This window comes from Manis pentadactyla, chromosome 7 (genome assembly GCF_030020395.1).
Source record: "Manis pentadactyla isolate mManPen7 chromosome 7, mManPen7.hap1, whole genome shotgun sequence".
NCBI classification, from domain to species: Eukaryota; Metazoa; Chordata; class Mammalia; order Pholidota; family Manidae; genus Manis; species Manis pentadactyla.
Genome location: NC_080025.1, coordinates 78,806,850 through 79,228,425, shown reverse-complemented (window position 1 = coordinate 79,228,425; position 421,576 = coordinate 78,806,850). Strand labels below are relative to the sequence as shown.

The window sequence follows — 421,576 nt, the reverse complement described above, 5'->3', positions numbered from 1 at the left end:
AACTTAACGAAAGTAGAACCAAAAAGAAACAGAAAATCTGAATAACCCTATTTCTATTAAATAAAAGAATTGGTTACCAAAAACCTTCCCACAAATAAAACTCTAGAGCCATTTGGCTTCACCAGTGAATTCTATCAAATATTTAAGGAAGAAGTAATAACAATATTACATTCTTTCACAATATAGAGGAGGTTGGAAAACCTCAATTCATCATATAAGCCTAATTATATTACTTAAACCTGACAAAGACATTACAAGAACAGAAAATTACAGACCAGTATCCCTAAGGAACAGTTATGGGAAAATCTGTAAGAAATTATTAGCAAATAGAATCTAGCCAATGTGTTAGAAGGATAATACATTTTGACCAAATGAGATTTATACCAGAATGGCAAGATTAGATTAGCACCCCAAAAAATTGCCTAGTGTAATTCACATTAATAGAAAGAAAAAATGAGAAAAATTATATGATCATATCTTTAAATGGAGAACAGAAGCACGTGATAAAACTCACTACCTATTCATGATCTAAGAACAGAATATGGAATTTCCTCATCTGATAAGAGTAAAACATTGAAACTCCTTTATACTAATATCAGGGAAAAGGTAAGGATGTATGCTCTCATTTCTTCAACAAAGCATTGAGCTGGAAGTCTAGCTAGTGTGTAAAGCAAAAAAAAAAAAAGAAAAGAAAAATTTTTAAATAAAGATTAGAAAGGAAAATATAAAGTTTTCAATATTAGCATGACTATAATAACCAGTGGGATCTACAAAATCTATAAGAAATAATAAGCATATTTAGCAAGGTTACAAAATATAAGGACATTATACAAAAATAAATTTTATTTCTGATAACTGGCAAAAAATTTGAAAAATTAATTTTAAAACAGTTGCATTTGCAATAGAATAAAAAATTCAATACCTAGAATAAATAAAAAAATGCACAACCTATATACACTAAGAAACATCAGTGAGATAAATTCAAGACTCAATGAATGGAATGACATATCTTGTTCCTGGATCAGAGATTCAAAATTGTTAAGATGTTCATTCTCCCAAATTGATGTATGGATAAATGAAATCCAACTGAAATCCAAGTAATATGGTTTTCTTTTAAAAATTTCATAATGATTCCAAAGTTAAGTGGAAACACAAAAGACCTAGAAGAGCTAAAACAATCTTTCACAATGAATAACGGAGTTGAAGTACTTAATACTACCTGCTTTCAAGACTTAATAAAAGCTGTACAGCCGTCAAGACAATGTGGTATTATATAAGGACAAATGCTCAATGAAATAGAATAGTAGGGCCACAAATACATATATATATATACATATATATCGTCAATTTACTTTTTACCCAACAATGCTTATTCCATTTAACGGTCAAAAAAAAATATTTTCAGCAAAGACTGCCAAAAGACCTAAATATCCATAGGTTAAAAAAAAATATCAGTTTCTACCACTACCTCATTCCATACACAAAATTAACTTAAGATCTATCATACACCTAAATATAAAAGCTACAATGAAATGTCCAGAAAAAACCTTAAGATATGTTTTTGTGATCTGCAGCTGGCAAAGATTTACTAGAAAGAACCACAAAATACTAAATCATAAAAGATAAAAATGGGTAAACTGAACTTCAACGAAATTTAAAATTTCTGCAAATTACCATATGCATGGTAAGGCTGACAGGATTCAACTTACAATATGCTGTTTGTATGTATGGTATCTTCATAGCCTTTAGTGAAGAAGTCTGTTTCTACCAGGACCCAGTAACATGCCAGGAGCTGTTTTTCCAGTCACATGATTCTTTGCTTCAGATGGCATAGCCTTACTTTGGAAATCCACAACCACTGTTGTAATTTCCCTCCTGGGTCTTGTAAGTTCTCTACCACTTTTCCCACCATGAATACCTCTAAAATTACAGCACCGCTGGATGGATGGCCCAAGCAGTAGAGCTCCTTGCACTGCAGTTTGGATCTGCTGCAAAGTCCTTTCCCATTCTGAGCCCCACCCAAAGCCTTGCATGTCACCTGGTTTTATTGACTAGAGCAGTATTCTTATGTAAGGAATGTGTTGCCTTCAGAACCCAAAGAGACCTACTAGGTGCTTCTCTCTTTGTGTTCTAACTCCAGCAATTTGTCTTTTACTTTGGAGGGGATAGCCCGAATGCCCTCTATCACTGGTTTCCTAAAACAATGCCAAAGAAACAGGTCCCTAAATCTTCCTTGAATTTTTCTCCCACCCTCTGGAGTATATGTATCTTATCAAGATGTCTGGTGCATTAGTTAACTCTTGCTTATCCTGCCTAGTCAGTGTGATGCCGTGAATGTAATGGATTAATGTAATGTTCTGTGGATGTTCAAGCAGTCCCCACCTTTTTGGAGTTTGACAGCAGATGAGAGGTTAACATAGCCTGGAGGCAACACTGTAATTGAAGCTGTAAGGAACTGTCCTTCCTACATAAGTATAAACTGTTGCTGATCTTACATAGTTGGAGTGGAAAATGAATCCATCAATCAGTAGCCACATATGATGAGCCAGAGACATTATTAATCTGTTCCATAAAATTTCACATAGAGCACTGCAGCTGGGATCAGAGCTCTACTTGTTTGATCTTGCAGTGTACTCTTCAGTAATTCTCAAAGACCCATCTAGTCTATGAAAAGGTCAGACTGGTGTATTAAATGGGTATATTCTAGGGACCACCACTCTGCATCTTTTAAGACTTTAAGAATATTACTAATCTCTGCCATCCTCCTATGCCTTCCTGGAAATGTAAGATTGTTTTTTATTTACCATCTTAGTAGGAGGAGGTGGGAGTATGGCAGTTATAGAGATCTCTACTTGCCTTCCCTTCTGTGTAGCTCTTACCCCCAGGGGCCCGAGACCCAATGCCAAGTATATCAGTTCCAACTGAACACTCAGGGATTGAGGAAATGGCTACTGTGTGGACCCATTGACTTAATAAGCCCATTGTGACCTAGAATTTAATATGGACTTCATGTATTACCTGGTCACTTTTATGTTTTTGGTTTCAGACGTTAATTAACAGCCTTTTGGCTGCCCCTGTTTTGCCCCTGTGAATGATTCCATAACTATGGGTAAAGCCCCTTGGGCTGCTCCTCTGATCCAGCTATCCATTACTGTAACCGTGACTTCCTCTCTTCTGGTGGTTAACTGCTATCACCCAGGTACTATTACTCTGAGGTCTCATGCTCACCACAGATATCAACAAGCCCTGCTTTGTGACCATGTCTCCTGTCAGCCCTGGCCTGCGGAAGAGGCCACCACTACAATTCCTAAAGATGCTTATGCCTCGCTCCCTAGTTCATTGCTAATGGCTTTGGTGAAGCATGTGTATACTGGGTGCTCCTATGTAATGGAACTCTCGGATGTGTCTTCTAGCCTTGCATAATATATCCATTCTATCATATCTACTTCCCTCAACCCCTTTATTCTTATCTGTACTATCAGTCAGGGCAACTCAAACGTTTTCATACCATTAAGTGTAGTCTAGAGCTTTGCCAAACTTCCAAGAGCTACTCTAACAGCCACCCTATCCTCTGGGGTCCTTGCTAGAGTATACAATCACATATCCCAAAAAGGTACCTCAAAGTCAATGAATTCTTGCCTATCCATTCTCACATTCTGGCCCCCTTAACCAAACCCCTCAAAAATGTAATCCTGGTGCTACTCCCCTGGATGCTGATGGTACATGCTGATTCTTACAACTCCTTTGGTATATAGTCTTTTAAATCCCTTACATACCCAGCATTTCCCCAGCCAGGCTGTGCTGGGAGAGCCATCAGTGATGTCAGTCTGACCCTAAGAAAGAGGGAAAAATAGGAGAAAAGAAGGAAGGAGTGGAGGAGAGAATAGTGTTCGATTGCAGCACAGTTCTAAGAAAGTTTTAGCAATGCTGGCAGCCAGCCATTGAGCCAGTTACCTCTCAGGTAAGTCTTACATCTCCTGGGACCAGACCTGCCTCAGTGTCCCTACTGTGCTCCATCTTGACTGCGAGCAGCCTGTGAGAAGCAGGGCCTTGGGCAAACATGGTGATGGATTCCAGAGCAAACAAGCTGTAGCTATGAGTTAGTTATGCTCTCTGCAACAGGAGATGTAAGGCAAATCTTCCTGGCCACCACATTCCATCTGGACATCAGCTGGGATGACTTAAATGGCTGTGGGCTGACTGGGTACTTCTCTGTCCACATGGCCCGCCCTGGTCAGTTTGGGCCTCTGTACAGCCTGGAGGTCTCAAGGTGTTTGTACTTCTTACACAGGTTCAGGGACCAACAGTGAGCATGCCAAGATACCTAGAAGGAAGCTATACATCTTATAACCATAGGACCTCACATAATATCACTTCCCTCATAGTCTACCAGTTAGATGAGGCCAGCCCAGATCCAGCACAGGACAGCACTGCATAAGCAGTCTGTCCCGGAGACTGGCTACCGCAGTCGGGTACGTTTGTACACAGACTCTTAATTCATCATATGCACACTACCTCTGGCCTTTGCACTTCTCAGTTTTCACTCACTGAATCAGAGTTTGGTCTATAGTAGCAGCTCATGGTTATTGATCTATTCTTGGTCCTTCAGTGCATGTTTAAGAATATTGTCCCCCAGTACTTTTTATTGGATTGATTTTAAACCTATTTAAGATACTCATATTTCATCTTTAAAATTATAATTTGTGTTTACAAAGAATTTAAATGTCTACAGGCATACCTGGAAGGCATTGTGGGTTTGGTTCCAGACCATCACAATAAAGTAAATATCATAATAAAGTCAGTCAAGTGAATTTTTTGGATTCCCTGAGCACATAAAAATTATGTTTACACTATACTGTAGTCTATTAAGTGTGCAAAGCATTCTGTCTAAAAAAAACATTTTATATACCTTGATTTAAAAATACTTTATTGCTTAAAAAGTGCTAACATCATCTGAGCTCTCAGCGAGTTGTAATCTTTTTGCTGAGGGAGAGTCTTGCCTTAATGCTGAGGGCTGCTAACTGACCAGGATGGTGGTTGCTGAGGGTTGGGGTGTCTGTGGAGGTTTAAAATAAGACAACAGTGAAATTTGCCACCATCGATCGACTCTCCTTTCACAAACAATTTCTCTGTAGCATGTAGTGCCATTTAACAGCATTTTACCCTAAAAAACAACCTTCTTTCAAAATTGGAATCCTCTCAAAGCCTGTCACTGCTTAATTAAGTCTATGTAATATTCTAAATCCTTTGTGTAATTTCAACAATCTTTACAGCCTCTTTGCCAAGAGCAGATTCCATCTCAAGAAACCAATTTCTTTGTTCCTCCGTGAGCAGCAGTTCTTCATCCGTTTAAGCTTTAGCAAAAGACTACAGACAATCAGTTGCATCTTCAGGCTGCACGTCTAAGTCTGGTTCACTCGCTATTCCCACCACTCCTGCAGTGACTCTTCCTCCACTGAGCCTTGAACCCCTCAGAGTCCTCCAACTTCTTCCAAACTACTATGAATGTCGATATTTTAACCTCTTCCCATGAATCATGGATGTTCTTAATGGCATCTGGAATGGTGAATCCTTTCTGGGAGGTTTTCATTTTACTTTACCCAGCTCCTTCAGAGGAATCACTCTTTATGGCAGCTATAGCCTTACAAAATGTATTTCTTAAGTAATAAGACTTGAAAGTTGAAATAACTCCTTGATTCTGCAAAATGGATGTTGTGTTACATACCAGGCATGAAAACAACATGAATCTCATTGTATGTTTCCATCAGAGCTCTTATGTGACCAGGTACATTGTCATTGAGCAGTAATATTTTTGAAAGGAATCTTTTTCTCTGAGCAGTACATCTTAACAGATGGCTCAAAATATGCAGTAAGCCATGTTATAAATAGTGCTACTGTCATTCAGGCATTGCTATTCCATTCATAAGGCACACACAAAGTAGATTGAGCATAATTCTTAAGGGCATATAGTTCATGAACATTGGCTTCAATTCAGCCAGATTAGTTTCCAGCAAGAGAGTCAGCCTCATTAGCCCCTAACAAGGAGTCAAACTGTTTTTTGAAGATTTGGAGCCAGGCATTGGCTTCTCCTGTCTGGCTATGAAAGGCCTAGATGGCATCTTCCAATAGAAGGCTGTTTTCTCTACATAGAATATCTGTTGTTTAGTGTAGCCACCTTCATTAATGATCTTAGCTAGCGCTTGGGAATAATTTGCTACAGCTTCTCCATCAGTACTTCCTGCTTCACTTTGCACTTTTGTGTTACGGAGATGGTTTCTTTCCCTAAATCTCGTGAGCCAACCTCTGCTAGCTTCCAACTTCCCTTCTGCAGCTTCCTCATCTCTCTCAGCCGTCATAGAATTGAAGAGAGTTAGGGCCTTGCTCTAGATTCGGCTTTGGCTTAAGGGAAGTTTGTGGCTGGTTTGACCTTACATCCAGACCACTAAAACTTTCTCCATACCAGCAATGAGGCTGTTCACTTTATCATTCACCTGTTCACTGCAATAGCACTCTTAATTCCCTTCAAGAACTTTTCCTTTGTAGTCTCAACTTGGCTAACGGTTTGGGGCAAAAGGCCCAGCTTTCAGCCTGTCTCAGCTTTCAATATGCCTTCCTCACTGAGCTTAAGCATTTCTAGCTGTGTGAGACATGTGACAATTCCTTTCACTTGAACACCTAGAGGCCACCGTAAGGTGATTGATTGGCCTAATTTCAATATTGTGTGTCTCAGGGAACAGGGGGCCTGAGGAGAGGGAGTGAGATGGGGGAATGGCTGGTTGGTGGGGCAGTCAGAACACACACAGCGTTGATCAATCAAGTTCACCGTCTTACATGGGCATGGTTCCTGGTACCCCAAAACAATACAATAGTAACATCAAAGATCACTGACCCCAGATTACCATATAAATATAATGAAAAAGTTTACAACATTGTGCAAATTACCAAAACATGACACAGAGACACAAAGTGAGCAAATGCTGTTGGAAAGACACAAAGTGAGCAAATGTTGTTGGAAAAATGGCACAGTCTTGCTCGACACAGGGTTGCTGCAATCCAGTCTGTCAAGCCCGCAGTACCTGCCAAGTGCAGTAAGAAGGCACGCTTGTGTACACCACAGGGCATGCGGAGAAAAAAGTGTTTCTGCTTTAGAAGTAAGAGAAGTCTCACAGTTCAAGGAGTCCCTACCAATAAAGCACCATTGGAATTCTCTTCCTAAAAAGCTGAAAGCTTGTCCTCCAGTGTTTTTCATGACTCAACCACTATTTATTTTAATTCTCTCTAAGCATGAAATGACTTTATGAAAAAAATTTTCTTTTAAAGTTGTTTACAGATATATTTCCTAGTCCAATAGCAATAAACATAATTTTCTGGTGTTAAAAAAAAAAAGTAGTGTGTAGAATATTCAGCCATCTTACCCTGTTTCTCTTACTCCAACATTGGAGATCGTCTCGGGGCAGGAGGGCCTCTGGTGAAGGCGATAAAGAAGGGCTTTCCCAAGCACCACACTCATTCCCTCAGAAAAATAGAACCAGAGTTCTTGATTTAAGTCTACCCAGGCTGGCCGCCTGGAAATTCACGCTCAGTCCTTAACATGGCCCTAATATATCTCCCCAGCTCCCTCAACACAGCTGAATTCTAATCAAGCTTTCCCCAAGCAAAGGATTTATCCACACTGGTGCAGACCTGGTTTGGAACATTTTACTGGCAATACTGGTGTCATATGCAGAAACCACAGACTTTTGTCGGACTGGGTTAGCTTGAATGACAAGTTATCAATGGTCAACTATATTTGAAATATTGTTAAAGTACCTAGAAATAATAGGCATTAAAATTCATTCCATTCACAGCAACAAAGCTCTAAAGATCTCGTGTTCTCAGTGGAACCAGCACATTGTAATTGTTATTTGGAACTTAATGTAACCTCAGCAGCAGCAGAGACAATACAGCCCTCTCATTATGCACATGCTCTAGGATCATTTATTTTAATGCTTTCAAATAAATATGTTCCATGCAGCACACCACAATAAATAAGGAGCAGCAATGTTCTTCTAGTAAATCCATTCATAATGTGAGTCACCATGTAAAACACCACATCTCAAGTCTTTGGCCCTGTACCATATCATGAAGCACACCACATCTGCACCTAATCATATCTGGCTTCATATGGATTTAATAGGACTATGCCAGAAGTGCATGTAAGCACAAATTTAAGCAGAGGTTTCCAGCTATTAAATACAGCTACTAAGCAGTTAAAAGGCAACAACTAAACCCGTAAAGGCTCCCTTCCCCGCTCCCCCCACCGCCTCATTTTTGAGACAGAAATATAGACATAGAAATGCTCTGGTGAGTTTCAGGTTTGTAGATAACAGGGTGGGATACATGTGGAATACTCGAAGCAAAGCTGGCACAATATGGCACCCAAAATGTCACAGCAATACTGCTACTGAATGGACACTGAATACAAGAGGAATCGATGACTGCAGGCACTGAGCTCTAGAAGGTGGAGTGAGGCATGGCATGTGGGCGGCTCATTTCCCCTAGGCAGACAACTCAACAGTGCCTTCCTCCTCGCTATCAGCTCTGTTGGCACGGATCTCCACGAGGGTCCTGGCAAATCGAGTCCATTCGTCGTTGTGGGGAACAGCAAGCTGCAAAGCGAATGAATGGAAAACAGTAAACAAGATTTATCTTCTACGTCTGAAAGCCTGAAGCCTGCATGACTATTCCTCCTGAAGCAGATGTTTCCCTTGGAAAGTAAAGGAAACCAGATATTCTTCCTTAAATTGGTTAGATCCCCAAAGTGTTGCTCATAAACTGACAACTTAAGAGAATAATGTCACTTTCAATAGTGAAATCACTTGTGAAATTCACAAAGCTTTAAAAACTTCTGTAAACTATACAATTACAGTAGCCACGTTAAAGCACTTTCAGTAACAAAAATTGATCATAAGATCAGACTTACAGTGAACATAGCAAATAAAAGCTGCATTATTGACTAGGATTTTTAAATAACTGTGGTATTTTCTTTCTATATCAATGCTATTGATTCTTTTTTTTTAGTGTTGCTAATATGCCAGTATGCATGACAAAAGTATAGCTTACATTACAAAGAAATGTTATTTTTATGAAATAATGCTTTGGCTTTTCCAGTAAGATCTTATAAGATGATACCTATGAATAATATAATAGTAGCTAACATTTACCAAGAGTTGTGTTCATTCCTCACAACAATTCTATGTAGGGTGATACTAGTATTTCCACTTTACAGAAGAAATCAAGGCACAGGAAGATTATATCATCTTACTGAGGTTGCAGAGCTAGCAAATATCAGTGCCAGTGGCATCTGGTTCCAGTATTGACTTCCTTAGCCAGCATGCTCTACTGAGGGGGATTTTAACAACTTCCCAAGTAATATCTTCTTGTACAATTCAGTGAGGAGAAAAATTAACCTCACCCAATAAACTGCATATATGAATTTTTGTTAGCTGATTTAAAGGATAATGATTTCTCTACATTGCTTCCAAAAATGAATCTGCTCAAGGATATCATGCAAGTGTTAGGAATAGTAAAGAGAATTATTTGAAGATGAGAAGCAGGATCAAGTAGAAGTCTGAATGGTTTTTGTACAGAATAAAATTGATTTAGACTGTAGAGCCCATTTTCTTGTAGGATTACCCTAGAAGATGGTATACTACATATACAGGCACTAATGCTACACATGCTATCCATGTATTCTATAAACATTAATAACACATCCATCACTATCAATACACATATTTAAGAATAAAAAAAGAGGAAGCAAATCTAAGCTTTGAGATCACTTCTACAGCTGAAAAAATGACCCACTAGATGAAGTACCAAATGATTAGAACTTTACAATTTTATTACAGGGGATGATATTCTTAGATACCATCTATCAAAGACAAATGACTGGAGGGTGGCATCATCATTCTAGAAAGCATATCCTTCTGTTAGTGTGCTGGTACAAGGTTAAATGTTTCAAGAATAATTCTGGAAATGGTATACAGGAGGGAGAAATAAGTTCTAGTTATTTGGAGAAATGCAATACCAAAGGACTTCTCATTTAGTCATATGAATGAGTTTTTAAATGGTTATTACTTCCCTTGTTATTGCAACAAATCCAAATGTCTTTTTAGGCAATGACGTAAGTTCACAGTAGTACTGAATGACCCTACCTACCCCTCTGTTCGGTCCATTTTCCCTCCTTTGAGCTCTTTTGCTAGGTTCCACTGTTCTTCATTTTTCTCTTCAATTTCAGAAAATACTGCCCTGGGGAAATGAGGCCCTCAGAATAAATGATTCAAAAGAGCTAACAAAAAACATAAGCAGCAAAGGGTTGGCATCATATTTATATGAAAGAATAGGCCCACTATTTCTTTTCTTTCCAACTCCTGACTGAGTCCTTCCCAAAAGAACCACAAAACAAAAGCCCAAAAAGAGACAGAAACCAATCATGATAGCATATTTCTAACTAGAAGGTGAGAATCAAGCTAAAGTACCTTATAATTTCAAATAACTTTAAATATTGGAAAAAAACAGGTCTTACTAAAATACATAGTACTTACTCATAAAGAGTGAAGTCTAAGTGTTTGACTCCTAAACATAATGCTGTATTCCTGACTAAAATCGTACAAATTTAAGTTGACATATGATTCCATACATAATATTTTATTGCTAGCAATATATAGAAACTACATACTGAAACAAGAAAGCAACTAAATATGTTTACACAGTTTCATGTAGTAGAAATGGCAAGACTGTTAAGAAACAACACTAATAAAGATTATGAAACATTATAGTTTGACTACATGCCCAAATACAGTTTGGGACAGAACTGAGTATCATTTATGACAAAATTGCACATCTAATTTTTCAAAATTGAATTTCATTAAACTTCAATATTTCTGATAAACAAAAGTACCTGCAATGGTACTAGATTTGACCTTTTCCATGTGGGTGGGATAATATTAGAATGCCAATACTTGTCCTTAAAAATATAGATTCCCTCTCACAAAAGGTTTCACGTCACATCACGAGATGTATTTGATCTGTTCTCTTTTTGATCTGTGAAAGTAGTAAGTTTCATTTAGGTTGGAAAAATATGAGAAGCTTGTTTTTTAAAAAAACTTGTTCTGCCAAATATTTTCCTCCCTAGAATACCATAAACTTCACAGAAATGGTAATTTGCTTTGGGCCACACATACATGCACACAGTAGAACACGAAAACACAATGGCTTAACATTACCTACCTCATCCTATTACACTTTTTCATCTAGTTGACTATAAAAATAACCCAAGATGATTGTAATGTTAGATTTAGAAGGTGAACAGCACACTGCCCCATTTTTAGAATTAGATATCACCATCAGGAAGCACTTTAAGTATAATCTTAGCTTGAATGTGTGAATGTGTATTCACAGGCTGTTTCCACACCCAAAGTAATAATTTTGGGCATTTGAATTACTTGCAGGTAAGAGCAAACAGGTGTCCTAACAAACAAGAAGACCGTCCTATTCATTTTATATATATGGCTATGAACAGCATCATGTAGACAGAACTGTCCTTTTTACCCATGGAAGGTTCCTGACCCTTCTCACCTGATTCTCTCTGATTAGAAATGGCTAGAAAGGAGGCTCATGAGCATAATTACATCTGACACTTTGTCTAGGAGATTTTTAATCCAATAATATCTTAATCATTAAATAGAAGAAAATCTTGGTTCATGTTGCTTAAAGAATAAGACTGCTCTCATGTCCTCCTAACTAGCACACAAATTTCTTCCATCTGCATGGACTGAGTACCAGTCCCATCCCAGGCACTACCTCGGGATGAAAGACCCAGCAGTGAATCATTTTGGCATATAAGGACTATGAAATACAGATAAAATTATCATATTTTCTTGAGCCAAAATGTGTGAATACTGGCAGAGGTGTGTGTTTTTTTTAACTTCGCTGACATAAAAAAATGAATAGACTAAAATTTACCTTTTTATAGAGTGACAACTGCAACATTTCCTGGTATGTGGTGTGTGTCAAGCAAGTAGTAGGGAAGCAAAATGGCATGTTAATGACATGGCTTCACTATCTCTTCAAGTTTCTATCAAGGCACTAAAGGTTAAATCTAGAGCATCACCATAGATTTATTTTCCCCTGAAAATAATAGCTGGAGTAATTTTTCAAACAATTAACATTTGTGATAGGAATGATATTCACAAGTTTCCAACAATGATGAACAATTTCAGTCACTTAAAAGTTTATGAGAAGCCCTGTGAAGGAAATAGCCCATAGTTCTAGCAAGGGAATAGGATCAGGAAGACTCATAAAAATTGTCCAGAATTGTACTGAATCAGTGGATCTGGAAACATTTTCTGCCTTCAGATTCATCTGCCAAAGTCCACATCTTAGATCAGGGATGATTCAGTTTTTCCCATTGCTTCATATATAGTGTTCACCAACAGCCAGTTCACTCCACTAGGTGATTATTTTCTAATTTATTGCTAAATGCTTAAAGCATTTTTATACCAAAAGCACTCAGGGCGCTGCTCCTGATAATAAAATCTTAGCTCTAAGAGTGACCATCTTTTATAGATATGACCCTATTTTTACAGCCGAGGGAACTAAGGCCAAAAGGTAGTTTCTGAGGCAGCAATCTGGCCATACAGAGGAGGTAAAATGAACCTCAGATTTGGACAAGAGACTACTTAAGTCCTGCTCTCATCTTGGTTACCAGCAATGGTCAGGCACTTAACCTCTCATTGCCTCAATTGTAAAATGGGGATGAAGGTGGCTGACCCATTTATCAATAGAGATGTGGGGAGGATTGAGAAAAGTAATCTAAGTGAAGAAAGTACTATGAGTAAGTTCATCACGGAATAACCATGCATTCTTTTTCTTTAAACTGTCACTCAGATTGAACACATTTCTCAAAGATAACAAAAACAAAACCACAAAAATTTTTGTGGTTTTGTTTTTGTAATCTTAGAGAATTAATTCTGATGTTTGCTATGTGAGGACATTAACGAGCAGGTGTACATCGTTCTCTACCAGGTAGGAAATAGAAGAACGGAGCTAAATGATTTGCCAAAGAACACGTAAGTCTCACACATTAGTGTGGGGCAATCAGGGGCCTCAGCCCTGTAAGAAATGCCAGCATACCATGGCAGAGTGGCAAGCAGGGATTGTGTTTTGAACCACCTGCTAAAAGAGTATGAAGATTGTTTTTAATCTTCTAAGATTCTTGGAAGATGAAAGGTCAAAAATAAAAAGCAGAAGTTGTGGAAAATTCATGAAAACTGATCTTTTTTAGTCCTTCTCCCCCATGTCAGGGATCTGCCCCTCCCTTCTGCCTGAAGGGAATGGAGGGGGCCTCTGGATCCTGCCCCACCCCATCTCCGAATAACTATTAGTCGAACCTCTGAGTGTCTTGCTGTGCACTTAAAGGGAGGCACTGACTGCAGAATAACTAGATTTTAAGAATGGAACCAATTTTAAAAGAATTTTCTCCATCTCCAGTATCAGCCAGAGTATGGTTTCTTTCCCAGCTCCGCCACTTAATTTCTGTGTGTCCATAAGAGAATTTATATTTTAGTATTTATCATCTTCATTTCCTCATTTGTGAGAAAGGAATTTTGAGATCCATCTCCTTATACTGCTGTGAATATTAAATAAGACCCCTCCCCAAATATAATAAGCTTACTACAATGCTTGGCACATTATAAACCCTGAATAAATGATGATATTTTTCCTTATTAATAGTCATTCCCCTCTTTTCCAATTTTTTTGTTGTTTCCTTTCTTTCATTTTCTTTTTTTCACTTATATAGAGCTGCATTCTTTTTAGAAATATACCTTATATTTTATCACATTTGGTTTCTTAAAAACCCACACAAATAATTTCCTACATAGTCACACTTTATATAGTCACACTAATAATAGCTAAGTTTCATGAGGTAGGTTTGGGGAAAGGGTTCCTTCATATCACAAGAAAAATTCTGTCAGAGTACTTTTTATTGTTCAAATTGAAAAGTCAAATTAAAGCATAATTATTCCCCGTAAATGTACACATACACACATATGTATAATATACATGCATATTTTTTATTTTTCAAGTATGACCAATACAGTTTCATCTAGCTATTTCCTTGTTCTAGCACTTTCTACAGCGATATTGTACATTTTTAGCTCAAGTCATAAGGCTTTGTAACCGCTGAACATGCTGTTATAAAACTCAAATGGCTTTTTATAACCAGGGTTAAACACACAAATACCGTCCATGTGTCCCTTTTTATAAACACATGGCTAACCATTTTGAACAATCCTCAGTCAAGCCTCCCTCATTTGTTTGTAATTTTAAAGACTTTATAGTACCTCACAGCTGATTTTAAATAGCTGCATTACCTGTAGTAACTCCTACCAGCCCAATGCTGTATATTTTTCATGGTAAAAATATCTGTCTCGGGCGTTGCTTAATATAAAAGTCAGTTATTTATTTTTAACCTTGTATAATTAAGACAGAAAAGTATTCCATAATTTCAGTTTGGCTTCTCAGATACATTAAGCATGGCAAACAAATTAAAATAAATAGAACTCTAGGCTTCAGTATAAATATTCCATGGATGTGTGGTTCATCAGCATCTTTGTAATCTTTCAATTAAATGGAATCATTAAAATAAAAGTCTGTGACAATTATGTTAACCATTGACTCCAAACAGATATATGATAATTCATCTCCTGTATTAGCCCAGAATGCAAAGTTTTCTGTTAAAAAGACATCTTCTAAGTTACTTTTCACTTTAATGCACCTTAGTTTTTTGTTAATGCATTTACAGAAACTGTAGGAGCAAGCATGGGTTTCTACAGAAAGACTGCTAAACCCCTCTAAGCTCTAAAAGCTTTTTTAAAAAGAACAATTTTTAATGGCACCCCCAATTCAGGAGTTTGTGGACTTACTGGTATACAAATACACGTTTGTGTTCAGAGAAAGCTGATATTTTTTAGGACAATTCCCTTTGCCACACATACAGAGGGAAGCAAAGTGGGGGGTATTAAGCGACAAAACAGCCGCTTCAACGACCGGCTTCCTCGCTTCACAGAAATACAGCTCCACAGTAGTTAACTCTCAGAGAGTCTAGTATCCCTGGCAACAGTGGATGAAACCACAGACCAAAATTCCAAGCCAGAATGCAGTGTACAGAGGATGTAAATATACTACAGCCTTCCACTACAAAGACGTGTATACTGTGTGGTAGCTTCGTATTTACAGAAGTTTGAGCAAAGTCTAGAAAGTGGAAGTTACATGAGTCTCCATACTGCAGCATCTGCTCTTACCAGTTGGTGGACAAAAATTTCTGTGAGATTTAGCAGCATGCTAATATTTTGTAGTCTGATGATGTATTTTTTGTAAAGATTTTTTTTTTTTTTAGTCTGAGAATCCTATCTAAGGAAACCCTCATCCATCCATCAAGCCTGAGATTTCTCTGCCAAAGTTCTCTTCATAGTATCTTTAAATAAGTGGTTGGCTTTTATAGAATGTTTGTTAGAACAACACTTAAAAAAAATTCTTACCACACAATTCAGGAAAAAATAAAGGTAGGACATAAAAGTCAAAAGTAAATAGTAACAAATATGGGTCTTTATCAGTTTCAATAAACCAAACACTGAAGAAAATGTTATTTTAAAAACTTTTTAAAAAGAAACATTTTTAAATGTTCTTCCTGTTAATATTTAGCATTATAGGAAACATGACAAAATTTTGAAGTTTTTACCTGTGGAGGAAAAAGAAATCATGCCACTGATGAAGAAAGAGTTAATTTACTAAGGTTCACATTTGTATTAAAATCTTATCATCCTCTTTTCTTCAGAAAAATCTCCTAAGCATTATTTTTCCTATTATGTGGAATAATCTATGTCTCCAAAAGATGGAAAAAAATGCTAAAGACACTGGCTGATGGGCAATAATGGAAAATAAACTTTTTAAACTTCCATTACTACTCTTTTTCCATAATACAAAAGATCAGGAAAATGACAGGGAAATGAAAAAGCATGTGCTGCTCAAGCTGATCTGTCATATTAGCTGACTGAACATTATATCCCTTCTCTTCCTGATATTAACTATAGGTTTTCTAGTAAATTCCTAGCAACCACTGCATCTAAGCAGTTTTGACAAAAAGAAGGCTTATTGCTAAACACCTTAAAACATTTACCAAAGTAATGAAAGAAATGTCATTCTCTCCTACTGAATGTTTGGGCATAAAAGAGGTATTTTTATAATGTAGTTCATGATTTACCATATCTATAGTGTCCAAAAAAAGCACAATGAAAAGGAAGCATTTTTCCAGTGGTTTGACAACTATTTGAGTCAACTGTTAGTTTTCATAACACTAGTGGCCAATTGCTCATTTTTAAAAGCACAGGAGGGGAGAGGGAATGGGATAAAGATTATGGAGAAAGGACAAGCACTCATTTTAAAATATATTTTCTTTATATCCTTTTCCATGGAAGTATAGTTAAATGGATTTTTTTCCTGTCCATCAATCTATAGCCAGCCTGGAGGTTGCACTTTGAATGCCTCACACAGTTAAGCTTTCTCTTACCCCTCAACTGTCACATGTGAAACATTCAGGCACCCAAATATTTTTTGAGTGCTTGTTAGTTGCCAGGCACTGAGCTAGACAGGGTTATCCTGTTCAAATAAACAGTCATGGAGCATCTGTGTCTCAGTGGACACAGTACTCTAAAGATTAGAAAAACTCTACTGAGGAATGTGATTAGAGGGCTGCCAAACTGACTTTTTTTCCTAAGTCAAAGGGTGGCTAGTTTTTAGGATACTAAATGTTCACTTTTTACCAAAGGGTCCTTAATAGTAAGACAAATAAAAATGAAAATAAAAGATTCCATCTAAATGTTGAGAAACGATTGGCTGGCCGTGAGGAGAAAGATCTTAGGGAATGGACCAGCTGAAAAGGAAGTGTGCAAAATTTCTTGATAGACCCTAAATAATAAATAATTCATGTTTTAAAATGAAAAAGATGTTCCGAAAGCTGACAGTCTCAAAAAATCATGCAAACCTTCCTTGAGAGTGGGATATAATGACACATTCACTTCCTGACTTTTCAAGTCCAACCTGTATGGCATATAAATATTTACACATAAGCATGTAAAAGAAGATACTTGGTTTCATATTATGTTTTAGATAATACCAGCAGCAGCATATGCATGTAAGAAACAAATGACTCTCCATTTCTATACAGCCCCAGTATTAATCTAGATTCATAGACTATAGGAGCAGCTTCATGCTTGGCTGGTCTGAGCTGTGATTTGAGGCCATTGCTCTAAGCAGTAATTTTTCAAGATAAAATTTAGCAGTTTTGAAATTCTGAAACTAAACACAATTTCGTCAGCCATAAAAAAATTAACACTATAATTAACGAGTGCTTCAAAATCCAAACTGCTATTGAAGATGACAGTTTGAACCACAGAAGAACCATAAAGATGATTAATTATACAAACTGGTCTTTGTTTCAGAAGGTTTATATTCATGGGCCATTTATCTCCAAAATGTTAATATATGAATTCCATTGACTATTGCAAATTACTACACACACATTAATTTGCTTTTTATAAAATCAGATATTAGGGACTTCTTTTCATTGAATCAACTACTCCATAATACATAAAAAGTCATAAGCATTTTCTTATCAATTCAGAAAAAAAGGAGCTTGAAGAGATATTAATCCTATAAATTCATTTTTATAAACTAATGCTACCTGAATAAGCACACTATATAATAATTAGTTTAATCATGGTCTTTTACATATATAATTATAAAAATGAAAGCCACTGCTGCATTAACTGTAAGATGAATATAACATTAATTGGAATTTAATAGCATTTTTTTCTTTTCTTTTTAAAATTAAGCATTTTTCCTAGAGAAAATCAAATTAATTCTAAAATTATATCATATATTTTAACCAAATTATTTTATTTCAAATACATATAATTTATTATAACAAAGAAATGAATTATTATTTCCACATAGCTTATTTTATAGAATTGTATTTATTAGCACCCTAATCTGCCCCTGCAAATATGCCTTTGGGTCTTTTGACCTAACTGCCCAGCGTTGTTAAAACTGTAAAAATCCAATTGAAATCCTGATGCTTTGTATCTATGTCATCAAATGTCCAGATGTTATTGACAGAACTAAGTATTTGGATTTTCAGTTTTTATCTGGATGTTTGGCACTAGGGAATAATTTATGCCTCATACAATTAAGTCAAAGTCTTGTCTTTTCCACAGAGGGAGAACCAAAAGAAGTGTTTAGCATCAGCTAAAGGAAATAATATTGTTTACCCATGTTAGGGATCAGCTAGTACTTCAAGTATCTTGCACCTTATGGCCATACTCACTTAATGAGAAACACAAGTGTTTGGGGTGATTATAACCGAACTTGGGTAAGCTGAGCCCAGCTCTGCTCTCCTCTGTGGAGGCTGCCAGAGCTTAGCCACGCTAGAGCTTAGCCACGCTATCAGGTTCGTCATCACCAGGGGATAATGGCCTTCATAAAGCACAGTAATTAATTGACTGGTTTCAAATCCACGTCTCTTCATGAAGGAACTCTTATGTGAATTAACCCCAAATCTCAGTTTAACTTCACATTTTCTGTTCCGCACAACCCTGTCCCCACGGACGGAGGTAAGTTATTTATATTCAGGGCACAAACTTCTTGTGGAAAACTGACGTAGGCCCTGTCGTACTGGAAAACACGAAGTAGCTCCAAAGCACACAATTATTGCCTAAGTATAATCCACTTAAAAACCATAAATGTATTGTATTTATTTTGTGTCACTCAAATCCTTTTTAACTGCCAGCACTTCCAGTTTATCGGATGCTACTATATTGAACTGCTGTTTAATAAAGTGCAAGCGAAATAGCTCACGGAATCTTTTCCCTTTTATTCTTAGTCTAGCTGGCTATGAAAACTTTTTGAGACACTTTGAAATAATCTTTGTACATTACACCTTGATCATCATTATAAAGTATATTACATAGGTCATTTTTCTTGTTGGGATTACAAATAAACTTTTTATTCTAATTTTTAATTTCAGCTTTAAAATATACAGATGAACACTTAAGTCATGCTTTACTTTGTTAGCAGCTACAGTTGATCTCTCACATTCATCTGCATTTTTTCTTTCCAAGAATTTTCAAGACCCTTTTAATATACTAACAAATGTCAAATTTATTGTTTCTAGAAATTTGTAATAAATGACTGCTATTCTTTTAGCCCCAAGGAATCTTATCAAATAAGCTACTTGAATGCTGCCAAAGTTCGGGTTTAAAATGTAAAGATTAACGCATGTTTTCTTAGGCAATTAATGAATGGGATGCCAAACAAATAAAGCAAGGGTGGTCTCCCAAAATTAGTTTGTAGGTTGACATTTAATTTATCAAATTCTAATTTAAGCTGAAAATGATTTTGGAATTTTACCTTTTGACTACTGTAGACATATAATCAGGGATTTGAAACTTACGTGTATTTATTACAACTGAAAACAACCTCTTCCCTGGAAGAGGTTAATGGAAAAAGAAATAATAGGAGGTGGAAGATAAGCTGCTTCTTTCAAAACTGGAGCTGCAAACAGCATTCTAACTAATTCAGATAAGCAGCAAACATAGTTGTTAGGGGATATTTATGACAGCCATATCTGTGTGGCAGCGCTGAAGCATTAACAATGGCAACGGGCTTTCTATAAAACACATCTGCAGGAAAGACAGGTAGAGAGGCTGGCTATCAATCATCAGGACACGTGAATAATTCTATACTCACTGGCCCATCTGCTATTAAAATCAGCTCCATATATATATAGAAAATCTTGTTATTCAGTAAAGGAGCCACGGCAGTGAGTAATTTTTATTTATAAGTCTGTGGAATATATGTATTCACACATCATTTAAAAAAATCTGACAATGATTAACAGCTCTCTAGGAGTGTATTCTGAAGACAAATACACTCAACATTTTCAGGTTATATTTGTAGTTAATTTATGACTTGTTATCTTACCCATGTTTCAATTCATTGAATGGGATTGTACAGCTTCAAACAAACAGACTGTATCCCATAGTTAGGAGAGAAAAAATCCTCAAAACTTGTTCAAGAGCTAGCCTCATATTTACTTAGATCTTAGAAATTTAAACGGCGCATGCAACCACTGTCTACTGAAGTAACTTTTAAGATGCACAAATAGAATAAAAATTATAGCCAAATGATAAAAGGGGTCTTCTCTTCCATTAAATTCACATAACTTCCATTTATGCTAATGGAGTTAAGCACCTGCTCTGCAAAGGAAATAGACCCCTATCTGTGAAAATAAATGTGTACAGTGTATTTTCCAGATACAATGCTGAAATCAAACAACCAAAAATGTGTGCTATATAAACAAAGCATCATGTGGCCTACCTGAAAACATTGCTGTTTTATATTTTACTTCCTTAGTCAGAGGCCCCGAGATGTTACTCATGCCTTTGACATTTAAATGTAACAAAAAGAGAAAAAATTGGGGATGGACCAAGTCAATCTGGTGATTTCAGTAAGCTCATACACAATCCTGTTTACCCCTTCAGAAGTTTATAATAAATTGCATCAGTAAATCTGGATTCAAGCCACTGCTCTCTGCCATCATCCTGGAAGTCATGGAGGATAATTGTACTTAATAGAGGGGGGCATGATCATGGGGCACTGTGCTGGGACTCCCCGCAGCAGCTGCAGCTTCAGCTGGGACAGGAGATGAGGCAGACAATTGGTAATGACTGGTGACACCACAGTCCCTTTCTGCAGCGCCCTTCGAGTTGAGTGTCAGGTCTCCCAGGAAAGCATGTCTACCTGGACTTGAATGGGGGTGTCTCCCCTGGTAGTCACAGAGGTCTCTTACCAAGAAGTTCTTGGCAGTGGGATGGACAGAGAAAGGCTGCCCCTTGTCACTCCAACTATAGTAGGAATCATAGAGCTCTGTCCCAAAGCACTATTACGCTTTCAGGTAAAATTATGATGTGATCAAAACAGAGTTGTGGGCAGATGAATTACAATATCTAGTGCAATTTCAGCTCTATTTTTATGGCCTTTGTGATGTTTATAATGTAAAGCATTACTATTCTCATTCACCATTTTTAAAGAAATAGGTAATAATGAGAAGATCATACAGCATGTACTACATTTAACCATATTTCTAGATTTCTTCTTCTTCCAAATGGTCTAGGTCAATGCCAGATTTTTTTCCTTTCTGATTTGCCTCATGAGTGGTATTAAAAGCACATTCTTATGGACAGGATTGGCTACATAATTGTGCAGGGCCTAGTGCAAAATGGAAATGTAGATGCTGTGTTGGAAAATTTCTTAAGAATTCCAAGACAATGACAGCAGAGCATTAAACCAGGCTCAGAACTCCTCTAAGCACAGAGCCTATGAGACTGCATGGGTAACCCAAGTATGAAGCCAGCCTTGCTCCTGGAATGGGACCTGGGCAGAGAGCACATACTGCTGCCCCCAACCCCACTCCCCACCTTGGCCTCAGCCTAACAGAAGTCTCAGTCAGATCAACCAAGGAGAATGAAGTGAACTGTCTTCCCACAGCAGACACCTATTCAATGTACTGAGGACCCAAGGAAAATGGATCAATAAAATGGACTCTAAAAGACTACGATGTACTTTCTTACACAGATCATGTACTTCTAGACTTATTTAAAAATGTCTCATCTTCTTTCCTAGAGAGCTCTGCAAAACAAGGTTTTGCATCCAAAAGCCAGCATTACCCTGGTGAGGGGGTCAGTTTTAATGGGGACCACGGGATCAATTTTGAATACAGATATTCTACATGCAATTTCGTCCTCACTGCCATATTTTTTCACTTCCTCTTTATTTTTTCCTCTTGAAGTCACTTCCTGTTCAAGCCCCTTCCCTCTTGTTAGCCCTGCACCAGCCTTAGATTTGCCTTCAAATTCTCAACAGGCAGACTTGCAGGAAGGCACTCTGCCTGACGTCCTGCAGTTGAGGTGATTTGGAAGGCCGGGAGGCACTGTTTAGAAGGTGCCCGTCTCCTCTAAGTACAGGTATGCTCTGTCAGTTCCAGGCTGGCAGACGAGACAGTGGTAATTACAATAAGGATAACGTTTGCCCATAAAGTGATCTACCATCTCAGAAGTGGGCTTCAGCTAAGCTCAGCTGTAGGGAGGCCACCTTTCCTTTCAATACATAAATCCTCTACAGAATTGGTCTTCAGAGATTTACAACAGGGTATGGAGATGAGCAAAAAAAAGAACTTCCCCCCATCTTTATTTTCCCCCAAAATAAATATGAGGTACATTTGTAAATACTTAAAAATACTTAGAAAAAACTATAGTTAAGACAAACTTACCTTGTTAAGTCTGGGTTTTTCTGAGCTATAGATTGCTTTGTACCTGATCATATAATAAAGATCTATTCAAGTGTATAAACCTATCCTGATTTTTGGTCATTCAGAGAAAGGCAGGAAGATTATAATATTACTTCCTCTTAATAAAATAGTATATCCTTTTTTTTTTTAATGGTAGTGAATTTGTAGGGATAAACAACCCTACAAATTGTTTGGCCTATTATATGTCACAGAGATTTTTCTATAGCCTGTCTAGACTCCAGACAATAGGCGAGACTGGCCTATAGTTGCAGGCATTTCGATAGTCTGTAATATCACTTAGAAAAGTAAGAGCAATAATACAAAAATGAAAACCAGCCTGACCTGCCAGTATGATAGTAGAAATATGAGTATAACAACACTTCAAAATTTAGAAATGATGATAGCAACCTAGAAAGAAGTTTTAGCAGTCACATATCAGCCAAAGCAACTTTTGCAAAATCATATATATTCCCCAAATATGAATCTTATTCAAGTAATTCTGTCCACAGGCATAAAAAAATCACTTTATTGCAGAAAATTCTTTTTATATATTATGTTGTTTTTCTTATTGCATATAGTATGTGTGTATATATATGTAGGTGTATGTATATCTAATATTGTACAATATATATATAACATACAGTACATATTATATATTAAGTAATATACACACACACACACATAACATTTGTGGTCAACATACAGACTTTTCCAAAGGCTTTTCTTGAAATAAAATGGACTATTAAACTATTCCACTTTTCAGTCCTCTTTCATAAAGCAATTAAGGTTGCATATAATCTTAAGAGGGTTAAGGGATAGAGTAAGCAAGGGAGGTTAGAGAAAAGAGTTTAAAAATTTCATCTACTTTCTGCCATTTCCTCTCTGAGCATGTCTCCACATCTACTTCTCTCCCACAGTTACACAGTTATAAACCTAGGATAGAAAGAGAGAAAGAAAACAAGAAACCTTTTTTCTCTTTTGCTAGCTTTTTAGTTTTTTTTTTGTAAACGAACCAATGAACAGCATTATTTTTTGTTGTTTAGTTTTATTTTGGTGAAGATCATGAAAATATAAAGTGTTTGAATATAAAGAATACTCATTGAAGAAAATATTGCTGTGACGCTATTCACAGTATTTTTGATTCAGAGGTATTCTTTTTCTAAAAGACTCCAAACTATGCCAACAGTCACCAGACCGTTTGCATCTTCACCACTGGGGATGATTATTAAGGGATTCTTGGTTGCTGCTGGAATGGCTCAGCTTGAGGCATCAGTAGTTAAGGGGATGTCTAAGAAGTAGATAATATGCAGTAAAAAGGAGAGATTCTTCTAGTTGTTCTACTTAGACTTGGATATGACAAAACAGAAAGCTCCCATCTCTACAGTGCTTCAGTTTCTGTCCCCGGCTGACTTTTTAAAAAATCCCCAAAACATACTATCTAGTTTGTTTCAACACAGTTCTACCAGATAGCAGTTTGGATCATCAAAAGTTCCACCATAAGGCAAGCTACCTAGGATTGCTAGATTTATAGAATGCTGATTGATGAAACCAATTAGTGTGACCAGCTAAGCCCATCTACCAGGCACCCTCAGAACACTTCCTAGGACCAGGACATGATGCATACAAATGTGGTATATTTCCCACCTGGAATGCAAACGCCAGATTCATATTATGCCAGAAGAGCATTACACAACCCTCTTATTTTGTTTTGCTTGAAAGTTCAATATTTTCTTTGTGTTTAAGGAAAAATTTCTTTAACTTCATCAGAAATGAAAGTTTTTGTCAATACTTTCTCATATAGTAAAAATAAACAGATACACTTCAGTATAATCGATTGATAATATAATATTAAATATAGTATAAAAACTCAAGGAGATTTACCTGAAATAAGAAGTGTAGGTTTTATCCCTTTGATATGTACTATGATATTCGGGAATACTTTGTCATGTAACAAGATATACCAGAGGTATATATTTCATATAACAACTTTGAGTATCATGAAAATGGTACAAAATTCTGATTCACCTCAACCTTTTTAATTCTACATTTTAATTAAGTTATCATATACATCCTTACTGAACATACCAATTAAAACTTTTCAAAGTAAACAACAAATTTCAAATTCAACATTAGCACGATGAATCTGGCAAAATGTTCATTCTAGCGACATTCGTGGGAAGATCTATGTTTCATCACAGGATCGCTGGGAATTTTACAGCACTCTGAAAGGAGCCTGCATCATTAACTACAGGGCCCTGTGCGTGGAGACAGAAGACCAAATGAGGCCCTAAGGAAGTCTTGCTGAGCTCCCACTGAAGTCAATGGAAATTTGCAAATGCACTCACTCTACAGGCTCCTGTGGCCCACAAGGTCTTGTCAATAATTTCACTAGGCCTTTGAACTAGATATACACGTAAAAAAAAATAAATAAATAAAAACCCAAATCCCCAAACCAAAAAAAGATGTACCTCTCCAACATCGTAGATCCAAATACGGCCTTCTGAGTCCCCAACGGCCACTTCTTTGCCGGCTTGAGCCCAGCGAACACGGTTTAGGGCGGACGCCCCCTCAATGGCTACACTTGCTGTTGGAACCTGTCAAAGAAGTTACAACAGAAACAAAGAATATCTGAATATGAATTTAAATATATGGATTTACAATGATAGGTTTAACTGGATGAATCACCACTGCCTTCATGTGCATGAAGTAATATACATCCCTTGTGCAGGGGTAAAAAGGATTCATTGTTCTTAAATCATATGCTCCACTGAATTAAGGGGTAGTGAGGAGACACTTTAACAAAAAAGGAAAAGAGGGAGAGTCTTTTTCCACAGTCAATGGGCAGTGAGTGACATAAATATTTCTTCGGATTATGCAGGGTGTACATCGCACATACAAACACAGCAGCTAAATGTGATACTTCTCCAACAGGTCATGATTTATGGATGGTTGGAGAAAGATTTCAGGATTTAGCAAGATTAAGGGTCCTATAAAAGGCAGAAAGGTGGAAGTATGAGGGAATAAAAGTCATATTGGTAAGTGTCTTCAGGAGAAAAAATACGTATTGATTCCTCAAAACTTTATCAGGGAGGGGATTATCAGAAGAAAAAGTATATGCCGGTAAACAACTGCAAAACATCAAATTCTTCTCTTTCTTTTTTCTTTCCTTTCTTTTCTTTTCTCTTCTTCCTCCTGGCAGTACCAGGGTGTAGAAAGCACTCCATAACTTTAGAAAAGAGTCATATCCTGATAGAACATACCACCTACTTAGGAGGCCTTGTGTCTCCTTTAATAAACACCCTAATTCTGACAGTGTTAATTACAATAATACTTATTACTAAAGTAAACTGGAGCTGCTGATATGGGACCTACTTATTTGTTTCAAGAACCTTGTATTTGGAAGAAGAATTTTAGTGGATCTACCCCTTTGCCATTGTCAGCTGTTGTAAACTCCTGTGTTTGAGGTTGGAAGTTTATAACTGACGGGAAGATCAGGTCTCCTGACCTTCTACAAGAACGTTCACTAGGAAATGACAACAAGTTGTGAAAAAAGTAAAAGGTAAATGTTGAATAAAAAGAAAAAAATATATAGTGAAAAGAGGGCCACCAAGATCATCTCACACCAAGATCATTAGACCTGTGTCTAATAAACGTGTCGCATTAGGATGGAAACATGCCATGTACTGTGCCTTAGCCCTCCTGGCATTCTGTTATTCAGGGAATTGAAACCATCTGTTTATATGAGATTATTGACCCAATACTTACCTTTACAATAGCAATAAAAACTCCATCATATGTAAGAATCTATGTTTAAACTTAATCTTGAAATCAATAAAAATTCCTTTGCCTGCTTAAATCATTGTATGGCAATTGTGAGCAAAATGTAAAACCAAAGTCCCCTGCTCATTTATTTTTTTAAAAATACACAATTTCTACAATAACAGTACCTGCTGTGCCGGTTAGAGCCTGAATTTTTAACCAAACCTTTCAAAGGCCAAAACAATGTGAATTTAGATGGGCCATAATTCTGTCAATACACCTTATTATTAGTGTGCTACTCAGAAAACAAATCTGAGATTCAGCTAAAAAATTTTCAGAGTTAATTTTAACTCCATAATTATATTATACAGAATCATACTTTACCTAACTCTATTCAATATCATAGTGTATCTATGAACAATCTAAAAAAATTCAATAAAAATGTTTAATCCTAATATGAATATGATAAAAAATTAATTGCTCAGAGACTGAATTTTTGATACATTTGAATAATACCTAATACTTTCTACAGAATTTTACTTACATGAAACTAAGTAATGTAGCAAACTAGAAAAATTAATATTTTAACCATTTAAAAATATCTTCTTTTCATAAACATTATAAATGGCTAAAAAAATGACTATCACAACCTATAAAAGGTGCTAAAAACGTTGAATGCATGAAGGAAATGACAAAATATCTTTTATTAGTTTGATTGTTAATGACCTTTCAAAAGCTGGTGAATCTACAGTGAAAATAATCCATATATTGTCTCTCTCTCTCCTTTACTCTCGTACTTTGGTTTCACAAATATTTTCACGTTTTGTAAGGCTCAATCACAATTTTAACTGCGAAGACACGATACATACAGCAAAGTTAGTACACCGTGCAGAGGACAGTGGCACTGAAATAGGTGACTATGAACTGTCTTTGCATAGAAGGAGTTGGGGTAACTTGGTCTAACAGCACAGTAATTTGAACACCACCAAAACACATTGGGAATTCAGGTTCTGATTTGTTTGTTTGTTTTCTTACACAAATCTGATTTCTAATCTGACAAATATTTGAAAAATCTTGTTCAACCTGACGGAAGGCAAAAATCATTTGAGGGATTTAAAAAATGTTCAGTTCAGTGCCGAATTTGAATCAGACTTTATATCTACTGTTACTGCAAAAGCAGAATTAAGTTCACCACAAAACAAAATGGTTTGCATGACCCATAATGATTTTTTTTAATGTTTAGCTATAAAACTCTTAATATAGTTGTCTCTTGATACCTAGAGAAAGAGAAGGGAAAACATTTACATTTGGCAATGTTGAGACATTAATTTCATTTTACCTAAAAAAGCAGATAGAAAAAAATACACACAAAAAAACCAGTTACATGGGAATTTTTTAAGGAATCTGTAGAACATTCACTTCATTATATCAACAGTTGGGTATCACCTAAACATCACTTCTACTAAATCTGATTTCTGATATAGGGGGCCTCCTAAGTTAGTCTGGAAAATGTATTTTTTGGTTACTCTAAGTAAAAGAGTTTATTCTAGCAGATAGAAGCAATATGATTTTAATCAACAACGATGAAAGACTTTGGGAAACCATTACAGTGTAGACTAATAGCATCTTTTTATTAAAAGCAATAAGGTTATAAATATTTCAGCAACCAAAATAATGGGCATTGCATACATTCATGGCTTTGGATTACTTTCAAAGACGCTTCATTACATAACTCTTATCCTTATCATATAGTTTTTGTAGCCAAAAGGAAAAATAGACAGACTGAAGTATTTTTTTAAAAATAATTATTTGACAGGGGTTATGGGTATATATAATCTTGCAAGATACAATGACTCAATACTAACACCTGAAGGACATTTCCCTGCCCTCTCCCACAAAAAATAACCAGGGGCGCCTGCTCCTCCTCATATCCTCCAGCTGTAGCTTTCCTAATTAAAAAGGCTGAGCTGTTTCCTGCTCAAAACACTTCAAAAGACATTTCTCTTGTTCTCCACTTGACGTACAGTTTGCAGCACTTGTTCCTCTTACCTGTCCATTCTTATTTTTGGAGAGCAGCCCTGAATCAGAAACCAGGAAATGATGATGAGACCATTTTATTTTATTAAATTGAAGGCTATTTAATAATCATGTTAAAAAGAAAAGAAAACCCAGTAACTGAACTAGCACCTCAGTAATTTTGAGAGTGGAGAAAAGGAAAAATGCATATTGCATAATTTTTAAAATATAAATATATAGTGTCATTTTTAAAAAGAGGATTTCTTCACTATCAATTGCTTTTTTAATAAAATGGGCTAATTTTCATTTGTGAGTTACTCGAAATGTGACATGTTAGAATCCCAATTTTAACAAAAATACTGAATTTAACATACATGTTCAGAGTTAAAGACTATTGTAGAAGTGTGCCTGTGAGTTCAATATCCTAGACAAGGATTATTAATCTTGTGAAAACCAGAAGGACGATAGGTCTCAACATAAACAGTCAACAGATCATCTTTTATGGATTTAAAATAAACACCTAGCAAATGCCGACAAACAGCCCTTTCTAAAAGCTTAATCTCAAGTCAGCGTCCACACGAGTTTACTTTCCCAAGTATTTGCCAATAGAGTTATTTCAACACTGCTATGAAATATTCCTGTGTGTCCTTCCCATAAGGAAAGGCGTGTACACATATCATTTTGCTCTTTGCAAAGAAGGGCCATCAATTGTCCAGGATCTGCCACGGTTTAGGGATGAGGTGAGATTAAATGATTTTTGGCCAAGACAACTGCAACTCCCTTCAGCGCAAAAAAGAATGGGGGGTCGGCAGCCCAGCTGCAATTGGAGGTTCTGTCCAAAAAGGGCCGTTTTAGAGACAGGGGGAGACGGAGAGAGGCCGACTGCGCCCTCCCTCCCGCCAGCCCTCCCGGCCCGGGCGCGTGCGCCGCCGCTCACCTCGGTGTCATTGTTGAGGTTCCAGAGGTCCAAGCGCCCCATCCCGTCCACGCAGGCAAAGAGCGCGGGATGCACGGGGGACCACATGACATCGTACACATAGTCTGCATTGTCTTCAAAGGAGTAGAGCGGCTTGTTGTGCTGTAAAGCAGAGAGACCGTGAAGACTTTGTGGCGCTGCTCCTGCCTCGGGCTGTCTAGCGAGCCTAATTAAAAACTTTGCACATTCACAAAGTGTCATAAAACTTCTCGAGATGAAAGTCCTCGAGAAGGTGAACCGCAGCTTTAATGTGCCTAGAACTGTCCAGTGGCATAAATAAATACCGGGGGCCGGGGGTGGGGCGGGGGGCTCTTAAGGGGCTGGGGGTTGGGTCGGGCGGGCGAAGGCGGTTTCGGACTCGGTCCTACGAGACATTCCAGACAGGTGGACGGGACTGCCCATTAGACCGGAATTCTCGCCGGGCTACGCTTCGCGAGTCGCCGGGAGCCGGAACCCCAGCGTGTCTGCCCGCTGGGCTGGGCCCCGCGGGGATGCTCGGAGTCCCCGGTGGCCCGGTCCCTGTGCACTGAAGGCAACGCCTGCCACCGCGTGGTCCTCGTGTGTAGCTGCAGCCCTACTGCCAGTCCAGCTCCACAACAAATTCATACCTTAATGGTTCTTTTCCAGCAGGGCCTGAGGGGACACAAACTTTAAAGGGATTTGTAGCTCTTCTGAGAGGTGAAAAATCTCTCGGTTCTAAAACCTTAGTTTCTCTACCTAGGGTCGGTTCACCCAGGTCCGGTGGGCTGGTGTGGCTCAATGTGCTATCCCTGAACCCTCATGAAGATGAACCCCATTTTCTGGATCACCCAGTATTTCCAAGAGTCCTGAAATGGGTGTGGGCGGGGGGAATGCATTAGCACACCCTCACTGCATACAAACGCTCCCCCTGGGAGGGATACAATAAATTAAAATGGCACTCTGGATTTCCAGTGAATATTGTCACATCAAAATAGCACAGAAGTCAGAGGCAAGTTTGAAAGTACACCAGAAATAAAACGTAATTGGACTTCATGAATTATTCATTCCATCTGGCTTGTCTTATTCTAATTTCTGCATAATGGCTTTACTAATCCCTGATCAATTAATGTAAAATGAAATTTAAATGATAATGAAAGCTCTAGAGATAAAAGAAATTAAGTATTCTTATATCCTCTGACAGAAATCTAAACAATGGGAGTTTTTTCCCCAATGTCTTCTTCATCCAGTCAGCTGTCTGTACTCTCTTCATGGATTAGACTAAATGTCTGTACAGGCCAGAGTAATAAGATCAAAAAAATATAACATACAATATGAACAATCAAGTCCTTTCTGCAGAAAATGTACAAAGAATGTATCTGTAGGGAATCGGCTCCAAATATTAGAGCAAACCCCTAAGTGTACTGTTAGGGAATATAAAGGGCACAGAATGCATGTGCTGAAATCAAAACGCGAAAAATAAGCAAAGAGATAAAAACCTAAACCTAATGCAAAACTTTATTAAGGTAGTAACTCTAGGTGAAAGTCTCTCTCCTTGAATTACATTGCTTTGGCTATTAAAGCAACGTAGGAGGCTTTCACATGGGCCGTTGTGTAGGGGGTGGTAGGTAGTGTGTGTGTGCAATGTATCTTACTTTTAATTCAAAAAGTGTCAAATGAGCAATTTGAAAAGAACATATGGCACTGACATAGCAAAAAGAATTAAATGGGTATTAGCCTTGTTATTTTCTATTTTAATATTCTACAGCTCTTTTATGCCAAACGTTTAATATGCGCCATATTAGCAGTGTGATTTGGAGCTAAAATTATTTGTCTATTTGCTATTCACGTAGCTTCTTTCTTCCTCTTACTCTTTGGACTAGGTGATTCAAACTACATTTTCCAGAAAATCTGAATATCCAATGACAGCATAAAGTAGCATGATTGTATCATTTTTCCTTATTGATATTTTAAGGAAAGGTAGTGTGAAGTAGCTGGTCCTTCAGTGACCACTCGTGAACATTAAATTCTAACTCTTTGTAGACTACTATCCCAGAACTAAATTCTTGATTTTATAACTAGCCAGACACTCTTTGTTAAAGAACCCAAGTAACACATTTTTCTTAAAGTCAAAGGGAAGAAAAGACTTTGACATGCTTAGAAAAGCTGATTCTCAGTATCCTCTCAATAACACAGCTGACAGCATGAGTGAGTATACTGAGGTCTAGCCACAGATACCCACCTACACGCAGGCAATGTGCAAGCACGTCTACAGTCCTTGTTTTTATCAATCAGAAGACCATCCAGCTCTACACAAACATTTTCTGAGAAGTTGATGTTATTGGATACATTAATTCTGTCAGTAAATTATCCTATTCATCTTTAGTGTTATATTTTTCCTTTTAGTAGTTGCTTCTCTGAGAAATGTAGTCAAAATTATAGTATATGCTTAAAAAGTGAGACTTCACTTTTTAAATATCTGGAAATAGCTGCTATTATTCATGTTATCTAAAACCCATTTTCTCATGTTTAATTGTACTGAAATGCTAGTATTCTTTAGGTTTTCTCTAACTTCCTTATCACCCAACAGCCCCAAGACTGAACCCCCATTTTAAAAGTCACTGTGCAAGTAATTTTAGGGTATAGTATATGCCTGTTGTAGGAAAGGAGGACTTATATTTTCAAAGGTTTTGTCTTAACCTTGATAAATTCACCAGTCAGGAAAGTCTTGGTCAGGACTGAACCCATTGTCAGGGTACCCAGTGGTTTACAATCCACCAGTTCTCAAGCATAGCATGACATATGCTATGGGAGCAGGGCAAAGGCCACCTTATGAAACTAGGCAGTGCTCCTTTGAATATTAATTGTATAAAGGAGTTTTTCAATAAAGGAAATTTTCATTTATTTCATTTGGGAATCAAAGGGTCAACTAAAAGCTCCATTAAAAAATGAATCTCAAATGCTTAATACAAAATGTTTATTGTAAACACAAAGATCATGAACTATGACCATTTTCATAAAACACATCAAAAGCATTAGGGCCTAAAAATTCTGTTTTTTAACTCTGAAGCATGAATATTTGGATCCCTGGAGTTGTTACTGCTTTCTATTGCATTATCACTGACTGCAGAATACTACAAGTTTTGAAAAGGTGGAGGGTGTGGGGGCAAATATGACCCATGATTTTTGAGGAGGATCTTGTAATGTTACTTGCACATAATAAAGCTACAGAAGCTTGGCAATTTTAAATATTTACTCTGCAAAATCTCAAGGCCTTTTAGGAAACTAAATATCACTCTACTGCAACTCTAGAAAGCCTTTTTCAAAATGAATTTCAGTAGACAAAGCCCTCTTCACCTGTGTGTTTCCTTTCCTAATGCCATGTTTCATATCAGGGAGCTGTTAAAGAAAATCAAAAAGGAAAACTGGACCATTACACAACTTACTGTATGTGTGACACACGCCAAAGAAATAAAGCCATGGCACCTTGTGTTTTAGAGGGAAGTTTAGTTTAGAAGTTTCCAGGGCTGTGCCAAAAATGGTAAAGTATCCAGAAGCACATCAGCTTGCTCTGAATGCCCTGACTCCAAGAGAGTGGAGAAGCAGGCTACCAGTCATCTCCCAGACCTTCATGCAGTGCAGAGAAGGGTAAAGTGCTAGATGTTTGCTGTGGGCATGACTATGTACACATTATCTAATTCAATCTGCATAAAATCTCTGGAAGGTAGACGGTATTTACAGAAAAGAAAAATTACAGTTCAGGAAAGTTAATAACTTTCCCAGGCCACAGAGCTTGTTAAGTGGTGTGGCTGGACTTGGTTCTTTGGTTTTTCCAGGTGTCAGGAACATCTTCTGTTTGCCAGAACCACGCAGTCCTCTACAAAACATAGCGATGATCTTCAGTCTTAGAAAAACAATAGCTCTGTTACCTCTCCTCGGCCATCACATTCAATTCAACTCATATTTATGAAGCACACACTGTGTAACTTGTAGAACGAGTTAAAAAATACCACAGTCAGAATGTTTATTTCATTTCCTGAATCAGTTATTAATAACCCTGAAGAGGCTACCCACACAATTCCAGGAATCTTTAGTACCCTGTGAAAACTAGGAAGTAGGATGAGAATGGCAGAGATTAAAAGCAGGCCAGGAGTCATTAGAGGGTAGGATAAAATGACACTATTAGGCAAAGATCTGGGTTCCAGCTCACTGAATGTTTATACAACTTTGGGTGACAGACTACAATTAGATTATCTGGAAATCAGGATAACATAGGGGGCATGGGACAGAAAAAGCCTGGGGAATTTAACTTAACATCCTTGGATCTTAGTGTTTTCATCTGTGGAATGGGAGGCTGGACCGACTGACCTCAAAGGTTTCTCCTAGCTTTGTGATTCTATGACCCTGTTCTGCAGTGAGTTTTGAATGGAATACAGTATCTAATGTTTTTTACAAAGTTATCTGAAGGCAAGTATTATAATTAAAATAATCTGCCTTGATGTTCCGTGGAATTCCTATCACAGTGATTTTCTTTTTTACTTTGTATTTCATAAAAACATTCATATAAAAATGTAACAGGGTGGTTTTAATGAAAAATTAGAAATTATGAAAGTAATAACAAAGCTCTTACTTGACTAAATGGAGAAGAAATAAAGAATATTAAATTTACATGAGAGGTAGGTAGTAAGTGGTAAAAAATGAACTATACAACATCCATCATCATTTTACAATAAAGACTTGATCTCTAGATTTGAGATTTGATTTTATAAGCATATTTCTGACAGGGAGTAGAGCTGCATATTTTTCCAATTATATGTAAAATGATTTCATGAGAGATGAGTTTCTATTTCTGATGTCAGATCAGAAAGTCACATCTAGAGAATATAATGTTTGTTTTATTTTCCTCTGTATTATTTATTTGTCTCTCATCAGGCACCTCTGAGCATCCCAACAGGCTTTACTATTTAGAAAGTTGGTGAATAGGAAGATTTGTGTTAAAATGCCTCCTAACACCTCCAAACACTGTGGTTCTTGAGGTTGCATTTGCCTGTAAATGATTAGCTTTCAAAGCAGACTTAGTAGAAATGTTTACCGAAACCATGAAAATTTCTTTTGGAGTGGAGGGGAAGTGGGGCAAGGGAGTAATACATGGGTGGGTGGAAAGGGGGCAGAAAGCTAAGAGTAGAACTTCTGTATTTTTATTCTGAAATAAAACGAAAACAAATGGAATCTTACCTTGAAAACGACATCCTGTTGGGAAAAAATGATGACCAAAATACTAAACAATGAATAATAAGAAAATATCCTTCAAAAATTGTCATGTGGGCTCCTGTGAAGTAAAATAAACAGCCAGCCAGTGCTTCCAGGAAACATTCAAATGTGAGACCACAGTATCACTTTAAAAAAACCACCAAAGGACCCCAAAACTTCAGACTCACACAAAAATGGATGCCTCCACCATAAAAAGAAAGTGCTTACACAAACAAACAAACCAAAACTCACAAAACCAAACCCAAAAACCAACTTTCTTGGCCCAAAGTGGTGTCGTGAATTTGCTACTATCATTAAAAAACATTATTTGCAACTTAATTTGAAATCCTTCTAAAGCACAAAGTATCCTGTATTTATCTTAATTTCTGCAGCCAATATTAAAACAATACATATCATACCTATGTGATATCTTTGCCAAAATTAGCTATAAACACTCTGGGTGAGCTCCTCTTAGCAGAGTATGTATAGTGGGCCTGTTGATTGGTTGTGTGCATTAACCAAAAATATACAAGGACTTTAATTTGAATTATTAAATTTAAAAGAACTGGAAAGAAGTTTACAGAAACCCAGGAATTTAGCATTGGCCTCTCTATAAATGTAGAAGTTCTGGTAAGTAAGTACTGGAGCCACATAAAAGGTGTTCTTTGTTGCTCTACCTTCCTCTACTGCTTATTTGCATGAAGAATCCTCCTAATCCAGGAGGCGCCACCAATAAAGAGGATAATTACCCATATAAAAGAATGCATAGATATTCACAGGTTTTGACTAGTATTTGAGTGTTTAAAGCTTTGGAAAAAAACTACAAGCTTTGCCTAATTCACAAAAGAAGTATTTCCCTCACTGGCATGATTTTTATGAATATTAGCTCCACCAAAAGGTTCTTTAAAATGGGCATTTTAGCAGCACAAATTTGTACAGAATCAGTGTGAAAACACTGAGCAAGTGGGGGTGCTCTCTTGAGTTGCTGTTTGCATTCATCTCAGGGGCTCTGTCTCCTTTGGCATGTTCTGCCTTGTGCTTGTTTGAGCTGAGTGAGGCAGCGCAAAGAGGGTCATTGTATTGCCAGCACTGGGGTCAGCTGAATTGGCTCCTTAGTACAATTGAGGTGGCTGTTCTCTGGACATTATTCTCTCTCTGAAAGACCATGTGGCTACAGAGGAGCAAAGCAAGTTCAGAAGAGCCCCTTTAGTTGCTGCTGCCTCAATTCTACTGCTACTACAGCTGAGGGGTTTCCTATCTGACATGAGGGTCGTTGGAGAAACATTCAGTATGTATAAAACAGCGGTCAGGTTGATTAGGGACTACGTCAGGAGGCTGGAAGGAAGGAGTGGGTATTGGGATTAAGGATTCAGAGGTGTAGAGGGATGATAGTTGGCTGGACCTAGAAGCAGCTAGAAGTGTGGTTGTATCCATGCCTTGAAGACTTGAACAGTTAGAGGGATGAGTAAGCAAAGTGGTATTTGCAGGCTCAAGTAATTTCAGTTATTTAATGTCAAATTGTACAATTACATTTTACCTCTGGGTAGGTTAACTGGCAGAACATTACCACTCTGGCCCTTCAACTGTCAACCACCACTCTAGCATCTGGCTTACAAACTGCCTCACCAGGACAAATACATTTATATATGTATATGTATAATATAAATGCATATAAAATGTGTACATACATTTTATATAAATACATATATATAAGTCATACAGTATAAATACATATATGTGTGTGTGTGTGTGTAATTCTTAAAGATTTACAAAATACCAAGCTCTAAACTTGTAGTTCTGTACTCCTGTGTCTCCTGCTGTCAAATGCAATGTATCTTTCATATTATATCTAATATTAATATAGCTAATATTTGTTATGTATTTTAATGGTAGAGAGAACCAGCAGGGAGAATCCAACATGGCAGAAGTTCAAAATATTATGTTCATGTATAGAACATATTTGATATTCTTTCTACTTTGTAAAAGATTTGCTTACCTTATTCTGTTTTGCCTAAGGCAAAGTGAAATTCATTTCTATTAAAAAAGTAAAGATAAGCTGAATGTGAGGTGAGGTGATTCAGGACATTGGAAATAGCCATGGGAAAATAAGCTAGCATTAATCAGGAGCCCTGGACAATTTACAAGGTTAAGAGGTCACTTGAAGCTAGCTAAAATGGACCCATATTGGTTTGGTCCAAAGACAGCTACTTTGGGGAGTAAAGATGAGTTTTAATCTATCTTCCACCATCAGACACACAGTGTAGATTAGATAGGAGGTGAGGCTGGAGGTATCTCTGCATCTCACAATTACATAGCCAGGTGTGTCTGTTATTCGTTCATCTCATTCTCCCTTCAAACCACACTGCTTAGAGGGAGAAGGCTGGAGAAGGCAACCTGGTGCAGCTTATCACTGCAATGAAAAGGGAAACATTCCTATTTTGGTTAAAAGAGCAAAAGAAAGGGTCCACAAAGCCCTTACTTACTGCACAACAGTAAAGCGCAGTCGACTGGCTAAATTTTAATTCTCACAAGCGTTTGTCCTTATGTGGATTATTCACACGTCTGTATATCTAACAGCGATAGGTGTATGCTGATGGGTAATGTTGGGGGGCGTGGTAAAAGGACAGGAAGTACGAACCCAGGCTAAGTTTGGCTATCCCTTGATGATTACATTCCTGTGGTTTCTTTCAGAGCTAAGGTATTCTCCCTGGGTAAGCCTAAAAAGGAAACCCTCTTCCCCCCATCCTCCCAAAAAAGGAAAAAGGGAAAGAATGTGATGACCGGCAGAGATAGTTTTACTGAAGGCCAACTTTAATGTCTGCTATCTTATGTTAGGAAAGGAGGGAGTGAAATTGAGGATAAGGGAAGAAAAAAATAAGTTAGACACCACCTGAATGTCATGTTTATTAGAAAGGCAGCCAGAAGGGTTTTGGAGGTGTAGAAAAAATGTATTCTGTCATTTGGTAAGTGGTGCTGGCAGTAAACCATTGATTTCCTGAATCTTCTCCCCTGTTTTTAAGTGTTATACTTAGACACTGTACTAGCTAAAACTTTAACTTTTGAATTTTTACTGTATTTTTCTTCTGATATTTTAAATATTTAACAAAATGCTAGCAGAAACAGATATGCTCAGGATGCTCAGGGCCCTTTGTTAGAAATATGCCATTTTTAGGAAATGCTTCCATCTCAGTTTAAAAAAATCTAATCTACTTTAACAAAGAATATCCAAAAGTATTCATCCTTCAACAATGATTTATTAAGAACTTACCATATAGTTTCTCATTTAGGTAATCAATAGAAATACAAGATTGACTCTGTTCTCAAGTACTCACCATTCACGTAGGAAAATTATAATTAATGAAATTATAAGAGAAGGATATTACTTATTTAGAAGTCTATTTTCTCATTTTGTTCCAAAATGATTTATGGTGTCTTACAAGTTAAATATACTGCAAAATTAAGAATAAACACACAACAGAGGCTGGTAGAATAGGTAGCTATTACAAGGATATTGAGATAAACTGATTATTACAATCTGGTACTGAAACTGCTCTAAATTGGCAGTTAGGGCTGAAGGCTTTGCAGAAAAAAGCATGAAAAACGAATAGGTTTGTTTGGGGAGTGGCTGGGAAATGTGGCAATGGTCAGTGTGGATGGATACACACTGGCTCTTCAAGTAGTTTGGCAATCTAATCCAAATGTTAGGACATGTCTGTGATCATTTAAGCCAACCTATTCGGTCATAAACCACCAGTCCCTAAGAGGATCCTAATATCACTGGTTCTGTGTCCAGGGCCACCTTTTTTTCTCAGCGGCCACACACTTGCCATTTAGGTGCAACATCCTTGATATTTTGGACCATTCCTTATCTGCATTTATATCTCGGGCACTTGGCATTGAAGCTGGCAAATAGGAGGCAGGCAAGATGCAGTGAAAGTGGGTGCTGAAGCAGACAGCATCTGGATCCAGATCCATTTCTGCCTGACACCTGTGAGCGGCATCTTGAACATGCCTCTGATTCTTTTGATTTGCCATTCTTTCTTAGTCTCCCTGAGGCTCACCCTCCGCTTTCCCTGACACATGTTTGAGTCAGCCTCCTCCTTGGGCTACCTCTTATTCAGACCTTTCCCTTCACACTGGTACTTTGAAACCTAATCTCTGATGAAGTTCATGGCTGCTTCCTTGTCACAGCGAAGATTTCAGCATGTTTTTGCTCATGCACAAGGAACCGGGAGCAGGGCTTGTTCTTAAGGAGGGAAGTGATATGAAAAATAATAGCAAAAGATAGGGTGCTAATGACTTGGACACTAAGAAAGATAGCCAGGAATTTTCTCTGTATTACACAAACAAGTATTGGAAATTCAATATCTGATTAATTTAATCTCCTTAAAAACCAACAAAACTTATCCTTGATTTAAAGAATCAGCATGTGTCTGAGATTCTTTGTAACATAGTAATTCCATTTAGGTTGTGTGTGTGAGTGACAGAGGCAGATAGACACATACACACACACACACACACACACACACACACACACAGATTAACATATTTTTTCATAGAATACTCTTATATGTTTATCTGTCTGCAGAAGAACAATAGTGCCCAGAAACAGGGGCCTAGAGCATTGTCTATAAGGAAGCCTGAGTCCAAATTAGCCCCACGCAGCCACTAGACATGCTGCACCAGCGAGTACCTGTAATCTGAACATGGTGGTGATGATGAAATGAGCCATTGTCTGGATTCAGCGCCAATCAAGTCATATCGCACATCAACCACATTGCATCGTGTCTTCCTGCTACTTTCCCTCAACATCCACAGGTCCTGCAGGGCTCTGCCGTCCCTGGGAGTCAGCTTCCAGAGACTGGAGCCCTTCAGGCCCTAGGAGTGGGGGGGTTTGTGTGAAAGAACCTCATCGTCATTACCGCCTCTGGTCCATAACCAAGGGTCAGTTGCCCCATGGGAACACACAGGGAGAAGGTGGCTGTCTGCAGGCCAAGGCAAGAGGCCTCAGAAGAAACCCATCCACCAGTGCCTTGATCTTAGCCTCCTAGCCCCCAGACTTGTGAGACAGTAAGTTTCTTCTGTGTAAGCCTCCCAGTCCGTGGCACTTGGTTATGGCAGCCATAGCACAATACAGCTCTTAAGTGAGAAGAGATGGGATGCCCTCTTTTTTCCTGGCCTCTAATGCACACCTCACGATTCTGCATTTATGGAATTGCCTGCAAGAGTACAAGATGGAAAGCCACTTCTGAGGGGCAACTTCTTGCCTTCCATAACAGCCCTCTCCTGTGCTTTACTCAGCTTTCCATTGAAGGGTCCTGTAGGGAAGACAAAACATGCCCTTCTCTGGAGACAGGAGAGCCTCTTTTTAATATCCAACTTAGGCTTTAAATCATTCCTATAGTTCTGCAAAGTGGAGACTACGGGGACAAGTGAGGGTGGTGAGTGGGAAGCTAAGTGAAATTCAGTGCTTTTCTCAACACAAAAGGACCAAACCACTCCAGGGATCCAACTGAACCTGAAGCAGAAATTACCATTCTGTTCAATCCAGCCAGTCCCTCTTGCCTGAAGACAGCTATTCCTTGAAGGAGAAGACTTCTGCCCCTGGGATTAGAGTTTATTGTGGGTTAACTTTGTCACCCTCTGTTGGCTCAGATTTAACTCCCCTTTCTCTAGAAAAGGTGGTCAGAGGGTGAGGTGGGGGTTGGGGTGAGACAAGAAAAGAGGAGGCGAGCAGGCAGGGCAGAGGGAGCATGAGGAGGGCCCTGGAGCTGAGCCTTCTGTCCAGACGCTCAAGAGAACCTTTCAACTCCAGAGCAGGCAGGCTCCCGTCAAGCTCAATGTATCAGCCTCCTTAAAGGCTAATTACTGATGAATAGGTTCCTGGGGTTGGAAAAATTTCAAAGAATTTTTGAATACATCTCTACAGTTCTCTTCTTTGAACAATAGGATCTATCAAACAGCGAGGGGAAGCCTCTGTTTAAAAGCACCGACAGGAGATCAGAAGAATGTGTTTGATTTGCCAAAGTGACTAATTTATTTTTACACAGTATTAATGATGCTACAATAACCAATATCTATAGCCTGGTTTTGACAGTTAATCGCAAGGGTGCTCATTGTTTAAAAAAGAATAAAAAAGGGGGGGCAAAAAAAGAAAGTACGAAAGAGAGTGTTTTATTTTGCTACATTTCCATTTGTTAACAAAACTCCCATAAGCAAAACCAGAGGTCATTAGCAAACCACCAAAACATGCCTGTCTCCAGAAGAATACAATTCCCTTCGTCATTTAAAATACAGCTCTGCTGAAAACCCAAATCATGACAAATCCTTAACATGAAAAATTCAGCGCAGACTTGGAACCACCTGACTTTACTTTGGGTTTGTGCTCCTTAAAATTACCTAGAAAATACCATAATCTTCTCTTCGCGCGGCTGGATGGGGGCCAGCGCCCTGGCTCCAGAGGCAAAGGGCAAAACTAAAACTCATGTCTGAACAGACAGCTCCACCCTCTCTCCCAAGTCCACTTGGCCCCATGACAGAAAGTGAGGTCTAAGGCTCATTCATCCAGAGCCTGGGTTTTTGGCCGCAACTCAAGACTCTTATAGGACAAACAAAAATGAAATCCAAAATGTTATCACCCTTGCCTTTAGAAGTCAAATGGGCTTGAATGATTGTACTACACATGGTGAATAGTTCATATTTGCAGTTTAAAAGGGAACCAGTAGAACTGTATTTAAATGTAGGCTTTTTGTTTAGGAAAAGGATCCTTAGCTGAAAGTTTAAATTACAAAGCGAGCTGTGATAATAACTTTGTGTATGTGTGCACCCACGTGCATGAAAGAGACAGAGGGTAGGAGCTAGTTCCACAACGAACTAAACACTTCGAGAGTGAAAGGCTAACTACAGGGAGGAAGGGAGGGCACAGGGATGCCACTGTGGGCCTGCTTGCCCAGCATGGGTGCCCCCAGATTGTGGGTAAGCTTCTCAATACCCTTCACTTTCCTTCACCGAAAGCTTCAGTTCTTACAGACGGACACTCTGCTGATGCCCACCCACTCCGACAGCCCCCCTCTCTTTGGATGGTGGAGAGACAGGAGAGACTGTTAACTGATTGTTACCTCCTGCCGAGCTAGTGACAGGCTCAAACAAATAGCTACATTGAGAAAGTACCTTCACGCCACAGACCCCACAGCCAGAGCTCTCACAAGACAGTCCAGGGCTCTGAATACCACCATCTGATGCCACTGGGGCAGACCAGTGCTGACATGCAAGGACCCAGCGTTCCCCCTCATCCTCTAATCAAACCCCCCGCTGCAGCCAGCTGGCTGCCTTCGCAACCCCCTCTGCACAGTGAAAGCATCTGGCCAAGCTCGGTTCTTGCCGCTTCCACCCTTGGGGACGTACTTCTCTCTCTCCTCTTGCAAACTGCCCAGCCCTGCTACCCGAGCCAGCCGGAGCCTGCCTAACATCACCATCTCTCTCCATCACCCACACGGGCACAAGACGGCTCCTTGGTCCAGGCTCAGCCACTGTTTTCCCACTTCTTTTTAGGCACCGTGTCTGGGGGTGCCTTGGAGTCTGTCTTATGTAGTTGTATTTAAATACATTCTTACTTCATTCCTGAAGTGTTGTTCAGTTTAGCATGTAGAGCAGGGTTTGTATTGTTTTTTTGTAGACTGCATTTTTAGAGTAGTTTTATGTTCACAGCAAAAGTGAGCAGAAGGCCCAGAGCTTTCCCACACGCCTCCTGCCCCACATGTCCAGAGCCTCCCGCACCAGCAAGCCCCCCGCCACCGAGGCACACTGGGTGAGCCTACACTGACACGCCATTCCCAAGTCCACGGTGTCCGTTAGGGTCACTCTTGCTGATACACCGCGTGTGTGCGGGAACTGATTTGTAACGAACGCACCCACCATGTTGCATCACACCGCTCGGTTTCACTGCCCTAAGAGGTTGGGTCAGAGCAAGGGTTTTCAAACACTCTTGGAGGGCTGTGGGTTTCATTTTTAGGGGGAAAGTGACTCCCAGAGTTCTCTAGGAGAAATGTTAATTTCATACTTTCCTGTCATTCAGCATCAGTAAATCATGGAGACACATTTGGATCTGCCGGGTGCTGCGGCCCCAAATTGAGTATGTCGGAGCCCAGGCCCACGGGAGGGCTCGGCTACCATCGTGGCCGACGGGCGGAAACAACAGTGAGCAGGGAGCACGAATAGGAACGACCACCTGTGCCAGGCAAAGGTCATTCTTGGAGTCCTCACAGCCCGAGGTTGCCACCGAAGTCAGCCTGACAGGCACACTGTGCGTGAACACTACCTTACTGTCAGCAAAGCCCCACCCGGCACATCAAGGTGACGTGGGTCATCTCAGTGGTACTCTGAGTGTGTATGTGTGGTGGGGGGGGATTTAATTTAAGAATCCAAACTCCTTCTTAGGCCAAGAAGGCCAAGCATGACATGACCTCTCACTACCTTTCCAAGCTCTTCTGACACTGTTTTTGATGCTAACATGGAGCCTTTGTCCGGTTCCTCACACAAAGCAAGCCAAGCTGGCTACTCCTTCACAGACTGTCACACTGGTTCCCTCTGCCTACAGTACCCCCGTCCCCTCACCTTCTCAGAGCTAACTCCTTTTCATCAGTCATGTCCACCCAGGTGTCCCCTCCTCAGAGAGGACTGGCTGAGGTGCCCATCTAAGGAGCTCTCCCAATGCCCTGTCACTCTCTACCCCTAACCCTGTTTTGTTTGCTTTCTAAGGCCTACCGCCATCTGAAATTTATTATGTACAGTCAGTCCTTATTATTTGTGGATTCTGTATTTTCACATTCCCCTGCCTTCTAAAATTAGTGTGACCCCCAAATCAGTGTTTCATAGTCATTCACAGCCAAGTGCCCACAGAGAAAAATTTGAGTCACCAGACACACACATTCCCAGCTGAGGCCAAACAAGTTAATGCACTACCTTCTTGTTTCAGCTCTCATACCGTAAACAAATGTCCATCCTTCTAGTGGTCAGTTTGGTGCCATGATTTTTCACTTGTGTGTTTTTTTTGTTGGTGACTACAGTGTTTAAAATAGCTCCCGAGCAAAGCGCTGAAGTACTGTACAGTGTCTCTAAGGGCAAGAAGGCTGTGATGTCCCTGACAGAAGACACGTGTTAGGTAAGCTTCCTGCAGGCATGAGCTCTTGGCTGGAATTCAGTGTTAATGAATCAACCAACCACACATATTCAATAAGGTGTCTTTACACAGAAATATACACAAAACAAGATCATGTACTGATCGGTTGATGAAAGGTGGTGATTAGAGGCTCTCAGGCACCTAATCATGTATTTACTCTAAAACCTATGGTTAGGTGTTCACCAAGTCAACTTTGCTGAACATCAGTTCTGTGAATAACAATAATTGATTGCACTTGTTTCTTCCGGTTTCCATATTTTTTCTTCCCATCCAGAACTAACATGCATGTAAAGTCAGGGCCTTTGTCTGCCTTTGTTACTTTTTATATTCCCAGTGCCTGGAACACATAGGTCCTCAGTAGTTATGTATTAAATTAAAAAGTATATGGAGTATATGCCTTGTTCTCTGTTTATATGTATTTGAATTATAATGAAACAACTTATGGCAATGCTGAAGGTTGACAAAAACATTTTTCCTTTAACGAAGTTCCATTCTTTACTCAAGTTTGACTGAAAAGACATACTATGCACCCATCAGTAGTAGGGGCCATGTCTCATTTCCATTCTGTGAAAGTCCTTTGAATGAGGTAAAAAAGCACATTAAGTTCTTAGGAATCTTGGCTTTATGAATGAATACTTGATCAGGTAGTATTCTTTTGATTAGAAGAAGCAACACTTATCTTTACTTAATAGCAGAATCTTAATTAAATTTGTACTGTTATCAAGAGAATGAGAAGACAAGTCACAGACTGGAAGAAAATATTTGCAAAAGACACATTTTATAAAGGATTGTTATCCAAAATGTACAAAGAACTTTCAACACTCAACAGTAAGAAAACAAACTACTTGATTAAGAAGTAGGCCAGAAACTTTAGCAGAAACCTCACCAAAGAAGATAGAGAGATGGCAAATGAGCACATGAAAAGATACTCCACATCACCTATTGCCAGGGAAATACAAATTAACACAATGAGATACCACCACACACCTACTGGAATGGCCCAAATCCAGAACACTGACAACACCAAATGCTGACAGGATGTGGAGCAACAGGAATTCTCATTCATTGCTGCTGGAATGCAAAGTGGCACAGCCATGTTGGAACACAGTTTGGCAATTTCTTAACAAAACTAAAACATACTCTTACCATTCAGAATTCATACTTCTTAATATTTACCCAAAAGAATTGAAAACTTATGTCCACACAAAAATCTGTACACAGATGTTTACAGCAGCTTTACTCATAACTGCCCAAGCTACCAAGATGTCTGTCAGTAGGTGAATAGATAAATAAACTGTGGTGCATCCAGACAATGGAATATTATTCAGCACTAAAGTGAAATCAGGTATCAAGCCACGAAAAGGCATGGGGAACTGTAAACGCATATTACTAAGTGACAGAAGCCAATCTGAAAAGGCTACCTACTGTATGATTTCAACTATATGAAATTCTGGAAAAGGCCAAACAATGGGGATAGTATAAAGATCAGCTGGTTGCCAAGGCAGGGGTGTGGTGGTGAAGGGGAAGTAAGAATGAATAGGCAGAGCACAGAGTAGTTTAAGGACAGTGAAATATTCTGTATGATATTATAATGAGGGATATATACATTTATCCAAACCCACAGAATATACAACAGAAAGAGTGAACTTTAATGTGAACTATGGACTTCGGATTACTGTGATAAAAAAGTTGTGCTGTTATATTCTTGCATGCTTTGCAGTGATAACATGCAGGGTAATATGTATATATTTATGTGTTCACTATGTGTGTACAGTTGATTGGACTGAAGGGGGAAAAGATCAATGGAGTAGAAAAAAATGAAAAATGGAGAATGCAGCTGTCAGAAATATCAATAAAGAATGAACAGAAGTGTCTTTGCAGGTCCACGGGGTGCAGTTGTGTTTTGATACTGGGGTGTCTGAATGAGGATTGAAATAAATTAGCAACGAATATAAAATTTATTGAGTTTATCCTTTCATTAATTAATCATATAACTGTTAGCGGCTTAATTTATCTGTAATTGGTCAGTAAGATAATCAGCCTATATTATATACTAACCAGTTAGTACTCTGAATGAAAGCTGTGGGGATTTCAGAATAGATGGGAAAAATGGCTGTGACCTCAAAATGCTCACAGCTCAGTGGAAAGACAGAAACAACAAATAAGTAGAGTAAAAGACATTTACATTATATTCAGGGTCTGAATTGTTTCACATTGATTAAAATTATTTTAAGAGTAGTTTCATGACTATAGAATGATACATTATTAAACCATATAAAATGAACATTTAATCTCATTATAAATTATTCAAGCATCTGAGTCCACTGCTAAATGGCAAATCAATATTGGTGGACAGTTCAAAATATTTTAAAAAAATTTTTAATGCAGTAATGTCTAACTGAGTGAGTTACAGTCAATATGAGGTGGAAAAATATGGGACTAAATGGACATCTAAATCACTCCTCTCTAGACACTGGTTTTCTTTTCTGCAAAATTAGGGAATTAAGTGGGGATCTGCAAAGTACTCCTCAGGTCTAATTTCTGTGACTTAAATCAGATTTTCTTGTTCCCTTTTTTCCTGATTCCCACACATGGACTTTGATCTTACAAAGAACATAAAGACAGTTTATGAAAAATAAATGGTATATTTATTTAGTCACTATTCCATGTGGTACTGGCATGGTGCCTGTCTTCACAGAAAGTCCCTTCCACAGCTTTAGAGCCCTATCATGCCTCCATCTCTAAATACTACTTCTGGACATGTAATTTCTCCTTTCAGTCTCTCTCCATTTTCTCTCTAGATATATTGAAGTTCATTAACCATCTCTATTACTACTTATTTTTTCCTTTACTTGTTTGACATTATTACTGGAAATGCAAATTGGAAAGACTGTATTGAGAACTTGTGGGACTAATGGTTACACTCTGGTTCAAAAGGATAAAAAACCATGAAATGCAGGTTGAGGTGTTTGAATGATTAGGAAAGCAAGTAGAGGGTCAGCAAGTTTCCAGAGGTTTGTTCCAAGGAATACGGTTCTCTCAGCATGCTTGGGTAAAAATACATCCCATATCCAGTTAAGTGTGGGGATCTCTGTGTGCCGTTTGTCCAGTCCATTCCTGAAGAATAAGTTTAAAAGGCATCCCTTCTAAAGATACTTGTTCATGTTGTTTAATTCTTTATTGTTTTTAAATCATGGAACTCCTCCTACCTTTAAAAAATGTCTATTAAGAATCCACAGAATACAAACACTATCATATGTTGTAGTATAAGGAAATGGCAAAATGAAAGGTAGATTAGCTAAGAGAATGAGGTAGGAAGAATACACACTGAGAGACACCGACCTAAGAGAAACTGGTAATAATTTTGCCACAAATTTGATAAAGAAGACATGGTTATTCTCTGCTCTTAAGGAACTGTTTTTCCAAATGCATAAACTTTTTGGGGGGGATCGGGGAGGGCATTCTAACAGAAGGGCATGACTGTTCTAATATATTACAGATCTAGATTAACACAATTACAATAAAAAGGAGAAACAAGATCATACACACACACTCACAGACATAAAGATACATACACTTCATTTTGATGGCCTATGGGTTGCTATATTAAAGAAACAGTCTTAACAGCAAAAGAATTAAAAACTCAGCTAATTTACTGAACTTTGTTAAAGGAGGGCAAGTGAGAGAAAAAATTCAAACCAATCAGGCATAAATTAAGTTCTGTAGGGGTGTGGAAGGCCTAGAGTCTCAAGCATTACCCTCCTGGATTGGTGACCCAGTACCCCTCTTAAGGCAGCTGGATCTGGCAGAGCGGTAAAAGGGAAATCTGGTTTAATAGTTAAGTTTTTAATCATCAAGGAAGGTCCTAAGTGAGACGGAAACTGACAGCTTATAAGAGACTTTTTACTTTTGAATTGGGCTTAGTTCAAGCCAATGAACCAGGGGACAGGAGAGAAAACTATTTCACTCTACCGCCAATTCCACAACATTCCTCTCCAGAAACTTCCACAGAACTGGTGAGCTTCCAGTAGTAAACACTGAGGTCTGTTTCCCCAGAATTTATGGGAGGGCCTGCTACTCTACTTTGGAAGGAAAAATAAGCGTTTTCAAAGATTAATTATATTTATTTTTCCTCTACAAAACTCTTATTTATTCTTCAAAAACTACAAGAAGAATGAGAACAATATCTCAATTTTAGATTGTCCTGATGGTCAAATTCTACTCACTCTATATTTTATGTAATCTGGCAAATGAACATTTATTAGACACAGGATAAGGTGAACAAAGCAATATCCTATTCTGGAAAAAAAAAGAGTGTAAATACCTACTGGATAGTCCAACAAGTTGAAAAAATATGTAGAAATTGTGAATATGCTAAGAAAAAACCCTTAAGAGTGTTTTTGTTTAGATCTAAGACTTATGAAAGTATCTCCATCTTCTTGTCTTGCTCTACTTCAACCCCCTTTGAGAAATCAGGCCTTGGTGGGTGGGAACTAAAGAGATTAATGGGGCTCTGGGTGAGGATTAGAAGCACCAGTGTCAGAAGTTCTTTGGAGCTGAGGATGAAGATGAGCATATCTGTTTGCCTTGACAATTTAAAAACAATTGTAAGCTGATAAGAAAAATCCAGTTGAAGATACAAAGGAGAAACAAGTAAACAGAGCTGGAAAAAAGATCAGATGATCTTTTTGTGTGGGACACAAGTGTTGCAGGCGGATCATTCAAGGTGGGGTCGCCTAGCACTATATTTACAAAACTAAGAATTATGTGACATTACTGGTACAATGCCGGCCACATGGAAGGAGTCAGATGAATGCAGCTTCGATTGTTATGATTATTTTCATTATAGTCTTTATCATCAGGACTGGGCTTCATCTCAACAGTAGTGATTGGGAGGGAAGTCCCATCAAGGGTTGCAAAATAAACATTCTGGTCAACCAAGAAGCTACTATTGAGTGTGGTGGAACCATTAGAGTGTTCATTACTCACCTAATTAACTCACACTGAGATAGGAGGGAGCTGTGGGATATGTGGAGGGGTTAGTGTGGGGCACAAGTATTGCGGGCAGTCTGGTGAAGCCATCATCAGATGTAGAACGTTACGCTGCCTGGTTCAGAATCCTGATGGGGAAGTGCAATGTCTGTAGTGCCCAGTTTCCCCCTGTATGAGGTCAAGCAAGAGGCAGTGAGGCCCCACTTTATCTAAGCCATCACCCTTGTCATCTTCAGAAGAAAGTTTACACTCTATCACATGGCATCCCAGCCTGCCTTTTATCATCTGATACCTTTTTAACTCCAGAGTCACCCTTTCATTATTTCCTTCTGTTACCTTATACTCAGCTGCCCAGCTTAACTAATACACTTTAATATCCAAACACCACCAATAGCAACAATAACAATATTTAATTATAATAATAGTACTGCTACTTCTTTCCTAGTGCTTACTCTATGCCTGGCACTGTTCTGAGAGCTTTATATACACTAAGTCATTTAATCTTCACAAGTACCGTACAAAATAGGTAGTATTTGAATCCTCATTGTATAGATGAACAAATTGTAGCACAGAGAGGTTAAGTAACTTTCCTAATGTCACACAGCTGAAGAGTCAACTATCCCATACTTCTGCTTTTGAGTACTCTGTTCCTTTTGCTTGAATGCCCTTCCCTTTCTCTTTTCACTTAACTAAGTCCTTCAAACCTCAGTTTGGATGTCATATACTCTGAGCAGCTTCTTTAGCACATTTCTTTCTCCATCCCTTCTCTACCGCTTCAGTCTAACTTAGGAATTTCTCTGATAAACTGTGATTTAGAGAAAAGTTGAGTCCCCTTTTTCAGTAGGGAACCACATCCCACAAGAGACAGATTTCCCACGGCATCTTTAGAAAGAGCATTCCTGCATGTAACTGGGCTACAGAGCAGGAAGAGGTGACTGGCAGGCCTGTTGGGGACCTTACTGGGAGAAACCCTCACCCTCGTGAATGGAAGGGGTGGCTGAGGTCACCCATTCTGGTTGCCCAGCTCTTTGGGGCGTTCTTACAAACAATTTGGAATTTTGTAAGAAAAATATCTGGATACCATTCTACTCCTGGATGGTTGCCTTAGATATTTTTTCCCAAATTTACAGTTTTTTAAGTATTTCCTAATGGGATTTTTAAAGATTAACCTCAGTTTTCTAATTATTATATTTCTAAATTACGGTTATGAATTTTACTGCTCAAAACCACTGCTAGCTAAATACTTTCCACAGTATGCCTGTAATGTACATCTTTAAAAAACCAGGGATTATTCATTCATGTATTAATTCAATGATTTATTAAGTACCTATCAGGTGCCAAGCATTATGCCAAGTGCTGGGGATAAAAAGTAATAGCTACTTTGTCTTACAGGGAAAGTATGGAAATCTTATGCATACTAAGTATGATTCATTAAATAAGACAAAACTATTTTTATTATTGTATTATATAACGTAGCCACATTTAACATTTGTTATAATACCTAATAATGCTTTTTAGTGAATCCATTTTAAAGGTAATAACCAATGTCTGTCCTTAGAAACAAAATGTTTCCAATTTCTTTTATTCATAAAAAATGGAAAGTATCATTCCTTTCTAGTAGCTAAGAGGGAAAACAATACCAGCTACTACAGTCATCTCATGTTTTAACCCCAGCAGAGGATGTAAACTTGAAGTAGGTAATATTTATTGACTTTTACAATTGTTGCTTGAAAATTGAAGATTATCAGTCACTTAGAAAATTTTGTTCACAGATTCACTGTTTTGTTAAAAGATTAGAGGACTGAGATGTATGTTAACTGCTAGAACAAATTATACAATGTGAAATTCCTTCCTTCAGAGGAAGCCAGGATTTCCATCAATCACATTTGTGTCCTGAAAGGTTCTCAGATAATAGCACCCTGGGGTGCTGTTCAGGATCCAGACCAAATACTAACACATGGGTTAAGTCAGGCCATACACCTGACCAGTCAACAAAAAGGAATTGAATTTTAGGGCCCAAAAGTTCTAATGCAGAAAGGATTTGGACGATATTATCAATACAAACAGAAGAAATGTGAACCCTTTGAGGTTTAAAGGAAGGGACTGAGCTGGCAAATACATGAATGGCATCAAGAACCTAAATCCTTATGAAGCTGTACCAGGACCAAAATAAATATTAACCTAATATTTAATTGGAATCCACTGAAACTTTCCAAATTGGATGTAATGATAAAAAGCCCAAAGTTATTGGATGCATAACTCGTCCAGCCACTAAGCTAAACTACAGCTCAGGAAAAAAATTACCCAAAACCTCAGCAAACAGAAAAGCTGAGTGGAATATGAATGTTTTAATCCAGCCAGAAGTTCATACTTTACTTCTAAGCATCAACTCCAGCATTTCTTAATGGATGGGAAATTTAATGTGCTAAGCTATAGTAGAAGAAAAAAGTTGGTACTCAATAGAATTGATTCAGGCAATACTCTTTTTTCTTAAAAGGACCATCAAAGACAGACTTTTAAGTATGCAGCTTTTTACTGTTCTCTTAAAATCAGCCTCATTGATATATTTAAAGAAGAATGTTTAAAGAGACTAATCAACATTACTGAAAGAGCAAAATCGTGGAAGGAATGAAAATGGCAAAATGATCTTGGAACAGGTAAGGAGGAGGTCAGGGCAGTTTGTGAAGGAGCAGGCTTAGTGGTGGCCATAGAGATAGACACAGACTAAAGGAGGTAAAACTGCAGTTTAGCGGAAAAAGGCCTGAGATAAACAGGACAGGCAAAGGGCAGCAAGGTCGAGAGTGGGTGTCTGTGTTTTGTTTTGTTTTCAGTAACATGGAGGGAAGGGGAAGCTGGGCATGTCTAGAAGAGACAGATGATGCTTCAAGTGGCCTTTAAGGGGACGATCTCCCATGGAGGCCTCTGTGTGGATACGCTCTCTCTTCCGGGCCCTGTGCACACACACACCAATCAGGACATGTCTCATCCTTCACTCTACTGCTCATCTGGTCTCTTCCATAAATTGCCTACATGGTAACCAACCGTAACAATATTATTTTCTACGCATGGTTATGTTTTCACTCTTTATCCACTGAGGCAAAGGTCAGACCATTTCTTTCTTTTACTGTTTTTTCATGGCATTAAACTATTTGATTATTCAGGTGATGAATAAAGATCTTCTCACATTCAAAAATGAAAACAATTGGAAGTTTCTGACAAAAAAAAGAATGCCACCATCACTACTATGCAGTTACTTATTTTCACTTTTAAGTCAACTAAGCAAGTGAAACCAGAAAGGATCATTTAAAAATTTTAAGATTCTGATCATATTAGGTAGGTTATTTTCCACCTATTATCAATATGGCTATTTGCTATTCATGAATGAAACCACTCTTTTGGGGACTGCTTAGAAGCTCAAATCTCCAAAAAAGAAAACAATGCCATATTATGTTCTTCCTTTAGTCTTTCCCAATTCAAAAATTTAATCTTTTCAATCTTCAAGGAAAACTTAAATTAAGCTATATACAAAGTGAATGGTAATATTAATTTTTCAAATCACAAAAATAATTGACAATATCTGTGTTTTCTCTAAATATGCTCTTTCACTTAACTATAATATTTCTAAAATCATATGTAGATAAAGTTTATTTTTTAGTCTTCATCTTTAAAAATCAGAGCTTCTCTCTTTCTAAAAATGTGAGAAATGCTATTGTCTTTTTGGCAATCACATTACTTATGCAAAGTGAGTGGATATGGACTTTGCTTCAGGCTCCAAGATGAGATTTATTTTACTCAGTGTGCTAATACCAGCATAACATTCTCCCCTGGAATACAGATTTTCTTTCCTAATTTTTACTTTGTTTTAGAAATATGAGTTCTTGGCCAGAAGAATGTACAAAATGCATGTCTGAGTTGTCAAATTCTCCTTTTAGGTTTGCCTTTTAACTTTTTTTTTAGAGAGGGAAAAATCATTTTTGAGCTATACATATTTGTATATACAAAGTATTATATTAAAGCCATTTTTAACTTGGACTTCTGACTAGTTCAATGTTTTATCGCTTAACATCAACCCTTCCTACAATTTTATGGATTTTCTTATGTTACTTAATTTGCAATCTGCTTTGTTCTGAGTATTTGTCCCTCCACCACCCCCCCGCCAAAAGATTCAGTTGTTGAGATCCTAATTCCCAAAGATGATGGTATAAAGGAGGTGGGGTGCTGGGAAGTGCTTCCTTTGGTCAGGAGGGTGGGGACCCCAGGACGAGGGACCTCACAGAACACGACCATAGTGGCACCCTGATGTTGGGCTTCCCAACGTCCAGAACTGTGAGAAACAAGCCACCCAGTCTGTGGTATTTTATTATAGCAGTCCAGACAAACTAAGGCATAATCTTAAATGTGACAGTATCACTCAGTTTTCTGATAGGGCATCACCATGACTTTATTCACTTTGTTTAAATGATCAAATGACTCCAAGTTACTCCAGGTACTTAAAATAGCAATTACTAAGGTAACCACAATTGTCAGAAGGACTGAGAAATAATTACCCATCTCATTTTTTTGTTCTACACCTTTCTGAAAGTTCTCACTGTCAATAAGAATGAGAAAATCAAAAGCCTGGATTTCCAGTATTTTCAAAACAATATTTATATTTTCACTTTGCCCTTTACATGAAGATAAAGGTTATTTTCACTCACATATTTTCAAATGACTAGTAATTTTGGATTTTGACACCATTTCCTTTAAATTTTACATATGTTCAATTTTGGAGGAGGAGAAAGACTCTAGCCAATGCTGTCTAGAGTCTCATGTATAACCACTGTTCCCAGCACATCACTACAAAAGGTTAGTTTGGGGCTTCAAAGATATTCACAGTACAAACCTCTTGCCAGCACAGGTCGGGCATTAATTATATCAGGAAACTTGGTTAGGGGTGGGACAGTGATTTTCATTCTCCTGCCTGAATCCTGAACTAGCTCTCAGTTCCCAACACAACCCTGAGGAGAAAGGAGAGACCCCTCAAAATAACGGGCCCCCACCGGCTCTGTGGATGGGGAGTTGGAAACAGACCTTGACGTTGACTTAGGGGAGGGCTCTTCAGACTTGAGCAGCATCAGAACCACCCAGAGGGCTTATTTATTCAAACACAGATTGTTAGATCCCACCCCGAGAGCTTTTGATGCAGAAGGTCTGAGGTGGGGCCTAGATAATTTATATTTCTAATTAAGTTCCATGACAATCAAGGGCTCACACTTTGAGAACCCTTTGTTTGGAATTGTAGTAAGTGATGTTATCACCCACACATGAATTCACAGACCTGCCATGGTAAGTTGGAGACAGGCTGTGGACAGCTTCGAATGGCAGATTCAGGAAGCTTCTGAAGACCAAGAGATTCAACAGTGGCAGTTTTACACAATTCCTGGCACTCGTTAAAATTCAAATTAGACATCACCTATGATATGCTGCTTTGGTATTTAGCCCCGGCTAGTACTCAAATCAGTGCAGTTCAGACATGCCTGCGAGTTAGGGCCCTGTTCTATCTCTGCAGGACTTGGTCTGAACCTCCCTCCTCTCACTACCACATCCCAGTTCCCAGCGCTGTTAGCAGGTACGTGTGCCTCTGACTCATCCTCTTCTTCCCCTTACATAGCTAAACCCCTCCATAGACCTATTTTTCCAGCCTTAGTGGTATCCCACCTCTTCTCCTCACCCCGACCCCACAAGAGTACATGAGATCATCATTCTCAGTTTTCCAGACCCCTTACTTTCAGTTTACACATTTTACTGGCTCCTTCTCATCAGGCCACCAACAGGCTCAAGTGTCTCAAAAAGTATAATAACCAAATCCTTCCTTGGCCCAGCTTTCCCTGCTCGCCACCTCTCTGTCTCCCTCAGTTCACAGCCTAGTGTCTGAAAGAGCAGTCTCTGTCTTCTGTGTCCACTGTCCTCCTTGCTTGCTTGGTAACCACCTCAATCTGTCCCCATTGCTCCCCTGAAATTGCTCACTGAGGGCAATGCCACCCTCTTTTTGCTTTTTCCATCTGTATGTTCCTTCCCAGCACCAGCATCAGCGGCTCCAAGTTTGCACCAATGTCCTCTTCAATTCGCATTCTATTCATAATTTTCTCCCTTGGAATAAATGACTGACTAATGCAGATCACTGCCATATCTGTATTTTTAACTCCACTCTTGTCCCCGAGTTCCAGTATTTTCAATTACCTATTAGGAATTTCCAGGCACCTCCTTTGGAGTGTGCCCCACACTGCTAATTTTCTATCCCCAACCCCAGCCTGCTCCTTCTCCTGTATTTCCCTTCTCGGTTGCCGGCACCGCCATCCCTCCACTCAGATGCCTGCGGCAGAGATACTCAAATCAGCATTGACTCTGCTCTCAAGTCAGCTGTGCACTACATCTGCTTTGGTTTTCTCTCTCAGACTTGTATTGTCCCCCACATGCTCACTGCCCCTGTCACTGTCAAAATTCTGGCTCTCACCCGGATGGTCAAACTAGCCTTATAACTCGATTTTCTGCCTCTAGGCTTAGCATGCTATTGTGAGAAAGGATACGGTTTGGGGTCACACAAATCTGGGTTTGGATCCCAGTTTCCCCACCTTCTCACTAAGCATATCAGACAAGTTATTTAAGCTCTCTTATGCATACTTCTTCTTCTATAAAATGGGATAATACTATCTACTCATAAGTTTACTGTGAGAACATAATAGGCTAATGTATGTAACTCATTTAGCACAATGCCTGGCACACAGTATGACCTCAGTTAATGTTGGTTTTGCCCCCCTCCCAACTCCTGCAAATTCATATGCCATAGAAAACTCTCTAATATTAAATTTGATTAATTCATTCCTAAAATGACTAGTCATGCTTTATAAAATAAATATAAATCTACCCAATCCAGTTCAGACCCATCTTTTGGGCCTCATTCCATGCCATTTCCTACCTGGTTCCCTACCTTCCAGCCATAGATGGAGCATGGCTGCTCACTTATTGATTCAACTGCCTGGACACAGACTCCATCAGGTAAACTCCTCAACAAAGGCTCTGCCTCAGAGTGAAGCCTTCCCTGCTTGTGACCTAACGATGAGCCTTGGTGTGGTGGGGGTGGAGGGGAGGCAATGTGATACGTTCTAGTCCTTTCTCCCTTCATGCCATCCTCACTAGAATTTGCAAAAATTAGCATTCTCGGTGGAATTCCAAGCCCCCCCCCCTTTTTTTGCATCTTCCCATTTTTGGTGGTCTCATAGCATTTTCTAAAGATCTCTATTAGTACTTATTTCACCTGAACCAACCACTCTCTGCTTGCCTCCTTTCTAGATGTTTCCCCCATGCCTCCTGGGTCTCCCATTCCATGAATGGAAAGTTCCCACTACTGCCTATCTCAGTGGAATCCTCCCTCTCCCACAAGCTCACCACCTCCCCTGACATCTCCTCAAGCAGAAAGTGTTCATTATCACGTGTTCTGTTTCAGAAGAGTGAGAGGGTCAGCTTTTTATGTGCTCTCCAGGGCTGAGCCCTCCCACCTCTTTTAAGCTTAGGCTGTTTCTGTGTTCCATCCTTTACTTCTTTTGATCTCTCTACCTAATTTGTCAAAGCCTTTAGCACTGGGATTATTGTCTCCTTCTCTCTCCTGGTTTTGCCTTTATCTGGCCCACTTTAAAGCCCACTGCACACGAGCACCTTGACTTCTTATTTCCAAGCCCACAGCACCCTCAGCTCCTGTGAACTTCACCTTCATTTGACTTTAGATATAGTCATGACTATATCCTGGATCTTTTTTTTTAATCACTGAGAATTATTTCAGTTGAGAATTATTAAATTGGAACAACCACTTTCTAACAATAATCTCCATTTTACTAATTCTCTTACTCAATTACTTCCTTCATGGCTCATCTCTGATCTTCTAGGGGCTCCCATCCCCTTGCTCCCATACTTTCTCTTGCCTGTTTACATTTCCTTTCTGCTCCAGTTTAGAGTCCTTCATCTCTAACATCAAGCGCTCTCTTGTCCTTATCTCCATGTCCCACATTCCATTGTCCTTCTATCACGTTCTGGTAACATTCCAGCCCAGAATCTATCTAATTGTCCCCATCATTCTTGTCCAGATCTGTGCTGCTAAGCTCTCACAGAGGCTGACTGATGCCACTAAAGCATTCTGGTCTCCACTCAAGTGGGTCCCCCACACTGCACAGAGTCTGTCTGTTTCCCTAATCAGCTCTTCAGTTCTCTTCCGTAACCAGCCCAGACCTGCTCCCTTCAGTTCCTCCACTTCCCACTCAGTACAGTATTTCACCTCCTACTTCACTATGAAAGCAGCATTACATGAGAGTTCTCTCTACTTTCATTCACCAAACCTGCACATTTGTGAGTATTTGTTCCCATCCTTCCTAGTTCTCTTGCTACAACATGACACAGCCCAAATTTAAAATTAATGCTCTGCCCATGCTATGCAGCCCATTCATTTCAGCATTTTCAGGGCCCTTTCTCTGTCTTACACATTTAGATTTCTACTCTTTTTTTTTTTTTCACTGGCTCTTCCATCATAGCAACATCCTCAAGAATCGCTACAATCTCAAAAAAAAACACAACTGTTTTTCCCACCTCCTCCTCTCTTCATAGCTAAACTTCTCAGTTTTTCTCCAGTGCTTTTTTGCTTTCCCTTCTTTCCTTTACCCATCGTTATTTGTGTCCCATTCTCAATGCACCCCAGGGGGCTGTACTTGACACAGCCACCAGTGGAGTTGCTACACAAAATGGACACGTTTCAGTCTTTATATTACTTAAGTCTCTGAAGTATTAGTTATTGCTAATCACTCCTTCCTCTTTCCCTTTTTTAAATTACAGAACTTATTTTTTTATAGAAAATTTCAAACATATTCAATATTTACCAATACAGGAACAATCTTACTCATCTATATCCACAAGCTTTCCCCTTAGCAACTGATTTTTTTGAAGCAAATTCCAGATATCATGATTTCTTCTATAAATAATTCAGTGTGCATCTCTAAAAGATAAAACCACTTAAAAAGATCAAAATATTATCACACCTAAAAATAATAATTCATAAATGTCATCAAACATCCAGTCAATTTTCACATTTCCCTAACAGCCTTCTAATTTTTTAATGGGTTGTTTGTTTGAATCAAGATCTAAATAGGAATCCACATTTTGAGGTTGGCCGACATGTCTTCAAGTTTTGTTTTGTTCTATTTTGTTTTGATACATAGTTTCCACCTCCAGTTCTATTTTTCTTTTGGGGAAAAAAAAAGTTTGGTTTTGTTAAAGAAATGAGATCAGCTATCCTAGATACTCCCCCACAGTCTGGATTTGACTGATTCCCACCCTGTGGCATTCTTTAACATTTGGCATCTGTACCTCCCATTACCTCTAAATTCAGAGATATGGTGGGTTGATAAGATTTGGATTCAATTTGGGGGGCAAGCCTACTTCAAAGGTGGTATTGTTATGAATGTTGTTTCTATTTTTTTTAATTTTGGTATCATTAATGTACAATTACATGAGCAACATTGTGGTTACTAGATTGCCCCCATTATCAAGTCCCCACCACATACCCCATTACAATCACTGTCCATCAGTGCAGTAAGATGCTATTGAGTCACTTACTTATCTTCTCTGTGCTATACTGCCTTCCCTGTGCCCCCCCACATTATGTGTGCTAATCATAAATGTTGTTTCTATTTTTATGATGTTATCAGCAATTATCATTACCTAGGCCATTAGGGGATACGAAATTGTGATATTCAAATACTATCATTTCTTCTTCTTATAATAGCTGGAATATTTCTATAAAGAAAAACATCCCTCATCAGTTATTTAGTAATCCTAAAGTATAAATCATACAGAGATGACAGAATAAATGTTTGACTCCTTTCCTTATTCGTTTCCAGAATAATGAGTTGGTGTCTCTAGTGTTCTCCAAATATGACCAATGGGGTTTTTTTTTTCCTTTTTTCATTGTTATTAATCCATGAATCTATTAGCTTTATTGATATTCTTTGGCCAGCAGAAGCCTATTCAACTTGGCTTTCAAGTCCTTTGGCAAGAAATGTGCAGGGCTGGGAGCCTCCTTGCTTTCTATTACGATGATGTATTTCAGGCTTATTTTGTACAGTTTCAGCTCCAAGTCAGTAATATCTTCCAGGATCTCTGCTTTTCTTTTAGTGGAATTAGTATTTAGAGAGCACAGTCTGGACACCAGGAATGCCACTGCTGAACTGGTCATTGTTTCTAGACTTTCTGGTAGATAGTCCTATGAATATGTATTCACTTAAATTTACAGCTGACACACACCATGAGTTGTTACTGATATGTCCAACTCAAATTCAGGGTTACTACGGAGTTTTTATTTTGTGCATTTGTATCTCCTTTCAACCCAGCTAATATCAATTCTCAATGAAACAAACACAGTCATTTAATTTACCTCAAGATACAACAGTATTAGAGTAAGAGTAACAATATAATCACCACCAACATGAATACCAGAAGTAGTTAAAGATGTTTTTAGGAGTCCTTTCAAATCCTTAAACTATATCCCTTTTGGAATGTATAGTCAAAATTCAGGGTTTAAAAGTCCCTTCGAATTTTTCCATATTGTAAGGTTTTGCCTCCAGTTTGAACCACAGTCAGATTGACTGGTTTCACGTTACTTGAAAATTTTTTAGGAACCAATTTGAACATTTATTTTATTTTGTTTTAAAACTACATGAAATATATACATGGTTCCCAAGCCAAATGTACAAGCAAGGCATATTTAAAGAAATATGGCTATTACCTTTGTTTCTTTCAGCCTCCTGCCTCCCTACAAGTAATAATTTTACGTGTGTGTGCCTTCTTTCTCCAACCTTTAAAAATACATACATAAATACTAAACAAGGACAACATACCATTCACACTTCTCTCCACTTTGCTTTTCTCATTTCAAAATACATTCTAGAGATGACCATATAGTAGTACATAGATGTCTTCATTTCTTCCCACACTTGCGCAGTCCTCTCTCATGTGGACGAACCATGCGTTTAATTTGTCCAGAGCCCTACTGATGGACTGTTGGGTTGTTTCCATTTTTTTGCTATTCAAAGTAGTCTTTAATGGACAACTTTCTGCATACATCTTTTTCTTATTTTTCCTAGTCTGTCTTTGGCATAGATTCCTCAAAGTGAGAATTGCTCTGCCAATGAGCAAATATGCATGTATTATGTGTAGAAATTGCCAGGCTCTCCTCCACAGTATTGTACATTTCACATTTCCCATGGCAATATATGAGAATGGCCGGTTCCTTTCAGCTTCATCACAGAGTATGTTGTCTTGGAGTTTTGCAGATCCAATAGTTGAAAAGAAATTTCTCAACTTGGTTTTAGTTTGAATTTCTCTTATAAATGAGTTTTTTCATACAGTTAAGAGCTAGTTTTATCCTCAGCATAGTCCCTTTACATTAATACCCAGGAAACCACACACAAAATAATTCCATTTTTTTCCTATTTCTTGGGTTGTTACTTTTTAATCTCCTTTTCAACTCCATTTCTCCTGTTTTTCCTAAATGTACCTCTTTCTTTGGATTGTATCTTAGCTCTTATTTTATAATTCACTCTTTCAACTGTATAATCATTGTACTCTGACTGCTACTAAGTGTGTACTTGCAGCCCAGTGCCCTCCCTCCGCTTCTGTCCCACATGTCAAACTGCCTAATGGAGACTGTGAATTGTGCCTCCCAGGAAGCTTAAATGAGATCTGGGCAACACACTTCACCAGCACGGCCTTCCTCTGGGGTTCTGTAGCGCAGTGAATGCTTCTACAAATGGCCAACTGCCATAGTCATAAACCTGTTTTTTTTTCCTGATGAAGCCCTCTCTCACCATCCTTGTATCTAGTCAATCACCAATTCCTGTGCCTTTTACCTCATAAATGATCCTCAAATCCACCTACTTTTCTCCATCCCAAACTACTGATCTAAGCCACTGTCTTTTCTCCCCTGTACTACTGCACATTCCTTTTAGGTCGTTCCTTTTCTTGCTCCCAAACATGATCAGAATTACCTTTGAAAGTACAAATAATACTGTGCCATTTACTAGCTTAGAACCTCCAAAGACTCAAAAAAAAAATAAAGCAAAGAACCGCCCCCCCACCAAAAAAAAAACCAAACAAAAAACCCCAAGCCCCAAGTCATATATTCCCAAAGGTACAAAGTGCTGCAGAGTTCCTGACAGTCAGCCCTAAACTGCTCACGGGTTACTGCTGGGGAGAGGCCTGCGATGGCGGGCAATGAAGGGGATGCTGTGGGCAGGGTTAGTGTTGGTGAAGAAAGATTTTGGTTTTCTCTTTATTTGAATTGTTTGAACTTTTTACAATTAGAGTGTTTCAGGTATTACCTAAATATTTTAAAGTAAATAAAATGGACTGAGAAAGTGAGCCTGAACTACCTCTGAGGCAGATGGAGCTCACTAGCAGGTTGTAGATTTTCACTGTAGATCTTCATTTGGAAGAGACTTCAGGTTCCCCACAACCCCTGGTTCCCCAACCACCCTGGGAACAAAAATTGTCCTCCTCACTTATGTATTACCTGAGAATTTAAGTCAAAGTTTTCTTACCTTTGTGGTCCACAGCTTGACAGTCCAGTCAAAGGATGACGTGACAAACAGGTGTGAAAAGTCGATTGGGCCCACTGCCATGTGGCAGTTAATTCCTGTCACTGGCCCTTGATGACCTTCGAAGACCTCACCAATCCCTGCTTTGCTGCAGGAAGACCACACATGAGCAGATTTCAGTGACCTTTGCAGAGCAGTGATTGCTTTAAAAAAACAAATTGGTCTTTGCATGATTAGTTCTCCATAATATACAAGAAGAACCATAAACCATCAAAATTGAAACCACTTTCATAGTTATCTTGAGAGAAATAATATGCTAGACTACTTTCAGTGATTAAAAACAATATGGGCCAACAGGATTTTTTTAATCTTCAGAATTTAATACCAATTTTACCACTTAATACTTTTCCAGGAGTTCCTCAAACCCTATCATGGTTGATGCAGCTACTTTGATGGAAAACATATATACTTAGATCTCGGAAGTTTTCATATTTATAAGATTCTTCTATTCTTGTGTTGGCATTTGGCACACCTTCCATTTTAACTCCTTTTGGTCGGCCAACTGGCGATAAAATTCCGTACCTCCTTGTATACACGTTTATCCTTTCAAAAACACTTCCTATGTTGACATACCTGCAAATGTAATGCTTTGTGGAAAAGCTTGCCACCACAAAATAATAGGCATAACTTGAATATAAATGGAGAAAATGATGTTTTCACTGAAAGTGGAAGAGAAATTCTTGAATCCCCTAAATGTAAAATCCTTCAGGGCTGGTGCCTTGTTCTTCTGGATGCCAAGTGTTCCGAATATAGTAAGTGTTCAATAAGTATTTGTTGAAAGAAACAGCGAAGGAAAAGAGACAAACTTTTGCCTTTTGTTTTCCCAACAGAAGCACATTTGAGAAATAGTGATACACATTTAGAAAGTTATCCACAGACATACGTCACTTATTTAACTAAGCTGGGATTAGTTCCAGGCTCCTATTATCATGCAATAGTCTGCATGCAATCATAGCCAATTAGAAAATATGCCAAAATGCTGTATTTTAAAAATCCATGTGCAAGAGGTTATAAATATGACAAATGCTTAGGGACTGTGGAATCTAAATGTTATGGCACTAACAGTAAAAATGAATTGGGTTATTAAAACATTTGGGTTTCTGGAGCACCAGTACATGTCAATGCGCTGAGCAAAATGTGAAATCATGAGCAAAGTGCTCCAGCGTGTGTTCGTGTAACAGGCACTCAAAAATTATGCCCAGTGAAACTGCTAACAGCAGTTCCACACATGATCATTTAAATTTGTTCTAAAGAATATGAGGAACTGATCTTTGAAGTGGCCCCTGGTGAGACTCCACTTGCTCTTAACAGCATCCTGAAAGGGTTTATAGGGTGCAAAATGAGGACCTTATTTAATTTATGGAAGTGGATTTGCACCTTCTCTATGTTAGGTGAAAAATAGAAACCTCTCGCCTCTCCCGCGTAGCCCTGGACAACCTACTTAAAATTACTATGAAGCCAAATGCCTGCTACTTTACAACTTTACTAAGATTTGTATTTTATATTTCAGATGGATGGACCAATGTAAAAGCCAAATCAATCTTGCTGTAAAAAGATCTGTGGTTTGTACTTTAGGCACCCTTCTTTTTAACCACCGTGCATATTCTGATTGTGCTTCAAAAGGGACAATAGCTACAGAAAAGAGATATTAATCAGGTAAAAGGTTATTCACATTAGAGATTTTTTAAAAAATCTTAAAGTTATCAGTGAGCATGTTCTTTACAGATAATTAAGGTCCTGGATTAAGTCAGTTGAACCTATACCCTATTGATTCTAATAAATATATAGATAAAGCTGTGACTCCACATGTGGCCCTCTGCACTCTCTGTGCCTCCCTCATTCCACTTATGACATTCTACCTGTAGAGCAGATATTTGTGTGTTTGCCTTTCCCATAATCATTAGTTTTTTGAAGACAGGAACTGGGTTTAAATGATGTCAGCATGCCTGGCAACATCTAGCAATTGCACTTTGCTCAAAGTAGGCGTGCAGCGAACATCTGCATGAATGCACAACATTCTCAGATCCTTTCATGTTTTCATAAAACTTTAATGTGTGGTTTTAGCCAGTTTTTATGAAATAGGAACACTGGGCATGGAACTATGAGACATATCCCCCTAGTCATCTTTAAGTAGTGTGAGGGGGAAAATTCTGCACGTTTCTATGTGCAGTACAGTTGAACATCACAACTCATATTGTCTGACTGGAAAAATGACATAGCTAGCTGTGGATACTCGTTACTTCTATCAATCACAGAACACAGGAGTATAACCTTGGAGCAAACTCTGATTTTTCATTAAATCTTAATAGCCTGAGGTGAGTGCAAGAGAAGAAAAACCAATTGAATTAGAACTACTAAAGTGAAACAGAAATTAAGCACCAATGTGAACACAGTGAACCTTTGAAAGATGCGAGCCCACTTGCTAAGTCTTGCATACAATTTTGTAATCTAGTCTAAATTATTGGATTCTACTTTATCCTGATGATTTTCCAGGGGCATTTGCCCATCTCTCAATCAAGGTAGAGTTCTTATCACCTGGAAACTTCAAAGTGGCTTCTATAGTTCATACTATTCCAGCTTCTCTGAGTGGAAGGGCTCTAAGGCACTTCTTTATATTATTTGGATATTATTATTTCTTTATTCCCCATATAGATTTTGAGCTCCTCACTCACTATGTGCCAGGCAACAGGCAGGGAATCAATGATGAAATGGAAATAGCTTAGTAAGGGAAAAGTGGCAGATGGATGAATAGTTGAAATAAAATGTGATAATGCTTTTGTAGAAGCAAATATAAAATAATATAAAAGACAACTTTCTGACATCCTGAGGCCTAGCTCACTAATTCTACTTTAATTGTCTGAGTAGTGCTTATCTGAAACCATAAATGTCCTTGTTTACTAGTTTATTTTCTTTCCCCCTCAAGCAGAACAGGAACTCTGGGTCTGTTTGTTCCTTGCTGCTCCCTGTGTAATGGTGCCTGACACATGCGAGGTTCTTGGTCAATACTCCTTGTAAGAATAAATGAATAAAAGGAATGAACGTTCAATGGGAGGGAATGATTTTCTTTTTCCAAGTGAGTCAGGAGAGGCTTCAGTGTAGAATGATCTCTATGCTGACTCCTGAAGGATGTGGAAGAATTAACCAGGCCAAGAAGAGACAAATGCCAGAGCCAGTGGAAGAAACTGAATATACAAACTCATGGAGGTGCGGTGGGATGATCAATATTTGGGGATTATTATCTCTGATGGGCGTGTGGCTGGAATCTGAAGGATGCAGCTGATAGGGGCAGAAAGTCAAGGGTCTTATGTGATATAAGAAGCTTGGGCCTTTTTCCTCAAGACAGCCAAAGCCATTGAAGACTTATAATACCTAATGACCAGCGCAGACAGGGCAGACCTGAGGGGTGCTCTGCATTTCCTCAGAAATGCCTTTCTCGTAATACGAGGTGGTTATAATCCAGGATGTGATAACAGACTTTCATAAATAAGCAACACTTCATCGGTAAGAAAACAGAAAATCACCTTCCATGACGACAGGCTGTGTAGACTGTCCCTTCCTCACTGCCAACCACGAAGTTATTGACGTCTCCCGTTGGGAAAGCCATTCCGGTAACAGCCACTGGCTTGGACTTATTGTACACCAGCTCCATGCTCTCCTACCAAAACACGGAATGGTTACATTCCCTCTGTCAACTCGCCACCATGCCAAAGACAGCATGGAAAAATAATCTGGCTAAAGCGTCTGTTTGCTTTTCATACAGCATTACAAAAGATCCCAGCGGTGCCAGAAACCAGGCTTTCCTGCCCCGACATCCATGCTTCTGTGTATCTCTGGTCACAGGCTAGCTGGGTTTCATCAGCTCCCGCCGAAGTCAGGTGGAGATGACAGGTGAGAATTTTGAAACAAATGGTGCAGAAACTAAAGATAATACTGTAATGGTTACACTTGTCAGCCCCAGGCTTTAATAAAACACACAATAACCTTGTATTTACAAACATTTTCAAAATCAATTGTTTGTGAGAATGCACAAGTATTAATATCAGATGTACTAAGCACATTTGTCAAAGTAGGAGTGTGTGTCCTCCATGGACTAAAACCAGAAAGTTGTCACTCAGGTCATAAAAAACATATTTCAACAGGGACTGGATTTCATGAAGGCAGCCACTGGGTGTATAGGCTCTGAGTCTGCAAAGAATGGTATTTTAAAAAGTCTTTATGATAGTAAATGAGAGTATTTTATCTAAAATGATTTTCAGAATCAGAAATTAAAGAGCATTTTAAAAGACATTCTGCTGAATTAAGTTTCACGACAGTAAAGATTATCGAATATAACTAACATTCCTGACTATTTCTGGCTGTTTATATCAAACAGCCTACTTTGTGCACCTAAGTCATTTTTAAAAATCATTCCAGGGGATCATGTCATGATGATTGCTTGGGAGGTTAGTCTGTTTTTGTGCAAACAAATAACCCGGGTCATCTTAGCCAAGGAGTCCATAATTGGAAGCCCAAGCTAATAGTCTGGGTAGGCTGACCATGTGGTCACATGATGGGCGTGCAGTTTGTGAGATCTATTCATAAGTGTGTGCATTAGAGAGGAGACACCATGACCATATAATACAGAAACAGGACCGGCCAATGCTCTGCTCCATCACCCACATCAGCAGCAGGGAAATCACAGTCTCTTGGTCTCCCACTTGGGAAAGAAAGGGACCAGGGCAACTGTCAGATGCTCCCATGTCTGCCTACCGCCCATGGCCATGCCGTGAAGCTCTCAGTATCTGCACAGAGACTGGAGTCTGTGGGTGTGCTAAAACCAATAAAAACAGTCTTGTAGCCCCTGTATGACTGGTTTTAACCCAAATAAATGCACATTTAATAAGCAAAATGGGCAATTAAAAATTCCTAATTAGAGGGTCCACTATTATATCTTTAATCTCTATGCTTTTAAAAGAAAACAACATATTGCTGAGAATTTTAAGACAAAGCCATAAAATACCCACACACTACTCCCAACTTTTATAATGTTAAAGATCAGCAAAAACAGAGGAACTTAAACTGCAAGGAGCTTATTAGTTCTCTGTTTTCTCTCCCCCCCACAAATTCTAGAAAGAACTTATTTCTTCTGAGTATTCTCTACATCTGTATTTTGTGGAGACTTATGGGAGGCTCTTTATGTTCTCCACATTTCCTTATGTTATCTTATCTTCTGAATATCTTCTGAAGTTGTGAGACATTCTAGGACTGTTATTCCAGGAAAGGGAATAAAGAATGTTAAAATTGAGAATTATCTCCTAGATATCTTTTATAATTTTCTTGATGTTTCCTCATATTTTTGTCAAAGGTTTAACAATAAACTCTTCCCTTTGTTTTTCGTTGGAGCATAGTGTACTTTCTTTCCCCCCACAAAGAAATGTGGAAAGAGTGCGTTTGTGTGTGCATGTCTTCTTGTGTGAATGTATACACATGCATATTCTGAAATGGCCTCAAGATGCCTCCCCCCAGTGGGTCTCTTCCACTCCTGCTCTTTGGTTCCCATCACTATAATCAGCAACAGTTTGGAAATGCTGGCATTTTTTCATGTTTGACTTCTCATTTGTTGAGCAAGGGATGGCAGGAGCCATACTAACAAACATTCCAGAAGAGAAAACATGGTTTGACAAATTCTTCCTACACATGGGCGGTTGTCTAGGCTATGGATACAAGCAAGGGTTTGGATTTCTGTTTTCCCAGGATGCCTTTGCTCCAAGGCAAGTGCCACGAGGGAGCTCCAACTTTGTTTGCACTTGTTTAACAATTCTGTAGGATAAGTATAATTCATACCACAGACAACTTCCATTATTCCTATGCTTTAAAATAGATTACTTCATTTTCACTTGACCTACAGATTAGCGCAGTACAGTAATTACATGATGTATGGTACAGGAAATGGGTTTGGGCTCGAAGAGGAGACTGCTGCAAGGAGGCCCCCTCTCTCCAGTGCTCCTACGGGAGAGTTCAGCCTTCAGGGTCTATGTTCCATTAGTCAGGTATCTCTTTTAACCAGGATGCTTTTATGCGGAGGGGAAAACAAACCCACCTGTGGGGTGGAGAGCATGTCCAGGCTCCAGGAACACATTTTGCCGTCAGTGGAGACAGTGATGAGGTTATGAGCATTCTGAGTCCCAACAACATTTACACAGTACACGGGGTGCTGCGAACACAAACATGGAGAGTCAGCCACCCAGCCAGGAGGAAATGCTTACATTTGAGTGTCAAACACCCTACTCTAAACAAGAATTAAAGGGTGACATAATCAGACAGTAAGACAAGCCTCAGGTCATTTGCCACTTTTGATTTGAACCTGATTTCTTTCTAAAAGCCTTGGAGGCAACACGGTGTAATGGAAATACTTACAAAGCTTCCCCTTGCTGGTCAGATGCAATGCAACAGCACTGACGGAAGCTGGAGCACCTGAGGACTGATGGGGCAGAAGCAGCACAGGGGGGTGAATGCGTGTTACTCGAGTAAGTCTCCACCGCACAGTTTGGCTCCTACACTCACCATGAGTGAGGAGCACAGACAGTCTTCAAAAGGGAAGAACTACGGACTTTTGGAAGGAATATGTTTTACTGCATTTGGACTTTAATGCATTATAGTTGCAGTGTCAAACATCTGTTAACATTCTTTATAAAAAGTGGTTAATATTCATCAGCCTCTTTAATTTGAGGGAGATATATTGGTGGTAAAAAATTATTGGCACAATGCACCTATTGGGATAAAATTAGGTTCTTTAAGGCTCCTGTGAAATCAAGGATAATGATAGACTGATTTTTCAAAATATCACGTAGGGTAGTACAGAGGCTTAGATTTGGCCAGGGCCTTGAGAAAGGTCATTTACACATCCTGGGGATTGTAAAAAAGATGTTCTAACCTTCTGTCATAACTCTCTAGGTTATCCTACTCTGTAGACTCCTAAGTGGCAGGCTGAAATCATTTGCAGCTGCACAGTAAATGCTAAATGGAAGGTTAGCATGAGCAGAACCTAGCAGTAGTTTGCGTTAGATTTCAAGCAGCTTAGCCGTCAGTGGCCAAACCACAACTTAGTTGGTGCTTCTCTGTGTAAATAGCTGACAGTCTAAGTCTTACTCTTAATGAGTTACTGTCCATAATACGTAGCCACAATGACAATGAAACAATCTTTAATGCTGGGAAGTTGGTATTATATAAAGGATGGTTCCCAAGCTATTATTATCATATAAACTCCTGGTCAGAAGGAACCGTAATAATCATCTGGGGCAGCTACTCATCTGCCTCTACCAAGAGGTGGTCCACACTCTGCTTAAACACCTTCCTTAAGGGTAGCCAGTATGTGGCTGGGGAGTCCTTCCTTCCACCAATGGGGATAAAAAAGCTCATGGAGATACTTTAAGAGCAGTGGCCTCTGGGATCAGACAAGGTCAAGCCAAATCAATATTTTATTTGTAGATGGTCATTACATTACCCCTCTTCTCCAAGTCTTGTCTTACTCAAACTAATCACCACCAATTCCTTCAACTGTGCCTCGAGTATCTGGTTTTCAATGCCTTCTGCATCCTGGTCACTCTCCTTTGTATAAGCTATATTTTGCCTGAGTTTCTTACAGTGAATTTCTGAGAATGAAACACAACCATTTTCTGATATTCCGACCAACACAATACAGAAATCCAGGGAGTGTTGAATTCATTTTGCATATGACACGTAATATGCCTGTGCTGATGCATCCTAAGATTACATTTCCTTTTTTTTGGCAATTTTATCATTTATTTTGTCCATGCTGATGACAGTCAAAGAAGCCCCTATGTCTTTTTCATACCACGTCCCTGCAGAAACTTTCACATGAATCAGTCTTAGTGGATCTGGACAGTGGTAAGTGCAGTAGAGATCTAAAACTAAATGTTATCCCTCATCAGGCCTCTAAATATTAAGAGAACTGACTGGTTGTGGGAGTGGTCAACTTTTTCCCAAATGTCTGTTATATGTGGGGCCTGCAGCAGTGAGCAACTGACTGAACGCAAGCACCGGACCACAAAACATTCAAAGCTCTGCTTGAAAACTGAGTGGGAGAAAAGATAAAACAAATTCTCACCTAAAAATAGCAGACTTAGTAAAACTGGAGAATGGGAAAGCAAGGTCCAAGCATTCTTACGGACCTGAAATCTCCCGGGTGTTTTTCAGCAAGAGTTCAGTGTGTTTTCTTTGTTCACCAATAAGCATTAACACAGATCACCCAAATCCTAATGGATCACAGTGCCTAAGTGTGGGCATCATAGGGAAAGAAGACATGTAGAAAGCTGTAAGAAGCCAAATGCCTAGAAAAGGAATGTGTATGGTAGCCCTTCCCCAGCTTTCATCATTACTACTGGCCTGTGCTTTCATGAGCAATAAAGCTTAGTTTAAAAGAAAAAAGAGAGATGTAAAGAAACCAGAACAGAAGCAGACACGTGGTCATGCCTACTTATACACACACACACAAACATACACAAATCTACTTAACAGAAAGAAAAAACCAACAGTACAGCTCATTTTTCCAGTACAGATGCCAGATTGTTTTTATTTATTTTAGGAATAAACTTACTGTGTGGCAGAAGGTTTTTGTTCTAATTAGGATTTCCTGTTATCCCAAATACATATGTGTGGCGGGTGTGAAAGGAAATTAGTTAGCAATCTGTGGTGGGCCTCTTTTTCCTTCACCCCTTTTGATTCTGGTCCCAATCAGCCAAGCATTAAGGGAAGTTGAAAGGCAGTCACAAAATTAACTGTGTACTTTCAGCTATGGATTCAACAAAACACAGCAAAAGAGAAAAAAAAACCTACCGTTTCATTTTCTAACATAAATAATGTCACTCTGTTTGTAATAATAGCATTTTAGTTGTGACGATTGCATCCTCAATTACTTGAAAAAGAGAGATTGACTCTTTGGAAGAGCTCCTGGAGTTGGACTCTCCCCAAAAGCTTATGTTCTATTATTTGGATTTATAATTTTTTTTGAAATTTCAGAAGGTATGCTCACAAACACACCAGCTATTAGGCACATACAGCCAAAAAGTGGTTTCACACTACTTGAGCACACTACTGCATCAAGCCCGTCTTCTTCTGGGTCACAATTTTCTGTCATTAGTTTGGGGAACTAGGGTAGGCAAGAGCAATCTTCCAAGATTCCCAAGAACCAGTTTCACCTGTGTGGGTCTTACACCCAAGTCAATCAGCATTAAGGCTGACTTGGTATTTGCCATTTCCCATTGTCAATCTTCTGGGAGTGGAAGAATTTTCCCCCTCATGATCTTAGCTAAAGCAGCAGGCAGTCCTTTTTTAAGCTAGGATGGTTTTGAGGCCTGCATATGAAACAAGGGAGGCAAGCACATTAAGGAAACTGAAACAAGAGTAGAGTTGTATCCTTGGGCATAATTTGGGCATTTCAGAGAAAGAATAGCAGTTACCCTGAATGTCAAGGTAGCAAGGATTGATGGAGACATGGCTGTCTTCTCATTCCTCCTAACAATTGCTAAACACACCTGTCATTCTCTTAAAGGAAATGATAGAGTAGTTGTCTTATGAACACTATACTGAATCTCTTCTGCTAAATTATGGATAATGGTTTTGAGATGTTGACTTTTAACCCTAGGGATTATATTGTCACTGTAGACTTCACCGTTGAGACCAGGCATTCCAGAATTTAAAGTCATAGCCCTCCCTCAGATCACAAATGGAAAAGCCTGTTGGCAAAAGTCCTATATACCATCCGTAGACATGAAATGCTTACACTCTAGGGTCTGTTTGAAAATAGGAGTTTCCACTTTAAATGTAGAGGTGAAAGGTTTCTTTAGGAAAAAAATTTCACAAATCCCAAAGTTTCTCCTTGTGTCATTTTTTAGTGTTAAGCTCTCCTTACCAATAGCCTTTGGGGCCAAACAGATGCTGGATGTGTGCTAAAACTGGTGGGTTGTGAAGAGATTTCTCTAAACCCAGGGCTTCCTTTACTGACTTTCACTCGGTGTGATTTCAATTCATCAGGATGCAACCACTATAAACTAGATTCTTCTGACCTGCAGTCGGCGACAACATTTGTACTTCTGTCAGTTATCCCCTTTCAGGTCTTGGATGGCTCACAGGGATGTGACAAGAGCTTGACTTACTGTGTGTGCAGCAGCTGACAGCGGTGTCCGCTGCACGGGTGTCCTTCGGTGACTGCGGTTATCCCACAGGACGATCTGGCCCGAGTAAGTCCCACCTACCACCAAGTTGGGATGGAAACGAGCGAAGCAGACGGACATCACAGAGGACTGAGAGCAGAAGGGAGAGAAAGGTGTACTGTGAAACGGCTGGGGGAGGCTTCTTTCTCCCTGATGGGAAAACAGTTAATCACATAAACTCAACACATCCTGGAAAACATCAAGCAATTGGTCAGGGCATAGTTCATGGGAAATTTTGTACACAAGACACAAACTTTCCATTGAGAGGCTGGCAAACGGTAGCCCTTGAAACTTGAACTTTGAAGCCCCAGCCATGTCATCAAATAGGCAGAAAGCCTATCCTACGTACATCATTGTTCTGTGGTCTATAAAGCTTGGTTTGTGGACATTTCCCATTTATCGACAGAATTGCATCAGAAATAATATTAATTCTCCACTAAAGTTTACAAAGCAGTTCTTTGCCTTGGGGGCATGGCCACATCCAGTTATACTGTGTATAGTGTTGGCAAGGATTCAAGCACCCTGACATGGGGTGCTGTTTTGTTTCTTGTTTTTGGCTTATGTAGACTTCTAGGAAGTACACCGGCCTCAGACTGATCCAACTGGTTCCTCCCCATATTCCCCCACCTCCCAAGGGCATTCTTCTGACCTTTATCCTGCCCACTTCAAACAGTTCTTAAATGTTATTCTTTGCCTATTTTAACGAACAGTCAGAAATGGATTTCAGCCCAACTCTGCCATGGCCTGTCACAGCATCACGAATGTGGTTTCTGAAATTCCACCAAAGACTACTGGGCACTGCATTTTATAGGCAATGACTTGGCTGAGACAGAACCATGATACACTTAAAGTTGGACAAGCTGGCTGTCCCACATCTGCTAAGAAGTCCATTTTGATTCCTACAGTGCTTCCCATGCTTGCGTTTATACACAGAAGAAATTGTTTTTAATAAATACATTCATCCCTTCAATTAAATTCAATGAACAATCTTATATGTAAGAAAGCTATTGTGCCAGGTGTCATGGGAATACAAAAGCTGCCATTGCCCCCAACAAACTTGTGCCCCGATAAGGACATAAAAAGCTTGTGTGCACATGAACAAGGCTTCAGCTAGCCCAAACATGCTCTTCTGTGCCTTTGTATGAAACAGATAAGGTGCTGCTGCATGGACATAGTCATGTGGACAGGTACATGTCTTGGCTAATGGAAAGTAAGATAGATTCTTGTCTTCACTTGGCCCTTGGGTTTGATATCCTTGTGCAGGGCACAACTCACACACACAGTAGCAGCCTGGAATGGGGCTCATGTATGTATGTGTCTGCATGTGCTATGGGGGTGGCTGGGAAGATCTGGTTTAGCTTGGAGAAGGGAAAAGAGAGAAGAGTAGAAAGGGTGGGATGGTTAGAAAGAACTCAAGAAAGGAAATGCATTGCCCCTTGAAGTAAACATGGAACATTCAGCAAATGGAGAGGAAAAAAACAGGCATCCCTGAGAGATGGGATAATGGGAAGAAAAAACTGGAGGCACCAAAACAGAGGCCAGTGAGCAGCCCATGGCCCAGTTTGGCTGGGAAGAAATTTGCATGGAAGAGGCAAGCAGTAGGAAGTATAGGCTGGAGAGACCACCTGGGCTAGACAGGAGGGGGGCCCTGAATGCCAGGCACCGCCTAGAGTTTTTTCTGTGGGCAATAGTGAGAAATCCCAGCTTTCTGAGCAAAAAAGTAAGATGATCAAAGGTTGTAACTGATAAGCCAGCCAAGTAAAGAAGTGATTGAAAAAAAATTATGACCTCTTTCTGACTGGGAAGCTAAATGTCCATTTTTAAAAAGTCACATCTATCAGCCTAAGGCTCCCTAGGCAGGAACAGCCTCAGGATAGTCTACTTTGAGGTAGAATAAAGAATGTAAAATATTTTTCAATGTCATGTTTTCCTAGTTTGAATGATTTTCAGTTCCAATTCCTTGAACATGATTCGATGGAGAACATGCTTGTGCCCCAATCTGGTTTTCATAAAGTTCAAGAATAACTCTCAGTAACGACACAGAAGTAAAGAAAAAGAAAATAATGCTGGTCAGCTTCTTGTTTTACACATCCCACAAAAATGATTCTTAGCTTTCAATTAATGAAATTCTTATGTTGCTTGAGCTGTGTTGGAAACATTTTCTTTAAAGTTTCAGAAAGACTTAAAATTATCCAGGTGGTATCAACAATTGAATTTACCAAAACTCCAATCAGTATGGATAAATGAATGCCATTAAATTTGAAAAATCCAGAATTCAACCACTTGATTGCTTCCGTGTTTCAGCTAAATCCCAGCAAATACTGCTTCCAACTTTGCACAGTTTGTTAAGAGACGAGGGAGAAGTAAATAGTGGAGGTACTTCAACAAAACAGAAAAACATAGTCGGCAATCAACTACAATCCAACCCTATGAGGTGAGGGGAACTTACCTAATTTCTACTTTTTCGTTCATGCATTGGTCAAACACACAGTGCCCACTAAATACTAGCTAAACCATTTCAAAAAGTCTTAAATGTTACAAAATGCATCTCAAATTCAGAATTCCAATTTATACTTGATAAGAAGTCCAATTAATGCTAGAAAAGGGCAGTAAGATCTTGGAGCACCAGAGTTCTGCCACCAGAGTCTACTTTGTTTTGCGTCAAACCCATCTTTATAATGTGTCCATGAGGAGAAAGGGTAGAATACTTATTTTTATTTTACATTTGGAAAACTAGACACAGAGGAGTAGTGATGTGATTCATCAATTTCACTTATTGTTTTAAGCTCAATACATTAATTATAATATATATCCAATGCATAATAGAACATATATAAAGTTTTAAAACAGATCACCAGGGTGTGCCACATTTGACCTACTGGCATTCAAGTGGAAACAGACAGCATAATCTCAAGTATCTCGATGTAAACGTAAGTTAGTCATTTCTTGAGATGTTTTTAAGCACCCTGATGTTGATATAATGGTGGCAAACATTTGGATGATTGCATTTTTTATTTTTCATCCAAATGTTTAAGTTCCTTTAGTCACATGGGAACAGTTCCCCAACTACAGCCCTGACAGAGAAAGCTCCTCATCTAATTCACAGTTTGCAGCCACCCCCTAGGAGTAAAGTGTCCTGGAAAAACCCTGCTACCTCCTGCTGTTCATACAGCTACTGATCTGGTCGTTGTTACTAGTGGTCAGGGAATTCACTGACTGTCAGCATAAAGACGAAAGGATGGTATCATCTTCTCAGTTATCTATCTGGTAAATAGATAACTTTCTTCTTCATTTATTCAGTTTCATAATAAAACATTATTAAGTTATATGATTGATAACAATCAAGGCAAACAAAATTAATTGGAAAATGAAGCTTCCCTGCCTTGTCATTCTTGGCTCTGTAAGAATATGTATCTCTATAGACATTTTTGTAGTTTTACCTTTTTCACCTATTTTATTTTACTCTTTAAAATATGAGAGCCTTAGAATTACTTTGAGAAATAATGGATAACCTTTAAACATTCAAATCAAGTAGTTTACACAAGTGGAAAAATAATGATAACGTTGAGAATTTTGGAACAGTGTTAACTGTCTAATCAAAGTAAGCTTCCCTGGCCCTACTGCTGAACTGTTCTTAGAGGGCCAGTGATTTCACTGATGTGGCATGCTGACAGTGAAGCTGGTGAGTCTGACTGACTATATTCTAATCCAAGTAACACAGAAACAGTATTACACAAGGAACCACTTCGTTTCTTACAGGACAAGCATCACATTTTGATTGCTTACTACAGTTCCCCCAAATCAGGACAAGCAAGGTTTTGAGACTATATTGTGAGGATCAGGCCATCTCTGTTGACAATTGCTGGTGTCCTCAGCAGACACAGTAGCCCAGTGGCTCCTGACTTTATTTTTTAATCTTGAGCAGACTGCCTGGTTACTGGCCATCCCTGCAAAGGCAGCCCTCCTCCTCATCCATATCACGTCCCCTGCACATGAGCTGCCCCACTAAACAAGAGTTCCACATCCTCATCATCTATTTGGGGACCAGGCAGTTTACTTTTCCTCGTTCACCTAGGCAATCGCGCAGAGACGAGGGGGGCGGGAGCTCCTTGCCTCCCTCCACTCACTGCACAGCCTGCATTCAGTTCCAGTTGGTCCCAGCCCCTCTTTAAGTGCTTGTGGGACTGTTTCTGTTTTATAGAGCTAATCCAGGCCAGTTTAGGGAGAGCACTTCCCCTAAACCACAGACCCAGATGCCCAGGGCAGACGGCCTCTGGTCATTGCTGGCTGGGTAGCCTGCCCCCTATGTTCACATTTGGTCTGGGTGTCCAAGTCCAGTCTGCCCACTCCCCAGCCATCATGCTGGGTGGGAGGCATAGGGTCCCACATTCAAAAGCATCTCTTATTTCAAGTGCCATCTCTTCTGGGGAGAGCTTGGTCTCAGGGAAGGAGAGGCCATATTGTTGCCATATGCTGTTTAACAGTGGCTGACATTTTATTTGCCCAAAAGCAAATGCTTAACTGTCAGAGCACTGTGAGGCAGACAGATCAGATGCTTCTGGCTACTCCTGAGCTAGTATATATTTCTGCAAGTACCTAAGAAACCCACAAGGATATTTCTTTCGTGAATGGGGACACGTGTCATTGGAGAACACTGCTGCCGAAACTGCTGTGATAGGCAATCAGGTTGCACCAGGCATGACAGTGTAGAAGGTGTGAAGGTGGTAAAGCCAAGACATGAGTCATGAGTTGGGCACTTTAATTGAGATGAAGGGAAAGGGTCTTTTTTCCTAAATTTGCCTAAGTTTCTATTCCAGGGCACACATGTCATTATTTTAAACTCTCAGAAGGGTGACCATCTATGGGAAGTTATCACCCCATTAGTGATTTCCAAGCCACATCTCATGCCAAATGAATTAGAATTTTCAAGGACAGGACCCAGGCATCAGTATTCTTAAAAATTCCACAGAAAATTCTCAAGAGCAGTCAAGTGAAAAGTACTGTTTTAAATCAATGATTCTCAAACTTATATGAACATCAGAAGCACTTAGAGAGTTTATTAAAAACACAGATTCCTGGGTCCCAGCTTGGAAATACGGAATCAGTTTCAAAGAGGCCTGGGGGTCTGTACATTTAATAAGCACCCCAGTGCTTCATGCTTGAGAAATTTGGACAACCTACCTCTAAAACAATGAATTAATAGAGTATGGCCCAAAGTCACTGCAAAATGAATTTCCTTTTGCATCCATGTAGGCAAGGCCTGGATGTTCATGGGGTCACGTGCCATTTTCACAACCTGCCTGAGATACATATAATACAATATTTCTCTGCTAGAATGTCACTGCCTAATTTCCTTTAATTTTATTTGCCAGTTTTACATCTCTCCTTGTGTCTTTTCCCCTCCTAGATGACTTGGCTTTTACAAAAAATCAATGACAAGGATAGTCAACGTTGAGGTCCCAACTCCCTTCCACAACTTCTCCACGCTGAACACCTGAGGGTTTCCTGTGTGTCATTAGGTGGGTTAATGAACAATATTACCACACCAGGTTACATGGTTATTTGCTTCTGGGGGGCATTCCAAGAATTTTGAGCTCCTATTAAGTGCCAAATATGTCAGACATTGCTCTATCTGTAGTATTAGTGGGTAATTTTGCCTCCATTTTTTCATATTAGGAAACCTGGGCTCAGGCAAGTGAAGCCACTGACTTAAGATCAAATGAATAGTAAGTAAGTGACAAAGCCCAGATTTGAACTTCAGCCTGGCTGATTTGGAAGCCAATATACTGTGGAACCTGCATCAGGTGAATGCAGACTCCTTGTCTTCTTTTAGATACACAATCCCCCCATGCTGAGCACCACACTTCTGACTTCCCGCCATGGCTGACAATCTGAGACTGAACATCACGCACCTCCACATGGCAGACAGGGCTTTGGGGTTCCCTGCCTGCTACAGCAGTCTTGGCATTGAGTCTCCAACACTCCTCCAGCTGGACTTCCATCGCCAGGGTAAAGATTGAACACCTGACTCAGCTCCTAGTCTACCAGTTGCGACAGGGGACAACAGAGCTAATTAGTACCAATTGTGGTGATATTTACCATGAGGTGGATAGTTCCTGCTGAGAACTGATTGAACCGATGAATCATTTCACAGGAGTCTACTGAACAGCCCGCAGCTGGAGACCAACAGGGTCACCACAGCCAAGCTCTGCATTTATTGTCACTGCTCTGGGGGAAAATACATGGGTCTCAGCTCGTCACTATGCAGCCAAACTAAAAATGCCATCTCGATACAAGTTCTTAAATGAGTGTTTATTCCCCCAAATGATTATGTAAATTGTTCTTATTTTGAAAAGAAAAGAATGCCCCGGGGTTCCTTATCAAATAAAAGACACTTCCTACAGAGAGACACAGACACAGGACCTGGATATTCTTCTGAACTTAAGGAATACAAAATGATACACATACATTTTTTAAATAAGACGTTCATGAGGAGATGGAATCAGCTTGGGCAAAATGTTTACACTTTGGAAATTAAAGAAAAGTATGACCTGTGTTTAGGAAAAAGTTCAAAAACAACCACCAGTGAAAATTTTGAGACGTATTCTATCCTCAGAGTCTCTACTGAGCCTTAAAATGCAAGACCCATATCAAAGGTCAAGTTTTTTGGTTTATTCCACAAAAAACTCCCCGCAAGGTAAAGAATACTGGTAACAAGCTCTTGGAAATGCAAAGCTATTCCTAGAAAGTAATTGCTTTAGACTATCAACCGCACAGCCCATTGGAAACCTCCCTGGTGCCAGGTGCAGACTAGATATGCCAGGTGTTACATTGCAAACCTGGGAAATTTCTACTTCCCTGTTTGTAAAAGGAAAACCTGTTCCCCTTACAAACTTTTTAAAGCAAATGTTTGCTTTAAAAAATATCTTTTTAGGTGTTCTACAACATTTTGACACACACACACACACACAACCCCCAAGAGTTTGAGGTCACTTGGTGAAATGATACGCAGTTTTTAAATAAGAGGTTCATTGGGAGATGGAATTAGGCATTATCACATACACACACATTCAAATTTCATAAATATGTTTACTCCAAAACTGTGCTATAGATAAAGCAAGGTGGGACTATGCCATCATACCTGACAGTAGTGCCCACTGAAACGTGCTCAGGTCAAAGAAGCTTTGTCAGTATAGACTTCTAATAATTTACAACTACTCAGAGTTTCTTTTTTAGGAAATATGGAGCCCAGATTATTGTGCAAGCTGAAAGCAAACTTTTGCTTTAAAAAAAGAACAACAACAAAAAAGGGAAGAGATGAATATATGGATTGTTTTATATATGTTAATAAGCATCAGCTTTCTTCAAATGAAATGTCTAAATCCTGCTTAACTAAAAAAAAAAGGAAGTTGATATTTGGATGTGGCATGTGTTGACATCCACCTCTTTAAGTGAGTATGAACTAGAGAGCACAGATTACTTTATTCAAGAGAGAAGAAAAGGAGTCCCAATTTGACAGGAAACAGTGTAGGCAGCATTAAGTTCAGTGCTTGTTAAAACATGAAGGATTAATAGCAAAAAGGGGGAAAGAATTGTGAATGTCTCCAGTTTAGTATCTTCAAAAATGCTTGGGGTTTCCGAGAATGGCTCACCTGACCACATGAAAGTGATGCCGAGGGATTCAGCCACACGACTTCTCTAATCCAGGGCTGGGACCGCTCCACTTTTACCATCAAACCATCTTATTTGAAGTGGAATCACAAATTAAATTTATTTTTTATTAAAAAAGTACTAGCAAAGGGCGCAAACACAGCATTCAGAAGTATGGGTCCTTCCCCCACCCACTGCCTCCTCCTGCCACTTGATAGAATGAGCCTTGTAAGAGTCAGTGGCTTCCTTGTCTATGTAAAAAAGGTAATAATGGCTTTCAGCTATAGAACCCAATCAGATTTAAGTATCAAGTATTCTTTTGTATAAGTAAAATAATAGGCTAATCAGATTCAGAACTGTTATATTTGCAAGGATGTCTAATAACAACTGCACGACAGGTTTGTGTCTTGCTCTGTGGGCAATTTCTGAAGTTCCAGGCTTCAGGTTTTGTGCTTGAGGGAGGTCCAAAATGGAGAAAGAAAATGCAGTCTCCATATGTCATTCAACATATCAGCCCCTGCTGATGAATTTACACTGGAGAATCCACCCAAAAGTCCTGGAATTCCCCATATTAGATCATTATGAAGCCACTTAAGCCAGAAATTATAGGGAGACCAGAAAAAAATAGAAAGAAAAAGAAAAAGAAAAAACAACAACCTAAAGTGTTCTACTATATATAGGCTCTTCACTTTTTATTTTGAGTTACTGTGGTGGTTTTGCCAGCTGTGACACTGCATGGAAAAATTAGCATTCTTCTAAATTTAGCAAGAAAAGAATTTAGCAATAAGTCCTTTTGCACATTAAAACTGTATGATGACTACAGATCTCAAGGAAGCAAGTGGGAAGAGATGTCCTACAGCCAAGAAGCCGAGAAGTCGTGTGGCACAAAGGCAGATGCCGTCTTTGTGCTTTATCTGCCTGGAATTACTTAGATATGCTTATGCCTAAGGCATGGAGATGAACCAGATGACCTCTTAGGCTTGTGTCTAGCTTGGTGGTTCTATTGATAAACTGTGACTTTGAAGTCCTGAAAAGGACTGGAAAAAACTGGGTTTAAGTGCTTGCTAAAAGATCCATGCGAGAGACAAGAGTAAACTGATTTTTGTGATTGTCACCCAATCCCAAATCTCACCCCTCCCCCAATTTCTGCACCAAGGCTCTTTCCACTAAACATTCTTTGATGTTTAACAAGAAACCCAATGACTGAGAGTGACTAGCGTATGGAAAGGGATAGAAATTGTCCTGGTGGTTCATTTTTAAACTGGGATAAATCCCCTCTTAACATCACATCGATGTACACTTGGAAGACCAACAGATAAATGGGTATCAAATTCCCCAGTGTTCAACCTGAGCTAGTTTTTAAAAGAAAGACAAAATAATAAACTCAGAGACAAACAAAAATGTAGGAATAACAGTTCCTTTGGGATTAAATAATTAAATTTACAGCACTTCAAGGATTTTACTCTGTTCTTTTTGTCCCCATGGGGGAAACTCTATCTCATAAGACTTAGAATGCACAAATTGAAGACCATTTCCATGGAGTTTGTAGTTTCCAGGTCTGGAAAAATAATCTGGAGGCATACTGAAGCTCTCTGTCAATAGAATCCTGTTTGAACCATGTCCTTCACTGAATAATATGGGTGCAATAGTGGTGGTCAGTTAACAAAAATATGATCATAATTCCCAAGCATACACGTTAGAGTACATCCAATATACTTGTCAGTCGATTATCGTAATGGAGCAGAATATTTCGCTTTGGCGCATATTAAATAAAAATACACAGGGATAACATTGATAACATTTTTTCTTCTTTTCCCCAAAAAAGAAAATGAAATGATTGTATATAAAGAATAGGAGCAGTTGAGCAGTTTTCACAGTAACATGGATTTTGTTTGTGGACTCGTGAGGATGCATATTTTATCTTTGGAACTGGTGACTCCTGAGATTCACAGTGCTTCTCCAAGAGCTGGAAAAAGAAAGGTGTCCCATGATCTGGAGGAACCAGGAACAATAAGAAACCAGGTAATCAAGAGTTAAGAAAACCTTCTCCGCCTGCTAATGAACTCCATCCTGCTCTGGTGAGACCACCCTCCTTTTAAGTACGAGGTAATTTAATATGCATCTAACGCAGTTGTGTTTGGGCTTCATCCAATCTAAGAGTATCAGTGTGATCAATTATAATGAATTGTTTGCCATACTTCACCAAGTGACTATAACAGACCTGAAAAACAAGATCTCTAAGCCTGATTTTCTAGCTTCTTTTGAATACTTTTGGCCTTACTCCTGTCAGACCACTCCAAAACTTGAACATGTGGCTTAGCGCTCCCCACACTGAAAGCTATGCGCTCCGAGCCCCACTTGATTAGATCCACAGTTGTCGGCTGTCTCTATTAAATCAAGCCCCACGCTGGAAAATGACACCAACAGTGAGACCAGCCAAATAATATAGCAGGAGAGCTAACACGGCTCCTTTAGTTTCCAAGGGATTTCTTTACAGGTTAATTTCCTTTTGTGATCCACAGGGTATGCTGGGAAGTAGGTCAGCGAAATGGACTTGATTCCTATTTCAGATTCTGAAAAAGCAGCTGGATCCAGGCACCCAAGTGTCTGTAGGGAAAATGGGCAGAGACTGAAAAGGGGGTCAGGAGACTCGTTCAGTTCTAGCACAGCCCGTTACTCCAGCTGTGTGACTGTGTTATGTGACTGAACTAGGTTAAGAACTGCCGCTTTAGAGAAAAGGCCATCTTCTTTTCATTTAGTGGCTTTAGGTAGTTCCAGCTCTTCAGAATGTAAATGCAAAACTGCTCTTTTATAGATGACCCTTCATAAATAAGAGTAATTAGTACTAAGTGGTTTCCTGGACTGGTCAGAGGAGGACAACAGGCGTTGGGGTAACACACAAAATTTAAGTAGGAGGGGCTGGGATAGGAATATTTTTTTTCCTATTAGTAGGATACAGATATTTTTATGTAAAGATTCATGGGCTAGTGATCAAGACTGATTTTCTGTGTGAAAATCATTCTGATTTGATCAGGCTTAATTTCCTCATGGGCAAATAACATGGGCAAGGGATGAGCTTCCCTTTTCTCTGTGTTGTGCTTTGTGCCTAAGACAGTTTCTGAGAACTGGTAGGTATTGTATCCATTTCCTATAGCTGCTGAACAAATTATCACCCACTGAATGGCTTAAAACAATATCAACTTATTGTCTTACGGAGCTGGAGGTGAGAAGGACTAAAATCCAGGGGTGGGCAGGACTTCATTGCTTTCTGGAGGCCCTAGGGAGAATTGATTTCCTTGCCTTCCTTCCAGCTTGTAGAGGTGGCCAGCGTTCCTTGGCTCCTGGCCCCCTTCCCTCTTCGAAGCAGCAATAGCTGGCCCAGTCTTGCTCATGTCACATCACTTTGCTCTGCTTCCGTCATCGTATTTCCTTCTGAGTTTGACTCTTGGTGCCTCCCTCTCTCACTTATAAAGGCCCTTGTGATTACACCAGGCCCACCGAGAAAAATCCAGGATAATCTCCCCTTCTCAAGATTCTTAATTTAATTTCATCTGCAAAGTCCCCCTTGCCTATAGAGGTAACATATTCATGGATGACTGATATCTGTAGATAGATCAGAAGGTAGACATTTTTGGGTGGCTGTTATTCTGCCCACATATTTGAAAACAAATATATTTTCAAAACATAGTTGATGAAATTGTAAATAGTTTGAGAAAATGGTAAGCTAAACATTTTGAAGTCTTTATAAGGTTACATAATTTCCATGGCTCCTCATTAGCCAAAGTCATGGTTGCAAGTATAGAGGACACTTCCGATCCTTCCCAGACACTTCATGCTCATTCAAGCTCATGGTCACCTGACCCTGTTCGGCTTTAAAAAAAATGCACTCTGGTTCTATTCTACTCTCTTTCACCTAGTAGACAGAATATAATCTGTTGTGACAGATTTTCCTACCCAAGTACATTGGATTGCTCATTGTCACACAAAGGCAAAGAGAGAGCCAGAATAGAGATTTAAAACTCCTCTTTACTACTATTTCTACTTCTCTTGCATCCTATCTCATACTGAACTCCTTTTTCCAATTACCTTTCAAACAGATCAACCAACAAAAAAGAGGGGGTGAAGAGGGAATAAAGATGCATAGAACACATTGGAATCCTACCAGTGAGAGCTCAAGCTCTGCCATTATCAACAACCTTTCAATCATGTGCCTTCTCCCTCCAAAATAAGTCCTTAAAATCTAAGTCACAGTCACCAAACTACTGTCCGACTAGGGATGCTAACAACCATCATACCAATCAAGATCCATACACCTCTGTCAAACTTTTTTCAAATTTGTTCTCATAGTCTTAAAAATATAAGATAATAAGCTATCTCCAACTGCCACCCAACCTTCCTCCCACCAATGCAGGTGAAGTTTCAGAATGATTTTTGAAGGCAAACTACAGGAACTTCAGTAATGGACACTTACTTATTTCCCTTATGAAGTTTTTTAATTGTTTTGAAAAAATTGACTTTTTATGACTATTAATCTGTCACTTGGGAAAATTCCTACCAATTCTTGAGTCAAAATAATTACAGGAGCCCTGTCTTACCTTTAATTGTAGCATTAGGGATGACACCTTATTACATTTGCCCAATGCCAATTTTATCAATGTATCACATACAACAGGTGTTAAAGAGTAATTGGGATTAGTTGGAAATTATTTATACACTGTACTTAAGTATACTGTCAGATGAGGTAAGATTTGATAACTACATGGACAGAGAGAACTTCAGAATTTGGTTTCCCAGGCATTCTCTTCTTTTAAATCTGACAATGACACCATATTAATCAATGACAAAGTCCACAGATTTACCTACTGATTATCTTAAGTACAAACAGGGTCTATCTCTGAGGTCTAGAGGAAATAACTGTGTAAGACTCACAAGGTGTAAATTCTCCTGAGCGATTTTTCCTGCAGTTCAAGTAGGTCATCAAGTATCAAGCACTTACTGTTTTCACATAAAAACCTCATAGGGTAGGTTAAACACAGCACATAGCTCTCAGTGAAGAGTCAATTTCTATGGGAAACCTAGTTCAAAGGTAAACAATTCTCTACTATTGAGGTTTTTTTCCCCTTATTTAGTCCCATATTCTTAAAATGTAATGAAAATGGGCAAATTGACATATGTGAAATTAATAATACTTAATATCAAGAAGCAGGACGAATAAACACAAAATTAAGTGGAATTTCTAAATAACTGCTTCTGGAGTCAGAAAATGTCATAACGTGGTGACAATAATGTCCTTCATATAGCAAATACAAGGTACTGTGGAAAGTTCTGTGTCTCTATTTGCCATGTCAAATGCAAAGCTGAAAAACTTAGTTGAGAGCCAAAAAATAAAATAAAATTATAAACAAACTCCTTTTTTCCAAAGCAATCAGACCAGGAAGGCAATAAGTTTCATTTTCTTATATAATTTGAATCATTAGCTCAGTTTTTCACTCTGCCTCCTTCCCAAATGTAGACAAGGGCTATAGCTAGCTACAAGTTGTCACACATCTGGAAGACTATTTTAAAACACATTCAAAATGCTTTGACTACATGATGCCAAGCATCTGGCAATACAAACTTTTCTTAGGTATTTTTATCCTATAGCATTCAGACTGTATAGACAGTCTTTGTGCCAGAGTTTGAACTACATTTTTTTTGTGTGTGGAATGACAAAATACATATGCAAAGGTTAGGCTTCCTTATGCTTTCGATTTAAGTAGATTTAACTTAATGATATTAACAGGGTTGCCCCTGATTCTTGCATTGCTTGAACTATTTTCTGGCTGTACTCTCCTCCTGTCCCCAAAAAGCCCTTTAGTAGCCTCTATGGGTCACTCCCTCTGCAGGAACATTCTCTCCCAAATGAACAGCACTGCTCACTTGTCTAAATAGCAACCGACTTTACTGGTTTCATTCCACAGCAAGGATGAGGAAAAGCAAGGCTTCCAGTTTTCCCTGTCTAACAGGGGCCAGCCTTAGGAATATCTGTGGTTCACCAGCCATCCCCAAACCATCTGCAGGATCTTGAGGTAGGAGGTAGGTATTCTTCATGTGAGGTCGCCTCCCTTCTACCACAAGCTAGCTTGTTCTTCCAGAGGTCCTTCCCACAAGTGAACCTAATCCTCCCTATCTCCACTCCACTTTCAACTTTTCACACTAAATCTTAAATCAAAGGACACTATAGTGGGAGTGTTCTGGGTAAAGTATGCACTAATTGTTTCAGTTTTGTAGCTTGCAATCTACCACAGATCACTCACTCTTGCTTACGACCTAAAGGAAGAGGGATAAAATTCCTCATATGCAGGATACAGACCATGTTTATCACTGTGGCCTCAGCATCTAGCATGCTTAGGCACAATAAATGCCTGTTGAATTGTTCTGTAAAAAAATGCAGCCTGCTTTTGTGCTGCACCACATTTCAAACTTGATGCAAAATTAGTAGTGGTCAGGTTCGAACCTAAGCAGTATTCACAGTTTGGATAGTCATGAGTAGGCAGACGAGTGGGACGGGTCTTCCAGAACTCTATTTGCATTAGGGTGCCCCTGGAAAAATAGAAAGACTATGTTTTATCAACTTTGGGGATAATGGAGTACCAGTTTGCCTTATGAAGGCTTCTTTGACAAAGAGAACACACTGTTAGGGGAGGGAGTCACTCTGTCTTCTTCATGGAACATGCCATGACCTGACTGGCTTCAGTTCTAGAAGTTACTGGGTTGTTCCAGGGTCTGGAGCATGATCAGCAGTAATGGTGCTGCAGCAATGGAAACCAGCACGTGGGTGCGAAGCTCACTCTAGGGGTAAGTGAGGGCCAGCTCTGAAGTGTCTGATAGGGTCGGAGCACAGGGGAAGGGGGTGAGGCTTGGTTGCTGGAGTTCCAGCAAGCTGCCTTAAGCATCATAGGTGGTACTTGGAACCTTCTTTGTAAACATACTTGCAGCCTCCTCCAGGAGCTCCTAGAAAAAATTTGGGAGAAGTTGAAGAGCCCAGAAATCTTAAACTGAGGATGGTATGAGAACCATAGGAATACAGTTTTTACTGTTAACGAGACCTCATTTAACCATGCTGGTGTGGCCTAAGAAAACCTGGATTTGGTAGAAATATGGATTAATAATACATAGATAAAAATAGGGAAAATGAATTTGATGACATCAAACAATAAGATATTTTGCTGTAACATTTACTAGCATAAAATAATGCTCTTTCACTTCTAAATATATTCTAAATCAAGTATCTGAAGCAATTTCATGATCCTCTGAGCGAAAAATAAGCCTAAGAAAAATGTAAAAAGTCTCTGAAAGGGTTAATAGTTCCAAGGTGAAAATGTATTTTAACTCAGAATTCCTCAAGAAAACCAGTCTTCTCTGTAGATTTTACAAATAACAGCAATTGGTGGCTAATATTTCTAACCTTTAGTCAGTTTTCTGTTGATGAAAATTCAGAATCAGGGATTATTAGTTTTACAAAGAATGTTTAGACATCCCAGTGACATGATCACTATATAAAATACAATTCAAATGATCTCAGTTTAAACACTGACTTTGACAGTTCATAAAATCATTTAATTTTCTACTATGGAAACTATTTTAATAATTTTAACTACTTTTTAGATTATATCAATTCTTTGAGATGAAGTACGACAGAGAATCAAAATAATCTTTGTAAATTGAGCTCTATCGCAAAAAATGATTTCCATTCTTCAGAAGGGATATGAACGGATAACCTTTTGAGGGCCTTTTTCTTCTATTTCTCTTCTTCCTCTGCCTCTCCCGTCTCACTCAGCTCAAAGAAAACTTAGCTCTTGAAAACAGACTCTCCTTAATGACCCCCGTCCCTCTGCTCTCTCCCATTCTCTTTCATTCACATTCCCATCTTTGCATCTCTCTTCTCATTTTCCTTTCTTCTTTCCGGGGAATGACCACCTCAAAGGATTAATTCAGAACAGGCAGCAGAAAATGGTAACAAGAGTGGGCAAATCAGGATGTGGATTTAAAATCAAGAGGTATTTTCAAGGAGGAGAGTTACTTAAATTAAACATATGTTAAGAATATGGGTTTGTTGTTCATGGCATACCTGCTGCCCGCGAGCCCGCCCTCATCGGATCAGCCTTCAAGGGCAGAGCATTCCCTAGTGGAATAATAAATAAAGTGGCTTGAGTGGATATGATCTGAGCAGCCTAGCAAGCTTCCTTTCCTCTTGGTCTGACTTCACTGTTGGAACACAGGTGGTAACTGAACTAGATGAACTAGTGGAATGGATCTTGGCCCCTCAGGCTCACAGCCAGAGGAAGAGAAGGGAATTCAGGCTCCAAGTAAGCAGGCTTTAGGAGTATAAGAATTCAAGCATAGGCATGGGCATTTATGCCAAACTTCGTTTTAACTGATGTTGCATTGCCAACAAGACATCATCTTTCTTACCTTGAGATGGGTGGACTAGGCAGCAACAATCCATTGGCCTTTTTAAAACTATGCCATGGCAAATTATACTCTGTAGTTAAAAATGAAAAGCCTTGCCCTATTTCTGCACTTTAATTCTTCCCAAGTATCATATTTTGCAGCTATCTGCTGTCCTAGAATTATGCACCCAGGCATTATTGATATGCACTAGTCACACCTATGATCATTAAAAGTTTTCGGTAGATACTGTGTAAAATAACAAGATATTATTTATTTGCTCATATACATCCTTCCTTGCTTTACAGGAGTTTGAGGTTGAGAGCAATAATGTAATATAGCTATGGCCTGAATCCATTCCACTGAGAGGCAATATTCAACAGTGTTGGGTCCCTTAGGATAAGCATCCATGATAGGGGCAACATTAAAAGTCCATAAGGGTTTTGATGGAGATATCTTTAATTTGGTTTTGAAATAATATAGGTCTGAGAAGCTCAAAGGGTCACATTCCCATTCATTTTGATATTACTTTAGAACAAAAGAACAAACTAACTAGCTGTGAAATTATTAAAGAATAGCAAAGGATGACTGATTTCCCTTTACACTGTCAATGAAAAATAGTACTTGCTAACTACATGAATAGTATTGGGAGTCAGTAGTTTTTAATTCCCTCAGGCATTACATAAATGGTCATTTATGAACTATAATAAATAAACAACAAAACCTTAGCTCTTCATTAAAGCCATCAGGCCTCTGATGTTTGGTGACTAGTTCTGGTTATCACAAACAATTGGTGTTAATATATTTTCACTTCTGTAACAATGTCCCAAATCAGCAGATATCATATCAGAGGACTCAATATGTGAAAACTCCTATTTGTACAAAGGATAGATAATTTGGAGGGTGTTTACTTTTCCAAATAAATTCATTTACTTATCAAGGTCTCTTCTAGTGAGTCATATCTGATTTAAGAACTGGCCTTCTTTCTCCATGTTGTCTGAATTTGTGATGTTTTGTACAACTTGGGTCAAATGTCCTCTTTCCAAAGGAGACAGTGTATTGTAATGTTCTAAAGGCAAGAGGTTTGTGTTAAGCCTGTCTCAGCAGCTTTTAGTTTACAGAGGGGAAAATCCAGTGCAATCTAGATCTGCACGTTAGCAAGTCCTCACAGTTTGACCAAGCATATTAAAGAAAATGCCATGAAACAGGTAGAGAACGTGATCAGAAGTGTGGCTTGGGAGGTGGCAGGGGGATAGGCAGAACTTTCCTTTCCCTCAGCACTTCCCCGAAAGTGATGTCTTTTCAACAATTTTCATAGCAACAGGTTGGCACTTGGTGTAATTGATGAAATGATGTTAAAGGAAGCCAGGTGAGGACAAAGATGGTTAGACACCTGAGGAAGGTGCTGGGGGAAGTCAGGCAGTACTGTACTCTGTGCTTGTTCCCATTCCCACAGCAGTGCACAGCCAGCTGCCCTGCTCCTGGCCTTGCTCCCCTTGACATTCTGAGGGGACCTTGCCTCTGTTCCTGATGAGCAGTCCTTTAGGGTGGAATGTCATTCTGCTGCAAGCATACTGGGAAATTCTCCAGCACTGGCCAGAGATGGGATGGTTTGCTCTGGAAAAGGAACATGAGGGATGTTCAAGCAAGGCAAGATGAAGATTTAGCAGGGGAAGATGGAATTCTTCGAGAGAATTCAGGCATTAAATGGGCAATTGGTTCAGAAAACCATGAAGGTTCCTTCAAATCCTGAGATGCTACAATTCTATATATTAACAGGTCTACACTCATAAATGAGAAACAAACACACAAAAAACAAAAATGAAAAGCAAAAGACAATCTCCTTCCACCTCCCAAGATAGTAGCACTATCTTAGCTTAGCTGGGGTTTACACTTCCATTTACTTTTTAAAAAATGATTAGAAGATGAAAAGACAATATCTGTTTATAAATACTAAGTGGGTATGGATATGAAACTATGGATTAGTAGCTAAGACTGGCTAATAAAATGTCTCTGTTGCTTAGCAAATTAAATTAAATTTATAATGGAAATCTCCATGAGTCCATGCAAATTTTGTGCACAGGGTCTGCCTCCCTCCCCCACACTTTACTTTGTATGTGTGTGTGCACTTTGCTGCTAAAGGAGCACATTTGCTTTGATTGTGGAGCTCTTTCCTGACATTAAAATCCACAATTCTCATTTTTATACTTAGAAAATGCTTGAAATATGTTCCTTTCTGGGGGAATTATATACTGTGCTACCTTTGAGAGTCAAGCCCTTTGAAGCCCATCAACTCTTATCTGAAACCTTCTGACATTATTTTTGTAGAATCTTTGTCCTGTACTTTCTGAAAGGCTTTGAGCTCTTGGACGAGCATTCTTCTAGTGGCAATTTTAACACAGCTGAATGCTTCCCTGTGTGTTGCCGCACATGCAGTAATATCCATCATTAGATTAATACTGTTCCCACACACAGCTTCTTTTCCAGGAGTTGTTTGCTGGCTGCCTAGCTGTGGGATCAGAGGGTGGGATACTTTAGATGTTAGACACAAGGAAAGGGACAGGGGGAGCCAGGCCTTTACTGATGGAGCCTTGCGTGGTCCTGGGGTAACTGTCATACATCATGTGCCAAAGAACACAATGGGGGACATCACTTCATACGGTGCCCCACCCAGATTAAAAGCCACACATGTAAGTCAAAATAATTTACTAAAATGTAGACCAAGAGCACTCTTTTAGAAATAGTATGTGCAGAGGGAAAGCTGAATAAGCCAAAGGGAAAACGTGTGCGTAGGCTGCTTATCTGCTATTCTTAGCAAGGTGGTGGGATTCTGGCAACACTTCATGGCCTTCAGGGACATTTGGCCTCTCTCTGCTTCATACTCTGGAATTTTTTTTTTCATTTTTTCATGCTGATTCCATAACACAACCTCTTTACATAGTTTTTCTCAGGAAGCGACAATTGGCTGTCGAATCCCATACAAATTGATTGGATATGACAGCTTAGAGGAATAAATACTTTGCCGAGAAGAAAATTTAACTCATACTCTTGTATTTACAATCCTTTCTTTACCCCTTCTTAATTTTATTATTTCAATTAGATCATTTAAAAATCAACACATCACATACCAACCTCCCCTAAGAACAATCATAAGATTTGATGATTTTTCTGATACATAGGCTAGGGTTTCAAATCTGCATTATTTTATCTACTGAGTTAACTAAAATTCTAAACCAAACTCAGGCTGCCATGTGTTTTTAAACATCTGTAATGGAAACCATCTGGAGAGGCATGGTTTTGCAAAGGCATCCCTTTCAGGACACTCTGTGGATTTTGTCACTGCTTGAGGTTTTGGCAAGCCATCAACATTACTATAATTCTCTTTTATGAAATATAGCTTCTGACCAGGATTCTAGAGCACTGGGTGCGTTTACATGAGTGTGGGCACTTGTGCACAATTTTTGCTCCTGTCCTTCTCTTCTCAGAAGACCATGTTTATAACAAAATGATTTTAAAGAAACAAGGTTTTTTGATATATAAAAGGAATTAAGTTCGACTATTCAATGTAACACCAGACCAAGTTACCAAGAGGCAACCAGCGTTGTTAAATGACCCACCCCTCTTATGGTACAGAGGTGCTGGAAAAACTTTTTAAACAAGTCAAAAGGAGGAAGCACATCAACTTTAGAGGACAACAAAAACATGTAGATACAAAACAACTATGGAAACATGATTTGTAGCATGTAGGATATAAACTCAGTGTGTTTATGAGATTACAATTACAAAGTAAGCTAGATCTTTTGCCTAAGAAAGCACCTTGTTTAATTCTTTGGCTAATAATGAACATGCTATTTAAAATTATAAATCAAATACAAGCATGATAAAAGCAAAGTGTAGACTACTTGTTACATCAAAGGTTAAAAACTTTCCCCGAAACAAGGGTGATAATTCTACTTCCAAAAATTCTGTTCGATAATAATGTAATAATGTGTTCAAATAATTTCAAGAAATACTCACAAAAATTGGAAAGCTTTTTGCTGAGAGCCACTGTCTGAAATGAATTAAAATAATAATGTGACCATAGAGGAATATGGATGTCTCTGTATTTATCAATAGCATGCTATGTTCGAACAGCTCCTGTCATCCAGCAGTATTCGGTAGATTAAAGACACATCCATTCATCAGGTTTTGGTCAGGTTTGTAGAGGGGGAAAAAAGGGTCTATTATTTAGAAACAGATGGCCTGACGGCCAGTGGGTGCCTGCCTAGAAGGTGGAGATGCCAAAGCAATGTACAGACAGCAGTGCATCTCAGAGGTAGTCGCAGCCTAGATCGACCCTGGTGGGTGCTCACCTGGCCTGGGGTAACTGCCCAGATCACCTCTCTGCTGCTCACTGCTTCTTTCCTGGAGTGGGGTCCTCCATGCCCTCACTTCTGAGGGAGAGGGCTGCCCTTCTGAGATATCTCTGTTCTTTTAACCACCTGCTATTCTCTTAAACCTGCTTCTGCCTGTATTAAAATGGTGTTGAATCAAGAAAAAGCACAGTGTGATATTCTAGAGAATGGAAGCCCCACCTAGGGTGGCCCAGGATCATTTGTCTTTAGGAGGGACAGCTCTTGACAGAGAATCCAGTTTTAGATAAAAGCAGAACATTTATCAATCTCTTCCTTCCCTTTGCTCCAGGCCCTACAGAGTGGGTCCCACCAGCTAGTCTGTAGCAACTTCAGGGCAACCATATGAGCTATACAGAGACCAGAGGGTCCCTTTGTGAAACCTGGGCCTGAGGCAGTCAGTGTGAGAAATTAAGCCAAGGAAGCAAAGGCATCTGTACCTAGCACACAGTGGAAGCAGGGCAGCAGAGATGATGCTCAAGCTGAGCACATCAGTACAACATTACCAGTTACTAAAACACTGAGAGGATTTTGTACCTTTGGTTTCCCCACAGTTTGCCAGCGCTCTCCTGCTGTCCAGGTCCCCTGGCCCTTCTCTCCTGCATTCCTGAGTCACAATCTCCCCATTCAGCAACTAAAAATGCAATACCTGACACAAAAAGGGGGCGGGGGCCCACATCCATTCTGTTTGGACAGTGCTCTACAGGTTGTTACATATCCTGAATTTCATTCCTGCATGTTAGATAATAACTGTAGCTGACATTCACTGGGTACTTAATCTGTGCTTGACCCTAAGTGCTTTATATGTATTCATTTCTCTTATGCTCCTGTATGACTTCCCAAAGGTCAAAGAGCTCCTAAGTGGTGGGACCCTAATGGCAATCCCAGACTGTATGGCCCTTTGGCCCTCTCTTAACCACTATGTGCTTAAATGCGTCTCAGGACTCACTAAATACCTCATCATCATTTAGTTATGAAATAATGTTTAAATGATGGGAATGAGTGAATTCTGGAATTGCCTCTTCATTTGGCATTTGTATATAAAAAGCACACATAGGAATCCGACGATTGTGAGAGGAGCTGGCCAGGTGATGGGAAATAGGACAGGGTAGGGACTGGGGCAAATTAAAGAGCTCTTGTGAGAAGAGACAGCCTCTTCTTAGCTCCAGCCAATTGTTGCCGTGAGGACTTGGTCAGGGTGGGTACTCCATACATATTTGCTGAGTGAATGAATAAATGAATGAGTAAATGACTGCAACTAAGGTGAGATTTCTTTAGGAGTATATTCAAGCAAGAAAAATGGGAATCCCAAGATTTAAGCTTCCTCCCATGTGACTATCATGCAATGATAGTTAAACAACCAAGTGTAAAGATAATACCTTATCTTTTCAAAGCATGTTCACCTATTGCTATGGACTGAATTATGTCCCCCAACCCCCAAATTCATATGTTGAAGCCGTAACCCTCAATGTGAGGGCATTTGGAGTGGGAGCCTTGGGAGATAGTTTGGTTTAGATGATGTCATGCGGGCACACCTTCATGTTGGTAGTAGACACCACAAAAGCTTGCACTCTCTCTCTGCCACATGAGGACCTATTTAGAAAGTACGTGTCTGCAAGCCAGGAAGAGAGTCTTCAGCAGAAATCAAAATGGCTGGCACCTTGATCCTGGACTTAACCAGTTTTCAGAACTGTGGGAAAATTATTTTCTGTTGTCCATGATATTTTGTTGTAGCAGCTCAGGAGGACTGATACACCTATATTATCTCTTTCATCCTCACAATAATTCTAAGAGGTAACTAGAAGTCCATTGGTATTCAGTCTAGACCCCTGAGGACATTCATTTCCCTCTGACCAAGGCTTCTCTCACCTCAGTGAATGGCTGGGTGGCAGGGTGGTGAGGAGAAGGGGAGGGACAGGTCAGAAAATTCACTCATAGTGCCATCTGGCTGTCATTGGACAGCATCAATAATTCCTTGATAAAGCATAACTGGAGAAAACCCAGGTAAGCAGTTTTAGTGCTGAGCATGGGAAGAGGAGGGAAAGGCATTTAGGGAGCTGAATAACATCTTCAGTGTTTGGATTCTGTCCCTCCAATATATGGCACAATATAACAGGGCAGAGCAAATGCTAGTAAGTCTTAGATTGTCTTTATAGTAATGGAACACTTTAGCTTGATCACTTGCAATATGACATGGCAAGACAAAGAAAACAATTTAATAAAAACAATTTGTTCAAAGATGTATCTTCATGGCATCCTCTGCATCAAAGAGCTCACTTAGTCACTTGTAAGATATACAGTCCCCTTCATTGCTATTTTCAGATAAGGAATTGTGTATGAATCTGTTTAAAATAATCTTGCTGTTAATTCTATTTTCCCTAGATGAGTTCCAATAATAAATTCTGCTTCTTCTTGTGTTACTTTTTGGAGAAGATTCCAGAAAGCAGGCAGATAAAGAATGAAGCTTGGCAAGGCTGTTTCTCTGTTTCCAGCTTCCTGGGCCAAAACAGAAAAAGAAGTTCCTGCTGTTGGTTTTAATAAGAATCAGTGTCTAGCTCAAGCCTCGATCGTCTGACTAGTCATATTCAATTGGCATAAAAGAAGTGTTTCCGAATGTCTGCATTTCATTTCAGCACATGCATTTAAATTCCTTTATATCTTTTTCCTAAAGACACAAAACAGCACTGCTGGGCTGCTGTTTCCTTTTGTCTGATCCATATAACCTGTATTTTTAAACTTTATGTCATAGATGTTATTTAATTGTCCATAATTGTATACCTCAGAATGTGTCATATAATCTATACAACGATGGCCGAGGTTTCCTCTTCTGGGTTTCTCCAACTTGTAGTAAATCCAGCATCGTATTTGAAAACTGTTTGAGTCTTACTTGCATTAGTTGGCATGTTCTTGTCCATGGACTTTGTTCTCCAATTACTAAGCACCTATGAAGTTCTTTCATTTTGTCATCCCAGAAAGTCTTTCTGAATATGGCCCTGTTTGTCAAAGAACTATCTATTCATTCATCCATTTTGCTTTTCTGACTTCTACAGAGTACCTACATCCTTGCCACATCCAAGAGAAAAGCTTAGAAAATGTGTTTGGTTTTTATCAGCCAGGCCGTAAGAAATTACCCTTCCTTTAAATGAAAAAAAAAAAAAAACTCCTTAAGTCACATTCTAATGTTTGTCTGGCCATGATATGAATAGGGAAATGCACTTAAATTAATTTATGTCTTTGTGTCCATAGGTGTTTTATCAATTTGGTTGGATTATGGCCCACAATCTGGACCAGAGGAGGGAGAAAAACTGATGGGAGAAGAAATTAAGATTATTGCAATAAGCTCCATAGTTCCACCAGAGACAGAAGGAAGTGTCCTACCTACAACATGATGACAGAGCCTCCACGAGACCCCCGTCCCTCAGCCACAGGGTCAGCTAGGGGTGTAGTGTGAGTGCTAACTTTCTGTGCCCTCTCCTCAGCACCAGCCCACGTTCCCTCCTGTGTGACCATCATCCTCACAGGGATCAACTCCCTTCACATTGGTGGGAACCTCACACATGATGGCTATGTCTGTGAGTTGCAATCTCATCTGTAACCTTTATAGAATCTTTATGAGACATGAAGCCACACAGAGGGAAAAAGTCAACTGAGGATTTTAAACCCTGGCACAAATGAGGCTAATTGATAACACCCCACTTCACATTCTGCCTTTCCCCGGAGTAGGTTTCAGGTCCCTGTCAGGTAATCATTTAAAAAGAGAATGCTAAGAACAAAGAAACCAGATCAGGAAAAAAATAAAAGTAAAAATAAAAACCTCTGGCCAAGCCAAGCCTCTAAATATAGCTTTCCCACTTACCTCAGTGCAGATAATTCTAAGATATATATTTCTGATTCTATTCATTCCATTTGAAAGAGAAAGACCACACCAGGGCAAGCCACTCAGGGTGGTCAGAACACATAACCTAATGACAGTGTGTGGAGGCCGCCGCAGAGGACAGCAGGGCCACTGCCAGATGGTGTGGTGGCACTAGAGGCTGATTTCTGTGCAGGGTCCACCAATGCTTTCCAAGTGAGGACAGCTCTTACTAAAATGAAAATAGAAAATGTAGGACCAGAGCCCACACTGAAAACTCACTTTAGTAAAAACATGAAAGTGTCCAAGGAAATAGAAAGTGTTTGGCCCTGGTATTCTTAACAGAGAGAAATGAGCCTTCAGACTCCAATCTTTTTATGATTAGGCTAAAAGCCTGTCAGTCTTCACAAAAGAACATGGAACTAATGCCTGTTTCTTGTGCATTTGCTGTTTAGTACCTCAAATGACACTTTTCGGAGCTATCAGATTTGTTTGCTGTTGTACCCTTCTGACAAAGACGAAGAATCCAGAGAGATCAGCAAGAAATGGATAACTAACATGTTAGTTATGTTAGTTATTAAAGTACAATCATAAGCACCTATTGCTGCTCCCTATCCACAGGTCTCTTTCCTACTAAGCAAACTAATTTTGAAGTTATTGGAACATCACATTCAAACTACCTGATCTCAGCGGGATGGGGTCTGGAAGGGATGAGTCATAATAAATCAATGTTACCAAGGAGCACAAAAGAAAGAGAAGAAGAGGGATAGGTCAGTGAGTGGGGCTGGGCTTTGGTTTTTCTTACACGTATTTAATTCTGTGGGCTCTCCAAACTCCCCTTGAGGTTTAGAAAATGGTGAGGAGAGCCATCTCTAGGACCGTGTCTAACCCACGTCTGATAAATGGCTGGTGCCAGCAAGACCTCTTGAATGAACGACACAGCCTTTGCTCTCAAACTGTGGAATGCAGCCCAGGAGCTGGCATGACGGACACGGGAGAACGAGCCTCTCAGTTCCAGTACTGCTTGGGCTGCTCACTAGCTGGGGAACCCTTAAAGTGTTCGACTGCTTAACTGGAAAAGGACAATAATAAACTTTTTTGTTTCTGTGTTATAAGGATCAGTGAGATCATGAAGGCAGAAGAGCTGGGAAAATATAAAATACGGACAAACATGGTTGTCCCTATAGTCAGTAGAATCCAACGCATGGTAACCAGACAGTCCTTATTCCTTTTCCCCCCACCTAGCTTCCACCCATTAATCCATCCGTGTCTTCCCTGGCCTACCAAGTTACCCCCGGTTTGGTCTCTCATCAGCTCACTTGGTACAGCAGCACTTCTGCTTTCCTTTAGCAGCCATTGATATTTACTGGCTTTTGTCCTGATTTAGGGATATCAGCTATAGCAAGTCATGTCACTATCCGAAAAGAAACTGTGCCCTCCAATGCACACTGACCCTATGTCATGTTCCACGAGGTCCTGAACCCATTCCTGGAAAAACAAATCTGGGTCTTCTGACCACCCAACACAGATAGATACGTAGACAGACAGAGGTACAATTGGGGATTTTATATATATATTCTATTTCTCTGGAAAATATACCAGGGGTCCTCAGAAGGCCTTCATAATTACTTTTGCTGTGCCCACTCTTCCCTTTCGTCTTCTCTGGAGAAGGATCAAAGTTCTTTACCTTTGCACCTTCCCAAAGCTGGTGACAACACTCTGCCCCCTACAGTTGGACCAGCTTAAGAGAAATAACTTAGTAACAGAAATTAGGTATTCAGTTAATAACATAATAAATTAGATATTCATTTTTATAACAGAAACCACAGTGGTATTCAGCAACTAGGTTTTCCTTAAGATTTTCTGAATGTGTCTTCATGAATAGTAAGGTTCCTTTATATGAACTACTTATTTAAAGCTGAGTAGCACAATCATGATTCTCAGTATCTTTAAAACACGTATGTAGTTAAATTGAGTGGCTTTTATTTGATACCTAGAATTTCAGCATCTTCATGGACTTTTGCACATGTCACTTATCAACCCTGAAGTTTAAAAGTTCTGGAATTCTCACTTTTTTTCTAAAGAGAATGCCAAGTAAAGTTTAGAGTCCCAATCTGCTTCTGATCACTGGATAAAGTGGAGACAGTAGTAAGAATTTGGAGGATACAGAGATATTTTAGTGAGCGTCTTTTGGCAGGATATTCAGAATACTTCTGATTTTTTAAAAAATCAAGGTTATATTTTCTTCTAAAATGCATATATTGCATCAATTAAGGGAGAAGTGAAAAATGAAATTAAATGAGTGTTGGTGAAGTCTTTAGTAAATGATCCCAGGGACATCAGGAGAGGAAAGAGAGAATGTTCTTCTCAATCAACACTGGTATTAATGATTGTGTGATAAAAAAGGTAATTTTAAAATTACAGTTAATTCCAAATACCTTTGAAATTTACCTCTTTACTCAGCATTATTATGCTCCGACTGACCTGTTTACTGTGCAGTATTATGAATATTAAGCATACTATCAAACTGTTATTGCCACAGGCTACCTATAGTCAGTTAATCTAATTAAAAATTTTCAGTGTGTATGATAAACATCATGTACATCGACTAAAACAATATAATGCATTACTTCTCAAACTTTTAAAAACTCAAGATAGGGTGTATGTACTTTCAAAATAGTTTAAATCATACTGTTTTTCAAAAATGTGCTTCTGGTTATCCCATAATCCTTTTAGTATTTTCCTGGTAATTCAGCAGACCTCTTAAAACTGAACAAAATTAGGATTTTGTGCCTCTATGTTTACTGAAAGAGCATATCAAACTGACAAATTTGATAATCTTAAAAATAAAGAAAAAATTGTTCTTATTTCAAAGGTTCAAAAAATAAAGGTTATTTACTATGCGGACCTAGACTTCTTGTTGTTTTAAGATAGCAAATTAGAAAAACGTGGCCAGAGTTAGAGGTTACTCAATCAAGTTGAGGTTGGGACTTTTATTCCAGCAGCTCCTGTTCCCCATATTATATCGGTAATGTTCTAAAGTCTAAACACATCTTTGCTCAAAAACATACTCGGCTCATAGATATAAAATGGCACTAAGGTTACAAGTTTCAACAGGTTTATCCACCCTCCAACTGATGTATTTGTTTTTAGAGTAATCTGCCACTCAGTATCTCTGAATCATAGTATCTAAGGAACTGAAACTTTGAGCTGGCTTGTTTGTTTTGTATTTTCTTATGCCTAATCACTGGATACATGCATTAACAAAGGAGTTGATGTGTGGGCCATGGTTGAGTCCTATTATTTAGGTAAAGTCATGGCAATGGGGCAAATCTGAACATGTGCAAGTGTAAACAAATTTCAGCCTTATTGTGTTGAACAGAAGAGAAGAAATGCATGTCAGTAGTCACAGGAGTAAAATATCCAAAACTTTTTGAGATGATTTTTGCATTTGCCAAATGAAAATAGCATCTAGATTTCTCAACAACTAAGAAAGATTCGTGATAAATATTCCCCTAAACCAGTTATAAAAATGTTATTATCTGTAAGTAAGATGGGACCCATAAACTTAAGACTGGCAAAATCCCATTGAACTGCCTTTCAAGGGAGGAGGGAACTTGAAATGGCGGGGCGCCAAGGACGTCCACACGGGTAGGCAGGCATATGTTGCTGCTAAGCAGAGGAAGTGGTACACCAGGATTTCTTCTTAAGTGCAACGTCTTTATAAACTCATCTTCATGGGGGCTGTTTTAAATAGAAAGAAAATGACACACAGTCCCCAACCAGGCTTCCTAATGGTTTGGAAGAGGGTTGCCACTTTCCCCAAACATCAGGTTACTGTGGGAGAATTTTCCAAAATTGTCAACAATTCCATTTTTGAACTCAGTTCTTTCTCTCCACATAAGACAAATGCAACGTAGCAGCAACTATATTTGGTTGAGCAGGAGATATAAGTTATTTTTATGATGCTGACTCCTACCTGACAGTGGAAGACATATTCTGGTGTGGTTTTCTTAAATTTCATGTTCCAAACCAATGCCACTCCATCTGGTTCATGGGGAGCATCTTCGTTATTGTTGTAGGAAGCGACCACCAGCTCTGGGTACTGAATGGAAGAGGCCACAAGGACAGATTATGCCAAGATGATGACACAGAGGAAACATTCTTATTCCTACAGACACTTACTGTATTACATACTTTAAATGGCACTTTCTTTTTAAGTTGTGGCCTACTTAATACCAGCTACTGCCTCAGCCTACTTCAAGCCGGTTTCTGCCTCTAATGTTCCATGTATGCCTGCCAGAGTCACCGATGTCTAATGCAAGCACACACTGCTGGACCTTCCTGTATTATCTCACATTTGGGCTACTCCCTCCTTTCTGCATATTGGCTTCCAGTACATCTTTCTCTTCCGATTGTCCTGACCATTCTGCTCAATTCCTGCAGGTTCTCTATTACCCAGATTCCAAGGGGGGCTGTTCCCTGCCTTCTGTTTTGTCTCTATCTACACTTTCTTCCTGGTGATCTCATCTAATCCAATGGTCTTAACCAAGCATTAATATGATGACAATGTTCAAATCTGTATTTCTAGTCTCAATTTCTTCCTGAGCTGCAGATCTTATAGCTGACTGCTTACTGGGGATTTCTCGGGGCTATCCATAGACACATGAGATGCAACACATAGAAAATGAGCTTGTTGCTTTCTACAAAAACCTACTGCCCTTCGAGTGTGCCCTCTTTTGGTGCCTTTCACTGGTATTCACCTAGCTGCCCAGGTCAGACACTCCACATGCATTTTTTCCTCCTTCCTCTTTCTTACCTCTATGTACTATGTGTCACTACTTCCTCAGTACCTCGCGATGGCCTGTTTTCTTTCCATCCTAAAGGTAAACTAACTTCTTGCCTGAACGAAGGCACCAGCTTCCTGCCTCCAGGATTTAGTTTCACCTACTCCACTCTCCATCCTTCATCAGTATGACTTTACAAGTTTGGCAATTATAGTTTAATCAAACAAATCTAAACCAAACAAGTCACTCCTCTACTTAAAATACTTTAATGGCATAGGAAAAGCCTCCATACTTAGAGTTCTGATACTCATTCCCATTTGATGAGCCTCTCCTGTGTTTCTGGCATCATGAACTCATTCTTTAGGACTCAGTGCAGGCAGCAAGTTCTCCAGACAACCTACGCAACCACCCACCACCCCTCCTTCCCTCTCACAGCTCTCTTAACATTATCTTCTCATGAAAACGTGTCAGATGGTATTAGGTTTTTTTCCCACCTATGTATCTTACTAGTTTGTAAGCTCTCTGAGCATAGGGACTTGTTCCTATTGACTTCTGGATCTAGGGTCCAGTAACTGCCAGCACATGATAAACTTGTGCCAAACTCTATTGAATACTCTCAAAAGCTCTTTTTCATTTCAGTAACTCTCTGCTCAGTGGAAAGGCCTTATATTTAATCCTTTGTTGTCAAATAACCCGAACAATTAAAGGCATAAGCGCAAGAAACATGGGTATAATAATAAGGACTCTACAGTGAGTAGAAATACCTACTCACCCTGTGTGAACTCTGTGCTGTGTAGTTAAGTGAACTGGGGATGAATCTCGTGGGAGGTGTTTATGAGTTAGAATGCATGTTATGGAAATGCCATGCCTACCCTGGGATTCCCACAAGGCAGCATCAGGATTAGGGCAGATCTTATCACTCTTTGCTCATAGATAATTTAATTTTTACCTTCTTTTTCACTATGCTGCCTATACATTTAATAGAAGATTGTCCTTATAAATTTGAATACCAATTACTTTTTTTCTATCAAGAACACTTAAATCGAAGTCCTCTATGTGGCTTTATTCATTCCTTCAGCTCCCTCAAAAGCTACAGAGTTACAACTTGCTGGTTAATGCAGAGGAAGTAAGCCTACAATGATACACATGTATGTGGCCACCAGGGGAAGTAATCATTCTTTATTAGAAAATACTCCTCAGTGGCTGAATCAAAGGCCTTTTATGAAAAAAGCCTTTGATTCAAAGCCCATTCAAAGAAACTAATATCCAGATAAACACAGAAGTCTCCAGACTGTCCAATTGAAGTTTAACTATGTCACATGTGAAAAGACAACTATATAAACAGCAACACCACTACCATAGTGGCCAATGAGCAGCCAGGTATGTCTGAAATAATATCCCACAGCTTCACATCTGGGTCTTGTCGCTGGCTCCAACTTGCAACTTTTTTTTCCCCCCATTAAAACATAGTTTAAATTATTTGGCTTTAAAGCCCCTTTAGAAAAGAAAGAGTTTTAATAAAATACCAGTGAAATGCCTTTGACATAATTTTTATAATTGGGACCCTAAGTCCTAAAGATACTGATTTTACTCTTATCTCATGCAAGTTTTATGATTTCAAGGTTTCCTCTGGTATGTCTTTTCTGTTATGGGTTTGAACATGACTAGTCATATTTTCTTATTTTCCAATAAGATGTAAATATCTAAACAATATTTAAACCTTAAATGTTAAAATGATCATGTTAAAGAGAATATGAAGAATTTGTGGTTACTCATGGGGCTGGATTATCCAACATTTATCCTAGGAGAATTTTACCAGGAAATTACCCAGTCTGCTTGCCAGCTGCTTATTCTTATAGAGAAATAAAACCTGACATTTATTGGAGAGGAAGGACCCAATATGTTTTAAGTTCTCATTATGTGCCAGACCCTGTGCTGGGTGATGTGCTGATTCACTGGGTCATTGCAGTCCTCTAAAGAAGGCAATGGTTCTCCCAGTTCTATAGATGGAGAAGCCAACGGTGCCTGGGAAGGTTACTTGTTCTTAGTTATGTTGGTGATGAATGAAGGAGTGAGACCCATGCTTGAAGTCTGGTTGGCTTCAAAGGCCATGTCCCTTCCAGTCCTCTGAGGCATGTGCCGAGTGCCTCCTACACACGTCAGGTAAAACGTGGGACAAGAATGTCAACATTAACATACTGTGCTCTATAGGGACTCGCCATTAAGTAGAAGTAGGTGAAACACATATACGAATAACTACAATGCAAACAGAAAAGAACAGCATTGTATGTGCTAAGATGGAGGCATGAACAAGGTTCTACAGAAGTACAGAGGACAGAACAACCACTTCTGGGAGTTGGAATGGGAGAGAAACTGGAAAGGCCTTCTGGAAAGAAATGAGACTTAAGCCTTGTCACATGGGTAGATCATTAGGAGAGAAGAGAGAGTATGGACAAGGGTACAAATTTGGGTGCAGGAGATTTCTCTTGGATACCTGCCTGGTTCTCATTCTCCCATCTTTTGAGATTACCTCAATACACAGGTATTGTGTATTATGCCTAACTTCCCAGGTACACTTAACTCATTGCAGGGTTGGTACTTGACCCAGCTGGACAAATTGCCCTGTCTAAGCTGACTATTGCAAATTCTAAATGGAGACACAGAACTCATGGGCTGGCCAGTGAGTCAGGTTATAACAGTGTTCTATCAGTGAGGTCCCTCAAGCTGCACAGATTCTTATTCTTCCTGAGTCCCAGTTCTTCATCTTCCTGTGAATTCCCTAAGTCCTTTGTACCATAAATTCCCATTTTTGCTTAAGCTAGCCAGAGGTAAAGTTTTTCTAACTAATGCAGGGAACTTAGGAACTAATGCAGGAAGACCATGTAGGGAGACATCAGGTTGTAGCATTTGGCTGGGAGGCAGGTTTTATGAAGAGGTAAGGCAGAAGAAAGGGCTGGAAATGCCGCAGGGCATCCTCACAGAGCTCACTGAGTGCAGAATGAAGATTTTAGGCTTTACTCTGTGGATAAGACGAGTCATACTCCACAGCTACTAATACTACTGCTATGACTGTTCTCATTACTATGTCACATTTACTGAGTACTTTTTACATACTAGACACTTGAAATTCGAATCGTTTTAAATACATTAACTCATTTAATAGTCACAATAAGCATGTGAGCATTTTATGAATGAAGAAACTTAAGCCAAGAGAAGTCAGGTGCCTTGCTCAAGGTGATATTGAGAGCCTATAAGTGATCTTTACAAATATTAATCTGGTAAAAGCACTTATAATGACACGAAGTGAGACATTCAAAGTAGAAAGACTGTTAGGAAGCTATTTCCTCATGTAAGCAAGAAGCAGAGGGTACGACATAAAGTAGGTGTCAAATCCATATATTAGCGGATTTGAATTGGTGTTAGTTGGAGTCTTTTTGCTACTGTAAATTTGATTGGATCTGGCAACTAAATGAGCTGTCAAAGACTAGTTGGGTTTGTATCTTGGATGACTGCAAGGTACGAGGATGTGAGAAGTGTATATATGGTGGGAGTAAGATTATGAGTCTGGAAAAGCTGTCATGTGGTAGGTGGATAGTATTATTGATTCACTCTGCTAAACAATGTTCAGTGAATGGCCAAACTGACAGAATTCCCCCACTGCCCAAATGTCTTCCAGGGAATGTTTGGTTGATACTTTGCAAATATTGCAAAGTTATAGCATTCTTGTTTAAGAAGCCCTGGAGACCAAATCAACCTTATACTTTCTTCCTTTTTCTCCCCTTTGCTCTTTTCTTTCCCACTGGGCCATCCTGGACACATATGCCACCAGCAAACTCCAATACTATGCCTCTGTCCTCTCTTCTTTCTTAATGACATTGAATGGCATCTAAATCCTTTCAGGAAGTCTCTTCATCCCATAAGCATATAAACCTTGTCCTTTGAACCCCACAAAAGTGTTACGATGTAGAGCTAAGGGTTCCAATTCCTTTTTCTCATGCTTCATATAAAAGACATTTTTCAGAATTGGAAACATCTTCCCTACAGTGTAGAAGAGCAGACAACACAAAAATGGGGAAAAATAAATGTGGTCTCTTGGTGGTAGAGTTTCTGCCCTTCACAGTTTCACTTTCTACAACAAAAATGTCACACAGAACCCTGCATGGAAATGAATCCATCCATGAGCAATAAGGCCCATGTCACGTGAGGCCAGGCAGGGCCAGCCGTGCTGATGCTGGCTTAGCCTCCCCCTCTGGGAGCATTAGCAGCCAATCTGGGAACACAGTAAAAGTTGCCTTTAAGGAATGTGTCAGATAAGGTTCCTGGGTAATTTCCAGACTCCAAACAAGTGAACAAGCCGAGCTAAGTGTTTCCTCAGGCTTGGATCTGATTTCTGGGCATACATATGAGCATGCTCACAGACCACCCACACACCGGCAGGAAGTGGCTGGGCAAACCCTGCTGGTGTTAGTCTCTGCATGATCATGCACAGTGTGCACTGTTGTTTGGGTGTAAAAGGAGATTCAAGAGAAGCGAACACTCATCCTATTGGTGGCTAGTTTTGGGGGATTACAGTCTGGTTTCGGCGATTACAATCCTCTTCAGTTCTCCTGTCCTCTGGTACAATTAAACGAGGCTCTTCACATCATCTGGTTCACTGCTCTGCCTAGAACACACTATTCACCCCTCCATTTTTCCAAACTCCAGTCTTCTGAGAAGCCCTGCCTGACCAGAGACAGATCCAACCTCTGCTGAACTCTGAAAACAGTTGCTATCTGCTCCATATCATTTAGCATGTGGAATCTTTCTTGACTCCGGATTCATAAGCTCTTTGTGAGAGGCAGTGGTGAAAAGAATATGCCTTAAACTGCTCAAAGACTTAAGTTCAAATCCCTGTTCTACCATATCCTAGCTGAGTGATGTTTAGTCACTTAGTTTCTCTGAGCCTCAATTTCTTCAGCTATAAAATGGGAACAGTAATAATGGGCTGCCTCATGTTATGTTATGAGGGTGAAATAAGAATGCCCTCAGAGCATTTGGCACAGTACTCAACATATAAGGAACAAAAACTAAAAGCCAGGCATGATTGCTATTCCCAATGAAAGCATAGACTGAAAGGCAACAGAAACTATGCTGTGCATAAATACCCAGGACTAATCATCCCTACTTCCCTCATTGCTCCTATGTTGCTGTCATTGCAGGAGGGGATGTAGCAAGCTCATCAGGAACACAGGGTCTGGGATCAGACCACCTGGGCTCAAGAATTCTGGCCACACCACAGCTTGGCTATGTGCCTTTGTGCACATTACTTAACTGCTCAGGGATGGGCAATTTGCCAACTAGTTGAGTTGACCATTTCACGAATTGGCTTTTGGTAAATTTGTCTGCTTTCATTCTGAATGCCATACTAAGAAGGTTAGACCTTCTCTTTCTTACAGGCAACAGGGAGTTTTAATTCAGGGAGGGAAGTGATCAGATGTACATTTTAGAAACATTGGTTGGATATCTAGAGGGAAAACTATAGGTGGCTAAGTATGGATGTAGAAAGACCAGTTAGATGGTTAGCAATATTACAAGTGTAAGATGATGAATATGTAAGTGGAGAAACAGACCATCCTGGTAATCCATTGGGTTTGGGAGAAAGGGAGGAAGCTGCTAATGTTAACAGTCCTGCTGTAGACCTTGGATATATTTAATGGTTTACCATAAAATGTAGTAGGCAAAAAGGGACTTCATATGTATGTTAATAATGAGTTAGTGATTAGTTTGAGATTCTATGGGATGCCTAAGTGGGTCTGTCTGGTGTGTAGTGGAATTCAGGGGGGAGATTGGGTGGGAGATATAAACAGGATGCCCACATGGTGGTTGAAAGGACAGCAGGGGAGATTTCCCTCAGAAAGCATGTAGGGAAGGAGAGCAGAGTTTGGGGGCATGACCATGAGGACAACAGAGGTGAGAGACAAGAAAAAGCCTTGCAGAAGTCTAAGACCTAGCAGAGAGCAGAGTTGTGGAACTCAATGGGAGGATATTGTTTTTAGAAGTATGGAAGAAATTAACTAAGCTGGAGGAACAGAGGTCAGGGCAGATGAAGGTTTTAAAAATGTCCTCAGAATTTGACAAGTAGGAAAAATCACTGGTCCCTTAAGAAGAGCACTTCTGTGGACAGAATGGCCTGACTCTTTGTCTGGTACTAGCATGCAGTGATTACTCAGTGTAGGTCAGAAACAGAATACAAAATTTAAATGGAAACCTCAGTAAAAGAAAGAAAACCAATAGGCACAAGAGGAAGTCATAGGTTAGTTAACACACCCCATAATGGAGCAAATCTCTCTCTTTTTTTTAAAAATAAATGTCATGAGAACACAAACCCAGTTTGTCCCATTCCAGAAATAATTCTTACCTGGAGAGACCAGTCCATACAAGTGACTACTCGATGCTTGGACCAATGCTCATCATAGAACTGACGATTGAAAGACAGGTTGGCTCCAGCCTGGACATCCCTAGAAGGGTTTAAACATCAAAGACAAATATGACACTTTGGAATGGGGCTTTATCTCAGCTGCTAATATTGAAAACAAGGAAATGTCAAGCATGGCACACAATGCTCTCTGAAGCCAGAGCATCGATTTACGTAGCCAACTCTGGTCATAAATAAATGAACTAGTGATGGTCTCCTTCATGAAAAGCTCTCTCTAACCTGGCATGGAAAAGACTTGTACGTGTTGTTCCAAGTCTGGTACAAGATGCCAAATTTGTTTCAGGTTCTCATCCTGACTCTTCCTAAAAGCATTCTTTTCCTAATTAGTTCTGTCTAGAAGCAGAGTTTCCTAGAAATCTCCCAGCTTTCAAGGGAGCATAGCACACTTGAAGATTCTCTTACAGCAACAGTGCCTTATCTAGCCCTAGACCAGATATGATACACACTGTTTCTACTTACCTGTAATTTTTTTTTTAAGTTTAAAACCCATTTATTGCTTACAAACTACAGTCCAGGGTCATCTCTCTCCTCTCTGTAATTTTTGATTGACTGTAGTGGCTGCTTCCCTGCTCAATAGCAAGTGATAAGCTTTAGCATGAGACAGGCATGGTGCAGAGTGGAGAATTCAACAAATGTATTAGATACTTGATATAGACTGAAACAGCATCTGGATCTCAGAGGATTATACTTTGGCCGGTGTTTACTTGGCTGTTAGTCAACTGGCCACAAAACCTCCTTCGAAGAACTCTGCGTTGGCCATGCTTTTGCTCCACAAGACTGAGTATTAAATTGAGTAATGCTTGCTCTGTGCCAGCAGCTTTTGGATCTGCACAAAAAGCTGCCTAAATTTCTCGGGCTTCAGTTCAAGAATTCCTCCATACTCACCTTTTTCTGTGCATTTGCTTCATTCCACTGGCTGGCACCCTGCATCACGTCTTATCTAGCTGCTGTTCAGACTGGGTGATTTGGCTTAGGACTGTTTGCATGAGCTCTAATCAGCTGACTTATTATGACTTTTTTTCCCCCTGCTAACCCTTCCTCAGCTCCTGCATTGCAAAGTCAGGCAAGAGGTACATGCACCCAAGTAACTGCCAGGAACCCAGGAAAACACAGGGCCAGGCCACAGAGGGAAATGGGACCCGGGAAATCAACTGAGCTATAGAGTAACAGTTTTTTAAATGAAAACAAGCATCTCATAACATGTATACTCAAAATATAGTTATTTCTTTGAAATAGCCTAATGATGCTCTTTAGCAGAACATTTTCAGAATGCCTTTGGGAAACTACTTTCGGACCCTGTTACATTCCTTCGCATGTCCCTACTGATGATACATTGTACTCTGAGAACGTATTCCAATTTTAAAAACAGTAAAAAAGTCAGGTCTGATGAAAAGTCAGGTGATCTCACCTTTTTCATATTCTTGGCCAAAGGAAATCTATGGCTGAAAACCAGCTGCATTATTTCTTTCAAGCTCATGAAGTATCTGCTATTATCCCCATAATGATGGTCTACAGCCATTGCCTTTTACTATACCTACATTGCAGTCACAGAGAAACTCTTTTGGGGCCATTTGCTTTTATTGATCTTTTTTTTAAATCTGTAAGTATATCCCTGCACATGTGCTTCCTAAAAGGCACATGCACAAAATCTCATGGCATCAAAAGGAGGAAGAAGGTTCCAGTTTCTGTTGGCTCTCCCCCACATCAGGAGAGGTCTCCCATATCTCATGTTTATTTTGTTCAGCTTCTTGTTTGCTTAGACATCAAACACAGATCTACTGGATATAACACAAATATCCTTCTGCTGCTTATAAAAAAATGTTTTCTCAGAGGATAATTCACATGACTCTGCCAGTCTCTATCACCTGGACTGTTCCCCCAGATATCAAGTTCAAAAGCATTTCATGGAAGCATGTGATAATTACAGGGAAACTTTAAGCCAGAAGTTATAACCAAAGCCCTTAGTCAAAGCTGTTCCACAAGATCCACCCTAGAATTTCAGTGTCCTCTGATTTTGAGGTTTGGAATTTGCCTAGTCAGTATGTAAATGAATTTAGAATCAACAGATAAATTATCACAGTATTTCTTTTTAAAAAATGCACACAAGAAACTGACCCATCTTTTTCCTCTAACTCTCGACCACTGTAGTCAAAGAAGATGTCGGAGTCTTCTGCCAGCGCTCTTTCAATTACCCGTATTGTCCGATCAAAAAAGATGAGAAATTCTTCTGAATGAAGGATCTGCTGTTTTTCTTCCTCTGTCAGCTCCCTTGGAGGGGCTTTTTATGTAAGAGAGATTTTAGGAAAGAAAAAAAAAAGAATAATTAAAACATTTCCAGAGGAATCCAATTCTTGCAAGAGACTGCTTGTCAAAAGAGTGATAAGACAGTGAAATAAACCATCATTAATATCAATTCTGAATTATCCCTAAATTCACATGGAAGAATTTTGTAGATGTTTCCACTGCCAATTTTACAAAAAATTAATCTGGATTAATTACTGTTTTGAAGAGTTGAAAAAGATTAACTATGAAAATAGATTGGTGTTTTTTAGCAATCAGTTCTGAGTACTATTTTCTTGAGAACTGAACTGAAAAACAACTCAAACAGTAAATAATAGAAGAATCTATAAAACTAGTATATTAGATACCATTGTAAACCTACACATATTAAATCATTAAGAACTGTCCATAATATGATCCAGATAGCATGTTTCCTCTACTGGATACATTCATTTTATTTTAGATTGTTAGTAAGGCTGACTGTTTAATAGAAAGTGAAATGTGTCTTCCCACTTTCATCTGACAAATCTTCTTCTAAGCAACCATATGGAACAACAACCTCATAATTGTTTTATGCCTTACTTTCCTAGCATGATTAACCTTATCAAACTAAATTTGAGAATACAAAATGAGGCAAAGAGAGATTAACTAGCAGGATGTCACAGTGTCTGAAAGTCAGCTCAGCCCACAGTCATGATTAGGTTACCTAAACTGTTCTTTCAGTAGCAGGGCTTACATAAAACTATGAGGAAAGGATGAGCAACTCCCCGAGATTTAGAACTTTTAAGGGCAGAAACTGTCGGCTGAGCCTTTGTGGTTCTTCAGGAGTCCCAGTTCAACTAGCATGCAGAGACTTCAATAAACGTGTGATTGATGACTCTGAATCAATGAAGTTTTAGCTGCAGGAAGAAGGTGTAGTATTACAATCATAGCGGCATCCCTGGTGGAATCACTCACCCATAGACTCCCAAACACTTCCAAGGCCATCCCCATATCCAGGACCAATTTCTACCTGGCCACATGGTACATGACATGTTCATGATGTCTCTCCCCTTCCAGCTTCCCCACCCCTGCCCCAGGCCACGATACAGGGGGTCTGCAGGGACTCTAGAATCTCTATTTGTGCAAGAAATTAGAATGATTAGAGTGTAGTTGGTTCACACCTTAAGAAACGTTCTCCAGGTAATATTATAACAAAACATGATTCATCTACTGCTGCAGATCGTCTCCATAAAGAGTTCACCCATAGTTTCTAACAGCCCTAATAGTTAGATATATTTTTTTGTGGCTGAAGCCTCCAGAGCTCTCAATATGCCAGCATGTACTGGGACTCTCCAAGTACCTCCATCAGTATTTGCTGAGTAGTGTTGCCCAGACACTAGTTTGAGAAATGTGGAAGCAGGTAATGCACAGACCTTAAATAACAAGAACTCTGCAGAACTAGCCTGGAATAGAGCATGTACTCCAGCATTTGCTAGCTTTGATTCTTTAGTCAACTAAAGCTCTCTGAGCAGCAGTCTTACCTAGAAAATGGGGTAATGATAACTAAACTTTGGTTCAAGGGTTAACTGTATGTATACTAGGCAAACAATTAAGCATTTAATAATTAGTAATTAATAGTCATTTGTTAGTCTAACATAAACCTTCTGAAACTCCTATAAATGAGCCATTTAAATTTTTTCACCCTTATGTAAGTTCAAGAAAACAGCAAAACTACTAAATGTAACTAGGCAAAAGAAAAAAACCCTACAAAATGCTAGGCTCGTTTTGTTTTGGTTAGAACTGTTACAGAAATAAAAAAAACTTCAGTCAACAAGGATACTATAGAGCCAAGAAGAATGTCGTATTTTAAAAGCTTCATTCAGCTTTTACTATTGATGGGTGACTTGTAACATATTTGAAATTAGCAGAGAAATAGGAATGTTTTCCCTTTATTCTTTTTCATATTAAAATATATCTATGCAACTGTCTGTTTATCTTTTTGAGCAACTTCTTGTTCACCTGTATCTTTCCTTACAGGTCCATTACCTTGAATAAAAAATCGTATCTGTGCAATTTTCTGTAATTTTTTTCTCCCCTGTAGCTTATTGTCACTTTGATCTCAGCTTTCAAGATATACAACTTCTTCTTTAAGAGAAACATAAATGGCTGATCAAAGTGTGTTTGCAGAGACCAAGTTCAGGTAGGTGAAGCAGTAGCCTCTCCAGATATTATGTTTGACAATACAGTATTTGGCTTGAAATTAAACTGCTACTGAAGCAAAACAAAGGATATATTTTGTACTAAGCTTTGATGTCTAACGGGGATCAAATGACATGATTTGTTAGCACAAAATAATAAGATGCATGTGCAGACAAGTACTTTTTTAAAGTCACAAACAATATTCAGCATAGGAGTTAAACAGGACTGTAGTTATTTTTTATTAAAGCCCTAAACCTCTCATATTTAGAAATCTTTGCATTGATAAGTGTTACAATGTAATGAAAACATAATGGAATATCTAGGAACCACAACCAAACGCTATGTTCAGAGATAAAGCCTCTCCAGACATCATGTTTCATTAAAGAAAATTAGTTCACTTATGGTATCCACAAGGTTCAAAATGTAAGCATGAACAATTAGAATCAGAATTGTATTACTCAAGGACAGACCTCAAATTCTCCCTGAAATATCGGCTTCTCCCTCTCCCTGGCACCTAATGAATTATTTTCAACATGGCCACTGCATAAAAACCTAGGAACTAGTTCAATAGCAAAACACATGCCAGAGCAAAACATGGGTATTGGTAATATTTGATTTTTCTTATAAGTTAAGCAGAAAATGCTATTACAGCAGGTTTGTTGTTTGTTTTTTGCAACATAAACCGTGGAGTATTTCTTCCAAAATCAAACAATATTTTATGTATTTAAAGTGACCATTAAAAAAAAAGATTCTTTATGAAAAGTTGAACACATGGTTATGACATATATTATCCAAATGATAAGACAATTTTCAGACTTACCAAAATTTACCTGAAAAGTTATGTTCAGTTTGAATAATAAGAATGAAAACAATGTACTGGGTTCATGAAATTCAAAGGTTAGAAGATTGCCTAATTTATGAATTTCTGGCCTGCAAAAATAAAATCTAGTATAAACTTTATTTTAGAGTTGACTTTTTATTCTTTTTATTATAGAAATATTAATGACTCTTGGTTTTGTATATGAAAATGCTTGATTGTTTCTTTTGTGATGATTCTATTGTATTTGCTTTGCTTTCTTGAATTTTCTTACTGACTCGAATAAGTGGGTAATTTTCGCTTTCTTTTTAATTTACTGTATTTACTATATACTGTATTTTTTGGTTTCTAGTGTTCTTAGGATCTTTTTTATCTCTGTAAAAATGTAAAATTTATAATGAAATTTGCAATTTATATTGAGAAGTTTATAATCTCATTTTTAGGTAAAAAGTTATTTTGAAAGTGTATACCTTAGAAGTGTCTTGCCTTGTTTCAATGATTTAAAGTATTCAGTATTAAAAACTACACCTTTTAAATATTTTTCAAGATTATATCTAAAAGATGCAAAATAAATAAGTAAACCCACATAGCTTAAATATTAAATCAGATTAAAAAGGACGGTGGCTCTTAAGGGAATTTTGCAGTGAAATCAGTTCATAAATAAGGGTAAGAAAACCAAACCAACGAATAAAGAAGGGTACCCTTCTCTGAAGTTAATGTGAGGTTTATGAGTTCATGTGCATTTACAAGATTTGGGTTTCTGAGTCTGTTGCTTAAAATCTCTGAATGTGAAGACACTAGGACCTTCACATACAGAAACTTCCTAAAATTTGATTAAAAGTTAAAATGGGCCTGCTGTTTTTCCCTACTCTGTTGCAGAAAAAAGAGTGAAAACAGTAATAAATCAAACTCATATTTCTTTGCTGTTTAATGCATTTTAATGTCACATGGGCAAAAATGTCAAAAGCTAGGGAGCGCTGATTTTTTTACCATCTCCCTCCACCACTCCTTTTTTTTTAGCTTCCAAAAAGGCCAGATTTCTCAAAAATGTGTTCCCTGGTTTGAAACCGGGTATGTCAAGTTTCAGTCCAGAGCAAATTTTTATGGCTGAGTAATAAATCCCTGAAACTCAAGGTTCATAATGGAAGTGCTGACACAGCCCTAACTACTATGCAGCCGTGTGAATGGCGCCACAATTATATCTGGTAGAGATGCTTTAAAAGTTCGCAAAACACTGTCTTGATGAAAAAAAAAAATAGCCCAAGAGGGAGTTTGATGCCAACATAAACATGCTTTTAACCCATTACGTGCTAATTTGCAGAAAAGCTATTAATAGAGAATGAGGCGCACAGCACCGCCATTCACAGGAAATGTACTCTCCAACTTCTTTCTGACTTTTAACGGGACTTTAATCAATTCCATGAAGCATGAGAAACAGTTAAAACTGGAGGGAGCTTTTGCTCACAACTTAAGAAGGAGGTTGCACTGCTTCGCCCAAGAAGACGATCTGGAGACTGGGGTTGAGGGCGGGAGGGAATCTGTGCCAAGACGCATAGAAGCACAAGCTTCCACGGCTCCTTATCACCCAGGATATCTTAAGAATATTTTGAAAGGAAAAAGAGAGTTTTAATAAACCCTTACTTATTTTGTCTCTTGCTATTCCCGTGTTACTGATATTCTATTTACTGGCTTTTAGGAAAAGGTATGTTCTTGGTAGAATTTTAAATGTGAAATCTCTTCAATCAAATCCATTTAGAATCGCCTGGAGAAAGTAACTCTTATGGCTTCTGTGGTTGCAAGTGTTAAAAATGCTGATCTACTGCCTGTTCTCCTACCTCAGATCCTGGCAACAATCACCCCTGCTCAGTGCCTGAGCAGGCTGAAGTAAGTACATATGACAAATATTACTCATTCCTACATAAGTCCCCAGGGACAATAGGTGCCACGCACTGTGCCACAGCCACAGGCATTTTTAAATTTAAAAATCACATGAGCTTCTTATTAGAGTCATGTGGATCTACATGTGGGATACTTGGTAGAAAATGTGGGAGAATCTTTCTGACCTACACTCCATTCTCACTGATAAGACATTTGTCAGTAAGAATGACAATTGCAAACTTCTCTTTTGTCTTTATGGACTGAGAATCTCAAAGGGATACAAAATTAGATTTTTAGGGAAACAGCACCTGTAGTATTTCTTGTCTTCCCCTTTCTCTTCTTTTTGCCTTTTTGCTTTCTTGTTTTTAAGAGCCAGTGCTATTTATTACAGGAGGGAGGCAGCACGGTGAGATGTGTGCATTTTGGAGTCAACTACGTATCCTGGCTCATGTACTTTTACATTATGTATCGTTGGGTAAATTTTTCAACCTCTCTTCCTAATTCTTTATCTATAAGATAGGGATAATAATAGTATCTGCTTCAAAAGGATGTTTTGAGCAGTAGATAATATCTGTAAAGTGCTCATGGAGAGCCAAGCCCATAGTAAGCCTCAATAAATGTTTATTATGTCACTGGAACATATAAATTTGTTCCTTCTCATACGGGCAGAGTCGTGGAAGAAAACTTTGAACCATACACTTTATAGTAATGATCACTGTTAATATCTCTATGTAGAACACATATGAATAAACCAGAATTTCTTGACAAAATAATGACATCTGTTCCTTTCCTTTACTGTTGTCACTGGAATGTACAATGGCATGAGCTAGATAACACAATTAATAACAAGTATCTTACTGTATCATTATTTAGTAATAGTTTTACTGGAATTTTGACCAAACTTGTTAGAAGAGTGGATGGTTTGTATTTTAATGCTTCTATCAGCCAGAAAACAAATGACTCTCGTTTTGGAGATTGTAGTTTATGTTGCTAAATGTAAAGTTTTGATCATAGAAAGCCTTCTGCATGGGGGGCGGGGTACATTTAATTTTTACTTACTTGTATAGTTTCTTATTTTGGTTAAAAAAACAAAACAAAAACAATGAAATGGTGACTCAATTTATCTCTCACACCATACCTTCCTTCACCTCCTGTTTTTTGTCTTGATTTTCCAGTTCTGAATCATGGCCAACTTTAGGTTCCACCATTTCCTCATCTTCCTCATCCTCTAGAAATAAAAAAGAAAAAATGAATTATTTTCTTTCCCTCAAATCAAAGTCTTCGGTTAGTTGGTGGGAGGTAGGGGCAAAGGGGAAAGTTCTAAACATTTAGGGCAACTTCTGAGTAAATCAGTCCACAGTGACTGCCCAAGATATATGTTCATGAATATATGAATAAATTACCTCCCAAAGGAGCTTCTTTGAAAGTTCCCCCAAGCTGCTGAGAAAACCACCCTGAGTCGGCACCTGCTGTATCCATCTCCAGGCCCTCAAGCCCCACGGGATGTCTTGGAATTGCCTCTCTGACCTCTGAAGCTTCTTCAGAGATGGCCCAGAAGCAGATCTTAAAAACGTTTCCACCTGGAGTGCATTCTCCACAGGGGACACCTGCTGTACAGACGACTCATTTCCAATTTAATTCTCACCAAATTAATTTGTTTCTGACCTACAGAGAAGGGTTAAATACAGGTCTGACCCCAGGTCAAATGCCATTGGCAAGTAAACAACCAGGGTAGGGCCCCCAAAGTCATCGCCATTGGTCTGGGAGAAAGCAATCAACCCCAAGTGGCATTTACACATTCAGAGCAGCTCATGCATTAATGTGAATTTAATGAGTGCTAGCAAATGGACCCAGTCCCCGCTGGCCACCACTGCCAGATGTGAGAGTGCCCTTCCTGCCTTATGCAAATGTGTACTTATGCTCTGCTCTCCACCTGCCTTTCTCAGAGGCCCCTTTTTTCATTACAGAATGCTTGAAATCATTTGTCAGAATGCAGATGTAGGAGAGAGGCAAGGTGTCCCAACAAAATCCAACTTATATATAGAAAATTAAAAATCACCTTCACAGTTTTTTAATATATCACCTTCTCTCTTAATAAGTGTTATATTTCCTGTAGGTTATTGATCTCATTGGTGCAAGCGGAACTTAAAAAGAAATGACTCCATTTCCTCCCCGCCACACATTCTACATTCATTCATACATTCATTCAACAAATCTTTACAGACTTCCTGTAAGATCTCAAGCGCTATGGATAGCCCCCTTTCCATTACGGTCAATCCTGACATTTACATTAACTCAAGATTTCAGCACCAACCACTCCAGATGCATTATAAATGAATACTTGAATGTCCAAACAAATATGTGTATAGCCTGAAAAGCAACTTCAAAAGTTCTGACTATATTAAGCAAGTGATTTGTGGAAGAAATATCAATTTAAAAAATATGCATGTATGTAGTATATCACTGCAATTCAGATATTAAAACTTTTAAGTGGGAATTCTCATGGAAGTACAGTACTCTATATGCATGTGTATAAATTATGGACCCAACCTCATTACTTTATAACCACACTATACAGATTTCAGAAAGAATGTATAACACTTTTAGGGAAAATTACCATTTATTATTAGCACATACCTACAAGATAAGTTGCATTTAAAATTTTGAAAAGGACAGTGAATTATTCAGATTTTGAGAGAAATAAACCTTTAAAATGTTAAATTATAAAATAACCCATCTAAGACCTTATCCATATTTTAAGATATTACCGCATCCTACTCTTTAAAAACCTGCATGGAAAGTCCTGAACAAAATTTTCACTTCAACATTATGGATCTTCCTGTTCCAAAGGCCTGACACAGAGTTCAGTGAGGTACCAGGTGGAGGGAAATTTCCTTTTCGGGTAAACCTTGGATGGAGAGGCAATTTTTCAAAAGGCCATTTATCTGCTGAAAAGTGGCTTCATTTCTGAACCTTCTAGGGACATTTCTTTAAATGTAATGGAGTCAGCAGCAATGATCTGACATTTACTAAATGCAAGTAAATACAAAAGTGATGCAGCCAGCGTGATGGGTTAAATTGTGTTTCCCACCCCAAGACCTCTATGTTGAAGTCCTGCTCTCAGCACCTCAGAATGTGACTGCGTTGGGAGATATGGTCATTGTGATATGATTAGTTCAGAGGAGGTCATACCGGAGTAAAGTGGACACTGAATCCAATATATTGGTGGCCTTCTAAAAAGGGGACATCTAGACAGAGACCCCCACGGGAGAATGCCAAGTGAAGATGACGTAGCAAATGGGGCGATGCTTCTGTAAGTCACTGAACGCCAGACTGCGAGCAGACCACGCGAGGCAGGGGAGAGGCCCCACACACCTTTCCCCTCACCACCCTCAGAAGGAAACAAGGCTGGTGACACCTTCACCTTAGAGTTCGCTTGTCCAAAAATGTGAGATATTAAGTTTCTTTTTAAAACCACCCAGTTTGTGGCACTTTGTTACAGCAGCCCTAGAAAACTAATAAATCCAGAAATGTTACAATCTAGTAGAAGAAATACAGGAGTCACACAATAATACTGCTTAAGGCAGTGATCAATGCTTTAATTGTATAATCTGATTTATCAGAACTTGGTATCATTAGCCTAATTTTATAGATGAAGACAGAGTAATTTGTCCCCAGAAATCTCCCAGCCATGTCACATTTTAAGCTCTGTCTGCTGTTGCATGTTTTTCGGTCTGTGATTGATCTTTAACCATCATGCAGCCTGCCTCCCTACCGCCACCCAGCAAGAGAGGAAATAGCAATGCCATGGAGAAAGGCTGAATGGTGCTTGGTTGCAAAGAAAGGAGGGGTCTGTGGTGGCTCTTTGAGGTGGACATCACATGGCCTCCACATAGATCATTTTTCTCCTTCCACAAGGTAAGTACATGTAGGGCTCAACTGAGAGTCAGTTTCACATCCTTGAGAGCCACACATGATGGGTTGTTTTATCTATTAAGAACTTATACACTACAACCAAATTCTGTTCTCATTTTCATTTTGGAATCACTGCCCTGAGATCTGACCAATAATGCTTAATACAAAGCAGTAAGTCCTCTGTCCAGACAGATTCACGATGTGGTGGGAACAGGGTATCAGGGCACATGTTCGATCTGGGCTCAAGGCTAGAGTCCCCCCTTGGCTTCACACAACTCATAGAAACTCCCCAAGGCCCGGTTCCCTCATCTGGTGAACTGGGATAATAATCCTTTCTTAAAACACACTGCTGTTATAAGAATGACCAAGTTAAAGAATTGATGTGAATTTGCTTTTTAAACCACCAAAAGAGTCGAGAATACCCATGCCCAGAAATCTTCAAACAAATATTGCCTTAGCTTGTATGTCAATGAATGTTTATTGAGCACTTACTATGTACCAGGAGCTGGGACTGTGACAGGGAACAAGACAGATAAAACATCTGCTTGCTTATGGGGCTTCCATTCAAGTTAAGGGAGAGAAACCACAAGCAGATAAGACATATATTGTATCAGGTAAGTGCTATGGAGAAATAGAACACTGGAAAGGGGGCTGGGCAGGAAAGGAGAGGGAGAGCTAACATTTGAAATAGAGTGGTCAGGAAAAGCCTATTGAGGGGACAATTTGAGCAAAAGCTTGAAGGAGTTAAGGGAGTTAGTTGTGTGAAGATCTTGGAGAAGTAAGACTAACAGATTCTCCCGTCTCATTCTGTGGACCCAAGGGCCGTAATGGATCAAGGTCTAAATTAATTTATTGTCAGTTCCATTGACTATGGAAAACAATCATGCTTTTTATCGGAGCTATGTAGTTTGTACACTCACATCTTCTGGTTTTCAAAATGAAGTCAGTTTCACCAAATGACTTAAATTAGTCCATTTTAAATAGTTTCAAGTTCTCATTTTCCAAAGATGGAAGGGTTTTTATTTTAAACATTAATTCTTGCAAAAGCCAAAAAGCAATATCATGACAGAAATGCCACTTAAGAGTTTATTGGAAAAATATTATTCTATAAGGGCTTGGTTTAAAAAAGGGCTAGGTTTGTGATAGCAATGTGTTAACTTATGAATGAAGAATGTAGGAAAATAGCAGGTTGTCTAATTCTTTAAATAGAAAATTCTTCCCCAGAGAACATGTTTCTCATGAGTTTAAAAAAAAACAGCAAATATTTATTTTGTTTGTAATACGTACAAAGTCCCATAATGAGATACTATGACTAACAGAGAAAAACTTTAAAAAATAGCACCTGCCTTTTTAAAGTGGTTACAAACAAGTCGTAGGCATTAATTCTTTGTAGCCATAGAATTCTTTGTCTATCAGCCTTTCAAGGCACAAAGTAAGTGTGCCCATGGGTTTGTTAAGGAAAGAAAACACAAGAGACTGGTTTGTTTCTCTGCATACTGATATGTTTGCCTTGCTCAGAAAAGAGAGTATATTTTTCTTTAAGACTCTGGTTTCCTTTCCGGTGCAACTGGAATTACTTCTGTTGAAACCATTTTCAAAACAGTTAAATAACTTTAAAGAAAAGGATTTATATAGACCCAGTACAGACTACTGATATATGAGTTGTGCCACTAATTCATACCCAGTTACATTCCCTCTGAGATTGGAGGGGAAAAACATTACCACCCAGGTATGGTTTCCTGTACCAGGTCCACACAAGGAATTAAACTAGTAGCAAAAGTTAATTGCCTGTCAGTCCAAGGGGCTAATTTCAAACAATTGCATCTTTAGACACATTATTTTATTTAGCATCCAGATTCTGCTGTCTGCAGTTGATGCATTCATTCCCTCTAAAGTTGGAAAAGCCTTTGATAACTACCATCCCCCTTCCTTAAGATTTTCTAAAGGTCTAAGAATGAGTAACTGCATGTTCAGAAGCAATCACAAACAACACACTTAGCACAAGGCCTGTCCCTTTGTATGGGCCCCAGGAGGGTTCGTTTCCCCTACCAGTGTATGGATCAGAACAAAGTCAATGTAGTCAACATGAGCATGCTACAGTCCTCTGACAGTTGACCTGCTCTGATGGCCTCTCAAATCTGAGACATTGGAAAGGGCAGTGAACTGGAACATTGTCACTGTTAGGCAGTATAATATCAAAATACCCTTCTGTCTGAGGCATAGCCCAGGAAGTAGAGTTGCGGTACTTTCAATATAACACCCTTGCAGTACTGTTGTATCAGTGACTGTCTTCTCCTGAATCCCGAGGGGGACTCTTCCTGCTCTCCATCACCTAGAGACCAGGACATCGCTGGAGCAGTAAGACAGGATGCTCCTAACCAGGCTTTGTCTTTGGAGCCAGGGGGCAAAGCTGAGAGGATGGGGAGGATTCATTTGGGATAACGCTCCATAGCAGTGGCCATGCCCAACTTGCTCCAGAGGTCCATGGCTGGGAATCCCTTGGTCCCTGCCCTTTCTCAAGCCTGTTCCTCTGCCTCCTGTTGATTCTGTGAGCACCAGATTTCCTTCCAGTAAATCCCACTGGACTTGGTGCCTGCCTGCTGCTTGCAACCAGAACCCCGAGCAACACAGGGAGGCCCTCTGTGAGGATAAGGGCTTGTGTTTTATGAGGTCAATGAGTTCTCACTTTCCCCTGCTCTCTCAGGGGAAAACCCAGATGCAAAAACCCAGACAAGGAGGGTGTGTGTGCCCGGCCCCAGCCCTTGCTGCCCTGCTCCTGGCTGTTCACCAGCAGATGGCGGCTCCTCCATCTGCCCTCACAGGAGACCACCAAGCCTCATCAGGGGGAGAAGGGCGGCAAGGAGCAGGCAGGCATTTCGCTCCACCCTTCTTGACTCCAAAGTGCATCTTGCTGCTGCCAAAAGGAGGAAGCACAAAACAAATACCACGTGGCACCAGACTGAAGATGCCAATGACTGCAAGACGCAAAATTACTTTGTGTATCACTAAGAAAAATGATGACTGCTAATTCAACTATAACACATTGTCAATTCTAATGTGAAAAGTTGTGAATGCTGGAATTGATCAAATAATTTGTGGCTTCAAAATGAAAAGAAATTAGCTTCCAAAAGATAAAAGGGATGGCAAGAACAGAGTCAATTTTAAATCAAGCTTTCTACTGTGCTACTGTTAATGAACAGACGTGGAGCGACACAAAGACACTTTTCTGTTTATTGTTTCTTGTTTAGACATATTGCTTTTCAACTTGAGAACAAATGCCCTCACCACTTTCATATAGTTCTATGTATCGCTATTTCAGATGGTGATTCTTTTTTTTTTATCATATTTACATAAATATAATTTGGTATTGAAAGACATGATTCACATGAATTCTGTTTTTTACATGTCTTATTCTTCTATTATTAAAATTTTTGTTTGTTATCATTAATCTACAATTACATAAATAACATTATGTTTACTAGGGTCCCCCCTTCACTAAGTCCCCCCCACAATCCCCATTACAGTCACTGTCCATCAGCGTAGTAAGATGTTGTAGAATCACTACTTGTCTTCTCTGTGTTGCACAGCCCTCCCCATTCCCCCCCACATTACACATGCTAATTGTAATACCCCCTCTCTTCTTCCCCACCGTTATCCCTCCCTTCCCTCCCATTCAGATGGTGATTCTTTTTATAACATATTTTAAATACTTCAAAAGAAAAAAAACAAAGAGAACCTCTCAAATTAAAATTTATTTTTGATGTTAAATATAATTCACTTTAATGAAGATATTCTTTGCAGTTCTGTCTTTGGCCTAATCTTTTCTCATATCAAATGCCACTCTGATAACACACCTATGAACACCATCACCTGCAAATTGGTATTTCCAGCCAAGATATCCCTTTAGGCTCTAGATTCTGTACTGGATGTTCCAACATGAATATCCCACAGATGCTTCACACTTGACATACTAAAATCAGAACTCCTACCTTCTGCTGAGATCAGCACCTTCAACCGCATTCTCCCTCCTGCCTAATGGTACCTCCCTTCACATCGGTTCATAGCTGAACACCAGAGTACCACCTTCCATTCTTCTTTTACAATAGGAGCTATATACGAAAAGGTCTCTAAGTCCTTCCAATTCCTCCTCCAAAATCTGTCTCAAATCCATTTCTGTCTTCACTGCGCTGCCCTAGTCCAGGCCATTACTATCTCTTGCCTGGAGGACTACAGTAGCTTTTTGACTGGTCTTCCTACCACTACCAGTCTTGCTTTATATTTCTAGCAGTTTCTTTTTAAAAAATTGTAAACACCTCCACATGTCCTTTTGCCACTAAAAAATCTTCTACAGTTCCCTAAAATTTTTAGTATAAAAGCCCCTACCCACTTCTTATCTCTCCCACTTCATCTTCTGCTCGGGACAGTGCTCCATCACCCGACACCCCAGCAGGCTCGTGCCTCAGAGGCATCGCACACTATTTCTTTTCTGACCATGTTGGTCTTTGCTCCCATATCCAGGAGGTGATGACTACTGGCCTTTTGTGATGCAACTCCAGAGCTTTAACTCTTCCTCCCAAGTAGATGAGTTGACCCCTCCATTGTCCCACCACCCCACCTTGTATACAGCTTGTAATACATCTGAGACTACCTGAAATTAGGATTATGCATCTATTTCTACAATCAGACAAAAATGCCCTCAAAGACCTACTCTTGTTGGTATCATCATGAGACTATCAATATCAATGCAGGTGATTTTTCTGGAAAGGTAGTTATGAATCACACCATGTAAGGCCCTACATGACAAAATGAGTTTGCACTTCTTTCTGGAGATCAGTATCCCTCTTTTAATACCCATAAATCTCATTTAGTCCATAAGCATTATTTAAAATTTAAAAAGGAATTCAAGGTGCTGGTGATGCTAAATATGGTTCTTGAAACCTCATTTATCTCCTCCCCTGCCAGCCCTTGATGCACACTGTGATATATCTTTATAAGGGACAGTTCGACTCTTGTTGAAAATTATTGCCAACCAGTCCCATAGAGAAACTAGAGGCTTTGAAAAACACAAGAGACAAAAGTCTGATTTTGTTTAAGAATGTGGAGGGAACATGGAGCCTGGAGGGCAGTGGAGAAGCCTTGAATGAGGGTAAGCTATAGCCATGGTCCCAGAAACAGATGGTGAGAACTTGACCTAGGATGGTTCAGCTGCCAGTGGGTATGGTGAATGGGACTGTGAATTTAGACACGGGTCTGTGTGGTGGACAGTCAGGGCTCTCGTACAGAACTCACTCAAGTCACCCTGTCCTTGGCCCGGCTTTGTATACAGTTTGCCAACTTTGCCAGGAGTCCAAAGAGAGCCGCCCTCCTGATATGTATCACGGCGGCCAAAATAAAGTATAACATGCACCACCGAATGCTTACACAAATCAAGGTGAGCACCTCTGTGCTTTAAAAATATGCAGGAAAGTCACATTTTGTGGGATTTTTGGTAAGCACTTTGTTAAATATACTACATGCTATTATTTTAAAAACCTTCACTTGCTGGTCTAGAAAAATCTGGCCAGAGTAAAGAAAACATACATTTCTCATCATACAGAGCGCTCCTGTTAACACTCTAGGCCACATCAGTTCTCTCCTAAGGCTCTAACATGACAGTACTTGGAAAGTTTACTTTCTGATGGAATGTTACTCTAGGCCTTGCAAATGGGAGGAAATGAAAGAAAATATTCAAAACGAGAGAGGAAGCCAGAGAATAGTACTTTTAACAGCTGTTTCTGAAACTGGTAACTGTGCTGATAAATGATATGTGTGCAGTAAAATATGTGTTGAATTGAGTTGATGTGGATTAGTCAGCTTGCAGGGGAGGACAGAGACCAGGAAGGAAACAATGCCATCCTCACAGATGTCCAGGCAAGAGTCCATGGCTAACTTCAGCATTTGATGTTTGCAGATGGTGAGGCTTGACTGAGCTGTATTTCCACACATTTTTCTCCTTAAAAACCTTTAATGCCTCCCTATTTCCTAGACTAGCTCAGCATTCCTTTAAGGCCCATCACCATCTGACCTCAATTTAACTCTCCAGCATTGCTCAAAGCAGGATGGCCTTTGACTCAGCTGTGCATGAAATAGGCCAAGTTTGTTGCCAGAAACCACTCCCCATCTTTCCTCTCTTTAGCTCTTCTGTTTTCCAGACCCTAGTCTCTCAAGCTTTCTCAGGAAGTCATGGAGCCTTCATCCACAGAAGAGATCAGTTGGATCAACAAATTCATACTAATGTATCAGAAAATGGTAACCCAGAGAAATTAATCTCTAATGGCAAACTACAGTTCCTGCAGAACCTGGGAGAGAGAGATTTTGTAAGAGAAGGGCCACGCTCAGATGAGTCCTCTGACCTGCTTGCCTGGAGGCAGAGCCATTCTCCACACAATTCCAGGAGCGCCCCTACTGTGCTCTCTCAGAACAGCGCCTGCTTGAGTTGTATGTGGCACAGATTCTCTATCCCAGGCAGCCTTACTTGTTTAAACATCTACACACACACCCATATATATATTCTCAGCATTAATTCAAAACACTTGAAAATGTAATTCTTGGTTACTTGGAAAGGGAGAAGGGATGCCTAGCTTTCTTTTTCAAACTTAAATCCCTTTTGCTGCCTAATTTTGATTTGGACAACCCCATACTCTACTCTTTGTGTCATCTGCTATCTCTTCCAAATGTGCAAATCCCCACTTCCTCTTAGTGGGAGCATTGCTTGTGAAAGAGAAAACTGGGTTCACAGTGATATGTCATCATATCTCACTTCCAGCCGTAGTTATGTCCCAGAGGAAGGTAAATTTCAAGATCTCCAGGTACTAAAATGGTTATCGTGTTATGTTAACTAGTAAAACAGTAAATACATAGAAACCATTTAGAAACATTATTTTACCTGTAATGAAATGTTCCTAAGGTGAAAGTGATCTATTCCATCTCTAAGAATCATCAACTCTTGACTATTCATGTCAAAACGGTTGTCACACCAGTCACTAGACATAGAGGTCGCTCCACTATTATTTGTCCTTCTTTTCATTAATTGGATCAAGTCCTGTTAATTCTCTAATTGTATATCCTTTGCCTGTGCAGCCCCCTTTGCCCTCTCCATTTCCCACCCCATTCTCTCTAGTGAGGGCTGCCGTGGCCTTTCATGTCCCTTTCTGTTATGGTCTCATCACTGGCGTTCCTGCATCCAACCTCTCTGTGCCTGACCTTGCTACAAACAACACTGCCTCGTTAATCCTCTGAAAACAGAACTCTGTTCATAAAATTTCCTAGTGAAAGTGCTTGATAGTTCCCATGACATAAAGTAAAATAAAAGCTGGGTTCCTTGGCCTAGTCTTTAAGTCCTCTAGGGTCTGTTTCCTGCCTGAATTTTCTCTTCTACATGCATCTCCCCTTGCTCCTGCCCACACACTCTCCAGTCAGCCTGAGCTGACACAGCTTGCTGCACCAACTCCCATGTTCCATCTCTCCTTTGGTTTATGTTACTCTTTGAGCCAGATTCTCTCCTTCCCTTCCTTTTTACAAAATATGAGTGCCTAATGTGTGACAGACATTATTCTAGGTGCTGGAGATACACGGCAGTGAACAAAACAGACACGACATGCTGCCTTCGGGGAGCCTACATTCTATTGGGAAGACAAGACAAACAAGCAGAGTATATACAGGGCACAGAGCTGCGATGCTAAAGGAAAAAGCAAAGCAGGACGAGACCGGGGGCAGCAGGGGAGTGTCACAGTTTAACATAGGTCTTTGGAGAGGTCCTTACTGAGAGGTGGCATTTGAAAAAAAGACTCAAGGAACTGAGGGAACCGGCCATGTGGGTGCCTGGGGAAAGCATCCTAGGTAGAGAAACAAAAGCCCAAGGTGGGATTTAGCCCAGAGCATTCAAGGCCTCAAATACCTCTGTGTGTCCCACATGTGCCATCCAGCTACACTTCAAGATGTGATTCAAATGATCCCCAGGCCTCCAAATCTCTCCCGTCTCTCTTGTTGGAAGGGATCTCTTCCTCACTGGACTTTTCTAGCACTTCAGTTGGGTCTCTCAACTTTTTTCCATTCCAATCAAAGAACGATCATGTTTAAGATGATGGCATTCATCATTTTCTACTTTCTCTACTATGCATTTATTTTAAGTAGAACACATGCCCTGTCCATTTCTGAGTTGTCTTCTCCATCCAAGATCCTAAATTTCTTGGGAGTAGGATGTGTTAATTATTCATATTCATTTGTCCAAAGACTGGTGTTAAATAAATATTTATGACTGTTTTAAATGTTAGTAATCTCATGTCCCTAGTAGTTCTAAAAAGAACATTTTCTCAGTGGTTTCCCCACTGTTTTAGCTGTATCACTAATCTCCTCACTCAATTTCAAACTTTAAGGTTCCTCTCCTTGATCACTGGCAACACTTGTCCAAACTTAGCCAGATTCCCTACACTCACAGTGAGGGTCAGGCTCCTTACTTTGTCACTAAGTATTTATCTTAATTAAGTATTCTCCTTAATTTGTCACTAAGTAAATGCTTAGAATAACTAGTCACTAAGCATTTACTCACCTCCTAATGGGTTCTCAGATCTGTTCTAGGCATCCTGGAAAAATAACAGCTAACAATTTATCAAGTTGTCTATGTCAAATTTTGTGGTAAATGTTCTGTCGATTAGCCTGTTTAACCCTCATAACAACACTGAGACAGGCACAGTTCGTTCTCTCTCTATACATGAGGAGCCTAGTGCTTAGGAAGTGAAGGTGGCCTTATGAAGGTCACAGAGCTACAGGAAGCTACAGGAAGCTACAGGATTCAAACCCATTTCTCAACTCCCAAACACCCTTCATATACTGCTAAACTGTGCTAAGCAGTATAAACGAAGAAAAGGAGCCGTCCTGGACACTTGCGGCTTTGACCCCCCAGAATCTACCACTCCCCTTCTTGGAATCCAGTCCTTCTATGTTTTTGTTGGACCCGTTCTTCCCTACTGTCAGGTAAGTAAATCCTTCTTAAGATTTAAGGGGAAACTTCATATCTGAGGCAATGGCCAATGAAATTAAACCTTGGTATTTTTCTTCGGACCACAAGTACAGTGACCATACAATCTACTGTCCAAACTGCAATACTTCTGAGAGAGAATGGAGGTGCAATTAATATTTAAGCAGGACTGGTCAGTATGAATGAGAACTGTCTGGACAAGCCAGGAGGTGTGGTTACCCCAGCCATCAGGAAAGTGATCCCTCTCCTCCTCTGGACCAACTGACTGTCCTGGGTCATCCAGGATGTGTGGTCACTCCCTACAGTAGGGAAGTGACTCCTCACTTGTATGGGACTGCATGACTATTCTGGCTATTCCAGGACACATGCTTACCTAACCATCAGGGAAGTGGACGTCCCTCCTCCACTGGATTGGGTGTTGTACTAATGTGGAACTGAAGCTGTCCTGGCTCCCCTTGTGCAGCTTGGGAAAGAATCAGTAGATAAAGCAGCGCCAAGAGATGGACAGTGGTAACAGCTGGAAACCTAAATCGAGCAGTGGCTGAAGCCAGCATGTCCTTAGAATCTAGGGCCTAGATTTTTTTTTCTTTTTTTTTTTTTTGGTATCATTAATCTACAATTACATGAGGAAAATTATGTTTACTAGGCTCCCCCCTTCACCAAGTCCCCCCCACATACCCCATTACAGTCACTGTCCATCAGCATAGTAAGATGCTATAGAGTCACTACTTGTCTTCTCTGTGTTACACATCTCTCCCCTTGCCCCCAACACATTATACGTGCTAATCGTAATGCCCCCTTTCTTTCTCCCCACCACCATCCCTCCCTTTCCACCCATCCTCCCCAGTCCCTTTCCCTTTGGTAACTGTTAGTCCATTCTTGGGTTCTGTGATTCTGCTGCTGCTTTGTTCCTTCAGTTTTTTCTTTGTTCTTATACTCCACATATTAGTGAAATCGTTTGGTACTTGTCTTTCTCCACCTGGCTTATTTCACTGAGGATAATACCCTCTAGCTCCATCCATGTTGTTACAAATGGTAGGATTTGTTTTCTTCTTATGGCTGAATAATATTCCATTGTGCATATGTACCACATCTTCTTTATCCATTCATCTACTGACGGACACTTAGGTTTCTTTCATTTCTTGGCTATTGTAAATAGTGCTGCAATAAACATAGGGGTGCATATGTCTTTTTCAAACTGGGCTGCTGTATTCTTAGGGTAGATTCCTAGGAGTGGAATTCCTGGGTCAAATGGTATTTCTATTTTGAGCTTTTTGAGGAACCTCCATACTGCTTTCCACAATGGTTGAACTAATTTACATTCCCACCAGCAGTGTAGGAGGGTTCCCCTTTCTCCACAACCTCGCCAACATTTGTTGTTGTTTGTCTTTTGGATGGTGGCGATCCTTACTGGTGTGAGGTGATATCTCATTGTGGTTTTAATTTGCATTTCTCTGATGACTAGCGATGTGGAGCACCTTTTCATGCGTCTGTTGGCCATCTGAATTTCTTCTTTGGAGAACTGTGTGTTCAGGTCCTCTGCCCATTTTTTAATTGGATTATTTGTTTTTTGTTTGTTGAGGTGTGTGAGCTCTTTATGTATTTTGGATGTCAACCCTTTATTGGGTCTTTCATTTATGAGTATATTCTCCCATACTGTAGGATGCCTTTTTGTTCTATTGATGGTGTCCTTTGCTGTACAGAAGCTTTTCACCTTGATATAGTCCCACTTGTTCATTTTTGCTTTTGTTTCCCTTGCCTGGGGAGATATGTTCATGAAGAAGTTGCTTATGTTTATGTCCAAGAGATTTTTGCCTATGTTTTTTTCTAAGAGTTTAATGGTTTCATAACTTACATTAAGGTCTTTGATCTATTTTGAATTTACTTTTGTGTATGGGGTTAGACAGTGATCCAGTTTCATTCTCTTACATGTAGCTGTCCAGTTTTGCCAACACCAGCTGTTGAAGAGACTGTCATTTCCCCACTGTAGGTCCATGGCTCCTTTATCATATATTAATTGACCATATATGTTTGGGTTAATGTCTGGAGTCTCTATTCTGTTCCACTGGTCTGTGGGTCTGTTTTGTGCCACTACCAAATTGTCTTGATTACTGTGGCTTTGTAGTAGAGCTTGAAGTTGGGGAGCGAGATTCCCCCCACTTTATTCTTCCTTCTCACGATTGCTTTGGCTATTCGGGGTCTTTGGTGGTACCATATGAATTTTTGAACTATTTGTTTCAGTTCGTTGAAGAATGCTGTTGGTAATTTGATAGGGATTGCATTGAATCTGTAGATTGCTTTGGGCAGGATGGTAGGGCCCAGATTTTTATTTGTAAGAGACAACAAACTTGCTTAGGGCTTAAGTCATTTTGAGTTGGTTTCTTTGTCACTTGTAACCAAAAAAGTACAGATGCTCAGGAACTAGTAATTATTGGGTACCTGCTTTGTGTTCTGCATGTTCTCTGCATGATCTTTGTTAGCCTGCACACTCTCCTGGAGGGCAGCGTAGGGTTACATGCATGAGTCCAGCTGCTCACATTCAAATCCTGCGTCTTCCCTTTAGGAGCAACCTTTGGCAACTTTCTTAACTCCTTCTGCCTCAGTTTCCTTGGCTATTGATTACAGAACTGCCTTCTTTGGATAATGTTGATTCTTAAACTGCATAATATATTTAAAGAACAGTTTATTATTACTGATGAGGAAATTGAGATTCTAAGAGGTTAAATAGGTTGCTGAAGTTAGTCAGCTATTAAATTATATAGGCAGATTTTGACCCCAAGATTTTGAAGCTTCAAATTCTGTTCTGTTTTCACTGTGTCCACACTGTCTCCCAGTTGAGTGGACTAAGCAGTTAAAGATGGAGATGACTCAGTGGGTTCGGAGGTGGGAATAAGTGTGGCCAGTGGAGAGGCATGTGTGGGAGTGGCAGAGCTACCTGGGAGCACAGCTGGACACAAAGCTGCCACCCTTAAGTCATCAAGCAGACCCCAGCTTCTCTCCGCTGGCCTATTCCAGCTTCTGTAGAGCTTCAGCACCACGAGGGGCTGCTTCAGAATCTATGTGTAGATTCAGCACTGGTTTACTGAAGGGAGGTCTCCCTGGACAGTCTTGCTTTCTCCAGGGCCAGACCATGCCTATGGGCTGAGCCCTGCTCCATCTCTTACTGATTGGGTCACACTCTCTGCTTTGTTGACCTTGCTTCAACTGAGCTAGCTAGCTTCCTAGCCTTTTCTTGATCTTGCCAAGAGCTCTCACATCTCAAGGCTTTGCATTTGTTATTCCCGCTGCTGAGAACACTCTTTATCCACAGATCCACATGTATTTCTCATGAAGTAAGGATATGTCTTACCCCAGTCTGCCCGGCCACAGCACTCATTTTCCCTTTACCCAGCTTTTTTTTTTAAATTTCAAAGTACTGATAACTATACATTTTTATACATTTATTCGTGTATGTATTTATTATTTGTCTCCCACCATGAAAATGGGGTTTGGACAGTGTCAGTGACTATGTCTTGCTTTTGCTACATCCAAAGCACCTAGAGAATGGCTGGGGATGTGGTAGGTGGTAACAAATGTTTGTTGGATGGTGAAATGACTGAATACGCAGAATAATCACAAGGCAGTGCTACCTTTTCAAACCAGCACACACATAATTCCCTAAGCCAGCAGAGTGCTGGCAGCCCCTGTTACGGAAATCAGGACACCCCTCCCTCCCAACCTGGTCGTGGATGCTTACAACCCCTCAGATCTTGTTCCTTGAAATGGGAATTATCTGTCTTAGCATTCTTATTGTCTAGAAAATGGAAATGAGATCTTTGGAGTGCTTTTTGCTGACTTCCATTTCAGCATTTTCTCATTCTGGTGTCCAATCCCCAGCCCAGAAAGAACTGATTTATTTTCCATCTGGAAATACATCAAATTCATCACAGTCAATTCTAAGGGAGGATCATTAGCACATTTGTTTGCTTTTATCCTGGCATTAACAACTCTATTTGGGGTTAAATTATTTCCCCTGGTTTCAATGTCAAGTTTTCCCATTGGCTCAAATATGAAGTCTCCTGTCTGTCAGTGCAATAATTTTCTATTAATTATAAAAGAAGAAAGCTACTAGTTTGAGAGTCTTAAAGGAAGCATTTGTCTAACCCAAGAAACTGATTTTCCAGCCACTTGGACTAAGTACAACTCTCAGTTGTGGTCAGATTCACAAATTTCAAAGTGCCCCTTGTTTTTACTTTCTGGTCTGTCTAGACAGACATGGTTCTTTCCTTCATTTTTCAAGCTGTTGAGACACCAAGTTAGTCAAAAGAATCTGAATCTCTAGGGAATAAATTGAACAGCACTTCACCAGAGACTTCATAACTTTCTACTGAATACCCCTCCAAATAGAAGAACAACCTCAGTGGTGCAAGCAGAGATTTCACTTCAAAGACTCGGTGCCAGTGTGAGAATGAAACTCTGACAACAAAAAATAATGGCCAGTGTTGTCCTATTCAGAATGGAAAAATATTCTAGAGGTTAGAGCACGCAGTCCTGAATATTTCACTTCCTCTCAACTATTTCAGCTTCATGCTGGATGTCCTCACCCAACCTAAGCCACCCCCTTTAATAATGTTTTCTCTATTCATTATAATTGGACACATGTTCTTGAGAACCTTCTATGTGCAAAGGCACAGGCTATCTGATGGGGGCCACAGAAATGAATTGAGAGAGATACCTGAACTCAGAGTTTGGCATTTGGATAGAGAAATGACAATTATAAGTACGTTATCTAGATAAGAAGGAGACCATGTGGAGGTGCACTGTAGGAATTCAGTAGGGGTGAAGTTAACTTCTGGCAGGGAGAAGATGGGCAGAGAATAGAAACGGAAGTTGATTTTTTATGGCGTTTCATGTGAGTTGGGTCTTGAGGAATGGTGGCATCTAGACAAGGTGCTACTTATGCAACAAAGTTGTGTGGAACAGTGGGATAATGGACACAGAGATGCTTTGTCAGTGGTAAAGGCTAAGGTGCTAGTTATCAAGGTAGGGTAATTGTGATAAAAATAGTTATAGATTCTTGATGTCCAATAGCCCATCCAGCCACAAAAAATTGTGCAAGGTTGGAAGGTTTTGTAATAGAAAACAGAAAAGAGATGTTCCAGTTAGGACTCAGCATAGAAACAAAGGGCTTGAGAGCTCCTCAGAGATGGTATTGTTGGGTTGGGTGGGATTGGGGGATGAAAAGTGTAAAGCATCTAGCACAAACAAGAGAATACAAAATATGGATTCAAGTTGTGTGAGACAGACTTTTAAGTTCTGTGAAGACTAGAAAGCATGTCGGCTATGGGTCAGCAGATGAGCATTCAGGGAGACCTGAGGCTTACTACAGGCATGAGCTTGGTTGGATTTAAAGGACAGGCAAGAGTGTGATGGGAAGGGGAAAGGATGTGAGCATCTCTGTCATCTAGGTTAAGTGTTCTGGGATCACATCAGACCCACACTTTCCCCTTTCAATGCATGTAAACAAAGGGCATTAAATTCAGTCTGGATTTCTTAGTACTCCCAGCTCTAAGCCTAATGACTGGCCCATGAAGGGTCTCCTTATCTATGTGTTGAATCAGTTAGGGTACATGATGAAGGAAGGTGTGAAGTTTGGAGAGAATGAGCATGCATTCAAGGGCAAGGGAAGAAAAGCTGTATGGGAAAGCAGCTAGGACTCTGTGACACATAGCCTGGAAGCTAGGCTAAGGCTTTGAGTTTTGATGGAAGAGTGGAAGCAGGAACACTAGGTATAAAGTAAGTCTTTTCTGGGAGCCATATACTGAACAGACTACAGCTTCAGCCCTAGTTGTAATGCAGTCTTCAGGTGGACCCACAAAGGAGAAAGAAACAAACCCTTAACCACCATGATTTGACCACAGTCCTCTAGTGAAACAGATTTTGTCTACCACACAGGCCAGTCCCCACTCATGCCCCTGGTCCTGTAGAGGGAGTCTCAGGGTTTTAAAATATCACCTCTTATTATACATGAAGGCTTAGTCTTCATTTTCTACCATGCCATATAATTCCTAGAGCTTTCACATAAATGCAGAATCATAAAAACATGGAGGTGAAAAGGTTCATAAGGAGCTATGGAAATGATATTGTGAGATTTAAGGATAAAGTGTATAAACCACATGGCAAGATACTCAGAAAATTACATCAAACTAGGTAATGGCAATTATTCTTATTGTCTTATTTTCCTCATCTTCCTCCTCTTTCCTAGTGACTCAGTTTTGTCTTTTCACTTAATGGATGAGCTATGGCCATCCATGGAGCTGAAGGTGACCCCCAGATTCTTAAAGCCAGTTAGTGGGATTGGAACTCTGTCCTGCTGACTCTTTCTCCAGAGCTCTGCCCATTCCTCATGCTTTGCCAGCAGGGCTGTCATAGAGACAGACAAACCCCAATTCCAATTAGATTTGAAGCAGAAATGCATCTCAGCAGAGGATTACCGGATACAGTGTCATCAAGCTTTACCTGCCAAAGTGGCAGAAACCTCATTTATTCCCCTTCTCAAGTCAAAATTTCTTTTTCTGACTGAAGTCATTAAGTTATACAAATCATTAGCGCACCCCTATGGCTTCTGGCCAAGCCACTGTCGGCCATCAAACCCCCACATCTAGAGCCCATGCTTGGCAGAGAGAAGTTTGCAAGTACAACTCTGCACCATTAAAATTTGGAGACTTTTTTTTGGGCAAGCTAATTAGACCAAATCACTCAAACAGGTCTACACGATGCAGGGCTTAGTATCTGGATCAGAGCCTACTGTGGTCTCACAGGCTTGGCTTCTCCCATCCATCTGCAAAGGCACCTCCTTCCCTGCTTCTTAGTGTCCAGTATTGGCCTCTTAAGGCAAAGTGGAACCTTCTGGATGCACATCATCTACAGCTGTGGGGACTGACTGAAAGACTATTGCTGCTGATATCCTTGGAACACATTAAGTTTCTATCACTGTTTTACTTCTCCTTTACTTGGAAGTAAACAAATCAGGCTGGCAAACTGAGTTTTTCAGGTTGATTTTAGAGGGTGGGGAGAGGGGAGACAAAAACAAGGCAGGCTTGTGGGCCTCTTCCTCTAACCCCTTCCCAGGGTGTTAGTAAATCCCTTCCATAATGCTTGTTGAAGTGGTTATTCTCAAAGAAAACTGGGACATGTTATCTCCTCAGTAACATCTCAGCATTTCTACACTCTTCATACAGGATAAAGGTCAAACTCCCTGGCCTAGCATATGAAATCTCCTGCAATGTAACCCTTGCCTAGTTTGGCATCCTTATATTACACCACTTCCCCTTGTGCAGGCTATATTCCAACCACTTAACAGACATGTGCTTGCCTCCTGGAGATAGTAAATTGTAATGGTTGGGAATACAAGCTCTGAAGTTGGGCTGCCTGGGCTCAGGGATGCATTGTTGAACTACAGGGGGACAGTCTTTACATTGTGGCTAATATTTATTGAGCACTTAGTAAGTGCTAGGCATAGTTCTTCCTAATGGTTATCTCATTTTACCCTTACACTAACCTACCAGGTAAGTGCTATTATTAGCCCATTTAACAAGTGAGGAAACCAAGGCTTAGAGAAGTTAGGTGAGTCTGAGATAAATAACAGAACTGGGAATATAAACCCAGATCAAATTTAACTTAAGAGCTCAAGGTTTTAACACTCCACCATGCTGTCTCATTCTTCTCTCCCCCAGACTGATCTTCCTCCTGGATTTCCTTATCTCTGAGATTGAGAACCAGCCAGTAGCCAGTAAGCCAGCTGATCCATCAGAAGCCTGGGATCCATCAGAAACACCCCCTCTATGTGGAGGTCCCATATCCAATTAGCTGATAGATTTGACCTTCCTAAGCTCTGAAAGGTCTACCTCTCCCTCCTCTTCCTTAACCTACTGCCATGGCTTTGATTTAGCTCCCTATTAATTTCCTCCAGAACTACTGCTGCTCCCTTCTAAATGGACTACCTGTTACTGGTCTGAGCTCTTCCATCTATCCCCTACAATGTTGCTGAAAGGAACTGCTCAAAGGCCCTGTCCTGCCTCCTCTAAAATTTTGCCAGTGGATCTCTCCTGTGGCTTTAGGCTCAGCACTCTAACTGTCAAGATCTGGCTCTGACTCTCTCTTTGTTTCTGCCCCTGCCTGATAGGATCCCTTCGCTCAGGCATTCAGAGCCTCTCATAGTTCTCCATACTATGCTATAGCATCCCTCTAAGTCTTCATAAACATCGCACCATCTGCCTGGAATATTCTTGCTGACTTCATCCACTTAACTCCTATTCATCCTTCAAAACATAGATTCACAGCTTCAATTTCATCTCCTGTGGAGCACATTCCCTGATTCCTGTTCAGTTTAGCTTCTTCTGCTCTGTGTAGAGCAACCTAGCCATTTATTATTTGTAATTGATGATTGTCTATCTGTCTCCACTCTACTGTAAACTCCAAAGAGCAGTAATATTTTATTTGTCCCTTGTTGCCAATACTTGGCCAAACGCTTGGCACAGTGTAGATGCTCAATAAATATTTTTGCCTGTGGAATTAACAGACACATTCTTTAAGGCATATTTTAGGACAGAGTTGAGGTCAATTCTTATTGATATATTTTGAGTATGATTTATCTTCATATTCTCTACATGACAGAAATTGGCATTTGATTGGCTGAGAAAATCCATATCTAGAGAAAAGAGTTTTGATTGCTTTGTGTAGACTCAACTGAATGTCCCATACAAGTGAGTGCTTACAGATAATTTTGGTTATGACGTGAAGTATGTGTTGCTTAACTGTTTTCCCAGAGACTTCTAGAAGAACATTACTGAATCTTTCTGACAAACAATGGCACATCGGAATCCAGTATGAGTCTGTCTCCATATGAGAGTAGTTCTTAATCCAGGGCAATTTTGCCCCACAGGGGACACTTGGTAATGTCTGGGGATGTTTTTGGTTATCACATCTTGGGGTGGTTCCTACTGGAATCTAGTGCACAGAGCCCAGGGATTCTGCTACAATCCTACCACACACATAACAACTCCCTATAGTCAATTTAAGCAGCCCAAAAGTCAATGGTGCCGAGGTTGAGAAGCCCTGGCATATGGAATATCAGATCCATATACCTTCTGAGGATACACATCTGCAATTGGGACAAATTGGGTAGCACCTGGTCTACACTTTTTTCTCCCAGGGGAAGCTCTCATGAGTGGTGCTATTGCTTGTGGTGTGATTGTGGCTTAAAGACCAAGGCCAGAAGGATGAGTCTGTGGTAGTAAGGATGGAGAACTTCACTCCTTTCACTGAGTACTCGCATATGAGTCCTTTCCTGTAAACCCCATGAGCAGCAGAATATTTTATTGCTCCAAATGAGCCTCTGGACTACTGCCTCCAAATGAAGGCCTTGAGCTGCAGGCATTATCTCCGAGCCTGCCACGGCTGGCTGTGAAAGCCAGTGGGCAGAGAGAACACCCACATGTCTACGGGGCCCCAGCACCCTCTTCCTTCAGATTGACAGGGACCCCAGTCAAGGATTCCCAGAGAAGACCCAGAGGGTGGGTGCTTCTGGTCAATGAGTAACTCTGAATTCCTGAGATGATGAGTAAGCAGCAGCAGAAGGTAAACAGCTTGAACAATTTATTTATTTGGGAAGGAATATCAATCTTAAGCATAGTGATATGACACAAAGAATTGGAGGAGTAGGGAGGGGAAGCAGATGTCCTGAGATTCCCTTCCCAAGTGCCAGGTTTTGTGAAGTTTGTGATTCTGGTATTTTAAGCATCAATTCCCAATTTTGTCTGATAATTCAGAAGTTTTACAGAAAATTTCAATGAATACTGGCTAATTTCTGGTAGCAATTTTCATGTAATGAATGTTTTAGCCTTATTTCATAGTAAAGTATTTCACAATTATTTCTTCACTATATCATCTCTAAAGCAAACCAATATTACCATGTTAAAGTTAAGGAACTGCAATAACTCAGCATAAGAGATTTTGATTATGCAACAAGTCATTGACCTAGGTGGAGTTTAAACTCAACATATCCAGGACTACAGAGCAACTAGATGAAGCAAATGTCACAGCAGTGATCTGGGATCACACTGAATGAACTGAATGACTGACTAACTTGATCATTAAATATGTTTGTTTTAATAGCATTGTGTAATTCCAGTAGCCAATTAAGTGAGAAATGTTATTGAGTATCCACTGTGCAAGTGGAGGGGGATAAAGGTGGCTGAATATAGCTCCTTTCCTCAGTGAGCTCGAAGTTTAGTCAGAGAAGCTAGCAAATAAGCACTTACTACTATATGTTATTTTCTCAGCAACTCAACAGGCATGGGCTGTGTAGACTCTGGTCCTTGTGTTGAGTGCATTCAAGTGAGGACAGGTACCCAGGGATGAAACCAGAACAAGGCCAAGGACACTGCTGTTGCAGGGTCAGTTCACATCACAGGGAGACTCCCCTTTGTGCTGAGATATGGTAATATCATTTTTCAGTTCAAATACTGTAAGATTTTTCAAATTGTAGCAATTTTTTTTTTAGCTAAAGCACAAATCTACCAACTTGGCCAAGTGTAATAAACAAACACACTACTCTCCATAAAGGGCACCCATTCCCCTTACTCTGTCCAAAGCTCCCTGAGACAGAGAATGTTACATAAAAGTGGAGCCAGATCTGTAGAAAAAAGCACCTGGCACTAACATCCTTAATATACATGGAACAGTGATGAGAAAACAACTGTAGATTATGTCCACAGTCATTCAAATAATTATGCATTTAATATAATTTTTTTACTGTTGTATGAGCTTTTGTTCCCTTCATATAAGCTGGTCCTGTCTGAGACTTTTGGGTGACCTGATTAATGTGTTTCCAAAGGTAAAAATTTTTCATACATCTTTGCGTCTTAATTCTCTGTGGTGAAGCACCAGTTTCTTCCTTTTTAAAAATTTTCTATGCTGTTGCAGACTTTTTAATAAAATAGAATCTTGTTGTAAAATATAATCAACCTGAATGACTTGAAGTTGCAGCAATGCAGAATTCCTGTAAAAATGTCTAAACGCTTACTCTCAATTTCCCCACCTACTTCGTTATGGATTGATAACCAACAGTTAGTGGACTGGACCCCCTGGGAAGCACTTGGTGCACAGCACTGACATACAAGATATTCAAAGACATGTAAAAGGCATAGCAAAGAAAGTAATCATCCGTGTGGCTTTAACAGGAAGACACCTAATACAAAGTCAGAATATTCAAAATGGAAATATGCTTACACTTTCCAATGAATGGAAATAGCATTCAGCCCTGACTGCCTATTCCCTTTAAATGCCTGATCAATGTAGAGATGATCAGGCAAAAGGTGTTGAGAGCAGAGACCAAGAGATATTCTACAAACCGTATACCAGCACTGTCCATCAGAACTTTCTGGGAGGCTGGAAATGCTCTTTTGTGCTGCCTAGTAAAGTGGCCCCAAGTCACAGGTGGCCACGGGGCACTTGGAATGAGGTTAGTGCAAACTGAGGAGCTACATTTGAAATTTTATTTGTGCTCAGTTATTTTATTTAAATAGTCTCATGTGGTTAGTGGCTCCCATGCTGGACAGCACAAGTCTAGCTAATGATGATAGTAGCAGAAATATTTTTAAATAACCAATTCTTAAGAAGAGGTGGCATGGAAAATATCAAAAAGTGGAATTGCCTCCTTTTAGAAGGATAACACTTTTGAATCCACCAATCCTACCACTCCCACCTCCATGACCTGCTGCTCCCTTCTAGCCCTGAATGTTTGGGCCCTATTCCTGCCTTGGGCTTCACAGTTTCTCTCAGTATCCACAGGGCTGTGGCCAGAGAAGTAAATGATGGCAAAGAGCATGTGACCCCCTTCTGGTAACAGCTTGGCTTAGTGAGTTCTCTCTCTGCTGCTTTCGAGACAGGCAAGGCTGTCTGGCCAAAGGGTTGAACCAAGGTGTTTGTGCCTGCACAGAATTAAGTCACAAGTAAAGCACTTATTTCTGACAGCAGATTTATAATAGGAAAGTCTCGGCAGGAATGAAGAGTTGGAGACCCCAGCCACAGGCTTTTCATAAACTCTGCCTTGATTTCCTGACTCAAACAACAAGCAAGAAAGGCAAACTGCAGAGGTAATCCTGTCATCTTTTCTCCAACCAGCACTATTTCATCTTTCTTGGCTTCCTCACGCTGCTAACATGAATTCAAATCATCTGTGTTTAAAGTTAAACTCGGTGATTGACAGTTCTTTATAGTCTCAGGCCTATTGAAGATTATTCTAGATATCTATCAGTTATTACTACAAGCGCAGTATGATATTCAATGCCTACAGTGAAAATTGTTTTTAACAGTGTAAGGTCTGATCTGTTTTGAAAGCGATTTTAAAATAAAGAACTAACCATAACCAGGTGGTGAAAATCTAAACATGTTTCTTTTTTTCTCTTTCTTTTCTCCTCTTCTTTTTCTTTTTTTTATAGGGGCAAGGGAATGGAGGAAGAAAGTAAAACATGTCTTACAAAAGGCTATTCCACTCACATAAAAATAGGCAAAATATTTCATTTGTTTTTGCAGCATCTGTTTCTTTAAAAAAATGTATGCAAGTGAACAAGATGCTTACAGTCAGTAAAAATTTATTTCTAGAAGATGCTAGAGTCACTTGTAAAAACTGTTATTGCCTAAGAGATTATGAAGACACATCCTAACATGTGAAAGTATGAATGAGGGACATTTATCTGCTTTGTTCTCTACAGTATCTTCAGAGCCAGAACAACCAGGTACATGGCAGATGCGAAGCAAACATTTGCTGAATGAGTGCATGGACTTGTTAAGATATAGACCTACTGCTGTGATTTGTCCCTGTGCGTAACGACCTCTTTGCCCAGCATAATACTGTTCCTTACAGACTGGAGTAGATTTGCAGCCTGGCTTTAAGCTAAGCCCAGCTGGACAAGCAGGCCCTGAATGTGATCAGTCATTTCCTAAGTTCTACTTCAAACTCAGCCACGTGCCTCAGCACGTCCAAAACTGAAGAAAGGGAGAGACAAAGGTCAACATGACCAGTAAAAGGACAGAGGGAGGAAGAGAAGGAGGAAACAGGATCTTGAAGTGGAAATACCTTGAAAAGTTTGTTTTTTCGTTCAGCTGATTATGCAGCACTTATGCCTTTCTATCTCCATTTACACAGAAAGGTTTTTCCCTGGTACAGAAATAACAGAGCACTCACTGCAGAACAGAATGCACGTGTGTGGGAGGGGGGCGAGCTTGAGAGCCCTGGGCAGGGCCACGCGTACCCGCAGGCTTGTGGAGGTTTTCAGCTAGAACCCCTAGTTGGGAAGTAGGAAAAGGTTACTCAGGTTTTGCTAGTCAAGTGGGGATAAAAGAATGATGGGGGCAGGGGGTGCATCTGGGTATCTGGGCTTCCACGCACGTCTTCGTCTTGATGAAGCCCCTCCTGTTGCTGAGTTCCCAGTGGCATTTTCAAGATTCCTGTAATCACTAGTTGTCACTCTCCACCATTAGTGAAGGAAGGGAGTTGCAAAGGGGAGGGAAATATAAGCTGAAAAAAATCTACCACCTTATGTCAGAAGTGATAAATGCATTAACAGCGATTTGGAACAAATCTGAGAGTCAGAAAGATGGAAAGATTCCATCCCAGGGAAAAGAACATAAGTGGGCAAGCTGGGGGGCAAACTGACCTGAAAACAGAACATGAAAGGAGGAAAAGAGGAAAAGAAAGAGAGAAAGGGAAAATGAAAGGGAAGAAGAAAAGAGAAAACAGTAAGCCAGATTTTTATACTCTATTACCAGACTCATTCAGTTGTAGCCCAGGGCACACATTTCAGACTCAAGCAGGCGACCAAGCGCTTCTTAAATAGAAAACCCCTTCCGTGTTTGTCAATTCGCCTTTTTCTTACATCTGAAAATAATGAAACACAAATGCCTCTGAGGGAGATTGAAAGGAGTAATTCCGTGAGGCTGTGGAGAACCGCAGTGAGACGTACATAGAAGAGAAGCGTCAGGGCGGGGTCCCTCCTGACCTCCCCTTGGCTGAGGGTCCGGGCGGCGGCTCCAAGGTGAGAAGCCTGATGGCGCGGCCACAAGAGGCCCGGCAGAAGCGCAGCTCTTGCTGCAGGAATACCACACACGGAAAATCTGCGGTGTAGGCGTGCCGTCCTCCCACTTGTAAATAGATGGCCATACTGCCGTCTCACGGCAAGATTTTCTTTCCCATTCTGTGAGCTGGAAGCATTTGGAAAATGGGTATAACAGGAGTTTAGGATTGAGCTCTAGGAAAAGATACCTCAAACTTTACCTCTAATAAAAAAGTTATATTGGATGTACTGTTTAAAACTGCAACAGACAAGCATTGATAATGAAGAAAAGAAAAAAAAAAAAGCTTCTCAGGTTCCAAGCAAACTTTCAAAAGCCAAATCCGAAGAAAATTGTCCCAAATTGATTCTCAGTTGGGCTACCCCATCTTTTATGATAACTGTAGAAACATGAGCACCACTGCCTCTCCCATAGCACATCTTAGCCTTCATAAATAAAGAGTTTTCTGAAGAGGAAGGCTGAGCCATAGTAAGGACGAGATGGATGGAAGTCATGTTTTCTTGACCACAGATTTGCGGGTGGCAAGGGAAGGAGGGCTAGAGCCTCACTGAAGAAATATCAAATATGCTGCTTAGCAAAAAAATCAATTTCAATTATATCACAAAACTTCTGGTGCTGTCTACCGAGCAGAAAATAATGGTAATAGTAAAGTTATATTTATGAAAACTTTAAAAGGTATAATCGTCACCAAAATACATTGGTCAATTTTATTCAACCCTGCTCATTCTTAGCTCAACATGTTATTTTGAAGAGTTATGAGACTAGTCTCAGGAAGAGAAAGACTGAAGGCAACAGAGATGCTTTGCGACAGGTAATGGATTTTTCACATGCCCTTATGTAGAGTGACTGGAAACTTCATTGTGTTGTGACTATTCTATATTGGGTTAATTTTTATGATCTTTAGTGCTGGGTATTTCGTTGGTGTGCTTTTGTCGGTGTTCCTAGCTTGGTCCTGATTTTGATGTCTGCTTTGTGAGTATGGTTGTGGTGTTGCCCTTCCTAACTGACCCTGCTTCTCCATCCCTCCGTGGTCTCTAGGACTGAAGCCGAGCTACTGAGTCTCTGGTCATGACTCTTAATTCAGTTTTGCCAAACTCTGCTGTGACAGGTGCACATGTCAGAACAGGACACTGATAAGAAAACTCATGGTTCTTAATTTCTTCCTGTCAACATATGCTACAGATGACCGTTGAACAACACAGGTTTGAATTACATGGGTCCGCTTTTATGCAGGGATTTTTTTCCCAATAAATATGTTGGAAAATATTTTGGAGATTTGCAACATTTGAGAAAACCCACACACAAACTGTGTAGCCTAGAAATACAAAAAAAGTTAAGAAAAAGTTAGTTATGTCATGCATATGCATAAAATATATGTAGATTCTAGTCTTTTTTTCACAGCTACCATAAAATTGACAGTAGGTTTTCAGTAGTTACGTTTTTAGGGAGTCAGAAGTTATTTGTAGATTTTTTGGCTGCATGGGGAATTGGAGCCCCCAAGCCCTGCACTGTTCAAGGGTAAATGGTACTTATTTATATAAGACTCAATGACACACACTGAACAGATACAGTGATAAGATTTTTCATTGATTTTCCCACATTAAAGTATATTTTTGGTCAAAAGGGGAGGGAGAAGTAAATGTGGATGAGTCAATGCAAATCCATTAATGCTCATGAACAAGTACGCAAACAAAAACAAATCAACTGAACCAAAGTAAAAAATAAAAAATAAAACCTTCCAGAATGTACCTGAGAAGTGGTCAGTAGTAACATCTTCATATTCTAAGGACAGCAAGGGTTATCACTACATGTCCCTAGTGCTCTTTTAATAGGAGTCCTTTTAGAAATGTAAAGGTCTCCCAAGGCCCTTACATTTTCTAGGCAACCATTTTTTCCCATTTCCTTTATGGAACACTTCTCAATAAAAGAAATAACATGTTACCTTGGAGTGTGATAAACATTTACCAAGAGGGGAAAAAAAAGGAAATAATTAGAAGTAGGCACATCTAGAAACCAAGGATTTCTAATATGCCAGTTAAAGCATTTTGTAAATAAGATTACTGAAAAAAGGAAAGATGAGACTTAATAACAAAGTAGCCTGAAACACTTTAAAAATTTTTTTTAATTTTTTCCAGTTTTACTGAGAAATAACTGACATACATCACTATGTAAGTTTAAGAGGCACAGCATGATGGTTTGATTTACACATTTTTAAAAATGATTACCACAAAAGATTCACCTGTCATCCATCTTGTCAAATAGATCCAATAAAAAGAAAAGAGGAAAAAAATTTCTCTTTATGTTGAGAAGTCTTAGGATTTACTCCCTTAACAACTTTCCTACCTACAAAATAGCTGTGCTGGCTAGAATCATCATGGTGTACATTACATCCCCAGTACTCATTTATCTTACACTGGAAATTTGTAACTCTTGGCCACCTTTCTTCAACTCCTCCTTTCCCCACCCTCTCCCTCTGGTAACCACAAGTCTGATCTTTTTCTATTAATTTTTTTTTTTAAGATTCCACAAATAAGTGAGATCATATGGTATTTGTCTTTCTCTGTCTGACTTGTTTCATTTCACATAATCCCTTCAAGGTCCATCTATGTTGTCATTGTAGGATTTCCTCATTTTTTATGGCTAAATAATATTTCATTATATACATGCACCACAACTTCCTGATCCATTCATTCTTTGGCTGTTGTAAATAATGTTACGATGAACCTGGAGATGCAGATATCTTTTTGAATTACTGTTTTTGTTTTCTTTGCATATATTCCCAGAAGTGGAATTGCTGGATCATATATATAGTGGTTTTATTTTTTTATTTTTTGAGGATTCTCCATACTGATTCCATAGTGACTGTGCCAATTTACATTCTCACCAACAGTGCACAAGGGTTCCCTTTTCTCCATGTCCACACCAGCACTTGTTATCTCTTGTCTTTTTGACGATGGCCATTGTAACAGATAAGGCCCTTTGTTAATCTCAGGCCAAAAGATAAACTAACAGGTATACTGTTTTTGTGGATTATCAAAGACATCTGTTCATTTGGACTCCCACTATTCAGTCCCACTTTGGTTATGATGGATGTGGGTTTTTAAAGGAGGAGGGCATTTAAATCAGCTGTAAAACCATACATCGCCATCTCTTATAATTATAGTTCCTGGCAGTAGTACAGAATGAGAACAAACACCTCTTAAATCCTCACTGGTGAAAGCTCCATGCTGAATGACTTTCATCTTGACATTTAAAGGAAATCCATCCAGGCTAGTGAACAGGCCTCCTCTACTAGTTTTAACAATCCCCCAGGATTTACTTTTCCCTTTTCCAACAATCTTAAGAATTTTTCTTGCAGGAAAGCATTCCTCATTAAAAGCCACCTACTCTGGTGAGTTAGGCTTAAGTTAATGGCCCTTGAGAGCCAAATATTCAAATGTGCAGTAAATTAGCTTTGTATACCAAGACAGGGTTTCCAGGAAGTATATGCATCATTTCCCCCATGTCTCACTGCCCCACCCACAGCAGTGATGGACAGCTAGGTGTCCCAAGGATCGGTGTACCTGCATGAGTGAATGTATAAATTCCAAAGACTCACAGGCATACGCTGAAACCAGGTCCTGAAATGGGTCTCCAGAGCTGTGTTTTCTAAGTACACATACAAACACCTGCTTTGGATACAAACTCTTTTACTTAGACCACATTCTCCTTTTTGTTCACTTCAATTTGACTGTTGCTCAAACTCAACCCCTTTCACCTCTCCACAAAGCCCAATTTCCCCAGTTTTCAACATCACGGTCTTTCACTCTTGCTGGCAATAGGCCACCCGCCGTGCAGAAGGGAGCTGCAAAGACAGAGGAAGACCTAGGACTGGAGAAGACCTGACCTGAGAGCCTTTATGGTCTAAAAGGAAACGTCAGAATGTCAGTGAAATCACATCATCTATAAGCCTGCTGAAGACACCAGGCATCGGTGTAAAGCTAACAGCCCGGCTACTATTAAAAAATTGTGGAATTGCTGGCTTCTTTGATTCCCACTTCTCACAAAATTTGTCCTTAATTATTGTACATAATCTAGTTTCCAAAAACTTCTACCTGGGTCAAATTATACATCCTTATTTAGGAACAATAACAGTACTTACATCAAAGAGTTGTGAGAACCAGGTGACTTAATCTACATAAAGGCCTGACACAAGCCTTTCCTCACACTAAATACTTAGTAAATGTTAGCTTTAGTATTACAGCTAACTGAGGTACAGCCCTGGATACATACAGTCCAAGGCAGCTACCCCAAACCTACTCACTTTCTGTTCTAAGAAATCAAAGGTTCTAGACATCAAATCCAAGAAGTCAAAGCTCAAGACCAAGCTAGTAAATTGTTGAAGCTAACAATTGGCCATTCGCACTGTGTCACTGTGAAATGTGGTCTCAGGACCTCAGCAGTGCAGCTTGAGAATGCCATGAGTGACAGGAGCCCAGTCCCTGAAAGGACATGGGCAAATGTGGGTATCTCCTGTCTGCTGCATCCTGTTCTAGGCAGGCCCAGTCTGAGAAATTTGGGGGAATTTCTCTGGGATGGAGGGATGGTCATCTCTGGCTCCTGTTTCTTGCCTTTGCCGAATTCTTAACCCACATCCACCGCTGGTGAACACAGGGCTTTTCATTCACTCCTGCCCTGATGCTGATCCCCACATGGGACTCACCCATTTCTGCAACTCAAAAGAAACCATATAAAAATACCTCTATTTGTAGGAGACTTTATCAAAGGTTTGAGGAGATGGAAAGAATTTACAATGCAGTGATGCAAACGCTTAGAAATGCCTAATGGTCTTTTCTGTTCTTAAACACTGCTCAGCCACTCTGCCATGATGCTTGGAGAAGCATTTTTCTCTCTCTTTTCTCTCTTCTCTCCCTCTCAGGTGTAAAGTCCCACCCTGCTCCTAAATTTCTCTCACTTGTTTATGCAGAACATTCTAGCTGTCTTATCTCCTTTCCTGCCTAAGCCAGAAAAGAAGAAACTGGAGACAGAAGTCAAGATTTCGGGGAGCTGAAGATGGGGAATCCACTTCAATCCCTTTATGGGGGGCATAAACTCCCCCAGGACGGAGTAACAGTTGGAAGGGAGCTGGTCTGGAGCTATGCTGGGCTTATCCCACCCCAAAACCTGCCATCTACAGGAGGACACCTCAGCAGCAGGATGCTCTGGAGGGGCACCAATGGTGGCAGTATCTGAGAAAGACAAGTGAAGCCGGAAGACATGCTTCATTAAGTGGTTCATGGACATCTTTAAACATATAACACAGCTGGATGCCTTAGTGTTTTCTGTAGCACAACTAGGTAATGATTTTGGCCTCAGTGTTTAAAAGACATTGCTGTCCAGCAGATCAAAGACACTGAGAAGTGATTAATGGTTACCATGTGGGAGGGGTTGGGGTGCATGGGTGGGGAGGGTAAGGGGGATAAAACTGCACAAAAATTCTCAAGCATAATATAAGTTGGTCACAGGGATGGTAGTACAGTATGGAGAATATAGCCAATGATTCTGTAACATCTTCCTATTTTGACAGATAGTAACTGCACTAGAGGGAGTAAGGATTTAATAATATGGGTAAAAGTTGAACCACTGTGTTGTATATTTGAAATCAATATAAGATCATATATCAATGATACCTTAATAAAAAATAAATTAAAAAAATTTAATAAGACACATTGCTGAGAGGCACTACAGCGATGACTAACTTGGGCTGCCCTTGGAAGATCCTAATGTTGCTACCTGCGCCAGGGAGTTTGTGTCCCCTCTGCATGTAGTCACTCTGTCCAGGAATCCTGGGCTGTCTGTTACTTTCCCCAAATTTCTGTTCTGACTTCAGCAGATTACTGAGGTCTTTGCTGTCCATCCTATACAAAGAGCACCCTCCTTCTACCTGGGTTTCTCTGTCTCCTTTACTTTGCTCTTTTCTCCTCTAGGGCACACATCACCATTGGATGGACATATTCTGTATCTGCTTGTTCAGTTTATTTACTGTATTTCTTTTCTTTCCCCTAACCAAGATAACAACTTCCTTGAAGGCAGGAACTGTGCCTGCCATGGTCACTGCAGGTTCCTCAGCCCCTGGAGGAGGGCCTGGTCAGGGTAGGCATTTATTAAATATTTATTGAATGAACGAATTAGTTGATAAACAAACTGTAAGGGGCATGGGCTATGACTCTTTCTTCTCCAGCCTAATTTATTTTCAAATAGTGCCCTCAGAATCTTTGAGCAAGGTATATATTGCTGATATGTCTGAATATGTAGTAGACTGTAAGTGACAAGAGACATCTTCTAGGGTACTGATAAAGATTTTGTGGAGGAGGTGGGGTTTTAAGAGCTTAGTTTTATTTACCTACGTGTTTGTTTCAAGCAGTTCTTATCATCATGCTTATATGCTTTCCAAACACTCTAATTTAAGACGCAACAGTCCTAATAGGAAAGAGGAACAGATTTCTGTGCCTTAAATGTCACTTTACGTTTTGATGTATTGGTGCTTTTATAGATACCCACCATACTAAGTCTTCACTGAAACAAAACAAACACCTACCCCATTAATCCTCCACTGTAAAAGACTAGTTCACATCTTTGTATTATGTGTCTCTTGGGCTACAAAATACCTCATGTTTTTAATGTTCAGATAATGAATGGTGTTAACTTCATGTTTCAGAAACTTGCCCATTTCCCAAGCATATGCTTTAAAATAAAGAAAAAGCACAGGTTTTCTGAAATAAGTCTACTATATAAGAGCTAATCTTCCATATGGCTATTTCAGATCACTTGCTTATAAAGGAGTATATTTTGTCCTTTCTAATCAAGACTCAAGTGTGACAACAAATATAAATTTAAATTGAAGGAATAGTTATGCTACATTAGGAATCTTGAGTAGAGATTGAAGATGATATACATAGTAGAAACACTTCATTTAGCATACTTTATTATTAAACTGATGTTGTAATTGACTAAAATAAATCCTTTCCAGAGATAATAAAATATAGAAAAAACACTGATTTTCATTACTAAATTTTAGGGGCAAGTGATACCTCTTTTTTCCTCCCTACTTTCAAATACATACAAATATTACTGTGGTCTTTGGAGTGCCTGAAAAGACAGCACCATAAATGCATCTAATTAAGAACAGACTTTTATCCACAAGAAACTTGTGTTAAAATATAAATATCTCAGTAGGGTTACCTATTACTAATATTTCTCTTACTGCTAATACTATTTATGCTACTGCTCTTAATTCTTGCTAATTCTATTACTACTATCACGATCGCCTAGCAGTCCCAGCCCTCCATCTCAAACAAAAAGCTTTCAGTACACGATTTCATTCAATCCTTAAACAGATCTATGAGATTTCCACATATACCTCATAATTCATATTGCAGATGAGAAAACTAGGCAGAGAGAATCATAACTTGGCCAAGGTTAAAAAGTATCAGAGCTATTATCAAGCTTGGATTATTTAATGCCAAATGTTCTTATTCAAAAGGAGGATATTACAATAGAAAGATTCTACATTCCAAAGCAATAAACTGCCACATGTGATTATTCTGCATTTTTCCTAATATGATAACCATCCACTTTAACCCCAGTCTTTATCTTTTCAATACAAAAAGAAATCTTTTATTGCATTAGCTAAAACGCAATGTAACTGCAAGCAATTGGCTTCTGTCTTTCGAGTCTTAGAAACTTTATCAAGTTCACCACCAGCATGAATGTTATTATATATAACTTGAGAAATAGGTAGTTTATTAGATTAGTCTGTGAAATAAAGTATCAGTGAGCAAAGATATGCAACCAATTTGTTATGCTTAAGATTTACCCATCTAGATAAAAATGCTCTTTGCCCTTCTGGGCTAATGTATATGAAGAAAAATGTCATTGACAGAATGGATGATAAGAAAACATAACAAATTGCTAAGGTCTCACCAAAAGGGAATTCAAAAGCACTCTAAACTCTGCACACTAAAGGAAAGCCTCAGGCATAAGGAGGAAGAGATGTACCTTGAGCAATAATGAGCACAACTCCTTCCACTGAAGGACATGAGTACAATAAATTAGGGTTCACGCATATGGTACAATGCTATGTTCAACTATTAAAATATTATATGATTACTATTATCCATGTGAAAAGACTCCATGTATTACTAAAAGAGAAACATGTATCATGTATGTGAGTATATACATAGATTACATGTTATGTATGTCTGCATATATGTAATATATTTATATGTTATAAATATATTAGTACATAATATAGATTATAAACACTATATGCACAAACAATACCAAAGTGTTAGCAGTGCTGGGATTTGTTGTATTTACAGTTGTTGTAAACATTCTTTTTTTTGTTTTATGCATTTTTCTATTTGTTCAACATTGAAAATGGATTGCCGTCGTAAAGAACATGTAATGAATGCATCATTTTTGTTTAGTATTTTGCTGAACCATTGAGAATGTTTCAGATATCATGATACTTCATTCCTAATTACTTCAGCAAGAGCATCTCATAACATAAGCACATTCTACTGCACTAACTGCAATACTATTACCACACTAAGAAAATGAATGCTAGTATCCCAGTGTAGTCTAATATCCAATCTCAGGGCACATGTCTTCCAATGCTGCTTTCTTTCTGAACTAGGATCCAATTAAGATTCACCCAGTGAATTTTGTTGCCACACCTCTTCAGAATTTTTTAATCTAACAGAGTGCTATCCCCAATCTGTGCCCCACTCCTCCCACCCATTCCCTTTTAAAAAAATTATGTTCACTTTTAGAAGACATTCATATTTTTATAGAATGTGTCATATTCTGGCTTCATCTGATTGTTTCTGCACAGAACTATTATATTTTAATTTGTGACACTTTTTCTTACTTTTTTTCACAGCATTTTACTCTTATTTTAAGATCATCTCTTATTGCTCAAAATAGTATTATTTTTAGTACTCTTTTTTTTTTTTGGTAATTTCATCCTGTTTGTTGAATTACCTTTTTTCCTCTCGATTACTTTTTGTCTGTTTTTGTCTCTGCTTCAGGGATGCTTTTTAAACATACCTTGTTTTACCTGACAGACAGATGGAAACCCATCCTTCTGAGATTGCTTCTATAAATCTTGAAATTGCCTTAATGTCAACTTCCCAGAGTCTGTGCACATTCCAGGATCTTACTTTTAGGAATTGTTTAGCTTATAGCTATTCTTCTAGTGATTATCATTGATTCAAGTCCAGGAAAATAATTCATTGCTAACTGAGTTACCATTTTGGCATTCGGTTTCCCGATCATTTCCTTCCTTCTCAGCATAGCAGCCATGTATATGCTTGAATCCTTTTAGGTTCCTTATTTTATATGGCAAACACACATATTCATTAATTTCTCAATAACTGTTTTCCTATACTACCTATTGTTATTGCATACATACCATTCTTGACTTCAATTTTCCTTGCCTATTAAGTAGCTGGAGGAAAGTATTGTGGCAAATTTGACATATATATGTGGTCACATCTGATTAGCTCCTCTAATGGGGAGGTGGGAATTTATTATCTGGGTTATTGTACTAAGATTGGAAAAACAAGCAAACAAACAAAAAGCTTCAGTGTGTTTTTCTTTAATTTTGAGATGTTATGTGTAGTTTTTTAAAATTGTTGTTTCATGTATATGTATCTCATAGTTTTCTTACACTAATATTAAAACGGCGTGCATTCTAAAGTGACAGTGTGAGATGGCAAATTTAAAATTCAAGGAGAGGCAAAGAGAAATCATTTGGGAATTCTAAAATTTTACAAGGAAAAGCCTCCAGGTAGATAATATTTTTGATGATATTGGCATTTCACTAGGGGACCTTAAAGTCCCTACTAGTTCTGGGGTTCTTCAGCCTCTGACTTTGGTATTTATTCTATGACTGGTTTTATCCTATGAATGGCTGCCTTCACTCCCTGTATCCACAAAGCCAACACAACAACATAATTGTATTCATAAGAAAGAACTATTTATCAAACCATTTTATTTGTGGATATATAACTGGTTGGTTTTCAATGGGTTGTTTCAATATTTTATATGTTCAGCCACAGTTTTAAATAACGGAATCCTTAAGAGTCATGCTGCTAGACCTGCTTAGAAGAAATGCCTACTTGGGTGTTGATGATAGTTTGTTTGCATTGCTTTTCCCACCAGGGGCTGTAAATTGGGAAACAAAGCTCTGGTCTGTAATGTAATATGTGCCCTCACCCCATACCTAATAATGTGCCTTACTGGAACTCTAGAAATACCTAGTGACCATCTGTTAATCTGAAAAAATGTCCAACATCGTTCCACGTCTTCAGTCATTGCGAGCAGCTGTGGTCCGTCCTTTGCAGGCCGTTTTCTCTGTCTCCACGTGGTTCTGGGCCAAAAGTTGAATAGCAGAGTTTGCTGCAATCATTTCCCTCTTTTACTCTGTTCCAAGACCACCAGGCAATTTTTGCTGGCACTTAAAGACAATTATCAGTGGCAACAATCTCTTCTGTTCTACCGTAAAGAATAGGGACTGTGATTATTTTCTACACAAATCTGTCACTGGTACCAGTGGTTGACTCCAGAATAAACTTATGAATTAAGGAATAGGTAGCTTGCGCATTGGGTTTCATTTTATGTTGCTTCTTTTACTACCACCAGGCTCCAAATAAATCTAGCTAAGAATAACGAAGGACAAAAGGGCCATGGGAAGGCATAACAAGAGGAACTTTTTAAAAAGTGACACCTAATATTTTATCAGAAGCGAAACTAATATGAATTGTCATACTTAAATCATGTATTTTAAAAGCCTACAAATACAAATATGCTGACAAACTATAAAATGTTTCAATGACATGCTCCTGTAAGTCTTATTTCTCCTGAGTTACAAACATCAGCTATATCAGTTCTAGGCCCCTGAATTTGCAGTGAGTTGACAAGCTGTCATGATCAAAACCTATTGCCATGACCTTGAATAAATCCTTAACCTTTGCGAGGTTTGGTATCCTCATCTAAGAACTGAAGGGGCTCAACTTTATCATTCTGGAAGGTCACAGACACTTGACATTCAATGGTTTCATGTTTCTAACATGTACATTGTCATCTTGACATTTTGTCTGACTACAGTTCAAGTGAGGGCAAGAGTACAAATACCCTACCTGACGACATTACTAATTCCCTCTCGTCCTTTAGGGAAAGAGACTTCCAATTCCACTCAGGCCTTTTCTCAGACTAGGCACTGCCTAATAATCAGAAGCATAAAATGCTTGTCCTGAGTAATATTTACTGTCACGTTTTAAGTCCCTGCCCAAGTTAATTAACCTTCTTTCCTTCATATTAGCCATGATTATCATGCAGACTCTCTATTGTGGAACTGTATCACCATATTGTATATATGATTTTCCAATACTAGTGAAGAAAAATGAAAGATATTTTCCAGTTTCTGTTGCTGCATTCTTCTTAACAGTAAAAGCTGAAAATAAGCCTCATGTTCACCAATAGAGAAAGATAAAATAAGTTTAACTCAGTCCTACTACAGACAATAGGCAACAACTAAATAAACATAATGAGGTAAAGCAACATGTCTTGATATGGATAATAGATCATGAAGGCATCGTTAAATGAAGAAATATGAGGCATAGAATAATATGTACTATATGATGCCATTTATATAAAAAGTAAACAAAACTATAGGTATATATAACTATCACATATAAAATTACATATTATTTTAAAAATATAAGATTATAAAGAAAAGAAATCTAGTCCAGGGGTCAGCAAATTTTTTCTGTAAAGGGAAAGTTAGTAAATATTTTAGGCTTTGTGGGCCACAGGGTCTTTGTTGCAGCTATACACCCCAACTACTGTAGTGTGAAAGCAGCCAAAGTGGGCATGGTTGTGTTCCAATAAAACTTTATTTACAAAAACAGGTGAGTTGCTGGATTGGATCTTGGGCTTCTGATTTTTTTTTGACTTCTGATTTAAAATCATACATACTAACCTCATACAAGGGTTATCTATTGGGAGGAAACCAGAACTGATAAGGAATATAGTTTAGGGGATGTTCTCTTTATATTATGAGTGTGCATTTTCTCTTTGTATTATTGAGAATGTATTCATGAATCACTTGTATAGTTAAAAGCATATTTAAAAGAAAAAGGATTAAAATAATAATTAGAAATTATTTCACCTGCCACTTAAAGTAGCAACACTCTGATGTGACAAACTTTTCTAAGATCTTCCCAATAGGTATCCATGAAGCCATCTTCCTATGAAGAAAATGCCAGGGCTTTGTTCTCCTGTCAGCTCTCCTGGGCACATCCAAGCTCAGAGCCTACAGAGCTACAGGACAAGGACACTGGCAGAATCCCACTCGGACAAGGTCACCCAGCAACCAATTTTGGCAGTAAGTGAGGACAAGCTGCCCTGTGTTTGGTTCCTTTCTGAATAAATATTTTTTAACACCAAGAACACACTGCAGGGTAGTGAAGACTTCAGAGGCATCCTACAAAAACAGACTGCACAATTCTGATATTGAAAGCCAGCCTCGTTTTAATTAACTGCCAGTTCTCAGCCACAGCCTCAAGCTCGAGATAGCCAATAACAATCTTGTAATTTTTAACTGTGAGCGCCACTCAGAGGCAGACCAAATAGTGAGGGTTTCAGTTTACCCCTTAAAATGTAAACGTGAAATTTCAGATATCCATAGCAACCAGACCTTCCTCCACCTTGTACACCTTCTTCAAAAAGAGAAAGTTGGGGAAGCATTTCTGTGGTGGGCAGCATGGAGACAGCTGCCCATTGAAATGATAAAATCAGAATACAAACAACCAAACCTTTTCATCATTTATTGACAAACGACTTACAAGACTGCTAGTGAAATCCTTTAAAAACCTTTTCAGATATGTTGGAAATTAAGACAGCAGCAAGTTGGATTGACAAGTAATTACAATTAATGCCACCACAATCATTAGGAAAACACATTTAGCTATGCATTTGTAGGCCAATATTTAATAGCAAAACAGAACCCTAGAACACCAGCATGTCCAAAAGCTCTCTGTTTAATTTCTTACTAATTTAGCAACCAACCAGCCTAGAGCAAAAGAAAGAACTCATGGCCTGGGAAACCGAGGTGTTGTATTTCTGGAAGACCTTGCCAGCTGTGCATGTTGGGAGCCCTTAGTCACTGCTCATTTCCAATGCTGAGACATCAGAGCTGCCTTTCAAACACTCATGAATTTAACCTTCTGTCCTGTCACTTTTCTTGGGAAGTGTTCTGAAAAGCCAGATGTTAGTATTCAATTCAGTTATCAAAATAGTTATTCTTCAGTGTAACATCAGTAGTAGAAAGGATAAATAAAGAGTACATTTGCACAGTGGGGCACTACATAGCCTGCAAAGTAAATAAACTACAACTACACACAACGGGATGAATGAACTTCAGACATAATGTTAAATGACCTACACCTTGAACGGTTACATACTGTTGATTATATTTGTGTGAAGTTCAGTCACAGGCAAAACCAATCTATGATGTTAGAAAGTGGGAGCTTGCTGGGAGCTGGGTCTGACAGTGGACTTCTGGGTCTGACAGTTCACTTCTGGGTCTTTCCTAATAGGCTAATGTTTCTCCTAATACTTGATCTGGAGGCTGACTGCTTGGGTCTGCTCACTTTGTAAAAACACCAAGCTGCATACCCCTGACTTGAGTTCTTGGTTGTGTGCTTATATTATACTTTCAAAGAATTGACAAACAATGAACAGCCCCAATATAACACTAATTGAGCAGCTCATGTGCCAGGCTCTATACTGGATCTGAGGATAAATTTGATCATCTTTATCCTCCAGAAATTTAGCATCAAGTAGAGGAGATGAATTAAAAAAACAAAACCATACTATTTCATATGGCATAGGCTATTAAAACATCCAGTAAAAGACACAGTGGGAGCAATTTGTTCAGCCCTCCTTATGAAGGAAGTCCACGGAAGCTGAGATTGAGCCACACCTTGAGGGACAATTTCAATAAGCAGCGAGTAAAGGAAAGGGACATTCTAGGCATGTGCACTCCAGGAGCTTAGGGCCTGGCAGGATGGAAGAGCAGGACACATATCATGCTAGAAAATGAAAATCCCCCACCTGGGGGTGGGCACAGACAATTAAAAAGTGTTCATCTTTATGTTTGTTGAGTACTTCACAGTTTTTCAAAGAGCCTACTTACATCCAAGTGCAAGGCTCTCATCTTAACAGCTGATTCAACTATGCAACACCAATCAGTTTGGGGAAGGAAGGGAAGGAGAAGGGAAAGAAGCCTGGCTGCAAACATTAACCCTCAAGCCCAGCACAACCACAGCAGCAATTGCCACCGCTTACTCTTCACACTTGACATGGATTTTCATTGTATTTCATCCTCATACCAATCCCAGGAGCTTGGATTATTATTATCTCCATCTGGGGGATGCCAAATCTGAGGCTGAGTGAGGCTCACTAACTGCCTATGGCTGCACGGTCAGCAAGCTGTAGAGCCCGGCTGGAGCCTGGCAGGTCTGACTCCAGTGCCAGCCACACGCAGCCTCAGGCATCGCTCTCCTTGCAGCCCAGGTGGCAGCACTAACCCATGTGGAGGGCAGCTCAGCACAGTATCAAACCCATGCGGTCAGCACGGCAGCTTTGGTAGCCTAACGGCCTTGAGGGGTGACCAAGAGACCACCGTGGAGGTACTGGGAGTGCCTGGTGGATTATTTCTTCCCATTGTCTTTATTCCCAGACTACAGGGGAGAGTCCAAGGAGGTGTTTCTAAGTCTGTCTCCTGGAACTAATAGCAGGAGGGGCCAAAGATGGGCACAGAACACGCAGCCTTCAGGCTGCAGCTCCCATCCCTCCTCAGGCTAAGCTGGGGGCTGATTTCCTCTCCAGCTTCGATCTCATTCTCATTGTTCTCACACTGAGGGAGCCTTCAAACCTGCAGCTTGGGAAAATGTGTTTCTTGAATAGAGGTGGCTTTAAAAGGTGAGGTATGTGGAACAGCTCAGGTCTGAGCCACACTGAGAAAATACCTGGAGGAGGTTATCTGGAGACCAGAAAGGAGAACCTGACATCCTTTGGCTGAAGCTACAATTGAACAAGGACAGGGCAGTGACTGGCATGCATGTCTTCTGGGAAAGATCTTTAAAGAAACGTGTGCCATCCTGAGGGAGGAGGTAAGGTACATTTAAGTGGAAGGCAGAAAGCTCTGTTTTCTAAGGCTCTACATTTCATTTGTCCTGGCTGTTTATTCTACAGTGAAGGGCCTGATAGCAAATTGCTACAACCACGCCAGTGTGGCTGGGTGGTGCACAGGCTTCCCCCTGCCCCACGTTCAGCCCTCCTGCTATTTCAGGCTCAGCTTCTGTGAAATAGCGCCGCTGCCCTCCATCCTGGGCTGTGTGAAATTATGCGGTGGTTTGGTGAAGTCAACAAATAAGTAGAATGAACCACATTTTGGGAAATAAAAAAGCAGCTGGCATCAGTTCTGGTCTTGAGAAGGCAGTAAATAAGGACACCTATTCTCTGTTGCTTCTTATCTGAGGGCTGGCTTTTTAAAAACTTTTTTGTGAAAGGATTTCAAATGAACAGATAAGTTGCAAAAATAAAAACAGCACAAAGTGGGCACCATACGTATGCCCTTTACCCAGATTCACCTATTGTTAATATTTTACCCCATTTACTTTATCATGTGTACTCTCTCTCTGCCTCCCACATACTTCTTTGGGTATTTCCTAATTAAAGGGATATACACACGCTTAACTGCAAAAGTTGTGGGCTTCAGTAAATTTAAGATTGATACATTTTTAACTAATCTATCACTCAGTTTCCTCAGTTAGCCCAATGATGTCCTTTAGCCCAGCACAAATGCTCCCTTGTCCATGATCCTATCCCTGACACTTCTCTCTCCCTTGGTGACACTTCTGGAGCACTTATATTTAGTTCTCTTACGATGTCCTGCCGTGTACTCTAGGCCACTTATCTCCTCGGCTAGACTGTAAATTTCTTTTTTTTTATCAACATGGATAACATTTATTTGTTAAATTTATTTTTATTGAGATACATATACAATAAAATGCACAAATCTTAGATGAATTTTGACATGTATACACTCCTGTATAGTCTATCATGACTAAGATTTTTGTTTCTTGAAGACAAGGCAAATATTTATTGGATCAATTGCTGATGTATGTCTGTGCGTGTGTGTGTGTATATACTAATATGAATGGATGTAGAGCTAATTGATTTGTATTAAATGTTTTAAAACTCCCATGTCATGAAAAAAATGAGTATTTTTTCCCCTCTCAGCCAAAGAAGATTCATATATTATAAAAACATTTAAACAGAACTATTTAACTACAACAGTCTTTGCTCATGAGATGAGTTTGTTGAAATATTTTTACAGAAATGTCTTAGCACTGTCCTATTTTTTGAGCATGAGAGGACATATTCCAATTTCAGTGCACCACAGCAAAAGAAAGAGGTGGTTTGAACAACACAGTCCATATCTAGCTATGCACTGAGCACTAAATTAAAGATAGCATGGCAGGGGGGTGATGCTAAGTTGTATCTATACTGAAAGAGTCTCAGGAGGGAGGGAGTGGATCATCATGATTACCTAGGTCAACAAGGTAAGTATTAAGGCAACTACTAGACAGCAAAGTTGGTCTGAATCTTAATATAATTCCTTATATCCCTCACTTGTGTCTTACCCTTACTACAATTTTATGTACCTTTTATTCATCTAATCACATGCAGGGGGATGAGGAAAAATTGAATGTTCTCAAAAACAGTTTTGGAAAACTGTCCTTAAAGTCAGAGTTGTTTTAGCTTCGCAAACAGAAGGAATAGATTTAAAGAAAAAAAAAAAGCCTCACAATCCTAACATCTAGAGATAACGATGATTAATAGTCTGGTATAATCATTCCAGTCTTCCCTATGCATATGTATAAAATAGATATTATGTTAATGGTATCAAATCACATCCACATACATTTTGGTAATCTGTTTTTTTTCCTTCACTTAAAAGTATGTTATAAGCTGCCATTTTTAATAGCTAAATAGTGTTTCATTGTATGGGTGCATCTTAATTTATATAATAGCTCCCTAGTAATAGATATTTCTAGGTATTTTATTTTGAGACTTAGGAAATAAAAAAAAAATGTTGACATCAGTTCTAGTCTTCAGAAGGCAGTAGATAAGGTCAACTGTCACCTCTTAACTGACAGTTGGCTTTTTAAAAAAATTTTATGGGGGAAATGATTTCAAATGAATGGGTAAGTTGCAAAAATAAAAATAGTACAAAGAGCACCTTATGCCCTTACCCAGACTCATCCATTGTTAAAATTTTACACAATGTAGCAATAAGAATTCTTATAGTTTAGTTCAATCTTTTTTCTCATTCTTAATTACTTCCAACAGGAATAATTTCTAGAAATATGAATGCTCAGTGTGTATACTGTTTTAAAGTTTACGATGATAAGTATGCCCACCTGCCTGTCAGCAATATTGTGACAATTTTATCTCCTGTGGCAATGCCAGAGACAGCCCCTGCACCCATACCCTTGCCAACCCTGGACATTGTCTTTGATAATGAAAGAGATGCAGCACAGCTCCTTGTTTAAAGTTGGATTTCTTTGATTTATACCTCAGGTTAAACATTAAAAAACAGACTTAAAAATATGCACTCTTTTCGGTGTTTGGGGGCACAAATATTTAAAAGATAAAAAGAAGAACTAAAGAAGATAAAACAATATTTAAAGCATTATCAAATACGGTAAGATGTAATTCCACTACACATAATAAAACAGGCATAAGAAGAAACAAGGAAGGTTTGTTCCGACTTTAAGCACAATGTCATTTGTGAACACAGCTCTTACTCTGCATCTAAGAAGGATCAGATCATTTTGTAAAGTGCCTGACAAATTTTGGCTATTTTCTATTTTCTAGAAAGCTGAATGTTAAAAATCAATAGAAATGTTAAAGCATTCATACCGCCTTTAGAAGGGTTAGCCAGACTCATGCCCGCAACTTTCAAAGCCATTTCTGTTTAGAATCTTGGGAAGGAACCTATTCCAAACTTCCAGAATCACAGCTGGCAGGGTATAATTTAGAGATGCATACAGGATAATGTGTATTAGTCCATTACTAAGCTGTAAGTTGACACCAACCTTTGGAATTGCTTTCTCAGAGGAAATGCTGGAGAGCCAATGCCTCAATCATTTCCAACAGGGCTGGGAAAAACATTCAGACAACCCATTAGATCCTTTCATCTCACATTTTGATGATTTTCATCAAAAGGGAGATGGAAAGGGGGTGATTAGACACAAATTTTCACTCTGGTGAAAATCCAAACATGTATTTTTAAGCTCAAGACATTGATAACATATTGGCAAGTTCCTGTCCCCACTTATGTGAACCATACCAGCCACCCGGAATATCCTAATGGTAATGAATGTGCTTGGAAAGTGGGGGTGGGGAGCAGATACTAAAGCAAATACTGCAATCCACCTGTGACAAGCAAAAAGCATTTTGTGAATACCAAAAAAACTTTAAGTCATCAAGGATTAGGTTTGAGATTTTCAGTTGCCGAAGTCTAGGCTGAATTGCATTCCAGCTGCAAGATTAGAAGGTTGTTCTTTGGTGATATGTAAGCATCTGGAGTGGTTACACAGATTTGGCTATGGCCGCACTATAGTCAGCTGTGGGACTCTGAGAATGCCTGATTCAGGACAGGGCAAATTATATAACTTCATCATACAAATGGCCTTTGAGTGAAGAGGAACAATACTAATCCATTTATAAAACTCATGGACCGTGAGTATCTGGCTCTGCCCCTGTCCTTAGAGTCTAACTTGCTTCTGCCCCAGGTCAGGACAGGCCAGATGCTCATGGTCCACGCTGCATTAAGCTTCACAAGCAACCTTGTGAGGCTAAGATGGCAAAATAAGCAAAAGGCAAGTTATTTTCCAACACGTTTCTTTGCTTCTTTCCTCTGGGTACATGGACTAGCCTGCAAGCTGCACCCTGGGCTGTACTAGCTTTCCGCACCCACCAGCTCCAAGCTTTGCCTGGGAACAACAGAATTGGATCTAAATGTAAGTGTCCGTCAAAACTAGCTGAAATTTAGTCAACACGGAATTTCTTTCCTAATGGGTGGCCTAATGTGTTTCTTCATTTCCCATTCTCATCAGAAGCAGAAAAATATTGTCTACTCTCCAGCCCAGCATTGTCCAATGGAGATATAATGTGAGCCACATATGTACTTTCAAATTTTCTAGTAGCCATGTTTAAAAAGTAAAAAGAAAAGATAAGATGAAGTTAATTTTAATAATATATTCTATTTAACCTAATACACCCAATATATAATTTCAATATAAAACCAGTATAAACATTGAGATAGTTTCTATTTCTTTTATTCCAAGTCTTCAAAATCCAGTGTGTATTTTGTACTTACAGTGCATCTCAATTTTGTTTAGCCACATTTCATTCATGTACTTGATAGCTGTATGTGCCTAATAGCTACTATATCAGAAGGACCACAGATCTGGAGATTAAAATGTCAATCAGGACTACACAGGCAATATAAGGCCAATTCAGGATGCAAAACACAGAAGACTGTATCTTATGACCACTGTGCTCACTTCATAAACACTGCAATGCCAAGAAACCGGGGGGAGCCGCTGGGTAAGTCATCCATTCAATGCCCCCACGTGCACTTCCCAACAAGCACAATGGCATTGCATTCCAATGGGAAAAATTGTTCTTCACCCCCAAATGCAAACAACAGAGCTGCAAAGGGGTGCCCAATGCAAATAACGTAAATATGAACATTCAAAACCATTTCTTTACTGTCTTGGTGCCAATTCCTGAGTGCCATCATGCCAACATGAAGTTCGTGTAAGTAACTGTCATGCAGAGCCTGAATTTTATAAATGGATTAGTAAGGAATACTTCATTATAATGTTCCCCTTCACTCAAAAGCCATTTGTATGATGAAGTTATATAATTTCTAAATGTGTGCATCTTGTTCAAGGCAATTAAAAGAATGAGTAACAGATATTATGAGAAGAGTTTAAAGTGCTTCCCCACAATGACATACCATTGTTTTTACTGTATAGAGAACTTTTGCAAATAAGCTATAAAATGTCACTATCCCACAAAAGTGACTTTCCAAGTATAGCCTTCCTCCATATAACACAACCTATAATTTAGCAATAATAATAATACTTTACAAGTGGATAGTTCTTTACTGTTTACAGAGCATGGTTTATACTATCTCATTAAGCTTCACAAGAAATCCTGTGAGGCATAGATGGAAAAACAAGCAAAATACAAGTTCTTTTCCAACATGTTTCTTTTCTTTCTTCCTTTGGATACATTGATAATTTGCAAGGTCAGTGTAGGCTGCCCCTCTGTTTTTTTTTGTTTTTTGTTTTTTTAAATTGCTGTCAATGACTCTTTCAGGTTGCTTGATAAATTATGTCCTATGATCATTTGGTTTCCCACTAAAGCAAAGTTCTTGTCCTAGTCAATCCTGGTCAAATAAATTCTATTAGCCAAAGCAATTCCCTTATTATTCAGTTAATTCTAATTTTTAAAAGCAGTGGGTGGGCTGATGTGTTGACCCAAAGACTGATTTACCCTTTAAGTCATTTTATGTATGTCATTCTTGTGTGAGAAGAACTAAGCCTCTGACCACTTGTTCCCTCTGGCTCCCACCAAGAAAAATTGTATGAAATAAAAGGTCCCTGAAGAAAGTAGAACTCTCAAGTCAAAAGGCTGACTTTGGAGTTCAAGAAAAATCTACGAGAGCACAGACAGGAGAGGGGTTTGAGAGAAGAAATCTATAGATCTAAATAGGACTCTTTAGAAGTGACAGCATTCAAGATGTGATAGCGTTCAATTCAATTTCCATTTTCAGGGGAAAAAAAATAGGGAAACTCAGAAGGCTTTTGAAATTATAAAACAATTAGCTAGCTCCAACTTTTTGAAATAGATAAGCATGTTTCAAAACCTGGAGTCCTGGCTTGGCTGGGTTCTGCTCTTCCTCGGTATCTACACGTAAAAGTCAAGGAGGAAAATCAGAGGGAAGTGAATTTGCACATGGAGTGAAAAACATACCATTTGGCTAATTATATATCTGCTACATAGCTCCCAGCTCACTGTCTTACACATAAAAGTGTGGGGAAGTCTGGGTATCACAAAAAGAGCCCTTCTCCCCTAGCATGGAAGTAGGAAGGAATGAGAAGAAGGATTTGAAGTTGATGTGTGGTTTTTGCATTCTCTTATTGTAAATGCCACACATGGAGTAGGTAAGACCTGCAAACTGAGCAAAAGAGGTTCGGGTTTCCTTAGTTTAACAGCTCAGTAGAGTTGGAAGTCCCCTTGTGCCAAAGCAAGCTAACCAATCAGTCCTTCTCTGAAGAGTTTTGCCTTCTGTGTCTTATAGAAACATAAAGGCTACTCATTTTCAAGTAACACTTGAAATAAAGTTCACAATTTGCTGGAGCATGTTTAAGGAGGTTTCTGAATTACTGAAACCACCTTTCAACCCACTGATATTAAAAAAAAAAAATCCAGAGCAAAAATTTGATTTGCCATTTGATTTGAATGAAGATTAAAAATATAACATAGCAGCTGTTCAATTTTATGTCATTGAAATTCCAGTTTCATATTTTTTAATTGCTACTATGAAAAATTCTTTGATTGCACTTGATGAAATTAAGTTTTGCCTTTTTAGTGATTAAACATGGGAAAATTCAAGTGTGTTCTAGTTAAGAATTTAAATTATTGTGTGTGTTTAAAAGATGAAGTAAAATCTAGTGGGACCTTATTTTATCTCCAGGCTAGATACAATACTCAGTAATTGCATACAGCACTTGCTCACTCTCAGTTCTTTCAAAATGACTAAAATATTCCTTCAAAGAATACAACAGCAAGGATTTACTGGGTTAAAAGAAAGGAAACTAACATCATGCTGCTCATAACCATATGGTGACAGGAATTATTTTAGAGAAGGAAAATGGCATATTCATCATCAGTTGTGTGATCATTTCGTGAGTGGTCATTCAACACACTCATAAATATGCGGCACATTCAGCAACCAGGGTTTCATTTTGGAAGATGCCCAGGGTGCCTGCAGACAAGAGAGAACCCGGGAACCCACTGGCCCCTCAAAGACCCCCAGATCACATAAAAATTTTTGATGATGAGACCCAGACTGTGTGTTTCTTACCATAGGCAGAAAAATCTGTCTCTGACTGTGGCTGAACCCTGAAATGGATAAAGTGAAGTGAGTTAGCTTTTGAATACAGAGGAAAGAATGGACTGAAAGGGGGACCACTGCACCACACAAAAGGGCTCTCCTGTAAAATGTCTCCTTGTTCTACAGAGGTCTGGCATGTTTAGAGATCTGTAATATATTTGAAATTTTTGCATTAATAGCATACTATTCATGGTTACAAAATAATAAAGTCTCAAGAAATTTTGATAGGTTTATCAATAACCATGATACATTTTACACCTCTTATGAACAGTTGCAATTTTTGGATGAAAAATTCATTACTTCATCTCAAAGGGAATGTATTTTACTGTCGTTGAAAATCACTGTACTTATTAATGCAAGAAAGTAAAATGTCATTTTGATAAGGACTATAATGAACTTGATTTTATGAAGGTAGCTATCATATTAGCAGGGATTTGTATAGAGAAGTAAAGAGACCTCTTGATTATTATTATTTCCAAACCACCCATTGAAAATTATATAATTCTTGACTGAATGCTGAAGTAGTCACTCACCACTAAGCCTTTCAGGGTCTCTGCCTCCGTGGGTGGTGTGGCGGTCCAAAGTACGGGGAGCAAAGCTTGTCATGCCCTTCGATCCCTAATAAACTCTTTCCATCCAGTAGAATATCAAGTCTATTTATGAGCAAAGGCAGTCATGATATTCATAGCTCTACAAATGGGACCTTTAACAGTTATAAATATATAAAATAGTAAGACTTGGAAAACATGTTTTCTTTCATCCAATTTAAAGTCATCTCTTAAAAATCAACCAGGAGTCAGGAAAACATTTACATTGAGATGTATGGCTAATAAATGATAATAAGGACTACTTAAAAATTTTTTTTTAATTTTAGAATATTTTTAGTTTTACAGAAAAGCTGCAGAGATAGACAGAGGCTTCTGGTGTACCCCCCATGCAGATTCCCCCTCACTAACATCTGACATTACCATGTCTGTTGCCACAACTAATGAAATAATCTTGAGATATTATTATCATATAATGTCCATCCTTAATCAGATTTCCTTATTTTTAACCTGATTTCCCCTCTCTGTCCTGGGATCCCATCCAAGATATGTTACATTTAGTCATTATGTCTCCTGTTAGACTGTGGCAGTTTCTCAGACTTTCCTTGTTTTTTGATAACCTTGAAAAGGGATATTGGTCTGATATGTTGCATGATGCCCCTCTACTGGAACATGCTTAAAGTTTTCTCATGATTAGACTGGGGCTATGGATTTTGGGGAAGGTTACAACAGAAGTAAGTGTCATTCCCATCATATACCAAGGGCACATGCTATCAACATGACTTAGCACTGTTGATGTTGATCCTTATCTCCTGGCTGAGGGAGTGTCTGTCCAGTTTCTCCCACAAAGTTACCCCTCACCTCCATGGCAGGTGTTACTATGCATAACCCATACTTAATGAGCAGGGAGATATGCTCCATCTCCTAGAAGACATACTATCTATGTAAATTATTTGGGATTCTTTCTTATGGGAGATTTCTCTGCTCTCCCTGACTTATTTAGGTATTCCATCATTTCTTTACATCATTACGGACTCATGGATATGTATTTTACCCTTTGTGTTATAATCTAATACTCAACTTTGAGTTATGAATCTAATCCAATCCAGTGACTTGCTATTTATTTTGTCACTGACATTGTTCCAGCTTTGGCCATTGGGAGCAATTTCTGTTTGCTCCTAAATATTACCTTTTGAAAAGATAACTAGATCTTTCCTGTTCCCACTTAATATTTTGCCCCAAATTATATATGAGAAGAACATGCCAATTTTCATGTTGGTTTTGTACTATTTTACATGTCAAGCCCTGATTCTTAATTTTGGTATGTGTGGCTCATGTAGGAGGTCATCAGTCCAAATTCCTTCCTTAGCCAGTGGACTATCAAATTCTTGTCTGGAGCCCAACATTTCCTCAGAATGAAGATGATGGGCCACTCCAGGTTTTGCCTCAACTGCCATAATTTTGCTCTTTTACTGTGTTTTACATATTTTCCTATGAAGTGTTGGCTATGCAAAGCAGCTGATTTTTAAATGTTTACAAGTAGGAAAGTAAACACCCAACCTAATTAACCCTATGCTATAAAATTAGCCTGTATTTGTGAAAATGGAATGGAATCACATGACATTTACAGCTGAACTTAGCATGGCACATTACTAACTAGATAACCCAGAACTAACTTTCCTCCCACTCTTTGAAAAAACCTCTAGGTCAGTAATGAAATTCCAAGTCTGGCTTTTTCTTTTTACTTCTTTGAGATAGTGTAGCTTGTAGAAAGTATTATTTCGGTATTTCAGTAGAGCTACTTGCTACTTTAAGAATGCATGGCCTTATAAAAATATATAAGAATATGTAACAAAATTATGAGTTTACTACTGAGAAAAAAATCAGCCTGGTGTAATTAAATTTCATTTCTTGAATACTTCTGGGTTGCCTGCGTTGTGCAGGAGTAACAGCTTTCTCATTGTCCATCCTATCTCATTTTTCAAGGCTAGAGTAAAAAGAGTTCCTGGAAATGTTGTCAGTATGCTTTAAGAAGATCTTGTAAGATTTAAGTTCTGATACAGTGCCTATGAAAATGGAAAAGGCATAAAGTCAGGAAAATGAAAATTTTTATATCTGTTTAAAGGAAAAAAATGGGAGAATGGGGAGATGGGTCAACAAAAAATGTGTGCTAACAATACAAAATTTAAAATAAGCAATACAAAGGAGCGTAGAGAAAAATCAGCTCTACATAAATGGCTCCCAAGGCCTCAGCAACCTCCTGTTCACCTCTAGGAAGTTAGTTCAATTTTTTTTCCTAAGGAATTTCTTCAGCCTGACTGCTTTTAAAGGTGCCAACAGCAACAATCCACGACAAAAAACCAAGTGCTACAACGCACACACAGACACACACACACACACCGCCCGCTCCTGCCTTCCTCCCTCCACACCGTCAAAATTTCCCTCCTGAACAAGAAACTGTTTTGCCTCCACTGGGAAAGACAGGAGCACCTCAGCCCATTTTCCTTGGTTAGTAGGTAAGAGAAAGGATGCAAAAGAAATAACCAAAAGGAAAACTACAAACTCACAGCCAAACACAGCCAGGAATGATCGCTGGTGGGCACTTAAAGCTCAGGCAGAGGTTTATAATATGGTCTCTAAAGTGTGGAGAGGCATAAAGAAAGCCTGACTGGTGAAAATTTAATTAGGTGGATCTCCTCTCACTGTGAATCAAATTAAATTGATTCTTTGGTGAAACAGAAAAGTAAGGCTTTTGCCTCTTTTAAAAAAATTTGACTTGAAGAAAGGGAAACAGAGGCAGAAAGGCCCATTGACCTTCTGAGCCACCCAGAGAACCTCTTGGGCCTCAGCATCTCTTTAAAATAAAGGTTTTCTTTAGACACTCAAATAGACGTTTTAAAATGTTGCGAGAACCCAAACCCTCAACCACTGGTCCCATGTTTACAATTGAGGATCAGAAGATTCCCCTTGGTCCTCTGAGGCCTCACCTAGGGGACGTGATCGATGATCTCCTGCAGCCCCAGGCCAAGGGCACAAGGCTGCCCCCGTAGCTAATGGAAGGCATTTTTCATCCTGTGGAGGACGATGACCGTGGCCAGCTGCGGGCCTCCCAAGTGGCGCCTGCCAGCCCTGAAGGACGGCGCGTGCCGATGCCCACATCGCCAAGAGAACCAAACGATGCAAAGTTCAGGTTCACTAATAACTTCATCAGGACGTTTTTCGGCACATCCTGACACCACCGTAAGGATGAAGTGCAGACGCAGTTATCACGGGATTGTGATATTTTCTATTTCATCACGTCTTAAAGTGGTAAATGCGCCTGGTGGCTGAGGGGCGGGGGAGTTCTGCATTCGATACCTACGCAATTGGTGGAGGGTCTAGCACTTCTCTGTAGGAAGAACTAGTGACAGATTTTCTTTGGAAGGAGACTAGAGAGAAAGCTGACAAGAAATTTTGACTTGAAAATGTGTTTGCACAGCAGCTTATAAAATACTGAGGGACTGTCAGTAGTTCATCTCAAAAACTGGGAGTGCTGGTGGAGATGTCAAAGTTCCTGCTCAGAACACCTCCCAGCATTACCGATGTATGTAAGGAAATGTCTGCAAGAGAACAGAGAACGTTTTGGGGTTTATAAGATCATGCCTGCCTCCCACCAACTTCTCTCCACCAAGGCCTCTGACACACCCTCCCGGCCCACACCCTGGATGGCCAAGGGTGCACATATATTTTCTCGTCATTGTACCAAGTCAGGGGTAACTGGCAAGGTTAGTTCTAGTTGGAAAGTGAGAGTGTAAACAGGTTTTTATTTTCCCCTTTTCTTGGCCCTGCATGAATAGGACTTTCACATTAGTACCTCGAGCTGATGGAAAAATTAGTTCATCATGGCCCGGTTGCCCTGAACCCATCCTCACCGTGGGTCAGCGAAGGGCTCCACAGATGTGTGAAGCAAAACTAATTGTCTGGTTTTGTTGATGTCTTCGGGGAGATGAAATGACAAAAGACACGAAGAAACAATTTCGACAAATTTAAGATTGTTTTTTCATTCTGATTGCTTTAACTGAATACAAATAATTTTCCTGTGTTTTGAAACCAGTGAGCAGTTTTCTAAAAAGTAAGCCAGCAGCGCCCTCTACTGGCTATCTTTCTGTAGCGTGCAGGATCTAAAATAGGGCAAAGTAGGAGAGCCGGTCTAAAGGACAGGAAAACGTCCAAGGGAAGACTGCACGTGTCATGGAAAATTATCAACATTCACATATTAAAGGTTAACTGTGAAATAGTAGCCCTTTCTAAATGTTCAGGTGAGTACTCTGGTGTAAGACATATGAAAACTAAGCCCTTATAATGGAAAATACATAAAGAAAATGGAGAACAGGGCATTTCTAATAGAATGCAAATGTCTACTGAATATTCTATCATTTTTATAAATAAACGTATTCAAATATTAAACAAAATCTTCCCATTTAGAGGAAACTGTACAAATAAACACATAGTGATATTTCTGAAATTCACATAATTTAAGCCAGTTTTTCCACTCATATCCAAGCTCTGCTTACCTACTCCAGTTTCAAATTTAAGGCAAGCAAAGGCTCGCCAATCAAAGGCTTTTATTGGCAATAGAAAATAAAGTCCCAAAGGCCACAGCTAACTGACTTTATAAGGGAAATATTTGATTTTGAGCAATGTTTTTATACTTGAGAAAGATAATTTTTAGTTAGAAACATTTCCATCTGTGGCTAGTTTCTTTTAAATAAATATTTTGAATACAGAGACCAGTATAACTTCTAAATGTTCTTTGTTAGGCAGTCAGACACAATGTTATAGTCCCGACATGTACTCCCAGATTCTTAAAGCTTTGCAAGCCCACAGATTCTTAGAGAGGGATAGCTGGTTATTTACCCTAAGGTAAATCCATCTGCTTTCATTTTGGTGCATTCACTTTGTTCTGTTGTTGAACGCATATTAATAAATAGACTCTTCAGCTCAGTTTGTCCCTCTGTCTGTGAGCTAGAATGGGGAGAACTTTTTGTTGACATATCCCAACTCAAACAGAAGAAATATCCTAACCTAATGGAAAAGGAGGCAAGTAAAATACTTCGTTAATGTGGAGATTTGTATCACATGAATTTACAACCCTTTAAAGTGAAAAGTGAAAAACTCTGATTTCATTTCAAAAGGAATTTTAGTCTATAAATTTGCAGATTTTACTTGAGTGCAGTTTTCCAGAGTCTGGAAAACAGCAGGCACTCAATAAAATATATTGAATATTTTGAGTTTCTCAAGCAGTCATGTAACCTTACAGCACAGGGAACAGGAGGACCATTTGGCCAATAGCATTCCATCAGGATGTGGCTCCTCTCAGTAGCCAAAACATTGTTTCAAAAAATAGCTTTTTCAGAAGTGTATAGAAATAAATACTCATTAATGATTTGAATTCATAAGATACAAATTAAATAGAAAAAATGAGAGCTTTGGAGATATATCCAGGTTCAAATCCCAGAATGACATCTCTTTAGAGCTATGTGACTGTATGTGTTAGTTAAATCTCTCTGACTTTGGGGTACCTGGTCTTCAAATATGTTTCAGAGTGGTTGTAATAGAGATGCTATGTGTAAGGTTTCTGGCACATAAGTGTTTGACAAATGACAGTTATTATATTTACTATTATTATATGTGTGACTGGACTCCCTGTATGACTGTACAAAAATCTTATGCTTTCTGAATTAGGAAGAGCTTAATTATCTAACATAGAAGGACATGATAGCACATGAACAGAGCTCAACCACTTATCTCCCTTAAGATATGACTGAGGTCATTCATTTCAGGGTCAGTGTGTCTTGAAGAGTGTAGAACAGAAAATAAAAATGCTGCAAGACTTTCCCCTTGGACCAAAAAAACAAAACTCCCATTTTGATTAAAAAGAAAACAAATGAGTCAATTTAAAAGAAATGCATGAGTGATTTTATTTGTTCACTTCCCCTTTTAGGATGTGATCACCAGATCTCTGGCACTGCTACAGGTAAAGGCCACAAGGCCATGTGACCCGGGCGAGCACAGCGGGCACCCAGGGGACAGAAGGCAGAGCACACATTTTAAGGGGTTTATGGGAAACACGAATTAATGCAATCATTCCTCACAAGCAGGCTTCATTCTTAAAATGCACACTAGTGAAGCCACTAAATAAATTATTAGGTATCTTCATTTTGAAATGCTTGCCCAACATTAACTAATTTGACCATATGATATTTTCAAAGGGATAATTATCATTCTCATCTTGCAGATGGGGAAATAAAGCAGGATGATCATCACATTTAAAAAGCAACATTATTTCATATTATGACTAATATCATATTTGGTTGCCAATTTTATTAAAGGGTGAAAATTGTCTGTCTGCATACAAAAATGACATGCCTGACCCAAGATGAGTAAGACGTGTGTTTTGAGTTTTCTTTCTTAATAATTTGCTCCCTCCCTGAACCCACAACCCACAAAAAAGATTTCAAGTGCCTTATAAAAAGAACCAATATACAAAAGGATAAAATAAATAACTGGGGAAGTTCTGATGAAGGGAAATAATAAAGCCATGGACAAGAACAGCAGCCCAATCCTCTCCAGCTGCTGGAAGTGGCTCCAAGCTTCCCGGCGGTTAGGAAATGAAAGCACGATTCATGGTGGCCGTGAGATAAAATGTGCCTTGACTTGTTTTTTCCAGGAGTGACAGCTTGGCTACATCTCAGACTTTCTTGCCTGGCTTTTCCAGGAACTGGCCAATCCAATCAACCCAATGTCTGCCTGTGCTAATGTATATATTTTTGGCCAGGAAATGGGTCACCACTAAAAAAAGCTGGCAAGTGGATCAAATGTACCATTCTGCCCAAGATGAGAGCCTCCCGACTGCCGTGTCACTTACGGGTTACACAGGGGCATCCCCTCCATTGTCTCCAGTCTGCCATATGCTGTACAAGTATTGCAATTTTGATTTGAGAAATATTGGGAAGCACTGCCATAGACAAGTGAACTAATAAACCACAGCTTTGTTAGTGAAGAGACCAAAATTCAAATTCAAGACCTGAAAGACTGGTAAGGATCCCATTTCCCTATTCTGTGTGTTGTCCCTGCTTGGCACCCTCTGTGAAACTCTTTTTCATTACTTAAAAATCCCCTCCCTTTCAAGTTCTCACATTACAGTCACCTTACTTGGAGGCAAGGGTCATTTAAAGAACAGGGGCAAGGTGCAACTTCATTTCAAAGGAACTCACAAATAATACCCACTTCTGCACTTGAAGATGCAACTATAGCAGCATCTATTTTTTCCACCCAGGAGAGAGTTATGCCCTAGGCTCTGGCTCCTAAATAGAGATACAGATCATGAGTGATGCTAGCTCACCTTAAGGGAATAAATGGAAGGCCTACATGAAACTATGAATAGACTATCTTTGCCAGTGGGAGTGGAGTGTGACCAAGGGAATGTCATGCACTTTCTTCTCTACTTGCAAAAATTGGTTCTCATGTTAGGGCCATGGGGGAGTGGCTATTTCCAAGGATGCAAGAAACCAGCCCATTGGCCCAATACTAACACACAGGAAGTCCTACTTAGTCCGAGCTCCACACACCTCCTGCCCTTAGGACCAACCTCCCACTGTTTAGAAGCTGCTCCAAAGGCAGGGGAAGGACAACAGCTGTGGGACTGGACATAGCCCTGATCAGGGCTAATGGTGAGGAAGGTCTAGACATGGGCACGGGCTGCCTCTCCTGCTCCTGCCTCCAAAGCTGGCCGGCTCCCTGCCTCACATGGGTCCAAAGGGAGGTGTGTGCCTGGTTAGGATAGTTCCGTCACCGCTGGAGAGCCACCTCGGCAGAGACTCTCCACATGATCAGAACAGGGCTAGTCTCATTATTAGTTATGCATTCTAGGCCACTGGGCCACACCAGGGGTGGGGCAGTGGCTGGCCAACCGTGGCTGCACACCCTGAACAAGAGGCGGCCAGTGTCACCCACCAAAGTTGTCCTCATGCTGTGGAAAAAGGCAAACCAAGGAAGCTGCTTCACTCCAAAACCGCCTTTCCCTTCTCAGCATCAGGATTTTCAAATGATTAATGCTCAATAAGAAGCCTTAAAAACAGCTGAGTTACTTAAAAACAGCTGTGTCCACCTCGTACACAGATCGAGGTGTCTGGGATGCATCCCTTTTAGAATGTCTGACAGGTCCCTACAGATCATCTGGAACTAGGGGCAGTGGCTTTGAAACATTACCTATATATATATATATATATTTGTCTAATTTCTCTTACTGGCTGTATAGCCCCTTTGGAGGTTCCCAAGGTGCTGTCCCTAGACTAGCCCCGCCAGCAGCGATGGGCAGCCCACTACACATGCAGATCCACAGGCCTCCCCAAGGCCCACTGAGTGGGAGGGTGAAAGGACGGGACCAGCAGCCTGGATCTAGCAAGGTCTCCTGGTGATTCCGGATGCTCTGCACTGGTCCCACTCCAACGTGGCCTCTTGAGGCTCTGAGGCTTCCCTCGCCTTGACCTGACTTTGCAGTCATGACTTCCTGCCGGGCTTCATGTCACACCTCTTTGATCACTGACAAGTTCAAACCTCCACACTCTGAGTTCTCCCTGGCTTCCAGACCCCTGCCCTACCCCAGTTTTTGACAGCTGTGGACTGCCCACTTTTTTACTGCGTCTGGCATCCATAACTGTAGCTGTCGGCTGAGGTCCAGCTGTACCCACCCTTGGGTGGGACGGCCTGTCCTGAACTCTGCCCAATACAACCTGATTTCCCCTATTCTTTGGTGGGGCCACTCTAGTCTATTTCCCAACATGCCTGCCTCCAAACCCTTGTTAATGCTGGGCCCTCTGCCTGGGGAGGGGCTCTGCCCTTCCCTTGAGCGTCTCTAAATCTTACTCCATGCCTCAGAGCCCAGCTCAAGTGTTACCACGTCCATAGATATATGTTGGCTCTGGATGGATCATACATGCATGGATGAAGTGTAGGCCATCCAATAATATCATAAGAAACACAGACTATATGGCACCTGGAAACAGACATCTGTCCTGAATGCCAGTTAATCTGGGTAGGAAGTGGAACAGATGGGGTAACCGGAGCACAAGAATCAATTCAGAAAGTCATGTGCTATCTCAGGAGTGATGCACCAATGGCCAGAGTTTGGGTGTTAGAGCTCTAGGAGTGCCAAGAAAGGAACAGGAGCCAAAGAATATTAAGAAAGGATGCACAGGTCTTGAGATGGACTCAGCAGAGCATGGAATGGAAGGAGGGAGAAACCTGAGTCCTTTTTGATAAGTCAAACAAAGCAAGGAACAAAGCTTTCAACCTCACAGCATCCCTACTGGATGACAACATAGGGTCAAGGCAAGGAAAAGAGCCTGGGGAAAGTCTTGCAGAGACCTAACCCACCCATCTCCTGACGCGGGCTCCACGTCCAAGCACCCTTGACACCACAGTACAACCCCAAACAGCCAATTAGTTAGAGCATCGCTGGGACATGTAGATACTGGTCTTATTGAATGGGACTACTTCAGAGAGATAATTTGCTATTTTATTTATCATGCTGAATAGTAACACTAACCTCCCTTCTCAGCCCTTGTGCCCTTTCTATCCTTAATCAATTAGTTAATTAATACACTGACACATCCTCTGCACCAAGCAGTGGATTGGGGACAGGACAGCCACTGATGAACAAAACTGAAAGGGGTCCTAGGGTAGGCAGAGTAACAGCATCCCAAAGATGCTCATGCTCCAATCCCTGCAATGTGTGACTATGTCATGTCACAGGGCAAGGGGGAGATACGGCTGCAAGTGGAATCGAGGATGCTGATTAGCTGACTGAAGATAGAGCAGCCTGGATTATCCGGGTGGGCCCGATGTAACCAAAGAGGGGATCTTTCTAATGTGGAAGAGACAGTGTCAGAATGAAGGGACATGGAAATGACTTGACTGGCCGTTTCTGGCTTTAAAGATGGAAGAAAGCTACAAGCAAGAAAACATGGCCTCTATAAACATTGGGTGAGACCAGAAAGTGGATTATTCCCTAGAACCAACAGAAAGGAATGTACTTACTGCCAACATTTTGAGTTTAGTCTAACAGGGTTCATCCTGAGCTTTCAACTGCCAGAGTGGTAAGATAATACATTTGTGTTATTTTTTTTAAGCCACTACATTTGTGATAAATTCTTACAGCAGCAAATAAATAAATAAATAAACCAATAGTCCCTCATGGAACTAAGTCATCTCCTGGGCGGAAGGGGAGGGTGGTGGTCAGGATAGGTACAAAACTAGGAAGGTTGGCATAAAAACAGCCACTGAGGGGCATGTCATGGGTGAATGGGTCAGGGTGGTGTGAGAGAGGGCTTTGAAGCCTCACCGCGCCAGGGCTCTCGGGCGCCCTCCGCATGAGGGTGGTGGGATGGGCAGGAGTTGCAGGTAAGCAAGGGAGACGTAAGCTGGGGGTCAAGGGCTGGGAAGCTAAGGAGTCCAGGCAGAAGCAGCCCTCGGGCTGTAGTCCTTTGGTCGCTCAATGCAAAGCACGTGTCTGAAAGCCAGGATGTGATTCAGTGTAAAGCAAAGGGATCAGAGCTCTGGGGCCCTGGTAGGAAGGGGGCTGGGTTCCAGAAGCCTGAGAGGAGCAGGAAAGTACCTGGAGGTCGTCTCACAGTGTCTTGTGCTTTTTGTGCCAGCAGAGCCTGATGACTATGTGTAGAGAACCCGGGGCTGCGTCTGCACAGACCAGGAATGGCAAAGGGGTGGAGGGTATGTCAGTTCTTATTTTAGCTGGAAGTGAGGGAAAAAACCTGGAATTACCTATAAGGTTTTGAGATGATTGTTCAGTTAATCAACATTACATCTGGAAAATGATCCAGGGTTTGGAATTATGACAATAAAGTTAACAGGAGTAGAGGGATGTGGCAAGGCTAAGAGGGTACAGAAATGTAATTTTTTGCATAAAAGGCACTTTCTCCAGTGCTGCCCCAGATGCCGGGTTTGGTCAGCTGCACCGAGAAGAAAGCTGCAGTGCTGGCCCACACGGCTTGGTCCCATGTGGGACAGAATGAGCAGCTGAGGGCAAGTTCAGATCCAGACAGGGCCCTTCCTCTGCCAGCATCGCTATAAGGCGCTCAGAGCTGCAGCGAGGCAGGCCCCCACTTTGGGAAACCACAGCATGTCTCACTAGGAGAGGGGGAGAAACCAGAGTGTAGTGACCATGTCCTTGTCCAACATCTATTGAGCACCCGCTGAATAGCAGGCACTATGCTGGGCGTGGCCAGACAGACAGACAGACTCCCTCAGTTCATGGGGTTTACAGGTGGGTCACCACATTCGACCATTATAGGTTATGGTAAATGCTAGGAAAAATAAAATAGGGTGATGTAGCTAAAAGTTATCAAGTGGTGGGGGGTGGAGGGGAAGGAGGTGGGCGCAGTGTTAGGAGACACAACTGAGGAAGTTAAGTGGAAGGATGGGGATGAGCAGGTCAGCTGAGAGCGGGGAAGGGGTGCCAGGTGGAGAGAAGCAGGGCAAAGGCTGAAGGCCAGGGCGGGACCCAGTGCACGCAGAAGGGACAGAAGCCAGTGAGGATCCATGATGCCCAGCAAGAGAACGGCATGAAATGATGGTGGAGGGCAGGGCTCAGATGAGGTAATGCACCCCTTGAAGGACCTACTAAGGAGCTTAGATTTGATTCCTAGGACAACTACAAGTCATGCAGGGGTTTTAATTAAGAGAGTGCTATGATGTATTTATGTTTTACAAAAATTACTCCAGCTTCACCCCTCTTTCTTCTACTAGTTTCTGGTCTTTCCCTCATCTTGTTCATGGTTCAGGATCCAAATTCCTTTCAATCAGGGACAGCAGAGACGGTGAGCATGTTGTTCATCCAGCACGAGGGAGGCGTGTAGAAATGCTCAGTAACTATGTGTTAGTGTGTTAGTGGAGAAAGTGAAGAACTGCATCTGAACACATCTTTGTCTTACATGTAGTCTGCAACACTGAGGGTCTTACAGCCAGGGATGTGGTTAGAAAACATCCTCATTCCTACTAGAAAATGCAACTTGGATATTGTTACAGCTCATCTTTTCCCCCAAGTTGCTCCAGGGTTGTCAGTGTCACAGTGCTGTTTCATTACTGAACTCCTCTTCTCCTCATGAACTTCTGTCCTGCCCTTCTTTCCCTTTCATTCAGAATGGCTTTTATCCAAGTCTCCCCTTCCTTTCTGCTCCAGGAACAGCCCCAGTCCAGACAGTGCCTGGACAGCTATGCCCAATTCTTTAATTTTCTCCCCTTGCTATCCCATAGCCCTTCCCTCGGCCCCTACTCCCTGTCTTGTAGTGCAGTTTGTACCTTGTCTTAAAAGCAGTCTTGTGATTTTAGAGGTTGGGATCACATTTAACAAACTACACTTTGCTACTGACTCTTATTGATAATGCAGACTGCTAGCTCTCTGGCACTGCTCTCCTGGGAGTGCCCTTTAAAAGCCTCTGCTCACTATGTATTTATACCTGATAGACTCTTTCGAAGCCAGATGCTGAAGAGAATCACCTCCAGGAATCCCAGCTTCCTCGCTGCTTATGAACCCCCAGGGCTGTGGATGCCCTCCTGCATTTGGTTTATGGAAGACCCCTCACCCACAGAAGAGGCCAGCTATCTAAATCCTACAAACCAGCTAGAAAATGAGTAGGGACATTGGAGTTGACAGGTTGTTCGACCAGTAGTATTTAGCCATTTGATGTATTACTTCCTTTTGAAGGACCACCATAGGTCATTTTTATTATTGCTTTCTGACACGAAAGGCTGCATTATTTACTCCAAAACTCTTCATTACCTCATCAATAGCATTTATCAGTGCTTTAAAAATATTAGGTATAAAAGGGTTACATAAGAGATGCTAAATCTATTTATAGATCACTATTCAAGCACCAAATGCTTGCTTTTAGACTAAAATGTGGAAAAATAACTTACTTGCTGAACTAGAGCTATGATATAGTCCCATAAAGAAATACTTCTACTGTTTCATGAAACTGAACACAAACTGTGTACACTTATATTAAACTTCAGAAGTGTCATCAGAAACACCATCTCCCTGCATGGTTTGCTTTAAATAAGGTTAAAAAGAGTATTGCATGACTTTCTTTTTTAAACATTAGATAACTCCTAGACTGCCTAACTGAATTTACCAACACCTAAACACCATTTTGTATTTATTGAAAAAATAATTACAGAAAGTAAAACATTACTTTTTGGGGGGCAGAAGGGGGAGCATTTTCCCTCAAGTAGACTGCACTGTAGTTAAGAATTTATAGAACAAGGGCCAAACTGATTAGCAGTCATGGTGAAAGTCAGAGAATGGAGACATGAACGTGGACTGGAGAGAGCTAGGAAGTCTTTCTGACTAAATGGAATAGGTAGTGTTGGGATAATTAAATGGTAGAGAGAAAGGCATTTAGAGTAGGGAACAGCAAGACTACAGGGACAGGAATGTATGTTGAGTTTAATGATGAAATCAGACTAGCCAGAGCCAAGAGCTCACATGTGGGAAGTAAGGGGAGGTTAGGCATGCAAACTGTAAAAGGTTTGAATTGCCAGCTTATTCTCCTGGAAGACAGAAGCCTTCGCATTTCTTCCCAAAATGCAGTCGTTTAGGAATTATACAATGGCTTACAGAAGTACTTATGACATGGCCTTGACTCACTTGCAAGTATTCTCTTACTTAAACCCATGAGAATAATGCCCCATAACACACTTAAACATGGGGCAAGAATATGTGCTCGGTCCAAATATTTACCACTGCTGTTGCCTTACCTGAAAAGAATGGGGCAGGAAAAGGCAAGTAGCTCAGAGATCAACAGCCCCATCTCTGAGCTGCAGATTTCAAAGGAGAAGCTTTTTTTTTTTTTTTAAGTGTTTTTAAAGATTAGCCTTTTAAATTCATCTTTGGACTGTTTTGAGTAAAATGTTATGTTAGTCATACAGTCCAGGCCTATGTCCACTTCATTCCATATAGTTTCCTATGAATTGTTCCTTCATCTATTTGGAGACACCAGGGGATATTTGGCTCCATTTCTGCTTTGGATTTCCAAGGCTAATCATTTAACAGGACAGCCAGGATGGCATGCTGTCTCTGAAGTGCCTTGATTCTGCACTGCTCAAAATTTCAATTTCAGAAATTTTTTCTAGTGGAGTATCTTTTCTTTGCCAACACCTCTGAATAACTGATGCTGGTTTATCTTGAACTTTTTCCAAGTTTTCCTTTTTTACATTAATACTTTTCTCTGTGCTAAGAGTCTTCACCAACATTTCTGAATGGTCAATGCTGCATTCATCTCCTTTTTCAATTGTTGTTTAGTTAAAAAATTGATAATAGCTGCTTGAATAGTCCTTGCAACTTTGTCTTGTTACTGATGGGGTATAAGATCTGCTTTTAGTTTATATTTTCTCCAAACTGTTTATATTATAATCTCCAAGTTGAGTAGTTCTTATTTCTTTATGAAGATTGAAAAGCCTTGCACAAAGAAATACCAAATAGGTAATAAGCACCTTTCCACCTGCAATTGTGTTGGAAATAGCTGAATGAATCAGAGCAAGTATTTCACTGAGGTGTCTAGCTGCAGACCTAACCAGCTGAAAATTTTTCATTTCCTAGGAATTATACATATAGTTCTGAAGTATTTTCATGATCAAATGCTTTAGAAGACATAGTCAGAGAACCTTCATCAGATTCAGATGATAAATTTAACACTACTGAACCAGTCTGTGTGCATTCCACAGTGTGAGTAGTAAGCAGACATATGGTATCAAAAGTCACATAGCAAGGATGGTAGTGATGGAGTAGGTAACATAACACATGGCCAGCTGAGAAATATATTCTAAAATTACCCACTTTTTAATTATAGAAGGCACAAACTGCATTTACTCAGCCCATAATTGGCTTTATGCTTTTACTATATTGTCCAAAGGAACCATATTCCTTTTGCCTTTTTTATTATTAACCACAGCATCAGAATGGTATGATAGTGCACACATCGTTTTCTTGATACTCTCTGTGTGTTTTAAGAAGTTAATTTTTTCTTTTAATTGATCTAAATTAAGAGAAAAATTCACCTGAACAGGAAATGCTATTTCCAAAGCAACACAAGAGTTTTTCTCTGTGCCCACCAACAATATCCTTAGATAGGATCGTATTTGCATGCTCGTTATTTATTTGAATTCCTCATGATTTAATGAAGAACAATGTGAAATTGTGAAAAAAATTTCTATAGAAAAAATAAATGAAACTAAGAGCTGGTTTTTAAGAATATAAACAAAACAGATAAACCCCTAGCCAGACTTATCAAGGAAAAAAGAGAGTGTACAAATAAACAAAATCAGAAATGAAAAGGAATAGTCACAATGGATACCAAGAAATACAAAGAATTATTAGAAAATTCTATGAAAAATCATATGCCAATAAATTGGACAACCTAGAAGAAATGGACAAATTCCTAGAAAAATACAGCCTTCTAAGACTGATCCGGGAAGAAACAGAAAATCTGAACAGACCAGTTACCAGCAACAAAATTGAACTGGTAATCACAAAACTCCCAACAAACAAAATTCCAGAACCAGATGGCTTCACAACTGAATTCTACCAAACATTTAAAGAAGAGCTAATACCCATCCTTCTTAAAGTATTCCAAAAATATTAAAGATGGGGAAATACTTCAAAATACATTATATGAGGCCAGCATCACTCTAATACCAAAACCAGACAAAGACACTACTAAAAAAGAAAACTATAGGCCAATATCCCTGGTGAACATAGATGCAAAAAACCTCAACAACATATCAGCAAACCAAATCCAAAAATATATCAAAAGGATCATCCATCATGACCAAGTGGAATTTATTCCAGGGATGCAAGGATTGTACAATATTAGTAAATCAATCAATATCATACACCACGTTAACAAAAAGAATGATCAAAACCACATGATCATCTTGATAGATACTGAAAAAGTATTTAACAAAATTCAACATCACTCATGATAAAATTCCTCAACAAAATGGGTATAGAAGGCACATACCTTAACATAATAAAGGCCATACATGACAAACCCACAGCAACATCATACTTAATGGCAAGAAAGATGAAAGCTTTTCCTCTAAGATAAGGAGCAAGACAAGGATGCCCACTCTCACCACTTTTATTCAACATAGTACTGGAGGTCCTAGACACAGCAATCAGACAACACAGAGAAAAAAGACATCCAAGTTGGTAAGGAAGAAGTTAAACTGTCACTATTTGCAGATGACATGATATTATGCATAGGAAACTCTAAAGAACCCACCAAAAAACTATTAGAACTAATAACTGAATTCAGCCAAGTTGCAAGATACAAAATTAATACACAGAAATCTGTTGCATTCCTATATACTAACAATGAACTAGCAGAAAGAGAAATCAGGAAAACAAGTCCATTTACAATTGTTTCAAAAAGAGTAAAATACCTAGGAATAAACCTAACCAAGGAGGTGAAAGACCTATACTCTGAAAACTACTAGACACTCATGAGAGAAGTTAAAAGTCACCAAAAATTGGAAATCTATCCCATGCTCATGGATAGGAAGAATAAATATCATTAAAATGGCCATCCTGCCCGAAGTAATTTGTAGATTCAGTGCAATCTCTATCAAAATAGCAACAGTATTCTTCAATGAACTAGAACAAATAGTTCTAAATTCATACAGAACCACAAAGACCCTGAATAGCTAAAGCAATCCTGAGAAAGAAGAACAAAACTGAGGGTATTATGCTCCCTGACTTCAAGTTCTACTACAAAGCTACATTAATCAAAACAATTTGGTACTGGCACAAAAACAGACCCATAGATCAATGGAACATAACAGAGAGCCCATTCAAACCCATCTATGGTCAATTAATATATAAAGAAGAAGCCATGAATATACAATTGGTAAGAGACAGCCTCTTCAATAACTGGTGTTGGGAAAACTGGACAGATACATGCAAGATAATGAAACTGGGTTACTGTCTAACTCTATAAGCAAAATTAAACTCAAAATGGATCAAAGACCTGAATGTAACACATGAAACCATAAAACTCTTAGAAGAAAACACAGACCAAAATCTCTTGAATTTTGAGCAATTTTTTCCTGGACATATCTCATCAGGCAAGGGAAACAAAATAAAAAATGAACAAGTGGGACTACATCAAACTAAAAGCCTTCTGTACAGCAAAGGATACCATCAGCAGAACAAAAGGCAACGTATGGTATGGGAGAATATATTTATAAATGATTTACCTGACAAGGGGTTAACAACCAAAATGCAGAAAGAACTCATATGCCTCAACACCAAAAAAACAAATAATCTAATTAAAAAATGGGCAGAGAACCTGAACAGACACTTCTCCAAAGAATAAATATAGATTGCCAACAGGCACATGAAAAGGTGCTCCACATCGCTAATCATCAAGGAAATGCAAATCAAAACCACAGTGAAATATCACTTTACACCAGTTAGAATGGCCACTACCCAAAAGAAAAGAACAAGTGTTGGCAAGGATGTGGAGAAATAGGAACCCTCCTACACTGTTGGTGGGAATGTCAATTGTTACACCATTGTGGAAAGCAGTATGGAGGTTTCTTAAAACACTAAAAATAGAAATACCATTTGACCCAGTAATTCCACTTCTAGGAATTTAGCTGAAGAAAACAAAATCCCTGACTGGAAAAGATATATAAAGCCCTATGTGTATCACTGCATTATTTACAATAGCCAAGATATGGAAGCAACCTAAGTGTACATGAATAGATGAATGCAAAAAGAAGATGTGGTGCATATATACAATGGAATACTTTTGAGTCATAAAAAATAACTCCTGCCATTTACAGCAATAAGGATGGATCTACAAGGTATTATGCTAAATAAAATAAGCCAGGAAGAGAAAGACAAATACTGTGTAATTTCACTTATTTGCAGAATATAAAAACAAAGCAAAGCAAAATGAACTTTTCATATGTCTCAACATAGACACTGAGAAGTGACTGGTGGTTGTTACCATGTGTGAAGGGCTGGGGGATAAAGTGGCACAAAAATTCTCAATAATTTAAGTTGGCCACAGGGATGATAGTACAACATAAGGAATAGCCAAAGATTCCGTAACATCTTCCTATGTTGACAGATAGTAAGTGCACTAGTGGGGGTGAGGATTTAATAATATGGGTAACAATTAAACCACTGTGATGTATATTTGAAACCCATATACGATCGTGTATCAATAATACTTCAATTAAAAAAAGAAAATAAAAAACAAAACAAGATATGAGTTCTCCATAAATTGTCTGTAGGCCTATTCACAGCCACAAAGGATTATATGACTGCAGCCAATTCAGGACTTACAGCAGTGCTGCATCTTTCCAGAGGTGTCTATCATTTTGAACAACTAACCGCTCAGCTTCAATTTCAATTTCAAGATTTTTAATATATTTAATCATTTTTCCAGAAGTTTATAAGCAACATGCTGCTTATGTAATGTAATCCATTCAACCTGCACCAAGCTGTATAAACTCTGAGGGGCTTTTCATCCTTTGTCGTCATTCTAGGAACGCTTATTTTATGTTGACTCTGTGTTCCCAAAAGAACAGCAGCAGCATTTACTTCAGGAGTTTTTGGTTTCACAGTGAAGTCATCAGGAGTTAATATAAAATTCAGTCATCAACTGAAACCCCGTTTTTGCTTTTCCTTCAGTGTTTACATAAAACATGCTTTCTGCAACAAATCTCTTTGGGTGTCCTGGACTTTCAGGAACCAAGATTCTCAGGTGTCTGTTGGTAAAAGAAACTCTGGCAGTTGGCTGGACCTTGCCTGGCAAGTTTGAATGCATCCCTTCCTGAGAAGCAGCAGAAAAAGAAAAGCTACAAGAACTCTGGAATGATCTGTGGCAATATTTGCCAGGTAGAAGAGTGTCCATTCCTGGGCTAGGTGATGGGAGGCTCTCAGATCAACTTCACTGTAGACATGGTCTTCACAGGCTCCAGTGGAGACCCCTCCTCCCTGGACTCCCTGCACTGCCCTGCCCAACAGGGGTTCACGAGTACCTGACAGCACTCAGGGGTATGGGACTATGGCACATTTGGATTTGGGGCTCAGGTGCCCCCTGACTGGCAGGTCTCCCATAAATTTCCTGGAACTTCAGCCCCAATAACCCCTACTGGGCAGGCTTCCAGGGCATCATGGATGCCCACTGCCAAGCCCTGCCCCAAGTTTGCCTCTATGGCCCTACCAGCTCTGCACCCATCATCAACCATATGGCAAGGTTTGCAGCCCCAACTGCACATGAGAGGATTGCCTTGCAAAACTTCACGCTGCTGCTGCAGACCAATGGTGCTGGAGGCCACAGGCGAGGCTGAGGTCCGTGCCTCCCGCCTGCCCATGTCAGTGATAACCGTGGGTGTGGGCAGTGCTGACTTCAAGGCCCATGGAGCAGCTGGAGGGGAGGCAGCTGCCTGTGACTTAGTGCGGTTTGTACCCTAGCCACTTCCAGAATGCCCCTTGGCGCAGACTGTGCTCTCAGAAGTAGCCATGCAATCTGGTCTCATACTTCAAGGCCCAAGGTTACACCCTGTTCAAGCCATTTCCAGCCCTGTGCAGGCTCCTCAGACCTAGATTCCCCTGGAGGGTAGGCTGTGGCCACTCCTCAGCCCTGTGACCCCAGGGTCCCTTTGGGCCATGGCCCAGCCCTGCACATGCTCCCCAGTGCTAGCACTGCATATTCTATACTTTGATGCTTGATATGGCTATTGCTGCTTTTGATCCTACCTGCTCAGCCCTGGGCTCTCTCATCCTATAAAGATCAGTGAAGATCCCCCCTTCCCAAATCTCAGTAAGAAAGCTGGGAAACACAGCTGCTCAGAGAGCTTAAGTGACTTAGCTTAATTCCTTGTTAAACTACATTTTAAATGACTATGAAACCACATTTCTGTGACTACTATTGTTTAAAGGGATGGAAGCCCAGCCAAATACTTTAGTTTTCTTTCATTCATATTCAGGTTTATTCTATTGAGACTGCCTCCCACCCCTGTTAGCAATCTCTGAGTATTAATTAACCCCTTGCAAGTCATGAAAAGACTGAGCTGCCCGCTGTATGTGTCTGCCTGCTACATGTCTCCCTCCATATGAGGGCTCTGTGTTTGGCACATGCATCTTATTTTCTTGGAGTCGTGACTGTGCTCCTTCAGGTGGCTTGGTAAGGTGGCTTTCTACATACAAAAAGCAAGAACAAATTCACTCCATCTTGACTTCCATAAATCTAAATGTTCCCCTACCCCACAAAGATATAGGCATAAAGCTTAAAAGTCTGTTTCTTATATGCTGAATATAGCAACCCTAATTGTTAATTGTACACTGAAGAAAAATGTCCCTTGTAGGGATAAGTGAAGGTAGAAGATAGATCCTTCACTGTGATCAGTGACCCCTTGTGAGCACATGGTGGGGAACCTCTAATGGCATTATTGTTTAAATCATCAGAAAAGTTCGATTAAAAAGACCTACATCTGTTTGAAAAATAGAAAAGGCAACAATAAAAATTGAGCTGCTTATTCTGTATGAAGTGACCAAGACCCTCACTTCTCCTTTAATTTTCATGGTTATCATAAACAGTTCCCCATTTTCAGGCATAGCATACCTTGGAGATATTGTGGGTGTGGTTTCGACCACTCCAATAAAGCTATTACGACAGTAAACTGAATCAAATTATTTTTTTGTTTCCCAGGCATATTAAAAGTTATGTTTACACTATTCTGTCATCTATTAAGTGTGCAATAGATTACATCAAAAAACACATATACCTTAATTTAAAAAGTTATTGCCAAAAATGTTAACCATCATCTGAGCTTTCAGCAGACTATAGTGGGTGGAGGCTCCTGCTTCAATCATGAGGGCTGCTGACTGGTCAGGGTGGTGGGTGCTGAGGGTGGGATGGCTGTGGCAGTTTCTTATAATAAGACAACAATGAAGTTTGCCACATCGACTGACTCCTCCTTTCACAAATGATTCCTCTGTAGCATGTGATACTGCTTGATAGCATTTTACCCAAAACAGAACTTCTTTCAAAATTGGAATCCATCTTCTCAAACCTAGTCACAGCTCAATCAGCTATGTTTATGTAATATTGTACATCCTTTGCTGTGATTACAAATGTCTTCTATTTTTCCAGGTGTAGATTCCATCTCAAGAAACCACTTCCTTTGCTCATCCATGAGACATGACTCCTCATCTGCTGAAGATTTACCATGAGATGCAGAGTTCACACCTTCGCCCTCCACTTCTAATTCTGGTTCTCCTATTTCCACCACGTCTGCAGTTAGTTCTTCCACTGAAGTCTTGAACCCCTTAAAGTCCTCCACGAGGGCTGGAATTGCCTTCTTCCAAACTCCTGTTAATGTTGATTTTTTGATCACTTCCATAGAATTATGGATGTTCTAAATGGCATCTAGAATGGTGACTCCTTTCCAGGTTTTCAATTTACTTTGCCCAGATCCAACAGAGGAATCACTATCTATGGCAGATATAGCCTTATGAAATGTATTTCTTAAATAACATGATTTGAAAGTCGAAATGACTCCTTGATGCATGGGCTGTCCATCTCTATCACAGCTCTCGAGTGACTGGGTACACTGTCAGTGAGTAGTATTGAGGAATACTTTTTTTGAGAGGAATCTTTTTCTGAGTAGTAGTAGTTCTCAACAGTAGGCTTAAAATACTCAGTAAACCATGTTAAAAACAGACATTCTGGCACTTAGGCTTTGTTATTCCACTTATTTAACACATTTTTAAGGTCCCAAGGATTTACAGAATGATAAACAAGCATTAGCTTCAACTTAAAGTCACCAGCTGCATTAGCCCCTAACAAGAGTCAGCCTGTTCTTTGAAGCTTTGAAGCCAGGCTTTGACTTCTCTCTAGCTACGAAAGTCCTAGATGGCCTCTCTTTTCTATAGATGGCTATTTAATCTACACTGGAATCTGTTATTTAGGATGGCCACCTTCATTAATTCCCTTAACTGGATTTTGGGGGATAACTTGCTGCAGCTTCTCCATCAGCACCTGCTGCTCCACCTGCACTTTATGTTACAGAGATGGCTTCTTTCCTTAAACCTCAGGAAGCCAACCTCCGCTGGCTTCAAACTTTTCTTCTGCAGCTTCCTCACCTCTCTCGGCCTTCATAGAATTGAGGAGAATTGAAGGCCTTGCTCTGGGTTCCAGGAATGTTGTGGCCGGTTTGACCTTCCATCCAGACCACTCAAATTTTCTCCATATCAGCAATAAGGATGTTTCACTTTCTTATCATTCATGTGTTCACTGGAGTAGCACTTTTAATTTCCTTCAAGCTCTTCCCTTTGAATTCACACCAGCTAACTGTTTGGCTCAAGAGGCCTAGCTTTCAGCCTTACTTGGCTTTCAACATACCTATCTCAAATGATAAAGCTTAATTATTTCTAGATTTTGATTCAAAGTGTGAGATGTGACTCTTCCTTTCACTTAAACACCTAGAGGCCACTGTGAGGTTATTAAATGACCTAGTTTCAATAATGTTGTGTCTCAGGGAATAGGGTGGCCTGGGGAGAAAGACAGAGAGATGGGGGAATAGCTAGGTGGTGGAAGTCACAACACATACAATATTTATCATTTAAGTTTGCCATCTTATATGGGGGCTGGTTTGTGGCACCACAAAATAATTATAACAGTAACATTAAAGATCACTGATCACAGATCACCATAAAAAATAAAATGAAAAGTCTGAAGTATTGCAAGAATTACCAAAAAGTGACATAGAGACAAGATGTGAGCAAATATTGTTGGAAAAATGGCACCAATAAACCTGCTTGATGCAAAGTTTCCACAAAACTTCAATTTGCAAAAAAAGGCAATATCTAGGAAGTATAATAAAGTGAAGCACAGTAAAATGAGGTGTGCCTGTACAAATGTGGGAAGTACAGCTCAAGGAAGGAGATTAAGTAACATAGTCAAGGTCAGAGTTATATGAGGTAAAAGAAGATTGGAAACCCAGGTCTCTCTGGCTTACAACAGCCCAGGCTGTGTTCATTACACTACATCAAGGAGGTTTCAAACCTAATAGAAACTTTAACACAGACCTGAAAAGCGCTAGTGATTGAACACGTGTATCAGAAAACTTTAAATTGTTCTCTTTTTCCAAGAAATTATGTATGTTTCATGTAGTAATCTGAAATGCATACTTAGTGGGAAGTCTGGTTGATAAGGTACCAAGAAGCATACAAGCCAATCTAAGAGCTTAGACATGAGCAGATTAAGACATAGGCAGATTAAAGACCGTTTATAAAATACAATGTATCATTAACATTGAAATGAGTGGTGCAGACTACAGAGTGCGCTGGTTGAGATGGAGAGTTCCTTTATGTTGGGCTGTTGTATGCAGAGCTCAAAGCAAAGGTGAGATTGGGGCTTAACCTTGGAGGATGGGGAAAATTTTAACCTCACAATGCTGCAGGATAATGAAATATCATCTATAAAAAAGAAGAGGCCTGGACACAGTGGAGCATTATCAGGATCTCAGCGCCTATCTCTGCACCAAGAGACACAAGGCCCCAGAGAATGACTCAGGTAAAAAAGTGAAAGATAAATCCTTCAGCATGAACAGAGACCCATGTGAATGAGTGAGGCACAAATCAGACAAGAAGGGCCAATATTAGAACGAAGTTATGAATCTATAGTTGATAAGCATGGGGGTGGGAATAAAGTGGCGCCTTAAGAAAAAGGGCCCAGAGAGTACAGGCCTGCTGCTGAGTGTCCACCACTTAAAAGTATAGAACCCTGTCAGCACTCGGATTTCCATTCCTGGGAGCTATCCAGGGTACTGACCAATTCCATCCCAATCTCTGACCCACTGGACCAAGACCTGTCCTAGTGCTTCTGTACACGTAATACATGAACCTCTCTACTTCTACCATTATCAGGCTATCTGCAATTAATGACTTCAGGTACTTTCCAAGCCAATTTACATCTTGTCTGTTGCTTCCTACAGTTTATAATTATAGGCCATCAACTTTACACACCAATTATCATGCTACTAGGTAAAGAAAATAGTGAAGGTATTATAGGTGAAAATAACATTTAAACAAAAGTTAGAAACAATAAATTGACCCACTTGCTTAAACGAGTTACTTCTATAGGGAAATAAGAGAAATAAGCCTTAAAATGCAGACTGAAACTAGCTTATGAAAGCCTTGATTTCAATGATAAGAAATTTGACTTTATGCAATAGGCAATTTCAAAGGTCTGAGAATTATTAAATAGGACACTTACATAACACAAAGAGTGCTGGGGAAATATGCCAATGGATTAAAGAGGAAAGATGCAAGAGGTAGGCAGACTAAAACACTTTTTAGAATATATATATTTAACTGAAAAAGTCTTTTCAGGGATTTAGGATTTCAAGAAAAGGATTTTATGAGAATTCACGATCACATCCCATTCTTCTATGTACAGAAAGTATATCCCCACATCTAAATCTAGTTAGATTTAATCAACTTATAAATCCAAAAAGAATGTTCTTCTGTTGTGTCCTGTGCCTGTCATTGACAATGCATGTTTTCATCTCCCAGTTTACTGTTATTTTAGTTACAAATGATATGGCTAATTTCTTAATGCTGAATATCTGTGACTACTCTTTTTTGCAAAATTCCACCAGACAAAGCATATCACTTATGCCTCATTGATGTGTGTTCTTCAAACATAGCTTCCTCCTCTGTCCAGCAGTTACTCTGAAACCCTGCTGCATCCATCTTCCATAGATGGCCAGAGAAAGAGGAAGTGGGGATCAAGAGTCTGAGGTCTGACTACAGTCCAGGTCCCTGTTTACAGGACTGTGAAACTGGTGTAATATGGATTCTGTGGTGAGGTGCTAAGACATAGTGATGGAGTATGAATTCTGTGACCCTGTACCATAAAGGACTGCCAGATTTGGAGCAGCCTAAATCCTATATAGACTTTAAAATAGGGGTTAATCAAGTCCAATTATTAGCTGAATAGTATCTATGTTTCCAATAAAGCAAGGCAAAACTGAATATGAAATCTTGCATTCTAGCCACAAAATGTTGCCAAACTGCCAAACACATTCTCAGGACACTGCTGCTGCTGGCCAAGTGCCTTTGTCTCTAGGCTATCTTTGGCAGCTGGTTTCTGCTCTAAGCCAAGTTCTCCCCCAGGAGCAGCCTCTAGCATGTAGCATTCTGGCACTCAAGTAACTGGACCTTGCCCATGATGCATATTGCAATTTTTTAGAGTCAAAGGATTCAAATCCTGCCTCTACTAGTTGTGGGTTGTGCCCCAGACAAGCTGTGCAACTGCTCTAAGCCTCAGGTTCCTTGCCCATCAAAAAGGAATGCTTATCCTTACCTCACAAAGTTGTTCTAAGCATAAAATAAAATAAGGGATACAAAGCACTTAGCAGAGTCTGGAAAAAAGCATTCAATAAACTATGAAATGTGGTGATAATGAAATGATGGTGATGATGATGATATTATATTTTTTTCTGTTCTGCCAGTTTGTTCACATGAAAGCTCATTTTCCATGTCTGAAACACTCCCAACTGTAAGTCTGTCCTCTAATCTGTCTCCACCTTTTCTTATACCTCTATCTTTTCTTCATTTGGATTCTAGTCCTTGGCATGGGTTACCACTTAGCTACAACCAGGTATGACTAGCCTTACCACTCTCTGCAATGTTTCAGAAATATAAGGCATCTCACTCTTCAAAATGAACCCTTTCCACATAGGTTTCAAACATCTGGGTGAAATAGGACAGAGCTCTTTGGAGAGGTGGAATTTGACCTAAACTCAAAAAACATGAAAAAAAAATGGGAAAAGGTAGATATGTTCTTTCTTCCCAGCTTCAAATAGACTTACTACAAAACACTACATTAAATTATCCCATGCTTCAAGTTCCTTCTCAGTCAAGTAAAGGTAGCAAAGAATATTTGCTACCAAGAAATGGCTGTGCAGTACTTTGAGACTATGCCTTCCAGATGGGGCTCCAGCACTGGGGTAGCTTATGCCCATTAACATCTGCACAATGCTTAATGACATTAATGAAGGTCTCCAAGCCAGCCTGGAAATAGCCAGTTTCTAAAAGCAAAAACACTGAACTGACTAAAAAGATAACCTTCCTACTATATACTCTCTATAGAGGAAAAGTTTTCACATGTGAATTAAACCAAACTGAAATAAGATGGCCTGTTGTTTGAATAAATGGAGGGTATGCAGCTGGATTTCCCCTTGGCAATAATTCTAACAGCCTGAATAAAAAACATGTTGAACTGCCCTAATTTGGGGAGAGAGCATTTGGAATACTTCGTTAGGAGGAGGACACAAGTGGATTTAAAACATATCATGTTTTTAGATGATTAAGTTTCCCTTGCATGGAGGCACGGTATAAATATTACTTTTTAAAATGCCCTGTTTCTTAAAATGCTATGGTTTTCCCAGTATATAACATGAATGTAAACAAGATGTCTGTCAAGCATAGCTATAACATACTGCTTAACATACCAAACTTATAATACACACTATTATTCTTGGTTCCCTTAATGAAAGAAACTAAGGACACTGCATAAATTCTTCAATACATGTTGCATTTCTCCAGCTGCCTTGTGCTGTAGAACATCATGCTAACAAGAAGTGATACTAACAAGAAGCTAAAACCAGTGTAGCAAATGGGGCATTTAAATATATATAAACATACTGGCATTTACAAAGAAAGGAGCTTTTGGGGGGAACTAAATAGATTCCTAGACAGACATATTTTACTTAATATTCCATGTATGTTTTTACCTATAGACATTTCAGTTCTTCTCAGTGGCAGAACAAAAACCCTGTTAGAGGACAAGAAGTCAGCATGCAATTATCTCCTGGCAAGAATATCTCATATTCAAAACACAATTATTTGGGAGGAAAGGTAAAAGGCAGCCACTGAACTTTATGAACTTGTTTGGTTACTTTAGGGCCACTCTTAAATACCAATATTTGCAGACAGAAGCTAAAGAAACAAAATATTGCACTGCTTATTCTAAACTAACCATGGGCAGCTCATGTGGATTCATAGAATCTGGCCATTTTATGCACTGGTTGGTCCACTTGAGCTGGAGGGTCAGTTGAGGATCTAACTTCCCTTAGTTCTTGTTCACTGTAGCCAAATCTGTATAGCAGTAATTTCAGGAGGAAGAAATGACTGGTCTCTTAGCCAAAATTATCCAAGTATTTGGCCAGCCCTTAAGCAGGTGCAGGCACCCATCTAACCATGCCAGGCTTCACTCATCCACTCATGTTTTCCCAATTCCACAGCCTCCATCAGTCAGCAACTTTGTTGTAGAGAATGAACATCTTTAAAATGGTATCTTTTGTCAGTTAAAGGCAACTTTCTATTAATTGGAGGATTTGGGTCCACAAAAGGCAATGTATCAAAAACAGTTTGACCAACTGCTTGTGGCGCACGTGTGTGTGTGTGTGTGTGTCTGTGTTGTGGGGCAAGAAATAGGAAAGAGTACAAATAACCTGTTGAATTTATAGATTACTAAAAGTGATGTATAGTATACACCCTGTTTCAGCCTGAAGTTTCAGTCTAGCTCTCATTCATTTGTTATTCATCATTTAATATGGGAAGTGTAGAAAATACATGCAATGATACATTCTATTAAGTGTTCAGAGAATTCAGAGATGCAATGATACATTCTATTAAACATTCAGAAAACCTTTGACTACAGCCTGTATAAATACCTCAGGCTCCAGGAAATGGGTCTGATCTTGGCCCAGCACTCACACACAGACAAAGTTGGTCTGAACAAGTTCCAAAAGAACTCTGCTCCAACCCAACTGGGCATTGGTCAGTAACTACAGAGCATCATTTAAGCTGAAAGGGGGTAGTTATCTAGGCCTACAATCAGCTGGAAACAGAGTTGCTGCCATGTCAGCAGTCTGCCTTTCCCGGAGGCTCCAGCACACTTAGTTGGTTCTTTTTGTCACCAGTCATTTGCATGCAAGCTGACGTGGTTTCTTTAAAAAGGCAGATGCCGAGTTTGTTTGCCACACTTTATTTATTTCTCTCCCTCTTTTATATCCAAGAAACAACCAAAGAGGAAATTAAAGATTCTTTTAATATTTGATGTTTTCCTTTAATACCAATTCCAAATGGGGAAAGTATTTCATTAAATATACCCAGCTTCTTTGGAAGGACCCAGAGCAAAGTATCAACTGTTTGTTATTCTTTTAACAAAAGCTCATTCCCTAAATGTTACTTACAATGAAAATCCCACACAGGATAGATGGTATATATCTTTCCAATAAAACTTTGCATCCAATTTTTACTAGGATTTCTTTTAGAAATATAAGACGGATGACAAAGATTAAATACCATAGAACCTCCTTTCCAAATAAACTAAAACTTTAAGAAAAGCTCAAGTCTGTTTTGGGATCAAATCCTTGTATTTTCCTGTTCTGATATCACTCAAAATGAGTTTTAATGGTGAGTGGATAGCTTCCAGGGGCAACCATTTTCCACACAGATTTCCAATTCCAAATCTCCTTAGCAATGACCTCAGCTTGACTCCAAATTAAACGATACACATCTAACCTCAAGTGCAGCTTCTCCAGCAAACCCCAGGTTGTCCTTATTTTGCCTTCTAAAGTAATGTGTGTATTGTAACTGGTCCATGATGACGGTTATTATTATATTAATAAAGCTACTGTTCCCTGGAGATGTGGCTTTGTGGTTTCCAAACAGCCTTCTACCCAAGCCAAGAAGGAGGCAAAATTCTTGTATGGGCTGTTTTGCAATGTTTTGTGGCAAAGAACAGCAGAATGTCATAAGAAGGAAACAAGAATTAAAAGGGAAAGGGAAATTAAAAAAAAACACAAACTAGGATTCCTTTCCAGTGGTAGGCTGAGCACAGGCCATGGAGCACTGCTGGAAACAATGGAGGCTAGGGCTCCCAATCCGGGGAACCTCAGGCGCCCTCTACAGTCTAAGCCTGCAAGCTTGTGGCCAGAGAATGCAATGAAACTACATAGGCAAACTCCAGATCATCAATGGGGCAAAATCATGTGCCCCGTGGAACAGAAGTGTGCACAATACAGGGGAGCCTCTGCCATGACAATAAGCATGTTATCTGCCCACTATTTTTGCCAGCTGCTGTAAAATCAGGGGACTCTGGGGAATAAAAGGGTGAGAGTGATCCAGAGGTAGAATGGAGGTCAGATAACAATAAGGAGTTAGAAATATCTGGCTGTTCAAGAATAGGCTGTTCAAAAGTTGCTCTAAGATAAGGAATCTAATGATGCAATTTTTTCTTCCCCCTGCTCTGGATACCCTAACATACTGGAGACCTGGAGTGAAAGGGGTGGTGTCTAAACAGCCTCCACATGCAGGATTACCCTGACCTGTGACTTGGAGTCGTTGGGTTATTTCATCCCACAATGTGCCCAAGGGCACAGTTTTGCTTTCATCAACTGCTGTTTCCATCTCCATTTTTCAGGTATTGATTGAGAACCTTAAATTAACAAAGTAAAAATATCCTGCATGATTTCTAGCTTAGTGGGACCAATAGACCAAACTCAGAAGTCTGGAGTAGGTTAAGCCTGGAATCCAATCTCCAGGGTACCTGGTATGTGGAAAGGCTAACCTCTGACCTTCATATCATTTCTGCCCAAAAGTGACCAAAAGAAGATTCTAATCTAATATCCCAGGGAGGGATCCAGGCATCATTTTTTAAAACAATTTTTAAAGCTCCTTTGGTGATTCTAATATACAAGCAGGCTGGGATCCATTGTTCAGAGAAAGGTTGCTATGCTTGAGGATTGTACCTCCAGATGTATTAGGGTCCCCTCTCCACTGCTTTGATAGTTTAGATGTCCAAATGAGCTCGCTCATTTATTTAACAAATATCAACTGATTTTCTATAATTGGTTGGGCACTGTCCTAGGTGACAGTGATACACAATGATCAAAATAAAGTTCCAGACTCATGGAGCTGACATACTTGGAAGATAAAGTATTTTTAAAGTGCTTGGAAAAACTCATTTAAAAGCCTACCTTTAATTAGGGACCAAAAAAATGCATATTAGTACATATTGTGTTCAATAAGGAATACTTTTTAAAAGAGCTTTCCCATTACTTATAAGAAATCTTAGGCCTCATTACCAGGAGAAGCAAGAACAGTCCTCATCTTGCAGTGCATTAAATTTAATCAATCTCTTCAAGTCCATAAAAGTTTTTCTCTTTTACCCATCTCACTTTGACAATAGTCATTTTAAAAAGAAGATAAACTCACAATTTAAGAGTAAATAAATAACTTCTTCTGTGTAATCTCAGACAGACTGAGAAGGTCAGGGATTCTTTCCTTTGTGAAGGGATGTCAACTGTATGGATTTCTCTTTCAGACACAACAACAAATTAGAATGTAGATCCCTCCACCGCCCACTATTTTATCCACGCCCTGAATTTCTATAGCTGTCTTGGTCTATAGGGCTGTGAGTACTGCCTACTAGGGCAGAGTTCAGGACCACTCTCCCTTCTTATCCAATCCCCCCAAGATGTTACACGTAAATAGAACAGGAGCACAGAAAGCATGGAGAAATGGGCTTAGGAAAACTAAAAATTCTTTGTCGTGTTATCTAAACCAGGGACAGAGCAGAAGCATAAGAGGGTCTTGAAACAAGAATCCAAAGTCAACAGTTAGACAACCAGCCGAAAACTCTGTGGGACTTCCTAAATTAACAAAACTGTGAGGCCCCAGCAGGTGGCCAAGTTTGATATTCACATCATTAACATTTTGCTTGTAGAGTTTTCAACAGGGCAGGTTTACCACATGATGGACACTCTGTGTAGATTTGCAGATGTGGTATGCATGGCTCTCAAACCTGCATAGGGAGCACTCCCAGCAATCTCCACCTGACTGTTGCTGAAGGCAATGTCCAATCAAAGTGCAGAGCTCAGCCAGTAAATGAGTTGCTTTGACAGGAAATTCCAACAGCAATTTTAATTCTGATCAGGCTTCAGGAAATGAAAAGAATAAAAACACATCAATTATAGTGACAGGAAGTATTAAATCACATGGCGAGCAGCTGCTGCCAAAAGATGTGTCTGCCAGCTTTGTTAAGGAGCCTGGTATTTTGGTGTGACCAAAATTTTACACCAAATGTTACAGGCTGACATCACTCCCTAATTGCATGTTATCGCTCTACAAGGGTAAAGAAAATGACACGCTACTGAAAGCATATCATTATTACAAAGAAAAAAAAATCCTAAATTGTAAGGGTTTGGAACACATTTTAAAAAATGGACACATACAAATGTATATTGCTCTGTACAGAAGGCAGATCTGCGTGCCAGTTAATTTACAACCACAGCTAACTCAAATTTTGTTTAATCAGCAGTTGAGGATGAGTATTCATCCTATTTCATGACAAAGGGCTAAATTCTTCTTTCCTGTCTTTAGGCTCCTGTTAATTAGACTTTTTCCCTTTACAGGTATTTCTTAATACTTTTAATTGAGGTCCAAAGAAAAGGATGTCAAGAAGAAATCAAGAGCAACAGAGAACAAGCCAACACAGAATGGCCCACATGGCTTGGGCAGAGGGAGAATTTCTACATGGTATATCGAACAGGCCCTGCCTTCAAAAGAGTTTTAACTCAGAGTCACTCTAGACAAAACATAACATAAATTCATTTTTCTAAGATTTATAAAGTGCCTTTCTATAAAGTTCAAAGGGGACTCAGGACTTTCTCTGGTTTGTAGTCTTTCCTGCTTCCTGCTTAGGAACCTGGGGATAGATGTTAATGACCGTGTGCTCATAAATGGCCCATGGAAGAGGTTATAACTCAAATTCTACTTTTCCTCACCTAACTGAAAACTTGCCCTGCTCCTAAAATTCTATGGATTCTGGTATATCCCTCCCTTTCTAAGTGATAAATCCCAGTTTATCAGCCTCCATTGATAAACCAGAGACAAATTTTCCATATTGGTGTTACAAATTAGAAGCAATGGCATTGAACACATATTTAAAAATCCAACTTCTAAGTAATTTTCACTATTCTCAGTATGTTACACTAAAATAGTATATATATATATATATTTTTTTTTTAATAATTATTTTTTATTGAAGGGTAGTTGACACACAGTATTACATTACATGAGTTTCAAGTGTACAACACAGTGGTAGAACATTTATATACATAATTCTAGGTTCCAGCTATCACCCTACCAGGCTGTTACAATATCTTGACTATATTCCTTATGCTAAAATAGTATATTTTAGCAGTATTTACCAACATTTGACATATGATGAGTTTTAGAAATTTAAAAACAAGCCCTTCAGTTGGATATAAATAAAACAAATTTCACTTTTTAGCTTTTGTATGAACCTGGATAGAACATAAACAGAACTGATTGGAAGGATCATGGATTGACATTCCAGGTTCCTGGAGGGTAGGGATGATAACTTACAGCCATTTGTAGTTCCCACAACACATGGCAACACCGTGAAATAATAAGTAGCTTGCCTTCTGATTTCTCACTGACCTTTCAAACAAACTGGTGCTTGTTTTCAAGACACATGAGTTAGTGGAAAGAGTAGCAAACTCCGATTCTGACTGAGCTGTGTGTGAAGCCAGTTCCAAGTGTTTAGTGGCTGTGTAACTTCAGGCAAATTTCTTCTCTTTGTCAGCTATCATTTGGAAATGAGAATGAATAATACTATTCAACTCATATGGTTAATGAGAGGATTAAATGAAACACTGAATTTAAAATACTCAGTATAAAACTTTTCATATAGGCAAGTATGTAATAGACATTCAATGATCATACTTATTATTGTTGATATGAATAATCCTCTCTAGTTTACCTCTTTACCTCTTTCATATTTTGCCACGATGTTTATTGATACTCTCAAGCAGAGAACATTTCTCCAAGAAGACCTTCTCTTTAACTAAATTGGCACTAGCTTAGGGCTCAGGGCTCTTCACTTGGCGAGTCTTAGCAGGTGGTCTTCCTGCTCTAGCCCCATCTAAATCCCTTGTACGCTGGGTCTAGAACTGCTTGAGAAAGCAGCCCTTTCCAGTACTGCAAGCTATTGCCAACCCTAGTTTCTCTGCAGCAGCCCAGATTCTGCTATAATTTGCCCAGCAGTCAAGATTTCAAGACTACAGTAGAGGCTTAGTGCCTTCTACTGGCTCTTTTTTCAAATAACTGCTCTATGAAGGGGAGAGTTGAAAAGATGGTTTCTCTGGCCTCCCTCTCTAGCTGACCCTGAACTCAAAGTCCTTCTCCAGGGCCTGCTTTCAGTATGAATCCCTCCAGTCATAACTGGCATAAGATAGGACTCATATTCTATTATTAACTAGAGGAATCTCTGAAGAAATGGTCACTACCTAGGTTTAGAAAAAGATACACACTCATACATCCTATGGTTCTAGTGCTAATAATTTTGGATTTCCATGGAAGCTGGGTCTGGATAGATAGGGAAAGACAAGTAATCACAATACCACCATGACAGTAGTATAACACCAACCTATTAAATAGCTGGCAAATTTCTCCATATGCAACAGCAAAGGGCAAAACCAAGGCTTCATCTGATATTCTGGCTATCAAAACACTCCCTTATTTTATACATCTCAAATTATCTTCATTTAATAGTTGAATTTTTTCTCTGACTTCTCAATATCACAGACCTGCATGATGAGTAAAGGTATTTTTTTGCCTTGGAAATTGGCCTGCTAATGAGAGTTCCAAAAGATTCCAGTGTTTAGTATCCAAAACCATGAAGTTATTTTTTAGCCCTCCCTTTTCAAACAAAGCGCAATGTGCCAAAATATGTAAAGAGTTGCTCAGAAACTAAGAAAAGGTGAAACAAATTTAAGAATTTTCAAGACTGCATTCCTCCGTTGCCTCTCTTACTTTACTATTAGTTGTGATTTTTACTTAGATCAGATGCAAAACAATAAAATGTGTTTTTTAAGTTGAAGCTCACACTCTGTATTAGTTTCATATGGCTGCCATATCAAAGTACCACAGTACTGGGTGGCCTCAAATAGCAGAAATTTATTTCCTCAAAGTTCTGACTGTCAGGTGTCTAAGATTAAGGTGTCAGCATGAATGGTTTCTTCTGAGGCCTCTCTTCTTGGCTTACAGATGGCTGTCTTCTACCTGTCTTCATATGGTCTCCTCTGTGTGTCTGCATGAAAATTTCCTCTTTATATAAGTACACAAGTCATATTAAATTAGGGTCATCCTAATGACTTTGTTTTAACTTAATTACTTCTTTAAAGACCCTACCTCCAAATGCAGTCACATTCTGAAGTACTGGGGAGGTTAGGACTGAAACACACAAATTTTGGGGAGACACAATTCAGCCAATATACCCACTAAAAAATACTTTGCAGGTGTACCTTTTATTACATCATAGATTTGTTTCTTAAAGATACATTCAGGTGGAATTTTAATAAATAAAGCATTTCTCAAACTGTGGTGCCTACCAGCATCAACTTTACCAGATAACTTGTTAGAAATGCAAATTCTGAGGACACACTTCAAACATTCTGAATCTGAAATTCTGAAAGGGGTAGGGACTGAGGAACCTGTGTTTTAACATACCCTCCACATGCTAAAGTTTGAAAACCAATGGAATTAACCGAAAGATAATTTTAACATACTATAACAGGTATTTTGAGTAGAATACTATGGTAGATTCTTTTATGAAGAGCCCTTGTAAAAATATGAATAATCACCTTCTAATTTTTTTTATTTCATAGGATGGCACATCAGTGTTTCACTTGATTAAGTCTGATGTTTATTCTTGGCAATTATTTTGAAGTATGTATACATATATTTGTGAAAAAATATACATGCTGCTAACCTGTAACTTTATTCATTTTTACTAGGTTTTTCACTAGTTACTCTCTCCCATGTTCTGTTTCAATTTATTCAGTTCAAACCCCAACTGCAGCTCACTCTAACTACCTCTCTCGGGCATTTCTCACTCCTTGAAAGGAAGTCTCCCATGCTGCACTGAGCACTGACCAAAATTCCTGACATCACATTACTTCACAATTACCAAAATGTACGGATTTAGAAGGTCCTTCCAGTTTTTTCCTCTTACATTCTAAAATTACAAACCAGTTCAATTGAGAAGACAGATGCTTTTCTGGCTATTTTGTGCCCAGGAATAGGAAAATGACTTCTAACAGCTACTAAGTCATGTTTTGATTGTTATTATTCTAGTCTGAAATATTTCAGCAGCAAATAATGAAACATAAGAAACTCAGAGGTGGTTCACCTAAATGAATTTTATTCCTTTTGCAATCAACCAGATCTTTGGCAATTTTTGTCTAAGAAAAATTGTATTTTGATAAACACTCACATAAAACACTGACACACACACATATACTCACTCATTTATACATGCACACGAGTACTTTTCTCCTGTATGTTACTGGACAATGATGGCAGGGGCACTATACTTTTATCACCTAGTTAAGTGGGAAATTCTACCTTTCCTGAGCCAATAAAAAAAAAAGCACCTTTGATTTTATTTTTCATTTAAAAGGTACTTAATCATCCAAATGTTAGGTGCTATGCTTGATTAGTCTATAGATTAATGATATTTTCATGAAGCCATTCAACCTATATGGAGAAGGGGTGTTCTAAAGTTACACCAGCCTGGCAGAAAGAGAAATAGAATGCTAGTGACCAACAAACAGGGCCACTGTCATCCCTGCGTGCTGAGTTATAGAGGTTTATGTTGTAGGATAGTAGATCTTAACAAGTGAGTGGATCAAAGATGCATACTACTGAGACTCTGATTAAAACTTTGGGATCCTTCCTGAGAATAACACACCCGTGTCTATACACCATTCTGAATACAATATCTGGGGGCTTGCAGACCCTAAAATAAAAACGCTTGTGATATGATAGACCCTGAGTCTGGTGTTGGACTCCATTCAAACGTCATCAGAAATCGAGGATGATATTAATTTTTTTCCCCAAAGATCTGTGTAAAGATAGCTTGCAACATTTGAAATATATGTATTTAATTTTCTTTTGAGCCATTAGTGTATAAAGAAACCAGAAAAACCTAGTTCCTGATCATGGAGAAGGGTGATAGGAGATTATGACAGGAACTACACTGATACAGTCATAAAGACATGAAGAAGGAGTTTAAATGAGAGATATAACAGTCCACTAAAGGGGTGGAGTGGAGTAGGAAAAACTTCCAGGCATTAGAGAATGGTTTTCCCAGGATAGGAAGAACTGACAAGATGTATTTGACCAGAGGAAGTGGATGGGGAGAAGGGAGAAAAGGTATTTCAGGAGAAAGAAAGAACCTCAATAAAAGGCAGAGTCAGGAATCTGAATAGTTTACAAAATCTCCTTTGATTAGATCAGTGGTCCTTAATCCTGGCGGTGCATTTCCTCCCTAACCCTGCCTCCTCCACCACAAATTAAACCAGAATTCCTAGAGGGTGAAGCCCAGACATCTGCATAGTTTAAAGCTCTCCCCGTGATCCGTATATGCAGTCAGGGTTAGGAACCACTGGACCACAGCATAGGGACTGAACTATGGAGCATGGAGGGTGGGACATGAGACCGGCAAGTAGGTTAGAATCCTACACCAGGAGGCCTCCCACCACACTCACACAGCATTCTGCACTTAGCCAGGCATCATAGAGAATTTTTAGGCAGGGGGGATGACATGATCCGAGTTGTCTTTTTGAATTATTTTTTGTTGAAAGTCTCCCTGTCATATACATTAAACATACAGATTGAGTAAATAGAAGTGGAGCACTGACTCTCTCTTCCATGTCTAGTTACCATGGAAACCCAATACTATTACTCATAAAGGGTACACTTCAACTTATTCTTTGTGATTATTGCTGCTCTCTTCCATATGTTGTTCAGTAAAACTCAGGTATCTTTTTGCCTGTTGTATCACTTATCTGGAATTTCCTCAACCTTTTTTTCCTCTTTGCTTCCTTGGCAAGGGTTTATGCAGTCAGTCAAGCACCACAGTTGGTCAATTTACTAATGTCAAGATAAGACAACCCTGAAAATGCTTTGAAAAAATGTGTTTTCTTCTAAAGGAAAGAGGCTGTCTGGTTTGAGGCAGATTGCTCTTATAGCAAGAAGCTTAAAGTCAGGAAGCACAGGGTGTGAATCCTGGGTTGGCTGTTGTCTGCAAGTTAAGCTCCCTGAATCTTGGTTTCTTTATAAAATGTGGAATAATGCAATCTGTCTAGCATAGGAGTGAGAATTGTAGAGAAAATATGAGGTTGGCATGTCGACAGGGCAAGTAAAAGGAGCTCAATAAAGGGTAGCTACTACTATTAACTAATGTTACCCAAATCTTAAAAGTAGGACTCATAGTAAGACCTTTACTCACCTTCTCTTTAGAAGAATTATTTTCATCTCCCACAATTAGAAGACAAAAAGTAAAATGAAAGGAATAAAAATTGTTTAATGTCTTATTAATCAATGACATTTTTGAAAGAGCTACTGCTACCTAAAACAATTCCAATTTTAAGAAGCTAAGACCAGGTGTGTATTTCACAATAAAAATTTTAAAATAACATGCCATTCAGACCTGGAGAAAAGAAAGGTTTTCAAGAAATGAGAGGTATTTGATGATTGTGAATCAATATATGAAACATTTTCTGGAAACATTAGGACATCTAGTTAGAATGTGTGCAACTAGTAGTTTTCAAGGTAAAATGTATGAAGAAATAACAAGTATTGTATTAAACATCTTACATGTAATTTTATTTTTATATAAGCTATATTTGACCTTCACTACAACCTTATGAGGTTTCTTCCTTTCTTAATTCTTCAGGGAAGTAATAGAGAAGTACTGCTGTGAATGCAGCCCGTAAGTGGTTTCTGCCTCTATTATCCCTTTAACCCCTCTTCATTGTTCATGCCTACTGTCCATTGCATTGGCTTCTCATGAAATCACAGTGCCACATACCCATGATCACTAAACCACTTCCTTCCTGCAATCTTACAAAGCCTACCTGTGGTCTTCTTTTATTCTACAAAATCGTTAGATATTTTGTTATGTACTTAATAGAAATAATAGAAAACATTGCATTTCTCAGTAGTGTTTTACCACTTAAAAAAACGAAATGGGGGGGGGTTAAGATGAGGTGACTTTCTTATCGTTCTCTTATCATTACCATCAAAGATCAACTTCCAGAATTAGATTTTGAGTCTATTCAATAAGAGGGTTTCATTGCCCTCCTCCATAAAGTTTATTAAACAACTCATTCTTTAAAAATATTAAGAAAATGCAGATGTCTTTATTTTTCAAAATGAAATTAAGTTCTATCATTGATATCTTCCAAGACAACGATTAAAATTGATGCTGAGAACCCTCTAATATATAATTCTTGTTTGTTAGGGAAGAATGGTTGAAACTAGATGGCCAAATGAACTGAGCTTTAAGGGGAAATTCTATAATGGTCTTTTTTTTAATACAGCAAAGAATAATACATACAGCAGATCTTCCAAAGTGTTACCAGATTTGAATTTCCTAAAAATCTTTTACTGCCAACATACTGCTAGTGTTGAAATACAACCCATGTTTCCCACAGCTTCGACAAACATATTTAATACATTTATGCATACATTAGTTAGTGTAAACATGACTCACTTAAGTAGAAAGGGTTCTTTTTTAAATTTTAATATTTCATCACCATGTGATTCCATGGAAATTACCTGGAGGCTACCATAAGGGAGTTTCAACCATCTCTCCTATAAAACATCATTATGCATTAGCAGGAACTCTGTTCAGCCAAGAAGAATGGCATCCTGGCTGGAGGCAACTCTATAAACCACACGCAGTTTTAATTAAATTCATTACAAATGCTGTGTCTCTCAGTAGATTTGAGGGCAGATAGAACCACTTAACAATAGCAAGACCTAATTCAGTTTGTCAGAACTAATAATAATACAAATGCAATTTCTCACACAGGGACACATCCAAAAAGTTCACGAATGAGCGATGGTGGTGCTATTTTTTTAAATTAATATTTATAAATTATTACAAGATGTTACCATGGTTGCAATGTCTAACTCCAGAGTTGATAAAAGATGCTAATAATAAAAAGGCACATCTTGGGCAGCTGACATAACTAACTGATCAAGCAATTTGAGTAAAAAATATAAGACTTTAATACGAAATCCGGATGGGGATGAAATCACTCAATTTTCCAAAAGCCAGAAGACCTTGAAAAAAGAGGAGACCACAGAACACTTTTATGTCTAACCAAAACCAAACAAAATGATCCCAACATACAAATAGGCTTCAGATGATATAATGTGACGAGAGATTTCAACTATCTAGGCAAACCTTTCATTTTCTTACCCAAATATGCCAAGCCAAGGATTACCAAAATAGAGAGGGAGAGGAAAAGTCCTGTTTGCTCAGTGGGTTGTCTTTGTAAGGACGGCAAGGAATGTTTTTTCCCTCCTCTTTAAATTTCACCACACCTCACTAAACTAATACTCAACATCACACTTGGATCTCAAGATCTGGGTTCAATTAAAACAAAATAAGCTGAAATGGAGCCAGATGAACATGAATTTACTTAGGCTGACACTTCTAGTAATGGTTCCTGGAAGATAACCCAAGCCCACCCAAGGTTTCCTCCTGGAAGATAACCCAAGCCCACCCAAGGCAGCCAAAGCTCCCTGCTTGTCTTAAGCACCTGAGGATGACTGGGATGTTATTTGGTTCTGCTAGATGACTCTGCTGAGGTTACCACTGTGCCTGAACTAAGGAGAGGAGTAAACAGCTGCTTAAACTCTCTATCCATACTTTAAGATGGTGTATCTCTCTGTGCTCTTTTTCTTGGGAATACAGGCACATCCCCCCAAATTCATTATTAAGAAAGCCCCAGTTTTGGCAAGAACACTGTTCTGATCCATTTTATGAGGGGACACTGGTATTATGTGTATATTTCCTCAGTCTTCCAGCAGCAAAATCAGTCTCTATCACTCAAATGATAGTTAAGAAGAGGCATTTTTCAATCATTTTCTTATTTTATCTTCAAAATATCCTCTTAAAGAAAGGGGTGAAGGAAGATACGAATTTTGCAATGTCTAAACAATTGTTTTTTCAATAGAAGGATGATGGTTTTGTAAGTAAACACTACAGTGGAGAAAATAGGAATGGAAGGGAATTTTAAATGGTACCCCTGATGGTAGAAAAACACATATGAATGTGCGTGTCCTCAGCCAGAATATGTATAGAACCAGTGGGGATAATGAGATTAGGAATGCACAAGAACAGTTAATAAATTACACATTCATACACACTTAATCATATTCATACAAATTTCATATTTTGCTTATTGTTTTAGAACTAATCTCATCCAGCATACTATTCCATGCATGACCATATGCCTGACCCCAACTGCTTACTTAACCAGGAAATGTGAACGGACCGCCAGGGCCTGTCAGATGACAGTAGAGAACAATCAGGTAAAGGGATTTAAAAGTTACTCCCATTTTCTTTGAACCATCAGCTGTTTTAATATTCCCAGTGCCAGGAGAACACATTAGCAACAGTCTGAGCCTTCCATGTGCGACACAAATTGTGAAAATGCTCACGTGCTTTGGTGACCGCAAGGAAACAAATTTCAACCCTACAACTTTGGGGCCATTAAATGAGTTCAACGATTTTCCCAGAGTCCAAAAACTACCTTATTTTATGAAAATGGAAGATTCTCAGTCAGATACTATGTTTTCTTGCAACAACATCATCTGAATTCTCAAAACTGAAATTCTATGCTGACAGTTTTATAAGAAGTTTTACACATTTTGTTTGTTTGTTTCTTTTTTAACAAGTCATCAAGTGAAACAACCTTCCTGGATCCCAGCCCTCACAAACTACCTCCTAATTTGCATGGTTGGTCCCACCACACGCAGGCCCAGCACTGACACACATCATGGAGAAGTAGAAGTAGCTCAGGGCTCAACATTAAGTCGACTTAATTACTGGTTCCACATTGGCCTTGACATCCACCTCTATAAATGAAGGTTGTTGACAGAATGTTAATCTCCCCCCTTAACGTCGGCTACTCATTTTGTCTATTTACCGAGGTAGGATCATTAATATTTTCAGTACTTCAATCCGCCCTGAACTGGTATCTTGCCACAATTTTTCCTAATACTTACTGAAATTCTTAGAAAATCAGATAAAGAGCACCCAAATGAGAAATAAGACAAAGATAAAAATGGAGTGTCCTATATAACACTTTCATCTGGATAAAGACTGAGAAGACAGCTTATTGGGAAAGCCAAATGAAACTGCTAATTGGTTTCCTGACTTAGGCAGATTTACCCCCAGACTTGACTGGCCTCTCCAGCTGAGGGTGACGTGAGTGTGACAAATGGCACAGAAGATACCTAGTATGCTACAGGTGTGCTCACTCCCCCAGTAAGAGCGGAGCTGGCCTGAGACTGCCCAGCTTGTGTTTCTAAACCTACTAGTTAGATAAGTGACTGTACCTCCTCTTGGAATGGAGGATGGGCAGTAGAGTGGAATGAGCAAAGGGGTGGCAAGAGACCAAGAGTATCACACTAACTGAGCTTTACAGTGAAGGAAACACCACATGTGAAAGAACTGAATTCAGCTGATGCAATTATCTTACATGTGGGAGGCTTGGGTCAGATTTCTAGGCTATGTATCAAGATGCTGGGGTTCTGAAGGGTCAAATTAATAGCACCACTCTTTCCTGTCCAAGTTCTAAATTAATTGAGGAGTAAGATCAGGACTAAAACCAAGACCAAACAATCATTACTACTGATAAGGCTAGGCTGGTGATTGTAACTTACTATGAGAGCTGAACTGGCCTTGCTGTACCTTTCCCCCAGATTTGAGCTTCTGAAACAATTTATACGTGGCAGAGCAAACACTTACTGAGGTCACTACCTCTAACTGTTCTGGGGATGACAGTAGCATAAAGAGAATTTCTCATGCTTAGGCCACTGATAAATTAGTTACACCCAATCAAGAACTGCTTGGCAATAACTACTGTCCCCCAATTCTATCTCTATTAAGAGAAGAAAAAGAAAGGCACAAGAGTCAGGAGTTTTGAGGGAAGCTCACTCTTTCCAGCAACAGAAGAAGGGAAAAGCAGGCATTTCTTCTATTCTGTACCTCTGAGCCCCATGAAGCCCAGGTGATAGGGTTGAATTTCCACTGCCTTCAACTGGATGTCCCAGCTTTAAGCCCCTTGCTTGTCTAAACTGTACGGAGGCCACATGGAGTGCTCCTGACCTTGTTTCTATGTCTTTGGCTAGTTATCTGTGCACAACTTCCTTGCTTGTTTTATGCCACAAGAGCCAAGCATGCTTCTCTTTCTCCTGTTAAGTCACTATCACTTTGTCTAGTTTTGCAGTTCTTCTTCCCTGAAATTGTTTGGTCTTTATTTCCTTACTATCCCCCAAATATGTCTCCTTTCTACTTAAGAGTCTTAATGTCAGTTACTATAGACTATAGATAATCAGCAAAGAGGAATAATAGACATTGGAGGATTTCATTAAGGAACAAAATACTCAAGAGTTATTATTACATAGTCCGTATATATAATAAAATGTAAATGATAACAACTCTGAGATTCTCATTGCCCCAGTCCTGATTCTCCAATGAGATGGCTTCAAACAAAAAACACGCTTGGTTCCCATCTTTTGTCCATACAAAATCTCTTTAAATGAGGTAGAATGCAGCCTCAGAATCCTTCTTAATACAGCAATCCAGATAGTCACTACCAATTGATTTCACTCGATTCTGAAGACATAACATATCTCTTTTGGATAATCTCATACTGTCATTTTTTAAAAAATGGATCACCTACCATCAGAGGCTCCTGACACTATTTGTCTGCCATATTTTCCACCATATTAGGATTTTCTCCACTTTTATGCTCACTACTTCCCCAATATCTTTTTCTACTGCAGAGCACATCATTCTCCTGGTACTATTTCCACTCCTGGACATCTCTTTGTAGACCATTGCATTATCTCTTTTTGTTATAATTTGCTTGCCTGAACTGCTGCCATATTTCTGTCACACACACTTACTCAGTATTTGTATCTTTTATAGCCAGGTGCCCCCCTGTGGGCCCCTATCTGGCAGGTCTGGTTTCATCAAGATTCCCACTCCTATCCACCACTTATTAATATACTAGAGTAGGATTTAAATCTGCCATTTTAGTTTTGCTTTCTGCATGTCTCCTACCTTTTTTGTTCTTCTATTATTCTTTTACTGCTTTCTTTTACATTAAGTGAATATTTCCTAATATAACATCTTAACTTTTTAATGATTCTTTTCACTATTTTTTAGTTATTTCCTTACTAATTGCTCTAGCATTTACCATATACATCTTAACTTATCAGAGTCAGCTTCTGATTTATAGTGAGTCCACTGAAATGTAGAAATGTTACACCTATATATTCCCTTTCCCCTTTTCTATGCTGTCATTGTTATATGTAATATAGCTATGTTACAAAGCCAACAATGTGCTGTTATAATTGTTACCTCATGTAATTGTATATATTTTAAAGTTGAGAGAAAAAAGGAGAGCAATTACATACTTACAGCTTTTGTTATTTAGCCTTTGTATTTGGTTCTCTTCATTTGTTCCTATGGATTCAAATTACCATTTGGAGTCACTTCCTTAGACCAAATCCAGCTTTGCTCCCACCCACTTCTTTTGTGTGGATACTAGCAAATATATTTCTATATGTTACAGGCCCAGCAATAGAGTAACACGCATGATGTTTTAGATAACTGCTATTTAAATCAGTTTAGGAGAAAAAAGAAAAGAAAAAAAAATATGCATTTATACTGTGTTTTATAAAAAAAGTCACATAATTACTCTCTACTTGTGCTCTTTGCTTTTTCCTGTGGATTTGAATTACTATCTGGTGTCAGTTGCTTCTAACCTCACTTGCTTCTTTCCTATTTCTTGTAAGGCAGGTCTGCTAGCAACAAATTATCTCAGTGCTATTTATCTGGGAATATCCTTATTTCACCTTCATTCTTGAAAGAAAGTTTTGCTCGCTTCACATTTATTGGTACACAGTTTTTTCTTTAAGCATTTTAAATACGTTATCCCACTGTCTTCTGACTGCCGGTGTTTCTGATGAGAAGTTAGTTATGAATCTTGGGTTCTCTTGTCAGTGCAAATTCATTTTTCTCTTGCTGCTTTCAGTGTTTATACTCTGATGTATCTTCTGTAGAGCTCTTTGAATTTCTCCTGTTTAGAATTTGTTCAAACTCTTGGGTTTGTAGATCAAAATCTGTATCAAAGTTGAGTCGTTTTCAGCCATAATTTCTTCAAATATTTTTTTCTGTTCCTTTCTCTCTCACCTCTCCTGGCACTCCCACTGCGTGCATGCAGATTCAGCTAATGGTATCCCACATTTCTCTGAAGAGCTTTTCATTTCTCTTCATTCTTTTCTCTCTGGTCTTCAGATTAAATACTCTCTATCAGTCTATCTTCAAGTTTGCTAATTCTTTCTTCTGCCATTTCAATTACCGTTGTGACCTCTGATAAATTTTTTCTTTGCAGTTTTTGTACCTTTCAAATCCATAACTTACATTTGGGTGTTTTAAAAAATAATTTATTTTTATTGGTACTTCTTCATTTGTCAAATACAACTATTTGCCAAAATATTGTAATACCTTCATTTACTTTTATAAGCATGGTTTCCTTAAGTTCTCTGAAAAATGTCCGTATATCTGTATCTCTTTTCTTTCTCTCCTCCTTTCTCCAATATATATACATATATACATACATATACAGACCTAGATCTAGACATAGATATATAGATATCCTCTGGTCTATTTGGCTTGCCTCTCCCTGAATGGAACCTCTGCTTTACACATAACTGGGGTGAAGATGATTGGGGCTCCAGTATTTTCAGCACACTGAACTCAAGTTAAAGTCCCCACCCCTCAAGTTGGGACTGGGCTGAAGGAGAGAATCTCTCAGCTGCACTTGCTTCACACTTAGGCTCTAACAGGTATCTAGGCATAGAAATGTAAGTGCTAATATCCTGCCCCTCCTAGGAAGATAGGTAGCCCTCCAGGTGGGAGCTGGGAGAAGCAGCAGCTCTGTTCTTAGTTGCCCACACTTGAAGTGGAGTTTGCTTCCAACTGAACTGGGGAGCAGGAGGAAGGGAGTGGGCTGTGATTCAAACACCACAAACTCTTCTGTTCAGCCCAAGTTTAGCAAGTTTCCATGAATAATTTTTTTAATTTGCTGCATGTCCTTGATTTACATTTCCAGAGATTTTAGATAGGTTTTTAAAAAATCATTTTCATTGGTTTTACAGGTCCACAGAACTCTCCATGTTGCCATTTCAGAAGTGGAAACTTTATATACTTCTTGAGTTAGGCATTGTACCAATTATTATTCCACAGGGACTAAAAGATTTGTTATACCCCATACTGTTCTTTAATCTTGGTATTTCTTGACTCTGTCATGAACTGGAACAACATCCTCTTCATCGTGGTTGGCAGCGGGAGTTACATTTGAAAATTATTAATGTGCTTTTCTCTCTGAACATGATCTTCCATCTACCTAGGGCATTCATTTGCTAGTTAACAGATTAGGATTTGATATAGGAGAGTGAAAATAAACAGCAAAGGTAAGATTTAGATCCCTTCTCAAAAACACTGATTTTTGAAACTCTACAGTAGGATAACAGCTAGGTTTAATTGAGGGAGAAAGGCTATTCCAATTTCCTTTTCCTTACCACTTAAAATATCTAAAACCATAAGGATTATTCCTTATGCATGGAAGAAGCTAAATATGGGAGTTTATTTCCAGGTGAGTGGCAGGAAAAGGAGAAGGAAAAGAAAGGAGAAATTTTTAGATATATCTGGATTTCCACTTTCTGGAGAGAGGGTTTGTGGGGAATGGAATGTTACTAAACTGAGAAGAAAATGAGCATGTGGACCCTTGAGCCACATTCCATCTTTAGGAATCTAGAAGACCATTGTGCAACAGGTATCTTACTTGCCAGCAGGCAACTTAACCTCACTAGGGTTAATTAGTATCATAAGACAGAGGGAAGAACAGCTAAGTGCTCCTGACCCTCCCTCAGATCACCTAAATCATGGACACTGAATTGAGAGCCAGTCTGCCGTGGTGAATGTGAATAAAGGGACCCCATGGCATGGGCTGGGGATGGACTTCAAGGCCAGGGCTGGATAGGGAACAGGGCATTTATTTAAAGTCTAGAGACAATGAAAGCTGAAAAAAGACCAAGTCATCAAGAGGGAAATGGTCCATGCCCCTAGGAATAATGCCAAGCCAAAAGAAGGTATGCATGTTCACCAGATGTACCCTATAGCACTGGGTGCCAGTGCCCAGCTGGACAGAGAACATCATGTCAGAGAGCAGCAGATACAAGCCAGCATGAAGACAGATCTGTTTTCTCTCTCCCCACTCCACCAAGGCCATGAGGTCATGTAAACCTCACCTCTACCGCCTCTACACTTGGCCATGATTATGGGGAGAAAAAGCAGGTGAAAGTGAGGTTATATGAGACTTGGAGCATTTCCACCCATTTTTAACTGAAGATACCAAGACTGTTCAAGAGATTGCACTAAGCTCCTTTATTTTATAGTTTCCCCGGAAACCCAAAAATATTATAGACAACTGAAGACAAAATTAAGGGGCTGCCTTCTCTCTGTGCTTCTGATTTATAAGGTCAGTATATTCAGTAGCAACATGACAAACGCAATAAAGTATCTGAGTGTGTGGGAGAGCTCAAAAATATGATTTTTCTTTTTATCTCCCCTTCCTAATTCTCACATCAGAGTGGGCGATTTTTTAAATATGTATCTTTGGTTGCCCAGTGTCCAAATACCCTTTTTTGGAGGAGAGTATATCAAAATAAATCAAAGTAGAGTCACAGCTTCTCTAACACTTTGGAAGCTGGGCTGGGCAGTTATTCCTCTGCCTGGCCCCTCATAGTAACTCAGGGCATGTAACCTGGCCTAGCTAGTGGACTTCCGTACCTCTTTAAATCTCGAGGGAGCACTGTCAAGGTGCAGGGAGAAGTAGAGGTTTCCAAAGTAGTAGTGACAATAGAGTCTGAATCCTGATTATAGCTGTGAGTGTCCAAGAGGTTCAGGTCTTCTTACCCAGCCGAACAGGTTCAGTGGCAGGGCCTTGTGGGGGTAGCCACTGTCTCAGTTGGCTTGGGCTGCCAGGGCAAAACACCACAGGCTCAGTGGCTTAAACAACAGAAATTAATTTTCTCACAGTTCTGGAGGCTGGGAAGTCCAAGATCAAGTTACCAGCTGATTGAGTTTCTGATGAGAGCCTTCTTCCTGGCCTGCAGATGTCTCCTTGCTGTGCCCGCACAGGCCTTTCCTCGGTGTGCGCATGTGGAGAGTGAGCCCGACCTCTCCCTCTTCCTCCTGTATAAGGTCGCCCATCCTGTTGGATTAAGATTCTATCCTGAGGACCTCATTTAACCTTAATTACCTCCTAAAAGCCCTATTTCCACATACAGCCACCTTGGGGGTTCGGGTTGCCTTACTTCTTTCTATTTCTGACCTAATTCTCCAACTTTTTCATCAGTTCTATCAAGTATCTCATATCTTTCCAACAAATCCCCTTTCTGTTTAAAATAACCAGAGTTAGTGTCTATTGTGGGCAAGCATGAACCCAGACTGGTACAGAAATTTATATCACAAGACAATCACTTGGGGAACTGGAATTTGCCCTAATAGACTATTTGCACCAGTAGGGTCTAAATATGAAAATTCAGTTAGAGTTCAGGAACAAGCATCTGTCAGCCATAAAAAATAGCTAGATAATTTTTCTTCTGTGGTGATCTCTAATAAAGTGTCCACTGAAAAGAAGGATTAAAGGGATCAAATTGTCACTGCCATTGAATAGCGTGAATGGCATGAAGAATTCGAAGACACCAGGGTGAGGTGGTTGCTTCTAATGGGACCCTACAGCTTAAAGAAGAGATAACAAGCTCAAATCTCTGTATTTTAGCTCCAGACACAGACCCATGGAAGTTCTCTGGTTGGGATAAATGTCCATATAAACAAACGTCTTCCAAAATCAAATTCAAATTTTAAATTCTGTGGGTTCTCAATAAAGTCTGTTGAATTGCCTGCCTCACTGGGTCACTTATGTGAAAGTGACAGTGCTGATCAGGAAATAATGGAAAATTGAAGATAGGAGGGAATAGAGAGGCTGTAAGTACCCCCAAACCACATGTCTGCTAAGCCTTGTCAGCCAAAGAAGAAACACCCCATTTCTCTTAGTCTCTTCATCACCTTAGCTCAGAGTTGAAGCAGCCCTCCTGCTCTATCTATAGATCATCTCACCTTCACACAGAGCATGATGACAGAAGGACTGGAGAATAAGCCGGATCGGTACATTCAATACCTTGTTAAGACTTCTGTAGGCAAGAAGATGGGAGCATAATCTTTGAAAATATAGGACCTGCTAATTCAGGAAAGTTTCTATGGGTTTAGTGGTTTGGTAAACTCCAAAGTATATGGCAAATACCTTGTTTCTCTAACGCTAAGAGTCATAGTGCTGGGTGGGCCAGAATGGCTACCATGTACTTATTCATTCCATTTACGAGGTAACTCAGAAGGCTTCTACTTGTAAGTGGCTACACCACTTAGAAATCATGGTCCAGCTGATCCAGTGATGCCTAAGGTTTCTGTGACCAATCAGATAAACAGCTGTAATGGGGATCACAGGAGAGGTCCTTAGATTTGAAAGCAATAATGAAGCCTCTGCGTCATGTTGTTATCCTTTTGAGAGACAGATGTTGGTTTGCCCTTGGACTCAGGGAGAGATTAAAGCCCAACCACAGGATGATCAGGTGACTTTGGAAAACCAACTATGCATTATGAATTAGAGTGTTATCTGCTCTGTTTACTCATAAAGTCAGGTGGATGCACTGTGACCTCATCAGCACAGGCAGGTCTTACATACTGGGTGGTTGCAAACAATCTCTGTGAGCCAGTTGTCACACTCCCCAGGGCTCTCCCCTCCATCGCGCTGTCACCCCTCATTCAGCCTAACAAGAGATGCCCTATGACTATGGTCTACAGAGAGAACGGCCGAGCCTGGACTGGTAAATTCCAAGTGGTATGCTGGCATAAGCCAAAAATGGACTGCTGAGTAAAGCCCTGTTTACGTGTAGGTCTGAAGTTCAGTGGAAAAGGAAAACCTTTACAATTCCACTTGGATGAAAAGAGTCTTGGTCAGCATATCTCATTGGCCTCTTTAGTTGGGAGGACAGATTGTATGAGAAATGGCTACGTCTAAAACAGTCCGTGAACAGTGACCAATATGTTGACTGGAAGGTCACAAGAGGATATCAGTGGCAAAAGATTTAGGAAAGAGGTTTATGCAGGGACCTTTCAAAATAGAGCTAGAGTGACAAAATAGTGACATATAATCAAAAGTTGTGCACTGTGAAGGAGGTGCTTGACAATCAGGTGGCAGCATTGGTATGTTCTAGAATGCCAGTCAGTGTCTGTGTACAGAGGCACTGGTGCTGCTGAGCAGGCTCGCCGAGTGTCTGCAGAGGCAAGAGCACAGGCTAGACGAGACCTCAGCTGCCTGGACTCAGACTCCCCCGGCTATGGCCCAGGCAGTGATTGACCTACACCCCGTTACTGGACATCTCTTGAAAAAAAGAATCAACCAGGTTAACCCCTTCGGTCTTTTTCTATCCTGGAATGTGGCATCAACTTCTCTTCACTAGAACAACTGCTTACTCTGGATGTTTTCCCCATGATTGTCTTGCTTCCCCTAGGAAGTACCCGGCGAGGTCACAGACTTACTGAAAACCTTATATATTGTGGGTTCTGACTGTCTTCTTAACAGTTAGCTACTCTTGGTTTTGCCTGTCTTCTGAGCCTGTTTATTCAATCTTCATGTTGATTCTGTGGTTACAGAATATCCTTCAAATCAAGCTCTTTCCTGTTTAAATGACCACAGCTTCTAGTGTCTGAAACTATGAATTCTGGAGCACCTGCTCCCACCTCCCACCCTTTAACCCGCCTTTTTTTTATTTCTTCCCTTAGAGGCTCATAAGGCAGACAGCTGAGCTGTCTGTGAGCTAAGCCAGCCAGCCAGCCACTCCCACACCCAATACTAAGCACTATGCTAGGCACTAGCGATACAGAGAATTAATACATCCATCATCAGGGATGAAGACCTGTGAGAAGGGATGCCCTGATGGATCAAGGGGATTGGATTTATAAAAGGACCTAGGAGAAGCAATTAGTGATCTATAATTACACATTTACCTGATATCAGGCCTATAATTTGGATATTTGTTACTGTTTCAGTGAAATGCACTTAGATCATCTACCTGCAATGTGTGAACCTTAAAGTCAGGAAAAAAAATCTCAGCATGACTTTTGTTCTTAACATGAGCTGCAGGGCTTTGTTATTCATCTTCCTGCTACGATGAAGAGGCTCTTGAAGATACCTTAAGGTTATATGAAATACTGAAGAGTTGGATCCACCGCAACGACTTTAAAAGGACAAAATTTTTACTTCATACAAAATCTTATACTTCTGAACTCCATGAATTTTTAAAGCACATTAATGCTTGACCTAGAGAATACGGTATGTTGGGTAAGTGGTTAATTCATAGTTAAACAGAAAATTCCCAGACCACCTTCTTAACATGTAACAGTTCGTTTTTCCTGTATAGTACTGTAACCAGGATATAATCTTATTTTGAGCCTAAAGCTCACCTGATGCTCTAGGATCATTCTTCTCAGCATCCCTCTCCAGTCTATAGGACTGTAGATTATGGAGATACAGGAAATAAACCGCATCCAAGTCTTGCTCTGCATTTTGTCTTTTTTATTACCTTTCTGATTTCAGTTTCAGCCCTCATTTAGCACCCTTCTGTTTTTCACTGGAAGGAATATTTTGGATAAATGAGTTTATTTGACTCAGATTTGATGGTACCATCAATGGCACTCTCACTAGGTGCTTTTAAAAAAATAAGTTAACTTTTAACATGAGGCTTCTCCTTTGGAATATCAAGACTAGATAGCGTATAAGCCAATATCTATTTTAATGTCTAATCTAAACTATCAAAGCTCTCCTGGCCAATAGCTGAAAAGGTGATTCAGAGATAAGGCAAACAATGATCTTTTTTCTAACCAGAAAATTTTGACTATTTGATATAAATATAAAAATTAATGTTGAAATGTCTATGTTCCTTAGACAGCCTATCAATTTATTTGCCTTCAAGAGATTTGCCAAGGTGATATGAGATTAACATTGTTAAAGAAAACTAATATCTTAGGAGAGGATCCCTCAATCCCTGACCTTGTTAACAATGGGACTGGAGGTTCTACGGTTTGTTCTGAAAGTGGATTGACACTTTAAGCAAGTGTCAAAGGGGAAAGAGCTGCCATATTTCAAGGAAACAAAACATGGCATATGTCAATATCTCTCTGGAATAGTGTCAGTTCTTATCCAAGGAACAGAAGCTGAAAACAAGATCAGTGTGTGTCATCTTCACTAGCAATTTTTAATTTGCATCCAGATACCACCATGGCTTGTCACCAAATGCATGGCTGTTCTTTTGATAATAACTTCACAAAATGAACATAAGGTCCAGGGACGTGGGAGCTAGTTAAAGAACTTGAAGAGTCTAGGTACTAACACCAAAGCCTGTTGTCTTCCAAGTCATTTCCAGGTGTTTCCGGATTAGCTTACATTCAGAAATTGTTTCTCTAAGAACTGCCTGATTTTCAACTTAAGGCTCCAGATAAATATTTCCATTAGGTTCTCTGGAAAATGACTCTGTTTGGCAATTTTGTACCAAAGAATTATGTGCCTGGGCCACTAAGGTGTAGGAAGACTTGGAATTCAACTGTCTGCAATTTAGAATTCAAATCTTAATTCTTTCATTGTTTCACACAGGAGAGAGGGGCGCAGCACAGTGTAGGTAACTAACAAGCAGGTGGTGCATGGTCTTCAGGGGTCCTTTGGACAGCGTGGAGAGGAGTAGATATCCTTCCATCTGAACTCTGGACTATGACGGGAGAACCCAGAGACATTCCCACCGCTGTCACTTTGATGACAGGATGAGGCTTATTTGAGGACTTGCCCGGCTGGGGGCACATCTGTGTTTCTGTCCAACGACCTAACACCTGCTTGGATATGGCTAGTCTCACAAAAAGGAGAATGATATCATCATTCACCTGGAGGAGTTCTCCACAAGTCCAGGAGGTCTTCTGCCCAGCCATGGTACCATAAAACCAGGCTGGCTCTGTGGATCTCTGAACCTATGAAGTAAATGATTTGTAGTAGACCTGAGGTGCTGGTAAGGAACCACCCACATCGTGTGACTCGCCATGAGGCTACTGCAACCAGGGCACTGCACTGCATTTTTACTTTTATTTAACTTTAAATTTTAAAACTGATATTTTGATTCATTTACTAAAATGCTTTTAAATACGTTTGAAACAACAGCAGTTTGTGAATTTGCTCTTTCAATTGTAAATGTTGCTGAATTTAAGTACAGTTCAAGTATTTCCAATGAAAATTTAGTACCTGAATTGAGTTATGCTGTAAGTATAAAACACAAAGCAGATTTTCAACATTTAATAGAGTGTTCCTTAGCCGCCTTGTGCACACCTCTTCCAAACCCAAAGTACTTAAATAGTGTCTGCACAGGAATAACTTGACAACTGCTTTGCTCTATCCTGGACCAACCCAGGCTGCCTCAGTGATTTTCTCCTTCACTTCTCATAATTGTGTCATGTTCACGGGTAGTTAATGCCTGCACTGGCCTGGGGACTGAAATTAGAGACCTACCTGGCTGAAATAGACACACTCGACAGCCAGCACCACACAATCTCACGCTCATGACTTTTCCTTAAAACATCCATGAAACCAATGCAGATTTAATCATGGATCATACTCCATCCTCCTTGAACTATGGTGAGTATTTTCTCTTGCTTATTTCTTATTCCTCCAGTACCATCTCATTCTTCATTTCTTCCACTGACATTGACTGAGCCCTTTCTTGGTGCCAGGCATGTGTTGGGCATGGAAGTGAAGAACATATAACCTGCCCACAGGAAGGTCCCAGTCTAAAAGGCAGACTTTATATCATAATTAAATACAGTGTGATAAGAGGAAAATGCTCTTTACCCATGGTAGGAGGAGGGATGTCAACTAGAAGTGGAATTACCAAGAAGCTGACCCTTGACTATGTTCCCAGAGGCAGCCAAACTGGAGAGATGGCCTTCCAGGTGGGGAGATGGTATGTACAAGCATATGGAGGCATGAGATTGCATGACACCTGGGAAGATGAAAGCAGATTGGTCTTTCTTGAATATAAGAAACAAGGCATGGGCAGGGGGATGGCCAACATCAGGCCACTAAGTTCCCATTTATAAGACAGCATGAAAAGGAGAGGAAGATCAGAGAACTCTTCAAAATTACTAATAGGTGTATAAGTTTCCTTCTCCTCTCTCCAACCTCATTCTCTCAGGCGTCATCACATGACTTGGAGTTTCCAAGATGTCTGGCATCATCTGTGTCATTTAACAGCACTCGCTGGCCACCTAATACGAACCAGTCACTTGCCCGCTATGACAGTGATGCAAAAGACTGGTTTCCTAACTAACCTCAGGACCTCACGGTCAATCCAGGGAGTATTAATAACAAACAAGGCAGAGGAAGTTTGCAGAGAACTATAATTTTTTTCGTTTCTTACTATTTCGGAATAAAAGCATGTGTTTGAAATGTTTGGGGGATAAGAGAGACCCTGCTCCTCCAGTCAGTGTTTCCTATTCTCAGCCTGACTTCTCTGCGACTAATGACCTAAGCAGAGAGGGAAGGGCTAAGCTTGTATTGAAAATGCAGTGTTCATGGGGACTTCATGCCTCAGTCTCCCTGGTTAAATCATACTTTGGAGTGTTTCTCATAACAGGTCATTATGATCACAGACTAAGAGAATATTCATTATAGTACATGGTAGAGAAATGAGACTTAAGCTTAGGCAAATCCAAAGTACCTTCCCCTTCATTTTAAAGAGTAAAGTGAGAACATGTAAAAACCTGAATGCACTGGAACTCTACTGGATATAGAACCGACCAACGCTCCAAGATTATTAAATATTGTTGAATTTCCCATGGTCACAAAATGACTTAAAAAGCAATCAACATTCCTTCATACATGATGGGCAACCATAAGCTATGGATCTTATATACACCACAGCTATAAGTATTATCCATACAAGAACCTTGATGTGTCATAAAATTCAGTAGTTCATTGCCTCCTGCCTCTGAATGGCTAAAGTTGTCATGAAAACCTTGCTGTGGCTCAAGCCCCAAACTGGAAGCCAAGCCACACCTGCCTCCCAGCTCCCCCTGCCAGCTCCCTTCACACAGCAGGTGAAAGGCCAGCCCAGGCACCCGCGTCAGCCAGGCGGCCAGGTACTCCGGGCAGCCAAAGGTCAAGGAACCATCTACGGTAAGAAGACTGCTGAACCCTAATCTAAAGTTCTTCCTGTCTAAACCCATCAGGGATGGCTTTAATGTCTAGAGCTACAGGAGCTAGCTTTGAGTTCAAATCTGTATTGTGGAATTTGAATCATCAAAACACTCATCACCACAATTAAAAAAAAAAAACTCTAAGAGTCTTATTAATAAAACAGGAGGAATTTCTGCCAGTAGCTCAGAAACAAATTCCTTCTTTCCTGCTGCTTGGACCGCAGCATAATGAGGTTTCCAAGCTTTCTTTGCAGTAATAAAATAGAATGCACAGGCTTTTTCTTTTGATGTGTTCCAGCTTAAAAGTTTAGAGTTGATGCCTTTTCATCCTTAATTTATCTTTCCCTGTAAATATTTCTGTACCATTTCCGACCTGAAGTCTATACATTTTCAATAAAAAATTCACTCCTTCTCACATTTCAGCTGTATAACTTTATGTTACGGGTCATATTTTGGGCTAAATAAACATACCTCAGGCTGCCGCTCAGCAAATACCTTTGGCAGCAAATTAACTCAAACAAATGTTTTGGTTGGGTGGTGAGGTTGTTTTTTAATGATCTTGCGGATCTGCCTGGAGGACCAGGGACAGACTAGGTGAACTTCCAAAGGCTTTTCTAACTTTGTATTTTCTGTCACATTAATACACAGTTCCCGAGTTTGTTCGAGCGGCCTGTTCAAAATTTTACCACCAGAGGGTGCTGCTGGCTTGTTTCTAAAATTCATTTCGGTATCAGACTTGAAAAATGGAGGCCCTGCCACCGAAGAATCGTCCCCAGGGCAGCCAGCATTACTCCGGAAAGGCTTTCAGAAGGCCTGTAGGCAGCGCTCTGCTCCAAGGAATCAGATTTCACTTTGCTTTTGGTAGTATGTATTTAGAATCAAAAATGAAAATCTCTGTAATTGCACAAACCAGATTGCACCCATTTATACATTTGCTATTATAAACCGAGCACAGAATGCAAATCATTTTTCATTCTCATGGCTTTTGGTTCAGTATTTACTACATAACAACAATGAACCCAGGTTTCTAACATCCTCTTCACTACACCAAACAATACAATTGTATGTATGAAGAAAATGAGTATTTGCTTAGCAATAACAATTATGCCATTCTCTAACAATGCAACCTCTCACTTGTTCTATTTGAGGTATATACATATTCCTCTTCTGCTCATGTAATTTTTGACTTCTAGGGAGCACTCTGATTTATTAGCTTCAACTTCTCTTACCAATGCCTTTTTTTGATTCACTGGGAATTGAATATGAATTTTCCACTTGATGTTTTCTGGTATGCATGAAGGAGGCATGGAGTTCAATTCCCATTCAGTCATGTGGAGCCTATACAGAAAATCTTTTTAAATTATGCTACGAAAGCCTAGTGTGTTGTCATCTGAATTGGCAAAGCAAATCAGAGGTCAGCAAAGTTTTTCTATAAAGTGCCAGATTATAGTAAAGATTTTAGACTATGTGAGCCTTAAGTTCTCTGTCACAACTACTCAACCCTACCATTCTAGCAAGAAAGCAGCCACAGAGACATGAATGACTGGGTGTGGCTATAGTCCAAAACACTTCATTTTGAGGAACAGATGGTAGGCTGTAGTTTGCTGACTCCTTCAAATGATGAATCTTGATGTACACACTCTTCTTATTAATAAAATCAGAAAAGTTTCTATTATGTTGCCCTTTGGTGATTTTTCCCCTCCTCACACAGTTTTTACAAAGTGTCACCTCAGTAAGTTATCCGTTTTAAAGTGTTTGGGTACTTTGGAGCATTACCACTGGGTTCCCTTTCCACAGCTTTCAAAATCAGAGCTGACGGAGCCTTAGGCTTTTGGTGTATTGGTGTTTGTGTCCTGTGAAGATCTCTTAGGGTAAAGTAGGAAATCAACAAGAAGGATATGGCTCCCTGCCAGTTTCTCCAGAAATAATACGGAAAGTAAACAAAAGACATATTTCACCTTCAGACTGATGTGTGGCCAGAGGAGTCTGGGTCTCCTTGGAGTAGGACACTACTTCCCTGGGCAGGAAATCCACCTGGGTAACCTTCGACACACCCAGCTTATGCAGTCTTCGTCTATAAATAACAGAGGACAAACACTTAGAGAGGGAAGGCCTTCCTGGCAGAGGAGCTATCAGTCATAAAACAAAGACGAACCGAAACTCCACACATTCTCAGAGCAAGGCGCAGGACCATGAAGTAGGGCTGTCCCAGGCTGGGCGCTGGGACGCTTGGCTTCTTGGCCCACTTTGGCCCTAACTTGCCAGTGACGTCAGAGAAGTCCCTCATGCTGACCCTTTTCTACCTATAAAACAAGGTCTTGGTCCAGCTCAGATGAGACCCCTTCCATTCTGAGCATCTCTGATTTTGCTTGATTTCAATATATAAAGGGAATTTTCATTTGCAATACAGGATTCTAGTCTCAAGCCAGAGGGACAAAAGCAGAGTCTGAAGAAAAGAGATATGACTCCTCAGCGAGGTAACGTGTTCACTGTAATATTACTGAGGATCATATTCCAAGGGGAGGCACACTTCTCATTCCCCAGAAAAGGAATGAGCACAGCAAGCATGGGAAACTGTTCAGATACTTGCCTAGAGCACCCAGGAGGGAGGTGGGCGCTGGGTTGAGAGACAAGTTTTAGCCTGGAATTCCCCAACTAACTACAGCCACACAAACACCTCTGATACTCATGTAGCACTGCAGTGCCCTGAGATGCCTTTCACATCCGTATGTCATCTGTCCTCACAGCGCCTCAAAGGAGCCTATGGGTGGACGCTGTCATCATCTCCACTTTACAGAGGAGGGAAGTGAGATTCGTCCTTAAAGACATGCCCAACTCTTTGCAACTCATAAACGGCAGAACCAGGGCTAAATTACTGATGGCCTGAGTCCTGGCCCTATGTTTTTCCTCCAAATCAAACTCCTACCTCCTTTTTCTGAGGGTGATTTCTGAGTTACTGCAACAATTTGAGCCACACAGGAAACACCTAATCATGCAGAGGCTGGTGGTTAAGCACATAGACTCCAGCCCCACCACTTACCAGCTGGGCATGTGGCCCTGAGCAAGTAACCTAACCTCTTTGTGCCTCCTCTGTAAAATGGAGACACTACTAGTACTTACTATTAAGATTGTTATGAGTAATATATATGTACCACATACATACAGTACATATGCCACATATATATTATGTATACACATGTACATAATTTATATACATATGTATCTTAAAACAGTTTCTGGAACATTGTTTTTAGTATACAGATTTGGTATTAGTATTGGACATATCCTACTATAGTTCTTAAAAATTTACAGGCATGGAGAATGTGTCTCTCTCTGAGAGAAAAAGAGAGAAAAGTAAAATAGCCATTTAGCCCAAATCCCACATCCTTAGTTCTCTCAGATCAGTGGAAGCACACTTTATTCATATTATTATCTTTAATTATTACTAGCAGATGGCATAGGCTCACTGTAGTTTTTTTAGGGGTAGTAATAATAAAATGAAAGAAAATGCATACCACACCTAAGAATTTCCATGTATATTTCCCAAGCATTTTAGGGAAACAAAAATTTTTTTCTATGAGTTACTAAAACAATTGAGGTGGTATCTAAGATATGCACAAAGTAGATACCAATGAAGGCTGCTTTAGGAACAGGCCTAGTTGGCCATCTCTGCACTCCCAACAAGCGTGACGGTAGCCCAGGCTCCATGCAAACCTGGGCCTCCGTGGCCTTATTCATGTGGGAATCTGGACCACAGAGTGTAGAGGAGGGTCAGGCTGGCTCGCCAGCACTTCTATGCCAGAACTGGCGGAAAACACACAAAATACCCTAGAAACAAAATTACCAACAATGTGAAAGGATCAAAGTTTCAAATAAGAAATTCAGGTATTCTTTTAAAGCCTTCCTGGGTCAGAGAATGTTTTCCTTCCTGAAATAGGTCTCTCTTGACTCATCTGAAGAAGGAAACATGAGTAGACACCTGAGGACTGCTTGAGGCAATGCCCCTCCTGCCGTTTAATAGTGCAGACATCTTTCTGAGGTCCTGAGAGGTCAGTCTTCAGCACAAACAAAGAGATGGAGAAGAAACATGGACTGCTAACGTACCCCCACCACTTCAAGTTGGAGTCACCCCTGGCATGGAGAGTTCAACCTGGACCCTAGACTTCCATGGGCAACTCTATGAGGCCCAGAGATCTCCACACTCCCCTTATGAGGTTCCTACACCTGCAACAGAGATTCCAGGAAATCCTGCTAATAGGACATAAGCAGTAGGCCCATCCTGTGCAGTGACCAGCAGCAGCAGGCATGGCAATAGGAGGCTGATGCATAATTTGATGATCTATCATGGCAAGTCAAACCCAACTGGTGAGACAGGATGGCTCAGGGGTTATGCCATGTACTCCTACATATACAGACACTTGGGTTCAAATCTCTGCTTGGGGACTTACCAGCTGGATGGTAAGTGAAACTCTGGACAAGTACCCGCCACTAAACCTCATGTCTCTTATCTATAAAATGGGTACATGTCATTGAGTTGTGAGGATTAAATGAAGCTAATACTTGTAAAGCACTTACTTTTGTGCTGGGCACATAGTAAATGGCTCCTGGCTCAAGCATTTCCACTTTCAATTTACCTTTTTCACTGATTATAATAAAACTTATATTTGTTTTTAAAAGCCAGAGGAGGCAGACTTATGAATGCTCTAAATGAAAGATGCTTTAAGATTGTATATTTAAAGATTACCTCTGCCAATAAAAATTAAGAATCACATTATAGGTTTTGTGCTTGGGAGAGTCCATTTACCTTTCCTTTAAAAGCATCATCACTGTGAAAGTTCTCACGTTTGAAAACCTAGTTTGCATAAGTGAGCTTATCTCCCTAAACAAAATATTTTATTTTCTCGATAATTATTGAAAAGTTCCACAGTCCACCTGATGCTGTGTTTGTGAGGTCCCAGCTCCAACTCAACCCAATCAAAAGTAAATAAAAGCTGAGCTGTGGTCATGTGATTCTCCCAAGGTGCTGATTAGTTGATTCAGCAAAAAACTTGTGGTTCTTCTGGCTCAAGGGTGATTATGTCTCAAATGATTTATAATTTTAAAGCAACCTGTTATACACTCCTGACAGGGTACTGGGAGATCAGTGTATCTTGCCATGCAACCTCCAGATGGGTAAGCTGCACTTCTATCGCACAGTTTTATTCTTTGCAGCTGTTTTGCAGTTGTTTTAGTAACTATGTAGTTATGAGGTGCTGGACACTTTTCATATACAACCTTATTTTATCCTTGTTAAAATATTATATCATCTTCCAACTTTACAGATGAGAAAAATAAGTCTCAGGGATGTTAAATAATTCACTGAAAATCACAAAGGTAGTCAGTGACAGACCTGGACCTTGGCCCAACAGTAAACCCAAGGCCCATGTTGTTAGAAACTCTTCTATGTTGACCCTGCTCCCCTGCTATTTTTCTAATGCCTTGTGACCATCAGCTCCTTGAGGCACACTCCTACAGTCTAATACAGAGAAGTCCATGCACATGTATTCCTGATAAACATAAGAGGATTCTCACTGAAAAGCAGCTGGGCCTAGATTATTAGGACCTAATGAAGGGTCATGCTTCCAAGCAAGGCAAGTACCACACGACTGATCCCGCCCTTAGCCTGTGCAGAAAGGCCTGCCGGAAGGTGGCGCCCTTCCACAGCAAAGCCCTTCCTCTTGCGTGTCCTCCAGCTGAGTCCTCATTTCTGAGTCTCTCCTGGAGCAGCGCTAGGGTCTGCATGACTCAGTAGATCCACAATCCGTCCATTTGTACAACCCTGTAATAGAGACCTTCTTCAACTTCCCTACAGTATTTCTACAATTTTTTCAGCTGACAAAATTATTACATAACTATATTTAAGAAGTGAAATATACAGTTGTTACTTTCTTTAAAACTGTGAACACTGAGCATCATGTTTCTTATTTGTGTTCAATGTCTCTCCAGTTCATAATTCTTTCATACAAAAGAGTGCAAATTAAACTACTTAGCAAAGGAGGAAAAAACATTGCAGCATTAATTATACTATAATTCCTTTTCTTTCTACTTAGGCTATAAATGCCATGCTGGCTCTTCAGTTCTGGCTCTGGGATACATTTCCTGCTATCCAAGTGCCCTCCCTGAAAATGCCCTCCCCTCACTAATGTACACACATATACTTCTATCATAGCTCCTGTTACATATCATTGTATTTACCTCTCTTCATGTCTGACCTGACTGCAGACTTACTTATGTAGTTAGCCCTTACTGATTTATCTCTGTAACATAGGCCTCAGTTCAATGTCTGGTACAGAGCAGACAGTAAATAAATGTTTGTGGAAGGAAGGAAGGAAAGGAGAGAAGAGAAAAGGAAAAAAAAGGAAAATAAGTGTAAATTGAGACTTCAGTTATCTATGCCATGGTAGACATGGCATTATTATTAAATTATACTGTATATTTTCACCTTGATAATTTATTCTGACATAAGAGACTTTAATAAACTTTTAAATATACTGAATTAAATGTATACCTATTCTAAATAACTGTAAGAAAACAATTCAAAATCACTTAAGGACAATAAAGCCTCATATATGTGGAGTCATTGTGACATTTAAGAAATATAAAGAAAACCCAAATGGGAGAAGCCCTAGAAGTTCCAAAAGTATGGAACCTGACCACCAGCTGCAGAACCACTTGGGAACAGGAATGCAAACTCCCAGGCCCCAGCCCAAATCTAAGAAACCGGGAACTCTGGGGTAGGGTCCAGCAATCTGCATTTTAATTTACCATGCCCCTCCCTGGTGACTGAGATGCTCTCTGAAGGCTGAGTACCACTGACCTAGAAATACTATACAGTACATAGATAGAGATGAAATCGCTATGAATTGCTTAACTTGGTTTAGATTCTCTGGGGTCTCCTCATCCAGCAGCCAAATCTTGGAGGATGAGGCCTCCATTCCACGGAATAGAGAAGGTTTCTCTGGACCAAACTTACTAAGCTCTCTAAGATGGGCCAGGTGCAAGATGAACAAAGATGAGTGAGAGGATGCATGTCAGATAAAAGACACTGCAGTGTACAAGGTATCAAGGGACTATCCTTGATAGTCTAACCTAGAGCTAAAACTAAAAGGGCAGGAAGGGGACGCCAGAGATGCTAGGCAATAGAAATACAGCCCCTCACAAGCTGACTTGGCAAGCCCTAAAATGACACACAGCCCACAACTCTCCAGGGCTAGCTTGGACCTCCCACTACAAGTCGTGAAAGGCTCCTCTCCCCCTGGTCCTGTCATCTTGCTGAGCACAGCCATATTGCACCAAAGTTGAAGTGCTTCTCCTGCAAAGAAAACTCAGGTCTTGATAAAGGACAAAAACTGAAGCTATCTGAAGATTGAGAAGGCTATTTGTCAATATTCAGGTTATAAAGATTTCCAGTTCACTGCAAGCATAGTCCAATCTACTCAGGTTCTGTCTGTCTGTCCTTGGGTGGACATAATGAATAAATAAGAGAAAACTACTCCCTTGCACGAATCACTGTCTTCACTCCCCTTTTTGTTTCTGGTTCAGCTGAGATCTCCTTGTCTATGCACCCACGATAAGGTTAGCATGGCTTTGCCACCTACTTGCATATATCCAAGGAAGATAAGGCCAAAGTGGAACTGAAGAAAGGTCTGTGAGATCACCAAAGCTGAAGAAAGTGAGGATTATACAGACTTCCTCTCTGTCCCCTATCATGATAGCAACAAATGTTGTCATTGGAATTCTAATAAATATATACCCTGTGGCTCTTGTTTCAAAGCTGAAGTTCTAAGAAAAATTTTACTGATATATTCAAATATTTTAATACTTTAAACATTATTTTCAATACTAAAGAGAAAAAATATTAGCAAAGCATAGAGTTATCTACCAAAGTGGGGTACCTGGCTTCGTGCCTATTTATTGAAAAGATCTCTATTCCTTTCAAAGTCATGAACAACTGAACTTCAGCTTTTAAAGCCATTGCATCTGTCACCTGAAAATATGGAAATGGTCATTGTTTTGTGCCTGCATGTGGAATGTTAAAGAAAACCCATTAGATTTTAAAGAAATTACTACCTAGTTGCCTTTAAGAATAAAGGCATGGGTGGGAAGGGAGGGATAAAGGCATGGGTGGGAAGGGAGGGATAAGGGCGGGGAAAAAGAAAGAGGGCATTACGATTAGCATGTATAGTACGTGTGGGGCACGGGGAGGGCTGTGCAACACAGAGAAGACAAGTAGTGATTTTACAGCATCTTACTACACAGATGGACAGTGACTGTGAAGGGGTATGTGGGGGGGGTACTTGGTGAAGGGGGGAGCCTAGTAAACATAATGTTCTTTCTGTAATTGTAGATTAATGATACCAAAATAAAAAAAAGAATAAAGGCAAGGATTTAAAATAATTTTAAAGACATAGGAAGGATCTAGGGTGGGAGGGGTTGGTTATGGATGGCAAAGGGAAGCAGAGCTCTTTGATCAGAGACCTAAGATCAAGGTTGCCTTAATTTTTTTACACTACTGAAAATAATCTACATTATATAAAATTTTCCCTTTAAAGTGTAAAATTTAGTGGGTTTAAGCATATTCACAGAGTTGTGTAATCATCATGCCCATCTAAAAATACAGCCTTTTTCTTACCCCCAAAGGAATCCTGTACCCACTGGCACTCACTCCTTATTCCCCCTTCCCCCAGCTGCTGGCAACCACTGATCTACTTTCTACTTTCACATAAATGGAATAATACAGTATGTGGCTCTTTGTGTCTTGCTTCTTTCATTTAGTTTAATGTTTTAAGGTTCATCCATGTTATAGCATGTATCAGTACATCATTCTTTTTCATTGATGAATATTCTGTTGTATGGATATATCACATTATTTTTAATCCATTCATCAGGAGGTACACATTTGGGTTGTCTCCACTGTTGTCTATTATGAATAATGCTGCTATGAATTTTTGTATGCAAGTTCTTGTGTGGATATACAGTTTCAAATTCTCTTGGAATTTAATGGAATTCTTTCAGAATTGGCTTATACCAGGAGTGGAATTGCTGGATCGTATGGTAAGTCTCTTTAACTTTTTGAGAAACCTGCCGACCTATTTTGCAAAGTGGCTGAACAATTTTATTCTCACTAGCAGTGTACAGGGGGTACAGTTTCTCCACATCCTTGTCTACCCTTATTGCTATATCTCTTTTTATTATAGTCATCCTAGTTGAGTGTGAAGAGGTATCTCAAAGTGATTTTGATTTGCATTTTCCTGATGGCTAGTGATATTAAGCTTGTGCTTATTTGCCATTTGTATATCTTCTCTGGAGAAATGCCTACTCAGATTCTTCACCCACACACCCACATAAAAACTGGATTAATTGACTTTTTATTGAGCTATAAAAATAAGAAATTTTTATGTATTCTAGATACTAGACCCTTAAAGGATACATAATTTGCAAATGTTTTCTCTCATTTTGTGAGCTATCATTTCATTTTTTGGTGGTCTCTTTTGAAACACAAGTTTTCAATTTTAATGAAGTCAAATTTATCTCTTTTTTTCATTAGCTGCTTGTATTTTTGGTGACATATCTAAGAAATTATTGCCCATCCAAGGCCATGAAGATGTACACCTATGTTTTCTCCTAAGAGGTTTATAGTTTTAGCTCATACATTTAGGTCTTTGATCTATTTAACATAGATGGTGAGAAGTAGAGTTCCAACTTCATTCTTTTGCATGTAGATATCCAGTTACCCATGCTTAATTTTTCTTAATATTTAGTGGCAAGATTGAACCAGAGAGCTAACTTGTTGTTCCTGCATTCTATATTCAGAATCCAGAGAAAGATCTGCTTTGGGGTAGCAATGAGTACCTCAGTGGACTAGTTTGTGGTGAAGGGCTTGTGAATTCTATGAGACATAAGACCAGAGCTCAGAAAAGAAGACAAAACAGAAAATGTGACCTTGGGAGCCACCTGCCAAGAGTCATATGAGAAAATGCTACACCCATAGAAAAAGAGAATACAGGGAGCCCAGAGCACAGAAACTCATGTAATGTGAAAGAGGTTTTAAAAAATGACAATGGTTAATTTGTTTTCTAAACAGTATAATTAGGTATAATTAGTATAATTAGGGGTGAAGGTGTGACATCTCATGGATGGATTCCTAGAGTTGGGAATGTTTCACAGCATGGAGGAGAGGTGAAGATGGGGCACCACACGAAGACAGCAAGTCTGGCATTGTAGCCCCCCCACCACACTCGATTTATCATCCGTGTTTAGAGTGGATGTTTTCCTCTAAGGAGTGAGGAGCAGCTTGATGGCTGACCTTTTCTGATTACCTCAAGAAGGATGAGTTCCCATTTTCTATATTCACATTTTAAAAATCATTTGAGGAAGTATTTATTTCATTTCCATGATATTTGCTTCTTACTGTGCAGAGATATTAGCTGGCAGCTAAATAATTTTTCCTGAACAGGAACAAATGTCAGGTCTGGCTCAGTCAACAGGCACAGCCAAAGTGCTTGCCTTGGATTTCATAACACAAGTAAAGCCTTGAAATTTTGCAGGATGAGAGAGGAGTCAAAATCCTCATAGAGAGGGACAGTACTGGTGGATGTATGCTCTCAGGTGCCCACATTACAAAGGAAATTGAAAGTTCAAAATTTAAAGACAGAAGTACTTAAGTGGGATTTCTCCAATATTACATAAAAGTGACTATGATGATATAAAAATTTTATAGAAATGGCCTTTCATTGACTTGGTATTTATGAACACAGTCTTCTATAGTAATTCTAACACAAAGCTATAAAATTATAGAATACTTTAACTCACTAAATGTCCAAGTATAAGCACATATTCTTAACAACTGGACATACCATTTTTCTGAAATGCAATAAAAAGGTAATACTGTTTTATAAAAGTCCAGTTGCTACAAACAAAAAGCAAATAATCCAATTAAAAAATGGGCAGAGGAGCTGAATAGACAGTTCTCTAAAGAAGAAATTCAGATGGCCAACAGGCACATGAAAAGATGCTCCACATCGCTAATCATCAGAGAAATGCAAATTAAAACCACAATGAGATATCACCTCACATCAGTAAGGATCACCATCATCGAAAAGACAAACAACAACAAATGTTGGCAAGGTTGTGGAGAAAGGGGAACTGCTGGTGGGAATGTAAACTAGTTCAACCATTGTGGAAAGCAGTATGGAGGTTCCTCAAAATGCTCAAAATAGAAATATCATTTGACCCAGGAATTCCACTTCTAGGAATTTACCCTAAGAATGCAGCACTCCAGTTTGAAAAAGACAGATGCACCCCTATGTTTATCACTGCACTATTTACAATAGCCAAGAAATGGAAGCAACCTAAGTGTCCATCAGTAGATGAATGGATAAAGAAGATGTGGTACATATACACAATGGAATATTATGCAGCCATAAGAAAAAAACAGAACCTACCATTCACAACAACATGGATGGAGCTAGAGGATATTATGCTCAGTGAAATAAGCCAAGTGGAGAAGGACAAGTACCAAATGATTTCACTCATATGTGGAGTATAAGAACAAAGGAAAACTGAAGGAACAAAAGAGCAGCAGAATCACAGAACCCAAGAATGGACTAACAGTTACCAACGGGAAAGGGACTGGGGAGGATGGGTGGGAAGGGACGGATAAGGGCAGGGAAAAAGAAAGGGGGCATTACAATTAGCATGTATAATATGTATAATGTAGGGGGGGCATGGGGAGGGCTGTACAACACAGAGAAGACAAGCAGTGATTCTACAGCATCTTACTATGCTGATGGACAGTGACTGTAATGGGGATTTTGGGGGGACTTGGTGAAGGGGGGAGCCTAGTAAACATAATGTTCTTTCTGTAATTGTAGATTAATGATACCAAAATGAAAAAAAAGCCAGTTGCTAATGTGGAACAGAAAATATCACACAACTGCTTAATCAAGGTTCTTGATGGCAGAGAACAAAGACGGGCAGATAGCAACTTCTTCAAAAATGTCTAGGGTCTGGATAAATGGGTATGTTAAAAGGTAAGCAAAGTGATTCTCCCTCTCTTGTGACCATTTTTGATTGGATTGTTAAAACCAACTCACTGAACTTTTTCATGGATCAAAAATCATTCTGTATTTACAAACTCTGCAATGTATTTTACCTTTACCTTTTGATATACACACATTATAAGCTGCTACTCCACATTTCAATTTCTGTATAGGAAGTATGATTAGGTGTTGTCAAAAAGTCAGAGAGTGTCAGGTTGCTTAAGAATACAACTCACATCATTCTCAAGAAAATACCAGGCGTTGTTACTTGGGAAATCTTAAAATTAATTCAAAACAGAGATCTAAACAGAATATATCTGACAAAACTTTGAGAATAAGCCAAAAGAGGGTTACTTCATCAAAGGCTAATAAAGTTATTACTGTTCTGTTGGGTGAATGGAAATAACCATGAAACATTGAAAGACCTCAAGAAGTGCCTGGCTAGATTTTCTCAAACACCTACCATCACCTTGAAGAATATATGTTTTTCTGGCCTCTTGTAGAATTAGTTTACTCTATTCTTGACAGTGTTCTCTTTACTTCACCACAACAGTTTGGGGGGGAAGATGCAGGAGAAATACGCAGCCTCTCTTTCATCCAAGAATGAAAAGGAGGTTGAGAGAAAGAACAGATCACTGCCTTCCAACAATGACTCCCAAGGACTGAAGGAATCTCTAAATTCCTCCTTTGGGAAGGAGCAGCCAAATCCTCCACAGCTTCAGTTTTTCCTCTTTCTTGCTTTGCTTCTAAATATTTCAAAAACCGTACCAGGAATTTAATATACTAAGGCATACAGGGAATGTCATTGTTTGGCTTCAGTAAAATCAGAAGCCACTAAGTATTCCTCTGTGTTATTGGGTTTAACAATTTGCAGTGAGGAACCACAAAATACCCTCATTGCTCACTGATAGTTACTCATCATTGAGAATCTTAGCCTCCCTCCCCGCCCCATTTCCCTAATGTTGACTGAGCACATCTCCCTTAAGACTGGCCGCCTCATGGTAGCATTTGCACTTATGTTCCCTTCATGAGAAAGCAAAAAATACTTAAAGTATAATCCCTCCCTCAAATTTGCCCATTGCAACACCAAATTTCATTGACATTTATTCACTTCCCAACCTATACAGACCTTTTTTTGTGCTGTGGTCTCTTACCTTACTCTTTTTATCTTATCATTTCATTTTTACTTCTGCCATCTTCAATTCAGTTAATTGACTATAATAGCCTAAGGAAGCAAAGCACTTCTGGTATTTTCATAAATGGTTGCCTCGTAAAAAACAAGATGAGTTGCACTTATTTTCTCATTTCATTTGCAATTTTCTTGAAGGTATGTTTTCCTCTGAAATGCCCATCTCCCCCTTATTTCTCAGGGCTGCTGCTTGCTTTGTTGATCACATAGTTAACATAAAAGCCAGAATGAAGTGACATGACATTTGTGCTTCTGGCTAACATGGAGCAATGGAGACCAATTTTTCCCCCCACCTGAGGCAACCAAGGAAATGGAAAAACCATTTGAATGAAACAGTTTGTAAGACCCTAGAGGTCAGACAATGAAAGACAGTGACACAGGAGAGAGGGGGAACAAAAGATGAGTCCCATGATTGCCCCAGCACACTGCACTGAGAGAGTTTTTAGGTCCTGGTACAGGAAAGGAACCCAGGAGCAGGGGAATCCAGCAGACTCCCTAAGTTGAAGAGAGAGAACTGAGAGTCCAGGGGTCCAAGGCAACTAGGATTCACAGAATAAAATAACAGAGAGAAGAAATTTGCAAAAGAGAAAACCAGAGGATTTCCTTTGAGAATTCATTTTAGTACTAATTGGGGTATCTGAAAGAATTGAACTAGAGCTATCTGAAGGGATGAGAAGTAACAGCTCTGGGCACTCACACAGGAACATGAAGAGTGCCTGTTCCCACCAGCCAGGTTGGCAAAACCTCCAGATTTATGGTGCATTGTGTAAAGTGCACATCAGAGTCCTGCTTCCATAGCAGGAATTAGCCCCAGTCTGAGCACTGCTCCTGTCCCAATTAACAAATCTTAAAAGCAGGACTTGAAAGGATCAAATTGTTTCCAAGTGAATTAACTGTATCTCATAACAAATCTCAAAAAAGATTTATAGGAATTCAAATACATTCAACAACTAACAAAGTAATATTCACAAGGTCTCACATCAATCAAAAAATTAGCAGACATGCAAAGAAGCAGGAAAACTTGACTATAAAGAAGAGGTAAGTCAATCATTTGAAACTGACCTAGAACTAATACAGATGATGGGGTTGCAAGCACAGACATTCGAAATTATCAAAATCGCATTTCATGATTTCAAAAAGTTAAGGAGGAACATGGAAGACATAAAAAAGGATGCAAATTGAGCTTCTAGAGAAGAATATTACAATGTATGAAATTAAAAATTCACTGGGTAGTCTTTATGGAATACTAAAAATTGCTAAACAAGAGATTAATGAAAACAAAAACATATCAATAGAAACTATCTCAAATAAAGCACAGATAAAAAATAACTAAATGGAACACAAAACAAAGAAATACAAGGAATCCAAATTGGTAAAGAAGTTAAACTGTCATTATTTGCAGATGACATGATATTGTACATAAAAAACCCTAACGACTCCACTCCAAAACTATTAGCACTGATATCAGAATACAGCAAAGTTGCAGGATACAAAATTAACACACAGAAATCTGTAGCTTTCCTATACACTAACAATGAACTAATAGAGAAATCAGGAAAACAATTCCATTCACAATTGCATCAAAAAGAATAAAATACCTAGAAATAAACCTAACCAAGGAAGTGAAAGACCTATACCCTGAAAACTATAAGACACTCTTAAGAGAAATTAAAGAGGACACTAACAAATGGAAACTCATCCCATGCTCCTGGCTAGGAAGAATTAATATCGTCAAAATGGCCATCCTGCCAAAGCAATATACAGACTTGATGCAATCCCTATCAAATTACCAACAACATTCTTCAACGAACTGGAACAAATAGTTCAAAATATTCATAGGGAAACACCAAAGACCCCGAATAGCCAAAGCAATCCTGAGAAGGAAGAATAAAGTGGGGGGGATCTCGCTCCCCAACTTCAAGCTCTACTACAAAGCCACAGTAATCAAGACAATTTGGTACTGGCACGAAAACAGAGCCACAGACCAGTGGAACAGAATAGAGACTCCAGACATTAACCCGAACATATATGGTCAATTAATATATGATAAAGGAGCCATGGACATACACTGGGGAAATGACAGTCCCTTCAACAGATGGTGCTGGCAAAACTGGACAGCTACACATTAGAGAATGAAACTGGATCACTGTCTAACCCCATAGACAAAAGTAAATTCAAAATGGATCAAAGACCTGAATTAAGTCATAAAACCATAAAACTCCTAGAAAAAAACAAAGAAACAAAGGCAAAAATCTCTTGGACATAAATACCAGCAACGTCTTCATGAACAGATCTCCCCAGGCAAGGGAAACAAAAGCAAAAATGAACAAGTGGGACTATATCAAGCTGAAAAGCTTCTGTACAGCAAAGGACACCATCAATAGAACAAAAAGGTAACCTACAGTATGGGAGAATATACTCATAAATGACAGATCCGATAAAGGTTTGACATCCAAAATATATAAAGAGCTCACTCACCTTAACAAACAAAAAGCAAATAGTCCAATTAAAAAATGGGCAGAGGAGCTGAAATGATAGTTCTCCAAAGAAGAAATTCAGATGGCCAACAGACACATGAAAAGATGCTCCACATCGCTAATTATCAGAGAAATGTAAATCAAAACCATAATGAGAAATCACCTCACACCAGTAAGGATCGCCACCATCCAAAAGACAAACAACAACAAATGTTGGCAAGGTTGTGGAGAAAGAGGAACCCTCCTACACTGCTGGTGGGAACGTAAATTAGTTCAACCATTGTGGAAAGCAGTATGGAGGTTCCTCAAAAAGCTCAAAATAGACACACCATTTGACCCAGGAATTCCACTTCTCGGAATTTACCCTAAGAATGTAGCAGCCCAGTTTGAAAAAGACAGATGCATCCCTATGTTTACGCAGCACTATTTACAATAGCCAAGAAATGGAAGCAACCTAAGTGTCCATCAGTAGATGAATGGATAAAGAAGATGTGGTACATATACACAATGGAATATTATGCAGCCATAAGAAAAAAACAGAACCTACCATTCACAACAACATGGATGGAGCTAGAGGGTATTATGCTCAGTGAAATAAGCCAGGCAGAGAAAGACAAATATCAAATGATTTCACTCATATGTGGAGTATAAGAACAAAGAAAAACTGAAGGAACAAAAAAGCAGCAGAATCACAGAACCCAAGAATGGACTAACAGTTACCAAAGGGAAAGGAACTGGGCAGGATGGGTGGGAAGGGAGAGATATGGGCGGGAAAAAAGAAAGGGGGCATTACGATTAGCATGTATAATCGGGGGGGGCATGGGGAGGGCTGTGCAACACAGAGAAGACAAGTAGTGATTTTACAGCATCTTACTATGCTGATGGACAGTGACTGTAATGGGATGTGGGGGGGTTACTTGGTGAAGGGGGGAGCCTAGTAAACATAATGTTCTTCATGTAATTGTAGATTAATGATAACAAAATAAAAATAAAAATTAATAAGTAAATGGATTAAGTTAATTGTGGAAAATGTCAAGTGTTTCTAATATACATTAGAATATATATTATTATGTTACACATAATATATGTGTATATATTATACTATATATATCATATAATATTGTACTAACTTGTAATGTTCAAGTGATTGAGTCTCCAGAGGAGGAAGGCGGACAGAAAAAATTATTTGAAATAATAATGGCCAAATTTGTTGCAAACAAAAGACGTGTGCAAACAAAAAAATATAAACCCAATGATCCAAGAATCTTAATGAACCCCAAGACAGGAAGCAAGAAGAAAACCACATCAAGGTACATTATAATCAAACTGCTCAAAATTAGTGAAAAAGAGAACATTTCAAAAGCAGACAGCTGGTGGGGGGTTGGGGGGAAATAAAGATGTATACAGAGGAATAAAGATAGGGAGGACAGAAGATTTCTGGTCAAAAACAATGCAGGAGAGAAAACAATGAAGAAACATTTCTGAAGTACTAAAAGACTATCAGCCTAGTGTTCTATACTTGGTGAAAATATATTGCATAAAACAAAGATAAAATAAATACTTTTAAGACATAAAAAGCTAAAGGCATGTCACAGAAGACCTTCACTACAAGAAATGTTAAAGGATATCCACCAGGCAGAAATAAGCAATACCGGGTGGAAATATGGATCTACACAAAGGAATGAAGAACATCAGGAAAATATTAACTCCATGGGTAAATATGTACGATCGTTTTCTTATTATTTAAATGCCTAAGATAATCGGCTGTATAAAGAAAAATAAAAACAATGCGGTGTGTGTTTTATAACATGTAAATGTAAAATGTATGACAGCAATAGCACAAAGGTCAGGAAGGGAGAAATATAAACATAACTGTATTGTAAGGTTCTTATACTACACATGAAGTGGCATTTGAATGTCGTGTGAAGGTAGGCTGTAATAAGCTGAAGATGTACATCATAAATAATGAAACAATCACTGAAATAATAAAACATAGCTAATAGTTCAAGAAAGTTAAAATAGGATCATTTAAAAAAATTCAATAATACAAAAGGAAGCACAAACAAAATACAGAGGAAGTAGAATATACAGGACAAATAAAGAACAAACATCAATATTACAGAGATTTAAAATTAACCATATCAATAATCAAATTAAAATGTAAATGATGTAAATATTCCAATTAAAAGGCCTATATCATTAGAATAGAAAAAAAGTCAAAACCTAATTACATGCTGCTTACAAGAAATTAACTTTATATGTAAAGAGACAAATATATTAAAAAGTAAAAGGATGGAAAAGACATACCATGCTAACACTAATCAAAAGAAAGCTGCAGTGGCAATACAACAGAGGTTCCAAAGCAAAATACACTATTACCAGGAATAAATAAGGTTGTTTCATAATGATAAAGGGATCAATTCATCAGAGAAGTATAAGAATTCTAAACATTTATATACCAAATAACAAAGTTTCAAAATACATTAAGCAAAAACTGATAGAATTGCAAGAAAAAATAGAAAACCCAAAACTGAAGTTGGAAACTATAACACCCCTCTTCCAATAATTGGTAGAACCTGACAACAGAACGTAAGTAAATGGTATAGAAGTTATAACAATATAATCAACCAACCTAACCGAACTGATATTTATACAATATTTTACCCAACAGCAAAATAAACATCCTTATCAAGAACTCCTAGGGCATTTATTAAGACAGATCATACTATGGACCATAAAGTAAGTCTCAAAAAATTTTAAATGATACAAATAATGTAAAATATGTTCTCTAATCACAGTACAATTAAATCAGAACCTAGTAACAAAGATCTCTTAAAAATCCACAAATATGTGAAATCTAATAAAATACTTCCAAATAACTCATCAGTTAAAGATGAAATAAAAAGGAGGAATTAGAAAGCATTTTTAATTAAATGAAAATAATAAAAAATATGTCAAAATTTGCAAGATGCCAGTAAATAGTACCTGGGGGGAATTTTATAGCACTACACATCTATATTAGAAATGAAGAAGGGTCTCAAGTCAATGCTTCTGCTTTAAGAAACTAAAAAAATAAATGCATATTAAACACAAAGTAAACAGAAGAAAGTAAATAACATCAGAGTGGAAACCAATGAAATAGAAAAATAGAGGAAAATCAATGAAACCAAATGTCAGTTCTTTGTGAAGATTAGTAAGATCAATAAACCCCTAGCCATACTTAGAAGAAAAAGACGTACAAAATTTGTCAATATCAGGAATGAGAAGGGTTATTATATCTACAGATTCTGCAGTTTTAAAAGATTAAAAGGGTGGTTATATGCAATTTTAAGCCAGTGAATTTGTAAATGGAGATGAAATGGACATATTACCTCAAAGACATAAACTGCCAAAGCTCACTCAGAAAAAAATACAGATAACCTTAATAGCTCCATTACTATTAAGGTTATAGAATTTGTATTTTTAAGCATTCCTAGCAATAAAATTCCAAACTCAAATGGTTTTACTGGTGAATTGTATTCCCTTAAATATTTAAGGAATCACTGAAAATTTATATTATGTCACCAAAAGCATGATCCAGTAGAATGATCATGTAAACTGGAATTTACCACAATTAAAAATGTGTGCTTTCTTAAAGTTAAAAGAATGAGAAAGACAGGTCACAGACTGTGAGAAAATATATTAAAAATTATTTATCAGATAAAGATTGTATCCCAAATACATAAAGAACTCTCAAAATTCCATAATAAGAAAATAAAGAACCCAGCTCATAAACAATAAATGCAAGAGATTTAAGCATATGTTTCATCAGAGAAGATAGTCAAAGGGCAAATAAGCACATAAAAGATACAGTCAACACCATTAGTCACTAGGAAAATGTAAGTAAAACAACAATGAGATCCCACTACATTCTTTGATTAATGATTTTAAAGATAATGATTCTTTAAAAGTCTGAACCAAATGTTGTCAAGAATGGGGAGAAACTGAGGGTCTCATTCACTGCTGGTGAGAACGTATAATGGTAAAATCACTTTGAAGACAGCTTGACAGTTTCTGAAGTTAAATACAATTCAGCCATTTTATGTGAAGATATTTACTCAAAAGAAATGAAAGCAAATGTCTACAAAAAGATTTGTACATGACTGTTCATAGCAGTATTATTTGTAATGAGCAAAAACTAGGAGAATCTCAAATGTACATCAAGAAGTGACTGGATAAACAGACTGTGGTATATACATAAAATGGGCCACTTAGCAACAAGAAGGAATGGACTATTGACACCTACTGATACACCTAATATGAATGCATCTCAAAATAATTATTCTGAGTGAAAGAAGTTAGTCAAGGAGTACCTACAGCATGTATCATTTATATGATATTCTAGGAAATGTAAACTAATGTATAGTGACAGGAAGTAGTTCAGTTGTTTTGGGGAATGTGGAGAAGCAAGACTGAAGACACAAAGGGACACAAGGAAACCTTGGGGGATGATGAATATGTTTATTATCTTGATTGTGTTTCACGAATATATGTACATGTTAAAACATCAATTTGAATACTTTAAGTGTGTGTAGTTTTTAATTGTCAATTATACTTCAATAAAGCTGTTAAAAAGAATCAAGTGATAAAGCAAGCTTTGGGCTATCACCAACTCCATGCTAAGAAGAAATAAGGAAAACAATTCTCTTCACAATTACATAAAAAAGAATAAAATACCTAGGAATAAACCTAACCAAGGAGGTTAAAGAATGAACTCTGAAAACTATGAGACACTGCTGAAAGAAATTGAACACACAAATAAATGGAAATCTATCTCATGCTCATAGATAGGAGAATTAATATTGTCAAAATACCTATCCTGCCCGAAGCAATTTACAGACTCAATGCAATTCCTATCAAAATACCAATGGCATTTTTCAATGAATTAGAGCAAACAATCTTAAAATTTATATGAAACTACAAAAGACCTCGAATAGTCAAAGTAATCTTGAAAAGGAAGAACAAAACTGGAGGGATCATGTTCCCTGATTTCAAGCTATACTACAAAGCTCAAGTGATTAAAACAGTATGCACTGGCATAAGAACAGACCCAGCGATCAATGGACAGAATAGAAAGCCCAGAAATAAACCCGTGCATATATGGTCAATTAATACATGACAAAGGAGCCATGAATATACAATGGGGAATAGACAGTCACTTGAATAAATGGTGTTGGGAAAACTGGAAAGATACATGTAAAAGAATGAAACTGTAACACTGTCTTATACCATACACAGAAGTAAACTCTAAATGGATTGGAGACCTAAATGTAAGACATGAAACCATAAAACTCTTTGAAGAAAACAAAGGCAAGAATCTCATTACCATCAACATGAGAAATTTCTTTATGAATATGTCCCCACGGACAAGGGAAACAAAAGCAAAAATAAACAAGTGGGACTACATCAAATTAAAAATCTTACTCACAGCAAAGAAAACCCTTAAAAAAACTAAAAGGCAACCTACATATAGTAGAATAGATTTGTAAATGATATATCTGATAAGGGGCTAATATCCAAAATATATAAAGAACTCATAGAATTCAACACCCCAAAAAAACAAACAATCCAATTCAAAAATGGGCAGAGGACCTGAAAAGACATTTTTCCAAAGAAGACATACAGTTGGCAAACAGGCAAATGGAAAGATACTCCATATCACTAATCATGAGAAAAATGCAAATCAAAACCATAATGAGGTATCACCTCACACCAGTCAGGATAGCTTGGCAGGAGCCATGCTACTCAAGCTGTGTAACAAAGCCAGGCTGGAGGAAGACCCCCACAAAGCAGGGGCCTTCACAGCTGGCTCCCTTTATTACCCACCTTGATTTTGTTATTCTCCATTATACTATTGGCTTTGTTTTTGCTTGCATTGTTGCCAAGGGCTAAGCTAACCTTTGATAAGCAGTACAGAAAGGAGGAGAACATAAATTTCCCAGAAGCTTTTCAGGACAGTGCTCATGAAGAATGGGGCACGCAAGGGCCAGATGGCGATCTTGGCATGGAATACCAAAACCTGCAGTCAGTTAGTCAAACATTGACTACCCCATCTCCACATAAGTGGGAATGCCCCCTTTTTGCAATGCTAGTGAAATTAGTGATAAAGAGTTATAAAAGAAAATTAGAGAAATAAAGTTATGGGGGAATACTGAATGGAATAATCCTGTTTGACACTTAATCAATCTTCTCATGTTTTCTTCCTTCTGCTACTTCTATAACTTTTCTTCTTCCTTCCTAATTACAGCCCTTTACTAGAATTTGTGCCTCATTTTGGATTTACCAAGTACCATAATTCTTCCAAGTGGTAAAGATACCTCAAGACAAGTGCTGGGCATAGAAGCCATGGGGCATAAATCTGCAAAGAAGTGAAAAACTAACCTTTTTGAAGAATGTTACTTCTCTCTCACTTACCAGCTTTACATCTCCCTGTATGGTCCCGGAAGATGGCTGGTTAGCCAGAGAGGGGTACGATTCCTCAAGGGAGGAACAACCTAAGACAGGCACAGTCGCAGGGGGGCCATTAGGTGAGAAAATGGGGACCAACAGAAGTGAGGCTTAGAACCTCACCCTCCCAGTTTTGAGAGAAATCTTCTGCACCCGTAGATGTTTTGTTGCCCTTGTCTAACTTGGATAAATACCTGGTCTATAGGCACAGACCTGATCATCTACACTTGCCTTCTTACAGCACTAAATCATGCTTTCTATCTTTATATTGCAACTACCTATGATGGAATAAATATGATGAGGGGAAAAAAATGTACCCATTGCATTAAAAATATAGATGATGATACCTGCATAGCTAACTGTGGCAGTGGGTGACCTGCATTTCACCCTGAGCTAATAGACTCCATAGTCACTGCTACATGCTGCATGCTTCTGCAGTCACATGCATTACTTAGAAACCGCTTTGCATAGAAACGGGAGACACAATAGAGTACATGTTGCTAAGAAAAGTTTAGGTCAAGGAACAGAAAAAAGATCACCTGTCTAACACTTGGCTAACCATGTATAGATTAGAAAGAAACAGAAAGAAAAAAGCTTGCCTATGCTCGTTAATCAAAAGAACAAATAAAAAATAATCATATCCTTGTGCAAAATGGTATAAATAAAGATGTCATCAGCACTTTGTCAAGAGACCTCCTCCAACTGACTCCGTGTCCTGTCTCTCCGTGCACGAACTCCGTCTCATCCTTTCGGGCAACACCCCCCCTGCAGGAGCTGGACTCCAGCAATAGCTATTATCCAAAAGACAAGAAATAACAACTACTGGCAAGGATGTAGAAAAAAAAGGAACTCTTCTGCACTGCAATGTAAACTGGTCCAGCCACTATGAAAAACAATACGGAGTTTACTCAAAGAGCTAAAAATAGAAATACCATATGACCCAGCAATTCCACTTCTGGTAATTTACCAGAATAAGAAGAAAACAAAATCAGTAATTCAAAGAAGATATATGCACACCTATGTTCATTGCAGCATTATCTACAGTACCAAAGTTATGGACATAACGCAAGTGCCCATCAATAGATGAATGGATTAAGAAGTGGTACATATACACAATGGAGTCTTACTCAGCCACAAAAAAAGAAAGAAATCTTGCCCTTTGTGACACCATGGATGGACCTAGAAAGCATTATGCTAAGTGAAATAAGCCAGGCAGAGAAAGACAAATACCATATAATTTCACTTAATGTGGAATCTAAAAAACAAAACAAAAAAGACATGGACTAATAAATATGGGCAATAGACTGTTGGTTGCCATAGGGAGGAGGCTGAGGAAATGGGTGAAATAGGTGAAAGGAATAAAGAAGTACAAACTGCAAGTTGTGAAAATAAGTTAGTCATCAGAATGGAAATACAGCATATAGAATATAACCAGTAATACTGTAGTATCTTGGTACAGTAATGGGGGAACTACACGTGGCAAGCATCTATTAATGTATATAATTACTGAATCACTGTGTTGTACATCTGAAACCAGTATAATATTGTATATCAACTTTATTCCAATAGAAAAATAAATAAATAAATATGAAGAGGAAGTAAAGTTCTCTAGTAAACTCTTGTTGCCTGAGGTGTATTTCTTAAAATTACATATGAGAAGACTGCCCTGCACATAAGGACTATCAAAAAAGGTAAATTTTCATTAAATCAATATATGAAATTTTAATAAGGCTAAAATAATCTCCTCTCTTAAATATTCTCTGAACATTCCTTCCAAATTCTCTTAGCTAAACTATTCAGTGAACAGAAAGTCTCATTTCTCATCTTCCTTTGACTCACTGGGTCTGCTCTGAAGTAAAATGTGCCAGGCAAGGTGGGAACCACAGATATGCCACCTCCCAGAATAATTCACAAGTTTTAATCTGCATAGTCAAATGAGTTCTTGCTTAAAAAACAGATATAAATGGGAAAATACCTAACTGTTCCACATCAGTAAGTGTAATTTAACAATGCCGCAATCTGTCTAAAAATCTGTTAATTTAAGCACATAGGGTAGAGTCTCTGCCAGTTCCATCCTCCCTTTTTTTCTTGGACACAATGAAATATGGAAGAACCGCACTCTGAAATTCCCCCTAAATAGTAACACACTCTGTATTCATCGTCTTTCGGTTTGATTTAAGCCATAACTAAATATATATATATATATATATATATATATATTTTTTTTTTTTATATATATATTTTATATATATTTATATATAAATATAACTAAAAATCTAGTAATGATTAAAAAAAAAGTGCATCAGTTACCTGAAGTGTTAGGATATCTCCTTGGTTTAGCAGGGTAGAGGGACTGCCAAGCACTTCTGTATATACAAAGGGACACGGGCAGGAGGCATTTAAGCTAACATGTGGCTAGTCCTTCCACCTCCTACACCTACCACCGATACAGGCCCAGGAATCTCAGGAATTCAAAATAAATAGATGTCCTCTTTGGAATTCATTAGGTTATTTAGAAAGAAAAAATAATACTTCCATAAAATACTGTAATAAAATTTGCTATTCACATATTGAAGTATCTAATGACATGTTGGTAACTGTTTAATAACTGGCTTGAGGGAAAGGGAGCAATCCCTGGTTTGTAGCAGTTGCCAGTGTCTATGCTGTAAATACCCTCACCTGGCAGATTCAAGCTGATGTCCCTGAATGCAAAGTCGGGAGGAGAAGCAGCAGTGAACTCTCCTGAGCTCGAGCACGAGCTAGTGCAAGCTCCCCTCTAGAACTACCTCCTGGTGATGACAGCTCACGTCGGTCCTCTAAGAGAAATAAGTGAAGCTTCTAGGATAGACTTGTGTGTTTTAGTCTTTGTAGATGAAGTTGCAATTCTGAAGCTGTCTTTTAAATGGTTACAGTACATTTCCATCAGAAAAAAATATATATATCTTTAGGATGGAGGAAACATTACCCATCATCAAATATTTGAAATTTCTTAATATTAAGGAATTCAACAAATTTGCCTTTTCTTTAACAGGAATCTTTGGATGTTCAAACTAAATTCAAATTAAATGCTCAGTTTAAGTCCCCGAAAAAGTGAAAAGGATGGGAAACAAACGAAACACAACATTTCAATACTGGTATTAGACAAAAATTAACCTAAGGCAACTTGTTAGTAAAGGGGAAGGGTGGTTAGGATAAAGTCAAACGTTATCTCCCACCAGGGAATCTGTGTGCCCCCCTTGAAGCAGAGAAATGTGAATTTGTACTTCTGTTTGGGGGAGTGTTTTTTTGCAGTAACAGGGAAAAGTAGGGGATCAAAAGCCATCTTTTTGTAGTGCTTTCCACAAAAAGTGACTTTCTTCAAAGCTAAACTTCATTAGGAAAACTAACAGAAGGAAATAAACTTATCAAACTGGAAATTCAACAAAAGGGGAAAAAACAAGAGCAACAAGAGGTCCAGCATTTCAGCACAATCGCAGCAAAGAAATAATAAAAGGAATAACAAAAGAGCAGACATATACCCAAGTTCTGAGTCTGACTGCAGCTGGAGCACTGAGGGGTCTGTGTCCCACTGCAGGGTCCTAATAGTGCAGCACAAAGGAAAAAGAACACAGAGAATTAACGGAAGGGGAGGAAAACAAACCAAACCAAACCATGTCATTCATCAAGGCAATGGCATATACAATACATACATGGAACATCGCCCCAATTCATCCCCCCCACCCCCAGGTGCAAGGAGGACCCCATGTGTATTAAGTGACAAAAGAAAGTGGGAGCAGTCCTTTGAACATGTTTCATACTGGAAGCTACGGTTATTTTAGGGAAGGAAGCACTAAATATTCAAATTCCGCACACACCCACACCCTCTTTGTTTAGTCTGGTTTTGTACTGTACTGAAGGCTGACTTATCTGAGCATGTAAACAGCTTCATGACACCCCAGAGCCCATCCACACTTAAGAGAACCAAGCATCTCCCAAATGCAAGGGTGTCAACGGGCCCAAGCGGGAGCATCTAGGGAAGTCAGGGCAGATGGAGCATGACTGCAGGAACTGGTGAATAACTGGATCCTTGGGTCAGTTACTGCAAATACAACGCATCAGATTTTGAGGCTCAAGAGTATTTTAGTGTTTTTTACTTATATATTACACTAAGATGGTTACCAACAATATCATTTGTTTCTAAGATGCCACACATATCTAAGTCTCTTAAATACTTCAGAAAAGAGAGCAATAGTTACCAAGGCTTGCAATTTCTCTTATTATTTCTCTTTCAAAGTAAACAGGGATAAATAGCTCTTCTAAAACAGAGTGCACAAGGACCTTTCTTGGGCAGGTCCATTAAGTTCCCTGCACTAAGTAGTCACCAGTGAATCCGGCAGGAGGCTACCTGCTAGGCATCTGTAGACAGCAGGGACTTGGGAGTCAGGCATCTTGCCTCTGTGACATTCCAGCTTGGGACCCTGGGCATGTTGCTTCAGGTGGCAACCCCAGCACCCCTGTGCTTCCTCTGAGTGTGGCCCGCAGACCAGGAGCATCCTAATTTCTTGGGAGCTTGTTGGAAATGCAGAGCCTAGATCTCACCCCAGACTCACTGACTCCACATTACAGTTTAGTAAGGTCCCAGGTGGCTCATGGACGACTCAGTGTCCTTATCTGTAAAGACTTACCATGGCTTCTGAGACAATTAATGACCTGACCAACAATGAATTTCCAAACCTGTCTCTAGCTACTGTCTCCCTTCTTCACTGTGCCCTCCCTGTGCTGTGTTCTCCTTGGTGTGCTTCCTCCAAAGAGTTGTGTGGCTCATGCCTTTGCTTGGTCCGTGTCTTGGCTCACACGTCACCTGCTCAGAGAGGTGTTCCATCTTTCACCACCGTATCTCAAGCAGCACATCCTTGTCATTCTCCATTCCCTTCCCTTCCCTTCCCCTGAGTCACTTAACTTACATCTACCTAAGATTTTATTGTACACTGGCTTATTTTGTTGTTTGATCTGGACTTAAGCCCTGTAATAGCAGGGGTGGCTATATCCCTAGGTTACAGGGATATGCCTAGAATTGTGGCTGGCACACATGCTTATATAATACAACATTAGATGAATAAATGGATGCATGCATGGAAGGATGGATGACCACTCTGGTTTCCTACAGGGATTACATGCAAATATACCTATAGACCTCAAATTAATTATTTGATAAACAGTAGCTGCTTTTATTACTATCATATCCACTATCTCTACCACCACTGTTTCTTTGAGCTAACGCCCTGTCTCTGTGACAGATTCCATACCAGCTCTTCTGCAGCAGTATCAGAATGCAGTTTCCCAGCTGCCCTTGTTAGCCCTGGCTGTGCTCATATCTCTCACTGGAAGGCTCTGACCTAAGTCAATGAGAACACTAATTGGCCACTGTTTGTTAGACCACTGCTTCTCAAACTGTAATGCACATGCAGATATCTGGGAATATTGTTAAAATGCAGATTCTGACTTAGTAGGTCTGTGACATTTCTAACAGGCTGCAGGGCATACAGATGCTGCTGGCCTGACATTTTGAGCAGTACAGCCTTGAGTTATATCAGTTGTTCTCAAACTCTGATGTGGACTGGAATGACCCAGAGGGTCTACTCAAATACAGAATGCTGATCTCCAACCTCAGAAATTTGGATTCAATAGATCTAGTGTGGTGCCTGAGAATTTGTATTCTAACAAGTTCCTGGGTAATGCTCATGGCTGACCCTGAGCCACCTTCAGAGAACGACTGGGCTAGTCTATAGCCTTCATTAGTCAGCAGGTAGAAAGTGTCACTAATTTTCAAATATGTCAGCCACTAAACCTGTGATTAACTCAAGCCTGGCCTAAGGCCCAGGCCACTTTCAGACCAATTCAATCAGACTGTGTGGGGTGGGACCCAAGCATTTGTAGAATTGAAAAATCTTCAGGTGATTCTAACAGGAAGCCAGGGGTGAGAACCACTGCTTTGGATGCACTTTCTGCTCAAGGAAAGCAGCCCTTCCTGGTTCTGGACACTGATTCCTTCACCTCATTTCAAATGGTAGAAGTAATGGAATCTGTTACAGTGATGGGTATTTGATGTTCACGTAACTCTGGGGATCAAACCTTTTGTCTTTAAAGGGCATTTCTTTGGCAGTAGAGAGAACGGCAGCTGCCAGCTCTGGCGGATTATGAGAAGCATTCCCTTGTAAGGGGTGGGGTCAGCCACGTTGCCCTTAATTTGCCTGAGGTTTCTGATGGGATGACCTTTATTGACCTTCTCCACTTCTCCTGGGCAGGTCAAGAATGCAGCAGCTCTCAGGTGGTCCAGCTGTTCTGTTACTTATCTGACAGCTCATCTGAACTCACTGTAGCCTTAAGATGTAAAAATGATGATTCCATCAGAATCACTCACTTAAGAGAAATCTGCAGATTAGTAATCTGGAGTTTGCATTTACTCAGCCAGAACAACAAAGGTGGTCTATGTAACTAACCTGCAAAAGTCCTGACCCCCAGCCACCCACATGTTATTCAATAAAAGAAATCACAGTTATTGTTAGTAATGAGCAGTAGGGTAAGGAGTCAAGATAAGGACACCATCAAATGTGCTAGCTTTAATTTCATTTCATTTTTCCCTTTATTACCTGTGGGGTGCTGTGCTCAGACCTGCACAAAATGCACTTTTTCTTTGAAAAAGAACCTAAAGGCAATACATAAAATGGGCAAAGGCTATTTGTGTTTCTGAGGCTAGGCTATGAATGTGTACTAAATATTCACTGAATTCCTTCAGTGCAAACTTGCAGAAAATCTCCCTGTGGATGGCAGCACCATGGAGAGAGCCCCACCCAGCCCAGGGGTGGGATGCTGGTGTTCTGGGAGTGGCTCCACTGTGTGTCAGCCAGCGAGTCTCCTCTGTCCACAGCTAAACAGGATGCAGGCCTAGAAGCCCTTCAGGCTCTTTCTGCCTGGTATTTTAAAGCATCAGATGATTATTAAACTGCCTTTCAGCGTTCTTCTCCAACTGGTATACTTTTATTTAACCAGTTGACATAGGTCTTACTTTCCAACCACCTAATCATCAAGTTACTGAAAATAAAATGATGGTTTCCCCGAAGCTTCTGAGGAAGTTTGAAATATTGCCAGGGAATTTATTTTTAAAATGAAAGAAGTACTGAAACTGTAAGTAAATACATGTGAACATAAAATACTATCATCACAAAGTATTTTCATATAGAAGTCACATTGTTTAATATAGTAATTCATTCTAATTTTCAGTCATTTCTGGAATGGACCAATCAGTGCATGCAGGAGAGTATTTTTTATAAGAACATTCATATGCTTATTAAGTGAATATCATTAAAGGCCTACTATGTAAAATGCTATGACAGAGGATTGAAAGAATTCTTAAGGAAACTACAACTCTCATGAGGAAAAAAAGCATATATAAAAGGTTCAGTAGAATGAGGCAGAAAGTAAAACATACCCTAGAAGTGGCACCATCAGTGTGCTGTGGGATATGGGACTTGCATTTAAGATTCTTACATTTTAATAAAGTAAAGAGACATATGAATACTTATACCCAATGATATGCTGATAACACATCCAGGCACTGTTCTTTGATTTCATAGGGAAATGATCAGTAATTCCATTCACCTGGTTTTTGAAGGATGAGGTAGGATTAGGCCATAACAAACTCATTTCACCAGTGCCTAGTTTATTGGACTTAGGTGGCTGAGTTAGTTTAGTAGGTCAAACAGGACTCTGTTAATTTTAGAAGCCAATTTACCAATTTATTGTGAGGTTTTATTTTAAATGCCAGGAAGAACAACTGCACAAGCCTGACACACTCTTCTCTCCTTGAAGTCCAGCTTCCTGGCGAGCCAGAAGACCAGGCTTATTTAGAGGATTAGAGCAAGCGGAGCTGAACATTTAACTGCTCAGCTTCTACCTGCCCTACCCACTACAACGTCCCTGCCCTTCAGCAAAACAAGACATACCTGCTCACTGCTACCATAAGGCCCATTTTCCTAATTACTGGGATGACCAAAACACCTCTTCTAATTGATGCAATCTGTCTTTTACTAGGTCAACTACATTTTGTCCAGTGTTTCAGTATGAGAAACCATCCTGATTTTATTTGTTCGCTTATTTTTTAAGACTTGCATTTGTCTCCACTGAACGGTTTTAGATCACTTCTTACATCAACTCTCTGACGGTCTAAGGATGATTTCTGATCTCTTTCAAAGGGAAGCTGCTTTTTGCACAGATCCCAAGTAACCCAATACTTCCTTATCTAGCCTGCACTAAGGGGCATTGTCATGATTTTATGAGCCCACAGTTGGACTGGCAATTCTGGATGTGCCAATTAAGGTCACACTTCCCAGCTTCATTTCAAAATACTAAGTATAGAAGCGCCCCATGCCATGGAAAATATTCACTCACTTATTTGACCCTCAACATGCCAGACATTGTAGCCTCTGGCACCTCATCTAAAAAGGCCTACCATGTAATAGTTTGCAATTTGGGGGACAATTTGTTTTTCAATACTTCTTTTTTCATTTTTTATGTTGAGGTACATAAAATAAAATGCACAAGAAACTAAGAGATTTTATATTTTAAACCTACCAAATTCATCACCAACCAACTTCTTACAGAATTACCCCTTCATTGGTCCAGTTTTATTTGCTCAGTTTCAGCTTATTAGACAGAGAGAAGTGAAAATTAAAAAAGAAAGAAACAATACTTTCTGTTGAAAGTATAACTTAGGAGTGAAAGACATGATGTCTGTGTCAGGCACACCTTGCTCCCTGATGAGCAGCTGGTTTCTCCCTAGTCAGCTCTCACCAATAGCACGGGGACAGTTTCCATTCTTTTTCATCTTTATCGGAGGGTAGAAAGCCTAAAAATTCTTCCCGAGACAGTGTCTCTGCTCTTACCATTCCAGGATTTTGGTTATAAAAAAACGATGGTTGATAAATCTTTGGAAGGCAGCAGCTAAGAACCCTTCACCTGTGATGCTAACATTCATGGTGGCCAAGGCACTCTGACACGCTGCTAGTGACATTTACAATGAGCACAGTTCTCTCAGAAAGCAATATGCCAGTGTGTCAAGAATCATAAGCAGAGTTACTCTTGGACTGGTTTTACTTCCAGGGACTCAGAATACAAAAATGAAACATCACAAGCAATAATAACAACACGAATGATGGCGGTGATGGTGACAGGGGTCCTCCTAGTCATCACATCCCATGGCTAACTTTGGCAAGGCCCTTACTCTTTAAAGACAGGCACTCCCCAATCAGGGTTACTTCTCCCCACACCTCTGTACTCTAACCCTAGGTGTCCACATACCTTCTGCAAAAAGTAACCCCGAAGTCCTCATCACCACTGAGCTCCGAGTCTTACTTTCTCACATGCGTTTTAGACACATCCACCTGCACACAATGCCATTTCACTCTGTCTCATCTGTCTTTTGATTCCTTTTCCACATCCACAACCTTAGCTTAGACCTTCAAGCCTTTGTATTAGAACAATGGTTCCCCAGGCTAGCCCTCAGACCTTAAGAGCATTACAAAATTGCAGCATCCCAGGCCTCACCTCAGACCTATGGCTTAGGCAGCCATGTTTGCAATAAGCTCCCCAGTGAATCCAATAAAGCAGGTCTGGGATCCAGATAGTTCAGCTACCTCAGAAGTCATACTTGTCCCCCAGATTCTGAGCTCATTTTCTATTGCCTCTTTACCATGCATTCTACACCCCACATTCCCCTGCCCTTTTCCTTTGTTTATACCTGCCCCATCAGCTGAAATGCCCTTTCTCTCATCTCCACTTGCCCAAAGCATATGCAGTCTATTCTTTAAGGCCCAGCTCAAATGCCTACCTCTTTAAATGCATGTGATCTCTGTAAATTCATTCAGAAATAACTTGTCTCTCTATGGGACAAGAGTAGAGGAATACCTGAGCCTCTTATTTCAATTCTCTTTGCTAATCGACAATCCACTTGACCGCAGTAGTAGCCCTGTATCAGGCTTTAAGACCAAGTATGAAGATGACCTGCAGGAGGTAATGAGTACTATTATAAAGCTCGAGGGCCTCAGCATCAAGCTGAACACACTGCTAGTCCCACTCTTCTGGTTCTGAGCCTAGTAAGTGGATTTCTGCCTTGTTTCTGTGAGGAAATCCTTACCTTGTGCCTCACTCCTATAACCACTGCCAGTAGTTCCTAAGCAAAGTCCACCTTCAGGTAACTTGCCCAGCAGCCTTGAGCTACCTTGCTCTGACCCATGTCCTCATCCCTCCACTCACTCTACATCCATTCTACCCAGGTTTTTGCAAGCTGTGCATGTGCATAGTGTACATACACACACAAGTCAATAAACATTTACAACTACCCAACGTGTGTCAAAACTCTACATAGGGTAGTAATGAATCAAAATCACTTGTCCCACATGAATACAATACAAATTAACTGTAGATGATTTGGGAATAATGGTTTTGTGTTATTATTCATCTCTATGAGTACAAATATTTGAGATCTGTAATTACATAGCAACATTTCCTCAGATGGCTTCAAATTCAACCCGTGAATTTATTGGAAGCAAGCTCTTTAGAAGAATTCCTTCTCTTTATATTCCTTGCAGGTCTAACATGTATTATGTGTGCTTGTCCATAATAAATTCTCAACTATTCACTGAATGAATAGATGAATGAACAAATGAATGACATTTACTTGCCTTTACTGCAGATGCGTGTGAAGTGTGGTGGGCAAGTAGACTCCCGAATAAATAGTTTTTACTTTATTAAAAAATTTAAAGAATAGATCAGGGCTTGTCTGCCTGACTCCCTTAATTCTACCAAGCCACCTACATAGGTAACTTGGGCTGGTATGGCATGATGTCACCACACGGTCCCTGGAGAACCTTGGGGCTCACTTTCACTTTGGCGAAGAACCTATTTTTAAAATGTTAACCACAATGCTGGTTTGTGCTGAGAATAAGAGTCCAGCTATCTCTTTATTAAAAAAACCATTTTTCTAAGTGCTGTTTCCAAAAGTAATACACTGAATAATAAGGATACTTTAATATCCATCATACCACTCAATCTGTCACAGTCATTAACATGATGTCAATTAATTAAGGATGGCATTTAAATAAGGAGTTAATGTTTTACTTGCTTAGGACTCACAATGATGATGACAAGTATTTTCTGATGGCAGGAATAAAATTGGAATAGCACAGTACATACTTATATCAGGCTGTTTTTAAAAAGTCTTTTTCTTAATTTGCTGTGTGAGAATCTTCCCTCTGTTGGCTAACATCAAAGCCCTAACCTGGAGCTCCTATATGGGACTTGCTAAGCTGAACAGGAGTCCATCTGAGATGGATTTAAAAAGAAATGTAAGACTTCCCATCACAGAGCAAGGACATGTTTTCCCCAAATCTTACACTGAGGATCTGCTGTTAAGCAAGCAGTTTCTCTAGAAGAAAGCCCAACAGTCGCTTGCTGTGTTACTGTATCTAGACACATATATGTATATATACTCTCTCCTGAAGACTGTAATAAAATACCAAAAATGTTTAACTCATCAGTTAATGTGCTACATAAAGAAAGACCCCATAGTGTATATTTTATTTTAATTTCCAAAGAGACTGACTTTTAATCCGCTTTGAATCAGTGAACTGATACAAAGAAAATCTTGTCAACTTTTCTTTACATAATGATAACTTAAAAGGATTTTGTTTTTTTATATAAAACTTTAATAGTCCTATTAAATTTCCTCCAAGGTTTGCATTATTTTATTGCACTTTTGCATCTTTCCTAACACCTCCCTAATGTCTAACCTTTAGCCTCTGATTCATCAGAGCACCTTAGAAAATGGCAATGTCGAATTTCACCAAAAAAGGGTCAAAAGTCCTTTGAGGCTTGTATAATGCCAGAGAATCCTATGAAATCCAGTTGTGGATAAAGATGTAAGTCCTGAGGATTTTCTGTTGGGCATTAAGCCCATGTGGCCTCTTAGCATACTTTCCTCCCCTGGAATCACTGAGAAGAGAAACAGGTAGCCAGAAGTAGCCAGCACAGCTTGACCACAAACATACTGTTTTAATTTCCTTACTTGAGAGTTCGCTAGGCAGGAGATCAGGGAAAGGCAGAGTTTATAAACTATCTGAATTTTACCGAAGCATTCTGCCAACATGAAATGTCACGTTAACTATACGGAGACCTGCTGTTCAAACTGATCAGCAGAGGATCTGCAAACACCTATTTCTTCATCCTAAAGTCTAATCTAGAGTACATATGAGGCTGAAAGCCTGGCTGACCTATAATCCATTTCTCTTTGACTTTGTTCTGTTCAGGGCTTCAGAAGACATTTCTCCCTCTGAGGCATATAGGTCTCCTTGGGAGGGGCTTTACCTCACTACAGAAAAATCTATGGATATAAGCATTTTGGTTAATAGATGCTGATAGCCAGGAGGACAGGCATGTAATTTGAATATAATGGGATTATGTTAGGGCCAACTGGGGAAATCAGAAGGTAGTGTAGATATTAGATAAGAGGAAAATGTATGGGAATGGAAAAATAGAGATATTTGATTAGGAAAGCAAGTTCAAGGATTTGTATAGCGTGATACCATTTATCATATATAATGACATATATATTGCATGAAAGAATATATACTAGATGTTAAGAGTGCTAATCTCTGGTGGTAGAAATATAATTTTTAAATTATTTTTGTTTGCCTATATTTCCTAATTGTATAAAATACATTGATATTATTATGTTATAATAAGAGATTAATAAGAATAAAATGTGATGGGCTTCAACAACCTAATTGTTTGGAAAATAGAACTTAATGATGGTGTTAAGACCATAGATGGCCAAGGAGACAGAAATTAATTCTATTATTACCACTGTCCCCCATGCCACTTCTCACCAAAGACAAACACCAGAAATGTCCCCTCCGAACTATCTTGTTCAGGATGTCATGGGTGGAGTGTTATTATGATGACAGGAGAGTACACAGTATGTTAGCACATCGAAACACACTTTATTTCTGAGATCATTTTAAAAGTTATCATCCTTGAATCAGGTTTGGGACAGTGTGTCACCTATGCCCTGATGTCTAGGTGTACTCTATCCTAGGTTTCTGCAGGCTGGAACAGCCTCTAACTTGGTCACTGAGAAGCCTAGGGAATCTCAGCTAAACACAAGAACCGTCTTAGGGTAAAGTCCCTTGTAAGCCATCCATGAGAATGAGAAGAATAAATGTGGGCTGAATGATTATCACCTACATTCATTTCTGGTTGAATATCTGGATGTTTGGGATTAAGGCTTGGGCAACCCAGAAAGTGGTCTCCAGGGACATGAACCACTCTGTCCTGGGCAACATTTTTTTTTTTATGAGCAACGTTTTCACATAGTTACTTGGATGAAGATACAGGCATACTAATCAAATTTGAAAATGACACCAACATATTTTATGAGAAAATCTAAAAAGATCTATCCCTGTTGGAAAGATGTGACTAAATAAGAAAGTGTAAAATACAAACATAACAGCTAAAACTCACCTATACTTAATACATGCCAGACTCCTTTTCAAGTGCTTTACAAACATTAATTTATTTAAACCTAATGATAACCTTAGAGGGTAGGCCATGTATGTATCACTTAGATCAACTGTTGTTAGAAACAATGTAGGGTAGAGGTAGGGATGGTAGAAATTTGTATTGACCTGCCTAGGTTAAAACCTGGCAGGATAGCTATGTTCTGTTTGAACTTCAGAAAATGACTTATTCTTGCTGTGCCTCAGGGTTCTCGTCTGTTAAAATTAGAATAACAGTTGATTAATTCAATAAACATTTATCAAATACCTACCATCTCATACAATGTCAAATATCATTTATTCCCTGACCTTAAGGAACTTGTCATTTCCTAAGGAAGAGAGATATATTCAGCTAAACATAAGTCATTCTTAAGGGCTATAAAGTACTAAATGCTTCACTCTTATATTTAAAAGATGTAGGCTATTGTTTTGATATTAATTAATATTCTTTATCATACAGAGACAAAATATTACTGTTCCTAGTTTACTAAATTTTAAAACATGGGAATAGATGTTTCAATTTCTCAAGTGCCATTTAAGGATATACCACAATGATTATTTTTCCCTCTTTGAACTTTATTTATGCTTAACATTTTCCTATACTAAAATGTCCTTGAATTTTTGAATCAATCCTAATTAATCATAGCATAGAGTACCCTCTTAATATTGTGTTGGATTCCAGTTGCATATTTAGGATATTGTTAAATCTATGTTTATAAGTAAAACTCATCTTTCAAATGTTTTACTAATGAAATTGATTTATTTTCAAATCTAAGAGCCTGTTCTTTGCCCAATATGATTAACTGAGTAATGACTAATTGGTTCTACCAAAACTGATTAAGAAAAAGAGAAAAATAGCACAAATATAAATCGTAAATGAGAAATAGGGCATACCAACAGCAGCAGACACGGCAAATCAAATTGAGATACTTTAAGTTAAAAAATTAAATCACACTAGGTGATTGAAAATTAACTATATATTTCTACTTTCTAGTCACTTATTTTTTTTAATTTACTCAACTGATCTTAAAAATCAGTAAGTGGGATTTTTGTTACACTTGATTTATATAAAGCCCTGTTTTTATAATAAGGTATATTAAGGAGGCCAATTTGCAAATTAACCACTTACAGGGGTTTTATAAGGAATGTTTGCCAATTTGGGCTCTGTAAAGAAAATCTTAGTTTGTTCTGAAATTTTGGCAAATGAATAACAACAAAATTTATGTTCACCATTAGGCAGGACCAGATGAGTGTGCTAATCTGATTCTTAAGTTATGTTCTGAAATATTTTCATTTTTCAAAGGGTCCAAATTCCACACAAACAGGCACATTTATGACTTTAGAGTTATATTCTTGGGAATAACCAAGCTCTTTCCCCAGTCTCATGTTTTGTGCAGCATTAAAGTTAGTTGTAATTGTTTTCAAAGTTGTTTCTTCTACAGAAAAAGGCATTCCAAGTGGAAATTTAAAGACTGAAACACAACATTTTTCTGATAATTACTCTCATACCTATTTTGTGAAAGCAAAACTTACGGAAGCAAAGAATAAATTCGTGTGGATTCTCCTAAATCCAAAACAAGGGCAAGATTCACTAAGCTCTTGCTAATGCCTAGTTTTCAAGCAAACTTTGTGCTCAGTTTTTCTGAAAAATCATGATTTCCTCAATGCCAATTTTCTTGTGTTCCTATGAAACTTGCACTTAGCAAGGGATTGACTCATTGCCTTCCTGTTGCCTACTCTGGCCAGACATTCCTAGAAAAAACCAAAGCTGGTTGGAGTTCGTGTGGGGTGGGAGAGGACAGCACCACTTCCAAAGTGATTTGTTTAGTTTAAAAAAAAAATCATATAAGGAGGGGGGAAGAAATGAAGAATGATGTTTGCTGAGAAGGAATAATTGGTATCTCCACAGTGCCAACAGCACAGGTCAGCTTTCTCTAGAAAAGTTTTGAAAAGGGCCTATTGACTGTGAAGTCCGTAACAGAATGTAGTGCTGCCAACTGCACCTCTTGAAGCTAAGCATCCCTGACATGGCCCCGTCACTGCACAGGAACAGGCAGACACACTGACTTGACAGGCCAGTGGGCCCCCACAGGCATATGATTCTATTGTGTCAGCTTGTGGATAAATGGTAGATCTTAAATAACTGTGTCATTATTAGGGCTTTTTCTTTTCTCCCTCAAAGACCTTTTGAAGTGTTCAAAGCAAAAGATGAGAGATGACACGTGTTACCCCAAATCACAAAGGCGGTTTGCTAAAATAAACCAGCCTGGTGCCCACAACAACCTCCACTTCCCTTTTTCTCAAATTGAAAGCAGTGTCTCCTGGTTTCAAAAGGCCTGGTTAAAACAAAATACTCAAGTTTGAAACACACCAACAAGCAGATAGGGGTGAAATAATTCCAGTCTTACATGTTGGTTCAGAAAGCAAAAACTGAAAATAAAAAAACCCTGTAGTTCAGGCTAATACTGGACTAATGTCATTTCCATATTTTTCTCCACCAAAATTGTCTAGGCATATATGGAAATAGTGTACTTTTAGAAGGTAATGCTTATGATAATATGTTTAAGTGAAAAAAGAAAAATTCAAAATCCTATGCCTCTCCCAGGTACCATATATGGCAGCAAAAAAAGACCACAGGTAGACAGGATGGAAAATGACATCCTGTTGGTTAGAACAGCAGTACGATGAATGATTGTTTATTTAACTTGAAGCTTTGTTAAAGTATCCTATGATTCTTTTTAGATTAAGTGTCAAAGACAGAGGTCACAAATTGCAGATCCCAAGGCCAAATCTGGCCCTCACTACTTTTAACAAAGTCATTAACATTTAACATTTAGGAGATAGTTGCATAGATATGTGAATGTTTAGGTTCCCATGAAAAATTGAAAGTTGACCTCAAACACACGAGCTCAAGCAGCCTGAGCTGTGAGGAGACCATCTGGTCTTTATAAATGGGGTGTTTGCTGACCAGTTGCCACAGGCTCCCCACTCTCCACTCATTTATACCACCTGCCTAGGGTACCTGCATGTGGGAATACTGCCTGGTGAAGCCAACTAAGTTAAGAAAGTTACCATGACTCCATGCCTATGAACAAAACTTCTCCTTTCACTCTTCACATCTTTACCTTTTGGACACTCCTTCAGGGTTTAAATTAGAGAATGCCTATATCTGCTTTCCAAAGTTACATAATCTTTGAGTATACAAAGTGTAATACTAATTTGGCAATTGACTCACTAAACAGAACAGAAAACTAATGATCATAATAGTAACTAAAAAACACTTTGGAGACTGAGTTTTCAAATAAGTCAACTGCTGAGCAAATAAAATGCTTAAAAAACTAAATTTAGGATGAGAAGATTTCAGCATCCTATTCACAAAGATTCTCATGGAAACCAAAACCAAAGGACAGTAATGAGAAGCCAGATGTACATGTATTTCCAGTTGTCTTTCTTCTAGGCCTAGCCTCATGGACATGATTGTGTCTGTGACACACGGTGCTAAATCAGCCTACTCAAGGAAGGATACCATCATTTCTAGTCCTTAAATTCATTGCTTTGCCACTAACATAGCAAGCCACCATAAGCGCAAACATAAAATGACCGAGCATACATGCAGATGCGCACACATCGAGCAGTGCCCAGCACTGGGTATGGCTTTTAGGCCTTTGTGTTTTGTATCAGTGACTCAGGTATCTTACCATGACCTTTGTAAAGAGACAATTCTTACCTTGTTAATGGTCCCAGGTCGCCCGAGTCTTGGCTTCCAGCTTCACTGGGAGTGCTCACTGATTTCGAGGAGGGAGACATAGGGGTTGGGACTAAATAATGAAAATAACAGGTATCCCATGTTAAAAAATGCAGCGACTGCACTGGGGCAGAGCAGTGTCAGACAAACCAAAACAAATGGGCCCAAATTAAAGTGGTTATATGGCCAGGAGAGATTAAGATGGGAAAAGGATTTAGAAAAAAAAAGGAAAGAAAAGGAAGAAAGTCAAGTGAATTTTTCATACTTTGGAAATTAAAATTTGAAATGAATTTAGACAGAATTAACTAAGGGATTCTGAGGCCATGTCCACCCTAACAAAGTGAAACGGAGAATCAAAATAGCTATCCAGATGATTCAAGTCAAATACCTCTAAGATGAATGATCCAGGTAATTCCAATTCTCCACTTTATTTTGTTAGTATAGATGTGACCTATTAAAAAATAAAATGGGGTGTCTATAAAACTTTAAAAGATTGTGAAGTAAGGTATTCTGGATCATTTTAAATGGTGGAGGAGAATCAGAAAAGTCTGTTGTATGTCTGCACTCCACGGGAAATCTTTTGTCCCTGGAGTATAAATTGCATTGCTAGGAGAGACGACGTGACAGAGGAAGGGTAAATGTTGAACCTGGTAATTTAAAAACGTCTTCAAAACAAAGTAAAATGCCAGGCTGGTTTATTTTTACATTTAATTAATAGCTTCATCCCACTGTACTGTCTGCTGTGTTTGGGTTGTTTTCCTTTGCCTGCGGCAGGCCTAGAAGACATCACCATGGCACGTGAGTAAACTGCCGTTCTGAAGACACCGAAGTAAATTCAAAGACTGAGGGGTCAGTGAGAGTTAAAAATCTGAGAGCAAGAATAAGAAAAGAAAAAAGCTAAAGGAAATGCAAATGTATTTTTTTCTCTATCCTGCAGATACAAGCCAAATGTCCTTCAGATAGAAGCTGCACCGAAAGGCCAAGATGGCTCCAGGCCAGAGGAATTCAACGGGGTTTCAGTATCACATATGCCAAAGAAGCCATATGGGCAGCAAGAAACTTCAATATGTAAGTGTAGATTCCCATTTGGTTTCAATCATGTGCAATTTCCTTCTATTTATTTAATAGAGTAAAGGGTTTAACTACTTTGTCCAAATCCTATAACACAATGGCACATCTGTCAAGAAACTAGGAGTTTTCATGTGGTCCCACAATTAATTCACTGATTACCCTCTGCAGTAAGTCAGAGGGTAAGTCATAGAGATGGATGAAAATTGAAAATTGAGTCCACCCATGCCAGGACCTTTGGCAGGGACATAGGGATAGTTCAGAATTTGGTCACAGTGTGGGGATATTTAACTGTTTTGTTTGCTGGCTTTATGTAAGGTAGGAAAAAAAGGGACATGGTGCTTAACTAGTGCTCATATTGCAAAAGAATCTCAAAGGCTCTTTTGAGGCAAAAAAAAATTGATTCCAAAGTCTAATTTATTTCATATGTCAACTGAGTACAAAAAATTCCATTAGCTCCTCAAAGGTCCATCGGTCAAATGTCACACATTATGTCTTCCATACCATAAAGAAGCTAAACAAAGACATCATAATTGTGTTGGAGCTTATTATATCATTGTTAGACATATGATTTACCTACTGTAAATTGAGTAGGCATATAAAATGCTTTTTCATAGTGTTTCAGTTTTGTGTCTATGCAGTAGATTATGTCCAGCAATACTTAATAATTTAGAGGCTTATTATTTATTGCCTTTTTCTTATTTATATTAATATAAACCTGTATCATTATGCTGTACATGGAATAATTTTTATTCTTAGTATAAGTAACTATGGAAATAAATGAAATTTTATTTTAATATAAAAGCCAATGACGGAGTTAAAAGAAAACTCCACCTTTAAGAGGAGACCTGATGTTGTATTTATTTAGATGTATTATTTTTAAAGTTTTTTTACTATATTGGACAGCACATAGTTTTATAGACACCCTGGGATCACTCTGAAATGTATGGAAAGCAAATAGATAAAGAAAAATAAAATAATTTATCCCAAGAGAGTTACATAGTTAAGTGACAGAATAAACGCAGGTGTAGATTACCTTCAACACAAAGAAAACAAATAGCCCAAACCCTAGTGATAAAACGAGATCATGGACAATTAACCAGGAATGAATGAATTGGAGGGGGGGTATTGCAGTGAAAATGCCAATTAGCAGTGGAACCAAGATATATAATAGAGTCAAGTAAACTTAAATTTGTTAATTAGCTGCTAATCTGTCACCATTTTAGGTTTGCCTTCAAATTTCCCACTGAGTATTCTATTTTCATCATGGAATAACTCCACATCTGTGGTGGTTATAAAATTCATAAGCAGATTCACAGTATTTAGGTTGGCAGAGAGAGCCTGGGATTCAACAATGGAAATGAAGAACAATTTAAGAGTAAAATTCTAACATTTCTTGTATTTCCCACGTGGCAGTTCATTCAACAAGTATAAAATGATCTGATAGTACCACAGTGGAGAAGGTTGACCATATAAGCAATCAATAAGCTTTGAATTGCTAGCAGTTCTACAATCTGTCCTCCCATCTCCTTCCAGCCCCCTCAAATCCAGAAATAAATACAAATGAACCATTAGCCACAGAATTTCTTTTAAAAAACAAAATTAAAGAAGACATAAAAGAATAGTAAAATCTGGACATGATATATCCCACAGAAGCCACATTTAAGAAAATCATACATAACACAAAGTGTTTTAAGTACCTAGAGGGGGCTCAGGCGATATACCAATGCTTTGCAGCAGGGCCTCCGTCTCTCGGCGTTTGCGATCCAAGTCAGAGTCGTCCTGTACAGGTTCTTTCTTCTGCTGCATATCAGCCTAGAAAAGGAGATGCCAGTAAGAAAAGTCAGTAACAGAACTAAATGTAGGCTCTCCCTGGCTTAACTGGTAATGCATGGCAAATGTAATTCCTGGCGGAAACGGCAAATACCTGGCAGTCAAGACAGGCAAAAGCCCTAAACAGACATACTCATGTGTATGAAGGATGAAAACACACTATAACTGCTCCATTTAGTAATTGCTAACCTAGTGCTTTCTCTTTCAGTTGAAGGCTTTTTCCTGCCTCAATCACATGGTCTAAACATTTCTCTCACCTGGTTTGGAAGAAACCATCACAGCAAAATATTTCTGACTGGGGCGTGGATTTTTAAAAAAATTTTGTCTGCTTTTTTAGACCTCCTTGTCCATTCTTAGAAGACATACTGTCAGTTCTTAGTGAGTGTGTGTTTATAATATTCACGCTTCATGTTTGAGGCTATGCAACAAGGAATTATTGTCATCTGGCTAAAAAATAAAATTAGTTATAAAAATCTGTAATGTAAAATGCCCTATTTGTATCAGCAATCTAAGTTTACCATGGTTTAAAATAAACCATACTAAAATGTTTATTAAGGCACATGAGCAATATTGATGTAAGTATTGTTACTTAATTCTGATTTTCATAGGCTTCCCTTAGACATATTAACTCAAAGGAGAAAAGTATCGTGTAGAAAAATACAGAACAAAAAATCATTTAGCAGAAGTTCTTTTTCCCAATTCTGTCAAAAAGACACATCCTGTGTGAACTCTCATAGTCAGATTCTATGCCCAGTTTGTGTCTTTTACAGGCTAGTGACAAGTCAAAATACAAGTTAAAGGTCAGTAATGGGGTTGTGGAGGAATTAAAGGTTCAGGTCTCTTTTGTTGAATAACAAAGTGCTTAAGACGAGGCACTTGCCAACATGTGAAACATGATAACATCCTATTTGATGTGCAGCTACCTCACAACAAAGCTTTGTGAGTTTACAGGAGTAAAGTTATCTTAAAGCTTGTCTAAAACTAGTTACCCAGTTATCAGATACACCTTCTCCCCAGGGGCAAGCTGGGCACCCTAACAGGCACATTACCTCCCTCAGGAGTTCGAGCACATTTCAAAGCAGTGAAGCGTAATGTACGTCATGGCACCTAAAGCAGAAAGAGTTCACGCCACTTCCAACTTAATCCCAGATGATAATTAGCCACTATTAGTCACAAAACATATCTCTGGCCTTGATCAGGGCTTACCTCTTCTGTCACTATTGTCCCTGGTTCAACATGCTTTCAGATTTTAGAAGTCTATCTGTCATTAGAGGGAAAACTGCGAAGTGTTGGTCAATAAGGGCTAATGAGTACTAGTGGATTTCAGGCACTCTCATATAACCCAAAATTGTGAAATAGTAGTTTAATCTCAGCAGCAGAATCAAAGTTCACATTCTTTCTCAATTTTAACATTTACTTATATTTTTATATGTATGCAATTTATTTGTTTTACCAAAATAAATTTTTATTATTTACTTTACTTCTAACATATTCTTATACTTTTTTCAATTTCTTTATCAACATTCATTTATCATAAAGTTAAAAGAAGGGGGGAGAGGAAGAAGTTAAAATAAGGATGGGGAGGATAAAGCAAAAAATGAAAGAAAAGGGAATTACCAGAGCAGCTACTAAAATACAAATGAAAAAACTAAGATAAGCAAAATTAGTTTTAGAAAGCTCATGTGGAATAACACGGTTTCACAATGAAGAGTTAAGCCATAACTGGACTGTGTGCTTTACTAAGCAGATACATGTTTATTTTGTTCCCTACTCTATCCTCACATCTAGATCACAGCCTCACCCATAGTAGATGCTCAGCAAAAAATGTGTTGAATGAATGAATATCGGCCTTAGTTAAGTGTTATTCTATAGCTATAGAATCTCAGAATTATACATCATTCAGGCTGATTTCCACCAACTGTGCCCCATTCAGGAAGTTCCTTTACAACACTACTGTTAGAAGGAGTCATCTGAAGTACCAGTGACACATTGTCCATAACAATGTCATTTCTATTTTCTAGCAACAAAAAAGAATCTTTAACCTTCTCTCATTCTTTCAACAAAACTTACTGAAAAGACAACCAAGTGCCAGTGGTAATGAAACCAAGAAAAGTTCTAATGGAGCTTAAACGGAGTGAACAGAGACCTGCCTAATCTTTTCCTTTCCAATAACCTTAAGTCATATTATCTGTAACTTTCTGTCACGTATGTCCTATGCAGAAAGGCACAGAGATTTTTAAAAATTTATTCTTACTTCACTCATTAGGTACTCAAGAAACATACTAGAGGGTAAATCACATGTCAGCATGCATAACCACACTGTGCAGGAACAGTACACCCAAACTCTACTGCCAGGATTTCAGCACCACAGTACAGGGTACTTCTACAACTCATTCTCTGCCTTCTGCCTTTTCTAATTCTTAAGGAAACAGGCAATATGATGACATATATTCATAAGGATAAATGTTCATCTAGATGTAACAGCAGCTTAGAAAATTTATGAATGCTCAAAGTTGATCATGAAAACTGCAGATAAATTAGGTTAAGTGGGGCTTAGTGGAAATAAAGACAGTTCCTATCTGCTACCAACTAGGATTTTAAACTAAACAGTGGGTTACTTTACCCAAGACAGTTAAACCAAGTACACTTTGGAAAAGTGATTTTTCCCATGTAATTACTACTGAATCCTAATACATTTTAATGGCTCACTAAGGAGTTATTTCACAGTACTAGTTATTAAGAATGTGCTAGGTGTCTTTCCCAGCAAATGATTTTTCTGTTTGTTAAGATTAATCACATCAGAGACCCTGAGAGGATAATCAAAGAAAGAAAGCAAATTGGTCAGCTGAGAATTGTCACCCACTTTTCCAAGAGAGCTCCACAGTTATTAGAGGAACGAGGAAGGACAGGCCAGGAAACCTCTCTCTATCCTGCCTTGCAGCAGTTTGGCAGATGGCCAAGGACAGGACAAAACCTCAGGGTGGCCCCATTAAGCATACCTTATCACATAAAAACCAATTTTTCATGAAATTGGGTCTGAGTCTCAAATGGTGACCACTCTATTTATTTTAAAATCAGATTTCATCCATAATACCACAGCCATGAAGCAGTTGACATCCAAAAGAGCTGAGAGTGGTAATTTTATAGAATGTACATGGTTTTCTGGATTCTGCTTAGACAATCAATCTGGGTGGTCCTAATTCACAAGTTTTCAGTTGGGGGGGCAGAAAAAACAGTTGCTCCAATTAGCATTGCAGAGCGTGTTGTTTCTTTTTTATTCTAAATTTGTTTTATTTAAAACATAAGCCTAAATAAAGTTAAAATCAAACCTATAAGTTTAAGGCTATTTCTAACTCTCTACCAACAGCGCAAAATCTAGAAAATCTTAAACTCAGGGGCCAATTAAAGTGGCCAGTTGATTGGAACATCCCATAGACTCAGGATCAGCATCTTCCAAGGAAATTTGCAGAAAAAGAATTCCAGATGTGTGAAAAGGATGTCTTGGCCAGCATCTCAGACCTTCTCTAACTAGCCTGTATTCATTCATTCATTCATTCAATATTCCTTTTCTGAAGGCCTCTTGTAGACACTGACTTGATGAAAAATATCCAGCTATGTCCTCAAAAACTTGAACTCTCTTAGGAGAGAAAGACAGCGAAGAGGCAAGGATAATGCTCTGTGCTCTGGTTTGATAAGGGCATCAAGGAGGGATGCAGATTAACCAAGTCACAGGTAGAGAAAGTTATCAAAGAAGGCTTTCTAGAAGTGATATTGGACATGAAACCGAGACACATGTGGCTAACAGTTAGATGAAGGATGATAGTGAGAAGCAGAACAGTCAAGGCAGAGCAGGAGAATGCACACAGACTTCCTGTCAAGAGAGAGGGTGGCCCACGGGTGATGTGTGAGTAGATGAGTCTGGCTGGGATGTGGACATAGGGAGAGAGGAAGTGGTTGAGTAGAGTGTTGTGTCTACCCAGGATGTGAGGAGCACTCTAAGCTGGGGAGGGGGTGTTGAAAGAATGACCCCAGGTTTCTGATTTGGACAACTGGCTGGAAGGGGGAGATAAAGGGGGGCTGGCTTGAAGGCTTACACTTCCTCATTTGAAAAAGAATGATCAGAGAGATGACTTCCAGGTTTCTTTCAGCTACAAAATGCCATAAAATCCCAGGAAGCGAAGGGCCTGGAATTGTAAGACCCTTCAAATAATGGGGCACTTTGGAAAATGACCTCACCAGCACTGATCCTGACAAATACATGCAGCTGTTCTCCAGGGCTGCCTTTTCCTACTCTGGTAGCCAATCTCAGGAGCAGAATAACAGCTATTTCTCACTGACCAGTTCCTCTGTGCCTTTCATTGCTCTAACTGTATTTCCTTGGATCATCACAGAACCCCTTTTTCCATTTTACAGAAGGGAAAACAGGTTTAGAGGGGTCCCATCCTTGTTCAAGGTTATTCTGTGAAGGGCAGAGCCAGATTTCCCAGCCACGTTCAACTAGAAAGCCCCTGTGCATAACCGCTGTGCATACCTGCCTTCTGTCTTACAGCACTGGCTGCTCAGATGAACCAAGTCATCACAGTCTACAAAAGGTGCTTGGATTGAACAGAGGGAAGACCTTCTGCAGGGAGATGGTTGCTGAGGGACAGGATTCAAAAAGGGACAGAACAGACTTTAAAGATGGTGTAGCCCAGTAGATTCCACAATCTGGCCCCATTTAGATCTTTTAAATAAAAAACTCTTGATATGGGAGACTAGGACTCTACTTTCATGGGAGTCCAGGGACTAAGGTCAGCATATCACAGGCTTGAGCCACCCTGTCAGTTTAGAAATGAGGAAACTAAGACAATGTGACTTTAACCCCAGAACTGGGTAGAGGCCCAGGGATGTCTAGAGCCCATGTGTACTACACTCCCCACCACCTGCCACCTCTGATCTCCCAGGGCTCTGCCTGTCATGTAACAAGCCAAATTTCCATCAGGCAAAGCTGCCAGGTGTAGAAACAAAAAGGGTGGCCTGTTTCAATCAGTCGTGTTTGCCTGTAATTTTTCCCCCAAATGTGTAAAATGACAAACACAAAGCCGACAGCATAATTTGGAACCAGATTCCCATATCACATCACATTTTGTGGTAATTCCATGAAACTCAAGTTGGATATTAGACTGTCAGTTTAAAAGGAAACCAGTTATTAGTAAAGGATAACAGGTGCTTTAAAACTACATTAAGTGTTGACATTTGAAGGAAAGGAAGCATAATGACTTAATGCTTTTTTTGGCTTCACATGGAAATGAATAGCCATTCCTTGTCAATTCTCACCTCTACTTCACTCAAAGACTACGTATATAACAGCAAAGATTTTCCAGGGAAAAACATTATGCACACTGTCAAGGACAAATAAACTACAGCATCAATCAAAGCGTAATGGAATGGAGAGATGCGAGATGCCAGGAAGCTAAAAGGCAACTGCAATTATGTTTTACTTTGTTGGAAAATAATTGTTATATGTTACCTTGGCCTCCTGGCCTTATCCTCTGAACCAACACTTACTTAGATTGCAAGGCATTAAAATACATTCCCTTTTTCCTTAAAGAAAACTCTAAGTAGGGAAGAAGCTCTGGTTTCTATACACACAAGCGTATCACACTTGTGTGATAACACTATACAAAGTTTCCTTCTTATAAAACTAATCAAAAATATCTTTGGTGTCCTGTTTTTGTACAAGATGTGGGCTATTTCTATAATGCCACAACAAACTGGAGAATTAAAAATAAATCTTTGTTGGAGTGAAGTAGTAGAAGAAAACATGATGTGACAGCAAGGCATTGAACTGGGAACCAAAAGTCCTAGATCCTGGGTCTGACAGGCAGAACAGCCACTTTTCACCTTCAGGTTGCTGTTGCTTTGCTGGCATAGAAAGGGGTTTCAAAGAAAGGTCTCTTAAGTCTTTTCTCTCAGTTTAATATCTCATAATTCTATGTCCATGGAGCAGAGTTTATTATACTCTCTACCCTCTTACCAAGGGAGGGAAATGCAGCTTTCACTTTACAAGATTCTTAATTAACCCCCAAAATATATACTACTTAGGATTACCTAGGGTACTAGTTATATATTATGTAGGATTCTTAATTATCCCCAAAGATACGTACTACTTAGGAAAACATGGAAATTCATTGGCATCATTTTCTATTTTTCTCCTAGTAGTTTTTGAAAAACTTTTTATTAAAACTAATACTCACTAAGCATTATGTATAGCCTAGGTACTACTAAGTGCTGTAAAAAATTAACTCTTTTAAAATTCTTCACAACCCCACAAAATAAATATATTACTTTCCCATATTAAGAATAGGAAACCGAGATACAAAAGGTTAAGGATTTTCTAACAACAGAGATCATATAGGCCACTTTCAGAGTTCTATTTAACTTGGGGGTGAACATGGAGCTTGGGGACCTCCAGAACAAATGCTATCTACCATTTAGGTGGTGCCTGACCAGCAAATAGCGATGGCAAAACTTCATTACTCTGAGTGTGTATATATTCACTCATTTTACTGAGGTACTATAAAAGGATTCTTTAAAAGGGTCCTCTTTATCTAGTTGACCAGCCTTCAGAATCAAACGATTTTCTTTTCCGCACAACACCCCAATACCCATTATTTACCTCTTTCTTTTTCCTCTCCTCTTCCTTCCGTTTCTTCTCTTCTCTTATCTGCGCTAAGCGTTGCTTTTTGCGCTCCAGCTCAGCTTTTAAGTCACTTTTGTCAGACATGTTGGTTTCCTTGGAGGGAAAGAAAAAAAAATGTGAATATGTAAAAATAGCTTTTCTGTATTACCATTGCAAAACTCATTCAAAAGGAAATCCAGTTTGAAAATGTGGCTTTTTGGCAATAAAAGGTTGTATTACTTAGCTCTTGTCAAAGAATCAAAGAACCAAATTAAGCTAGGTCTGGTCTCTATATAAACTATTCCCCTTTTATATTTGAAAGCACAATGTTATAGACTATTCTGGCCTGAAGAATAAAGTAACTTACTTTAGAATAAGCAACACATTTTCTGGGCAAGTTTCTTAACAAATAAGCAAAGCATAAATAAATAAGAGAATCAAAAAAGAACCTTCACCATGACTTCCAATTCAGATGATAATGGACCAATTCATCCTCACACCGAGAAAAGAAAATTGGCTGTCATAAACCCTTAGAGACATGCCCTGCTCAAATTTCTATGGACTAAATAAACATTCTTCCACTGAGGCTGGGCACATGGAGATTTCATTTTGCCTAACATTATATGCATCAGTGGAGACAGCCAGTGTTAATCTTCCTTTTCTATAAAACTCCTCCTGAACTGTCACAATTAATTTCATCTCCAATATAACCCTATTTCTACAGAACTTTCATTTGCATACTGAATGCAGTATTGCTTATCCTGGCTCTATCCCTTTCCAAAGCCAAAGAGTTTTGTGAACACATGAAATAGGAGATAACACCAAGGCAAGTTCTTGGGAAAATTTATATGAACAAGACTTAATTTTCATGTTAAAGGTGATGGTAATGTCGGTGGTAATGATGCCAGAAATTTTTTCAAATAAAAAGAGTTTGGAGAAGACTCACCAATTACCATTGGTTATATTTTGTCTTTTTGGTGCTCCCAGCTGGAAACTAAGAAAATGGGAATGCTGAGAAATGAAGAACTCCCTCTGACCAAAATTGCTAAAATGAAGTTAAAAAAAAAAAAAGAACCCTAATTGTCATGAGTATTCATTTATATGTTATTTGTATAACACTCTGATGAACATATAATGTATCCCTAAGTGGATGACGGAGCCAGTGAAAGGCAAAAAAAGAACCAAAGAATACAAAGCAACAGAAAACCCTCCAACTTCCTGTCCTTGTCTGTGGAAAGTCCTCAAGAGCCTGCCGTCACCCTAAAGACACACTGCCGGATGAATACAACAGCTGGGATGTGTACTCTGTTACTACTGTACTTACTTCTGCTCACGGTGTAATGTCAAAGATTTGCAAAATAATAACAATAATAATCACAATAATCAATCTCTGCTGTTCATGACCACATGCTGTCTTCATTTTTCAACAAATATTTCTAAATGTTTAATCTGTGCTAGGCATTCTATAATCATCAGAGAACAAGAATAAGCAAAACCAGATTCTTTCTTTTGGGAGTGCATAACTCAAATTTACGGGCATGTAGTATGGCTGGTGATGTTCTCCAAGATATTGGCTTATTGATTACTGAGTACCACACACTTTACATTTATTGTCACATTTAATCAAAACAATCCAAGGAGACCAGTATTATTAATAATGCCCTTTTTGCAATTCAGATAAAGGAGGCTCAGCAAGACCTCAGGCTACAAAGTCAATATATGACAGAAACTAAATTCAAGTGTGTCATGTTCTAAACTATACACTCTGTGGATCCCAATGTGCACGTTCGAGGGAATGCAAAGCAAAAGAATATTCAACATATGATGGAGTGGGCGAGGGTGAGCTTTGAGGAAGAGGTGGAACTTGAACTGGATAGCAAATGAGGTCATTTGAACTAGCAAAGGAAGGAAAGACACACATATGCAAAGACCTGTGGAGTGGGAAGCAGCAGGCAAGCGTAAGAGATGCAGATGAATCCATGTCAAGAAATACAAGCTTTAGTCAGTAAGAATGGATATGGAGAGGCAAGTGATGAAACCTTGGGGAAACATAAAAGTAAGCTCCATTTAATGTAATGAGGGATAGGAAATCACAGCAGCTTTTTGAAAGGGAAAGTGACAAAATGCAAACAGAATTTGCTTAAGCCTATTCTTATCCCTGCCTGGGAAACAGACAGGAGAAGAAAGGAGAAAAAAGGCAACCTTCCCTGGAGACTGATGCCAATGTCCACCAGGACTGAGGGCACCTTCCCTGGGATGGGACATGAACGTAGAGACCTAATGCAAGGAAGGTGGCCTCACGAAAGTACAGTCAAGACAGAAGAAATCACTCTTGGTAGCCTTGATATGTGGAAGCAAAAGAGAAACACTCAGTGACAACTGACTTCAGGAGCACAAAGAAGGTGGCGGTGAAGTTGGAAAGAGAAGGCAATAAAGGAAATGATGGAAATGTCCAGTGTGTCTTAAGTTGGGTGTCAGTGAGACTTCTGGGCAGAAAGAATGCATGGATGCCATATACAGATGGGATGAGAAGCTGGTGCTGTGGAACAGAGGTCAGAGTTGTCCACTTAAAAAGGACTATATAACCCAGAGTCCCAAGTTCAAAGTCCTGTAGGAGCCAGGCAGGTAACTTGAGGATGCAAAGCAGTGATGGAGACCAGCCAAAGGAGGCTGCGCTACCCAGCTACTACTGATGGCTGACATGGAAGAAGATGGGCCCAAGCAGCTAGTTCTTCTGATTTTTTTTTTTTTCAAGAGAAGCAACAGAACTGTCAAAAGTCAAGTTTATCACCAAAACACTGTTTGCCAGTAATTTTCAATACCACTGGGCAAAACCGTGGCAGGAGAAAATTAGAACCTTATTCCAGAAGCCACCTGAGAAGTTACATATATTCTTCCTTCCCCAGTATGGGCCAATCTGATGTACAGTTTTGACATTTTTCTGCTGTCAAAAATGATACGTCCGATCAGAAAAATTGTTGTTAAAGCAATAGTTGTTTCATTCTAGGCTGAGAGCAGCCAGCGGAAACTGCTTAGAAAACAGTTTCCCTCTCCTCCACATTTCCCCAATTTTATCTACCTTTGTCCAGTCCATTAAGAGTCTGGTACAATTTCAACTATACAGCATGGGCCTTAAGGAGCAAACCATGTAATAAGAAGGTCCTGTATTTGTTGTGATTTTCTTGCAAAGAACATCTTTCCCAAGTGGTGTATTCTCAATTCATTCCCAAGTAAGGTGTATTCTCAGCACATTTGCAAAGGGCAAACTTCCTCTTAAAACTGATAAATATGCTGACAATGTTGGTCATTTAAGTTGGTGTTACCAGCCATAGAGCCAATATTTTTAAAACAAGCAACAAAAATAACTCCAAGGGAACATTAAAATAATACACATATTAAGTCATGATGTTTCAAATAACACCTCACTTTGTAAAGGTAGTAGAGCCACCACGGTAAAGGCCAGCTATCAAGTGCCTTCCACTTACTGAAATTTTGGATCCACTCCAAAACAGACACTTTATACCAACACCTAGGAGAATAAGAAATCTCAAGAGAATGCCTCACAAAGGGTTTGGAAAGTACACGTTACAGTAAATGAATGGGCCTTCATACTTAGTGAAATGGCTTAAATGGTGGCATTAAATGCAGTGTCAGCACTGAACTTCACAGGCTTTTCTGGAGAGCTTGCCAGTCTGACTTACTAAATCTCCCTGTACATCAAACAAAGCACATTGAGCAGCAAAGTCTGAGGGACTTGGGTTGCAGAGCTCCCTGTGGCTGATGCAGGTCGTTGCAAAGGCAGTTCTCATGCTCTCAGTTTTAAGAAAATTAAGAGGCAGATCAACTCACTAATAATTATTGCTTACTTACTTCATACACACCAAAAACCAGTCTCTTTTATTTACAAGTGGCAAAGGGTCAAGTCAATAAATCAAGCCCACCTCTGGGTATAAGTCGTCTCCCTGTCTGATCACCAGCCTACTCTGCTGCTCACCCGGCAACTACAGCTCAACTCTATCATGGCTTATGAACAAATACAGCTCAGCCTCAGCCGGCTCCATCCGTTCTGGGGCCGGCTGATGCACTTCTGTGATACCTGCTCAGCTCTTCTCAGGGCAGTCTCATATTCTGAATTTGCTTTCCAGTGGTGACATTTGCCTTGCCCACACTCTCTTAAAGTCTACTTCCAGTTGCCCAATTCTTGCTTCCGACCTCATCCTACCTCTGCATCTTAGTTCTTGTTAACCTGCAAATTCTGCAGCTTTACTATCACTGAGGACAACCCCATTGCACCTCTTTTTCTATCCTTGTCCTTCAAATCACCCCCACCTAACAACAGACACCCAAAAGTTTAAATCAGCTACTCCATATACTCTGGACTCCATATACCAACCCCAAACCCCCATAACATCTCAGTTCTCCTAATTTTTGCTTCATCTTATCTCTGATCCCAGTGAAGTATCATCTTTTTTGATACGAGTACTTGAATCAACCTAAGAACCTAGAATTGTACCTGGAAAATATTAAATACCTAAGAAAGTTGTTTTTCTCCTCTTCCTCCAACCTTCTCCTCCTCTACTCCCTCCTTCCTCTTCTTTTTGTATTATTATTATTAATACCATTACTATTTTTTAGCCCACCAATTCTTTCTCCCATTACTAATTCCACTCTAATAACCAAAGTCATCACTCAGAGTTCACTGAAATCATTTTTGAAATGTTACAGTGAGAAATACATTGAAGATATAAGGTATAAAGCAATATAATCAGAGGGAGAAAACCAATCTGTGCTCCTAGAGATTCTAAGGCACTTCTGAGACAATAGAAGGTGCTTCTTAAACTAACTGGGTCATAAAATGGAAGTCTTGTGGCTAAAGAGATGTGACTCAAAGAAAAAATTTTTAATTAAATGGAGTCATTTAATTTAATAGTAGTAAAGTTCTTCTCAAGTTTTTTGTCGAAGGACGACAGAGAGGCACATGAAGAAATGGTTTCTTCTCTAGTTAAGAAGTTAGTTACAAGGAGGGTCACTTCTGTTGTTCCATGAGAAATAGCTCATGGACCTAAGTCTCAGTGAAGGGAAGATGAGTGAGAGGAAGGAAGGTGTAAAATGGTAGAGAAAAATATGGACACTGAAGAAGAAAGAGACAGTCATTTTCACACCGGCCGTTATCTTCCCATTTACCTTGCATCTCCTTCACATTCCTTGTGTCCAAACACACCCATAACAAAGGAAAAATTTCAGCCTCTCTTGGTCCCCACAATGAGACCTAAAGCCTATGTTTTCATTGTTGCATATATCATCTTTGGGATGGTTTGGTTCTGTTTAGCATCAAGTGTCTTAACAGAGGAGACACAAGGGGTTTACTTCTGTTTACACAGCTGCTAAGGAACAGACCCTCCTGAGGCTTAGCTTTTGAACAGTATAGATCTCTGCTTCCTTTTGGTTGTGTAAGTTGGCAGCAGTTTGAGATTCCATTTCTAATGCTGGCATATGCAAATGTATTTTTAAGCTTAAAGTGAGAATCCTAGGAGGTTTAAGTCATTGCCCAGCTGCTGCTAGACTCACTGAAAAAGATACCCAGAAACAAGTTCCCTTTTCCTGCCTAACCACAATTGCTCTCGCCAGCCCTTCGCCATCAGCTATTGGACTTTTCATCTGCCACAGGCTGCCTGTAAGAAATCTGATCTTTCACAACCTTGTTTCACCTGGCTAGCTTCTCATAAAATATAGCTGCTTCCTTCTACTTGGATGGGTGGCCATAGAATGACACAGACCACAACTATTAGTCCATTTTTATGGCTTTATTGCACCATCAGTAAAAAAGAGGGTTATAGAAGTCTCAGAAGGGAGCTGACTGGTGAAAGATGTGGGAGGGTTATTTGTTAATTTTTATAGCCACTAGTACAGTGTAAAAACAAAATTTAAAATCCACCTCAAAGCAAGAGGGTACTCCGGCTTGCTCTACTCATACTGTAGATGAGCAGTTCTAAACATTTTGGTCTCTGCAACCCTGAAACTGTTAAAAATTATCAGTGATCTCAAAGAGCTTTTGTTTATGTGGATTATATGTATTAACAACCACTATGTTAAAAATTAAAGCTGATAAACTTTAAACATTTAATAAATATTTTTAAAATAACAATAAACTTGTTACTTGTGAACATAAAATTTTATGAAAGAATAGCCAAGACAAAAAAAAAATAGTGGAAAGGGGGTAATTCTTTTATATTTTCACATCTCTCTTTAATCTCTAGCTTAATAGAAGTCAACTGAATTCTTATAGCTGCTTCTGCATTCAATCTGCTACGATATGCTATTTTAGTTGTGAGGGAAATCTGGTCTCACATAAATACAGATTCCAAAAAAGGAGGAATATTTGAATAGCCTCTTGAGGGAAGAGTGGATATTCCTTGATATTACACCAAAAATCAACATGGCAGCTTCTTAAATTTCAGTTACAATGTGAATATGAAACCACATTAATCCATGAACTTTCTATACTCTGTTATATTAAAATCCATTGTTTTATCTTAAACTCTGAATGAATCCTTTATCCATATATGTTTCAACTATGCATTGGTTACTAAGAAAATTATGCAGACTTCTCAATGTTGACACATCTCATGTACAATACCCCCAAAATTAAATTTGGTGACATCACTACCGAACTCTCCAGAGAGGCGTTCAAGTATGATAAAGTTGTCAGGCTCATGGTAGCAGATGTAAGTTTCCCAATTCTAATTTTTTTCTTGAGTGCACAGATTTTATCATTAGTAGCAAATATTGTCACTTGTGTTCTTGGTATAATAGACCCATGCCATTAAGTTTTGAGAAAATTTCTGCCAAATACCCAAGTCTGAGTAACTAACTATAGCTTGAATTCTTCTTTCAAGTAAAAAATAGTATCACATGAAAAAAGGCAGTTAGCTCAGCTACCAACTCAAACTATTGCACAAATGCCTTCCTCAAGACAACAACTGAACTTTAGTAAGGAATTCTGGTAGGAAAATATGTTCCCATTTGTCACATAGTAAAGTGTGCTCAAGGGTAGATATTGAACGAATTTATTTATTTATTTATTTATGCTTCATAAAGAACATTTTTAAGTGAAACTGGATTTTTTTTATGCCACTACTAGTACAGTTTGTTTTTGGTGCCACCGTTTCAATCCATGCTAAGGTATCAGTAGTTTTACCCACCATTGCTTTCACACCATCACTGCAAATATCAATACAGTGAAAAAGACAAATAACATTTTAGCAATATTATGAAAATAGTTTTAACCTCCAGATTCCCAAACACATTTTGGGATTTCCAGGGATCCTCAAGCCACACCTTGCTTTAAACTACTTCTGATAAGATTCTAAAGACTATAGAAACATTTACTTCACAAAGGTTTGCTGGTGATATATAAATAACCTAAACAGAGGGGGTTGCAATTTTCTTCTACAGAAAAGAATAAGTTAGAGACACAGTAAAATCACTGAGCATAAAAAATTCACAGTAAAGGCAAGAAACTATAATGATTTAGAAATGCCAAGAAGATCCAAGACTTCTGGATACAGCATAAGGAAAACAGGGGTTAGGCAAAGAGAGGCCTTGAAGGAAAGATTCTGTATGTGAAAGGTTTCTCATTTCTCACTTACCTAAGCCAGGTAACAGGTAAGGAAGACAAACTGAGAACCCTCCTCACCCTCCCTATTCTCCTTCTCTCTTACTGGGCCATAGCCCCACTGTATGAGATGGCTGTCGATCAAATGCAGACTTCTCTGTTGTGTGAAAAGCTTTTACTCTTTTGTTCTTTTAATTTTTCTGTTTTAACAATTACAATTACACATGTTTGCTGCAGGACAAGAACTTCAAACATTATATAATCCAGTACCATATTTTACCCATAAACAGGGAAACTAAGCTGCAGTTATTTACGTTCACAACCATTAAGTGGATAAGTCAGAACTGGAAACACCAGATATCCTAATTCTTGAATATTTTTACTAAATAATGCCTCCCTTCAGTGTTTACTTATTCAAGATTTTACTTCTTTTATAAAAGAAAGCTCTTAAGAGCTTATGATAGATCCTCCTCAAGTCTATTCCATCCTAACCTTGCAATCACTCTCTGTCACCACCTGGTGGCAGTACATGTAAACTGCATGGGGAAACTGACATCAGGAGAAAAGGCTTTGCCTCTGGAATTCCCGGCCACAGCACCAAAGCCCTTACTGGGTAGTCCCAAACCCTGCAAGTGCTTCATCTACATATGAAGGATCTATTTATGTCAACAGAGAGCTACCCCTTTAAGGGAAAAAAATCTCAGTACAGGTGTTTAGTTAGACATCTATGTTGATTTTTCTAGGCTCCTCTCAAGTGTGTCCATATTGGGTTAGTTCTTGACTAGGAAATTAGGCAATATTTCTAAGTTAAGACTTTAGTATCTCTCTTGTTAGATGTGTGAGCTATATTTAAGACTGTTGTACCTGCATATTGTCCTATTCCTACTTCCACTATTTCACGATTCTGAGCTACCCAAATTGTGCTGCGTGCACTGTAATCTGAGCATTGGCAACTGCAGCATGTTAAACAGGAAAGACTCTGAAGCACTCAGCACAGAGGCCCATTATGACAGAGAGAAAAATCAATCCATAGGGTAACTGCCCTCTCATCTAGTTAGCAGAGTAGAGATGAGAGCTCTTAAAACTCAAAGGACTCAGAAGCCACTGTCATTTTCACCAAAAATTTCTAGAAAATTTTGAGTTATTTCTGACCCCTACAATGCATTCCACCATTCAGAGACTCAGCTTCTCTTTGGAAAAGGAACTGTTCCTCAATTAAGAGAATCAGTCATTCACATCTTAGAGTATCTTTCCTTGGGAAACCGAGGATATCAAGAGTCCTTAGGAAATGAGCATTTCAAGTAGCATCCTTGAAAGAGTTATAAAACTAAAGCTGGAACAGTTTGGGCAACTAAAGGGTGGTATTATGGCATTAGGCCCCTAAGAATGAGGGTGGAAAAGGAACCAGAATACAGAATCAGAAGGGAGATGGGGACCCTCTGGGGACTGTCACAAGGAAAACTAGAGTGAATGAAGAAGTGGGCCTTGCACAAAGGATCCTGTAGAAATACCTAATCTCGGGTCAAAGTATATGGGAAAGATTAACACCTGCCTAGGCTGGGTATCAGTTAAAGAAGCCACATAAAGAAGCTACTGCCACTACATTTTAGTTAATATGAGATTATGTTTCTTGCTGCTGGAGCTTCAAATATACTTCAGAGCAGACAGAAAGGAGCTTCTCTATCTAAATGGGCATTTTCAAGAAGCACGTGGAAAGGGATGACTTCTCTACAGACCATGATGTAAACTTCCTGTGGAACCTGCACAGTAGTTCCTCAGCCTCATATCATGCACATAATAGCCATTCATTAAAACTTGCTATTATATAAATGAGTTAAAAATGGCCCCTCTGCTATTCACTTGCTCACATCAGGCTAGGATCATAGCTCAAAACCTTTCTGCATCAAATGCGAATTCTTACACATCCAGTTGCTTTAAAGACAGAGCAAATAAGAATCTTTTTAGCCATTTAGGGCCCACCTGCTTTGCATACCTGCAAAACTGCACCCAGTATCTGCTCGTTATAAATAAGACAAACCCTGGGGCTCCGAGAGCCATTTATGCTGCTGCCCTTGGGAGCTCTCCAACCCCAGACTCGAACACCACCACTGCGCCCACTCCCCACCGCAGGTCTGCTGAGCAGCACCACCAAGCATATGGCCTCCCTTTCTGATTTCCTCTTCCCTTTGTGGGTGGCGGCCCCAGGCTGCTGTCTCTGGAAGGCCTCCTGCTGTGAGGGACAACCCCTCTCATTCAACAGAATGCAAGCGTGTCCTGTGACACTGCACCGCACGGCCTAGTCTTTTCCTTGATTAGCCTGAAATCCTCTAACTCGCCACTAGCTCACAGCCAGTTTTCACCAGTCCTCCCAATTTTACCACCTCACAATTCCAAGCCTGCCTTGCTCCCTGATGATCCTCCAAAGCCCTCACATTGTCCGAGTGATGTTCTGTCACTCAAATCTAATGAGTACACTATCTTGCTTCATAGATGACTCCCTTATAATTGCAAAATGTGTCCCAACTCCCTATCATGGCCCTGAAGGTGTTCTTCTTGCCCATCTCTCTAACCATACATCCCTCCACTCCCTATTTCTCATTTTATTGGCATATACCAAGCTGTTTATTCCTTTGTACCTTCACAAATTACAGAAATGCTCTCCTTACCATGTATTGCCTGACAACTCCTATTCATCTTTCTGTCTCAACTCAGTCACATCCCTACCCGAAAGGCCTCCTAGGGAACCAAGCTGGGGCCAAGCAGCCCCCCTGGTGGCCCGAGAGCACCCTGTGCCTGGCCACAGGAACATGTGCCTCCTGCATGGCTGGTTCTGTTTATGGGAGTCTTTCTTCCTGTTAACACTGAAAGCTCCTCTAAGTGAAGGGCCACATCTAACCTAGCTCTGTGCTTCCAGTGTCTGGCAGTGAGGGCTCGGGAATGTCTCTTGAACTGCTAAACAGCCACCAGACAGAAATGTGAAATCTACAATTTCACTATTGGGAATTTTGTAATCATCAATAAATCGTGTCAGTGCACTAACCTTTCACATGACAAAACTCAGAGAAACTCTTCCTTATTATGCAACACATTTCTACTCCCATGGGAACGGGGTGTGAATGGAGTTTTTCACCCACTAGTACAAATGTGTAACAAACACAATCTTAACATTGCCTCATCCATTCAACAGTCTTTTCCTAAATCATTATAGGATTATATACACACTGATATAATTTTTTTCCTGCCTGGTTTACATTTTTAATCTCACTTTTCTGACTCTAAAAGGGTTATTTGGCAACATCCATTCCATTTATAAATGACAGCCTCTACTGTTTATCTCAACCAACAAGTTCAGCTATCTAGAATCTGTTGCCCAAAATGTCTTGAGAATAAATCACGCTGCTAGCTGAGCTTTCTCTTGAAAAGTGAGGTAAAAATAATAATGCTGTAGAGCAGAACCATCTATTGCACTTGAAACTGTTTCTCTGAGTTGCTAAGATGATAAATGAACATGTCTAAAAATAAACGACTCTCAGGTAACCTGTGAGGCTGATCTTTAAAATACCTGATAACAAGCAAATCTTCAGACACGCTTGTGTGTCTGACTCTGAGCCCTTGGCCTGCTGTCCCTATAAGGGGGCCAGATTTTCTTTGCAGCAAAGTTAAATGAAGAAAGTGCTGGCCAGTAGGCCTGCCTAATATGGGCCCATTATCCTGCTAGAGAACACTGGCATATTCAAGCTACCTAGACATTCTTGAAACTCATAAACCAGAATAAATTCCAACTATCATGCTAAAGGAAAGAACATCAAGGACACATTAATAAAAATAAGGGAAGTAAAAACTGTATTGCTTAAATAATAAAGTCAAAATAGATTTTCTCAATATAACTCAGCAACATAAATGTTCACAAAGTCAATTTGTTTCAATCATCTAAAAATACAAATTATTAAGATATCTTGAAATCTTAAAACCACTTAATTCAATATCTTCCCAAATTAACTACAAAATGCTTATGAATCAGTAATTATGCCTACCTAATTTTAAGGACCATCAATCCCCTTGAAGTTAGGATGAGTGGAGCAACACATATAGGGAAGGGACTTGATAAAATTATACTCTATCTTCTCACCCAAATCAATAACTTTGACATGTGGAAAGCCAAGATTCAAACCCAGGTCTCCAGAGCACATGCTCTTAAATATGGCATGTGCCCATAGCTTTATTTTTCTCATACCCCCTTGGAGATTTATTGGCCTTAGCATCTATCTCGGTTTGTTTTGTTTCCCTTATATTCCTTCTTTGCCATTGCCACCCACTGTTATGTCTGCAGTTTTCCTTCTCATGTTTGTTCTATAGATGAAAAGAATAAGAGAACTGAGAAAAATAGAGAGTCACTAAAAATCCCGTAAGTCAGTGTGGTCTGTCATCCGACTGTGCTCAGAAGGAGGCAGAGAGCAGGCGCCATACAGTGGGTGACTTAACAAACCATCACAGAGGAAGAGCAGACCAGGAGAGAGCAGGTGAGTGGTGCATGCCAGGCAGAGGGAAACATGGACAAAGGCAGAATGGAAGGAAGAGAAGGGCCAGTCTGTAGGGTAAGCAACTTGATATGGACGGATCACCGAGGACAAAAGCAGGTGGAGGAAGATGAGGAGGGAAATGCATCCAGTGATCAGATCCCACAGGTTGAGTGACCAACTATCCCAGTTTGCACAGAAGTGAGGGGATGGCCTGGAGGCAGGACTTCCAGTGCAAATATCAGGAAAATGCCAGGCAAACCTGGACGAGTTGGTTGGTCACTTTCTAGCCAAAGGTCTACCATGCCGTACTTTCAAGGGCTTTTAAAGGTTGTGAACTTCGCTGTAGGCATCAGGGAAATAAGGAAGGATTTGAGCAAGTACAAAAGGAAGGAACTGAGCAAGTACAAAACCAGATAATTTATTCCTAGCTATAACACACACTGCATCAGTCTTTTAAACATGGGTTGCAACCCACTGGTGAATTATAAAATCGAGGTAGTTAGTAGTCACAGGTAGCTATTTTTGTGCTTGACAGCTTAGAACTATTAGAATGAACTTCACATGGTAAGAACTATTGTTTCATGGAACTAGTTTTGTATATAACCCATTCATTGTTACATATAAATATTACTGTTAGTTGCAGTTAAAAAGGGGTTTGAAATATATTGGGCTACCTGGAGTCTAAAACTGGTAAATTTTAAATTATAAATTTATTTCTATCTTTGTCCTTTCTCAGCCGACATTTTGTATGACACAATACCCCAGACTATGATGATATTTGCACGGGACGCTGGTGTGAACAGAGAACGCTGTTTACTATCCAGAAGACTGACCTGGGCTTTGACTACTCTGAGGGCCAAGAGATCACTATGCAGGTACATATGTAGCCTGTAATCCATTTGCAGAGCCCTGGGAGGGAAGCTCTGCCATAGAAGGACCAAAGTAAGCTCAGCTCCATTGGTTTAAATCTACCAGAGAAAGAAAATGAAAAAAGTACAAAAATAAATCCATGGATACTTGAAGGTGCAAACACAACAAGGCAGATGTGCTTAAAAAGATTAACCCACTGTTCCAGCTACCCTGATGTGCCCATAAAATCAATACTGCCAGAAATGCAGAGCCATGCATATCTCCTGCAGAACATGTCAGCACGAATCCTGAAAGACCCCAGGATTTGGGTATCTGCTATCTGTCCCATCAGCACAACCTTTATATCCCAGTTAGAAGGCCAATGCCCACGTTAAAAGCTTGGCTGTGAAGTTCCTAGTCTTGCCCAGCACACAACTTTCTGTACGTGAATGGATAACACAGTGGTATGAGGCAGGATTCAGAACAGATTTCTCAACCAGTCCTAAAAGGCTTAAATCCTGCTGAGATTCATGTGTATTTTTTAATTCAAGACTTTAAAAAAATTTTAGCTAGAGTCAGTTTCAACCATCTGTTTCTTTGAGTGAAAATAGGATGCAGGCTTGTATATATTAGCTTTTGAAGAAAACCAATTCTGGCAGAAAGAATTAAAGTGAAAGAAGAATTACATCTCAATTTTCAAGACCATGCTAAGGAGTAATAAAATGCCCTATGTAAGCAGGGACTTACACAAACACATCTATCTCCTTTAGGACTTGACAGGTGTCCCCATTCCTGACCATTCCTTGACCGAATCTGCAATTAGATCTCTGCCACCCAATCACAGCCTTGGGTGGTAGTGTAGTGGAGAAATAGAAACGATTTCCCCAATTTGAGCAACAACGTTACGAGTGGTGGGAGATGATGGCAGTAGGTACTCTCCAAGAATTTGGAAGTAAAAGAAATACAGGGTAGAGGCCAGGGCAGGCCATCCCAAGATGTGCCACTGTGACATGCATAGGGGTCAGAGGGAGGGTGGGCAACCACCAAGGCCCAATAGACACAGGAAGAAACTTTGACCTTTTGAACCCTCCTTACTGCTTAAAAAGAATTTAGATGAAAGAACTATTCCAGAAGAGAGCTATCACCATAGATAGCTATATTATAATGTAAACGACATGTGGTTGACAGGAAGGAATGTGGCTATGCTGTTAATGTTCCTCTCTATGTCACATTTGTTTACCAATCATTTGCTCTTATGCATTCCAGTGAATCGCTCCCCTTTCCCTCTGAAGTCTCAGACCCTTATCCACTTCTCCTTGGTTCAGGATGACATATATGCCTCATTTTCCCTGACTGTCTTTGGAATCCATGTCTATGGATTCCCCATATGAATGTAATCGAATTTGTTTTTTTCTCCAGTTAATCTGTCTCATGTCGTTTTGATTCCTAGACCAGCTGAAAGAACTTTGAGGGGTAGGGGAAATTCCTTCCTCCCCAATAAGAGTCACCACAATGGCACTGGTCCACCAGCTGTGGCAGCCATGGCCCGCACTCTGGCTCCACATACATCCAACCTTCCGTGTTTCACACTTGAGCCAGAGCAACTCCAGCCTTCCAGTTAACTCAGGCCAGAAGTCTTGGAGCCATCCCTGGTTCTCTTTCTGTCAAATTCCACATCTTACCCATTAACAAACTATTCAGGCTCTACTTTCCAAACATTTCCAGTATCAGTCTACTTTTCACCCCCTCCCCTGCCATCACCCCATCCAAGCCACTATTATCACTCATCCCTATTATTGCAAAAGCCCCCCTAAATATCTCCTTGTTTCTACCCTCGGCCCCCCTTGCAGTCTATTCTCAGCTGCAACAGTAGATCTTCAAAACACAAGACCAGTCATGTCCCTTCTTTGCATAAAGCTCCCAAACAGCTTCAATCTCAGAGTAAAAGCCAAAATACTACAATGGACTCCACGGTCCTACACAATCCAGCCTCACTACTTTCCTGATCTATCTCCAGACATGCTTCCGTTACTCCTCCAGCACATCAGGGGCACCCCTGCCTCAGGGATTTTGCATCTACTACTCTTTCTGCCTAATACATGTGTTTCCCTAAATATCTGAATGACCTGCTTCTTCAAAACTTAGCTCACGTTTCATCTCATTGAGGCCTTACTGGACCACGCTGTTTAAAGGAGTAAACCACTCGCTCACCGCACTGCATTCCCACGTCTTCCCCACTGCCATATTATTCTTCATTGTGTGTATTACCACTTAACACATTCTATAACATATTTAAGTATTTTTCATTGGTTGTGCCTCCTCCTAGAATTAAGCTCCAATGAAAGCAGAGAATTTTATCCATATTTCTCACTAATGTATTGTCAGTATTTAGAATAGAGACTGGTTCAGAGCTCAAATAAACAAATTTGGCTTCAAAATGTACCTGAGTGAGCTCCTTCCTCTCTTCCCACCTTTGTTCTCTATAAAAAGGGCCAAAGCTCCACTGGCTTTGTGATTCTCCTTTGCAATTCCTCAATCCCCTCTCAACCTTTTGCTGTGATCTGATGTCCTCAATTGCCATATTATTGCCACCTAGATTCTACCTCCCTTTCCAGTCCTTTTGAATGCATTACATTTACACTATTTGATTTTTCAATGTCCATGTTACCTCTGGAGCAGGGCTTCAGGATTATCCTTAATGCCTGCAGACTAGTACTGTCCCAGTCATGCCCAGCTCAGACCTCTGTTACCAAGGGCCCAAGAATCTGAGTTCCCAAATTTCAGAACACTGACCTATAAGCAACAGCACTGTGATCCCATAAGAAGTTAGGTTTCTCCTGAAAAGTCAGTTAGTGGGCATTTTATGTCTGTGGCATAATATATAACATATACTTGCATTGGGCTGTGTAAATTCATCACTAAGTTAATAGAGAATTTGGGCTACATAAGAACCATCTAAGATCTAGACCCTCAAAACTAAGATTGAGACCTTAATCTTCTCTCTCTGCATAGCTGACTGCTGGCTGGCCCTGCTCACATCTCTGTCTCCACAGGCCCAGTGTGACAGCTGACTTCGGGTCCCCAGAAGATTGCCTGCTCCTGTTCTCAGCAGGTGAGCAGGTGCCCACACAGTCACCTGACCCCAAATTCTTCTGTCACATCACAGTAGGCTTCTCCTCACCTCTCCAGGCCCTGCTGCATGACCCTCTGCAGGAAGGAGGAGGGTATAGAGGGGAGGGAGGCCGGGATGATTTACCCGATGGACCAAGATGTGAGAATCTTGTATCTGAGGTAAAGTATCTGGAATATCTGAGGAAAGTCCCCCATACATCTGTAGAACTGGGAGAAAAGCACACTACTCAGCTATATTTTCTAATTTGTTAGGAGCCAGGAAGCCCAAGCTGTTGGCTCCAGGATATGAAATTTATGTTCATGCAATTTAATGAGTACTTACTGATCCCTACAAAGTATAAAGCATTGCTCTGTATGCTGTGGGACTTACACAAATGGTTAAGATAGTGTCTGTCTCAAAAAGCTCGTAATACATGAAGGAAACAGAATATGTCACCCCAAATAGGCCTTTTTGGTATAAGGATATCTTGAGCTGGTTATTTTTAAAAAACGGAAAGCACAGAAGCTCTGAAAACTTGTTCAAGTTGCCTTTTTGTAAGAAACATTTACATGTATAAGGAAAATCCCCATTTGTAAGAGCGCCTCCCTATCTACCAGGAGGAGGATGACTAAATGTCTAGAAACTAGTACCATGGAGAAGGCTTGGATGTCAGTCTGCACAGCCACCCTCCCTTAATTGCTGTGCTTTGATCATAACCTCCCATAACTGGCCTCTCCACCCCCAAAATCTTTCAAGTTTGGCTGGAGATGGTGTTTAAGGCGGTGGCTTGGGCTGTTCTGGGGAGGTGCTCAGTTTCCCTGGGTATCTCCCGTGTATACAGGAGGTATACATGTCATTAAAATCTGTTTTTCCCCTGTTACTCTGTCTTTTATTATCAGGGAATCTCAGCCAAGATTCAAGAAGGGTAGAGGAAAAACTATTCTTCCTCCACTACAAGGGATGATGGGGAAAGTATATGAAAACAAGCTTGACTGAGAGCATGCAGGAATTGGAGCACGGGGTGTGCTCCATGAAGGAGGAGCCGTGAGAGCCAGACATGGACATGTGGTTAGGATGTGAACTAGGGAGGCATTTTCTGTGCATGGAGAGAGTGTGAGTGAAGCAACAGAGGTAGGAGGCTGCAGCCTGTGTTTGGGGAAGGCAAACAGCTCAGTTGGCTGGTAGGGTGTGGTCACATGGGGACAAGCTGGAAAGGTGTGTGTTTGGCGCTGCACTCTCTGGGCATAACTCAGATCAGTTGTGTCTGCCTTTTGGCCCCCACCTCATTTCAGAAGCAAATTATTTATTTTTAACACAAGTAAGGTCTTGAAAAAAATCAGCCATTTCCATGTTAAATCAATGCAACCCACTCAAATGTATTAAACAATGCAAACAACTAGAATGAACACTTCCCTTACATATCACACCTTTGCCATATATAATGAAAAAGTGAGAAACTAAGTGCTTAAAATAGACACCTTAGCATTTGTAATACACTCTTTGCATAAGATAAGCATTCGGGGTGGGAACTCTGTCCCTTAAGTAATCTAGTTTTCTGCTCTTCACACTGTAAAAAGAATATGATAATTGGAGATTTCTAACATATGACTTTGAAATGACATATTTGCCTAGCTTCTGCTGTTGGCAGAATGGGTCAGATTTTGAACAACATCAGGACACATTAAGAAGTTACTGAATGTACAAATACATAACAAATGAACAATGAGCCCTCAACTGCAGGACGATGTGGCCAGTTTGGAATAAAGTTAAATGCAAGAGATTTTTTGTTTGTTTGGTTTCAATAGTTGTCACAAGCTGTTCAATTTCCTTCTGTGCAGAAAAACAGACACGAGCAGCTGAGGAAGGGGAAGATAAGATACAAGGAAAAACTGCCTAACCTCTGCCCAGGTAGGAGGTCCCTCATGAAGACAACAAAGGCTTTGCATTGAAATAACTTCTTTGCCTATCTGGGACCAGGCCAGACTGGTCCCAGCCTGATCCCAGTATGGGTGCAATGCAACAAAACAAAGAACTGCCCCAAACACACCTACCTCATCATAGGAATGAGCATGCGCACTGAGAGGGCTGGCTATACAGGAGGACTCATCAAGCAAATAACCCCACCTTGCCCATCAAAGAGGTGGCTTCTAGCCAGATTACAATATATAGGCCTCCTGCCTAATGGATCAAGGCCTTTGTCTATCATGACTCTGGCCTGCTCCTCCCTTGGAGTGCATTTAAATAAAACTTTGCCTCTGCTTCACTATTGTGTCTTTGCTTTTCAATTCTTTGTTGTGGTGGGGACAAAAACCAAGGATAATAAACTCAACCCGTAACACTTCAACCTGGCCTAACACTGCTATAGCATTCCCAGTGTCTGGCAGGAGCTTCAGCTTCAGGAATGTTTACTGAATGAAGGAATGAATGAAGGAATGAACGTTACAACTTGAACAGTTCCATGGGAAAGTAGACTAAGATTGTCACATTTAATTTTCCAGTTTGGCACCTACACTCCTATTTATGCTGGCTCCAAGTGAATGGCAGAACTGGGCCAGAGGTAAGACTGATACAAACTCCTGATGGAAGCTAATTTTCATTCCTACACATGTTTCTTTTACTCATGATTAGTAAAGTCTAGATTTGTAAACTCACTAATTTCCAGACCCTGTTATCATGATACTAAAATTATTCAAATGCCCTTTATACTCTAAATGGGCATTCTTTCTGGTGCTAATAAAGTTGGATATTGAAACCACTAGGTGTGTGGTTATATCTTATCAAGCTTCCTAGATGCCTTTTAGAAACTGACCTTACTAGCATGAACAGGCAGAACTCAGGTCTAAGTCCCCACCTCCTATAGTCATTTGGGTTAATCACAAGATTCCTGTTTCCCTCCTCTAGGACCACACTTAACAACTCCTCTGCAGTCAGGCAGGGCCATGTGATTTGCTTTGGCCAATGAAATGTGAGTGACTGGGGTAGCATACATCAAGATGAAGCCTCTCTCAGCATGGGCCTCTGAGTGAATATGGAGAACAGAGCCCCTTGTTGGCCTACACTGGACATGTAACGTGAACAAGAAAACTCTTTTGCTGGGTTACTCTGCTAAGGATGGGAGTTGTTTATTGCTCTTAGTATTGTAATGTAATATATAATTGCATATTATTAATGCATACTATTATTGTATGTTATTAATATTGCATATTATTGCATGATGCAGGCTCCCCTGATCAATATACTCCCATGGCCGAAATCTACTCCAACGATCCAGCATCCTGGTTACTTTTCACCTTCCTTGACTTAGTGATGACAACTCTAAGTACTTCTCCTTCACTATCCCCACTTAAGCTTCATAGTGGAATGCCTTCGGAGAAAGATATGATAAAGATCCTCTCCTTAACCAAACCCTAATCAGGCTCCTCTGAGCTCTGTTTCAACTAGGCCCTGTCTATGGGCATGTTCTCAGGAGCTCCATTTCTGCAACAGTCTTGCTAAGCCAGTTTAGCCAGAATCCCTGACCCTCAATATATGATCACCAATATCTGATTGATACCTCATCCCCACAGCCTTCAGCAAGAATCCTGTGAGATCAGTTTAGCCTGAAGCACTGCCTTACCCAGGATGTTTTCTCCTAGTAATTTTCCATTCATTGACTGCCCCCAACACACACACCCTGCTCCTTGGCTATAAATTCCCACTTCTCCTTGTTGTAGTCAAAGTTGAGCCCAATCTCTCTCCTCCCCTATTGCAAAACTCCACTGCAGTCATCCCAACATCTATCAAGAGAGTCCGCCTGAATAAAGCCCAATTTTAAGCAAGTGCCATGAACAACTTTCTCTAGCAGGAGTAAAGGCTAAGAAAGCACTGTCATTACCAACCCCGTCACCAGAACATGTGTCCTAGTTAAAGCAATTTTCATTCTGAGTTTTCCCCCTAAGCATTTAGAAAACATTCCATGTACTGTGCAGATCTGCCTCCAGTGTTAGGAAAAGCAGTGGTGTTATGATAATATGAAGGGGTGATGCTTCTAGTACTCGGGCCCATCCCCAAAGGTAAAGCTCTGCCCAATTTGCTGAGGTAAACAGTTCTGTTGGGGCAGAATTGTGGGCTCAAAATATCATGACTCAACTGTTCTTCTCTATTAATCAGTGATGAGGAATGTGGTGTGTGCTTTAAAAGAACGCTGTATCTTAACCAAGGCCAGTTCCCGCAACGTAGTTATAACCCATATTGTGTTGTGCTGGGGAACATTGCGGAGAGAGCTGTGTACTGAGATCACAATGAGCCAATGTTGTATGCATGTGATCACCAACTGTCCTTGGATGTATTTGTATGACTAATAAATATGAGAGGTGCCCTCTCAGCACCACTCTTGAGCTGGTATGCCTTGAGGCTCCTGGCTGGCCTACTCAGGTCTTCGATGTCTCATGGCATCGCCTCCTTTACCTGCGAGTCGGAGACGGGGAAGAGCTGACACAGAATGCACTTGGGAAAGTGACCATTAGAAAAGTGCATCCTCCTCCTCCCTTACACCCGCACTGTAACGGGACTTTTCTATCTACTTTTGACTAAAATCTGCAACTTGCCAGCCTCCAAATTTTAGGAATTCATACATCTTTATTTTTAAAAACAAGGGCTTTCAAGGGAAATGAGTTGAACTCCCCTTTTAAAATCTACAGCAAGAGGTATGACATTTCATCTTGCTTGATATGCCAATTACTTTTCAGCAGCATTTGAAAAATATTGAAAAGCTTAAAGGAGGAAGCCAGAAAATCTGTATTCAAAACCCCAAACCTGGCCTTTACAATGCCCCTGGGTGGTCCGTATTTGCACTGGGAAATTTAGTTTGACATTTTAACTTATGTAAATAGATTCTCACTTTCCTCTCAGCCTGAAAGCATTCAAAGAGGGAAGATCCTCTTTCCAAATCAGCAGTAACCTATATCTTCTGAAGTGAACAGAGTCACAGTTTTCAAGGAAACAGGCCAAGAAGTGTTTTTATTCTTTCTTCCACAAAATACACACCAAACCCCACAACCCCTTGCTACTTTGATACTAATGGGGTGGGTGGTGAAATAGGAGACATCTGTCATTTTAAAAGGGGCAACTGTCAAAACACACATTCTCCAAAGGGCCTATTGCCTTTTCAGCTGTTTAAACCCACCAGCTACTAAAATCCCACAGGCTAAGATTCTGGGACAGAATCCCATGGTCATCCCCAATATCTGGGCTCCCTGTAAAGTTCAACAACTTGATAAATTTTTAAAGGCTCTGATATGTGCATTACACGATCTAAACTGCTTTCAGAAGGAGAAGATTCATTCCAATACAATTTCTAAAATCTTCAGCTTGTCAAACGAAGAAATGGGTACAATTTCAAGTCTGAGTAGAACATCTAGCATGCATTCGACAAGGGGAAGTGGCTGTAGACAAAGGATATAAAATATTGTCTCATCACTTATTCATTAGGGCTATTTAAAATATATGCATTACTCTTGGCTTCACTCTAGATACTAGCATATAATAAAAATCTCAAAAGTGGATCAAAATGTCCCCTTCTCCCCTCCCAAAAGAAACTAAAGGACTATATTGCTCAGCAGAGTGTCAAATCAAAGCTAGATTAAAAGAATTAGCCCTAGGAGCTCATAAAGGAAAACACAAGACTTGAATTATCCAGCCTGTCATTTCTAGAATGAATGGTTGTCCTCCTCAAGACTCCATTTCCCCCAGCAGAAATGCTCCGCAGGATCCTGATTCAGAAAGGCAAGGATCCCAGAAATCAAGGCATTGCCAAGCCTACATTCATACTGGGCCTAGACGTGCAGTGAGGGCTACATTCAGGAATGAACATTAAAATGATCCAAGGGGAAAGAATTAAATCTTACAATAAAAGGAAAATTAAGTGGGATTTATTCTGGCTAACATTTCAGGTCAGGGAAGCTTGTTGAGCATCTATCATGTGTTAAGAACCTCTGCTGGAAGATTCAAGGATGAGGATGTCTCAGGGAACCTAGGGTCTAGAAGGGGAAGAAGGCATTTACATAAGGAAGAGTAATTCAAGATAAAAAAAAAAGTTTAAGCATACCTGTGGCTCCAAGGAAGACAAGATCACACAGGTCTCAGAAGAGAGGCTACAGAGTGATATAATTACTGGTGGATAATAAAAAGCATCTTCCATGCATTGAGGGTGTGCATGTCCTGAGCCCTGTACTCCCATTCTCCGCAGCCCTCAGAATAACTTAGCACACCAAGTATCATTATCCCCATTTTACAGATGAGGAAACTGAGGCATACATAGGCAGTAAGTGGGCTATCTGAGTTCTTTTTTCCTTTACTTTATGCTGCCTCTTAGATGTTGTGCTCTTACACAAAAGACAAAATAAAAATATGGACTTAAATTATAGCAAGGAAGATTTCAATAGAAAACCAGATTGCCCAAATTGACATATTAGGCAGGTTAATTGTCATAGGGGCTGCCCTGAACACTGTAGGAGGTTCAACAGCAGTGCTGACCTCTACCTACTAGATGCCTGTAGCCACCCTCTCTCCCTAATTGGGATAATCAAAAATGTCTCCAGACATTGCCAAATGTCCCCTGCAGAGGACAATCACTCCTGGCTGAGATTCACTGATCTAAAAACACACTGGAGTGGGTCAATCTCTTCCTGTAGATCAACTAGAGGAAAGACAGCTATTCATAGTCACCTGCCTGAGGACAGAAGATAGGACCAGTGGTTCTGCGCTTCCTAATGGCTCTGTCCACCTTGCACTTTGAGTCACACAGACAGAAGGTCATGGACCTGCCCCCACAGTGACCTATAACACACAGCACCTGTGCTAGATAAATGCACACTCCTCAAACGGGCAATGCATTCCCCTGCTATCCATGAAGGCTTTCTAAAGAGGATACAGGCATGGAAAGAGCTAATGATGTTTTAATTTCCAGATCTGGAGCTCCTGTCTGTATGCTTTCCAAAAAAGTGACCTACTAGAGAATGTGCCTATGGCTGTAGAATCATTCAGGGCCTCTTTCCCCATCTCCATTTTCACAAAAGCCCTTTTTTCCACATTACCAGAAAATAAAAGAAAAGGACACCCCAAATTTTACTGTGATGCTTGACCACAGGTATAACAATATCCTTCTGCAGAGGAGCTTCTTCAGGTACTTTTTAAATAGAGGTTGGTGTAGTATTTAGATTTTAACTGGATTCAAAAATGACATCATTGCTTTATTTGTAAATGTCAATGTTTACAAATATTCTGGATATCACATTGTGATCCTTAAAATTTATGATAAAAACGGTTAGATGCCAACCTAAAGCTTGTGGGGGTGAGGAAGCAGTGGAATGCTTTAAAATTCTTTATAGGTTATAGGAAAGAAAAAGATGTTGCCATAATGAAGTAAACTAGTATCTGTTCCCAAGCAGATCTGTTAATCAAGGGCAATCATCCTCTACGGTGCCTGAGACACCTTTTATTTTAGACCTCTTTACTTTGATTATAAAGAATGCTCCTGGTTCTAACATAAATTTATGTGTTTGCCACACCAATGGCATTAGCTGGTCTGCACCCCAAATGAAACAATGGGTTGTTCTATAAGAGTATAGCAAGAATATGGGTGAACATGAAAATGTCAGGGACTAAGGCATCTTTTACAAACAAGACCAGCTGCTTGTAAGGATCTCAGGACTGGTATGAACCAAAACTAAAAGGCACTCAGGTCATCTGGTAAGCAGAGGGCCTCCCAGGTTAGAGTACCAAGTTAGTGTTCTGGATTATGACACAGCCACTGTACCAGGTAAGCTCCAGCACACTGAGCAGCTTTGAAATTCATCTTTGCAATGAATAAAGTCTTGACTTGCAGCGACCCCTGTAAAATCAACTTTCTGGGCTGAGTTGTGGACTGCTGTGATTTTGATGCTCAGCAAGACATCTGGTGACCCTTGAGAATCAAACATGCAGGGCTTCAGCACACCTCAGCAAAGCAGGCCTTGCTCATCCTCTACCACACTGAGAGATGTCTGATTTTCTTGTTTCCCACTGATAACACATTTAGGCTTTTCCCATCAGTGTGTAAGCATGTTTTTAAGGGACTCTCTGTCCTGCCACAATAGAGAAACAATGAGATATAATGGAAAGAGAATAAACAGACTTGGAATCTGGCCAATCTGCCTTTGAAATCCAGCCCTTCTTCTACCTGGCCTCATGTGGCCTTGACCAAGTGGCTCAGTGTTTCCAAGCACCAGATTCCTTGTCTGTCAAATGAAGATAAAAATATCAGCCACACAGGGATGTTGGGAAGATTCGATGACACCTGGATATGAACAGGATAAGTGCCCACTGAATGGCAAGCACTGCTAGGACTGCCTGGAATTACTGGAGACCTCACTTGGTTGCAGCATACATTAGCATACATATTTGTACCTGGGCACCCTAACATGCTTCAGTTACAAAATGCCAAAAATGGACTGATAGTCACGAATTTTTTTCAGGCTGGCCTTGGCAGGATAGTTTTGCCTTGTTTTCAACAAGTTTCAGCAGAGTGGCCTCTGCTCCTCCCTTTCTTTCCTAAACAGTGCATTTGAACCAGTGCTTCTTAATCTCTTTTTAGTCACAAACACCCTATTTCTTCCCTAGAAAACTGCATTTATGAACAAATGCATAAAATTTTGCATCAACTTTATCAGGTTCAATCATCTCCTTAAAGCTTTCAAGTGCCTGACCTTCACAGGGCCCACAACTCCTGTCTAAGCAGCCTTTTCAAAACAAAGAATCAGAAGATGCCTCATGAACATGTGGACACCTCAGGACTGGCACCCAGGCAGCGGTGTCTATGTTACAATGTGAGCTTTACTCTGATATTCTGGTGCCAGGCTTCCTGTAAAGAGGAAGCAAAGAAAATTAAGTCCAAGATATTGATGAAAAGTTCCCAGTCAAGAATAATCATTTTTAGAGGTTCCTGGGAAAAGATTTATAAATTTCAAAGAAATGAGAGTTAAATTAACTTTAGTTAATTCTCGAAAGAAGTAAAACTCCAGACGTTCACTATCCCAACAAAGTTCCTAAAAGAACAGACTACATTTTTCAGAGGATGTAGAAGCAACAAAAGTTTATAGTAGAAGGAACCCCTATCCCTGATCAAGGGAGCAACTATTTGCATGGCATTTGAGATCCATAAAGTATTATGAGAAATTAGCTAGTATTATTAAGGAGATAGGACCAAGACAAAATTTGATTTCGAAAGAGCCATGGTCCTATTTTGGTTTTGCCATATCATCCACAACTACAAGGAGCAGGCAAAAAATTATGAGTGCACTTGAGGCTCAAAGGAAATAACAAAGGCTCACAGGGAAATTGGGCAGCACATCTGAAAGAAACAGGCAAGCTCAGCTCTTTTTGTTTCTCAGAGGACACTAACTAAAATGGATGAGTTCTAGTTTTAGAGCTGAGCAGACCTGATTTGAATGCTGCCCTTTGCCATTTATTACCTATAACCTTGAGTATGTCACTCAACTCAGTTTCACCATCTGTAAAATATGGGTAATAATGTCTGCTTCATAGAATTCATGTAAGGATTTAAATGAGATAATATAAAAAAAGAGCCTTGTATTCAATATATGAAAATTAACCAATGTACTTGTTCTAGAGTATGGAACAGTAAGAGTCAAACTAGCTGGGGTTCAAATCCTGGGTCTTCAATTTGTTAGCTGAACAGTTTTCAGAAAGTTACTTGACATCTTTGTTGTCTTAGTTTTCTCATCTGGCAATAATAATATACATCTTAGAATATTTTGTGATGACTAAATAAGCCAATACGCAGAAAGTAGTTTAAAATGCAATGCCTGGTCAAGTGTTCAATACATATTCGTAAATGTATTGGTAATACATTTAGTAAATGTAGTGTAAGACTTAGTAAATGGATTGAGCACTGGTACAGTGCTTAGTATAATATCAACCTTTGTTTTATTTGGTGAAGCAAAGTGTAGGGACAATAGAGTGATGAGGAAATACACTTACATTTGCAGTGAATGTGTGTGACCTTTCCTCTTGATGCTGGTGAAGACACAGGGTGACTGAGGAGAATGAGTGGCCCAATTATGTAACTGTGGATGAAGCTAGGCACACAGTCTATACTAAGAGACATGCTGGGTTTAAAGACTTGACATGTGTATTACAAGACTAGTCTACACGGCTGTCTGAGTATGGACAGGGCAGCACCCAGGAAAGATGCAGACAATTACTTGACTCAGCACTGGAGCTAAGGTAAAGTCTTACTTATTAAATGTAGACTTGGGAAGGAGGGTTTGGGGAAGTAGAAGGAGAGGCAAGAAAGTTAAAAGAGCCCCTTGTAGACTTAAAACAGGATGACAGAAATGGTGGGTGACTTTCTCTTACCATCTCGGAAGTTAGTCAGAAACTAAGGGCCCAGGAGCACCATGGTAAGAACTCCGCCTCACTGTCCTGCCGGGAGTTTATTTCCTCTGCCATATCCCTAAGGAGGGATGGTTTCCCCTAATGATGTAGACCTTCCACACCAAAAGAGTTTCAGGCCGTGGTGCATGCTTTCGGTAGGAGAGGATGGAGGGCTGGGTGTGGCCCCTGAAGGGCACTGTGCAGCAGAGGTGTCCCCGAAAGGACTGGCGTGAGCGGAGACAAGCATCCTGCCTGAGGCAAGGAAGAAAACGAGCCAGGAGCTGTTCTGGGTCAAACGCTTGGCCCACAGCTGAACAGGCTGGAAAAAGCCTGCACTGGGCCTCCAACCATACTGTCCAAACACCCCAAGGATGGTGCTACAAGATTTTTAAGAGAAATGGCTCTTGGAGCACTGGATCCTCAGATCTTAAGAAATACTGAAAAGCTGATGCCTGTGAAGAGAACATTTGATGACTTAGTGGCAAGAGTACCTGCTTTTATTTTATTGAGAAATGTGGTCAGAAGAGCAGAGTTTGGGTCCTTCCTTCCCACCCCAAAACTTTTGGAGAAAATTTGGCATTTCAAATAATCAGAGGAATTTACTAACACCGATCAACATCTTCATAATTTTCACAGTGAAAACTGTACTAGACACTCACCCACATCTGTGCTAATATCAGGCATAGGAGGTCTTCCGGCAGTCATCATGCCTTACTGTTGGCTATGCTTTCTGCCAATTTGGAATATTTGAAAGCAATTTTTCACAACCCTGAACTACAGTAAGTCTACAACGCCCACTTGAAAGGCATTCCAGGCAAGAAAATGGCTGGCTACTTGTTCCTACCCCTTACCTAGATGTGGTAGAGGCCAGGGTAACAAGTATATTCCATCTTCTGCATTTTATTGAGCCCCGATTTCCTAAGTAATTTCCTGTCCTGATGCTGGGTTTCTGTTTAACCTTAATAGCCGAGGTACAGGTCACGAGACTCCCGCACACTCAGCTCCCATCTGAGCTGCCAGAATCGCTGCCCTTCTGGTGACGACGCAGGGATTTATAAGGCCAGGGCGATCCTGGAGTGGGAGTGGGGAAAGAACTACGCGGCCGGGAGGGTGTTTACGGAAACACATCCCCCAACCACACTTTCTTTGCAGCGGTGAGAGAAACTGGCATCTTTGCGTGAGTGTTTAATTAATGCCCTGCTGGAAGTGCCTTGGCTGCCTGCGACTTAGCGGGTAGCAACAGCATCTGAGAGCTTTGCAGACAGCTGAAAATGTAATCAAACAGCATCCCTTCTCCTCCCTCCGCCGCTCCCCTCCCCCAGGGGCCGTCAGCTGGTGGCCCGGGGCGTGCGGGCTTCACCGCCGCCGGCCTTCTGCTCCCCAGGTGAAGACCAAGGCGGGGCGCCCTGGGACGCCCCTCCTAGCCCACAAGGTGGGCGACAAGGTGATGACACCAGGACCCCTCCTGCTCGGCGCTCGCCTCCGGGCTCAGCCGCTGGCTGCAACAGGGGCGGCCGCTGGGGAGCTCTGGCCGCCTTAGGGCGCAGCGGAGTCCGCGGGAGCCTGGGGAGGGGCAGGGGCACAGGTCCGGCTGCGGCCGGGCTCCCAGCGCCGAAGACCCCGGGGCGGGGAGGGCCGCGGAGGGCGCGGCGGCCGCGACAGGGGCAGCGCGACTCCCTCCCCCTGTTTACCTGGACGCGCGCGGCGGCGGCGGAAGCGGGCTCTCCGAGCGCGGCGGCGGCGGCGGCGCTCGAGCGGGTCCCGAGGGCGGCGGGCTCGGTGCGCGCAGGATGTGCTGTCTCACGCTGCGCCGGCCGCCCAGCTCGCGCTCCTGCGGGACACGGCACTTCCTCTCGCCGTGAGCCCGACACTGACAGCTCGCTCGGAGCCGGGCGTGCGGGGCTCGCCCCGCCCCGGCCTACGCCCTCCACGCCCGCGCCCCCCGCGGGAGGGCTCTCCGCCCCGCTCTCCCGCTCGCGCTCTGCAGGGCAGGGCTGGCGGCGAGCCGGACCCGGGGAGGCCAGCCGGTCTGTCCCTGTGCAGTCGGCAGGGTTCACACTCAAGTTGCTGCAAACAGAAGAGCTTCAGTGTTTGGGGGCTCCTGGTGACATGCCAATATTGAAAAACTTCCACTCCAAACAAGTAGTTTAAGGTCATTTAAATAAAAGTAGAGAAACGCAGATCCATCTGCTACATACAAAGACTTAGTAGCCTGATTTATCCCTGTTTTTTCCCAGAAGAAAAAGACATGTATGTATTTGGCATGCCTCCACAACATTGCTTCTTTGAATCCTAGTTTTTAAAAAATCTACCTAACCATTCTTGGACTCCCCCAAAGTTTGCTTTAACAGTCAAGCTTTAAAGCCCAGAAAGTGGAGCTGGGAATTCTAATCTAAGCAGGGTTTGGGCCCATTTCATAGGTAAGCTTTTCATCATGTTTCTTGAGTATCTGTGGGGTCATTGTACACATTAGAATGAAAGTTAGCAGAGATCAAGGACTGTTTCTTATTCACTACTGTGTCCCCAATACCTATTTTGATGCAAAATAGGCATTCAATAAATACTATGAAATTATTTAACTCACAAGTAGTAGAGTAATTTCAAAGTACATATACATCTGATTATAAATATATCATATCTGTCTACCGTTAAAAAGAAACACACAGGCCCAACATGGTGTCACATCTCCCTAGGCCAAGTCACCAAACTGGGGTTTAACACCTGACCTAATTACAGTTTCCATCTCCCCAAGAAACGTTGTCAGTCAAGAATTTTTCTGGTTAGCGTCGCTAGGATAATGTCACGTGTGCCCTCTCCATCCCCTCCAAAGGAAGATGAGGTAACCCACTAACAAGACCCCAAATGAAGATGATGTCACCTGAAATAATCCTTTTTCCTGTTTATGACTTCCTTGGCCCACCTTCAAAAACCTCTCTTATTCAGTTGCCCTTTGGAACATCTCTCTACTTGCTAGAGGAGATACTATCTGATTTATGAATCACTTAATAAAGCCAGTTTTTACTGGCTTTACATTTTCCTGGATGAATTTTGTTTTCTTCACACTGTAACATGACCATCCTTGTTCCAATTTTGCCTTCCTGGCAAATTATTGTGACCATAACTATGGCTAAAAAAGAGAGCTGAAATGTCTTTAGATAGAAGGAATTCAAGATATTCATTCCAGAAGGAGAATTTCATAAAACAAGTACTTGTCACTCCCATGTTATCAGATACTTAATATATGTCAACCTCTACATGCATTTTTCTTTTAAAATTTTCAGTAATGCTATGCATAGAATGCTATGCCCATAGAAAAAGAATCTGAATCTCAAAGAAGTTAACTAGCTTGCCCATGTTCTGCAGCTATTATAATCTAGCTGAGACTGGAATCCCCTTACATCTGACTTCATGGCTTGTACATTACCCTCTGGTATTACTTCTCTCCAATATGGGGGTTCTAGCCTGCCCACTACCTACAAAGCATTGTTCTGGGAGCTTCAGATGGTCCCAAATCGAGGAGAATATAGTCTTTTTTCTTAGAGTAGTTAAAATTCATGTTGAAGGAGGGAGGAGGGGGGAGCAGACTGGGGCCTAAGGGAGGCTGGAGAGCAGACAGTAGTGCACCACCACTACAGATGTTTGAGCAGGAAATGACACTTGGGAAGAGTCACTGGGGGTTTTCTATGAAGGCAATTGGAACAAGCAAAGACCAGTTCAAAGTTCATCACCTGAATCCAGGTCAGAATTAAAAAGGCCTAAATTTGTCAAGTTTTATTCATCAGGAATAATTTGTAATATATGCCCAGCACAAATTAAGTCCTCAATAAAAGGTGGTTATAATTATTTTCATTATCATGTACCCAGGCATACTACAGATACTGGGCATGAGATTGGAATAAATGAGAAATGAATGGTCTCTATATTCCAAAGACTCAAAATCTGGTGAAAAGATACAAGTGGCTTTAATACCAAGCAGACTAGGATAAGTAGAATAATCAAAGACACTTGCATGAGAGATTGAGAAGGGGAAAATACATTCCAATTGAGAATCCTTATGATTCAGAAAGCTTTGAGGTTCTGGGTTTGTGTGTTAGATACAAATTTTGACAGATGATGATATGCATTTGAGAATGGAATTAGGCAGAAAAAGAGGCCTAGACCTTATGTTTATTGACATGTCTTATCATGCTTTAGCTGTTTTAGATTTTACAAAAAATTTGTGCAGGAAGGACAGAGTTCCCATACACTCCATGCTCATTGCAAATATATCTGTCTTAATCTAGTTACTGCTCCCAAAAGGCTGAAAGACGGACTCCAAGAAGTAGTTAAATGGCTATTACAAATGGGCTGGGCACATTCCTAACTTGGTAGCCATTAAGAGGCTGCTTTAGAGCTCTTCAGAGAGAGGATAATTTGGCTAGATTTCCCTACTCTGCAATCAGACTGGGTGTGAACTTAAATCTACAATGTGTTGTTTTGCATATTTGTACATGTTACTAGACCCCTCTGAAACTCAAGTTTCCTAGAAGTCAAAAGAGAGCAATAATGATATTTGTCTCCTGTGATACTTCAATGAGTTAATCCATGTGAAGTACTTGGCACAGCCCCTAGTATATAATTAGGAACATTCAATAAATGTTAGCTATAGCTTGCTATTATTGATCCAGTCTGCATGAAAAGTCCAAAACAAAGAGCTTTGTGCTCTATAAATTCAGTGTCCAAGCTGTGACACTGACTGCAGGGGCTGTGCAGATCTCGGGGTCACTACCAGCCTTCAGGACAGAGATTCTCCTGCCTTCGTGCACTTGTCACTTATCAGTGCTGAACACTGGTGTGGCCCACAGCTGGTTCTTGTCTGGCTTACTTTCCTAAAGTCCACTTCACACAGGTTCCAACAACACTCATACACCAGACCCCTTCATGTCTGCCTGAGGATCTCCTCTGGAGCTTATTCTCCAGTTCATTATACCTTGGTTGGAAAAAATAAAACTGAAAATTCCCTGCAGTGGTCTACAGGCTCTAAATTTGCAGAAAAGAAACATGAGCCATCTAAGTCAGTTTTAAAAATGTAAGATGCCCAAAGAAGAAACAAATGCTTGAAAATATTCTCTAGTTAGGATGATGCATGCTCTACATCATTGTCAAGATAAACATCAGTGAGGGAACCAATTTAAAGCACTGCTAGTGTCATATACGGTTTTGTGTCAGGTAGATATCAGGTGGGATATAGTTTATGTATTTTTCTATTATATGATGAAAGTTGGACAGTTTGTGCCAAATCAAAACAATAACAGATGTCCAGAAACAGGTGCATTGTTAGTATTTGAACATTTATTAGAAATTGAAGAGTGACTTATGGGGAAATCAATGATTCCAATGTCTAGGGCAACTACTACTTTTTGTCTTCTGGACACTTCATTAAGGGGCGGTGCTTATGTTTTCATATAGTAGGTGCAAAGAATCTGAAATAAATAAAGACACATTTAAAATGTGCATTCAGTTTTGGAAAAATGAATTCAATGATGTCTACTGTATAGTTTTTAATTTTTCTAAATGCTTTCTGGATAACTTGCAAATGCAACTCCAATTACACTATAATTACCTACATTTGTAATATAATGTGATATAGTCACCCATATTTCTACCCCCTTCTCTTTTGCCTCCTTGTTTCTGCCCCTCCCTCTCCTCTTAATATTTTCTTCCCTGAGCTTCTCTTTCAGGGATGATGCTAAGCCAAAATGCAGGTTTTTAACAATCAGTAATAAAATACAACCAGAAGGTATCTATACAACAAAAAATAAAGATCTTTAGGTCTCAAATCATTTTAAGCACTTAAATTTATGGGAGAAAATCCAATGATTATTAAACATAAATTATTTATGTTGTTTTAAATTCACTTTCCATCAATGTGCAAATATAAATCTTTATTCTTCCCAGCTGTGATATCAGTGTCTATATCCTTCTTTGTGTTCTGCCTCATTACGTGTTATTTCAAATTTATATTTCTAGGAATTAAATAAACCTACCTGGCCAAAATAAAGTAAACCACATTTTTAATAAATTACTTCTCTAGATTATTTCCTAGAAACATATTTCAAAGTTCTTGTTACTGCTCCTTCAAAAAATTGATCCTAATAGGTTTATCTGTCATAGGTCTCCCAAGACTTTTAAAAAATCACTGTTTTTATTTATATGTAATTAAATATATATACATTGGTACTGTGTGTGTGCCTTTAACCAGCAAATCTGAGCATTTTATTTTGTGCTTAATTATTTCGATTTCTCATGGTTAAATCTTAATATCATTTGACTATTTAGAAGTAAAATCTAAACATTTTGTGTATCTTAGAATACAAATTTCATATTACATATTTCTTCTCTTCCTTCTTATGCTTATTTCATTATAGAGCTTACTTTAAAGAGAATTATGGTTAATATAAAATAACCCAGTGTTCCAGTACTAAAGGAATGTATAAATCAGAAATATGGCACTGAAGTCAAGAGCACAGGCTCTGGAGTTAGGCATATATGGGTTAAAACTAGTTCCTATGATTCACTCGCTGTGTGATTCTGTGCAAATTGCTTAGACCCTTTAAAGCCTCAATATCTTCATCTGTAAAATGGGCATAATTGTCCTCATTTCTTAAGATTGTAGTAAGAATTAAATGAGATAAGGCTTGTAAAAGACTTGGGATAGTGACTGGCATCAGGGAAACACTAAATGAATGCTAGATATTGTTATCATTATGTAGGTGTGCATAGAAAAAAGACTGAAAATTACACACAAAAATACTTATGGCAGTTATTTTTGGTGATCAGTTTATGGATTTTTTTTAGTTTATCCTTACTTTCTAACTGCTCTATGATGAAAACACATTATGTGTTCCAACAAGCCTGTTAGATACCAGGGATATTCCAGTAACAGCATTAAGTTTATTAAAAAATAATGGAGCGCTTTTTTTTATAAGCTGCTTCCTTTTGAACTCTCTAAATATGCACAAAACTTAACACTTGGCAGCAGTTATGATATCGATTTTAAAACATTAGAAACAATAAGCTGTGGATTGATGAAGTGCTATACATCCTTGCTGGAAGGGGAGTCAGGATAAAGCCGGAGCCAGGATGAATGCAGATGACTGTGCCCTCTCTTCCTGGATAAGTACCAAGTACCATGCTCGTCTCTTCCTGTACACCACTTCCTGCACATACCACTTTGGAGGTTATTGTGCCACTCTGCTTCCACTGAGATGCAATGAGCCATGAAAGAATCCCTCCCCAGGGATCGTATAATAATAGGCTACAGTCTTCTCTGGAACTGGAGATATACACAGCCCCTGCCTATCCTCCAGGGAGGTGCCCTTCATGCTAGGGATGGGGATAGAGACACATAGCCAGCGGTGCCCCTGTGACCTCCAGGTCCCTACTCTCCTACATTTATTGACTATTCAGGTGAAATTCTTTGTGGAGGTTATGTTGGATGAGGTCATCAAGAGGATGTGACTGCCGGTTGACCCCAGACCTGGACTTGGGCAATCAGAGGCTCCCTACCTCTTCCCCTGTCCTTGGAATGTAAGTCTGCCCTCTGTTCCCACAGTGAGTGCTGTTTTCAAGGATCCAGGTTTCAGAGAGTACGGTACTGCTGAGACTATCTGGACTGGCTATGTGACTGAACCCCATAAAGGACTCTACATAAACGTTTAGATTTCTGGAGAGCAGGTGCAGAGATCTACTAGTCTTGAGGCTGCCCAAGATAAGCCTTATATGTAAATTCCCTGGCTTATTAAACCTGCTACCTTTCAATCTGGAGCGGCCTACATCTTTCTTCTATCTCTCCTTGCCTTCTGCATATGAGGGCCAGTTTGCAAACCAACAAGGTAATACAATTCACATTATTGACCAGATGATTTCTAAAAATATGGGCTCACTGTAAAATATAAGTTTAATTCATTTATGGGAAAATAGTGAAAGAAAGAGATCATCTTTCCATTTAAGTTTTAGCATGAAAACCAATTAGCACATAAGAAAGACTTTAATATTTAATGCTCTCCTATAAAAACAAGATCTTAAGTTTCACTTGGACCATTTCTTTGCCTCTTGGGTGTGTCTGCCATATTTTGAAAGACTTCCAAATTGATATTTTGATTGAACTCCTTTTGTAGTGACTGTGTGGGTAAATGTATTCAAATGTTGACTGGTCTGAAGTTGATAAAGGATAATGCATAAATATTTTTAAAAGCTCTGTGTCCATTTGTCATTGGGCCTCAGGGTCATTTTTTGCTTTGCTTTTCTCACTCTGCGTGAAACTTTAATAACAGTAGTGAATAAAGTTTTGTTCAGATTACTTTTTTAAATTCTACTTTAAAATTCAAAAAAATTAATTTTTCATCTTTTGTTAGTGAATTATATTTAAAAGTCTTTTAAAATACTTTTTTCTTATTAAGGGTTTCTTACCATATGGACTAAAGTAATAGAAGATAAAATATCATAAGCTGCCTAAGGCTATTGTATGTCTTTCATTACCTTGATATCCTTGATATTAGATCATCATTTTTTAAGTCAAACTTTCCCCCTCACTAAAGGCTCATGTAGATGGAGATAAATTACTAAACAGTTTAAGTAGTTTCTTAACATTCTAACTTGTCAAATATGGGTAAGGTCATACAAAATCATATTAAATGGGATGATTGACCACCATTAGTAGTCTGAAAACCTTTTTTTTCCCTTTACAGTACAAGAGCTACAAATACAAATAAATATGTATATTGTGAAAAAAATATTTTGAAACATTTCAGGTCAACATATAAATAAAACTTCAAGTTTTAGTTAACAAAGCCAACAAATAAGAACATATTTCATGTTTCATTTCTATGGTGAATGGAGGAAAGAGAAAGAGAGAGAAAGTTCCAGAGAAGTTGGAAGTTTGCAAGAAGTCCCAAAGAAATAGAAACAAAGAAAACAAAAGAAAAAGCAGAGATGGGGATTCAGTAAACTCTGATATCAACCCTAGCGTGAGATAAAATATTCCTGTCACAGATTATTTCTTTTTATTTTCCTTTTTCTTTTTTTTTTTTAATTTAAGGCATCATTGATATACAATCTTAAGCTCAGGTTTACTACATTCCCCCTATTATCAAGTCCCCACCACATACCCCATCACAGTCACTGTCCATCGGCATAGTAAGATGCTATAGAGTCACTACTTGTCTTCTCTGTGCTATACTGCCTTCCCCGTGCCCCCTGTACATTATGTGTGCTAATCGTAATGCCCGTTATTCCCCTTCTCCCTCCCTTCCCACCCACCCTCCCCAGGCCCTTTCCCTTTGGTAGCTGTTAGTCGATTATTTGGTTCTGTAAGTCTGCTGCTGTTTTCTTTTTGGTATCATTGATGTACCCTTACATGAGCAACACTGTGGTTACTAGACTCCCTCCATTATCAAGTCCCACCACATGCCCCATTACAGTCACAATCTATCAGCATAGTAAGATGCTATAGAATCACTGCTTGTCTTCTCTGTGTTGTGCTGCCTTCCCCGTGCCCCCCTAGCACATAGTGTGTGCTAATCATAAGGCCCCATTTTCCCCCTTGTCCCTCCCTTCCCACCTACACTCCCCAGTTCCTTTCCCTTTGGTAACTGTTAGTCCATTCCTGGGTTCTGTGAGTCTGCTGCTGTTCTGTTCCTTCAGTTTTTTTCTTTGTTCTTATACTCCACAGATGAGTGAAATCATTTGATACTTGTCTTTCTCCACCTAGGTTATTTCACTGAGCATAATACCCTCTAGTTCCATGCATGTTGTTGCAAATGGTAGGATTTGTTTTCTTCTTATGGCTGAATACTCTTCCATTGTGTATATGTACCACATCTTCTTTATCCATTCATCTACTGATGGACACTTACTATGCTTCCATTTCATGGCTATTGTAAATAGTGCTGCAATAAACATAGGAGTGCATATGTCTTTTTCAAACTGGGCTCCTGCATTCTTACGGTAAATTCCTAGGAGTGGAATTCCTGGGTCAAATGGTATTTCTATTTTTAGTTTTTTGAGGAACCTCCATATTGCTTTCCACAATTGTTGAACTAATTTACATTCCCACCAGCAGTGTAGGAGGGTTCCCCTTTTTCCACATCTTCACCAACATTTGTTGTTTGTCTTTTGGATGTTGTCCAGCCTAACTGGTATAAGGTGATATCTCATTGTGGTTTTAATTTGCATTTCTCTGATGATTAGCAATGTGGACCATCTTTTCATGTGCCTGTTGGCCATCTGAATTTCTTCTTTGGAGAACTGTCTCTTCAGATCCTCTGCCCATGTTTTAATCTGGTTATTTGCTTTTTGGGTGTTGAGATGTGTGAGCTCCCTATATTTTGGAAGTCAACCCTTTATTGGATCTGTCATTTATGAATATGTTCTCCCATACTGTAAGATGCCTTTTTGTTCTATTGATGGTGTCCTTTGCTGTACAGAAGCTTTTCAGCTTGATATAGTTTCACTTGTTCATTTTTACTTTTCTTTCCCTTGCCCGGGGAGGTATGTTCATGAAGAAGTTGCTCATGTTTATGCCCAAGAGATTTTTGCCTATGTTTTTTTCTGAGAATTTTATGGTTTCATGACTTAATTCAGGTCTTTGATCCATTTCTAATTTACTTTTGTATATGGGGTTAGACAATGATACAGTTTCATTTTCTTACATGTAGCTGTCCAGTTTTGCCAACACCAGCTATTGAAGAGGCTGTCATTTCCCCATTGTATGTCCATGCCTCCTTTATCATATACTAATTGACCATATATGCTTGGGTTAATATCTGGACTCTCTGTTCTGTTCTACTGGTCTATGGGTCTGTTCTTGTACCAGTACCAAATTATCTTGATTACTGTGGCTTTGTAGTAAAGCTTGAAGGTGGAAAGCGAGATCTCCCCTGCTTTATTCTTCCTTCTCAGGATTGTTTTGGTGATTCAGGGTCTTTTGTGGTTCCATATGAATTTTAGAACTATTTTTCCAGTTCATTGAAGAATGCTGTTGGTAATTTGATAGGGATTGCATTGAATCTGTATATTGCTTTGGGCAGGATGGCCATTTTGACGATATTAATTCTTCCTAGCCAGGAGCATGGGATGAGTTTCCATTTGTTAGTGACCTCTTTAATTTCTCTTAAGAGTGTCTTATAGTTTTCAGGGTATAGGTCTTTCACTTCCTTGGTTAGGTTTATTCCTAGGTATTTTATTCTTTTTGATGCAATTGTGAATGGAACTGTTTTCCTGATTTCTCTTTCTGCTAGTTCATCATTAGTGTATAGGAATGCAACAGATTTCTGTGTATTAATTTTATATCCTGCAACTTTGCTGAATTCAGATATTAGTTCTAGTAGTTTTGGAGTAGAGTCTTTAGGGTTTTTAGGTACAATATCATGATTTCTTCCTTACCAATCTGGATGCCTTTTTTTTCTTTGTTTTGTCTGACTGCTGTGGCAAGGACCTCAAATACTATGTTGAATAAAAGTGGGGAGAATGTGTATCTCTGTCTTGTTCCCAATCTTAGGTGAAAAGCTTTCAGCTTTTCGCTGTTAAGTGTGATGTTGGCTGTTGTTTGTCATATATGGCTTTTATTATGTTCAGGTACTTGCCCTCTATACCCATTTTGTAGAGAGTTTTTATCGTGAATGGATGTTGAATTTTGTCAAATGCTCTTTCAGCATCTATGGAGATGATCATGTGGTTTTTGTCATTCTTTTTGTTGATGTGGTGAATGATGTTGATGCATTTTCAATTGTACCATTGTTGCATCCCTGACATGAATCTCACTTGATCATGGTGTATGATCCTCTTGATGTATTTTTGAAATTGGTTTGCGAATATTCTGTTGAGTATTTTTGCATCTATGTTCATCAGAGATATTGGTCTGTAATTTTCTTTTTTGTGGTGTCTTTGCCTGGTTTTGGTATTGGAGTGATGCTGGCTTCATAGAATGAGTTTGCAAGTATTCCCTCCTCCTCTATTTTTTAGAAAACTTTAAGGAGAATGGGTATTATGTCTTCTCCAAATGTATGATAGAATTCAGTGGCAAATCCATCTGGCCCAGGTGTTTTGTTCTTAGGTAGTTTTTTGATTACCTATTCAATTTCGTTGCTGGTAATTGGTCTGTTTAGATTTTCTGTTTCTTTCTTGGTCAGTCTTGGAAGGTTGTATGTTTTTAGAAAGTTGTCCATTTCTTCTAGGTTATCCAGCTTGTTAGCATATAGATTTTCTCAGTATTCTCTAATAATTCTTTGTATTTCTGTGGTGTTCATCATGATTTTACTTTTCTCATTTCTGATTCTGTTGATGTGTGTAGATTCTCTTTTTCTCTTAATAAGTCTGGCTAGGGGTTTATCTATTTTGTTTATTTTCTCAAAGAACCAGCTCTTGGTTTCATTGATTTTTTTCTTTTGCTTTATTCTTCTCAGTTTTATTTATTTCCTCTCTGATCTTTATTATGTCCCTCCTTCTGCTGATTTAGGGCCTCATTTTTTCTTCTTTTTCCAGTTTTAATAATTGTGACTTTAGACTATTCATTTGGGATTGCTCTTCCTTCTTTAAATAGGCCTGGATTGCTATATACTTTCTTCTTAGAATGGCCTTTGCTGTGTCCCACAGAAGTTGAGGCATTGTGCTGTTGTTGTCATTTGTCTCTATATATTGCTTGATCTCTGTTTTAATTTGGTAATTGATCCATTGATTATTTAGGAGCATGTTGTTAAGCCTCCATGTGTTTGTGAGCCTTTTTGTTTTCTTTGTACAATGTATTTCTAGTTTTATGCCTTTGTGATCTTAGAAGTTGGTTGGTAGAATTTCAATCTTTTTTAATTTACTGATGCTCTTTTTGTGGACTAGTATGTGGTCTATTCTGGAAAAAGTTCCATGTGCACTTGAGAAGAATGTGTATCCTGCTGCTTTTGGGTGTAGAGTTCTGTAGATGTCTGTTAGGTCCATCTGTCCTAGTCTGTTGTTCAGTGCCTCTGTGTCCTTACTTATTTTCTGTCTGGTTGACCTGTCCTTTGGAGTGAGTGGTGTGTTGAAGTCTCCTAAAATGAATACATTGCATTCTATTTCCTCCTTTAATTCTGTTAGTATTTGTTTCACATATGCTGGTGCTCCTGTGTTGGGTGCATATCTATATTTATAATGGTTATATCCTCTTGTTGGATTGAGCCCTTTAAAATTATGTAATGTCCTTCTTTATCTCTTGTTACTTTCTTTGTTTTGAAGTGTATTTTGTCTGATACTAGTACTGCAACACCTGCTTTTTTCTCCCTGTTTTTTGCATGAAATATCTTTTTCCATCCCTTCACTTTTAGTCTGTGTATGTCTTTGGGTTTGAGGTGAGTCTCTTGTAAGCACCATATAGATGGGTCTTGCTTTTTTATCCATTCTATTATTCTGTGTCTTTTGATTGGTGCATTCAGTCCATTTACATTTAGGGTGATTATCGATAGATATGTACTTATTGCCATTGCTGGCTTTGGATTTGTGGTTACCAAAGTTTCAAGGGTAGCTTCTTTACTATCTAACCTTCTAACTTTAACTCACTTATTACACTATTATAAACACAGTCTGATGATTCTGTATTCTCTCCCTTCTTATTCTTCCTCCTCCATTCTTTATATGTTAGGTGTTTTATTCCATACTCTTTTGTGTTTCCCTTGACTGCTTTTGTGGATGGCTGATTTTATTTTTTGTCTTTAGTTAGTATTTGGTTGGTCTGCTTTCTTTGCTGTGATTTTACTTGCTCTGGTGACATCTGTTTAGCCTTAGGAGTACTTCCATCTAGAGCAGTCCCTTTAACATACTCTGTAGAGGTAGTTTGTGGGAGGCAAATCCCCTCAACTTTTGCTTATCTGGAAATTGTTTAATCCCTCCTTCAAATTAAAATGATAACCTTGCTGGATACAGTATTCTTGGTTCAAGGCCCTTCTGTTTCATTGCATTAAATATATCATGCCATTCTCTTCTGGCCTGTAAGATTTCTATTGAGAAGTCTGATGATAGCTTGATGGGTTTTCCTTTGTAGGTGATTTTTTTCTCTCTCTGGCTGCCTTTAATATCCTGTTCTTGTCTTTGATCTTTGCCATTTTAATTATTATATGTCTTGGTGTTGTCCTCCTTGGGTCCCTTGTGTTGGGAGATCTGTGGGCTTCCATGGTCTGACAGACTATTTCCTTCCCCAGCTTGGGGAAGTTTTCAGCAATTATTTCATCAAAGACACTTTCTATCCCTTTTCTCTCTCTTCTTCTGGTACCCCTATTATGAAAATATTGTTCCACTTGGATTGGTCACACAGTTCTCTTAATATTCTTTCATTCCTAGAGATCCTTTTATCTCTCTCTGGCTCAGCTTCTCTGTATTCCTGTTCTCTGTTTTCTAGTCCATTAATAGTCTCTTGCACCTCACCCAATCTGCTCTTAAGTCCTTCCATTGTTTGTTTCATTTCTGTTATCTCCCTCTAGACTTCATCCCTTAGCTCTTTCATATTTCTCTGCAGCTTCATAAGCATGGTTATGACTTTTATTTTGAGTTCTTTTTCAGGAAGATTGGTTATATCTATCTTTCCAGGCACTCTCTCTGGCATTTGAATAATTTTGGACTGGACTGGGTTCTTCTGACTTTTCGTGATGATAGAAGTGATCACCAGCAAGTGGTGCATGTGTCAGCTGGGAGAACAAAGTCCCTTCATGCTTGCTGGTCACCTTGCCCTTCTCTCCTGCCTGTGCCAGTTACCCGCACACAGGGAACAGTCCCTGGGTTAATCCCCTGAGCTGCAATGGGTGGGGAAGCCCTCAGGATGGCCTAGGGCACTGCCAGGGGTCATAGGTGCACAGCATGTGGTGTCCTGAAAGAACAGCACCCCTTTGTGCTTTCTGGACTTTGTGCCATCTTTCTCTGCCTGTGCCAGGCAGCTGCACACTGGGGGCAGCCTCTGGGTGTGACTTGGTTATCTTTGTGCTGGCAGAAGACTCTGTGTGGTTGCTGTGGGTGGAGTTTCTCCTTGGCTGGTCCCCAGCAATGGTGGGTCAGCCAGTTTGCTTGGAGTGCCAGTGCAGGGAATTGCTGTGAAGGACTTCAGAGCTGCATTGCTACCCAGGGGGTTAGGGCACCTGAAGTTCCTATGATTCCCAGCCTCCTGGGCTGAGTATGCTGGGACAATTTTGTCCACCTGTTAACCCCTTGTCCGTTTAAGACCTTTAAAGCATTCGCTTTTCTTTGGTCCCAGGAGAGCTGGCTGTGGGGACCTGCTTGCCATCTCTGTCTTGGATTTTACTTTTCTGTATTTCTAATATTCAGTGCACCATGCAATGTGTGTCTGTGCTCCCGGTGCAGATTACTAGAGCTGGTCATTTAGCAGTCCTGTGCTTCCACTCCATCCTCACTCTGATTCATTTCCTCCTGCCAGTGAGCTGGGGTTGGGGGGAGTGCTTGGGTCCCACCGGGTCATGGCTTTGTATCTTACCCTTTTCGTGAGATGCTGAGTTCTCACAGATGTAGATGTAACCTGGCTGTTGTACTCTATATTCTGGCCTCTCTTTTAGGAATAGTTGTCTTTGCTGTATTTTCAAAATATATATGGTTTTGGGAGGAGATTTCCACCACCATACTCACACCGCCATCTTGAGCGCCCCCTCTGCTGCTGTTTTGTTCCTTCAGTTTTTGCTTTGTTCTTGTAGTCCACAGATGAGTGAAATCATTTGGTACTTGTCTTTCTCCATCTGCCTTATTTCACTGAGCATAATACCTTCTAGATCCATCCATGTTGCAAATGGTGGATTTGTTTTCTTCTTATGGCTGAATAATATTCCATTGTGTATATGTACCACCTCTTCTTTATCCATTCATCTACTGATGAACTCTTAGTGCGCTTCCTTATCTTGGATATTGTAAGTAGTGCTGCAATAAACATAGGGGTGAATATGTCTTTTTGAATCTGTGATCCTGTTTTCTTATCACGTATTATTTCAAACACTTAAGAACCTTGAATCAATGTTACTTGGCTTACAAACAGTTTTTAAATGTTCCCATCTCCTTTGGAAGGCATGTGGTTTGCTTTTATTTTCAAACATCAAGATTTATTGTCAAAGATTTATTTTCCAGTGGAATTCCAGCAATTGTATCCATGTATGAAGGAATAATATACAGTTGACACATTCACTCATGTCTTAAAAATTTCCTGTTCAGGAATTTACTAGATACATAGTCTCAGTGGTCCTTTGAATTTCACAGCTCTTTAGATTGTCTTTTTTTTTTCCTATGTGAAATCATAGTCAAATTCTTCCACGGCACCCAAAGTCAGAATAAGAATCTTTTTTGAGTCATTTTCACAAAATCAGGTACAAATTTTTGTCATAGAAATATTCTATCAGGCATAATCTATTGATGAGCATTATTTAAGGCATGGGAAAAAAGTTTGGGAACTAAGTATTTTAATGCCCATTCCCAGATATTTTAAAACCTTTGGATATCCTGTAAATGAACATGCAGGATGGCAGGAGAAGAGAGAAAGGGAGGCCTTTTTTATTGCTCATAACATAATCATCAAAGCAATATCAATGTATTTGATGCTTTATGGATATGATCAATCCATAAACTATACCTCAAATGCTGGATAAATAAGAGGGTATCAAAGGAATAGAGAAAGGCAGTTGGGTTTGGCTTTAATGAATAGCATTTTTGCTACTCTTGTCAACATAGGCTCTTTTATTATAATGACTGGCACCCAACAAATATTTTTCAGGTAACTACTATGTGCTGGGCACCAGGAATCCAGCTTCCTGCTATATGCTACACTCTTCCTTATCTTTTACATATCATTTTCATCATCCCCATGGTTGATGCATGGGAAATCTGGAACTCAGAGAGGTCAAGTAACTTGCTTAAGCTCTTCCAGCTTGTAAAGAGTGAAGCCAGGACCCTAAATCAGGATGTTTGATGCCAGAACCCAAGTGCTGCACTGGCTACACAACCACCACATATCTTACTTTGCGGTTCTATTCAGTCTGCTAACTGGAGCTTGCACATTAGGATTTGGGCCAAGATATCTACTCAGATAATATTTACTTGACCTTGGGTAAGTTACTTAACTTCCCTGTGCCTCAGGTTCTTCATTTGTAAAATGAGGATATTAGCAATACCTATTTTTTGGAGTAGATCATGGAGAGGACGTGACAAATGGTTGACCTGCAGGTTGGACCCAAGCAATCAGAAGCTCCTCACTGCCTCCCCTGTCCTCTCTGACCTCTTTTCTCAGCCAGAGCTGTTGCAAGGACATAGTCTTGAGAGAAACATGTGTTATTGAGACCTTCTGGACAGAAGACATGACTGAACCCAGTTAAACCTCTATGTAAAGTCTTAAGACTCTGCTGGGCAGTTGTGAAGATCTTCTCATCTTAAGGCCACTCAAGATGAGCCTTGTAAGTAAGTTTCCTTGCTTATTAAAGCTGCCACCTCCCAATCCAGAGGGGCTGCCTCTTTCTTCCATCTCTCCTTGCCCTCTGTGTATGGAGGACAGCTTCAGATTTTGCCCAGCAAACTCCTCTGATTGCTAACTCACACTACCTCATCAGGTTGCCCTGAGTTACCATGAATGAAGCATTAGAAAAATGTCACATACATGGTGAGGACTATTATGAAATCTTGTGAACTATTATTTACAATTGTGCTCTTATGGATTTTCAGTTCTCCAGGCATATTTAGTTTTTGTTGGTTTTGCTTTATTTTTTATCCTCTACTTCTGATGTTGGAGGATGGTAAGACAAAATAGTAGCAGCTGTTCAGCTGTGAGTGTTAAGAGGAAGAAGGCTGCACAAAAAGGCAGTGGAAAAATATAATTACTTCAAGAGATACCAGAAGAAAGAAAGAAAAAGAATACCCTGTGTCAGAAGGCGGGTTTCTAAAAGCTCCCCTAAAGTAGTTCACACACACGTGCATGTACATCCTGACAATCATCTCTATAGAAATCAAAACCTAGGGAGTTGATGGTACAAACCAGCACATTAAATCCAAGACAATTAATGCGAGGGGTAGGGTGAAATGAGCAGGGATATAATAATACAATCAGGTTTTCAGAGGCTCCCCTACACTCAGTCAGAGCCATTTTCTCTCAGCCACCTGCTCCTGTCTCTGAGGCAGCTGTGTTCAGGGCTGTGGTTAGCTGGGCCTCTGGCCTCCCACAAACATGTCTATATGCCTTGTGCAGTCGCCCTTCCTCCCCCGTCAATGCCGCCTGCAGCCTGTGCTACACACCGGCCCTTTTAAGGTTATAATCAGGCACCAAATACTGAAGTTTGTCATTCCTACCAATGGTGGTATTCAAGACTATGGGAAGTTCTCTGCTTGGCCTTACAAATAATTTTTATGGACTCTTTTTGTAGCAGTGGGTGGTAAGGAAGAAAAAAGCATATCAGTTCTTATGACAAATTGCATGAGACTAGTTGTGAATGACTAACCATTACAAAACTGATGGAGAATGTGCTCAGGGTCTCTAGAGTCAGTGGAAACTAAACTTATGAAAAATGACCTCTTAAGGATAGGCTTCTTTTAAATTAAAATCCACATTTCTTTTCTCAATTTTTGTGTGATAAGCTTTGACCATTTTTATGGCAAGTTTTGATCTTTCTCTTTAAGATTTCTAAATAGGGGACTTTCTTTCCTAGGTGGTGGTGGTGGTATGTGTGTGTGTGTGTGTGTGTGTGCGCCTGGGTGGTGGTGGTGTGTGTGTGTGCATGCCTGGGTGGTGGTGGTGGTGGTGATGTGTGTGTGTGTGTGTGTGTGTGTGCGCGCGCGCACACGCCTGCAGGTATGTGCCCTTGGTAGGGGCAGGTAGGAAGATAGTGACACACTAATGCATATTTCTGAGCAAATTTTTGAGACTTTGGCCAGGTTGCTTCTTCACTGAGGGAACTGCATTTCTTTTATCACTTCCAACAGCAAGGTTATATCATTTGATGGTTCTATGATTTGGTAAGAACTGACCTCATGGTTCATAGAGGTGCTAAGTCCCTCTACTCAGTTTCTAACTACACACAATTGTATGCCCTTCTTAAATGGAAAAATGTAAGTCAATCATTTAGGTCATTAACTTACAAAATGAAAAATCAGAGAAAAGTAAAAGCCCATCTGCTAAGTCACTCTACCTTTTACTAAAATCTGGTTTGTAACCTTGGCTAAAGCTTGAGACAGTATAACCAGGCAGTTCCAAAATACAGTGGTTTAAAGATAATGGAAGCATATTACTCTGACTTTATGTCCCTGAGGTGAGCACTCCAGATGTTGAGCAGCAGGGAGCGCTGTTCGAGGTGCGAGCTCAGAGGATCGGCTGCTTTGTCAGAGCCCCCAGGTCTTCATTTGCATGGTGGAAGCAAGGTCAAAAGCAAACGGGTGTTAAGCTTGCTGGAAGTGGAAAGAGGTATGCAAGTCCACTGTCTTACGGCCCATATGCTGAGGCAACACAGGTCACTTCTACGCACATGTCCCTGGGAAGAACTCAATCACGTGACCACACTTTGCTCAGTGGAGCTAGGAGATGTGGTCTCTAGTGGAGCCTGCAGGAGCGCAGCCACAAGGGTGATCAGAGTTTGGTATAGACATCCAGTTATCTCTGCCTCATCCTCTTTACTTCGATAAAGTCCTAGATATCACTTGTCATATTTTTAAGTATCCAAAAATAGGATCAATAACCTGTGCTTAATGATGTAATGATAATACAGGAAATGGATAAATAGACATTCTCATATACTCTGAAGGATATGCATGTTTATTATCTTTCTGGAAGATATTTTGTAATTTGGAAGTAGAGATGGTACAGTCAATTATTAAACAGCCCTGTTGTTTGATTATCGAGTACAAAGATAAGAGTCCCACAGAGTGTAAAGAGATGTTCTATATTTCAGATTAGAGCCATATCTTCCAACAAAAAATGAATCCAGAAGGAGTACAGAGGTTTCGAAGTGGTTTCCTTACTCTGTACAATTTATCCTCATGACTATTTGGTTTTTATGTTCTTTATACAGGCTGACAAGACTATCTCACATACCAAGCCTTAGTAATCCTTGGGGAGAATCTCTTTGCTCTTATCATCCCCCAATTAGCAATTTTTAATTTTTACCCTTTTGAGCATTTTCCCCAGAATCTGGTTTCTTTAGCAAAGCAGACTGTTAATCATTTGGGTTCATCCAGATCCTCTACGGATGGGGTGAGGCTGGGTGAAGTACTGCAGATGGAGCATACATGAAAAATCCTTTCATCCTGTTATATTGACTCAGTATAACTCTTGTTCATGGTTTTGCTATAAAAACAAACAAAAACTCCTCTTTTTCAGCTCTAAGTCCTACTCAAGGTTTAGAAATAGGCATGGGAAGTGGGTACAGAATGACCTCCATAAGGCGTCTCCAGCTTACCATGGGTCAGATAAGTTCTTGGCTAGATTTCCTTCTATCCCCTACAAGGAGCTGTCCTCTGTTGTGTGAGTGCATGTGTGTGTGTGTGTGTGTGTGTGTGTGTGTGTGTGAACCAACATCCACCTGAACCACCCACCAATTTCCCACATTCCCCACATTTTTCTTAGGACTTTTAGCATCACACTTACTAAGTCCAACAAGCTTACATTTTACCAATTCAGAACTCTAAATCTGTGCAAGAGGTCTGACCTCCACCCCTTGCTGGGATGGTAGCTATACCATCCCTGTTCAAGGTTGAGGATTCCTGCCCCACATCACTCTCACCGTGTTCCTCATTACATTCATCTTCTAACTTCTCACACAGGTGAGAGGGGCTCACCTTTGGCCTCACTGGGAGCTTGCTATTCTGTCATGACTATTGGCGTCAGTGTCTTGAAAGCAGGTGTTCTCTACCCTATCAGCTTCCTCAGGAAGAACCTCAGAATCAACTGTCAATGAAAAAATTCATTGAGTCACCTTGAAATAAAGATGGAGTTGAGCCTGGCTAAGGGCTTAAGCCAGGAAACATGAACTCCCACAGTAGGAGAAATGTTTCAAGGAATCCGAGTCATACAAAAGACATGGTTTAGGTATGTTTAGGTTTTAAATTGGATTTTAATTAATAGATGGCTTTCTACAGTTAGAAAGTTTAAGTTTTCAAGGGTGGCCTTTTTGAGACTCCCAGAGTTAATGAACTTTTTGGTGGTTCCTGGTATAGGGGTCAGTTTTTCTTTATTTCAAAAGACCATGCTTCAGTCTTCATTTGGTAGCATGGACTCTAATTCCTTACCATCACGGTTCTCTCTCAGCAGTCAGGTGGGCCTACCCAGGTCTTGACACTGTTCCTGGGTGACTATGTGTTGGATTTTCAGTGTCATGTAATCCGACAGCAGCAGGCCACCTCTAAACCTCTTGGAGTTTTCTTTTAATTTAGTTGTACATGGGAATGAAACTATTATTCTGTTCCCTTATCATAAATAGAATTTGAAGGGAAGCTGGAGCAACTGTAAGTAATTGAATTGAAAAAGAAACTAGATAAATAGTTTCTTAGTGACCTTGTTTTCATGAACTAGGAAATATATTTAGGAGTTTGCCTTATTTTTTTCTGGATGAAGTGATACTATGTTTTGAAGGTTTTGAGACTTTTTGGATAATGAGATCTAGCCTTAGATTGTTTGATTAACCATAAATTAGAAGACAGTTTAAACTGTTTCAATCCTTTTAAATGTATTGAGATTTGTTTTGTGGCCCAGCATATGGCTTATCTTTATAAGTTCCACAATTAATTCTGCAATTGAAAATAATGCACTTTGCTATTGTTGGTTAGAATATAATATAAGCTGTCAACTACGTTAACTTGGTTGGTAGTATGGTTCAAGCCTTATATATCCTTTTTCTGGATGTAAGGATAAGAGTGACAACTTCCAAGTTCCTACATGTCACAGCTGAAAACAGAATTCTCAGAAAGTTAGATGAAAAACCTATAAAATAAACCCAAGAAAGCACAAGGAAAGAAATAATGAAAATAAGGGCAGAAACTAGTGAGGTTGAAAACAAGCCTCTAATAGTAAAAATCAACAAAAGAAAACGTTGGTTTATTGGAAATTGATAAACATCTAATAAGGCTAATCAAGAAAAGAAGGAACGCACAAATTTAAGAATATCAGCATTGAAAAGGGCAAATCTCACCAGAGATCATCCAGGCATTAAAAGTAAATAAAAATATATTCAGATGTAAATAATTTTATGCCAATAAATGTGAAAATGCAGATGATATGGATATATTTCTAGAAAATGCCACTTATCAAAACCTACAGAAGAAATGAATACCTAAATAGACCTGTAACAAATAGTCACAATATCTATAATGCAGATTAATATTAAAGAAACTAAGTCATTAACATAAAACTTTCCCAGAAAGAAAACTACAGCCTCTGGTAGATATACAAACAAGTTCTATTTTTAAGAAAGCAAGTAGGAAATAACAATATCTCATGAACTTTTCCAGTGAAGTTTCCAGTAAAATTATAGAAAAAAGTATATTTGTGAGCTATTGGGCAGCCAGTGGGTTGATAGAGAACAGATATGTGCCAGTGATCTTTGCCCAGCAAATAAATCTCATTTATATAGTTCAAAAGAAAAAAATAAAGAACTCAGAGCACATGAGTCTTTGTAAGAGCTTGAGATTTTATCCCATTATGAAAACTAAAGATTACCAGATGTTTCCTTCCCTACCTGGGATTTTGAATGTGGAGAAAGAAGCATAAAGATACATAGAGAGCTGAAGATAATTCATGGTGGTGAAATCAGTATGGCTCCCGGCCACTGCAGTGAGCTTCCAACAGACTGTTCCTATAGCACAACTGTGGGTATATTGTCTGCTTCCTCGTCCTGCTGGAATCCTGCCCTTTATGTGAGCCAAAGTATTTAACTTTGCTGTCAAATATGTGAGCTCCATAATAGCATTGTAATGAATTCCATTTCTGTTTAGCTTAGCCATAGCATAGAGGTACAGTCATCATGCATTTCCTTAATACCCTGAGGTGGTGATACTGAGAAAGGACTAGCTCTTTCCACAGCCCATTCACGAGACATTGCAGTGCCTTCTAGAAAAACTCATTATTAAGGTTTCATTTCTGCCATTCCCAGAGTAGAGTTCTGGCTTTGAGAGAGGACTTATCCTTTCCCCAGTTGAAGACTGCACTGCTTTCTGTCATCTTGAATCTTTCCACTGGGCGCTTTGCCAGAGTTCAGCTCTCATTTGGGATGACTGTGAAAGTTTTCAGTTACTTAATTCATGGCTGCTGATAGATAGTTCAGTCTCCAGGTTGCAAGTCCTTTCCATCCCAAATGGCAATAGTGATAGTATCAGAGATTTGAGCTTGGCAATGTAACGGAGCATTTACATCACTGTTTCTCAGCCTTGACCAATCATAAAGGCAAAAAGTACAGTTTCTACAGCTGCTATCTACTGCTGCCTATTCATGTCCAGTTTAGCACTGGTTGGAACATTAGTGGTAGTATGATATAGGTCTACACAATAAAGGTATTGCAATCCATAGAAACCTTAAAACTTAAAGCACCACATCCTTTTTAACATCTAAGAATTTTAATTTATGAGTAGAGAAATCTATTGGTCAGACTGAATCAATCTAGCTAATTCCATGGGTTTCTTACTTGAGGGTACTCCTGTTATAATACCACAGCAAGCCTTTCAAATGGGCATTTATCTAAAATATTATTAGGGTCAAGAAAATTCAATATATCACATAAATTCTCGGTGTGGCTTCCCCCAGGCTTCTTCCCACCTCTCTCTCTGAGTGATCCAGAGGCCCTCAATTATTTAGCAGTGTTCCCTGGCTGTGGGATCACCCCCTGTTGAGAAGCAATATGTTCCTCATACGTCACAAAATCGTAGCAGTATCTATCCTTATCAAGGTCAGTTCCAACCCTGCCTCCTTCAGGAGTCTATATACTCCGGCTCCTCCAAAGCCCTTCTGAGAAGAGAAGACTTACAAATATTTCATGCCCCTTTCTTCTGTTGAAAGGTGGCTGAGCATCGGAAATACCCTGTGTCATTCTTTTAAGACTGGAAAAATTCTACCAGAAATGATATCTCTTTTCATTATTCCCTGCATACACAAGTAACTGACGGCCCACACACATGAAACCATAGATTCTAGCCAGGTAGTCTATGATATCCTGAATTTAAAGTACAATTTACTAATTAAATTTTTATTTAGTTCACAATTCCTATCAAATCCCAATTTCTCCAGAACTCATGCAAACATACCATCAGAATTAACTACATCTAATGATTCTAAGACCTGAATTTTCTATCTCTGAGAATTTTTAAATATGATCTCCTAAATTAGTTATCTCAGGATGATTTTTCTAAAATATATTCCCTGTTGTGTTGTCCCATTCTGTAAATTCATATACCTTTTCTCATTGATTATAGGTTTCTCTTTAGTAATTCTTTGTACTCTTGGGGGCCTTAAAGAGTTGTCAAGGACAAAGCCATCTAACCTAATGTCTGAAGGTCCTCCACAGCTCTCTGCTTCTATATGGCTATCATCAGTAGTACACAGAACGTGTTCTGAGGTTATTCATGACTCACAACCAGGAAAGGCTGACATTCAATAACACCTTCCTTAGCCTGGTTTTACCAGAAAGCAGATCCTGAGAAAAAGGCTTATGTGACAATAAATTCTTGGGGAGTATAACCTAGGAGGCAAAAATGAAAGGCAATAGTAGTGAAGCAGGAAAAAACAGAAAAAAAAAGGATTATTGAATTAGCTACCCCTACATGTGAGTGGTTGTTCAATTTCATGGAATTATGGAAATATTAAATTTAAAATAATTTAAAGGTTAAACATTAAATTATTAGATAATATGATGTTCTCTAACCACAGTGATATTAAACTAAATATCAATAAAATCAATTAACAAAAACTGAAAACATCTCAGATGTCCTTCAGTGGGTGAATGGCTAAAGAAACTGTGATGCATCCATACCATGGACTACTACTGAGCAATGAAAGAAACAATCTATAGACACACAACAACTTGGATGGATCTCTGGATAATTATGCTAAGTGAAAAGACAACCCCAAATTTTATACACTGTAATGATTCCATTTAAATAACTCTCAAAATGGCACAACTATAGAAATGGAGAACAGATGAGTGGTTGCCAGGAGATAAGGAGTCAATGGGAGTGCAAGGGAAATGGGTGTAGCCACAGAATAAAGCAACATGAGGGGTCCTTGTAGTGATGGAAATGTTCTGTAACTTGACTATATCAATATTTTAGCCATTTTACAAGAGCTTACCATTTGAGGGATAAAGTATCATGGGATCTCTCTGTATTTCTTACAACTATCATATGAATCTACAGTGATCTCAAAATAAAAGCTCAATGTAAAAAATTTTTTGTAAAAAGCCCTCTCTGCAGTTCATATGATTATCATTTTTTCACTATCATTCAAACGCTAAACCCAAAGTATAACCCCCAAAACTTACTTCTCCCTGTATCTCACTCCTTAAACCATAGATGAGGACTTTAGTAATTGGAATGCCACTGCATCCCAGAGGTTATCACCATGCCACATAACTCCAGGAATGGGGCCCTTACTGACATCTGACTTGTGAGAGATCCACTTTCAGAATCCCATCCTAAGGGCTTGCTTTCAGGGGCCACTGCTAGTACTTCAGACTGATTCCCCAGTATGCAGAGTCTGAGACAAAGCTTGGATGCCAGTACTATATTAGGGAGTGTGATCCAGAAGGCAAAACTGAGAGATAGTGAAAGCCAAGTAAGTAAGGATAGAGAGCTAATACAGAGATGGGTTATCCAGTTGGCCACCACTATGGATGACTGGTTATGTGGTAGTCAGACTTCTAAAGATGTTCCCCAAGGTACCCATCCCCTGGTTATTCAACCAAACACTAATCTAGGTACTATTGTGAAAGGGCTTTGCAAATGTAATTAAGGTCATGAATTAGTTTATCTTAAAATAGGGAGATTATTTTGTATTATCCAGGTGGACCCAATCTAATCACATGTACCTTAGAACTTTCCTAGCTGAAGACAGGAGAGAAGAAGTGTTGCCAAAGGGAAAGGCAGAGAGATTCCAAGTGTGATAAGGATTCAACATGTTGTTACTGTCTCTGAGACGGGGGCCCATGTGCAAGGATGGGAGACAGGCCCTGAGACCAAGGGCGTCCTCCCTCTGACAGCCAGCAAGGAAATGGGAACCGTGGTCCTGCCATCACAAGGACCCGGATTCTCCCAACAATCTGAATGAGCTCACCATCAGATTCTCCTGGGAGCATCCAGAGAAGAGTCTCAAACAGCAGACACCTTGAATTTGGTCTTGTGAAACCCAGAGTAGAGAAGTCCCCCAGCCAACCTGATCTACAGAACTTGAGACAAGAAAATTTGTGTTGGCTTAAGTCACTAAATTTGTGGTAATTTTTATAGCAGCCATAGAAAATGAACTACAGTTTGCTGCCTAAAATGTAACGCAGGACTGTGTGGCTAGAGAAAGAAAGAAAGATGTATCCATTGACTCCCATCTCGTATGAAGTTTGCTTCACAGAGCGATAACTGCCCTCCACTGTGGAGTTAGACATGCATGAAGGTCCAGCAGTTTCCTGCTACCTTCCCACAGCACAGCATCAATAAAAAAGCCCTGGAGCAGAAAATGTGTGTGAGGGGCAGGCCTGAGGCAAGGTGCTTCCAGGCTACACACCTAAGAAGGGGCCAGAGGCAAGGTTGTTCTCATGCATACTCCACAAAAATAAATATCAAGTGGGAGAGAGAGGAACAGCTTTCTTTTTCTGGATCCCAGATCTATTATGCATCCAGCTGTGACTCTAATTCACACATAAGCACCATATGGATTAGCTGCAGTCCCACTGATGTGGCATAAGGGTCCGTAAGGCAAGAACTCAAGGTGCTTGAAGGGTCATTATTCTGGGATGAATGTTTGCATTCCTCCAAAACTTGTTAGTTGAGATCCTACTCCCTAGTGTGATGCTATTAGGACATCAGACATTTGGGAAGTGGTTAGGGGAATTTGTACCCTCTGAGAGGGACTTCAGAGAGCTCTCTTGCTCCTTCCACTACAAGAGGACATGGCAAGAAGAAAGCTGTCTGTGCAGGGAAACTGGCTCTCATCAGACAGAATTTGTCAGCCCCTTGCATTTAGATTCTCCAGCCTCAAGAACTGTGAGAAATGAATCATTGATGTTTAAATGACCCAGTCTATGGTAGTTTTGTTATGGTAGCCTAAACAGACTAAGACAGTTATCGAAATAGTTCTCAGAGAAATTAAGTTTCACAGTGGGACATGACTAAGGAGAAAGCTGAGCCAAACAGTGACACTGTTGAGAGTAGAAGACAGGAATAATAGGGAGATGGTCTCCTTCATGAGAGGAGCTGCAGGGGCCTGGCATGCGCTCTCCACCAGCAGCTGTGTATTTGTATGGATGAGTTGCGCGGGTGGGCAGATTGCCTTGGGCCCTCTGAGGCATTTTGTTTTCTGTCCTTCTACTTTGAATTCTAGGATGCTACTTTGAATCCCAAAGGAGAGGTTCTCCCTTGCCCCTCTTCTTTGTCACAACCAAGCACATCTATGTCAAGGTCATGGCCCAGGTCTTGAGAGCTGGAAATTGGTAGCTTACAAGAATATCACCTTTGGAAGGTAGATTGTCCTCTCCTGTGTCGCAGGAGGTTCTTCCCCTTCCCTTCCCGACCCTCCTCCCCCATCTGAGGATTCAACCCTCCCGTATTACCCAAAGGTATCTCCTCCTTACTGACCTGGATCCGCCACTGCACTGGCCAGGCTATTTGGGGCCAGTTGCTTGACCTTTCCTTGCTTCTATTTCTTCTTCTATAAAACAGTGATAATAAAAACATCTATTTTATAGGAATGTGGTTTGGCTTAAATGGATTAATGTAAAAATCAAGTCTTGGGAACAGTGCCAGAAGTAGAGTAAGTGCTTGCTATTATCATTAGTATTATTGTTATTAAATGGCAAATCCAAATACAGAGAATTGACCAAATGAATTATAATACAGTTATAGAATGGGACACCATCTCATTGTTTAAAAATGAAGAAGAGTTATCTTAATAAGATATTAATATGTATATAATATAATATATTATATATTAATAAGGTGTGTGAATTAAGACAACATTGTAATCTGGAGAATTACAGAATAGCTGGCATAATATTTGTGTAAAACAATATGTCAAAGTAATTTCTACTTGCATTTGCTTGCAAATGCATAAAATTGCTCAGGGAAGATACACAAGAAGCCAATAATAATAGTTTTTCTATTTGGGACATAAAAAATTTGGCAGATGGCTGACAGTAGTAGAAGAGAGATTTTTCACAGTATATTTTTATATTTTTCAATTTAAGAACCATGTAAATGTGTTATCTATTCAAAAGTACAGAAATGCCTTACAACTGAAAATGTAAAATAAAGGAAGGATTATAATTAATTGGAGCTAGGGAACTCTAAATCATGGGTGAGAGCCCTGATCCTGAAATCTAGGTTGCATAAAATGCATGACTGGCCTTTTTTCTTTTTCAAGAATTTCTAATCAATTGGAATACTGAGAGATGAGTTCTGAGCCCTCAAGACTTATCCCATGGCAAGGGTGGCACCTGCAGGACAAACTGAGAATTTGTTTATATTTTTCTGCTGAGCAAAATAGTACTTGGCTTGGCTTAAGGCTATGACCATAGATTTCCGCATCAGAATTGCTAGACAAAGAAGTTGGCATATGCACTGATACTGCAAACAAAGGCATTTTTCATATAGGGCATCCAGGAGATGTGCTGCCCACTCACTAGTTGTGTCTTTCAGCAAAGGCATTTGACAGCTTCAGAGACATGGTTCCATCAGGTGTAAAAAAATGGAGAAAGAGGCCTGTTTTGCAGAGTTTTATGGGTTTGAAATAAGGTATGTGAAGTTCATTGTTCAGCTTTGGCACATTCTAGGAGTTCAGTAACTAACTGAAATTGTTAAAGGCCACTGTCTGTTGGACTGATTCTTTCAGCCAAATGCCCAGTTGGCAGCAAATTAGCCCTTTCACCACCTTCCAAAGGAAATCCAATCATACCAAGCAAAACATAATTTCTGAGGTTATACTTTAGAGTCCAAAGCAGACTCACCTGAGTAGTGATGGGGGTGGAGGCAGGGCATCCAGGGCCCTTCTCCCTTGTAGCCCATGGTTGCAGGGACGGCTGCATCCCTGCTCCAAGGTTTCTGCTGATTCAGCAACTCCCTGCCTGTGCAGCCTCCTTTCACTTCTTCTGCATAGCAAGGTATCTCTCCTGCTTTACACTTTGGTCAAACAAAAAACAAATTTGGACTTCAGTAAGCAGACTTTATTTAACAAGACTATTGCAGTCAGGAGAAGGAGACTACGACAGGGAGAACAAAGCTCCTGACCATTAGATCTATAAGCCTCTCAATGGTCAGGCAGAAAGGACTTTTGTTTCCAAGGGAGAAGTATGTACAAGGCTAGAAAGAACATGGAGGAGTAAGATGAGCAGGCAACATGATCAGAGAGTTGAGCAAGAAGGAATTTTCCCACATTCTAGTGTTTGCCTAACCTCAGGGACCAAAATTCAGGGCTCTGGGGGAAGGAGAAAAGCCGGACTAAAGTCTGGCTGAGGCATGTTAGTGGGCGTTTTGTTCGAATTGGTCAGTGGGTACAAAGAGTTCGGATCATCTTTTATGATAAAGAATGGGAATTTGGAGAGTCTGTGTCTGGCTTTGTCCTAAGTAAACAAAGGGGTCATCTGTGAGTCTTGTTTAAATCATATGGGGAAGGCATGGGTCTTTGCAGTAAGCCTCCGCCTGGAACACAAGAGAATGAGAGAATTTCTTAACCACTACAATTTTCCAGGACCATGGGGCTCAGGTAAATTTCAACACTGTCATTTTCTAAACTAGCATAACACATCTCTACTGTTGGTAATGTGGGGCCATTTACTCACTATTCTCCACTTCTGTTTCTTCACCTATCTGTATTTTCCAGGAAAAAGAATTACTATACTATAAATTACTAAATATATATGTTTTACTGACAGCAAGAGAAATGTATGTATATAACTATGAAAAGTTGCACATATGTGCATGTGCATATATATAATATAAAATAATGTATATGATCATACATTACCCAAAATAACTTAGGATGTCTTTCCTATGAACATTCCTCCATATAACCACAATAACAACACCCAACTAAAATTTAACATCAATTTTACAGTATTTTCTAATACCCAGTCCACATTCTCATTTTCCTAATTATGCTCTGAATGACTTTCATTGCTTTCTCCCCCTTTAAACAGTATCCATTCTAGGTTCCCGCATAGCAATGGACTTTATGTCATTTTTAGTTTTCTTGAACTTTGCTACTCAGAGTGTGATCTATGAATCAGTATTAATACCATCATGCAGAAACAGTGGACATGCAGAATATCAGGCCCTGCTCAGACCTCCTAAATCAGAAGCAATTTTTGAACCAGACCCCGAGGTGACTGGAATGCACCTTGCAGTTTGAGAGACAATACTTTAGTACAGTGTTAATACTTTCTCCCCCATGAGATTGGATTTTTTGAAAAGTTTACAACAGCTGTCTTTTTATTCACTACCACTTTTATAGTCATGTATCTAAATATAAAAGTTGCTTACATCCATTCTAGAATATTTGAAAAATGGTGATTTTATTTTGTATTTTGCTCTTTCTGTGTCTGAGAGTGCTTTGATATTCACAAAAGTATCCCTCTCTTTTTCTCTCCTTTCTTTTGATCATGTCACTAATATATGAATGCACTCTCTTATAAAACTTTACATGATTTAGACATCTACCATGAAAAGTCTATATTCTCCTTTCTACTTCCTAACACTTTTATTCCCCTCTTCAGATGTAGGTACTGTCAACTGATGTTTATTTATCTGTATGATTCAGGGTTCAGGCAGGGAAGGAGAGCTGATGAAAATTATAGAAAGAAGGGCAGTTTTAGGAATAAGACCTTACAAAAATGCTGGAAGTGAGGAAGTGTAAGTCTGAAAGGTGAGTCAGAAATCAGGGTGCCCGGGGGTTACATGAAGATGCCAAAGCCTGGAGCTTGTGGTGAAAGCTGGAAGCCAAGTATGTCCAATCAGCAGGGGGCGCTCCGGAGCAGGAGCACATGGAGGGGGCTACAGGAAACCGTGGAACTTCCCTCTGCATGACTTCCTCTCTGTGGACCCACAGCCAAGCATCTTTGATTGGCTTAGGGCCGCTATTGAACATGGGGGCCAGAGATTGTTATAATTAAACACTGTATTTCAGGCACAGCCTGACAGCTGACCGTGGGTAACAGTGGTTAAGAAAAACACTGCCTTGGGATTTTTTTCACCCTTTCTTTTCTTCTCTCTTTGACTACCCCTATTTTTTTCTTTGGTTGTTTATTTGGACAGATAACCTGAGTTTGGAAAAGAATAGGGAAATATCTGGGGCTAATGGCTTTTGAAATAGAAGGATTGAGAGAGAACAATTAAATTCACCTTTAAAAAATCATAATACAGATATAGATAGTACCTCTTCTATTCTTGGTCCTAAGCTTCTAATGAGAATTAGAAGACTCTTCTTCAGTAGCCTGAATGAGAAAGATTGACATGATCATAAAATCAAATGAAGTAGCCTCAAAAAACTACAAAAAATCTCTTTGGAGAATGTTGAATCTGACAAGGATTATTAAAGATTCAGTTTCTGAACTTCCACGTTTAACAGTAAAACATGATGATGTGTTTGCTAATGGAGACCTCTAGAGAGCACATGTTAGAATTGCAGCAAAACCTTTTCTTTATTTAAAAAAAATTTTTTTAATCTTTAATTTTAAGATCTGATTTTGGGTAACACCATAAATTTTTGAAACACTGAAGGAACTTAGAGCTCGTTTAATATTTGTATCTTCCTTAGACTTATTACTCATCTTTTATATGCCAAACACTTTTATAAGTAACACTACCTACTTTGGTTTCCATAACAATTCTATGAGGTAAATATTATTTCATCTTATATTTTTCAAAATGCATTTTGAAGATTTGTTTATTTCATTTTTATTTTTCCAGCTTTATTAAAGTTTGGTTAGCAAAAAAAAATTGTGTACATTTAGATTATATATAGTGATGTTTACAGTGTACAATGTGATGCTTTAATATATATATATACACATTGTGAAATGACTACCGTACTTAACACCGCCATCACCCCGCAGAGTTACCTTTTCTGTGGTGAGAACACCTAAGGTCTACTCTTAGCAAATTTCAAATATACAAGGTATAATTAACTGTAATCACCATGTTGTACATTAGATCCCAGAACTTAGTCATCTTTTTAACAAAAAATGTGTGCCCTTTGACCAACATTTCCCTATTTTCATAGTGGCAACCACTGTTCTACCTTCTAGTTCTATGAGTTCAACTTTTTGGATTCTGTGTGTAAGTGACATCACACAGTATTTGTCTTCCTGTGTCTGGCTTCTTTCTCTTAGCATAATGTCCTCCAGGTTCATCTATATGGTCACTACTATTGTTAAAAAGACAAGAGATAACAAGTATTGGTGAGGATGTGGAGAAAAGGGAACACTTGTACACTCTTGATGAGAATGAAATTGTACTACCATTATACTAAATTCTTCAGAATTTTTCAAAAAATTATTATGTTCCTCCAAAAATTAAAAATAGAACTACCTATGATCCAGCAATCCCACTTCTGGGCATATATATCTAAGGGAAATGAAAACAGGATCTCAAAGAGATATCTGTGCCCCCCGCATGTTCATTGGCAGAATTATTAACAACAGCCAGGACACTGGAAACAATTAATATTCAATAGCACATTATTCACTTTCACTTCCTGAATGAAGAAATGAAGACTCATAAGCTCAAGTGATGTGTCTAAAAGCAGAAAGCTAGAAAGTGGCAGAGGCAAGTCTAAAACGCAGGACCCTGCATTCCTAGGCCAGCAGTTGTTCTGATACACTACAATATCAAAATAGTACACCTTTAAATGAAGAGGACTTAGAGGTCTTTTAGTGCATTTTCATTCCTGAAAGAGGAAAAAAGAGGCCCAGAAAGGGAAAAGAATCCCCTGGGGTCACAGAGCTCGTGAAGCAGAGCCAAGGTCAGCGTGCCTGTCTCTTGGTTTTCCAACCCCAGCTGTGTCAGTTATACCACAGGAGAGTAAGTGCGTCCTACTTAACAATAATGTGGAAGGACTTATTTCTAGCAAAATGGCAGGATGGTTAATAAATTAAGTAAATAAATAACTTCTTAGGAAAAAAAAATCCCACGAAATTCTACATCTAATATTTTAAAACTCATTTTTAATTTTTAGTTCAAGAAAGTTTACTTCCTGAAATTGAAAGTTGAAATTTTATAAGTGAAGGCAGGAAAATACCAGAAAATTCAAAGGACAAAAAGGAATAAGCAAGATAATCAAGAAGGTGAAGAATTCAGAAGCTGTAGACCACTCAAAGGGCATCTCAGAAATATGGTGAGCTCAACCTATCTGGTGGTCTCACGGGACATCAGCCCAGGAAGCAAAACTTCAGCTCTCCACAAGATGGACATTCAGACAAGATCCCACTGCGTAAAGCTGGGCCCCCTGCAGGGTAAGCCCTCACTTGGAAGCGTGAATTGAAAATCAAAGTTGCTCTACTGATGGGCATAGTGAAAAAGATGATCTTTCTCAAACATGGCACTGGGTTGGGGAAGGGAGGGATGCTTCTGTTGGAAATTTTGTGTGTGTGTTTTTTTAAAAGTCAGGTTTTTAGAGGCATAATTTCTATGGAGTAAAATTCATTCTTTTTAGCATATAGCTCCATGGATTTTGACAAATGCCTATCTATACTCATGTAACTGCCATTAAAAAATTTTTTTTTCTTGCAGTATAGTTGACATATATATTTATTTCAAGTATATACATAGTGATTTGACATTTATGTACATTATGAAATGCTCAGCCTGGTATGTCTAGTTACCATCTGTCACCAAAGCTATTACAAAATTATTGACCATATTTCCTATGCTGTACTTTACATCCCTGACCACCATTTCAATCAAAATGTAGAACAGTTCTATCACCCCCAAAATTCCCTTGTGTCACTTTGTAATCAAACATCAGCCTCTGCAACTACTGATTTTTCTGTCCCCATAATTTTGCCTTTTCAAGAGTGTCACTTGAATGGAATCATAGGATATTGTAGTTCTTTGAGTTAGCTTCTTTTTTGTTGTTGTTGTTGCATATCATCCCATTGTATGGATTTGACATGGTTTCCTTATCCAGTCACAAACTGAAGGATGGTTGGATTGTTTCCAGTTTAGGGTGACTATAAACAGAGTTGTCATGAACATTCATGATCAATTTTGTATATGAACATAGGAATAGGGTTGCTGGGTTTTGTGATAAGGATATTAAACTTTGTAAGAAAGTACTAAGTGTTTTCCAAAGTGGCTAGGCCCTTTTGCATTCTCACCAGCAATGATGAGAGTTTAAGTGGTTTTGCCTCCTCCTCAGCACTTGGTATGGTCATTTTTCAAATTTCAACCATTCTGTGTAGGTAGTGACATCTCATTGTGCTTTTAGTTTGTACTTCTTTAATGACAAATGATGTTAACATTTTTCATGTAGTATTTTCCCATGTGTATGTCTTCTTTGGTGAGGTGTATGTTCAAAACTTCCAATTATTTTTGATTGGGGCATTTGTATCTAATTACTATTGAGTTTTGAGAGTTGTGATTATATATTCCTATTTAATTAAACTTTTTACTTTGACATAAATGTTGATTCACTTGCATTTGTAAGAAATGACAAATATCCTTTACTCAATTTCCCTCAATTACAATGTCTTGTAGAAATACAGTACAATATAGTAGCAAGGATATTGACAGTGATGTCAAAACATAGAGCATTTCATCAACAAAGGGTCTGTTGCCCTTTTATATCTATACCCACTTCCCTCCCACTGGCACCCCCCCTTTAAGCCCCATTAACAGCTAATCTAATCTAATCTTCATTTCTAAGTTTCTGTCATTTCAAGAATGTTCCATAAATGAAATAATATATAATGGTTGGGATTGGTTTTTTTAATTCAGCACAATTTCTCTGGAGAGTCACCAAATTTGTTTTGTGTGTCAATAGCTGTTACTTTTGTTTCATTTTCTCTACTGTTCTTTTGTTTTCAATTTTGCCCATTTTTTGCTCTTATCTTTATCATTTCATTTCTTCTGCTTATTTGGCTTTATTTTTCTCCTTTTTTTAAGGTCCTGAGGTAGGAGCTTAGATTATTGATTTAATTTTCTTCTATTTTTCTAATGTATGCAGTTAGTGCTATAAATGAGGTTTCTTTGATGAGCCAGGGTATGGTCTATTTTGGTTTATGCTCCATGGGTATTGGGACATATTGGACATTGAGAAGAATGTGTATCTGCTTTTACTGCATACAGTGTTCCTTAAAAGTCCATTAGATTCTGTTAGTTGATGGTGTTTTGAGTGTTATGCTTTGTTGACTTGATACTGAGTTGTTCTATCAATTGTTGAAAGAGGGGTGTTACAGTCTCCAGCTGTAACTGTGGGCTTGTCTATTTCTCGTTTGGATCCTATCCGTTTTTGTTTCAATATTTTTTTAGCTCTGTTGTTTGGTGTATACCCATTTGGACTCACTATCTCTTTTTAGTGTATTAGCCCTTTTATTGCTATATAACTGTCCCTTTTTGATTTAAAGTCTATTTATCTGATATAAATATAGCTATCCCCACTCTCTTTTGGTTTCCACTTGTGTAGAATATCTTTTTCCATTCCTTTACTTTGATGTCCGTAAAGTTGAAATGAATCTTTTGCAGGCAGCATACAGCTGGATGTTGTTTTTTAACCGATCTAGGCACTCTATGCCTTCTGATTAGATTATTCAGTCCATTTACACTTAGAATAATTAGTGATATATAAGGACAAATGCCGTGTTACTAATTGCTTTCTGCTGTTTTGTAGTTTCATTGTTCCATTTTTCCTCTCTTGCTACCTACTTCTGTGAATTGATGATTTCCCATGATGATATACTCTGATTCTCTTCTCTTTACCTTTTGTGGATCTACTATAGGTCTTTGCTATGTGAGTATTAATGATGTTTACATAATACATCTTATAGATTAACAGTCCATTTTATTCTGATAGCAACTTAACTTTGGTTGTATTAAAATCTATCTTTTTATTCCCTTCCCTTTTAAGTTTTTGATGTCATAATTTGCTCCTTTTTATATTGAGTATTTGTCAACAAATTATAGTAGCTATAGTTGTTCTTAGTATTCTTTTCCTTTAATCTTTATACTATGATTAAATGGCTAACACACCGTTGTATCACAGAATTAGAATTTTCTAAATCTGGCTGTATACTTAAGAAAAAGAAGAGAAAATTAAATCTAAAATAAGCATAAGTAAAGAACTATTTAAAATGAGAGCAGAAATCAGTGAAATTGAAAACATGAAATCACTAGAGAAAATAAATAAAGCAATAGCTGGCTCTTTGTGAAGTTCAATAAAATTGACAAGCTTCTGGTTAGTTTTACTAAGAAAAAGAGAAGAGATGGCACAAATTGCTAATATCAGAAATGAAAGAGCAAATATCACTACAGATTGTACTGGCATTAAAAGGATAATAAATGAATACTAAGAACAACTCTATGCCCACAGATTTGATAATCTAGCTGAAATGGATAAATTCTTTGAAAGCTACAGTCTGCCAAAACTCATGTAAGAAGACATGAAGTATTGTTGACAAATACTCAATATAAAAAGGAGCAAATTATGACATCAAAAACTTAAAAGGGAAGGGAATAAAAAGATAGATTTTAATACAACCAAAGTTAAGTTGCTATCAGAATAAAATGGACTGTTAATCTATAACTCAATGAAGACATTGAAGGAAAGGGAAAATACATGCCAGTATTTCTCATGAACATAGATGCAAATATATTCAGTAAACTTGAAGACTGAGCCATAGGAATTACACAATCTGAACAGCAGACAAAAAGGCAATTTAAAAAGTTAACATAACTTTAGGGACTTATAGGACAATAACGTAAGATATAACATTGTGTCATCAGGGTATCAGAAGCATGTGGAGCTGAAATGTTTTGCCCAAAAAATGGTGAAAAATTCCTCAAATCTGGTGAAAGACATAAACTACAGATTCAATAAGCTGAATAAATTACAAAAAAGATAAAAGAATTCCATTTTCAGATACATTATTATCCAACGTTTGGAAACTTAAGATGAAGGGAAAAATCCTAAAAGACACAGTGAAAAACAACATATTTCAAATAACATCATTCATCTAACAGTGAAATTCTCATCAGAAACCATAGAAGTCAGAGGGAAGTGTCAAAATATACTCAACTCCTTAAAGAAAAGAAGTATCAACCCAGAATTATATATCCAGCAAAAATATCTTTCAAGAATAAAGGTGAAATAAAGATATTTTCAGACAAATAAAATAATAACAGAATTTGTTGTCAGCAGACCTGAACTAAAAGAATTCTGGAGGAAGTTGCTCCAACAGAAAGGAAATAATAATAAAAAGAAATCTGAAATATCAGGAATAAAGAATAACAATGGAGTAGACAAATATATGGGTAAATATAATAGGATATTATTCTCCTTATGAGTCTTAAAAATTATTATTAAATAATTAAAAGCAAAAGTATAACTGTCTAATATGTAAATATATAATTGAAGACTATTTTAATGGAGTGGATAAAAACTATGACCAAACTATATGCTAGTAGCAGGAAATTCATTTTAAATTATATAAATTAGGTTAGAAGTAAAAGGGTAGAAAAAGTATGCCATTCAAATATCAGTTAAAAAAGTGAGAATAGCTGGATTAATATTAGATAAGGTAGACTTCAGAGCAAAGAGGAAAGAAGTCATATATTACCTAACAACAAAGTTCAGTTTACCAAAAAGTCATCACAATTCTCAATGTGTATACACCAAACAAACAAGCTTCAATACATGTGAAGCAAAAACTAACAGAACTAAAAAGGAGAGAAAGATGATTTACAATTACAATAGGAGATTTCAGTACTCCTTTCTCAGTAACTGATACAACAAATAGAGAGAAAATCACCAGGGATATAGCAGAATATCAATCAATGGGTCTAAATGATATTTAAAGAACACCTAACAACAGCAGAATATAAATTCTTTTCAACTGAACACAAACTATTCACCAAGGCCATATCTTTGATCTTCAGTCTCAGCAAATTTGAAAGAACTGAAATCATACAAGTGATACTCTCTGAATCAAACTAGAAGTCTATTAGAAACAAAATGTAAATATTTTCAAACACCTGCAAATTTAGCCATACACTTTTAAATAGTCCATGAGTCAAAGAAGAGCTCTGAGGTGAAATAAAATAATTACATTGAACTAAATAGAGATGAAAATAAATATAGAATGAATATGCAGGACACAGCTAAACAGTGCTTAGAAAGAAATTTTTAGCATTAAATGCTAATATTGGAAAGGAAGAAAATTCTTAAATCAATAATTTTAGCTTTTACCTCAGGAAACTAGAAAGGAAGAACAAAACGAAAGGGAGCAGAAGGAAATATGGCAACAGAAATCAATGGATTGATAAACCTCTGACAGGACTAAGGAAAAAAAAGAGAGAAGATACATATCACCAACGTCAGACATGGAAGGGAATAACACCACAAACCCTGCAGATATGAAAAGGATATTAAGGGAACACCACCATCAACTGTACCCACATAAATTCAGCCACTTAGATGAGAATCAATTCCCGGAAAACCGTAACCTATCAAAAATCACCAAGGCTGAATAGTCCTACAACTATCAAATAAATTAATTTAGAAATTAAAGGACTCCAGGAAGAGAAATCTGCAGGCTGAGATGGTTTCAATGGATATTTTCCCCAAACATTTAAACAAGAACTAACACCAATTCTATACATTTTTTCCAGAAAATAAAAAAAGAGGAAACATCTCCCAATCCATTTTATGAAGCTAGTATTACCCTTATGCCAAAATTAGACAGACAGCACAAAATAAGAAAACTACAACACAAAAATGCTCAATAAAATATTAACAAGTTGTATCCAGCAATATATAAGAATTCTGTACCTAGTTAAGTATGTATATACATTGAATTATGTATATAAGAATAATGTATCACAACTGAGATTCCTTCCCAAAACAAAAGGCTAGTTCAATATTTGAAAAACAATTTAATTCAGCATATCAACAGGTACAAAACCTACACAATTATATAAATTGACACAGAAAGTCACTGAAAAAATATCCAATACCCATTCATGATAAAGCACTTAGGAAAGAAGGAATAAAGGGGCATTTCTTCAGACTCATAAAGGCATCTACAAAAACCTATTGCTAGCATCACTGTTAATAGTGAACAATTAAATACTTTCTCTCTAAAATTGAGAATGAGGAAAGAATGCTCTTTCTTATCACTCTTAGTGAAATAGTGCTGGAGGTCCTAGGTAGTACAATAAGGCAAAAAAAAAAAAACAGTAACAAAGGCAAACAAATAGTAACAGAAGAAATAAAATCGTCCCTGTTTGCATAGAACTCCATTATATACAACAGATGTCAGCAACCTTTTTATGAAAGGGGCTAGATAGTAAATATTTTCAGGTTTGTAGGCAATATGGTTTCTGTCACAACTATTTGACTTTGCTGTTGTGCCATGAAAGCAGCCATAGGCAAAGAAACATAAACAAATTTGCATATTCTTGTAAAAGTTTAAATACAAAAACAGATAATGGGCTGAATTTGCCATCCATCACTCCTAAAAGGAAACCCTTGGAACTAATAGGTGAGTTTAGCAGGATCAGTAGCTACAAGGACAACACTCACAACTTAGTTATATTTCTATATATTAGTAACGAAAAATTGGAAACCAGTGACATCAAAGCCAATGAAAATTTCTCAAAAAAATGAATAGGCATAAGTCTAACAAAAGATTTACAGAACTGTATGCTGCCAAGTACAAAATGCTGATGGAATAAATAAAGGAATCACTAATAAATTGTAGAGAAACACTATGATCATAAATTGGAAGCCTCAGCATAGTAAAAATGCCCATTCTTCTTTAATTTATCTATAGATTTGGTACACTTCATATCCAAATTCTCACAATCCTTTTTGTAGACTTAGTCCATTGTAATATAAAATTCATATGGAATGGCAAATAAACTAGAGCAGGTTAAAATATTCTTGAAAAAGAAGAATAAATTTGGAGAGATCAGATTACCTTGGTTTAAGACTTGGCATATAGCTGCAGTAATCAAGACAGGTTTACAGAGGTATACACTCATAGATCAATAGAACAGCAGAGAACAAAGAAATAGACCTACACCAATATTGCCAACATATTTTTAGTGAAGGTATGAAGGCTATTCGATGAAGGAAGGATAATATTTTTAATACACGGCCCTGGAACAATTGGACATTCAGAGAAAGAAAAACGAACTCTGACACCTTACACAAAAATTATTTCAAAATGGAACATAATCTACATGTAAAATAAAAGTATAATACTTTCAGAGAAAAATTTTAGAAAAATGTCTTTGTGACCTAGGGGTAAGTGAAGAGTTCTTAGTGATGACATCAAAAGCACAATCCACAAAAGAAAAATTGATTAATAGGACTTCATCAAAATAAAAACGTTTGCTCTGTGGAAAACGTTGTTAAGAGGTTAAAAAGACAAACCACGAACTGGGAAAGCATATTTGCAAATCACATATCTGCCAAAGGATTTGATCCAAAAGATACAGCAAACTGAGTATAACAGTAAAAACACAAACAACTCAATTAGAAAAAGGGCAAAAGACTAAACAGACACTTAACCAAAGAGGGAGTATGGGTTGCAAAAGTATGTAAAGAGATGTTCAGTATCATCAACCATGCTGAGTGAAGAAAAGCCAGTATCTAAGGATTACATACCATATGACTCTATATATGTAATTTTGAAATGACAAAATTATAGAGATGGAGAATAGATCAGTGGTTGTCAAGGGTTAGAGAAGTAGGTGACAAGGGGATACAATTATAAGAGTGTAGCACAATGGAGGGCCTTTGTGGTGATGAAACAGTTCCATATCTTGTTTGTGGTAGCAGCTATAAGAATAAATGCATATAATATGTATAATAGATGGCAGCTCTTTGTATAGATAAGTGACAAAATTTCACAGAATTACACACACATACACACACACACACACACACACAGTATGTAAAGACTGGTGTGGAATCCAAGTAAGATCTGTATCTAGTCTGTATCTATTGTTTTGTGCCAATATCAATATTCTAGTATTCATATTGTACAATGTTACTGTTGGGGAAGTTAGTTGGGTGAAGGGCATACAGGAACCTTTTGTACTGTTTTTGCAATTTTTTTGTGAGTCTATAATTATTTCAAAAAATATATCAGAAAAGAACCACTCAGCTGCCACAGCTTCTCTCACCTCAAAGCAATTTTATGCCAATAAATTTGAAAACCTAGATTAAATGGAAAAATTTCTAGAAAAATATTACTTACCAAAACTGACTCAAGAAGAAAAAGAAAATCGAAATAGGTCATCCATGCACATTAAAGAAATAAATCAAAGTTATAATAAATTTTCCCACAATAAAAACATCAATTAAATTCTACAAAACTTTTCAAGAATGAACTTTATTTCAGGGAATAAAAAATGTGACAATTTACAATCCAATGTGAGTAATGGTATTGGTGCTAATTTTGTCCCTTCATATACTGCTAAGCTGATTTTGTTTTCTCCAAGTATCTTGTAATTTTAAAATTATGTGTGTTCCAATGATTCATTCAGAGTTTGCCATTAAGGATGCTTCATAAACTCTGACAGGGCAACTAGCTGATGGTAGGTCTCATTTTACCAGGACTCTTGATGTGGTTCTTCCTAACATTTAAAATCTTATCTTTCTATTTCCTTTTTGCATATTTGGGGCATTTTTTCCTACAACTATTGTTATTTATAATCTTGTATCTAGTAATCCTAACATAAAAAAATGCAATTACACTTTAATAGTTAATATAGAGAAAACTCTTCTGATCTAGAAAGATAAAAGAATGCCAGGTTTTGGAGCTCTCAGTTTTCTCTCTATCCTTGGTCTGAGCTTAGTTTGTTCCCTCTTCTTTTTGACTGCGACAGGCCATTCTTTTTTGCTCTGTTGGAATGGTAGAGGTTCCTTGGTTTAGGGCTGCATGAAGGCCATTTGTCCCTGTGCAGTCTATTATTCTGTGTCTTGGAGGTTGCCTGTGTGTAAAATGGACATAAACCTTTTCGTGTCCATAATAAATGAGGAGTCTTCCTTTTCCTCTCTAATAAATTTCTTGATGTGCTTCTTTTTTTCTATTTCTCTCATGTCCACTCTGGTATGCAATGATCTTTTCCATATCTTTCAGTAGTCTGTGTCCAACCTGTGTTTATCTCAACTGGGATAGCAATACACCCCACTTATACTTTCAGTTGCTCCCACAATGGTAATTTTTTCCTGGGGAGATCCTGCCTTATAAATGTTTGGATTTTCATTTCTGCTACACTTGTTTGAGCAATAATTTGTCTTATATGTGTGCATCATGCCCCTGCTATCTTTTCTAGCTTCACCAATATTGTTGATTTTACATAATATTTCTGTGGTTTAGCTCTTAAACTGTTGTTTGGGGTTGGTCACCTAATTTTCCATGCTGCAAAACCCATTTCAGTGATGATTATCTCTGACCTGTAACCTTTATGGTGTCTGAATGTCAACACTCCCTTTGTTTTAACTTTAGTAACATCAAAGAACATGATATCCATATATCCATATATTACCATATGATTTATGATTCTCCAACTTGATATCTGAAATTCCTTAATGATATTTTGTCATTACCAATATTATATATTACCAGCTATATTTGCCATATCATATATTTATTATTCTGTAATTGAGCCTGTCTTATGTCCTCTACAGCATATATTTTTTAAGTAATCGTAACTAGTCACTCTCTACGATTCCTGTCATCTGGATCATTCAAATCTCTCATTAGAGTGTTGTTGGGCCAGCCACAACCCCCTGGGTCATTATCTTCATCACAATATTTATGATATGCAGCACCATCTGCTTGGAAACACAGGTTTTTTTCTTCTCCTATTTTTTCCCTAATTCTGTCTGGATACTGCCCTATTTCAAGTCATAATTATCACATCTTTTCACTGTCTAGTTTTCTCTTCTCTAATTCGTCTAAACATCATGTCATCAGGGAATCAACCCTCATTCTATTTTAGGCTTAAACATCACTCCATATTTTTCTTTAAACAGTCAAGTCTGCCCAGTTTGTTACCCTAGGAAATTATTCCTTTCACTGAGTTATAAAACCTTTTAAATACATTCATGGTTTAAAACTACTAATGAATTTCTTTCAGCTCCTGACCTCAATTCTATTTTGCTTTAGTTTTACACACACACAGGAGCATATCACTATAAAAATATGATGCTGTGCATATATACATAAGGCCAACAGAGACTCAGAAGAACCTTTGCGTTCGGGAGGTGTGGAAAGGTCAGACTCAAATTTAATTACAGTCCCAGAGGAGAAAATGTCATGCCATTATGTGGATAAATACATGTTAGTGTCAGGGAGGTTAAAAAATGTATGAACACAATTTGTGATATTTTTCTGGAAAATGAAACAGATACACCAAGAGTTTCAAAAAAATGGCCCCCAATCATGAGTGCAGAGAGGAGTGAGGAGATGGGGGCTGATATTATGAGATTTCAGAAAGCTGATCTGTGCTTGGTGTGATGGGCTTGCTTGTGGAGAGTGGAGAAAAGCTAAATATGCCTCAAAGTGGGGGTCGGGTTAGAGACGGGGGAGCCTTCTAGGGCGGTAGGCCCCGGGGCACAGTGATGCTGAAGGATACATAAAGTGCAAGAAGATACTGGCTTCTGAACACCGACAATGTGCCAGTCTCAGATTCAGCACATTAAAGGTACTCTTTCTAATATTACACCCACTCTGCAAAAAGGGCAGATCTGTGCAAAAGAAGAAAGTAATATGTGAGGAGATTAAAGCTCAGAGAAGCATTATTAACGGCACATTCACCTAAAGTGACACAGGGAAAATATGAAGCCAAGTGTATGAAGCTCTGCAGCCCACATTTATCTCATTGCCGTGCACTTCCTACCCAGCGTCAGTGACCTGTGTAAATGTGTCTTCAGTACAATTTCATCAGTCTTTATTAAAACTTTCTGCTTACCTATTCCATCTGCAGCTCAGTAGTTGCTCCTTCCAATGTATACCTCTCAGGAGAAACTGAAATCAACAAACATTCCTAGTTTGTCCTGTAGGTGCCACCATAACATAGACAATCTCTTTCTTGCTCTTCAGCCCTGATCTGTCCGGGTTGCCATAGACCAGAAATTCTAGACGATGGAAGGAAACCAGCGTATGCGGTTGATGGCTCATACTGCTAAACCCACGCATTGTGTCTAGAGTTCTGTAGCTCCAAAATATATGTGTTAGGATTGTATTTTTCCTTTTTTAAAAAAACATTTCTGACTTTTTGAATAGAGAATATTTGCATGATACAAAGATCAGAATGTATAAAAAGATATATAATAATCTCCCTCCCACTGCTGCCCCCACCTACTCAGTACTTATTCATGATCCTTCAAAACATGTAATAACTGTTAGCCTCTTGTATCATTCCAGAGTTTTAATGTATATATATATATGTGTGTATATATATATATTTACATATACATGTATATATATATATATATATACACACACACACACACAAATGTAATATATAATCTTACCTCCTTTATTATACAACTGGCAGTGAATTATTATAGAGACTATTTTGCACTTTGTTTCTTCACGTAAACCTACATGCAGGAGTTTTCTATAGCAATGCATAAAAAGCTTCTTTACATTTTTTAAACAACTGCATAGCTTTCCATCATACAAATGTACAGTTCTTTATTGGTGGGCATTTAGGTCCAATTTTATTGTTTATTACTGCTTATTAATTTTAAAGTCCAACTTTATTCTTTATTACTAACAATAATAAAATGTTAATAAATCAATAGAATAACAAGAATATTAAAAATAATATTATTTTTATTATCTCATTTATTACCTCACAGTTCTATAGATCAGAAATCCAGGTGAGTTTGACTGGGCTCTCTGCTCAGACACCAACAGGACAAAGCTAAGTTGCTGACCCGGCTGGGCTTTTACCTGAAGGTCTGCTTCTGGTCTTGGGCTGCTGGCAGAATTCGGTTCCTTAGGGCTGTGGGGCTGAGGTTCCTGTTTTTCTGCTGGCTGCCATCCAGGAGCCACTTTCTGATCCCACAGGCTCATACCTTTCACATACCCCTTCATCCTCCAGCCAGCAAGGGCAGGCATCAAGTCCTTCTCATACTTGGAAAATCTCTGACTTTCCTTCTTGCTGGTTATAATGGGGATGGGAGGTGCTATACAACCTATGTATATAAATAGATCCATTTCAACATTCCCATCACCTTAGCCTTTGAAGTCTGCCCTATACAGCCTGCTCAAAAGAGTTCAGCATCACAGCTTCATTAACTGTAGGCACGCTACCCAGGCTGAAAGGAGCCACACCCAGGTGCTCCAGCCAACACATTAATCTACAAGCCTCATTTCGTATCAGTACGTTAGGCCCTATCAACCTCGTGTTTCATCTAACACACTTAGAATCAGAGCCCGTATTTGTTCCCTAGACTCCCGGCAATACAGATGGGCAGGTACACTCCAGGGAGTGTATTTTATCTCCTCCCAGGGAAGACCTTGCCCTCCTCCCTTTGGGCTATGCTGGTGTTTAGCCCTCACTATGGGTCTGCAGGTAAATAGGGCCAGTGAGCCTGGGTGGGGGAAGAATTGGCTCCCCTTGTGAGGTGGCTGCCCTAGGCTGAGTCAACCAGGTAAATTTATGAAAGGGAAGTTAAGCTCCCTTGGGAAAGAGGGGAGAACGATGGGCTGCTTACTCAGGCAAGGAAGATTCAGGAATATTTCAATGTTCAGAATTCTCAGTCTCATGTATATTTATCCAAATGTTCCTGTGCCAAGTCTCAGAATGCCACCTTCATTGACTGGTGCCTTAACTGGCATGTGAGACTTAGAGAGGTTGATCATTTAAGTAGTGCTGTATTTTTCTGAGGCCACCATTGAGGCTTTTTGATTCTATTCTTATTTCTAAAGTTGAAAGTTCAAGTCTTTAGGCTTAATTTAATTTTTGTTTCCAGCTCTCCAAGGTGGTCAGGAGCAGCCGGGTCATAAATTGTAATCAGCATTGTTGCCAGGGCAATTAAGAGCCACGGTCATTTATTTGATCATGCCTGGCCATCCACTGGTACTGTATCCACAGCAGTGATAATGAGTAATTGTGATACTGCTACATACCGTGGAGCACTAGTGCCTTACTTTCCCCTGGCAAACGATGTCTGTGAGCTTATCAAAGACATGGGTGATGGAATCCCAGAATTTCACTCTGAGGGTCTGTTTCCCTTGGCCATTTTTTATACTATTTACTCTATCAGTCAAGCCTCCCCTACCGTGACCCCATGGGAACAAATGGAAATGAATAGCATACTCAAGGGCTTCACTGAAGAGAATTTAATGGAGGACGTATTTTAAGAGGGATGATATATTAAGATTCTCCAGAGAAACAAAACTGATAGGATATATATAGAAAGAGATTTCTATATATATGGCCCAGTCAAGTTGAAACAAAATTAACTATTATCACAGATAAGTAGTGTTAAGGGGACTGAAAAGCAATGGTGAATACTGAGGGATTAGCTTCAGTAGAAATCTGTTACCAGCATTTAGCCTGCAGGAATAATGAGGAAGAATTGGTGTCATCGGAGTCTGGGATGGCCATGCCGTGGAAGGGGCCATGTGATATTAGGTGTGGTGATAGACAAATAAAATCTCTTCCAGAATCAGTCTTGTCAAGGCAAGAGGCTATGGAACAAATATCTTGACCTCTCTCTTGCTCTCCTTTCCAGTCTCCTGCTTAACCCCTCCATTAGCCCAACCTAGAAAGAAGTCAGGGTATAGAGGAACCTGTGTTGTGCACTCCATGGAGGTCGGCCTCCTGGACCAAAAAGCAATGCAGCAAAGGACTGGAGCTGAAAATGGGATGGAGAAGCAATTAGAGAACAGCCGGAGCATTGATCTTTCTCCGGTATGGGAACATGTGTACACTGAATTCATAGAATTGGGCTTTCTCAGTCAACAGGTAGATCCACTTGTAATTTTTATAGAACTTCTAAGCTTTTTCTGTTAGGAATTGTAGCAATTTACATTTCCTCCAGTCCTGCATGTGCATGCCTTTTACCGCCCAGCTTGTCCAAGCATGTGCCATCAAGCATTTGGATTTTTGTCAATGTGGTAGGTGAAAAATGTTATCTCTGTGTAGTTTTATCATGTATTTCTTTTTTATGAGGGGATAGAATATCTTTTTATATAAATTAATAGGCACTCATTCAATTGTAAGTGGGAGAAAACTTGATCTGGTGCGACAGAGAAGGAATAAGATTCACATAAAAGAAAAGTCAGTGGGTATAGCTAGAGACACACCTTGATCCAAGGACTCAGGGGATATCATCAGGCTTGGCTCTGCTGGATGGCTCTCTCTCTCTCTTTCTCCACTTTCCCTTGGCTGGGTTCTCTTCTAGGACAGTCTCCTCTCTCTTCTGGCCTTAGGCAGCACCAAGCTTTCATCCTCACAGCTCCAAGTGCAGCCCAACCAACTTCAGCCTGACCTCATCCACTTCGGCTGTATCACGTGCCTGTCCTCAGACCATCACAGCGGACCAGGGAATGTGCTGCTCTGTTTGCCCAGGCCTGAGTCACAGGACTGTACACCCTGCTCCCCTTGCATTTATCTTAAAGACATGCACATCAATATAATGCAGCTATACTACTCACACTAAACATTGCACCCACCCACATCCCAGAGGGTGGTGGGATAAACAACCTCAAACTCATAAATAAACCAGTTATTGCTCCCTATCCAGAATCTCTAGGTGAAGAATATTCTTCTTGGTCATGCCCTAATGCGGCTTCTCCTGGTCCAGCCAACTGATTAAATGAAAACTGTAACTCATATTATGCACTTACAGAGAGAGATAATGACAATTGAAATAAAGCCTTTCATCTGGGAAAGAGGAGAATAAAAAATGGCCCACAGTAGCCTCTGACCTCAAACACTTACCAAGGTCCGTGGGCCTGAGATGAAGTGAGATCATTAGTCACACAAGGTGGCTGCCCTGGAAGGCTCCCTCTCCCGTTTATCCTCCAGGGCCCCATTGGAGGTGGGACCTTTGGTGAGGATGCCCCTTCTAGGGGTCACAACTGGTTAGCATCTCATTTCTTGAAGGCCTAAGTTTGGGGACCTGGAATAAACTCAGGGAATGAACAATTGCAGGCTACTGTTTATTGAGTTTAAGGTTTCTGTGACTGTGAATCTCCCCCAAACATTAGGAGGCAGCAACCCTATAAGGTAAGGATTATTATCTTCATTTCATAAGTGTAGATTCTACAGTTCAGAAATGTCAAGTGGCTGTGCCTGAAGCGATACAGCTGGGGAGTGACAAAGCCAATATTTGTAACCAGGGGAGTCAACCTTTACTCCTCTATCCCACGCTGCTTCCCTATGTACCTCATATAAAACAGTTTTATTTGCAATATCTCTGTTATCATGAACAAAACCTCTAGTGGGAAATTCATGCTCACTGCCCCTCCTCCATGCTGTACTAAATTTCTCTTGTCAGTCAGAAAAAAATACTGAAATAAAGAAAAGAAAAGATAAGAAGAATTCTCACTTTGTCCTGCAGGTGCCACCCTAATCATAGAACATCTATTTTCCAGTTTTGCAGCACAGATCTCTCAGGGCTGCAATAGACCAGACATTCTAGAAGATGCCAGAAGTCAGCTCATCCAATTTATGCAGTTCAGTGCCAGCGACCAGAACCAGTTTCTATTGTTCTGCACTCCTGGGTACTAGTTAGGGCATTTCAATTTTTAATTCATTTAATTTTGAATAGATAATGTATTTGAGTCAAAAACAAATAAAAAGTACAAAAAGAATATAGTGAAAAAAATTTCCATCTCACTAAGTCCATCCCAAAAGTTGCCAACATTATTAGTTTCTTTTGTATTTCCAAGTATGTTTTATTCATATACAAAAAAATATTTAAAATTTAAAAAATTTTGCATGATAGTATACTATAACATTTTTTCTCCATCTTGTTCTATATAACACTTTATCTTAGAAATCTTTGCATATCAGTACATAAAATTTTCTTTCTTTTATAGCTTCAGAGTATTCCCACTGCATGGATGCACCTAAGTTCATCAACTTAGCTCTCTATTGATGAACATGTAAGTTGATTTTTTGCTATTAAAAACAATGCTTAAATAGATAGTCCTGAATGTAGTGCATTTTGCATATGTGTGAACATATCTGAAAGTGTTTGAGGATACATGCATTTGCAATGTTTATAGGCATTTCTAAATTGCTTTCCACAGGTCTTGTACCAGCTTATGCTCCTGCCAGCCATGTATGAAATTGTGTATTTCCCCACAACTCGGCCAACACAGTGTGTCTGGATATTTGCCAATCAATCTGGGAGTGAAAAAAACGGTACCTCCATTTTATTCTTTCATTTTTCTTATTATAGGTTGAGTTCAAGCATCTTTTGGTTTAAGTCATCTGAGCAAGTTAGAATCCTTTTGACTGAAGGTGATAGAAAGCCCAAGACCATGGCATAAGCAAGAAGATAATTGTTTTCTCATGGCTACAATGTCTGGAGGTAGATGTAGACTTTCAAATGGGCCTTAATCCAAAGGCTTAAATGTCACCAAGGCTGTGGTCACCCGGCTTGCTCTCCCTCTCCCTGTCTTGCTCCGGCTCCCTCTGTCTCCACCCTACCCTAAAGAGCTTCTGGTTGCCTTGACTCTCACCCACCTTCATGCTGCAGGAATGCAGTGCCCTGTTTTTCCAGGCATGAGATATAGGATAGATTCAAAATCCCCAAACTAGACCGTTTGAGTGAGTGATGGGGATTCTAGCTCTCCAGTGAAAGACCAAGGTGGTGCTCACCACTTGGTGAACACCACAGATTAGTTCTGAAATCTACCCTTTTGACAGCTCAACATCCACACACATGCCCTTCTGTTCACACGGATCCCTTCAAACCCCCACTGCCATAACTGTAATGAAGGCATCAGTACATGCTATAAAGCTGCATCATCCCCTTCCCGGAGGGAGACCCCACAGTGACTCATCTGTTTATTACCCCATAGTCAAGGTTTCTTGGTGATGAGCAGTTTTCTTGGTCAGGCCCTGATAGGGCTCCTCCTGGCCCAGCTACCTGTGGTTCCAGTATAACCATAATGCACACATGAAGGGACAGAGAAAATGACAGGATGATTACAACAAAACATCCACTTGGTAAGGAGGAGAGTGGGAAACGTCCTGAAGAGAGTGGTCCTTAGCACTTCCCAGGCCGTGCAGAACAGGAAGAGCACGGTACCCCAGACCTGGAGGGAGCATGAGCTGCTCTGGTCTGTTCTCTGGAAGGCTCTCCTGTGCCCTGAATCATCCTTGCTCCCTATGAGCTGGAGGCCCTTCTGTGCTCTCTATCTCTTTAGCAGCTCTTTTCTATTGGGATGGACTTGGGGTATTTAGGATTGCCATAAGGGTTTAATAATCACAGGCTCTTGTTTGCCAGAGTTGAGGTTCTTCTAGCAAGATAAGTCTCTTAAAACACTGTGAGGCATAGACCTGCGATGTAGATAGCCCATTTACATTTTACAACAGAAGACACTATGGCTCAGAGATATTGTTATTTTACCTAAAGGTACACACCTGGGAAGTGACAAAGAATGCGTGACAAAGACATTATTGGTAACCAGGGGTGTTTAGCTCTAAGGTCTAAGTGCTTATATGAAAAATTATGTTCACAATAACTAGCAATTCTAATGGGAAATTACCCCTCACCTATGGTCCCCTGCACGCCTCTGACTCTTTCTCCCATCCTCCACTCCCCAGCACAAACAAACTGAAATATTGCTTTTGTCCTGTAGGGGCCTCTGTAACCACAGGATATTTCTAGCTTTGCAGCCTGATCTCTTAAGGCTGAAAAAATAACAGAAATGCTAGAAGATGGAGTACAGTCTACATAAAATTCAGTCTAAGGACTTCCAATCATGGATTTAGATTTCTATATCTCCAACATATGTTACCACTTCTTTTTCCTGGAATTTTATTCATTTCATTTTTGAATAGGTTATACACAGGGTTCAAAAACTAAGATGTACAAAAAAGTGACCTTTGAGACAAATCTCTCTCCATTTCTGTCCCTTATCCACCGATTTCATCTACATAGCCTTTACCACAGTAATACGCTTTTTGTGATTTTTAAGCATAGGCAATTAAATATGAACACGGATTCCTTTCCTCCATCCCTTTTTAATTCCAGTTATAGCCAGCTATTCACATTCCTCTGTTGCTTTTTTTCCTACACAGCTATATATTATGGAGTGCTTTCCATTATAAGGTCCTAAGGAAACAGATTCCTTATGATGGATTTTGAGTTCTCCACTGTGTGGATGAAATCAACTCTTCGGTGATGAGTATTAGGATGATTTCTACTCTTTGCTTTTCCAAACAGTGCTGCTCATGAACCTTGTCCATGCTTCATTTTGCCCCTGTGAACATATATCTGTGTGGCAAATTACCCCAAAGCATAATTGCTGGGTAAAAGGATACATGTATTTGCAATTTAAAAAATCAATCCTATTTTCCTTCTTTAGAGATCGCTAAACTGACTTTCACCAGTAAAATAAAATATCTTTTCATAAATTGGCTGAAGTGAGTGTAATCAATTGTAATTTTATTTTTTTAACCAATATAAAAGGTGGAAAATGCAATCTCATTTTTAACTCAACCTTTTATTATGTGTGAAATTGAGCAACTTTTAATATGCAGCATTAGAAATGGATAATGGCCTTTCAATTACAAACAACCCCCACCCCCAAAAAAACCCCAAACCAAAAAACCCTTTAATCCGGCTTTAGAAAAGGGGACTTATTGTATTAACAACTGAAAAATCAGGAATAAATTCAGAGCTCCCAGAGTGCCTGAATACAAGGGTCAAATGATGCCCTCAAGCCCTGCTTGCTGTTTCTCTCTCACTGGTCTCCCATCTTCCTTTCTCCAGTACCCCTCGTTTGCTAGCCAGGGAGCTCCAGGACTGCACTCTGAGATGAGTGACAGGGTCCCTCCTGAGGGCTGTGTTTATTTATCATCTCACCTCCTCACAACCTCCTATGCAGCTTCCAATCAGGACTTAGGATTACCTTAGACATGGAGCGATCACGAGGGCAGTGTTTTTTTGGGGGGCAGTGTTGGTATTCCTTCGCTGACACACTTCACTGAAAATATTAGCAAGCAACCATATGCTAAGGTTGATAGTATTATTCACATATTACAAGTGAAGAAACTATAGCTTTTAAAAGATGTAAGTGCCATTGGAACTCCAGTGGAAAAACCAGTCACTCCTGCTGTCATGACAGAACGCTCAGAAAAATAAAAATAAAAAAGGAACAAACAAGATCCTCAACATGTCCTGTAGGTGCCACCATTGCCACAGGGTCTCTTTTCAGCTGCGTAGCACAGATCTCTTTAGAGCTGAAATTCTAGAAGATGGAAGAAAGCCTGCTCATTCCGTTTATGCGGCTGACATTTCAGGGCTGGCAATGCACATATAATTTAGAATTCCAGAACTCCACTGTGTTGTTACTGCATTTTTCTTTTTAAAAAGCATACACTGAAAATATTTGTGAAGAGTTTATGTTGTTCTAAAAATTTTTTAATGCAATAAAATAAAAGGTCTACAGTGAAAAAATCTCCCTCCAGATCGTACTCCCTAAGCCTTAGGTTTCACAGCCCCCACCCTACCCCATGGATAACTGCTACTGTTTCTTTTCTCTTTCCTGAAGTGTTCATACAGACAAGCAAATATGAAAAGATATTTCCTTTCCTCCCTATATTTATACAAACATTTTATACAAACATCTGCACTTTAAAATTTTTCTCTTAACATCCTGTAAATATGTCCATATAAGCACAAAAAGAGTTTGTCAGTCTTTTGCGCTGCTTCATATATATGCTCGAATCAATGTACCATTTTTCATTTATTCAGACCCTTACTGATGGACATTTAGATTGATATGCTTTACTATTACAAACAGTGCTGTAATGAACAAATATTTCTTTCTTCTACAGGTGCAAGTAGAGCTGTAGAATAAATCCTAGGAGTGAAATCATTGAACTGAAAGGTAAATGCATTTGTAATTTTGATAAACATTCCCAAGTTACCTACCATATGGATTGTACCATCTTTACACTCTCACCATGAAGTATGATAATTATTCTTTCTCTATTAGTTGGTCAATATAGTGAGCTATCAAGATATTGAATATTTGCAAACCTGATAGCTGAAAACTGGTATGTCAGTGAGGTTTTCTTTTGATTTCCCATATTTTAAATGAGGTCAAGCATCTTTTTCATTTATTTTAGACCCAGTGGATTTTGTTGAGGTTTTCTCACTTGCAAGTTTAGAAGGAAAATGAATGAGTACCAAAATGGGTACCAAGCATCCACACTTATCCTTTTTCTCATACATACATCCTAAGAAATGCTCATGTCTACAGAAAAAAATAACAGTCATGTCTTTTCTAGAGGGATGCAACCCAGGCTTTATTACTTCAAATCTGGGATAGCTTGGTGATATATATCCTTGGTCAGATCTAATCTTGGCAATTTACAGTTAATGTGATAGTGAACTATAAATAAAATATTATAGCAATTTCAGTAAATCATAACATTAATCACCCTCAATCAATACACAAATTATTCACATGGAGAAAGGACAACATAATGGTAATAAGAACCCCACTGGAAATGCAGAAAAGGGAACCATGACAGTGGTAACTAATACACCACCATATTACGTTTTAGAGTTCCTTGGGGATATAATCTGGCCATTCTGTTTCTTTTCCTCAGGAAATCTTCCCTTTGTCTGAGGTGGTTTTGGTCAGGCTCTAGTCTGTAATAGCTTATTTCCTATTGGAATGAGTTTGGGGGACCTGGGGTTGTCTCACAGGTCGAACACCACTGACCTATTGTTACAAAAAAAAAGGGGTATAGGAAATATTATCTATACTAGGTGATATTAATTACATTTTACAGGTGAGTAAACAAGGGCTTGAAGTGCTTAGGAGCCTTTGCCTAAAGTTGGGGAGAGATGAGTGACAGGGAGAGCGTCAGAATCCAATTCTACTTCCTTTTTCAGCACACTACTTTCCATTAACTGGCTTTAATTTCTTGCAATAGCAAAGAGAAACCCATGGTCGTAAACCCCAACCATGTCCTAAACTCTTCTGCCTTTCAACAGGAACAAAGTAACAGAAAATTCTTAGTCTGTCCCGTAGGGGGCCCCTTAATCATGAAGTATCTCAAGCTCTACAGCCCTGATCTTTCAGAACTGCAATAGAACAGAAATTCTAGAAGATGGAAGAAGCCCTACGGACCAATATTTGTCAGCAGGAATTCAGTGGCAAGCTCCTTTCCACATGTACTTGGTTCTAATGAAAAAGAACTCTATTATTTTCTTTTAAATGAATTGAATTTTGAGTAATATACTTACTCAGCTGCAAAATAAAAAGAATAAAGGAATATTCAATTTTAAAAACTCCCTTCCAAACTTGTCTCCCATCTACTAAGTTTCCATACCAGCTTCCCAAATATGTAATCGCTCACTAGCTTCTTCAATGTCCTGCCAGAGATTTATGTATATATGAATATACATTCTGCCCCCTTCCCTTTTTATTCAAGTGAGAGCATAAAATTAATCGGTTGATAAAACAACATGTTTTAGAAATATTACACATCAGAATAAATCCTTTTTTATTTTGAATCCTTTTTGTATCATCTTCATATCTGAATCCTTTTTTTAGCATCTTCATGGCATTCTGCCATATGAATGTATTATACTTTCTTTAACCTCTTTATGGGCATTTTGGTTGATTCTTATCTCTAATTGTTATGAACAGTACTGTTATGACTAACCTCATACATGTGTCATTTTTCTCACATGTAGGTACATTTGTAGAATAAATTTCTGGAAGTAGATCAGCTGGCCAGGATAAACATTTAATAAACAGTTCCTCACTTCCCTTCATAAACATTGCAATCAACTTATATTTTGGCAGCAATGTTTGAGGATACCTGCTTCCACACAGCTTGTTCATCACAGTGTGTTATTGAATATTTGAATTTTTTAATCTAATAGGTGAGAAAAAAGTATCTCCATTTTCATTTGTTTCTTTTGCTCTAAGTAAAATTGAACAATTTTTCAGAAGTTTCTGAAAGCATCAGAAAACCAAACACTATCAGGCTAAAAGAAAAAGTGGTGATTTTTTTTTTTTAAGACATGTAGACATTTCATTTCACCTTCCAGATTTCTGGAGCCTTACCTCTAGGTAAAGAATATCGCTGGGAAGCATCTAGATTCTGTCCACCCCACAGCTCCTATGCTAAGGGACAATGATACCTTCTTGGTCCTGGGGCTGTTGTTATTCCTCCCAGATGTTGATTGGTCACCACCATATGTGTGACTCTGGAGCAAAAAGCTAGTATGGAGGTGTGGGAATGAGTTACTTCCATTGTTCATTCCAGTTAGGAGTGGATTTTTCTACCCATTTCTTTGCTTCCTCTCAACCTGCAGAGGAAACTCTTCAGTTACTATACTTGGACCCAGGCTCCAGTCAGGATGGTTGGGACTGTCGCCTGCTATCCTTAGGGAGTTTTCACCTTATCTTGAACCCAGCAGAAGCAGAGTCTCTAGGTCTCCAGTGAAATTCTTTTACACCCCCTCTGCTCTCTTCCCCAGAAACTGGTCTTTATTTCTTCCTTTTTGGTCAACCAATTCCACAATCATTTCTTCGTGCCACCTGCCTGGCCTTGCATTTCTTTTTAAAATTAATACAACATACACATATGTGTATGCTGCTGCTGAACTTATTATGCCGAGCCATCCCCACTCATCGGCGTTACTTACCTTGCTCCTGTAGGCACCTGAATTTGTGACCTGTAATTAATCTTTTGTGTATTGGAGGAAGCAAATCAAATTCCAAGTCCAAGTGGAAAGAGGAAAAACATTCTGAGCGTAAGGCCACGCCCACGTTGATGCCAAACCAGTTATTTAAAAAGAATATTGGTGTCCCTCTAAGAAATTCAATTGTTCATTTATTTTTTGCTAAATTGGTTTAATTGGCCAACTGTTTTGCTTTTAGATGAACACAACCTCAGGTTTCTGTTTTAGAAGCTAGTTAGAAGCCACAGACTAATTAAAAATGCCAGGAAATCCTTGATAACTTAGAAAATACTTCAAAATATTAGAGGAGTCTGCTTTGAATACCATCTTTATGATAGTCTCTTTACAAAGCATCTTGAAGAGCAGTTGTACATGTTAGTATGAGCTCTGGAGACAGTAAACCTCGATCAAACAGAGCCTTGGTCACATTTTTCACTTTGATGCTTGGAAAATTATGTAACCTCTCTGAGCCAATATGTGAAGTAATTAAGAATCTATTTTATTAATTGTGTCCACCATAATGTAAGCTTCATGACATTTGAAACATAGAAGGTGGCCAATAATAGTTGTGTTAGAGTTGACTAAATTGTAGACATTGTGTAAAGCCCATATGTACAAATGGCCATCAAGACACAATTCTCTGCACTCAGCGAAGTTTAGGAACCTTATGGTCAACCAGATAAGAAAACAGAACATTCCAGTGCAGCCAGGGTGGGTTCAGGGAAGAACATACTAATTTGGGAAACTACCAACAGTTCCCTAAACCTCTATAGCAGCAGAAGGGTGGAGAGAAATGGTGAGCCGTGATTTTGAAGAGTTAAAGCCGGGGGATGTCATGAAGGGTCAGGTGGGCCCAGGAAAAGCACTTGGCTTCCATCCCTAAGAAAAGGGGAAACCCTGAAGCATTCTAAGCAAAGATGTGTCATAACTGGATGTGTGTTTTAAAATATTCACTCCAGTTGCTATGTGGAAAAAGGACTGGAAATGAGCAAGACTTTGTTGAGAAACTAATATAGGCAAGAAATAATGGTAACCACAATGAGGAAGTGGCAGTGGAGAAGGAGAGAATGAATGTATGCGCAAGATACTAAAATGTAGAAACTAAGTGTGATTAGTTAAATGGGGACATTGATGGAATGAGGGGCTTTGGAAGGAAGATAAAATTTGCAACTTTTATAACTGTGTGGATAGTGGTACTATTCACAAAGATAGTAAACACAGGAAGAGAAACCAGAAATTTTAAAGGAATGGAAAGAATTAATGAAAAAAAAGTGTATAGAATAATCATGAGTAGTCAGTGGCATAACCATTGGAGGTGTTCAGTTGACTGTTACATATATGGGTCTGAAGCTTAAGAGAGAGATCCAGGAGGTGCAGTCTAAAAGTCATCAGCATGCAGATGCTAAAAACTAGGGGCAGATGAGATTGGTCAGGATAAATGTGCAGAGCAGAAAAAGAGTCAAGAGTCTACAGTGGCCTCTGGCCCGGCAATCCTAAGGCAGTGTTCCAATTCCCCAGAGCCTTCTCTCTTGTTCCCATGTCATGTGTGGTTTCTGATCCCAAATTCATTTCATAGTCCAAGTCAGCTGCCAGTGTTTGAGCTATTTCATCCACATTCTATCAGCAGAAAGGAGATAAAAAAAAAACAAGATGGGCATACTCTCTCCTTTTAAGATAATTTCTCCAAAGATAGACATATCATGTCCATTAGCATTCCATCAGTGAGAACCTAGAGACATGGACTCAGAGAACTGCAAGGGAAGCTGGGAAATACAGTCTTTACACAAGCCAGTAAGTACCCAGCCAAATATTTGGGTGTTATTTCCATGGAAGACAGGGATACTGGATTGTGGGGGATAGCTAATGCTGTCTTTTAAAAGTGGGTTGAGCAATGAATGGGAGCAAAATAAAAACAGAATATAAGAAAGTCCTTGAAGATGTTGAGCTTTGTACAGGAAAAGAGCATAAGGCATTCCATACCTGGGAACAAGAGGTCACAGTGCAATTCTAAAAAAATGTTTGAAATGTTTGTTGATTTAGAATGGGAGAGACTAAAGTATGTTTAAATGTTGTTGAGAGGGCCTGGGAGAGAGAACGTTTGCAGTAGGAGAAGATGCAGGGAAATCTGATGAAGCCAGGCTCCTGAAGAGGCAGGGAGGCTTCCTTTTATAACTGAGCTTCTCAAACTTTAACCATCTTGTCAAAATGCACGTTCTGCCTCAGTAGGTCTGAGTGGAATCTGAGGGTTTGAATCTCTAACCAGTTCCCAGGGAATGCTGATCCTGTGGTCTGAGGTCTCAGCATGGACGGATTAACTCTAGGCAGGAAAATGGGTGGGTAACAAGTCTGGGAGTACAGTTATTTTGTAGGGAGAGTGGAAAGATGCTGAGGGGTCCTTCTCTCAGTGAAGTAGCATTTGAGCTTTTCTACCCAGAATTAGGATAGAGGTGTCAGGAGGAGGCCTAAGGAGAATGGAAAAAGTTTGCAATAGCTGTGGTAAAGAAGAAAAAGAGATGGCTAGAGAAGTAGAGAATGGTCAGGCAGCACTGAGGGTTTAAACAAGGTGAAGATCATGTACTAGTGGTGAGACCATGGTGCACAGCTGTATGATTTTTCTCCAGCAGTACTCAGCAGCCCAGGGAATACACACAAAAGATGGATTAATTGTTCTGAGAAACAAATTTGATTTCATTCTGGGAGTACATAGCACTACGTCTGGCACTTATTAAGCCTACCTAAACTTAAACATTTACTTCTCAAATAAAGCCATAAAAGAATTAAATAATATTAACAATTTTTGGAGGTATCCCCAACTGGCTTTGACTTATACCCTCTCTTCATTCATATTGGTGAAGTCAATGTGTCTGTTACCTACCCTCACCCCCTTATCTCTATATAATGCTTTCCAACTTTTCCATGCCTGTAAATAATCTAAGGTGATGGTTAAATACAAATTTTACTCAATCTGAGGTGCCAGTTTAGTAGATTTGAAGGTGAAGTCCACATTATCTGATTTTTAAAACTTTCTAGATGGCCCTGATGTAGCTGGGCCCTGGGCAACACAGCAATCCTGAGAGGTGCTCCCCTCCATCAGGCATCTTTGCAGTTAACACACTGCTGTCTTGCTGTTCTTTTTGGCACACCTAAAATTCCTCTTTTCACCCCTTTGTGGACTTTAAGCCCGGTTCAATGCTCATTTCTTCCAAGAATGGAAAGGCATTACATTGTTTCAGTTCCCCCAAAGAATTCTATCTTGTTTCCATGTCACGTGTGGCTTCCATTCCTAAATACAAGAATCCTTAGCGATCAGTTTTACACTATAATTAATGTAATTCTCCAGCATTCTGATAGAGATGCCTATATGGTTATATGCATGGTGGTATCTTGTGCTTGCTCATTCTGTCACGTGACATGATGTTCCCCAGTCTCCCACTGCCCCTTCCGACTGCATTCTCTGTAAGTGTAGGGGTCCCATCTCAGAGCAGAGCAGTTTGACACGGGAGAGAAGCCAGTAACTGTAGGCTGAATGAAAAAACAGCTCGGTGAACAGACATGAGAATGCACAGAGAATCAAGAGGCAGAAAAATTGATGGTGATACCGAAAGCAAGCAGTGTATTGGAAAATAAAGATGTGAGAAACAGAATAAAGGAAAGGAAAGAAACAGGCTTAGCAGAAAGAATCATTAGAGCCCAGAAGACAATGCAGGTGATTTAATCACAAATAGTTTTAAGATATGAGAAGAGTCTGCAGGCAATTTGAAATAGACTCCTAAGTACCTGACAAACCTGAGAAAAATAGGCAATGAGGAAATCAATGCATTGAAACCCAACAAAGCTTCAATGTACCATCCCTTTTCAATCACTTGGAAGGAAAATGATGTGTTTAGTACATCCTCCTTTTTCATGTTTGGACCTTTAAATAGGGTATTTGGATTCACAGACTGTGGCCAGCTCAGACTGTCTCTCCTTCCAGCACACTGCTGTAGTTTTTAAATGACACCAGCCTTCCAAGCAAGATTGATTGTAAACTTGAAAAGGTTATATGTGATGTAATGAATAACACATGCTGTTCCCTCAAGTGAATCTCTGGAAGAGCATACATCCAGGATCCTCTATGTTCTCATAGTTTAGAAAAGATTGGGAAGAGATCATGCAGGCAAGCCAAGAAAACTTCTTATTATGCTCACTTAGCAAACTGCTCTATCTTGAGCTCACTCACTCATTGAAAACTCAGAAATTAAAAACTATTCTTGGCTCTCCATGAATGTTTGTGAATGAATGGACAGGTGAATGGATATTATGTACTAGTCACAGTTGCAAGGTGCTATGAAGATAGTAAGGTAAACATAGGACATGCTCTTATAGAGATTGCAATCTAGTAAGAGAAACAAGGCATAAATAACTCCTTTTAAGACAAATGTGACAACTGCCATCACAGGGCACATTCTTACATTTTACTATGAGAATACAGAATACAAGGGAAAAGGAGATTATTTCTAATTAGAGTGCTAGAGAAGAACTATTGCAAGAAGTACTTAAATTGAGTCTTGAACAATCTAGATGGACAGATTTCAGGAAAAGATATCTAATGCAAAGAAAGAACATGAGGTGGACTGTGTTGAAGATGTGTGGCAGATGGAGAAGAGTTTAATTTGGACAACATCTGGAGTTCATGAAGAACAACATTGGGTAACAGTGTAGAGAGAGATTTTTTGAAGTTTTAGATCCATCACTTAGTGCAGAATGGTTAGCTGCTAATATTTATTGAATGCTTACTATGGGGTAGGCACATTGTAATTCCATAAGTGATCTTAATTGACATTCACAATAACCTTATATGTAGGTTCATGAGATCCTTCTTATCAAAATACAATCCGTGCTGGGAAAGACCAGTTGAAAGATCCCACTTGAAATAGAAACCATGATTTCATGGAAAACTGTTAGTGAAAAAATGTTTGCTGAGAACATTATCTTAGAATGATTAACATTATGTCAGGTATTTATTTTATCTTATGGAAGATAAATATATATAATTTCAACTTGGACTAATTCTTAAAACTAACAGAGTAATTCAAATGGGTTTTCTTGAGGGGGAGCATATTTTTTCTAAGAAAATTACATGACAGCATAATGCAAGAGGCTTCACCTTCCTTGATCAAAAAAAGGGTTGAGTTTGTAAAATTATTAGAGTTCTTCATGAATTTCCTCAGACCTTTGATATCAAAATATCAAAATTATTCACACTGCCTGCTATGTCATTGTTTTGGCTAATTTTTTTTTATGGAGTGTTAACATGTTTAACTGTGCCAAATATTTGTCAATGGCTTTAGGTGTAACTCAAACAGTTCTTCACTTTTATAGAGTTCATGACATCCTGCATCATTTGTACTCTTTGCACTCACATTTTACAGTCATTTGCACTATATTCCTAGCAGTCACTACCATTATCTGAAAATGCACAGTTTTGGGTATTCACTCAGTCTGGCCAGGTCTTTACTTGACTGAGTCTTGACTCAGACAGGCTAGGTCAAGGCACTTGAGGTGGGGGTCAATTGAAGAGGCCAATTCAGTAGTCAAAATTTTCATATTGTGACATGATTTTCCCCCTGTAAAAGCTTAATTAATAAATCCTGGGATGACTAGAGCTTCCTGTGTTTTATGATTTCTACTTTATAGTCGAGGAAACTGAGGGACCCAGAGGTCAAACAATGTGCCCATGGCCATACAGCTCATTAGATATAAGACTAGAATTTGAAGAGTCTAACTTGGGGACTTAACCACTAAGCGGTGTGGGAATGGATCACGTGCTTTTAGTTATTAATGAGTAAGTCACCACCACAAATTCACAAAACACAGAAAGCTCATCTTTCTTTTGTTGCCTGAAAACTGGTGAAGTGCTCTTTTCCCTAACTTTTAAAATTACACAGATTCTTATACTTCAGGCTTTTCCCCTAATGTATGTAATTAATGCATTTAAAGACTGTGTTAGCTCCAGTCTACATGTCTTGATGTAACATCTGTTCATTCCTTCACTGACCACAAAATTATTTAGAAATATTTTTTGAAATTTCTAAACAGAGAAGTATGACTATTTTCTAACTGTTTATTTTTCATTTGATTGTATTGCTATTTGAGGATATTATCTACATGTAAATCTAGACCCATTGTTTGTTAAGACTTGTTTTGGAACCATTATGTGGTCAGTTTTTGTAAATGATCTATGTATGTTTAAAAAGAATCTACTTTCTTTAACTGTTGGGTATAGGATTCTATATACTACGTTAGAACAAAGTTGTTAGTTCTTCTGAAACGTATTCTAAATCTTTACAATTCTTTTTATGTTTTTAATTTTTTTAAGGCAAATTTTTTATTTGCCTGATTCATGAATTACAAAAAAGGCTACATTAAAGTCTTACAGTATGATTATGGATCTGCCAATTTTTCATTGTAATTTTGTCCATTATTTTATTATTTAGGTTTATTATTTTTAAGTTTAGAATTTTTGTTATTTTCTTGGTGATTTTGTCCCTTCTCATTATATAGTGTAGTTTTTTTCCTAATATATGTATTTTAAGCTTTCCTTAAAGTCTGTTTTTCAGGTATAGTTATACCAGCTTTCTTTTGGTTAGCAATTTACCTGGAGTAATTTTTCCATTCTCTTCATTTCAGCTTTTCTGTATTGTATTTTGAGTGTATCTCTTACAAATAGTAGAGACATATTTTTAAAAATCCATTCTAAATCTAACTTTTAACTTTCCTGGTGAATTTAGTTTATGTTTATTTACTATGCCTATGGATATAGATGGAATTCTGCCACCTTAAGCCCTCTGTTTAACATGTTTTTTTTCTTTTTCTCCTTTTCAATATTATACTTAATTGACAGTTTATATATCCATCACTGCCCTTGGTTTAAAAGTTATACATTCAATTTTTCTTCCTTTAGTGATATCTTTAAACTTTTAATGTGAATTTTTTTTAAATTGAGGTATCATTGATAAAGAATCTTATATTGGTTTCAAGTGTACAACACAGTAGTTCACTAGTTACCCATATTATTAAATCCTACCAGTGCGATTACTATCTATCAACATAAGGAGATGTGGTGGAATCATTGGCTATATTCTCCATGCTGTACTACTGTCCCCATGACCAACCTGGACTATGACTGAGAATTATTGTGCCCCTTTACCCCACACCCAACCCAGCCCCTCTCCCTTGGTAACCACTAGTTGCTTTCTACCACTATCTATGAATCTACTTTCTATCTATCTATGAATCTACTTTCTAACCACTATCTATGAATCTACTGCTGTTTTGTTCCTTCTGTTTTGCTTTTAATGTGAATTCTTGACACAGCAGTTTCTAAACTCAGTATTTTACTCTCTTCCTGAAAATCGAAATGACCTTAGAATGTTTTAACTTCAAACCTGATGTTTTTTACATTCTACTGTTTTCTAGTAGTTTTGTTCCATTTGTTTTTATATCTTCAAATTGGTTGCTATTGTCATTGCAGATGCTTCATTATATCCACATGTTTATGAATGTGATTGCTCATCACTGTTCCTTTTATCCCAGTCCTTATTCATGAAACACATCATTTAGTAGCTCTTTTCAGCAAGAGTCTTTGAGTGATAAAAGTTTCTAGTCTTTGCTGAAAGAGATTCTCACATAACAATCTAACCATGTATACAAACCTAGGTTGATAGTTTCTTTCCCTTAACATTTTGAATATATTATTCTGGTCTTTATTTTTGCTTTGACAAGTTTTTGTCTAATAGTTGTGCCTTGTTGATTATGTATCTTCTCTTAGTTGTTGCCTTTAAGATTTTAGGTTCTACAGCTTCACTATGATCTGTTTAGGTATACATTTCTTTTTATTTATCCTCTTTGGAAATCATATGGTCTTGATTCTATGGATTCATGTATTTCAGCATTTCTGGAAAATTCTCACAGCATTTCAAGAATGTTTCTCCCTCATTTTTTTCTATTCTATCCTTCTGGAACACCTATGAGGAGTATAAGAACCTTTTAATTCCACCTTTCATGCTTCTTAAATCTTAATCTACTTCCTTTTCTATTTCATAATTTCCCAGGACTACATTCTATCTACTCTCAGACTGAGCTCCTTAGTTCACCAGTTATTCAACTGTCTAATCTATTATTCATTCAACTAAAAAAATTATCTACTATATTTTTCTTTCTTATTCTTTATTTCCATTTTTTTGTTCCTTCTTGGAGTTTCAATTTTTTCATGCCCTATTTTAAATATACTTAATTTATATTCTACTTCAGATTATCATTCTATTATTTCAAGTTTAGAGGTGGTAATTCTGCTGTTTTTTTTTTTAACTCATTCTCACTCTTGATGAATTCCTTCCTTGTGTGGTTTGTAATTTTTTATCATGAAGTCTCTTTTTTAACATGATTGTTTTTTCCATATGGATTTCAGTATGGGGGTGCCCCTCCAAAATGCTTGGTTTGGGGCACGAATGAAGATTACTTTTGTCCTAGAGCCAATTATTTTTATATTAATTCCTCAACCTGGGGTTGAGGGTTTCACCTAAGCTGAGTTCAATGCAAGATCTCTTTGAGTCACAGGTCTATAATATTAAATTATCAGGGATAACTCTTTTGTTTTGATTTCTCTACCCAGAAGCCAGGCAAAAATATATATAAATGTATCTGTTATGTCTCTTTTGTACAAAACACATTTATTTCTTAGCCCTTTCCCTCTATGAAGTACAGACCTTTCAAGGAATCCACTTTATGAAGGAAACAGCTTCATCTTTCTCCCCCATTTGGGTCCTGTAGTATCTGTTTAGCTGCCATAACAAAATACCATAGGCTGAGTGGCTTGAACAACAGATGCTTATCTTGTCACACATGTCTGAAATCAGGGTGCCAGCAGGGTCGGGTTCGGGTGAGAACTACCCTCCTGGCCTTCTCAGTGGGTCCTCACATGGCAGAAAGTGAGAGCAAGCTCTCGCATATCTCTTCTTTTGAAGACACTAATCCCATCAGATCAAGGCTCAGTCCTCATGACATCATCTAAACATAAATACCTCCCCAAACCCCATCTCCAAACATCAGCACTTTGAGGGTTAGGCCTTGCATATATGAATTTGGAGGGGCACAAACATTCAGTCCATAACAAGCCCAATCCTTTGTCGACCATACCCTTGTGGATATTGTAGCCAGCCTTCTAGATATATCAACCATTAACCAGGTCAGTCCTTTGTATACCATACTAGCCTGTAGTTTATCAACAGCGAAGCCCTCACTCTCATGCAAACCTGTTTGCAGCATAAGATCAAACCCTTAGTTGTCTGGTCTTCTGTTACCACTACATTTCTGGAACCTGAGGACTTCATTTACTTTGAATCAACTATCTAGCGTACTTAGGGTTTTTCAAGTTTCCTAGTGTTACCTTATTGCCAGAACCAGAAGTCTCTCACATCTTGTTTTTATCTCTCAGTTGTGTGACCTAAACAAGTCTCTGAATTTCCTTTCCTTTCCAATTAAAAAAGTATGATGTACACAAGTATGATTTTCATTCATCTCATACAGTAATTCTGAGAAAGAGCAATTAGAGATAGCAATGTATTGCAAATTAAAAATGTTAAATATAGCAAAAGCAAATAGATTCTCTAATAATGCATTTTAATTATAATTCATTGATTTAACACATTTTATCTGAAGATATTAAAGTGTATTATAACTACATTATAATTCCTTGAAGAGATCATGAATGTTTTCAATCCAGCAACCACAGAACAATAAAATATCATTTGAGATTTTATTATAAATTAAGTATAATTGACTCCCATTTAAAGATTATAAGTACAATTTCTGGAATGTTATACTACTGGTGCAGAGAAGGGCATTTTTCTCAGGACATGAGTTGAATAATTATAGTGGCTTATTTCAAAGATGCATCCTACAGGTTGAACAGTTCTAAGTAAAGGTGAGGTGTTAAATATACAAATAATCTTGGTTGGAGGCAACATGAACATTGGCAATTGGGGAGCTAGGAGTCCCTTTGCTGTTTTGCTATACCCTAGTGGCTCTGGGACAGATAATATTCTTCCAGTGCCTTCCATTTTTTTTTCTCTAGAAATGAAGAAAAACAAGATTCATTGAAAAATTATCTGCTATTAACCAAGAAGTCCAATGGTATTACCATGGTTAGTACCTTGAGAATAGGTGAACAGGGAAACTGAGCTGGCCTTCTTCATAATTTACCAAAGGCAGAGTCTGTCTGCAGGTTTAGATCCATGGTAAGATTAGTCCTTCAAAGAATGGGGCTAAAAATCACAGAATCAAACTGGCTTCAGTGGTTTCCTTCAGAACAGGAATTGGTTCACTCAAGCCAGGCCTCACTCTGGAAACAGGTAACACTTGCCATTAAGGATTAATCCACAAAACTCACTCTGGGAGAGGACATGATACCAAATGTTAGGGCCTGCTTATTAAAGCAATCAGGCATTCTTCATGTGGGAATTTAAAGGATTTGTCTCCAGTGTAAGTATCTAGGGATGATATGTGGCTAATTATAAGGTCATACTAATTTCTAAAACACAGACAGACTTCTGCACTGATGGGTTCAAAGCAGCAGTCCTAATTGTCCAAAGTGCCCTGCCACCCAACCCCTTTTTAGTTTCCCTGCTCCTTCCATCTCACATCTCTGCACAGTAAGGGCTGACTCCTGACACAGCACTCCAGAACCCCACCCTAGCAGTGGGGCTGGAGTCTGTTCCTGTAAGACTCTGTGTGATACTGTTGAGCGTTTTGCATGCTGTCCTAGCCTCAGCCTGCAGTCCTGAATGGAATCAGAGCCTCCAGATTCCAGCCTTTCGTGTTTCGAATGCATGTATCTTAATCTGATTTTATGTCGGTTCTAAACTTAGGCTTAAAAGGCCCATTCTGACCTCTTATCTTCCTGACCATCATTGCTGCATATTCTCAATACCAGTGGATCCTAGCATTTTAGATTTCACAGATTAAATAAACAAATAAATCAATGTTTAACTATTTTGAGATTGACATAATTCTTATCAACTTTTTATCTTGTATTTTAAAACTACCATCTTCTGTCACTATTATTCCATGTAAGAAAGAGCAGAAGGACACAAATTCAGAATAAAACCCTAAAGAACTTATCCTATGAAAAGCTCACTATATTGTCTTTCTCTTTCTCATTTTTCTGTGAACTTGTGAGAAATAAACTGGTAGTGAATCAGTGGTATTTTCAAACCTGCACTATTACTCTATATTCTAATCAGTTCCCAAGCTTAGCCCTAACGAAGCTCACCTGATTCAATTGTTTTGTTTGCTTTACAGTTTGGTGGTCCAGACCTTGGACTGTACCCTGACACTAAAGTATAAAATGAAGACAATCTTAGCATTACTTATGTCCTATCATTTCCTCCCACACAGCTGGAGATGAACAGGAACCTTACAATTCTAACATTTACATGTCATTCTCTGCCTTGAGGCTGGGCAGAGTCCAGTATTGTATAGCCCATCTTCTCCTCCTTTCCATGCAATACACTGACTGTACATTTATTTACATGTGTATGATTCAATAATATTAGAGTTTTCTGGGAACATGAATTGCTCCATTAACAATATGCAAATATGTAGTTAGGTTTTGATACCAGGAAAAATAGTTAATGCCTTTCCTATAGAAAATAGTTCTCTGGCTTTGTATAAAAAGTACCTCTGAGGACCTTTCATCTCTTACTCAGCTACATCAAAGAATGAGTGCTTCTAATGCATATTATAAAACTACAGAAAAAGGGTTTGATCGGACACTTGATAATTTTACCAAACTATGTGTGGAAGAAAGACAAGGCTTTAGTAGCAAAACAGAGGGGCATAATTGATCACACTATTGGGAAGATGTTACAACATGAAACAAACATCGTAAGATCATAAGAAGACTCAGCTAATAATGTATTCCTGACATCAATAAAATTAGTTGTTTTTCATCTGTGTTGTAAAGTTTCTGATTTGCTTTAGTCTCACATATTAGTCTATTATGCCATGATTCTCATTATGCTTCCCTAAGCCCTATCAGCAGATAGAGTCTAGACTCTAATTATCTCTATATTTAGTCAAAATGGTCAGGCTTCATCTGTTTCCAGAGCAGTTAATGTATTTGGCTCATTACTCTGAAAACACTGAGTACAATTTAGCTCACTAAAAATTCATCCCTTATTAGTTTACATAAGGAGCATAAAGGTCCACTGTGTGATGATTTTATTCTTTTTCTATGGCAGTGAGTCAGGAAACAATAGCTATTATTTTTGATTACTTACTATGTACCAGACATCATGTTCACCTTTTATATGCATTAGTCACTTGGTTCTCACAACAATTTATTATTCCTATCGTACATATTTAGAAGCTTACCTAGAGTCACGCACCTAAGAAGTGGCGGATGCAGGACATTCTGATGTCAGAGCTTGAGGTCTTAATCACTATGCTCTAAGCAGTACTTGATTGCGGAGACTCAAACTTTACATCTGATCTTCCAGCTGTGGTTAAATGTCATTTCCAAAGAGGCTTTTCTTAACCCTCCAGCCTAAACGAGGTCTTTGTGTACTGTTTTTCCATAGGACCCTTTGTCTTTTGTAGCCATTATCACAGGTTATGAATATACACTTAATTTTGTGATTTTTTTTAACTTCTGCCTTTGTCACTAAAATGTAAGATTTAATAATATAAGGGACAATGTCGGTCTTGTTCATCACTGAATACTCCTGAACCTCCCCACCCGCGCACCCAGGCACCCTTGTTAGGGACTGCTGGTTGAATGAAAGAATGAAAGAGTGATCAGTTTATGCAGTTCCATTGGCTTTTCAAGAAGACCCTCGTTAAGGTTAGTTTCTATGCATGGAACTGAGCAAAGCTATGTATCACCTGGGTTTGAGTCTATGCTCTTGGTTCTTGCAGTAGATTGAATGTTTTAGTTTTTTCCTGAGCTATTTCCCTAAAACTTCTAGTCAAGAAAACAAAAATAAGCAAAGGACTAACTACTCTTAGAAAGTTGCTGTAGTATTTCAGCACTATGGAGGAAGAAAGGTGACTCTGCCTGATCACAGGTTATGAATTTTGGAGCTATTATGAATTCTTGGAGCTATTAATCAGAAATATCACATTTCTTTAATATAAACGTTGAAGTAAGAATATATAAAAAGTATATTCTTAAGATTATGATGAAGAAGATATTTTTTAAATTCTTAAGACTAATTTCTTCATTATTGCAAATTGCCAAAATAAAACATATATAGGTAGGACTAAACAAGTATATAGGATTATAGATTCAGCAGCATTTTTAGATAATCTGAGAAACAGAAGTTTTTAGAGAATCTGAGGAACGAAAAGGAATTGGTGGCTTTGAGATCATTAATTCTTAATACTGAAGTCTATAAACATTGTACTTTTTCTATGCTTATTAAACATTAACTGTTATTTCACAGAAATAAGTGGTCTGAAAGGCGGCAGGCAAGAAAGGAGAAGTGCCATGTTCAAAATCTGTTTCATATTGTATACTGTTGTCCCATGAGAAATTAGCTTTTTTTCATTACAAAGATAATGCATGCTCATTACAGAAATTTAAATCATTCAAATCCCAAACATTTTAAGGAAATCTAAGTAATATGTTTTATTTCTGTTCAGTATTTTTGCTGGGTATCTTTTTAACACAGTTGCAGTAAATTTGTATCATATATGATTGATTATAGTTTTTACAGTTTATCTTTTATGACTTAGAAAAGGAAACATACATGAAACTATAAAATATTTTGAGAAAATAGATAAAATAAAGAAGAGAAGTGAGTATTGCTCCATATGTCACTGCCCGCAGACAACTACTACTATGCTAATGTTCTTACTATCTTTTTCTAGGGTATTTTCTGAAGTTTTTCTATCATATCTATTGATTTTATAGCAGAGCTAACAGAGATATTCACAGATCCTAGAACGTTGCAGAATAATTTCTAAGGACTAGTAATTTGCTGCCTATTTCATTTCACCTTGGTCTGCTCACATGGTTCAATAGAATCAAGCACTCCATAGCACCAAGCATTTAATTTTAAAACTTCTTTTATTGATTTCATGAGTGGGCCAGTATACAAGATCAGATGGTTGTATCAGATTCAGTTGAAGAGTGCTTACACAGTTATGAGCATCAGTAATAATTTCAGGATATGGGCAGTCATGGGGTATGGACACAGCAAACCAGAAGTCGGGGCCATCAAAGGCAGCTCCATGGCCCTATCTCCCCTCATCAGACATGTTCTCTGTGACCCAGAATAATAGGTGAGGTTCCAGGTGAGGCTTTGCAGGTTTACCTCACAGAGCAGCAGTGCTTCAAGTTATGAAATATCTTCCTTCTATACTCCAGAGAACTAAATAACTTCTGTAAGACTCTTCAGGGAACCATGCATCCTAGATCTATAGATTGTGGGTTTATGTACTAAGTAATCCTTAGCAAGCACATCCTAAGACATTTCATAGGTAAGAACCCTTCCTTTTAACAAATACTATTAGTCTATTTATCTGTAGTTTCAGTGGACAAGGAGATTAGCCTGAATTAACCTGTCTTTTTTCTTTCCCCCAAGGTAGTTTCTCCTGACACCCTCAAAGAAAGTGAATGGATCTCAGACCAACTTTTTCAACTCTTTTATTACCAATTAACAATAGTAAAAGAGAAAAACCAGTCCATAACATTTAGCTCTTCATTTTTTCCCCTCAATTCCTGCACAGAAGTGATTTATAGTGGCTGCATGGTCAGTGGCTCTGTCTTCTAGTACCTTTTTTTATTCACCTTCATTTTTGAAAAATTGTCAGCCACTTTTCTCCCCAAACATTGCCTCTCACCTGTTCTCTCTTTCCTATCCCCATTGAACTCCAATACAAAGTATATTAGAAACTCCTTGAAGATAACACAGGTAAAACCCTAGGTTACCTTGGCTATGGGGATGGCATTGTAGGTACAACACTAAAGGCACAATCCATGAAAGAAAGAATTGATAAGTTGGATTTCCTTAAAATTAAAAACATCTGTTCTGTAAAAGACACTGTCAAGATTTTATTGCCCCTCTGCTCTGCTCAGCATCAATACAGACAGCTGGGGGTTATTTGGAGTGGAGACAGGGGATGCATTTTCCTCTTGTCATCCTTAGCACAGTGGTGTAGCCCTTTAGGATCTCAGCTTACATTGGGAAGAGATCCTACTTGACTTCCCTCCTTTGAGCATACCCTTGTAGCTTGGTGTCAAAATCAAAGTTCAAGTTTTCAGAAACTGACAAAGGCCCTAAAGACAGTAGCTCGGAATCTCTAGACTCTCATTTCCCTCTCAGGTTTCATAGTTCCTTACTTCCTTTTCATTTCTTTGGTTCTTTAAAAGAATTTTTTAAAAAAAATACAAAATTTTTAGTTGTGGGCGATTCTGATATTTGATATAGAATGCATAGTTCAGTGAGAGATTGGTCTCAACACAGTCGGCCTGCCTTAGTCCCCAAACCGGAAGTCACCCTCACCCCTTCTGCTTCCTCCAGCCCTCTATATGTTATAGGTATTTTCTAGGATTGCATCCTTGGCATTCTTTTCTACTTGTATATATTCTCCCTTGGTTTGGTAATATCCACTGGCATGGGTTTATCATCTCCAGCGCCACATACCTGACTTCTACTCTGAATTAGACCTTTCCATGTGGATGTATTTGCCTGTACCTCTATCACTCAGGTCAGAATTTTTTCTTTGGAACCAGTTCCTCCTTCTGTCCTAGTCGTCTGTGAGGTGGCACTCTTTTCTCAATGTACAACTAGTGTCTGACAATTCTCCTGCAGGATCGATGTCTCCCAACTTCGTCACCTCTCTCGGAGCCATTTGTGTCTTCTGTCTGGGCTCCTTTTCTCTGTAATCCTGCATCCCCAGCCCACTCTGGGCACTGCCTCCATTATTGAACATGCCTGTGTTCAGAAACCTTCCATTAGTTCACTTTCTCAATGGAAACAGCTCGGACTCTAACCAGCTGTCACATAGGCCTACATGATCTTCCTTTGGGCTTTCTTTTCAGGCTTGTATCCCATTCAACATAGGCATCAGGCTAGTACCAAAACTTGGAAATTTCTGAGCACATTGTATATTTTTCTACTTCTATACACTCATACATTCCATTTTAGTTCTGGAATAGTCTCCTTATTTTCTCTCTCTTGAAATCTAATCATTCTGGAACAATTCTAAATGTCACTACCTCTAAAAAGACTTTCCTCTTCATCCTTGCCTTTTTTTTTGCCTAATATTCATAACATCTCTTATAGATCAGACTGATTCACATGAGACTGAAATTTTTATAGGTCAAGAGTGACTGTACTTTGGCAAGTTGATATGAGTCAACCTAAAACCTAGTTCAGTGCTTTGCATATGTTAGCATTTGCATAATAAATATTCACTTGAATGAATGAACATTTTCTAAAAATAAGTAATATAGTCCAACAGTGGAAGAAAATAAAATCTAGCTTAATACTTTCAGAGTAAGGAATATTAAAATCTTATCCCTCTAAATGTATGAAGAATTGTGTATTATATATACACAGTGTTCATATACATATGAAATTGCCCAAGAAAATAAAAAATCTCTATGGCTGGAATTCAGAGAAGTATAAGAACAGTGATAGTAGCAGAGTTACCAATGTTTACAGCTCAAATTCATTTCATAAAACTGGATAGAAACTGATAACCCACACATACCCAAATGTATTTTGAACAAATTGAATGCAAGGGACTCTCTATAAGAATGAAGTGTTGTTATTGCAACAAGGCTACTAAAACATCATATAGTAATTTGGAAAATAAAGTCAGGAGCTGAAATTTGACTTAAAACCTAAAGAAAATTCATTAAAGCGCTCTCTTGGCATTTCAATTCTTGTTGCTAAAAATCTACTTTTAAAAGCCAAATTAACCAGATTGTCCATTAACATTGATCACATTAGCTAGATAATTGCCACATCCCATCTTACTTATGTGGTGTGAATGCAGCATAATGTGAAAATAGGGAGATTGTATCTTGATGCATAACATACCCATTCTACCTAAACTTCTTTTACAATTTTTAAAGCAATCCTGTCTGCCATGTCCATACCATTATTTAGAACTGCTTTGTATATGTCACCTAGGCATAGAACAGAGCCATTAGTAAGGACTTCTCTGATGTCATAAAAGCAGTATTCCACTTTGCCCTCTTAGGTAACAAAGCACAGAGTTCACAGATAAATATGACTGGGACTCAGTTAAGATTGTCTTAGTAGCATCTGTAATAAAGACTCTGAACTGAAAAGCAAAATCCTCCTCCCTTTGCTGAATTGGCTACCTCACTGGAGAGAGCTGTCCTTATGGCTGAGGCTTTTTATCACCAGGGAAACAAAGAATGTAATTTGAATTCAGTCTAAATCTTCCGTAACTCTTCCCCTTAGAATAAAATGAGTACATTTTGTACCCCCTGAAGAACAGGAATAATTAACTGATAACTGAAAAGATGATTACAACTTTGATACTTCACTCAATGAACTGTTATAAATCCAACTAGAAAATCATGTATCTTGCCTTTTGGCAGAAAAATTTTTTAAACTAATTATGGTGATGCTTTTATTGTGGGGTAATATTGTGGTTACTTTCCTTTTAATTTGCTCAGGACTGTATGTGTTTGTTGTACCATTCGTTGAGAAACTCTATCATGTCTTCTATTTCAGATCTGAAGAACTGTCCAATATATAGTAAATGGCCATCCAGGATGTTTGCAGCATTGTATAACCTTCTAGAGAGTGTCTGCTGGGGAAGAACACAAAAATATTGACTCAGAGACTTAAGTTTGATTCACAATTACCATTAATGAGGTGTATAATCTTGAGCAAGGTTTTAGCCCATTTTTAAATCATATCTTTCTATAGTATTAAAATGAGACTATGCCCTTCTTACTTCTTTATTAAGATGCTGTAGGGATTAAAGTGAATTTCATAAAAATCTTATATGAGGTTCAATATAGCATGCATACATAAGGGGTACTGTTGTTAATTTCTCTCACAGAAAGATAAGAATGTAATGAGAACAAAGAATACTTTGAGAACTATCAGTATTAGGCATCACTTAATAACAGTTTGGTTTTATTTCCTGAATTACTTTCTTTTGCTGTTCTGCTACTACATTATTCAGACCATTAAGGGAAGATGGTGCATCCTGTGAACAGAATTATGGATGACCTATTCTGTATTGCAAGTGGGAGCTCTGTTCTGTGATTGCAGCATTATAATCTCCCATTATAGCATGCACTGTAAATCATCCTGCAGACAGAAGACAGGGTTGGACCCTCAGATAATCTGTGAACAGTGACACTCTTTATAACAGGGTTACACCATTCCATCCTCGATGTGATGACGGTGTCTCCAGCATACTTGGTACTACATTTCCATTAAACTGTTAGATATAACGATCAATAAGAGAAGATCTATTTCTATTACGTGGAGCACCTTCTAAAAGGGGCACAAGGAGGAAGATACACATCAAATAAAATAGCTGACTGAGAAGCACAGATGAAACCAATCAAACTAATAATAAAATAATAATACCTACACTTGTATGGTAGTTTTTTGATTAAAAAAATAAAAAGTCTTCTCCTGAATGATTTTATTTCATCTTCACAACAACCTTGTGGGGGTAATTAGACAATTTATGCTTATTGCCATTTTTACAGTTATTAGAGGGGTTAAGCAACTTCTCCAAGCTCACAGAAGTTTTCTGATCCCTACTATAGTTCTCCTTCTAATATTTCTGATTATGCAAAAGGCAGACAAAATACATTCCACTGGTTATGTTGCTTTATTAACTTTTTGTGTCTTATCTTCTCAAATGGAGTTTGTGACTAGGTCAGGGTAATGTGATGTGGAGGGAGAAACAAGAAGGAATCAGTAAAATAATGTTCTTCAAAGTGCATAAAATTCTAATCTATTATGTCAAACAGAAGACAACAGCTCCAAAATACACATTTACAGAAATTTAGTAACGCAAAAGGTCTTATTTGTTTTGGTGGTTAAGCAAGACTAATTTAAAATAGATGGAGAAGAGATATAATATAGAGAGATAAAGTGTATGAACTTAGTTTATAAAATGTAAAAGGGTTGTGTAAATCATAAATAATATTACAGCTATCACTATTAACAATATTAAAACAAATAATAATGTTTACTACCTTTCAAAAATGATTCCTTTTGCCAAGCTTTACAACATTTCTGGTATTTTGTTCCAGTGGAATGAAAAAATTTTGAAGTTTATTTACTGTTCACTTGGAATACAAACTGAATTATAAGCTATATATGTCCTTGTTTCCTGTATAGAGATTTTTTTACCCCCCCAAAAAAGGATTTAAATATATTAAATATGGCAATTTCCCTGTTTCAAATTTTTTGCTCTGTATTCTGTTCCTTAGGAAAAAAATGGAAAATTCTAGAAAAATATCATATAAAATATCTCTTTAATTTAAAATAGGAGATTTCCCAAACATGTATTTTCCCATTCCTACAATTTTCTCATCTGTATAAAGGTTTTACATTTTAAAGTTACAGAACTTCACTTTATTCTATCCTTATTCAAAAAATCTTATGAAAAGGAGACATAAATATTACTCCACCCAAGAAACATTTCATGGAGGAAATGGAAGATAGAGCTGAGGAACTTCTTAAATTGATCTACAAATTCAATGCAATCTATCAGAATTCCACCTGGTTTCTTTACAGAAATTGACAAGCTCATATTAAAAGTCATAGAAATTCAAGGGACCCAGAATAGCCAAAACAATCTTGAAAAAGAAGAACCAAGTTGAAGGGCTTAACAATTCCCAATCTCAACACTTACTACAAAAAAACAGTAATCAGGAAAGTGTGGCACTGACCTCAGTTAGACACAAAAATCAATGGAATAGAAGTAAAAGTCCAGAAATAAACCCACTTATCAATGGATGAGTGATTTTCAACAAGGCTGCCAAGATCATTCAATGGGGAAAGAATTGTCTTTTCAATAAATGGTGCAGAGACACTTGGGTAGCCACATGCAAAGGAATGAAGTTTCACTCATCTCACACCATCTACAAAACTCACTCAAAATGGATCAAAGACATAAGTATGAGAGACAAAACTGCAAAAGTCCTAGAAGAAAGCCTGAATGTTAAGTGTAAACCGATGTGACATTGGGTTTGGCAGTGGACTTAGATATGACACCAAAGCACAAGCGACAAAAGAAAAACAGCTAATTAGACTCCATCAAAACTAAAAACTTCTGCCCCCTAAAGGGCCTCATCAAAAAAGTGAAAAGACAACTTACAGAACTAGAGAAAAATCTTTGCAAATCATATATCTGATAAAGGAATCATATCTGGAATATATAAAAAACAGTGACTTCTCAATAATAAAAAGGAAACCTAACTAAAAAATGGGCCTGATTGTGGTAGACTGAGAACAGAACTGGTTGAAGGATTGTACAAGAAGCAATCAGGACCTGAGATGAGCTTCCAAAGTCTGAATTCCCTGAACTCAGCCTTGGCAGAAGACTGGACACCTGTACATTGGTGAGAAGGACCAGAAGGCTGTGGGTATGGATCTCCAGGTATAGCTGAAGGTAGGAGTAAGACTCTGAGACTGAAAACAGAGCTCCGGGAAAGCTTGCTGCCAGATCAGTGATAATCTGGACTGGAATCAGGAATCTAGTGCACCATGGAATAGAGCTTAATATATGTGTCTAGCCTTTCAGAGTCACAAAGTCTACAATCTTCCCTTTCTTTGGGCATCTACCCTTAACTTCTATTATGGGATGGTTTTTTACTACTTGCATCATGGCTGCTGCAGAATGACGTCCTCAGCCCCAAAGCCTGCGCGATCTAGGTCCAAGGGTGGCCATCAAAGACTCACTAAAACTTCTGAATTACAGTTCTAAATTATGAGAAGAAAGGACCTGAGAGTTTCAACTTCAGTCAGGTGTCCAACCTGGTCATATTAGCAATGGTCAGGGTAGAGGAGTAGGGAATAACCCAGGAGCAGAAGGCACTAAAGTGCCTGAGGACCTCAAATCCTGAAAGTGAAAGGAACTCAAAAAAAAGGAGGAGTATAGGCTAGGCATAAACCTAACAAGTACCCATCATATCAGGATAGATTTGTTTGGGGCAAAACAAACATAAGAAAAGAATTCCAGGCTGAGGAAAGAATGGAAGCAAAGCAAGCAAGTACAGGTCCTGCCTGGATACCAATGTATGACTTCATGTAGCTGGCAGGGGAAGGTGAGGGGTGCGATGTACAATAAGGCTGGAAACATAGATCCTATGACTTTCTGACTTAATCTCACCCTTTATCTCCGGCACTGGTTGAAACAGCTAGGGTTCTGTTTGTCCTTTCTGGTGCTTGCTGTGTTTGTGCTGGTAGATTGCTTAGAGGATTTGAAAACCAACCTGTTCAGGCCTGCCTGCAAAAGCTTGCAAAAATAGTGAAAGGTTTGTATGAGCACTCAACTGCCTACTTAAGGTTATACAAGGCAGCATTTAATATCCTAAATCCTCAATTAAACTGGCTTCATAATTTTTTTTCCAAATTGAATTCTACCTAAATTTATACTTAAGAAGCATTTAAAATACTTGTGAAATAAAAAGTCGTCTTTGAGGTGTCCAGAGTAATACGAAATGCTGAATGCCATTGCTTGACAGAGGAAATGACTCTATAAGAGAGTAGACAAATTTCCTGGAAAAAATACCAGGGTAAAAAAATAAATCAAGATTCTTTGACAGAACACATAAAATAGAAAAACATCTCTGAAAAAGTTTTGCAAAGGTGAAAAGACACTAATAAACAATATTGGGAATAAAAAATCAACAATACTTCAAAGACTAAAAAGATAATGGGTGGGTATTATCAACAACTTTTTGTGATGTGTTTGAAAACTCAGATGAAATGGATAAACCTCTAGAAGAAAAAAAAAAAGATTACCAAAATTTATTTAGGGAGAAATGGGAAATATGAATAGTTATATAGCCATAGGGAAATTAAATTAGAAGTTTAAAATCTTCCTACAGAAAAACCAGGTCCAGTAGGTGCTGCTAGCAATTTCCAGCAAATAGTCAAGGATAAAACAAGTCCACAAATATTCAAGGAAAAACAATTCCAATCTCATGAATTATCTAAGTGAACAGAAAGGTGGGATTGCCCTTAGGCCACTTTAATAGGCTAGTAAAACTTTCATACAAAACTCAGTGAAATATGAGAACAAAATTGCAGATCAATCTTCCTCATGAACACAGATACAAAAATTAGAATATTAACAAACACAATCCAGAAGTGTGTGTGTGTGTGTGTGTGTTTTAAGATAATACATCATTTGTTTGATCTCAGGAGTGTAAATTTGGTTTTACATAAGAAATCAATTAATGTATATTATTGTACTAACTGATGAAAGGAGAAATCACACAATCATCTCAATAGAAATAGAAAAAGTAATTGATAAAATTCCACATCCTTTTCTAAATTAAAAAAATTATAAGTTAGGAATAGAAGAGGGCTTCCTTAAACTGACAAAGGGTAGTTATAGGAAACTTACAACTAGCATCATATTTAATGGTAAAATATTTAAAGCATTCCCTTTGAGCTTAGGAAGAAGATGAGGGCATCCACTAGACCCATTTATATAATAGTATACTGGAGGGAATATCCAGTAAACAGGCTAAAAAAGTAACTAAAGTTATGAGGATTAAAAAGAAAGAAAGAAAAGTGTCATTATTTGTGGATATAAGCTATATATTAGAAATCTAAAAGAAGCTACAGATAAGTTACTAAAATTCACAAGGTAATTTAGCACAGCTGCAGGATATAAAACTCATTATATAAAAATAAATATCAATAAATATAAAATAAAAAATTTAAAATATACAATAACATCAAAATTATAAAACAGGAATAAATATAACAAAACTGTTCAAGAACCTTACAAAGAAAATCATATAAAACTTTATTTTAAAAACTAAGTAAACATAGATAAATACATCATATACATGGATAAGAAGACTTGATACCATAAAAACACCAATTCTTCCCAAACTGACTGGTAATTTCAATAATATTCCCATCAAAATCCCAACAGGCATGTTGTGGTACTTGGGAAGCTGATTTAAAAATGTATATGGATGAGCAAAATATGTGATATTTTATCACATATTTCGATTATTATAAAGCCATAATAATATGATAAAGGGGTCATCATAGGATTATCAAATGAAGCACAATAGAAAGCTCCAAAACAGATCTACTCAGTGGATCTTTGATATTGATATATTATTGAGCAGATCATTGAAGAAAGAATATACTGTTCAACAAATTATCATGGCATATGTGGGTATCCACAGATGAAAAAATAAAATTATATCCCTATCACACTATTTTAAACCAGTTCTATTAAAGTCTTCAATGAAAACAGCAAAGCTAACAACATAGGAGAATATCTTTATGACCCCCATATAAGGAAGAATTTTTTTAAACACAAGCCATAAAGGAAAAGTTAAATTCTATCATTTCATTTAAAAGATGTAAGAATAATTAAAAGAAAAAAATACACAAACTGGAAAAAGAGATTTTTGACACACAAAACTGACAAAAGATTAATATCCGAAATAAATTTAAGCAAAACAAAACAAAACCCACCCTCCTACAAATCAATTAAAAACAAATTTAAAAATTCAATAAAAGGGCAAGATTTTGAATAAGAAATTTGCAGGTAAATAATCACAAATGGAAAGGAACATATGAAAAGATGCTCAACATTAGAAACAATGAAGTGTAAATTCAAACTGCAATGAGATAAAACATCATACCCATCATGGAGATTAAAGTCCGGCAACATTACATGCTGGTGAGGATGTGGAAAAAGCATGAATTTTATACTGCTGATAGAAGATTCAATAGTTTCTACAACCACTTTACAACATAATTTGTCATTGCGTACTAAAATTGAAAATGTGTATACCCAGGACCCAAGAATTCCACTCCTGGAAATCCATGCACATATGCACCAAGAGAAATACCCCAAAATGTACATAGCAGCACTGTTTATTATCTCACCAAATTCTGAACAACCCAAATGCCTGTCAATAATAGTATAGATAAATGAATTATGTGTTATTACAATGAATTTCTATGCCCTAGTCAAATTTAATGAATTTCAGCTATACAAAATATCATGAATTAAAAAAAAAAACCAGTTTGTTAAAAAATATGTACCACCTGATTCCATTCATATAAAGACAATAAGTTGTTTAGAGGGTCAAGGAAAATGTAATGCTGTTATGAAAAGACATGAAGTTGTAAACCCCAAATGCTAGACCACAGTTATTTAAGAAAGGAAATGGGACACACGAGAAATTTCAACATTCTTGACAACGCTCTGTTTCTTGCCTGGACAGTAGATAAGTAGATGTTTACTATTTTTTTCTTTACACCTTATATATATTTCAAAAACAGTTTTTGTAGATACTAAATATCTCGGTCTTAAAATTTTTTAAATTGTTCAGGTGCGTCAAGTGCAGTGACAAGTTTTGAACTCTACTGCAGTGCACTGCCTGAGAGAGTCTGTGCCCTGCCTGGCCCAGGGATTCAACCTGCAGAGGCCTCTGGCCGCTGAACACCCAAAGCAGAAATGAATGCAACCGGCCATTGCAACCTGTCATGCCCAGTCACCTCATCTAGTACCTTTTGTTCCAATTCTTCTTTTTCAACCCATCTCCCAACTATCAATTTAACATCCCACGTAGCTTTGCCCACAGGGAGAGAAGGTAGCGATCAACAAACATGAGTTGCCAGAGAGCTTGATAGTTGCATTCCTCACGGTGATTTAAAGCTGGCATTCTGGCTGATACTTCGAGTTCTGCAAGCATCCTCAGGGACAATCTATGCGTGCTGAAGAGAAGATGGAACGAGGAGTCATTCCACGGACAAGTGGAGGGGGGAGCTGAGGAGGAGGCAGAGGAGCGGAAGGGAAGAAGGTGTCATCCAAAGCTACAATTCCAATTCAATAACAAGAGACTTTATTATCGAGGCACTTAAACTGGTTGCAAGCTGAAATCGGAGTGTTTACGAAGTGCGTACACAACTTATAAAGCAGTAAGTGCCATTGTGGAGGACAGCATACTAGAGTGGAGAAAACAAAGTTTATAGTCAAATTTGACTCCTGTATTGGCTTCCTCACTCATGAAGCCCCTATGGCTTAGTATATTCACCTGTAAATGAAGACAATAATACTGGTGATGATTAAAAATAACATACTACAGCTTTTCTCAAACAGAAGCAATTGTAAAATGGAGGAGCTTGGGGTTTGATGCCAGATCCCAGCCACATCCCAGCCTGATTCTGGCTCTGCCACATTATGGTGTCCAAGGCTCATTTTTCCCACCTATGAAGTGGGGTAATGAGATCTCCCTTGGGGATGCTGTGAGAGTTAGAGATAATAAACCCAATAATGATGCCTAGAAGTGTCCAACAAAGCTTATGTAATAACACTGTTACTGGGTGTTGATTTGCTATTAAAAAAGCAAGATCAGAGATGGCTGGGACATGGAGCCAGAGAGACTCTGAGGACAAGATGAAGGTGTAGTTACAGCCATAGGCCACTGACATGAGCTAAGGCAGGCAGCAGAGAGAAGGGTAATAGCAGACCATCAGTGAGGCTGGCTATGGTAAGGAAGGAGGGGGCACCAAGCAGGAGGGAAACCGGCCTCGGCTTGGTCTGGTCATGAGCGTCAGCCATGGGGACTTCACCCAAGGACAGATCTCTACTCACTGGAAGGGTGGCTAGCAAGAAGCAGTACTATCCAAGGAAAGCTTGGTAGCAGATGGGTAATCAAGATAACAACGCTGACCCAGATGCAGCCGAGAGGCAAATAAGATAGGGACTTGCATGGTGGAACTGCGGCATCAGTCAGGGATCAATTGCTTATTCTAAGCCAGAGGCCACAAAATCCCAGCAAGGCTGAGGAATGCAGAGCCAGCTTTGGCTTCTTACATGTTCTAAGGCTGAAGTGATCATACTCTCCCCCGAGAAAGGAATGTTTAAGACTTCTGGGCTGACCTGGGGTGCAGTGTCTGGAGAACTCATGCTGGCAAGGAGGGGGAGCAGTGCTTAACCTTGGGCTACAGTACAAGGAGAAGAGGGAGACATTCTGTGATGCAGCATGCTGGACCAAAGCTAGCTGCTGGTCAGCCACACCACCCAGAACAGGCAGAGTCCTAGGCCTTCGGATGGAAAGCAGGTTTAAAACCTGGGATAGTAGCTGTGCTAGCAAAAGTTTCTACGGATGGGATTTTATAGTACGTGGGGGCTTGAGAAATAACATGTGGATGGGAGCAATCAAAGTCACAGAATTTACTTGACACTACTGTGCAGGCATCTACAAGTGTCAATTGCAAAGAGGAGGAGGGCATCTTTATCTGCAAGGAGCCCAGAACATTCCATCTTCAGAGTGGCAGAGATTGGCAGCAGGGCCCACAGTGGAAGATGAGATGCCCATAGAATGCCCCAACCCCAAACCCACACTCCTTAGCTTGGGCCAGTTCTCTATTCGTTCTCAGAAATGACAGAGCAAAATGCTCTTCACAAAGATGTCTGCCCCTGAGTTTCTGGCCGTACTGGATGCAACTTTGGTGTTTGAAGAATATCAGTTTCCTGAAAAAACTGTACAAAAGAAGATGTCATTTCAAAGTCCTATGAAGAATTCTGTAAGTATTGTTGCCTTGGAAAATTACTTGGAAGGGAATACAGTGGTATTTGTTAACTGGGAGACTAATCCAATTTCAGAATAACTCTTTCAAGATCATTTTTCTCTCTAATTTACGTCCCAACAAAATGTTCCAAAGCAGCAAATACTCGCAGCTGCTTAGGTTTACTGTATATCTTTAATTAATTTTAGCACATGGTAATATTATGGTTTGGGATGCAGTTTGTCTGTTAGCTTAACCATGATTCTCTACTCAGGGCACCAAAGATGCTTTGAATTCATGTTTGGTAGGATGAGTAGTTCTTTCCTTTTACACTCACAATCTTTTTTCCTAATCATCAGCACTGCCACAAAAATCACCTAGATGCTTTTGTATCATTTATAACAAAGGTCTGCCTTTTCCAAATGCCCTCCAACTTGAGAAGCAATGAAGTCCTTGAAATTCTACCTACTGCATCAAAGGGTTTATTCCATTTCAAGTTAGAGTGGGGAGCAAACTCTTGGGGAAAATAATGAGACTTTCAAATCCCAGTGGAAAAGGGTTAATATCTAGTTCACAACTCAAGACTTCTAAATAATAATACTGTTCTGTGTTTCTTCTATTCATTCTTTTACCTGGTTATATATTCAATTTATTCTAAAATATTTACTTTACTGTACATGGCATCACTAAGCCACAAGATTCATCAGTAATTCATCATAATTATAATTTCTGGTGCTTGGTTCTCTCGAGGACTCTGGGGGAAAAACATCCTTATGTCCTTCCTCTATTATGGATTAGAGGTGAGTTTAAATATTCCTCCACTAAAAAAAAATCTATTTCCACCCGCCTTAGCCTCAGTGGCCATCTGAAATCCTGACATTTCTCTGGAATACTCCTTAGGCTTTAAATTAAACTAGCTCTAAGTCTATTTTGGGGAATTGGACTTTATATAAGAGAAAAATAAAATTGTCTTTTTGTTAAAGAAAGCACACTGAAGCTCTGTTCTGAATGAGTAGCAGGACTTAACACTTTTATTTGGGAAGATTTGTTTCTGGGTCGTACTGTTATTCTGTTAAAGAACTGCCTGGGAGCTAGGTGTGAAGAACGAGAGAGAGAAAAAGCAGGAGCTAAATTGTATTACATAGAAAAAGTTACAGAGATTCTTGATTTGTCCCTTCACAACTAGAGGGGAAGAAGTTCTAGGGACCCCAAGGAATGTGAGGAAGTGGGAAGATGGGAAATCACTGACCCCAGCAACCCAAGGCATTTGCAGCTGAAGAGGAAGAGGGCCACTACGGGTTCCCCTGTGTGGGGACTGGCCAAGCTCTGTAGGAATAGTGAAGCCAGCCATCCAGTTAGCTTCCTCATCTGTGCTATGATCCTTTATCACCCTCAAATCTTTATTAAAACCCTGGGACAATAGCAGCCTTGTCGTAGAGCTGCCTTGGGGAATGAAGGAGAGGGTAGCTTATGCACACTTGGGCAAAGATGAAGAAAGGAGAGAGCAGGAAGCAAGAGAAGTGACAGTGAGGCAAGGTCAGGAGAAGGAATTCCGAAGGACAGATGCCAACAGCAACCAGAAGAATGGATGCTTCTCCCATCCCAAGAGTCTCACAAATATCAGAGAAGGAGCTGAACATCCCCAAACTACACGGCATGGGGATGTAGCTTAAACAAGACATGTACCCAGAATACTAGAAGACTCAGAAATCTATGAATTATGTATACCATACACATCTCTTCTTTCTTCTTTAAAAAGTCATTATCATTTCACCTGATGTTATGCATGTGGAAAACACTCACTGCTGTGCTTCTTATGGATGACACTCTTCAATCCAAAACAAATGGATTCAGAGGAATTGGTTATTCTCTGCCAATCCAGTTCATGAAAAATTTCATCTTTAGACACAGACAGAAGAACCTCACTCTGTTTTACATCTTATAGTGGTATCTAAACATGCCTATGAGGGAGAGCATTTAGCACTAAGTCATGTTAGTTTCTGGTTGCTTCATTAGCCATACAAGGAGTTAGGCCTCTCTAGATTCATAAAAGATGACATAAAACGAGGATGAACTGAGGAAGGGCCACAGCTCCCCGAACAGACATTGGGTTCTTTGCTGATATGTCCAGAATCAGCTTCTGTATTTTTGTCCATGCTAGACTCCCAGCAGCCACTTTGAGTGGGAACTGGTGTGTGAGATGGAGTGGAAGCTGCCTGTGGCCTGTCTCTTCCTCTCGGCTCACCTTGTACTACAGCCATTGCATCAGCCAGCACCTCTGCTCACAGGTGCACCCTGATAGCACCTCACATTAGCTTCACCACTTACCTCTGACTTTCTGTCCTATGGCTTTTTTTGCCACCACCTTGAAGGACACTTTGGGAATCTGTCACACTCCCTTCCTTGTGCAGCCTGGAAGAACAAGGGAGTTGATATCCATAAGGCAACGCTTAACCAATGGGAGATGAAAGTCAGTGGATAAGTGCCTGGTGCCCCCTTTTGCATTCCCTGGGTGGTCCACTCTGACGCATGATCTACACTGCAAGGGTCCCTGTTGCCCACAGCAGCAGTCAGTCAACTCTGGAATGCTTCCTTGGGTCAGCTTTCCCTCCTTTCCCGTCTACTGCCCTCTGCTACTGTATCTTGACCACTTCTCAGAATGAACTACCTGCATACTAGCCCCTGCTTTTTGAGGGGAAAAACCAGGCTAAGCAAAGTATGCCTTAACTAGTGAAACAACAACCAGTTTTATAAATAAAATAATTTTGCATTTTGTTGTGCTTCTTTTACAGTCTCTTCCTCAAACAATCTAGAAAGAATTTAAACATATGGCATGACAAATTATCCTTTACACCTCTTCATTGCCTGACATAAAATATTGTCATGTGGATTAACTTAATCTCTAATTAATTTGTTTCATGTTTGCATTTAAAAATAACATATAATTGTTCAAAATATTTGCACTTGGTTTTACTGCTGACAACCTAAAGTAAATGGAACTTTGCACTTATCTTTTAATTTTGCTTTAAATCAGTCTTTACATTTATTCCTGCCTATTATGTTGACTTATTTTTACACCTAGGCATTTATTTTTATAGATTATACAAGACAGTTTTGATAGTATGTCAAGTTTCCCAGGTGGTCCCTTCCCTCTTGGAAATTCTGGCGGTCAACACACGAGCTGTCCTGACTGTGCTTTAAAACAAAGAGGAGGGATCTGAGAGGCCTCAGAACAATCTGGATGTGACGTTTGTTCTCTGCTATTGCGGCCTGGTTTCTGGGAGTCCATGGACATGGGGGTTGGAGCGTCAAGGCCAGTAAGTATGCTTACTTGTCTTTCACACCTCTCCTGTCACACTCCCTCCCTTGGGCAGCTTGGAAGAACAAGGGAGTTGATATCCATAAGGCAACGCTTAACCAACGGGGGATGTAAGTATTCTGGGTACGTGTTATTCCGTCAGTAGCCAGTTGTGATGAGGGCAATAACATTCCAATTCAAATAGAAACTCCTCTTTCCCATCTAGCCAGTGAAGGCACGTTTTATCACTCAACCTGTTTACTCCCACATCCGTAATTCAGCAGCTGTCTCCATTCCCATCCGCTTCCTGTGCGGGGAAGGATATGCTTTCTCTGTGGCGCTGGCTCCGACCTGCCCTGACACCTGGCTTTCACAGTCTGCCACCTGTTGGGAGTGTCTGGGGTGGGGACGGGGTCTGACATGGTGGTTTGTTTCTCAGAGTGGTGGAAAAATCTTTTATCATCTTTAGCCATTTGTTTTATCTTTTAAGGATTATCTAAGTGATTGGAGAGGAGTGTTTAGTAGCATAAATAAAGGATGACAGTCTCATTTATTTCTTCTGACCTAACCACCTACACACTTCACAATATAGGCCAGAGCTTCAGGGTTAGAGCTTTATAACTTGTTGTTTCATTCTTTGTAAGGCAAAATACTCTTTACATGATTCCCAAGGTAAAGGGAGAAGGCCCTTAAGAAGTTTGCCTGTGTTTGGACGGGACACATTTTAATCAGATTACTCCTTCTTTAGGTGTGAAGAAGAGTAGGAGCCCATCCTGGGCCACAGCTGTGGAAATTTTGAGATAGCTCAGAAATTAGAAAAACAGGTGTTTCCTAGATAGAAAACCAATTTGGGAGGAAGAAGTGAAATAACTAATATATGGCTTATTCGCAGCTTTTAATCTAAATGCCACTATTGGAATTTTTCTTCAATACCATCTAAAAAACTAGATAAATAAAAGATACACAATTATTTATAATCACGAAAAGTTAGAAACCATCTGAATAATACATTACCTGTTTATTAGTTAAATATATTTTAATACAGCAACTCAATGGAATAGTTTGCAGCCATAATAGTAAAGTTTGTGAAGACCATATAGCCACAACAAGGAAAACTTTACTGATTCTTATTAAAAGGCAAGGTTTCTCAATGTCCACATGCTGACATTTTGGGCAGGTCATTGTTGGGCATGGGAGACTGTCCTGTGTTCAACAGCATCATTGTCTCTATCACTAGAAGCCAGTAGCACTGACACCCCAGCTCTAACAACCCAGAATGCCCCCAGATGTGGCTGGAAGTCCCAGGCCATGAGGGTGGTGTGGGGAAAAGCACCCCTCATTAGAACTACCAGTAAAGAGGAAATTGTCAAACTACAAAATGACTTCTATAAATTAATTAAATCTAACTGAATTTCAGTACATATCTAGATCAGAACAAAGGTTAAATGAAAAAATTGGAACGTTGATTTATTAAGGTGCAGGCATTCTGAATGATTTTCTTACAAATTCTCCATGAAAATTTGTAGGGAAAAATAGGAGAATTGGAGTATCAGAATATTACAGTTGTATTATTTTTGCATTAAAAATGGTTTGGTGAAAAGAAAAGTATGAGTTAGTGAATTGTTTTCCTACTTCTAGTTCTAGGAAAGTCTACCTACTGCACTTCAGACAACCTAGAACAGATTTCATGATTCATCTTCTAGCAGTTTCTTATTATCAGGGTTACAATCCCTGAAAGATGGGTAGCTTTGTACTCTTGTTTTTCTCAGTGATGTGGCACAGGCAGTCAGTGTATTTGCTATGGTTGCTGTATTAAAAGTACCATAAGCTGGGAGGCTTAAACAACAGAAAGTTACTGTCTCACAGTTATGGAGACTAGAAGCTCAAAATCCAGATGGCCAAGAAACACATGAAAAGATGCTTCACATCGCTAGTCATCAGAGAAATGCAAATTAAAACCACAGTGAGATATCACCTCACACCAGTAAGGATGGCCACCATCCAAAAGACAAACAACAACAAATGTTGGCGAGGTTGTGGAGAAAGGGGAACCCTCCTACACCTCTGGTGGGAATGTAAATTAGTTCAACCATTGTGGAAAGCAGTATGGAGGTTCCTCAAAAAGCTCAAAATAGAAATATCATTTGACCCAGGAATTCCACTTCTAGGAATTTACCCTAAGAATGCAGCCACCCAGTTTGAAAAAGACATATGCACCCCTATGTTTATCGCAGCACTATTTACAATAGCCAAGAAATGGAAGCAACCTAAGTATCCATCAGTAGATGAATGGATAAAGAAGAGGTGGTACATATACACAATGGAATATTATTCAGCCATAAGAAGAAAAAAAAATCCTACCATTTGCAACAACATGGATGGAGCTAGAGGGTATTATGCTAGTGAAATAAGCCAGGCGGAGAAAGACAAGTACCAAATGATTTCACTCATATGTGGAGTATAAGAACAAAGAAAAACTGAAGGAACAAAACAGCAGCAGAATCACAGAACCCAAGAATGGACTAACAGTTACCAAAGGGAAAGGGACTGGGGAGGATGGGTGGGAAGGGAGGGATAAGGGCAGGGAAAAAGAAAGGGGGCATTACGATTAGCATGTATAATATGTATAATGTAGGGGGGGCATGGGGAGGGCTGTACAACACAGAGAAGACAAGCAGTGATTCTACAGCATCTTACTATGCTGATGGACAGTGACTGTAATGGGGATTTTGGGGGGACTTGGTGAAGGGGGGAGCCTAGTAAACATAATGTTCTGCATGTAATTGTAGATTAATGATATCAACGACAAAAAAATCAACCTGTTGGAGGTTGGTGTCTTCTGAGGACCGAGAGGGAAGGGTCTGTCCTAAATGTTTCTCATTGGCTCCCAGAGGGCTGACTTCAGGTTCACAGTCCTTCTCCCTATATCTACACACTGTTTTCCTCTGTCTTCTCATTTTTCCCTTCTTATAAGGTACCAGTCATATAGTTGGATTAGCATCCACCTACAGAATTCATTTAAACTTGATTAACTCTCTAAAAAGACCGTATTTCCCAATAAGGTCATATTCTGAGGTGATAGGGTATTAGAACTTCAACACATGAATTTGGGGGGCACCATCCATCCCATAATAGACAGATTCTCAAGATGGACAAGAGGAGCTTCTCCTAATTCTTCAAAGCCTTGGCCATTCTGATTGGTTTGGTTCTGGTTTGGCTCCTCACACATTTCTTACAACTGGAGAGTTGCCCCTCTTTCTGCCCATCCTGCCCCATTCCCTACAGAAGTATCTTGCCTTAGAAAGCCACCATTACTGATGAGAATGTGTGACATCCTTCCAGAGGCATTGGGGTAAAGCAGGAATCATTGGTCCTGGGTAATGTTTTAATAACCTTGATAAAAAATACTCTATTTGCTCTTAAAGTGAGCTTTTTTCCCCCTTGATGTATCAACTACATGTAGATAAAAGCTGAAAATAATATTCCTTTCATGACTTAAGAACAAAGTAGAAAATTCATATGCAATGGCCACTGGATGGATTTATTCCCATAAAATGGCATTCTCTGCAGCTTCAACTTCATGCAAAGAATCCCAAAAGTTTCAAGATGCTACTCAACGGAGCCCTGCATAGTTGACGTGCAGTGGAAGAACCAGTCATGTATTCTGGTTTAGTTTCCAATTTAAAAGGATTTAAGGATATTCAGAAAGTGGTATTTTCAGCTCTAAGTCTCAAAACTTTACCATATTCTAGAATTAGATCAAACAGAAGACATAAATTAAGCTTTCTATGGATCACATGAACCCATACTCAAAAATTGCTGTTAAACTGAGACCATTTCAGAGAGATTCTAGTGCTCATTTTAAATGACTTTGGATATGAGTAATTATTTTATTAAGTAGTATCAGGACCTTTCACAAATAGCTTGAATGTCAGCAGGAGGCACGGAGAGGAAATGGATCCCTGAATTCTAAGTATTCTCCTAGCCCAAACTGGCCAGCTAAATGGGAAACTTCAAAACTTCGAATTTCAAATTTCAGCAGGTCCTGGTCAGATGTGGATGGCACACTTGGATCCTGGAACTTCCTGCATTTCATTAATCATGCATTAAAAAGACTCCATATTTTACATGACTGAATTTGTAAACTTCAAAATATGTTTTGGTGAGGTTGTATATGAATATGGAATTATTTTTAAAGTACTGTAATATATCATCTTATTGACGGCTCAGAATAACCATCCCATTTAACAATAATAAAAAAAAAATCAGACACTTCTGAAGAAAATAAGACACTCAACAAATTAGTGACAGGAGTTGGGACTCCTACCAATTTTTCTGATGGCAACGATTCTGATTTTTCCTGGCCAGCTTGCTTCCTTACCCAGGAGACCTCATCCAGACTAGATAACAGAAACTGATTTTTCCTCCAAAACATTTATTTGGACTGATACTCAGTTAATTATCTCATGTTTCACCTGGCCTGTGTCCACATATTTTAGGAAACATGTGGGCCTATGGTGGCCTCCAATTGCAAGCTGGATCTAAAACAGCCTGGCAGTTTGGTGAATTCCATCAAGCAAACAGTCATTTCCATTTAAAAAATCACATGGATAATTTTATGTCATAAACCCTCCCCACGCCACCAAGTGAAATTTTTATTTCCTATTTGTATAAAGAAATTTGCAATAACATTGAGGTTAAAAAGTAGGGGGAAACTGGTTTTCACTGGCTAATACATGTAATAATATTAAGAACAATAGCAAGAGCTTCTATTTATTGAGTACTTTCTATACTCCAGACACTTTGCTAAACACATCATATAATTTAATCTTAATTAAGAACAGTTTTGTAAATCTTTTTTTGTCTTTTTCACTGTAAATGAAGAATTTTGCATTGATGTCAAAAGAACTAACTTATAAAAACCCTTTAGGCTTTGATGCCTACTACCTGATCAAATGGGTAGATGTGAATAATTATGACCAAAACTCCAACTATTGCTGTTATGCAGAACAAGAAACACAAGAAATGACTGTGATATTTGATTTAGTATTTAATTTTTATCCCTCATTATCCCCTTCACTTATTTCACCCACCTCCCTCCCCTATGACAACCAGCAGTCTATTCTCTGTGTTTATGAGTATTTGCTTTTTAAAAACACATTGCAATATTTGTTTTCTCCATTTATCTACCCTATAGGTATAAACTAATGTCTGTTACCTGGGGCTCTGACTGGCTACTTATCATATGACAGAAAATACCCATATGCCTTACAAGGAAAACCCTGTTCATAGCCAGGAGCAAGTTTCACCATGATAATCTAGTGTGATTTGCCTATGTTTATGGCATTGCTTTCTCTCTGTTCTCACAAATACGATAAACTTGTCTTCTAGACAAGGAAGGATATTGGAGCTGTTTCAGCCTTTAAGTTCCTGTAGCATCATTCTTTGATGAGGACTTTTAAATTTAATCTCAAAGTCATATTGTCTGTCGGTATATCAGAAAGGGGCTTTGGGAACAAGAGTAGAAAAGTGGCCATTGAGTGATAGATTACATGTTGGCATTTTGATGACAGGCAGTCTGGGTTTAAGTCTATTTTCTGGTATTTATTAACTGTGTGACCTCAGATGTTTTACCTGTCTTCTTTAAGTTAATTTTCTTAACTTTAAAATGAAGATAAGAACAGCATCTATCTCACAGAGTTAATATGAGGGTTCGGGGAGATAAGGTACATGGGTGTGTTAGCATAGTGCCTGGCACATAATAAAAACTTAATAAACACTAGTTATTATGATAGAAACTCCTCCCTCTGCCACTTCTTGGATATGCAACTTTGGCGAAGTCATTCTACCTCTCAACCTCTGATTCTGCAAGGAAATAGACTCGACAATGTTCTCTACAATCTTTTTCAGCTCTAATTTTCTGTGAATGGAAATCATTCTGTCAGTGTTCAGAATGTGGTGTGCTGTGAACGCAGTAGTCCCTCCTAAGATAAAAGGGACAAGTAAAACAATGTGACCTGAAGAAGAGAATGAGGCTCGAAGCAATGAATCTCTTTAGCAGAGATAGTACTTACAAATGCTGTATGCAATCCTCTACATCTCTCCGCTCTGTAATTAGATGTCCCTCTACATCTCTCAGACCTCTTAACTAGTTCTGACCAGTGGCAATATGAGGGTAAATAATATGCTTCTCCAGAAACAAAAAAAAATTTTCAGATAGCATTGTTGCCACATGGAAACAGCCTGGGTCTCTGAGATACTATTGGAGAACATCTGCCTGGCCTACATTTGATTATGACAAGAGTAAGAAATAATTATTTCTTCCATTAAACAAATTAGATCGTGATGTTTTATTGTTAAAGCAGTTAACAGTTACTTACTCAGACTTAGACAGTTTTCAAATTTCTCCATAACCTGTATCTCAAATTTTTTATGTAGCTAATTTTTTTTTTTTTAAATAAAGCGCACTATTGGCAGAGGGTAGGCTGGTGCCGGAGTTGGGGGTGAGGAGAAAATGCAATTAAATATCAACATGTGGCCTGAGAGGCATGCATGAAAAACAAGGAAGAGGCCAAGAAGCCAAATATAGTATTGTTTTAGGTGTACCTCCAGGAATTTTTGACATTTACTAGATGCCATCCTCCTTCCCGGTAGCTTGGTGTCAGGTTGATTTCACTGTGTACCCAGAATGGCTCTGACTCTTGAGTCAGAAATTCCGATCTGTTTTTACAACACCTTATCATTTGTCCTGGTATTTCACTGGGCATTGTAAAATTCCTGAAGCATAATTAATTTTATTTTAATTGTACTAATTATAAGAAGAAAAACATTTCACACCAGAAGCAAAATGGAAAGGCGCGCCAATATTTGATAGCCCTACCTCATGAGATGGTTGTGAAGACCTCAGTAGGTACCAAAGGTGGAAAACGCAGAAGTGATGATCTGAAGATAGGATGAGAGGCATATTGCAGTGACACTAGAACTCATAAAGAAGTCTGAATATCATAGGAAACCTGTATTTTTAAAGAGAATAATAAGCAAGAGAATAAGCATGAAAGTCAAAACACAAAGTGTGGTTAGAGATCTACACACAAACTTTACTAAGAGGATCCTAGCTTAATTCTACAGAGGACACCTCATTTCCCTAATTATTCCTTCCTTTAAAAAAAAATCACTCAACTTTGATACATCAAAAAAAGAAATAACACCTTCTTTAATATAATTAGAACTCTAAGAACAGTGAAACCGGTCTTTCTAAAAAGCCATATACTTAAACATCTCTTGATAGTTTAGAGAAACTGGAATTCTTTGAGCTTGCATCCTTGTTTCTTAGTTCTTAACTAAGAAATAATGTTGGTAGGCATATACCAGTTCCATTTTATTAATAATGCTCGATTTAAATGTGAATTTCAAAAGTTAATGCCTGTGATTCAGCTCTCTATGTGATTTATCAAGGTGGATTTATCCAAGCCATCTATGATTCAGACGGAATGTTGGAACAGAGACCGCTGTGCCATAACAAACAAGATAGATGAACATCTCCGAGGATGACTGCTGACCTAGTCCAAACAAAATAGCTCCTGGTTTCACTGGCTGTTGCCAAGTCTCAGTAGAGTGCTAAGAATAAAAATAGCACAAGTGTGGAAAGGGGTCTGCTTGGCTTTCTCTTTATGATCGTTCAAGCGGATGAGTGATAGAACTGTGAGCAGATCTCTGCCAACTGCCTGGAAACCATCAGATCATTGACGTCAGTGCTCAGAATGTGGTGTGCTGTGAACGCAGTAGTCCCTCACAAGATGAAAGAGACAAGTAAACAATGTGACCTGAAGAAGAGAATGAGGCTCGAAGCAATGAATCAGATCACTGAGGCCAGAATAACATGTCACTACACCAAAAGTCACCATCCAGTAAGGCCCTGCTTGGACCCCAGTAGAGTGGGTTTTCCTGAAAGGGAATTGCATGGGAACTTGGTGGATGGTGTGAAGCGGTGCTTAGCAGGCTAGCAATGACTCGTATATTCTAGGTACATTGTGTCAGTTACAGGAGACCTACTTCTCCAAAGTCTGGCGAATTTCATTTCATCTTCAAGCTATATATTGAATATAATATGATCTTAAAAAGAGGCAAAAATCCATGTTTAATAGTGGTCAGTGACTCTAGATTAGATGTAACTAGTGCCAAATGGTTCTACAATAGTGATATACTGAATAGCTTTTTTTCTCCTCACCTAGTGCCTAACAATCAGTGAGAGGGCCACTACCAGTAGGGACAGAGAACAGGGAACAGGGGTGAGATGAGTGAAGTGTAAGGCCGGAGAAAGGAAGCAGCAGGTAAATAAACATGGGAAAAACAGTGCTGAAGCACTGATGCCTGCATATCCATGATTTGGTCTTTTGCTGACCACAAATTTCCTGACTGGAGAAGGGAAGACTTGTCAGCATATTGATGTGACTCTCTTTCAAACATACACATGTGCGTGCACACACACGAACACACATGCACCTGAAGAACATTTAAAATATATCTCAGTTCTATCTGTAAAAACTCCATCTTTTCAAGCCCAAAACAGATCTCAGTATAGCCTAAGACCCTATACCTGTTCAATATCAACTTAGATCAAACTGCTTGATACCTTGATATGAAATACAGGATGGCTGGATGGTGTTCAGTGGCATTTGTAATTTATCCAACATAATTCCACTTTCTTTGCTTTTCCATTGCTTCTTGATTTCAAAGCTTTCTTTCATGTTTAATTTCCCTCTTGTTGAATTGCAATAATTAGTAGTTTACAAAGCAATCTATGAGTAGTAAAACTTACTTTTTAGATATCTGAGATGTCTCTATTTTAATTCTTCTATGGTAGGTTAGATGGACATAGAGTATCAGGTAAAAAGTAGATTTTTCCTCAGCACTTTAGAGATGTTTCAGTGTTTTGTGGCACCCTTTGCTAACAAACAGAATTGTTTTGTCATTCTAAATATAATTCCTTTATGAGCAATATGATTTTTCTTTTGATTAGCATGTAAGGTTTTCTTTTAGCCTATTCTTCAATTCCAATGAGCTCTTTCAGACTTGCTATTTTGATCTATCTGAAACTACAGAAAATACTTAGCCATGATAACTTTTAATATCTTCTTTTTCCCTATTCTTTATGTTCTCTTTCTCTGGAACTCCACTACATATATGACAGAGATTCTCAAACAATATATGTCTTCGGTAGTCTCTGTTTCTCAATGTTTCTGTGCTGCATTCAGAGGGATTTTCTCAGTACTATCTTCCAGTTCACTGATTTCCTCTTCAACGACTGTAGTGTATAGCTAATACAGTATTGACATATTTGGTAGAGGTTTTATTAAGATATAATTCACATATCATACAATTCACTCATTTAAAGTGTAAAATTCAATGTTATTTAGCATATTTTCAGAGTTGTATAGACATCAGCTGCTTAGAATATTTTAATCACTCCAGAAGAAACCATGTTCTCTTTAACTCTCACTGCCCAAGTCCTCCCAGACCTAGATAACTCTTAAACTAATTCTGTATCTATGGATTTGCCTATTCTAGGCACTTCAGTCAAATCACACAATATGTACTCTTTTGTGAATGGCTTCTATCATTTAATATAGTGTTTGCAATATTCATCCATGTTGTAGCATGTGTCAGTACTACATCCTTTTTTATTGCCAAATAATATTCCATTGTGTGGCTATACCATTTATTATTTATCCACTTATCAAGTGATGGGCATTTGGGTTGTTTCTACTTTTTGGCTATTATTAATAATGCTATTATGATCTTTCATGCACAACTTTTTTTGTGTGGTCATATGTCTTTATTTCTCTTGGGTATACCTAGGAATGGAATTGATGGTTCATAGTGTAACTGTATTTTTAAACTTTTGAGGAATTTGCAGGTTGTTTTCCAAAATGTACCATTTTACATTCCTACCAGCAATGTATGAGAGTTCTAATTTCTCCACATCATTATTTATCTTTTTAGAAAAAATATGGAATACTTGCACAGGGGCCATATTAATCTCTGTATTGTTCCAGTTTTAGTATATGTGCTGCTGAAGGTAAGTGGTGTCTCATAGTGGTTTTGATTTGTCATTTGTATATCTTTTTTTTTGAGAAATTCTATTCAGATACTTTATGATTTTTTAATTTTAGATTGTCTTTGTATTATGGAGTTGTAAAAGACCTTTATACATTCTAGATGCAAGTCTCTTATTAGATATATGATTTGCAATATTTTCTCCCATTCTGTGGGTTGTCATTTCACTTTTTTTTAAATTGAGGTATAGTTGATATACAATATCATTTCACTTTACTGATGCTATTCTTGAAGCACAAAAGTTTAGTTTTGGTAAAGTCCAATTACTCTATTTTTTTCATTTGTTGCATATACTTTTGTTGTCATATTTTTAAAATCATTGTTACATACACACAATGGAATATTATTCAGCCATAAAAAAGAGAGCCTGTCATTTGCAGCAAAGTGGATGGATCTAGAGGGTATTATGCTCAGTGAAATAAGCCAGGCAGAGAAAGATAAATACCATATGACTTTACTTATTTGTGGGATATAAATACAAAGCAAAACAGAATAAACAAAATAGCAGTAGACTCAAAGACATTGAGATGTGACTGGTGGTTACCATGTTGGAGGGGGGTGAGTGGGGAGGGTGAGGGGGATAAAGGGGCACAAAAATTCTCAATCATAATATAAGTTGATTACTAGTGGGGGTGAGGATTTAATAATATGGGTAACTGTTGAACCACTGTGTGGTATACTTGAAACCAATGTAAGATTGTGTATCAAAGATACTTCAAAAAAATTTTTTTTAATTAAAAAAATAAAAATCATTGTCAAATCCCAGGTAACAGATGTATGCCTATGTTTTCTTCTTTGTGCTATATTTTTAGCTCTGGCATTTGGGTCTATGATCCACTTTTACTTAATTTTTGACTATATTGTGAGGTATGAATACAACTTCATTTTTGCATGCAGATATTCAGTTGTCCCAGTATCATTTATTGGAAAGACTATTCTCTCCCCCATTTAATCGTTCTGGCATTTTTGTTAAAAGTCAACTGACTGTAAATAGAGGATGTCTTTCCATTTATTTTGGTCTTCATTAAATGCCTTCAACAATGTCTTATAGGTTGCAGAGTATAAGTTTTGCACTTCTTTTGTGAAATTTATTCTATTTTTTTCTTCCTATTCTTTTGTAAATAAAATTGTTTTTTAAATTTCATTGTAAGGTTATCCATTGCTACTGTATAGTAATACAATTGATTTTTGTATATTGATTTGTATCCTTCAGTCTTACTGATTAGAAGTACTTATTACTTCCAATAGTTTTTTAGTGGATTCCTTAGGATTTTCTAAACACAAACACAATATTATGTCATCTGTGAATGTAGTTTTGCTTTTTACTTTTCAATCTTGAAACTTTTTACTTCCTTTTCTTAATTAAATACACTAGCTTGAAACTCTAGTACAATGTCAACTAGAGGTGACAAGAAGAAACATTTTTGTCTTGTTCCTGATTTTAGGGATAAAACCTTTGGTCTTTCATCAGTAAGTATGATATTAGCTATGGGCTTTTCCTTGATGCTCTTTATGAGTTGGGAAGTTTCTCTTCTATTCCTAATTTTTTAAGTGTGTTTATCATGAAAGGATACTGGATTTTGTCAAATGATTTTGCTGCATGTATTCAGATAATCATGTGGGATTTTGTCCTTTAGCCTATTAATATGAAATACTACATTAATTGATTTTTGGATCAATCTTGTATTAACCTTGCACTAATTCCACTTGGTCATGGTGTACAATCCTTTCCATATTGTTGTTGGATTAGTTAGCTAGCACTTTTCTGAAGACTGGCATCTATATTCATAAGAGATATTGGTCCATAGTATTCCTTTCTTCTGATGCCTTGTCTAGATTTGTTATCAGCATAAAATGGCCTCATAGAATGATTTAGAAATTGTTCCCTCCTTTTCTATATTTTGGAAGAGTTTATGAAAAATTGCTATTAATTCTTTAAGTGTTTGGTTGAATTCACCAGTAAAACTGTCCAGACCTTGATTTTTCTTTGTACCTAGTTGTTGATTACTAATTAAATTTCCTTTCTTGTTACAGGCATATTCAGATTTTCTATTCCTTACTGAGTTAGTTTTGGTAGTTTGTGTCTGTATAAGAATTGGCTCATTTAATCTCAGTTATTTTCATTAGCATGTAATTGTTTGTATCATTTCCTTTTAATGCCACTTTTATTTATCTAAAGTTGAGAGTCTTATCCCACTTTCATTCTTGATCTATTAAGTTGAATCATCTCTTTTTTGCCTTGGTCAGTCTAGCCTAAGTTTTGCCAATTTTATTTTTCTAAGAACCCATTTTTTTATTTCACTGATTTTTCTCTATTTTCTATTTGATTAATTTATGTTGTAATCCTATTACGACACCAAAATGAGAAGGGAAGCATAAGCAATCTCTTTTGTAAGCCAATCTTATGAATGAAAATAAGTAGAGCCCCAAGCTCGAACTATAGGAAGCCAATTACTGTTTCAAACCACCCCTAGACTGTCAAGTTCAAGTGGTCATTGCAGAAGCTGGTTTATGTGTACAGATCTTCAACTTACAGTGGGGTTACATCCTGATAAACCTATCATAAGTTTAAAATATCTTAAGTTGAAAATGCATTTAATACATCTAACCTACCAGACATCATAGCTTAACCCAGCCTACCTTAATCATTCTCAGAACACTTATATTAGCTACAGTTGGACAAAATCATCTAACACAAAGCCTATTTTATAATAAAGTGTCTAATATCTCATGTAATTTATTGAACACTGTACTGAGACTCAAAAAATGTTTATGCAGGTACAGAAGGGTTGTAAGTATATCAGTTGGTTACCCTTATGATTGCCTGGATGATGGGTGTCTCTAAAATCACAGTAACAGAACAAAAGTATATCTTTTGTTCAGTGCATTTGTTAAGTGCATTCTTCATTATGGTGACATCATGGCAATACAATACCTCCTTGCCTTGATCACCTTTCCCAAAAAAACTTTTCTAGAGGTAGAGAATGAGCCAAGAAGGCAATTAACTTGTGTCACATCTGGGGAGATACTTCATTCATTCAACAAAAATTGATTAATTATATACTGTGTGCCAGACACACATGAAGAAAACAAAGAAGACCTGACTAGTATTCTAAAACCCAAAATACTTGATAAAATGTCAGATAATGGTAAGACAGGATTCATAGTATCAGGGAGTGGGATGTGCTACTTTGGAAAGGATGATCAGGGAAGGTCTCCAATAAGGTGACATTTAAGTAAAGATCTGAATGAAGGAGAGAGCCACGTGGGTAATTGGAGAAGGAGGGTTCCAGGCAGAAGGTTCAGCAGGTGCAAAGATGAGAGTGTGTTTGGCATACCCAGATATTAATTTGTGTCTTGAAAGTCTGAGTCTTTCAAATTTGACTCTCAGATACTGGCTAACATAATATTAACTTTGTCAACCTATTGAAGCCAAGAGCCAAGTCCAGGCATGCCTCAATGACTTCATGGGGTTAAGCTATGGCCTAGTGGAAAAAACTTTCTATTTTTGTGAAGCAATATCTTTACTACTGTAAGTTGCAGAATTGGACCTGAAAGATAGAATCAGGTATTCTATTTTGTTAAGATTGATTTGGGAAAGACTTGTGATGTCTTATTTATGACAAAATTTTAAGACATCAATTTTCTCTGAGTCATGAGGTCAAAGATGAATTGTACCTTCTTTGCATATAGTCTGTATTATTTACATTTTGATTAAGCATTTTTCTGTAACTGGGAAAACTATTAAAGCCATGTTCATACTCATTTTTACAAATATGCAGTAAAATCCTGCTTATATATAAGAAAATGTGTCTGAAACTGTGTTTCTATATTTGTAAATGGTTTTGTGGATTTTTTGTTTTATTTTTTTTGAGTGAGGAGGTTAGTGTCTATGTAGATGTACCTATACATACAAAGAAAAAAATACTGGAAAAACAGAGACCAAAATGTTAATAGTGCTTACATCTGAGTGGTGAATTTGGGGTGATTTTTAAATCATTTTCTGTATCCTATTTTAAACTTTATTGTTGAAGCATAACACAAATAAAGAAAAGGAGCAAAACATAAATGTATAGGTCAGTTATCACATATAATTACCCATGGAGTCACCAACCAGGTAAGAAATAGAACATACCAGTACCCCAAAAGCTCCTCTTGTCCCCTCCTTCCATCCCTCGTCTGTTGAGTTCTAGCACTATGGGTAAAGTTTCAACTGGTTTTGATGCTGAAGTAAATGGGACCATTTAATATGTACACCTTGGGAATTAGCTTCTTTCACAAAGCCTCTCTTCGTCAATTAGACACAAGTCTTTTTCAGATTGAAACATGTAGAATTGTCCCAATTCTTAACAGCATCAAATACAACTTACTTTTTTGTTGTATTGTAGAAATCTAATTTTTGCTTCAAACCATCCCTAGACTCTCAAGTTCCAGGGCCCACTGAAAAAGTTGATTTATGTGCATAGATCTTCAGTTTATGATGGGGTTCCATCCTGAAAAACCCTTCATAAAGTTAAAACTATCACAGATGCATATTTTAGCCTCACAAGACTCAAGAAGGCAAGCATGCCTATTATCATGATCCTCATTTTTTGAGGTGAGAAACAAAGGCCTGGGAAGGCCAGACAAGGGGCCTAGAGTTTCACACAGAATTGTGGGCAGAGGTAAAATAGGATTCCAGGCTCCTGTCTCATAATCTGGACCCCTCAGCAGCACCAGTAAGAGAAAAATATGCACAGCCTCTGTCCTCTCACGTGTGAAGAACACAGCCTGGCCTTCTGTGGCATAGTGGGACACCCAACAGATCCCCTTCTTGATTTATGAAACAACAGTCACCCACAGGACCAAGGGGTAAGACATCTGAGGAAGCTCCTTTGGCCTCTATTGAGCAAAGAAGAGAAAAGTTTGGCTAATTTTAGCCTCTAGGCATGTGTCTTCCCAGTCTCCTCCTGTCAAGGAGTGCGGTGGGCAGCCTATTTCACAATCTCCTGCCCTTGCTTTCTGTTGTCCCTTCCTTCCCTTCCTCCCTTCCTGTTTCCTTCCTTCCTAACAAATGCTTACTGAAATTTTACTATGCACCATCCACTATTATTGGTACTTACTATCCATCAGTAAATAAAATAGACATGACCACAGCCTGCTTGAAATTTACAGACTAGAAACTAGGGTCATTTGTAAACAAAATATCCCAGGAATGGTAAGTATTAAATGCTTAGGCAGTGAACCTGGGCCAAATGAAGAGATAAATGTTTGATCAATGAATCAGTGTTTGAACAGATGAACAAATGGAGAGATGGATTGACTGACCTTTAAAATTTGAACTCAGATTCTCACTATAGCAAGATAATTAGAATTTTTTTCTGATTCCTATTTTATATTCCTATGGTAGTGTGAGTGAAAAACATTGAGAAGAATTAGACTAAGTCTGTCAGTCAAAAAATTTCATAAGAAAATCAATTAAGTAGCTCAAAATCATTTCTGTACTTCCAGAAAAAAAAAAGCAGCTGCCTGATGATATTTTTAATTGAATTCAGAAGCTATCACCTATGAGAACGTTTAATTTATTCTTACCCAGTCAATCGAAAACAATTTAAGCAAAGCAGAATCTGTTTTCTTCTAAGTTGCAACTGAGCTGAGAACGGTCAGGCCAAGTTTCACCCAGTGTGAATTTCAGCAGCCAAATGATAAACACCAGTAAAAGAAAGCCTTTTATAGAATGCCAGCAGGACTGCTTTAACCAAGTTTATGCTACTAGGCAACAATCTAAGAAAATCAATATTCTGTTGCTAATTACCCATCCAAAAGGCTAAAGAGGAAATGGCGGAAAGAAGCAATCTTCTTAATAAGTCCCCCATTACCTGGTCCTGAATCATTTCTTACTCATGAAAGGATGAACACATAAGTTTCAGAGAATCCCAGTTCTCACTGAAGTGGGGAAAGAGAGACTGTCTCCCTAAATGGCCTTAGTGATTCGGTGTAAAGGCCTTACCCCAATACAGTACATTATAATTGTAGTGGGTGAAAGTGACAGACAGGGAAAGCTTCTGGAGGCTGAAGTGGTGGGAGCTGCCAACCCCACATTTATATTAGTACTGTCAGCCACACTGTAACCTGGCCCCTACTGGTTCATCCATTGATTCATCACATCTGTATAAGCCAGAAAAGCTTACAGTCTAATGTGGGGTCAGATGAGATAAAGGTACACAAGGAAACAAGATCCTCAAAGATAACTGTGACTTGAAGAAAATTTCCAAGGTGATGTGGCAGAGAGTAACTTGAGAAGCTGTATTTAATAGGGTGGTTAGGAAAGACCTCTCAGAGTAGTCTTTGGGTGTAATGGTTTGAGTGTTACCAATGTTCAATCTGCTCTTTTTAAATTGAGCCTAACCTTGCACCTGTCACATTAGCTGACGTAGACTCTCAACAACTGGAAGCTTACTCTCTTTTCCGGCCAACTAATGGTGAGTCTGTGGAAAGGAAGAGAATGGGGAAATCATTACCACAATGGCTGAAATAAGCCAACACTAGAATACAAGGAGAGAGCTCACTTCTTCATAACTGTGGGGTAGGCAAAAAATCCTTGAAAGACTAACTAAGGAAACAAGAATATTAAAGAAATAATTTAAAATTTCAATTTCATCAAATTTCAAAGCTTTTGCTCTTAGAAAGACAACATTTAAGGAATGAAAAGGCAGATCACAGACTAGGAGAAAAATACCATTTGGGAAATGCTAAATTAGTTGATCATTGTCAGTTTGGAGGGATGTTTCTTCCAGCTTTTAATCATCATTATGTATTTTAAATCTCAAAAAGGGTGATTTAGTATTTGAACATGCTACTCATCTTCAGCTGCATCTTGCCAAGTTGACATTCCATTCCGTTTTCTCCCCAAAACAGTTTTCTAGGGTTCTTCTCTACAAGCCTGGTCCTTTACTCTATCCTGATAAACAAAATTCAGCCAAATGGCAAAAACAGTATTGCCAGCTTTTCAGATGACACAAGTTTTTTTTTTTTTGTTGTTGTTGTTGTGTTAAGATACACAATCCTATAGAGTTTGACGGTGAGATTGATGGGATTTTAAGATTTTCTATTGGGTCTGAAAAATCAGTTAAGTGCATATATATTTTGTGGGGGACAGGGAAGAGCAGGCTTTGGAATTTTAGTTGACAATAAATTCAACTAAAAGTATAATGTTGTGGCACCAAAAGGTAGTTCATCTCTAGTCTACACTATTAAGAGAATGGTGTCAAGAACAATAAAAAGTAAGTGAACCACTATGGATAAGTGGCACTGGAGACCTACAGGATGGTGGCAGTTCTAGGAACTGTCCAAATGATGTCAAAGGAAGAGTGTCCACAGTCTGGGGGAAAGAATACACAAGCACGATGGAATTTTTGTCCAAATACGTGGGGAAGTTTCATGGAATGTCATTAGGCATCTTGACTGTCAGTTTCTAGACCTATTTTTAAAAACTCTGATTGTACCTAACTAGATCTATCTTAATCAGAATAAAGTGTTCACAGAATCCACAGGAGTGGGAGGATCAGGTTCAGAAAGGGTGGAGGGAGCTCTGAGACAGAGCAGCCAGAAGCCCAGCAGGGGTCACACACAGGAGAAGGCTGGTCCTGCCACTGTCACTAATGATGGATAACCAGCACCTGCTTTTTGCAGTTGCAGCATTGACTCAGGATTCAAAACTGCATTAGGAAATGTTTAATGAGTTGGACCAAAGTCATGTGGCTGGCCCTAACTGGACTTTTTTTGAGTTCTTCCAGAAAACAGAACTAGCAGTAATGAGATGGTTGTTGGTCTGTGACACTGTAAAGATGTCCCTGCATAGGGAAGGAACTTTTACAAAATGAACTGTTATCAAAGATTTTCCTCAATGTGGAAAAGCAACAATTACTCAAAATCCTTAGCTGAGAACTTTAAATTCTATAATGGGTCAACAAGGAGATTTTCAGGAACGCACCTGAGAGGTCATCTTCAACAATAATTAATCTTTATTGACATGAAAACAGGGACCTAGAGAGAGCAAATGAGTTTTTTTCCAGGGACTCTCAGTGAGTAAGTATCAAAAGAAATGTAGAATTAAGAATCTCCATGCCTTCAATCCATCCTCCTCTGTTATAAAATATGCTTCCTTTTCCAACTGAACAATATCACTTAGTGATATAAATATGTAATTTGCTGAGCTCCCCACATCTGTTCATTGTTGTTAATAGAATTCATGTGAACACAGGAAAGTATATTCATGTAGGGAAGGGAGAGGAGCTTAAGTGGGAAGGTAGAAACAAGATGAAAAATCCACTCAAACCTAAATGAATTAATTTTTCTATGACCTCTAATTTACCACCATGTCCTTGGTTTTTATGCTAACCTTTTCTGGTAATTAAAGTTTGAGAGTTTACAGAAAAACAATGCCTTTGACTATTAGCAAGACCTTAGGAAAATGTCACTGTGAAGGCAAATTATTTTTCATCTGCTTAGTAAACTTTTTGACTGATGAAAAATCAATACTTCAGCAAGTCTTGCAGGTGTTGTTTGTCTGATATGTCTCCTATGTCATTTGAAAACAACAGTTTAAACACTACTTTAATGAGAAAAATTGCCCATGGCTGGTCTGGTCTTACCTTAAATGGATTTGTACCTGATAAGAGACTGATAAGATGTTTGCTTGAAACCTTGTTTGAAGGACAAATCCATTATTTGTTGCCACTTTTTCCAAGGTCCTGGAGAAATTTGCCTTAAGTATTCCTTTGATTGCCAACACATAGCAAATCTTCTTTTCTTGAGAAAGAAGGACAAACACAACTAGTCACTAGTTTTGAGCAATTCTTTCATAGATTAAAATATTGAAAGTAGTGGGTTAAACCATTAGCATTCTCTGAAAGACATAGTACATTATATTAGCTCTTTCTCTTCAATGTAGAGGCAGAAGAAAATGAAGGGTTTCCTCAAATGCTGTATCAAAATATCAAGGTAAAATGTGGAAACCTCAGTCATTCAGATGCTTCATGTATATACCAAGTAACTCTGTGACCTCTCAGGTTCTTTCAAATGGATGAAGGATATAGATTCTCTAATTGCTCCCATCCAGAAACATAGCGTCCCTTCTCAGCCAAGGAAGTAGCATTACTCAGAAGCACTCATTAAAAAAGAAAATCAAATGAAAAATAAGAAAGAAGAAGAAAGGACATTCATAGATAGGGGAAAGGAGGCCAGTCAAAGATTGGAGCCTCTCATCACTATTACTGCTCTCTCCATACAATCTCTGAGTTCATTCTCTAACAGAGACTTGATGGTCCTCTGTTCTGCTGCTTAGCATCTCCAGTGGCTCAGCACCTTCCTCCCAGAGTATGAACCCTACTGTTTGACTGATTTTAAGCACTGTCAGTGACAGCCTGTTTCCCACCCCAAAACACCAAGATTGGAAGGGCTATCCTGGCTTCCCCTAGCTAGCTCAGTTTTCTTAGAGGGGAGCTCACACTGGGCAAGGCTCCAGCCAGACTTACAAGCAACCAACTACCTTCGCATTTTAATTTTAGCAATAATTCACCTTGGGCTGTTGGTCTTGATCCCTGATGATTTAAGAGGAAATGCTCACACTGAACTAACTGGGAACCATCTGGGAGGAACACTGTTTGCATAGCACTTTTCAAAATAGTATCATGGCAGGCTTCCCAATTCACAGCTACAACATCCTGTGAAATCAGCAAAACTGTTAAAAAGCCAACAACTGCTTCGAATTAGAGCTCTTCTGCGGGGGCTCAGGCAAGCAGATCTTTTACTCCTAGGACCTGGACTGGTGGTCTTCCCACCTCATGATCCAGATAGATTTGAAATAAAACTTTGACCCCCAAAAATCTGACTTGTCACAGCATGGTTTTTTCTCTTTTTCATTATAATGCTCGTTTTGCTCCATTAAACTGATTTCATGATTCACTCATTGGTCACAACCCACAGTCTAAAAAGCACTGTTCTAGAGCATGGAGAACTTCTCTCCTAACCTGGAATCATTTCAAGCAGTTATGTTTCAAAGACTCTAAAGCAGTGCCATACATGAGACCCACTAAGACTATAAAAATTGAGATGGGTGGGCCCCCCTCAGCTACAGATTCTGATCCAACTGGTATTAAGCATCAGTCACTTGTGAAATCTCTCTGGGTAATTGTAGTGTGCAGTCAGGACCGGACCCCATTGCTCTCCTCTAGAACAGCGAATAGGGAAACCTACAAGTTTCTTTATTGCAATACACTTTCTAAAATAATCTCTCCTTGTAAAGTTATTTTACGTGGTACAGATTTGCCAGTCAATATGTTGTTTATCAGTTTGCCACATTCAGTACAGGATGATCTTTAAAGCACTTTACAATCTCTGTTTTTCCACTTGAGCAGCAGAATTCCTAAAGGCCCAGGAGTCCTGAACACTTGGCCTCTTGCCTTGGACACAGGGTCGAGGCAGGCAGTGGGTTATTATAGAGCCGCCTCTGGTTGGGTGACCTCTCCCCTAGTGAGCTTTATTTCTATGAACAGAAACCAGATGTCTGAAAGCTGATGCATGGAAAAGGACTGCTGTTCCAAAGCGGTGACCCTTCACCTACTAAACTTCCCCTTGTTGACTCCACTGCCAGGCGCCAAGGCAGGACAGCCCTGGCTGTGGGCGTGGGACCGACCTTTCACCCACATAGCCAGCACGAGGCCTAACATTTGCGTAGCTTCTTTTAGAGGGCTGTTCCTCCTTCCAACACCATGTTGTTGAAAACTGTGCAAGGCAGAGAAAACCTTAAATTTTATTTTTAAACAAGAAGTGAGTCTACATATTAGTGCCAGTAGCAAAGGGAACAATCCCTATGTTCTAATACACAGTGCATTTTGAGGTGCTTTTTTGAAAGAAGGGGAGGGAAGATCCCAGTGTGAGAGGGCTGGAAGAAAGAACAAAGAAGAGGAGCCCCCTCTTTTCTCTGGACTCAATGCTAATTCCTGAAGCACAGCCAGGACACTTCAATCAAAACACAAACATGTTTCCCAAATTCAGCATTGCCAGATGCTTAGCTTTATATTCAAAATGGACCAAAAAGGGGAAGACGTGTGTGTTTGTGTGATTATTGTTAAAGCAAAAGACAGACTACTTATTCCACTGGCAAAGTGTAACTGATGCTCTCTATATAAAGGACATCAGATAAAAAAATATCAGTGTCCTTGCAGAAACAAGATGTCAAGTTTTTATCCTCTCTTTGGTTTGTTTTCAAACTGTTTCACAGTTGCCTCTGATTTTGGCCAATAAGACAAACAGGAGATCTTAATTCTAACATGTCAGAAGGCTAATATAAAAAAACCTCAGCACTCCCAAGACCTAGAAGAGTAGGTAGAGATTCCTGTTTACACTGAGACTTAGAAAACTTGGTTTCCTACTAGCTTTGTGACTTGGGCGACCTCATGTCTCCTCTGCCACAGTTTTTCCTCTGCAAGAGCAAGTGTTGGAGTAAATGAATGATTTTCATGCTTGTTGGGAAAGTCTCACTAAGGGACAGTTTTTCCAAATAGCAGGCATGAGGCTGCAGGCAAAACACGGAGGTGGCTTGGAACCCCCAGCCCAGGAATAACAAGGGGTTGCATCTGTTAAACCTGCTTCACTGATTCATTCATCTCTACAGTGCTGTGTGGAGAGGAATCCAGGTGCCAAACCAGACCAAACAGGAAAGGATGCGACTACCTGTTACTGGTGGTGTCAGCCACAGCTGGAGAGGGAGGGACTAACTGCTTGCACAACATATACTTGTTTAAACTAGTATTTTCAAACAGACACAACATGCTAGTGTGACATCTGGCTATCTGTCCTTTTATTGCTCAGCATACAGACATATAATGCACTGCATGTACTAACAGGTTAGTACACATGAACTGACTGAATGAACTAGGTAGTGAGGCATGTTTGTATAACTGAATTATCCCATTTTTAAGTGGTTTAGTCAATGGTATGTTGCTACGATTTTGACTGCCTCCTGCACTGGGTTAAGCAAAGAAAGCATAAAAGGCAGTGACCTCTGAAATTTGTCTTCCAGGGGACCTGGTGCCTGATTATGTTTCTTATGTTATCTAGAACACCAGAAAAGGTCGTTTCGGGCAGCTAGTCACTGCTACACAAACCAGAGCTGGACTGGGAGTTTTCCAGATAAGTGATTTCCATTTGGATTCGGTATGTGGCAGTGGTGGTAAGGGGTCGGGGTGGAGATCAGGGAAAGAAATTTCCTGCTTGGTATACTCTCAGGAAATTTAGGCAACGATCAGCAATCAGAGAAAAGGAACAAGTCACAGAAATGGGGGCAACTTTCAGCTGACTGAATCTCAGTGTCAGTCCACAGAAGACAATGGACAGGAATGATAAGGGAAAGAATGGGCTGTTTGTGGGCTTCTCAGTCCTGGAGTCTCTGCACCTCTTGTTATGTCCAAGGGGGTTAGAAATAGAGGGCAGGAGAGCCTGACCCAGTGCCCTGTCCTCATTTTGCCTTCCAATTTGGTCAGAAGCCTATTTTGAACAGATATTTGCCAAATCTTTCTGCCTATTTTTTTACAACTTCTATTTCATTTCGACTTTTGAAATCACATTTATTTTCCTTATTATACACATGCTTTCTTTTTTAACATTTGGAAAAGCACAAGAAAAGCAAATGTAGTAATACTGGTAATTCTAACCACCCTTGGATGTACTGGGGTATTTTCCTTATACATATGCTTATGCATATGTTTGTTCATATAATATTCAAAATATTAACCATGTATGTTTTCCATTAATATTTCTTATTACCAAAGGACCCCCTCTTTCATTTGGGTAGCTGGACCATGGCTCATAAAAGGCAAAAATACTTATGCAAGTTTGGGAGATCTGCTTTACTGAGGAATTGAGATACATGTTTTCTTTTTTCTCCAACCCACAGAAACTATGTATGGTTTCTGTGATCCATCCACTAACCCTCTCTTAGAGTTCATCTGAGTTGTCAAGTTTCCTTCAACTTTTATTGTCTTTTGCATCTCCAAAACCATAGAATTTCTTATTATTTGAGAGGTAATAGTGGGACCCTTGATGTGATTTATTGCACATATACTATGCTCCAAACTCCCTCAGGACCTGGGTCTTTGAAACTCATTTCTATAGGAACAGAGCAAGAGTAGAAATGGGATCAAGCAGACAGGCCTGATTCAGGCTTTTAGAGTTTCCTGTGGCCCACTGTAGATACAGTTAAGACAAAGAGTTACTGAGGAAGATGGGGACTGCGACTATGGTCAAGTATGCGTCAGAATAAAATGCTGTCCACATTATCCAAGAACAGACAGGGGTGCAGAGAAAAAGAGAGAAACAGACCCAACCAGGTCTTTTGAATAGGAATGAGGGATGATGGAGCAGCAATTTGCATTAACCAGCAATCTAGGACCAGATTTAATGAGAAAGATCTTAACGGATGCTAGTATGGCTAGAGGACACCAACCACTAAATGTCCACCTATCCTGATACTTTGGGCTTCTATGAGTTCCTGGAAATACGGATGCAGCCCTAGCAGAAAGAATGGTAAAAATCTCACATTAACCAGGGGGTCTTAGAATAGACATTAAACTGACTTTTAGGAAAACAAAAGAAAAGAAAATGTCAACTCTTGCATAATTTGCATTTATGGACTGGAATTTGTACCCACTCTATATATTTACAAAGAGTTAATTAGGGTTGGTTCACCAAGTGAGTGAAACAGAGAGAGTTAAGAGTTTTCCCAGGAGTATAATTATGGTGCTGGACCATGGAGTTCACACTGAATGAGAGGAGACATAGAGGAATAAAGGAGGGCAAAACAGGAATGTCAGTGAGTTTGAGGTATTGCATGTGAGATGATAGTTGGGTCAAATACTCTAGGAGCATGAGAAATGGTACACAGGGAGATGTTTTTGATGTTTTGGAGATGGTGGTATTACTTGTGAAGGCAAGTTCTAAGGTATGATCATGGGAATGGGTAGCTGAGGTGGAATGCAGAGAGCTATCGATAAGGTGAAGAGAGAAGAGATTGATGAATTGAGGAGTGGAAGTGCAGACAGATCTTTCACATTAAGGCTGAAGTCCACAAGAATAATAACAGTATCATACTGTTAAGGAAGTGGCCAGGTACTCCACAAAGGGCAGTGATAAAATGGAGTAGTTGGTGATATTGTCTGCTGCCTTATGTTCAAAGTTCCTGTCCTTTTAAAGGAGAATGGGGGAGGAATGTTTTGAGTGCACAGAGGTAACCAGTAAGGTGTGGAAGGAGGAGGACACCCATCTCACCTGCAGGCCATGAAAGACTGAGTTGAGGAGAGAAGCTGCCTACACTTAAAAGGGTGCATGAGAGATGGTGTCCTCAAGTAATGAGATAAACAAGGGCAAATAAGTGATGGGGAACGACCTATCCCAGAGCAGCATATTCCATACACTGTTCATTAGTCAAGATCTAATACTGGCTTTAGTGTATAAAGCAGTGAGTCACATACCATGGAGAATATAATATGGAAGTATAAAGAAACAAGTGAGAGTTCCTTCTGCCACACTCTTGCAATACCATGATTGTTTGGTGTAGTTCCTTTCCAGACTCTTTACATGCATTTATCAACCCATATTCACATATACAGTCTTTCTTTTTCTTTTTGTTTTGTAAATAAAAATTGGACTATACTATATACATGTTGGTCTGTGACATGCTTTTTACAATTAATAAAACACAGAGGACAGTTTTCTAGTACAGATGTTAGTCTAGGTCCCCTGGTAAGCAGATGCTGAGATAGGAGTGCAAGAGGTTTTGGGTTTTTGTTTGTTTTTAGGGTTCTTGTTTGTTTGTTTGGTAGAAACAAAAGCATACACTCATCAAGTCAGTACCTGTAAAACATGTTCTTTGGCCATATTCATCTACTCTAGCGAAAACACATGTCTCATAGAGCAGTTGCCATCAGGGCTACAACTTTCTGGTTTATAGTGGTCTCCACATGAAGTCAGTAGAGACACGATGGAACCACATGTATCTCTGGGTCACATTTGCTAATTTTTGAAATAGTTCAGCCTTCTTTATTACTATTTGTTATGGTGATCTGTGATCAGTGATTATGACTTGCTGAAAACTCAGATGATAACGATTTGTAGCAATAAAGTATGTATGTATGAAACATTGTTTTAATTAATTTAAAGAAACAGTTTTTCCTTAGACATAATGCTATTGGAAATTTAATAGACTAAAATGCTTTATTATGATCTTCACTTTATTGCCATGGTCTGGAACTGAAGCTTCAAGGTCTCCAAGGTAGGCCTGAAATTGTCTCCTTGGAACATGTCCCTACAGGTGAAAAATTGAATAGGCATCTCTTCAAGGGTCTTGATGCACTTTGTCAAATTGGACCTGCCCAGCCCTCTTGCAAAAGCGTGACTTGCATTCTTAAAGCTCTACCAGCAGCCTTTTGTTGTCAGATTTTGCCAGGCAAGCTGGATAGAATTCATTTAATGCCCGTTAGGATAGCCCCTGAAAACTTCAGGAATCAGGGGCTTGCAGCAGGGATGCTGTGCTCAGCACTGACAGGGAGAAATGTGGTACCCTTCCCTCTCTATTAGCACAAAATCCTTTGATAGTCTTCTTTAGTTTACCTTTACTCAAATGAATGCACAGATTTGTCCATACCCATTGCCCCCAGATAATTCCCTTTGCTCTACTTCTGATAACTGAGTCACCTCCAAGATCTGTGGTCAGCCTGAGAATAGAAGTACCACTTTCTTTCCAGTCACTCCGTAATCATGGAAATACATAGCCTCTTAGTCAACTGTGTAAACAAATTTACTTGGCTACTCCAGCCCAGCTACCATAACGTTGCCAATTATAACGATTCCTATCACAGAGAAATGACATAGAAGAATGTAATGCACTGTGAGAGTAACCTGCTAAATATTAGAATGGCGACATGGAGACTAATGTCTGGTGACCTCAGTTCAATTTAACCCTTAGTCATCTCTGTGAACATCATGTGACTTCACCTGATCTTTGATCATCCTGCAACACACTGGGCAGAAGTGCTGGGAAAGCCAGGCAGAGAGCACACTTACTGGGGCTTTCCTAAACTAGACCTGGCTATCATGCATCATTTACATTGCTCCTCCTCTGCAGATTGAAGACTATAATTCTTTATAACGTATTTTTGCTATTCCTGATCCCATACACACAGTAGAAAAGCAAATGCCTGCTTTTCTTTTACTTTTGATCTTAGGATGTAATCCAGGAAAAAGAAGGGTTTGTTTTTTTTTTACTTTAAATATACTTCATCAGAGAGAGTTTTATTTAGCTTTTTGGCCTCTCAAACAAATTTTTCCCCACTTCATCCAGCTTGGCAAATGTGTAATAAAGGATTCAGAGTACAAAAATAAAAATCACAGTGGTATCCAAAACTATTAGATACAATTTGGAACTTCTCCCATCTTTCCACAGTTTGTGTAAGCTTGAGTAGCGACAAAGTTGGGTAGGAATCACAGAGATGATTCAGACATTGTTCCAGCCCTGATCTCTTTCAGGGGAGGGGGTTCAGAAAGGAACATAAATTGTTCAATATAATGTCATAAGGGACAAAGACCGTATTTAGAAGGAAGAAGGAGAGGGAATCAAGAAAGATTTCTAGCAGCACACAGTTTGTGCTGCACATTTAAAGGTTGAAAAGAATGTCTTAGGCAAAGCCTTGGATTAAGGGCATTGTATACAGGGGTGCAGAGAGAGCAAATGCTCTGATGAGAGAAAAAGAGAGTGAGTCAAACTGACAAACTGATCCGTTTTTAATAGTATTTTTAATTAACAGATTTAAACCTACTGGAGAGAAACAAATTGATGGCCTTTTATGGCAACAAGAAAAGTACATGTATTCTGGGAAGCTCCTTAAGTCTCCGCAGAAAGAACTTCTAGTTCCTGACATGTGCTGTTCTCTCCTGCAGAAAACACTGGGAAAACTCTAGGCTGTTTGTTTCTCTCGCTGTCCAATCGTAGAAAAGCTCAGACTTTGGACGCAGCTGATTGGCTACTGTAAAAGTCCTCTCTGAGCAAGAACCAATGACACCCGGCGCCTAGATTCTTGGAAATACTTTCCGGCCAGGAATGCGTGGCATTGGGAGAGCCCCTTACTTGTAAACAAGGACGAGTCTGGGCGGGCCCCAGCCCACGCGATCAGCGGCCCCGTGCCAAGTGGCTGACCTAGAGCCCAGAGTACCTCCAGATGCGTCCCGTTCGGCTTCCTCCCACCCGCATTCTCCTCACAGCCCCGGGCACTGGTGCGAGGCCACACCGCGATCACCGGGCCAGGTCTCTCGGCGGGTACCGCGGCCGGGGGCGGAGCCCAAAGTTCTGATTGGCACCGCCCCAAGTCCCGGACGCGCCTCCTAGTCTCAGAGACTCCTCCCCGTTGGGGTTCGGGGGGAGGGTGGGGGGAAATGAATAAAACTACGCGAGGGGGCCAGTGGTGGCAAGGGGCAAGTCTGAGTTTCCCGCTACTCGCTGCTCTTCCGACTCACCCGCGGACTCCTCTATCCCGAAGCAGCCCCGGCCGGCGTGCACAAGCCCGCCAGCACACAGGCCTGTCCGCCCCATCCTAGAGCCCAGGCTCTGCTCCCCGCAGCCTTCGCCCTTCAAGCCAGCCCCAGCCCGGGGGGGCATCAAGATGAAGGCTGCCCGCTTCGTGATGCGCAGCGCCGGCTCGCTGAGCGGCGCCAGCCTAGTGCCCCGCGAGGTAGAGCATTTTTCGCGCTACAGCCCGTCCCCGCTGTCTATGAAGCAGCTGCTGGACTTCGGTGAGCTGGGACGCAGGGCGCTGGCGGGGGCGCTGGGGCTGGGGAGCGACCTTAACTTTGAGCCTCAGTGCGGGGAGGGCTGGGCTCACAGCTTAAAACTTCAGGGGTCCCCTTTCCTGCTGAGCCCTGGAGCCTTGACTCAGGCGCACCTCGCCTTTTCCTAGACCCGTTTTCTTTCTGACAGTTAGTTCCTGCAGGTCAAGGCCACTTGCAGCCCCGATGATGCTGGATGGTTTGAGCTCATCTTTACTCTTTTTTCTGTCCAAAGCTTCCAGTCAAAATACTTTTTGCCTCCAGTCACTATTTAACAAAGATTTAGAAACTTTATCTCCTCCCTTACGGCATAATACTTCTTGGAGAAGATTCCTAATACTGTAAAGTGAGCCCCAGGTTAATTGAGATTTTACCCTTTAGCTACTATGTACCCCTCCATAGGGTGCATCTCTGTGTTTCTAACAATTTTCGTTGTCTCTTTACCGTTACAGTTTCCATATTTGCATTCCTGCCGAAAATTTTACACACTTTCTGCGGCAAACTTTCAGGGGAAATTTCAAGGATTTAAATGTGGTATTATTTATCACTAGTCTGGAAACATCATGACTCCTACCTGCCCTCTTATTCCCCGGCTCCAATTTCATATCTAGAACTCTGTGAACGATGTCTCATTGACATTGTTGTGTTGACTGAGCCCGGCATTTTTTTATGAATACTAACTGCTACTAGATATTCTGACTTCTTGGAAGCAAATCCTCTTCAAAAAAAAGAAAACAATTGCTATTTTGATCTTTTTTAAAGAAGAAAAAAGAAAAAAAATTATCTATGAACAGTAATCTGAGGGTGAAATGCAATGTTATTATATGTGTGTGTGTGTGTATGTGTGTGTGTGTTCAATAGATTGGACAATTAATGCTATTCAAATGTATCATTTAGACATATTTTTTCCAAAAACTAAATAAATGTTATTTACTACAGGTTCAGAAAATGCATGTGAAAGAACATCTTTTACATTTTTGCGGCAAGAATTGCCAGTGAGGCTAGCCAATATCCTGAAGGAAATTGATATTCTCCCAGATCCATTAGTAAACACCTCTTCAGTGCAATTAGTTAAAAGCTGGTAAGTGGTAAACTATTCTGAAACAGTGGATACTGTCAAGACAGTTATCTGAGTATGAATTCTAGTATTAACATCATAATTGGAAAACAGGTGGTTTGAGCAATAAATACTTTTGTGAGATGTAAAGTATTTTTTAACTGCTTTAGAGTAAGTCATCATAAGTGCAGTTATAAATCTACAAAGACACATTTTTTCCCTGGAAAAAGTGGATCCTTTCACAATACAGTTTTTATTCTAGAAGAAATATAAAAGTAATTGACAGTTACAACTTTAGTTTTGTATTTTAAATAATAAAAGACAGCATTTGATCTTGCAAAAAGAATCCTATCCTAGAAATAGACAGGAATGACTACTATTTAGAGAGGGCCTCATCTTTTTTACTTATAAACAATTAACAGAACAGGCTCTGAGTTCAAATCCTGCCTCTGCCTCTATGTGGAATAATTGGCAAATGACTTAAATTCTCAGTGCCTCAATTTCCCCATTTGTTATTGAGGAGAATAAAGTATATGCCTCAGAAGGATATTTAAGTATAATTAAATGAGGTAATCCATAAAAAACCACTTAGATCAGTACACAGCACATAGCTGACACTCAATAAATATTGATTATTATTGTCTCATTTTACAAATAAGAATACTGAGGCTTAGAAAGGACAGACAACTCAAGAGAGCAGATTTTCAGAGACCAGAGCCAGGAGGTGTGGGAGGCAGATAACTCACCAGAACCTCACCCTAATCCCCTGACTGCACAGCTTTTTGTTCTTTAAGTCAATAAATAAATGTATTATATACTTCTTAAAGATTTGCTGCTTTCGAGACTTCTACTCACCTATGAATAAATATAGTCAGAAAAAATATGAAGACTTTCTTAAAAAGTTGTTTCTAAATGCCTTTGCTGTAAGAAAATGAAAACATTTGCCAAACAAAACAGAATGGAATATGGAAGAATTAAAGAAACATAAATTTTCTGTTAGAAAGTTAGAATGTAAACATAGCTTTCTTCTTTTTAGACATACTATTCTCTAAATATCTTGTAGGAAAGTTTTGATTTTAAACATGATACTTGCTTTCTTGTTTCAAATAATTTGAAAAGCACACCTGTCACTTTCCAGGTACATCCAGAGCCTGATGGATTTGGTGGAATTCCATGAGAGAAGCCCAGAGGACCAGAAAGCATTATCAGAGTAAGTTCTGCGCATTAGAACAAGTGTCGGAAACTTTGACTATTTCCAGACATATCCCTAAGATTTTTTTGGACCTAAATTAAAGGAGCTCCAATTCTGAATAATAAATAATTAATCCCTGAAAATGACCAGTTTGGGCTTGTTGGTTTTTTCAAAAAATGATAAAGAATTACGGCTTTGAAAATGATACTGAGTATGAACAAGCTCAGAGGATTTTTTTTTTTAGGAAATTTATTTTACTATCCATTTGGTCAAATGATTAGATTTATTTGCAGGAGGATTTACATATTACATAATACTAATACATATGAGTGTCATTGGGAGAGTAAACAATTCTTTCAGAGTAGCTGAAGTTTCTAGCTATAAGAATAAGAATTTTTTCTAAATCTGACAGGAAATTTTGAAAGTTTTTTTCACAAGGCATTCTAAAATCAACTTCGAGATTAATTCGTTTTTAAATTTTTTTTTTTAAAGAAAAGGCTTAATAAACACCTAGAATGAATGAATATACCAGTCACCTAAGCTGGCATTTTCACATGTAAGCTAGAGGCAAAATAAATCAGTTTATACTATCTCCTCTACTGTAGTCAAATCTGTAGTGAGACCTTAACAAAGCCTCATCCAAGCATTTTATTGTTTGTTTAGATAGGTACTTTAAAAAATGCTTTAGCCTTCTTTGAAGTAATCTAAGGAGCATAAGTGAATGAAACTTATTTGAACTTCACTAACCGTAAATGTGTTTTGGGCTAGTTTTGTAGATACTCTCATCAAAGTTCGAAATAGACACCACAATGTAGTTCCTACAATGGCACAAGGAATCATAGAGTATAAAGATGCCTGTACAGTGGATCCAGTCACCAATCAAAATCTTCAGTATTTCCTGGATCGATTTTACATGAACCGTATTTCTACCCGGATGCTGATGAACCAGCACAGTAAGTTAGTTCATCGTGGTCATGAGATATGGATGTGGGTATAAAATATAAGCCACACTTTAATTAGATGCTTCATTATTCGGTGGGTCATGTTCTCTCTTACTGGTAGTTTAAATTATCATCCTGATTTGTATAACATTTTTTTTTGTTTTTATTTTTTACAGTTCTTATATTTAGTGACTCCCAGACAGGAAACCCAAGCCACATTGGAAGCATTGATCCAAAATGTGATGTGGTAGCAGTGGTCGAAGGTAATTTCTGGATTTCTGATTTCCTTTATTGAAAATGTACACTATATGACTAACATATCTATAGTTAAGGTGACTTGCTGAGTGAATTTATATTCCAAGTGTTCTATGTATTTTTTTTATAAATATTGTTCTGAAGATCCTTTGCTACTACACACAGTAAAGATCAATTGAAAATTTTACTTGGTACAAATTCATGTCATTGTTATAAAAAATCTTCTATTCCAGATGCCTTTGAGTGTTCAAAGATGCTTTGTGATCAGTATTATTTAACATCTCCAGAATTAAAGCTCACACAAGTGAATGGTAAGCTATAAATAAAATGTATTTTAATCTGGAAAATTCATTGTTCTCCCAGTATGATTACTTCTTGTAAATAGAAAGCAACTTCTGCATTCCTTTTTCCCCTTCTGAACTTGCCTAGAATTTGTACACATTTTTTTTTCTGAAGCCAAAGTTCTCTTTGGCTCAACTCAACTGGGAAGTTCTAATTAAGCATATTCAGTTGCTAATAACAATTCATAAAGAATGGTTTGAATCAACAATTTGGGATTTAGAGTAGTAACTAAATTCTACTACCTTAGATCAAAGAATGACTGCTTACTACAGAATGTGAGGGATAGGGAGGTCAGAAGTAGGAGAAACTCCTTGGTAGCAGAGAGCCTCCTAAAGTGGTTAGTCATAAGAGCTGGGAAACAAAATAGATTGTACTATAAGAAATAAGCTGGTCACAGAGGGACAAATACTACATGATTACACTTAAGGTATCTGAAATAGTCCAACTCAGAGAAGAAGTAGTAGAATGGTGGTTGCCAGAGGCTGGAAAGAAGGGGATAATGGGGAGTTGCTATTCAATGAGTATAAAATTTACTTACGCATGGTGAATAAGCTCTAGAAATCTGCTATAAAACATCATGCCCACAGTTAACAATACTATGTTGAACACTTAAGTATTTAAGAAGGTAGATCTCATGTTAAATAATCTTAACAACAACAATTAATTGCCCTAGTGTAAGTATATACTATTGTTTTAGAAGCAGAGCATACTTTAATAGCTTTCACTCTAGTGTCCCTTAAAAGATGAGCTCTCCCCACATGGGCTGAAGTGATTAACATGATGAATGCAAGGCACTATTTTTATTTTATCCCTTTTGCTTCGCAAAGCAAGAAAGTATTCTTAAATTAGAGTAGCCTTCTAATTTGAATTCAAAGTAAACATATTTTCCAAGTTTTACAGGAACAGTGTTTATTAGTGGTGAGATATAAAATCAAGTTGCTCAAATTAAGAGTAGCCTAACTCACAGGTTATGAAAGTGTAAATGATTGCTAAACTAAAAATAAGAGTACAAATAAAGATTGGAAAACATCTCTTAAGCATTAGCAGCATTGTTGCCTAATACTTGTAGATAAACTGCTTGGACTGTTTGATAACATAAAGAAGGAATTGTGCCAGGCCTTGTGTTTTCTGATTCAAACTTTGCCAAGGCCTGGAACATCAAAGAATAATACTTTTATTTTTCTTCTCAAACAGTATTAGGCAGTTTTTGTTTCTCTGTTTTCTTTAGACTGTTGGTGGAATTGAAGCATATTTAGTGTACAAGATTTAATGTTTGGGGTGATAAAAATAAAGACTAATCAGTTGTTATTTTCCCATGCATTCAAAATATGAAATTATAGCTAGCATTAATTTCAGTGTTATACTATAGACACTTACCATTTATTTTTTCTTCTTAAAATGAATATAATTTTAACTCTGAAATGATCCAATACAAAAGTTTTGAAAATAGAAACAAATAATCCATGTAATCTAATTTAGATCACCCTTGTTGCACACATTAAAGAAATGCAAAATTAATCAAAGAGCACGAGGTAGCAATTGTAATAGCATTTGGAAAATAAGCCAGTTGGGTTTACTGTTTAAGAGGGAGGGTAGGATTTTGGAGTGAGGAGGGTAGGGAGTATTCTTGGGGATGAAGAATATCTATTAGTTAAATGACATAGAAGTTTATTTTAATGAAATATTTGTTTACCAATTCTAAACAAGTTTAATTTTTTCTAGGAAAATTTCCAAACCAGCCAATTCATATTGTTTACGTTCCTTCTCACCTTCATCATATGCTTTTTGAACTATTCAAGGTATGACACTCCACAATAATTGCAATTTTGTGTTTTTTTTAATGGTAGCATTTTTATTTTTTATCATTTTCCAGTAAATAGGAGCCACACTATCTTATCCAAGCATGCTCTGTGCTCCTAACAGAAAGAAGCTTCAGTTAATCCTTCTTTCTGTTAGGTTACATGTCATTCTTTATTTCATCAGCACTCTTTTGAGAATTCACCATATTATTCATGATGTATCAGTGTTCCCTGTTCCCATTATTTTTTCAGGTGTCCAACAAAGCACTAGTAATTCATACATTTATTAAGGAAGGTCATGGGGTGAATGCTTCAGTGAATGAGGCCTTGTTACCTCTACTCCCACAAGCTGGTTAGACTCCAAATCCAGAGTTTCAAGTCCAGAATTCTTGCAGGTAGCAGGGTTCCATCCTAAGTCTAGAAAATCCTCTGAGGATAGTCACTTCCTTCAATGATCAACTTTAATGTGCATATACATCACCTGGGGGTTTTGTTAAAATGAAAATCCTGATTCAGTGCATCTGGGGCCTGAAATTCTGAGTTTTCAATTAATTAACTGGTGATGGTGGTGGTCCACAGTTCACACTTTTCTCTAGCAAGACTGGAGGGCAGTGCTTCTTGTACGTACTTCAGGATGCTTTCGAACGACTGGGAGGTGTTGTTAAAAACACAGATTCTTAGGCTTGGTCCCAGAGATTTGATTCTCGAGGTCTGGGAATTGGCATTCCTAAGAAGCTTTCAGAGGATGTGGGTGTTACTGGTCTGGGGAAGCCAGGTGCTAAGAATTGAATCCTGTCCTGCTCCTAAGGAACAGACTGAAACTCTGTACTTAAAACAAAACATAGAAAAACACCTGAAGCATTTTGATGCTTCCAAGAGTCCCCTGAACATGAGGAGAAAGCCTAACAATCATGAAATCTGCCTCTTAATTCTGCTGTAACTCTTCTCAGAACTCAGTGTTTTCTAACATAATCTAATGTCAGTGTGAGGAGCTACTGACTGGGCTACAACATCTGATCTGTTTTGTTTCACTGTGGCTAATGATTAGAACTTAATGTTGTATAGAAACCAGAAAGCAAATAACCTACCAGAAGAAGGTGAGAGAGGAAAGTGGGTGAAAAATAAGCCAAAACTTTACCTTATGAGATTCATCCAGCTGTCTGAAAATGGGAGTTGTTGACTGTACTCTAAGATAAGTTGAATGGTCAAACTTATAGTTATTTTGCCATCATTGGTAAAAGTTAAGATGATGGTCAAATGCAAGTTGAAATTTAATTTAGAATTATTTGCTATCCTTTTATATAGTAACAACCTTTTCCCAGCAAATTTTATAAAAGCTGATAAATTGGTTCAATGATTCACCGTTCCTTTGTTATGTAATAGTCTTTGGTGCTTGGGTGTGAAATGTAATGGAAAGAGAAAAGAGAGCCAGGGAATGAACTCTAAAAACCAATTTCTACATTTAAATTAAGCTTACAAATAAGAACTTGACAGCCAGCAGAATTGATTTTCCATTAGACATTACTCCCAGGAGCTATATAACATGGTAAATGAATATTTTTCATTACATATCCTGTATGACACATTCATAAATGGCTATTTACAGAGCTGTTTTACTACTAACTTAAAAAAAATAGGAACTTTGAATTACCCTCTGTGCTGTTTTTATTTTAAACATAAAAAGCAGTTATTTACTGTCCCTCATTCTTCTGCCACTGAATTCCTTATGGTTTTGATTTCCTTAGAATGCTATGAGGGCAACAGTTGAGCACCAGGAAAACTGGCCTTCCCTTACACCGATTGAAGTGATTGTTGTCTTGGGGAAAGAAGATCTGACAATTAAGGTAACCATTGTTTTTTCTTTTGAATCTTTCTCGAGAGAATTAAGAGTCAATCATAAAGCTTTCTGCTTTGAGCAATAGATCGAAGTGATATATACCAGGTAACTTTTAAATGAAAAAAAAAGTCATTTTCATATAAACAAATGCACTTTGTTTTTAATGTGTAGCTCTGATGACTTGTTGGTTTGTTTCAGATTTCAGACAGAGGAGGTGGGGTTCCCCTGAAGATCACTGACCGTCTTTTCAGCTACACGTACTCCACGGCACCAACACCTGTGATGGATAATTCCCGAAACGCTCCCTTGGTAAGACCCATTACGTGGCTAAGTCCATCCCAGCCACCTGCTTCCAAAGGGAGAGCAAAGATTACAAGGAACTATTTAGGCAAGTTAATCACTCTCAACTGGGCATGCAGGATATGAGAAAAAAATAAGAAAGCAAGCTGAGAAGGGTGACAATTATACATGGAGTCTATGATTGGCAGGATGTTTCTCTAGGTTCTAGGACATCAGTATAAGGGAGGAGAAAATGTCCCACATTTTGTATTTCAATGATCACATCCACCTGCTGACCAATAACCGATCTTTTCCCTTTAGGCCGGTTTTGGTTATGGCTTGCCAATTTCTCGTCTCTACGCCAAGTACTTTCACGGAGATCTGAATCTCTACTCTTTGTCAGGATATGGAACAGATGCTATAATCTACTTAAAGGTATCCTTTATGTTCAATAGAAAAAATCATATTTCTGAAAAGATTGCTGCTTCTACAGTCCTGAGTTCTGTGGTCCACAGTGAATGCCCCAAACTGAGTTAAAGCAAATAATGACCACAAGTCATTCTATTTTCTGTTTGGTATGTGTAGATATACTATTTAGTATCTAATATGGCAACTTACCAAAAAGGAAGTGGGGCCTCAAGTAAAGCAAAACTGCTTCTCAAGAAACATATTAGTTTCCGAGTGTAGAGATGTTCATAGGAATTTTTTAAAGCAACACCTCTAGGCATCTGTGAGAATAGTGGTACTTTGTCTTAAACTTGTGGGAAATATATTCTAATAATGTTTCAGCCTAGAAAATAACTGATAGCAAGATACTCAAGACCTTAAGTTGACCTTATTAGAAATCCAAGCAAAGAAGAGCTGATTGCTCATCGGCTGTCTGTGAGGTACCTGGCATTTCCTGCCTAAACTTTAAAACTACATGTTTTTCTAGTACTGATAAAGTTTTGATTTATTGATTTGCTCATTAAGGTCACTGTCCTGATTCTGTTCATCATTTGTCAACTATTTTGACTGAAAATATATTTACATATATTAGCCAATAAAACATTGAAGTTCTAGGCTCCCACTTGGTGCAAGGGAATTGTTTGCCAAATGGCCTTTGACCATCTGAAATAGTCAACACATTCGTTTCTTAAATGAACAAAAGTTTTCAAAATATTGGTAAAGATTCATGTATTATAGATTTATAGATTTTAGTAAATTAATAGTACCAGATTAGGACTCTCCTTTCTCCTGGATACAAAGGTTTTGCCTGGAAAGAATAGCTTCAATGTTCAACTATCACATCAACTATATCCAAACAAGGGACGTGTGTAAATATGGAACACAAATTCTATTCCCTAATTTATAATTACAGATATACTACTTCAGCCCCTGTGGGATAGAGATAATATTTATTTTAAAAGTTTTTTTTATATAGTGACTAGCTTACTGTGGGCTCTGGTGTGCTCTTATTACTTAATTAATTAAAAGAATATATTTGAATGTTTGAATATTCACCTCTGAATTTATTTTGAATAAGCACTTCAAGGACAAATAATGCCATGAATAATTTCATTGGTTTGGTTTTTTCCCCCCTCTTCTTTCAGGCTTTATCTACGGAGTCTGTAGAAAAACTCCCAGTCTTTAACAAGTCAGCCTTCAAACATTACCAGATGAGCATTGAAGCTGATGACTGGTGTATCCCAAGCAAGGAACCAAAGAACCTGGCAAAGGAAAAAGTGGCTCTGTGAAGCGGGACACCCAGGACACTTCAAGGGATCAAAGTGGGTCTGTACCAGGGCTGCTTCCTGAATGTTTGGGTGTGAACTCGTTTCCTCAAAAACAAACAACAGCCACAAAAACTCCTTGGTCAGGACACTGGTGCAAAGAAGAGCAGAGCTCACATCTGTGATTGAGGAGAGCACAGTCAGCGCAGGACTACGGAGTGAACAGACCGCCAGATGGTTATTTTTAACCTAGAATAACTCTTGAGCTTATATCAAATCCTGAAGAAGAAATAAGCCTCAGTTTTCCATCTCTTTATGGCCAAGAATGGAAAAGAGAGCCAAGTGAAGATACGAGCCAGCAGTCTCACTAGACTGATATTTCAGGCCTCTGGTTGATGTCATAAGATATTGGTGTTCATTAAATATCAAGTGTCAGTATATTAGTATTTTCCTCCCATTTGAAGGATTAGCATTTAGTTTATACTCTATGATTATAAATGTATGTAAATGTACATTTCATATATATCTGCGATCTACAGAGGAAGAGCTGGTGATAAAGTATGTGCTGGTGTACAAAATAACATTCACTTTGAATGAGGAGGAATGAGTAACTCCATTATACTTAATTCAAAGTTGCAGCCAAGACAGTGGACCTATGTGAAAACTCAGAAGAAAACCTTTTCTGATAAATATAGCACCTTTGTTATGCTGCTTTTCCCGTTCATACTTCACATAATAAATGAACACTTATTGCCAGGTGCCTACCTAGTCTTGGGTGAATTTTAAGATATGCACTGAACTCAGGATGTTGGCAGTTGAAGGAAGAGAATTGCCAAAATAACAGCAAAAAAATCTCTCACCTTGCTTTGTTTATAAATGAAATATTAGATTGGAATAGCCAGTGTTAGGGAAAGAAAGCATACTTTCAGAACCAGCTCAGTAGGAAGAGTTGTTCTCTACCCTGCAGTGGTGGTAATCCAAAAGCATCCATGTTCTAGGCCTAAAAAGATATATTTTTGTTATATTATATTCTCTACACTCCCACATTAACATGTCTGTAAAAGAAATTCCTAATTATCAAATGGTCAAAACATTAGAATTCAAGTACTTCTTGGAATATTTTTTAACAAATAGCTTGGAAAAGATTTTCGTGCTAGGATGTTTTCATTTGTGAATAACTGAATTGAGAGCTAATGTATGAAACCTATAATGCATATGAAACTTTTGGGGAGTTAGAGTATATGAAGGTTGACAGGTCAGTCTAGCACATTAATTTTAGAAAAGGAATGAAAAAACAGAAGAAAGGAAGGGAAGAAGAAGGAGGCAAGAAAGGAAGGAAGGGAGGGAGGGACAGAGTAAAACAGAAGGTAGGCATCTTGCTATATTCCTCACAAAATTAGTTTGAGAAATGATTCATATTTTCGTGGACAAATGATTGACAAGAGGATGAAGTGGTCTTTTTCAAAAGAGTGTATCTTCCTTAAATGGTTCTCATTCTTGCAAGATAACAGGCTTTTATGAGACAATAACTTATCTGTGTCGAATTGATGTTTAAATTGGGATATAGAAAACACTAGAGTTTTCCATATTGTAAAATAATCAGTACTGTCTACATGATGAATTTTACATGTGCGTTTAATTTTGTCGTGGCCTAATGTACTTGTGGTAGTAGCCATAGAAGCCCCTAACTGTTTGTGTGCATTTCAGATTTTATCATCAGGGGTCCTAGATAGTGACTTTTCTTGATGGGACTCTGGCTCGTGCATTTATTGAGCATAAAACTAATTGCAATAGGCTATTTGGCATTTCATTTTTGACTGAAATTTAAAAAAATTTTGCATGTAATTATGTATTTACCAAAGATTTAAAGCAACTGATTAATTAATTAACCCAAACACTGTGAACTATCTTTAAAATTATAAAGAAATGTTGGTATCTCAATAACATCAGCCTTGTAAATGGAGTTCTATGAAATAGAAATAGTCTACATTGGTACTTGGGAAATCTGTGGAGGCACTTTAGGATTCTAGTGGATGGATAATGAATATTTAGGTCCACTGAAATTATTGATGTATATATTGTGTTTTCTTCTAGGCTCTGTACAGAGAAATGTGATAATTTTTATAATAAATATTTTGTATTATAATAGTAGATGTAGTCTTTTGAAGTTCTTTTCTCAAATTCATGGCAAAGTACTAAGAGGAATTTAAGGTAAATGATTTCCTCCCTTTGCATTCAAGCCTAATTTATCTATATATTGGGTATAGCCCTTTAAAAGTGTTGAAAGCAACTTAAAATCTTAATTTTTAAACAAAATAGAGCAGTCCAGAAATTTCTGATTATCCTTTGCTTTCTTGTGTATGTCCCAATAACATATAGTATAATGTGTTTATCTACATGAAAATATTCAAAAATCACTTTTGCAATGCATACATTTGTTACCTTTTTTGGTAGAACTAAAGTTACTCTTAGTGACTGTATTTAAGTAACAAATACAGCGGAGTACTAAAATAATTGCCTGGATAATTTAGTTTCCCAGACAACTTCTGGATTAAATATCTGAATATTACTAAGATAGAAATGGGATAGATTACTAAATTAAGTGGTGGCATTATTCATCTATGCTATTTTCACACTATCTTTACGAATTTAATTCTTTATCTTTAGACAGCATCCTTTGCCCACTTCTATAAAGTCCTTACTGGCAAAGTTTTGCACATTAAAAAAGAGGGAGGAATGGGAAGTGGAGGAAGTCAGGAAGGAAGGAGGAAAGGAAGGGCAAGGGAAGAAGGGAAAGAGGAATTTAGAGTAAAGTAAAATTAGTCAAGTGAGCTTGCCATAGCTAAATTCTAAAATCTTGTCAGAATAATCATATTTAAACAAAAAATGCCACTAACCTGAGGCATTAGGCCCCAAGGAACCTATACTAAAGCCCATCAGTGACTGTCTACTTGACTGCCTTCATCTCTTCTGTCTGGGAGGTACCGTGCTCTGCGTCTAAAGGAAGCACATGGGAACATGTGCACACATGCAAACACACACATGGATTTAGCTGTACGTTTTCCTTGGATTTATCTGCATGGGGGCTAGGGAATTAGTGCACTCTATGGGCTCAGCATCTTTATCTACATTTTCATAAAATATGACTTCAAGTCCCATAATTCTCCATGTATGCATATATATTGAAAGCCAGTAGCCTGGGCATTCCCCCTGACAATTTATTTATTCTCCTACTTTAAGGCACGGCATTTATTCTAAGACATGCAAATGTACATGGACTCTCCAGGTTACTTTGATCTGTCCTGGTGAAAGAACTGAGAGGGACTTTCATAACTTCATAGAAGCATGGGCACTACAAGCAGCAGGATTCTGCCTCCATTTGTATTCTATCCAAAGATCACTTTTTACCTTACATCCCAGTTATTTAAGCACTCAACAAACATGCACTGGATA

General features: G+C 39.0%; 2 protein-coding genes, 1 long non-coding RNA gene and 1 other non-coding gene across 10 annotated transcripts; 1 reads left to right on the top strand and 3 right to left on the bottom strand.

The window, feature by feature from the left end:
- Positions 1–7,682: 7,682 nt before the first annotated feature.
- On the bottom strand, positions 7,683–296,174 carry DYNC1I1 (dynein cytoplasmic 1 intermediate chain 1). Of its 7 annotated transcripts, none has more exons than XM_036894541.2 (17): positions 296,064–296,174; positions 267,861–267,977; positions 261,070–261,184; positions 258,284–258,425; positions 244,486–244,545; positions 220,694–220,809; positions 115,342–115,431; positions 109,163–109,325; positions 106,970–107,069; positions 99,765–99,890; positions 71,405–71,551; positions 67,330–67,443; positions 64,772–64,905; positions 61,194–61,338; positions 29,160–29,300; positions 24,916–25,041; positions 7,683–8,648 (listed from the first exon to the last, which is right to left on the bottom strand). In XM_036894541.2, exons 2-17 carry the CDS (start codon positions 267,966–267,968, stop codon positions 8,538–8,540), a joined length of 1,938 nt encoding a protein of 645 aa, XP_036750436.1. In that variant the 5' UTR covers positions 267,969–267,977; positions 296,064–296,174; the 3' UTR covers positions 7,683–8,537. The 7 variants fall into 7 exon arrangements, with proteins under 7 accessions (XP_036750436.1, XP_036750437.1, XP_036750435.1 ...); XM_036894542.2 differs by lacking the exon at positions 296,064–296,174 and adding an exon at positions 268,810–268,919; XM_036894540.2 differs by lacking the exon at positions 296,064–296,174 and adding an exon at positions 268,319–268,448.
- Positions 296,175–369,750: 73,576 nt separating this feature from the next.
- On the bottom strand, positions 369,751–408,212 carry LOC118917073 (uncharacterized). The gene is made up of 5 exons (XR_008998493.1): positions 408,100–408,212; positions 395,224–395,346; positions 387,618–390,041; positions 379,768–379,851; positions 369,751–375,694 (listed from the first exon to the last, which is right to left on the bottom strand). It is a non-coding gene; the product is annotated as an uncharacterized LOC118917073 (long non-coding RNA).
- On the bottom strand, positions 390,718–390,819 carry LOC118917110 (U6 spliceosomal RNA). Its single transcript, XR_005026678.1, has one exon. It is a non-coding gene; the product is annotated as a U6 spliceosomal RNA (small nuclear RNA).
- Positions 408,213–408,369: 157 nt separating the features above from the next.
- Positions 408,370–420,274, top strand: PDK4 (pyruvate dehydrogenase kinase 4). Its single transcript, XM_036894547.2, has 11 exons — positions 408,370–408,676; positions 409,649–409,790; positions 410,905–410,976; positions 411,727–411,911; positions 412,076–412,162; positions 412,388–412,465; positions 414,219–414,295; positions 416,041–416,139; positions 416,331–416,441; positions 416,733–416,846; positions 418,004–420,274. The coding sequence occupies exons 1-11, from the start codon at positions 408,547–408,549 to the stop codon at positions 418,145–418,147; spliced, it is 1,239 nt and encodes a 412-aa protein (XP_036750442.1). The 5' UTR covers positions 408,370–408,546; the 3' UTR covers positions 418,148–420,274.
- The last annotated feature ends 1,302 nt before the right edge of the window (positions 420,275–421,576 follow it).

What these genes read in the sequence shown, in the direction of transcription:
- DYNC1I1 (XM_036894539.2), bottom strand. An exon ending in GACCTGGGACCATTAACAAG is followed by an intron (nt 244,546 to 258,283) that starts GTAAGAATTGTC and finishes CTGCACTATTAG; the next exon opens with GACCCTGCAGTGGGACACAG. An exon ending in AATATGTCTTCCACTGTCAG is followed by an intron (nt 71,552 to 99,764) that starts GTAGGAGTCAGC and finishes TTCTGCTCTCAG; the next exon opens with TCCTCTGTGATGTCCGTCTG.
- PDK4 (XM_036894547.2), top strand. Translation starts at nt 408,547, where the DNA reads ATGAAGGCTGCCCGCTTCGTGATGCGCAGCGCCGGCTCGCTGAGCGGC. An exon ending in AAGAAGATCTGACAATTAAG is followed by an intron (nt 416,140 to 416,330) that starts GTAACCATTGTT and finishes GGTTTGTTTCAG; the next exon opens with ATTTCAGACAGAGGAGGTGG. An exon ending in ATTCCCGAAACGCTCCCTTG is followed by an intron (nt 416,442 to 416,732) that starts GTAAGACCCATT and finishes TTTTCCCTTTAG; the next exon opens with GCCGGTTTTGGTTATGGCTT.